Below are 468,844 nucleotides of genomic sequence, written 5' to 3' on the forward strand. Positions count from 1 at the left end.
GTGGAAGTGTCCAGCTGTGTCAAACACTAATATGACAAACTAGTGATGGCCGAAGACTAGACTGCTGGCTTTAGCCAAGCAGAGGTCATGGGTCATGGGAAATCCTGTTTGGATGGAGTGGTGGGAGCAGAAGCCTGACCAGGTTATTGCAAGAGGGAAACGGAGGAGGGAGATTGGGACAATTGTAAAGACCAATCTTGCCAGAATTTTTGTTATAAAGGAAAACAGAGAAATGAAAAGGCAGCTGAAGGAGCAGGTAGAACTGGGTTGGTTGGTTGTTTCCTTTAACATGGGAGAGATTTTGACGTGTTTGCACACAGATGCCAACCATCCAGGAGAGAAGGGACGTCTGGCGTAGGCGAGAGAGGGGACCATTGCGGAAGCCGTGTCCTTGGCACACAGAGAAGGAGGGTGGTTCTCAGGAGTGGGGACCATGCTTCTGTTGTGACAGGAGAGGAGGCAGGGCAGCGGTGGGCGGTGGAAACCTGTGAAAGTCCTCAGATTGCTTTCACTGTCTCCATGAAATGGAGAGTGAGGGAGGGGAGATGAGGGATTGGAAGTTCGAGGAGGGAGGAGAAGGTGTGAGAAAACTCATCTCAAAGAGAGGGAGAGTGACTGGACCAGGGAAGCGGATCATGTCGCCAGGCAGCATGCGGACTCATGGGAGATTCCCGCTTAGGAATCGAGAGCGAAGAGTCAGCATGGCCAAACGCATTTCTGCAGACCCACTGGCGGCTCTGGAGGCAGGCACAGAATAGGCAGAGTTGGTTAAGATCAGGTTTGTGGTTCTGCCAAGTAAGCATGAGAATGACAGGAGCCAAGAGTATGGAATCTGGAGACAAGATGCCTGGTTACAAATCCCTGGCTCGCCATTTACAAGCTCTGTGGCCTTGAGCAAGTTACCTAACCTCTCTGTGTTCAGTTTCTTCACCAGGTTCTTACGGAAAGGTTGAAGGAGCGAATATACACACAGTATAGAATAGTACCTGGGCACGTTAGAACTCCTCCGGAAGTGTTAGCTTTTGTTTTGTTTTGTTTTAATTGAAGAGAAACAAACTTATGGTTGCCAAAGGGGCAGGTGGGCGAGGAATAAAGCTTCTGTTATCACTAACACTATTTGAGGGAGCCAGCAAATGGGTCTCTCAGCCTGTTAAAGTCCTCACTGTTCAGAAGACACTTGTGAAACGCATCCTGTAACTTGAGGAGATATTAGACAATATCATTTTAAAAAGTCTCATCCAGCCCATTTCTGATGGATACACCTTCAGAATTCCCACGGAGTGTATACAGATTCTTGCTATCATCAATTAACGGGGCTCCTTCTGCTTTGTAACCTGCTTTTTCCGTTTAACTCCATGGCCCAACACATTGTGACAACTAAAAGTCAGTCAAGAACCCAAAACATACAACAAGGCAGTGTTATCACATCACGGGCACGATCCGTGCTGCAAGGCTGACTCCTAACTCCACAACGAGAGTGGGTACCTGAGCCCCACTGGGGATTTCAGCTGAACTTAAAAAACACTTTTTCTTGCCTCTTGAGTGCCTCAGTATTATTAGAAACAATTTTTAAGAGACTTTAACAGCTGTGATTTCACTAACGAGACTGATTTACAACATGTTGGAATATGCTAGTGGAGGAAAGGAACTCTGGCGCAGGATGACGGTAGATGGGGAGACGTGGAAGTCTTTTTGCAAGTGCTTCAATTTTCTCAGTAGAAGAAGAAAGTCATGAGCCGAGAGTGTGCCAGTGAGCGTGCTGGACGGATGCAGATGCAGCCAACACAGAGCAAGCCTGGATTGTGAGTGTCAGAGGCAACAGCAGTATCCGTTGGAGGAAAGCAAGGTGGGAGGACTCAGAGGCTGGAAGGAAAGAGGTCAAGTTCATGGCCGCACAGGAAGCATTACTTTCGCAGCACAGCCCCCAGCAGACAGCGAGAAGAGTGAACCTAAAGACAGCGGGGCCATGTTCAGCCACAGACTTAAATGGAAAACAGGTTACAAAGCACGGTGAGCCTCGTTAAGGATACAGCGAGAATCTATACACACATGTATGTACACCAAAAAAACGTCCAGAAGGAAATAAGTGTTCATCTGCACAGCAGTAGAGCAGCCAGGGCTAACTGAGACTGGAAGGGGCCGCCAGACAGGCTCTCCTCACCCCCCAGCCCCCTCCAACCCCCGGCAGCATTTGACAGTAGCGATGAGTCATCCAGGCAGACGTCTGCACGTGGACTTTCTCTCTGCTTCTAACCCATCCCTTCAGGGATTCCCTGTTTCTTTCCATGTCTTTCTTACCTGTGATATTTGTGACCTCTAACAGGATCGTAAACTCTATCCCTTTCCAGTCCGAACCCCTAACTTCAGAATTAGATCATTTGCAGCTGCAGAAACAAGACCCTGTCGGATCCAGGAGGCAGAGGTGGTCTGCTTTGGAAAACAGCTTGCCAGGCTGTTTTGGCCAACTGGAAGAAAATACGACCCTGGGGGCAGAAACCGAAACTGAAGTGGCTTCCCTTCTGCGGTAAATTTTTGAAGAGGGAGTTTTGTGACCTATATTATAACCAGGCTATACATCACCCAATATTTTCTGTTGAAAACTTCCTGTTTGAGACATCGTGTTACTTCCTCTCCTGAGTCCCTTAATTTCACCAAGATTGAAGAAAAGCTATCCTGAGAGCAGTCTTTTTCCTTTCTGGTTTACTCTGGTCCCATGAGAGGCCATCCCGGGTAGGGAAAAGTGTCCCAGGGCCAAGACAATAACAGGAAGAACAACAATCATTTACAAAGTGTTTCCTGCAAGCTCCAGGACCTTGAGAAGCACTTAGCGTAAATCATCTCAGTAAGTCCTTGTACCCAAACTATTATCATCCCCAGTTTGTTGACGGGTAAACTGAGGCTCAGAGGAGATGAACAGTCTGCCCATGCAGCTAGTGGGTGAAAGAACCAGAAGTCAGTGCAGCTCTGCTCAGCCCAGGTCCTGGTCCTCTGCTTTCTGCCACCCCCATCCCAGGTATCATCACTAAAACATTAACAGTGGTCCCTAGGGGTCAAGGGGTGATGGGCAAGTTTTGTTTTCTTCTCATGGTTTACATACACACCTAAGATATTCTACAATAAACACATGTTACCTTTGAAATAAGGTTGAGAAAATTAATATAAAATATTTTTAAAAGGAAAAAAAGGGATGCTGGACCCAGCTCCCCCGCAGAGAGGAGGGCTATGGGTAGGGAATCTTCTGTGGTGCTCTGGCCTGGAGTTACCTTGTGCAAGTGGCCACGGGGAGGGGCACCCGTGGCCTGCAGAGTCCTCTCCCTCAGCCCCAAGGGGCAAAGCTCATTAATGAAGGTGACCCAAATAGTTTGCTACCTAAAGCACGCAAGTTATTTTATGTCTCAAACCCACCCTGTGAGGCAGGTGTTGGCAAGTTATTTCTGATGCACTGAAAGCGTTCTCCTGAGCCATCAAAGTGTGTCTTGAAAAGGATTGCTCCTCTGGGGACAACCCCTTCTCTCCTCTCAGGAATCCCTGCTGTAACAGAGGACTTGGCTGTGTCCACCTCACTTTCCACCTGCTGTTTCTTACTAGCTGGAGGGACCAGGCACAGGAAGTGGAGGGTGACGGGAGGGGCTTCCCAGTTGACCTTGCAGGAGACAGGGACAGAGCAGGTCAGAGCATGCATCAGATGACTATTTCACAGGGTCGCCATGATGGTTCACCCCATCACCACGATGGAGCACTTCAACCTTGCTGACCACAGAATACCTACAGTTCTCCAGCTGTGGCCAAGACATCAAAGATCCAGGAAGCACAAATACATTGACCAGTGGGAAAGTTGCCCTGGCCCCCAGCCCCCTGGCACCAGAGTAAGTGCCACCCCATCTGTGTTCTAGGCGGGAAGTTCAAAGCAGACTCCGGGCAACTGAGTGTTCGCGTCGCCGTGGCCAAGTTCCAGGCAGAGAGGTGTATTCTGGGCAGCATCCAGGAGTCAACAGCCCTAGCAGGGTTCTTTATGGCCCTTTAGTTGATGGTCTGGGGGGTTAAGCATTGCCCTCAGTGCTCTCACGGGTCACCCCAGGACAGATGGGGTTTTACTGGAGGCAGTAAAACAACGCCATCAGAGCAGCAACATATGGGTCTTTGTGTGGTCTCATCCCCCTGCACATCCGTGAGCCGTCCGGCCAGCCTGCAATTTGCATACATCAATTTAATATTCAGCAGAGGCAGATGGGATTTCTCTTGATTGGCTTTGTCCGATCAAAACCTACAAAGAAAAATGAGGGACAGAGAAAAAGGGAGTCACACACTCCAAGGCCTTCAAAAGAACTCGGAGATCCTCAAGTCTCATAGTTGACAGCTGTCGCAGACCTCACTGAGCCGCATGGGATTCCCTTCCACTGAGCCCAACCCAGCTTCTTAGTCCCCGTCAAAATCACACGTCGGGCTACAAGCATCATCCAGCTGGAGTCGGACGCAAAACAAAACTTCCCTGACATCCCCGATAAAATCCAAACCTATCCTTTTACAGGTGGGAAAACAAGCTTAGATTAAGGGCTTGACTTTGGCCAGAATCATTCAGAGAGTTAGAATCTAGGACTCTTTGACTCCAGTGTTCTGTCTGCCCCAGAATCAGTGTTCTCAGATCAAAGTATCGGGGTGAACAGAAGATAAGAGAAATATGGAGCAAAAGGTCACCTTATGGAAAGAACACAGGTTTGACTTGAGTCAACCTGGGTTCAGATCTTACCTTAGGCAAGGAACTTCACTGTTTCTGGTCCTCAGTTTTTCCATCTGCAAAATGGGAATAGTAAGCCCACCTCATGGAGCCATTGTGATGCTCAAAAGAGACGGTGCCTGGTGCAAAGTAGATAAACAGTATATGCTGACTTTTCCCCCTGCCAATATCAGGCTTCTAATGTCTGCCACTTCCCTCCATGCCTCCTTCCAGCCAAACCATCTCCTGTTCTCTTGATTGCCATTCATGATGGATGAGGCTTTGGTTTCTGTGGTTACCCGGACCTGTTTATTGGACAGATGACTTCCATGGGTTTCTGCTCAGAGTTGGCAAGGGCTAGGGCCACCGAAGCTGCATTTCCAAGCCACCTGGGCTCTCTCCACCCCAGAGGGTGCTTCGGGGATAGTCGCAGACTCCCTTTGTTGATTTCTGGGAAAGCGTGGTGACATTTTCAGGAAGGTCCCCATGGAATCAACGTCAAGCGCCCACTGAGCAAATTGACTCAAAGTCCGGAAGCCTTCTCTGGCTCTTCCCAGAGCTCCCAGGCTCCCCTAGGGTGAGGCCGAGGTCTCGTTCAGCCCTGTGTCCGTGCCATCAGGCATGCAGGAGGTGCTTATAAGCTGCATTGGCCACCCGATTCCCCACCCTTCCCTGTACCCACATTCTTTCTCTCGTGACTTTGCAACGCCCTCTCCCTATGGCCAGGGCTCAATTCCCCACCCCAGGCCAGCCATGTGATCACTTTGACCACAGGGAGGTGTGGTTTTTTTATCTGTTCATGCATAAAAAATTATCCCTAAATGTAGGCGCTTAAGATAACCCATATTTATCAGCTTACATTTTTCAAGGGGCAGAAATCTCAACATAGCTTAGCAGGTCCTGGGCTGCGGGACCCCTCACAGGGCCATAATAAGGTGTCAGCTGGCCCGTGGTCATCTCCAAGCCTAACTGGGAAAGGTTCTCCTTCCCAGCTCACGGGTTTTGTTGGCAGAATTCAGTTCCATGCAGACTGTTGGCCAGAGGTTGCCCTCAGCTCCCCATCAGGTGGGTCATTTCAAAGTATATAAGCCAGAGAGACAATAAGAGACACTCTGCCAGACAGAAGCCACACACTCTCCCAGCCTAACCACCGAAGGCCAAGACTCTTGCCGTATGCTGTCGGTTAGGAGCAAGTCACAGGTCCTGCCCACGCTCAGGGGAAATGATGCCACAGCATATAAATGCCAGGAGGGGAGGGTCACTGGGGACCACATTAGAAGTCTGCCTACCCCAGGAGGTGTGCAGATGTTGCGAGCAGTCTTGAGACGTACGTGTGCAACTGAGCTTGCTTCTTGTGTTTCTGCCTCTACCAGGAGAAGTAAGTCCCACGGGGAACCCACTAGTCCCTGAAGGAGGATGACAGACATGGAGCTAAGCCAGCAGAGGGGACAGATGACTGCATACGTGGCACCAGTTGCCCACACCCTCTCCGGGTCCCTCAACACCTCCACACCCCACAAGGCCCCTAGGACTGAAGACATAACCCCAGGGCAAGGTGGGACCCAAAGAGCTCGACGTAGGGTTTCTGCCATTCAGCAAACTGGGGGCTCAAAATAAAAGCTTAGTTCATGTAGGAAAAAAGAAAGGAAGTGGCAGTTCAGCTCTTGTCCGCCTGGGTCTATGGACTCTTACCACGGTCACTGCATATGGAGAGCCCTCAGGCAGGTGCCCGGTGCCAAGTGAACACAGGATGCAGGAGCCCTAACACTGTCACCCTCCTCCCAGGGGGGGCTCCTCTTCACACAGGCTCTCTCCTGTCCCACCCTTCATGGCCAGTCGGCATCTGGGCTCCCTGAGACAGAAACAAAATGGGGTGACGAAGTCTGCACCCCCAGTGATCTACCAACTCCAGGGGAAGAAATCATTTTCTTTCCCCACTAACAACAGAAGCTTAGTGATGCTACTGTGAAAATGAAGTGGCTTCTGAAGACGACTCTTTGACCCTGAAATTCAACTTGAAGTGTGTCTAGTTGTTCATTAGTGAATTAGTTCATGAGTTTGCTTATTTAGTAAGAGGCAAAGACTGTGAGACACAGTTATGAGCAGGAAAAGCCTTTAGATTCATATTGCTTAAACATTAAAGTGCCAGAATACATTAAGGGGGTCTTGTTAAAAAGCAGATTCTGATTCAACTTCAGGAAGAGGGCCTGGGTTCCACATTCCTAACAGTCTCCCAGGTGATTCTAATCCAGTTGATCCACCAGCCAAACTTAGAGCTCTCAAGTCAGGCACGCTGGGTTCAAACTTCACCTCTGGCTCTTGGTAGCTGTGTGACCTTAGGGAAGTTAATTAACCTCTCTGAGCCTCAATGAGTCTTTTATGAAACGAGATTACATAACTTCTTGCTAAATGTTTGTGTCGAGTATTCAAGATTATTCGTCAGAGCCTTGGCATGTCATCGACATTCAGCAAGCAGCTATGTGACTCATTAGGACAGCATGGCCCCATTTCTGCGGAATCTGGGAACGTACCTTTCTCCCCAAACCCAAGGATCCCTCTTGTCCTGATAGTCTAGTAGTCTGTGAAAACAGGACAGCTCTGGGATGGAGAAGACTGGGACTGTCCCCGGGGAGGGACAGTTTGTCTCTACTGTCAGTCTGCGGCCTTTATTCCAGAACAGATGGGAGCATCTTGCCCTCAGAGCTGACCCTGCCCACTGCCTGGGCTGCAGTCCTCCTCTTCTCCCCTCCTTCAGGGGAGCCACCCCCCTGGCGCCAGCTCAAGATGTGTCTTTATGATTCGTTTGCAGCAATCAGCATGACTATCAGGGCAATTCCCTGGCCTGGGGATTGATTTGCGCCCCACGACCCCCCCCCCACCACCACCAGCCTGAGTCTCTCTCGAAGGTCCCCAGAGCCAGTGACAACTTTGCAGGACCCAACCCTGGAAGTAAAATTTTGGTTAAATATACTGGAAATTAGATTTTATTCCTGGGAGGAAAAAGGAAAGATGACAACAACCAAAGCCTCAGAAGGGAAAAGTATCTGCACGTCAACAGACAAACCCAAAATGAAGAAACCATTTTGCAGCCTGACTCACCAACCCCGAGGAGCCAAGGAGCATCTGTCCAGCTCGCGGCCAAGAGGAGGCGGACTCAGCCCATGATGCCTGCTGGGACGGAGGTAGCTCGCACCACTGAGAGGCAGGGCAAGGCTCTGAAAATGCACTGGCTGCCGATGCAGACCACCAAGGCGCAAAGCCACGTTCACCCACTCCCCAGCTGCGAGAACTTAGATCCACGACGTCCTCACCAGAGGCTCCACACCTTCCCCCGTGCTATCGTGCTATCGGCTGATGCTAACAGCAGTATGCAGCTCGGAGCAGGGTGGCATCAAAGAGTACGTGAGATCCTACACGTTGCCCACCACGAGGCATCAACTGGGTGATCACAGGAAGAAACATAAATCTCATAGTAAGAACTGTATTTTACATCGTGGTCCTGTGCACGCATATGTATATATAAACAGATAAAACAAAACATAAAGTGTAAACAAAATAATATTCTTCCTGCATGTGTTAATAACTGCAAGCACCCTTAGCAATTCCTGGGTCCCTAGACGCTACTCTAAACATTTTATAATTGTTAACTTATCCCTATAAAGTGACTGCCAATATCATGCCTGTTTTATATATTTTGTAGATGAAGAAAAGTGAGGCACAAATTCCCTGGAGTAACTTGACAGAAAGTGGCAGAGCCAGGAATCAAATCCAGCCAGTCCTGTTCATTACGCTACTACATCTGGTAATTCCTGTTTGATTCCATTCTGGTCAGAGACCTGCTACGCTGATTTCATGATACTAAAGGATCTCAAGCTACAGTTGAAAAATGCAATTCTAATATGTCTGTGTGGATAAACTTTTTCTTCCCCCAGTGCTGGGTGTGACTCTGACTGGGGTAGAATTTTCCATTTCTTCTACCACCATCAACCTGATTACTCGGTACCCTGTTGGATCCACTTTATTGGTAATTCCCAGTAAAGACCTTTAGAGTTGACTGAAAAGCAGGTGCATTTCAGAATGCTGTTTTTCGTGATAATAATAAAAGCAGTTGTGAGGTTACACGCCCATCACATACCACATTAGGGCTGGGTGATTCCCATTCATCAAATCACAGCATTCTCACAGTGACCCGTGAGGAAGGTATCAGAATCCCCCGTCACCACTGGTGCAATTAAGGCTCAGAGAGATGAAGTGAATTCTCCAGTCTCACCTGGCCAGCAAGTGAGTTCCCCAGGATTCAAGTCCAGGACTGACTGTCAACTTTGATGTGGGTTGAACAATGTCTGCCCTCCCCACCCGCCACCCCCACAAAAGACGTATCCACCTGGACGCTAAGAACGTGGCCATATTTGTACAAAGGATCTTTGCAGATGAAACTAAGTCAAGGAGCACCAGATGAGATCTTCCTGGATTAAGCAGGTGAACTCTAAGTCCAATGACACCTGTCCTTATAAGAGACAAAGAGAAAAGAAGGTCATGTGAGGACAGAGGTAGAAATTAGAGAGAGGCTGGCACAAGCCGAGGAAAGCCTGGAGCCACCACAAGCTGGAAGAGGCAAGGAAAGATTTTCCCTGAAAGTTCTCAAAGGGAGAGTGGTCCTGCCAACGCTTTGATTTCAGATGTCTGACCTCCAGAGTTGGGAGAGAATAAATTCAGGTGCTTTAATCACAAGTGCGTGGTAACTTAAAAAACTAATATAAATGCCAATATCCTTGAACTCTCAAGTTTGCTCAGCTTAACAGACGCTCATCCTTGTTTCAGGAGGATCTTCTCATCCTGGGAGCCAGTAGGCAAGGATTCTGTCTTTGGCTTTTGAACAACCTGGCCGTGAGTCCTGGCTCCACCACTTCTTGATGGGGGTGACTTTGGATGAGTCCATTTACATGAACTTCAAAAAGGCAAAACTGAGAGATGGTTATTAAAGTCAGAAGAGTAATTCCCTGAGAGGGATACTAACTAAGAAGGACCAGGGGAACCTTTAGGGATGCTGGGAATATTCTATGTCTCCATCTGGGTGGTGGTCCTGTGGAGTACACTTACATAAACATTCACTGAAGTGTACACTCGACATTTGTCCAATAGGTGCACTTTACCATAAATATTACATAGGTTGCACCTCAATTCCAAAAATATTTTAAACAGATAAATATAATAGCAAAGGTAAAATGGAAGCCTGGGCAGTTAGGGTAGCCAAATCCTTGGCATAGGGTATGAATTCAATATGTGTTCAAAATATTTAGTTATTATCTGATGGCTTTCAAGAAACGAAAGGTGTACTTTGAGGAGCAGAAGCCCCTCCATTGCCTCTTGTGTTGTATCTCTGGTTCCCTCAGCTAATCTCAGGAACCTGAGATACTCTCTGGGGACCCATTTGGAAGGAGGATTCTCTAAGTACCTTAATATCGGGCCTGAAAGCCGGCTCATCAATGGGCCTGGAAAGTTTCCGGAACGACCACGCTGGTTCACTCTACATCGTAAGTCCTAATGTCTTGCCCCTGAGATTGCAGTGACAAAGATATATAACATTTTCCTATGCAATGGGCTTGAATTATCCCAGGGATAATGGAAAGGTATTTTTCATCTTTAGGGTGTTAATGAATATAAATGGGATTCACAGCCCATTTCTCTGTTTTCTCTTCCCTCTGGGAAGTGAGATTGTAGGAGGAAAACTTTCAGAGGCAGGAAGGGAGAGGAGCCTTATGTTCAACCCTCTCACTCCAGACACCCCCAAGTCTGGGAAAGACTTCAGCAACCCTAATGGCTTTCCTTTCTGCCCAACCGGTCATAAACTCCTCCAAGTAGAAAGTAATTGGTTTATCACGTTACAAGATTTTTTTTTTAGCTACAAGGAGTTGCTAGTGAAAAACTTTTCTAGGTGACTCAGCGAATTCAACGCTTACCCCTTTTTTCTAAGATAGAATACTTCTCTTTCTGCTTACAGCTTTCTTCTGATAGGGAAGGTAGTATCTTGGTCCAAATGAGTCCACAGTCTCTCAGAGAAATAATTCTGCCATCTTCCCACCTCTCATAGTTCGTTTATGATGGATTAATTTCAGGACTCAGAAAGTTCTCCTCCTTCTCTGGTCATTTACATGTCAGTCACTGTGCCTGGAATATATCTCTCTTCTCTGTTCGGCCAAAGAGAGTTGAGAGTTGCTAAAAATGGGGACATCAGGAAGGACCTTTGGGGCGATAAAGTGTTCTGATCTAAGTATATCAATGTCAGGATGCTAGTTGGGATCTTTGACTAATGTATTACAGGATGGTACCATTGGGGGACAGTGGATAAAGGGTACACAGGATCCCTCTGTATTATTTCTTATAACTTTATATGAATCTTCATCACAAAATAAAATATTTGATTTTTTTAAAATCTCCTCAGATAGTCTAATAGGCATTTGGGGCTCAGAATGGTCACTCCAGCCCAACACCACCCAAGAGAAATTTCTGTGATGATGGAACAGTTCTCTCTGCATTTTTAATACAGTAGCCACTAGCCTTAATAGCTGCTTGTAGCTATTAAGCTGTTGAAAGGTCACTGGTGTGACTGAGGAAATAAATTTTTAATGTTGATTAATTTAAATTTAAATAGCCACGTGTGGTTCTTTTTTTTTTTTTTTTTCCCTGCTAGGGCTGCCTTAACAAAACACCACAAACTGGGTGGCTTAAACAACAGAAATTTATTGTCTTACTAAAGTCCAAGATCACAGCCTCAGCAGTGTTGCTTCCTACTGAGGCCCATGAGACAGAATCTGGACTTGGCAATATGTTTTTGAAGACAGCAAGCCAACTCCTCTAGGCAGAGGAGAGATTAGTAGAGATAAAATTGGAAAGATAGGTTGAGGCTAGACCTTCAGTAGTTTAGGAAGCTACCTGAAAGGTGCCTCTAGTCCACAGTGCCATGGGCCAGTCAGCCCTGGACCTAGAGCCAAGCGAGATTCACCACTACCACCTTCATCATTATCACATCTTTATTGTCATCATTACCACCATCATCATCACTGCCATCATCATGGATGTTGTTGCCATCATCACCATCATCACCATCAGCACCACCATCATCACTACTGTCATCATCATCACCACCACCATCACCATCATCACCATCCTCCTCCTCCTCATCATCACACAAACCTCTTCTAAAGAACTTTGACTCTGTGACTGTGGCTAAAAGCACGGGGCTTGAGGGTCAGACGCATAAATTTTAATTCCAACTTTATCACTAACTGCCTGTGTACAGTTATATAGATTCCAGAAGTCAGTTAGTCTCTGTAGGTCTCAGTTTCCTCATCTGAATAATGGGTGAAGCTTAAATTAGAAAAATGAATGGGAAAACGCTCTGTCAATACTAAGCAGTGAGGATATTCTCATCAATACTATTCTGTGTTTTCCCTGATCTATCCTGCACCTGATTGCCCAGGAATATTACCCTAAAGTCAGACCACAACTCCTGTGACACAATTACAGTCTCAACATCTTGCTGCCCCAATCAGGCAGGAAAAAATAAGGCATTGAATCCTCCCAAGCTCTGTGACTTCAGGTGAGTTAGCATCCCTCTCTGAACCATGTTTCTTTGTACAGAAAAGGGGATCATAAAGTTGTTACGATATTCAGTGAGATTATGAATGTTTGGCACATAGATGGTACTCCGTGGATGGCCGTGCTATCTCCCTCATTAGTCCCTTAAGGGCAGTATTACCATAGGACATCCAATATACTGGGGAAACTACAACCCGAAGAGGAAAACTGACCTGTGCTGGTTCACTCAGGGAGGCCCTGGGTGAACTTAGACCAGGATCTGGGTCTCCTGACTTCAGACCAAGGACCTCTGGATTAGACCACAACAGTCCAAGAAGACAGCTCCCCACTCTTTCCTCTTTTCCAGCGTATGAATGAGTAAGAATTCCTGAAAGAAAGCATCTGCTGCAGACAGCTCTTAGGAGAGAGGAGGGCTGCCAACAGCTAGAGACACGGGGAGGGAGAGAAATAGTGTTATCTACCCAAATACGCACATGAAAGCATCAATTCCTCTGTGCTGGCCTCAGTTACAAACAGAACTTTCTTTTCCAACCAAAGTTCCTTCAATAGCCAGCCTAATGTCCCGTGGAAGGAACACGTGCCTTGCATGCATGCGCTCTTATCGATTTCCCCACAAAGGCCAATTTGGGGCTGCCAGACGGTATGCACAGCAAAGTTAAAACGAAACACTAGCGAAAGTGTTAGACACAAAGGGAGCGTGTTTCCATCCACTGGTGGGGAAATGGGAGTCTGGGGCACGAATTGCTGGTTAATCTTGCCAGGCAGGGAGGCAGGCTGCCAAGCCCCCCATGTAAATTGCATTCTGGAGGGCACAGCGGGGGACGGGGCAGGGAATGGAAGAATAGCAGTCTGGAAATACAGAGACCTGAATTCAAGTCCCAGATCCACCCAAGCTCAACTGAGCCCTTTCAATCAATCCGGTTCCCCAGTGCATCATGCAAGGAGCAAAGGAAGGTGTGTAGGATAAAAACGGTCACAATCACCGTGACTTAATAGTCATTGCTTTTATTCATTTTTTGAGCTCCTGCTATGGGCCATGCTCTGTGCTCGGGACAGATGGTCCCCAGGCCTCTCAACATGTAGAACATGGTAGAAGAGACTGGGAGTCAACTTTTAAGTACATCTCTTATAAAGTCCATATTTATATCATCACAGATTGAAAGGTGGTGTCCAGGGTCTGGGAGGTAGGGGAAGTGGAAAGAGGTGGGTAAAAGGGGACAAGCTTTCAGTTATAAGAAAACAGAGGTGTTAGGATCTTAACCATATCTTGGTGACTATAGTTGATACTGTGTATTGTATAATTGAAATTTCATAAAAGAGTAGAACTTAAGTATTCTCTCTCTCTCACTCACACACACCAAAAAAAGGTAAACATGAGGTGATGGATGTGTTAATTACCTCGACTGTGAGAATCTTTTCACTATGTATATGTATATCAGATCATCACATTGTACACTTTAGAGATATTACAATTCTATTCGTCAATTATCCCTTCATAAAGCTGAAAAAAAAAAGAATTAACTAGGCAGAAAGATTGGTGGGAATTCACAGAGAATAAAAATGAGATGAGAATTTTCAAGTAAAGGGCATATCCATCAGCCCCTATGTTGAGCTCCTTATTTACATAATCACATTTTATTCTTACAACAATCCTTTGAAGTTGGTTTTCTGATTATCTTCAATTTAAGAATAAACAGCCAGGTCAAAGATGGTTAGGCCAATCTGTCCCAAATCACACACACGATTTACATAAGTGGTGAACGTGGGAAAATGGGATTTGAATGCAGGAATGCTGGACCCCAAAGCCCAGCCATGTGAGTTTCTTAGAATGAGGTCCATGTCATAGCGTGCCCACTCTGAGCCTAGGCTTCAGGGGACCTTGCATATTTCCGCTCACTCGTGGACGTCTGCCATTCCTATGAGAACGTGTTCGGGCAATCCTGCTGGTTCCACAAGAAGGATGAGGGGCCCTGCAAGCAGGACGGCCCCAGTGAAGCAGGGGCTCTAACCAACCACAGGTGCTTGGGATGGCCCAGCCTGTGCCAGCCACGCCCAGCCAAGATCGGCCAGCCCAACTTCAACCACACCAGCACACAAGCCATAAAGTCTTATGTGCCACCAAAGTTGTACAGCTACAAGTAGTATGGCATTCTTATTATAGCAATAAATAATAAGACATACACCAATAAAGATCCATTAGCCATGGCTGTCCGGAGCTTTATGCTGAGAAGGATTCACATCCAGGCTAAGCAGAGAAACAGGCAGAGGCAACATATGGGAAATATATTTTCCATCTCTGAATGGCATTTAGCAAAACAGGTATTTTGGTTGGAGATGATGTTGCCTTTCTATGGGCCCAACCTCTCAATAGAGATTGCAATAAAAATAAAATTTTAAAGATCTGTTTATTTCTTTGTAAACACACTTGCCTGGAGTCAATTTTGAGATGGATCAATCACACTCTGAATATCATAACTAACGCTAGCATCTACTGATCACTTTGTCCATATTCTTTATACATTATCCTCTCTCTCGCTCTCTCATACAGGTGAGGGTGATCAAGGTGGCTCAAGATTCCATAATTATATTTTCTTAAAATAGAAGGGGAAAGACACAGTCTGGCTTATTCTTCTGTGGGAAGCTGTAGAGTTGAGTTGAGTCTCTACTCTACAAGGACACCATGCATCACAGAGGCTCTATGCTCTGAGGCTCAGTCGCCTTGTGGTGTCCCCACCAGCACCCTGACCACAGCTATGTCCATCAGAAGAAGACTGGCTTCTTCTGGAAAAGGCCCCAATGTAACATCAAAAGTCAAAGACTATCTCTCATTGGCTGTTTCCTCTTGCTTTGGGAAAGAGAGTGTGATGATTAATAGGAATCCAAACATCACTCTGCCCTTCGCTTGCTGATCAGCACAAAACTGCCTCATTCAACAGACATTCTAAGTCAAAAAACATGCTCAGGCCTTAACCCTAAACACGGATACTGTAACTGTTCCATCTTGTGCTCCATGGGAAGAAAAATGGCTCTCAAGTTTAAATTTCCAGCTCAGCCTACTCTTCCGAGCACCAGAGCCATCTCTCCAGCTGCCTACTCCAGACTTCCACTGGGATAGCTGAGAGCTACAACCTGTTTAAAATCTAACATATGACCTTCATCAAAAAATACTGTCCTTTTTGGTGTTTCTTATTCAATGAGGGATAGCACCATAAAAATGGTAACTGTTAGGGGCCAGGTACTGTTCCAAGTGTCAACCTGGAATCGATTCATCTAATCCACATCACACAGCTGTGGGGTAGGTACCACTAGTGGCTTCATTTTGCACACAAAAGAAAGAAGTGCCTTGGCCAAGATCACCTGGGGAGTAGGTGGTAGATCTGTCTCCGGAACCAATACACATAACCACTACATCCTACTGCCACCTGCTGCCAACTTCCTTGTAAACAGGAAACCTATGAGGCATCTGGACCTCTCTCTTTCATCCCCCACACCCAGTCCCACATAAGACTTGGTGATTTGACTTCACCTCCTTGAATCCATTCATTTCTCAGCATCTTCACCGCCACCACACAGGTCCTAGCTTTCATCATCTCTCACGTGGCAAAAGCCTCCAAATTGACTTCCCAGTATCCACGCCTGCTCCCCTAGCTGTGGTCCATGCTGCAGCCAGAGTGGCCTCTTCAGAATGCCCAGGTGATCATGTCTACCCTCCCCTGCTTACATCCCTTCAGTGGTTTTCCATTGAGCCCACAAGAAAGACCAGCCTCTTTGCTGCTTGAGCTACAGGACTTCTCAGCGCTCACCTGCGCAGGCCGGCTCTCCACCCTCTAGCTCCAGATCTACTGAAGTTCTTTCAGGACTGTGCACATGCTAAGCTCTCTGTTCAGAGCTTCTGCATATGCTGTTCCCATGCACTGGAATGCTTGTTCCTCTGCTCCCCACCCTCATTAACCACTTCACATCTACCTTCACATTTAGAGTTCATCTCCAGGGACACGTCTTCAAGGCAGCCTTTGGTGACTTCCCAGGTCGGATGTGAACCTCCTTTTGATAAGCTCTCAGCCCTCCTTGTACTTTGCCTTTCCAATTTTCAATTGCACATTTGTGCCCTTATTTGAGTTATATCTGTCTACCACCTGACTTAAACTCCAGGGCAGAGACCACGTTGCTTTTGCTCACCGAAGCTCACTGATGCTCACCCAGCTCCAAACACGATATCTGAGTGGTAAGCACTCAAAGAGCGTTTGGTACAGGTCAGACAAACAGAGGCATGCCCGTACACCTGCGTGCGGGAAGGACCGTGTTCCACAGGGAGATTCCCAGTCCACGGTCCAACAGCTGCTCTACTTTTCCACGTTCTTGAAGAGTTAGATAACCCGGAAGAAAACTTGACATTGGCCATGCCCCACCCCCAGACATTGACAGCCCCCTGGGAGGGGCAGGTAGTTCAATGGTTATGGCTCAGAGCGTTTCCCTTACCCTGGAGTCGCCCGCACAGGGCATCAGCACCTGAGCTCTGCCGGACCAGCCAGGGTGGGCTTCGAGAAGCTGACAAGGTGGCAGCTCAGTGCCAGAGATGGCGAAGGTATTGTCCATGTGTGTGGTGGGAAAGGAAGGGAGGAGGGCAGCCCTGGCTGAGGGAATGGGACAGGGGAAAGTGTAAGGGAGTCAAAGCTCCAGATGACTGGGGTGGGGAGGGCCGAGGGTGGTAGATGTGGACCAGAAAGGCTTCTAACTTCCCTCCGGCTGGCTATTTTACAATTTGGTGACTTCGAACAGCATCTTTCTGAGAGCCCCAATCAGTAATAGAGTTGCTGCCCTAAGAAAACCTGTCATCCAGTGTCTGAGGAGATAGTTAGCAAGAAAATCTATACAACCCTGGCGAAGTCGCATGCAGAATATTGCATCTCGTCCGGGGGCACCTCATTACCAGGCCAAAGCAGACAAATTGGAGAGAGTTCAAAAGTGAACAAGAGAAAATGATTAGGGGAATGGAGAAATTGATCTCGGCTGAAAGATTAAAGGAAATAAATGTGTGTGTGTGTGTGTGTGTGTGTGTGTGTGTGTAAGCCAGGAGGGGCCAGGGCAACAGCCTGCAGCGTGCATTTAGGGCAGGAGGACCGGGAGTGGATGAGGGAGTCAGGGACAGAGCGTGGAGGCTGGCCCGGGGGCTGGGGCACTGGTTAAGATAGGAAGCTGGGCACCCAGCCTAAGGGTAATGCTGGAGCTGGGGCATGCGCGATTGTCACAGAGGGGCCTCCATCACCACTGCCAGGACCTGCCTGGGGATTTGCCTGCAAACTGAAGGGCCTGGAAAGGGTCTTTTAAAGACTCCTCAGTCATGGGAAGTCTGTTTGGAGATCAGAGAGCTCAAGAGAACAGGTGAGGCATCAGACAGTCCTGGATTTGAATCCACTTTCTGCCACATTCTGCCTGTGTGATGCTAAGTGAGACCTTTAACCTCTCTGGGCCTCAGTGTCCCCTAAAGATGCTCAGCCCCCATGGACCCACACCACTGGATCTTCCCATCCTCAGAGCCTTGCTTGGCCTGACTGCAGTGGCAGTTGAGGCACCATTTTCTATCCTTGCCTGGGCAGTGTGACTCTGCTGGGTTCTGACTGGAGGCCCACATTCCTTCCACTGACCTCATCTCTCTTGACCTCCATCCTCAAGCCCTGTTAGAGACACGGACCTGATGAGCGCCACGTGCCCCCGACGCCGCCCTCTGGACCCTGGATGGCCCACCTCCCTGCACTGGGGTGAGAGCCCACCCAGGATGCATCACCCACTAACTGCAGGAGCACAGCACATCACCTCATGTCTCTGGGCCTCAGTCACCCATTTGCAAAATGAGCAGAGTAGGATCTGCCGCTCTGAACTCTTCCCAAAGACAAATAAGCCAGTGCTTGTGGGGGGCCGGGCCCAGAGATGACACCCTGGAACAGCCACTGCTCCTGCTCTTCCTCCCAACCCAAGGCTCACCTAGTCCATCACACTCAGGCCAGATACCCCAAAGGAACCTGATCCCTCCATGGCTCACAATGACATCAGTCAATTTATTATTCCCAGCTTCTGAGGATGGCACCTGCATTCCCATCCCCCTCTCACCAGTCTCCTAGGCCAGGACCACTGCCCTTTGGTGCATTTCCACCCTACTTGGCCTCTGTGTTCGCTGCGTATCCACAGGCCAGTCTTCCCGAAGCACAAGTTCCAACCACATCACTCTCACGATAATCCCTCATTGACAGCAATAAACGCGACTGCGGCAGCCTGGCATTTGATGGCCCTGACCTGGCCTGACGCCCCTTCCTCCCTGCGTCTCTTGCCATCTGCCCCTCCACCCCCTGCCCACCCTGCACACATGCACGCAGCCAACCTTCCGGCCTCAGCTAATTTCCCTGAACTTGCCATATGCCCTCACACTTCCTGTCTTAGCACATGATGTTCCCATCACCTGGAACAGCCCAACTACCCACACGGAGTTAGTAGCAGGTTACTCCATCTTCCGGGCTCCCTCAGCTCCTAGTTTATAACCTAAACATTTATTCTGTCATTCAGCAAATAGTCCGGTGTATCTACCTGGTGTCTTTAGGTGTTTGGAGACGCTGCACCTCTCTGCAACTAAGCTGTTAGCTCTTGAAGGTCAGAATCGATTGAGCCTCTTCATCTTTGGATCCTGGAATGGATGCACCATAAGATGGAACAGGACACACTTCACAGAAGCAGGAGAGAGGATGACACTTTGCAGGAACTCCATGGAATCCACGACTGTGGTATGACGAGTGTCAGGAAGGAGCCAGAGGTGAGTGTGAAGCCGGAACATGGACTTCTTGTAATAACATGTAATGGAAAAGAATCTGAAAAGAAAAAATATCTACGTATGTATATGTGTAACTGAGTCACTCTGCTGTACACCTGAAACTAACATTGTAAATCAACTACACTTCAATAAAAATTTTTTTTATAATAAAATAAAGTCAGAATTTGGAGAGCCTTGAATGCCATACTCAAAAATTCCATTTTTATCCTGTAGGCATCAGGAGACTTGTGGAGCTGCTTTCCATGACCTAAAGGTGCCACTTTTTCTCTGCACCTTTGCACATGCTGTTCCCTTTGGGAGGAATACTCTTCCCCTCTCTCTTCTACTGGGTAAATCCTCATCGTCCCACCCGGCTCAAAGGCAACATCACTCCCCCAGGAGGCCCTCCTGCCCTTTTCCCTGGATCAGCTCCAACCTTCCTGTCTGATCCCAGGAGGTTGTTTTTGCTTGTTTCGTGCTGGTGTAGCAGCCATTGTAAGCTCCAGAAAGATCTACCTTATTTCCTGTTGGAACCCCCAGATCAGCCAATGCCTGGCACCTGATAAAGGAAGAAAGGAAGGAAGGATGGGGAGAAAGAGAGGTTGTCAAATCTGAGCTTTGAAAAAATTGGGAGCTGTGGGGAGGGGTTCCAAAGACAGTAAGAGACGGGATGGAGTCTATGGCCTGGCGCCTGGATGTGAGTGGTGGGAGGGCACAGAGGCTGGATCCCAGGTTACCAGGCTGGGAGACTGGGGAACCATCCCCTGAAGGGTGAGAGTTCATTCAACGGCTGCAGGCATTTCCTAGTGCAGTTTCTGGTGTCAATCATTCTGGAGAAAGAGAGGCAGGCCCCGTCCTCAAAGAGCAGCCAGTCCACGGTGCCTAGTGGGTGGGTGCTCTCTTGTACTGAGTTGATCAAAGGTTGGGGTCACTTGGCCAGACATAAGATCTCAAACCAGCAAGGCCAAGTGTCTCCCCTCACTCATGAGGGCACTGAAGCCCAGAGAGGGAAAAGCCTTTACCAGAGCTGCACAACCAGGCACTCGATTCGCTACAGCAACCCAAACCAGGTCCTATCAGACTCCACTCAGAGCCCAGGAAAGAGCAGGATGTGGGTCCCGCCATCATTTGAGTTTCCACCAACCTTCCCTCTGGCATCACAAGACGAAGGCACCTGCAGTGAGGAGGGGGGTCCAGCCTCAGTGAAGCAGATGGCGAAGTCTATCCGTCTAACCCTCAGACTCACCATCAAACACATTATCGGGGTCCCACTGGCCTCCGTTGTCTCCTATTACAGCGATGGGTCAACCAACGCCCGGAGGCCACACACTGAACCCACCTCCCGCTTTTGGAAATAAAGTTTTACTAGGACACAGCCATGCTCATTGTTTATGTATTTTGCGCCGAAAGGCGGAGTTGTGTGCTTGCAATAGACAGATACCGTGTGGCACGTGAAGCCAAAAAGATTTACTCTCCGGCCCTTTTCAGAAAACATCTGCTGAGTCCAGGCCTTTGTAAGAGAAGGCAGCTTGGGCTGCTCGGTCGGATCGAGCTTTTAACTCAACCTCTGCCACTTGCCGGCATAGACAAGCCAGTAGTTCAGTTAAAAAGGAGAAAGACTGAGATTGGGTGGGTGCCTAGTCCAGCTAGGTGCCCTTACAAAAGGGGGATATTTACACCTGCAGCGTGGGGAGAATCACAGCGCCCACCGCGCAGGGCTGCAGTGGAAATGACAAAATACTTAGCTCAGTGCCCAGCAGAAAAATGAGAGAGACACAGAGAGACGGAGAGAGGGAGGCAGAGAAATCAGCAAATGCCAGGCACCCCCGACTCCCAGGTTGACCGCCGCCAGCTCTGTGTTTTAACCCCTCAAGGCTGCCTCCTCCTTTTGTGTGTCTTTCCTTGCCCTGAGCTGGAACCAGCCTCCCCTCCATCTACTCCCACCCTCTGAATGTGGGCTCATAACCGCACCAATGGCTAACACGGCTGCCGCTCCTCCCACAAAAGGTTAAAAGCAGCCGCCACCACGTGCAGCCAAGGCTGCCAGCGCTGGGAGCGAGATCTTCTGTCAGCATGTCCTGAAATTCTTTTGGAAGTTTGACAGGATTAAGGGGATTAATACATTAAAGCATTATTACAGCATTCACAGGGGATTTTCAAAAGACTTTGCACCATGATCTATTTGTCCTGTTACATAAAACTCGCATTAATAGGCTGATGGCAAGGGGAAAGAAATTATCTGTGGAATCAATAACCTTATTTTTTGGTAAACACATTTAGCCGCCAAGCTGGTCATTACAGCCCGCAGACCCTCCCGTGGTGCATGTCAACAAAATTACCCCTTGAGAATCCATTTGCCAATTAAGCTCAGGGCTTGTCTGCATCACCAGCTCACTGATGGCAGGAGTGGGGGGCAGGAGAGAAAGTGGCCGGTGCCCAACCTCCCCAGCTCACCCCCGAGTCCTCCAGCACATACAGCATCCCTGAGTCCCTGGTACTGGGTGGAGGGGAGGCTGTGGGAGTGCAATGGGCTCTGTACCACAGTGCATTGTGGGTTCCCTGGACCACAGGAGGGGCCGCCCGGAGGTGGCAGAGACCGAGCATAGCGTGGATCACTCCATATGAGGCCCGCCACTCGGCTTCCATGAGAACACGGCTCATTTCTCCTGTTGGTGCCCACCCCCTCCTTGCAAACTGCAAAGAATAAGGTAGCATCATAAAAAAAGTAAGAGCTTACACTCAGGTAGCATTTGCTGATTGCCTGCCACTGTTCCAAGCACTTCCCGTGCATTCACTCATTTAACAATTACAGCAGCCTTTTGAGGCAGGATTCTCTTATTATTCCCATTTTGTAGATGAGGAAGTTGAGAGGCAAAGAGCGATTAAATGCTTGCCCATGGTCATAGGGCTGTTAAGTGACAGAACTGAGATGTGAACCCAGCAATCAGGCTCCAGAGTCCTGGGATGTAACCAGGACCCTGTATGCATCGAGTTATCCCACCCACAATTATTCACAAAAATGCACCTACTGAGCAGTTCCCGAGTGTCTCAGAACTTAATCCTTGCAGAAACCCTTTGACGTAGATGTGACTACACATTCCTAATTTTATACAGGCACACGTCATTTTATTGCACTTTGGTTTTTTGTGCTTCACAAATGTTGCATTTTGTTTTACAAATTGAAGGTTTGTAGCAACCCAAATCTATTGGTGCCATTTTTCCAACGGCGTTTCCTTACGTCATGTCTCTGTGTCACATTTTGGTAATTCTTGCAGTATTTCAAACTTTCTCATTATTGTCCTATTTATTATGTGGCCTGAGGTCAGTGACCTTTGATGGGACTACTATGTTTCTCTGAGGGCTCGGATTATGGGTAACATTTTTTAGCAATTAAGTGATTTTTAATTAAGGTATGCACAACGTCTTCTTTAGACATAGTTCTGCTGCCCGCTTGGAGACCACAGGATAGTATAAACATCACTTTTATATGCACTGGGAAAACAAAAATTTCACGTGACCCACTTTATTGTGATTTTTGCTTTATTGCAGTGGTCTGGCACTGAACCTGCAAAATCTGTGAGGTCTGCCTGTATAAGGAAACTGAGGCTCAGGGAGCTAAAGAAACTGGCTCAAGGGCAAACGTCTGACAAACAGATGTTGGAGGTAAGATTTCAACTCAGGCAGTCTGACCCCAGAGCCCAGACTCGTAACCAGACTCAAAGCTCAGAGCCATCTGGACTCAAAGCACAGCCATAGGCAACCCTCAGGCATATTAATGACACCCCTCAAGTCCTGCTATAGGCCCTGGAGATGAGAAGAGGGAGATGACACCGCCAAAGAATGTTGGCCAAAGGTCTGAGCGCTGGCTAAGGACACTACACACTTTTGGCCTACACTCGGCTCAAGGCTCCTGGAGAGCAGGGTTTGCTGTTTTGGTCGCCAACATCATAATCCCAGGCTTACCCTGCATCCTGGGATAGAGTTAGATCCTTGTTCAGTGAATTATTGAATGAATTTCCACTTGAGAAACAAGGCAGGCCAAGCTCAGACAGGTGAGGTGACCTGTCCGAACTCACATACCTAGCACGTGCTGAGCCCAGGTTTGAGCTGGCTTTTCTCTTCTTCTTTAGTTTTGTTTATCTTTTGTCACAATCCTCCCTTGCCATCCTTCTCCCTTGCACACACATTAGCTTTGATCACAATGAACCAATTAACACTACTGAAAGGCAGTGTGCTCTCTCGCCACCGGGCCTTTGCATAAGCAGCTCCCCTGCCAGGTACACACTCCCCCACGCTCCTCTTTACTAGACTGACTCCTACTCATCCTTGGAGTCTCACAATAGCTGTCAATCACCTGTAGGAAGCCTTCCTTGGCCTCGAGGTTGGGTTAGGTCATCGATCCCTTCTCTTGGCTGCCACAGTCCCCTGGGCTCTCCTATCTGTCAACACCATGCATTATAATTGCCTGCTCCCTCCAGACTGGGCCTCCTAGGTACTGGGTCTGTGGTTTGCCCACCTTCACCCACCCATGCCTGGTTTTGGACTTTAATAATAAGTGCTGAATGAATGAACACAGTCTGGCATTTTTTCAGCAAACACACACACATACACACACACAGACACACACATACCACTCAGGGTTACTCATTGAGATACCAATTTGTGTTTTGTTTTCACTGTTAATTATATTTGTTATCTATTGTCATGTAGCAAATTATCCTCAAAACTTAATGGCTTCAAACAGCAACACATGTTTTTATTATCCTGCACAGTTTCTGTGGATCAGGAATCCAGGGATGCCTGAGCTGGGTGGTTCTGGCTTGAGGTCTCTCGTGTGGTCCCAGTTAAGATGTTGCCTGGGGCTGCAGTCAATCTGAAGGCTTGGCTGCAGGTTGGAGCTTCTGCTTCCAAGATGGCGCCCCACATGGTTATTGGCAGGAGGCCTCAGTCCCTCCCCACATGGACCTCTTGGGCTGCTTGGGTGTCCTCATGACATAGCGGCTGGCTTTCCCCAGAGTGAGTTGTCCAGAGAGAGCAAGGAGGAACCCAAATACTCTGTATGACCTACACCATGACACACCATCATTTCTGCCATATTCTCCTTGTTAGAATCAAGTCAGTAAGTCTAGCCCACACTCAAAGGGAGGAGAATTAGGCTCCACCTGTTGGCGGGAGGCATGTCAGTGGGTTTGTGGACATATTTCTAAACTCCCACGCTGCCCTGGGAGACCAGGAAGAATGAAAGGCCTTTCCCCTCGTCCCCTTCCCAATAGGCAGCCAAATCTTAGGATTCTGAATCTGAAGCCCTTTCCAGAGAGGACTTTTAATAGTCTGTATTTCAGAGTACAAAATCAAAATCACTGGAACGATAATAACCCTCAGTCCTTCCCCCTCACCCACCCTACCCCTTGCTGGGGATGGAGGAAGCAGAAATAGCAGACCCTGGAAGAGAGAGGAGCTCTCCAGAACTGAACAGGGACAGGAAAGAGAGGGTGAATTCTTCCCTCTCAAAATCTAACTCTGAAGTGTAGCCGAGCCCCACCACCACTGTGACCAGGGATGCTGTGGGATGCTCAGAGAGGGGACCAAGGACTGAGTGAGGCATCAGAGTAGCAGTGGGGGTCTCTGTGGAATAACCCAACCATCTACTGAGAGGCCCTTGAAGGGCCCTGGAAAAGCCCCCTGGGAGCCCAAGGGCCCACCAGACAGCAAGACCAGGCCCAACCCTGGCATTCTGACATCAGAGATGCTCCGGTACCTTAGAGGCCATCAGAGACCAAGGCTCCTTCAGCCCCTTCCCCATTTCTAGGCATCCAGGGCCCATGTAAGCACCCCCCAGCCTTGCCCATTCTAATATGCTCAGGGAAGAGAGGATAGGGGTCTTCTATCCAGGTTGACCTGCAATAAAAAAAATTCTCTGCACCCCGGAGAGTGGGGCTCAGTGAAAAGATACAATTTGCTTTAGAACAAATAAAGTATCTGGACAGCTCGTTCAGCCCTATGGTTCTTCTTCCTAAGCAGTCTTGAAATTCAGGCAACATATTAATTAAACAAAACAAAACCAAACCAATAGCGAGGAGGGAAGAGACGCTGTATTGACTTAAGCCCTACTGTGTGCCAAGGAGCTGATGTGTGTGTATATGATCTCATGTAATCATCATGCTGAGAATTCTTATCCCCAATTTTACAGACAGAAAAGGGGCTGGAGATTTATCGAATGCTTTCTCTGTTTCAGGCATTTGCCTGCAGCTGTGGAATCTTCTAGACCACTCTGCGATGAAGGATTACAGATGGAGAAACGGAGTCTCAGAGAAGTTCAACAACAGCTCAAGACCACACAGAGAGTGACAGAGCCGGCAGCCTAGGGTGTGGTTCACTCTGCTGGGCTGCCTTTTCTTATGGGGAAAGACTCTTGTTAACATGTCATTTTTCTTCAAGTCCCCTAAAAGGGTCATCTATGGCCACCCTAACCCTGTAGCCCCTGGCAGCTTCCTGGGGAGTGTTTCAGGAAGAAGGGAGGTGGTACCCAGCACCTCATAGGGACAGCGAAGATCCACTGTCAGCTCCGAAGAGTGAGTCTGTGCTAATTTGACGGGATTAAGGGGATTAATACATTAATGCATTATTAACGCTTTCATAGGCGGTTTTCAAAGAGTTCTGTGCTGTGATCCCTACTTCCTGTTCTCTAAACCAGCTGTCTGTGATTGCCTTAATTGGCCCATTGTCACTGATGGGAGCAGACAAGGAACGGGCCTGCTTGTCTCAGGGCCTCTGGTTCCCAGTCTGGCCACAGCTCCTGGCCAAGTCAGCAAGACTTGGGGAAACTGAGTCTGGCCACGGAATTCCAAACATCCTGCTCTGTGCAGCGTGCAACCCAGCATCTCTGAACTCCCAGGGAGTGGAGCTCCAAGACCCGATTCCAGCCCCAGCTGCACTACTTCCTGGCCAGCCTCCTCACCCACCCACCCACCCCACCCCCATCCTCAGTTTCCACATCTGCCAGTGTGGGTGATGCTTCTCTCCACCTCAACAGTGTTGCTGATAAAATGCAATGAGCCGATGTTGATGGACTTGCTTTATCAATCAGACAGATATGAGCCAGTGGGAGGGAGGGTTATAATTTTTCAGATGGACTGAATTGGTGATTTTGTACCTTGATGTTTAGCTGTGGACAGCCCCTGGAGGGAGAGTAGATGGGATGTGCAGGAGGTCCTGGGAGATGCTCCTGGAGACAGGACAGCCAGGCAAGCTGAGGGTGGTGGGTGGTGAGTTGTGGAGGCAGCCAGCATGCTCCAGCACTGAGACCCAGACACCTCACATCCCTCCCACTGCCTGAGTAGCAGGTCACACGGGGAGTCGCCCAGAGACTGTGGATCCTGATTCCTTGGAGTTTAATTGTCTTTGCTAATTAAGTGCCTGGGCTGGACCCCTCAACAGGAGGTGTCTAGTTTCATGGATGAGAATAATAATAGAATCCTAGCATCAAAGCTTCAGAAGGATCCTGCGAGGTCTTTTCCTAGAAACCAACAAACAAAATATCCTTTATCTTCCTCTCTACAAATCTTGGCTGGGTTGCAGGAAAAGGCCTCAAGCTTTACATTTGCAAGGGAATGACCTGGGTGAGCCAATCACTCTGACTGAGATGCCATGGACGAATCATAAGGAGCAAGACTGGCAAAGAGACAAAGTTGGAGGTGGATGCAAAATGAAGTGAGAGATTGTGAAGCCTGAGCTGAAGAGGGAATCAGAGTCAGGGAGCCAAAGAAATGGGATCTGTTTGGTTAATGAAGAGATTTGAATCACCTGATCTTGGTGACCAATCTAGGAAGTGTAAGGAACAGAAATAAGAGGCTATGGTTCCTCTTCTCTGGGCACATAGTTGGATTGTACGCTCTGTACCCGCTACAGTTGGCAGAGCCATGTGACTAGCTCTAGCCAATGAGTTAAGACCAGATGTGACATGTATCACTTTTGGATGAGTAAGCAATTAATTATGAGTGTGTGACCCTTCCAAGGTCTCTTTTCTCTCTGGTCAGGCAATTGGCCAAGTTCTCAATGGCAACTCTTCCACTGACCTGGGACTCTGAGGGATCCAAGTGACCAAAGCCCCCTGACAACCACAATGGACATGCAGCATGAACAAGAAAGAAACCCTTGTAGGGGTTAGGTATAGCTCAGTTGTAAAGTGCATGCTTAGCATGCACAAAGTCCTGGGTTCAATCCCCAGTATCTCCATTAAACAAAAGAAAGAAGGAAAGAAGGAAAGAAGGAAAGAAGGAAAGAAGGAAAGAAGGAAAGAAGGAAAGAAAGAAAGAAAGAAAGAAAGAAAGAAAGAAAGAAAGAAAGAAAGAAAGGAGAAAGAAAGAAAGAAAGGGAGAAAGGGAGAAAGGAAGGAAGGGAGAAAGGAAGGAAGGAAGAAGAAGGATGGAAGGAAGGAAGGAAGGAAGGAGGGAATAAAGGAAGGAAGGAAGGAAGAAACCATTGTTCAAGCCTCTGAGAATTGGGGGTTATTTGTTATCAGAGCACAGCCTCATCTCTCCTGACTAATATGGAAAAGGTGAACTCCATGGTCAGGGATTTATAAACACCATCAGTACAGTAATATCCATAAAAATAGAAAAATCCTTAGTCCCGATCAAGGGCTCCTTTGCTTTAAGCCAGACTCACTGCCTCCAAACTTGAAAAGCAATGAAGACTTTGGAGGAGTTCACCTAGAATTTCTCTGTAGCTAACTTTGGCTTTTTGGTCCAGATGCTGGGGGAGAGGAGCCCTGTGTGTGTTTTACATACATTAGTCACGGCGCACACGGTCCTGGACATTGGCCATCAGAACTGGCCTCCCATTTCAGCACCCGCATCTGGGCCAGGCAGATAGAATCCTCGCTGTAATGAGTTTGCCCTTCGTCCATGACATTTGTGCTTTGTAGGGGGAGGGAAATGAGAAAAAAATTTTAAATCCTAAAGTCTGTTTGCTTTCAGCACAATAGCTGTGATGAGGTCTGGGAGCTCTGACTTGGATTTAAACTTAGCTTCCCAACAAAGCCCAGGAGAGAATTTAGGGATGAATCAGGTGCTTTTCAGAATCTTTTGTGTTTTCATCCCAATTTGCATTTTTTCCCTCTTTCCACTGATAAATTGTCTGGTCTGTGATGAAGGGGCAACTCTCAGGATAAATGTTGATATTTTTATTGGAAAAGAAACTAACGGCGCCCTAGCCTTCACTATGTGCAAACATTGTGTTACCAGCTTTCTACATTATCTCTTGCTAGCCTCATGTTAACTCTTTAAGATAAATATATTAATTCTATTTTGTGTGAAGCAGGCATTCAGAGATGCTAAATTATGGGAAACATCAATGCCTGGGTCTGAGCCCAGGACTTCCAACCCAAGAGTTCATGCCTTTCCACCTACACCACCCTGCTTTGGGATCCAAGATTCAAGTTAGGTCCTGATAATATAAGGGGCACCCACCAATTATTACTTTGTTGGGATAGCAGTGCATGCAGTATTGTAGAAAGAACACAGGTTCTAGAATCAGTCAGACCTGGGTTCAAATCCTGGGACCACCATTTAGTGGTTTTAGAAATTATAGTGCCCTTTCTGAGTTTCTTTTTCCTAAAGTGGAGACAAAACCCAGGGGAAGCAGGCTGTGACAACAACACAATAAACAGATAAATGTTGATAAATGGTCCAGATAATTTTAGACAGTGGCAAGGGCTATCAGAGAAGTAGACCATGATGATGTGATAAAGTGGAATGATGGGTCCTGGAGAGTTGGGGTCAACTGTTTATGATTGGTTAGAGAAGACCTCATGAAGGAACAAGTGTTTGTAATAACAAATCGATAAATAAGAAAAAGACAAACTTAGAAGATCTGGAGATGGAGACATCCAAGAAGAGAGTATAACAGACATGGATGGTTTTAGGTGGGAACACGCCTGGTGTGTTGGGACACAGAAGAGACCAATGATGGGAGAAAATAATGGGCAAGGTCAGAGTAGAGGAAGAAAGATGAGAGGCAACAAGGGAGCACAGCTCAGGAAATTCCAGGACAGGGCATCTCCACCTAAGAAACAGGAACGAGAATGACAATACCTTTACACACAGATTCGCCAAGTCCATGTGAGTCATACACAATCAACACTGCATTTTTAGGGTAGTGCTAGCTGCTACAACAAATAAGCCCTTTCTCAGCAATGGAATAGTCCAATGTTGGTGCTCTTGGTTGACTGGTGTCTCTCTGATTCACTGACCCAGGCTCCTTCCATCTTGTGTCTCTCTCCTCCCCCAGGTCCTCAAGATCCCCTGCACCTGGCTCAGGAGAGAGGAAGGCAAGTGTGTGGAGAAGGCACACCCTCTTCTTAAACACCTTCACTCAAGGTGGCACACAGGGCTTCCACTCCTGAGAACGAGCTATGTGTTCCCACCCAGGTGCAAGGAGATCTGGGAAGTGTAGTCCATGGCTGGGCAGCCATCTCCCAGGAGCAGTCCTGAACAGAGGAAGAAGGAGCACATGTTCTGATCAGCAACTGGGCATCTCTGCCAGAAATATTGAAGGAAGAGAGTTTCATCTGGTTGCTATAGAGACATGCAGGAAGTCAGCCTATGTGAGGACACAGAAGGCCACTGCCTATTCTGTGTGGCTTGAGGCCCTGGATGAGAACTTGCCACACCATGCGCTTCCTTGAGTTTAAAAAAGAAATCTCTTCCACAGGTCACTAGGTTTGTGATCTAATCTGACTCTCCTTGAGTGACCTTAGCCAGTCACCAAAGCTTTGCCTTTTCTGAGCTGCACCTTCCTCATCTGGAAGATAAAAAGGTGAGATTCCCCTCACCTGGGGATAAAAAATAATGATGACAGTTGACTCTCAAAGCATCATTCACCCATGAAGTGGTGGCACCCATGAGATGGAAGGTTACCCCTGCACTCCAGCTAGCTTGGGACCTGAAGTTGGCTTTGCAATTTCTGCCTGTGGAAAGGCTATTCAGCTCAGGACTGGAGGGAAAAGAGAGGGTGCCTGGGTGTACCATGCCCGAGCCTCCAATGGCCTCATCCCTGTTTCCACCAGATTGGTCCCCTTCCTCCCCAAAGCCCCTTCTGTGAATTACTTGAACCTAATCAGAATGATTTGAAATTTGCTAGACCTTGTGCCCTTGTATTGAGTAGACTTTGGAAAATCTGTTTCCAGAGAATTCCTGGGAAAAGACAGAGAGAGAAGGAAGGAAACAGATAAACAGTCAGAGGGTCCAAGGAGAGAAGAGACAGGCAGACAGACATTCAGACAAGCTCAAGATGAGAAAAGGAAGAGCGAGTCAGGTAGAAAGTTCAAGGTGGAGAGGGGCAGGAAGGAGGAAGGAAGTGAAGATGGATGGGCGGGCTTGAGCCGGGGGGAGGGGTACCAGGAGGAGAGGCAGACCCCAGACAGAAGCATCCCACGCCCCGCGGTGAGATAGAGATGCAGAGGCGCCAAGCACGACAAGGGCGTGGGGAGAGACAGATGGCAGCGAGTTCGCGATTCCAGTCGCGCCCATTGAAATGGATGTTGGCGAGTTCAGGAGGCAGCAGAGCGTGGGACTGGGAGCGGGCTGGGGGGGGGGGGGCGCGGTGGGACAGGTTGGGTGAGCTCCTGCCAGGGACAGGGCTGGAGGGGCCGCTGGTGAGATGGCAGCCTCGCAGCCTCAGCAGGACGGAGCCCTCCGCCCACCTCCCGCTACGACTGGACTCACCTGACAGAGGAATGAGTAATGAGTTCATTAAACCTCTGGTACCCGCTCCTGAAAGGAAGATGAATGTGGCAGAGAGACGAGGCACCAAGCGCGCGCCTGCACGCGTGTGCGGTACCCACGGCAACCCTGGCGCCCTGCTCAAAGCGCACAGGTCACTCCCGGGCTTAGAAGCCTCCCATGGCGCCCCATCTCCTTCCAGGTCATGTTGAAACCTTTGTCCTGGCGATCGAGGCCTTTCACAAGCAGGTCGCTGCTGCTGACCTCCTCCGCATCCTTTGTACCACTTTCTTCTCCTGCTGGCCAGTCATCCTTCCAACCTGCTCGTAGCTTCCCACACAAACGTCACTATTTTACAAGGCTGCGTCATCTCCGGCGTTCCCTCCTCACAGGTGTCCATGTAGTGAACTCCTAGTCACTCTTCTGAACCTTGCTCCAGAGTCACCTCCTCTGGGAGGCCGCCCAGTGGCCACCAGAGCTAGCTATGCCCCATCCTGACCCTTGTGTGCCGAAAAGTCCTGTTGTAGAATTTATCACTGTGAATGTCCATTTCCATGGCCGATGACCCCACCTGCTGTCACCTCCCCTCTGTACCTCATTCATCTCTGTATCGAGGAAGCAGGCACAGCACAGAGAGGTTAAGGGTGTGATTTTAGAGTCAAGGAGACCCAGATTCAAATCCCACATTATACAGCATCCTACAGATTAGGACCCTGGGCAAGTCACCTCTCTGAGTCCTGGTTGGGTGGGACTATGCAATGGAGATAAAAATACCTTCGTTCCAAAGTGCTCTGAGGAGGAAACGAGACCATGTGGGCTTGGGCGCATTTTTAAGATGTCATCTTAAAAGTTGGCGCCAGATCTCAGGGGGCCCAGGGGGCTGCAGCCTTTCTGATGTGTGAGTGAGGGTCAGCCTGCCCACGCAGACTGGGACAAGAGACTCCCCCTCTCCCAGCTGCAGTTTCCCTCTATAAAAAAGGAGGACCCCAGTCATCCTTATATACAGAGTCATTGTAAGGATTAAAGGACGTGGTGTGGGTTTGAAAACTGAAGTGCCTGACGGTGCCTGGCACCCAGGCAGAGGGTTCTCAGAAAGTGTGAATGTGAATTTTCAAACACCTTGATGAAATATTTAGGTATGATGCAACCAGAAGGTGAGTCTGCAGTTCAAGGCCAAAGGAGCATGGAATTTCTCTCCACAGCAAAGGAGAAGTTGCTTTTCCTGATTTTTTTCCCCTTCCTTCCTTTCTTCCTATTTGTTTATTTTGGGGTTTGACCTGACATGTCATGTGATGGTTCTTTTTTTGAAAATGGTAGGCATTTGATTGGTTGGCTGTCTGGTTAGTTGGTTAACTGGTTGGCTGTCTAGCTGACTGGTTAGCATGTGGATTGTCTGGTCAGTTGGCTGGTTGTTGGGTTGGGATGGGGGGAAAGAGAAGGGAAGGAAGGAGCCAGGATGCTGGCGAGAAGAGCAGACACTCTGTAAGGGAAGACCAGTGGGAAGTGCCCAAGAGCAAGGCGGTCCAAAGCCCTGAAGGACAGGAATGGCCAGTGTGTCTGGCTGCTTGCATCACTGTGGCAGAAGCCAGCTCGGTGGCTGCGAGCCACTGTACCCGATGCCCAGGAGGGGAGTTCTGTGGCAATCAAGTAATGGATCTGAGTTCTGTATCTTGGAACAGAAACATGAGACAGAAAGACCATCCAAAAGGGAACTGATTCAGTATAAACAGAAACTCAGAACTAGAGATGCCCTTGAGAACGTGAGCCCTCGCCCCACCACACACACACACACACACACACACACACACACACACACAGCCCCAGATATACACAGAAACCACAGGGAGGGCTCTGGACTTCCCACAGATCATGAAACGAGGGTCCAGGTTGATTTGATCTTATCCAGTCCTGACGGAGAAGGACAAGCCCAGCTGACAGTTGAACTGAATGGGAAAAGTGTTTAGCACAGAACTTGGCACTTAAAATATGCCCATCAGGTGGAAGTGGTCACTGTGAGCCTCTAGTCTAAATAGGATGAAGTTGGAATTCATTTCGTGGGAGTGATTCAGTCAAACCCTTAGAAGTTTGAATCACCCTTTCCTTTGCCTCTGCGGCACCCGAGAAGCAGCCCTTGTATACCTGCAGGGACAGGGAGCTCACTTCCTCCCCCATAATCTGGCTTATTGTTGGACAACTCTAGCTGCTGCCAAGTCTTCTTTATCTGGGTTGAAAGCCCAGATTCCTGTGACTTCCACCCACTGATCTTCCACAGATGCTGTCATTTCTCACTTTGGGGATATTTTTGCTGTTTTGGATTTTGCTCCTTTATGTCACCGAAAAACATGGAAACAGTTTTTTTCCAGCTGTGTAATCTTCCCCTGTCATTTTTGCAAGCTTTTAGCAGGCCCTGCTGGCATCTTTCAAGCTTGTCTCTAATTCAAAATACATTAAAGATTAAAAAAAAAAAAAAAAGAAAGTAAAGTATTTGGAGTCAATGAAGTTACCTATGTTATTTTTTTTCTAATTCGCAGGGCATCCACGTGCTTTTACCCTGGTGCCCACCTCTTTCTTTTTCTAAGCCTCCCCTACCCCAAAGTCAATGATGCAATGGAAGCAGGTCAGGACCTAGTGGCAGGAGGCCTGGGTTCTAATCATAGCACTGCCCCTTACCCACTGGGCAACCCTGAGCAAGACACCCACCCTTTCTGAGCCCAGGAATAATGGTGCCCCCCTCAAAGCATTTTTGACAGATTAAAACACAGAGAGTACTTCAGCCAATACCTGGCACACAGTATGTGCTTAATAAATGCCAGGGGTTAAAAAGAGAAATCTGTCACCAAGAGACTTCATGCAGCTCTTAACCTAGGGGAATGTAATTTTAGTCTTTGTAACCAAGAAGCTTTTGTAACCGTCTCATTGAGATGGTTGGGTGGAAACATTCATCTGGTTTTGATTTAGTCAATACATGGTAAGAATCTGCAGTGTCCGATGCTGAAACAAGTTACGGGCATGAGTGAGAATTACCGGGCAGTGATGTACACAGGAGACAACACCCCTGGTGGCAGATACATCTGAGTTTGAACCCTGGCTTTGATTAAACCACTCTCTTTCTCTGAGCCTTGGTTTTCCCATCTATGGACATAGCAAGAGTCCCCACTACCTGGAGTCACTGTGACGATTAGCTGAGATAACTTTTTTTTTAATTTATTGAGGTAACATCCGTTAACGACATGTAGGTTTCATGTGTACAACTTAGCATTTTGACTTCTGTCTACACTGCAGAGTGCTCACAGTGAGCACACTTTTACAGGGAATTCAGAAAAGAATAGATACTGAAAGGTAGACCCCAGTCTTCCTACGTCTACCTGTAAGACAGATCCATGGGCTGCAAGGTGCATGTAAAATCACTCAGATGTAATAAGGCAGTTTCATGCAGTGGTGACAGAGGGAGGAGGCAGCTTTAGAATGCCTGGATTCAAAGCCTGCCCCCGACTTTCCTGTGGGAAACATGAGCAAGTTTTTAACTCAAGTGACCGATTCTCAGTTTCCACATCTGTAAAATGCACAGAAGAGTAGTCGTTCCTTCCTCCTGGAGTAATTGTGAGAATTAACTTAGTTCTTGTGCATGAAAGCACTCAGCACAATGCCCAGCTCAGAGCAAGTGTAGATGTATATTAGCTGCTGGTCTGATTCATGACCAAAGGAATCGCTCTCTCTGATGTTTGTTAGTTATAATGGAAAAATTTAATATCAAACCCCAGCTTCGTCTTTTTTTAATGAAATTCTTTAAATTCTATAGTACTTTACAATTTTCAACAGTTTCACACACATGATTTCATATAATCCCATAATAACCCTTTTCTTTTCTCTTCCCCTTATATTGCCCCTCCTCCCTCCCCTCCCCTCACTGGTAACCACTAGTTTGTTCTCTGTATCTGTGAGTCTGCTCCTGTTTTGTTATATTCACTAGTTGGTTGTATTTTTTAGATTCCACATATAAGTGGTATCATACAGTATTTGTCTTTCTCTGTCTGATTTATTTCACTTTATTATGCTAATCCCCTCCAAATCCATCCATGTTGCTGTAAATGGCAAGACTTCATTTTTTATGGCTGAGTAGTATTCCATTGTGTGTATGTTTGTGGGGGTGGGTGATGTATACATCACATCTTCTTTATCTTTTATTCGCTGTGTGACTTAGAGCAAATCCCTTCTTCTCTGAGGCTCAGTTTCCTCATCAGTAAAATGGGAATAAAAACTCCTACCTTGCAGCACTTTTGTGAGGGTAACAGGTGACAAACAGTGCATGCCTGGCACTTAGAAAGCACTCTGCAAAAATCTGCAGATGTATTTGTGTGATTTAAAATAAGCCATCCCAGCACTCTGAGCCTCACTGTCCTCCGAGGTGGTGAATGGGGATGGAAGGAAACACACATCCGTGGGAAGCACTGGGACCAGGTTAGGGCGGGCAGCCCCACCACACATCCCTCCTCTCCTGTCAGCTGGATATATATAGTAAAGTCATCTGGCCCCAATTAGCTTTCACATTTCCAGGGTCCAAGTTCAGGAGACGCTGCACCCAGGGCCGGATAGGAGAATTATGAACCTTGTGTATATGAAGGTCGTTACATATGAAAGATGCAACAGCCTACAAGGTCTGTGTGTCTGCATCGTGCGTGTGTGTGTATAGAGAGAGACCTACAAAGTCAAATTTACACTGATTTCCAGGTTGGCAGCAGCCTTGCCCTCTGGTTTATGACTCTCCCTCAGAGACTGGCTCTGCCAGTTGCCCAGGAAAAGATGGAGAATTGTGGCATACAAGTAGAATCACCTGGCGTGGATTCCATATTCTTGTCTTTAGTGGGAGTGGACTCCCAAAAGAGATGGGGAGATTCAGCACTGTGGGCTGAGGTCCACAAAAGGACCCTCTTCCAAGTGCCTAATCCTTCCAATGTCCCAGCCCAACGAGGTACACCCATCTCCACGCCAGCCTCGGCCGGGAACCCTGTCCCCCACTCTTCTATGCCTACTCACCCTGTCCTCTTCCGTTGATCCTTTGAAGAAAAATGACAGTAGCTTTTATTGCAATTTCCACTCATTCCAGGAAAATGAAGCTTTCACACCAGTCCTGTAATAGCCAATTTGTAAACAGTATCTGCGTAAACTCTGATTCCCTTCACTTGTTAATCGGGTTGGGTTTAGATAACCAAGTTACATTTCTTGTTGTGTTTCATGCAAGGAGGCTTCTCCTCCGATACCCACAGCCTCATCCCCCCAGCCCCCTCCGTTTCTTCTCTGCGTCTGTTTATGTCTTCCTGGTTTTCAATTTCTTAATGATGTTTTAACGAGATGCCAGTTACACATGCAAATTGGAAAGAGGCGACATTGAGAGATTGCTACCCGGTGGTAAATTTATTAAAATCAAGGCACTTTTAATAACTTCCTTACATATACATCCGCCTCTATGTCTGTAACATTAGTTTGGGGCCTTTTTTTTTTTTAACTTTCTTATTAGAACAAGTGTTTGGGAAGTAAAAGGTGAAGTCATGGGAAAGAAATATAATTGTTTGAATGTTAGTCTTGTTCCCCAAATTGGATCGTCCAGGAGTAAACTGTCCTCTTCTAGTCTTTCGGACCTGGTCCAGCTCAATCTGCCTGTTTCTTACGTTTGGAACCATATCCGTCAATCATCCTCATCACCATCACCACCGTCATGGTTACCATTTATTATGCACCAAACTGGAGATCTCATAGCTAGAAAATAATAGAAACTGACTTCAATTTCAAATCATATGGGATCTAAGGCTCCTGATACACTCTTGCTCCTTCAAACTCTCTCTCTTTTCTTTCTTTCTTTTTTTCTTTTTTTTTCTCTTATTTTTTTTTTTCTTTTTTCTTTTCTTGCTTTGTTGATCCCACACCCTCCTGTGTTCTGTTTATCTTTCCTCAGCCTTCTTCACAGGCTGCTTTTCGTCTTCTCATTCTTGTCCCCTCCCTTCTTCTCTCCTTTTTCAACTGTGTCATCTCTCACCCCAGCTACCCTTGTTTATATCATAACTCCAACCACTCTTGTCTGTCCACAGCTGCTGCATCAATCTGTCCCGAGTTTTGGACTCTAAACATGCAGCCAGCCACCCACCAGCCATCTTCAGTGGGTGACACAGAGCCTCACCACCCAAAGTCTCCCCAAGTGTCCCCCTCACCCTGTGTTTGCCACTTAAATATGTGACACATCTGAAACCCAACTGACGTTTGCTTCCATGAGGAGGAAGCCCAGTAGTGCAATCATCCTGGCCACTGTTCACCCGCCACTCACTCCACCCCCGTGGTACACGGGGCACGTGGAGCCCAGACTCTACTCTCTCCTTTCTCTTGGAATCAAACTGCCTCCAGGAACAAGGTGCCCCCATCGCTGCACGGTAGAGAGGACTTCCTGGTTCTACATTGCAGTACCAAGAAGCATGCTTGCCTGGGATGCCAGCCACAATCTCCAGCATCAGCTTTAAGTTTTTTATTTTTTAGGGAGGGTAGGTAATTAGGTTTATTTATTTTTTAATTTATTTTTTCAGTGGAGGCTCTAGGGATTGAACCCAGGACCTTGTGCATGTAAGCATGAACTCTACCAGTGAGCTATACCCTTTCCCTCCAGCACCAGCTTTAACAGTAAGACAAGTCATGTTTTCATGTCTATGTTGCTTCCTCTGGCTTTACTTCCCAGGTGGTTCAAAACTCTAGCAGGAAAGGTGCTATTCATTGAGCCTTCTCAAACCCACAGTAGCTGCCATTCACCCCAAAGTCTCCTTCCCTTCCCATTAAATGTCAATGAGCCCCCATGAATGCCTGGTCTGGAACTCTCATCCCTCACCTGGGTTATTGCAACAGCATCCCTCTTCCTCCCTGCCTCTGTCTCACCACCTTCCTTCCCAAACTCACCTGCCACACTGCCCAGAGCCATCCTCCCAGCACACAGCTGTGGCCACAGCTGCTCATTATCTAAGGTGAACCCCCTAGATCCCAATGGGGCTGACAAGCTTTGCATAATGTAGCACCCACTCTCTCCTCATTCACAATTTATCTCTAATCCCAAATAGCACACCATGCTGTCTCTTAGACAAAGAAATCGAAGCTTAGAGAAGTTAAGTCATTCAGTCAAACTCAGGACCAGAAAGACTTGGTCATAGTTGGCATAGAAATACAGCTAAGACAAAGACAGTATGTGAGTTCTGTTTTCTAGAAGAAATTTCTAGAAATCTGAGGATAGAGAGGCATATTTGGAATCAGTTGGCAAGGATGGAGTTACTTTTATTTAAAGTCCTCATGTAAATTTACTGAGAGCAGAAATTCTATCACCCAAAACCTAGAACAGTACCCAGCATATGTTAGACATTCAACAAAACTTTATTAAATAAGCAATTACTTACCTGACAAGGTCATGGTGAAGACTGACCAAGACACAGGATGTGAAAGCGTTTTATAAACTAATTTTATACAATAGGAAACTTAAGACTCTGCCTCCATCTCTGGGGTTTTCTAGACCAACTCACATTGGCCATGGATTCATCCGATTCAGAAATTTCAATCTGAGCTGAAACATCAAAACTTATGTTTCTAAAGAATTTATTTCACTTAAAAAAATCCCATCATCCTATCTAATTCAAATCATGGGAAACGCATGAAGAGAATCAATTTTTGTATGAAAATTGCCTTTGAAACCTCTGCAGCTTTGTTCTCAATCAGGAGTTTATAATGATGCAACCCGGCTTCTGTTTGTGTACTTGATTTGGGGCTGGTGTGTGTATGGGATGCATATATTTGATTTTTATGGTATTTTTTTTTTATGTTTGCAAACAGCATTCTTTAACCTGAAATATCTCTCAGCTTAAATGCCAGCCGTTAAATACACAAAATGGCCAATCAATTTTTTTTCTGTGCAGACAGTCAATTCTTGGTTTTGTGTGACTGCTGAGAGCAGTCACAAAGAATTCAAAGGAATAAAGAGGATCAGATCTGAGGCGGGGATGGCCTTAAAGAACATCTCCAGTGCAGCCCCACCTCATTTTACTGGGGCCCAGAGAGGGAAAGGGGTTTACCCAAGACCACACAGCTAGGGAGAGGCGGATCCTGGATAAAAGTTCAAGACTCCTGCTTTCCCTCCATGCTCATCAGCGGTATTCCCTTGCTTCCTCAGAGACATGAGAACTGCCAGCATTTGGTATGTGTCAGAAAGATCACAGCACTTTAAGGTGGAAACAGGGAAGGTTCAAGCTGACAGCCATCATGCCTATGGGTCCAGGCACCCACCAGGTATCCGCTTTGTTTTATTTTGAGAGAATTTACAGGCAATTGATATTCCCATATCGAAGTACAGGAGCGTGATCTCACACAAAAGAGAAACAAAGTCAATCTTGTCTTTGTCAGTGGCTTTGGATTGTTTTTATCTTTCCTTCACATCCTGATGAAGCTCATCAGGCATAGACCTGGAGTCAGACAAACACAGCTCTAGAAGCTTGAGCAAATGGCTACATGTATTCAAACCTCGGAGTCCTCGTCTTTAAAATAAAGATAACAGCAGCTCCTTCAGAAGGTGGGTGTGGGCATTAAAAAGTGCCCCATTTAGGAACCAGCCCGGAATAAGGACTCAATAAATGTTGGTCACTTCTTCTGGCTGACTCCTCCCAGTTTATAAAGTTTAGAAAAGAAATGCCTTATACACTTAAAGAACTATGCCCCAAGGGAAGTAACTGGCGTGGCGAGAACAGTACCGCTGGTGAGCCTGCTGCTGGCAATGGTCCAGCACATCCATAACATCCTGCAACTGCTCCCCCATCCCTTTCTTGTGTTAAAAAAAAAAAAATTTAATTTCATTTATTGGTCAACTTTTCCCATGAGGACCCATCTTTAATTTAATCATGTAAATCAATGGGAAAATCTAATTCACTTTAGAGAAATGTGCTCCAAGGCTAGCCTGATGGGAATGACTCTGTTCCTTAAAGTGTATCCGCAGCAAGTGACGTGTGTCTTTATCACAGTAACAAACAGATATAAATCACCCTCTCGCCCATTTTAGGAAACAGAGAGTTGATTAGTTAAATGGGGGCTCAAGTGCTACAGAGGATCCGTCACTTTCCAACGTCTCAGACACCGATTTTAATGCCGAATTTTAGCTTTTGAAAATTGTAGGTTCCGTTCGCTTATTGAAGACTCAATTTGCCTGATTGTCACTATATTAGTTCCAAATATATAACTTACTATTTCTCCTCTTTTGATTGTTCCAGTGCTTGTTCCAAAGTCCGCTGGGCTTTGGTTTGCGGCGCACTCCCTGAGCAAGGACAGGATCCCTCACTCCGTGCTGACTGTTTCGCTTTTCAGATGGGCAACGCTCTTGATATTATATCAGCATCCTCCCCAGGGAAGCCACCACTGCCTACCCAGCCTATGGGTTTATTGTGCAGGTCAAGTAAGAGAATGGATGTGAAAAGGTCTAGTAACCCATATGTACTGTTGTTATACCCAACAGTGATGGACGGGTGAATAAATGATTAAGTCCATCTATAAACCTCTATTGAAGACTCTTCGGGTACCAGGGACTCTAGAAATGGAGAAATAGGGACCATTAAGAGTTATTCTTAGCCTTAAGGAGCTCATCGTCTACTGCAGCAGATAAGACAATAGATGCTTATAATCCAGCACCATATGTACTCAATAGTAGGAACTCAGAGGAGGTGCCCTTGACCCACACGTGGAATCAAGGAAAGCTTCTTGGAGGAGGTGAGCTTTAAAGGCCAAGTTGGAGTTAGCCAGTCAGAGGAGAGGACGAGTCTTTGTTCATCAATTCAATACAACATACTTGATTACAAACTACGTCTATTATACACTTGGCCCTAAAAAATGCAAGGAAAGGGAAACAGACGCTTCTGCCACTGTGTCAGTCTGAGGGCCCATCAGGACAGTGGACCTGCTAAGTATGATAGGAATGAAGGGTGTAGATGGGGATTAAGGTTGGCACACCTGTGGGAGGAGCTGGGGGAGTGGAGGTTGAGAAAACTGAAGCTGGACGATCAGAGAAACAGTCACAAAAAATTTCAGCCCCAAAGGCTGGAACAGGTCGAGAAACCAGTTTGCTGGGAGGTCTAAGGAGCTATGACAGTCACTTTCCAAAGCGGGAGAGGTTCGGGAAACTGCGACCTCCCACCACCCCAGGGCTTCTGCTTTACTTCGCCATCCAAAGCTCCTGCAAGTTCCTCTCTTTGGCAACCCCTGACCCCAGTGCTACAGAGAAAGGGACTCTGGGAAACAAAGCTCCCGCCTGCGGAAGGGAACAGGGGTGCAGAGTTGACAACAAACAGTCCTGCGCTCTGCCCTTGCAGAGCCCGGGTCTAAGGGAGAGGCAGCGTTAACTGAATAATCACAGTGATATGCACACAAACAGCGCAAAGTGTCATGGCAGCCTATAGCCGGGGGCCTGATCCAGCGGAGGAGATGCAGTGGAGGCTTCCCCAGGGACCTCGCAACAGCGCCGGGGTCTGGTGGGTGGGACGTGATGTAAGTGACCCCTAAACATTATGTCACATTTCTTCCTTTCCTGACTCACCGCCACAGGTGGCCCTACTTCCTTCCACCAAGATTCAAGGAAAGACCTGCCCAAGGAAAGGTTTATTGTTCTAAGCACAAAGGGTTAACCCACCGTAAAGAAATATTCTGACCTCAGGGATCATCAGTAGAAGCCCTGGAACCAAGTCTCTGCCGGGGGGTTGCAGCCTGGAGGTCTTGAGCCTCCATGCACACCTGAACCGTGTGGGGCTCCACGCTGACCTGGCCCCCGGCCCCCTCCCCTCCCAGGGCTGCAGCAAATGGATGAAAACTTGTATCATTAAACTCTTTGATGTTCTCCTGTCTAATTGAACCTGTGAAATTTCCTAAGGTTCTCCAGCCTCCGAAAATTCAATTTTCCATGTAATGCATGGTGACGTGTCAATAAATCATGCTGTAAAATAAATGCACGGATTCTTTTGTGCAGGAGTGAGTGAGGAATAAACCTTTCGTAATTGATAAATAATGTCATTGGAATCAATAGCTGGCAGAGGAGTCGGAGGAGTAAGTCTGAATCATGTATGAGTGCTCTGGGGTGATCAATGCCTTTGAAACAGCCAGGAGCTTGGGAGCCAAGTGTATAAATTACTGCCTTAATATTCCAGCAGGGCCCGGAGTTTAAATGATGGGTGAGTTAAATGAAGCGCGGCGAAATGGGAAGATAGGTCTGGGGTGTGGGTGGGGTGAGTTCCCTGATGGGCACACTTTGGAGGGCTTGTGGGGTCCCTGAAGATGGGCAGCAATGGAGAGAGGATGGGGATGTGCGATCTGGGACTTGGGATGGAGACAGCATGATTCCGGCTGTGGCCAGTCCTGCGGGTGGACGAGGTTGAGGCCAGAGAAGCAAACTGCTACGGGAGCCACAGATGCCACTTAGAAAAATCTCCTGGCTGTCCTCGGATGCCTCGATGATGCTGGGGCAGGTGCTAACATCCGGGATGAAGATGAGCCTGGGTGGGTTCATTGAATCAGGCTCCGACTGGCAGCTACAGACTGTGCCGGACCAAGGGGAGGCTGTGCCGTGGTCAGGAGATCCAGCTTGAGAGTCAGACGGCTCAGCCTTGCCAACAGCGGTACCACTCTAACAAAGTTAACTTAACATCTGTGTGCTCCGGGTTTCCCCTTTGCAAAACAAGGGGTGATAACGCCAATCTCACCGACTCATGAAATGGAAGTGTGTAAATATCTCAACTCAGTGTCTGTTCCTCCCAAATACTAAGCAAGTCGGGGCCATGGTGCTTTACTGATTGCACGTGGTTTCGGACCCTCAGCTGGGCAGGCCTCTTGTATTATCTCATTTAATTCTCACAGCAAACCCATCAGGTGGTCGCTATTCTACCCTCACTTCCTGGATGAGGAAGCGGAGGCACAGAGAAGGCACGCTCACTTTAGGAGGCACGACGTGAACACAGGTAGTCCAGGTCCAGGGCTGTGCTCGAACCGTGAAACGATGTTGCCAGCTCACCACCATGTGCCTCTGAGGCCATCACTCCTGCTCCCTGAGCTGCCAATCTTGTCTCACCCCTCCCCCTCAAGGTCATCTCCAAGCACTCGTGCCAAAAACAGCACAGAAGCTGATGTCAGAAGGCCATCAGTCAGGTGAGCGTTGGGGTCAGCCTGGGCAGAACCCTGGCCCTGCCTGGCTGTGTGCCTCTGGGCAAGAAGACCCCAATTTCCTCATCTCTGAAGTGTGAACCGTGACACCAGCCTCCAAGGACTGAGCTGAGAATTAGGTGAGACAGCCCGGGTAAATCTCCTTCATACCCAGTGCCGGCAACCAAACGGGCCTTCAGAAAACACTGCTTCTCCCTAACCCCCTCTTCCATTCAAAAAAATTCATAAGGAACCCCACCAAATGGGCTGCACAACTCTAGGGGAGCTATTTGCCTCTATTGCTGCACAATCAGAAGAAATCAGAAGGAAAAAAATTAAGCAAATCTATGGATTCAGCTGAAGGTCGCCTCCTGCAAAAGACCTTCCTGGAGCCAAAGCATCCCCACGTTGTGTGTCCTCTTGGCTCCTGTGCTTCCCCTACTCCAGCACCTGCTCTTCTGTCCTGCAACTTAGCATCCCGTGTCCTTGTGAGAGGACCAGTTCAGTGAGGACAGGTATTCTGTCTTAGGTGGATTGAGTTCCCCCAGAAGCAAACCTTGAGACAAGGATTTGAGTGCAAGCAACTGATGTAAGATGCATTCTCAGGAAGCATGCATGGGAGGCGGGGTGGGGAAAGGATACAAGGAAAGAGAGGCAAGAAGGTGCACTGATGAGCAGGGAACTACTGTGGGTAACCGGGCTCAATCCCCCTGGGGGTCCCTGGGAGAGAGGGAAGGATATGCCCTCAAGGGGTCCCACATGGGCAGGAGGAGGGAGGAGGAAGTTGGAGTCATTATACACCTGCTCAGTGATTTTCCAGCATCGCCAGCCTGTGCAACACATCAGTGCACGTGCTCCAGCAGCCAGAGCTAGCCCGCAGGGAGGGCATCGCAGGCGCTTGCAGTAGAAGAAAACCACCATGCACACCAAGAGTAAGGACCACCATTGGTGGGACGTCTGCTGCTCCCTGTCTCTCCTGCTTATTTCTGAAGCCCTGTACCCACTTCCCCTGCCCACACCCAGCCAAAGCCTGGCCTGGTGCTTGCGTTATGAAATGGAATGGATGGATAGATGGATGGATGGATGGGAAGTGGTACCCTGGGTCAGAGCTGTTGTTCACTGTTGAAGGGCGGATCTGAAACTTCTACTTCAAAAGCTTGAGGGAAGCACTGTCCCAGCAGCACTTGAGGGGACGGGAGATGCTTTCCTCTGCCTGGGCTGGACCACCCTGGCACAGCTTCCTGTGTCTGAGAGCCAGGCAGGTTCAGAGCCTCACACATGGATCTAGTGGGAACCTACTGAGCAAGATCTCATCTTTCTTCCCTGGAAGGCTGCTTTGAAAGGAGCTAGCTGGTGGGGGAAGCTCCAGAGGGCTGGGGCGCCGTGGGGGGATTGTCTTTATAGCCTCCCCTCAGTAATAACACAGAGCCTGGACTACGGCAGTCCCTCCCTAAAGGACTGAGGGACTGAGTTGGATTAGCGGCAGGTGGAGAGGAAAAGATTTCAGTTCAATCACAGAATGACTTTTCTAGCCCTTTGTGACACAATGACTTCACTCATTGGGCGAACATTTATTTGGGACTCCACGTGCCAGGCTGAGCTGGATGATGAGGGCAAAAGGATGAATGGGACAAAGTCCTTGACCTTGAAGTCAAGTGGAGAGTCAGATACATCAAATAGCAATCAGAGTGCAGCATCACATACACGCTGCTCTACATATGGAAGGGAAGGTTATGGGAGCCTGGGGGAAGGATGGATTGCCAAATTGCTTGGGGGTTAGTTGAGAACATTTTCATACAGTAATATGTTCATTTATTCTATTATTCATTTATCTTCTGGGCCAGGTTCCGAGCAAAATGGACATCCTCCCTGTCTCATGGAGCTTGTCTCATGGGAGTCCATCGGGAAAGCATTTCTATGTTAGTCTTCAGACTCATGCAAAATCCCATCTATGCCCTGGTTCTGGGTCAGTGATTAGAACACCATCTTCTTGCCATCCACTCTGACAACTGGTCAACGATGTTCATCCTTCAAATCTCATGTCTTGCATCCCCAGCTCCAACAAGCCCTCTGTGATCCTTTGGGCTGGAGGAGTAACTGTCCCTCCTTTATGTTTACTCAGTCTCAGCACCCATCACCCTGTATTGTTCACTTTTCTTTCTCTCTGTTTTGTTAGGATTGGATCATGGACAAGACAGAGGCTTAGCAAAGGTAGACATTAATGTCTCTCTCACACGAACCAAGCCCAGAAGTAAGATTTCCAAAGTGGGTAGGTTGGTGTACCCTAGACCCAGGTTCCTTCCAGGCCACCATTCTGCTTTTCCCAGAGTGTGGCCCTCCCTATCATAATCTCTGACAAAGATCAGCTAGGCAGTCACCAACTCCTGTCCCTTGTCTTCAGAACACACAGCTAAACTACATTTCCCAGACTCCCCTGCAGCTAGGTGCAGCCGTCTGATGAGTTTCTGGTCAGAGGAAATGGACAGGAGTGTCCCTGCCAGACCTTACCCCCAATACCACCTATATCAGCCCTCACTTCTCTTTTCTCATCTGCCCATTGAACTAGAAGGATTCTGAGGACCTAGAAGAAGGCAGATCCACAAGATGACAGGAGCCTTGGTCCCTGAGTCACCACCAGACCAAGACGACCTGTGATGGACACATGAGCAAGGCATGAGCTTTAATGTGTTGAGATGTTCATAGTAATGATTTACTGAAATGGACATGGAGGTATACAACCCAAGTCCCTCCTCCAAGAAGGGCTTTTTGCTCAACTCCTTGGGATGCTGTCAGGACACATCCCTCAGTGGCCACCCCTTCAAGGACTGCCTCTGTTGCAAAGTGCCAGCTCGCTCAAGGCCATGCCCCTCCTGGGTGGCCCACCTCCAGCGGCTGATTGCAGCAGAGGCGTAGAAGGGTATAAAGGCCCACCTGCATCACAACTGCATCACAACTGACCCCTCCCTCTGCGCAATCCTGCTTCTTCCCTCTCCCTTCCTTGAGTGTAGATGCCAATGGTACTTTCTAATAAATCTGCTGCACGCTAAAGTTTAGCTCCATTTCTGCTCCCCCAGACACCCAACTTGTAACGCTTACCCTAACTAATGCATGGTCTGAAGAAGCTGCTACAGCTCCAGCCATCACGTCTGCATTCCTCACCTCCTTATAAGGGCTTTCCAGAAGTCACATTAGCCATATCAAACCCCAAAGAGGGCTGGGAAGTGGATCTTTATTCTGAGTACCCATTTGGCCCTCTAAAGACCACTCAGGAAAAAGGGGAGACTGGATGGGAGATAACAGGCAATCTCTGTCATCCAGCGCAGCCCATGTTAAAAAGGAATCACATTTATCAAACTCCTACTCTGCTCAGGCCTCATGAATTTTCTGGTTTACATGAATTATTGCATTGAAACATGACAATGCCCACCTACAAGGTAGGGACTGTTATTACTGTCCCTATTTTACAAATGAAGTAACTGAAGCTTAGGAGCCCAGGATGAGGCAGCAAATCTGGGTAAGAATGGGGATCTGACCGTGGCTGTTTCTGACTTTGGATCCTACTCTCTTAACCACAGAGTGATTCTGCCTCCTCATTCTGGTTAAAGGGGAGGGTAGGGGGAGAGAACTAGGGGTGGCCCTGCCTGGAACCATTCACTGAGATAACCATCACCCTAGATGAGTAACTGGGGAAGTGGAGGCAGAAGGAACGTGATGCAGCTTTACACCCACCGAGTTTAGGTGCCTGTGGACACCCCGGGGAAGATGTCCAGTTGCAGCTGGAGCAACACATCTGAAGTGCTGGTGGACGATCTCAGCTGGAGCCCCAGGCAGGAGCTTCCTGCACTTTCACAGTAGCCCAGCCACGAACGTGGGGACAGTAGTCCAGCCATGAACGTGGCCAGACTCACCCAGAGTGAGTTCCGTCCATAAACCTGAGCAGAGTTCCCAGACCAAGGCTATGACTCCTCAATGTTCTTTTTTTCATTCCCCTCAGCTGGCTAAATGTCCTTATTTACTCTTGCTGCCTATTTTGAAGGATGATTGGTTTTCTAGGCAAAGAGCCCGTTCTCAATGTGTGTGTGTGTGTGTGTGTGTGTGTGTGTGTGTGTGTGTGTGTGTGTGTGTGTGTGTGTGTGTGTGTGTGTGTTTTAAGGTCTTGCACCACCTCAAACATTTACCCAGATATGGGCAATATATAAATATATGTCACCAATACATTTATTGACACACACACCCACCTTAATGTACTTGCAACTGGATCGTTGGAATGGCCGTGAAATGGACGCACATCCGGGTGGGAGCAACTGCACAGACCCCGTGCTACCTGGCAGCTGTCGTAAAAACACCAGTACGAGAGAGCAGAAGTGTGTTTGACTGGGCGAATGATTCTTGTTTCCTTTTCATTATTCTTAATAAAAGGAGATGGTGCCGAAAAATTGTGTTTCCTGGGTTATTTTCCCCAAGAGATCTTTTATAAAACACGGAATACATAACAGACTGTGTTGCAGGCAAATGCCTCATTAAGGGAATATAGTAAGAAAGAAATAGTAACCAAAATGAACAGTTATTTTCTTTATTCTTTTTTTACCCTCTGTAAAATGAAGAAATTGCATGTGATATGGATTTAGAAACAGCCCTCAGATAATATTGTGGGAACCCAACGCTTGTACTGAGATGGAGGGGTCATAAACAGGCGGCAGTTTGGGGAAGCCCATTATAAGCTCCAGGAGAAGGGGTCTGTCTTCCAAAGTGTCTTCTTAGCTTTTCATGGCCCGATTCAACCAGGTAGGTTTAGATTTGTGTCTCCTTGTCTCCTCAACCTATTCTTCCAGACGATCCAAAACTCCCTCAGTATGTGAGCTGATAATTCTAAATCTCAGTCTCTAACTCACTCTCAGAGCTCGAGGCCCAAAAGTCCAAGAGCTTCCTGTCCGTCTTCACCTAAATGCTCCCTGGCCCTTCAAAGTCACCACGTCCCACACCAAACTCATCATCCACTGCCACCCACTTGCTCTTCCAGGATTCCCATCTTGGCAGAAAGCATCACTGCCCATCCAGTCACACAGGCCAGAAAACGCTGGAATCGCACTGGACCCCAAAGCCAACAAACACCGTATCCTGGAGATCCAACTTCCTAACTATTTTAAATGCACCCCTTTAACTCCACTGCCACCACCTTGGTCCAGTCCCATCATCCTTCTCTAGGATCACTGCCATCCCAACCCCCAGCCTCCTGCCTCCCTGAGCCCCAGCTCCAGGCCAGCCTTCATAGAGCTCTCTGAAGGATCTTTCCAGAATTCTGGTATAGACTGTTCAGTTGCTGAAGCCATCCTCCAGAACACGTTGCAGGCCCCTGGCTCCCCGGCATCAGAACAACACTGCCTCCCCACAGGCATCTCATTACCCTCTCCCCTTTGTTCCTCCTCAGCTAGTTTCAAACTGTCACTAGTTTCCCAAATGCCCCATCCCCTCCTTGACACCTTGTACATGTTGTTCCTCAGCTTCTCAAAGCTGCCAACTCCATTTCTCTGCTGCCTTTGACTAGATCTTACCGATCCTTCAGTATGAGGTTGAGACTCCACCTCCTACAGGAAGGCTTCCCAGCTTTTCTGTGGTCCCAGAACCCCTCTACTAGGACAACTCCTGCTGTGCAAGGTTGTTCATTAGATCATGAGCTCCTTGAGGGCAGGGATTGTGCCTCGGTGATTGCCTCACCCTTGGCTTACAACACAGTAACTGCTACAGATGAGGGGTTTGATTGATGAGTGATTGGGAATAATTAATCAAAGACAAGGACGAGATCGGACTTCTGTGTCAGCAGGAATTTCAAAGCCATGTGATACAGATGTAGAAAGTTAGATGTGATGACCCTCAAACTTCTTTGCCCAGGCCAAGGATGGGGACTTCCGTTTTTCACAAAGAACAAAAAAAGTGATTCAGCACTTCCCAGCCACAGCTGAGAAGGGTGGTGGGGAGAGTTTCAGACACTTGCTGCAGAAGCCAGGACATAGGCTTTGAAGCCAAGCAAAGCTGCTCTGCTCTGAGCCTCACCTAGAAGGTGAATTTGCTGACTCCTCTCTTGCTGGGTAATTGTGAAGACTAGACACAAGAATGAAACTGAAACTTAGCATTTCTATTCTTGTTTCTGAGGATTCAAATGCACGTGATCTAACACATTGGAAATCAACTATACCTCAATAAAAAAAATTAAATAAATAAATAAAATACAAGGATGCAAAAAAAGTAATAATAAATGAATTAATCAAATGCATGCGATTGCACTGAATCAAGAAACTGCATGGTACGTGTGGGAAACCATCATTGGTTTGCTATCATTATCTCCATTTGACAGAGGAAGTGACTGAGGTTCAGAGAAGTGAAGAGACATGTCCAAGGTCACACAGCTAGAAAGTGTCTGAGCTGAGATTCAAACCCAAATCTGTCTGTCTGGCCCACGAGTCGGTGCCCTCAACCACCCACGGGACCCGGGTGGCCTCTCTCCTGTGATTTGACTGGAGAGGAGGGTTCTGGGGAAAAGACAGTGGTATTCAGGCATTGGGAAATTAGGGCTCAGAGGAGTCAAATGGGCCACTTCGTTAGGGGCAGCAGAGTTACCTGTCTGGCCAAGAATGTCCCTTCCTTCCTTTTGCCACTTCCCCACCCCCCTGCTCCCTCATCTGTTGCTGAAAAGCCCAGCACATCTGTTTAGCCTGGTGGTTTTCAAACTATGCACCTCAGAGCCTCAGGGTTTCGTGGAGGTACCCAGGTCTCCACAGGAAGCAAGGAGGAGGCTGAATGGGAGGACCTCCACTCCATCTCCTTGCCAACCAGAGCAATGACTTTTCATCCGTTTTCCACCTTGTCTTACACATAACATTTCCTGTAATCAAAACATTCTGCCACTTTAAAAAGACTTCTTTTTTTTTTTTGAACTGCAGACCCAGTATAGCGCTTTCATATCACAGATGGGAAACGGAGGCCCGGAGAGCAGGTCCGAGGCCCTGCAGCCCGTTGCAGATTGCATTGAGATCTGTCCCGAATTTCCCCTTGCTTGGCTCTTGCCCAGACCAGTCTTCCCACCCACCCACCATCCCCAGCTGTACAACACTGAAGCAGATTTAATAACCACAAACGGGAGGCATTTATCTCTGAAATAACTGTTGTGGTACAGAATAGGAAAATCGATGCGTTCATTAGCACGCGCTGGGAGCGGGAGGCAGGATGTGGTCAGCGCTGGTTGCAGGCGTCTGCAATTCAGGGGATTCGGATCTGAGGCGCGGTGGTGGGTAACAGGACCTCGCCGGACACTCACTGGGCTCACCTGCAGCTGATACGTGTTGGAGGGGGCTGCCTCCCGCCCTCTTCCCTACCCGGTTTGATCCAAATGTATTGACTGTGACAATGTTGCAATTATATCTGGAAAAAAACAGTTAGCTTTCATTTCGGTCCCCAGAGAAGATGAAGGGAGGTGATGATGAGAGAAATATTGATGCCATGAGAATCAGACAGCCTGTCTGAAAGGAAAACTCAGTCCTTGAGACAGGGAGCTGGTCCAGAGCCTCAGCGATCACTCAGCCCGATGATGCCCTTGATTCTGGAATGGGAAAGATGGAGACCCAGAGACGGGAGGGCCCTGGCTGAGGTCAGGTAGCCTTTAGGGACAAATCCAAGATTAAAACCCAGGTCTCTAGAAGCTTCTTGAAGGCACAAAGCACGTCTCAGTCATCAGTCTCCAAGACTTGGATGCAGCGTAAGGGCAAGGGGCTCATGAGTGATAGCAGGTGGGCTGTCATCGGAGCTTTGTCTTAATAATTCCCTTGAAGCAGACACTGGGACTCAGATGCTAAATAAAGGATTAAGGATATGGATTCAGCTGAAGTCCAGCTTTGACCTAATAATGGGTGAGAGTGGGGAGACTGGGGGGCATAATCTACTGGCAGAGGTGGCTTCCCTCGGCCAACCGCAGCTCTCTGGAGAAAGGAGGCAACTGGAAGAAAGGAGGCAACCTCCCAGCACCGGAGGTCCCAGGTTGGGCACAGGTAGCCTCTGCACTGTCTAAAGTGAAAGGAAGAGCAGGATGTGGAGAACGGGACTGGAGGAAAAGTGGTCCAGGCAGAGGGACTAACAAGATTTCACTCCTGCACAGAGGCAAGAGTGCAGCTGGCGTGTTGGAGGACCAGTGAACCGACCGGTGCTTCCCTGTCTCTGTGACAAGCAGCGGAACAAACCAGACCCGGAAGGGACTCCCCTGTGCCGGAAAATTTGCCTGGAGCCTAGTACAGAAGATGTAGCCATGGCCGTGAGACTCAGCCACCCGGGTCATGAATGCAGCGCTTTCCAGTTTGCAGAAGCCCTCAGCACACATCAGCTCACTTGGGCCTCGTGGCAACAGTCGGAGGAGACGCTGTTATCCCTGCTTTACGCAGAAGGAGGATTTCCGTGGGAGGCCTCAAAAGACTTCCTCCTAACCCTGACCACAACCACCACCACCGTTCTCCCCCGACGCCCTCCTCCAAAAGAGCTGTAAATGGACTGGTCCAAGGCCCGGACTTGGGCTGGGCGGGGCTTGTTGATGGGAGGGGCCACTGTGCACTGGGCGGGGCTTCTTGATGGGAAGGGTCCCACAGTGATATGGCTCGCCTGCCTGCTGGTAATCTGGCCAGGGCTCTTTGCTTGCCCGGGAGAAAGCCTAGAAGTCTTGCTCTCTCTTGCCCTCCCCTCTGTTTTTACTTATACAACAGAACTTTGAGGTCGACCCAGAACCTGCCCCTGAGCAAATAGCACGTGTTCTCTCTCTCTGTCTCTCCTTTTGGGTCTCAGATTCTCGGGGAGGGCAATAAGATACTGAGATCTGGCTAATTACACCAACCTGCTGGCACTGCCGTGATGCTTGAATGCAGGCTGATTGGAAGGGCACACAGTAGACCCTCGAACAGGAACGGCCACCACATTAGCTGTCCTTTCATTGTCTTCCTCATCTAATAGGATAAAGGGATTTCCAGGCTCAGAACAGGATGGGGGTTGAACACGTTAGCCTTTAAGACCTCCACCCAGCCAAGGGCTCTAGGCTTCTGTAACCTGTCCAAGGTCACGCCATAGGAGGCAGCCCTGGGAACAGAACCAGTCCCTCGAATCCAGGGCTCTTTCCATCCGGCACTGAGCGCCTCTTCTCCACGTAGGGTATTACTCAGGGAAGCCTCGGCACTGTGATTGCCATGCTGAGTGTGCCTCGACACCGCGTAATCCCTAAACTCCCATTCTGCCTTTCCCTCTTCCTTTTTTTTTTTCATGAAAATTATTTCACCCTATGAACCTCACGTATAATTTTAGGTATGCTGGGAAATGCTTAATATTGTGCGTGTGGATGTCTCTGCATCAGATCTTCCTTTCCTTTCCCCTGATCTAAAGATACACCAGGACACTTGTCAGTGAGACCCTTGAAGGCAGAGACCCCATCTCTCTCATCTCTAGCACAGAGTAGATCCTTAGGACTTAGGTGGTTATTTAATTAATTAGTCAGTACAAATAGCATTAGCAATTCCCACAACTCGAAAAAAAAAAAAAAAAAAAAAAAACGGAAAATAGATCAGCCAGAAACTGAATGCAACTTTGTTTGATCAGAGTTGATTTCCCACACTCTCCCACTTTTAAGAAAAAGATGCACATCATGAAGAAATAAGGAACCGATAATTTCCTAACCCACCTTTTGAAATGCCACAGCGCAAAGGCAAATCTCTTATACCTTCTCCATCTTCATCCCCAGACGATGAAGATTCTCCTACTGATGGACTGGTGGTGAGCCTGTAGGCTCTGTGAGATCAAAGGGTAACTGTGACAAGTCAGCTGGGTCCAAAATCTCCAGAGAGATGGAGAGGAGGGAGGAGTGAATGTGGTCCAGGGAATTCACAGGCCAAAGCGATGCTGGGCCAGTAAAATAAAATGTGAGGAAGGTGGATCTTTGGTTTCACCGCTCACTGGCTCTTCATCTTGCAGAAACCATTTCATTGTTCTGAATCTGAGGTTCCACATCCTTAAAATGATTCCAGCGGTAGAACCAACCCCAAAAAGTGGTTGTTAGCAAAGTGCATAGCAAAGCACCTGGCGGTAGAGCACCTTATACACCTCAGATTTGAAAAACAGCAGAGCTGTGAGACTCCCAGGGGTGAATTCTCACCCTCCTCCCATTTTCTAGAAGTGAACTTGAGGCTCAAGCCACACAGAATTTTGCAGAGCACCCTCCAAACCATACTCAGGCACTTGTGCAGCCCCTCACTCAATGATTCTAATTTTGTAGACCCCACCCAGCACCCTCCCTGCTTTAAACCACTACCTAAAAGAGCTTTGTTTAGTGAAATGCAAGTTTCAGCAAGAAGATGAAGTATCAACAATATTTAAATAGAGTTTTAAGAAAACAAACTGATAGTAATCTCCCTGAATCTCATTCACTCCACCACAACAGTGATTTTCCTTCTCATGTTCTGAGCATCCACTCTGGGCTCTGGGCACAGACACACGTGAAGCAGTTGCAGACTCGGCATTCTGCCGTGTGCAGTGGCGTCCTATCCTAAATGTATTCCGAGTTGCTACAGTCTTCTTCATTACCGTTTGAATGGTGCCAAAATATCCCTTCACGTTGAGGCACTGTAATTTACAGAACTATGCACCAATTGTTGAACACTGAGCTTTTATACAGCGTTGGTTATTACAGATAACGCTATAATGAGGATCTTCACTGCACACAGCTCTTGGTTTCTAATGATTGATACCCCCCGAATAAAAAAAACATTCCCAGAAGTCAGTATTTGGAATCGAAAGGCATAAAGCTCATTAGAACACTTATCTATTTCAGTGATTTTTTTTCCCCAGAAGGATTGTACCAATTGATGCTACACCAGTGGAGTATACTGGCACCATCTTCACCACAAAGACTTGCCATCTTGGATGGTCTCACTTTGTTTTTCTTGACTCTTTTTCTGTTTATAACAAAAAGGCATGTCCATTATAGAATATGTGCATAGAAAAAAAAAAGATAAAGAAACAAAAATCATCATAACCCCACCAACCCAGAATAATCACTACTGAAAGTTAAGGATATTTCTTTCTTTTTTAATGCATATGAGAAAATTTTCCCCCAAATTTAGATCATGTTCTATCTACAACCAGTTCAATTTTGTTTTGTTTTGTTTTACTGATTTTCTTAAGTCGTTGTAAATTTTTTATAATATTGTGTCATATATAGACAACTTTCTTAAAGATCGCCTGATACTGGATGCTTAATCTGCAACCAGTATCCCCTGTAATAAAGTTGTCATGTGCATCCTTCTGTATAATTCTGAATAGTAGCCTTTGTTTATTATTACCACGGCACAAGGGACTTGGAGTAGAAAAACCAGACCAAAGGATGTAAATGTTTTTGAGATATCCTTGGATTTTTGAAGAATGAAATTGAGAAACATCAGGAAAACTATGCCGTACTCATCTGTGTCCTTAAGAAAGAAGCCTGGGGTCTAGGGGACCACAGGTGCTCAGCCGGGCAGCACTGAGCTGCTTTATCAGCTTCAGGACTGGGGAAGGTATCAACCCTCCATGTCGGTTAACTGGGGTCACATTGTCATCATTTGTTACTTGGGGCTACAGAATATCCAAGTTGGAGATTCCCAAGTTAAGAGAAAGATGAAGCCCCTCTTCCCATTCTGGAAGCCAGAGGAAGGCAATGCCTTCCCTGTCCAATCCCAAAACACACAGAGCTAAAAACAGAGCACAGGACCTGAGCAAAGCCAGATGTTCAGAGGCGGCCAGATCTTGGCTGATCTTGCCCGTGGTTCTCCAACCTTTACGTCAGCTTTATGAGTTCCTTAATATCCTTCCAATAAATTCCTTTTCGTGCTTAAGTTAAGCAGCATGGACTTCTATTGTTGCCACCAAGAACCAGCTAGAAGCCAGCATTTACCAGTCTGTGGGGACTCGAGATAACGTAGGTCCGTATTCTGGAACAGCCTTGGGCCCAGCGTAGGCACTAAGTGAATACTGCCGGCTATTTGATTACTATGATTGGGCAGCACAGAAAAGTGGTCAAAAGCCAGGACACCTGGAATCCTGGAGCCAGACCACCTGGGGCCCCCTTCTGCCTTCCACCTCTTACCCACTGGTGACCTGGGGCAAGTACTTAACCTCTCTGTGCCCCAGTTTCCTCCCAGTCACTATGAGAATAATAACACCACCTACCTTTTAGGGTTGTTATAAGGAGAAAATGAATTAGTACGTAGTAAAACCTTAGAAGAGTTGCTTTTAAGTGTGTGCTATTATCATTAAAATAACAACTAATGTATCACACTTTGTCATTTTTACGCCACCTTCACAATCTCTGTATCACTTAATCCAGCTCACAATCACAATGGAGGTGAAATCCTTATTTTACAAATTTGGAAACTGAAGCTCAGAGAAATTCCTTCCTGTAGGTTGTCAGACCAGAGCTCAAACTCACAACTCTAATTGTGACGGTCAAGCTCTTTTCATGTGTGAATGTGGTACGCTGTCAATAATTATTCATGCACTGCTAGCGATGAATGAATGAGTGAACTAGACAAGTGCTTTGAAATACCTAACAATTGCTCCGCACCTGCTACTGTCAGGCCTGCGCTAACACATGTCACGGGTGTAATTTACTTATAACTTACATGTAATCCACTTCTTATAAAGAGATAGCATAGATACTCTCATCTCTATAATGAGGAAACTGAGGCTCAGGAGGGCTTAGTATTTGGCTCAAGGCCACACAGCTGGTGAGCAGCAGACCCTGCACTTGGCCCCAACACCTCTGACCCCCGAGTCCACCTTAGACTAGAAAGGGGACACCTCCTGTATTGCACCTGCCAGTCACCTCCCTCCTCCCATTATCTCCCAGCTGAAGTGCACAAGGAGGTTGTTTTCACTACCAAATTGGCATTTAAAAGCTGGAGATTAAATAAACAAATGTGCGACCGATTTATTTCAGAAGGGTTGCAGGCAGCCAGCCCGGGTGTCAGTCGGCCCCACAGTCACCATCGGTGGACTGTGGGCTGCCTGACAATGGATGTGCTCAGGATCCTGTTCATAAAACGAATCTATAATGTAATTTCACGAGGTTCTGAAATGCGCCGAGAAACAGGCGAGGACTCCATGCCTCGGCCTAATCCATATGAAACAGGCTGGATACACACCTAGTAAACACGCCGGGGAAGAGCCAAGCTGCAGCCCCGTCCACCCTCATCTATAAAGGATTATTGCAGCGGCCGAGAAGCAGGTGAGCCAGTGCCCTGCAGTGAGTGCTGGCGGACCCCGCGGAACTGGACCCACGTGATCTGTGGACGATTTGTGGGTGTCTCCAAACTGACCCCTCCGACAGGGAGCAGGATGTTTATGGCTGTGGGGACAGGTGCCCAAAGAGTGACAACAAAATTAAAGAGCAAAAAGCCTGTTTCTGCTCCCTAAAGTACACTTTAATAAGAACCGTATTGTCATAACCCCGGGAGAAGCAGGGCTGTCCCTCAGCTGACCCTGAGTTTTGTTTTCCTCTTCTGCCTCTTGTGGGTCTGTGCTCTCATGTACGTGTATTCATTCGTTCATTCATTCATTCAGCAAACATGTCTCCCACCTCCTCTTGCTCAGGGCTTGCAGGTGATTGGTAAGATACACTCATCCATTTAGTGAGCGTATTTATTGAGCAGGGAAGATGGACCAGGCACTTTTTGGTACCAAACCAGTACAGGTACCAAAACAGTTAACAAAGGTCCCTGCTTACACTCCAGTGGGACAGACAGTCAATAGGCAAGATGAGTAACATGTATAGTGATCAGTGCCAAGGAGAAGGATACAGATGGGGGGTGCACATTAGATACAGTGTCCAGTAGAGGTCTCCCAGCAATCCCCTGAGGCCATTTTACAGACATGAAAACTGAGGCCAGGGAAGGCCAAATAAAAGACCAGTAATACCCATCCTTTCTGTGTAGAAAGCCCCACAGAATTACGAAAGCACTTCCAGGTAGGACAGCTCCTTCAATCATTTGTATTAGTCAGCGTTCTCCAGAGAAACAACCAATAGTAGATAGAGATGAAGATATAAAGAGATTAATTATAACAAATTGGTTCACATGATTATGGAGGCTGATGGGTCCTAAGAGCCACAGTCTATAAGCTGGAGACTCAGGAAGAGCTAATATTTCAGTATGAGTCCAGGAAAAAAGGAAAAAAGTAACAACATCTCAGCTCAAAGGCAGTCAAGCAGGAGGCATTCCCTTTTATTCCAGAGAAGGTCAGCCTTTTGTTCTGTTAATGCCTTCAACTGATTGGACAAGGCTCACCCACATTAGGGAGAGAAATCTGCTTTACTTACTCTATCCCTTTAAATGTAATCTCATCCAAACACACTCTGACAGACACACGCAGAATAACATTTGACCAAGTATCTAGGCCCCTGTGGCCCAGTCAAGTTGACACATAAAATTAACCATCCCACCACGTAAAACCCTAAAAGGGCCTGGGTGTCGGCCCCCTCTCCCTCAAGTGCAAAGAAAGCCCTCAGCAGCCTTGGGGCTGTGTCATTACCACAGGCCCATCATGTTTGAATGACTCACATCTTTCTCTGTAGAGCCTGGTCCCATCACCAAAAGTCCAGCTGAATCAGGCTTGAGTGCTGTTCAAATCTCAGGCTCTCAGAGGTGTAGCTCTTCTCTCTAAGGTCCTGGATGGAGGGTGAGAAGGTACAGGTGAGCAAAAGCAGAGAAGAAACATACTCAAATGATATATCTGGGAGACAGGAAGTGGCCAGTTTGGCAGAAGGGAGGCTTTGTGCCTATCTGTGTTTATTGAGCACATACAACACGCAAGATGCAAGCTGACCAACCTGGTGCTTCCTTCCTGGCTGATCTCCTACTTCCTTCCATGCACACCCCCGTCCCCACCCTCACCCCTGCCTAATCTATTCTGCTCAGAGCAACAAAATAGGTCCCCTTAAGATGTGAATCCAATCCTGCTCTTCCCTACTCAAAACAAAACTCTCCAGTGGTTTCATAGACATTTAGAATCAAACTCAAACTCCTCCCCATGGTCCACAGAGCTTGCATGACCTGCCACATCTTCCCTCTCTCCTAACCACTGCAGCATCTCTTGTCTGAACCTGAACGTCTGCTCTAGGTTCAGAACCTCCGGGCATGCTGTCCCTGCCTCTCAGAGGTCTCACCCCAGTGTCTTCCCTGAACCCAATTTGGCACCCCCTTCCCTATCATTTTCTAGCACTTCATCCTGCTTTATTTTCCTTTGAACACGTGTATGTTCTATTCTTAATACTGATTTATATTTTTCATATTTCCATTGCATTTATTAGGATAGAAGATCATCAACTGTTAGGTCTATTGCATTTTCATTATAATTAATGAGATCTGATTCCATAGGTTGTTTTAAAAGGGGGACAATAGGATCACCAGTTATGGGTAGAGTTTTCATTTCATATGAATTAGCATAAATCCCATTTCCATCATGTCAAGTGTTTTGGTCTTTTTATTCTGGGTTTACATATATATATATTTCAGCTGTACAGAATTACAGTTCGACATCTGTCTGCACTACAGAGCAATCCCCACCACGGACCCAGTTATCATCTGTCACCAGTCACTTGATCCCTTTCACTCATTTCACCCACCAGCTCCAAAACTCTCTTCCCTTCTGGTAACCACGAATCTGTTCTCTGTATCTCTGAGCTTCTTTTTGTTTTATTTTGTGTATTGGTTGGTTTTGCAGCACTGATGTGTTTTTGAAACACAATTTGCATAGAGTAAAATTCATCATTTCTGCTGTAAGTTCTATGAGTTCTGACAAATGTATGGAGTCGGGTAACCACCACCACCGTCGAGAAGAGTCCTATCAACCCCGAAGCTCCCTGGTGCTCCCTTCTGGTCAAGCCCTGCTCTTGTCCCCAGCCCCTGGTGTCTACTGATCTGTGTTCTGCTCCTAAAGTTTTGCCTTTTTAAGTTGTCCTCTAAATAGAATCATACAGGATGTAGCCCACTGAGTCTGAATTCTCGCACTGAGCATAACATGTTGAAGTGTACCAGTCATCCGTTCCTTTTCACTGCTGAGTAGAATTCCCTATTATCGTGATTTGTTTATCCATTCACCCATTAAAGGGCATTTGAGTGTTTCCAGTGTTTAATGATTATGAATAAACATTTTCACTCAGGTTTTGTGTGAACAGACGCTTTCATTTCTCTTGGGCAAATGCAGAGGAATGAGATCATGGGGTCAGATGGTAAGGGGATATTTAATTTTTTTAAGACTTGAGGGAGTCTTTACTGTAGACTTGAGGACAGGAACCATTGAAAAACACTTCCATTTGTGCCACCATGATGGAAAATGACCATATCTCTCCCAAATTTAAGACCCTACAAAATAGACTTAGGATACAAAGAAGATAATTATTTTTAAGGTATGTTTAATTTATAAGAAACAGCCAAAGTGATTTCTAAAGTGGCTGTACCATTTTACATTCCCACCATCACATACATCAAGTATGCTGTGTATGTGTGTATGTGTGTATGTGTGTGTTTTTCATCTCCCCAAAGTAGAACGTGATCTCCCTGAGGGTTGGGTAGGGACTTTGTTTTGCTCACTGCTGTCTCCCTAGTATCTGAAGCATAATAGCCACTCAATAAATATCTGTTGATTAAAGGAATAAATGATCTCATGAGTTTTCACAATCGTCAGCTCTCTCACAAGGGAGGCAGTACTGTGCCCATGTTACAGATGAGGAAACTGAGACCCAGAGCCCTTAGGGGACACATTTTTGTTGTATTTGAACCCAGCTGTCCACCTGGAGAACGATCACGTAGAACCACATCCCACTCCAGCCCTGGGGTGGGGGTAATGATTTGTTGAGGGCAGTCACTGAGGGGGTTTAATTTAACTTAATGCCAGGGCCAAAGAATTTGAGGAGGACTCTGAGGCAATGAGTGAGTGGGGAATGGACCCTGGCAGCCATCACGCAACAGTCCAGATCCGAAGTGAGGCTGTCCCAGGCCAGAAAGCAGATATGCAGGAGTGGAGAGTGTGGAAATAAACAAAACCACGCACACAAGAACAAATAGAGCTCGCGAGCTCCAGCCAGGAAGTCGGCCACCATCACGGGTGTCTGGCAGATACTGAAAGGCAGGCAGGGAAGAAGGAAGCCCTCCAGGGAACGAAGGGGAGGGCTTCACATGTGTCAGATGGGAGGATGCGGGCACAGGGAGGCTGGGGCAGGATGACTAGAAGTGGGCCATCTGATGAAGTGGGTGTGGGGAACACCTCTGGGTTTCTCTGGGTGGTCCTGAATTGAAAGCCAGGGCAAAAAAACAAAAACAAAAACAAAAAACAAAACTGGCAGTCCTTGACCAATTCCTGACCACTTGGGGCTGCCGAGGGTGTGGGTTAGACTTCTACTGTCATGTATGGTCTGGCCATTGCCCATTTGTATATTCAGTCTCTCGAGAAAAAGAGGCAGAAAGAAGAGGCAGAGGGGTGGGAGAAAGAGAGCTCACTTTGGAGATGAAAACCAGAGTGTGTGTGGCCACACTGTGATTTTCTTCAATGAATTGGAGCAGGTGGAATTGGACAAACCTCTGGACTGTGTTTCTTTCCGTCTTGGGAGCAAAGAGCTGAAGCCTCCGGGGCCCACGTGGGTGGGAAGGGGCGGGACCGAGGTGGTGAAGGAGGCAAGGCAGGGATGTGGGCGGTGCAGGGGGAAGCAGCCAGGCTCTCCGCGCCCCCTCCCACAGCGCCGCAAGCCCCCACAGAGCCGTCACCCAGTGCCTGCACAACCCGGCCCCTTGGACCCAAACCACCTTTGCTAATTAGGCACCTAGTTTAGCTCTCCAGAGGTTTTTCAGCAACGTCACATACAAGAATAACAACAGCAGCCAAGAATGACAGGCTCAGAAGAGGCAGAAAGGCCTTTTCCAACACCCCCTCCATCAGTACAGCAACCTTAAAACTTGAATGCCTTCCTATCTGCAATAAAAATAAAGGGCACCCATGACGGAGCGGTTAGTGACTCTCGGCCAAGCACCTTGTCATTTCACCGTCAGTCTCTGAAGTCAGGGTTATACTCTTACCCCTCATCATACAGTTGAGAAAAGAGATGCTCAGAGAGGCCAAGAAACCTGCCTCAGGTCACACAGCTAATAAAGAGCAGTGAATAGATTCAAACCCAGATTATGTGCAGTTTCCCCCCACCCTCCATTGTCAAATCTCTCTTTCAGCAAATACCCTGGAGCTCCTTAGCCCTCTGCCAGTAAGCCCTGGGGCAGGGCAAGGAGATACACAAGCAATTATGCAAGCTTCCTGCCTGCCCTTTAGTCTGTACACGACTTCATCCCGCCCAGTTTTCCCCAGAGAAGCAGCCAGCCCAGCCCCACTGCTCACTCGCTGAGACATCTTGGATCAGTCACAGTCTGTCTATGAATCTCACTTCCTCCTCTTGTCAACTGGGATGCTATGACCGACCTCACTGGATCGTTGTCAAGATTAAACAATAAAATGTATCAAAAGTGACTGGGCTCGGGTAAGCCTGCAGTAAATAGTACCTGTTACTCTCTGACTGAAAATATTAAAGGAGTCCATATGCCTCCAAAATCCCCCATTGGAACAGGAATCCACAGAACCCAGCGAACAAAGGTTTGCCAAGTCCTGCAGATGCCTGTTTTAATGAATAAATGAAAATGCTTGGTAATGAGCATAGTGATTGTTTTATGTAAATGGCGCTCCCGTGGAGCTTGTAAACAATTTCTTGTCTCAAGAAAACATTGCCCTTGAGAGCTTGTTTACAACGCCAATTCGCTTCTCCAACGTTCTCCTCCTGGCCTGCACGGGGGAGCACTTGGCCCAGGTAGGAGACAATCATGACAAAGGCTTAACTGGAGCCTCCAGCCCCCACAGTGGCTTATGGGATCCCGAGAGCCTTCGGAAGGGGCTTCACCTTTAAAGAAATGTTTTTTTTCTTCTTCTTCCTCTTATTCTACCTTGCTCTCGGTCCGAGAGTCAGGTGGTATTTGATGGAGTCAATATTTGGATAAGGGTGAAACCTATGAGTTTGGATCAGATAAAATAAGATACATAACATCATAATGAAAGGATGTCACCACCAACTGGAAGAATTTGCTGTGGCTCTGGTTCGCTCTGGACCCATAAGGAAGCTAGAACAAGCACTGGGCAGCTGGGCAGCTGCTCGGATCCTAGTCTACACCAGTCCATGAGAGGCGCTAAGTCAAGCCTGGCTAAAATCCACCAGAAATGTGGTGTTGGGTAACTCAGATGTCTGCCTGCAACTCCTTACATATTGGAAAACATTTTTTTTTCTGACTCAAAAACTATTTCCCTGTCCCTCCCAAATAAATGCTAAATTAAGATTTAAAAGACTCTTGTAAGTTTTATGGGAGATTAAGTTATTAGCCTGCTGGGAGAATCCACATGTCTCCGGTGGCTCTGAGTAAATCATATGGCCTCCAAGAGTCACCTGACCTTCAGGAGTCAACCTGAACTTCAAGAGTCAATTGCCAAAGGGTGATGGGAGTGGCCGTCCTACCAACGGACAATTTCATGCTTCTGTGCCTTTGGCTTACTGTTCCTTCTCCCTGAAATGACTTTCTCTGGTCCACCCCACCCTCTTACTTATGTAGCCAACTCAAGATCGAATCAAGGAATGTGTCAGGTCCATCCAGGTGAGTAGGAGAAGGCATCCAGCCTTTGGCCTTCAAATTACCATTTGTCTTCGCCTCACTTAGTCATCTGGAGTGCACTCACCTACAAGGGAAGTCGGGATTAAATGATGGGTCAGCTTCTGGACCACAAATGGGAAGGTGCCTCTTTCTAGAATCCAAACGACTCTCAGCTTCTCTTCAAGTGGGCAAGCACCAGCCACAGTCAACTCAACACTTTATGCCAAAGAGCAGATTGAGTGGAGGCCTTCACCAACACAGGAAAACAGATCTGAAGTTTACCGTCCCACCACCACGAGAAAAGGCGAGCCTCTGATGCCACATGGGTCCAAAGACCACTCTGCACTCCCACATCCGCTCCCCAGCCCTGCCAAGACCCTCTGTACGGATTTCATCTCTCTCTTCCTCTTGCTCCCTGGGACAACGAAACCTCACCTGTCTGCAGTTAGCAGCAGCCCGGAGCAACTGGATCCGCTGCTGGAACAAGAGATGTATGTGACGTTGACAGTTCATTGAGCTGTGAAATGAACAAGACGGGTGTCGAAGAGGAAACCCAAGCTGAGAGCACACTTCCAGTGTGAATAAAGCTTCCCTTTTGTTGTATGTTTCCAAACACTGACTCCAGGATGGGCGCCATCCGTTTCCTTCCAGAATTAGACAGGCCTGCAGATTTAAGGCATCGGAACATCATTCGGTCCTGTTAACAGACAGCACGGGGTGCTGCGTCAGGAACCGGCCCCCGTCTTGAGCACTGGCTGCAGTTATTTCGCTGACTTGGCAAAGTGTGTGCCTCCTGTTCACCCAGCAGACGTGCACACAGAAAAGAGCTCATCAGGGGAAACCGCCAAACTCCAAAACTCAGGCTCCCGCAGGTGGATACAAAGACGCGCAAAAGTGGAAGCAGCCTCCGTGGCCAACGACGGGTGATTGGTGAATGAAATGATGACGAGGCACATGGGGCCCTTGGAAAGCCCACTGTAGAAGGATATTTGTTCACATGGAAAGATGCTCATGATATATTGCAAAGTATCAAAAAAAAAAAAAAAAGCCAGGTATATCATAGTGTGTGTAACCAGATCCCATTTGTATACTAAGTGTAAGGAGAAAGAAAAAGAAAGAAGCTGTGGGCTAGCTTCTAGGATGGATGGACGCTGCTAAATTGAAAGCCAGTACTGATGGTTTTAGATCTGGGAGGACAGACTTCGGGTGGAGCTGCCAAAGAGGGCTAGGGGGCGCTGCGTAACAGGGAGGGAAGTGGAGCTTTTGGGGGAAGGGTCATTCCTGGAGGGGAACATGGAGGAGGTGGAAAGATGAGGCAACAGAAGAGGAAAGAAGATGGTGGCAGGTTGAAATGTGTCCCCCCCCAAAGAATCTGCTGAAGTCCTAACTCCCAAGGTCACCTGTGAACGTGACCTTGTTTGGAAACAGCGAAAATGACCTTACAGTTGATCAGAACGGGTCCTAACCCAGTATGACTGATGTCCTTACAAGAAGAGAAAAACAGAGACACAGCGAGGGGAATGCCACATGAAGACAGAGACGCTCAGACACGGAAGGAAGGCGGCCACGCGAAGACAGAGGCGGAGACTGGAGTGACGCTCTCACAAGCCACGAACACCCGGGGCTTCCAGAAACCGGAAGAGGCAAGGGAGGGTCCTCGTCCGGAGGCTTTGGAGGGAGCATAGCCCTGCCGGCACTTTGATTTCTCAAGACTTCTGGCCCCCAGAACCGTCAGATAATAAATTTCAGTTGCTTTAAGCGACCCGGTTTGTGGTACTTTGTTACGGTGACCCTGGGAATCTAATAGAGGGACCCAGCTAGAGGAGTGTGGCTGGGAGGGTGGGGGTGGGCTACAAGGGATGAGGAAACCAGTGGGTGGTCATATTAGTCAAGGTTCTCCAGAGAAACAGAACCAATAGGACAAAGAGAGATGCACGTAAGAGGAGATTTATTGTAGGAATTGGCTCGTGTTGTTTAGGAAGCCAGGAAGCCCCATGATCTGCCATCTGCCTGCTGGTGAACCAGGAAAGCTGGCGGTGGAAGGGAGAAGAGTCTGAAGGTCTGAGAATGAAGGGGCTGATGGTACAAGTCCTGGATCTGGGTCTGAGAGCCCTGAACATCCGCACCTGAGGGCAGGGGAAGATGGAAGTCTCAGCCCCAGCACAGAGAGTGAATTCACCCTCTGTCTGTCTTCTCGTTCTCTCAGGCTCTCTGTAAACTGGAGGATGCCCACCTACATCGCTGAGGGCCATCTTCTTCCTGTCAACTGATTCAAGTGTTAACCTCTTCTGGAACACCCTCACAGACACCCCCACACATAACGTGTAACCAGCTCTCTGGGCATCCCTTCGCCGAGTCAAATTGACATGTAAAGCTAACCATCACATACATGCACCCCAGTGTTCATAGCAGCACTACTTACAATAGCCAAGACACAGAAACAACCTAAATGTCCATCGACAGGTGACTGGATAAAAGGGATGTGAGATATAATGGAATATTACTCAGCCATTAAAAAGAATAAAACAATGTCATTTGCTGCAATATAGCTGGACCTGGAGATCATCATTCTAAGTGGAGTAAGCCAGAAAGAGAAAGAAAAATACCATGTGATGTCACTTATATGTGGAATCAAAACAAAAAACCCAAATGAACTTATTTACAAAACAGAAACAGACTCACAGACATAGAAAACAAACTTATGGTTACCGGGGGGTAAGGGGAGGGTGGAGGGATAAACTGGAAATTTGGGATTTGAAGATAATAACTACTATATATAAAATAGATAAACAAGTTTCTTCTGTATCACACAGGGAACTATATTCAATATCTTGGAGTGACCTGTAATGAAAAAGATTATGGAAATGAATATATGTGTGTATATATATGACTGAAACTTTATGCTGTGCACCAGAAATTGACACAATATTGTAAACTGACTATACTTCAATTTTAAAATACAATGCGTCAAAAATAAGGCTAGAAGAAAATAGTCTTAAAAAAAAAACTAACCATCACAGTGACAGAACAGATAAAGAACATGATAAGAATAGAGATGCCTTTAGTCCAATTTAAGGTCACCAGCAGCCCTGTGATGTAAACTCCTCCATCTCCCTCCCAAATCTTCATGAACTGGGACCCAGGGGGTTTGTGTGAGGGGAAGTTTGGGAAGCTGAGGATTTTTCCTCCTGGACCATCACAGATACAGAATCAGCGCAGAGCAGAGCCAGGGACCTAGGTGACCATGGACCAGAATCCCCCATCCCCCCCACCCCCACCCAGGGAATTGTCGGAAGCCCTCAGGGGGCTTTAGACATCCACGGGGCCTGAATTAAAGGCTCTATTTCATGGGTGCAAGAATCAAGTCTGGGAACGTTTGAATAGCGTGTCCCGGGTCACATAGTAGCCAGCTCTGTGCGATTCCGAGCCCACCCTCTCCCCCACACACGAGCCGGCCCGCTGCCAGTCCAGCTGCTCCAATGGCCCTGCTAAATGCGGAGCAGATGTTACACAATAACCTTTCGATGCCTGTGGCCACCTCCTGGGTCAGCCAAACACTGGCCAGAAAAAACAGAGGATTCTTTTTTGCCGGGGCCTCTTCCCCAAGCTCCCATCGCCTCCTCCAGACAGCAAATGTCCAAAGACCTAAAATCTCTCTTTCCCCATCTCCCAACTCTATATCTGATTTGTTCAAAGATAGGTTATCTCAGACACCCTTGGGAGGACCCAGCACTAGAATCTCCTCCGGGCCCTGTGCCCCAGGACTGCGCGCTCCCTGGGAGCCAGAGCCGTGCCCTGCGTGGAGGTTAACGACCATGATTGGCGCCATCACCTGTCTTAGTGCACTTTACAGTTTGTCAAGCGCCTCCATGCTTGGCATTGCCTTCACGCTTCACCACGGCATCGTGAAGGACTCACTACTCTGGTCCCACTGGCAGCACGAGAGCAAAGGGAAGCTTGAAAGAGGTGATCAGGCCAGGGGACAAGCAATACAGGCAGGCGGACCGATATCTGACTGCCTCCAGAGTCCACCCTCTTTCCAAGATGCCATGAAGTCCCTTCCAAACAGCTCATTAAGTGGAGGGAGCCGGGTCTGTCACAGCCCCAAGACCAGCTCGCCTCCCTGCCCCCACCCACCACCAGCCTCTCCCGGAGGACCTTGCGCATCCAGGAGCCTGGCTACACTTTCCTGCAGTGGGGTTCTCTCCTGGGTTTGCCACCCATGTGCTCTGTGACCCCTCTGTGACCTCCATCCCTTGCCTGGGTTTACTTACCTTATCACCGCTACGTTTTTCTAAATAAGGACAGCAGTAGCATCACTCTCTCCTAGAAAACAAAAGAAGAGAAAGGAAGGGAAAGAAGGGGCAGGAAAAACTGGCGTGAAAGGGAAAGAGAGAGGGAGAGAATAGAAAAGACAGCCCTCCTGCGCCCAGGGAAAGTGACACACGAGGACAATGACTCCCGGAGCTGCTGTGCAGCTGAGCGCTTCCAGCGAGCGTCCCCAGGTGCCTCAGAGGCTTTGTGCCTGGTGATCGATGACCACAGCCCGGGTGATGCTCCCACCCAGGGACAGCTGTGTGATTGAAGGCCACTCCCAAAACTCCAGCTGGCTCTGGGCTGGCATGGTCTAGGATGTGACTGGGACCGGGTGTGCGTGCCAGGAGGAAGGGCACCACCTCCAATTTCCTGAATGGACCTGGGAGGGTCGCGCGCAGACTCACTGCCTTCCCGGGCAGCTCTCCGCATCTGGCAAAGGAGCCTCTTCATCCAGATGGAAGGATGTATATTCATGTGTTTTGTGGCTCTGGGGAAGGTCATCACTGCTCCAGGGATAAAATATTCGTAACCTCAAAGGTTTTAGAGGTGGGGATGAGTTCCGAGGTTCCCCTCCAACCCCCTATCCATCCAGGCATCATTTATTCATTCTGCAAATATTTGCCCGGTTCCTAATGGCTCTGACACACTGTTTCTGGGAGCCAAAGGTACAGCAGTGAACGAGGCAGTAGTTATCTTTGTCCTCGTGGTGCTCACCTTCTAGAAAGGAAGACACATTACACAAGGAAGCAGGCAAGTCAGGTGGTGGCAGATTGTGTCAGGTTTATGAGAAGTAACACCAAAAGCTGAGGTGGCAGGTGACAAGGATACTTTCTTTAGGTGGACTGGTGAGGGAAGGCCACCCAAAGCGTAGGCACTCAGCTGAGACTCGAAAGGAAAGAAGGAGCCAGTCATGTGAGGACTGGGGAGAAGGGCCTTCCAGGAAGAAGGTGGGAGCGTCATATGCAAAGGCCCTGGGGTGGGAAAGACCATGGCATGCGGGAAAGATTGAGCATCTTGTTCCCACACCTCAAGGAGTATTTTAGCAGGGTCCAAAAAATTAACCCTTTGTCTTTCCAAATGTGAGGCATGAACATCTGTGGGTCATCAGATGGCAACAGCTAAGAGGTCTGGGGCTCAGGAGAAGCCAGGAAGGCGTTACGGACCTGGGGGACTTCGTTCGCTAGATATGGGTTATGCCTTAAAAGACCCTCTTTCTCACTGCCATTTGCATCTTTGATGCTTTCTTGTCAGGCCAACCTTGTTTGCATCACTGAAGCACCAAGATATGCAGGATGCAGATTTTTTCAGCATCATCCTTTTTTTAATCCCCTTTCTCAGGATCCCCTGGGTGACTGATTTTCTGCTTCACTACGCTGGCGGAATCACCCCAACCCAGGCCTTCCGAGTCAGACACTGGTGACACGAACTACCTGAAGGAAGGTTCATGGGGAATCTCAGATGCTGGGCTGGAGTCCTGGGAGGTGCATGGGAGTCAGATGCTGCCACCAGCACCCTGTACTGGCCTTACTGGTCCCCTGGTACCACTCTGATGGGACCCCATCCACTCTGCACATGGTGTCCACATGATTTTTAATTTTTAATACAAATCAGATCTGTGACCCCACTGTGAAAAGACTCTAATGGCACCTAAAATGAAATCACACTCCTTACCATGGTCTGCAGACGCCTCCCTGCTCCGGCCCTGCCCACCTCTTGGACCTCAGTTCCAGCGCCTTCCTCTCCGCGACTAAGCTCTGGACACGCTGGCCTCTGGCTTCAACCACGTTGTGTAGGGCAACAACTCAGGGTCTTTTATTACTAGCTCTTCCTCCCCAGGACACTCCATCCAGATCTTTCCAAAGTTTGGTCTTTATATTCACATCTTGGGTCAAATGTCCCCTCCTGGACCACCTCATCCTCTCCCTCCCCTTATGTCTCATCCTCGCCATCACAGCATCCTGGTCCATTTCCTTCAGAGAACTTACAGGCATTTGGAAAAATCTTGCCCTAGTTCTTGTTTACCTGTTTGTAGTCTGTCTCTGCACTGAACTCTTTGCTCCAGGAGAACAAATTGTTGTTCATTTATTTTCCCCACTCCGTCCCGGGTGCCTGGAACAGGGCCTGGAACAAAAGTAGAGTTGAATAATTATTTGATGAATGAACGCATAAACAAGCGAATACAGAAGTATAATCTGTGTCGTCAGACCAATTCATTACAAACGTCTTAAAACACACACCCTTCAAATCTTACCTCTGGTTAAAACTGCCTCGTTTTCAAAGAGAGAAATTGGGGGTCAAGGAGAGAGGACTTCTCAAGGTCACAGTATGAGTAAATGGCCAGAACTCCTGGCCCTCCTCTGTCCATCCGTAATTCTTGCCCCTGCCAAATGCAGTATGTGGCAATATGAAGACCCCCCAGGTCGTTCCTGGCTTCTCCTGAGCCCCAGACCTCTTAGCTGTCACCATCTGATGGCCCACCAGCACCTCGAACCCCTCATGTCCAAGCCTGGACTCCACATCTCCTGGGCAAACTGATCCTCCCTCCAGTGGACACCGTGTTGGACAAGATGCTCCCCTTCTCTCTGACTCAGCCTCCCCTCCCGGAGCCATACACCCCTAAAGCCAGAGGCACATAAAGTTGTGCCCCCAAGAGCCCCACAGTCACCTCTCACTTCCCTGCAAGAGGTTCTTTGGAATCGGGGGTTTTGAAATGAAGCACATGGAATTCACCATCCGCATTACAGCCTGTGCATTTTATTTTAACTTGAAATCTGTGTTTAAATGCGTTGCCAAAGTGTAAAATTGAACCACGCAGAAAACGCTCCATTTATTCCGGGACTTTGGATACCCTCTCGCACATTTCTAAGAAACACAATCCCAGAAGCCTTTGCTCTCATCCAACGGGAGCTGCTTGCTGAGTGGGAAGAGGTACGTTTCCACGCAGGGACCCTGCCCCACAAGCAACCTGAACAAGAAAAATACTTACACCGCGTGGACAGGTTCAATGTGTTGGGCAAACCTCAACCCTGGAGCGAGTATTCTTACAGATGAGGAAACACAGAGTCCAAGACATTATGTAACTTACTTAAGGTCTCAAAGAAACAAGGCGCACAGAGGAAATTTGAAATCCAAGTCCTTCGGGTGGATTCAAAGAGGGGGTTTCTCAAAGATCTGAGCTTTCCCTCCCTTCGTAGTTCATCGAAGTGCCCTTAGTACAAGATGTCTCCTATCTCCGGTTTCTCATCATCTTGACTGTCACTTTGAGTTTCTCTCTCTAGATTGATTTCCTAGTGTTCTCATGAGAGATTTGGGGAAAAAAATTTTTTTTTTAAGCGTCCACATCTATTTGTAGCTCTAAAAGCTGGTTTGTATTTAGGGAAGATTATTTTGTGAGATAAAATTTTTTTTTTAAAGTTGCTGAAAATGTGGAAAACTGCTATAGATAAAATGCATTTATTCTGAGATATGATCTGTTGGATTCCCTACTACCAAAGTGGGGAGAAGACAGGTGGTACTCCAGAAAAATACTCACAGATGGAAAATGTATAAATGGTAATTCACCAAGAACAACTGCAATCGTGACTTTTAAAATATGATGCTGATTTCTTTTTTGGGTCGATGCGTACATTGGGAACTTTGGAACTCCCTGGATAATGAATGTTTGGCTAATTAGATCCTAAGCACGGATGGAAGAAAGGGGCTCCTTAATCACTGTGAAATTTTAATCCATGTCCTCAGTGATTTGAGCTTGAATCATATTGAAGAAGAGTGATACAGTGCAGCAGGGGACATCTGAGCCAAACCAAACCAAACCAATTCTATGTAAAGCACAGTCCTCTCCATATGTCCCCTGCGTTACTGTCATGAAAGCCTCAGAGACTGATGGAGACTGAATCATTTCATTCCCAAAGCTACTCAAAGTTTTCTGTATTTCTACTCAATCTCTGTTGTTCACCATGGAAGTCTAAAGCAACCTGGATTCACCTGGATTGGAATAAATGCACTAATCTTGGTATAAGAATTGTTTTTCCTGCCTGGCAAACTCCTATTCATACTTCAAAACCCTATTCAAATATCCTTCCTGCTAGATACTACTCCCCAGGAAGAATCATTCTCTCTCTACTCCATGCTTCCTCTGATCTTTGTATATCTCTCTTTTGAAGCTTGTGTCTTGCCACAATGAGTAACTTTTATCGGTGACAAGGTCCTCAGTGCCCAGCATCCAGAGTGCCTAGCTTGGAACACAGTAGCTGCCCACTCAAAGCTGAGTGATGAATAAGTAAACGGATGCATAAAATAAAACAAGAATTGATGGCTACCAGAAACAGAAATGACACACTTGGATTGATTTTTCTTCCACAAGGAAGCTGCATCCTTCAGAAAAATTTTTCAGCATGACTTAATTTTATCTTCAGGGGCTTTCACTTATTCATTTACGCTAAAAAGAAAAAGTTCCATGTGCATTCCCACTCTAGAGGCTACCTTGAGCTGCAAGATAAACCGGGCCTGGATCTTGTCCTCATGGGCCTCACACACCTGTTAGTTTCTTGCCAAATGGATGGCAGATTTGCCGAGGTGGCCTTCTCATGGCAAGACCCTCTCCACTGCTGCAGTGGACCCTGTGCTATAGTGGTCCCAGGCATCCCTCTCTGGGACCAGGGCACTCATGGCCGTAACTCCCTCTGGGAGTGTTAGCTGCTGAAAGCTCACAAAGCATCCTTTTCCAGGAAGTGCCGTTGGCCAAAGCGAACTGCCTCACCTGAGGTGATGCCCATCCCCCAGGGCAGCCCACTCCCATCTGGGGCTCCAAAGCTCTGGGCCCCTTACCTTCAGAACAGCTCTGAAGGGCCATCTCAGCTCCTCTGCCCAATCTCCCCTGCTTCTCTCTCCTTCTCCCAGATGTCATTCCCAAGGGACAAACTGAACTCGTACCTTCTCCTTGCAAATCTCCTTCTCAGAATCTGTCTCCAAGAAGCCTAACCTAAGACAGCTACATCCTCAGCTGGACCCATTTCCAAAGCACAGAGTCATCCTGTGTGGTGGAGATAAATTTTGTGGTGGATAAAAGGTGTTTTTTAAAATGTGTCTTAAATATGTTTTGGAAAGTAGAATTTTTCACTTTCCTTTAACAGCATTTATCACAATTGGAGTTAGAGAATCATTTGTATAGTTGCCTGTTTAATATCCATATCCCCCCAAGAAACTAGAAGCTCCCTAAGGACAGGGATTTGTTCTGATCTCCATACTCTAGGGCAGGTGCTATTTGAGATTCACCAAGTAGGTGAATGAGAACAAGTGGGTCTCTGAGGTCTTTAACCGGAAGGGCTCGCTCAGGCCACTTGCTCCAGCCTTGGGAGTTTCCTTTCCTGCCCTAAGGATCGTATACCTCATCATCCTCTCCCCTCACCCAATATCTCCAGTCACCTACTTCCCTGCAGGTCCCTGCATCACCTTTGTGGTGAACTGGCTTTTAAGTCCAAACATGGTCACGTTCAGCAGTGGCCACTCCTCAGGGCCACAGAAATGATGCCCTCACTGGATGGGGATGAACGCAAACAAGCATTTGTGTGATGACAGTTCGATGTCTTCATCTTCTACATGGACCTTCAGCCAATTAATATTCATTCGATTTGAAAATGTTTCAGAATAATAATTAATTCTCCAAAATACAGGTCCAGCCAGGAACCAAATGACTTCCCCGCTGCTTTTTGGGGGGGAACTGGCAATTGGATTAGGACTGTAAATAGATAAATGGTTTAGACCTTCAGGAGGCCATGGGACCAGGGACCTAATTAATGTCACAATTCTGGCTCATACTGGGTTCACAGGTTAACTCTGACTTTTGGGACTTTGAGGGCCTCTGACTTCATGCAGTGACAATATGGGAGATAATCAATAAATATTTACATTATTAATGAATGATTTAATGGTGCTAAGAGCTTCTGACCTAGTCTGTCAGCCTTCAGCCGTGTCCCCACCAATCATTCTCCAGATTGCACCATCAGTGATCATTCCAAGCTGCAACACTGGCCCCATCATGCCACTATATCAACTCTTCCATGGCTCCCTATTGCCTTTGGAACAAGGTGAGAGATCTTTGGGGCTGCACCCAGGAAGCTCAGGTGCCACCGTCAGAGACTGCCTCCTCCCTGCCCGTTGCCCCCTCTTTCCTCCTCTCCACTCACACTGGGCTCCCGCCAGCATGAACAGCACGCAGCACTCCAGACCTGCCGTGCTAAGTCCTGCCGCTGAACTCTGGCACCTGCATCCTTCTCCAGTGACTTAGCTCAGACACTGATCCACCAGGAACCCACCTTTACAACAGTCTTCCCTCCCTCTGGAGGAGAGTGAGACAACCCTCCTCTGGATCTCACCGGCCTGTACTTCCTGCATCAGAGCACTGACCACCCTGGACTAGAAATGCCCGTTTGCTTGTCTGTCTCCTGCCTGGACCTGGTTGCTAACTGGGACCTGGTCCTGTGTCTGCAAGAGCAGGATAATAACTCCTGCTCTGCAGGGTGGTTGTGAGGATTAAATAAGATCATGCACACAGGTGCCGAGCACCGTGCCTGGCACGTAGCAGGTCTTAATATAAGTCGAATGAGCAAATGAATAAATAAAGATCACGCAGCTGGAGAGAAATCAGGGCTCCGGGAAGGGAAAGCTAGAAGATTTTTCATCCAACAGACAGGATTTCAGTGATATTGACAACCCAGATGTGTGCCCCAGAGGCAAGGCAGGACGCTTTATTGTTCTCTCAGAACCAAGCCCCTTTTCATTGCAATTACTTTGTAACATCTCGATGTTAGTATGATGAACCAGTACAGTACCGTGTATACTGACTAGTGTAGGTAACTCTGCTACCTATAGGTTACAGTATAACCTACCTACCTAATTTTTTAAATCAATATAATACATTTTAAAGATAAAGGTACAGTATATTAGGAAGACAAAGAAAAGGAGATAACTGACAAGAAAATAGTGTATATTTCAAGAAATAATTGCCCAGACGTGACTTCAGGGAAGACACGCGAATTGATAAGTTGTTTGCACCTCTTTCTAATGAGCAGGTGGGGATTTAAGAGACATAAGACAACATTCAATTGAATGTTGTTGACACTTTTTCTCTATATTTGGCATTTTGAAATAAGGGCTGGATAAGCACCTTTCTATATTTCTAACTACAAAGACAGACTGAGACCAGGGGGAATGTATTGGTGTCTTAAATTCAGCCGTGGCCTTGCCACCCACAACATAATTTTCTGAAACGGTGAACAACTCCCGGTAAAGTTTTGAACAAAACTAAGTGCAGTCTACCCTTGATTTACCCAGTAGCTGTCTTCCTGGAAAGCTCAGTGTGCTTTAAAACCATGCACAAAATAGCTTTCTTTATACATATAGTCAAACTCAGATAGATAGGTAGGTAGAGAGAGAGATATGAGAGATAAGAGTTCTTATAAACAGATTTTTCATTTCCATTCATTTCCAGTGAGACATGTGAAGGTTGCTCAGGAAGATGCAAGTGGGTTCTTTGTAATGTGGCACTTTCTGGCACAGGCAAAATGTTGGGCAAATCCGGCCCCCACCCCACTAATTGCTAAGTTTCCCCAGACAATGGGACAACCAAAGTCATCCCCATAAATACCCAAAGTACCCTGCAGGGGGCAGCACTTCTCCCTTGGAGAATCACCAGGATCCCATACGCGTCTCCTGGGTGGAGCCATCAGGGACTCAGCCCTGTTCCCACCCTCCTGATGGGAAGCCCAGTTCAGACTTCCCAGGAAGGGAAGCCCCAGGGGCGGCTACAGGGCATGCGAGCTGGTACTTGCAACAGCCACCTGCGTTCATGGTCCCAGCTAAGGCCGCAGCCAAGGATAATGTTTGCAAGAGGGCCTCACACGCCCCTAATGGCCTCCAGCGGCTGCCCCTCGCACCGAGCCCGGGGACACAGCCAAACCAGACTGGGCAGTGGGCTTCCTGCCCAGGCTGAATCCAAACTGAGCTCAGCCACCAGCTCCCTGCAGCCAAATCCACAGTGTGGAGGCAGGGGGACTTGAGTTCTCATCTCAGCTCTGCTGCTTACTCGCTGTGTGACCTGGACAAGGTGCTTGACTTCTCTGGGCCCTATTTCCTCCTCCGGGGTGAAAGTTAGACAAAAGCGTCTTTTTTGCCCTAGAGGTTTTTGTTACAAGGAAAGATGATTCAACACGGAAGGAAAATTCTCAACTTGAGTGACTCCTGGAAGCACAGCCCCAGGAAAGCTCTGCCAGTGCCCTTTAAGGAACAGCAATGGGCCATTTTATAATGAGCACATCAATTGCTTGTGCGCTGAGGACCCAGTGATTCGTTCACTAACAGAGAAGTTTAAGCTGGACCATGAGCAGTGGTGTAGGCAACAGCCCGAGCGGAGTAAAGGCATGAAATTGGGAAGATAAAATGAGACCTGGTATTAAAAGCCTTGAACGCCAGGCTTAAAGACGCTTGTCGGTGGTAGATCCAGGTGTTAAGCCCAATTGTGTCTGACTCATTCCTTCGTTCGTTTATTCATTCTTTCACTTCACTACTATGCTTTGAGAGTATCCTGCCTGCCCAGCACTCAGGGGGCAAATAGGGCAGACAAGCTCTCTGCTCTCCAGAAACTCACATTTTCATGGTGAAAGACAGAAAACACACAAGCAAATGAAGACATTAGCGAGCTGATTCTGAATCATAAGAAGCAAGAAGAAAATAGAAGCAGATGAATAAAATAGCTGAGATGAGAGAAGGAGGGGAGGCTAATTCCAAAAGGGAGTCTAAGGAAGGCTGAGACCTAAAAAATAAGAAAGAGTTAATCATGCAAAGATCCATGGGAAGAGGGTTCTAGGCAGAGGGGCCACCAGGAGCAGAAGCCTTGAGGTGGGAGGACAGAGAAGATGCGACCCTGAGGGGCGTGGTACGAGAGGGGGTCAGAGGGAAGCCAAAGCAGGCGGTCCACAGTCTCATGGACCATGATGGAGTCTGGATTTTATTCTAGGAGCAATGAAAAGCCACTGGAGGATTTTTTAAGATATATTTTTAAAATATGATCTGATTGACATTTTTAAAACATCACTCAGGCTGCTCTGGGGAGGGTAGACCCTAGGTTAGGAGGAGGCTGGGAGGCTTGGGGATCAGTTAAGAGGACACTGGAGCTGTCTGGGGAGGAGAAAATGGCTTGGGCTGGGACTCTCACAACGCAGGTGGGGTATTTTGGATGTGGCACCAACAGGACTGGCCCATGGGTTGTCCAGGGAGGTACGGGGAAAGGAGAGCTCCTCAGATGGCCCTCAAGGTCTCCCAACCCCAAGTGGTGTTTGATGGGCTTCACACGTGATTCCACCCTTCATGGGACTGGGGGTTCAACCTCCACAGCAGCCCATCGGAGATTCTCGACAGGATGAAAAATGCCTTCCCTGCCTGTGTTGTATTTTGTCTTCCTGGAACGTCCACCCCACGCTAGTTCCAATCTCCCCTCTCAAAGCACAAACAGGAGAATCAATTTCTTTTCCTCAGAATTCTCCCCCAAAGGCTTTAAGACTTTGTCCTCCTCCTGCCTTTTCTTGCTCCAGGAAATGAGTGTTTTCCCTTGGGAGCCAGAGAAGCTGGCCTTTACTAGTGTTCCTGCTTCTTGCATCTTCTGTCTCAGTCTTCCTCTCTTCCCTCATACTCTCATCCCTCATCTTCTCATCCCTCATCTGTCCATCCATCCATTAAACATACACGCACACCATATATGTATATTAAACACACACACCAGCCAGCCAGCCAGCCATTAAACACACACGTGCAAACACACACACACACCGATTTCTATGATGGTTAGGTTGATATTCTCATTTTGTATTCATCACTATCTGTCCCCTTAGTGTGCCTGCCCAGCCCCCGAAACTTTCAGAAGAAAAAAATGGAGGAATGGAACCCGTTTTTTTTTTTTTCCTGACCTGATCACAGAGCAGTGACTCGTCCAGCTTTCCAAATCCTGGCTCCAAGAGCGGTTATTCCGAACCCCCAGCCGTCAACTTCTCAGAAGGGAATCTGTGATGAAGAGGCTTGCTTTGGATCATGGGGTTCTCTCCTCTCACGCCTCAAATTTGTGGCTGGTTTGAGATGATGCTTTTCTCCCCCTAATGGGTTTATCGCAGCCTGTCAGTTTCGGGTGTGAATCACCCCACTTAAAAAGTATTTCCAGCCAGTTACCACTCCTTCACCATAAAGCGCTAGAGAAATTAACAGAGGCTAATGGACTTAAGGAGCCCCTAATGCCAAGACCGAAATGGTTGACCCCAGAGCTACCCACCTCTTTCCGTATTTTCTCCCCTGTCAGTAGCTTATTCTATTAGCCGAAAAGCCCTATTTAGCCAGCCTGCATTTCCTATTTTAGGGCCTACCAGGATTTCCCCCAGGGAGCATCACCAGTGGGAGAAAAGAGCTTTTTGAAGATTACATATGAGCAAAAAGAAAGAGCCTTTGAACACTGATGGAGGTTCTGGGCTTCAGACTCCAGCTGGGGCTGCAGATTTCACGGAAAAATAAATGGGCAAAAGAGAAAGAGGTAAAGGGAAGAAGTAACCATTACAAGAATAAGAGGAATTTAGATGTGGCAGGAGTGCAAAGAAAACTGAGAATCAGGAACCCCGGTGATTTGTCCAGGCTCTGTTTTTTGCTGTGTGACCTTGGGTAAGTCAGTATATCTCTCTGAGCCTTTTTCATTCAACACATGCTGGTTGATAAATGCTTTGAGCTAAGTACTGTGATGAGTAATGGGGATTCCAGGGCAAACAGAGGCTCTCCTGGAGCTCACAGCTCTGTGGGGAAGCCAGGAGAAGGGATAATTACAACGTCATGTGACAAAGGCTTCCCCATCTATAAAATCAGCAGCTCTTATAGATGGAAAAGAAAAAAACAATGGTGGCCATAACTCTGTCTTCTGAGCTCTAAGTCCTCCTGGACACACGGCACCTCTCCTGACCTCCCACTACCATGAACAGAGCTCTGGGGAGCCTGGCAAGTCCCCACCCCTTCCTTCCTTATCCCTTCTGCCTTCAGAGCCCAGATACACCACAGTTGTCTGCCCTGAGGCCCCCCGAGTCTGATACCATCATGCTCTACATCCTGGTTCACATCGGGTGCCACAAAAGTCCAGGGTTCCCAGATCATCCCCCTTCCTCAGGACTTTTATCCCCACCGGACCCTACATCCTTACCAAAACTTCCCTCTATGCCCTCTCCAGTCGCCTCTGTCCTCAACTAAACTTCTGAGAACGTTCACCTTCTGACTCCAATTGAAATCCGATCTCCCCAGGGACACCCCTCCCCTGCAGCTTTCCCCAGAGGGCCTGTTTTCTCTCCCACACTCCTTCCGTCAGTCACATGACTCCTGACTGCTCCTCACGCCATATGCAGAACACTGCCCCCTCCTTAAAAGCCGCAAGCTTATTCCATCACATTAGGACAGCCACTCTCCTTTTTCATATGGCCATCCTCAGCCCTGCAGCTCACCATCCTTGAGTCCCCAGAGGTTTTAACTTCTGGTTCACAGGCACACTTTTCTACACAGACTTAGTTTCAATATCCATGTAAGTGTTCCTCTCAACAGCCTGCTCCATCATCTTTGACTTCTTCTCACCCAAAAGCCACACCTCAGTCACTCGCTGCTGTGGTCACACTGTATACCGTATCATTGCCAATCACTGTTTTCGCTCTATGACCTCAGTTTCAGGAATCTCATTCTCTGGGCTCTGCTCGCTCTGAGATCAATGATTCTACCTCACTAGGTTCTAGGATCCATGGATTCTGCCACCTTTTCACTACCCTTTTATCCCATATGTCCACACTTCCCTCTTTGCCCAAATAAGAAGTCATGGTCAATCATCACCATCACCATCATCACCATCATTATCATCACCATCACCACCACCATCACCATCATCATCACCACCACCACTATCATGATCATCAACATCATCACCACCACCATTATCACCATCATCACCACAACCACCACCATCATCATCATCACACCATCAACATCATCTCCTTGCATTACCCTTGTGGCAGGCAGTACATTCTAAAATCTGGCTGCAACACCACCTCCCATCTCACATGTACTTCTTACGTGAATTTGACACTCCTCCCATCGAGAAGTGGGTTCGTTTCCTCTCCTTGAACCTGCATGGGGCTATGACTATGGCAGAAGTCATGCTAAGGCTAAGTCATAAAAGATGAGAGAGCTTCTGCCTTGTTTTCCCGAGACACTCACTCTTGGAACCCAGCCACCATGCCTTAAGAGGTCTGCATGGAGGGGAACTAAGGCCATCAGCCCTCAGTTCCAGCTGAGCTCATGGATGACAGACAGCACCAATTTGCCAGCCATGTGAGTCACCATCTGTATTAGTTCCCTAGGGCAGCTGGAACAAATTACCACAAATTGGATGGCTTAAAACAACAGAAATTTATTTGCTCAGAGTTCTGGAGGCTAGACATCCAAAGTCAAGGTGCTGGCAGGACTACACTCCCTTGGAGGCTCTCAGGGAGAATCCATTCTTTGCTTCTTCCGGTGCCCGCGGCTCCAGGCATTCCTTGGCTTGTAGCGGCATCACTCCACTCTCCTCCCCTATGGTCACATTGCCTCCATTTCTTCTGTATGTCAAATCTCCCTCTGCCTCTTTCTTAGAAATTTTTGTAATTGCATTTAGGGCCCATGCAGATAATCCCAGACTCAAAATCTAGGATTTTGTCTCAAAATCCTTAACTTAATCACATCTACAGAGACCCCTTTTCCAAAAAAGGCAACATTTGCAAGTTCCAGGAATGAGGACCTGATATCTTTGCAGGGCTATTACTTGTCTACTACACTATCTTTAAATTAGATCCTCCATTCCCCATTCAAACCACGCTAGCTGAATGAAGGCAAGTCCCCATGAAAGCCCTGCTCAAAATTGAAGAGTCATAAGAAAAATGAATGATTATTGCTGTTTTAAGCCACTGAGTCCTGGGGTGGCTTGTTACACAGCATTAGATAACTGGTATACCCCTCAACAGCCTTGTTTATTTCTTGCTTTATATTTGCTGGTTTAATCCAACTGTCTATCTGCTTTTAACCTGGACCTGGCAGCTGAATGTGATAAGAGGGAAACACAACCCTGCTGAGTCTGCCTACTCTGAATCCATGGCCACTAAGCTTAAATGGGTCCTTGGGGCTGCCCGGTCATCCAACTACATTTCCTTGATAAGAATCACTCTCCCAAATGGCCATCACATCCCTTCTTTCAACTCAGACCTTCACTGCTTCCTCCCCAGCCTTAATCTCAGCTGATGTCTTTGAATCCTATTTCACTAAGACAACAGAGGCAATCAGAAAAGAACTCCCACACGTTTCTCCATCACGGCTGTCAACCACGTCCACCCCCACTCTCTGCTATCCCTCCTGCCACTATGGATGACCTCCCCATGCTCCAGCCTCAACTCACGCCCACTGATCCAGTCCCCAAGGACACCCTCCTCCTCCCCTCTCTCCTGCATCATCACTTATGCCTCTCCCTGCATAATTCCTGTCAATATTAGACATGGTTAACTTCTCCCATTCTTCTCCTGCTACCAACATTCCTCCTCCCCTTGGAAATAAAAGAATGGTTCATACTCATGGTCTCTAATGCCGTTCCTCCCATTGAAAGCAACTATTATCAAGGTCATCCAACATTGCCAAATCCAAGGTTTTTTGTCAGTCCTGACCTTCTTCAGTCTGCAACATATATTAGATTCTTGGGGCTTCTGTAACAAATTACCACAAATTAGGTGCCTTAAAACAACAGAAAGTCTGGAGGCTAGAAATCCAAAAATCAAGGTGTTGGTAGTGTCATGCTCCCTCTGAAGGTTCCAGGGGAGAATCTTTCCTTGCCTCTTCCTCCATCTGGCAGCTACTGGCCCTCCTCGGCATTCCTGGTCCTCCATCCTCAGCATCACTCCATCCTGTCTACCTGCCTTCATACTCACATGGACTTTTCCCCTCTGTGTCTCATGTGCCCTTTCTTCTTCTTACAAGGACACCAGTCATTGGAGTTAGGGGCGACCCTTATCCAGTATGACCTCATCTCAACTTAGCTAATTACATCTGCAAAGACCCCATTTCCAAATAAACTCACATACTGAGCTTCCTGTAGACATGATTGTGGGGAGACACTATTCCACCCATATGAGCAACAAAAAGCAAAATTGATTATTCCCCCCTGGAAACACTTCTTTCTTTTTGCTTCCTGTCTTTTCTCTGGGATTTCCTCCCACCACAGTGACCACCCTTCTCAGTCTCCTTTGCTGGTTGCCCTTTATCTCTCTGAGCACCTCAGGCTTGTCCCTCGGAGGCTCCCTCTTCTCCCCCCACCCTCCTAGATGACCTGTCCAACCTCATGTCTTCAAATCCCGTCTGGATACTGACAACTCCTAATTCCCATCTCCAGTCTCCATCTCACTCTTGAACGCTAGACTCATGCATCCACCTGGGATGTCTAAGGACCTTCTCAAACTTAATGTTTGAAATCAAAATCCTGATTCTTCTCCCACCCTAAGAAACAGAAAAGAAAAGAAAAGAAAGCTCACAGCTGTTACACACATAGACTCTCTCATCTCAGTGACTGTCGTTTCTCAGGTCATAAAACTTAAAGTCATTCTTGATTCTTCTCTTTCTCACATCTCACCTCCAAATTCAACAACAAATCCTACTGATATCACCTTCAAAATAAATCCCACATTCAGCCACTTCCCACAGCCCCGCTGCCACGCCCTGGTCCAGCCCACCACCGTCTTGTTACTCAGCCAAATCCAGCCTACCATCTGTTTTTATAAATAAAGTTTTACCAAACGTAATTACACCCATTTGTTTCCATACTGTGACTGTTTTTCCCTTCCAAGGGCAGAATTGAGTCATTGCACCCAAGACTACATAGCCCGCAAACTCAAGCGTGTTCACTACCTGGTACTTTATTTTGAAAGCTTGCCGATCCCTGGCCTGGTTTATTACAGTCACGGGTCTTCCTCTCTCCGGCCTCTGCCCACAGTTTAGTCGATTCTTAACCCAGCAGGCAAAGCGCTGCTTTCTAAACCTGAGTCAGCCCTGACTACACCACTCCCCTGCTTAGAATTCTCCACTGTGTCACCCACCCCGGCCCCCGGGCCCTGCAGCTCTGTCCCCCCACTGCCTCCTGCTCTTACCTCCAGCTACTGTCTACCCGCAGTTTCTCCAGCCACCCCAGACGTGTTCCTGTTCCTAGGACATTCCAGACATGCTCCTACCTACAGTTTTCTCCGTTTCTCATCATCCTCCCCAGGCTCACCTTGAGATTCTCATGTCCTCAGGAGACCTTCCCTGTTCATTGGTAGGAAACAGCCCCATCCCCCCCAAGCACTCGCTAGCCCTCTTCATCTGTCCTACCTCAATCCATAGAACTTACCATCCTCGGACGTCACAGACTTTCTCTGACTTATGTGGTTATTCCTTCTTGCCTTCCTGAGGTCAGCCTTCTGCGTGAGACCTATCGTTTTATCCCAGGCATTTAGTTCAATGCCTGGAACGTAGTAAGTGCTCAGTAATGATGTGCTGAATGAACGAATGACTAAAAGAATGGATGCTCACTGCAGGTCAGTCCCTGTGCTAAGGTTTGCACATTTCTTAAATCACTACTTTCACCACAGCCTGTGAGATAAGCCCTCAGGCAAAGAGCCCAGAGACACCTGACCGGGACTCATAGCCAAGCATGAAAACAAAGCTCACCATCCTAACCATCTCTACCTCCTAAAGTTGTGCTGTTCTTTAAATTTGAGAAGATATTTTAACCTGTCAGTCAGATCGTAACGCTAGCAATCCAAGTCTCCAGCGATGAATGGATGGAGAGGCAAGATGGGGTATCTATGTACAATGGAATATTATTAGCTTTTAAAAAAGGAAGGATATTTTGGCACAGGCAGAAACATAGATGACCCTGGAGGACATGATGCTAAATGATACAAGCCCACCAATAAAAGGCCAGATACAATATGATTCTACTTATATGAGTATCTAGAGTGGTCACAATCATGGAGCCTGAACGCAGAATGGTGCTTGCCAGGAGCTGAGGGAAGCAGGGGGAATAGAGAGTGATTGCTTCATCGGTAGAAGGTTTCAGTTTTGCAAGAGAAAAAAACTTCTTGAGATGTATGGTGATGGCTGCACAACAATGTGAAGGTATTAAATACCACTGAATTATATACTTTAAATGCTTAAGATGATAGATTTTGTGCTCTGCATATTTTACTGGAAATTTATTTAAAAGATTGTATTTCTTCCTCATTGCAAACTGCCAAGTCGGAACAAACTTTCAACTTCCAGGAGACAAATTTGAGGTTCGGAGGACAAAGCCAAGGCTGTTGGAGGTCAGACCTTGAACCCAGGCCGCTCCTGCTTCTCGGAGGACAGTGCCTCTGCCCCCCCGCCCCCACAATGTCTTCTCCTAAGACAGCAGAAAGACCCCCCCCTTGATATATTTACTACACTTTAAATGACAGGAAATGTATTTTTTCCATTCCTTGGGTGAATTAAGAACTCCTGGAAACTTCTTTCCTCCCTGCCCCAACCCAGCCCTGAGAGGGAGCTGGACAAAGTACAAACCCAGAAATTGTTTTGGAAGAGCCAGCGGGAGTGGGGGGTGGATGGGAGATGCTCCTGTGTTAGCATATGCAAATTGGCAAGGGTGAAGAAAACTGGGAAAGCTGCTATTTTATCATTTGTGGTAATTATAGTAATTTAGAGTGGAGAATCAATGGGTTCCTGAAGGTAAAAGCATCTCGGAAGGATAATGCGGTATGATTAAGAAGTTCTGATTAAGAACTGCTGTCATTTTTCACTCGAAAAAAGTGAGGAAAGGAGATTGGGGTCAGAAGTGCAGCGACACAAGTCATGAAGGTTGGGGCCTCGGCCTGCCAAGCCCTATGCCCAGCACTAAAGACACAGAGGGGACTCAGAATGTCCCTGCCTCTTGATATTCACAGCGGAGACAGACCACGGAAAATGACTATTCATACGCACTATGATATATGCAGTGATCATGTATGTCAAGGAATATAGAAGAAGGAATAATGAACTTTGTCTCAGAGGGAAAGAATGGGAAAGTTTCAGATAAAATGTGATACCTGAATAGGGTTTTGTGGTATCAATAGGAGTTTGTGACTGACAGCAGCCAAAGACAAAGGATTTGCAGGTGCAGGTAATACTGTGTGCGAAGTAGTAGAGTGAAAGTGCATTTGGAGAACTTCAAGGGAAAAATGGAGAGTAGGGTATTGCAGCTTATGAAGCTGGATACCCTGGCAAAGCCACTCTAGGGAGCTTGGACAAGACCCAGCCACTGATGGGAGGATAAAGATGGGCAGAGGAGTGACTTGACCAGAATTGAATTTTAGGAAAACCTGGTGAAGGGAGCCAAAGAGTCAGTGCAATAAGCCAGGAAGGACGGTAGAAGGATGGGGGCGGAGGAACAGGAGTCCAGAGGCCGGATGAGATCGAAACTCCCCAACACAGAGGCAGGGGACTCAGACACAAGCAACTGGGAACCTCATGGGTCATGAGTGAAAGGGACCTAAACTACCATCTGATTCAGCCCTCACCTTACATGTGAGCCAGTCGACGCTCAGCGAGGTTAAGGCACCTGTTGGAGGTCTCCCAGCTAATAGACAGCAGAGCAGGAGGTTGGCACCCGGTCTGTGTCTCTGCTCCACCAACCTCTGGACACGAGACAGAACAGTTGGTCACCCCAAGCCCATGTCACCTGACAGGGGTGTCAGGGAGCCGACAGCGGGTGCTGCCTTCCGTGCTGTTGTCATTGAGGGAGTCAAGCTCAGGGGAGACCTTTTTGTCAAGGACGGCCCTGTGGTGGAGGGGGAGATTTCACACCCATGCACATGATAAGGAGTCCAATCACTGCCCAGCCCGGAGAACAGTGGAACAATCCGATCTGTCCCTCTCATGAGAGTGAGTTCCCCGTCCCTGCAGGTATGCCAGCCGAGGCTGAGCAGCCACCCACCTGGGATGCGCTAGAGAGGATGCCTGCGCTCCAAGAGATTCTTCAGGTATCTTTGAACTCCAAAACTCTGTGATCTTTGCAGGTTGAGACATCCCCAAACAACCCAAACACCCTTTGATGAGCTGCTGCTGCAGAATCACTTATTAATTTATTCACAAGCTGAGTATTTTGGAAAACACCTCGGTAGGAGAAACAGAGAAGCAGAGGGAGGACTCTAATGGGTACCTAACACAGCTGGCTTTAAAGGATGAGGAGGGGGTGGGTTCCATCAGCAGGAACAGAAGATGCTAAGGCCCAGATGCGAGAGCGAGCATGATGGTGTAGCTGAAAGACCACAGTAGGTCAGCACAGCTGAAGGCAGCGTGGGGCAAGTGGAGGACTGGGCAGAGGTGAGCCCGGACTCTGCCTGGACAGACATGGAGAGCCGGCGACAGTCAAGCAACAAAGTGATGGGCGCTTTAGAAAGTTCAGTCTGACAGCCTGCGGAGACGGTGTAATTCCTTCCCTAAGACTATTTTAGATAAGAAGGAAAACAAAAGCCTTCCTTGGCTCCCAAACAGCAGTGTGGGGCAGGGGATGTCCCCATCATGGTCTGGGGTAGAAGTCTTCTCCCGCATCAGGACCCCAGAACTCTTAGCCAGCATCCCAGTGCCGGGGGCCGCGTCCCAGAGACACCTGTGGCGGCCAGGACCTCTGGGCTTGGCCCGCGTGGCCCTCTGAACGCCAGCCCCTCGCACGAGGCCTCGGCCCGGCCTCACCGCTGACAGATGGAGCGTTTGTTGACGCTCCGGTGACAGCTTGAAAACTCATCTCCTTCCTCCGAGCCGGCCCGTTCCACCTCGTCCTCCCATCTGCCATCTCATTTTAAAACTAGCAGAACAACTCAGCTAGAGCAATTCCGACTTTTTCCATCTGTGCCGAGTTAATTAAGAGGGTAATGAGTGCTGGGGATGAACGAGGCTTGCATTAATTCAAGATATGATTAAGAGAAACATTTCTAAAATATATATGGGTGTGCAAAGAGCAAGGCCCCGTGGGTTGGGTGAGCCCCCCGGACCGACGGCCTCCGCCGCATCCTTGATGGGGGGCGGGGGTTCGGGGGGAATGGGAACCCCACCCGCCTGGACTAGGTGCCACCATGAATGTGGGCCCCCAGCGGTCACAGGAGAGAAGACAGAGACCACCTTGGAGTCTGTTCCCCCAAAGCCACTCCGCAAGCCCGGATCCATCTCCTCGTCTGGGCCTGGCCCAGTGCGTACAGAGGGGAGTGAGCACTGGAAGCAGCAGAGACAGAATTTTTATGATGCCCAAATCAAACTGTCCTGCTAACTGATGCCAGCCCCTGGGCTCAAGGAGACAGATATTTATGACATTTTAGGGGCACAGAGAAGGGGGACCTCATCTGACCTGATGTGATGAGAGGAGGGGACAGCCACACAGACTCTGAAATGACCCAGATTCAACAATTGTCTACCGAGTGTCTGCTGTGTGCCAAGCAATCCGCCAGCCATTTAACGTGCCTTATGCCATCGAACCTGCCCAGCCCTGGGATGGAAGCACTCATGTGACCAGTGAGGAAACTGACCACATTCAGGAAGAGGGTCGCCGCCCAGGGCCTCACAGCTGCTGAGTGAGGCAGGACCCGAACTCGGGGTGTTCTGATTCTAACGCAGGTGCTGGGTGCTCAGCCCAGGATGGCAGCAACTGTGGAGTGAGATGCTGAGGGGTTGGGGAAGTGCCCTGAGGACACCAACCTAAGAGAAAGCTGAGGGGCCCAGAGGTCACCAGCCCCTCTCCCATCCCAGGAGTCAAGACATCTGGGTTCTAGTCTCAGGTCTCCTGCCAACCAAACGTAAGACCCTGGGCAGTCACTCAGCCGTCCCATGTGCACCTTGAAATTATTGGACTCAGACCCCTTCAGATCTAGGGTTCCATGATCATGTCCACCCTCACTGGCCTGGCTCAGGGCAGAGCCATCTTTCCTCACCTGGACCCCACCACACACTGTCTCAGGGGTAAACTCGTGTGTCTCTCCAGCCCAGAGGGCCAAGTCTACACACCAAAGCCCACCTTCAAGGCTCTTCCCAATCCATCCCCCAACCTCCCCTTCCCTTCTCACCCTCCCTCATCCCATGTCCCTGAATGTGGTCATCATCCCCTCTGTTCTGTTCCTGGCTTTCTCCACCACCCTGATCCATGAAGCTCAAATTACTGGAGTCATCTCGTCTACCTCCCAGCCCCTACCACCTGGGGCTCCTCCCTGCCATCACCCTAGCCCAGGCCACATCTCTTCCCTTTGCACACTGCAACATCCCCTACTCGGGCTCTCTCCTTCCCACCTTGCCTCTCCCAGGCCCCTCTCCACACCTCCTGGAACAACAAAATTTTTTTTTTTTTGCACAAATGGTATTTTATTACAGAAGACAATCGAATTTAGAAATCAATACATATTTCAAGGAGAAACATTTAGGTGTCATAAAAGGATGCATGAATATAAAAATTTCATTGTGCAAAACTCAACAAGGAAATGCAACTGAAAACTTATGTTCAGACTATGTGGTTATTACTGGGCCACTGTGAAGGCAAAATAAAACTCCCAAAGACCAAAACTGGAAGGTGATTTTAAGAATGTAGCAGAAGCATCTCTATGTGCTGGTTTCCATAGATTGATATGTGCCGAAATGCTTCCTCGAAACTCAGGGAGGGTTTGCTCTTTGAAAGGAGAGCAGAGACGTCCCATGTGGCTGCCTTTTGGGACCTTCCACTGCTCTTCAGTGAGCTGCCATTGCTGGTTGATGCTCATATGCTTCCTTTTTTCTTATGGAGGTACTGGGGATTGAACCCAGGACCTTGCACATGCTAAGCACACGCTCTAACACTGAGCTATACCTCCACCCACCTTCTCATGAGCTTCTGAGGCTTGTCGGCCTCCTTCCCAGGGTGCTGGATTGGCTTTTCAATGATTGCATCAAATTTCCAACAATGGAATGGAAGAAAAGGAAATAAACACCCTCCTATCCATTAAGAAGGAAGAAGGTAGAAAGGGAGGGAGGAAGGGTGGAAGGAAGAAAGAAAGAAGGAAGAGAGGAGAAAAGAAAGAAAGGCAATAATAAGGACGGGCAAAAACATAGAGAAATTGAAAGCCTGTGCATTGCTGGTAGGAATGCACAATGGTGCAGCCACTATGGAAAACAGTACACCAGTTCTTCAAAAAATTAAAAATAAAATTACCAAATGATCCAGCAATTCCACTTTGGGGTATATATCCAAAAGAATTGAAAGCAGGGACTCAAACAGGTATTTGGGCACCCAGGTTCATCACGGCATCATTCATAAGAGCCAAAAGGTGGAAGCAACCCAAGTGCCTACTGGTGAATGGATACATAAAATGGACTATTATTTAGCCATTAAAAGGAATGAAATTCAGGCACACACTGCAACATGGACGAACCTTGAGGACATTATGTTAAGTGGTCACAAAAGGATAAATTCTGTGTGATGCCACTTACATGAGGTGGTCAAGTTCATAGAGATAGAAAGTAGAGCTGGGGAAAGGGGAGTGATTATCTAGCAGATAGAGAGTTTCAGTTTTGCCAGATGATAGAGTTCTGGAGGGGATGGTAGTAATGATTGTGCAATATGAGTGTACTTAATACCACAGAACTGTCACTTAAAAGTGGTTAAAATGGTGAATTTTATGTTATGTGTATTTTGTCACAATTAAAAATGCTTTAAGTGTATCCAAAAGAAGGGGTGGGGGGACGGATGGCAAAAGATGAAGCTTTGATCACGGCAAAGGTTACAAGAACTACTAGTGAGATAAGTTTTCTCTTCCTCATCAGGACCAGGAATTGGGGGAAGCCTGTGGTTGGTCTCCAGGGCAGCCTGGTGGGTGGAGCTGAGAGGAAAGAAGATGTTGATGAGTGCGTGTGATAAAATGGTCCTCCCGCTCAAGACCTTCCCCAACTCCCCTGGCATCCCAAACGCCTCCCAAGCCTCTTTCCAGACAACACACACGAATCAAATCACTCGTGAGTGCAGGCGGACATACCTTTGCAAAATCAAGCCCCGCATTCTGCACTTAATTCTGCCCATGTTGTTCCTTCTGCCCGGAGCTTTCTTGCCTGTTGCGTGTTGAGACCTGATCCTCCGTCTCTAGGAGGACTTCCCAAGCCCCTTCCAGCCACTCTGAATGTCACAAGTGGAACTTTATCATGCCCCGAATCCTTGTTTTATATCTTTCTGCTGGACGGAGCTTTCTAAGCACAGACCTTCCATGACACTGTCGTCCTGTGTCCCCACTGGTGCCCCACGGTTCTCTCTGAGCAGTAAATACACTCACTGAGCTTGGGTCTGGCTGTATGTAACCCAAACTCAGAATCACAGTAGTTCCAGCAGGAAGGATGTGCCTTCCTCTCTGAAGTCAAAGAAGCAGGCATCGGGGACCCAGACGCCATCTCTTTCTGTTCCACCTTCCTCAGGGCTGCTGCCCTTTGCAAACGCACCTCATCGTCCAGGGTGGCTGCTGGAATTGCAGCCACTGTGCCCAGCGGGCAGGAAGGAGGAGAAGGCAGGAAAGGGGGATGTACGGAATGGGCTGCCTTTAAGCAGTCTCCCTGGAGGTGTCCCCCAGTCTTCTGTTTCCATCTCGCTGGGCAGAACTTGGTCACTGGGACACATCTGAAAAGGAGACTGGGAGATAGAATTTTGCAACTGGGCAAACTGCCATCCCAAATAAGATGGGGATTCTGTTACAAAGAAAGAAAAAGAAGATGGGTTTTGGATGGAAACTAGCAAACACTCCAACGGAAGACACTAACCCCCAGTGAAGAGGTGCGGGGGCAAGGGAACAGGTGACTCTTGGGATGACCGTGGACTGCGCCTCCTGGCAAAGCTTTGGTAAGCAGAAGCTGGACCTGAATCACTCCTCTGGGACCTTTGCATCTCTACAGGGCTTCGTCTCCATCTCCAAGTCACAAATATCTCTTTGGGGTCACCCATTTCACCCTTGTCATTGTCTGCCTCCCTTTCCTGGGAGACAGGAAGCAAGAAGCAAGAAGTCACTTTGGAGACTGAATGTTCTCAATTCAAAGCCTGGGGCCCACACTTACCAGCCTCAGGGCCCACGCAAGGTATTTCTCTAAGCCTCGGCCTCCTGATCCGTGAAATGGGCATGATATCCCACCTCCCAGAAGTGTTGAGCCTGGCACCTGGTCGGCTTCCTTCCCGCCATCCCTGTGCCTGCCCCGGTGCCCGCGTCTCTCATCTCTCATATCTGGAGCTCAGCAGACTGCCAGCCAGTCTCCACCAAGAGGAGTGAAAATCAGACAGAGTATGTGCACTCACCCGGCCCAGAGTAGGGCTGGTGTGGAGGTGGGAACAGCGGCACTAACGCGTGTTTCTTATTTCCATTTTAACTGAAAGGGGAAAATGCATTTGAAACCCGAAGAAGTAACTGTCAGACGGTGAAATGTATCACCGTAACAGAGTCAGCGAGATGCCGGAAGAGGGTCATTTGGTGACTCCCCCTGAAGGATCCAGTGAAAGCTGCCACCCATTACAGCCACAGGTAAGGCCACCTGTCGTCTCCGAGCTAACCTGCTCCCTCCTACTGCTGCTTTGCTTTATTTTGTTAGTTTTATTTTATTGCTTTATGGAATCCAGCCTTTCTAGGGACAACATGATATCTCCTGATTAAGCATTTAGACTCTTTCTTGGAAAATCTCAGAAAAGTAACGATAGCTAACGTTTATTGCAGACTTGCAGTGTTACAGGCACTTTCTAGTCCTTTACATCAACTATCTCACGCTTTCTTTACCGAAACTTCCTGAGGTGGGTACCATTGTTAAATCCATTTCACAGAAGAAGAAACAGAGGCACAGAGAGGTTCGGTGATTTATCCAAGGTCACACAGCTAGCAGGCAGAGGAATCAAGACTAGAAGACAGGCTTCTGGCTCCAGGCTGTACCAGGTGAGACGGCCGTGCTTCCTCGCCTTGCCAGAACCTCAGCCCTCTCATCTATAAAATAATAGTACTGCCCTGCTCTCGTCAAGGAGCATTCTCCATTGATGGACACTAGGACTATGTCTAGTTTGGGACTATTATGAATAGGGCTGCTCAGAGTATTATGGTACTTGTCATTTGTAGGAAGTAAGCACTCATTTTGGGTGGATGGATAGATACCCAGAGTGGAGTGCGTGCTTAGCATGCATGAGGTCCTGGGTTCAATCCCCATACCGCCATTAAAAATAAATAAACCTAATTACCTCCCCCTCCCCCAAAAATTTTTTTGAAAAAAGAAAGAAAGAAATCTCAGCTCTCCCCAGAGATTGTTTGCCTATCTGCCGGAGCCAGCCTGAACGCCCAAGAGGGTCTGCGGGGTCTCAAGGCAGGAAAGCAGGGCAGGCAGAGGGAGTCAACACAAGCCTGCCCCGAGAAGTGCCCTTTCTGGAGGAAGTTTCCCTTTGACTGGTCCCCTCCTGTCCCCTGCTGAGCCTTAAATGCTGGAAACAAAGGTCCGTAAAAGAAAATGCTGATGGTCCCTTAACTACAGATAGTTGAACGAAATGAAAGCATAGTTTACCCCGGGTAATGCAGTGGTGATGGTTCATTGGCAGAATGTCGAGATGCAGTATGTGAACTTTTGAAGAAGGAAAGAAGTCGTGATTTGGGAAGGGAAAAAAAAGGTGTTTATTCCTGGAGCCACTTCCGGGTGCTGGTGACAAAATGAAAGGTGGAGGGAAGAACAAAGGAGAGCATCAGAGGAGACTGCCCGCCCCGCCCCACAGCCCGGGCCAGGCCGCACAGCAAGCCACGCTGGGTACCAGTGATCACCAGGAGTCCTCCCTCTAATTTTATCATATCAGCTCCCACCCCTCCAGCCCCCACAAAAAGCATTCTGTTTCCTCCCTTCCCACCTTCATTCAGAAATTCAGCAAGCATTGACGGAGGGCACACTGGACGTCAGGCACTGTTCCAGGCAGGGCAGACCCACCAATGAGCCAAACAGGCGACCAGTCGGAGGAGCTGACATTCTCCTGGGCTACTGGGTCTCTCCAACGTAACCCAAGTGACCCTCCCTCTTGTGGCCACTGTGCTCTGCTGCAGAAGAGGCTGCCACAGTCCCCAGACAGTCTGTTTCCCTCAGTTTCCCCTTCCAGCTCCTGCTCCACTGAGCACAAACTGACCTCCACACAACCCCAGCTGCGATCCCGTCACTTCCTGGTTAAATCTTCATTGCAGCCCTATTGCCGTGAGGATGGAGCCAAAACTCTTAGCATCCAAGGCCTCTCACATTTATCCCACTACTCCCTCTACCCTGCACTTCCGCCACAAACATCTGCAGTGTCTAAAACATACCATTTGCACCCTCTTTTCTCTGCCCCAAATATCCACCCTACTCATCCTCTGACGAACTCCTACTCATACCTCAGGACCCAGTTCAAACTGTATGTATTCTGTATTCAAAATGTCATTTTGTGATACCTTCCTGTCCCACCTGCCTATGAGTAAACACTTCTTCCTGGGGGTACTTAGTACCAACCTGTGATGCACTTCTTACCTGCACTGGATCATAGTAAGACACTGAAGCGCATTTCTGTCCACCCGAAGCTGTGAGCATTACCAGGGCAGAGGCTGTATCTTATTCACCTGTGTCTCCCCAGGGCCAGTGATCTCTCAGTAAATGCCAAATCAGTGAATGGATGGAGGGAATGGATGAATGACTATATTGTTCCAAAAACATTTGGTTTCATACAATCATATAATGATACAACTGGAAAGAAAAGAATGATTTCCAAAACATTTGATTTTGTATAGAATCAGCTGGTGAGGCCCGCATTTGTTAGGGTAGAGATGAAGCTGAATTAAAGAACCAGGAACTTTCCCCTGGCCCAGCAGACCTCACGTGAGAGGCTCAGGTCAGTGAGCAGCTCTGCTCTACACGGCCCAGATCAGGGATCCATTTCCTTCTATTTTTTGTTACCCCTCCAACCCCGAGGACGGGTTCTTCATCTTTTGATCAACATTGTTTCACCATTATGTTCAGGTACCAACTCACAGCAAAGGAAAAGATTATAGAAGAGGCCCAGCGAAGGTCTAAAGCCCAGACCCAGACATGGCACGCCTGCTGTGGGTGAGGACGTAGCCCCCCAGGCCCGCCTGACGACAAGGGAGGCTGAGAACACAGGCCCAGCTACAGTGCAATCACTGTGGACAAAGGGGAGATGGGATTTGGGTTGATCCCCACCAGGCTCTACAACCCCCTCATTGTGTAATGGGAACTGAGGTTCAGAGCAGGGAGTGACTTGGCCAAGGTCCTGGAGCTGACCTTCTGTTTCCCACCCCACCTTCCCAGTTCTCAGGATAAGAGTCTATTCTCAAGTGTCTGGTCATAGATGATGTTCCCAGGAAATGGACTCTAAGATAGAGATCTGCACGTAAGTGGTTTACTCGCGGGGGCCGGGGGTGGGTCTCAGGACCAACACCTGTTGCGGGGTGGGGCAGGTAAAGGAGACAAGATCAGGCAGAGAGAGAAGCTGAACCCTAACGTGGTTGTAACAGAGGCCTCAGCCAATCCCAAAGGAGCTCTGAATTGCAGAGAGAGGACCCTGTAAAGGTATTCCAAGTGGAGGCAAGGGGATGGGTTTTCACCCCACACCACACATGTTGTCCCAAACCTGTGGTGAGGTGGCTCCCTTCAGCCACGGGCAATTCAGCCAACACCCCCAGCCCTTGGGGGAGCCCGGGTCCTGATTGGGGACCTGGGTGACACACCACAACATCTACTACAATCTCCCCGTTACCCAAAGAGTCCAGCCCAGGACCTGGGTCCTAGAGATGTTCAGTAGTGTGGACTCTGTGGTTGGTTCTCACATTTGTGTCGTACTGTTTTATTATTTATTCTTCCTGGTAGATCTCTCTTTCTCCCTCTCTCTCTCCCTCTCCCTCACTCTCTCTGTCTTCCTCCCTCTCTCTCTCTCTCTCTCTCATTGCTCTGGGCAAGTGTGTAGCTCCCATGATGGAAGTAACCACGTAGAGCATGACAGGTGGTTTTAGCGATAAAAAGAATCTCTACCATCAAAGATGTCACAATCTCGCAGGGGCAGGTAAGATAAATTTAGAAAGGGCTATAAGATGTGATGAAATACGATGAGGGCCCATCGCAGACTCTAGGCAAATATCTGCAAAAATAAAATTAAATCTGTTTGAAGATACTAGAGAAGTTTCCATTTCCTGCTTCTTTTGACTCGCTTGGAAATTAAAAGGAAATGGTGAAGTCAACACTCAGAAGAGGTCAGAGATTTGAGAAGCATGATGTGACTGTGTGATCACACGATATGAGACGTCTAAATGAAAGAGAAAACAAAAAGCAGGAGAAGTGGAACACTGGAAAGAAAGTCTGAGAAAGAATTATGAAGAGACAGACAGCTTCTGGTTTCCCGAGCATTTCCAAGCGCTCACGCGGCAGCCTGTGGTTTCGAGATGGGATGTCCTGGGCCGCACCTTGATTCTGCTGCTGCCTGGTCTCAGCCTTCTGCCGGAGCCATCTGTGGCCTCTGTCAGTGGCCACTTTCAAGGCCGAGCTGCCCCTGTCTCCAGCACAGAGCAACCATCCTTAAAGATGGGTCCTGGAATTCCAGAAAGAGACAGGATCTCAGACATCACCTAGTTAAACCCCCTGAATTTTGTGTCATTTTTTTCAGATACCACATAAAAGTGATATCATATATTTGTCTTTCTCTGTCTGACTTCCTTCACTTAATATGGTCATCTCCAGTTCCATCCATGTTGCTGCAAATGACATTATTTCATTCTTTTTCATGGCTGAGTAGTAGTCCATCATATATATATATATATATATATATATATATATATATATATATATATATATATATATCATACACACACACACACACACACACACACACACACACACACACATACATACCACAACTTCTTTACTCAACCATCTGTCAATTCTGTCAGTGGACACATAGGTTGCTTCCATGTCTTGGCTATCGTAAATAGTCCTGCTGTGCTCATTGGGGTTAAACATGCTGATGTTAATTTAAAAAATCAAGGCCCAGAGAAGCTAAGGATGTCGTTAAGACAATTCAGTCAAGTCGGAAACAGAGCTGGGACCACAACCTGTACGGTAAAACTTCCATGCATGACAGAGCCACCACCACCCCCACCACACACACTCATGACTTACACACATTTCTCTCACTCTTCTCTTCCCTCTCCCCTTTACCAGTATTTTTCTCTATTAAGTCTGGACACGTGGGCTAGAATTTGTTGTGTAGAGGATGAACAATTACTTTTAAATGAATTTGGATTGCTCTTCCCCCCCCATAAATGGTTTAATGTGATGCTGTGATTAGAATGATTCTGAAATACAAGAGAGAGAATGACCTATATATAATTGAGAGCCTACCCGGGGCCCTGAAATTGGTATAGCAACTCCTTGAATCGTCACCCCAACCCCATGAGATGTGTATGGCGGGGGTTTCGGCTCGGAGACGTGGTGTGACCTGTGAGCAGTGGAGCAGAAGCTGGAAGGCAGTCCACGTGATCTCAGAGCCCGGCTCTCCCGCTGTCCCTGGGAGAGCCTGGCGAGAGACAGAGTTGCCACTTCCAGCTGACAACCTCTCTGGATGCTACCCAGGGGCTTGTATTTGCCCACAGGGCCCAGCCAGGGGTGGCTGAGCAGTGACTCAGAAATGAGAAGCTTGTGGTCCAGAGCACATGTGAGTCCCTTGGTGGCCACACTGCTACGAGCGGGATTCGTCTTGAAGGTATTCATCCAGCCCAGCGTGAGAGGAGATGATTCTAAATAACACACAGTCCGACATGACATTATTACTCTTAGAAGATAAATCAATAACCAAAATAAAGTAAATTGTTAGGTCTGGGTGGCATAAAATATGGGCACAGACAAAGAGACTTAGGGGTACAATTTGCTCTAAATCAGTTTAACCACGTTGCAGCTTCTCGCATTACCGTCTTAATCTGGCACATTAGCAAGATTAGTACGTGGCTTTTGCAATTAAATTGCATATTTTATCACTTCTCTTTCTTTCATGCTGTATAAACTTCCAGGAAATTACAGACTCATAAACTTCGGCATAAAGCATGAGGTGGTAGGAAGTGGAGAAACCAGAAAGGCGTTTGGGGGCAGCTGAGTTCCACGTTCTATATTTTCATTTGATTTTTAAAAGTCCTCCGTGAATATCCTCCATTCAGGTAAAGAAATTTCAATGGACAGATTTAGAGATGAGGCTTTTGATGCCCATAACTGGGGCCCCCAGGGATTACAGGGTATTTTTTATTGCTAGGAGGAGATGTTTAAGATTTTAATAGAGGTGGATTGGGGATGGTGGGTTATTCTGTTCTAAGAGAAAGAAAACCATATTTTCTTCTGAGTTTTGAAGACTGGCTTCACCACGGCCCTAATATACATGATTTGGAATCAGAATCTATTACTTAGTAACTTAGAGAGTGAAATCCATTTTGAGAGTGAGTTATTGCCAGTGACTTTGTCCTTGTGATGTTTGAGGGACTAAGGCGTGATGCTCGTGCGCACACACGCACGCACGCACGCACACACACAGTCTTTCATACACAGACCAAACTTCTTTGCTGGAAGTAACTCTGTTCCCCAGGAGTTCAGAAGCCCCAGGTCCACGGCTTCAATGAGCACACATTTCAAGGGCTGGACACGGAAGGACCTTCCAGCACGTCTTCTAGAACCCTCTGCTGTGAAACCTGAAGCACAGAAAGTCTGGGGACTTACCAAGGCCTCCAAGCAAGAGGCTGAACGGATGCAGCCGGAAGTTAAAGAGCTGTGCAGACTCGGTCCCCAGACGGGAGAGCAGGGCATTGGTGAGCGGGGGCATCAGACTGACCGACTCAGTCCTGATTCCGCTGACTTTTGACCTCACCTGGAAAATGAGAAGAACCCTACTTCATCGAGTCATGTAAGGAGTAATTGTGTGCATGTGTGTGTGCAGCGCTTAGGTTGGGGCTGCACATAGCAACCCCGTAGTGTCAATAGTGCTATTTTGACATTGATGTTTTTCTTGGGGTGCATGTAAGTGGCACGGTGGTACTAGGAATTCGGTGTTCAGTTCAACTCATCAAATGTTTACCTACTAAGTGCCAGGCCTTGGGCTGCCTGCTGCTCTGTAAGGCATCAGAGTCTGATGGGGGAGGTGACCACAAAGCCAAGGAAGTGACAGTCTTGGGCAGGATGCTAATAGGGTGCAAGGGCACAGCGGTTCACAGCGGAGCGGCCATCCCCATCCCAGGCTGCGGTCCATGGAGAGCAGGCATCCCAGGGCTGGGCTCCATGCCCCAGCATCGCCATTGCTGACAGCTGTGAGACACTGGCCAGGAGGTTCCCTAACCTCCCTGGATCTCAGCCCTCATGTCTGTGAGATGGGAGAGCAGAAATCCCAGATCAAGAGCTTGGTATGTCCCACCTACAGCTCTGATTAGCAGTGGAGCCAAGAATGGAACTCCGGTTTCCACTGTGACGGTGCTCTGAGTTTCAAGGACACCTCGGCCACTAGGGTGTATTAATTAGGATCTCCCAGAGAGCTGAGTGTCTGCATTTTTAATAAATGATGCTCACGTACTTAAACGCCTGCTGCAGATGCAAGACAGGAAGTGGCTTAGAGTCCTCTCGTGGAAGGTGCCAGAATGGTTTCCTCTTTTTTTTTAATATATTTTTAACCTGTCTGGACAGTCAGGTTCTGCAATTCTCTGCCCCTTCTCCTTCCACCCCCTTCTCTCTCCGGGCCCCAGTTCACCTGCCTTCCTTCCTTGCATCAAAAAGGAGAGTCGGAGAGCCACTTGTCCCTGAATTGTTGTGGGGAGAATATTTGGGTGACTCAGCTTCCACTGAGATAAAACAAACGTGCCCCAGAATGGAAGGCAAGGTGAATGAGTGAAGGAGATGCAATTCATTGATTAATAATCAGGTAATAATAACTAAGGAATAAATGAACAAATGAATGAGGACACTGACTTATCCGCCCCTGGTGTGGGCTCCAGGTCTGTCTCCATTCTGTCTGTCTTCTTTTGTTCATTCTCTTTCTTACTGATGCCAACCTTTGGCATATTTTATGAATTGCTCTTAGACGTCTTAGCTTCTTAGCAGATGAAGGTAAGGTGGAGATGGATGAACCCATCATTTCTAATCCCAGAGTCTCTCGGAGAGGAAGTATATGACGTTGAATCTGTAAAGTTGCCTTGTAAGTAGACGCCAGCCTGAAAGCAGGCTTGCCCTGGTTTGGCCCTGCGAGGAGTCTCTCCGATCTCTGCTAGTCCACCCTCCACCTTCAGAGCCAGGAACCCTCATTCTGGCCCCGAGATCTAAGCCTGGAAGAAACAGAAAGAGATCCTGGTTCAAGGGCGATGCGGAGAGGTGGCAGGAAGGGAAAGGAGAGGGAGCAGAGGGGCCTGGGGAAGGGTGACACCGCTGGCTTGGGGATCTAGGATGCGTGTCCCCGAGGCTGCCATGAACCCTCTCTTTAACTTTGAACTCGGCCCCCTCAGATGTCTTAGCCTCCGCCCAACAGCCTGCCCTCCCCCTCCCCCTCCACCCCCCCCTGCCATTCCCCCCGCCCCCCAGGAGTGAGCCCGACTCCAGACAAATGTGATGGTGAATGAAGAACATATGTCCTGCCTGCATTTAAAGAGCATTTCTCTTCCTCTTCACCCATCTCGTTGGGAAATAAGTTCTCTCGGCTTTCACGTTTTAGGGACGAGCAGATGGCAAAAGTTTTGATTCCGGAATATTGTCCATCTGAAAGGCCCACGCTCAAGGGCCTCTGACTGGCATCAAAGGACCGTCACGGATACACAATCTGGACTCTTAAAAAGTCTTTATTTCAACCAAAACGGGAGTCTTCCCCTACCCACCTCCAGCCCAGCTTCTCCTGTGTCCTGGGCTCAGGAGGTGGGACCCCCATCACCCCAGCCTGATCTCCCCCACCAGCCGCTTGTCAGTTTCACCTCCTAACTGTGTCTTAACTCAGCCCCCTCCTCTCCACTCCTGGCCCCCCAAACTGAGCACATGCCTCCCCACACAGCCCACGGGCCGTGCCCCGGCCTCCTCCCTGCTCACCTCTCTCCCAGGTCTCTCTCCCATCAGCACTTGTTCCACACTGTGACCTCAGAACTTTCTAGAACACATCCCTGTTTAACAACCCCCCATGACTTCGTGCTGCCTACAATGATGTCTCCTGCTTTATTCACTCTATGGTTTACACTGAAAATGGCACTATTTGTCCAGCATGGTGGAGAAAAGAAATGAGCTGCTCATTGCTGGGAGCAACCAGCCCTGGGGTCCTGGCCAACCCAAGGGCTGAGGGGCTTAGCCAGCGTTGTTATAAGCCATCTGCATCTGACTGACTGGGACGCTTATGTAGTGATGAATCCCCAACATGAATGACCATCAGAATTGTCTGGGGACATTTTTGAAAATGCAAATCCCCAAGCCTCCTCTGAGCAGCCCTCCTCCCCGACCTTCCATTTATTTCAGGGTCTCACAAAGCTGGGCTTTTCCCCTTAAGAGCACTTATCTCATTGATAATTACATAATCATATGCATCAGTACCTAATCACAGTCTACCTCACTTACCATAGACCCTAAACTCCAGTAGCCCCACTGTGTACCCAGTCTCCCTAGCTCAGATCAAGTGCTGCTTCTTCCAGGAAGTTTTCAAGGACTTCTTCTTCTTGGTATCCCCAGACGGACCACCTTCATCAGGCATATGTGATGAGCACTGAGCATATGCGACACTGCCTGGCACATAGTTGATGCTCAAAAAAAACCTCTGTTCATGATGGATGGATGGATGGATGGGTGTTTGGATGCATGATTGGACTTGAATCCGCCCCATCTGTCTTGCTCTGTGACTCAGGCTGGAGGAGAAACCCCACTGGTGCACCCCACTCCCATGGCAGAGGCCAGATTCTCTAGAGGAACGGTGGAAACGTCCATTGTTTCTTACAGGAAGCTCTAGACTAACACACTGACACTTCCACTCAGATTCCATTGTCCGAAGCCCAAAATCAATGAGGCGCAGATGTACACTCCGCCCACCTGAGGCAGGTGAGTTACAGCATAATGGATGTGAATCTCTAATCTTATGAGGAAGGAGGTAGTGATGAATAGTTGTGAGAAAAATAAAATCGATTATAGCCACTTGCTAACTTGTGTAACTATAAACAAATTATTTAACCTCTCTGAGTCTGTTTTCCCATTATTATGAAAAAATAATAATGCCTCCCTTGCAAAGTCGTGAGAAGAACTAAATGAGATCATTAAAGACCCTAACACAATGCCTGGGATATGATCCGAAGGTCCTCATGTCAGGGGCTGCTCGCATGTCAAGATGCTCTAGCAAGCGTCTACAGTGGTGCTTTTAAAACTGTGTTTGACCACAGTGTTGTTTACTCCAAGCCAGTACTTCCATAAAATGCAATAAAAATGAGTTGCAAGAAAAATGAAGGAAAAATAAAGACCTAGAAGATACTAGCCCCAGTTTTTTATTATTAGAGTCAACAGATTTATTCAATTGCTTCCCGTGAGAGATGGCCTCCTGTAGCAGAGGCCACCAATGGTCAAGTTACAAGGGTGCCGATCCCATAAGACTTCTCCCTTCTCCCCTAAGTTCTCCACTGCTGGGCTCTGACCCTGGAGAAACCATCGCCTGGAGAGGGAGGGGGAAGACTGGGATCTTTAACCCCCTAGAGGAGGACTATTTTTAGTATCTAAATGTGACTGAATAATGATCGTGTATCATTATTGGTTGATTAATGGTAGCAGACATCCTCATTCCAAGAGTGCAAAGCTCTTCTCATGGCTACTTCTACTCTAAATCCACCCAAAACCAGAACCTGAACTTTGCCAACTTCCCAACATCCTCAAAACTATTTGTGAGTGATACAGACTTACCTGAAGACTTTGAAGTGAAGATGGGACAGGCAGAGACCACGTCCTGCAGTGATCAACTGAAAACTCCCGTCTCACACACTCCCGTCCTCCCTAAGTGCCTCAGCTGCCCCTTGGGTGGTGGGTTTTCCATCGCGACTCTGCCCGCATACAATGTCCAGTCTCAGGGGCTCCTCTCCCTGCCCTCACCCTAAGTTCCCATCCCATCCCCCAGCTCTAGTCCTGGACCTTCAAACATCTCTCCCTCCATTAGGCAAAATGACTTAACTTTGGCTCATGCCTAGAAGTTGTTTATACACAAATATACCTAGGTGCTTGCCTGAACAAAAGCTCACCTATGAACTTAATCCACTCTCTTTAGAAGCAATTTGGGTTATAAACAGGAAAAGAAAAATGTATGACACACAAAAAAATGTTACAACACCGTATGATAAATCCTGCACTTTAGAAAGATGGGCAAGGTGTATGGGAGTGGCGGGGAAGTAAATGCTGCCCAAGGGGACACGAGGGGGGCTTCCCCAAGGAGGTGGTGCAGGCGCTGAATCTTGAAGAAGAGGCACAAAGAATAGAGGATGCGTGTGACCAGCAGAAGGAAGAGCTTGTACTAAAGTGCAGAGATGGGAAAGTTCACGGTCAGTGTGGAGAGCAGCTTATGGAGAGTGCAGGACAAGAGTGAGTGGGGCGGGGCTGAGGCAGTGAGTCGGGTGGGGCTGGCAGGATCCCAGTCATGGGGAGTCTTGGATGCCAGCGAGCAAGTGGATTCACCCAGAAGGTGAGAGGAAGCCATTAGCAAATGTCTAAGCAGAGCGGTGACATAGTCAGATTTTGTCTAGAAGGATTGTGTTGGTCACCAGTTTTGGGGGGAAGTTGGAAGGCTGATTTAGAAGGGTAGAAGTGGTGGGGGCAGGAGGTGACTAGGAGGCTGTTGCAATGATTGGGGCTAGAAATGATGGTGATCTGACGGGACTGAGGGGGAGGAAGTGAGACGTACTGCACAACTTGGTGGCCACTTGAAGGAATAATTATCTGCCTTCCCTCTAGAGCATGAGCCCCTCGACAGTGGGTCCAGACTTTTTTATCTCTGTATTCCCAGAGATAGGAAGATTGCACATCTTGCACAGGGTAGCACTCACAGGTACACGCTTGCATGAATGAATGAGTGCTGATCAATGAGCTCCCAGGGTTCTGCCTTGAGCACTGAGTGAGAGGCCGCCCCCACTGAGACAGGACCCCAGGATGAGGCACAGGTTTCAGGAAGAACTGAGGACAGTGCTCAGATCCTGCTGATGGACAAAGAGGGCTCACTGAAGAGGTAAGGCCACCTGGAGCCTCTCCCACAGTCAGGAAATATGTCACCAGGTGAGCAGCCCTGCAGACAGGAAGAATTGGGGATGCTGAGCACAGATTAGGACAGGGCAGGTGGTTGAGGGCTAAGTTGGTGAAGAATTCTCCATGATCTACTTTTACATGGCAATGACTCAGCCAGACGTGCCAAAAGGAGCCTTGAAGAACCAACCAAGGGAGGAATTTTAGGCAACAGTCGATTTCTGCCATGTATCAGGAAGCTAATGCTGCCTAACAAGCCACCCCAGAATTCAGTGGCTTCAAACATGAGGCATTTCTGCTTGTACTCAGGCCCTGCAGAGAAGCGGGTCATGGTAGTTTGGCTGATCAAGGCTGGACTGGGCTGGGCAGCTCTGCTTGAGTTTGCATTTTGTATGGGCTGGGTTGGGCTTGGGTTCAGGTTGCAGGTTTGCCCTGGGGTGACTCCAATGTCTTTCAAGTTCCTTCCACCAGTGGCACATTCTTCTCATGGCAAATGGCAGAAGCACAAAAGCCCAAACCCAACTGCACAGGCACCTGTAGGGCCGCTGATCAAGTCTCACCCACCATCATTCCATTGGCCAAAGCAACTCACAGGGACCAGCCCAACATATACTCCACAGAGTGCAAAGCATGGCACAGGATGCGAATGTATTACCCTATCACAATGGAGTGAAGAATTGGGACAAATAACCCAGTCTATCACACACCATCTTACTTATCCAGAAACTCCAGGCTCCCTCAAACCCTGCCAATCATCATGCAAAATGCTCCCACCTAGAGGGGCATGCAAAATTCATGGGACAACACAGCTAATGGAGGTCTAGTTAACTATATCTTCTGGTCCCTCATCCACTTATTCATACAACCCATGCATCTAAAGCAATTAGAAGTCTTTTAAGGAAGGTTAAGTTGGAGGACCTAAGGGGTTTGACAATGTCCTTATGAAAAATCTTCCATCTCCTTGGGAAGACCAGAGTGAAGACTTCCTTAGTGAATTCCATCCACGTAAGTTATAGCCATCAAGGTTAGCTCTAATGTCACCCACTCCTTTGTCAGCAAGCTCCTCCCTGCATGCCACTTCATGCATCTTTTATTAACCACCTTAACGCCTTTATAAAATATTGATTGCTCATTCCCAAGGCCCAGCCAAGGGCCCCAGAATGAGCTTGTGTGCTGATGTTTGGAGTTTGGGACCCGCCACAGATGACAGAATCCACTTGGGGGACCGGGACGAACTTCTAGCCCCAGCATAGAAGAGATACTGGGGAGTTAAATTAACATCACATTTACTGATGAGAGAGTGAGGATCTAGGAGGGAGGCTCATGAGAAGGGAGATGAAAGGAAATAAAAAGGTCAGGAGGAAGGAAAGGAAGCGCGTGAGTGGATGGTGGGACCAGGCTGAAAGCCTGATCATCAGCTGGGTTTGTTGTTAAATTTAATGGGCTGTAGGTGTTGATTGCTCAATCCATAAAATGAGCTATTAATTTGCTGTTCTAACAGGATAGAACCTATCTTATGCAAATTGATTTGCAAAACCAGCATCAGCTCTCTAAGCCAAAAGTTCCCCAGCCTCCCTATCGGAGGGCACTCAGCCTGCTTGTTGCTGTGCTGAGAGGGTCTGCCTGGTGGAGGGTCCCTGAAGTCAGAAGACCTAGGTCCCTTGTCCATCCTCTACTAGACATGAAATTCTTGAGGAAGGACTAAGTCTGTCCTGTTCATATCTGTATCCTCAGCATCTAGCATGGTACCTGGAATCTGGAAGTAGTTGTTAGAAGAATGGATGTGTGAATGCCAATGGTGGAGCCATCACAGCCCCGTGTGTGACTTTTAGGGCAAGTTACTGTCCTTCTTTCAGCCTCTGGTTCTACCATCTATAAAGGGGAGGGTTTGGACCAAGTGTCGTCATGGGATTTCCATGGTCCAGATCATCAGTGAACTCTGTGCATGGTCTGTAGAAGCTGTGAGCTACTGAGAGATGAGAGGGCAGGTGGAGAGGCTGGGAGGCACCTGACAGCCCTGGATCTCACGGGTTTCCATGGAGTTATCCTTCTGGACACAGGGTCTGTTGACTCAGGCTTCAGAGCCTGAAAGGCCTCACCTCCAGTCCTGCTCTACTGCTGACCTCCTGGGAGAGTCACTTTTCTTCTATGGGAATAATGACTTTGACCTTACAGGGCCATTGGGAAGCTGAAATAATGAGAGGGAAAAGGTGCCTTAAAACCAAATGTTCTGTGGACACTTCAGGTGAAGGAGAGTGGGCTTTGGGGACAACATCGATCAGGGTTCAAATCCCAGCTGGATCACATGTCAGCTGTGTAACTTGGGGCCAATAATTTAACCTCTCTGAGCTTCACTTTCCACATCAGTCAGGCTAGAACGATAATTCCTCCCTCACAGGGTTGCCAGAGGAATTAGCGGAAAGAAGGTAGGAGAAGTGCATGGTACCACAATACCTGAGTGCTACAGGATTGGCTGCAGAGTTCTCAGGACCCAGAACAAAATGAAAATGCAGAGACTCCCGTTCCAAAATTATTAAGGATGTTAAGGTGCTATCTCAGAGCATCAGCGCAAGCACAGGGCCCCTATGGGTGCACATCATCCACACATGAACCCAACCTTGGTGACCCACAGTAGCAGCCTAAGGTTTGCAGGGCCCTTTTCTTTCTTCTGTCTCTTTCCTTGCCCTCCTTGGGACATATAAATAGGATTTGGAAGAAATTTTTAGAAGAAAATCACTATTATTATTCCTGAGGCAGCTTCATTTTTCCCCCTCTGAGCAGAACAGAGTCACCCATCCTGATAGACATCAGATAAAGGTGGAGAGAAATCAACTTTCTGGCTGCCTGCAAATGCGGTAGCTGGAGTAACACGTTTACAGGATAAGCCTGGAATGAGAACAGGGGCGACATGACTCGCAATGATTTTCCACACATGCCAGGAAACCATGAGTTCCTAAACACACCATGTTCCTTGTTTACAAACCTTCAGTGGCCTCCCCTCCGGCGCCTTCCAGGTAAAGTTCATTATCCCTAGAAGGATGTTCAATGTTATCCATGGTCTGATTTTTCAACTGTTGTCCCTTGTTCCCGATCATGTTGCTTCCATAATGCTGTTTTCTCATTGGCCTCATACATTCCATGCATCTCCCCACCTCCATGCCTTCGTTCATTCACTTTCTGCCTTCTAGAAGGAATTTTCCTCATTTCTCAGCCTAATAAAAAAACTTCCCCAGTCTGAGTTTACCTTCCATCTCTTTCAGGAGGCAATGCAGACTAGTCTCCAAATTTTGGAAACTGTATTAGTCAGCTTTTGCTGCAGTAACAAGCAATCCCCAAATCTCAAGGCCTTATAGTACAAACATGTGTTTCTTGTTCACATTGCCAGAGGGCTGCTTGGAGACTGTGGGTCAGTTCTATGCATTTGTTTTGCTCCCTGTGTTTTCTTATTTGGAGACCAGGGTGAAGGAGCAGCATTTGATGGAGACATGAAGCATGGTGCATTTCATGTTTTTTAATGGCAGAGAAAAGGAAAGCACAAGAGGCAGAGCCAAACCACATGAGTGTCTTTAAAGCTGCTGCTCCAGCATGGGGCCCCTCACATTCCATCGGCCAAAGAAAGTCGCATGACCAAGCCCAAAGTGAACAGAGTGAGCAAGGACACTCCACCCCCAGGGAAGCATAGCAAGGAAGGGAGTGCGTAACTGTAGACAAATCACCCAACGTACTCAGCAATCAGACAGCACGTGCTTTGAGGTCAAACACTTCTGTTCTGAATTCCGGCTCTTCCAATGTTCGTTGAGTGTGCTCAAGCAAGTTCTGAAAGCTGAGCTTCAATTTCATTATCTGTAAAAACACGGTATTAATACCTATTTTAAAGGCACTCATGAACGATTAGTTGAGATAACGGCTGTAAAGTGTTTTGCAGAGTCCCTGGCGCATGGTAAGCACTCAAAAATGATATTTTTATCAATAGCCTTTTGAAAATTCATTTTTACTAATCATAACTTTCTTTTTTTAATCATAATTTTCTACTCATTTGTCAATGTTCTCATTCATTCATTCATTCAACAAACATTTCCTGCACACCCATTAGCACCTGCCTGACTCCCTATCACACTGTCTAAGCCCTAAGAACTTAGATTCTCTTCATTAGTCCTATGGTCTCCAAACCAAGGCATGACATCCTGAGTCACCCCACAACCACACACACAACCCCACACTAGTAGGAGAGCCCAGAAGACTTTTCCCTCTTGGCCTGGTTCCATTTTAATCTAAGAAATCTACCATCAGTCCAGTAAAGGAATGTAGGCACATAAAACTTTAATTAGTTTCATGAAGCTAAAATTGCTTTCATGGGTAGAAGGAATAAGATAGGGGACATTGAGACCAAAACCAAAAAAAAAAAAAAAAAATGAAGAAGAGGGGAAATAAGTTGTAGGGAGCAGGAGGAGATTCTCCCACGAGGCTAAAAATGAACTGTCTGCAGTTTGCTAGAAATGCTGCAAGTGTCATCGGATTCTGCAAGGAATTGTCTTTGTAAATCACTCCGCCTTTCAAGTGAATGAGAAGAGTGATGGGGGAATCCTGGAGCTGGATGATGATTTAGGTCTCCACCCCAAACCAAGGAGCCAACGGTTCCCTTAAAGATGAATGGGAAAACCAGCAAAGATTCTTACTCTCCAACAAATTCCTCCAGCATCTCCAGACAGTAATTTCAATAGAAAAATTCACAAACCTCAGCTATGCCTTTCCCATCTGTGCAGCCTTGGGCAAGCTGCTCTCCTGCTGTGAGTCTCCTTTCCCCTCAGTGGTAAGAGATGCCAGGGGGACCACCCTCTGAGGGCTGTTGGAAGATTAAATGAGAAACTGAGTGAAAAGCGCAGAGTGGCCGCACAGAAGCTGTTAGTTCCATTTCCCCTTGCTGTGTTGAGAAGGAAATCCTGCTTGCTTCAGAGTTGGATGATTTCTTTTTTCTTTTTTTTTTTTTTTTAATTTTTCTTCTTATCTTTTTGGAATTGGGTGATTCTTGTATTAAGAAAGGTTCTCCAGAGACACAGAACCAATAGGATGTACAGAGAGAGAGAAAGAAAGAAACTCATTAGAAGGAATTGGCTCATGTGATTATAGAGGCTGACAATTCCCAACATCTGCGTATGTATACTAGGGGTCTGGGGAGATGATGGAGTGACTCAGATGATGGGCAGACTTGAGACCCAGGAAGAGCTGATGTTTTGATCTGAGTCCAAAGGCAGGAAAAAGAAAATCACTGATGCTCAGCTTAAAACCAGCCAGGCAGAAGGAATTTTCTTACTCACAAGAAGGTTAATCTTTTGTTCTCTTTAGGCCTTCAACTGATTGAACAGGGCCCACCCACCTTAGACAGAGCAATCTGCTTTCTTCAGTCTACTCATCCAAATGTTAAATACATACAAAAACACCCTCACAGGAATACCCAGAATAAAGTTTGGCTGGATATCTGGACACCCCATGGCCCATTCGAGATGACACACAAAATTAACCGTCACAATTCTTAGATCTGATGCCAAGATCCTCTAAGAGGACAGTGTTGTCACATCTTGCATGGAGGCGTGTGTGATTACCTTCCATCTGCCATGCCACTGGGAGAATCTCAGCTACCAAAACCCCGGGTGTATGGCACCATAACGATCTGCCATAAAAGGAGTCACTCTCTGAGCCTGTTTCCCACTCTGTTAAAAGGAGGCAACAATGTCTTTGGTACTAACGAGATACTGTCGAAAGTTAAAAGGATGAATTTTATACATGTATGTGTGGGGTGGGGGTTGAGGGTAATACAAGCTGGGGAGGATGTGCAGGAGAAATCAAGGCTGCCTCCTGGACCAGCTGCATCGGTGGGTGTGCGTTCAGCTGCAAATAACACAATAAGCCAATAAGTGATTCTTTGAGTGAAAAAGATACATAATCATCTCACATAACAAAAGGCCTGGGTTTCGGTCCAGGATTGGATCCTTCAGCAGCTCAGTAGCATCAGGGCTCTGGGCCAGTCCTTTTGAGGGTCTCATTGCTTTCCTGCCAGGATCTCATGTTCCTCACAGGACAGTGGCTAACACTGGAAAGGAGGGAAGAAGAGGGGGGAAAGCTTTCTCTTCCTTCATATCTTCCTTTTAAGACAGGAAAATCTTTCTGAAACTTTCCCCCCAGACTTCCCCTCACATCTCATTCACATGACCTTTGCCAAAAAGAACACTATCTCCATGGTTGTCTTGGACCAACCCTGATTGATCCCCTGATACTCAGCACATTTCTTCCAACCAAAATCAAGATTCGATCAGCATGAGAAAAAAGAGAGTAAAGAGGGGGTGGGGACCAGTGTGTCACCATTGCTTTCTTAAGGTCAGTGTAAGCTGTACCAAGTGGCTAAGAAAAGACACAGGACAAGGGGTGAAGGAAAAGTATATCCCACATAAAATGGGCCACTTTTCATTTAAGGATTTTGCCTCCATCGTGGCCAAAAGAGTCTCAAAAACCATCAGTAGAAACGCAGGAAGCATGAAATACAGAGAATCTGGTTTTAGCAACCACAGCCAACTCTACAGCGATGCCAAACTGACATCATATGATCATCAAATAGCTTTTTTTTTTTTTTTGAGGGAGGGGAGTTGAATTCTCAGTAGTAAATAGTAGTTTATTATTAATTCCTTTACTCTGCTCTAAAAGGTATGTCTTATTAATTTTGTATTATGCTTACTTAGTTTTGCTATTTGCTCATGAATACTTTATCTTTTGTTCATAAACTTGGGGAATCCGGAGTTCTTGTTTCTCTCATTTCTAAATCAAAGACCTATGTTTTTTAGAAATACTCTGCCAGGCTCTTAGATCATCAGCTGTCAAGCACCTGATACCCGTCTGTCCCTGGGGGCATCTGACACCTGTTTGCCCTGTAATATCACAGCATAGATGGAAAAGCCCCTGGTGGAAATCCATAAGACTAAGTCAGAAAGATCCTGCTCACAGGACCTAAATGGACATTTCTCCAATGAAGACGTACAGATGGCCAATAGGCACGTGAAAAGGTGTTCAATAGCGCTAATTATCAGAGAAGTGCAAATCAGAACTACCTGACACAGGTTAGAATGACCATCATCAAAAAAGTCTACAAACAATAAACGCTGAAGAGGGCGTGGAGAAAAGGGAACCCTCCTACATTGTTGAGGGGAATGTAATTTGGTGCAGGCACTATGGAAAACAGTAGGGAGATTCCTTTAAAAATTAAAAATAGACTTACCATATGACCCAACAATCCCATTTCTGGGCATATATCAGGAGAAAACTCCAATTCAAAAAGATACATGCGCCCCTATGTTCACAGCATCACTATATACAATAGCCAGGACATGGAAGCAACCTACATGCCCATCGACAAATGACTGGGTAAAGAAGTTGTGGTATATGTATAATAGAATACTACTCAGACATAAAAAGAAGACTGAAGTAATGCCATTTGCAGAAACACGGATGGACCTGGAGATTATCACACTAAGCGAAGTAAGTCAGACAGAGGAAGACAAATATCAGACGGTAACCCTTATATGTGGAATCTGAAAAAAATGACACAGATGAACTTATTTACAAAACAGAAACAGACTCACAGACAGAAAACAAACTTAGGGTTACCAAAGGGGAAAGGGGAGGGAGGGATAAATTAAAAGTTTGGGATTAGCAGATACACACTATATACAGAATAGATAAAGAACAAGTTCCTTACTGTAGAACAAGGGAACTATGTTCAATTGCTTCTAATAACCCATAATGGAAAAGAATATGAAAAAGAATATGTATGTGTATGTATAACTGAATCACTATGCTGTACACCAGAAAATAACACAACATTGTAAATCAACTATACTTCAATTTTAAAAAAAGGGGGGGATGTAAAAACTTCCCTGGGGATGAGAGTATCTTAATAAGCACTCTTAGGGAAAAAAAAAAAAGGTACTGCTCACAATAGGTGCTCATAAATGTTTATTGAATTAACCAATTCTCAAGCACAGTGAATAAACTCTAGCAAGGGTACGCCATCCTCCTCCGTTCTCTCCTGGAGCAGGTTACACAGCTGGTTGGCTGGCTGACTCCTACCATACGTAAAGCACTCTGCTCAGTCCTGCTGCTCAAAAGACATCTGGCAGGAGTGGGACATGCGGACTAACCCATCCATTCCATCACCGCCTCTGAGCCAGGACCTGTGCTGGGTAACTGTCAGGCTAGAGAGATGGAAAGTCCTTATAATAAGCAGGAGGCAGCAGATCTAGGGAGCAGGGATATGGGCTCGAGCATTTGATGCCTTTTTGAAGTCTGCACTACCGTTGACTTGCTGGGTGACCTTCTGCAAGTCACTGAACCTCTCTGTGCCAGGATTATGGTAGGAATTAAATGGGAAATGCAGCAGAAGTGTTTGATACCAGGCTTATCCTAGAGCAAGAGCTCAAGGCTTATCAGTTATGATGATGATTAGCAGGAAGGTCAGAGGAGATTCGATGGGGAAGAGGGTACTCGAGCTGAGCTGCAAAGAGGAGTAGATGTTTGCCGGGGGGGGGGGGGGGGGGGGGGCATTCAGGGCCGCAGTGGGGGTGTGAGCAAGGGCAGGAAACTGGGGAAGGGTTGGGTGTGTTTAGGAAATTGCAGGAAGTTTGGGGTGAACGGTGGGGAGGCTGGGCAGGATGGCAAACTGCTCTGGTTCCCTCCCCCAAGGTGAGCCCTGGAGGATCTAGAGAAAGAAGACACCAAGAAGCAAGGGGACAGTGATGAACCCCTCTCTTGGGGAAGGAGCCTTTTTTAAATGGGTAGAGGAATGATGTTGACCTGAGCGAGGAACCAGCCCGGCTAGGCTGTGGGTGGGTAAAAGAGGAAAGGAACTGATTAAGTTCGCTTTTCCTTCTCGGCCACCATTGTCCTGGGACAAACAGCACCTGTCCTACACCTGCCAGGACTCACACCTGTGCCCCAGGTACCCTCAGCAGTAACATCAGGAAGTACAGAGCCCTGTGCTTAGGAAAGGCTGAGAAAAACAGATGGGGGCTAGTTAATTTCAGGCATCCTTTCCCCACTCTCCTTCACACCCAAGGCTGGGGGACCACAATCCAAGGAGGATTTCCTCTGAATTCTGCTTTTCTCTGTGGCAAAGGGTGAGACCTCTGCCTGAAGACCTGTCAGGTCGGGCGAGGGTAGCTGGCAATGGTTTTTGTGATGCCATGGCCTGTCCCCTCCCCCAGGCCACCCCCTTAGTCCGCTGAGCCTGGAACTGCCCTCCCGCTGTGCACATGCCCTGGAGAAAAATAAGTTTACACCGAAACATAATGAAACATTTGAGAAGTAAAGCTATACCGAAAGAAAGAAAAAAAAAAAAAACTAGCATTCAGGAATACAAATTCCATCAAGAAGCAGAAATATTAGATCAGAAGGAATAAAAATTTTAAATGAGCCAAATCAACCTATAAAAGAAGATAAGGGAAGATACTCGCCGTACAAAACAAGAAGAACAAAACAAAAATAAAAGGGCCGAGCAGAAATATTGCATCAAGAAAATAGAATGGTTTCTATAATGAACAAAGCAGTGGGGATAAATAGCTGAAGAATGAATTAGTCCATGGGAAGAGAGGTTGAGAAAATCTCCCCGAAGGAAGAAGAATGAACTAATTAATGAATTAATTGGAAGAGAAATTCATCAAAATGGAAGGCAGAAGTCCAAGCGCTGACATTTAGATAGGAGATCCAGAAAGAAATGAAAGTGGAGATGAAAAAATATTTAAGAGAATAATGAAAATAAATATCCTGTAAGTTTCCTTTTTAAGGTGAAAAAATTCAAATGGAAAGGTCTGAGAGGAGCAAAGAAAAGACAAAAGGACCTCAGACCCCTCGTGAGACACGTTCAAGATGAAGGAGAAGAGGATGAAGCCGAGATGAGTTGAAGAGAGGAGGGTCCAACCTACATCTGACCAGTCCCCAAACTAGAGAATCCCCCTCTGCCCTTTATGGTCTCACAGAACCCTGTGGTTCTCCTCCAAGTCCAAGTTTGCCATGCTGGTTTCTCCCTGTGATTATTAAATTTAGGTCTCCTTCTCCACTGAGCATCATAAGAGCTCTGTGTTTCAGGCAGTGATGGAGCACAGAGGCTTATAAGCCAGACAAGCATGCCTGTCCTCTTCCTGTCCCTTCTGTGGCACTGGCTCTGGAGTCAGACAGACCCAAGATTTCCATCCCAGATCTGCCGTTGACCAGCTGCCTGCCCTTCATCAATTACTTTTCTCTCTGAGCCTCAGCCTCCTCTGTTCTCAAGGGTGGGTATTAATCCCTGAGACCCAGGGGTGTGGACAAGTACTAAGCACCATCCATGGCACATAGTAGGCACTCGATAAATCTGCCTTCCTACCAGCTTTCTTCCTGTGGCTCAGTGTTGCAAGCAATTCCATTAGCACTAAGATCATGATACTCTAGCTCACCTTTGTATCTCCACACAGTGACGGAGATGTGGGAGGTGCTTAATAGATATCTGTTGACTGAGTAGAGGGATGGATGGATGGATAGATGGATGAATGAATGGATGGATGGATGGATGGATGGGTGAGTGGATGGATGGATGGATGGGTGGGTGGATGGATGGATAGATGGATAGAAGAAGGAATGAATGAGTCAATGAATGATGTTATTCATTCTGATTATGCTGGGGAATTGACGGCAGGTGTTAGCTTGTATGGTGACTTTTGTTCGTGTAGAATATGTCACTAAAAAGCACAAAGAAATCCTTTTTTGTCATATTACCAAATCCAAGGCAGTCCTCACCCAGGAACTTACTGGACCAATGGTGTCAGGAAAATGGCTAAATTCTCAGGAGAAGAGTAGTCTCTTATGCCACATAATCTCAACCTTTAATACTTAACATTATAAGCTCTGCTAGTAACTCCAGTCACTTGTCTGGGGAAGAAAGATAAGGATTTGAAAATTATGCATATTAGAATGTGCAATCTACCACCCAACGTTGTTGACTCAGAGACCGAGATATTTTAATTCACTTCCCCCCGGGCCTGGCCTCTGACAACACAGTTATTTCAGGAGATGTAAACGGAGAGAGATGATTGCTACATGTTTCCATTCGGGAACTTTTACATCATTCCATGTAAAGCTGGTTTCCACACATATTGCTAAGATAAGCCCCCTCCTGGTGAGGAAGAAATGTTTCTGGAACTAAATAGGAGCAAGAATGTCCTAAAGTTTAAGTTTAGGCTCTCCTAATGATCTGCTGTGTGGCTTTCTGCAAATTGCATAACTTCTAAATGCTCATTAATTCATTTATTTATTCCCTGCCTTCCTCCACCCTCTGAATCCATAATAATTTAAAAGTGGAATACAGCGGTACTCTTTCCTGGCAGATTAAAGATGGCTGCAGTGTCAGGGGATGGTAGAGCACATGCTTAGCATGCATGAGGTCCTGGGTTCAGTCCCCAGTACCTCCATTAAAGAAAAAAAATTGAATAAATAAACCTAATTATCTCCACACACTCCCCACCCCCGCCAAAAAAATTTTTTTTTAATGGCTGCAAATTCTTTGACCCTCCTCCAATCAAGAGGTGAGTTCTGTATGCCCTCTCCTTGAATCTGGACATGCTCTGTGGCTGCTTTGACCAACAGAAAACAACAGAAGTGATGCTATGTCAGTTTTCAGGCACCAGCTTCAAGAACCAGCAGCTTCTACTTTTTGTATCTGGGATCACTCCCTCTGGGAGCTCTGAACGTCCTTGAAAGAAGCCCAGCTTCCCTGAAGCCACCATGCTGGAGGTGACACTTGTAGGTACTGTCATTGGCTGTCCGAGCCGAGTCCAGCCTTCCCGCCTTCCCCACCAGGGCACCAGTCAAGTAAGTGAAGGAGCATCTTGGAAGTGGATGCTCCAGCCCCAGCTGCCCCAGGAGATGCCACACTGTTCAGTGACTAACGGCCCAGCTGAGCCTCTCCCAAATTCCTGACCCCAAAATTACGAGCAAAATAAAACGGTGGCTGTAAGCCACTATGTTTTCGAGTAGTCTGTTACACAGCAACAGATCACAAAACACCTTTTCTACAGGGGGCAACAGAGCACATTGCGATTCAATCAAAGGCTTATTTGCTCTTGAGTTCTTGTCTCTTGTTCATTTGGGGAATCTCATGTCTGTAGACAAAAACCCAAAAAGCAAAGAACACCTAGGAAAAGGGGATAATTAAACTGAAACAGACAATTCCCAGAAGGAGAAATGCAAGGAGCTAAGAAACATTATGATATTTATTCGACCACACTACTAATGAAAGAAATGCAATCAGAAATAAGAATGGGGACTCTTTTCGCCCATCAAATGAGCAAAGTTTCTTTTTCTTGATAGTAGTCTAGCCTGGTGAGAAGAGGGGGCATTGGACATCTTCACAGACTGCTGAAAAGAGTAAAATTTAGGTATGGTATTTCCTGAAAGCAAGTTGCCTAGTAAGCTTTAGACCTGAGTATCTCTCTTAGGAAAATAATCTGACATGTGGACAAAGATTGATGTGCAAAACATGTTCATCACAGTATCATTCATAACAGTAAAGTATGATGAGTAGGAAAACTTAAAGGTTGGATTTGGAGGAATAGCTGAGTAAATGGAACTGTCTGTACAAGACAGAATATTGTGTCACCATTACAAATGATGCTTGTGAAGTGTTCTTAACGACATGGAAAAATGCTTAATGACATAACATTAAGTAAAAGAGCAAGATAGAAAAAGGTTATAAAGTATGATTCCAACTACTCTGAAAAGCATAAAAAGACTGGAAGGAAATACGATAAAATGTTAATAGTGTTTATCTGTAGGTGGTGGGGTTATGGGTGGCTGTTTTTCTTATTTATTCATTGTTCTATTTTCAATGTTGGGAATGCAATGCTTTTGCAATTTAATTTGTTTGCTTTTAATAAGAAAACAAATGGTCAGCAATGGTCAATCTCAGGTCCAAGTTGCGATGAATGAAAATGGAGAAAGGGGTATTGGAAGGTTTAATTTTAAGAGTCCCTGGAGCTGAAAACCTGTGATGATGGAGCCCTTTCAGGGTGAAGTTTACTTTTGTCCTTGTCTACGGGAGGAACAATATTTGCTGAATGCATGAATGGTGTAAACACAGAATCTGCTTCCACAGCGGGGCTTGATTTGATAAATAAACCCCACCTTCTTCCCAGGAAGTAGCTCTGGGCTCACCACCTGAGAGCTATTTAGGACTAAGAAATATATACTCACTAAAGCAAATGGAAATAGGTCAGAATCCAGGTAAATTGTCCTCAGTCTCAAAGTGACAAAGTCCTTGAATTTCAGTCCCTGAACTTCAGGAATCTGCTTCTGTGGTTCCTTGGGCATCTGTTTTGGGCTTTTTGTGGCAATTTCATATAGTGTTATTTACAAAAAAAAGAAATAAGAGAACTGAACTTCTTAAGGACTTAGAATTATAGTCTTGGTGCTGGGAGATTTTCAAGAGTCTATTTTCAGTCCAAAGGTTTGTTTCACTGATGAGAAGCAGAGGTAAGGTGCTTTGCCCAAAGTCACCCAGTGAGTCGGTGTGGAGATGGGACTCACACCTGGGTCTCGCTGCCTCTCAGTGCTGCCTTCCTCTGGGCCTCGGGAGCATCAACTCACTGGGTGATATTCAGCTCATTTCTGTTTCTTTGGTTGTTTTTTCATTTGTATCTTCTCATGAGGGCATGAACTTTATTTACCTGGTATAGAGTAGGTGCTCAATAAATATTTGTTGAATGGATGGGTAGATAGGTGGATGGATGGATGAGTGGATGGACAGATGGATGGTTGGATGGATAGATGAATGGATGGACAACCTCAGGCAGAATGGTAAAATGGAAATATCATGGGTTTTGGAGTCATTTTGACTTGGGGTCAAATCCCAGCACCGCCACTTATTGGCTGTATAACCTCAAGTAAGTCATTCAACCTCTCTGAGTCTCAGATTCTCCCCCTGTAAATGGGGGTGATAAAAAGGTTTCTGACAGTTAAACAAGATAACATACATATAGAATCTAAAACTTTTTGCTAGATTCCTACCACCGTAGTAATTGCTAATTAAATGTTGCCTTCTCTTCTCCCTCCCATGAAATGAAGTCTAGGGTAGAGTTATTGTGTTCTGAGTCTTGAAATGGAGATGCCAACTGTGTCCTGACTTCAGATGTCCATGTATGATTAACTCCCTGGATATTCTGGGATGACATCATCATATATCATGTCCACCAAAATAAGAGTCAGGTCAATTCAATGGAATTTACTGAGCATCTCTTGGGTGGCCAGGTTGATTCTAAGGCCTAAGGAGGATACAAAGAAAAATGGTCTTTGCCTTCAAGTTTTTGTAGAGAAAGAAACCATACATGTTCAGCCAATGAGGAAATCTGTGCTTCCATGGTCCCCAGGTCAGAGGAGGGATTACAATGTCCCTACAGCAGGTGCACATGGTTATGAGATAAGAGTTCAGTCCTGCTCAAAATCTTCCCACTTGCACAGAATCCCCACGAGATATGAATTCAGACTCTTAGACCTGAGACGTAGCATCTGCCATCTCTTCCTCAGCCCTTCTGGGTATTGGCATGTGGATTCTCCTTCCTCCAGGTTCTGTGCTGATGTCATCACTCAAAGATAAAGTGAGGGGAAAAACACAAAAATGAAACCAAGTACAATAGAGTTCACCAACAAAGCCAGAGGCTGACTCTTCTCTGTACCATAATTTCCTAACCACATGCTGAGCAATAATGCAAATCTTAACAAGTGTCAAGAATTGAAATCACTTAGGGAAAGGACTCTGAACAAAGTGAAGGTAAGCTAGAAATCGATACCAAAATAAAAAGATTGCTAGAAAAGCCTCTATATTTTGAGATAAAAGAATATATTTTTAAATAACCCTTGTGTTAAAGAAGAAATAACACTGGACATTAGAAAATATGTTCAACTGAATGATAGTGATAATCAAAACTTACAGGATGCAGCCACAACTATGCACAGAGGGAAAATTGTAGCCTTAATTGCATGTATTAGGGGAGAAAAAAGGTTGAAAACCCATGATCTAAGCTTACATCTTAAAAAGTTAGAAATAGACAGCAAAATAAAACTGAAGGAAGAAGGAGAAAACAAAGAGCAGAAATTAATGAAAGAGAACAGAGAGTACAATAGAATCGATTAACAATGGCCAAATTTGGTTCTTAGGAGATTAATAATATTGACAAGCCCTTGGCAAATCTGATCAAGAATGAGAGAGACAGAGAGAGCCCGAATAACCAGCACCCAATGTCAGTAATGACAAAGGGAACATCACTGCAGGGTCATACAGAAATTCAAAATATAATAGGATATTGTAAGCAACTTTATGTCAATAAATCTGAAAATAAAAAATTGAAATTTTCAAATCCCTAGAAACACACAATCTACTCAAATTGACACAAGAGGACAAATTATCTGACTATTGTCTCATATCCATCAAAGAAATTGAATTCATAATAGAAAACTCCCCCCTCCCCAAAAAATAAAACAAAACTCTATCCACCCAAGTGGCTTCGCTGATGAGTTCCACTCAGTCCTTAAGGAATGATGCCATTTTACATAGACTTTCAGAGAATGTAAATCCTTCTCGACTCATTTTTATTTTATAAGGCCAGCATCATCTTGATACCAAAACCTGAAAAATAAATTACACGAAAATTGTGGACTAATTTCCCTCATGAACCTAGTTACGGAAATCCTCAGCAATATATTAACAAGCAGAATTTAGTGAGTTAATCCCTTTCCCTTGTGGGAGGCAGCTTTGGATAGTAAAGTTGCCCGTGGAATTCTAAACTTAGAGGTAAACTGAGGTCCCCTTTTCCTACTAGGAAGGCGGGGGGCCCAGAATGTCAAGGATGCCATCATCAATATTTTTGAGTGAAGAAAGAAAGGGAGGGAGGGAGGAATGGAGGGAGGGACAGAAGAAAGAAGAAAGACAATGAATAAACACATTGTGATTTTTATGGGAAAGGGGAAATGACATCGGTTCTTGGTCTAACTCAGCCTCAGAGAGGACCCCAGTGTGACTGGAAAGGACAGAGTATAACTCACGCAACAAGATTTCTAGGAGCCTTGACATCTTGTGGTTTAAAAGGATGGACAGTCAGCAGAAAAGGAGTTGGGAAAGAGACTTCAGGATTCAGCATTCCCATATCTGATAAAGCCTCGGTTTATAATTGAATCTAATACCCTCAGCTCCGTCCCACCTCTGTGCCCTCCACTGAACAAGGAAAAATGCCTCTCAGCCCAGCAGACTGAAGAGCAGGGCCTCGTTTGAAATGACTGCGCATCTGTGTGCCACCCGATTGGAACAAAATGGACTCGTCCCCCCTGAGTTGAGTCAGCTGCTGAGCAGATAGGGATGTGAAGGTCGCAGGCTGATCTGTTCCAAACCCGTCTGCTCCGAGCCTTGGGAAGACCAGCATATGGTCAGTCACCGCGGGAGTTCATGGGGCCAGTCATTGTAACCGAGACAACGTTGGCGGATGGGGGAGCTTCTAAGACAAATGGTCCAGCCTTCTCTTTCTCATGGGAGTGATTTGCCCTGGGTCATCCGAGGATGAACGGCCAGGGTCCTGTCTTCTCCAGCCACCCTCCAAGGGGCTACGTGATTTAGGTTATGGGCAAAACTTCCGCATTTAGTTCCTCACTGACTCCATTTATTGGACTGACTTTCTAACTTAATTCCTTACCTCCTTTCCAATCCTGACATGAGAGAGGCCATGAGTGTCTGTCTGAGTCTCCTCCATCCCTCTAACTTTCCATCCATCCATCCATCATTCATTCATTCAACAACCACTTACCCAGATAGTGGAAGCAGTAAGGACACACTCTTTACAGCTCCGCTACTTATTATCAAGTCCCTTGAGCAAGTTGCTTTCCTCTTTGAGCCTGCGCCCTCACCTGTGACTGGGGCTGACCTGGAAGACCAGACCTGATGGGTAGTCAGGATGAACTTGAACGTATTCCTTAAAACCAATGAAGGAGTGACTGGCATTTAGTGGGCGTTGAAGAGATGTCTGTTTCTTTCCTCCCTCAGATGCAGGCACTGGGATCACAGAGGTGAACCTTATGTTCTTCCTTGACATCAAGAAGCTCTTAATACAGGGGAGGGCACAGCTCAGTGGTAGAGCACTTGCTTAGCATGCACAAGGTCCTGGGTTCAATCCCCAGTACCGCCATTAAAAAATAAATAAATAAAATAAGAAAGGAAATATCTTTAAAAAGAAGCTCATGAGGAGACAGGAGATGGGCTGGATGGAGGAGAATGCAGGCTTGCACAATGTGGAGAAGGTGGACCAGAGGGGGAAGGGCGAGCTCCCAGAACAGAGGTGGGACAGTAGTGCTTCCGTTCATCGCGGGTCCCACTGACAAGGTGCCACAGAGCATGAAGCTGGGAGTCTTCAGACCAGACCCTGGAGGGTCCTGGGTACCAGGCCTCTCCTATGGGCTATGTTCTGGGTAAACCTGGACGTAAAAGACTGGTGATGAGAGCCACTTAGGACTTGCTGCCAAGTGAGTCTTTCAGGCCATGCCTTCCCTGATGATCTACAGGCCAGGGGGCAGGAGGCTCTCCAGCCATCTTTGCCAGCTGCTGCAGAGTTCTGACCCCTCGATGTCCCTGGGAGTAACTATACACCACCACAAAGGGGGTCTGAGTCTGGGGAGGTGTTTGCGACTGAGAACATGCTCCTCATTCAGTATCAGGCCCTTCCTGGGACCCCTGACCACTGAGCACTGCCCCCAGCACCCAGAGGAAGCAGAAGCAGGCAGCCAGCCCAGAGCCCCCGTTTCCTGACCCCTCCCCAGCCAATCCATCAGGAAGCCCTGCTGAACCTCTCTCCTAAATATCTCTGAAATCCTTCCGCTTCTCTCCCCCACCACCACCTCCCTTCCAGCCCAGACCCCTGCCTCTCAGCCCCAGAGTTCCGTCCTTGTCACGCCCTTGTGTAGAATTCCTCAGTGGCTCCCACTGTCCTGGGCCTTAGAGATTCTCCAGTCTGGCTCCTGCCAACTTCTGCAGCCTCGCCTCTGCCTCTCCCCAACTCACCCCAGGCCCCCCCAGCAGACGGGACAACTTTCAGGTCCTTAAACTCACTGCATCTTCTCTCGCCTCCAGACTTTGTACACACTGCCTCCTCCCCAACCCAGAATCCTTCTCCCTCTATCCTAAACTTCACCCAGGACTTCGCCTCCATCCAAAGTTAGGATTTGATTTGAGTCCCCTCGAAATTCACATGATTGAAGTCCTACCCCTCAGTAGCTGTGGGTGGGACCTTATTTGGACATAGGGTCTTTATAGAGGTGATCCAGTAGGCTCTAACCCAAAATGACTGGTGTCCTTAAAGGGGAGGAGTTTGGAGACAGATGTGCAAACAGGAGAAAGCCATGAGAAGGTGAGGGTAGAGATAACACGTCTACAAGCCAAGGAACTCCAAAGACTGTGGGCAAACCCCAGAAAAGGAGAGAGGCCTGGAACAGATCCTCCCTCATGGCCCCTAGAAAGACCTAACCCTGCCAACACCTTGACTTTGGACTTCTGGCCTCCTGAACTGTGAGACAATACATTTCTGCGGATAAGCCACCCAGGTGGTGGTCCTTGGTTCAGGCAGCCCTAGCAAGCTGACACACTCACTCAAATTCTAATTACCCTTATCTTAGATGCCCTTCCTCCAGGAAGTCTTCCCTGACCACCCCCTCCTCCAGTGTGGGTTAAATGCCTAAACTCTCTGCTCCCACTGCATCCTGCCCCTCCTCTATCGCAACACCCATCACACTGCACGGTATCAGTGTGGGTGGTACCCATCTTGGTCCCCAGCCAACCTGGTTACCTCGAGGGCAGGCCGTCATCTGTGTGACTCTCTGCTGTGTTTCAGACCCCAGCATTCTGCCCAGGGCAGAGAAGGCCCCAATGTATCTGCTTCTTGGATGGATGAATGAATGAATGAGCAGAAGCTAATAACAGCCAGGGATCATGATGCATTCCACGGAGAGTGACCAGAAACTCAGAACTTCAGTGCCCACAAGGTGCAGGGGACTCAGGCTAGACTGGAGCGGAGCAGATCTGAAAGCTCAGGACAGGTTGTGCGGGAGCCCCGTTCAGTCAGACAGACCCCAGCCCGGCTGGGCTGTGCTTTGGAGAAGAGTACAAAGTAGTTTCCAAGGCCAGGGCAGGGGCTGAGGGGCAAGGGAGAAGGGGGCTGGGGAAGAGAACCAGCCAGGAGCCAACCCACGAAGGATGGGACCCCTGAGAGCTGGATGCCCCCCTGCAAGCAAGCGAGATTCCAACTGACTTCAAATTTCAGCCTCAGATCAGCAAAACCCGGACTGTGGGAAATTGGACAGGACTCATTACCTGGTTTCATCAACCAAATATTGCAATGAAAGAAAAGAGAGATGGAAAGAAATTCCACAGACTGAAATAAAGGCAAAACATTTGGGGCAGGGGATGGGGGAGGGATTTCCTTTCCTGCTCAGCACAGAAACCAAAGCCAAACCCCAGGGACCAAGCTGAGTGAGTGAGTTTCAGGGCACCCAGGAAGCAGACGCCCCGGGGTGTGAGCTTAAAGCAAAGACCAACCCAGAGCCAGTGACTGGAGTGCTGATGAGCTGCCCATGGTCTGGACTGGTGGGGAGGGGAAGGCTGTGCTCATGGAGGGAGGGAGGAGGGACCCTCAGGGTAGGGAAGTTTCCTGAACCCTGGATTTCCTCTGGAGCCAATGAGGCAGGCGCAGCTCACAGACACACGCACCTGGGGCTGCAGAGGTGGGTGAAGAGCCGCCCAGTCAGGGAAGCAGGGCAGTAAACAGATGGTGGCAGCCCCGCGTGGTGGGTGAGTGCAGACACCACGTGGGAACCGCAACCTGAGTGTGACAGGGAGCACCTCATTCTGCCTACCGTCGGGGGCCAGGATGTGCTTGAGTGCTCTAAGACCAGGGAGGAAGCCAGCGCAGCCAGACCAAAGTCAGGAGGGATTTTCAAGATCAGAGGAGTGGCCCCTGGTCACATGTGGCTTCAGCTCTGTGGGGACTTCGGATTTCAACCGGAGTTGCAGGATTTCGAGCTGATGAATCTGTAATCTCCTGATTGCATTTAGAGCTCAACTGACTGTCATGGAGAAAAGAACCTGTAAAGGATAAAGCTAGTGTCCTAAAAAGCACACATGCTCTGGAAACACATCTGGGTTCAAATCTCCGCCTCCTGTCAGCAAAATCCTGGCTGTGGGACATTTGACAGAACTAACTGCCTGGTTTCAGCAACCAAATATTGCAAAGAAAAAAAACAGAAGTGGAGAGAGGACCTATAATGATTTAATTCAAACACCAAAGCAGAAATGGCTGGGGAAATGGGGACACAGTGGATATCTGAGATTTTAAGGAATTGTTGTTCATTTCATTTAGGTAGGATAAAAGCATTTGTTTTTTTAAAAAAATCTTTATCTTTTAGAAATAAGATCTGAAATATTTAGAGATGAAATTTTTTTTCACCTACAGCTTCACTATTTGTGGGCTGTGTAACATCTGGCTAGCCACCAAGGCTCTCTGGATATCAGTTTCCTCATCTGTAAAATGGGCACAAGGATAGTCAGTGGAAAAAGGCCTGGCACACAGTAGGCTCTCAGTAACGGGCAGAGGTTATCAAGACAAGTGTCTGCCTAGACGAGGTCCTTCACAGAACAGCGGATCTTCTCATTGACCTGGTAGCCCCTGGATGGCCCCTCTGGTGGGGTCTCAGGAGATGAAGGGACCTGCATTTCCAAGGCAAGCCCCCTGAGAGCTCAGACTGAGGGTCTCTCCAGATCAGAGTTGCAGCCCCAGGGTAGCCCCCAAGCCAAGGCCAGTTCTGCTCCCTAAACCTCTCCCGCTCAGCCTCACTCTCAGAAGGTCCCAGCAGGGAGGTGGGGTCAGCAGACGACACCCCCCAGGTAGCAGCTCCGCCTAGCTCTCCCATCCCGTTGCAAAGTCACACAGCCCGGGGCCATGTTCCCAGGAAGGGGGGAATCTCTGAGCAGCGGCCAGCAGCCGGGTGGTTATAATGAGGCTGTTCCTGTGTCCTCTGGGGGCTGCCCTGCCCTCTCCCTTTGGTCATTTTACTTGTTAGATGGTCCCCCCAGGATCGGAGCCACTTCTCAGGATGGTCTTCAATTAAAGTCTCATGAAGCTGAACACCAGGCCAGATTCACAGAAGGCAGAAATCACAGACACGGCCTCAGGGAAGTCAGCGTAATTCACTCTCTGCACTTACACTGGCCCCAGAAGTGGGCCTGTGACCACGGGGATCAGCGGCTTTGAGCCCCTTCCATGAGCCAGGTCTATGATGAGTCCTCTCATTTGCTTTACCAGGATGGGTGGTCCTTCTGTCCCTCTCCTTAGAGCCCCTGAAGTCAGAGCAGAAACTTGCTTCTGTCGCTGCCGGCCCTTGTGACCGAGTGTCATTCAACTGCCCCTCTGCCTGGAAGGACGTCGTCTTTCCCGAAACAGAGGATGTCTCGGCCATTGAGCCATCAGCCGCCACAGCCGCCTCCCACTGTGCACCCTGAGGGATTCAGGATGGAGAAAGCAGGGTGCTGGCCCTAGATAGTTAAGGTGCACATCCAAGGGATGATTTCAAGGAGCCCAGACTCTCGCATCTTCCAATACACAGAAAAGTGCTAAATTCATTATGTCTGGTTTTCCTTTAATTGACAGTAATCTTTTGAAGAGACTACCTGGCTTCTGTTGCAAAAACTTCTGTGTATCCTGGCTCCTCCCTTACCTCTTCGGAGCAGTTCCTCAGAGCGATCTGAGAGGCTGTCTTCAGTGCTGAAGTCCTCAGCAAGTCCATTGAATAAAGCATAATTCTCAACTTTTAGGTTGTGTTTTTTTTTCCATTCCTGTGCCAATTTTTTAATTGAAGTATAGTTGATTTACAATGTTGTGTTAGTTTCTGATATACAGCATAGTGATTTGGTTATACATATATATATATATACACCATTTTTCATTATAGGTTATTACAAGCTATTGAATATAGTTCCCTGTGCTGTACAGTAGGACCTTGTTGTTTACCGATTCTGTATACAATAGTGTGTATCTGCTAATCCCAAACTCCTAATTTATCCCTCCCCTCCTTTTCCCTTTGGTAACCATAAGTTTGTTTTCTATGTCTGTGAGCCTCTTTCTGTTTTGTAAATAAGTTCATTTGTGTCATTTTTTTTCAGATTCCACATATAAGTGATATCATAGGAGACTTGTCTCTCTCCGTCTGACTTACTTCACTCAGTTTGATCATCTCCAGGTCCACCCATGTTGCTGCATCATTTCATTCTCTTTTAGGACTGAGTAGTATGTTGCACTTTTCTTTTTAAGTGGACAGCACACAGCATGATGATGAGTCAGGCACACACCCACCTCCCCTAAGACTACAAATTCCTTGAAGGTATTTTTCAAACTAGAACGTCAAAAGGAGCAGCAGAAGAGTGGCCCAGGAGGAAGAGTTGGAGGAGCTGGAGCGGAGAAAACGAGAAATAAGAATAACATTTGCTGTGCGCCTCCTACCTCCTGGGCGCTGAGCCAGACCCTTGACCTTCAGAAGCACACGCTAAACATGGGGACACCAAGGTTTCATACTGAAGACATTTCTCCTCCTGCACAAATGCTCCTAACACAGAGGGACTAGAATGCCTGCGTTTAGCTAGGGGACACCGTTGACAACAGTATCCTCCTTCACTGATTCCATCCCAGGACAAACTAGCAAGTTGGAAGAAAATCAACTTTGAGCAGGGGGCCTGCTCAAAATAGTTTCAACTATTCTTGTGCCTAAATGGGTAGCTGTTATTTATTTTGATTGCTGGAAACTCATTGGTTTTGATACGATACAATGTGTTGTTTCGGTTTCGTTTTATTGGGGTTAATCAATCCAATTGCCCTTAAGAGGTGCCATGACAAAATAATCTCAAAAGCTATTTTTGAAAAGCTTCCTCTCGATTTAAACTCCTACAAGAAAATAACTAATTGTGAGTTCGAAGTGGGCTGCTCCCTTTTCTCCTCCCCACTCATCAAAAATAATTGTTTCTAACAAGTTTTGGGAACGTGAGGGTTTCATAGGAACGCAGCTGTTGTGTTACCGCCAATCAGGCTGCATTATTCCCATTTTACAGATGAAGAAATTGTGCCACAGGCTAGGTGACTGCATCACAGTCAACACTGCATTGCATACAGAGGTAAGATCATCTCTAGACTATACTTGGAAACGGAACTTCTAGGAGCACTAGATACGGCCCAATTCCCCACCCAAATCAACTACCCTAGTACTATCAATGCCATTTGAGCTTTCCAGTCTCCCTTTTCAATATATACTGGTCTGTAATAAATAAAAAACAAGTCCATTTTGATTTTAGATTTTATTTCTTATGAGTGAAGTTGAGCATCTTTTCAGGCATGTATTCCCTTTTGTTTTTGGAAAGGGTGTGATTATATCTTTCACTCATTTTTCTCTTTTGCTCTTCAGCTGGAATTTTTCCAAGAGTTTTTATTAATAAGGAAATGTTCTCTCTGTCATTTGCCATAAATACTTTTACCAGTTCAGTGTTTGCCTTTTAGCTTATGTATGGCATTCTCACCAGACAGAAATATTTTAAATTATATGTAATGCATTTGTCTCTCTCTTTTGGGTTTTTAAAATTTTTCTTGAAGTATAGTTGATTTACAATGTTGTGTTAGTTTCTGATGTACAGTGATTCAGTTATGCATATATATTCTTTTTCATACTCTTTTCCATTATAGGTTATTATAAGCTATTGAATATAATTCCCTGTGCTACACAGTAGGACCTTGTTGTTTATCAATTTTGTATACTATGTGACAATGAGTGTGTATATGTCCATGTATGACTGAAAAATTGTGCTGAACACTGGAATTTGACACAACATTGTAAAATGATTATAAATCAATAAAAAATGTTAAAAAAAATTCTGTATACAGTAGTTTGTTTCTGCTAATCCCAAACTCCTAATTTATCCTTCCCCCATCCTTTCCCCTTTATCTCTTTTGGTTTTATGCCATGTTTAGAAAAACCTTTGCCGCTCCAATATTCTTTTAATTTCACCCACATCTCCTTCTAGTACTCTCCGGCTTCATAATTTACATTTAAATCTTCACGGAGTTGCAGTTTATTTCAGTATAATGAGTGGAGTAGGAGTGTAACTTCCCCCATCCCCCACTACGACTGACCGGCTAATAGACCCCATACCATTTATCCATCTTTTCCACACTGATTGAAACACCATCTTGTTGGAGCAGGCAGATAGCTAGATATGAGCAGAGAAAGCGGGACCACAGGCCAAAAGGCAGGAAACCACACATCATGTGAACAAAGGGGCAGACAGAGAAAAGCAGGAACCTCTGGACTGATTAGAGACCACACATTTTGGGGTGACAAGTGGCTTGGGGGCCACAAAGAAAGGTGGGAAAAGGCAGGACTCTCTAACGTCTGAATGTAACCTTTCGCTCATGATGCCCTCATTACAATAAAATTAGCCTTGCAGATTAGAAGTACCCATCATGCACCGAGGCCATGACACTTCTGATCCAGACTAAATACAGACAGACACCCCTCCTCCTCTCGGGAACGTGGATGGACCTGGGATGAAAATCAGGGACAGTAACCCCAAACCCCTCCTTCTCCAATAAATATTCTATCCATTCATTTTTACACCCTATGTAACCAACTTGCCAAAGAAACTCAGGGCAGGTGCTCACCTGAGCCTGCCCGCTCTCCCCTTGAGGGCCTACTATCCATCCCTTAATAAATCCTCACTTTACTTTCTTAACCTCCGTGTCTCGCCTCTGAATTCTTTCTGCAACTAGAACCTCATTGCCGGCAACAATCTTATTAAACATCAAATCCTCTCGCGTGCTTGAATCTGTTTCTGGACGCTCCATCTAGATCCAGGACTGTATTATTTCCATCACTACCATTTCACAAGCTGTTCTAATATCTCATAAGGTTAGTCCACACCCTTCTTTTCAGATTTTTCCTGTCTTTCCTCATAGCTTTGTATTTTCATATGAACTCTAGAATAATTTTGTCATGCTCTGTTATTATTTTTATTGGTATCACAATGAATTTATAAATAAATTTCAAGAGAACTACACAACTTTATTCCAAACAAAGGGCAGAGGAGAGTTGAGGGTTGTTAGGGGCCGAATTGTGTCCCTCCCAAAAATTCATGTGTTCTGAGTTCAAAAATTCACTTTTGTGTTGAAGTCCTAACCCCCGAGTAATTTCAAATGTAACTGTATTTGGAGACAGGCCTGTGGATTCGAAGAGCAGGAGAATTTGAACCCATGGGGCTGAGAAAGAGAGAGGTAGCCCAAAAGTCGAACATTCCACTTGGGACAATTGTTAGGAAGAAATAAGATCATCAGAGCACTCGGCATCCTGCTGCTGAATCCAGACTGCGCCCCAACACCGAACTGAAATCTGGAGACACAGTTTTGGGTGAAGCAGAAAGAACAGCATCCTTCCCCCCAACTCCACACAGGCAATTCCAAGGCTTCCGTGGCCTCAGGAAACCTGGAACTTAATCTTGAAGGTGTAATGAACGCTCATGGGCTTGGCATCAGAGAAACCCAAGGGAGTTAATGCATCTGGCCAGTTCTGACGTCATTAAACTTCCATGGGGACAATGACCTTTCCACCCCTGGTTAAAGTAATTACTGCATGAAAAGCTCGTATCTCAATGTCTGACACAGAGTAGGTGCTTAAACGGAACTTGCAGCCAGTTTGAAGAGTTAGTAGAAAGAACTTTGAAAGCTCTGTAGGAGAAACTGTGAAAAGAAAGCACGTGGTCCCCAGAGAAACTGGAAAGTGGGAAACCAGGTGTTTTTTGGTTTTTTTTTTTCCCAAGATAGCCAAATTTTCCAAGCTGCATCTCCTAAAAGAAATTAACCCAGTGCATTAAATCCAGCCAATTCCACGTGAGCCAAGGACTGTGTCCTGGGGTTTTGTTTGGCTTCGGATGTTGACTTCCATTCTGAAGAGTTACAGATCGTTTTGACATGGACTGCTTCCATTAAATAAGAAGATGCGGAGAACACAGGAGGGGGCGGGAGAGGGTGGGGGTGCAAAAGGACTTTTCCAACAGAAAAGAAATGTCATCTACGGCGCCGTATCAGGCATCGGCTCTGCAGGGAACAATTCGGACGAGGCAAATTAAGCGAAGGTTCCCATGATGAACTGTCTCTGCACCATCAGTCATGTGACGGTAAACCTGGCTTGAGTGGCAGCCGTGTTAACAAACTGGAGAGAAGATTGATGCCCGTCCGCGGCCAGGAAACGCACAAAGTGAAGAGCTCCTTCAGGCCCGCACCCGTCAGGGTAAAAATATGTATCACTGGCTTCTATAGTGAGTTATGATTTCATTCTCCTCCTGGTACCTGAGATCTGGAGAGGGCATTTGTCTAGCCTTTGTATTGGGGGTGACAGCTATAGCAGTGCGGTCGCACGGGGGAGACATCCACTTGGCAGATAAATCAGGCTCTGTGAAGGAACCAGTTGTTATCAATTTGGTCTTGAGGCGAGGCGGGGACCTCCCTGTCCACGGGCAGTATCGCCGCCTGCTCGGCAGGTCTTCCCTTTACGAACGCGTTTGCAGGTGATGTTTGCGCCAGCCTGTCGTGTGCCCAGCTGGTGGGCAGCCGTCTGTCCCCACACTTTACGCACGGTACCGTCTGGCTTGTCCACTAGAGCGTTAGCTCTTTGAAGGCAGATCTGTGTTTGATGCCTCTGTGTCCCCATCCTGAGCTCAGGGGCCACTGTTGTCTGTTCACCAAAATGAACAAAAAGATCAAATCTGAACTCTAACCTCCACCAGTGGTGGAGGAGGCACTGGCGTGAAAGATCCAAGCGCACGGGACTTCCCTTTCTTGGTCTCTTTCATGAGGTCCGTGACCCCTGAGTACCTCTTCAAAGCCCAGGGCTCATTTCTCCTCATTATAGTCACACTCATCAGGCAAGCACATCCCTTCTGGGCTTCCCATCGAACCACTGGAGTCAGATGCCAAATCTCTACCTGCAGCCCAGACCCTTCTCCTGGGCTCCACACCCGTAGAGCCGACCTCCCCGTGGACACCTCCAACTGCGGGTCAAACTCAGCCGGTCCAGAACGGAGCTCAGCATGCGCCCCTCTTCTTCCCATGACCCTGGTCGTGGCCAGTGACATTGCCACTGCCTCAGCTGTTCAAGCCAGAAACCCAGCAGGCATCCCCGACTCCCCCACACCGTAACCTGGCATCCGTGGTGAGATGATTCTAGCAGGAAGTTCGATTTTTGTTTGGGTAGGGTGAGTCCCCATTGGACATTTTTCAGAGGTCACAGCCATGAGATTCGACTTTCCCCTTAGGATGACGAGAGGGGACTTGGCAAGGATAAACAAGAAGATATGACTCCACCAGTCTCCGTAAAAGGAGAGGGCTGAGCCAGCCGAGTGTTTCTAAACTAGCTCTGAGGGTAGATCTCTTTGCCGGCAGACGGAGAACTCTGTATAGACGCCCGCTGACTTTGAGAAGGACTGTGTAGCCCCTCTTGGTTCCATGGGAGACTCCCAGGAGGAGATTCCTGGAGAGTTACGTGCTCCTCATCTCCTGCAAAGCATCAAGAGACAGAAGCTGAGGCTTTCCGCCTTTTCTCCAAGTGTGGAAATGCAAAAGGCAACCCTGGGAAGGAACCAAATGGAGGGAGAGAGGGACGTTGTCCCACATGACACGGTTTGGACAATTTCAGCAGCCACAAACACGGTCCATGGCAAAAGGGCACCCAGAAAGATCATCACCTCCTCAACCACTTCCTTTTTTTTTAATAAGGAAAGCTTGTAGCTAGAATGCTCACCTGGTCAAAGTTAAGACCAGCTTAACGTGGAGGTTAAGAGCACCACACACTTTGGAGTCAGACAGACTTGGGTCCAACCCCAACCCCACTGCTCACTCACTGTGTGGTGTTGGGCATGTCATTTCATCTCTCTGAGCCTCAGTTTCCTCATCAGTGAAATGGGTAGATGCCCCTACTTCCTAGGGCCGTTGTGAGGATTAGCGCGACTATGTACATATCAGTACTTAGTACACATAGTGTGTGTTTGGTAAGTGGTAACCATGGTTTTCACTGATGATCGAGTTCATTCTTTCTGCTTTGAATTCTACGTCCTTCCAGTCCTTGAAGGAATGTCTCAAGTCCCCCTCCTCCCTGAAGCCTTCTTGGATCATCTGACAAGGAACTGGCACCTTCACGGAGCCAGACCAGCCAGGAGCTGGGAAGACAACAATGACCCAGACACGACTCCTGCCTTCAGGTGGGTTATGGTCTGTCCTCAGGCGAGTCCAAACCCCTTTCCACCACTTCCCCATTGTGCAGAGTTAGCAAGAAATTTCAGTTTTCTGAGACCCAGTTTTTTCATCTCTACAACGGGGATAATATTTCCTACCTCCAGTGGTGGTGCTGAGTGTGGAAAAAGACTGGGAGGAAGGAAGAAAGAAAGGGAGGCAGGCGGGGTCAGGGGAGGAGGGAAGGAAGGACTAGAGAGGAAGAAGGGGTGCACATGTGAAAACCAAACCACCCCAAGATATGAACAGGTGAATGACTGAGTGAATGAATGAATGCACTGTATTTCCCCTGCTGTCCCCATGTCCTACAAGCCATCTTCCTTCCAGCCCTTGTGGCAAGATGCCTGTTCTGCATATTTCTCATTCTACCTGGAGAGAGATTTCATTTCCAGCCTTTTACAGCCCAATCTCCAATAAGTGAAACCTGTTTAAAGGGCCACCGCTCCACGAAACCGCACGTCAGACAGACAGCCCTCGTGTTCAGCCATTGATGGATATTAATAATACATGGCCCAAAGCCGCCGCTTTATTTTATTTTGCCCTCCACATTAAGCTCTTTAAATCAAATATTTAGGGAGGGAATATTTACCTGCATGCCCTCGAGGAAGCGTTTCTGGTCTTAAAGCAACCGTGCATGGTAACCATTGTAGGCCCGTGTATACGATGCGGAGTATAATTTCTTTAATTCTCACAAGAACCCGTGAGGCTCACTCTGCGTCAGTGTTTTGTAGATAAGGGTACCGGGGCTCAGAGAGATGGCGTGGACTTCCCAAGGTGAGTCAGCTCGTAAGCAGGAGGGCAGGGAGTCCAACCCCAGCATCCTGACTCGGGGCTCGCCACGCTGCCTGGTACCCAGGCTTGGTGTGGGAGCAGGAGGCTGAAAGCCAGGATGGTAACACTGATCTAGGGGCCCCCAACCTCACCGGAAACAGAGCATGGGCGTGGAGGGGGGTTCAAGGAGAGAATACAAAACAAGCCAAAGCCCAAGTTCAGGGTTGAGTGACCCGTTTACAGCATTGAGTGGAGGCACAGCCAGAGATGGAAAACCAGAAGGAGGCCTCCTGGGGCCAGTGAAGGAGCTTAGAGTGTATCTGAGGGTCCTGGGGAGCTGTAGGGGGGACTCGAGAGCCAGGGAGCACCGGACTGAAATGGTGTTGTGTTTTAGCACAATCACCTGAGAGAAAAGGACACACCCTAAGTGGGTGTTTGATGCCCGAGGCCCAGCACCGAGCCAGGAGCAAAGGACACAGAAAACAGGACCGGTCTCTTCAGAAAGGGCAGCAAACAGCATTTACTCCTTGTCAGGCACTGAGCTGGGCTCCACACAGTTATGCTCTCAAAGGATGGCTACCAAGTCCCCATCGTACGCAGGAGTGAACTAAGGCCTAAGGAAGTCAAAGGAGCCATGGCCGATCAAGACAAATACAAACGTGGCCAACCACACAGCACTGGAGCAATTACAGCAACTAGCACTGGTTAAGCCCTTCATTAAGCCCCAGTCCCTGGGCCATGCACCTTCCCAAACTGTACATTTCCCCCATCTTCTAGCCAGTGAGAGATAGCCATCCTCAGTCTACAGGAATGAGGAAACTAAGGCTCAGAGAGGTTGCGTAACTTGCCCAAAGGCACACAGCTAGCGAGGGCCAGAGCACAGGCATTCTTAGCCATCCCGTCTCACTGCCCCTTCTCCCCACCGCCCCGCTGCAGCCACGTGTGGAAGTCGGCGAGCACGAGAGGAAGGGGTTTAACCAAGTTGATGAGGTTTGAGCTGGACTTCGAGGAGGAGGAGGTGGTGTTTCCCAGGCTGAGAAGGAGGGAAAGGGCATTCCATGCACTTGACAGCATCCAGGGTCAAGGGCACAGAGGGTTCAGGATGTCTGCGGTGTGGGGAACGTGGTAGGAAGTTCAGTCAGAGAGAACCGGGAGGGCATTGAACGCCGAGCTAAGGAGTTGTGGCTTCATCCTGCAGGCAAAGGGAGGCCCTCCGAGGGGCTGATGGGCTCACGTGGTGTGTAAGGGAGCACTGGGGAGGCTTGGGGAGAAGGGATTGGAGCCGAGGAAGACTCACAGCCACCGATGTTGGCTGTGATGATCACAATTTTGATGAACCCCCAAATACGAAGCATCTACTGAGCAAGTACTGTACAAACTTCCTCTCTAGTCTTTCCTACACTGGTACCCGGAGGCGTCTGTCTCCTTTGTGCAGATGGGGAAGTGGGCTGTGGGAGGGCGTGCCGACGACTGTCCCTTCCATCAGAGCAAGTTACAGCTGCTTCCATCCCTGCCCCCCAGGTCAGCCTCCTCAATGACGCATGGCCACCCCTGCTGCCCTCCCGGGAGACTGAGAAATGGGATCTCTGTACCTTCATCCTGCCCTCCAAGGTCCTCCCTGGACTCCTAGTGTGCGCCGGCCCCCACTGGGCTCTGGAAAGTGTCCCTGCTGAGATCATCACAAATCACTCTGAATCCCAGCCCCAGCCCCACCCCCAACTCCCAACCTGGACTCTAAACATTTTCTTCCAGGCACATCAGTGCCTCGAGCTGAATGCTGAACTGTGTGTTTCCTGCTCGGAGGGATCCGTTATCGCTGACTCTGCAAGGGCTGCTCTAAGTGCTTGCGAGCTGGGGAAGGGGTCTGGCGGAGAGAGGGCCAGCCCCAGGGTGCAACGCAGCCCTCCCCCAGGCAGCTCAGTGATCCCCCTATTTAAGGAGCAGGAGCTACCTGAGAGAGGGGGTCATGCTTAAATGCATTTTTTTAAAGGTATTACACCAGACACTTTCTGCAAGCCAGAGACGGAGAGAGGGGTGGCCAGGGAAGAGAAGGGGGTCTGGTTAACGGGAGAAGTAGAAATTGGAGTGGCAAATAGAATGGAGGTTGTGGAAGAATGCCAAAGCCCTTTTTGGCCTGGGATTAAGACCTTCCAGAGAGCTCCCAGGTCTAAGGGACCGCTCAAGTTCCATTCACGTCCATGCGCATTTACTGAGAGTCGGCCTTGATGTCAAAGTTACAAAGGTGGCTGCCAGGATCACCTTGTAGCTTTGAGAGTCAAAAGACATTAAGTCTGACCCCTACCTCACCTTGTAGGTCAAAGACCCAATGTCACTTCCAGCCTCCCTCTGCGCTTCCTGAATGTGGACTTTAAATTTCTCCCAGTTGGCTCTGGCTCCCAGCATGTGTTTCTGCTTCAGTGACTCAGCTTACACCCTGCAAGCACCATCTCTTTTCCACATCACCTGCCATGGACACATCCCGACCTCCTCTCCCTCCCTTACCAGCGCCCCTACCCCAAGACTGCATGAGAGGCAGACTCAGCTGAAGGTTATCTTGGCAACTGGAAGAATTCTTAATACCCTCCTGCACCCACATCTCCATCCAAGGCACCATCTTGGTCCCAGGCACCTTCCGGTCTCCCTGCGTGGTCTGACCTCTGCCTCTCTTTCCAGCCTGGTCTCACCCCACCCACTCCCGTGCACCCTGAGATCTATCCGCTCTCACATTCTTCACTTTATTGAATGCACCACACCCATTCCTGCCTCAGGGCCTTTGCATATGCCGTTTGCTCTGTCTGCATTGCTCTTTCTCTGTTCTTCCCCTGAGGAAGTAAGAAAGGACTCTTACTCAGATCTCAGCACAAATGTCACTTATTTGGTGAGGGTTCCCATGACTCCCCAAGCTAACCATTTACCAGTGTGTCCTATTCTTCATTAATCTTTTGCTTTGTTTTGCACATCACAATTTACAAGTGAGTGAGTGAGTGAGTGAGTATGTGTGTATGTGTGTTAAATGTCAAGCTCTCCCACCAGATTGCAAGCTGTCTGAAGGCAGGGATCAAATGCCTAGTGGATCGTGAACAAATACTTGTTAAAACAAACCAACGGCAGTTGAATTAAGAAACGAATGTGTGTATAGGTTACAGAAGTAGTTGAAGAGGAGCGGTACGTACCTCTGCCACATTGAGGGAGGCTTCAGAGGGACGGCAACACCGAAGGAGGGTCTGAGGTACAAAAATACGCTCAGATCAAAGAGCTGACGTTCTCTGGAGAGAACAGGCCGGGCGTACAGAAGAGAATGCGTATTCGGGGGAATCACACATGGTTTCATCTGACTGGGGACTTAAATGCAAGAGAAAAGGGGGTTGGAGATGAGACTAGAAAGATGGGCAGGAGATGGAGTTAGAACTTAATAACAAGGCAATGAGGAGCTGGCAAAGGGCTGTGGGCAGGAGTCATGTGGGCAGAGCTGATTTCAGAATCAGGGCGCTGGTGCCCGTGGGGAGGGAAGAGGCCAGGGAGGGTTGGGTAGGGTTCACCCAGGAGCACGGGGTTGTGGGTGGAGATAGTCGATCGGGTTTGGGACATACTGAGTGGGAGACACCTACAGTCACCCAGATGGGGGTGTCCATGATCTGTGATCAGGAGCACCCAGGCCGGATGTACTAGTCCGGGAGGCCAGTTCGGAGGCAGCACCTGAAGCTAAGAGCACAGATGAGAGGGCCCAGGAAAAATGTGGGGGGATACAAGCTCCCAGGCTCCTTCCAGTCCTGACAGCCGGTGATTTCATGAGAGCTGGAAGCTCTGTTTGCAAAGGGAAGGGGAGGCGTGGAGTTCGTGCTCCCAGCTCCAGACGCAGGAGCCGGAGGGACGGGGGGAGACAGAAAGGCCTTATTATCCTCCATCTCCTGCCATCAGGCGACGCTCAGGCTGGCCTCTGATTGCTGGCGCTAATGAAATGGCACACCTGTGGCCTGGCAGCCTGTAATCAGGGGCTCACAAGGCGGGGCCCGGCTGCCAAGGCTGCTGGTTCCACCCCTCCGAGACCCGGCAGGTTGGAACTCCATGTGCCTTCAGAGACGCACAGCTGGTCTTCTGCAGGGTGGGTTTTCGCCCCAGATGCTGGCCTTTCAGAGGGACCGGGACCAGCGGAATGTTCACTAGCAAAGGTCAGAATCTATGTTTCATGAAGGACAAGCAAAGAACTGACTTCTCAACCCAGGAAAGAAAAATCACAAACTCCAGGATGCTGCCCTGGGCCAGACCAGCAAATACGGCTGTGAGCTCCCCGTCCCTGGGAGTGAAATCTGAACATCCCGGCAGAGATGATGGCATAGAGAGGGGTCAAATCTTGAAGAAGGGCTCAGTAGGGTGACTCTTGAGGCCCCTTCTGACCTTTAGAGCCTGAGACTTAACAATCCATATGCCAACTTGTCTCTGGGAATCCATTCTCAAGTCTCATATCCCCAAATCCAGAGAGTTCTACCCAGCATCTCGCCTCAAATCCTCTGGCCAGTCTCAGCTCCATGAGCCCACACAAAGTGGCTAAAAGCATTCTGGGGCCACACATCCCCTTTAGCCAAATCCTCCCGGTCCCTCCCTCTCTGCCCAAAGACCACCCTCCCCAACTCCCCACCCCAGCCCTGCCAGCCTGTGTAAGAGCTGGAAGACAGGAGCCCAGATGTCAACATTATGCAAATGGAAATCGATCACCACCAGACCCAGCAGTCGGCACCTCCCCACTGCCTCTGGCCGTGATTTTCCAGCTCGATATTGTGGGTGACCCTCTGGGAAGATCACTCCATTCAAGCCACAGAGGGGAGGTGGGGGTCTGTGCTGGAGGGAGCTTCGCTGAACATCATCTTCACCCTCAGGATGAGGACCTGTCATCTTAGCGTTCCCCCTACACAGCTGGAGGTGCTGCATCCTCCCTCTGTGTTGCTTGTGAGTTTGACCAGCCAGCACCTCTCACCACCTGTCCCTTACCTGAGGCCCCTGATTGGCCAATGGTACCACACATGAGCCCTGGATCACCCAAGCAGGACCCAGGATGCAGGATGCAGCGGAGAGCTGGATGTACTGCTGACTCCTGTTCACTCACTGGCCATCTTAGTTAGGATGTAGCTCCCGGAGGCTGCTAAAGGGGTAAAGTTGAACAACCTGGCCATACAGGGAGAGCCAACACCTCATAAGAGCAAAGTTTGACAATTAGGAGAAGGGAGATGGTAGCAAAATTCTTCTGCCTTCCTCCCCTGGACAGATGGGAGATACGATACCTTCACACAGCCCTCTGCAGGGATCTGACGGAGCTGTGCCTTGAGCTGCACAAAGCTGGTCGACCCAGCGGCGTATGTCCTGAGATCTCCAGAACTCCTCCCTTGCCTCACTGCCCCAACCCCATTCTTGCTTCCTGGGACCGCCTTCTCCAAAAGCTGTAATACACGAGCTTCTGCCTAAGGTTCTGTTTTCTCGGAAACTTGAACTAATCAATCACATAGCCATGAGTTCTTATAAGGATTAAATTCTAGGCCTGCAAGAACCTTAGGCTTCAACTCATCCACTCCCACTTGCCAGGCTCACTAGGGAGTCTCCTTAAGTCCAACTTTTCTGACTCAAAGGACTATCATGGGACAACCTCGGCCCCAGTCTGCTTCCTCAGAAGGGCATAAGATGGGGCACTGCTTGCTAACAGGGTAGCATCAGGGACTCCCTGACTGTAGGAATCCTTGAAGTGGTCCCCAGAGCAGCACAGCTCAGAAGCAAGGGGCAAGACCCCCATCAGGCAGGTGCAAGAATCTCCCTGTGCCACAAGAGCCAGTATCTCTTATAGCAACTAGGGCTCTCTGAAAGGGACATGCTTGGTCATGGGTGTCTTTGGGGCAGCTGTACCAGGAGGTCCCAGAGCTTGGCAGTGCACAGGGCAACCATTCTGCCAGTTTGGATCACAGATGAGGTGACATGGCTTTTACCTGCAGCAGGGGTGGGGGCTTCTCAATTCAGCAAACACCTCTCCTGATTCTGCAACTTCCAAATCATAGCAGTGGCAGCAGCTCCTGTGGCAGCCCAGTTCTGTGTGTGGTTTTGGGAGATGCTCCTGAAATTTCAACCTAGAATCTGTTTCTTCACTGCTCCCAACGGTTCTGTAAGTAATGTAATACTCCACAGTAAGACCGCTAGGGATTTTGCACCTGAACCCCAACCAATACAAATACAAACAACTCTCCCAATTCCCTTATTCAGACATGGTAAATCAAGACCCAGAAAAGGCAAGGAACTTAGCCAAGTTCACCTGAGGGTTGGTGTGTTAGACCTTCTTAGTCTAACCCTGTGCTCTTCTCACATGACTCCAGTGGCAGAGAGGAGGTAAACACTGGGAAACATTGCAGCAAGAACCAGGGCTTACTTCAGACAATGAGTCCGTTGGTCTGGAGGCATCTTTTCTTAATTTAGAAAAGTTGTATATGTTGGCACTGAGTGCTCCAAGGAAGATGTTAGGTCAGAAGCCATTTCCTCCTCCCAGAAATCCACTGCCAGCCCCCAGGTTACCTGTCTGGGAAGCTCTGAAGTTAACTGGAAATAAAATAGGGCATTGTTAGAAAAAACAGTGAAAGTTCGACACAGCATTTAAATACAATAAATACAGTGTTCACTTTGGCAGCATGTACACTAGAAATGGAACTATATAAAGAAGATTAGAATTACCCCATGTGCAAAGATGACACACAAATTTGAGAAGCATTCCATATTTTTTAAAAGTTGTGGTCTATATACACAACGGAATACTACTCAGCCATAAAAAAGAATGAAATAATGCCATTTGCAGCAACATAGATGGAACTGGAGATTGTCATCCGAAGTGAAGTAAGTAAGAAAGAGAAAGAAAAATACCACATGATATCATTTACATGTAGAATCTAAAAAAAAAGACATAAATGAACTTATTTACAAAACAGAAACAGACTCACAGATATAGAAAACAAACTTATGGTTAACAGGGGTTAAGGGGGTTGAGGGATAAATTGGAAGCTCGGGATTTGCAGATACTAACTCTTATATATAAAATAGATAGACAACAAGGTCCTACTGTATAGAACAGGGAACTATATTAAATATCTTGTAATAGCCTATAACAAAAAAAGAATTTGAAAAAAATGCACATACACATATATTTATATATATAACTGAACCACTATGCAACACACCAGAAATTAACACAACATGGTAAACCAACTATACTTCAATAAAAATAAATAATAAATTAATTAATATAATAAATACAAATTCTAGGAGATGCATGCTCCCAACATGAACCAGATTTGTCAATATTAAAAATCATCTCAGTAAAGATAAAAAAAAGTGGCTGCCTCTGGTGAGTTTAATTGTAGGAGCTCTGTTGCTTTTCTTTTCCAATTATTTTCTTTTTCAATCATATCGTTTCATTTTTAAAGCAGATACAAGTATTCTTTTTATTAAACAAGATTTAATTATTAAAACAGTAATGTATGTAAATGATTATATGTTTATTATACATTAAATATAATAAATATACATATCTATGTACTTTAAATACGTTAAATATATATTTTGATATATAATATATCATATTTTGTTAAATATACACTAATATATGTTTGGAGAGTCCTGAGTTCATAACAAAGGCTAGTTATGTAAGCTAGTAAATTTGGCTTTATGAAATACTGATTTTAGAAAAATACCTGCTATGGCCGTCTACTCCTTTACTCCTGAGTTAAAATCTTGAGGATTCAAAAAAACATTTTCTCTCATGCCAACTATATCTCTTTTTTCTTGCCAGCTCTGGTTTACAACATGATGTCTTTTTTTTTTTTTCACTTGCATTCTCCTTTGTTGTATTATTTTTGCAAGACTTGGCAGAGTGCTTGTGTGGTGGCCTTTCCATAGATTATTATGATGGTAAAGGCACATTTTTCTGGGTCTGTTCTAGGGACCTCTGCATTAAATAGATCTCTTCTGTCCCACAAATTTTGAAAATTTGGAGTATAACTGTCAAGCTCCCATATCACGAAATATGGCAAGCAAAGCTGCAATTGCAGAGGGATTCCTGTGCATTCAGGCAGGAGAGGGCACACTTACCTACTCTCATCACTACAGTCCCCATAACAATCTGCCCCTGTGCTCTGGAATTCTCAAGACTGAGACTGAAGTTGGTATTCAAGGCCCTCCTGGAAGTAGGGCGTCCTCATGGCCTCTGAAGTCTGGCCCCACCTACTTTTGAAAATTAACTCTTGCTACGCCCCATCACACATCTAAATCCAGCCAAGTGCACCTTCCCTATGTGTTCCTACACTGTACCTTTACTTGCTTCATTCTCTCCTCTCGAAGGCCGTCTCCTGATCACTCACATGTCCAACTCCTCAAGATGAACTACTATAATAAAGAATAGCCAATAAGGTAAGCTGTTACTAGGTGCATGAAGGTTCCTGCAGGGATTTTAAAGTAATGAGCATTTCCTGAATGACTAACATATATTAAGTCCTTTGCACCCATTTCCATTTAATCTGCACAACGGCCCTACAAGACCCAGTGCAAGAAAATGAGTTAACAGAATTAAGTGAGTTGCCCAAGGTCCCCCAGCTAATAAAGAATGAGGGCAGCTATGAACCAGGCAGCTCATAACCAGAGTCAGACTCTCCACTATGACATCATACCAGGTTCTGGAGAGGCAGTAGGTACATTGCAAATAATTGTCTTCACAGAAAAAGGATATAAGCACTTCAGTTAAACATAGAGTTACTCCATGAGCCATTCCACCCATAGATATACATCCAAGAGGAATGAAAATGGCCACACAGAAACTTATATAAGAATGTCTATATATGCATCATTAACAACAGCCCAAAAGGTGGAAACAATAAAATTGTCCACCCACAGACAAATGTATAGATAAATGGATAAATATCCATACAGTGGAATATTATGCAGCCACGAAAATGAATGAAGTAAGGATGCCTGCTCCAACATGGCAAAACCTCAGGAACATGACACTCAGTGGAAGAAGCCAGGCACTGAAGCCCACTGCAAGATGGTGACAGTGAGGAAAGCTCTGTGTGTGTACATGTAGGAGATCGGGGGTATAAGGAAATCTCTGGATCTTCTGCTCTATTTTGCTATGATCTTAAAACTGCACTAAAAACTAAGTCTATTTTTTAAAAAAGGTCACTGTGTTAGGGCTGCTGTAACCAAATACCACAACCTGGGTGGCTTAAACAGCAGAAATGTACTTTCTCACAGTTCTGGAGGTTAGAAGTTCCACATCAAGGTGCCACAGGGCCTCTCTCCTTGGCTTGTAGACAGTCATGCGCTCTCTGTGTCTTCACACACTCTTCCCTCTGCATGCCTCTGTGTCTTAATTGCTTCTTAGAAGGGCACCAATCATATTGGGTTAGGCCCCACCCTGTAACCTCAATTTAACTTAACTTCCCCTTTAATGGCTCTGTCTCCAAAAACAGTCGCACTCTGATGTACAGGGTGTTAAGACTTCAACATACAAATTTTAAAGGACACAATTCAGCTGTAAGGCATGTATTATATGATTCCTTTTATGTGGACTATCCAGAATAGATGAATGTAATGAGAGAAAACAGATCAGTGGTTGCTGGGGCTCGGGGGGGGGGGGGAGGAAATGGGGAGTGATTACTTAATGGGACAAGTTCCCTTTCGGGGTGACGGAATGTTCTGAAACCAGAGAGAGGAGAGATTGCACAGCGTTGTGGCTGCACCGAACGCCACTGAATCAGTACGTGTCAAATGATTAATTGTATGTTACATGAATTTCACCTAGAGTATTTTTGAAAAGCTTATATATATATAAACCTAGGTATCTCACACAGTTCCCACCTCCCCCTCTCCCTCCCCGCCTGGCTTTGAGGTCTCTGCAGCTCTGAGTTTTCCTAAGTATGACATAAGATTAAGTCAAGTTTGCCAAAGAAAGAGGGAGAAAATGATCCCAACTTCAGGAGAACGTAAATGAAAACAACGCTCCAAGCAGAGTAGCAATCCAAGGAACCAACTGCTGCGCGACTGAGACAGGCCAGGTGTGAGGTTTATGCCTTTGTTCTGGGCCCCCCTCCAGCACTTGCTGGGGGCCCTGTGAATGCTGTTGGCTGAGAGCTGCTTCCCAGACTTGGCCTGAGGATGGGGAGTCAGAAGAACAGGGCAGCTAAATTGAGAAACATCAAGAGGCTGTATTATGCCTCCCCCGCCTATAGCCAGGGCCGCTCCTCTTCTCAGGAGCCTCTGTGCCCCAGCCCCCCAGATCCCTCTGGCTCCATAGAGTCGTGGCTTTCCTCAACCCCAGGACTTCCCATGATGCATCCAGTCTGTCTCTTTACCGTGTCCCAGTCAGGACTGGGAGAGCAGGAACAGGTCTCCTTCCATCACAGACCCCCATTAACCAGCACAGGACCTGAAACAAAAGAGATGCTCAGCTGAAGTCGGTGAAAGGAAGACAGGGAGAAATGAAGGAAAGAGGAAGGCATTTAATAGGAAGGCGATGGCATGGTTAGAAACAGTCCATTTGATCTCGAGATCCAATCATCCCAGCTCTCTGTCTCCAAAAGACCAAGGAAAACAGTGTTCTGGAAAAGACTCAGACAAGCACAGGCTTTGAAGACCATGAATTATACAAGGCTGTCCTTACTCCCTGTCAAGACCAGACCAGCAGCATTCACAGCACACACAGCATCACCCGCCATCTTGGAAACCGAAGCAGCTTCTCTCAGACCCTGGGCATGACTATGGGGTTAATTCATCCTGGGCTCCCGGACAACATCCATCACTTGAGGTGCAAGGAGATCTGACAGTCACAAACCACTGCTTCCGACAGACAAGAGCTCAACACACACACACAGGGGGTTATTATTCAGTCATAAAAAGTACAAACGTATTAATTGAAGTATAGTTGGTTTACAATGTTGTGTTAATTTCTGGTGTACAGCTTAGTGATTCAGTTATACATATATATATTCCTTTTCATATTCTTTTTTATTATAGGCTATTACAAGGTATTGAATATAGTTCCCTCTGCTATACGGTAAGACCTTGCTGTTTATCTTTTTTATATGTAGTAGTTAGTATCTGCAAAGCCTGAACTCCCAATTTATCCCTCCACCGCCCACCTTTCCCCTCTGGTAACTGTAAGTTTGTTTTCTATGTCTGTGAGGTCTGTTTCTGTACAAAAAAACAAAAAAATTCATGAGTGGAGTTTCAGTGGAATAAACTAAGAGAGGATTTTAAACAAAACCTTTAACATCTGTATTTGTCTATCTCCTATCTTCGATTGTCATCTTTCTTAGGCATTAGGAGAGTCTAACTGTGATATTGAAAATGTATATCCCACATCTGAACTTCAACCTGAGGGCAAATTGCCCCAATCCTATGCTCCCCACCACTGGAATGTAGCCTTTTTTGAAACTATGTGATGTAGGGGATGTTAAATATCAGAAGAATTGAAATTAAAATTAAAGGAGTCAGTGCAGGTGACTCCCTCCCAGAAGACAGACCTTTTGGGATTGTTCTGGACGGAACTTTACTCTTGGTCCTCCAGAGTACATAGAAATGAAACAGAAACAGAAAAAGTTTGTCAGCCTCTGGGTAGCCGAGCAATGAGAAAGTTTAAATTTAGAGGACATGACATAATAGTTTAAAAATACACGGAGGGATGGCAACACCTCGAACAATGGGATAAAGTAGGTCAGGGCCATTCACGGTGGTGAGAGGAGGCTGTTTCTGGGTCTGGCAAAAAGGGAGCTGGTGTTGGGTAAGAGAATGGCTGGTACTTTCCGTTGCTTAGTGTACAGAATTATAATAGTTCAGAGTATCGTTCTTCATCCATAATAGTGGCAAAGTAATAAGAAGGAAGGAAGGAGAAAAGGAAGAGAGAAAGAGAAGGATGGAGGGAGGGAGGGAAGAAGGGAGGGAAGTACCAAGTGAGGAAAAATCACAAATGGGCTCCTTTCAACGGGGAGATGAAAAATATAAAAGGGTACTTGGGAAAAGTGGGCTGATACTCAATGTGAAGTATTGATCAGAGGGAACCTGTGGATTACGAGGATGAAAAAGCATCAGGGTAGCTAGGGAAAAAAAAAAAACAAAGCAGTAGTTGGTAAATTCAGGAGAAACTCTACAGACCACTCAGCTCTTGTTGAGGCAGAGAGATGAAACCAGGAGGAAAAACAGGCAGAACTGGCGAAGTAGTTACTTTTTTTTTTTAATCTCAAGAGGAAAGCCCATTTGGGAAAAACAAAAATCTCCATCCAAGCCACCTGTGAATATTCCATTCCCTGATGCCCTGAAAATAGAAAACCCACTGGGTGCTAGTGACATATCATCAGAGGAAGGACGTGTAGAAATGAAGAAACAGTAAATGCACATGTATTCGTTTCCTCTCATCTCTTTAACAAACGACCATGAATTTAGTGACTTCAAACCACACACATGTATTTATTGCCTTGCAATTCTGGAGGTGAGACGTCTGAAGCGGGTCTCACGGGGCTAAAATCAAAGAGTTTGCAGGGCAGTGTCCCTTCTGGATGCTTGTAGAGGAGAGTCTGTGTCCTGGCCTTTTCCAGCTCCCAGAGGCCACCTGCATCCCTCGGCCTCTTCCTCCATCCTCAAAACCAGCAGCCCAGCATCTCTGCATCTCTCTAACTCTAGCTTCTCCTGTGCCTCCGTCTTCCACTTTTAAGTACCCTGTGATTCTCCTGGGGCTATCTGGATAATCTTCCTCTTTTAAGGACATCTGAACAACAATGTTGTGGGGGGAGGCAGGTACAGCTCAGTGGTAGAGCACGTGCTTAGCATGCACAAGGTCCTGGGTTCAATCCCCAGGACCCCCATTAAAAAATGTTAATTCCACCTGCAGTCTTAATTCCTCTGTGCTATGTAATATATGTAATCTGGGGATTAGGACATGTGTATCTTTGGGGGAAGCTTTTATTCTGCTTCCCAGAGGGGGAACCACCATCCTAGAAAAGGTCCGAAGCAAAGTTTGGAAGGGGCTGTGCCCAGACCATAAATGAAACATAGGAAAGATTATGACTTGTGGCCACAGTGAGCCTCCAGCCTAAGGAAAGATTTACCTTCCAAGTCTTGTCAACCTGTTGTTTCTCCTCCCAGTTCTAGCTGGATTCTGTGTTGAGTGATAAATCATGTAGCCATATATCCAAGTCGCCTAGCCAGGCTGACTTATCAGCATCGCTGCCCAGGGAGCAAATCTCAGACTTCCTCAGGCAAGTCTGGAGAGGAGCTAATGCTGGCCGTCCTGGGGCTCCACACAGGGAGCAAGTGGGGAAGCTCACAGCTTACATAACTCCCCTGTCCTTACCAGCATCCCGGAAGGATGGACCCCGGCAGAGGTGGAGCGAGGACCAGCAGCCAACAGGAGGCTTTATTATTAGATCCATCCTAAAGATGGAAAAACTGAAGCCTAGAGGTTAAATGACCTGTCCATCATCACTAGGAGAGTAAGCAGTGGAACTGGGATATGGACCCCGATCTGTCTGACCCCCAAAGCTTAGCTGTTCACTCAGGAAGTATGGGAACCCCATTGTATGGGATAACAGGTACACAGATAGAAGCCCCAGCATCTATTTTCAATGGATTCAGTTTTAAGAGGAGCCTGGCATTTATTCGCTTAGACACAGCCGCAGGGATGTTGGTAGATCAGAAAGCCTGAGACGTTGTAGGCGTTCACAGGAAGGATGACTAATCCTGCCTTGTTGGCCAGGGACTGTTTATAAGAAGGGACACCTAAGTCGAGTCATCAGAATTAGATGGGCGCTGTCCTGGCGAAGAGACCAGTAACACACAAAACTTAGGAGATGTCAGAGTCAGCTGTGTTTTCCTCCAGGTCCCAGGCTGCTGGAGCAGCCTCTGTCTGTCTGGGACACTGTCAGTCAGAACCGCAGAGACACGGGGACGATCTTGGGAAACCGTGTGCTGGCTCCTGCAGTTTCTTCCTCGAAGTCACACACATCACTTCTCCTCCACTTATTGGCCAGAGGAAGTCACATGGCCAATCCTGATGAAAATGGGGGACGACCAGGGAGGGATCACATACATAAGCAAGTCAGGATGTAATCTATCACACAAAGTGCGCCAGGATTGGGGGATGAGCTTCAAGCCTGCCTTTCCCACAACCACCTATGCCCACATAGGATTTGATCTTTCTTTCCCAGAGGTACAAAGCCATCGAAGGGAGGGAAAACTTGAGTGTCCATGACAGGGCGTCAGGTGGACCAATTCCTGGCCGTGGGAAGCAGCATTCCCTCCCCAGGTTGCTTCATAATAAACGAACAATAAACATTCCACCGGAATCTTTAAACGGATAGAGGAGTTTAATTATAAGAATTTAATTTTCAGAAGCAAAAGCTGCTTTTATACAATTACAGTGAGGCAACTTTTAATTAACTTTGGAAACTTTCTTTTGCTTGGAAAACCTAATTAAAAATACTTAGGGAACTATTAACATAATACAAGATTCAGGAAGGGGGCTGGAAATAATACTGGGACTGTGTGGGAAAGAGACAGAGGAAAGGGGTCGCTGGGGAGTTAGGGTCACCTAAGATTCCCACAGCACTCACCAGTTTTTGTGGCTGCCGGACTCTGGGGTCACCCGGGAGAGCTCTGTGGCACTCCCCTAAGGAGTGGAGTCTGGCACGTTCTGCCTGTTCTTTCGTCTACACTTTGGGACGTCCCCATATCTGATATACGGAATATAGAGGAGGCGGTGAGTGGTTAGATTTGAGGGTCGGAAGAAATTTCAGCAAGTGACATGATACTGTAAAACATCAGGCTCTCCTGGGGGCAGGCAGCTGAGTGCATGTCTGTTAGCTTTGTGACTTACCTGCCCCCAGTGTGTGCCCAGGGGAGGAGAGTAAGGTGTCAACCGTGTGGTCAGCATCACCAGGGAGCAGTGTGTGACAGGATATAGATTCTCGGGCTCTGCCTCGTATCTACTGAATCTGAAAGGGTATTTGAACATCATGCCCAGGCGATTTCTGTACACGTTCAAGTCTGAGAAGCACTAGAACTTGGTGGGGTGAGCCCCAGGTGTGATCTGCCAATGATCTGCTTCGGAATCCCTTGGGGAGTCTATTTAGAGAGGGGATCCCCAGACCTGACCCCAAACCTTGTGAATGAGAATCCCTGGAGGTGGGGCTCAGGGTGGGGCTCGGGGTGGGGCTCTGCACCCTGAGAGTTTCTAATGTCGAATCTGGGGAACACCGGCACTCTGCAGAATCCAAGCCTGAGATCGGGGAACCTGACCTCCACCTTTCTGGGTCTCAGTCTCCACACCTGTGAGATGGAGGGGCAGTGCCCACCCTTGCAAGTTCGCTGAGCACCAGCTGAGAAAGTGGATGGGAAATGCTCCCTAAATGACAGCTGAGCCTTCTTTACTGATGACATCACATCCCGGGTTGGTTCTACTGAAATCAGAGCCAGGTGGGGGTTAGGAGACCAAGATTCTACCCTGGCTCTGCCACTAACTCCCTGCAAAGCTTTGGACACCTCAGAGCACCTCTCTGGTCTCAGGTTCAACTCTCTCAATACCCAAGCAGAAAGTTGTAAAATGTGCAGGATCATTGGAGATCTAGGTCATCTCTGAGACTCCCTCGGGCTCTGGAATCTGTGATTTGTATAGAACTGCCCTCCAGGTGGACCCCACCTTCCCAGGTGACAATAGGCAGAGGCAGAAGGTGGCTCAGACAAGTGTAGCTGCCAACTCACCAGAGAGGGAAGAGTGTGGTCCTCTCCAGTTTACAGAAACGCAGCTTGAGGTAAGTTCCTTCTGAAATTCTAAAATCAACACAAAAAAGAAAACAAACAAACAAAGAAAATTGATTCTCAAGTGGCTCTGCATCCCCCAGCCCACCTGGCCCAGTGCCTGCCCACCGGGGGTTCCAAAAATAACCAGCTGACCCAGATTCCTGAACCCAGGGGCCTCCGCTAGGCAGCATGTACGGGGCAGCGCAGTCGGGAGGAATTTTAATGCTACACTGACCCCCTGTGGAAGTCAGAGGCTGCAGCCACTCCTCCCTCCTAGAGCATCCCCCAGCCCCCAACCCCCACCTCCAGCCCCCATCCCACCCTCCCAACCCGGCCCTCCCTACAGCAGCCCTGATGTTCTCAGGGAGGCCAGCCACCAGCTGCCACCTCTGAGGCAGAGACCACAGGGGCAAACTGGACTGTATCTCAGAGGTAACCCCGCCAAGGTCAGGCAGAGGACAAAGGGAGGGGGGGTCCCCTCCCTTCAGCTTGCTGTCACTCACCAGTCTAGCCGGGATGTGGCTGCAGACGGCTCAGTGGCCTCCCAGCCCCCTGATTCATCCCCCTCTGGAGTGAAGTTCAAAAGCCTTCACCAGCTCCTTGGCATTGATGGGATCAAGTTCAGTCCTTGGTCTGGTTTCCAAGGCTTCCCAGGATCTAGTCCGACCTGCCTGCCCAGCCTCCACACTCAGGCTCAGCGAGGCCCAGAGCCTAGAAGCTCTCCTTATATCCCTCAGTTTCCCCCCATATGCCTCTGCCCAGGGCTGTCCCTCCACCCAAAAGCCCCGGCTAACCTCCCCACCTACGTCCAAACCTTCCCCAGACTTGGGAGCCCAGCAGAAGTGCTCCCTCCTCGCCACGCCCTCCCCATCACTCCAGCTCCTCACAGTAGAAGGAGGCCACAGACCTGGGTTTGCACCTGCTCCTTCCTCTTCCTGGATGTCACTCGCCCTCTCTGAGCCTGTTTTCTCAGGTGTAGAACGGAGGTAATAACTCCAGCATAGCGTAGCCCATAGATTAGGCAATGAGATAGCGGAGAGCTTCAGGAGCGCATTGTGGTTAATTTCCATTACGGGGGTTGGTGCCTTGCTCGGTCCTGCATCACACAGAGGTCGGGTCTCACACATTAGCCCCAAATGATGGAGAGTGACCATCGGAGCCAGTGAGTGACGGGTCGAGCCTGGAACTCTGAGCTCCAACTCTGTGTCGGATGAGAGCAGCAGAGAGAGAGGGCCAAGCAGAGGACAGGTGAGAAAGGAAGGAGCTTAGTTGTGGAAACTGATGGAGGATGGAGCAGAGAAGGGGAGGGCAGGAGTGGGGAGGGGGGACACCGGGGAGACCAGCTGGGCCCAAGGGCACAGACATCCTGCTACGATGAGCAGATTTCCTGGAAGGAAAGGGAAAACGGCATCCTCAGAAGGGCACGTTAGAGAAATTCAGTTGATGCAAAGAAGAGGATGAGTGAGAGGGGACTAAACAAGATACAGGAAGATGGGGGGTGTTTACTGTGGACCAGGCAGGACCCTCAGCACCTTACACTGTTTATTAACTCATTTCCTTCTCCCCAGAAGCGATGGCGGAGGAACTGCTGTTATCCCCACTTTCCAGATGAGGAAGCTGAGGCCCAGAGAGTTTAAGTAACTTGTCCAAGGTCACACAGCAGGAAGGATGCCGAATGCAGGGAGAAGACCAAGACCTCAAAGAACAGAGTGAGCATGCCAGGGCCTCAGGGACGGGGCTGCTTGGGACCAGGGCTCCACCTTGCACGGCTGGGTGTGGAGTCCCAAGAGCCCTGGCCCTGGGACAGAAGCCCTGAGGAGGCTTTGTGCACTCAGCTCCATGAGCTCGGACGGCTGATGTCTCCTCTCCGTCTCCTCAGCTGCAGAATGGCCGTGATGAGACCTACAAGGCACCTTTCTCATAAGGATGAGCAAGAGAAGGAGGAGATACCCATGAGGACACCCCCCTCCCTTCCCCTGCAGGGAGGCAGCCTGCCAAGCCCCCTGCGACACACACCCAAACATCAGACACTGCCCTGCCTTGTCTCTCCCCTCGTAGGCTCACTTCACTGTCCTCACGCCTGTGCTTAGGAGTCTAACTCTTGTGTGCTGAGAGGATGTGTGGAGAGTGTTGTCCATCACAGCAGGAAGGAGCCTCTCCCAGAAGCCCAGGAGGAGAGGCTCTCTCAGCCTCTCTCAGGAATAGGCTCCTCTGGACAATGACAAACAAGTTATAGGTGCCCCTTTCCCTCTTTGCTTTGGCCACTGGGGAGCTCAGAGCCAGGTATAAATCTGATCATCCAGCCCTATCGGTTTTCTAGTGCTCACTGAGTGGGGACAATGTTGAGGCCCTTTTCACAAATGCAGATAACTCCCCAGGACACACTTAGGGGAACAAACATTCCCTTGGGGATATCTTATGTTGCTACACTTATTTACTCTGAGTTCCAATCTCCTGACTCTTTTTTTCCCCCAAAATAAAAATACAAACATGCTACTTGAAATTCCGCCCTTCAGAGATAATGTTCATGTGAACATTTTAGTGAACATTCTTTCAAATGAGCATGAAATGAAAGCGTAATTTTATAAAAATGAGATTGTATAATTGACTTTGTCATGGAAACCTTTTCATGTCAATGACTATAAATCCACATGACTGCGCAGGACTCCATCATACAGATTGCCATAATTTATTTAGCCAGATCCCTATTTCTGGGCATTTAGGTTATTTCTCATTTTGGAAATTACAGAGAAAGCTGTCATGGAATTCCTGGTACAATTATTTTTCCCATTTCTGTGCTATTCTTCTGATGAAAAGTTCTTAGAAATGATTTCTTACTTTCGTTTTTAATCTGACAGTATTCTTTGCATTTTGGGATTGGTAAATCCTTGCAAGAAAAAGAAGGAAAAAATATTTATAAAATAAAATAAATGACAGCATATTTATCCATTTTTCCAAAAATGGAATATTATTTAGCCATAAAAAGGAAAAATACTGGCACCTGCCATGGACGAAACTTGCAAACGTATTAAGTGAAAGAGCATAGACCACTATTGTATGAGTCCATTCATACAAAATGCCCACAAGAGGAAAACCTAGAAAGTCAGAACAGAGATTGGTGGTTACCTAGGGCTGGGAGGGATGGTGGGTTGGACAGTGACAGCTCGAGGGTAATGGGTTTTCTTTAGAGAAGATGAAACTATTTGAAAATTGACAGGGCGACAGTTGCACGACTCGGTGAATACCATCCAATTGTACCACTGAATTGTACACTTTAAATGGGTAAATTGTATGGTGTGTATCTCAACAACACTGTTACAAAAACTAAAAATAAAATAACTGTGAACAGATCGTTTGGAGCCTGAGGGGAGACAAGAGGCCTGCTGGAGTGCAGGGGACCAGAGTTACTATCGCGGGGCTCCTCGTCCTGAGAAAGAAACCAACAGGCCGTGTCTTGGCCCCCAGACCCCAGGCAGAGGCACTGGTGGAGGAAGACTCCCTCCGAGGTGTGGGAGCACAGCCTGTGTCCCCAGCCCCACGCTCCCAAGCAGCTGGCTCCCACCAGCTGTGAAGGCCGAGAAGGCAGGGGAGCCTGCCCCTCGGGCACCCACATCCTCGATGATACACGGCCCAAAGCTCTCTGATTACAACCACCTTTTATCATTTCCTCAGCAAACCTATTCCCCTGAAATTTGCTAATAAAATCCAAGAAGCAAGAAACTAAGAGGAAGAGAGGAAGAGCCATCAGAGTTCCAGCCGCCACGAAGGGAAGGAGGACGAAGTGGCCCAGTGAGGGCCCACCAGTTCCCACCCCCCCATTTTATTGGGCTGAATCTCAGGGGTCGTGTCCACCCCCCCAGGGCAGGTCCCCTCCCCCAGTGGATCACGGATGTGGCCAATAATCCTCCCACAGCTCCACACTTGGCATCAGCCCCAAGTACCTAGCAGAGAGATGGGCCACAGGGATTCTGCCCTGTGTGCTCCAACAGCAGGGCCATGGAGAAGAAGGCGGTTGGCCACCACAAGCTACCAGATGGCTCCCAGCATCTAGGAATCTCTCTCCTTCCCTGTCACCCTCAGAAAGGCCTTCCTCACAGAACAGCCCATCCACTGAGGAGGGGCACATAGGCTTGGGGAGGTGGGCACATAGGCTTAGAGTCAGGCCAAGGCTTCCATCCCAGCTCCAGGACCCTGAGCAAGCGACTTCCTTTCTCTGAGCCTCAGTTTCCTCATCTGTAAAATGGGCAGTAATGGCCACACTCTAACTTTTGCTCATTTCCCTGGCTGTTGTGAAGATCAGCTGAGCCAGCAAACAAGATAAGGAGAATTAGGGCAGCGTTCCTGGATGCCAGCTGACTGCCCCAGAATCCCTGCAAATACACATTCAAATACAGACTCCCGGGTCCCCTCTCAAAAGAAGGAAGGTTCCTTGGATATGGGGTGGGGGCCCAGGAATCTGTATTGGGAAAAGCCACTCAGCATTTCCGGTGGGTGACCAGGGCATGCGGAGCCTCTGCTTTACAAACCAGCATGGTCTGGCCTCTCTGTGGGCAGGGATCCAGCAGTCAACCCTGGGGGAGCAGCTCTCACCAGTCACTTTCCTGCTCTGGTTCCTCACCTGGAAGATGGGGATCCACCTACCTTTCAGGATGTGAAGTACTCAGCACACAGTTAGTCCCTCACAATTGGTAGCTGTTACCACATTTACATTAGTTTATCATTCTTATTAGATACTATCATTCTTATTATTATTAGACACTATTATCTATCAATCATCCAGATAACTTAGAACCTAAAAGCCAACACTTCTTGTGCTTTTGCCTACAATTTTTCTCCATTTTTTTCTTTTTCCATTCCCAAAATGTATGCATTCTCAGTAATGCACGTTCATCATAAAAATTCAAGCCATCTAGAAGCATTCAATCCCACTACTTATAGTTTGGACCGAAGTTTTCCAGACATTTCCCTATACAGCAGGATAAACATATAGCTGACCTTTCACCCACACACAGAAACGTCATCACACACTGCAAGTCATGCTGAAACTCGCTTTCTTCTCCACACTCTGTTGTGGACAGCCTCCCACACCAGTATGTTGATCTATTGGCTTAAGGGCCAAAAAGTGCCCCACTACCTGGGTGTCCCCTGATTTACTTAATGAGGCCCCTTCTGATGGGCATTTAGGTCATTTCTGATTTTCCACTTACACCTGCAATGCCCATCTCTGGGCATTTATCCTTGAATCTTCACGTAAGCAATCCTGGGCAGCCACATGTACCAAAGATTTTAAAAACATTTGTCTCATTTAAACCTCGTCACATCTCTGCTGGATGAGACAGATGAAAAGACTGAGACATGCCTCTGCCCACATAGATAGTAGGTGGCAGGGTCAAGATGGAGCCTGTGATAGACTGATGGCATTGCTGGCCCCCAAATTTTGCTGCCTCCCTGTATCCCTCCTTTTGTAGGTCCCTCCCACACTGACTCTGGGCGTGGCCAGATCACTTACTTTAGCCAATGAGACAGTAGCAAACCAGATGCTGAAAAAGCATTTGCATGGTTCTGCCTCTTCCCTCAAACCCCTTTTCTGCCACAAGAACTAGCCTAGGTATCACAAAGGCATCCTAGACCAGCCAGCCCCCAGCCCACTTGCCAGTAGACCCAAGATACACAACAAGCCCAGCCAAGGTTAGCCAGTCCAGCCCAGATCAGCAGAATAGCCTAGATGACCTGCAGTCTTGAAAAATAATCAACAGTTCTCATTTTAAGCCCCTGTGTTCTGGTATGATTTGTTATGTAGCAATGGCTAACTGATACACCTCCAAACTCTGATTCACCATCCCTGCTATCTCCAAGACCCCACTACCTTCATTAGAGGTAAAAGCCCTACACATCACCCATATGGAACCGACACTGAGCTGACAGATCTGGAGGTTCAATTCTAAACGAGATCTCTCCTTGCCACTGAGGAACTGACAGTCCAGTGAACAAGAACCCCTAAGCAGATGATCACCATTCACAGATAGGAATCCGGGGCTCAAAAGGGGCTTTTGATTGACCATCATCACACAGCCCTTTAGTGACAAAGAAAAACCCCAGGCCTCTTGACCCTAAAACTAGCATTCCTGGGGCGCCTCAAACCTTCGAGCATCCTTGAATGCCAATAAAAGCTACGTGCCTCAACCCTGGCAACCTCAGAGAGAGCCTGTTTCCAATTTAGTGAGTCAAGTCAAAGCACTCCAGTTTCCGTCTGTGGGTATTAACTGCAAATTTATATTTGAGGTCCTGTGTGCAGTTTTTTATGCATCCTTAAATACCAAAACATAATTACCAATGTCAATACATAATGTTTATTTCTTTCAGAACCGACATTTTAATTTTCCTGAGCAGGCGGGAAAAATGATATGCATAAAAATAATGACAAATATTAAAAGTCTCCCAAATAAGGGTCCGGGATCACACGCGTAATCCTAAATTTAAATGCATTCACGATCACAGCCATATTAAAGGTCTGATAAGCCAAATTAAGTTCCATGTAAGCATAATTAATCTTCTTTTTCAATGAAGATATTACAAGGGCGTTCATTTGAATCCCAAAGGCCTTTGGGAAATTGAATTATATAGATAAATCAAATATTTGACCTTTTGCAGATAATTACTATTTTTTTTTAAAAAATTCACAATGCAAATGAACAGCAAGTAAACCTTGGGTGTCACCAGGCCTGTCAAAATGGAGTTCGTTATAAATACTCAGGTATTGCTTTCTCCTCAGCCTCCTAGCTTTTTATTTCAAACTTGGAAGCAAAGAACTCCAGCTAGGGGTCCTGGTGTTTATTAACAAATAATTGAATGGAATTGGCTGGCATTGATTATGTCAAATTTGCAAGTTATCTGGTATCATTCATAGGTCATTAAATTTCAAAAAGCACAAAGCAATAGAGCCATGGTGATGATTTCAACACGGTCGTTAAATGGGGCTAATGCTTATCCAGGTACGTGCTTCTGTCACCCCAAGTTAGGTTCCTGGGTCCCCAGGCAGGGTGGGAGGGAGGGGTCCCCATCACTCTCATGGTCCTTCCCCTTAAACAGTCTCCTGGCAGCCTTGAAGACAGAACAGGGACCTATGGACAAATCCTGGTCCTGTAGCTTATGGACTGAGTGACACTGACCATATCTCGCCCCAGTCTCCTCAACAGCACATGAGCAGAACCCCACCAGCAGTCAGGACCCCTGGGAACATGAAACGAGACCAAGGATTTGGAGAGATAAAGCCTGGGGCACTCTGGAGTTGGGCAGACTTCCGCCAGCATCCAGGTCCACCCTCCCCCTACCCCTGCTGATGATCAGGTCTCCAGAGTTTCCCACTCTGCAAAATGGGTCTTCGGCACTATCGAGATATCCTGAGGTTCTTGTGAAAAGTAGTAAGAAAGAGGGTTTTTTTTTTTTCCCCTGAAACTGATCTTTTTTTCCTCCCATTTTTTTCAAATTGAAGTATAGTTGATTTAGAATGTTGCGTTAGTTTCTGGTGTACAGCATAGTGATTCAGGTATACATATATATGTATGTATATTCTTTTTCATTTACTTTTTCATTACAGGTTACTGCAAGCCATTGAATATAGTTCCCTGTGCTATACAGTAGGACCTTGTTGTTTATCTATTTTATATCTGCTAATCCCAAACTCCCAATTTATCCCTGCCTCTCCCTCTCCCACCTGGTAACCATGAGTTTGTTTTCTATGTCTGTGAGTTTCTTTCTGTTTTGTAAATAAGTTCATTTGTGTCTTTTTTTTTTTTTAGATTCCACATATAAGTGACATCATATGATATTTGTCTTCGTCTGACACTCTTCACTTAGTATGATAATCTCCAGGTCCATTCATGTTGCCACCAAGAACATTACTTCATTCCTTTTTATGGCTGAGTAGTATTCCATTGTATACATACACCACAACTTCAGTAAGAAAGGGTTTATGAGGCACTTTGCAGAGAGTAAGTGCTCTGTGAGGGTCCATCCATTCTGTTTCAAGATGCAAAGTGGCTTCCCCCTGCTCTCAAACACATGCCCTGGCGTCTGCCCCAATTCCAGAGCACACCTCATGTCCGGGCCCAAAGCAACACTGTTTGTACACAGAATCTCCCACGATCCCTCCTGAAGACTGTTCCCTCCATTTCCGGCACCAGTCCCTCTCCAGAAATAAATCCAAACATCCCTGCTGCCGAGGGCCAACGTGACTGAGTGCTGACCTGTGTACTGTTCTAAGAGATTCACCTGGGTATTTCATTTAATCCTCCAGCAATCCTATGGGGAAAGCCCATCTTACAGATGAAGAAACTGAGACCCAGAGATGTTAAGGAAGTCCCAGAAGTGGCAGCACTAGGGCTCACACCCGCCGTCTGGCTCCCAGGCTCAGTCTTTACCCCACTGCTGCTGCCACTCACACCCCACGAGAGGCCAGGCTGGGGTCTAGACACACACCATGTCCACCATGGGCCTGGTCTCCCTGTCCTTTCTCAGTGGCCTGAACACAAAGGAAGGAGCCCACTCCTCTCTAATAGCCAAAGCCTTTATGTCCATCAAAGCACTCTTAGCAGATCCCCCCGGGGCCCCCTGCTCAGGCCTGCAGCCAGAAAGGATCATGATCACATGACACAAAGGGGCTGGCCTGAGACTCTCCTTGGTCCCCAGCATGGCTGACACTGTAGAATGGCGTCTGTCTCAGTTTGCTTCTAAGATTGAGATTGGCCCCAGCTAGAAGGGTCAGAAATGGGTTCAGATCTGACTAGTGCTTCCTTGAGAAGAGCAGATGTGGGCGAAGAGCGTACTGATGCTGTGCCACAATGGGACAGACAGAGCAGAGGGACCTGCTTTGCCCCAAGGAACAGATGGCTTGGTCTTCAGAGGAGACATTTTGAGTTGGCTTTGAAGGATGACTAAGAGGTCACCAGGCAGAGTAGAGGAGAAAGGTCATCCCTAGTGGAGAACACAGCAAGACAAAGAGAGAGGGTGTGTGGAGCATGGCTGGGGGTCAAGGCACTCTCCGCTGACCTTGGCCATCACTCCTTGCGCGACTTTCCCAGCCCAGAGCACTGCCAGCGGGCACTCGGCCTCACCCTTGGACCCACAGGGGCTGGCACAGTGCAGAGCTGGGCCAGCTCAGAGCTGTTCTTCCCATAACAGGATTCGCCATCATGCTCCAAGCTCTGCCTGAGGCATCATTCAAAGGCCCCGTGTGGGTCTTACAAGAAAAGTGGATATTGACATATCAAGATAGGATAACAAATCTCCACCAAGTCCTCGCCCTTCCTGCAGCCCCAGCAAGGCAAGACCAGAAGCTCCGACTCCCAGGAAGTATTTGCATTTAAATGGCCAGAAACAAAGTCATTTTCCCCATCATTATTACACTGGAGTTTTCCATCTCTCTGATTAGAGCAGAATTGAATCTAGTTGGGCAAAATTAAATTTGTACATTTTGCTAATCATACAATCTTCAAACACTGGACGTTCTAGTCCCAATTAGTCAGCCGGGATCTGTAAGGAGCAGGAAGACATTCTCATGGACAAGAGAAGAATTATTGGGGATTGACCCCAAATAAAGGCCAGGGCCTTCCCCGGCACCAGGAGGCGAGCCTCCCCTCCGGACAGGGGTAGGTCTGGGGGAGGTCGACCTGCAGTGGGCAAGGATTTGGGGTGGTTCCTGAGCCTCGTCATCTGGCAGAGGTATTTCCACAGGAGACATTTGTTGTGGGTCAAGTAACAACCTGAGCATAGACTGGCAGCTGGGCTCCACAGCCAAGAACAGAATCCACATTACACCTGAGGTTGGGCTCGGACCCTCCCCAGGTCGCCCTCCTGCACCATCAAAATGGTGGTCTTCCTGCAACCTCTTCTTGCACCAGACACACTCTTGGTGGTTTAATCTGCGCCCCCTCTGCTTTGGTTACCATCTCCACCTCTCTCTTGAGCTCCAAACCCAGGGATCCAGTAACCCTCTGGACATCTGGGGATGTCCAAGAAGCCTCCAACTCCACATGGCCCCAGTGAGGCTGGCATCTTCATTTATTGAGAGCTAATGAGAGCACCAAAGCCAACCAGAATGAATGAAAACCCCCAGCCAGGCATCATTCTAAGTGTAAATCCAAGCATATTTCATTTAGCTTCTAACAATTCTGCAAGGAAGGACTTCACTAGCCCTCCCTTACAGATGCAGAAAGGGTTTGCCTTTCTACATATAAGATTCTTTGGGAGAATAGAAAATCACTTGGCCACAACTCTGTAGACACTGGTTTATTGCTTTGGAGGAAGTCTGAATCCAGCCGACTTGCCCTTTGCTGGGTCATCTCTTAGATATGTCACTTTTTCCTGCTGGGATCCTTGCAGGTTAGTTGCTTCCATCTTTTTCCTTGTCACTCATTACGTTATCCAGGATCTGCCCAGCACAGGTGACCCACTGGCTTGGTCAGGAAGGAGGGGATCTTTATGACCGGCACAGTCTGACTTTAAATTCTGCCTTGGTGCCAATTGTCCATCTCCTTCCTCAAGAATCACTAGCATGCTGCTGTTCCCTCATCTTTTCTGTGTTTATCCTTTTCCTCTGATCTCTAAGGGAGCCTCCTAAGATTGTCCTCCACATTGCTGATTTGATTTTCCATCAAGTCGGCCCAGCCGTCAATGCTTCCAGGGACATCATAATGATTCTGTGGCCTTTCGGATCCCTTGTAGATGTCCCTTACCTCATCCATCTCACTTTAGATTTCATCCAGGTCTCTGTTCATCTCAGCTTCCTCTCCTTACTCTTTTCTGCTCAAATTTTGTAAAAACCCTCAGTCTCCTTGCATTCACGTGAGGGTCCTCACACAAGATTCTAAAATCTTTTTCTGGAGCAAGGGAAAACACTCTTCAGAGATCCAAGTCATCTTCTGAATTTCGAGCAATATTCTCATTCAATTATTTAGCAATTTTTTTCCCAGAGGTCCCAAGCCATTTCTCGATGAAGAATATAAAAGCACACACTCATTTATTCACCAAGTATTTCCTAAGCATGTTGAGGTTCCAAGCACTGCAGAGAATGCCAGAGAGCTCCCTGCTACCTACTGGTCCAGAGAAACGTGAAATATGTTTCTCTCTAGTCCAGGTGGAAACTCAGCAACGGCGGGGGACAGGGCTGTCTTCCGGGGCTGCCACAGGGCAGAGCCCTCCAGGTGCACCACTGGATCTGAAAGCGCTAATCATTCAGGGAAGGGAAAGGGCGACCCTGGCGGTTCCTTCTCAGGTCTGGATTTGCACAGCCTGTACCCAGGAGATTATTTCATCTCCTTGCAGCTTTGTTCCTGAGCCCTCGCTTTGTCTGTTGAAATAGAGACCAATCAAGGAGTGGGGAGCCCGGATTCGGCAGTGCGGAGAGGAAACTGAGAGCAGCCAGTTCCAGAGCACAGGAGCTGTCAAAGCAAGAGTAGCTAAACGAAGTGGCTCCTGACAGCGGTGTCTGGCACTCGCCTGCCTAAACCACGCCCCCTCCGCCCACATCGTCCAAGCCACGCCCCCTCCGCCCACATCGCCCAAGCCGCGCCCCCTCCACCACCTCCGCTGGTGCCTTCTATCTCAGAACATAAGCAGCGGCTGGGGCAGGGCAGTCATGAGGAAACAGGTTCGTTGTTTTTTTTTTTTCAAACAGCCGAAGTCAGGTTGAAAAACTGCACATATTTAATGTATACAATTTGATGAGTTTGAAAGAGTACGCATGCACCCATGATACATCACCGCAATGAAGATAATAAATAGATCCACCACCTCCAAAAGCCTCCTTGTGTCGTTTGTTTTGTTGGGTGTGTTTTTTTTTTTTTTTTTGTGGGTTTTTTTTTTTTTGCCTGTTTTTGTTTTTTTGTAGTAAGAACACTTAACATGATAGCTAACCTCTAAAACTTTTAAGTGCACAATACGGTATTGTTAACTATAGGCACTAGGTCGTATAGATTTCTCGAATTGATTCACCTTGCATGACTGAAACTTTGTACCAATGGAATAACAGTTTCCCCATCTCGCCCTCCCCTCAACCCTTGGTAACCCCCACTCTATTCTCTGCTTCTATGAACTTGATTATTTCAAGTACTTCGTATAGTGGAATCATGAAGTTTCTATTCCTCTGTGACTGGCTTATTTCATTTAGCATAATGTTTCCTGGTTCATCCACGTCGCAAAATGCAGGATTTCCTTCTTTTTTAAGGCTGAATAATATTTTGCTTTATGTGTATGCCACATTTTCTTTTTCCATTCATCTGTCAGTGGACATTTGGGTTATTTCCACATGTTGGCTGTTGTGAATAACGCTGCTGTGTACGTGGGAGCGCAGATAAAGCGATAAAGAGAAGTATTTCTTAATCTTCCCAGGTCAATGGGATGGTCCTGTGGGAGCAATGACAGGAGAAGACATTCCTTACAAGATTCACAGGGAAGCGTGGCTGCTGTCACTGCCTTTAAGGAACAGACATAATTTAGTAGAAGAGCTAGGACAGAACAACATGTAAACCAAGCAGGTATACATGTGCATGTTTGATTATTTCAGAGGTGCACCGATTCTGTGCATTTTTGCAGCACAGACTAAGGAAGACAGGAGTGAAATTAATGATGTCTGGGATTTGCCCCTCGGGTGCAGCCCTGGGGGACCAGCCACTTCACCTGGGAACTTGTTAGAAATGCAAATTCTCAGGCCCCATCACAGACCTACTAAATCAGAATCCGGAATGTAACAAGATCCCCAGGTGATTTCTTAGCACATGAAATATTGAGAAGCACTGATTTAAAAGGGAAATAGCACTGATTTAACAAAGAGGGGGCGAGGGAAGCAAATAGAGAAAAATATTGACAACTGCTGAATCCAGATCATGGACATATGGGGGCTCATTGGGCTTTTCTCTACTTTTGTGTTTATTTGAAGGTTTGAAGTCAAAAGACAAGGCACCAACAGATTGACAGAGGAAACCATGGTCAGAGACAGCAGCGGTCACTGCAGGAGAGAAGTTCCAGGCTCCCTGTCACAAATGCAAATACCCCCGCTGGCCCCAGGGCCAGGAACAGCATCAGATGATAGGTCAAGGGGCTGCGTTTGGATGCCGGGGATAGCTGCGGCCTCAAAGAACAGAGAGCACCAAGGCCATGCAGGCTACATGAAAGAGACTGAACCCGGGACACCTGCTGGTGAGATCTCAACACTCCTCAGATAGAAAATTTCAAAGGCAAAAACACAGCACCCACTGATGTTATTCCCCGCACCGGCTGCTGCAGGCACGGCCGGGCCTCTGTGCTGGCTTCCTATGCCTGCTGTAACGAACCACCACAGACTTGAGGGCTTAAAACAACACAGATGCATTTATTCTCTTACAGTCTGGAGGCCAGATGTCTGAAATCAGTTTCACGCGGTGGAAGTCAGGGCGTCTGACCGTCCTCCCCCCAGAGGCCCTAAGGAAGGACCTGTTTCTTTGCCTTGCCTTTTCCGGCTTCTAGAGCCACACTCCTCACATTCCTTGGCTCAGGGCCCCTTCCTTCATCTCCAAAGCCAGCAGATAGCATCTTGCTCCAGTGGCCACATTGCCTTCCTCCTCTGTAGACAAATCTCCCTCTGCCTCCCTCTTAGAAGGATACTTGTAGTTACATTTAGGGCTCGTGTGGATAATCCAGAATTATCTTCCCATCTCAATAGCCTGAATCACATCAGCAAAGTCCCTTTGGCCATCAAGGTAACATTCACTGGCTCTGAGGATTAGGACCTGGATATTTGGGGCGACCATTATTCAGCCTGTCACTGCTTTCAAGTTCCAAGGAAAAGTGTTTTTATCCCAAGAATCTATACAAACTATCAAATAGGGGGAGGGAAAAATAAAGATATTGTATGATTCCCAAGAACTTAGAATTTACCACTCTGCCCCCAAATTAAAAACATGTATATCTAGATGCTTCTACAACAAAATAACAATATTTTTTAAAATATCTTTTACAACAGAAAGACAAACAACCCAATTTAAAAATGCGCAAAGAACTTGAATAGATATTACCCCAAAGAAGATGTACAATGACCAATAAATACATGGAAAAATGCTGAGTCATTAGGGAGATGCCAATCAAAACCAGAACTGCTACATCACACCAAGTAGGATGGCTATCATCAAAAACCAGGAGAAAAAAAAAAACAAAACAAGATTTGGCAAGGATAAAGGACTTAAAGAAATTGGACCCTTCATATATGGCTGGTGGGACTGTAAACTGGTGTAGCCACTGTGGAAAATAGTTTGGTAGTTCATCAATAATTTAAACATAGAATTACCAGATGCCCCAGCAATTTCACTCCTAGGTATATATCCAAAAAAAAAAAAAAAAAAAAAAACTAGAAAACCAGGACTCAGATAGATATTGTACACAAATGGTCCCAGCAGCACTGTTCACAGTAGCTAAAAGGTGGAAACAACCCACATGTCCATCAATTGATGGGTAAATCAACAAACTATGGTGAAGCCATACAGTGGAATATCATTCAGCCATGAGCAAGGAATGAAGTAGTGCCATGTGCTACCGCATAGATGAACCATGAAAACATTATATTAAGTGAAAGAAGCCGAATGCAAAAAGCCACATATTATATGATTCCATTTACATCAAATATCCACAATAGACAAGTCGACAGAAAGAGAAAGATTAGTAGTTGCCAGGGGCTGGTAGGAGGGAGGCATGAGAAGTGACTGCTTCAAGGGTACAGGGTTTCCTTTTGAAGTAACGAGAGCGTTCCGGAACTAGACAGTGGTAATGGATGTATAACACTGTGAATGTACTTAATTGTACACTTTTATTAAAATAGTCAATTTTATGTCAAAGAAATCTAGGGAAGAAAAAAAGAGTAGACACAGGAAATAATAGCAGCTCAGGAGAAGTTAGGACTGAGGAAAGTACAAACCAAATTATAGGAGAATCCGCTGGCCCTGGTGTCTAGAACAGTCCAGCTGAGCAGCAAAGGTTTCAAGACAGGGTTACATTCTCTTCTCTACAGATCTAATCACATCACCTGGTTCTGCAGTGAACATTTCCATAGCCTAGAGTGTATAAATGGTACTTTACTGGGTTTAAAATTTTAGAACCAACCTGCAGAGAAACCATGAAAGACCATTATGGTCCTTAACAGAGAGAATGTAAAGGTTATGAACCTTGACCAGGTAAGAATAATTATTTAACAAGAATTGGTGGCGGCAGGGGAGGCACACAGGGGACACAGAATAAACCTGGTTACCTCCCCCACCGCTAAATAAATAAATAAATAAAAAGAAAGCAATAGAGACTTAATATAGTATTAAAAGTGACATAGGCAATCAGTAGAAGAACTCAAAATAATACTATCACTACAGAGTTCATTAGGGAAAGGAGAGGTGGAAAAGGGTAAAGTAAGTTTGACCATCTTAGCAGAGAGGAAATCGATATTGACTAGAGGAAGTAAGTCAAGAAATAGAATTACAATACTTAAGATACTTCAGTTACTGGTAGACGTGTTTTTGTCTGGTTTCCCATACCGTCTGTCCTTCGGGATTACCCACTTGTGTGGTTGGGGCCAGTCTGTCCTTTGCCCATGGTGATGGTCACATGACCCAACCTGGCCAATCAAAACCTCCCCTGGGACTTTAGCCAGCACTCTTGGGGGAAAGATACCAACTCTCAGCTGAAATTGTCGAGTTGGGGGAATGTGAATCTGGGCCTGTCTGTGCCCATCTTCTTGCTGCTGGGCATGCAGTCCGAGAACAAGCTGAAACAAATCAGGACAAAGACATTAGTAAGTCCCTAGACATGCCTGAAGCTTATATCACCCTTCAGATTTCTGTTATCTTACCCAGTGAATTCCCCTTTTGCTGTTAAATAAATAAATGACCGTGGGCAGCCATTTGGCTCATGTGCTGTTCTGATGGGTGGTGCCAACCCAGGGAGACTTCCAGGAGGAAGCAGAGTTCACCACATTGAAAAGCAGTTAGAACTACAACCCATGTGATGACCCTGAGGCTTTCAGGGTGGGACACAGACGGTTTTTCAGTGGCTAGAACATCAGCCTGTGAGGGTAACAATCAGCCCAAATCCTGCCACCCGGGAGCTGTGCAACTTGGACACAGTTCTCAGCCATCCTGACCTCAGCTTTCCTGTTGCCCAGAGAATGATACAATGGGATTGTCGAGATAGTGAAATAACGGATGTGAAGGTACTTTATAAACCACATCAGGTTTTCATTTTTTACGATGATTGGTTTTGTCCCTGGATTGGTCAGTTAAACTGGTTCTGTGCTCTGACCACAGAATGAACCCCTAATTCTACCCTAATCCCCCTACAAACGTATGCTGAAGTTCCCAGGGGACAAGGGTGAGAGAGTGTGAAGGATTCACTGCAGCCCCTTCCAACAACTGGGGAGGAAAAACGAACCCGGTGACCATCAAATCACTCAACTGAAATTGTCATCTCTCTCCCTTCCTGCCCCTCCTTTTCCTGCTTTTCCTGTCCTTCCAGCTAGTTCCTTTTTTTTTTTTTTTTTTTTTTTTCTCTTTTCTTTAACTCTTCTGTGCTTTTATAAATGCCATCCCCATGAAGGAGCAAAGGGGACTTTTTAGGATAGCAGGGTATAATTCAGGTGACCTGTGCTTCTGGAGACAGTAGGAAAAACCCTGTTAAGAGGGCTCGAATGGCTTTATACTGACACAGCATCACTTACAAATTATGTCGTGTTGAGTTCACTTTGTAAACTTTTACGGTTTTTTTCTTCTTCTAAAAGTAATGTTGTTTCCTGTAATTTTTTAGTGTAAGTAATAGAAGTAATATCGTTTATTGCAGAAAATCTAGAAAGATAAGGAAAGAAATAAAAGTCACCTACAATCCCACAATCCAGATCTAAACCCTGTTCACATTTTGGTGGACTTTCCTTCCACGCTGTTTCTCTAACACTCCTGAAATCACATCGTATATTGCACCCTGCTTTTTCCATTCATCATTATACTGTGCACATACCCCTATTCCATTAAAAATTCTTTAAACAGATTTTTTTACCAGTATAATACTCCAGGGAACCAAAATCTGTTTAATCAAGCCCCTATTATTGACTATTTTAGATCTTCTGGCTTTTCACTACTGACCACTCAGCCTAACTTTTTTTTTTTTGTCTGTTCATTTGTATGCGTTGTCATGACGGATGGGTTTAGTCTTGCAGGTTCTGTTGGTTCACAGTAACACATCGAGGACGCCAGGCAGAGGGCCCTGAGGGCTGCCACCGCCACCTGCTCACCAGACAGTCCCCCTTCCCCAAAAGCAGTGTTATTTTGCAGGTCTCCTTGCTTCTGATCCTCACCCAGGCCATGACAGCTCTGCCTGACTGATCTCCCCACGTTTGTATCTCTGGAAATAGAGGTTCTCAGCCGTGTCCTTCTAGAAAGCTCTAAGCTCCTTATTTAAATAAATCCCTCCCTCTCAGCCCCAGAAGGTATATGTGCGGTTTTCTAACCGCCCCCCAACACATGGCTGCCTTCAACCCTAATCCTTGAGCATCAGGTGCCTACTGAGTCTGCAGCTACATAATTGAGGGCCCCCCACATCTGTCCCCTCTGCAAGGAGAGGGGACACAAGAGATTAGAGGGCCCGAGAAGACCCATCAGAGAGATCCTGGAGCCAACACGCATCCTGCAGGCCAGGAAGGAGAAGCATGGCTCCACATTCACGATCTCTCTCACCATCTGGTGCCCCCGTTCAGCTGGACGCATTCACTACATCTCATTATTCCAGGGTCTGGCCTAGAAAAGAGGAGGTCTGGGGTCTTGCTGCCACACTGCCACTAAAATGCTGTGTGTCTCTGGGCAAGTACCTTCCCCTCTCTGGGCTTTGGAGAATGCGAGGCAGGGGAATGTGACCAGATGATCTTCAAAGGCCCTCTTGGGTCTGATGATCTTGTCTGAGCCCCACAAACAGGAGTCAATCTGCAGGACACAGCATGAAGGAAAGCCAGCCTGCTTCCCAGGGCTTCACTGATACAGGTGCTGAGCCGGGGTGCATGGCCTCTTCTTCCTCAGACCTTTCCCTCCAGGGCTCTGGGGATGAGCTTCAGCAAGCGCATGGGCAAAGGGGGAGGCTTGACGCCAAAAGTGAAGGAGACGAAAGAACCTTGGCTCCCTGGACCACACAATGGGCATCACCAGTCACAGGGCTGCAGAGGGCTGTGTGAGACAAGGGAAGAGAAAGTGTTCCAAAAAGTGAAGTGTTCTTGCCAAAAAGACGGGAGCCAGCTTGGAGGAGCTCCTGCTGGCCAGCCCTGGACAGCATGAGCATCAGTGTAAGTAATGAGAGTAACTGATCATAATCTGCTCAATAAAATAAGATTGCGTGTGGTCAATACAATATAAATAAAGACATGAATGTGATATAAATAAATAAGGGAAAGTTTAATGAGGGATATTTACATAGCTTCAAAGCACCTCTCCAACAAAATCATTACTAACTGCAAAGGTAAAAGAAGTAATGTGACAGCTACTGTTGCCGTGAGTGACTTACAGTGACTGTAGCTTACAGATTCCACCGCGATCAAGTGATCACAATGAACACGGCCAGTGACAGAACATATTGAAACTTGCCCCTCCCAAAAGGGTGAGCTAAGGAAATGCAGTGTCAATTCTGGGATATCCCTTTTAAAACGCACACCCAGGACGTGATCACTGGGAACCATCAGACAAACCCAGATGGAGGGGCGTTCTGGAAAACAACTTCAAACATGTCAAGGTCGTCATGAAAGTTGCGGAGAGACTGAGGAACTGTTCCAGGCTGAAGGAAATTGAAGTGGCAGCTCTTAGACTGAATGCGACACATAGGGTCCTAACGCTGGTTTCTTTGACTGTGAAGGACAGCATTGCGGCATTTGGTGAAATTAGATGCGGTCTGAAGGGTCGATGGTAGGATGTATCGAGGTGAACTTCCTGATTGTGACGGCGGCAGCTTTTAAGAAGTTCCCCAGGGATCCTCGTTCCCTATGCTCACTCCGTGTGCAACCCCCTCCTTTCAAGTGAGAATATGGTAGACGAGATGGGCTGTCACTTTCAAGATTAGGGTTTAAAACAACTGTGGTCCTCTCTCTCTCTCATAACCCAACAGGTGCAACCAAGCTGCCCTCTTGTGAGCAGCGCTCCAGAGAGGCCCTCCTGTTGTGGTGATAAACTGAGGCCCCCTGTCCAACAGCCCCTGAGGACCTGAACCCTCCAGCACCCTGCTAAGTGAGCTTAGAAGTCAAGTCTGAAGATGAATGTAGCCCTGGCCGACAGCTTTTCTACAGCTCACGGGTCAAAAGCATCCAGAAGGCTTGAACCAGAAGCAGCCGGCTAAGATGTGCCTGCGAGACAATAAATGTTTGTCGTCGTAAGCCGCTAAGTCTGGGGGTAATTCATTACAAGGCAGTACGTAATGAAGACAGTTGTGTCCTGCTCATGCAGGAGTGTCCGTGTTTGTAGGAAATACACACTGAAGTTCTTTGTGCTGTGTTTGCAACTTTTCTGTAGGTTTTAGAGTGTTTCAAACTTGACATTTATTTTTAAAAAGAAGTGCCCTATGGACACAGAAGATCTGGAAGGTCAGGCCTCAGGATACAAGGAAGTAAGCCTAATGGTGGGACTTCAGGCGTGGTGGCCTCACTCTAAAATGCAGGCTGGATAGAGCCTCCCCTGTGGTAGACCCTTCAGTGATTTCCCGTTGCCTCCGGATAAAGTCCACGCGCACAGGCCTGGCCTTAGAGGCCACCCTACCGTCCTGCACTCTCTTGAGCACCTTCCAGTCACTTTCTGGCAGCTCCCAGAGCCCATGCTGTTTCTCCCCTTGGACAGCCCCTCCTAATCCGTGAGGACTCAGTTCCGGTCTGCCCTCCCCCCTCCTCCGTGTCCCCCAGCCCCCTCTCCTCCCCCAGTCTCAGCACAGCCTGTAGCACGTGTTATAAGGAGGGTCTGCCTCCTCCATCTGAGTGTGAGCTCACCGAGGGCAGAGGCTCCATCCAGTTCCATGTGGGCGCTCAGCACCCGACCCCAGGCCTCGCCCCAGCGCACAGCAGGAGGTGCCCACCCCAGGCGTGAGCCCGGCCCAAGCCCCACAGCCACTTCCCACGGGCATCACCCCCATAATAGTCAGAGCAGTGCATTCAGGAGTTAGTCTTGGGGGTCCCAGTCACTGGTCCCTAGAAGTGGCCTCCCTCCGACGGGCCCTCAGGGCCCTCAGGGCCCTCAGGCCCCTCGGCAGAGCCTTGAGAAGGCCCCTGGGAATTTCGGGTCTTATAAAGGAGCAATTTGTACTTCAGGCCGTTAATGAATCCCCGAACAGGGGAATTAATTACTGTCTGTCAAAATTAGACTTCTCCCTTCCTTCGAGATGCATCTTCTTTTTATTCTTAATTAATTTTTAAAATTACAACGTCAGGACAAAGTCTAATTTATTTTACTTTTAGCATTATTTCTCTGATAAGCAATTTCGTTTTATGCCAGGCTTTTGCCTAGGCGCCAATTTGTCACACCGGCTCTCCCTTCGAGGGGCCGTATCCGATCCAGACGCGCGGGCGCCAGGGGCCTCGGATGAGCTGCTCTCTCTCCTGGGCCTCAGTCTCCTCCCTGCGGAGAGATGAATGCGTCCCACTTGCCCTCTCATGAGGGCCCTGCCTCTCCTTCCACTAACTTACCCCTCCCTCTGTCCCAGGATCAATGGAAGGGGCGACCTTGAGCTCTGGCCTTGCAGATGCCCAGCCATCCAGGGTTTATAAAGTGCTTCGGCGTACATGTCTTACAAAACATACAAAAACCCTTCTGAAGCCAGGCCTGTCCTCCCCATTTTACAGGTGAGGAAACTGAGGTTCACAGAGGAGACATTACTAGGACATGCTGGAAAAAAAGATTCCAATCCCGGCTCCAACTCCCAATCTGGCAACACTCCCTCTTCACCCTGGAACCTAGACGGGGCTGGTTATAAATTTCGACTTAAAGACCATGATTGAGATGGGGATGCGGACATGATGGCTCCTGCACGATTCCAGCTTTAGTCTGCCTGGTACACTGCCTGCCTTCTCCTGGTAATGCGACCCCTTGTACAGGGGTCTGCTCCACACTTCCATCCTGCCTCCCCACCCCACATGCTAGCCCGGAGCCCAAATGAGAGGTGCTCCCTTCCTCCGGGACCCTCCTCCCAGCTGTGGGTACTGAGCCCAGGGTGGCCCACCCAATTCCAGCCAATCGGGGGTTTCCCTGCTGTTTTTCTCTCGGCAGCTGCAGGGAGAAAGTTTTCCTCTCTGGTTAAGGAGCTGAGAAGGTGAGAGCCTGGACACAGCTGCGTTCGTGTGCCCCACCCCCAGCCCACCCAGGAGGGAGGGGTCAGCCACAGAGACAAGGAGAGGCTAAGATGTGTGAGTCTCAGGTTCCAGCTCCTTCCCCAGATCTGCTCCACCCTTGCCCGTCCCAGCCGGTCACACAGACAATAAATCTCCTTCCAGGTCTAAATTGCTCTGATTGGGGGGACCTTGGCAGGGGGGCCCTGCCCGAGGGGGTCTGGCTGGCACAGATGGGCTGGTAGAGCTGGAAGGAAATAGCCCAGCCTGATGCGTCTGGGAACTGCCTCCAATCAGGTGACCCCAAGCACTGTGGGCTAAAAGTGGACATTCTGAAACCCAGGAATAACAAGTCCCTGCCTGCTTGTCCCTACCCCCTTCCCCAGGATGAAGCCACGTGCGGGCAGGCTGATATACCAGGCCCTCCAGGCCCCAGCCCTGCTGCCCGTCCCCCTCACCAGCTCACCTCCCACCCCAGTGTCTGTCACCCACAGCCTCACTTCATCTCTTACCCTGGCAGCTTGGGGACCAGATCTCACCATGCTGTTCCCAGCCACCATGCTTTTGCACATGGGTTCCCTCCACGAAACCCTCTTAGCACCGCCCACCTACTCATCTTAGGCCACACCTCCTCGGGAAGGCCTGGCCAGCGTGACTTGCCCACGCCTCTCCATCAGGCCATTCAACCTATCGGTGCGAGTAGCGCCTGAGTTGAATTGTCAGCTTATGTTGGTCCCCTACGATGCTGCAAGCTCTCAAAGCTCCAAATATCAGTCTCCCCAGGGGAGCATCATTCAGCCAACAAGTATTTATTGAGTGTCTACTAGGTGCCAGCAGCTTTCAAATGAGCAAAGCAGATGAGGCCCCTGCTCTTATGGCGTTTACAGACAAGAAGGGAAAATAGAAAAGAAACAACAACACGCACAAAAATTACAAGGCAGCAGGCCGTCTCAGTGGGGTCGGGAGCACAGGGGGCAGGCTGTGATCGTAAACAGGGGTCAGCGTAGGCGTCATTGAAAGGGGACACCTGAGCAGGGGCACCAAGGAGGTGAGGCAGTAATCCACACAGAGCCTGGGGAAGGGCATTCCGGGCAGCCGGGGAGACGGGTAAAGGGCAGAGATGAGGGCAGAGGGTGAGCACGTGGGAGGCTGGGCGATTCAGGCCTATCTCGTGAAGAAGCTCAGGAGGTCCTTGAATAAACTGAATTGTGATTTGAGAAGGCTTCTTATAGTCTAGGTGGCAAGAACCACAGACATAATTAAAATCAGGGGTCAGATGACATGACACAGCTCTATGATGAGCAGGGGACTAACTGGGTGGAATACGCCTGGGGGTCTCAGAGCAGGTGAGGGACCTAGGACTTGGGGACACGTGTCTACTCTAAGCTGGAGGAGTGGGGAGCGTGACTGCAGGCACCGGGGGCTGGAGCTATTCCTAGGGCCACTATAACAAGATACCACCAACTGGGTGGCTTAAAACGACAGAAATGTCTTCTCTTGCAATTCTGGAGGTTAGATGTCCAAAATCCAGGTGTCATCAGGACCAGGCTCCACCCAAGACTCTGGGTAGAATCCTGTTTGTCACCATGTCTTCATTTGGGGTCTGCCTCCAGCCCCCATCTCCCTCCTCTTCTTATAAGGACATCAGGTACTTGGGTTAAGGGCCCACCCTCCTCCGGTAGGACCTCGTCTTAACTAGTTACATCTGCAGCCACTCTATGTCCAAAAAGGTCACCCTCTGAGATACTAGGGGTCAGGACTTCAGCGTAGCTTTTTGGGGGACACGGTTCAACTCACATTGGAGATCACACCTCCCAGGGGCCCGCTGTGTGACCTCGGTTGTTCCACGTTCCCTCTCTGGGCCTCAGCCTGTCCTCGCATAAGACATGAGGCTGGCATGTCATCCCTCCGGCCGTTGTGGGTGCTTCTCCAGGTCCTTTTGCATAATCTGCTCTTCTCTCCTCAGGATGCTGCCTCTGATCTCCAGCACGGCCGCGTGGAGGCAGGAGCCCGGATGTTTCCAAACTGTATCTTCACCACAGAACAAATATTGTGAAAAGCCTTTTGATGTCACCTTAATGGAGGGCGGAAAACACCCTTCAGCCACTGCCCCACCCCGCCTCCGCATTTTTAATTTCATCCTTTTTGCTATTTTTTCTTCTCCTTTAAAGCCTGTGTTTGCTTTCATGTTACACGTTATTTATTTAGTTGCTTGTCAATTAGTGTCTGTTCTCCATGCGACAAGCCCATTAGCAGCTGCAGAGATTGGAATTAAAATTTGCAGCCCGGTTGGCACTACTGTAGCTGCGCCTCCCCGACTGAGAAAACAGCGCCTTTTTGTCATTTCAAAAGATGACCTTCCTCTCCTGTCTTCCTGTTCCTGGCTCCAGATTTAATTCCAACTGACTCTTCCACGGTCACTGCACGGACGTGATGGCTTTGAGATGGAACTTTTTCAAATGCACAAAGGAAGATGTGGGCTCCTGTTAACAGTGGCCTTTGATGACGGTTCGTATAAAACCGGAGCCGGCTGGATTTGAGTAACAGGCTAGACATCGCCAGTCCGGGGGGTCTAACTGAGCCAGCCCAACGCGCCACACCTCCCTTCAGCAGTTCAGCCAACGTTCATGATGTGGCAGAAATAAACGGACCCAATCCAGTACCAGTTCCTTGACTCACTGGGTATGTGAGCAAGTGAGTTAACCTCAGATTGATTTCCTCCTCTGCAAAATGGGAAGATGAAAAGCAATCATGTATAGATGTTGTAAGAACTGAGAATATGTGTGCAGAGTTTTGCAAAGGAAGCTTCAGCATCTGACTCTTCCAAGGAGTCTGAGTTTACTTGCACGAGTTAATCACATGGCCAGGAGGGCTTTGGTGAAGGGAGCCCTCCAGGCTGGAGAGAGGGGCCTGTCCTGTCCCCAGCTCAGCCCAGCCCAGGCTGGGATCTGACCACTGTGCACCTCACGGCTGCAGACAGAGGTGGAGGGACCATGAGACCCCAACCAAAGCCAGGTGGCTTCAGAGCCCAATGATCAGGCAGATAACCAAGGAAACTGGAGGCAGGATTTTCCCTGTCTCTGTTCCCAACATGCTACAGCACAGATCCAGGCAATACAGGAATTGGGGCAGCTTTTGTTCCTTCACTGTGAACTGGACAAACACCTGCTACCACTACCTGCTCCTTTGAAAGGCATCTTTCTCTGCCCTCGGACTCCTGGGAGTGGGAGGGATTCCCTTGGGAGCGCCAGTGGGGAGACAAGAGGCCCCAGGGGACCGGGTGATTGTAGGTAACTCTGCCCAGCTCGCACTTTACCACGTGTCTGCCTAGATTTGTCCTCTCACTGCTAGAATCCAAGTGGCCTGAGGGTGACCCTCTAGGGATTCCCCCTTTACTGAGAAGCAAGGACAAGAATCCAGCTTGAGTCCTGGCTCCCACTGAACTGCTGTGTGACCTCAGGCAGTTCTCCTCCCTCTCTGAACAGTTTCTTTGTGCACAGAATAAAAGATGAAACTTAATTCACAGGATTGTTGCTAGGAGATGTAATGGGGAGAGAGTATACTTAAAACACCTCAAAAATGGAGGCGGAGGCAACAAGGATGATGAGGAGGACAGTGATGCTGATGATGGCCGTGACCTACTGAAGAAGGAAGGACAAATTTGTCATCCAATGTGCAACAGGCAGAATTCCTTTCTCCAACATTCTCCCTGGGTAGCTACACCCCAGCTGTGTGGGAATACCAGAGATGGGTCTCTAACCTCCAGGCATGGCGACCAGATCGATGCTGTAAAAACCTGTCCTCCTTCTCCGCTCCAGACCCTGCACCATGTGCGCATCTCATACAGAGTCACGGCCAACCCTTTCCGAGGGCCCTGCTGCCCTCTAAGCTCATCTCCTGCCATTTGTTCCCTATCCAAGCTCCCCTCCGCACGCTGGCCCTCTCACTGCTCCTCGGGCACTTCCGGGCTCTAGCAGCCGTCCCCTTGGCCTGGGACACCCTCACCCCAATACCTACCCCCTGCTCCCTTATCTCCCCCCAGCCCTGCTCACAGGCCCTCTCCTCCAGGCTCTCTGCATCTGCGGAGAAATCCTGCCACCTGCCTCCTCCCTGCTCTGCCCCGCGCCCTCTGGGCATGATCGCCCTGTGACAGAAGGGATGGTTTGCTCATTTGTCCTGTTCTCTCGCTGCTAGAATCTAAGCAGGGTCTTTGTTTTGTCCACTGATGTGTCCCAAGGGCACAGATGAGTGGCTAGTGAATAGTAGGAGGTCTAAATAGCCATGGGAGGGTGATAACCATGCAGAGGACAGGACCTCCATCCATCAGGGCAGCCGGCCAGCGTGGGGCCAGGAGGAGCGTGATGGGAAGGGAACAGCTCAACCCCTGGGGCTGGGCCCCCATCTGAATGCTTAGCAAGTGCCTGTGTTTCCCAGCAGCTGGGGTTGAGGAGGGGGCTGCGCACCAGCGAGTGGACATGCGTGCTGACCCCAGCTCTGCCCGATGTGGGGTGTGGTCTCAGGCGAACACTTCCCTAGCTGGGCAAAGATGGTGTGGGGCCCCTGGTTTTGGAGGGGGGCTCTGAAGCCCCAGTATTTTGCAGAGGGGTCTCAGTGAGGGAGTGGAGGTATAGCCGGCTCCCGAGTGGTCAGGATTCTGGGTCGCCCGTCCAGCTTCCCACAGAGCTGAGTCCTCGGTCTGCTTGTATATGAGATTCTTTGAGAAGAAAGGGTTCTAATTCCCGAAGGTTTTCGGGGACCACGGGCAGGACGATGGCTCGGACTCTGGAGATGCTGGGAAATGGTCCATCCCTCAAGGACCCACCCTCCCCGTCTGTCTAACGTAGGGTTGGACCCAAGGACCCCAAAGTGCCCTCCCAACTCAGGAGCTCGGGTATCCGGGTTTATTGCCAGCAGAACCATCAAGAAGGAAGCGTGGGAACCAGGTGAAGACGGGGAGATGCCTGCAGACGGACAATTATCATCACACAACATAACACGCTAATGGCAGAGTCTTTTCTATTAGAATAGACATTAAGGAGCACAGTTCCATCAAATGAATATAATAGACTTGTTTTATATTACAATGCACACTGTAATTACACATTTCAATAATTCCTTCAATGCATCACATAGAAGCATTCTGAAGTAATGGAGCCCCGTAACCATATATAATAACTTGCCTAAGGGGAGGACGCCGCGGGCGGTGACAGGCCTCCCAGCTGGCGGGGAGAACCATAGTCTCAGCCCAGGGCCGCTTGGCTCTGCCTCTGCTCTCCAGGGGCTTTTTTCCAAGCACCTGCGCACGTAGGAGGAATTCCATCTCTGACCTCTCCAAGGGCACTTCTGCAGCCACACCTCCAGGGATGGGGCGCTCACCCCCCAGCCTACCTATTGGATGGGTCTTGTCACTAAGAAATTACACTACTACCAGCACATGGCGTGCGGTCTCTGAACTCATGTGATCATATCTCTACTGGCTGTGGCTGCTATAAAAAATCACCACACCTTAGTGGCTTAAAGCAACACAGATGTGTTATCCTACAGTTCTATAGATCAGGAATCTGACGTGGGTCCCGCTGGGCTAAAATCAAGGAGTTGGCAGGCCTGGGCTCCTTTCTGGAGTTTCCAGGAGCGAATCTGCTTCCTTGCCTTTTCCTGCTCCTCCAGGTCCCCTGCGTTCTTTGACTCGTGACCCCTTCCTCCATCTTCAAAGCCAGCCACTCTCTGACCCTTTGTTCTGTTGTCGCATCTCTCTGACCACAGCTGGGAAAGGTTCTCCTCTTTTAAGGATTCATGTAAGTAGGATGTCCCACCTGGATACTCCAGGGTACCCTCCCCGGCTCCCGGTCTTTAACATTAAGCACATCTGTAAATTCCCCTTTGCCATGTAACAGAAGCATTCCCAGGTCCCAGGGATTACATTGGATATCTCTGGGGAACACAGTTCTGCCTACCACGGGCATTTAATTATTACAATACCAAGCAGACTGTGAATTCCTCTTCACCTGTAAGAGGACACAATAGTTTATAGGATTAAGTGTGACAACATATGTGTAGTGCGTAGTATATGCCTGCTTGATGAATAGAAAATAAATTCAATGAACTAGGGTGAAAGTATCAATGATATAATCCACTTTGTCAATATCCCTCCAAAAGAAAGTCACAGGAAATGATCACAAGGCTCAGTGCGGTGCGGCAAGTCATGGACAGAGGTAGATCATTCACCTCCCTTGTTTGGACCCTATACCTCTATTAATGCAGCCAAGGTACCATTAGCATTTGAGGTCCCTTCTTCTTTGGTCTCAGTTAACTTAGCTGCTTGTCGTTGATTAAAACCGTAAGTCTGACTTTAATTCCAACGGGCAAATAAGATCATGCCTGTTTCATAGAGGGGAAAACTGAGGCTTAAAGGATGGAGGCCCAGAGGTGACGGCTGAGATTAGTCTTTAGGGATGAGTGGAGTGAGTCAGGCTGAGGATGTGGGAGACACATGTGCAAAGTCCAGGGCTGCAGAGAGCAGGAGGTGCCTTCAGGGCCCGTGAGGAGTGTGGCATGTCGGGCCCTCATGGGTGGGGGTGGGTACCACCCATGACGAGCCCAGAGAGATGGGAGATGACGGCAGAGGTCGACCGGGGAGGGCTTGCACACCAAGGAGAAGGGGCACTTGGTCTTGGGAGGGTGTGTGCAAGCAGGGAGTGAAATGATGGGCTAGTGATTGACAGGCTCACCCTGGCTGCGCCCAGAGACCAGACGACACAGGCAGGGGCAGAAGGCAGGGAGACTCGGGAAGACCCAGCCAGAAAGGAGGAGGTGGATGGAGAGGAGAGAACGGAGTGCAGACAGGTTGAGGATGGAGGCGCGGTGGACTGGGCTGGTGAGAGGCAGTGAGAGGACATCCTCCCAGGACACTGAACTCTCGAGGGGATAAGAGGGAGCCCATCTCATAGACAGGGAGCCTCCATGGGGGGAAGAGTTTTGTGGGGGGGGGGGGATGTAATATTATCCTCATCTTTAAGATGAGAAAGAGGCTGGAATAATTCAGATCCCTTCCCTTGGTCAGGCAGCCGGGGACTCATGGGGCCAAAACACAGGTTCTTTCTCTGCTCAGACCACTGTCCTGTCTCCCGTGGAAGAGCTGCCTGCAGCCCGGTCACAGGTCACTCTAGGGCGAGACCCAGAGTCGGCAGATGAAACAGGAGTCCCAGCAGGTCCACAAGAGGCCACCTCCAGGTGGGTCTCCTCCCTGCTGCCCGCGCACCGGCCTTCCTGCTGCAGCAGCAAGAGAGCAGGGCCCCCGTCCCCACAGCCCTGGCTCACCCGCCTGGAGATGATCCAAGTGTCCCCCCACCACTGCCCTCGCTTTCAGCCTTTTCTTCCCGTCTGCCCCCCCTTCCCTGGCTTTCTCCCTCCTCTTATGGAATAATCACCATTGGTTCCCTAAGGCCAATAAAGAAAAGGCTCCAACCCCAACCCTGGGCTTCTCACGTACATCTTCCTGCTTGGCCTCAGCGCACCACCACGGGGCCCTCAGTGGCCTCTGTGCCTTTGCACAGGCTGTTCCCTCTACCTTGGCCCCTCCCCCCCCACCCCTGTAACATTCTGCCTACTTTGAAGGACACAGTCGGCAGGAACACCCTTCCCGGCTGTCCACTTGTTGCCAGAGAACAGGTTCTTGCCTCGCACAGGGAAGAATTCAAGAGCAAGGTAAAGTGAAAGCAGGTTTGTTTAGAGAGATGCACACTCCATAGACAGAGTGGGGCCCGTCTCACTCAGAAGGGAAAACGGCTTAGGAGATGCACACTCCACAGGTAGAATGTGGGCCATCTCAAAAGGCAAGAGGGAGAGAGGGAGAGAGGTGCGGGGTGTTCAGTTTAATGTAAAAATAGATACACACTCCACAGACTGTGGTCCATCTTAGGAGGCGAGAGAGAGAGCGACCACGAGGTGCAGGGTTGTTAGGTTTTCCGGGCTCGGGAACTTCATGTGCTAAAGAGTAGGAGGATTATTCCGACCATGTTGGGGAAGGGGCGGGGTTTCCAGGAATGAGCCCCGCCCACTTTTGACCTTTTCCCATCAGCCTAGGAGCTGTCATGGCGCCTGTGGGTGTGCCTGAGGCTCAAGGTCCACTGGAAGTCGAATCTTCTGCCATCTTGGTTCTACCCAGCTCATCCTGTCCTCAATAGCTGTGTCCTTCCCTCAGTGGTTGTGCCCTGTCCCCTTCCTTCCTGTCTCACCCTCTGCACGAATGAGGCCACACTACTGCTGGAGCCGGACCCGGATTCCTCCCCTTCACCCTTATCCCCTCGCACATGCATACACAGCCCCCTGCATCCACAGGTCCTCAGTCCTCCTGAGAGTCTCAAATCCACCTCGCTGCCTGTGCCCGGCCCTGCCCTGCCCAGGTGAGGTCACCCTGGCCCGGACAGCTCCGCCTTGTCCCTCGACTGCCCCAGTCCAGCTGCCAGCTCGGCCTTTCCCAAACCCAGATCTCTCCCTGACACCAGCCCCTGAGTCCCTGCTGCTCTGACGACGCCTGCCTGGTGCTGGCACCTGAGACCCCGACAACCTCTCCAGCCCGCCTCTCCCCATCACTGGCTGGATTCTGAGGTCCGGCCAGGCTGTTTGCTTTCACTATAGAGCCCCCTCCTGCCCACCACTCCCCTCACAAGGCCGGCCTTCGCCACTCGCCCACATCACGTGGGGCATCTTCCCTGCCCACCTGCACGGCCCGTTAGGAGCCCCCTCCCAGGTACCTGTGTTATCATTTATGTGACATGACATCATCAGGTGCTCGCCTCTCACCCACAGGGTGAAGGTGGACGCTGGAAGATGTTGCATTTGATCAAATGAATGTCTCTGAAACCCGTCCCACGCTGACTGCCCACCGCCGATCCCTAGTCTCACACACACACACACAGTCGGGCTCCCAGCCATTGGTTCCGCCCCCGAGGGGCCTTGGACCTTGGTTACCCATCCGTGCCCCTGACCCCAGCGTCCTCAGGCACCAGGATGGCCCTTTCTCTCTCTTTCTTGTTATCTGCCATCACCAGCATCAAGTGCCACACATGAGCTGGGACCTCACGTTGTTCCGTTCGGGAGAAGGAAGTAGCATTAACACAAACAGAGGATCTTTTAAAACCTGAAAACCTGTAATTAAGCTCTCCTGTGAATGCCTGTTACCAGCGCCGTGATTACGGCATTTGAGGGAGGAACGCGGTGGGAGGTGGCTGGTCACCACCATGTGGTTTTATTAACAGCAAGATCGAGCAGGAGGGGCTCGCCATGCCCAGTGTTGCCCTCTGGGGTCAGGTGGGGACAACCACTTCCCCAAGGACAGGGTCAAAATGAAGGTGCTGGAAGGGCCCTGGGAAACTAGGACAGAGGCCCAGAGGGGAGAGCTAGAGGCGGCTCCAACTCCATCTCTCGTTCAGGATGCAGAGACTGAGGCCAAGTCAGGGACAGGGCTGGGCTTTGGGACTGGTGGCAGGGATCTTCTGGACACCCTGCCAGTGCGGATCACATCCCAGCCCACCCGAGCCACCCTGCGCTTACCAGACAGAACTGTGCTTGCATGCAGCACGGTGCGATGCTGGGGGACTCCGTCGGAATCCAGCTCCACGTACGATTGTGGGCAGGTCACTCTGTGCTCCAGTCAGCCCTTTATCTGAGAAAAGCAGCATCTCCCGCACAAGGTTTCACATGATAGCCTGTGATCACATTATAAAGACTGCCCGACTCACAGGACCCCCTAAACAAGCCTTCCCTGTTGGCATTATTATTTGTCTGTTCTCTCCACCAGTCTGAATCCTTCCAGAAGAGGGTGGGGGCAGCTCTGGGAATGTCTGGCCTGTGGCTGGCACCGGGGCCAGAGTGGTGACCAAATCACACAGGGTCGTGCCTTCGCCACCTCCCAGCTAGTGATGGGGGAGGCATAACCCTCCCGAAACACACACACACAATCCAAAGTCACAACAGTGGCCAAGTGCCAGTAAGAGGGAGTCATCTGTGACCCTGTATAATAGAGGTTCCTGATGGGAAAAAAATTCTCTGACAGGGCTCTGAGGCAACTAGCGAGAGAAACGAGATAAGCCGGGGAAGAAGATGGAAGCATGTGAGGCAGGGAGCAGTGCGTGCAAAGGCCCTGGGGCTGGAGAGAGGAATGCCCTATGAAGCTGGGGCAGGGGAGGCTGAGAGGGCAGATAGCTGAAGGAGGGAGAGGAATGGGCAGGTGTCAGCACACCATGGGCCCGCAGGTCATGCTAAGGGCAATGGGAAGCATCTGACATTTTAACCCAAGGAGGTAACATAATCAGCTTTACATTTTAAAGAATGTTCTAGCTGTGGTATGGGGACATTTGGGGAGGGTAGAAGTGGATGTGGGGAGGCCAGCTGGGAAGCCATTGCAGCAAGTGGCCCAGTGAGAGACAATGGTCCAAGATGGACCATCTGGACCATGAGGGGATGAATGAAGAATGCCCTTGGGAGACAGAGTGGATAGAGTGGCTGCAGTCATGGACGGGACACAGGGTGAGGGAGGAGGTGGCAAGTATGACTTCAGCACATGCAGCCGGCTGGAGGCAGATCCTTCACTGAGATGAATGAACCAGCAAACCTCAGTAATTTGGCCAATGTCCAGGCCTCACAGTTAGCCATTATAAATCCTTATGGTTCCAGGGAACGGAAGTAGGTTCTATTAGGAGCCCCCTGAGGGCCAAGGCAAGACCCTGGGTCTCCGGACCCACCCGCGCCCACCCCACCTGGTGCCCAGCAGAGTGAGCTGGGAAGACCCCATCTGTGGCAAGAAGTAAACACATCTGGCCCCGAAGGCAGCGTCCTGGGCTTCTCTGGAGATGGGATGAGTAATTTCGATAATTGAATTTTTGAGTTAGATTTAAAATACGGCCAAGATTGAAGAGTAAATTTGGCAGGGTCGGGAGCCCCCAGGCAGGCTTCTCTGCCTCTACAATGCTGAGAACTTATTAACAAGATCACTCTTTCTCCCGTCCTTAGCCCCACTCACAAGCGGTTCTCAGGGCTGCTGTGTCGAGGTATTCAGTTGTGTGCCCCTCACCCCGACTCTGGTCACCCAGAGACGCTTTGTTGCAAAGGGCAGAGTGAGACTGCTTGGGCTGTGGTGCAGGGAAGGGCTGCAGTTTTGGGACAGACAGCATTTCAGGGGAACACAGTATAGTCCAGAGGACAGGATCATTTAGAGAACAGGCTTTGACAGACCCAGGTTCAAATTCTGGCTCCAGCTCTTGCTCAGGTGACGCTGCACCCCTCAGTTTTCTCACCTGTAAAATGGGTAGGTGGTGCAGATCAGCGAGATGATGCCCAGCGTGGCTACTGGAGGGGCCAGGACGTTACCCTTCGGGCTCACGACAGGGAAGGGGGCGGGCGGGCCTCGGGAAGCGAGACCCCAGGGTGGGGCGAGCAGGCCCGGGGGCAGGAGGCGCAGTGCCCCCCTCCCCCCCTTCCTCTCTGTACGCTTCGCCCCTGCAGATGTTTCTTTCAGGTGCAGCTCCTCAGGCACACGTGGTGATTAATTTCACCGAGGGGGAAATTGATGCCTGTTCTCATTACTGCTTCAGAGCCTCCCGAATTCATCTGCTGGTAAAATTAACTCACCAGGGACAATGGAGCTTTTTCCAAGGTCCAAATTGTCCTTATTTGCAGTTTGTTCTTGGCCCTAATCCAGCCCAAACAAACCGGGCTGCTCCTCCACCTCCCACAGGAGGGAGGGCCTTCACTAGGCCAAGGCTGGGAATATTTTACATGATTCTAAACTGGGGGATAAAAAATAGACTTCGATTAGAATGACTGCGTTCTTGAACGCTGTGGGTGACTGAAGCGAATGGCCAGCTGGACTCCCAGAGGCCCCTGCTCCCAGGCATCGGGGTTTACCACCCAGTGGGCCAGGGATGCACCATGATTAAAAGTGGATTCCCCACCCACCCACTCTCCCAGCCCCCACAGGCTGTGCACTAACCACATGCCACATACAACTACCAATGAGGCAGGCACTATTGCTCCCCTGTAGGTCCACCTGAATCGGGCTTCCAAGGGTAGCCTGAGCTCTGACCATTGTAATACACCCCTAACCCCCACCTCCACCCCCACCTGCCACTTACACGCCTGTACGTGCACACACCAACCATGGGAACTTAAAACAGTACTGCCGAAACCTGCTTGCTCGCAGACTCCTAGCGAGGGGTGGGTGGGGCGTGCTGGTCAGACCCTTTCCCTCGGCACCTCCTGAAGACAAGTAAAAGGGACCAGAGAGGAGGATCTTCCGAGGAGAGGGGGACGAGGGAGCGAGCAGGCTGAAGGAGAGGGCGGGGGACAGAGGCCGAAACATCAGCACAGTGACTGCACAGGGAAAGCGAACCAGGGGCCGTCCCAACGGATGGCAGGAATGGGGACCGAGAGGGTAGGTCGAGTCGGGACTCAAAATGCTCCCCCAGTGTGGGCTGACAAAGGAGGCCCACCTGCCCGGCTGACGGCTGCTCAGGGGCCCCGAGGTGGTGGGCGCCGGGCTGTGAGGGAGACAGAGCAGAGCTGGATGCACAGCACCGCGTCAGGGCGCGGCTGGGGAGCCCCTGCCGGCCAGTGCCTGTGGGGCCCCTGGGCCCATCTGGAGCCTCTGTGCGCACGGGGCCAAGCCCGACCCGGTTTACCTCACAGAGACACCATGAAGTTCAGAGCCAAGGGAAGGGATAATTAGACACAAAGGTCAATGACAGGGTTGTGGCAAACGCACCAGGCAGGACAGTGGAGACAAAAGATCACTATCACAGGCCCCTGAGACGCCAAGTCGCCACGCCAGGCCTCTCGGGGTCTTCCCCACGCTGGGAACACACCCCGGAGGGCGCTGCTCGAGGACGTCACCGTGCAGTGCCAGGTGCTCCGGTCTTGCCAGATGGCGTCCCTGCTCTCTGGACACTGAGTGGGCTGGGCACAGAGCTCAGGTGACCTCTGAGGGCCACTCCAGTCCCGAGACCCCAGTTTGTCCCACGTGCGCGGCAAGGACCTGGGCTTTAGGCTCCACAGGAAATCACTGCATCACCACATTGAAGTGAATCTTTAACGAGCATCTTCAAATTGCAGGACCGGCCGAGCACTGAGCAAATCTGGGGTGGCCGTGAGCCCACCACTGTGCGGAAGCCACCGCCTCAGCTCTGGGCCGGCTCGGGGGGCAAGATGCTCATCCCACCGCGGGCTGGAACCCCGTCTGACAACAACCCCACAGTAACTGTAGGACAGAAAACATTACGGGGAAAAATAGGTTTCCAGTGGCCAGAGGGCCCTTCCCCTCACTGAGCAGGAACCACACTTGTAACAAAGAGACAGGACGAGCTGGGTGGGGAACCACGAGCTTTATTGGCGGACAGTTCTACTCAGGAGCCCGGTCTGCTGGGACTGGCCGTTCCAGGATGGGCACCCCCGGGCCTGAGCTAGGAAAAGGGAGGGAAAAACGGAAATTTTTAGGTCCCATGGAGGGTTTCGGAAATAAGATCCCTGACAGGGTTAAAGGTGAGATTGTTATTCTGAAACTACCTTCAAGGACACACTGTCTGATCAGCAAATATTTATAGCAGCAAATGACAGAGAGACGAGATCGCACTCGTTCACTCAGGAAAGACTTACTAAACGCCCACTCTGGCCGGGCACCATTTGCTGCATTTCTCACTGCTGAACAGCAAACCCATCATTAGAACCACCACAGAAAACGGGGCATGATAAAATGAAACTTTTCATGTGCTGCTGGCAGAAAAATACAACTAATAGAAGACATGCGACCGGGTTTCACCTTCAACTTCATTTTCAAGTCAGTGCCGGCTCGGCACCCACCCCCATCCCCCAGCGGCTCCCTCACAGGGGCGTTACCTCCAGGTTTCCTCGGGCTTTCCGCAGGATCTTGTGCGTTACAACCACTAAGGAGAGAGAGAGCAAAGAATGGATGATTAGCACCGACGCCCAGGACAACAGTGCAAGAGCCAAGTGCAGGGAGAAGCCCCCGGCCCCAGTCGGTTCAGGCGTGTGGACAACTCTGCAGCATCCAGACGAGAGAGGTGCGAAGGCCCCGCCTGCACTGTCACACAGCCCAGGACCAACAGCCCAACAGAGCGGGTGGACCAGTGGCCTCTCCTCAAGTCCATCCCCCGACAAGGGATGAGAGTGCCTGCTTTCAGGGAAGCAACTATAAAGTGAAGTGGCCTCTTCCCCGGGTCCTTGTCTTGTCCAGCACAAAGGCCAACAGCAGCGAGGATGCTACCACTGCGGAGGGCTCGCTTGATCAGCGATCCAGTCTAAACGGGCTCTGGTGACGGCCAGGGACTCCATCCACTCCCCGCAGAAGCCATGGGCTTCTGGACCTGGGCCTTTGGCCAGAGGTGCCCAAGGCTGGAGGAGACTCCCCATCAACACACACAGCCCAACTCCCTGCTGGCTTATTCAGAACAGGTGCCATGTGGGGGCCTTGAGAAAATATTTCTTGCCTCACAAAAATTCCCACTTGGAGGTAACAAAGCCTGTTTGTAACCTGTGACCCCAGGGGAAGGGGCAGACGGCGCAGGCTTTGTTTTTAACTGGGCAACGTGAACTTCAGAGGTGCCCACTGCCTCTCTGTGCCCTCCTCAACCCCACGCCACAGGGCAGAAGTTCTCAACCGGGGCCCAGGGCTAAGCTTCGGGGCGTCCAAAATCCCCAGAAGCTAGGTGCAAACCTTGTGTGCACATGGATGTTTGTGTCTTTCTGGGGAGAGAACTCGTACCTCTCTGGAGATTCTTCAAGGGGTCTGTGACCCAGAAAAGATTAAGTGCTGTGTCTGTGGAGGCTAAAAATAATGTCACAAAGTACTGAAGATGCCAAAAGAGCAAGAAAAGAGGGGCCCCCACGTCTGAACGTGAGGGGCCCCCACGTCTGAACAGCACTGCCCACGTTCAGAGCAAGAAACCCCCAGTGTAATGAGAAGCCCCAGGGACAGAGAGGCAACAGCCTGTCCCACGTCAAGGCAGAGACATGACTAGATCCAGGTCAGACTTGGGACCGTGCCACCTCAGCAGGGGGCCAGCGAGGAGGACATCAGGCTCAGTGGGGTCCAGCTGGGGACAGGCGGTGTGCCAGATGTGACCTCGGTGAACACCCCAGGAATTCCCGTCTAGAGGCTGGAAGTGAAGTGGGCAGTTCCAGGGCACGTGGGGAGGCAGTGGCAGGTGGGCTCACAGGGACACTTGGCCTTCCTTTCCCTGCAGACTCTGGGAGGAGGTGGAGTGTTCAGCGGTGCACAGGCTGGTGGACCTGCCCGGGCCCTGCTCCTCCTCGTCACCAGGTGGGGAAGGAAGAGGAGGGGACACAATGCCAACTTTCACTCAGAGCAGACCCTGGAGGCTGGCGGGGGCTGGGGACCTCAGGAGAGGCGGCCGAGCCTGGCAGAGGAGTTGCAGGCCCGGCTTGGCAACCAGCTGCGTGGCCCTGGGCAGGCCTCTCCTCTAAGGCAAGCCCTGGCTCTGTGCTAAGCACTGAGACTGAGTGACATCATCTTAACATGGGAGATGCTGCAACACCTTTGAGTTTTCGCTAACTATTAATGGTTTGCTCCCACCTCCATACCCAGAATTCAGTCTGACCTAAAGGCATAAAAGAGGCAGAGAACTAACATACACTGAGCATCGATTCTGACTCGGGAAGGGCACAGGGGAGTTGAGGGATCATTACCACCTCTATTTTACAGACGGGAAAGTGGGCACTTTTTTTTATAAAGTTGTGATGAGACCCCAGGCCCATCTGGCCAGTCTGAGTCCTTTGGAATTACTGTCTCTGGTTAGAGACGAGGGATCTAAAACTCAGAGAGTTCAGTCATTTATTCCAGGTCACACAGGATGGCAGAGATCTGAGCCGCCCTCACTAGTGATTCCACACTCCCCGACCCAGGACTCAGGGCCAGGCTCTGTTCTCTGGATCTGCTGCCATAACTACTCAGACCTACAGAACTTACTTCTAAAATCTGCTCACCTGTCAATAGGGTAAACTTCACGTGCCCTGTGACTGTTCAGGACAACAGACATGGGACAATGCCAATGCCAAGAGCCCCAACCTTCCCTGGACTCGAGGGCTGAACAAAAGTACCACCTCCCACCACCTTGCTGCCCCAGGGGTCTGACCTGAATGCTCCACGGCCACCTCAGATATGACCACTCTGCCAGCGCCACCCCCTCACTATGTTCCAACACCACCCCGCCCCTCCACGGCCAGGCACCCAGCCCTGTCAAGCCTCACCACGCCCGCCTGGGGGACCACGCAGCCCCTGAAGAGGATTCCCTGCCTCCCAGGAAGTCTGTTAAGTGAACTCATTGGTCCATGAGGGTCAGGGAGGATGAAGTGCAAAAGGAAACCCATAAAAGGTAGGTGTGATGCCACGCCGGGGCTGGGCTCTTCGTCCTCAGAGGCAGGACACAGTCCCACGTGGTGGCTGGCCCCCGGCCACTTACACTGATCAAAGATGACTTTTTCCTGGTTCTTGCTCAGCTGCAAAAGCTTCATGGTGTTTTGCAACTTCTTTTCTTGTTCAAATAATTTTTTGTGTAGTTTGGTGATCTCTGCCTTCATTTCTCCAGCCTAACAAGAAAAAAAAGGAGTTCGAAGAATGAACAAAGAATATAAAATGTCAGATTGTATAGAAAGAATTACAAAAACCATATAAAAAGTGCTCAACCTTGCCAACAAAGGTATTTGAATAGAAACTGGAAGCAATTTTCAGCCGCTCAGATGGGCAAAACCAGGCAAAATCCAGCGGCAGTGAGGGTGTGGGGCAAGTGCTCTCAGGATGGCTGGTGGGGCTGTGAATTAACTCAGCCCAGGGGGACCCACGCCAGGCAGGACGGAGCATGTTGTAAACTGCGCCCGAGCCTCTGACCCGGCAATTCCACACGTGGACGCTTACCCCGAGGAACAGCAATACAGGCACAAGATAACGCCCATGCTCCAGGATGTCCACCTCAGCGCAGCTCACAGTAGGAAAAAATAAACAACCCGATTTGTTTTAATAGGGAGCTAGATAACTCAATTACGGTACTTACATACAATAGAATAATTTCGCAGCTATTAAAAAATGATGGTGTAGAACTTCATTTATTGACATTGAAAGATGATCATAATTAGTGACAAAAAGAGCCCAGAACAGCTATTGTATATACCAGGCATTCTTGTTCCATGAAACTGAACACTTATATCTCTATCTATAGATGTACATATCTCAAGATGTCCAAACTCTGATGACAGAAACATCATGAAAATGTTGAGCGATTTATTTCTGAGAGATGGAAATCGGAATATTTTATTTTTCATTTTTTTAATTTATCAGAATTGTTTGAGGTTTTTTTTAAATGCTGATTTTTAAAAAAAATTTAGTGCTTAAATCTTAAAAAGAGACTATCAGAGCATTATTAGGAGATTATGATCTATTAGGAGAAACTGTTTTGATTTTTCAGAAGTAAGAGAGTAAATGGGGGCAAAACCAGAGTCCCCAGGCCTCGAAAGTGTAGCATACACACCACAGAGGCTCTCTTAAGTGTCTCCACTGAACCAGTTCGTGGGGGTAAGGACACTCTCCTTCTCATAAAACACCTGGGCTGTTAAGATACACTGGCCCAGGCCACCCTCTGCTACATCAAAACCCCACTGCTCGCACAAGGAGGGAGGCTGGACTGTCTGCTGATGAAGAATCAGTTTAGTTTGTCCCAAACTCGTCTATGGCCCTTGTACTTGTGATCAGTTATATGATTTAATTAAGGATTAAGTCGAGCCATGAGCTATGTGTACAAAAAGAGAGAACGGGTTGTATGAAAACTAACGTATGTTTCCGGAAAGACTGGATAAAGGCAAGTCACTAAAAAACACATTTCTGGCGAATTAGGTGTGGGTGACTCAACCATAAAAGAAGTGGGAGGAATACAGTCTAGAAGAATTCTACAAGCAAATTGCTTTGCGAGTGACTAAGTTTTTTCTTCATCTTAAAGAAACAGAAATTGGAAGTGACAGACATACATTATGGATGTAGTTTATGAAAGAAAGAAGATGTGGAACTTCAATCAGCAGACCCATTTTCAAAGAAAAGGCCCTGGCCCCACATCAAAAGAATGGCAAATGAATGTACATTTAACTGTTTTAAGTTAAACTGAAACGTTTAAGGTATGTATTATTTTTTGATTCCCTGCTTTAGCCTACTTTTAAGATTAACCAATCGTGTCAGCTACAAGGGCTTCAACTGTGCTTCCAAAACAGATCCTAATTTAAACATTAGGTTTTCTTTGATTCTCTTCCTCAGGCTGAGAGCCCACAGAGGTCTGGGTTCTGGTTGTGGCTTTGTAGGCCACACCTTCTAGGGCAAAGTCACTCTCCACTCAGAGCCTTGTTCCACGTGACCCCCGAGCCCTCTTCTCACACAGCAGCAGAGGGAGGCTCAGATGAGATGATGCCTGAAGGCAGGGAAGATGATTATTTCTCACCCCACCTGGCTACCTTCTCTCTCTCTAAAGTCAGCTCAGGCATCACCTCCTCCAGGAAGCTCTCCCTGAGACTCTCCCCCACTAGTTCGTTACTGCTCCTTTGGGCACCATCGTGCCCAGTGCTCCCCTACCATGGCCCATTTCACAAGCTCCCTGAGGGTGGAACTCAGTTCTCCCCTCTGACCCCCGGCGTCTGGTACAGGGTAGGCTCTGCGACACCATCTGCTAACTGGTGGATTCACCTGCGCTCTCAAAACACCCTGGACATATTCTATCCCGCACTGAAGACGAGGAATTTCAATTATGCTGTTCCTCTGAACTAAAAATCTTCAGTTTTAGCGGATGAATACACCATGGTAAAAACAGCAGGTCTCCAAGGCCCAGGCTCGGTCTCTTTCAACTGTTAAGATGGTACAGCAAGGGAGGTTCAGCTCTCACGTCCGGAAAGTGCGAGTACTACTCCTGAACTCTCTGCAGCCACTGTAAGGGGTAAAATGAGACGCTGAGTGTTTAGCAGAGCACCCGACGCCCAGGAGGAGCTCAATAGAGTAACGTCCTCAGGCCTCAGAGCTGGGACTTAGTCATGAGTGTCCTGCCTGACTTCTGGAACTGGTTTGTTTTTTGGTTTTGTTTTTTTTTTTTTCTGGCTTGTTTGTTTTCTATTTAAAAGTGAAAAATCTCAAACATTTTACAAAAGTAGAAAGAACAGGATGATGAACTACCAGGTACCCACCCAGCTTTAGCAATTATCAAATCATGGCCAAATTTTTTTCACCTACGTCCCTGCCCAACCTCACCCTAAAATCATCGTTAGAATCCATCCTGGAGGACAATCATGCTTCAGTATATAGCTCTAGAAGAAAAAATTCTTTTGAAAATCACAGTATCATTATCCCATCTGAAACAATGACAATGACTGCTTAGTGTCACCAAATAGATGTCACTTGATATGGTTCCCTGACTGCACCCTAATTTTATTTTTATATACAACTGGTTTGATTCAGCATCCAAATAAACTCCATGTTTTACACCTGTCTGTTCTGTCTCCAGTTCCTTTTAATCCAGTGGTTCTCACAGCTACCAAGAGGACTTGTGAAAACAGACCGCTGGGGCCACTCCCAGACATTCTGATTCAGTAGATCTGGGGTGAGGCCCAAAAATTTGCCCTTCCAACAAGTTTCCAGGTGGTGCTGAGGCTGTCAGTCCAGGGACCATAATCTGAGAACCGGTGTAAACCTGCAAGTTTCACTGTCTCTTTTCTCCCTTTTTTCCTTAGGATGAAAAGATGTGCTAAGCTCACATTTCCAGGCCCATGCCTGGAATCAAGCCATCTCTCCAAGGAGCCCTAGTTTCTTTTAGTAAAAAAAAATGGGTATTTAGAAACCACAATTTGGTACCAGAGGTGCTCACTGGTACTGGACTGGACATCTTTAGAGCCTTTAAAGTAAAGGGAATTAGTAAATTTTTTAAATAGAAAATACATCACGGGTTCATACTGGTATTTCCAGTTCAAATTAGGGATTATAGGGTTTTAACTTCTTTGATTTTTTAATTTATATCTCTTCCCTGACAGTAAAAATTTCAATATAATAAGTTATTTGTTTTATCATATATAATAATTTCAAAATATCAATACAAATATTATTACTAACAATATAATCATTGAAAACAGCTAAAAAATTTTTTGTGGTTCTTTTTGCCCATTCAGTATTTCCACTAGGAATCTACAGTCAAATTACTGAGTTTTAGTCATTGAAATGTTTCCTCTTTGTGTGGTTATGCCTCCAACACCATTCACAGGAAAGTCGGTTTGTTTTAACCTGTTATGTGTGCATTTTTAGAAGCTGTTTTTTCCCCATTTTGATTTATTTTTATTTATAATTATATAAAGCATTTACACAGTTTCCAAGTCAAATTTATGAAACAAGGTCAATTCTGAGAAATCTACCTTCCATCCTCTTCCTTCCCACCCCTACGTGTAGACTGTTCTGTTATTGTTCATCCTTCTACTTAAATACACTTTTATAAACAAATACGTGTTCATACTTGACCTCTCCACACAACTTTCTTAGATAAACTGACAGATGTGACACACAGAGTGGTCCTATGGACTGCAGGAGATGCAAAAGGCAGTTTAATGACATTCAAAGAAAACGCCAGGTAGTAAAAAGCCATTGGAGCTGCTGGTGGAAACTTGGGAACATGCTTTACGCAGATTTCACACCAAGAAATAGGCACCGTATGAAAACATAGGCAGGGACAGAAAAGTGGCTAGAGGCAATTTAACACCACACAGGGGGTCCGTGTACACCAGCAACCACATCGGAGCATCTCTGAGGTCCTTTTTCTGGCTCTAAAATTCTGTGATGTTAAAGTGAGCGAAATCAATTACCTGAGGAACCCTTGGAAATAAGGGGCGAATCATCACAGGCACTGGCCAGTCCCTGGACTAAAGTACTTAGTGGGAGAGACCAGCTGGACTCTAATTTGTATTTATGCACACACGTAATAGCAGTGAGAGCTGCATTCCATCTATTTAACAGACTGTGCACTGAGGACAAAAACATTGCATTGAGGGTGAAACGTTGTGCTTTAAAAATCATATGGGCAAGTATTCGTGTGGGAGGGTGAGAGGAAATCATTCAATCATTCATTCAAAAATATGAACAAAATAAAAAGAGAAAAAACATATGAACCAAAGTCATGGCCCCTCATGGAAAGTGGAGGGATACAGACATTAAACAAATCTGTAATTGTAACCTGTGATAAGGGTTAGGATGAAACAGGAGAGGCTGCCAGGACTGAGTGACCAGGGAGCCTCTGACCTTGGAGTAACATTCAATCTGAACCCTGAGAGGTGAGAAGGAGCCGGCTGGAAGGAAGCATCCGTGTCTTCTGGGCTCAAGATGGAAAAGAACTTGATAGGTTAGGAGGTCAGGGAAGGCCAGCGTGGGGCTGGAACCCAGCGGGCCGGGCCATCTTCCAGGCCAGGCCCGCACAGCTCAAAGTGGGCACAACACGACTTCACTGCACAGTGGCCGGGTCTGTACTTCCCCGAGCCTCGGGCACCCAGACTTCCCCCAGGATCCCAAGAGGGAAATCTAAGGACAGGCTCAGCGGAAGCCTCCGAGCTGAGAGCTGCTTCAGAGCTACTTCTCTGCCGTGGTCGGGAGGTCTGAGAGCTGTCAGAGGGCTGAACTTGGTGAGTGAGGCCGGGGAGTGCAGATTTCCCTTCTGCCTTCCCGCTGGCCTTTGGCAAACATTTATAGGTTAGATAAAGGGGGCAACATCTCCCAGACCACGAAGCAAACAGCTCTAACTCTCCTTTAACCAACGTGCTCCTTCTTCCAGGCAGGCTCCTCTGATGACCAGAGCAGAGCTGACCTTGTCATAAAACTGCATGTTCACCACAAAACCCGGGGGACAGCGTCTGCTCGGCCCGACTCCTGACTTGTGCCATGATGGGTGGGGATGGGGATGAGGGGGTGAGCAACTCTTCTTAATTCGGTCACGTTCAAGTTACTGCAAAGTTGAGCTTTTAAGGGAAATTTCAATGGTTTTGTAACAAAGGATTTTCACTGGTTAAAAATAAAAGTAGTTTCTAAGTAGCTAAAATAGATTTGAACAAAGCTCACTAAAATATGACGCTGAAGGCTATCGAAAAGAATCAGACAGCCCAGAGAAGGCATCAGAGAAGAAAGAGGTTTTGAGTAGAATGGAGTGAGCGAGTCCACGAGGACAACCTGGGATGTGGAGCCTATAAATAAAAGTTTGTCCTTGGGATTCAACACCTGTGCTTCCAAACCAGCTCTGTAACCTTGAGTATGTGCCTCACACCCCAAGCCTCAGCTTCCTCATGTGGAGAACGTGGACACAGCTTCCCTCAACAAAGATGTGCTAGGAGTGGGGACATGGTTGGGTCCAGGCCACCGGCCAAGCCTGCAGGGTGTCGGACCTGTCACTCTTAACAAACACGGAGCCCTCCCTGCCCTCCGACACAGCCCCCGAACGGCGGGCACATCTGCGTGGACCAGGTTCTGGGCTGGACACGGAAGAGAATGAGACACAGGCCCCAGTATATCCTTGAGCCTCTGCACCCGAGTGTCCCCACCCACCTGCTGACAGTGAGGCGTGCACTGGCCATCAGTGGGGAGTGACACCCTCCAGAGAAGCGTCAGCAACCTCGCGGCCTCGTCCAAGGTCAGCCTGGCTGCGCTCACGCCGGTGACAAAGCTGCTCAGGGGCGCCGAGTGTGGACCCTGCATGGGAGTGGGGGTTGAGAAGGCTGTTACATGCAGTCCTAAAAAAAGATGGACAAGCCAGCTTTAACAGGCAATGTAAATCTCCAGGCCGCAGGGCCTGCGTCCCACATGCTGAGCAGGAGTCTGGTGCTGGGAGACATCAATTTATTCTTAAAGACGGTGAATTACAGATTATGAGAGAACTTCAGTGGTGATTTTAGTCCAATCAATAACCATGATTAATAGCCACCTGCATTAACTACATTCACTACGCTAAGAAGAGGGTCCGTGGTCCGGCCCTTTTCCTGTCCCCATAGCCACGGAGCCTCTCCCGGAGGCCAGCGACCCAACGCGGATGCTTCTGTCCTCAGCAACCCCAGCTCCACGGCTCTGCCTCCTGCCAATACGATAGGGCATATGGTCAAGTCTCCCTCACCCTCTCCGCTGCCAGAAGCAAACTCAAACCGGGGGATGTCAAGGCCATGGGAAAGCAAAGGACATGAGTCAGAGAAGGGAAAAGACGAAATAAATGAAAAAAGAAAAAAAAAAAGAAATTAAAAGAGCATTGTCTTCACAAATACTAAAATAAATATAAAATAAAACAACACACTCTTTTAAGCTATCTACTTGGCAAAAAAACATTTATAAATAAAAATGCTCAATGAAGACAAAGGTGCAGGGAGACACTCTCACTTGTAAACAGAGAACAAGTTTTGGGGACGTAACACAGCAGCATCACCACCAAGAGCCCCGAGGAGTCCACCCAGCCCTTGGGCGGGTGATTCCACTTCGGGAATCCGTCCCTACTGAGCGGATCAAAGATATGGCCAGAGATCTACTATTAAGGATGCTCATCACAGCTTAGACGTCCAACAAACAGGAAAGAGAGCACGCAGACGGTGACACAGCCACACGTTAGCTCATTTTTCAGCCATTCAAAGTCAAGTTCTAGAAAAACATGGAATGAGACAGGAAAAATGTTAAAGTGTTAACTGAAAGGCAAATATGAAATTCACAGATTCTGGGTCAGTTTTATTAAACTTTATGAATGAGCTAAAAGTGCATACATCAAGTTTTAAGTGTTGAGCGCTACGTGGCATTTTTATAGATGTTTGTTTTTAGGCTTTTCCATAGTTTCCAGCTTCCGTAAAATAACAATGATCTTATCAATACCTATTCATTCATTCAGCAAACGTCTAGCACGCACCTGCCGCACGCCAGGCCCTGTGCTAGGCACTGGACATGTAACGCTGAGCAAGACACACTCTCCCTGCTCCCTGGGAGCTACCGTCTAATAGACTAGAAAATACAAAACGGACTTTTATGATAGAGTAAAACAAAACAAAACGAAAAGGCAAAACAGGTAACAGGGAGCAGGGGGCTCAAGTATTCTCAGTAAGGACTCAAGAAGAGGGATGAGAAAATGTGACCCCTGGAAGCTCAGAGACTGAGTCCAGTCTGGGGGCAAAATGGAAGTCTGACCCCAAGCCTCGGAGGAAGTGAATGAGTGGCTTTATGTCAAGCGCCCGGCACCTGGATCCCTGACAAGAGGTAACTTTAAAATGAGGAGGATTCCAGGAGGATGAGGCAGGAAGGTAGAAGGCGCTGAGGGGCTTCCGTGTTGGAGGGCACAGGGGGACTGGGAGACGACAGTAGGGAGGCAGGAGCAGACCCAGAAATGAGAAACCCTTAGAGTCTGAACAGAACCGGGGAGGGAGAGGTGTGTGCACAGGTGACGGAGGGACTAGAGCGCCCTGCAGGAAGCCGGATGACAGAGAAAGAGAGTGCCCTGGAGGACAGAGACCTGGGTTCAGATCTTGACTGCTCCGAGTTACTCTTCCAGAGCCTGGAAGGTAGGAATGACACCTCCGTAAAGGCTGCCCTGGGATGAAAGAAAATACAACACTAAAAGCTCCTCTGCGAGAAAGCATGGCGGGCCCCCGCCCTCCACGACAATGCTGAGGAGGGTGAAGGAGGGTCACATTGGCAAGGGCCACCACACACCGCGTGAGGATGCGGGCCTTACTACCCTATTCACCCCCAGAGCCTGAGCACGGAGCCTGGGAGGGTGATGGACAGGTGACTGGGCAGATGAACGGATGGACACACTGCAGGATTGAAGGACAGAGGGATGGATGAGAGACTGGACAGACAGAGGCCATCACGGGAGATGCAGCAGGGCCCAGCAGAGTGATCACAGAGACCCTTATACAAACCTCAGCAAATGTCCCTCCCACAGAACAACAAACAGTCCCCTACACCGGACCTGACCCCTGAGTTCCGTGGGCTACATTTCCTGGCCCCTCTTCTCAGGGTCTCACTGAGACCCATGTGCCCTCTCCCACCCCCCCAACTCCTGGTCCCACGTGCGCCCCTCTCCCTCCAGCTCCACTGCGCTGGGTACCTCTGCTCCCAGCTCTTGACTTGTGGGGCTGGGAGCCTCTTGGATCTGAATGTCCATCTCGGAGAGGAGCTTCTGGCCCTGGCCGATCTGCCTGCATAGGGCATCGTAGTCCTCGATCAGGCCCAGGATGTGGCAGCCAGTCTTGCTGGCCCACAGGCAGTGGCCAGGGACCAGCCGGGACACACTCGAGGTGCTGGTGGTCGAGCTGGCACTGACGCAGGAGAGGGTGTCCACATCATTTCCAGAGAGCGGGGGAGTCTCTGAAGCTACAGAACGAGAGGGAAGATGTCAGATCTATTTGGGGCAGCTCTCTGCATTTGACAAGCTGTGCTCAACGACGTTCAGCCAGCCAGGAGGGCTAAGAGCCTGCCGGCCCAACTGCCTCCTGACACAGCCCAGAGGGCAAGAGGCCTGGGTCCAGGACCCCAGTCTGCATATCACCCCACGCTGGGCTTATTCACGTTGTGGGAGAAGATCACTTTATTTCAACCAGCATTCACCAGGCACCTGTTCTGCAGAAGAGCCCTGATCTACACGGACGAATCAGGCCTGGGCCTGCGCTCCAGGGGCCCACCCGGGGTCCAGTCAGAACACAGGCTCCATGTAGGAGGTGTAATAGCATGACAACAAAGAGCTGGAGCTCAGAGGACAAAATCATCAATCCTCTGTGCAGGAAGGGAGATCAAGGAAGGCTTCCTGGAAGAAGCAACAAATGTGCTGGGTTGAATAGGCAGCAAGGATTACGCTACACAGAGGTAAAAGCCTGCCACTTTTCACCTTTGGATCAAAAGAAGCACATACAGATAATTCTGATGAGGGACATCAGGAAAGACATTTCCTAGAGCAGTTCGCATTCCGGATGAGTCTTGAGGAAGTAGCCAGATTTTCACTGGCAGAGAAGGGGGCAAAGTCGGTCTGACAAAGGCAGGAGGCAGGCCCACTGCACAGTCCCAGTGAGAGGAGAGTGCAGGCCCGTCTGCAGGATGGCGACCTGTCTGTGTAGTACCACGAGGGCAGAGGGGTGCGGCTGGATGGGCCTGCTCAGGCTGGATGCTGTGGGGCCTTGAAGGCCACACTCAGGTGGTCACACTTTAATCCAGGGTAACTGGGCCCCAGACCACTGATGTCACTGAGGCTGGTAACACCAAGGAATGGATTAACCAGCTTGGAGAACAAGATCGCCAGCCAGAAATACTGAGAACATAAAACCCCAAATCCTGCCAATAACCCTTTGAGTTGGGACCAGGGGCCCCTCTTGCCTCCAATTTGAAAAGTCCCACTGCCAAACCCAACCGTGCCGTGGTTACCCAGACTTCAGCTTTGTACCTGATCTTGGTGGCAGTGCCGGGGTGGAATCAAACAGGTCATACGAATTATCAAGCGCCATGGGACACCTGTCACCATCTACAAGATGCCAAACAAGGAAAAATAAACCATCAAAAGTTCTAATTTCACTGTCATCAACATTTGAGAGACAATGTTGCGACCGGAACGGGAATGAAGCACCAGACACACACGCGCATTCGTTCAAGTCCTCACCGGGCATCTCTCCTGCCAGGCCCTGCGCAGGACACAGCGGATGCAGGGTGAGCAGGCCCGGCCCCTCCCTGGAAGGACCCTCTCGTCCAGACAAGCAAAGAGGCCGTTTCCCCTCAGGGGTCAGGGCTGAGGGAGGGAAGCATGGGGGCTGTGGGAGCTCAAGTGAGGCTGGAAGCCCAGGAGGCAGACATGCAGACAGAGGAAGGGGCAGGTGTCCAGGCGCGGAGGAGAGGGCCCTCACGACACATTCAGGGAGAACGAGGTGGGGACACTCAGAGCGTTAGGCGAGGCAGTGCCAGGCTGAGATCTGTTTGGGGCTGGAGGAGGGAGTCGGGAGGCCGCTGCAGTAACCCAGGCAAGGGAGAAGAGTGGCCGGCAGTAGGACTTGGCAGGTGATGCATTTGAAACCACGCAAAGGAGGCAAAACCAATTAGACGACCAGCCACATGCTATAATTGAGAAAAGCACTTTCCCATCTGAACTCTCAGTAGCTCGGTGGGCAGGACAGCACTGCAATTCAGATTTCCTGGGAGAGGAGACCAAGGGGCAGAGACAGGAAGTGATCTGCCGGCAGCAGCCAGAGCATCGGTGGCAGAGCGAGGACTGGGCCCAGGCCTTACGCTGTCCCGCCCAGCTCGTTCCCACCCAGGTACCGCCCGAGGGTGCACTTCGATTCTGGGATCAAGGAATCGGGGGTCAGGTCCATGGAGCCGGCCCCTGAGAGGGATCGCTTTCTGCAAAAACAGCCATCTTTAGAGCAGAACTTTAAAACAACTGCACTTAAATACCGCCCTGAAAAGTTTTTTGGCAAAGGGAAAAACGCCGCTGCCTACAATGTAATTTTAAACTTCACTCAAGGAAACTGGAGAACTTTAATGCGGAGGAATTTTGAGCACACGCTCGGCCTTTCAAGGCCCATCTAGGACGGACCCTGGACAAAGTTCAACAACAGACAAAAGCTGTTCAATGGCCTCCTCACATCAGCTATCCCAAATCTCCATCCTGGGCACCAGGCACTGAATCCTTCTCCCTGCTCCTGTCTCCCTAGCCCACCCCCATCTCGGTCTCATTCCTCAAAGCCCTGAGAGGGGCCAGGCCCACGGCTGCTGGGTGCCCCGTGCAGGGGCCGGCAATACGGCACCTTTCGGACCCCAGGAGGTTCCCCTCGTAGGATTTTACCCTAAGAACGCTGTTGAGCAGAAAAAGCGTATTAACACTGATGTTTCCTAAAGCTCCAAATCAGAGACCACTTCAACAATCACCAAGGTTAATGGTCTGGTGACTGGCAATTATCTGAAAACAATAATTAGGAAGCCCACGTGGAAGAAGGGGAAACATCTATGATGTGATATTGGGCAGAAACAAAGAAAGGACACAGAATGGCACAGAAACCAATTTGAATGATATAAATTCACACCCACATCTGACTATCAAATGAAGAGACATTTATAAAGTAAAAAATTATTATTTGGTAACCATGAAGGATTTTTTTTGTTTTTTTTTCATACTGTCACATGATCTTTGTGGCTCAAATTTTAAAATCTTTACCAAGGAGAAACCCATGAGCCAATCACTGCAAGTTCTAGAGATGGGTGACCAGGGGCTCTTTGAGAGATTTTAGTCCTTTTAATTACAGACAACAGAGGTAATTCCCATCCTAAGCAAAGGTAGTCCAAACTTCTCTATGATACTTGTTTGTAAAGTATGCTGATACTCCCTGTTCCCCGGAGGTGCACACCCACCCTGCGGGCATTAGGATGACGACCCCCAGACACCTGAGGCTCCCCAGGCCACGTGGTGCTCCAGGAACAGCACTGGACTTGGAGCTGGAAATGACGTCCAGCTCCAGCTCTGTCACCTGCTTGCTGTGTCACTTTGGACAAATCCAGTACCCTCTCTGGGTCTTAGTTTCTTCATCCAAAGAGCAAAGAGGATGGCCTGGCTGACTGCTCTGAGCCTGGCCTCGTGCCGGTTTATGATTCCTGGCCCTACGCTGGGAGCAGGGCAGAGGAGGGACAGGAACCCAGTCGTGACCTCTTCCTGTTCCCTCCACAGTCCCCGTGGGGCTGGACAATACAACTGTCAGCAAAAGCCAAACGGAATCAGTTTTCAAACCTGCCAGGAAGCTTTTCAAATACTGAGCCACTGACAGCCAGAGGAAGAGGTGTAGATTCTTATTTTCAAGGCATTAAGAGGGACAAAAAAGGATTTTCAGCAGTGGGGTGATGTAGACAGGACTAAGTGGATGGGAGGAAGCAAGCCTAGAGGCAAGGAGGGCAGCTGGAAGCCCAAACTCCACTTCCCTGAGAATTAAGAGGCCCCAGACAGAGACAACACCATTTTGCCAAAAGTAACAGCTAATTAGCCGTCGGGCCCCCGGCTCTGGGGATAGCACCTGTCAGACATCAGGGGGAAAACAGCTCCCTGGAGCAAGCACAAGACCCAGAAGCTCCCACGTCCCACCCAGACGTGCAGGGCTGCACTGCAAATGGTCAGGAGGGGCCGGGCAGTACCAGGCTTGTCCCGCTGCAGGGGCTGCTCGGGGACGGGCAGGGTCTGGAGAGCCGAAGCGAGAGCTGCCCCCGGGGCCTCCTCCCTGCCCGTGGCCAGCCGCTCCTGCAGCCCGCTCTGCCGCGCGCTGCTGGTCTCGCTGCTCCTTTCCGGCGGTGCCCGCAGAGCCTGGATCTCTGTCAGGAGGCCATGCAGGTCACCACGAGGGTCCTGCCCCCTCCAGCCTTCCCCCGACGCCTCTGTACCGGCCTCTGCGAACACGTGCAAAGGGAAACCTTAACTCCGTCCGCCACCGAAGGGCCAGCCGGCAAAGACAGCAGACGGTGCTTTACAGCCGCCGCCACCCGCCTCCCCTTCCTAAGAACTAGGTACAACTGAAAATAACAACTTGACTTTAAAAACAAAAATACTGGCAGACTTAATTGCTGCTATTCCACAGGCTAAATAAAAGCTGGAAATTAATTTTCGCTTCTGGCCGTAAAAGCCTAGCAAATTGCACACCAAACCCCGAAATTATGTCTAGTAGTAATAAAATCTATTTGGGCCAGAATTATAGGATGAAAGGGGCCGATTTTAAGAGCCACAGTATATTAAAAAGGCACAACAGCAAGAATCAGAAAAGCAACTTGAGAAGAAAATGAAAGCTGTGAGGTGACCCTTTGCTAGATAAACTTTCAATAGGGAGAAACCAGCTGGAAAATTAGTTTAAAAAAAAAAAACCCACCACACCTCAAAATTGATTCTAAAGCATCAGAGTTTACAGTCAATCACTCTGATCCGATGTCCCTCTCAGGGTATAGAGAGGACCAGGGCCGACAACCGTCCCCAGAGCAGTGTCCAGCACACGGTAGCAGGTGCTCTAGAATTAACTGCTGAATGAATGGGCGAAAAGTAACACATACTAGCAGAAAATTATAATAAAAGGTCTCTCTTGAGTGTCTATCACGTGCCAGGTACTGTGTTAGGATGCTCTTAAAAAATGAGCTCGTTTAGTTTTCACAACTGTACAAAACAGATGAGAGCAGACATGCCTTGGAGAGGAAGCAACAGGCCCAGAGGGGTGGAGGCCTGCAAAGGCCCGCAGCCGGCAAGCGAGGCGGGAGGACCCAGACTTCAGCTGGCAGGACTCCTGAGCCTAAGTCCTTCCATGTCTGCTGCTGTGGCTTCAGAAGGAGAGGGGGCCAGCAAGCCTGCCTCAGAGTACGCAGGCTCCAGCAGGGCAAGCCTGGGGTCTCAGGAGAGCGCCAGCCTGCCGTGCGGGGGAGCCCACAGACCGAGCCGAGCAGCCCCGGGGCGGGAAGGGGGCTGGCCCGGCCCAGGGCGCCCCGTACCTCGCGGGCTCCGGTGCTCCTCGTCCAGCTTCTCGTACACCTTCAGCTCCACCTGCAGGGACCGCAGCAGCTTGTCGTTGTGGGAGAGCAGCTTTTGCCTCAGCTTCACCTCCTCCTGCACCCTGGAGAGGCCCGCCGCCACGGGGAAGAGGGGTCACCCCTGACGCAGGGGACTTACTCCAACCCCCCAGGCAGGCAGCTCCCCTTTCTGCCAGAGCGTGGACGAAGTGATCAGTGTGCTGAAGACCAGTCGCAGCCACTTGGGGCCACTGAGGGCCGCTCGGGCCCAGCCCCTTATGTACATCATCTCACGCCGTCTTCACAGACACCCTAAAAGGTCTGTGCTATCTAACCCCCAATCCACGGGGATGAGGAAGCGGAGCTCCAGAAGGTTAATTCTTACCCAGGGGTGCATAGCTCATGGCAAAGACCATGACCTTGCAGACCACGGCACCACCCTGGGGAACAGAGGGGTGATGTCAGAAACTAAAGCGGGAGGGCATTCAGGTGTGCTGGTGGGGACCACCGGACACACGTGGGACAGGACAGGGCTGAGGGAGGAAGTGCAGAAGCACGGTCCGCACAGTCCTCTTAAAACCTGTCAGACTCTGTCACTCCTCTGCCCAGGACCTCCCACGGCCTCCCGCGTCACTCAGCATGAAGACCAACGCCCTCACCGGGGCTACAGGGCCCTCATCCTCTCCCACAGCCTCTCTCCTCCAGGTGCACTGACCCAGGACTCCCCGCCTTGGGGCCCTTACCCTTCCAGGGAAGATGACCTTCCCCCTGACACCTGCCCAGCTCACGCCCTCACTGCTTTCAGGTGGCTGTTCTAATGGCATCTTTCCAGAGAGGCCTGCCCTGAGCCACCTGGGATAAAATGGAGCAATCCGCCCCCCAGGCCCTGTCTTCCTTCCTTAGACGACTGCGCTCCCTATAATTTCTTCCCTTTCGACGAGTCATGTGCTGTGTGCTGCATCCACCCACAGGCGCCAGGGCAGGGGCGAGTGTGCCCCGAATGCACCCAGTGCCGAGACGCGTGGCCTGGCCAGCGGGCCTGGGGGCTCGGACCGCTACCTGCTCAGCTGGCTGCGGCCGTGGCAGACCTCCTGGAGCGGCTGCTGGCTCTGGCTCTCCTTCTCATCCACCTCCCTCTGCAGCCTCTGGTTCTCAGCCCTCAGGCAGGCATAGTCATGCTGAAGGTGCTCCAGGTCCGCCGTCTTCCTGGAGAGGGCTTCGCGCAGTTTCTCATTCTCCTTCTGTTTATCTGCATGCACGAGAAAAGCGACACTGAGAAGAGACACTGTTTATTTTTTCCAACCTTATTACACAAATTTGGCACTTCAGCTGCAGCGCTCCAGGAATACCAAAGGGAGTGAGATTTAATCTGGTGTTCGTGATTGTGGCATTCCAATTATCTCATGCATTTTGGGCACATGAATCTGTCAACATCAAGACTGCAGATGAAACGTCACTGGGATGAAACAGGCCTTTTAATTTCCTATTAAATAATGGGCAGAGCAAACAATGGGTAGAAATTAGAGACAGAGGCAAGAAACAGGGCCCGAAACTCTGGTGACAGGTGTTGGGAAAGTCCAAAACCCCCCCACAGAGGCCAGCAGGGCTGTGCAGGCGGCACCCGGCTGTCGGCGTCAGGCCAAGAGGATAGCGCCTCTCCTAAGGGATGAGCTAGATAGACGCGGGCCTGGGGACAAACGGTCAACGGCACAGCCCGGAGGCAGAGGGGCATGTTCAAGTATGCCTCTTTCGTTTACTGACCCCACAACCTTGAGCCATTTTCCTCACTTCTCTGTGCCTCAGGTTCCTCATTTGTGTGGCCGTGAGCAGTAACTGAGTCACTGTGTGTGAAGCGCTTCGCACAGGGCCTCACAGCGCTCTGCAGGCTGCCAGTGCTCCACAGTGAGCCGTCAGCCACACTGGTGGTGGTCACGCTGCTGTGGCCTCAGCGCTAAGAGCAGGCGCTACTTTAGGACTTCCCCAAGCATCAGCATATGCACTCTTCAGAGCAAATATCCAGGTAGGTACTTTTTTCTCCTCACTTTCCAAGAGGTTAAGACTTCACCAAGGTCACACAGCCAGGAAGTAGCAGAGCCAGATTTCAAACCCAGGTTTCCGAATCCACTCTTCACCACAACACAACCACCTCTTAGCAACGCAGCCACGCTAGGCTTCCTGGAACTCCTGACTGGTCCATGCTCCCCCGACTCCAACGCCGAGGCCTTTGTCCACTCTCTCCTTTCTATTTAAAATGCCCTGGCTCTTCTAAACCTTGGGCACCTCGTCTAATCCCTGCGAATATTCCAGACTCAGCTCTGGAAGATCAGCCTCCTGTGGGTCAGGATGCCTTCTCCAGAGTCCCCAGCTCCCTGAGCCTTTTTTTTTTTAAACATTTTTTTATTGATTTATAATCATTTTACAATGTTGTGTCAAATTCCAGTGTTCAGCACAATTTTTCAGTTATACATGAACATATACATATTCATTGTCACATTTTTTTCTCTGTGAGCTATCATAAGATCTTGTGTATATTTCCCTGTGCTATACAGTACAATCTTGTTTATCTATTCTACGATTTTGAAATCCCGTCTATTCCTTTCCACCCTCCCTCCCTGAGCCTTTATCAAGGCAAGTCCTCAGCCTGGTCGGCCACGAACTGCCAGGCTGTCCCTCCCATCAGACCATGAGCCCCTGAGGGAAGGAACCAGGTCTCACTCAATTGTGTATCAGAAGCTACACAGGACTTGACACAGAAGAGGAGACAGGAAATGTTTGCTGAATGAATGAACGACCTGCAGAAGCCCCCGTTTCATCTCCTAATTGATATCCTTTAGGGAAAGGGGGATAAGGCGGCCACGCTGCGGGTCCACCTCCTTCTGGTTCTGTGAACAAAGGCCAGCCACTCCCCAGGCCTTGGTTTCTTACCTGCAAAACAGGACTAATAGTCACGTCATTCCAGAAACATTTTTAAGTATTGAGAGAAAATAGAAGTGAAAGCTTGTTGGGGGTTAAGCTCCAAACAGAAGGAATTAAAGGAAGAAATCTTTCAAAGAAATACTGGAAAAACGTTCCTGACAGTAAGGGGTCTGAAACGTGGGGAGTAACACACTCCCAGCCCTTCTCTCTCCCACGTGAACTAAGACGAGTGGGAGGTGACTGCACGGAGGAGAGGTGACGAGTAAAGACAGTAACGCTGATTCAGCCCCCGCGCTGCGGGCTGTACCGCGCTCAGTGTCACAGGAGCCCTCTGGGCTACTCCTATATTACAGCTAAGAACACTGCGATTCAGAGAGGTTAAGTGACCTGCCCGAAGTCACAGAGCAGTTGAAGGCAGGCAGGCCGGACTCCAGGGCTGCGTTCTCTCCACGTGCAGAGGGCTCGTTTGGCTCTTACCTCTGGATCCTTTAGCGAGCATCGTGTTGAGGGCCTGGTTCTGCTTCCTCAGGAAACGAATTTCTGACGTCAGAGAATTATGCAGCTCGGAACCATAAATGAAAATGTTTGAAGAACCTATAAAAACACATAAATAGAAATTTAGGGACATTCTCCAGGCCTATATGGACGGAACTTTCTAGAACAGTTTTAACTAATGAGGAAACACAACATACAATGCCATATAAGGTATTACCAGAGCCCAAAGGGAAATGAGAGTGAGCTGGAGAGAGGAGACAGGAGGGGCCTCTCCCACACCGTACCTGTCCTCGGGGTGAACAAAGGAGGAGCCTGGGCTGGCGGGGGAGGGGGGTGTGGGGAGTGGGGACAGTCTTAACCTCCGTGGACTTTTCTCCCGAGGTCCAAACCCACAGGGACCTTTCCACTGAGGCCGCTCCCAGTCCTCTCTTCACCCTTCCTCCCCACCTGCCAAGTCTGCCCTCCCTCCTGTCTCCTGCCTCTGTAGATGGCGTCAGCACCATCCCGAACCCGAGCTAGAATCCTGGGGGCCAGTCTAACGCCTCTCTCCTCCACGGCCCAGTCGGCGATCGTGACTGCTGTCTCTTCCTCCGAGGGGCCCCGGACGCTGCCTGCTCTTTTCCGTGCCTGCAGTTCAGCCGTACGCCTTGCCCTACCGCCTCCCTGCTACTCTGCCAACGAGGTCATCATCCTCCACGTGGTCCGTTCGTGTTTTTCTCTGCTCAGCAACATGTGACGGCCCCACCACTGTGAAAGATGATCACACAAACCAAGCACAAGGTCCAGAGTCAGATCTCCATTATTTAGCTCTGATCTCGTGGTCCGTCCCACTCACTCTCACCTGGGACCCTGGTGCCTCAAATGCAGCCAGACTGAGCCACTCTGTGCCCCAAGCATACCATGCGGTCACACGCCTCCCTGACTCTGCAGAATGACGTATTCCCTTTGCCTAGAACACTTACGACCTTCTTCACCTGGCAAAATCACACTCGTCTTTCACCTCAGCTCAAACTCACTGCCCCTGGGTGTATACTAAAAAGATCAGGCTCTGAAGGCAGACCGCCTGGGTCTGGGGTCACTTACAAATTCAGCGGTCTCTGTATCTGCACATACCTGCCTGGGCTGTTGTCTCTCTCCTGTAATCCTAGCCCTTCCTCCAGCCAGACAGCTCCCTAGACACCATCACCACATCCTCAGCACTGCCATCCTCTGGGCTTTCCATGTCTGCACCACATACAGCGTTCAAGTCCACAGCTTCCCCCCTGAAGGGCACCCACTGTGTGCAGGGTGCTTTCTACGCATGGCAGGCAGATGCTTCCCTCCCTGTCTTCCTTACTGATGCAGTCTTACCACACCTGCTTTCCCAGCCTCCGGTCAGCTAGAACACGGTCATGTGCCACTTCCAGTCAATGAACTTGACAGGAAGCCTGCTGGGAACTTCTAGGAAAGATTTTCCACCCGGCTGAAAAGAGAAGGACAGGGAGCAGCCAGCCCCACCCTCCCCTTCCCACGTTCTGGACTCTGTCCTGTGAAGATGGGACGCTGATAATCACTGCAGTCATCGCGGGCACTAACTCCAAGCCCTGCTGTCAATCCATCAGCCTTCAGACCCACCTCGGAGCTGCCTCTGGGTCTCTTATATAAGAAAACATAAATCCCCATTGTTTACAGCAGTTCTTACTCATATTCTGTTGTCTGCAGCTGAGAGCATCCTGTAATAGCCAGACTCCCCCTAAGGAAGGGACGGCACCAGGTCTCCCAGAAGCCAAAGCTCGTACTCCGCTCACTCTCCAGCATTACCTCTTCCTCACGCCGATGATTCACTTACCACGATGTCGTATATTTTTGTAATTCTCATATATCCCTCCCGCCATCTTCCTCCACTCTCCCCTCTGAACTCTGCTGTCTTTCCAGAGACACCTGGGTTTGAACCAGGGTCTCATAACTTCCCTAAGTCTCTGCTAACTCAAGAACGATCTATGTTACTGTTATTGTATTACCATTTGTGTTAATATCATGACTGATGATAGGCTGGAGCCAAAGCAGGACCGGAGAGCAATCTGGATGAACCGGAAAAATTCTACAGAAGTCTACTATGATGAGAGCTGACGTGGTCACTTTTCAGAAGAATCGTCAGGCCAAAGAACAACTCCTGACACAGCCTGAGCCAGCGGGGTCCACTTCTGACGCTAAGAGGCCTGTCTTTCCTCTGAAAGTCACCGCTATAAGCTCGTGTAACTGGTGACAAGCTGGAAGATCTAATGCGTGAGATGACAGTTTTTAACAATATTCCACCTCAACATTACAAGGAGCCGTGCCTTTCTCAAACCTGCTCCCAAGATGAACATTTCACAGCAGGGGGGAGGCAGATGCACTATTATTTCTCTGTCTTCTCGGGGACTGTGACAACATGGTGAGAACAGCACGTCTCTCCACCAGCATAAATACTTTATGAATGCCTTTTTGTAAACCTTCCCATCAGAGTGAATTACTCTCCAGAGCAATTGCCTGCTCCATTGTAGCTGGTGGCCATTTGAGCCCCCAAATAATTCTATAATTGGATTTGCTGGGGAAAATGTAAAACAGAATGAATCTAATTCAGGCGTTACCAAGAGTGAATGTGATGGGCTCAGGCGTGTATTTCTTTCCAGTGTTTGATGTGACTAATAACTCAGATTAATCAATTTCCCTGGGAGTGAGAGGGGGAGGATGCAGGATGGGGGAGGGGTGCAGTGGCAAGAGAGAAAGAGAGAGAGAGAGACACACACAGACAGAAATGGAACCATTGTTCATCTTGCAAACTAAGCAGATACAGTACTTCGAAGAGATGTCCTTCTGGGCTGATGGCTATGATGGGCTAGAAAGCAAGGAGAATTGGACCAGGGGCCCACTGACTACATCTTTCTAGAACTCAGTTGTCTCATCCCCCAAAAATGGCAATGACATTAGTGTCCCCACCCACTGCAGAGCTTTGCAATGTTAAACTAATAATGTTGCACAAAATAAGGCAGTAAAACAAAACTGACAATGATGAGGAAAATCATTTTCTATTGGGTGCAGCACTGAGCAAGGCCCTATTCATAACATTGCCTCGTTTAATCTCACAGTGACTCCATGTGCTAAGATAATTAAGACTGGGAGAGGTGGGTGACTTGCCCAAAGTCACGATAAACAGCAGAAGAGCTAGGTCCACACCCAGGTCAGTCCAGCTCCCAAACCAACTCAGGCTTTTCCTTGTGCACAAAGCTGCTCTCAGGACGCATTCTTCCCAGAGTGAGGACACTCTTTTCGGAGCAATAAGGAAGGATGTTCAAAATATATGCAATGAAAGAAGGAAGGAAGAGAACAGGGGTATAAAGCCTTTTAGCTTTCGGGTAGGTGAAGGGGAGAGTAGTAAGTCTCTGCATTTGCGCTGACACTGTAAGGGCACCGAAGGGAACTCTCAAAAGCGGGAGGAGAAGGGAGAAAAAGGACTCACAGGTAGCGAATAGGAATATTAATTTCTGAACCATGTGAATGTCTTACCTATAGAAAAAGATATGTATTTTTCAGTTTTCCATAGAAGAATATTCCATTCGGAGCTAACTGTGGTTATGGAGGAACACTGGCAACCTCGTGTCTGGCGTGCGAGATTTACCAGATTGCTAAAATGCTAATTCTTTTAGAAACCATTATTGACAAGAAGACCAATTATTGCTTTGTTTTATCTGAGCATACCTCTCTATTTCGCTACAGCTTCTGGAGTCGAATGTGGAGTTAACCACAATTCAGGACGCTAGAGGCTGGCGGACTCCTCTGATGATCAGGAAATGAACATTTACCAAGGACCTGCTTTGTGCCAGGGACGGTGGGGGACTCCGCGTGAGTTAGCGCAGTCAATTCTCATCACCAAAGAACAAATGGGAATGATTATCCCCATTTAATAGGTGAACTACCAGAACTGAGAGTCAGCAAGGTTACATGAGGTCGCCTTGGAGGTAAGCACAGAGTGAGGATCTGAACTGACATCTCTCTGGCCACAAGGCCCAAGCTCTTCGCAGCACACAGAACACTTACCCAGGCAAACGCGGCACAAACGAAGCCCCTGCCGCCTCTGGGAGGGACCCCCTTACCTTGTTCAGATCCCTGTCGTTCCAGCTGTCTCCGGAGCTTCTCATTTGTTTTAATAGATTCTTCTAAACGTTTTCTCAAACTTCGAATTTCTTGTATGTGTTCCATTAGTAAGTCTACAGGAAGGAGGATATTTTTAATTTAAAGTCTGAAGCCCCCAACAAACTGAATAATTTAAGATTATGCAGTGATCTTGAAATTCTAAATAGTATTGGATGTATTAAGAGAGTCGGCAACCGGTAATTCTTTCCTAGGCCTGGGGAGGCTGAGCTATTGCCCAGTCTCGGCAGCCCTCCACGAAGAAGATATTTTACATCACATGGAAAAATTATATTCCATACAATTTTAATGCTAACTCTAATACTGCCTTTTATTCTTCCAAATATCAAATATTAATTTAAAATCTTCCTTACGGTGAAACTGAAAGATCACTTTCAAGTCTGCTTGAATTGCCTGAGAGTTGATTAAAGCACCATCATAACGAATTCAGATATTTTCAAGACTAATTTTTTGAAAGGAATATGTTATCCATTTATCACTTACTGATTTAAGACTTAAAGACAAAGGAAAACAGATCATCTCAGCGTTAGTGAGGAGGGTAAGACAGGTACTCTCAGCACATCCTGTTAGAGTGAATATAAATGTGTATGCTTTTTCAGGACTATTTTTATCAGCAGCCTTAGAAAAGTTCTTTCCAATGTCTTTAACCAAGTAATTGTACCTCTAAGAGTCAATTTAAAGAGATCACCAGAGATGCTGACTATCACTGGCCAGAATGCATAGAAATGTTCATCTTAGCACCATTTTTAACAGTCAGGACTGAAAATAACTCAAATTATTAAAGTAGCTGAATCACCCCCACTATGATGCAGTATTGCACAGCTATTAAAATTATATTAGGAAGACCATATAATATCATGGAAAATATAGATACAAAATGGGTTATTCAGCATAATCACACTCTACTGAAAAATCTGTAGACGGGAACAACACATATAACACAAAAGAAGGAAATACACCTAAATATTAACACAGACTGCCTCTAGGGGATAGATTTTAGGCTTCTCAAAACTTTTATAATACATCTTAATATTTAACACACTGTGTCACAAATTAATTTTTCTGAATTTTCTAAAATGAGCATGCATTATTTTCCCCGTCTCTGCCACATCTCACTTTAACAAAGAAGCGAGGAAGCAGAGTTCCACCCCAGAGGTGGGCTTCTAGAATCAGTGTATACAGCATAATCACCGTAAGTATCCAAAGGCAAAACTAATGTCTTTAATTCATCAATTAGGGTATACTCAGTATGTCTTGCTAATGTTTGTTCTAAAACATTATACTAATGTTATGACCCAGTTTTAATTCCTCCAAAATGACTTTCATTTAAAAGTAGCACAATGTTACAGATCTTTTCCTAATTAAATAGTAATTTTGCCATGAATTTGAATGTTTATGAGACGACTTAATTCCCAGATCTTTAGCTATCTCCTATTAAGGCCAGAAGTGTGGCAAGTCATTTGGTGGAAAGTCTGGGGACCCTGCCTGCCACCAACTAGGACGTCACGACACTGCTGCCCTCCCTGCCTTGCTGCCCTGCAAATCTGCCAGCGGCCAGTCAGGTCTGAGCAAGTCAGGAACTTATCTGTTCTGACTGCAGCCTTCCTTGCTGGCTTATCCACATCACATACTGCCGGCTTCTGGGGTAAAACACTCAGCTGTCATCCGGACAACTCCTCTTCTACGGAGCCCGGCCGGGAACTGGAAGCATCACTTGGGCTTAAGGAAACATGCCCAGTTGAACCAGACACCACTTATTAATTATGTAGCCCTAACTGAGGAGAAGGAGACAATACCCTTGTCTTCACAAAACGAGAGAAAAAGATCTGTCACTCTTATGATAATACCCTGCTGACAAATGCTAACTTTTTAAAACAGAGTCTGTAAGAAGCAACCACCAAAAACAACTGCATATCTATCTTTTGTCTACTGGTTCCAGTTTATAGACACTTGGTTAAGAAAATGCCCTGAAATAAGGGGAAAGCTTCATGTTCAAAGATATTCCCTGCAGCACTGTTCACAATTGTGAAATTTTAGCAAATGACTTAAATGTTCAGCAACAGGGGAACATGAAGAAAATTGCAGTCCAGCCATTCCACGGGCTGTTCTGAAGCCACTGAAAATGATGCTATGTAACAATATGTCAGAAAACCTATGATATAATGCTAAGTGCAAAAAGGAAAAGCAGTCAATTATCTCTCTACTCAGATTATAAACAAGACAAAAGGAAAACCAGACGCAGAGACCACAGGTCTGAAGAGAAACAAGCTTCAAAAAGCTAAGCGTGAGCTTATTAGCGTGGCTCCAGAGAGCAGGGCGCCCAATCAGGAAAGCCCTGGTAATCCACTTGAGAAGCCCAGGGTCATGCGTCCTCAGAGGAATAAGAGATAAAAGAGATGCTGGAAATAAACCAAAGTAGGGGAGGAGAGTGAAGAAAAGAAGGGCAGGCTAGAGGAGAGAGGAAGTGCCGGGTACCAAAGCAGGAGCGTCTCAAAGAACCGGGGTCACAAACATCCCCAGGTGGTTTGATAGGGATTGCGTTAAACCTGTAGATTGCCTTGGGCAGTGTGACCATTTTAACAATATTGATTCTTCCAATCCAAGAGCATGGGATATCTTTCCATTTTTTAAAGTCTTCTTTAATTTCCTTCACCAATGGTTTAAAGTTTTCTGTGTATAATTCTTCCATCTCCTTGGTTAGGTTTATTCCCAGGTATTTTATTACTTTGGGTGCTATTTTAAAGGGGATTGTTTCTTTATTTTCTTTTTCTGTTGATTCATTTAGTGTAAAGAAATGCAACTGATTTTTGAAAGTTAATCTTGTAAACTGCTACCTTGCTGAATTCTTCGATCAGCTCTAGTAGTTTTTGTGTGGACCTTTTAGGGTTTTCTGTATACAGTAACATGTCGTCAGCATATAGTGACACTTTTATCGTTTCTTTTCCAATTTGGATCCCTTTTATTTCTCTCTCTTGCCTGATTGCTGTGGCTAGGACTTCCAGGACTATGTTGAATAGGAGTGGTGATAGTGGGCATCCTTGTCTTGTCCCAGATTTTAGTGGGAAGCTTTTGAGCATTCAAAAATCCACAAATGACAAATGCTGGAGAGGCTGTGGAGAAAAGGGAACCCTCCTACACTGCTGGTGGGAATGCAGCTTGGTGCAGCCACTGTGGAAAACAGTATGGAGATTCCTCAAAAGACTAGGAATAGACTTACCATATGACCCAGGAATCCCACTCCTGGGCATATATCCAGAAGGAAGCCTACTTCAAAATGACACCTGCACCTCAATGTTCATAGCAGCACTATTTACAATAGCCAAGACATGGAAACAGCCTAAATGTCCATCAACAGATGACTGGATAAAGAAGAGGTGGTATATTTATACAATGGAATACTATTCAGCCATAAAAACCAACAACGCCATTTGCAGCAACATGGATGTTCCTGGAGAATGTCATTCTAAGTGAAGTAAGCCAGAAAGAGAAAGAAAAATACCATATGAGATTGCTCATATGTGGAATATAAAAAAACAAACAAACAAAACATAAATACAAAACAGAAATAGACTCATAGACATAGAATACAAACTTGTGGTTGCCAAGGGGGCAGGGGGTGGGAAGGGATAAACTGGGATTTCAAAATGTAGAATAGATAAACAAGATTATACTATATAGCACAAGGAAATATATACAAGATCTTGTGGTGGCTCACAGAGAAAAAAATGTGACAATGAATTATATATATATATATATATATATATATATATATATATATATATGTTCATGTATAACTGAAAAATTGTGCTCTACACTGAAATTTGACACAGCATTGTAAAATGATTATAAATCAACAAAAAAAAGTTAAAAAAAAAAAAAAAGCAAGCAACAGATGCAGTAATAACAACCACAACAAAAAACAAACATTCCCGCGTCAGGGTCCGGCTTGCTGCGGTGTAAACCCCGCCCCCTCTAGCTCCTGACAGCCTCAGTCTGCCCCTCCCCAAAGGCCTGGTGGGAGTGGTCTCAGGCCTTCTGGAAAGGACCCGAGTTCCGTGCCAGACTAACAACAGTGCAGCAGCGGGTGGCACTAGGAACAGGGAAACAATTTGTGGTCTGACTTAAATCAAGAGAAGGCAGATCGGAGAGCCAGAAAAAACCAAGAGAAACCAAGCACAGACAAACTCAGAGAAATTGCAGAGGGACAGAGCCAGAAATCCAAAGAAAGCATATATAGGGGACAGGCTACTGGAGGACCCCAGCTGATACCGGAGTTACATCAAACGTGTACACTTCATGCTCTCGGTATAGTTTCAAACCGTGCTCCTCTGGCCCTGAGTATCCTAGGGGAGGCTCAGAGACCACCACCAGGGACAAACGCTCTACTTCTTTGGAAAAATGTATCTCTTTTATTTATTTTATGTAACTTTTACATATTTGGTCTCATCTGAAAAGGGGGGGCCCTGTTGCTAAAAAAGGATTTTAAAATCACATTGTACTATGTGATCAGGCATCAACAAAGAGCTTTTGGCAGGGAGGTGCCACTGTCTGATTTGTTCTCTGGGTCCCTTCTGGGCACCTTGCAAACAACCCACTGGAAAAAGGAGAGACCAGAGAACCAGAGGATGTCAGCTGAGGTCCAGCGTCTACACCAAGGGTCGGAAAACTCTGGCCCCTGGGTCAGATCCACCCACCACCGGTTTCGGTAAATAAAGTTTTATTGGCACATACCCAACCCTTGTTCATTTACATGTTTTCTAAGGCTGCTTTCTGCTGCAACAGCATGACTGCGTAATTGCAACAAAGACCGCATGCTTCATAAAGCCTAAAATACACGCTATCTGGCCTTTCACTTGGAAGGTCTATCTGTTCTGGTCTATACCCTCCCTTGAACTTATGAACAGTAAGCCCTACCTAACACCCCACAGGAGGTCAAGACTCAAATACAGAAGGGGTAAAGGGGCACTCAGAGGCAGGTGGGGCCTTCGGGGGCTGATTCTGCCAACTGAGCCCATGGCTCCACGGTCAGAGGCAGGACCAGGGGCTGACCCAGTGGGCCAAGGTTCACACTAAAGAGAAACACAGCAGATTTATCGAATACAAACTTTGGATGAACAGGAGGTGAAGTACTCTCGGGCTCCTCTGTAATTCAAAGCAAGGGTCTTCAAAGTGACTCCACCTTAGGAAGAGCTTGAAAGAAATAAGAGGGAACTGACCGGACCTGGGGCTGACACAGGACCTCAGTGCTCCCCAGCCCGCCACTGTCAGATGAGCCAGGAAGTGACAAGTCACGTAACAAGTCACCATTAAAAAATAAAACGACTCTTCCCCAATCGCCAACACTTCCAACAGCCATGGCTTTCCCCAGTGATAAACGACACTGAATGCCCGGCTGGGGCCCTCACAGGATCTCCTCTCATCTGACAAATACTCAAATGTCACCACCCTCCACTTCAGTACGAAGGTGAGATGGCACATTACTGCTGACACCAGGAAGTCTTGCTGTGTTTAAGATGCTTCGCAGAGCTTGGCTTACCTTGAGAAAAGTTGTTCGCCAGGACCGACATCTTCTCGGTCTCACCGTCTTGCTTCTGGTCTCGCGAGAAGGAGGACTTCTCAGACATGTCACAGTCGGACGGCGCACGAGAGGCTGAGGGCGCAGGAGACTTGGGGAGAATGTGCTGGTAGCTTAAGCTGTCTTCCTCAATCCTTGACAGTTGGGATTGAAAGAGAAACCGTTTTCCACGCCGAGATCTCAAGCCAGGGCCATGACTTGAGAAGACTAAGGGGGACTGGCTCTTTGTGATTCACCCGTGTTTGCAACTTCGTTTTGGTGCCCTCCCTAGAGCATTTTTTTAAGCAAGGACATTCTAAAGACAACCCAAAAAAGGCTCGGTGGGCTTGAATTTGGAGCCAGTGAAGAAGGGGGAGCCACCATCTGGCTCGTAGAGGAGGGACCTCAAGGGAGAGTCCGAGTCAATGGCAGCTGCTTATCAAATGGCCGCTTAGGACCAGGCGTTTCACTTGTACTATCTTCCGTGGTCCTCACAGAAACCTCGGAGGCAGGGAGGACCATCCTCATTAGAGCCGGCAGTGGCGGTGGGGGGCGGGTGCTGAGGTGCATCAAACTTTGCACACCGTCTCACAGCTTCTAAGTGGCAGAGCCCACATCTGAATCCAGTCTGTCTGGCTCCAAGGCCCCAGGAGAATGTGGGAGGCCAACCCAAACCCATGAAGTGGGTTTAAAATGGGCTTAAGAATCTCAAAGCCCTTGTGGTCCCCGAGAAAGCCCCGACATCACCACTCAGGCAGTCATTCGGTTATGAACCTGTATTTCCCAAGGGCCACCTAAGCCAGGAGGAAAAACACCCTGAACTCCGTGAAAAGCCCACATGAATCTCCATTATAGATAAGCGCCTTAAATTAAGCTCTTTTTTTCTCCCACTTTTTCCTATTACTTCTTGTCTCATTATTCATGAGCTCTGACAAGAGCAAAGGACTCCAAAGCTGCAACGCGTTCATTAACAGGTAAACACCAGATGCATCTTTGCTCAGACAGCGTGATGGATGCCCGGGCTCGCTGCCGCCCCGCCAAAGAGCGTAAGGGGCCAAGGGCACCCATCTAATTAGCTTAGGAGTGACCCATGTGAGTGTTACGCCTCCAGCTGAGAACAGTAGAACAGAAGGAAAAGAAACAAACCTGTCAGAAAAGGGAGGGTGGCACACGGCTGAGGACGCTAAAAAAGGCTCCCGCCTCCTTCCAGCCCACTCTCCAGCCTCCAGGCTCATCTTCCAAGATGGTGCCTCTGGTCGTGTCCAGCCCCAGCTTACTCTCTCTCAAAGACTCCCCTCTTTCCAGAGATCAGAATTTGGACTCAATACAGTTTCTGAGGACCAGCCCAACCTGGCCCTGCCAGTCTCTCCAGCCTCACATGCTGAGCACCGGCCACGCTGCTCAAAGGGGCCACATCTCCCTCACCTGGAGCGCGGTCGCTCTCCCAGCAAGCCCCGCCCCCGGGGCCTCACCCTTCCGAACTCAGAGAGGACTGTCTCCGCGCTGGGAGGCCCCTAGTGCCCTCTCTGCAGCCTGCCAGTGGGACAGGACCCCCGCTATTATCAGGATGGAGGTGGAGGGCTGAACTGGGAGGGATCTTGGAGAAAACTGCAGTGGGGAAGGAGTATTTCTCCAAAATTCCAGAAGCCCGGATTGAAATGTCTCCCAGTCAGCTGTCATACCTCCCTCCTGCTCACTCTAATGACGCTGGTGGCCTTCACGATGCCAATAAAATCTAAATTTCTGCATCCCAGACTAGGCTCTGTTTCTTTATTTTGCCCCCAGGAGCCCAAAGGGTCGCAGCTTCAAAAACGAGGGAAACACCAATAGCACGAACAACAGTCAGGACCTTTAACAAGTCGACAGAGGAGGGCAGGACCCGGACGTTTCCAGTTGGCCACAAAAGCAAGCTAAGAGTGTTTACAATCCATTTATTCCATGAACGTTTTTAAAATTCCAACTACATGCCAGACAGCTGGGGCTGGAGCAGGTGTACAGAAAATCAAGGCTCAGTCCTTGCCCTCAGAAGGCAATGCAGAGTAACAATAAGAGCCCAGGTGCCGGAGAACAAGAGATTCGAGTTCAAATACCAGCTCTGCCTCTTAAAGGCAAGTATGTAACTCTGACCCTCTGGCTCCTCATCCTAAACTGGGAACAATAACGCTTACTTTCTAGGGTCAGAAATAATGAATGGGAATGCCTCGGGCAGCTGCTGGCACACTCCAACACCCAGTTAATGCTGTCTCCTTACCTCTTTCAAGGAACTCTGAGTGCAGAAAGATAAATGCAGAAAATAATACAGGACCATGTGGTAAGTGCTGTAATGTAACTGTGTGCCAAGTCACAGGAAGTGTCTGACTCCGGGGCGTAGTGGAGAGATGGGGGTGTCGGGGAGACCAAGGGTTATTTCCATGTGAACTGACTCTGGAGGAGGGGCCTCAAGTCCCCAGAGGACGAAGGCAGAGCGTACAGCCTGCACACAGGCATGGTCTGGAGGACCATCGGAAGTCAGGTGAGACTGAAGCACGGGGCACATGATGGAAAGGAAAGACGGGTCAGGCTCAGGAGTCTGGAATTCATCCCGCAGGGACCCAGGAGCCAACAAAAGGAATGTGTTGTCTGCATCCAATCCCCCAGCAGAGAAATGCCAGGAGCAACCGAATGCAACCAAACGAGGGCTGCAGGACACACAGTGTGCAATCCCGGTTTCCAGTGACCACTGTCAGTTTCATAGGTGTTTATGCTTTATTTACAAGATGCAGGAAACTAACAGAACAGGAGGGAGCCTGGATGCTCAAACAGCTGGCAGACAAACCTAACCCATGACGTCTTCTCACCAGATGCTACACACTCACCTCTCTCTCAGTTCCTTCTGGGTGTTCATTTCCGCTTCAACTGATTTTCCTGGAAGTAGAAATAACATCAAGAGGGAAAACATTAAAGAAAGAAAGAAAAAAAGAGTGCTCCCTAATAATTTCTTGCTCACACATTTGCAAAGGCACTCTTCCATTTGTCTAAACACTCTTTATGACAGTCTCGGACATTTAAAGGAGGATTACCGTGAATATCGCTCAGACCACAGATCCCGCCTCTAGCACTGCTCTGGCACTGGTTCCAGGAGGGAGGTGACAGCACTAAATGCAAGAAGCAATCACAAAGGCACTCCCAGGTGCAGGCTGTCCCTCCTTCTCTAAAACGCTGATGCGACCGAATACAGGCTTGTTCCAGGAGATGGGCACCAGAATCAAGAAAAAGAAGCCCTCTCTCCTCCAGTACCCACCACAGACGTGCAACTGGCTTCCCTTCCGTTCTTTCTTCTGTGCATCTTGGCCTGGGGGGTACTGAATCGGGACTTAATTTTTCATTTTGTACTTGATTACAAGCCCTTCTCTTACCAGATTTGCTTTAGAGACGCCACGTTTAATGAGTACATGACTATCCCTCGGAGGCGGACATGCAGCTGCCGTCTGGGTCATCTCCAATTTTTCACTTTTGTAAAATAAACATCTTGGTGCATACATCTTTATCTGCACTTAAATTATTTCCTTCGGAAAGGCTCTCAGAAGTGGGATTACAAGGGAAAGTGGGCTGGGAGTGCGGCTGAAGAAACCAGTGTGTGCGGCAGGGGGAACAACCAAAGAAAACAGAATAAGGCTGAGAGTGTAGCTGGGAAAGCTGCTCCGCTCCCACTGCGTGTCATCAGGTGCTGTTTGAAGGGAGCACATGCGCCCAGATTTCAAAGAGACGAACAACCTTATTTTAAAAATACTTTAGAACTCTGGAAATTGCAGACTGGGATGAGCTCTTTGAAGAAACAAATGCGTGGCTAAAGGAAAAAAACAAACCTCCTATAGCTGTACTGGAAAAATGAGACTATAATTAAACTGCACCCACACACACCATTTTCAAAACTACTCCTAAAAGGAAAAGTTCTCAAACACCACAGCGTGGAGGAAAAGATCACGGGAGACACGCACATTTGCTTCGTGTCTTGTGATTGCCACCTACAGACTCCCAAGGCCGGCTGGGTGGCCGTCACGGCCCCCGCCCCACCCAGCAGGCCGGCCACTGGGCGCCGGGAGTCAGTCAGTGTGCCGAGCGCTGGACAGTCACTGGGACCGAGTTGGGCAGCCCTGAGCACCAGGTGCCAGGCCCCGAGGCCGGCCCCTTCACAGCCACTGTCTCCTTCAGGCCTCACAACAACGCTACCCTGCGGGCACAGCGTCGGGACCTCCATTTTAGGGCAAAGATGCGGAAGTCCGGGAGGCCTGACGCTTCCGTTCTCTCACTCTGCCCAGTTCACCCCTCACCTACTTTACTGTACGCTCAGTTAAGCGAGGGAGATGGAGATACTCTCACAGCTAGCCCACCCACAGATCTACGTCTCCATCCCCTCGGGTCCTCCGGACCCAAACTGGCGTGATATATTGGCTCCCGGAGAGGCAGGGAGAGGTTGACAGGCCTCCGCCTCAGGGGATGCTCTCCAGGGCTCCACCTCTTGGTCCTGCGTGTCCCTCCTCAAGGGGGAATCTGCATCTGATACACCTGATTGGTCAGATGCCAAGACCTTGACCGGAAGTCCCAGCTACAAGGACACCACGGACGGGCAGGGACAACTGTACCTCAAAAGAGCTCAGTCGGCATCTTCCTTCTCGCACCTGCACAGGTCTGCCTGCCAACATTCAGTCCATGATACGATTTGGGCCCTTTCGACCTGGAGGATGGGCTGCCTGCCCCGGCCGAGCCTTCCAAAGAGCTCAGGTTCCACATGCACCAGCCAGGCAAGCAACGATGCATTTACCAGGGTTCTCTGGACACACGTGTGCCCCAGGAACGTCACAGGGCCGGGGACACGTGGTCCAGGGCAGGCTTGCTTCAAGCATGCTGGGTCACCTAAGCATAAACTCATCTTAGAACCATCAAAAGACTCGATTCCTAGCAAATTCCATGACCACAGAAGGAATCCATGACCCTGATGCCACCGGCCACCTTGGGTTCCCCTTCTTCGAATCAGAGGTCCTCTGGGGCGCTTGTAATGACTCAGCAGTTGCATTCCACTCATTTCCTGTGCAGCAGGGAGTTCTTTAAAACCGGGCGACACACTGTTACTGTGGGTCAACAGGGAGCTCGGTGCAACTGATGCACGCAATCTCTTGGTGGAAACTGCCTTCACACAGGTGACGGGGACCGTCTGTCAGGCTACTCCAAAAGCTTAGGAAGCACGTCGAGGACACACTGCTCCCATCTCTCAGGCAAATCTCACCACCACACCTAAAAAGCCATGGAATATGGGGCAGAGCGGGGCTGGGAAAGGCCTTCATCTTTTCAAATAAGCCAGCATCTGTCATAGGCATCCAGCACAGATCCGAACAAGTCAGAGAGTCGTGACACAGGACACACTTGTAACTGGTGAACCCATCTTCAGTCTCCTCTGCACTGGCCCATCTGTACGCGGCCGCCACATAAGAAGCCTCTTTTGAAACAGTACTCCCTAGCTCAAAACCCATCAGTTGTACAAAATTAAGTTCACAGAGCAGAGCCTGGCATCTTCCCCATGACCCACGCGTTTCTTCCGCTCCGTCTCACTGGTAATTCGCAGTAAATATCTACCGTCCTCCTCCCAGGTGCCTGTGCCGACCCTGAGGACACAGAATGAATGAGGGACCCGCCCTCAATGAGGTCACAGCTGAGTGGGGAGATGGCGGGTCCAAAAGACAGTCACAGGACAGCGCTGTGACGAGCAGCAGCCGGGACACGGTGGGAGGACACACGGAGGAAACAAGCAGGATCCAGCCTGGACCATCAGGGAGTTCTCGCGATGTGACAGCTGACCTAGATCTCTGAGGCAGGAAAGGACTGCTTTAGAAAGGTTGGAGGGAGCCAAGGGGCTGTGTGGAGGGCAGATTCCAGGCAGACTTGAGAGAAAGTCTTCCCTTCGATCAGACAGCCTGCTTCACTAAGCCAGCCACGGCTTGCCCGCCCCATCACCACTCCTACAGGACCCTCCCCCCGACTACGGGTCCTTCCAACATGGAAGCCTGAGCCCCGATGTCCCTTCCTCCGGGCAACCTCCCCTTCAGAGTTCACAGGCGCCTCCCTCCAAGCTCAACTCTGCGTGCCAGACAGGGTCAGAGGACGTTCCATCCAAGAGCACCCAGGATACGGTCCACACCACACAAACTCTCAGTACTGTCCTCACAGCATCACTGGGCACCACACGGCTCACTCTGCCTGGGCTGGGGGGCCAGGACAAGGCCCCCACCTTCCAGGAGCTTCTGCTCTGAAGAAGTAAAATACGCCCACAAGAAATCTCTGTTGTCACCTCCCGAGCTCCCACTACTGGCCAGGAGGGACACCAGGCGCTTTAAATAACCTCATTTAATCCTCACCGACAATGCTGCTGGACAGGTACTACGACCTCACAGAGGAAATCTGACCCTTCACTGCAAAGCGGGGATCTGAACTCGTCTATCTGGCTCCAAAGGTTCTGTTCTGTCCACCCCAGCACGTGGCCTCCACCACAGGGCCAGATGTGACGCCACATGCAAGCCACAAACAGCCCGGAAATAAAGAAAACGAACGGGTTTGCTTTTTCTTGGAAGCTTCCTGGAGGATGGGCAGAATGTCTAGAAGTGGAGAGGGAGCCTTCTAGAACAGGGTCCCAGAAGTGGGGAAACCCGAGGCCAGGCCCACGGAAACCTTCAATCAGGACACCCAATCTGACAGGAGTGTACAGGGCACAGCATCATGGGGGTCAGGAAGTTAGGCTGTGGAATCAAGCTGCCTCGGCTCAAATCCAGACTCAGCCACTTCCTGTGTGACCTTGAACAAGTAAGTTAACCTCTCTGTTCCTCATTATTAAATGAAGATATTAAATGGTACCTCCTCATAGGCTGAGAACAATGCCTGACACAGTAAGCATTCAATGAAGACCAGCCTTCCTCATCATTTCTCCTTCATCATCGTCGTCATCACTATTCTTCAGAGGTTAGAAGGCAGGGAAAGGCGGACTGTGGAATCCCTGAAAAAAACCAGATGCTTCCCCTTCATCCCTGGAGGCAAAGGAGCTGCGAGGGAAGGGATCCCAGCAGCATCTCTATTCACGTGGCTAAACCCTGACACACGTGGTGAGCTCCCTGAGGACGGGGACTATCTCACAACCTTCTTCCTCAATATCTACTCAAAAATACCTGAAGCAGAACACTGCCCTCCTGATTGTATGCTACTGGTCTCGGGAGGTACCATGGACCAGGATATGGTGGAACGCCTGGGGCGCCAACATCAGTCCTTGCTCCACTTGGGGTCTCAACCCGCTTTGACAATCACAGAGTTACAGACCCTCACTCCAGAAAAATGCCCACACTCACAACACCTTGCAGGGTCCCAGACCCCTAGTGAAATCCCTTGCCTATGGAGCTAGGCAAGAATCCCGGCTCTAATGCTCACAAGCATAAAGACACCACACGCTCATCCTATTTCTTGGGTTCTATCAATTAAATGTCACTGAAGAGATCACAAGGATATGCACAAAGATTCCAATTTGGTGTTCTTTATAATAGCTCCAAACTGGAAACAACTTAAATGTCCATCTAATGGAAAATGACTAAATAACTTATAGCACATTCACACAAAAGAATGCTCTGCGGCCACTGAAACCTGCAATGTAGATGAACATTTATTACCTATAATTGAACAAAGGGAGAGGTTGCATATTACCCTACTTCCACCAAGAATACACATACATACAAAAAGGGGCTGGAAAGTATAAACTCCAGGGTGTTCACGTTTTGCTGTATAAATGATGCAATGACAGGAGTATTCGCTTATCTTGTTATTCCACAATAAACGTGTGCTGCTTTGTATTCATAAAAAAAAAAGCTGTATTTAAATTTTTAAAGAACTCACGCTATGCAACTACCTCAAATACAAAACTACGTTATAATAAGCTCATTTCATAATGCAAGAGCCAGGCTGTAATTCAAGAGACGGCATCCCAGAAAGACCCACCTCTGCTATATTTTATTCTCTAAGGAAAAAAGAGCTTCTCTAGTGAGGTTCTTCAGACTTATGCCCTTTTGTAGAAGAAAATTAAGTTCTGTGTTTGTGTTGTCTGCTAAGCCCAAAACGCTTCTGCTTCTAGAACCCAAAGGAAACAAGAAGTGAGATCTCTTTGGGCTTGTTGAGGTAAACAACTAAAAAATAAATAAGGCTGGGGGGTTGTGTAGTAGATGAAGAAGGGAGGGCACCTGGTGCCAGAAGCAGCCCCTTTCAGCCTCCCACCTGGAGGCTGAGAGCCTCTCGGAAGAAAAGAGATGAATGGGAGATGCCTCAGGCCGGGAAGACACAGCTCTACCCCAAGGGCTCACTTATTCCTCCAATAGTAAAATGAAAACGAGCTTCTTTGGGAAACCTTAGCCAGAAGAAAGTGGATTTCATAAAGCTGGAAAAAGTCCAGCGCTCCTGTGTCCCGGCCTTCAGAGGTTCTGGAAACCGGTGCTAGGAAAATCAGTCTGCACCGCACCTAAGCTGCTGGGCCCTTTTAAAAAAAGAGCTTCCCTGGGCCCAGCGGGCCAAACTACCCCACGCTTTATCCTGGCATCACACTGAATGCACGTGGACCCTCGTGAACCACCTGTGTGTAGGTCTGAAGACACAAAAACTGAGGTCAAGTCCTGGTTCCAAGTCATTGTGACTTTGAGCAACTGACCTTGCTCTGTGAAGGTCAAGTTCCTCATGTGAAATAAGTTGCCCTGAGGATGAAGCCCCCGGCTCACAACATACGGATAACGAGTCAGCGCTCAGAACTTCAGGGCGATGCGCGGAGTACTGTGCCAAGGCCTCACGCCCGTGATTTAACTTGACCCTTACGGCTCACAGAGGAAAGCCTTTGATTTTGAGCAGAGAAAGGTTATGACCTGGCACATTCTGTAAAGATCACGCTGGCCACAGTGGAAACAGACCGCTGTGGGACAGGGTGGAAGCGCGGAGGCCGAGGAGGAAAGGCCTGTGACCATCTGAGATGTGAAGGCTGGAGCTGTGGCAGCAGCAAGGTGCCTCAAACTGCTCAGATTTGGGATGTCATGAGCCGAAGGGAGGGCTTCAAAGGGGCAGCCAGTGGGGTGGGCGGGAGAACGGACTCTGAGTGATGTCCTCTTAGAAGCCGAGGCAGGAAGGGATTTCCCCAAGAGGGAGGGACCAACCACATCCCCCGTCAAAGGGTTAGGAAAGATGACTAACAATGTGTGTGTAAGTGTATCTATCTATCTATCTATCTATCTATCTATCTATCTATCTATCGAGAGAGGGACAAGGACAAAGCAAATGTGGCAAAACGGATGAAGGTGGATGAAGGGTGCAAGGGAACTCTGTTGTCATCTCAAAATATTGCAAATTATATTTTTAATTGTAATGCAATCACATCTTTTAAGTATGTAGCACATAAGGGCAAATGTTTACCAAAGGTTTTCTTTCATCCTTCCTCTGATCACCTCTGACCCTTGAATACATTTTTTAACCAAAGTCTGGGATTTTTGTTTGCATGTTTTGTTCACTGTTGCCAACATTTAAAACCCATGAACCAACATTTTCACCCCCAAAACCCTGGTTTCCCTCTTCTCTTGAAAATTGAGAGGACCCAGCGACCACGTAGTGGTGCTGAGGGGCCGCACCTCCTGGCTGGCTTCACCTGTGTGTCTCATCCACCTGGTCCCTGGGGCATCTCCACTGGACCCCAGGTTTGGGACAATGCAGACCACCGACCACGTGGACGCAGTCACCGGAAGGAAGCAGCTGCCCGTGTGGCTCTGCCATCCCCTCGTCAGAGCAGAGGGGCGGAAGGTAGGCAAAGCCAAGGAGTCGGTTCCTCCCGGGCCCCTCCAGGGAGTCCTGGATCAATTCCTGACATGTCTTAGGACTTGCAGCCCCTCGTCCGCTTACCCTTGAGAAACAGCTTCTCCAACTGCTCGAGCAGCTCGGCACACTGATTCAGCTGCTCCTGGAAACCCTCGGCCACGCAGTGATCCACGTCGCTGGCCTGCAGCAGCTCCTCGAACGCCCGAATCATGGTGTTCATGTGTTGACGGTAAACGACACAGATGCCGTGGCTGTCCTTAATCTGCTGTCGCTGAAGGGAGAGCTCCCTGGCCTGGGCCTGAACTAACGAATCGTATCTGATAAAAGGGGGGAGAGAAAATTCTTGGACCATTTTAGAATTGAATTTTTGTGACCTTAACACTAATTGGAAAAATGACAGTGCACAACTCTTGAAGGGCCCGCAGCTGTACAAGTACATCTACTTTTAGAAAAATTGGAACTGTACAAGGTCACCCCTGCTTCGATTTCAAAACAGCCAACAAATGCTGGCACAAAGGTTCTTCTGCAATATTTTTAACCTTAGGAAGCCCCCAATTAAAGTACAGATTGGCGAGGACTCAGGAGAACAATTAGTTTCCGTACATTCTTCAAAAACACTATTCCGAACTGTAGCAGCGAGTGCTTAGAGGGTCAGGGGATCCACCACAAATCCCCATGAAGAACAAAAAAGAGACTCAAAGGCAGGAAACCAGAAGCAGGACTCTCTCCTCTCAGCCGAAAGGTCAGAGAATCATCATAATCCTAAGTATCATTTACCGAGCGTCTAGGAGCCACCAGCCACCGAATTAGGTGTTTTTTATAAGTTATCTTTTCCTCTCCGTCTCCCAGCAAAGGTATGAACATCCCTGTTTATGGAAGAGAAAACTGACTCTTGGAGATGGCAAAGTTGGTTCAGTGATGAAGTTTGCTGACTCAAACACAGCTCTGCCTTCAAAACCCAACTCTATTTATACCATGCCACCTCCTGACACCACACCCATCTTTTCCTTTGTGAGCCCACAGTATTAGTAGGGACTGAGAAAAACCCAAGTTCAGGCAAGCATGGCTCTGTTTTCCTTACCACCTGTGGCCGCGGGAGGCCGGCAGAGTGGCTTGGCAGAGACCCTGACCCTGCAGTTCACCCTTTAGTACACAACCCCTGGGACAAACATGTCCCCTGAAATGATGACAGTGTGTGGGGCTGGTGACCACCTTCGACCCCAAGTAACACAGAGAGATCCTGTGACAGTAGCCCTGCAGGCGGGCCCGGTTCACGGATGGGAAGGGGCCGGAGCATCAGTATCAGTGCGGGATAACGTGGGCCGGACCAGCCGGCTCTGCCAGTCCTCCCGGGCCACCTTCTCAGTCACGGCAGCCGCTCTGAGGCTCCATTTCCTCATCTACAAACGCAAGTTCAAGAACACCTCCTTCTCGGGTGACTGTGAGGATTAAGTAAGAAAAGTGCCTAACCGCGGGTCTGACACAACTGCCTTCCCGTAAATACACGCTGCCTTCAATCACACTGTCTGCAGGGTCTTAAAAAAACGCACTTTGGCTCCTGACAGTTGAGAACAGTGTGCCTGTCTCAAATCAGTGACGAACGAAGGTCAAGTTTACAAATGATCCCACGTCTGTCACATCTCACGAGGCCAAACTGTATGCACCTATGCCCATAAAACATGTCTTCGTGACCTAAGAATTCTTCTCTTTCAACACACACTTATTTCTCTAAGATGACCTTACAGGGTAAAGATATGGGAAATATTTATTTCCTCCCACCCTGACTAGGACATCAGTTTCAGCTCCCCTGCAGCACAGTAAAAGCCAATAACAGGGTCAGGAGTAAACACTGCCATTTGGCAGCCATATTATAACTCACCAAGTGACTGGTATAAAACCTTTACCCTGAGTCCCCAACTTGAGAAGGGCAAAACCTACTTGGCCAATTTCAGAAGACCCAAGACTGGTATGTGTGCAGCCACTGTTCATGGTGGCCTCACCTGTCACCTCTCTGCAGGGCCCGCTGCCTTAACCACGCCATCAAGCCTCGGCCAGTACACACCTGACCCCATGGTGAAGCTGCATTCCCTTTTAGCTCATGGGCGCCGACCTACTGGCAACTCGGGGGAACTGCAGGCTTAAGCAGTGGGAGAAGGCAGAGCTGGGATGTACCTTGAGGGTGAGAGATCTCTGAACTTATTCTGCAGGTTATGGATTTCACTGAAGAGTTCCATGTTCAGATTCTGCTCCCTCTGCAGCTCACACTCCTGGTCCACTAGCCGCTGTCTGAGACTCTCCAGGGTCTTGCTGTCCATCACCTCTGGGGCCAGCGGATGGAGGATTTTCATGTGTTTCACATAGCGTACTTGGTGCAAACTTGAAAAGGTCCTTTCTTCTTCGTCACTGGTACCCCTGTCCTTGTTCAAGCCATCCTGGGCCCCTTCTGTCCCACACAAAACTGTGATAACAGCCTCGCTGAACTGGGAGTGCTTTTGAAGCTGCAATATGAAATTCCGGTAGCCCTCAAGCTCAGTTTCCAAGTCACAGATCTTCCGTCTTAAGTTTTCTTTATCATTTGAGGCATCCATGTTCTCCAAGGGATCGGTCCCAATCACACTGACGTTAGTGGAAAACTGACTCTTAGAACTCAAGCATGTAGCTACTGACGTGGGGCCTGGAAAATCTTCAGAAAGATTCTCTTCGCACATTGGTAAGATGGCAAGGTCGTCAGGCTGGTAAATTTCGGAGTCTGAAAATCAAAATACATTTTTGTCAGTATCTCTGTGGCTGAAATCCACCCCCTCTGTCCTTCCTCACAGCCACCGCCAAGCAGAGATCACTGCAAAAGCCTCCTAACCAGCCCCTCTTACCTCTCAAGCTGTCCTCCTCCTCAGAGCAACTGTTCAACCATGATAACCACCAACCCCCACCTGAAACTCATCAGTATCCCCACTATCTTGAGGACTAAATCCAAACTCCCTCCCACAGCATCTGAGACCCTCCATAATCTAGTTCCAGGCAAGCTTTTCAGAACATCCCTTGGCACCACCCACACAGATTCCCCAGTAAATCAACCATCCCTGAACACACCAGGCTGTTCATGCTTCTGCTTCTGCATGCACTGTTCCCCCTGCCTGGAATATGCCTGGCCCCCGACTTGACTTCTCCTCAGTGAACTCCTATTCATCCTTCAACACCCAGATCTAATTTTCCTTCCTCTGTGAGCTCACATTCAAGCTACACAAAACAGTCACCCTCTCTGGGCTTCCCCAGCACCTTGTACATAACCCCTGGGACAAACATGCCAGGCGCTGGGAGCTGGCACAGTATTGACATTTGGCGCATTCGTTTATTTACACAGCATTTTGTTATTGGAATCCCTCTCTCCTTTGCTGGACTGCACGTTCCTTCCCAGCAGGGACCGGCCTTTCATCTTCACATCTCAGCGCCCAGTACAGCACCTAGCCCAGATCAGCCATGAAGGAAGGGCTGACCAATACTGGGGAGTGAATGAAGTAACATTAAAGACCAGTGATTCTAAAATCCACAGCAGACAAGAGTCATCTCATTTCCATGAGTTTCTAGGAGATGCCACGATGCTCCCTGTAGTGGGCTGTTTTGCTGACTCACAACCCCGCCAGGAAACATTTCCTTACCGCTAGTTTAAACCCCCAGGTATGCAGCCAAACTCCTCTGGGAGGTGGATTGGCGTGGCAGAAAGAGCATATAGCTTTGAAGCCAAAGAGAAGAGGCCTCACACTCAGTTTTGCTACCTGCTGGCTGGGCAGACGTAGGCAAGTAACTCACTGTCCCAGAGCCTCAGTTTCCCTAAAGAGACGTCTGTTGTGCTTGTTGTGAGGCAACAAGTCCAGGCCTGAGTCGAGAGCGTCTGTCCTTCACCACATACCAGCCTGCCTGCTGTCCAGGGAAAGCCCAGCTCAATACAAGGAGCTGTGGGAATACTTAAGAGGCAGCAGAACATAGCAGAAAACCCATCTTTGAAATCCAATGGTTTTAAACTCTGTTTCTGCTCCCTACTAGCTGTGTGACCTAAGGCAAGTGGCTTAGCCTCTCTGAGCCTTGGTAACTTCATCTGCAAAATGGATAGAATATCATTTACTGTGAAGTCTTCTGTTTTTGCTTTTAGGATCAAATGGGACCATATCTGCAAGAAGGCTAAGAGTGTCTGGCACACAGTAGTGAAGGAAACCAACTCATACGAATGTGTATCCTTTGCTTCCCTGAAATCTTTAAAGATGGAAGAGGATTCCTTTCTCGGGAGGCAGGTGAGCAAAGGCTTGTGGACTCGGGGAGATGCTGGAAAGGCAGCAGCGCAGGTTGGATGAGATGACCGAGGAGCCCCCTCCGAAGGAAAAGCAAGCGCAAATCCTTGTCAGGCTGGACATCCCAGCTTCCGGGTTCTGCAGGTGCTCCTCGTGGCTTGAAGCCCATTCTCGTCTCTCCACTCACAATGCAAATACCATAAAATAAACCTTTTTATTCTAGACAGTCGATGATCTCAAGAAAGGATTCCTAACAGAGCATTTTTACTGTACAAACTTTGTGCAAATCCCTCATCTCTGAGGTCCTTCAGGGTGGAGACCATGTCATTCATCTGTTTCTCCAGGGTCTGGCATGGGGCTGGGGGCCCTCAGAGAAGGTCCTCAGTGAGCACTGCGGGCTGAATGAGGGTCAGAGGGATGGGGGAGGAATCTCAACACGGCTTTTTCCCAGTGACTCACCTTCCACAACAATGAAATATCTTTGCTACGACAACTTCATGATGGAGTTCCACGGCAAGAAGCAGTGTCCACTCATGGGAATAAAGATCAGTTCTGATGACTTTCGTTAGGAAATCATGAGGCAATGACACAGGCAAGACCCATACAACTGTCCTGCTGCAGTATGGCCTGTGGCCAGCTTGGATGTTTGCACACACGTCCTCACTATGGCTGGGCAGGTGTGCGTCCTCATATCCACACTGAGCCCTTGCCCTCCACTTCCAGCTCTGCTCCTCACGACACATTCAGACACTTGGCACTCATAATTCTGACTTCAGACATGCCCTTAATCTACAGCGACCTGTGACTTGGCAGAGGTAAGGACCCGATTTCTAGGCTCTGAGGCCAGCAGGTAGCAAGTCTCACAGCTCAGCACCCGCACAGCCACACAGCTTTGCATTCTCTGCTCCACAGCCCTTGATAAAGGTCCAAAAGAGAGCTTTTTTTTTTTTCATTTAAAAAACTGCAGAGCGGATGTGGGACATGGAGGATTATAAACCGTAGCGTATGCTGCAAGTCTGCAGGTTTAGCAAGGGGTCGGGACACATAACTAACTATGTGCTGGGACCTGGCCTAGGCACCCAGCCCCTCATCTGTGCCGTCCATTTAATCTTCACAACAACCCTGTCAGGCGTCACTAGTGTCCCCATTTTACAGAAGAGGAAACTGAGAGGCTAAGAGCTAAGCACTTGCCCACGGTTCAGAGCAGAGCCCCCAGTCAAAGCCTGGCAGCCCGCCTCCACCATGAATCCTGCCTCCTGACGTATCCCTCCTGCAAATGGGTCTCCCGTGTCAGGGGGGCACGAGCAAGGGGAGACATTCCTGCACCCTCAGTGTGAAGGATAATACGTCTGTGGAAGCCCCTTCACTCGTTTCTCAAGGAGCTGCTGAAGCAGCAGCAGCAAAGCCATCACACGTGGTACCCAGCCTTGCCGGGGGCAGTCACCGCGCAAGTCACTGCAAGACCGGAAGACGGCGGAATAATGGGATGTCTCAGCGACCAGGGACTCAGGAGGGCCTTCCCTGGAAAGGGACATTTAAGCAGAGAGCAAAGGATGAGGCATCAGCTAGGCAACAACAAAAGGGAGGAAATTCAGGCAGAGGCAACAGCATGTGCAAAGTTCTAGAAGCACATTAAGAACAAAGGAAAGAAATTCACTAACGATGGGGATTTGAGAGGAAAAGGGAAACTGCCAATCGGTCAAGAAGCCTTTAGTAACCAACTAACTAGAAGCAAGAGATCAAAAGATGTCCCCAGGACCATCTACTTACATCACAGGAAACAACGCAGCTCTGGGGCTTCTGAGTGCTTTACCACCTGGGAGGGGGCCTCCTCCTCAAAGCCCGGGACCCAGGGCGGAAGCCTGTGACCGTGTCCTCAGTGCGCTGACCGCTGGCCCTGGGGAAGCCTATGCCACTGGGACAGGGCCCATAACTCAGTATTTCCCCAGAGACTGGCGTTCTCAATGGTCGCCCCAGGACAAATTTAGGGTCCTAAAGACAATGATTTCTGACAGAGTGAATTAGGGCCACATTAATGGTAATTCTTTCTTTTTTTTTTAATGAAGGGGGAAAATAAATCTAAGGTAAAAGGAAAAAAATGCAAGCATTCGTTCATGCTTGAACAGAATCATGAATATTGTTGTATTATCCTCTGCGCTTACCTGAATGCTTGTGACACTTCATAATTCTAAGAAGGAACCCAGCTTGCCTGGGGCCTTGCTCACATCTCTGCTCCTTTCCCACTGATCCACCTGACCCCCAGGCTCGCTCCTCCCCACCCACCCCCCTCCCTGGGCAGCTGACACCTAACAACAGCCAGCACCAAGCAGAACTGATGACCAGCTGACGGCGAGACCCCCGGGGGCAGGCACTGCGCTGGCGGAAAAGTGTCAGACAAATGGACTGTAAGCTCAGACAGAAACCCTAATGTCCTTGCCTCGTCCACCTAATTATCAGCTGGGTGACCCTGGATCAATTCATTTTAAAAACCTCAGCCTTCCCGGTGTTAAATGGGAACAACCATGATGCCCTCAGGTGGCTGTCACAGGACTTAGTAATAATTTTTATATAAAACAGCCCAGTGGCACCCGGCACACAGTAGCTCTTCGGTACACAGAGCGGGGTGAGTTCTGACCTGTGTCGCAGCTGGCGTGCTGATCGCTGTCCTTTTCCTGGTCTCTCCAGACACAGGGTGTGGCTTCCATTCCTTCCTGCTCCCTGGGGCCGTCCTGGTAGGCTGCTCCCACGAGAGGCTGGGCTGCAGGCAGCCACACAGAGAAAGACAAATAAATAAAACCACGGACTTGAAACTTAGCCAAGCAACTAAGAAGAACACAAAGATACAACAGGGAAAATAAAAACACTGGGGAGGCAAAATGCAATTTATAAGATAAAATTAATCTATCGAGCTGCCATAACAGGACATAAAAAGCGTAAATATACTGCAGCTTGTCTGAAATGGTTGAAGTCTAGGCTCTCCAAAAACTACGAGGGAGAAAATGAGTTCCGTAGACTCGTGCCCACTGTTCCCAAGAAGGGAGGCCCGCGGGGCCTTCCAGACCGCTGCAGAAGCAGCACCTCGTTGAGGCACCCCAGGTCTCAGCAAGAAATCAGATCAGTGTTAAGTGCAAATGGCAAGCCCTGGGCAAGGTGCCAGGGCCTCCGTGTGGCTGCGTCCCCTCTGCCACCGCATCTCTCGGCTCTGAAGCAACCCCGTGCCCACCGCACTGATGGGCTTAGTTATCTGCCCCGTCCCGCTAGACAGGGAGCCTGAGAAGGCAGAGGCAGCACCTCCATCCTTGCTCTCTCCCCTACGCCCTGTGCGTGAGGCCAGGAGCACAGCAGGTGCTGGGGGTACTCACCGACGGCGTGAAGAGCGGGGTGGATGAAGGATGCTGGGAAAGGAAGGGGGATGGGGAGGGCAGCCCTACCAAAGGCCGACTTATCTGAAAACCGCAACTGATAGACCCCAGAGAGAACCTAAAACCAAATGGAAAATACCCCCGGCTGCAGATCCGCATACAATCCACATGCAGGGTATCCTATCCCAGGGCGTAGGAAACAGTCAAGTAAGGGGAAACGTAAAGGCTTTGAAATCAGGCAGGCTGGTTCCAGTCAAGGTCGGGACGTCAGCAACAGCATGGCCACAGCCAAGTCGCTCTCTGAAAGTGCTGCCTCAGCGTTAAAACGGGAATAACCGTGCGCCTGCCTCAAAGGACTGTTACGGGGATTCAATTAGATCACGTATTTAAAGTGGACAGTGGGGTTCAACACGTAGCGGGCGCTCACCTTATTTTATTTTACTGCCACCAGCAGTCCAAGGCTCCCAGTCACCTCCCATCTCTGAACCACCCTGAAAACCCCCGACTTGGGTGCAACCTCCCACCTCGGTCTCAAGCCCGCCCTTGCAAATGCGGCTTCTCCGGCAGCCTCCCCAGGAGGGGATGTTTCCTCCCTGCAACCCCCACTCCCTGTCTTACTGCCTCACTAGCAGTGCTCGACACAGCCGATCTGTTCGTCACTCAGCTTCTGGAAGCCATGCTCTCCCGGCTCCCTTCCTCCCTCACTGGCTGCGTCTTCTCAGTCCAGCCTCCACTTACTAGAGAGCCCACGTGTCGGTTCCTGACCTGCTCCCTATGTCTCCAAGCCTCGAAGCTTCAATACCAGCAACGTCTTGACATCTCCAAAGTTCCCAGCTCTAGCCCAGGCCTCTCCCCTTGACTCCAGGCTCATCCATCTCCAAAAGCCTAGCTGACGTCCCCACAGCGACGGGCAGCAGGAATCTCAAAGGAGTCCCAAACCAGACACCTCATGTCCCCCTACGCCTGGCTCTCGTCAGTCTTTCCATCTCAGGTATGACATCCTTCCAGTCGTTCTTAGCCTTTAAAGCAGAGGTCAGCCTAATAATGAATATTTGAGACTCTTCGAGCCACAGGGTCACTATCACAGCTCCTCAACTCTCCCATCACAGCGCAAAAGCCAGCACAGACAATATGCAAATGAACGTGTGTAGCCGTGCCCCCGTGAAAGTTCACAAAACCCACAGCGAGCTTGGTCCACAGGACACAGTCTGCCAATCCTGGCTTTAATGCCTAACTCAGACTCCGCTGCTCAAAACCCTCCAGCCTTTTCCAACCTTACCTAGAGGAGAAGCCCTAGACTGGTCTGGGAGGGCCTAGTGGGCCCGCCACCTCCCTGACCCCTTACCCTCTCCTTCCTCCCTCCACTCCAGCCACATAATTGGCCTCCTTTCTATCCACCCAACTTCTCAAGTTCACAGGCCTTTGTCCTTGTTCCTTCTGCCAGGCACGCACCTCCCAAAATAACTAGTCCACTCACTTCCTCCCAGGTTCCCCTCGAATGTGGCCTCACCAGGGAGGCGCTAAGAGTCCACGTGCTGTAGCAAACCCTGCTCTGTACCACGTTTCCCAGGCCCTTCACCTGCTTCATCCTCCTGCACAGCACTGATCGTGCCCATCATCTTACTGCCTCCCTCCCCCGGCAGGAATGTGAGCGGGACACAGACCTCACCTCTTTTGTTCACTCTCTCCTCAGCGCCTGGCCCACAGGATGACAGACACACACTTTCTGAATAAATACATAAAAGATCACTGCTGTTCTTGTTATTGTGGGTTGCTGTCATCTGCTTACAGCAGGAGTTGAAAAGGAAGAGTCAACATAAGCTCTTCTGTGGATTCGGGAACCCTCTGGAGATGGCGCTCAGTGCTACACACGTGCTTACCTGCGTGGTTCTGGGAGAGGGTGCCCAGCTTTCTTCCGACTCTCAAAGGGGTAGAACCTCTAAGCACCACTGTCTCGGACTAGGGGACACCATGGAGGCGCTCCCCCCAAGCTCAGGGGTCTAACCCAAGGGCTCTCTATCTGGGAGCTCCCAGGAGAGCAGAGACAGCTGATTCAGAGTGAACAGGGTGGCAGGTCACTTCCAGAGGAAGCCAGTGGTCAGTAGGGTTTGGAATTAGCCCTGAGGAACCCAAACAAGTGTGGTCTGGACAGCCAGAGAACCCACAGAGAGGACTGGGGCTTCCACAGCCAGGACCTGAGAAAAGTCCAGACTTCAGTCACACCACGCACGACTGGGGGCCCCAGACAGCCCCAAGCGAAGGGCCCAGTGACCTCACAAGGCCTGGGAGCAGGACAAGCCCCCGCTAGCCCTCCAGAAGTCAACGAAAACAACACATGCATGTTCCCTCTGTGCTCCCTCCATTGTGCGTTTGTCAAGAGTCAAGATTAGTCACTGCAATTCTCGGAATTTATACTCAAGCGTATTGTAATTCGGAACAATGAAGGTGACATTTCCACCCGTCCTAGTGGGTGGGTCACCCAGCTCGCAGAGAACACCTTTTCCTCGGGGCTTACCTTTCAGGGGCTCTTCGTCTGGCGCTGGCCTCCCCTCCATCATTGCTTCAGCCAGAATTAACTTTTGGTGAAGTTGCTTATTGCGAATTTTGGACTCCTTCAGCTCCCCCTGCAGCTCCAGGATCTGGCCCTGTAGCTGGGCCACCACCCCCTGGGAGGCGGGGAGCCGGCACACACTTCCTAGCGACTGGGATGGTTTTATCAGGATGGGCAGGCGCGACTTCTTAGCATTCTGAAAACACACACACGTGAACAATGAACACCCTTCCTCAGGTCTCGGAGTCAACGTTCTCGCGCCAACCTTGTAAAACAGGATTTACAGAGGTTGTGCAGATGATGGCATCTCTGTTTATCCCTCAGCCCACAGAGCTCGTGTCTTGGCAGGTCCTTCCTCCGACTGACAAGGGCCAGGATTTTCCTCCCAGACACCCTCCTGGCCCTGGCCCGCTGACTCTGCCCCCAGATGTTCCCATATAGCAGATCTCTTCCCAACACAATCTTCTGGGAAACACCTTCTTGTTCCTTATCTATTTCCTCACTTCCCACCCTTTCCTCAATATAAGCCAACCTGCCTTCCACCCCACTAGGCCACCAGAACCATCCTTTACTACATTTTTCGGGGGCTCCTGGGTCACTAGTCCAATGGCTATTTCTCAGGATGAGAGCTCCTGACCTGCCTGGGGCACACGTCTCCATCTCTGATGGCCTGCAGGTCCTGTCAAGTGAAAGCTCAGTGTTTTGACGGCATCACCCCGGGTCCTCATCCCCACAGCTACACGACTGGGACGGTCTCTGTCCTGGTGAATCACACCCCTGTCCAACAGCCCGGGCACCATCTTTAAATGGCCCTCTGGGTGCACCACCCACTTCCATCCCACACCAGGCCCCCCCTAATTCCAACGCCCAAGCTGTCTGTGAATTCTTCTGACTCCTCTCATCCTCCACTGCCACTGCCCAGCTCCTGATGCTGGGAGCTCTCACCGAGGCCACCGCGACAGCCTCCCGACACTCACTCTCGCCCTTTCTAACCCACTTGCCATATTGCACCAAGCAGGCAAGTCTACCTTCCCCGTGCTTAAAACTATTTTAATTGTTCCCCAGTCCTCGTACAACAAGGGTCAAAGTCTTTACCTCAGCTCACACGTTGTGCCTGAGAGACTCCCCTCTCCTGCCTCCCCCTACTCTCCAGCCACAGACCTCCTATCATTCCTCAAAATGCTGCATTCCTTCCACCTCAGGACCCTGGCACATGCTGTCTCCTCTGCCTAGAACACTCTTTCCTGCTCACCCTCACCTTTCCCACTAATCCCAATACCTTCATTGAGACTCAGATCGAATGGGCCTTCTCAGAAGAATGGGCCTCGATTTCCCTGTTATATATTCACTGCCCGCTAGGGTTCTCCAGGGAAAACATTCTTACCATGAGAATGAAATGCCTATGGAATTACTTGTTCTTTGTCTACCTTCTGCACCAGCCTGTAAGCTCTAGGGTTCATGCATTTTGCGTTTCTTATTCATACTCTAACCACAGCTTCCAGCACAAGAGCTAGTATACAATAGGTGCTCAACAACTATTTGTGGAATTAACATACAAACAACCTAAGAGGTCAAATGGGGATGCCTTTTACGTGGAGGAATTTTAAGCATGTTTAAAAGCTGAGAAGAAGGACTTGAATAGAAAATACATTTTAAAAAAAACTACAACTCAATAATAAAAACACAGATAACCCATTTAAATGATGAACAAAGGATCTGATAGACATTTCTCAAAAACAAATACACATATGGCCAACAAGCACATGATAAGATGCTCAAATAGTTGGTCATCAAAGAAATGCAAATCAAATCACAGTGAAATACCCCCACTTCCTATTCATTAGGATGGTTATAATCAAAAAGGTAATAACAACTGTTGGCGAGGATGTGGAGGAACTGGAACCCTCATATGTTGCTGTGAAAACTTCTGTAAACTAGTTGCAGCCACTTTAGAAAAGAGGCTGGCAGTTCCCCAAAATGTTAAACAGACTTACCATATGATCTAACAATTCCACTCCGAGATATATACCCCGGGGAAAGAAAAACATACGTACACACAAAAACGCGTACATGAATGTTCACGGCAGCATTATTCTTAACATCCAAAAAGCAGAAACTGCCCTAAACGTCCACCAACTAATGAATGGATAAATAAAATGTGGTATATCCATACAATGGACAATGAAACAAAATGAAGTACCGATCCATGCTACAGCGTGAATCAACCTTGAAAACATTATGCTAAGTGGAAGAAGCCAGTCACCAAAGAGCACCTTCTACATGATTCCACGTACTTGAAATCCAGAACAGGCAAATCTATAAAGACAGAAAAAAGCCTGGTGGGGGCCTACAGCTAGGGGTGGGGGAAACAGGAAGTGACTGCTAACATGTTGGGCTTCTTTTTGGAATAAGAATATGTTCTAAAATCGATTGTGGTTGGGAATGGTTGGGACCCTGAGAATGAGGAAATCAGCGAAGTTTCTCAAGAAGGAAGAGGAAGGAGCCCTTCTTGCCATTCTAGGGTGGAAAATGCTTTTACACACGCTCTCCCATGATCCCCAAGTCAACTCTGCACTCCCAGAGCTCACAGGACCCTAGAAGTTATGCCTATTTTTCTGGATGGAGAGCTGAGATATCAAACAACCAGAATGGTATGATACAGTAAGAAGGTTAAAGAGCCGGATCTCAAATTACCTCTTCAGACTCTACTGCCCAGTTAAGAAAAGTGAGACATGTTCTGCCCTGAAATCCCAGGCAAGAGGAAAACAGGTTCAAGGACAAGAACGGTCTGAGGGGGTGACACGGACCACATGGGAGGAGGCAGATGCCTCATCAGAGAGGATAGAAAATAACAGTCGTTTGCTTGGTCCTCAGGCTCCACCAATCTTTATTCTTGGATCCAAATCTGTGTGTCATATGGCAGCAGGAAAGTGATCTGCAAGTGCACAAATGCCAGCGCCAATTTCAGGCTGGAGGACTGCCGTCAGTCAGCCCAACGCCGCTCCTAAAATAACAGCCCACAAGATGCTACCTTATGGACGCCGAACAGAGCCCCATCTACTGCCGTATTGAAGATGTCATAGTGGAACTTCCCACAGCGGAAGGGGGACAGGGGCACGCATACATACAGGACAAGGCACGAGGCACGCACTGCCTCACTGAGCCAGCCCTGGGTTCCAGGTCACCCCGATCCCATTCGAGGCACTGAGGAAGTCACATGACTGACCCAAGGGTCCCCATGCAATCACAGGTGTATCTGTAAAGCCCCCCATCTCACCTCTATCCCGTCTCCCTGTTTCACCCTGGGGCTGCAAAGATGTTCTTTCTAACAGGATGCCAAATTTCTAGACTATCTAGGGTTCCTGATTCCTTGACTAACCGAAGACCATTAAATTTTCTTCTCCTTTGCATAGACTGAAGGCCACCCTGGTGATAAGAGGGCGCCTCTCTTCCTGAGAACATGGGGTTATAACATCTCCATCTGCCTCTAAAGCCAGACCTCATTTTACATCCCTCCTACCCTTCTGAACAGCTAAGTCACTCTGGACAATGTTCTGAGCCTTTCAGAGTTTGTATTTCTTCATATGTAAAATGTAGGTAATGCCTCCCTAACTCATATGCTTCTTGAGAAGATTAAATGTGAAATGTGACATATGGGTAGAATTATCTAGCACAATCCTGGCATATATAGCAGATGCTAAAAAATAAACACACCTACCTCCCTTTTGAAGACACCGGCAAGAAGGATAATGCCAAATGAGAAAGATTTTTTCAGTGTATTTGGGGAAATTAAGTTCATTTGCTTATCCAATTTTCCTGAACATAGGATACTATCTCCTACACAAATAAGGGGGAAAAACACACGCACACACACAACATTTAGTTTTCCTAACACATGCGTACAAACTAAACTAGCTGGGGCAGATGAGAGCATTTCTATTCTAGCCAAATGGCACAAATTTGCATTTCGAGTACCGTTAATATAATGGCACTGCCTTTTTTTTTGTGTGTGTGTGTCTACTGATATCTTTAGAAAACCCTTTTCTAGAAATTACAGTTTTGGTGTATAATTTAAAACAATCAAAAGCAATTTTGCTAATGATATATCTAACTCTCTTTGGTATACACAAAAGCAGTAATTTAGTGGTCAGAAAATAAACTTAATTCTCCATTCTGATGCTATGAAGCAGTGTGTACAGTTGATTTCTCAGATACAAAACATCCATCGGAGAGAGGAATACCCACAGCCATCACTGGCACGCTGTTACAAACACGGCCCGCTTCCTTCTCTACCAGAACCCTTGCGTCTCCCTGCGGCAGCGAGCCTCGCCCCAAACCCGCCCCCTTCTCCGGGAGGACTTTAGTAAATGGCCCAATCAAATATTGCCAGGAGAGTCTGCCTTATAATAATCTGGCATTTTGGTGGTATTTGAGGAGACGCTTAGAGAAAGCATCTTGACCAAAGCAAAATGTTCACCCACCAAAGCCAGACCCAACCACCCAGGCCAGCGCAGGCTGGAGAGGAGCCTGACCCAGGGAAAGGCCATGGCGGTGCCGTCAGGCTCGGGGAGGGGCCCAGCTCAGCCCCTGAACAGCTGGCTAACTACAGGCACTCAGGACCTGGCTGCTCATCTTTGATGGGTGTTGTAAGCATAGGGGAACACAGACCAAGCCCACAGAACAGGACCTCACACACAAAATCTGCACAGAATAAAACTCAGGTTCTCGTCCCTACCCCTGAAGTCAGGTTATTACAAATGTAATGCAACCTGCAAAAGTAAAGGTCCTACAGAGAACAAACTTACGGTTACCAGGGGCAAAGGGGTGGGGGATGGAGGGATAAACTGGGAGTTTGGGATCTGCAGATACTAACTACCATACATAAAATAGATAAACAACAAGGTCCTACTGTAGAGCACAGGGAACTATATTCAATACCTTGTAATAGCCCATAATGAAAAATAATATGAAAGGAATATATATATATGTGTGTGTGTGTGTAACTGAATCACCGTGCTGTACACCAGAAATTAACACATTGTAAACCGACTACACTTCAATTAAAAAATTTTTAAAAATAAAAATACAAATTGAGAAGTAACTGGCTTATAATATTATATTAGTTTTAGGTATTAAAAGGAAAAAGTAAAGGTCCAGCAATAGGGGGAAATTACATCAATTTTGGCACATTCCCCCCTGTGGAATCTTACAAGCTGTTACAAGGAAAGATGTTGGTGATACATAACATGGAAGAGAAAGAAAGATGCTGCACAGATGTGACTCTGCTTCTATACTGAAAACACAGAAATCTCATGACATACAGATAAATGAGAGAGAGATGGGGTGGGAGAGGAGAGAGAGCGGGAGGAAGTGGTGGCAACACTGTGGGGAAGGCAAGGATGGACTCACACCTCTGGGGAGAGGCCAGGAATCAGTAGAGAGACACCAGACTTTAGACAAAAAAAAAAAAAAAAAAGTAGTGGGATCAGAGGTGATTCTTCAGTTTTTTGTATTTAATAAGTAACTAAGGAAGTAATATGAGGGAAAACTTACTTTTTCGGTCCCCCAGGGGAAGGAAAGGGCAGTGGCCTGCCGCCCCGGCTTCCTGCACAAATTCTCGGGCTGATGCTCCGCGCTGCACACGGCGTCTGAGGGTTTCTCCTCCCAAGCCTCCCTCTGGCCCTCATGTCTGAATCTGAGCGTGTCGCCCTCCGTGGCCGCAGTCTGCACGGAAGCGTCCTTCTGCTCCACCTTGGCCTCCACGTCCACCTTTGCTAGCTGGGCTCCCAGAGGCCACTTCAGTGCCTCGTGTGGCTGGGAAGACGAGCTGGCATGGATGAAAGGTCCAAGTTCTCCTCCTAGCTGAAGGGCCATCTGCTTCAGTGTCTTCTCCGTTTTACCATCAAGGTATTCTCCAGAAGCTTCCTGCTCTATCAGGCACAGCTGTTCCAGAAGCAGATCACGGAGCGCTTTCAGAAGGTCCGGCCTGTTTCTCCAAAAGGGAAGGAAGTGGAAGGAGCTAAGCTTTCTGCTACGGCCTTGTCCCCGACCCAGCTCCCCCCACCGATTCTGGCCCAGACTCTGTTTAAGCTAAGCATAGTGAGCACCTGCCACGTGCCGGGACCTACGCCAGGTATTTTATCCCCGTCACCCCAGAGCAACCACACAAGGTGGGAACCACCAGGTACTTCGTGGATAAGGAGAAGAGAACTGAGCTGACGCAGGTACACAGCAAGTGAGGGGGCCACACGGCTGCCCGGATGCAGGCTGGGCCTGGGAAGAAGCAAACAGGGTCACTGGTGTTCACGACAATTGTAGGATCCACTCCCTGCCCATTCCAGCTCCATCCCTACATCCAGGGGCAAGTTTGGCCTTGGGTGAATCTGGTCCACCTGCTGGATCTGTGACCTGGTCCAACAGGGTGCACAATGGGTGCTCAGTAAATAGGCACCGAATGAAGGGATGCTGTAAAGTGCTCGGGGTTAAAAGAGCAGTGGCTTTGAAATCAGACCAAAGGGCTTCAGGTTCTAACTCTGCGATTCTTACAAAGTCAGGTGGGTCTTCCCACAGGACAGCTGTGAGGCTTCAACAAGAGAGTACAGGCAGCAGATGCTTTTCATGGCCCTTGCCACACACCCTGGAGACAGTCCCACCTCCGGTGCCCACTGCATCTCTCTGCGGCCTTGGGCCTCTTCCCAGAGCTCTGTGAGCCGGCCAGCAGGGCAGTGGGCAAGTGTGGACCAGTTTATAGCTCCAGGGGAGACCCTAAACCCATGGAGGAAGAGTGTTAGATGAACGTCCAAGTCTCCCTTCCGACAGACAGACAGCACCGAGGCAGGGTCTACACAGTCCCTAGCGGGTGGCCGGCAGGATGAAGTCCCTGCTGCTCACAGCAGTAATCAGATCACCACGCACACTTACTGGCTCTGCCTCCACTCCCGCCTTACTCTCCCCCTCATCGTCCTTCCTGCTGCCTGAGCCACATCCCAAATCAACCAATTGCATCCAAGTCTTTCTCTCAGGCTCTGCTTTCCCAGGAAAATTATGAAAAAAGGTGGAGGGAGGCAAGCACTGAGGGAAGGGCCAGCTGGAAAGCTGTTACTGCCTCCAGGGAAAAGAAGGTGTGGTCAGGATAAGGCGGTGGGATCGGGAGAGGGGAGGGGACAGGAGAGGCCTCACCCTGCGAGGCCCTTCTTCTCTCTGCAGTTTCTCCCGCTGCCTGGTTTCGTATCTCTGCTACGACTAGGAGAGACACGGCCCCTCGTGCTCTCTTCCCAGAGGGCCCTCCAGGGGCAGGGGCAAGTAAGGCCTTCCTCCTGTCTGGATTCCTAACATCCAGCCCTTGGCAGAGTCAATCCCATTCAAATTAAACAGCTACAGCACACTGACCTAGGAGAAAAGCTAAAAGTATGAAAAATGAAATTAAAATGTACGGTACATTTCTCACTTCTAATGTGGGATCATCCAGACTACACAAACCATCTTAAAATTCAGTAAACTCAGACTTCAAAAATATTCCTGATATTTCAAGCATGTTAAACTACATTTTCCTTTCCTCTCCTTCCCTTAATATAGATTAAAAATAATGACAATTGTTACCGAGCTGGCCAAAGGAGGACCATTACTCACTACCAAACAACACACAATAAAACCCAAGAAAAAGACTTACAAATGGGTAGTAAAAGGCGGTGAGAGAGGCCATTATAATACACTAAAGTGGTAGTGCTGTTAAATAAAACATTTCAAGTGTTACTCAGCCAGAAATCTGAACCGCAGATTCATTAAGCTGTCGCCATAATCGGGAACTTTTAATGGTTCAGTCCGAGGGTCCTGTCGGAAGCCCAAACACTGTTTATGTACGCTGAGCATCTTTGCCACAAAGGGGGCATGAGGGGAGGAGCACTGACATTTACTGAGCACGTACGGGGTGCTGGAGCCTTGAAACACACTAAATACACGTGGCCCTCACAGTGAGACTGAGATGGGGGCTGTTATTAACCCCATTTCACAGAAGAAGAAGAAACAGGCTCACGAAGATTCAAGGTCCCTGAGCAAAGTGGCAAAGACTGGAGTGCGGACCTTTCAGGCTCCAAAGAAGCCCTGCATGCTTTCCAGTTTTCTAAACATAACCCTTCCACTGTGATGCCGAGCTTTTAATTGTCCACGCGTTCATTCAGATATTTACTGAGCACCTGACAGGTGTCACATAAGGCAGTGGAAATGCATGGCAAAGAAGAATCACGGCACGTACATTTCATTAAGGGGACAGACATTCACACACACGCTGATAACTAAATAAGACAAGTATAAGGAAGGAGGGACGAGGGGGAGGGAGGGAGGGAGGGCACCAGTCCTGAGAAAAAGTGTAGAAGCAGGGATTCTTGTCAGACAAAGAGGTCAGGAAAGGCCTCTTCACAGAGCTGATCTCTAGCTAAGGCACCACCAGTGTCTCAGGAAAAGAGCATCCAGGCAGAGGGAGCAGCTACTGCAGAGGCCCTGAGGGGAGGACGAGCTTGGATGGCTGAGGAACAGGGCGGTCAGTGTGGACAAGAGAGGCAGCTGATAAAGACCGAGAAACAGGCAGAGGCCAGGCCGCGAAGCTCGGATCTCACCCTAAAGGCGACAGAAATCCACTGGAGAGTTCTCAGCACAGAAGAGACAGGATCTCACCTAAGTTTCTAAAAGATGGCTCTGGCTACTCTGTGGAGAACGACCAGCAAGGGGCACAGATGGAAAAGCAGGGAGATGTCAGAAGCTGGGCTGCTGGAGTCCGGGCACGAGTGGGCGGCAGCAGGGACATGAGGGGCTTGGGGGAGGGATCCACTTTAGAGGTGGATTCAGCAGGACTTGCTGATAGGTATGAGGGGTGTGGAAAGCAGACTTTCGGCCACAGAAGTGCTGACATGTGAAAGAACAGCAGAGAAGCACGTTAGAACAGGGGGCTGGGCTTTAGACAGACAGAGCTGAAGTGCCTATTAGACACCCAGGAGGAGATGGTGACCTGGAGAGGGGTCTGCACCGCCAGAATTACTGTGGAAGTCATGCAGGACACTCTGAAGCCACAGGACAGTGAGAGGAAAAGGGAGCTGAGAACAGAGCTCCAGGCCACTCCAGCATCTGGCATCCAGCACAGGAAGAGGAGCCAGCAAAGGAGACCGAGAAGGAGGGGCCCGGGAGGGAGAAAGAAAACAGGGTGGTGAATGCAAGGCCAGAGTACGTGGCAGCTGCCTGGGAAAGAGGACACTAGGCACTGGGTTTCACAACTTGGAAACTGGCATTGACCTTGGTAAGTGATGCGAAGGATGTGAAAGCACTTGGAATGGGATAAGGAGGGCTAAGTGGTCCCCCACCTGTCACATCCAGCCTTTCCTTCACAGCTACCCGCACAACACGCACTCACAGGACAGGTCACACTTGGCGTTTCGCATCATTCATTTCAAAGTGAGCGCTCACTCGGCACCCCCAGCTCTAGCTGGCACCTCCAGCACTAGCCAATTCTGCAGCTTCTCCCGGCTGGTGACCCACCCTGGTCGGGGGAGGGAGCCAGGGAGGCCACAGGAGAGCTGGTCAGAGGGAGCAGCATGGGCTGGTTCTGAAAGGAGAAGCCGCTGGGTCCCCTCCAGGGCCAGGAAGGGCCATGTGGCTGGAGCACAGGAAGCCGGGTGGGAACCGGGTGAAGGTCTCCAGGCCAGGCGGGGCCTAGCAGGCCGGGCTGGGGAGTCTGATCCCGAGACAAGTGGAGAGTCTCTGTGGGGTTTTAAGCAGAGGAGTGACTGCACTGCATTTTAAGTAACTGCGATGGGAGTGGTGTGGAGAACAGACTGGAAGGGGGCAGGATGCTGCAGGGCACTAGTTAGGAAGCCAGGGCAGAGAGGTGACAGAGAAATGTGACAGAAGCAAGGAATGGAAAGGACACAGCAGGAGGAGGAGAAGTGTATTCAGGAGAGGAACGGTTTGGGGGCTGCAGGAAGAGGGAAGGCCAAGGAGGACTCCGGCTTCTGTCTAGATCCCCAGGCCCCAGCCCCTCTCTAACACAGGATCTCCCTTCAGGGACTTGCCCCGCCCGTCTTCTCCCCTGCAGCCCACACCCCCGAGTCTCTCCCACTGCTGCTCTGCTAATGTCTTCTGACCCCTCGCCGGCGTCACACTCTGGTGGGACCTTACCTGTCCCCCATCCACGCCCAGAAGAGCAGACTCAGGTTCCCTAGGACTGAGCGTCTCTCTATTACGTAGAGCTCAACTGTAGTATACAAATAATCCCAAGGGCTCCCCTTTCAGACTTTTTCAAATGTCACACCTAAGTTTCAGCTATAAACCCCAAGGTATTTAGGTAATAAATTCTAAACCACGTCCTCTAGGGAATGGGGCAAAGGAACTGGAAGTAAATAAAAGAGGGCTGGACCCACAACCACAGTGTACACCATGCAGAGGGGAGACGACCAGCCCATCCCCCACGAGCCAAGCGGGGCCCCGCACCGACCCTGCGCTCCCCCGCCTCAACCCCGTGAATGAGTGCTCTGCTTGGTCAAGTGCAAGACAGCTAGCCAGGCTAAGGCAGCGAGGGGACAAGTTCTTCCTTATTCCATCCCTGTGGACGGACAGGTAAGTGGCATCAGACTCACTCCTGGGGCCCAGCTACCCCGCCAGCCTGCTGGCCCCACAGTGGACGGTTGGAGGGTGGGAGAGCTCAGAGGTGGAAGTCCCGGGCCTCAGCCGATGGAGCTCCGCACCCAGGATTCAGACCCGGGCTCAGCAAGGAACACAGGCCTGAATAAAGGGTGGCTGATGTCTCCTGCATACGGTAAGACCTGAGCGTCATGGGAAAGGTTAGGAGAAATTGGCAGGGCACAACTTAAGCAGTATTATCACCAAAATCCCACTTAACATCAAGCTGGATCTATACTTTATACACATTATTTCATTTAATCCTCACAAGATCCCTATGGGGTAAACAATTATCATCACGCCCCACTTTCAGATGGGGAAACAGAGATGAGGAGACATGTCAGAAGGTCTAAATGGTAGGGCTGGACTGGAGCACAGGTCTGTCTGACTCCAATACTCTGCTTTTTCAGTCCATCAAAAACACCTACCTCCTGGAGGGAATTCCTAGACAGAAAACTGGTGTTTCCCAGACCAGTCAGAACCCTAGCTACCCAAGCAGGCTTTTTAAAACACCACACCAATTGGGCCTTTAGGACAGCCCTTAGAGCCACGACTCCAGGCACCTACAAGGAGCAAGCAACCAAACAAACAGCAGGTGTCATAAGCTTGTCTGCAGAGGGTTGGCCCACAAAGCATTTTCTTTAAAAATGTAATGAAGTCCAAATTTTTTTTAATCAAAAGGTTTTTATTTTTTAAGTTTTAATAATTTTTTTAGTAAAGTTTGCTCTCAAAGCTTACTTGGTAAAATTGGAAATGATTCAGCCTTTTGGAAATAATGCTGCAAAAACAGGACTTATACCCTTTGATGATATTATCAGTGACAGGCTGAACCTATCAAAAAAAAAAAAAAAAGTCCAGTTTCTCTTTCCTAATTTAAAAAAGTTTTACTTAATTGCTTAAATTTAAAAATAACATTAAAATAATCCTATAACTAGTTACAAAGGACAGCTTGAAAAAGTCTCTTCTCATTTTGAAAAAATGAACATAATGTATCCATGATGTTCCAAGAATATGAAATTTTAAAAACTAAAGACTTCAAATCCTTGATAAACCAGGAGAATTAAAAGATCTCAATACAAATTTCTACTGAAAGACTGGACACTCTGAGCCCAGGTGCTCGCGTGACAACGGTGATCTGGGGCTCCTGTCTGCTGGGAGGGAGCACACAGACCCCAAGTCACTGCACTCCCACAACAGTCCACTGTACTTTCCCCAGCTCATAGCACCTAGGGCCCTCCGAGGTGGCCCACAGAGACAGCAAGTCACATCTGTTCACTCTGACATAACCTACGGGCCCCTGATGTGGAGGTAGCCCTCCAGTTTACAAGTGTGGATTCAGGTCGCCTAACTCCCTGGGATGATGTACCAGAATGGCCACTGGGCAGCTCCCCTAAGAGGCCTCACACCCGAAAAGTGTAAACAGATGTCAGGGGCTGGGAAGGGTAGCCTCCCCAAGCTCACAGAAACAGAACATCTCCATCCTTTTCCAGCTGAAGAACTGTCTCCGAGGCTGAGCCCACCAAGGACCCGAGGACGGCTAGGTTCCCGCTCGAGCCAAGAGCCCTGGGCAGCGACACCGGCTCCATTTCTGCACCTGCGCTGGAGGAGAACCACAGCTCTCACTGAACACACGCCTCATGCCCGCCACGTCCCTCGAACATCATTCATCCTCGCTCCTCACGGCAACCCCAAGAAGCGGTCAGAGAGACGGGGGCCCTGGGAGACGGGGGCACGTTTCCCTCTGGCTCCCAGGTCCACAGCGGCCGCGATGGTGGACGGGACAGAATGGGAAAGAAGGGCAACTGGCCCTGAAAGGACTCATTTGAAAAATACCAATGTACGGAATATTTCTCCTTTTTAAGAAAAACACCCTGTAGTGTCTCCTCACACGGGAATGACTCCTCCCGGCAGGTGTAAGGAGAAGGGAATTTCAGTTCAAGCACAACATAAAGCAGCAGAGTCGGGACCACACTGGTGGCTTCTACTGCTGTGGAAACTGGCAGAGACTCCTCTCCTCTGACAGCCGGGCAGCCCTTCCCGGGGCTCCCCGGACTGATTCTGAGGGACAGCTTTCTCCTCTCTACGAGGGGCCTGCACGAGGCTCCACTGAATGAAGTCCCCTCACGGCCACCGGCCTGCAGCCAATCACTTGATGGCACGACTGGCCAGGTTCCTCCCAAGCCGCTTCAGGTGCTCTCTCAGGTAAACTGCCCAGCACCTCATCCAAATCCATTCAGCAAAGCGAGGCTGGCCTCCCCTCAAACTCCAGAGCCAAGGCAGGGCCTGGGCCCCACATCTACCTGGATTCCAGCAACCACGTGGCCTTCTCGCTGAAGAGCGGGCCAAGCAGGCTCACGAGCTCGCCTTCTAGGCTCTGGTCTCCGGGGCAGCCAGATTTGGGGGCTCCGTCGTAGTCCAAAATATTGGAATCTGGGTGTCTTAAATATCCATTTTTGCAGCCCCCTCGGGAATAGTCCTCCGTAATCTGCAAATCGAAGTATGTGGTCAGATCATGGACTACAGAGGAGGGGAAGAAGGTCATGTGGAGGAGAGAGAAAGGGTGGAGACAGAGAGTGATGGGTGAGTGCAAGTCAACCGGAGAGAAACTGCAAGGGGAGAGGGAGGGAGGGGACACAGGCACACGGTCCACACATGCTCACTGTCCGGCAGGAAGATGCTCTGGCGAGGACACAGAGATGCCTACGTCACTTCTCCTCATCCTCGGTTTCCTCATCTATAAATGGGATAGTAACACCGCCTTGAAGGAGGCTAGGATGACGGAATGAGATGGCTGACCCACTTAAGCTCATGGCACAGCGTCTTAACCCCTACAGCTGTGTCCCCCAACCCACGGCCTCCTTCTTGTGAAGTCTTTCTAAGGAGGGTACAGAACATGGTTAATTGTTAAAGCATTAACAATGCATTGGACATTTATTACAGACTTCTTGCAATGCACCTTCCTCATTATGTATCAGAGAACCAACCTCTTTCCAGACACATCCTAATTAATGTGACTTTGATTTGTCTCATCAGGACAGTGGAGAGTTCCTAATTCCCACAGAGATGTTATTTACAGATCCACCTTCTTGGGTCACTGAGGGTCCCAGAAGAGTGGTACCAAGGAAACGTCTAGTTAAAGCCTGCGCTGGGCATGTCTTGAGGCGCCGCAATTAGCATTCTTTCTCCCCCTTTCCAGAGCTGTGAGTTTCTCCTACCAGTCTATAAATAACTCCTCTTGACTGCATTACTGCCGGTGATATACACACTGGCCAACACACCCCTCTCTCCACGTTTGTACAATGATTAAGATTTTTAAATGGAAGACGAGACCCACACAAACGAGCTGTTATTTATAGGGTCTTGTTTGCCACCAATCTAGTTATTAAATCCATCTAAATAAGCAACCTCCACAGAGGGAAAAGTCTAGAATATAATAACAAAAAGAGCAATTGCCACCGTTTACTAAGCACTCAGTACCTACCTTCTATTTAAATAACACAACAGTTCTAACAAGGAGGTATTACTACCCTCATCGATGGGGAAACTCGGGCTTAGAGGTTAAACAAGGGTTAACCAAGGTCACAGAGATAGTGACCAAAACTCAAAATCAGATCTATCTGATTCCAAAGCCCCTACTTTTAATCGCTTTGCTCTCCAAAATGCTCTACATTTTGATGGTCTCCCATTCATGACTCCTCAAGCTTGAACAACTTGAAAGCCACGAATGCCAAATCTGCAGCCTCCCATCTCCCGCCACATCCGTCTTTAGGGTCCTTTCAGCCTTGGAGAACATTGGTTCCTAATGTGCAGTATCCATGTGACCGGAGAAGCCTTCTAGGTAAACAGGGTCAGATTCTCAACCCCGCCCAGAGGATAGTAAGCTGGGTTTCAGATCAGAACACTGTGGAGAGACACCGGGAAGGAAAGTTTGGTTCCATCGGTGGCTCCTTATGTCACAACAGAATGATCTGGGAGCTCACAACAGTCCAGAGACAAGGGCTCTGGGCCCTACTCTGTCACTGACTTACCCTGAGCCCTAAATAAACCATCATCCCCTCCGAAGCCTCAGTTTCCAACGCCTAAAATGAATGGGTCAGATTAGAGCTTGGAAGACCTGCCCAGGCACAGCATCCAATGCCTACTATTCTCCTATGACAGTCTCGCTTGTCTTTGCAACGCTACGTTTGTTCTCCGGCTTCATGACAGGCTCTACCACCCCATCTGCAACTTCAGAAAACGCAGAGATCTCCTGTCTGCTCTCCTCAGGCACACAGCAGGCGCACACATAGGCAGAAGGGACAGGAAACCCACAGGACTCGTTCCAGCCTGGAAGACCGGCCTGGGCACAGAGAGGGGAGGATGGAATAAGGTCTTAACTGACACATTCCTACCTTGTTACTCTGCTCCGGATGCTGGTCACTCAGGAAATGATCCTCAACATCCTCTCCGAGTCTGCTTGAGTCCTCGTCTTCCTTGCTAGCCAGAAGCTACACGGAGCATGGAATGGTGTGAAAATGCAACCCAAAAATGTGTGCAGCGTGAGTGTGTATGAATAAGTTGGTGATGTCTTTTTTAAAAAATGCAAACACAAAAAACAAACCAAAAAAGGGGCAGAGACAAATGCCAAAGCCCTGAAATACAAATCAGCCAAAGTCAGAGTCGCTGGTTCTGGCAAATCACACACGGCTGCCTGAGATCAGGCAAAACTGAAGGACAAATTCCGCGAGAAAGAGCTAAAGCCATCTCCCCTGCCCTCACTCGGCCATCCTTGAGCTGCTGGAAATCGAATGCGCTGTCTGTTGTGCCGCTGCCATCCCGCTAAATTCACTTTCAGATTATGTAAAAGTAACAAGATTTTGGAAAACAGCTATTGATGGAATTGAAAATATCACATAGCGAGAAAGAGGTAAATGCAATTTATGGTGTGTCCGACTATGCATCGCTTCTCCTATTTAGCACAGGGACGGTCAGGCATCTGACATGGACAGTCCCAGCCACACCGTCACTCTGCTGACGAAAGATCCTCATCGCTAACGAGCAGAGAATCAAACTTGCTTGAAGATAACTTTATGGGTTTGAAAATCAAGGCTGGTTATTTATAAAGATTGCATAAATCTGTGATGCTTTAAAGAAGTGTAAATCCCAAAGCTTCTGCAGTCTGTCTTCTACAGAATGGACAGTACAGTGTTCTCAACAGGGCCAGATCCCAGCTCTCTGGAAGAGCGAAAATTCTAGTCATAAGATACCCTGATTAACCACATGAAAAAATGAGAGGAAAGAAAGGTAGCCACACCCAGGGAGGCAATCAGTCAAGGCTGCTTCCAAAGCTCAACCAAACCTCATCTCACCAATGAAGCTCTGCGCCAAAGCGTTAAAACCACAAGCCCGACCACCTGGTAGGCAGGCTGTACCTTGGACGTTTCTAAGGTTCTGTCTCTATCCTTCGATTTTATGAATTCCTACAGTTAGTCAATTATCCCATAATTTTCCCAGCCCAACTTAAACTTTTCTGATCGCCCTTCTAGAGGAAACACTTGTTTTGGAAAAAAAAAAAAAAAAAAACCATGAACTGACTTCAGAAAGTCATTATTTTATAGAAAACGTCGCAGGATCAGAACACACTTAACCTAACCATCCTCATCAGGATGAAGCAGAACTGATGAACTGACCCATCAGCTCTCACTCCCAGGTATTCATCAAGAGAAATGAAAATGCATGTCCACGTAAAGACTTGTACATGAATGTTCACATCAGCTTTTATCATATCCAAAAACTGAAACAATCCAAATGCATATCAACAGCAGGACGAATAAAGAAACTGCAATATACCTGTACCACGGAATACTATCTAGCAATAAAAAGGAGCAAACAGTTGATTCACACAACAGCATGGATGAACCTAATAGAACGTGCTGAGTGAAAGTAGCTTTGCACGGAAGAGAAGGCACACTGTGGTCCCATTTATGTGACGGTCTAGTACAGGCAAAAGTAAAGCGGCTGGGGTGGGGGTAGAAATTGACTAGAAGGGACATGAGATCTTGACAGAAGTTCCGGTTACACAGGGACATACTACTTATAAAACTTAGCAAATGTAAACTTACAATTTCTATCTTTATACTTCATTATATGTAAGCTTAACTTTAAAAGGAAAAATAACTATAAACATATGTTGAAGGTAAAGATATACATGTTTAAGTATTTAGGGGGCAGTGTACTGATGTTTGTAATGTACATTATGATTTATCAAAAAGATAAGATGTGGTGATGATGGTGGGAAATGCTAACGGTAGAATCCAGGGGGTGAGTATGCGGGTGTCCACTGCGAAGTTCTTTTCACTTTGCTATGTTTGAAATTTTTTTCATAATAAAATCCTGGGAAAAGCCTCTCTCATCTTAGAAAAAGTAAAATTATGTTTTTCCCCCTGATTCACCAACAACTCTGGCTACTGGGTGCTCTCTGCCTCTCTCCAAGCTTCTTAAAAGAACTCTCTGTCCTCACCTTTGGGGACGTGGCTTTGGCTGCCAACACTTTCCAGAAACTGCTCATGAAAGGTCCCCAAAGGCCTTCTAATGCAGGAGATCGGACCCTCTTGGCAAGAGGGAGGAGGCCAAAAGGCACTCCTCCCCAACCCTGTGGATCAGAGGAGGGTCTCCCTGAAGTTTAGCCGAGCAAGGTATTGTTAACCCATGTCATTGCAAGCTGAAACAGCAAAAGCATCAAAGTTATTCCTCATTTGCAGAACCACAACCACGCCAGTATCAATACACTGAAATAAAAATTAGCTTTCATTTCTCTTTACCTCCGCTGACACGGTCAAAATGAAAAGTAAACTCTCAACCGCCAGCAATGGTTACAAAATTAAATGTTGTGGACACAGAGAAATGTCCCTCACGCCCTATGTGACTTATCAGTTTCCAAAGACTTAGAACAAGAGTCTGGAAAGCCCTGGGCGTCCCTGCAGGTGGGCTCGGTCCAGCGCCAGCACCACGTGGAGCAGGGCCCCTCACGCCCCTAGGTGCCCACCAGCTCTTCCTCACTTCCCCATCCTTGCGGCTCCTCTGTCCTCTGCATGTGGCCACTGTCCCCCTCACCGCTGAAACTGCCCAGGTCACAAGCCTGTCCCCACGCCCACACTCACTCCACCTCAGCCCTCACCACGCTCTGCTTCTCAGCGTCTCGTACTCCCTGGGGCAGGGACCGGGTCTGGGTTCAGTTTTAACAGCAATGCCCAGTGCTCAATGAAACACTGCTAAGAAAACAAATAAATGAATAAAGTTGTTTTTTTTTTCAAACTGAGAGTTGGAACCAAAAGGATGACCTCTGGCCTTGCTACTCCAAGTGTGTTGTTCAGAGCAACAGAAGCTTGTTAGAAATGCAGGCTCCCAGGCCCCACGCCAGGCTCACTGAACCACAATCTTTGTTTTAACAAGATCCCCAGAAAATTCACACGCACACTAACCTTTGGAAGCACTGCCCTTTGGCGCTGTTAAAACAACACTGGAACAGAGTCAGAAGAAGATTGTAGTTCCAACTCTGCCACTAACTTACTAAAAAAATACAATTAGAATCGCTGTGTTTTACATACTGAGTGTCTACCACATGCCAGGCTTGGTGCCAAGGGTTTATAAATCAGGCAAAACTCATAACAACTTATGAAGCTAAACTGTGAGAAGCCTCCTCCTTTTAATGAAATTAAATCTGCTTCTGACAAACCAAATTGTATTCTGTTACTAATAACAGAATTTAACAAGCGCCTCCTACTTCTGAGTACCGTTTCTGTCCTCTAAAGTCACACAGGGTCTATTTCTTATTCCAAATGACAGCTCTCCACATATTTGAGTTGAATTAAATTATGCCCCTTAAATCTATGTTTCCTCTCCATGCCAGAAAGAAAAAAATCATTGGTTTCTAACCGTTCCTAAAAATGACAACAGAAGTAAATAATGACAGCAACCAGCCCTGTCTGAGTGCTTGCACATGTTTCCTGTCCCTCAGGGGACGGGACAGCAGCATGTGTCACACAGCTCATGGTCTGCAATGCTCACCACCCTGACTGCAGTCTGCTCAAGCCACTCCTGGACGTCAATTCTCAACCACATCTTTCTATAATACATGAATTATAACCAGTAAGTAAACATAAGGACATAGCAGCAACCTCATTAGAGATTTTTTTTTTGATGCACTTTAAAACAAAAGGATGTCTGTTCTTGGCCTTTTGGTTGGTTGGCTGGCTTCTCAGTGAACTGCCCGCATGCAGGGAGTAAGCACTGAGTGCCCAGCGGGAGGGAGTCCGTCCCAGGGCCATCATTTTGAAGTCACACCTGACAAACTGTATCAAGGGCCTCCTACTCTTTACAGCCTTGGTCAAATTAAAAGTTACAGAGGAAGGGGGGACTTGAAAATAAATTAGATGCCCATTATGTATGTGTATATATATATATATATATATATATGTCTGTATCTGTACTTTTGACCTAGTAATTGCTCATCAATACAGTCTAAGAGAAAAAGAGCCTAAACCCAGAAAATGATTTGTATCCAAAGACACTCATCACATCATTTAAAATAGTGAATCCCTGGAAAAGCGAGGCAGTTAGTTAAACTCGAGGCGTTCCTAAGATGCAACAGGATGTTACAATATACTGGCCACCAGAAAGAAACAGGAGCCAGGACTGTATGTGACTGTATGTGCGCTAATGTTTATGTTCACGTACACAAATAGCAAAGGAAAGAGTCTAAGATGTTAATTAACTGAGTGTTTTAAAGTGACAAGATCAGAGGTCAGTTCTATATTTTCCAAGTTTTAGGAAAGGGTGTGGACCAATTAAAATTGGAGGAAAAAATACTGAATCTTAAAAATACAAAATACACTTGCTGTCTTTTTTTTTTCCCTCTTCTGACGTGTGGGCTCCTGGAGAGTGGGAGTGGGGCCAGCCCCGGCTTGGAGAGCCCTGCTGCTCAGAGAAGGCTGTGGACCACGTGAGCATCTCCCACTGGGAGAGCCGCACGCGCTCCCGGGGAACGGCAGGCAGCCTCCCCTCGCTGCCGTCCCACCCTCGCTACTAACAATCTCCCCTCCCTCTGCTCCAGATTACTAGGGGAGCACCATCCTTCCCGTGAGAATCTTCCCATCCCATTCTGGAGGAAGATGGGGGTCCGTGCTACAAAGGACACGGCTCTTCATAGGGCCCTCAAACTGAAGTGCAATGTGATAAATGACCAAGTCTGAACCAGCTGGTGTTGAGACCTCAGAGTAACTCAGAGCGATCTCAGGGAAGAGGAAAAACCCTCTGTTCTCCAAAGGACATAATGGGACACTTCACGGATTTTTTTCAAAGGGCAAATGAACAAGCACACTCGCCATGTGCGACTCCAGCGAAGAAAAGAATGAGCTGCCTATTAAAAATGCCACCTCGGAGAAAACAAACCAAGAGACCCATTTCTCCCTAAACGGACTGCAGATACTCTTGGTTTTCAAAATTATCCGGAGCCCTGGAGACTAAGAACAATAACGTTTCCTCTCCACGAGTGCAGATGGCCAGAGCGCAGTATAAATACCTTTGGGTGTTTCCCACTTGGAAGGTGGGAGGAGACAGCTTAAGGCTGACAAATCTTTCCCCAGAAATGATGTCCCAAGGAGACCTCCAACTACCCAGCACGCCAACCCCAACCAGGAAGATTCAGGGCATCCGAATGCAGAAGGCCCTCAGCATTTTGTGCTGAGAACAGTACCAGTCTCCTGAAACTAACCAGCGTAACACAGGCCCGGAGCAAGGCCCCCTAGGCAGAGGTCAGACCAAGCAGGAGCTCAAGGGAAGGGACGGCCAGCCCCTCCTCACTGTCACAACGTCAGGGCCCTCCTCCTGTGCGGCACGGGCCAAGAAGAACAGAGAAAATCGGAGACGGCTCGTCACAAAGATGAGCAGAGAGCCTCCTCTTTCCCCAGGGTGGGCTAACAGGACAGGCCCCATAACCCTCAGTGGGCCCGCAAGCCCAGGAATCGCACACTCTTCAGTGCAGACACCATGATTTAACTTTCTGTGGCCCTTTCAGGCTTTCAGATGCCACCAGCTGAAAACTCCCAGAGTCCAGAAGCCAGACCTGTGGGCTCCCAGGACACTGATGGCTTCCTCCCTGTCATGTCCTCCGTACATGGCAGAGTGCAAGGGTCCCTGGGCACGTGGGGGAAGAAACAACACACATTCGGTCAAACCCAGGAGTCAGATGCAATGGGAGTGAGAAGAGGCAGAGTTCAGAGGGTTAACACAAAAAGTACATGAAAAAGCGTGTCTGCTCGTTTGTTTTCCATGGTAACGGTCCATCAAGGTTGCATCTACACTACCCAAGTTATCTGGGTGACCTGGCAACTCTCCAGACCCCTAAGGCACCACAGCGATCATCCGGATGCGCTGTCTGCAGCACGGAACCCAGCGCCGGGGCCCAAAGCATCACAAAACATTGAGCGTGTCCACGTAGACATGACCCGAACTCAAGGACGCCTGTGGGCAGACCTGCTGACCTAAGAGCGCCCCCGGACCCCATCCACAGCAAAGAGGATTGCAGCAGAGACCAGGGCAGGGGCGGCCCTGAGAAATGCCAGGGGCCGTTACTTTCTGTGACTGGCACACAACAAGATGGTTCTTCTCACCTCCATTTGACCTACTGACTCAGACCTGCCATCTCTCGGGAAGCCCGCGCAGGAGAGATCAAAAATGGTTTTCTTCAGGTGCTGGTTGTCCGCATGCAGCTCCTTCACCAGCTGGATAAGCTCGCCGACCTAGGGGACAGCAGACAGAGAGGGCTGGCTGCCCAGGGGCCCACTTCCGCCTCCCAGGGCCAGGGCCTACCGAGCAATCTCCCCAGCATCCCAGGCCTGGAGAATCAGGCGGCCTGATTCCAGTCTTCAGGCCACCACTAGCGTTTCTGCTCTCTAACCCCAGAGCCACCACTGGAAGGCACAGGGCCCCCAGGCAAGCTGCCTCATCCAAGCCTCCATTCCCGCATCTGCAGAATGGGTCACGGAGAGAACTGACAACGACCGTGGTCACACAGCACCAGAGCCTCCGGCCCCGGTGAAGCGCTCCGTCAATGACAGCCAGCATCATCTCTGCCTTGTACTTGAGAATCTGGAGGAAGAGCTCTCGAGACAGAAATTTCTCAGACTGCACCAGAGCCTCATCTTACAGCATTTACCTTCTCTTTCTCTGCCTCTCCAGCAACGTCAGTAGTAACAACAGTCTTCAATTACAAAGTGAGTTTCAGCTCCTAAAATACTCCCACAAGCTTGAGTCAGTCACTCCTTATAAAAACCCTAAGGAGGTGGACAGGCTTGTGAGATTCTCCCCATTTTACAGTGTGAAGCCCAAGATGCAAAGAAGTTCCCCACCCGAGGTCCCCCAGCTGGGGTGCCTGAAGAATTAAATGACACATAAAAACAGTCAAGCACCTGGTCACGTGGGAAAGGGCAGCTGCCCCCACAGGGGCAGAGCCAAGCCCGGAGCTGAGACTCCGCATCCAGTGCTCCTCCTTCAGGCACAGGTCTTGCTGGGCCAGGTACTTAAGCAACTGAACATCACATTGGATCCCTGCAAGCTTCAAACCCCAGTGGCCACTAATTTTCCAAACATGTCCTAACGGGGTCACCATTAGCCCCTCAAACAAAGTGGGAAAGCTCACTCTCACCGCACACAGGTGTCCACTGCACCAAAACACCTACACAAACTGGACCCAGCCATCAAGGAGGTTACAGTGGGAAGAACTAAACATTTTGATTCTGTAAACATTCGCTAAGTGCCAACCAAGTGAACTAGTTCCTGCCCTTAACACAGCCACCATAGGTACAAGCAGCAGCTACTATCATCTGTCTTTCTCTCCTTCAAAAACTGACAGTGCAGGTATAGCTCAGTGGTAGGGCACATGCTTAGCATGCACGAGGTCCTGGGTTCAATCCCCAGTACCTCCATTAAAAAAAACCAAAAACCTGACAGATGCCTCAATGCTCCTTGCTCCACTCCTTTGAAATGCCGAAATTTCCATTGTTCTCCTTTCTATGTCTTCTGTACCTTACATTTTTTTTTCTCTCTCTCTCTGCTGAGACAGCCTTCCAACTATACAAACTCCTATTCATCCTCCAAAACCCAATTCAGGCCTCATTTCTGTTGAGAAGCTTCCTCTGACCAAGCGAGTACCTGCCAGCCCCTCGACAGTTAACTCTCCTTCTCTGCTACCCCTGAACCTTGCACATCTGCCTATTACAGCCACCCTTGTAACCCATACTGCCATGCCTGTTCACCAGAATGTGAATTATTCCAAGACAGAAACTGAATCTGTCATACAGGGATGATAATTTTATGATAAATCAGTGTCCTCTGAGCTCACACTTCCTATTCTTACCAATGGCTCTTAGAACCTTGAAATATTAAACCCTCTAAACCACACCAATGATCAACAGATTGAAAAACCTTTACAGTCTTGAAGATTTATTGATCAAACCTGAACCTTTCTTCTTTCAAAAAGCATCTATTAACTCCCACTATGTGTGCCAGGTAGTGGGAAATCAAAAATAAATAAGATACACTCACTCACTATACGATGTTCACAGCCTACTGGAGATACAGAATAGCCAGAAAATCACAAATCGGTCTGAGAAAAACATCAACGCAATTAGGTACACAAGAAGAGAGGAGAATGACCCGCGTGAAAGGTGGCTCCCTCTCTGGGGGGACAGGGAGCGCTTCCTAGAGGAGACGGAGCCTTGCTGGGTGCAGGAGCCTGGAAAGGAGGGTAGCAGGGATTGGGAGGGCACACCACGTCACGTCACGGAAGAGAAGGAACAGAGACAGGCAGGGAGGGAAGAGAGAAGGCAAGAGGGGCTTTCAGAATCTTACACCTCTGATCAGAAGCCTGTGAGGCAACAAATACCCAACAGAGCACTGAGAGTTAACAGGTCAGTACCTTCTTCTTAAGTTCTTCTTGAGAAAAATGTTCCACTTGAAACCGGTTGTGCTCTTCAAGGCAAATACTCAGATATGATGTTTGATCGCTATAAAATGAAAACGGTTCTTCTGCACAAAAAAAAAGTGGGGAGAAGGAGAAAAAGATCATCAGAAATAGATCCTCCAGAGCCCAGCCCCAGTGCAGTGCACCTAAGGCAGTCTGAACTGGGTGGGGAGGCTGGATCGGGGTGCAAGGACACATGGGGGGTTGAATGCACCACCTTTGGAGCAAAAGTAATTTCCCCCTTTCTCTACAGGCTGAGATCACAGTGTCTGGTTTCACCATGGGCTGCAGGCATTCGCTGCGGCCAACTCTGAATTATAATTTGCATATCGAGTGTTGTATCTGGAGACCATTCTGAGTGGCACAAGTGAACGATGGTATCAGTTTCAATGAGGGAGTGATTCTGCTTAGGTGAGAACGCAGGAAAATTAGCTGTGACCCTCAAGGGTAGAACTCAAGGGAAATCAAAAGTGCCTGATCTATTTTTATTGGCCCCAGAGCCCTCCATGGGAGCGAGCAGAAACTGCCTGCTAGATGTAAAAGAAGGGAGCCTTTGGTCACCCGGGAAGGGTCCAGGTCCTCTACAGCAGAGGTCACGTTCTAGCAGGGAGCAGAGGCGCAGAGAAGGGCCGAGCCCCTGACCCCGTGAGGCCCATCCACAAGCAGACCACACTGCACACGTGCGGGGAAGAGCTGACACACTTAACGTACTGCTCAGAGCTGGGCGTCAAAGACGTCCTGACTCCAATCTGGCTAAATCAACCCTCACCCCCATGGCCAAGCCTCAGTGTCTTCATCTGTAATGTGAAAGTCAACACTCTACCCAATGGGATGACTGTCAGGATCAGAGACGAGAAGTTAAGTGTCTCGTACACAGCAGGTGCTCAAAAAATATCAAACCTACCACAGCTATGATTAAGTTTTAGCATATGCGACAGCACCAGGCTAGAGACGGGGAAGAAGAGACCAACCCAGAAAGACTGAGGGGCTTGGGTTCTAACGAGGGAAAGGTCAAAGACTGCTGCCCTCAAATGAACTTACATATAAAACAGAACAGACTCACAGACATAGAACACAGACTTGTGGTTGCCAGACGGGAGGGGGGATGGGAAGGGATAAACTGGGGGTTTGAGATTTGCAGATACTGGGCTGGCATATATAAAATAAACAAGTTTACACTGTATAGCACAGGGAAATATAGTCAATATCTTGTAGTAGCTTACGGTGAAAAAGAATATGAAAATGACTATATGTCTATTCATGTATGACTGAAGCATTGTGCTGTACACCAGAAATTGACACAACTTTGTAAACTGAATATACCTCAGTAAAAAATAATAAATTTAAAATAAAATAAATAAAATAAAAAAGGCTGCTGTCCCGAGCAGAGCAATGTGCACATCATGGGACCCTCCCCAACTGAACCCACTCGCGGTGGTGACAACGGGACAAGCCCCGCTACAGCAAGAAACAGCAGTCTCACCCCCATGTGTCTGTCTGCGCAGCCGGGCTCTGCTGAGGGCGCCTCGTTTTGTGCCATGAGGGCTGTTAAACCAGAGAATGGGGGACGCAAGGGCCCGAATCTACCTGGAGGTGAAGTATCAAATGATGGCAGAACAGCGCAGGGGCGGCCAGGAGGCCAGGCTGCGGCGGACCCCCCCCGCACAAGTCATACACCGCGCTCGGCCCTTCTACCCAAGCCAGACGGACGCAGACCAGGAGGGCCGGCGTCTATACCGGCACCATGAAGAAGGATCTCCGGCTGAGCTCCAGTGGGGGCCCCTCCTCCTGAAGCGTTAGGACTCTCTTAGGGCTCAGCCGAGGCCCTCCAAGTGGAAGCCCCAACGGGAAGCGCATCCAAGAGCGCGTGTTACCTTCCCGCCGCCGGATTTCGCTGAGCTGCTCCTCCAGGGCCTTGCGCAGATGCCGACAGGCCAGCACGTCCCGCTGCAGCCGCTTCCGCAGGACCAAGATGTTGTTCAACTCAGCCTGCAGGCTGTTGACACTTGGTGAAACAAGACACCAGAATTTTAAAGCAGACCTACTTGTGCTTTAAGATACCAAGCCCAGAGAGCCTGCGTCTGCATTTTATGTCATTTGTGGGGGTTTTCTGATTGTAAGAATAAAATCTTTGTTTCTAGAAAATTTTAAAATATAAAAGGACTAGAAGAGCAAAAATTACTGTGACCCCGCTCCCAATGAACACACAGCAGACTGTATTTCCTCCCAGTCTTTTTGCCTGAGTATTTTTACGAGGCTGAAATAATACTGGACACATGATAATGAATGGTGAGTTCCTCACTTAAATATTTCCCTATGTTTTTGGAAATCATTAGCAAACATCAGCTTTAATGACTATATAATATATAATCGAGTGACTGTCCCGCCATTTACTTTAATTCATCCCCTATTAGTGGACATTTGGGTCATTTCCAAGTTTTTGCTACAGACGTAGCTAGGTGGAAATAATTTAATTCCCCAGAATGCTTCTCTGGAACAAGGCCTTGCATGGGCTTGGGTATGGAAGGACGGCTCTCCACAGAAGAGAAGGTGACAAGGAAAGCATCTGCTTGTGTCACCCTTAAAAGACGTGGCACTGGAGGTAAGGGCGAGGGGCAGGAGGGACAAGAAAAAAAGACAGGGAGGAGAGAGAGAATCAATCACGGGAGGGAGAGAAGGACCAATTTAGGGGCCAAGAAAAGAACTCTTAAGTGCTGGGCTAGCCACTCACAAATGCACAGTAGAATGGGCTTTTATCTGAGGGGTGGGGGTGTTGAGTTTCACATCTGGGTCAGTGACCATGTAACACGGTGTTGACCTGTACAGAAAGCTTGCATGAAACCAGTAACCCAGAACTCAGAGGCCGTGAAAAGGCACACCTCCCAGAATCTGCATTAATCTGGGGAATACTGTCCAACAGACCTGTGTCCAGTGATGGAACTGTTCCGTATCTGTGCTGTTGAATACGATACCCACTAGCTGAATGGGCTTACAGAGCATTTGAAATGTGGCTAACAGACTGACAAACTGAATGCTTCATTTTTTTCCTGTAAATTTGTCTGGTCACATGGCTAGTGGCTACTGAACTGGGCAGAGCAGATCCACAAGCAGGGCTCCGGACTCCTGACGTGCACATGGCAGGGATCTGAATCAACTACACCCAGCTCTCAGAGGAACAGAGACTCCAGCCCACACTGGAATAACATAAATAACATTCCACTGAAAATCTCTGTGCCTGAAGCTTTGTTTCACACTCAGGTTAGTTTCTTAACACGGAGTCCCAGCAGTGCAATTACTGGGTCAAAGTATATGAACTGTTTTTTTGAGATGACCAAAAAGCATAAACAAATCAGAAAGCTTCCTCTTTAGAATACCAAAGAAATGGACCACTCTGTCCAGCATCTGGCCTATATTATCCCCTGGGAGGGTCCATCAACACTCTGAAACTGTCTTTAAAAATTTATGAATATGTGGACTTTTTTAGGGACAGACCCATAAGTTTTCATCAGATTGTTCAAAGGGGGTCCACAACCCCCAAACGGTTAGGAGCTATCGCTCTAAGAAATGTGTGCCTCAGACTCAAGCCCCACTTTCCCTTCAGAGATTCCTTCTGGCTCCAACCATCAAGCTACAGACAAAAATCAACATATATTGGAAGGAAAATAAACCATTATGTCTAATCTTCTATGCTCGCTGCTTTGAAGATGGTTCATTGTGAAGCAGCCTTCCTGCAATGGAAAGGGCCCTCCCAGAAACTTGTACCTCGTTCCATTTCAAGACAATCATAATGATCAATTTGTAAGGCTGATGGAAAACCTTACCGAGGTGTCACAGCACAGCACTCGCTTGGATGCGGTCGTGCTGGAGACACATTTAACCAGGGGGGAAAAAGGAGATTGTTTCAGCGAAGCTCCCGCGATTATGGCTGGGGTAAGCTGATGGCTTCACTCTCTCTTCCATCTTCTGACAGGGTGAAAAGTACACAGCTGCTGTTCCTGTGTCTGTCATTTATGTTTCCCCAACTCCAGGATCTCTGCAAGGTGTGAGGAGTCGGTGGAACAAAAGGGGCTTGGCTCAGAAAGAGATGACAGCCCTGCACCCTCCTCCCTCCCGAGTGTCGTGGGGGAGGAGTCGGAGGATCTCGGCTCCAACAGCGCCCCAGGACCTCGGGCAGGCGGCTGAACTGCCCCAGCCCTGCTACTCTCATCCGGAAGAAGGGGATAATGCCTGCCCTTCAAGGTTGTTCTGAGAATTAAATGAGATGTTACAAGGGAAGGAGCTTAGCACAGTGCCCGACAACATACAAGAAGCTCAACAAACATCCCTTCCTTCCTAACATCTCCCAACAAAAGATATTTCTAAGCCAGACTTTCTGATACTCGTGAGTCACATCACTGACTTTCATCTGGAGATGATTTAAGTTCCCCCAGGAGGCGCTGGGCATCTCTAGAGATTCAGTTGGTTGTCACACCTGGGGCAGGGGCGGGTGCTATGCCAGGGAGTGGTAAAAGCCAGAGATGTGGTTGAACATCCCACAATGTACGAGACAGCCCCTCACGACAGAAAAATCATCTAGCCCCAAAGCACAGGAATGCCGAGGCTCAGACAGTCTGAGTCACAGGCAAGTAGAACTGCCCTAGTCCTCAAGATGAGAGGTGTCTCAGTAGGGCCTGGGCTCAGGAGCCAGGGAGCTCTGAGCGCTGAGAATGCCTAACTGCAGAAGCTTGGGTAATACTCCTAACATCTCCGAGAGCGGATTCCCACTCCTGTGATACAGGGCTGAAGAGTCGCTGTGAGGAATGACAGTAAGGGGAAAGGACCAGGCACAGAGATGCCCACGGCCACTTCCCTTCCTCCCTGCCCTCCTTTTCCAACTCTAGTTACAAGGACGTCCTATGTCTCCTGAGTCAGTCACCTGTTACCGCCAGTCTCCAAAGAGTGGGCAGTGCTGGAGTAACCCTGGGGGGCTCCACCTGCCTCAGCCCACACTTCTGCCCCCCGGAAATGGCAAGGTCTGAGGACTCAAAACCCTCTACAAGCTGAGTTTATGATATTGAGGCATATGGAAGCTTTTCACATTGTTCTTAGTCTTAGTAAGTGTTATGGTTTATTGAGTGCTTACTATGTGCCAGGCAGAATTAGGACTTTACACATTGTCATCTTGTTTTAACACCCTGTGAGGCAGGTGGGGAGGCAGGTAAACAGGCAGAGGGGCGGCTAGGTCGGCAGCAGGCCAACCTCAACTGCACAGACACGCACACGGAGGCTCAGGGTGAAAGGGGACTGACCCAGGAGCTCAGAGCTGCTGAACAGCAGAGCTGCGATCGGGACCCAGGCCTGTCTCACCCTAAATGTACTTCCACTCTGAAAATGAACAGGAAACCTTTTAAGCATCCCTGTTAGTCATGGCCCTGACCTGCCTTGGTCCCGTCCACATTTTTCTTCATTAAGGAAGAGCCTGTGAAACGCAGAGCCGCCCTCCATGACGCTGAGAAGGCTGGACCGCGGCGCCATCAGCCCACAGGGCCTCCCGGTGCCCAGAGTCAAACAGGGCTCCCGTCCCGAGAAGCTGCACAATTAACCCCACTTCACCCCCGCTCCGCCTTTGAGTTTCCCAGCACTACTCAGCCCCTCCCCTGAGTAAAGATGACAAGCAGCAGAGGCTTCTTGAAAAAGCCCACTTTCGTGAGCGATGCCGCTCCCGGAAGTTCATCAGCATGTTTTAATTTTCTTAAAACTCATTTCAGATTTTAAAAACCTGAAAACTATCTCATAACTTAGAAAGTATTGGGGGGGCTGTGGGGGACTTCCATCCCCTGAACATTTCCCGAGTGCCTGCTCCTTACCAGCCCTGGTGACAGGCACTGGGAAGTGCAGGCAGCAAGACAGAGCCCTGCTCTGGGGGCACCCACGGTCCAGGCCACACCAGACAAGTAACAAAGGGAGGTAAGGGAAATGGTGAGGGCAGAAGAATGGGGGGGGGGGGTGACAATCGCCCTGGGGACTAGTGTGGGCCCCCTGACAAGGGGACCCTCAAGAAGAATTCTCAAGGACTAGTGGGAGGCAAAGCAGGATGTGGACACTCATCCAAAGGCAGAGGCAGGAAATACACAGCTCAGGGAACAGTGAGGGCTCCAGTACCGCTGGAGTGAAGGGCAGAAGAGGAGTGCAGAGTGGTGGATTTTCTTAACTTTTTATTATGGAAAATTTGAGGCATATACAAATGAAGACAAATGAATATAATGAGCCCCTCTCCAGCCCACCCCCCTGACCCCAGCCCTGAGAACCAGGGAGCCACGGCCAGTCTTGTTCCATCCGTGTCCCTGCCCACTTCCTCCTCATCTGTGTAGTTTTGAAATGAACCCCAGACATCATGGCCATTCACCTGTAGCCATCCCAGTGTGTAGAGAGACGGCATTTCCCTGGGAGAAATCAGTGCTGTGGACACAGAGCGGGGGCCTGAGCAAGACCACTAGCCCATTATCAGCTTTCCTATTACACTCACTGGCCCCACGTCATCTCAGCAGTTCTGTAAAGACACAAGTCACTCCACGACCGAGAGACAGGTTTGAGTGCTGTCACTCACTGCCTGTGTGACTTTGGACAAGTCACTTACCTTCTCCGAGTTTCCACGACCTTATGGAAAACAGATGATAGTATCACTTAGCTCACAGAACAGCCGTGAGGGTAATATGAGATAATACACAGAGAGGTGCTTTCTAAATCTATAAAAAAGCATCATTAAAATCTGAGTGATTACTATTACAGTATTTTTATCCTACGCTTGTTACCAAAAATTAGACAATTCTTGCTAGAAAATGAATATATCTGATTTAAATAAGGCAATCACCATCCAAGCACTTTAAGCTTCCAGGGCAAAGTGGGAGGGATTTGCTGCCTCAGAAACTACCAGCATTTATTCAAAATATGTGTGTGCACGTACGTGTGTGATGTCCACACGGAGACCCTTACCTGTCTGAGTCCTGCAGAGATTTTACCAGGTGTGTATAGATGTCTCGCTCTTTCTTCAAGACCTGAATCAGCTCTTCATAGCCTAATTGTTGCTTTTCCTGGAAAGGACAATGGGCATCTGACATTAAGAGAAGAATTTTTAAATAGCACATCCTTACGTTATGCAAACCTACATGGATAGTTCTGATTTACAAATCCAAACGAAGGTGGTCCCCTGTGCCAGGCTCCGATCAGGCCACAGTCAGAGAGCACCACCTGCAGGGGGAGTAGAGGATGACTGTCCATCGTCAGCTCAGCAGAAAGCTGTGCACCGTGCTCCCAACACTAAACAGGCCGCTATAAAACAATGACAACTGGTGGGAGGAGGGATAAGTCAGGTGTTCGGGATTAGCAGATACACACCACTATACATAAAAGAGATAAAGAACAAAGACCTACTGTGTAGCATAGGGAACTACATCCAATATCTTATAATAACCCACAGCAGGAAAGAATCTGAACAAGTATATATATGTGTACACATACACATACATATAAATTGAAATCACTTTGCTGTACATCTGAAACTAACACAACGTTGTAAATCAACTATACTTCAATTTAAAAAAATTCTCCCAAAAAAGCCCCATCACCATCATTAACTGATTTGAAACTGCCACCCATCAGGACTGCTGGTCATGGTTTTCGCGACACTACAAAGAATGCCCTCCCACACTTGTTCTTGCTCCAAAGAAAGGAAACCTATAAACCAAAACCTGACAAGTATTAGGGACAAGGGACTTACATTAAAACAGAAGGGGTTAAGTGAGTCACGCTCTAAAGGCACCCTGAACAGAGTGACGCTAAAGAGATCTTAGGTGGATCTCTGCCACTCACTAGCTGTGTGACCTCCACTAACCAGCTTAACACCCTCTGTGAGGTTCGGGCTCCTCATTTACAGGGTGTGGGTGTAGCTTTGTGAATGAGCAATCACAGATGTGAAGGATTTTTCATGGTTCAAATTTTGGCTCTGTCACTTCCCAGTTTGGGGACCTCGGGAAGGTACTTACTAGAGCCTTCGTATTTCTACCTGTAAAATGGTGAATAGCCACCACCTCATTTTGTTACAGAACAGATGAATTGCGTATTGTAAGGAACCAAGGATCCCGGGGGGAATGGCTAATTCCAGTATTAGGGAATGGAAAATCAAAAACCATCCAGGTCTACAGCATTTTGTCATGCCAGAAAATAAGGAAGTGCTTAAATAAAGGAACACGGTCAAGAGGATACGGGAGCCGGTTTGAAAAGGCCAAATCTGGGACAATTTGAGCATCAAAATAAATAATGATAGTAACAGATTATAACCTACTGAGTACCACAGAAATTCCTGAGTCCACACGGACAGATGGGAAGAAGAGTGGGCCTTTCTTTACAGCAGAACAACTAATAAATGTAGAATGAATAATGGAATTAGAAGAATCACCATTTGCTAACCACCATGGTAATAAATAATTCAACCAAAAACATAAAAGGATGCTAAAACCAATGGGTGAAAGTTTGAAGATCAGAGTATTTACATAGACTCAAAATACCTTCCCCCAAATACTTATTAATTACAAAGGAAAAGGAGGAACTGTATAGTCGAGACACCAGGCAGACACCACCTTCATAAAGCTATCCAAGTCAGCATGGCCGGTAATGGGACAGATCTAAGCCGAGTGCCATCAGACAGGACATGATGAGAACACGACCTGGACCCTGGGATGCTTCTGCCAAAGATGCCTCGCCTGAATCCAGTCACCAAGAAGCACCAGACAGACTCACCTGAAGGATGCTTGACAATATGACTGGCCTGGACGCTTCAGGAGCATCAGGGCCATGAAAGTCCAGGAAAGACTAAAGACTATTAAGCGCAACATGCGTCCTGAACTGATCCTTCTGCTACGGAGGGCGTCATGGGACAACTGGTGAGATGCGAATGAGTCTGAGGATTCGGTGGCAGTGATGGGTCCCTGCTGCCTCCCTGGAGGTGATGGCTGTGCTGTGTTATACAGGGGAGTGTCTCTGCTTGCAGGAGACACACACTCAAGTACACAGCTTCACGTGGGCAGCTTACTCTCAGGTGGCTCAGGACAAGTAAAATCCTTTATTCTTGGAACTTGCCCGTAAGTTTCTTTTCATGAAGAAAATGGTAAAATAAATAAGTGAACATGTGCAGAACACCTGGCATGGTGCCTGGCACCGACTAGATGCTCCCTGATGCTGGAAATACACTCAGTTAGTGCAGAGACTGGGGCTGCAAGCGGCCCTTGGGTTTCACAAGGACTCAGGCTTTCTCAGATAACCACCTAGGACAGGGGTCCTTACCCTGATGAAAATTCAAATATGAACGGGGTGGGTGGGAGTTTCATCTCTATTTCCACTAAGCTCCATCTGAAATTCAGCATCCCCTTCAATGGTGAGTTGAAGGACCACTGCTACTGCTACAAACCACAGGACTGTTTTCCTGTGACTCTGTCATCAAAAGAAATACTGTTACTTTGTATATGTTGCAAATACCTCAAAACATTTAATCTTATCACTACTTCAAAACTATAGCAGACGCTATGGTCACCACTAGATCTTGTTATTTTTAACGCATTAATAAAGCACCATTTCTACAGCCTAATTCTTTATATTTTGATAGCCAAATTTCAAAACAACTGGTTTCCTTTGTAAGCCTGTGCTCGTACTTTATGCATTTAAATACTTTTCTGGGTAAGAGGTCCTTGGTTCCAGTAGTCGATCAGAGGGATGCAGAGGGCGAAAAAGGTTCCAAGTCCCCGCCCTAGGAGACCGCTGCTGAGCTGAGCTCCTTGCCCTGAGCAAAACGAGGCAAAGGCACCCCTGCCAATTAAGGGATTTAAATGCTAAACCACCAGTTTGGTCGTGAGGAGTTAGTCACCCACACTGTGAGAAATGTCAGGCCCTTTTGTAAATCACGCCACATGTCACTGGCACAAGGTGCTCCCACCTGCCTTCCGTGCACAGTAAGCATCAGCTCCCACCTGTACACACCATGCGTGCAGACAGAGGGTCCCAGAGCAGCGCCTGGTGGGGAATCCAATCGGGTATCAAGACAGCCACTGTGCTAAGTGCTCTCCAGCATTTTCTCATTTAATCCTCGAACCCCAATGAGCTCCGGCATTACCACTCTCCCCGTCTTGGTGATGAGGGAACTGGGACGCGGAGGACCAATGGATGCCCAAGGTCAGGACAGTGAGGCAGGGTGTGGATCCAGGCAGCCAGGTTCCAGGACCTGCACTCTTCAGGCCACCCATGAACACGCCACGGTGGACACAAAGCACTGGGCGCTTGACCAAGGTAACAGGGCCACTGTCAGCCACGTAAAAGCCAGCCAACAGTGACAATGAAAATAAGAAAACCTACTGCTTCTTGAGCATCTACCATGAGAGGCAGTCATGGTTAACAGTGTGTGACCTTATTGGCTGTGTGACCTTGTACAGGTCAACCTCTCTGTGCTTCAGTATCCTCAGCTATAAACAGAGGTAATAATTCTACACGTCTCATAGGGTTGTTAGAGATTAACTAAGCTAATCTATACAAAATCCTCAGAATGATGCTTGGTGTGGCGGAAACACATGGTAAGTGTCGGCCCTAACTCCATTCCTCTGCACCAGTGCTCCGCCAGGTGCTTACACAGATCACCCCTAATCCCAACAGACACCCAGAAGTGTACTGAGCTTCCCACTTTCCACGAGAATAAAGCGATTCTCTGAGAAAACTGAGTTGAGTCCACTAAGCTAATAACTGGCAGTCAGAATTTGTGCCTAGGTACGTAACTTCAAAGCCAACCAAGAAGGACTAGGAAAAAAGATGAATAAATACGGACCCCTGGTGGATGGGGCAGACTCCCAGTGAGGGCGCAAGCACCCAGCAAAAGAAATCCCGACCCTGAGGACCCCGTGTCTTACTAGATCGCCAAGGGCCTGGCCTGAAGCCCTAAAGGACTGTCCGCTGTGGTCGGTGTGGGGCCTGGGTGCCCAGCTCAGCTCCCCTCCTCTCCTTTCGGGCAGCTATTCCAACCGTCACCAGGTTTTTCAGGTCACTGCTCACCTCGGCCCCCTCCCTCCACCTGCCAGCCTGCCACACCTCCGCTTGCTCTCCTGCCCTCCCATCTCCGTGGGCCTGGGAAAGCCTCCGCCCGAGCTCCCGGGGGAAACGCCTCCGTCCTCCTTGGAGACCATGCTCCATCGGTCACCCCTCGCCAGGACACTCCAGGGAACCTCACCAAGACTCTCAGCAGGCAGCCTGCCCTCCTCCGGCCCCTCAGCACCCTGCTCTACCTTCACCCAGAGCTCAGGCACCAACCACCTGTTTCCAGGCTGGGGGAACCCCTCCAGGCAGCAGCATCCCGAGCCAGGCACCGTGCTTGGCACAGATCAAATGCTGCCACAAATCCTGGCTGAAACGATGACTGAAAAGGTAAGAAGGGAACCCAGGGACCGACGTGAATCTTAAGAGCAGAGATTCCCGTGGATATTTTGCATAATGGAATTCAGAGTGAGTCAGCGTCTTCTAGAAGCAAACTGCTCACCCATGTTAAACAAATGAACTCTTCGGAACAATCTGGGTCCCATTTCATCAGTCACCTATTCCCCTGCATTGAATCATGCCCCGTTAGAATGAAGTCACTAGGCTCCCTCAGCAGAGCTGACAAATCAGTGGATACCCTCGGCGCAGGGGCAGAGGGCCAGGCTGCCCAGTGGGGGGTGGCGAGAAGCACCAGCTCAGCCAGAGCAAGCCACCCCCACCCTCCACCCCCACTCCGCCCCTCCCAACAAGACGGAGCCCTAGAGTCGACGACTTCTGCTCTCCATGGGGCTGACACGGTTTCACTGCCCCCGCAAGATGCGGCTCCTCAACTCCCCCTTGGCATCTGTGAGAACCTCTAGTGTGTTCCAGCAATCACGCCCTTTTACTGTCATTGTTTTGCTCAAACTACTCAACGCTGGATTCTACAGCTTGGAATCAAAAGAACTAATACCCTTACACTATTTCCCATCCTCTCAGGAGGCCAGCATGTAATTCCCCATTTTACAGATTAGGAAGGTGAGTTTCAGAGAGACTAGGTGAGGAGGGGAGGGTATATAGCTCAGTGGTAGAGCGCATGCTTAGCATGCATGAGGTCCTGGGTTCAATCCCCAGTACTTCCATTAAAATAAATAAATAAACTTAACTACCTCCCCAACAACCCCCCCCCACCAAAAAAAACTGCATCAGAGAGACTAGGTGACTTTCCTAAGGTCACAAAGCCAATAAGGAGCAGAACCAACATTCTGACCCCAAAGTCCAGACATTTTCTACCCTACCAGAGTTTCCTCAATGACTTGAAGGAAGCACATGTAATGGGTACACCAAAGCCTGAAGAGGCAGCAGATACATAAGAGAAAGCTTAATGACTCACTTCTTGGTAATCAGGGCAATTTAGTGGCCTGGTGGATAGACGGTCTATCTCAGTAGCTATGTCACAGCTCTGTAACAAAGACATTTATTTCAATACTCGGGAAATTCAGCAGCAATGTCCCAACCATGTCAATAGCCAAGCTATAAATCTCTGGCTGCAGCAAGTTAAATATGGTCAGTGTGTTTTACTCTCTGTTCTTCAATTCCCTGATCATCCAGCATTAATTCTCAGGATCACACATGATTAGAAGGAAAACAGACTGCCCCGAGTCAATGGAGACATCATCACAGCCTCGAGTTCTTTGTAGAAATGGGCAGAGGATAAACCCTAAGTCAACACAAAGCAGCCAAGGGCACAGCAGAAGAAATCCAGGTTTTCTACAAAGAAAAGAACTACAATCTGAAAAGTCTACCTGTATGCTGCAACAGTTGGGGTTTCTAAAACTGACACCTAGAAGTTTTCAATTCCTAAATGATCATTTATAATCTTTTAGCCACCATTTGCAGTTACTTGCGTAGAACACAATTAAAACCTTTGCTCAAATATGTAGGCATTCTGCACAGTCGTTTAAACATCGCCAGGATCTGAAATATAACTGTAATGCCCATGGAATGACTTTATACTTATGGTTCCATGAAGTACAGAAATCGGCCAGCAAAGTGGTACAGATGATCAAACTAGCAAGGGGGAATTTTAAAGCCCTCAGCCTGTTCAACGAATTTAGCAACGTTTTGTTCAACATTTAAACACTTTTTACATGCCTAAAACATGATTCAAAATAGTGAAGTTTAACTAAATGTATTCAAATTAGTGACGATCTGTCCATCTAAAAAAAAACCTATGGGCTGCTATCTTGTTTCAAAACAGACTGTGCCGGATTACGGGTTAATATGCATCTTAATATGCAGCTAAATTTGATCAAAATTAAGTAACTACGAGCAAGTTAGAATCACAAAATATTAGCCCTCTGAGATAACAGTTATCAACTTGCTCGAGGTCACTTAAGTGAAGGACAGACCCAAGAGAGGGATCCAGGCCTCCACACTTTTAATGGCCCAGCCCAAGGGCCAAGTCCATGATGATGTTCTTAGTCAAGAGAAACAGCAAAACGCACATCCACAAATGGTGAGAGTTAAGGAGGAGCTCCCACTGCTCAGCCAGTGGTGCCCTCCAGGACCAGGGATGAACCTGAGCAGATACACAGTGCAATGCCTGGTACTGGTGCCGAAATACTGAAATATCTCTTCGTCAGTTGTAAAATAACCCTTGATCCCCCCACCCCAACCACCGCAGCCCCTCTCCAAGACCCAGGAAGCACAGGGCTGGCGGCTGACACACGGGCGGGCCTCCAGGACCCCCCTCCCGCCCCACCGCCCGCATCTGCTCTGATGTCCGTGCCCGGGCTGTGCTGCTTGTTGGTTATTTTGAGAACCACCCTTCGCAAAAACCGTAGGTCAGGATCAGAGTCATTCATCAGGGAACTAATTTGCCTAAGAATTCCCTGTGTTCTGAATGTATGAACTTAATTAAGCCAGGCTAAAAAACCAAAATGAAATAAAACTTGGCCTACAGTGAACTCCTTTCCTTTCCCATGTCTGGTGGCCTGGCTGCATGATATGCAAGCTAAAGGTCAGAACAATCCGTATGCAGGTCCGCAGACCAATGTAACATTCCTTCACTCAGGAAACACCCACTGAGCCGGGCACTGGGCGGCCGCTGGGGTTCAGATACGAACACCGGCTCCCTACCCTCGAGGCGCCTGCCCACGTGCGCAGGGGCTCGAGAGAAGGGCAGCAGTAAGGGCGCCTGAGAACATCGACACAGGGACCCAGGGCTACAGCGGATGGGCGTGCAGAGTGCCGAGCACCAGGGAGGACAAGGGGACAGTGCTCTCGGCAGGTCACAGAGAAGGTGACACCTGAGTGACACCTCAGGAGTGTTCAGCAGTCACCAGGCAAACATGGGAGAAAAAGGCAAAGGCACAGAGAGGTACAAACACAGCGTTTCCGGAAACCTGCGGTAAGTGAGCTGTTGTTGAGATGCCGGGGAATGGCGGATGGGAGAACAGGGAGCGCACTAGGCGCCAGGTCAGGAAGGGCCTGCGGTACCATTTCCGTGTGCATCTGAACTGGAAAAGGTTCTTACCTCCCGATCACACCGTTCTTGAGAGGTAAGCCCTCGGGGAGCCAACATGAGGCTCCTGTTTTAACGAGCTGAGATTTCTCCGTTTCCTGTGTGGCGCGAATACTTACACTCAGCTGAAGGATACTAACGCGGATGGTGGAAAGGCTGAGAACCCCTCCTCTACCTGTTCTAAAAGCTCAGTTATCAGCAAGAAGGCATTAGAGGACCTTCAGATCAAAGAAGTTATCAGATATGTGTCAGGAAAGAATACGAGCTTGCATGTGAACGTCCGGCCTCAGCCCCGCTCACCTCAGAGAAGATGGTTTTGCTGCCTGGTGACTGAGGGGGGCACTTCTCGGTGATGAGGCCTTCACTCCCCAACTCGAGATCCTCCGCCGTCGTTAGGTAGTGGTTCTGCGGTATTACTTCCAAGCCTTTTTCAGTGAATTTCTAAGGAAACAAAACAAATCATAAGGAAGTTTTCATCAAGGAAAAAATATTAAGAGAGGGTCCTAAACTCTTCAAGGGGAGATGTACTTTTTTTCACAATACCCGTATGGCCTCCAAATAATTTCCATTATCCCCAAATATCAGGCAGTTACAAACTGTAATGCAACCCATTTGTGCATTACTACAACTAGGAAGCCAGCACGCCACGTGGCCACGGCAAGGATGGTGGCTGGCACTGCATCCCCTCCCTCTGGCCACCACTGATGCGGCCTCCCGGCAGGTACGGAAGACAAAGTCCAGGCTTCAGCCCCGGGACCCAGGTTCCGATCCTGGGTTCCCGTTGGCCAGGATGTGATTTCTGGGTCTGTTTCTCATCCTACGGGGTTACCACAGGGAGGACAGGGACTGCACGTCACAGCCCAACAAAGCCTAGGTTCTCCTGAAACATTATAAATTTGACAGCCCTTGATCCATCCACATCCATGAGGCGATCCGACTTCCAGGAAGAAAAGGGCAGGCCCGCGACTGCTGGCGTGGGTCCTGGTCACAGGTGAGAGGCTCTTCCTGCATGATGAGCCCCAAGGCAGCTCCCCGCCGACCCCCTCACAAGAGCTGCCATCCAACAACACAACGGGACTAGAAACCATTTTCTGGTCTTTTGGCCAAATTCAAGTGTCAAACCTATCCCTAACTATTTAAAACCTGGTAACTCCTGAACTGGGTTTCTATTCACACTGTCGGAAATAAAGGATGAGAACCACAACTTATTCCTAAGCACCCATCTGAATCAATTTATCATGTCATCCTCTATGAAGTAGGCGAACATGAATGAGAAAGAAGCAGAAGCAATTTTTTGTAAAAACCCATTGAACTGTAACAGGAAGAGCTGGGAATCAAAGAACCAAAACTGAGATTCTAGAATTACCGTAATACAGTTGTGCTTGGGTTACACTGCTCATTTTTATTTCTTAAAAGTCCAGTTATAAACGTTGTTAAACAAAAGCACTGTAAGGCTTAAAAGGAAAACAGCCACCCCTCACCTCTCCACTTCCCACCTCGGAGTCCCACTCCCCAAAAAAACCAACTTTTGATGCTACTTCCTCCTTCTCTTCTTCACTTCCGTGTTTCTAAATTACGTTCCTACTCGCATGTTTCTTGATTTCCTAAAATTAGATTTTATCTTTTGGCTCCTATCATAGACGTTTAAGGATTTCTCTTACCATCTGGACCTCAGTATCCTTCCTAATAGTCACATCACAATTTTAGCTAAATTCACATTCTGCATTCATGTGATTATGGCCACACAAATACCGTTCACAGCCCAGCCATGGAGTGTTCCGGGATGATTTCTGTTCACGTTTGCTTCTTTGTTTTTCTTGGTGTTAGCAACAACTACTTAGTTCAGAAAACTAAATTATGTACTTTGTGTTAACTTATCTCCCAACTCTCTAAAAGAACTTATGAATCCTCCTAGACGGAGTCAAGACACAATAGGTAAATGATGGGTTCTTCCGTCTCTTGAAGAAATCCCAGTGAAGTACCCCTTGCATAGCTGGAATCCAGGCTTCTACCTCAGTGGCTCAGCTGTCAGCCTGAGACCTCCCTTCACCGCGTCCCAGGTGAATTCCCTACTCTCTGGATCCCCTGTCTCTCCCATTTTTGGTTACATCCTCATTTGTCTGGAATCGTCCTTTAGGAGTTTCCCGCCAAGAGTACATGGAGGCAGATGATTTTAGGCACCGAATGTCTGAAAGCACCTTTACTCTGCCCTCACTCTTGCTGCCAGCTTGGCTGACTACACAATGCTGGACTAGGAATCACTTTTCCTCCAAATTCTGAAAGCACTGCTCTCTTGGCTTCTGGCTTCCAGTGTTGCTGCTGAGAATCCTAACATCACTTCGAGTCTGGGGCCTTTGTACATGACCCACTATTTTCTTCTTTCTGGAAGCCTTTAAGATCCTCTGTTGTTTGTGGTGGGGAGTTGCTTCTTGGGCTTTTTTTGGGGTTTTGTTTTTTTTTTTTTTTTTTTTTTTGGTTTTTACAACTTACATTTTATTTGTTTTTTATTTTTATAAAATCTATTTTTATATTTAGTGGCTAGTATCACTAAGATCCCCTCTTAACCCATGTTCTCAAATTTCCCAACAATGTGTCTCAGGATAGAGGTCTTCTTTCATTTCCTGTGTGAGAAACAGAGGAGGCCCTGTCAATGCCGAGATACCTGTCCTTACACTCTGAAAAGCTTTCTCCTCGGACTTTGAACTTTTCCTTCCCTCTGCTTTGCCTTTTCAATCTTTCTGAACTTCTGTTAGTCACACATTGGAGCTCTTGAATCAAGCCTCTAATTTTGTCTTTTCTCTTTCATTTTCTCATCTTTTTGTTTGTTTCTTTGTTTAACTCTATTTTCTGGAAGATACAGTTGACTTTCTCTTCCAACTTTTCTAATTTTTTAATTAAGCTTTTTATATCTGTGATCAAACTTTCCATTTCCAATAGGTCATTCTTCTTTTCCAAATATTATCAGATCCCAATCTTATTTCTTATATAAAGACATTATAATGTTGAGTTTTTGAAAAGTTGTCTAGTTTTCTTCTCATCCTCCCCGGTTTCTGTTTCCTCTGTGAGGCTTGGTTCTGTCTGTCTGTCTTTCCTCTTAGATGCTTTTCTCCTATTTGAGGAACTCAGGCCACCCACCTCTCTTTAAGGGTGGAAGTGCCCAGAAGCTCTGTGAGTCTGGAAAGGGCACATCAGTGGTGACCTCGCTGTGAGATGATGAGGTGGGAGACTCAGCAGCTTTGTTGGAGGACCCCTGACTGTCAGCATCTCTCAGTCCTCTCTCCCCACAGAAGACCCTCAATGCTGGGACGCACACTCCAACTCCTTCTCATCAACAGAGCCGCGCCTGTTTTCAGCTGCACCTAGTGACCCCCAGGCTAGAGCTTCTCGGGTTTAAGGTCCCCACAGAGTCAATCTCCCATCTCCTGCTGGTGAGGAGAACAAGGCCACCTAACTGCCCAATGTTCCAGCCACACCTCCTGCCTGCCTCCCGGTACCCCTACTGCCTGCTGAGCCTCTCTGGTTCTGAAGGATTAATCAGCTTGCTTCTTGTTCGCTTTTCATCCCGAAGGTGCGGAACAGAGGGGAGAAAGCTGAATCTTGTGTAGCTACCACTTACCCGCCCACCGACCATCCAAATGGCACCTGCTGTTCGCCATTCTCCTTCTCCTGGTCCATGAGTTTATACCACTTACCCCTTCACGGCCATGTTAATGAGGCCTCAGAGGAAGCAGAGTTAAACACCCATGTTCACTCCATCACGGTTACCTGTAGCTGTGAATCAAAAATTCACTGCACCATCAAATGTGCAGGGTATTCCAAGATAATAAGGACTAGTTAAAGTACAGAGGACTGAGGGGGTAAGGCCCAAAGAGGGAGCAGCCAGTACTGCAGCAGCAGGAGGCCGCAGCCAGAGCAAAGCAGGGTGGGGCCCGGACTAGTCACGTGACCCAGGATAAGTCCCTCCCCTTCTCGGGGCGTCCGTTCCTCCAAACCTAACTCCCTGGTGGCTGAGGTTCAAATGACATAATGAAAGCTCTGAAGTGCTCTGATATATAGCAGCGAAGACTACAACCTATTTCGCCAGCCTTATTTTTATATAAACATTCCTGCAAAAGTGTTTAAAACAAAAGAACCCTATGCCGAAGTCCAAAGACTTAAACACAAAAGAGAAAAAAATGATGGCACCTGAAGCAACAAGTCCTTCTGATGAGCACTCTCGGTCAGACTTCTGATCACTTGCTCTTGACTGTGCAATTTTTTATTACTTTCACTCAAAAGACTCTTGTAACGATTCTCCACTGCTTTCTCTCTTTCATTCACTTCGTTGCGTAATTTCTCAACTTCATTTCTAAGGTCCTACCAGGACAGAAAGAAAAAGAAGAAATGGACTTTACTTAACAAAAATTTCAAGGTAACAATCTTTCACCTGTTTATCTTACCGCTTTAAGAGAGCTAGCTAAATAGATACACGTAACAAATGTGAACTTGCTTCTCATGAAAACCACCTTCAAGAATAATTTGAAACTTGGGAAAAGTTTTAGGCACAGATATTTATCACAAAATTATTTATGATACTGAAAAACCAGAAAGAAACTAAGTATCAAATAGGAAATTATAAAAAGAGTATGGTATTAAAAAAAATCACAATTATGAGTAAAAACAAAGCAGGATACTATGTAATATGAAGCTGATTGTCTTCTAAGTGTTTATACAAAATATTGTTAAGGCTGTGAGGTAACACATCAAAATAATAACAGTATCCCTTAAGTCAAAAGATCACGGGTGATTTTCAATTGATTTTTATTTTTTTATTTTTCTGAGTTTCTAAAATCTCTAAGTCAGTCTGCATTATTTTCCTAATCAGAAAAAAAAACTGTCTTAAGTAACAATATTTACAGTAACATGGGAAATGCTCATGTTATAATGTTAAGAAAAAAAAAACAGACAACAAACAGTATACAGCGTGGTTTTTAACTACCTCAAAATATGTACTATTTGTAATACGGAAGCACTATTCCCAACAGCAAAAGGCTGGAAACAACCCAGATGCCCGCCAACAGAGGAGTACACTGTGGGACATTCTCACAGCGGCGCGCTATAAGCTGTAAAGGAGAAGGACTGACGCCTCTATAAACACGGCACCCTCGAGGCATCAGAACACGTTCAGAATATGTTGCTCGTGTCGGGGTGTGGGGTGGAGGGTGGCGTGCGCTCCAAGAGAAAAAAAAGTATGTCTAGCAAACTGCCATTTATTTCACCATAAAATAAATTAGATGGTTGCCCATAATGAAAAGGGGAGAACAAGAAAGAGGACAGAGAAGCCTCATTTTACAGACGTGATGGTGAAACCACTTAAATGGTTAGACAACTATTTCAGTAATCAAATAACTAAACCTGAAAGCAGAACAAAGAAATGGGAAAAGAAGTTAACTGCATATCAAGCTGATTGGTTAACCAGAGAGGACTGATTTCATTAACGTAAAAGCGAGGAACTTGAAGACCCCTGGTGGGATATTTCTCTAAGGACAAAGGGACCGCTGCAAAGATCTTAAACTGTTTTCAGTAATCGCGTTGCAGGAAATAATATCTGTATTGTTATTCTGAAACTACATGTGTATAAATAATACATATATTTTACTAATAAGTAATTTTTACTATCATAAGAACCAAGCCTCAGAGAAAACAAATACAAATATAAAATAAAAGTTACAGCCTGTAATGCTAAATCTGAATTGGAAATATCAGTATGAACTTACATTTTCCATTATTTCTTTCTTTTCATTGAAAAAGCCTAGAATCAGTATCCTTCCTCGCATGCAGGCTGTAGTCTCTAAATACCCTTTCTCACCTAAAAAAAAAAAAAAACCCATACCAAAAATCCCCACCAAAAAACACACAAAATACAGAGTTCTTTAAAACAGCGTAGTCCCCAGAACAGCATGATCAGCATTACCTAGGAATTGAAAATACAAATTGCTGGACCCCACCCGAGACCTATTAAATCAGAAGCTCTGGAGGGAGGGAGGGCCCATCAACCTATGTTTTTAAGAGCCGCGCAGGGGATTCTGAAGCACACTGAAGTTTGCCTTATAGAAAGGGATGACCCCAGCCCCGGGGCGGGAACGTACTGTAAGAGCCCAGACAACTGATCAGGTCAGAAAGGAAGGAAGGAAGCTATCAGAGACTCCACGTTCACGTCCAAAGAACTCAAGAACCAACCTGAATGAGCTCTTTCACTGTCCAAACATAGGACAGTTAGAGCACCAAGGACAATAACGGTAAATTAAAATACATCAAAAATGTTAAAAATCTATGAGTTCATAATGATTTTTTAAAAATCCTTTAGTCACGGTGATAGGCAGAATAATGCCCCCCCCTAGACGCTCACATCCTAATCCCCAGCAGCTGTGACGATGCTGAACTGCATGGCCAAGGGTAATGAAGGCTGCAGATGGAATTGAGGTTGCTAATCAGCTGACCTTAAAATAGAGAGATTATCCAGTTGGGCCCAATGTAATCACAGAGATTCTTAAAAGTTGAAGAGGCAAGCATGGAAAAGACCCCACCAGCCACTGCTGGCTTTGATGATGAATGCGGGTCACGGGTCTAGAAATGCAGACAGCTTCTAGAAGCTTGGAAAAAGCAAGGAAATGCATTTTCCCCTAAAGCCTTCAGAAGGAATACAGCCCTGCCACAGTAAGACCCATTTCAGACTCTGACTTCCAGAACTACAAGTGTGTGTTGTTAAGCAGCCGAGTTTGCGGTGATCTGTTAGAGCAGCGATAAGAAACCTACACAGTCATCTTTGGAAGGTTCTAGGGGATTCTTATCTTGTCTTTTTTGTATGAACTACCCCTCAGGGTAACTAAATAGATGATGAAAAATAGGTTTTTCTTCATAGAAATACACAGCTATAAAAGAAGGAATAATGAAATTAAATTATCACTAATTAAACAATCATCAATGGCTAGTAACATCACAAAAACAGGGACCATCATATACTGTATACCTCCTGTTGCAAGTACAAATGACCACCTATCATGGAATCTTGCCAAAAAAACCTGAATTTGATCATACACCTTGATTAACTACCAATTTACTAGAAATAAAGTCAGCAGAGAAACAACTTGAATGACGTTACAAAAAATATAATAAGCACAATTCAAAAGGTGGAAAACTACAAAACACAAATGACCCATCTTATTCAATAAATAAATTACAAAGAAAAAAAAAAAGGAGGGGAAAACCTGTAGATTAAAAAATAGTAAAGAAAGTTAGGGAACGTTAGTGCTCCCTAATCACAGATTCATACTGATTCTACAGAGTTCATTCCAGCCTTCCCTAACTTTCTTAACACACACACTCACACACTCACATACTCACTCACTCACTTATACACAGAGTTGACACAGAAATAAATATAAATGTGTATATGCATGTGTCAGTATGCAAACATATATCTTCAAGCCCTGTCTACTGCCACAGCCTAGAAGGACTGACACCCCAATGGTAACGAGGACACCTGTCATTCAGATCTTGGTTTCTAAATAGCATCTCCAATGAAAGAAACCAGGGATCCTAAGAGAAATGGTTGATTCCAGGACTGGGTTAGGGAAAACACAAGATACATCGAGGATATCTTGTGACCCTAACAAGTAAGGAAGTGCTCAAGAAATGTTGAAAAGACACAGGAATCAATTTGAAGGAGCTCCCAATGGCCAAATCTGGGACAATATGAACAAAGAAATAAATCATGATAGTGACGGCTTAACAACCTGCAGAATAAACAAATATCCATGAGTCTGTACTGATATAAACAAATAATAATAACTTCAGGGAAAGGACCAGTCCTTCCCCACAGTAGAATTACAACTAATAAGTGTAGAAGGAACGATGGAAAAAGAAAATCACCACAAAGCAAACACCACAGCACTAGCTGTTGTGGGTAAGAACTATCAATAAGATTTTTGAAAGTATGATGAGAAACAAGATATTTACATAGCCTCAAAGTACTTCCCCCCAAAATTCTTTAAATCTCAAATTGAAACATAGTAACTTTACTGTGGAGAAACCCAGGAGAACCCCCTTTAACCAAATGACCAACAGAAATCTCAGCAGAAATAACACAGATTGAGATTATGCACCCCCGGATATGACATATCCCGTCTTTGCTATTCTTGCCAAAAATGTATAACCTCAATCTAATCATGAGAGAAACATCAGACAAGCCCAAATTGCGGGGCAGTAACAAAATAACTGACCAGTACTCTTCAAAGGAGTTAAGATCACAGAGGACAAAGACTGAGCAACTGTCCCAGACTAGACAAGACTAAGGAGACACGACAGTTAAAGGCAACGTGGATGCTGGACCAGAAAAGGGGCATTAATGGGAGAACTGGCAAAATTCAAATACAGTCTACAGGTTGCAGTATTGTAACAGTGTTAGTTTCCGGGCTCTGATGAGTGTTCTAGTTCGGTAAAACGTTAACACTGGGGAAGCGGGACAAAGGATGTGTAAGAACTGTCACTATTTCAAATCTTTCCTCTAGGTCTAAAATTATTTCAAAATAACACATTTTTAAAAAGAGATATCAATCAATGCAATGTCTGCGTCATGATTTGAACCAACTGTCTAAAACAATTTTTAAATGAGACAGGGAAATCTAAACATTAATTGGCTATTCAGTAATATTAATAATTAATCTTTTTGAAGTGAAAATGATTTTTTTTTAATGCTGAAAAACTGATTAAATAACATGCCTGGGAACTGCTTAAAATATCTGAATGTTAAGAGAGGGAAGTGGGAAGAGCATAGGGATAAAACAAGGTTGGCTATGAGTTTATGATTGCTGAAGCTGGGTGACAAGTACCAGAGGGTCCATGTACTATTCCCTCTACTTTTCTCTGTATTTGAATTTTTCTTTAATAAGGAGTGTTTTTTTTTTAAAGACATTGATTAAAAACCTGAAAGAAATACCACAATGCATGATTATGGATGATTTTCTAAGTTTTTTCCCTCAATTTTTAAAATATACTAAAAGTACAGACTACCTTCATAATAGGGGATAAAGTAAACATTTTTAACATAACATTTTGTAAAAAGAAAGACACCACTTTAAAAATTAAATGTTAATTTTTCTCTTGGGCAAAGAGATGATGATGAGATTGTCCTAAACCTTTAATCCAGAATAACCAGACCTAGAACCTATCATGAATGGTAAGTGTCCATAAATAGACATTGAATGCCACAGGGAGGAAAGATTTTATTACACAAATAATACTACAACAACATTAGCAGAATTCTAATGTTAAATAGAGTAAGAACATTCTCCTGCAATGTGGTCACGCCAACAAATTAAAATGTTTTCCTACCACAAACGTTCCTTTCAGTCCTCATCCACCTGCAGCCATAATTTTTATACAATCTTAACTTTGCTTTGGATTTTTTTCCCATTTTACTTTACTCCATTACACCACAACCTACAAAGAGCATACAACAATGAAATAATGATGACACAGTAAGAACAATTAAAAATTTAAAAGTTTAAGAGTATAGAGTCAAGAAAATAGTCATTAATTTAAAAAAGTGCAATGAAGAGAAAGGTCAGCGGAGATGCTGTCCCTGAGCTGACAGCTTGGCTCTCCTCCTCGGAGCCCAGGGCAAAGGCAAGGTGTGGTCACCGCGTGATGCTCAGTGAAAGATACCACGGAATCTCCCTGTTTATCCACTTCAATGAGGATATCATCACCCTCCTGCTTCCACTGTCTTCAACCGTTTACTCTTCCAGCTAATACAGCAGAGAACAGCTCCGTGCATAAAACAGAAGGTTTTTTTTTTTTTTCTAACTTTGGTTTGTTTTCTTAGGCTAAATCTCCATGAGTGGAATTACCAGGCCAAAAGGTAATAAGAATAAGCATGTTTTGAAGATTCTTTCTACAAACTGACAAACTTTCTTCCAAAAAGACAGCGGCTGAAACACCACCAACAAAGCCTAAGCCTTTTGTTTCACAGCCTCACCAGCACTGGTGTTTTCTTAAGTATTTGCTAATATAATTGGCCTGAAATGGTTCTTCGCAAGAGTTTAAATGTTTGTTTCTTTGATGGCTACCACACTTTGATAGATTTGACTCTTGTTTGAATTTCTCCTTGTGTAAATTGTCTTAGCTCCTAATGAAAATGTTTTCAAGGATGGTTCTAAGGAAAAGCCGATCTCTCAAGAATCACCCAGTGTGCACACACACACGCACTCTCACTCACAGTCCCCCGACATCAGAAAGGCCACCAGGACAGTCCATCTGTCTCACTAACGCTACCAGAGAACAGGTAGACTATGGATGTGTTATGATTTTTTTGCCTTCCTGACTGCTTTGCGAGCTGTACTAATCGGAATGAGTGTGTGGACCAGCTCAGAGGAGCAGCTGTGGCTGGTGAGCAGCAGGGTAAGGAGGACTGGGACTGCCCACACCTGGGGCCACCCACACCTGGGCTCTATTGTTCTACACGTTACTGTTCGCAGCACGTTCACATCAACCCCCGTGATCTTCACAACCTCCAGTGGCCTGCGAGGCTTTTCTCCATGGACCCCCACCAGCCCGCTGACCTGGCAGAGCAGAAAACCACCCAGCTGAGCCCTGCCCAAAGCCCTGCCCCACAAAATCATGAGATATAATAAAATGATAATAAGACACCAAGTTTAGGGGTAATTGTTATGTAGCAAGAGATAACCAAAACAGAACTCGGGAAATATCTGTTGGATGACTGAATAAATGAATGAGGTCAGTGGGCCTGCTCCCATTTTATGAACAAGGAAGCAGGTCCAGACAGGTAATTCACCCAGGATCACAGGCACTCAGGCACAGCACCTGTCTGAGCCCAGGTCTCTGATTCGAAGTCTCTCAGCTCACTTCCACACAATGACAAGGGTATGGATTTCGTCAGGACCAGCCACTAATGCAGTGATTCCAAGCCACTCAATGGTCATCTGACACTTGTGTGTAAAAACCTCCCCCTGAAAATTGCTGGAAAAGGGACCATGAATTCTTGTGTTAAGCCATTTAGGTGCATCTTTAAATTCACAATGTATTTACCTGCCATCCTAGGAAGATCCTGCTTTCTAATTCTAAACTACCTGTGCAATATGCTAAGTAAAACGTGTACACTGTCCGTGTGCACGGCGAAGACAGGCCCACTTACATCAGCTCCCAGACTCAGTTCCATCCTTCATACAAACACCTATCAGACCCATATTTTGACGTCTGGTTCGTGTGTGTGTGTGTGTGTGTGTGTGTGTGTGTTCATCAATCATTTACTCCATTCTCTAGTCTACTGTTTCTAAAATTTTAATTCAGCTCCCTAGGTTAAGAACTTCTTACATGTTTTAAGTGAGAAAAGCTACAGCATAGTAGCTTTTCTCTCATGACCCCAACCTAACAGAGTTGACAATATGAAAATGACCTACCTGTTCCAGAATCCCACAAAGGACACATAGTTCTGTCACTCCTCCAGACTGGGGAATTCTTACTACTCCAGACGGGCCATTGAATAGCCCCTGGGAGCACATGCAAATCTGTGCGTGGGTACATTTTTGGGGGTAGGGCACCCTCAACATAAATCAGAGGCTCAGGGAAAGTCAGGACACCAAAGAGTACAAACTATTTCTCTTATTATAACCATCAGTAATAGAACCAGTATTAACCAAGGCCAAGGCATTTTCACATAAAACCCCTCTAACTGCCTACGCAGTGAGTATAGCCCTGTGTTTACAGAAAGGAAACCAGGGCTTGTGGAGGTTGGGAGATTTCCACAAAGCTTTACAACAAGTTCTAGTCCTGAAGTCCAAAGCCAAGTCAGTTTGACCCCAAATTCTGTGCTCTTCCCACTCAACCGTGCCATTGCTAAAACCAAAGAAAGTATAAAACCACTCTGGGACACTGTCAGTAACTCCAATACCCAGAGCTAATTTGATAGTTTCTCCAGGGCTCAGATGGATGGAATATCCAGTCTGAGACTGAGGTTCCTCTGCTAATGGAGGCAGGACCAAGGATCTTGGCCCCCCCATGAAGAGCAGGCAGAGAAGGCCTGAAGTAAAAGGACCGCTGCAGGGAGGGGAACTGTGTGCCGAGGTGGCCTTGAGGAGGAGCAGCTGCCATGGCAACACAGACAGCCGACGGGCTCGCGAGCCCGGCACCAGAGGAGTTATAATAAATGTTTAGGGGAGGCATGGAGACGGCATGCCTCGCCTAAGAAAAACAATCAGAACTGAAAATTGATAAACTTGGATGGTTTCCCCAAACCTCCTTCAATATTCCTGGGCTGTGAAGACAGGCAGACCTAGCCTTAAATCCTAGCTCGAATGCTAACTAGCTGTGTGGCCACAGATAGATAACTTAAATCTTTGTGAGTCTTTCCTTTCCAGTAAATGGAGATATTAATATAGATTCCTGGCATCTGTGGAGGGTTCCATGAGAGATGGGTACCCAACACAGAATTACGTGCACAGGGAGTGACACTGTGTCACTCCACCTGTCCCCACACACACCCTCCAGGCTGACCTCTCCTCCCAGGCGTCCTCGTGTGGGCACAGCACCCCCACCCAAGGTTCAGCTGTTCCCCCTCCCCCTGGCACATCATCCAACAGGAAACCCAGGCCTGGGGGTTCAGCGCATCCTCCACACAGAGCACATGAGAGGAGAGGAATGAGGATTTGGTGCTTTTACGATGCCACAAGTGCCCAAATCCTGCCCCGCCCACTGCTCCCACCCCCGCCACCCAGAGTTCTCAAAGGCGCTGAACTGGGAAACAAAAAACAAGTCTGGACAACCTCATAACCAAAGCAGAGCTTTCCAGTAAAACTGAGGGCTGGTTTTTTTTGAGGGAGGTGGGTGGTGGGGAGCGGGAAGGGAGGGGTGGTGCGGCTTAAAGAAGTCGTCCAAGAGCTCCTCCCCAAGTAGAGGCACAAGTGGAAAAAGAAGATGGCTGAGTAAATGAGGATGTCGGCCTGTCCAGCAAGGGCCAGGCCCGGCTAGGTCTGCAATAGGAAAGCAAAAGAATCTGGAACCTGGATTCTTAACTGAAGGTACAGAAACCCACCCTTGAGCAAGGATGGCCCGGTAAACATCCTGGGCTCTGATCAGCCAAACTAGTCCCTCCTCCGCCCTGGAGGAGGCATTAGCAAGGAGGAAGGGTGGAAGCTGGGAGTAGAGAGAGCTCTTCCTCCCGGCGCTCAGCCCCTCCTCTCCCTCCATCCTACTGCACGCCTTCTTCCCAGCGTGGCTCTCATCTGGTCAACTGCAACCGCTGTCTAACAGTTCTCCCTGACTCGAGGTTCACCCACTGAACCACAAGCATACCTTTGCCCATTACATCTATTACATCTCTGCCCAGAACCCTTCAGTGACTCCAAGTTAACTGCAGAATGAAGCTACCCTAACAAGCGGTCACTCCTGGCTCCCTCAGGTGGCTCCAGCTTACCTTTCAGCCTATCTCACCCAACTGCTTCAGCAACACGCTCTCCAGGCCCCCTCCCTGTCTCCACCCAGTCCCCTCCATCCAGAAACAAACGACCAAAATCCCCTCCAATTCTGTCTGGAGACAGTATGCTTATCGCGCAAGGCCCAATCCAACTGCCACCCCTTCCACAAAGCCCTCCAGGATTACTCTGGTCCTCAGCAATCATCCTCCCAAAATACTACCCAGCACCTTTCTACAGACCTCCAAAGCATTTCCAAGAGTGCCGGGTTCTCTGCACCCATCACCTCATCCAACTCTCACAGCAGCCCTCCGAAGCAGACGTTCTGATTGCGCGCAGTTTACCAATCGGGAAACCGAAGTTCAAAGAGCTCGAGCAACTTAACCGAAGTAAAAACTGGTGGAATCAGGATTTAAAGCTAGGTCTATTTGTGCTCTTTTTACTAAACTAGTGTTTTTTCAAACCGAGCTTGCGAAGCCCTCGGATTAGCAATGCCCAAACCTGGCGGGCTAGCGCTATCATCTGACTGCGTGTTCAAGGGCCTCACTCCAGAAATTGACTCGTCGGCTGGGGAAATGCATGGAAATTCATACTTGATTTTTATGCAAGAATCTGCGCTGCTCCCTTAGGTACATCTGTTTATTTGCTTCTGAACAAAGAGACAAAGGAAAAAAGTTTGAGGACCCCTATTCTACACCATACCACATGGCACTTTGCTTTAAAGTGAGAGCCTCACTTTTCACCCAAAATGACCTCAATTTCCACCCAAATGAGCCATATTCCTTTAAGATTCCCGGGCACACTCTGGGCCAACAATGAGCAAAGCGTTGCCTTTGCACACCAGGGCTTTGTCTTAGAGCAGACTGCCTGATAAAAAATAAAATTTTAGTGGCTTATTCGAAAAATAAAATACCCCTATAATCTTAGAATCACATGAGAAATGACAAGCCAGGCCCTCACACTTCCTTCTCCAGGCAGCTAGTTGGTTTTATCTCCAGCCAGATGGAGAATGAGAAGGTTCCATCAAATTTCCATCGTATCAGGTTTCACTGTGAGAAAGCTTGTCAAAGTGCTCAGTGGTTACCTTTAAATATACAAAGGAAACGTCTCCAAAATCTTAATGAGGTACAGGAACTCAGTGATGGAAGAATTTCCAGAATTAGTATGAGACACTGGTGTTGCAGCCACATTCTGTGGCGCCTCGTTGCCGCTGGGGGCGGAGGCAGAAAGGGGATGTGGCAGGGGTGGGGGCGCCCAGCCTCCCACCCCACCTCAGCCTACCCTGAGTAGCTCCACTTTCGTACATTTTCTCTCCAGAGGAGTTCATTTGAACAGAGTTCAGATGCTGAAAAAATAGGCAGAAACCATTGAAAGGAGACAGTCCTTGCCATAGAGAACCAACAAACACGCATGGTACTGGATGTGAGGACTGCCATGTGAGCAAGGAGCCCGGTGTAGGTTTCACCAGGAAGTTGGGGAAGAATGGACAAAGAAGGCGAAGCCCAAATTGTGCAGGGGTCAAGGCCCAGCTGGGCCCCTTATCGGCTGTCAGGCACCAGGCAAGGCAGCACAGGTCTCTAAACCCCGCCCAAATGATGCAACACAACTGTCCGCTCCACCAGCCCCACTCACTGGCTCATTCATGCTCTGCGACCCCCGCCCCAGCCTCACCCAGGCCTTCCCTCTACCAGGAATGCATTTCTGCCGAGGGCCCCCTCACCCCCAGGCAAACAGCTACAGATCCTTCAAGTCTCAGCTCAAACCCACCCCTTCTGTGAAGCCTTCCCTCCCTTCTCCATCTCTTAGCACAGTTCCATTCTCTCTGCTCCTGAGGCATCTGGACCATCCTCCCATCTACGCATATCACGCTATACTTTAATTAACTCTTTGTCTGCCTTTCTATTATATTTCTCTACTAGATTCCTTCAGAGACTGTGTCTGAGTTGGCTCAGCCCCGGACTCTCAGTGCCCGGCACAGAGCCTGGCTCAGATATGACAAGAGTCAGAACCAGTGACAAGGGAAAGCCTCTCTGTTTGTGCCCCAGCAGTTCCCTGTGAAAAGTGACGGGAACAGCCTTCTAAACCAGCCTCCACCGCAGCCCCACGCCTGAACCACTCTCACCGCAGGGTCTGTCACTCTCAACGCATTCTGATCCCTGGAGGGATCCATTAGTTGGAAAGGAACAGAAAAGCACTTGCTTCAGAGGAGAGATGAGTGTTGCTCAAGGAAGAAATTTCCAGCTTTGCTGACTTGACTGGGAAACGGGCAAACCACATTTACTAGCTGGCAGTGTCTGTTAGATCCGAGCGGACGGGGCTTTGTCCCCTAAAGTCCTGAGCCAGCACCTGCCACACAGTTAGGAGCAGGAAAAGAGGAAGAGAAGGAATCTAAGATACTGAGCATTGACTTCTCTGTGCCAGGAACCACAGTAGGCATTTTCTCATGCGTTAAATTTTACTATCCATTTATTTAATCCTCAATTAGATATAGTCAACCACACTTAGGAGAGAAAACATTAGTTTAGAGAAATTAAGTAACTGGCTTAGAGGCTTAAACACCTGCTGAAGCTAAGATTCCAACTCAAGCCCAGCACTGTTTCCCACTGTCCCAAAGACACCCACTAAATTGCTAAGTTTTTAGGACCCAAGGCAGTGGCATCATCACCAGCAACAAAACAGCTACATTTATTGGTCATTTATGATGTGCCAGGTATGATGCTAAGTGCTGCATCTTGTCTCCTATGATCTTCACAGCTAACGTCTGTTTTTCCGAAATGAAATGGACAGCACGGTCTGCAGAGGTAAAGATGCTGGTTCCAGTCCAAGAGCAAGCAAAGGAGCCAGGAGTCAAATCCAGTCTGACCCCCCTATGCTCTGCATTCAGCCTCTCTTACGAGAAACTGGAATTTGCAAAGACAAAACTTCTTCCAACACAGGTCACTAAAACCACATCTTCTACAAGGAGACTGACTCATAATCTTGACACTTGACCTTAAAAAAGGGGGTGGGGGAAGCTCTGATCCTTGGTAAAAATCACACTACCTCAGGTCTGTTGTAATCTTAGCCCTAACCAACCAGCCGACAGCCTACAGAGACCGTCTCCAAACTCCATGTTTTGATTGCGGTTCGCCAAGAGATGCTCTGAATGCTGTCACAGTCTCATTTGGAGCCATCCATCAACAAACACACGTGAGAACCGAAGGGGTTCAGGCTGAACTATCCTGAAATTAAACCCACTCCTGTCAAAGCACACGGGATTAGCCAGCTGGGTGACGGGTACAACTTTAATTAGGTTTTTGGGCTTTAGCCAGCAAATGCATCCCCACAGAGCTAAGTGCCCAAGTACTGAAGCACACACTTGTCAGAGTAGCGGATGACAGGTCTTGAAACAGATGAGAGCCTTATGAGACAGTCCGGGGAATCGGCTAAACCAACGTCTAATAAACGGTGCTTATAAAGGAGAAGACAAACACGGTGACTCGCTCCTCTCCTCTCCTCTCCCCTCCCAGCCCGAGGAGCACACGGAGCGCCTGAACCAGAAAGAGCAAATCTGAACCAACGATGTACCTCTATCACCCTCCACCAAACACACACACACACACACACACACACACACACACACACACTCAAAGGAGCGCCCCAAGTCTCTGGAGCCAAACAAGGTATCAAAGCCAGAGATGTAAGGGCAAAGGTGGGAGAATCCAAACAGCAACCCCATTACAGACACAGAAGCTAGGACATTAGGGCCTTTTAAACATCACGGTAAGGACACGGACTTGAAATACTACGGGGTTTTGTTTGTTTTCTGCAAAGGCCTCCTGAATTTCTCTGAAGAGCTATGGGTCCCTCTGGCGGCAAGGAGGCGTAATACAACAAAGGGGATCTATCCGAGAGACCCTCACTTTCGGACCTTTTCATAAATCAGACTCCCAAGGTAAAAGCCAAAGCCTGGATTCACCAGAGCCTACCAACAGGGGCCTGCACCGCTGCAAGTGCTCGATAAATGTCCCTGGAATAAACAAATGAGCGAACTGCAAATGACAACACATGCTGAGTCGACTGGCACTAGGTCACTGCAATCACAGGCAATTAAAACAAACAAACAATGAACTGATTCTCCTGGCCAAACTTCCCCGCGAGTGTTCACGCACTGTCAGACACAGTGAATCCATATGCCTCGGGTCCAGGCTGCATTTTCAGACAGGCATTGCTTCCCTCCAAAATGCTTAAGAGCAGGCACAATGAAACAGCAATGTATGTGTTTGGCAGGAGCAAAGGATGGTTTGATCACATCCAAGAGAGACTGGCTTACCATCAGAAAGAATTCAGGGAATGCTACAAAACCCCGTCCTACTTGCTAGGGGACCATTGCAACAGCTCTGAGTTGGGGATCATCTCTGAACAGGGCTGCAGTATTTCCCGCTGATTTTGTAGTTCTTGTCCAAGAAATGAGAATAATGGGAAACAGCTAGACAAGAGTCCCTGGGACTGAAAACCTTCACACTTACAAGCTCACGACTTGCATGACATTGATCTGGCCCTGCGCAAAACCGCTTTTATTGAATGGGGTATTGTCGAAGGCTCAGTGTACTGCTCAGAGAACTCTATAAAAGCCCACTAGAGGCAATACCTCCCTCAGGCCTCAGTGTCAGCAAAAGCTGTCCTTTTATCTTAACGTGTTCATCCTACAGACTCTGGAGACCTGGTAACTGAATTTCCCTTTTTACTTCCACTGCTGGGAGCTACCAGCTGAATTTTAAGTTCCGCTCTTTAGTACCGTGACGGATATCACCGCACGCATTTCCACGTACTCATCTGGTTCCATTCCACTCGTTCCCCATATTTTTCCGTGACCCTAATGCCTTTAATCTTGTTTAATTTTATGACTTTCCATAAACCTCTGAAGATGTTTCTGAAGCACAGAAAGAAATAACTTACAAGTTTTAAAGCTTCAAATAACCAAAATACTTCAAAAACGGGGTGGTCTTGAGAACAGATTATCGTGGGTAGCTGAAAAGCTGAAATCATATCAATCTTCCTTTCTGCCAAAAGCACAGGATTCTTCACATAGATATTGATGGTTTGGCACAGCCTCAGCATAGTATCTCAGGCAAAGCCTGAAATTAAGAGTCCACAGACCTGGATCCACGGCACGTATGTATGTCACTTTTCTATGTGACCGTGATCTACGTTCTGAGCCTCCGATTAATCTATAAAATGGGGATAACATTTTCTACACTCAATCACAGGGCTGTGAGCACCAAGGGAAGGACAGGCCATCCTTTCATCAACTGTAAAGTACACCAAAGAGATACACACCTGAGAATCGTACCAGCTTTATTTCTGTCGCTCCAACAGCAGTTTTCATTACAAAAGAGGGTGTCAAAGATCCAGCTGAATGCGGACTGAGAACAAGATGAGTATTCTGAACACATTTTCTTACTAGTGTTTTTCAGGCCTACTTGTGGGATGCAGTGAAGTTCAAGCAAATGCTGATTATTCAAGAGTCCTGGCGGGGGAAGCTCTGAATATGCGCACAGATGGCCCAGAAACATATCTGAGCATTTCCAGCACACAGGAACAAGTTCTTTCTTTTCCCTCCATCCCTGATGTCGCAAAGCCTGACTCACGTGTCACGTGTCCTTTCTCAACTTGTCTCCAGGCTCTCCCCAATCAATCCACTGTCGAGACACCCATCAGACAAGTCTTTCTCAACTGTAACTGTAGATCTGCAGCCCACTGCCCATAGGTCAAGTCCACACTCCCAAACTCTGTATCCAAGGACCACCACAATTCAACTTCTCTCCAGGGTGAAGCCACCCTTCGCTACAGCCCCAAACTCTTCTTCCCCCAAACGCCGCACTCTCTCACATCTCTGTGCCTTGGCCTCCTCTTCCTTGCCGATTATCTAGTGATCTTCAACTCAAGCTTCAGAACCAGTTCAAAAGATCCTGCCCCCAGAGCCTTCTCTGATCCTGCCCTGTGCTCCCGTGATGCTCTGTTCCTCCCTCTGCCACGAACTGTCCCCAGGCCTAGTTGGAGGGCCTGCACAAAGCGTTCAAAGTGGCTGAAGGCACAAATGCAGTCCTTTCCTTTGCCAAGGCAGAAACAGAGGCCACCAAAAGGCCTGGGTTTTTGTTTGTTTCGATCCAAAAGCAACAGCAGTGGCAGCTGGCGAGCAGGAGGCTCTGGTTAATCAAAGAGCCTAGTTAACGGAGCGAGCTGAGCAGACACGCAAGGCCAGCGGATTATGCTCTACCCGCATGCATCCCAGCACCATAAGGCAAGCCCACCCCCAGCACGGCTCCCCAGACCCTGAACAAGCCAGTGCCCCCAAGATCGGGAGTAAAACATGCTTATGACACAGCCAAGTTCTTAGGCTACAATCCCAAGTTAAATAGAGATGCCGATGTGATGCAATGATATGTGTACAAAAATAAAAGCAGCCAGAGCCAGATCGTCTTGTGAGAAACACCCATGGCTTCATGGAGAAAAGCAGTGGTGACGAGGCGCCAGGAAGCTCTGAGTCACGGCATGCTCACCGGGGTAAGCCTTCTGTCACCACTGTTGTTTTGGTCCTTCCAGCGCCCGGAAACAAACAGCACTCTCTGGGTCCCTGCTCACCCCCCTCCCAACCCGTGGTTCTAGGGGAGCTGCCAGTGATGGTACACCAGCTCAGGCACGCACACTTCTGACAAAGAATGAGCATGTGATCCAAGCTGGGCCTCTTGGGGTCTCACCCCCCTGGCCACCCCAAGCAGGAGACAGCGAGGGTTGGTAGAGTGTGAGGTCCTCCTTCCTCTCCCATAATGAACTGGGGAGAGGTGGTCCCGGCAAGGCTGGCAGTGTGGGGGATCCAGCCACTGGGAACGGGACTGAGTGGACGTAAGAAAAAGAGGCCAGCTCTCTGAGAGACAGACTCGGTCCCAGCAGCATGCCAGGCACCCCTGTCCTTCCAGCAGTCTAGTGAACCAAGGCAAGACATTTCCCTCTTTGCCTAAGGTACTTCAAGTTGGGTTTCTGGCACTGGCCAAAAACCTCCTACTCACAGTACACTTCATCCAGCTCCCCCTTCACTGTCATCTGCCCCTTCCGTTCCTTGCCAAACACTCCTTGCCTCCTTATGAAAATGTACGTGTGTTATTCAGGAATAAACCTTCTTATCGAGAGGAGCCCCAAATTCTTTTAGATGCACCAAGGTTTTCATGAATAAGTGAACTATGAAACCAACAATGTCTGACAATAGAGGGACAAGTAAGTAAATTACAGGGTGTCCATTTGATGTACTGTTATGCAGCCATTTCAAATGCTTACCCAGAGTACCTTATGATGTAAAGAAGCAATTACATATTTTACATACCTATGTGTGTGTGTATCCCCGAAATCCAATTTCTATCGAATAAACATTTTTACAATGATAGTAAGGAATGGAGGAGACAACCTACTAAACTAAAAAACTAAAAAAAGAACTTAAACTTAAAAAAAAAATGTTATCCAACAGTGAAAGATCTAAGAATTGATTATGACCTGCCCTCCATAGAAGGGCCCTCTGGCCAGTCTCTTCCTCACCTCATCCATAAAGGCACACTGCTCAGACCTTACACCTCCATCCACCTCAATGGCCATCTCCCCCTAGGGAGTTCCCCTGACTACTCTGTCCCACAGGGATCTTTGGCACTGACTACATAAGGGGCATTACTTAGCTCTGAGTTTTAAACTGCTCTGCATTTTGTCATGGATAACATTTTCATCTCCCTTGAAAAAAAAATAAAACATTCAAAGGTTACATCACGTATTTCCATCTGCACCTAAACCAGACACATTAGGTGTTCAATAACAATGAATAAATATGGGAAACGGGTCTTTTAATAACATGCAATAAATTGGTATACTCCAATATTGCTGGCAGCAGCATAAATTGATCCAGCCCTTTGAACAAGTAATTTGGCAGCATGATTAACTAGTGTAAAATATTTGTACCATCTGACCCACTAATTTCACTCTTCAAAATCTATCCTTGGGATTCCAAGGGGAAAAAAAAGCCTCTGTACCCAAAGATGTTCACCGTGGCATTATTTAAACAGCCAAAACGTCCAAGAGAGAAGGAAGTTATTAAGTAAACCATGTGAAATCTATTCAGTGAAGAGCATGCACCTTTCAGCATGATCCCTCTGGCGCCTGCACAATGTGGGGAGATGGCCGTGATGAAGTAAATGATCAAAGAACACACAACAGTACGTGGCCTCTGATCAGACTGGGGCCCCAGCTGCACCAGCACTGAAGGGTGATACTGAAAAACAGTTACTCTATGAGGGTGGTGGAACTGACCGAAGGTGACATTTTCTTATATTCCTAAGTTTCCATTATTGCTCTCTTGATGTTCATTAAAATTTCTGTTAAAATATACAAACATCTGGGGGGAGGGTACAGCTCAGTGGCAGAGCATGTGCTTGGTGTGCACAAGGTCCTGGGTTCAATTCCCAGTGCCTCCATTAAAAATAAAATAATTAATTAACTTTTAAAAATATACAAACATTTGTATTTCAGTTCTCTCATCAGTGTCAGCATTAGGATTTCAAACTCTGGATCCTGATGTCCCGTCCCTGCCAGGAGCAGCCGCCAGAGAACTAACCTCTGGTACCTGCGGGCTCTCTGGAGCTCGCTAATGATGCTGACTGCCCCAGGCTCCCGTGCAGGGAATTCGCTTAACCTGAGTGTCAATGACCACTCAGACCCTATCCTACCCGACTGCACCAAGGCTTCGTGATGTGATTCTCAGGATGCTGAATACTTAAGTTTAAATATAACAGAAATTGTAAAAGATAAACTATCTTTTGTCTACCCAATTCAGAGAGAATTTTTCAAATAACTAATATCCAGTGCTAAATACAGTAGACTTAAAAAAAGACCACTCTCATGTAGGGAAATGTTGTATAATCTTTCTGGAGAACAATTTGGGTCTATCTATAAGAGTCTTAAAAATATTCATACTCTTTGACTCAGTAATTATACCTCTATCAGAAAATAATCAGTGGATAAATATTTATGTACAAGGATGTTTGTGTGTGTGTGTGTGTGTGTGAGAGAGAGAGAGAGAATAAAAGAACTGAAACATCAAATAGTTAAGACAGGTCATTTCTAGGTGATGAGACAATGAGTGAAATATTTTCTATTTTTTGGATTATTCTAAGTCTTCTGCGATGAATATCTCCCTAAAACCAGAAACAGCCCAGAGCCCAGCCCAGCAAGTGCACTGCGCACCCTGGGACCGGCGGCGGCACCACTCACGTGGACGGCGCGGTCTCCCTTGCTCCGCTCGCGGTGGGCTGCGTCCAGGTCCTTCTCCAGTCTCTCCCTCTCCCGCTGCAGGTCGCTCAGCTCCTGGGTGACTTTCTTCATGTTCCTACGCAGTCTGTGGTTCTCTGTACTCTTGGTGAGGTTTTCTGAGTGCAGCTCGGCCAAAAGGGCCGCCTTTTCTAACAGAGCAGCCTCATAATCTTCAGACCCCTAGAAGAAGAGGAGGGGAAGGCGGCTGAGCTGGTTTTCATAGCTCACTCAACAAGCCAAGAAATCTGTGCTCCTTGTTCACCTTGGTGGGGAGGGAGACATTCACGTAAACAACATTCAGGACCCAAAGCACAAATGATATGCAGGTTTGGGATAACACACGGTAATCTTTATGTTATGATGTTGATGTGAAGAGGGGAAAGGCCACAATTATTGTGTAAAAGAATGTTTTTTAAAAAACTAGAAAAAAAAGCACAAAATATTAACAGTAACTGTCTTTAGTAGGGTGGGAATATAGATGATTTTTTCCCTTTACTTCTCTGTGTTTTTCATTGTTGCAAGATTAGTGAGCATGTTATTTCTATAATAGTCCAAAAAAATATTTAATTAAGTTATTTTAAAAAGACAGAAAATACAGTATCATTTGAAAAGCAGAGATGGATTCAAGCCCTGGCAATGTTCATCTCTTTTAGAATGATTCAAACCCAGAGTCATCTGGAGAAGAAGCGGGCAGCCTGGTCACCAGCAGCCACCTCAAGAGACTATAAATTCAGCAGAGATGGAGGCCTACGTGGGTCAACAACATGTTTATTTCATTAATACACAGTTTACTAGGGAAAATACACATGTGATTATCAAACATATGAAAAAATGCTGTAACTCACCAATCAACAAGAGTCAATTAAAACAAGCTTTCGTTTAACAAGTGAGATTGTTTTAATGAGAATATCCAATACTGGTGAGCTTACTGTGAAATGGCACAACTAACGTTCACGTTTCAAGAACTGATCAAGCACCTTAGAAACCTGGAAATACGCTGTACATCGTACACTGAAAAAACCCGCTGTGGACAGACCATACACGTCAAGTACATGTGTATTGTATGAAGACGTTCACAATCATCCCAATAATTCCATTCCCAGGACTCAATCTCAGGAGAAGAATCCAAAATATAAGGGGGAAAAAGCCTTATACGCGAAGTCATTCATCACAGAATTAACTTAGAACAGTAAAAAATTAAGAAACAACCTAAATGTGCAAGAATATGAAAACGAATAAAGTATGGCAAAGCCACAGAATAAAATCTTAAAATAATTTTCACAAAGAGCTGAGGGAACATTTCTAAGTCACAATGTTACAGTAAAAAATAGAAAATCAAACTGTAAATGATCTAAAAAATAAAAGCTATGTTTAGGGGAAAGCCTAGAAGGAAAAAATACCAAAATGATTATAGTGGCTGGGTGATTTCCTCATTTCCCTTTTTTTTCCTTCTTTCTAGTCTTCTGGGGGGAAAAAATGAAGCATATATATAATACTTAGAATCAGGAGAAAATAAACTTTTTAAAAAATATGTCCTTTGAATGAGCTTGAGGACAAGATTAAAAACTTAACAGCAAGGGATGCCTGAGCTGTCAAGGTCACAACTCAGGCTGTGGAGTGAAAGAATTGGCCCCAGCTTCCGGGCCTTTCCAGAAACCCATCCCTGCCCCCATCGACAGTTACGTCTTAGTCGTTCAGCAGAGCTGGGCCACAGCCACAGCTGACCAGGAGGTGGCCACCTCTCTGCTCCTGGGGCCCCGCAGCCCAGCCATCTGGTCCCGTGTTTCCCCAACTATTACTCAGGTCACAGCAACGGAGACTGAGGGAGAACACCACTCAATTCCAAAGTTTTATAGACACTTCTGTCTTCGTTTCCTTTAAAATTAAAATAAATAAAAAGAAATGGGAAACCTAGGTCACAGGCCAAAAAAAAAAAAAAAAGTATCTGGGCAGTGCTTATTTAAATAAACTCAAAAAAGAAAAGGAGATAAACAACGATTTGGGGAAATGCTCACCTTGAACAATTTTCATAGTTCCCTTTATTAAGCACTGATTATATATGAGCTAACCAGGCGCTTTTACACCATTACCTCTCTATTTCTCACACCAGCCCTACAAAGCACACGTTATTATCCCTCTGAAAGTAACTGAGGCTCAGACCTGTTAAATGACTAGTGATTAAATCTGGGATTCAACCGACCCCAGAACCTGTGTTCTTTGCACAGCACTGTTCTGCCTTGCCCATTCCAGGGAAGATTTCAATTAACATCAATAAACTACCAAAAATTAAAACTGTAATACAGAAGACTATTCAAGGGGGGAAGGCAAGAGACAGGAACACCAGTTAGGAGCTTGTTAAACATAGGACAGCCATGGTTGTTATTAAAATAATAGTTATTATAAAGTGATGAAGGTTCTGCAGGATTATCACATAAATAAGGATGACTAAGCCTCTTTAAAAGTCTAAACGCAAAGAATTCAAATTCATCCATTCAATTCACTTCATAAAAATACTTCCCGTGTTAAATTTTCCTTAAATGGCTTTTCGAAAAACTTCTTTGGAGGGTCTTTTACCTCTTTCTGCACAACACCCTGCATTTTGAATTCTACTTCATCAGTCCAGTGCTAACAACCAGGCGGCAAATATTTGGCCCAATTAGACACGGTCATAAACTAAAACCCAAATAAAATATTAAACAAATCGTTCTTCCCCACAGTGTAGAAACATGTTGAGTTTAATAAAAAAAAGAGAGACAGCCCAGAGTTCAAAGACCAGTTCTAGCTGTGTAACTTGGGAAAGGTCACCTTCTTCGAGGCTCAGCTTCCTTATCTGTGAAAGGGATGATCTTTATTTCACAGGGTCATTGTGAAGATTAAATATGGCACATAAAGTACTGTCTCAGGAGGTGCAGGATAAAGAAATCTAGGCCCCCTTTTCCGTCACTGGCTCTATTATCTTTCATTCCCAATCAAGTGATAACATGGAGTGTTTCCCCAAACCAAAAATTACATGTATAACACCATCAACTGAGAATTTGAAAAACAGACCAAAGTAAATACTGTATTTTTACGCCAGAAGATTACACCACCCAACTTAAGGATGAGTTAACATTTATTGAGTTACTTACTAGCTGTGCCCAGATACACTTTCTTGCTTAATCCTTGTAAGGATTCTGTGACATAAGTGTGACTATCTGAATTCTACAATGTACAAGCAGGCTGGGAGAGCTCAAACATCTTGCCCGAGGTTACACAAGTTAGTGAAGCAGAGTCAGGATTCAAAGCCATGCCCCCTGCCATGTTCCTCCCAGTAAAAATAATATGATACACACATACAATGGACTATACGTAGCTGTAAAAGACTGAAAAAAAAAAAAAGCACACAGACACAGACACACAGACACACACACACAAACATGCATGTCAAACTGCTGTAATCTGAATAAGGTCAATGGACTGCATCAATGTCCTGGTTCTAATACTGACCTACAGTCATGCAAGATGCTAACTTTGGGAGAACCAGGTAAAGAGTATACAGACATCCACTGCCTGTGAATCGACAATTATCTTAAAATGATTTTTTTTTAAGTTTAGATATATATATATATATATATATATACTGCCATGCCAAGAATGTTAGGTTTAAAAAAAGGTTACAGAACAAAATACGTATTATGATCCTATTTAATTTTTCAAAGGTTATATGTTTGTGTGTGTGTGTGTGTGTGTGTGTATGTGTGTGTGTGTGTGTGTATATATATGCATTGAAAGAGTCAAGGTGTTTACAGAGAACAACTTTACATGTCAGTTTATTGGTGACTTTTATCACCATTTTTACCCATTTTAAATATTCTATAAATTTCCTACAATGTGCAATTTTACTTTTACAGGCAGGTAGGGGCGGGAAAAGAAATAATGTTACTTCTACGCTGTAACCTTCCCGGAGTCACACCTGTGACTGGAATTCCCATCCTGCACTGCGGCCACGGCCCTGAGAGTCTGAAATCCACTTGCGCTGCTTCCCTGTCAAGCTTGATGCCAGCCTGGTGAGCCCTGGCTCTTCTACTCAGGCTGCAAACGTTCAAATCATGTGACATCCCCAAAAGGTCCCAGGACGTGGAAGACAGTGCATTCTCAAGTGCCCGTGCAACCTTCAAACTACACACACTTCTTAATGAATTAGCCAATACAAGCAAATGGTGTGTATTTACTCACACGCATAATCAGACTGGAGAGAAGAACACAGACTCTGGAGTCAGACTTGAGTTCCAGTTCTGGCAACCTGTCAAACAGGGAAGCACTCTACCTTCGTGGGTAAGGAGTAAACGAGTGCTCTCTGAACAGTGAATATGGCATGTGGACCTGTGGAATTTCAACCATCCCTGGTCTCCATACACTGCAAGATGAGAAACCCAGCCAACAGCGTAAATTACAAGGCCTCAGAAACCACTCTGCACAGGGAACTATATTCAACATCTTGTGGTAACCTTTAATGAAAAAGAATATGAAAATTAACTATATGTACGTATATGCATGACTGGGACATTGTGCTGTACACCAGAAATTGAACATTGTAACTGACTATAATTCAATTTTTTAGAAAAATGAATTGAGAAAAAAAATACTGTGAAAGCCTTTCAACCAGGAATGAGGGTTATGAAATTAATAAATGTACATAGTAAGTCTAGGTAACATTTAAATGTGTAAGACTCCTTTATTTCCTTCAAGGCTCAACATGAAAAATATCACACTTGTAAAGATATCTGGCCCCTCTGCTTATCTATTGCCAACATATATTTTTTTCTCAAGAAATGGGAAATATGAATGGTTTTCCTAAGAATTCAATTTTTAAGGCTTATTATTTTCTAAGCAAGGGGGGGTGGAAAAAAACTCAGGGTAAAGTGTAATCTCAGCTCCACTTCATCAGCCACTGTCTAAACAGTGGAGGAAGGAAAGTCTGAGAATCCAGAACACAAGATTTGTCTATGTTTCATGGGCACCATGATTTACACCAAATTACTTCGATTACTCTTATTGGGAACCGAAGCTCTGCAAAAGATAAGGCCGGGGATATGAATCTTAGAAACCAAACAGTCTTCAATTCGATTTAACTCCTAACCTCTGCTTAATAACGAAAAACAACAGGGGTGGAGGAGGTGGGAGGGAGGAGCTTTAAGGCAGTACGGACATAATCAGATGACGGAGCTTCCTTGATTCATTAGTTATCAGTAACAGGTATACACTGTATAGGGACACTAGAAACGTGGGAAGGAAATGTTAGAATAATTAAAAACACTTAACTAAAATTAGCAAGAGAGAGGGGAGATAGGAGGGGATGACCAGCAGGAGTCCTTGCAGGACAACTGCGGAGGGGGGAAAAAGAGAAAAGGCGGGGCATCTAACCCAGGCCTAGAATAGAAAGTGGAGGGGGCAGAGTATGTGCAGCCAGGCGAGGCAAGGTAGGGGGCGATGGGGAAAAGCACAGGCCTGGGAGTGAGACTGAGTCTGGGGTCAAATCTGTGCTCCTCACTCACCACTTCTGTGACCCTAAGCAAGAGACTTGAATCTCTGAACCCAGACTTCCTCACAGTAAACAAGGATATTCACAGTGCCTACTTCGTGGAGCTGTTGCATGATTCACTGGGCTGATCCACAGAGAGCACTCAGCACAGGGCTCGGCACATGGTCTGTGTTCCATAAATGCCAGCCGTGATTATTAGCAATAATTTACATTTCAATCCGGGCCCTGCCATTTGCAAGCTGTGTGACAGTGAAGAAACTGCACACCCTTGCTGAACTTCAAAACCCCTACAAGTACAAAGGGGATGAAAATGACCTTCCCCACAGGACTGAGGATTAAATGAGCTAATCCACGCAGTTTACAGTCTACTCTTGGCACAGCGGAAGCTCAGCACTCCTCACCGTGGGCATAGCTGTCGTCATTGTCACTGTCATGGTGAGGACGGGGCCAGAGAAGCCCCCAAAGCTGCTGGAGAAGCTCCTTTAATTAGACGGAGCAAATTCTATTACTCGAGACCACGCAGAGCTCTCCTTGGATCCTTTCAGCGGCGAAGTCCTGACCTCACCAGGAGTAAGAATCAAAGAGAGAGTCACTTCGACCAAAGCAAACGCTTACCTGGACCTTCTGGGTCTGTGCTTTCTGGGGGGCCTCTCTGGCTTTAGCAGCGGCAGCACTGAGCTCTTTGATTTCGGAGTTAAGTTCTTCAATCTGGGTGAAAATAAGGAACAGCAGCCAGGAATGCACCCGGGCTCTCGGCGCACAGCCCAAATGCTGTTCCTGCTGCACTGGGTGGTGCTTATAACCCAGGGCTTTGTAGTCAGAAAAGGGGGATTTCAAGTTTGGCTGTTTAGGAGCTGGATGACCTCAGGCCAGGCACTGAATCTCTTTGAGACTTAATTCCCTCAACTATAAGACGAGGACGTGACCACTCACCCAACTACAGGATTGTATGGCGTGTCCCGGCCCTAAAATGTCATCCCAGCTCACACTAACTGTTACGATGATTGTCCATAGGGATGACCCACCCAACCACCTAGCCTGGCTATTCCCAGAACTCCTCATCCTCCAGTGACCTTCTCCTCCAGCCCAGAGTCGGCCAGGAACCCCTCTGGCCACACTCTGCAGGGTTGTCCCACCACCGATGCGCTACATACCAGAGGTCTCCGACTTCAGCTGGGCCACGAACTCCCAGCACATGACACAAATCACGCCCATTGTTATGAACCGAGTTTCTGCTGCAGCCAACAGTGTTGGTTTCTCCAACCCCTGTCTCCTCTGGCTTCCTCAAGCCCACAGACTCCTGGCTGGCGTCCACTCCTGCAGCTACCCCTCCCCGTCCCCTTTGAGCCTCCCCTCCCTATTCCTGCCTTGGTGCTGTCCCCTGCCGTCCCATCCTCACCCTCTTCTTTCCCACCCCATGCTCTCCTCGGATAAGGAGACCAACTCTCAGAATTTTCACTCGCATCTGTACAGGACTGACTCTCAGATCTACCCCCTCAAGCTGGAGTCCTCTCCAAGCTGTAGACTTGCTTATCTGTCTGCCTCCTGGACATCTCACCTGAGCAGTCCCTGGGCTCCTAAAAGTCGGTACTTTCTAAACAGACTCATCACCTTCATCACCAGTCCCACCCCTCCACCGTACTCCATTCTCTCTGCTGTTGTCTGAGTTGGTGGCCCCCTCGTGTCCCAGTCATGCCAGTCAGAAGTCACCCTTGACTGCTCCCTCTCTCCAGGCCTACATCTAACCACCAAATTTCCCCAGATTTACTTCTCATTTTCAGTTATTCCAACTTCACTTCTTGAATAAGCCCTACACCTCCATTCTGGCTTCTCTGAACTAGAGGGCTTTCAGCTCAGCTACTGGCCTCCCCGCCGCCGTTCCCTCTCTCCCCCCACCCATTTCCCGGATTCAGCCACAGGCCTCTCTCCCGGCAGATGTGATAACGCCCCTCCTGCTTAAGAGGCTGCACGGCACAGCACGGCAGGCACAGAGCAGCTGGGCATGCTGCGCTCCCCAGCACCGGGGCCCCGTGCCACCCGCCAGCTGCTTCCCCCGCCTCACTTAGCTTCTGCACTGGATGCTCTGACAAGCTCTAACTGTTTTGTTTCCACAAACACACATGGGGCTCTTTCCTAACTTAGTACCGTGACCAGTGTCCTCCCCTGTGCACGAAATGGCCTCCTAGTCTCTGCCTCCCTCCCCAGCTAACTCCTAGTCATCCTTTAAGATTCAGCTCAGCTTCTCCTCAAAGAAGCACTCCCCTCCCTCATCCACAACCTAACCTGGACCAGGCTCCCTCCCCTCCGTGTCCACAGCCCCCTGCACTTCCCTCAGTTACAGCACCTCCACTGTCCCCTCTCCCCACCAGGCCTGTAAGCAGAGCTGCGCTTTCCTCTCCGCATCCTTCCTCTCCGCATCCGTGCCTGGCAGTTACTGAGACAAAACAGATCGCTACTCACAAAAGGAAAACCACAAGGAACCATCAGCCACCACCTTGGATCCAAAGGCAACAAGCCAGGTGGCAGAAGTCAAGGGTGACTTCTGGCTGGCATGACTAGGGACAGGAGGGTGCCACCGACTCAGACAAAAGTAGAGAAAACGGAGTATAACGGTGAGATGGGGCTGGCGATGGAGGTGATGAGTCTGTTTCCAGAGTACTGACTCTGAGGAGTGGGTGGACCATTCAGGTGAGATGTCACAGTCTTGGCCCTGCCTCCCCAAACTCCATCATCTCAGTGTTCTGTTGTCTTTCAAAAGACTAGACCCTCATTGTCCAATATGGCAGCCACTAGCCACCTCTGAGCACTTGAAACGTGGTCTGTCTGACCTGAGATGTGCTGTAAGCGTATCTGGACTTCCAGGACAAAAGTCAGATTTTAAAAATGTTAAATCCCTCATTATTATTTTTGTATATTGGCTGAAATAATAACATTTGGCATATATTCATTATTGAAGTTAATTTCACCTGTTTCTTTTTATTTCTTTTAATGTGGCTACTAGAGATTTTGAAATTACAAGAGTAACTCACATCCCATTCACACTGGACAGCGCTGGGTTAGATACCCCAAAGGGACTTCTAACTGACTGCAGGGCCCTCTCCCCACTGCTGGCCTCATCTCGGCTCCCTTATAAACTCTTCACCTAAAGCTAAAAATTCAGGGTAGGACAGGCCAGTCACAGAAGCTAATAAAGAAAAATCTCACTTCAGCTGTATCAGACATACCTCTTTTTCCTTTGACTTTAATGCCATGGTTAGACCCTGAATGGCTTTATCCCTCTTTAAACTATTTTTCTTTTCTGTAGCAATTTCTCTTTCCTTCTCTCTCAGGTCCTCCTGAAGTGCCTAAATTAGATTAGAAAAAAGATTCACTAAGTTGATGCGTTCTAACCAAAATGCACTGTAAATATATCTTTAAGAGCACACTCAAAAGCGGTTATTCTATCTTCTTCCTGTCAACCTGTGATTAATGTTTCCAAGCAGAGCTGAACGCAGCAGCGTCGGCTCCGAGTTACTGTGTTACCGCTCACGGCAACAGGGCTGGGTGCAGGAAGGGGCTCAGATCAGTTAAGAAGATGACAGCTATTCCTATGGGAAGGACTCCAATGCCTTCTGGAATTTGAATACAGTCACATCAGAGCCTTTGAAACCGTACCAGGTTATTTGGGGGAAATAACAGATCATTAATTTCATTCCTTAATGCTACAAAAGCTAGCAGAGAATTCTGTTTGATGGAGACTGAATATATATGTTCATAGTCTGAGTTCATTTCTAAAGATAATCACCGCTGCTTCCCCCCTGGGCTGTTGTGAGGATCAAATGAGATAATGGACGTGGAAGTGCTTTCTAAGCTGGCAGGCGCCACACAAATGCCAGCTGCTGTGACCAGGGGACCCTGGAGCAGTGGCTTTGCAATCAGACTGGCAGGTCTGCATCCTTGCTACACCTCTTCCGAGCTACGTGACCTTGGGTACAGGACCTCACCTCCCTGAGCCTCACGCGTTACATCTGCAAAATGGGAATGCCTACTTCTCAGAGCTATCGCAAAGATTCAGAAACCCCTTCCAATGTGCCTAGAGCTTGACTGACAGGCAGGAGCACACAATGAGTGACAGCCATTGTCATACGGACTCACACGGAACCATCTAGTGCACTCAGAAGAAAGCAAGAGGCAAGGATAAATCCTCAACCCATTTTTAAAAATTGTATCAACATACCTGGATCCTCTCCTCAAAGCGATTTCTCTCCTTCTGGCGCTCCATTCGTGCAGCCTAAGAAAAGGTATTCATTGGTGCCCAGAAGGGACCCACAATCCAGTAGCTCCCCCAGGACAATCAGAATGGGCACTTCATTTACTTTCGGCTCCCCGCAGATGAGGAACTCATGGAAGCCAGCGTCCACCCCTCCTGTCTCACCTAGAGTCCCGCCCCAGTGGGGGACAACGTAAAGACGAGCAACCCACCCTGCCTGACCACCGACCCCGCAGAGTGAGCCAAGAAGCTGGGACCGTGCCAGGGGCCTACGAAAGCCGGGGGCCCGGGGAGCCAGGAGGGGATCAGGAGGGGCAGATGAGGGCTGATTACAGGTGGCGGGAGGGTACAGCTCAGCGGTAGAGCGCATGCCTCGCATGTATGAGGTCCTGGGCTCCATCCCCAGTACCCTGATTAAAATAAACAAACAAACAAACCTAATTACCTCTCCCCCTCGCCAAAAAAAAAAAACTAACTGGTGAGGCCAGAGGGTTCATGGCTATGGTCGGGACAGAGCAGACCCTGCTCTGTGAAGAGATCAAGACTTGCCAGAAGCATCGGAAGTCCCCTGGCGTGAACCAACCACATGCCACAGCCACCCGGCTTCCAGTCAGAACCGGAAGGCCTCCCCGAGGCCCACCCGCACCCCCAGGCCTGCCCACCCTCTTCAAGACAGCCTGCCGTGAAGGCCGCCTCGTGTGGGGCTGGGGTCCAGGGAGGCCTTGGGGGCTGGTACTAGCGTCCCAGCTCCTGAAGCCTAAGAAAATACGACGACTCCTCTGAGTGCGTTTCTATACTTACAAGGGGACCGTGATCTCTGCCCCGCAAGGTGGCCAGGATTAACTGAGGAGCACGCTGACCCCCTTCAAGTGCTGTCAGGCCCAATGTAAGTTACTTCCCTTCCCCCCCGCCATCCCCCGACACTCGTCTCTGAAGTTTCAGACCAAACTTGGCCTCAGGCCTGTCTCTAACTACAGAGGCCAGACATGTACGGCCCACAATTTCATCCTAAAAAAAACCCGATGGATGAAAATAAAGTCCCCAGGCAACAACAAATTAACACATGGTAAAACAGAGGCAGGCAGGTGTGGACTGTTTTTTTTAACCAACTCTGTATGAACACAAGGCTGGAAGGAAAAAAGAGGCCAGGGCCCCCGACAAAGGAAGTTTCTGGTAATTCCTCAGCTGACAGGGAGCTAATATACAGAAAGGCCGTTCCGTTTCCCACAGAGGACTCTGGTCGCTAATTAAAGTCCCCTCTCCATGTCCCGGCGCCTCACCTCAGCCTCTCTCTCCCCGTCTCCCCTCAGAGTGGCAGAGAGTCCTCGGGGCTCTCCAGATGACACGTTTTCATCAGGAGATGCCATCTGAGATTTCTCCTCTTTAAGGCACTGAATTAAAGCTTCTTTGCTCTTCAAAGACAGCTTCAACTCCTCAATCAGTCTAAAAGAGAACAAAATTTAAATATTAATTCTAAGCTGTTCTCTTAGCTCAGTGGAGCAGGAGGAGGTGGGAAATGGGGCCAGACACCTTCAAAGTAGACGTGTCCAACGACTGAACACAAACGGAATAGCACTTTGCAGGTGGGAGATTAAGGGACAGAATTCGAGTGGCATTACCAATCCCCTCACCTCCAGCCCTGCCAGAGGTCAATCCAACCTCTGAGCCACCAGACTGTGGTCTGACTGAGTCACACCCCTGCTCAAAGCTCAAAGACTTTCATCGCCCCCACCATCTACAGAAGAGGGTTACTAATTTTTTTTTTCCTGGCCAAGAAATCTCTCCCAAAGAAATCTGGCAGTGAGACCAAACACAACCAATAAAGCAGAACTGTTCCAGTGAGTGCAAAAAAACCCAAGAACACCTCTCCCAGGCCTCTCAGGGCAAGGTCTAAAGCAGACAGATTTTCAAGATAAAGGCCAAACTCCTCGGCAAGGTGTTCCAGGCCCCAGCCTTCAGGGCCTAGCAGATCAGAGGCCATGCTGACCAGTTTCATCTCTCACAGGAGACCATCGCCCTCTCTGTCACCACTCAGAGCCTCCCTCCCAGGCCTCTCCGGAAGCCCGGCTGTTGTGTGTCTCTGGACCACGCCCACACCCTCTCCCCGAATGCCCCCCGCAGCCCTACTCCCACCACCGCCTGACAATCACCCATTCATCCTGTCAGGCTTAGTAAGGCGTTACCTCCCCTCAAGGAAGTTTGCCCACCCACACCCCAAGAGGCCCCCTCAGGTAAAGCTGGACACATCTTTCTCCAGTCCACCCAATGACCCCACATCAACTGTTCCTGACCACAGCCAAGTTACTTAACCTCTCGAGGCCTGCATATCCTCAGCTGTAAAATGGGGGTTACCTGCTTATGTGGAATGGAGAGAAGCTCCAGGCTCATGACAGAACCAGCAAATGACAGTGGCTATAATTACTACTTTTTCTTAACATTCAACAATTAACATTTTGTCAGAGGATTCTAGAACAGTCTTTCCAGCTAAGGCTAGAAAGCTACTCAGTATGGGAGAAAGAGCAAAGGCTTGAGAGAGCGTCCCAAGGCGAAGGTGAGGAGTGAGCTGAGAGCAGTTAAAGCACCTAGCAATACGCATTTGAATATCTGATTATCTGCGTCCACCCAAAATTCCTATGTTGAAATCCTAAGCCCCAAAGGCGATGGGATTAGGAGGTGGGGCCTGTGGGAGGAAGTAAGGTCCTGGAGGTGGAACTCTCAGGAACGGGAGCAGTGAAGCTCCAGAAAGACCCCTCACCCCTTCCACTATGCGGGGACACAATGGAAAGTCCACGACCTAGAAGGCACTCGCCCTATCGTGTCCGCACCCTCATCTTGGACTTCACGCCTCCAGAACTGTAAGAAATAAGTTTCCGTTGTTTGTAACCTACCCAATCTGTGGTATTTTGTATTATGTTACCCAAACAGACTGAGACAATGGGGTACTCAGCGAACCAAGTAGCACCAGTACAATGCCCCCCAAAACCTGGAAAGAGGAGCAAGACTGCCCTCTGGGGGTTCAACTCAGAAACCATCACAAACAATTCAAGAGAGATGAAGTCACCCAACTGTACACTTAGCACAATGTGTTGTGTTGCATGTAACTTACACTTCGATAATACTGATTTGCTGTAGCTCCCTTAGAGCAAGTTCCAGAAAGGGATGAAACTGAGCAGGGCAGGCCCGTGGGGACAAGCCGGAGCACCGGCCCACCTCAGGGAGAACCTCAACCCCGCCAGGCCAAGGCCCAGTCCGGCCACGCCTTTCAGGTTTTCCAGAGAAGCTGGAAATCTAGACTTTCACATTAAATTAGATTTTTTTTTTTGTATTAGCAACAAATTCACACTTTAAAAAGCACCATGCAAGCCAAACAAAACCCATATGTTGGCCGTATGGCCCTTCAGGGCTCCTCAATGCCGACTGCCTTAAAGATGCAGGCTAGCTGTGAGGCCGGGCTGAAGGGAAGCAAGCAGCAGCGAAAGCACGTACCTTTGCAAAGGGTGGTGAGCGCCCAGGAGGACACGGGCAGTGTCCGTCCCAGCGAGGGCCCTGCCCGGCGACAGTCGGTCCTGGCCCCATCTCACCAGGGCACGTCCAAGCCTGTTCCAATTCTGCAACTCACCTGCTGCCCTCGATTTCGCTTCCTGGGAAAGTCTGCCGTCAGGGAGGGAGCACACTGATCTAGTCCCAGGAGAGGCCCGCCAGCACAGGACCACAGCCGAGCCGGCAGAAATCCAGAGGTGGCATCTGGCTGAGTCTCTGCAAGTGGGGCTGGGGCACCTCTAACCCCGAGAGCCAGCCGCATCTGCGGGACTGACGCATCAGTCTGCTTTGCCCGCCCAGCCGGACCCAGAGGACACCCGACCTGACCACTCACATCCATGGAGACCCTACCGACTGGGTAAGCACTCAAAAAGCATTAACCCTTCCCAAAAAGGCTTCCCTCTTCCAAAAGATGAGAAGCCAAGCTTCTTCAGCATGTGCTAACAGGGACAATGATGACTGTGAAATGTGCCTGGCCCCATCCATGTGGACCTTTGCGTGTGTCTCACCCCAACTCCCAGCGCTCTTCTTCTGATAAGCCTTCCCTGTCCCACACCCAAGCACAGCTATCAGTCCCGTGGTCTTGTCACAGCCCAGAACCCTGACCCCAATCACGACTTAAACACCTGTCCCCTCCCCCGCTCCAGGAGCTCCATGGAAGGAAGACAGTGGTCAGCCCTGCCTTCCTGGCACCCAGCCCAAGGCTGTGCTCAGGAGTTGGCCAACAACAAATCTGCATCTCCTTTTTTTTTTTTTTTTTTTCAAAATTACTGTAATTTATTACTGTATCTCTGCCTTCCTAGTATAGCTATAATATTAAAAAAAATATGGAACGTTTCACGAGTTTGCGTGTTATCCTTGTGCACGGGCGATGCTAATCTTCTATCATTCCAATTTTAGTACATGTGCTGCCTGGAGCGAGCACTGCATCTCCTTGAATTCTGACCTTACTCCACATGCCCAAGCGTCTCCTGGACTCTCCTCTCAGATGCCAACAATCCTTCAACCCAACACACCCAACTGAAAGTTCACCTGCCCACCACCGCTACCCGAAAACAATCTCTTTCTTTCTCCCTTTCTCCCACAAACTCAGCAAACTGCCCTACCATCCCACAGTTGCTCAAAACCTGGGTCAGGTGGATCTCTGCAGCCTTTTCCCTCGCCCCGAATCCATCAGCCACCAAGCCCCGCAAGCAGTCATGTCATCTGTGCCTGCTCTTCCCCAGTCCTGGTTCTGTCACCCCAGGCCTCGTCACCAGCACTTCTTGTCTGGACTTCAGCATCAGCCCAAGAACCAATCTTCCCAATCAGCCCCACTGCCGATGCATCCTCCAGCGCAGCCAGGGGCTATCTCTGTAAATTTAAACCTGAGCCTGTCATCCCCCCACCCCCACCCTCAACTCTTCTCACAAGCCCTGAGGACAAGAGCCAACTCCTCAACAAGGCCCACCCGAGCTGCCCAGCTCCTCCTCCCTCCCTTCCAGAACACAACGCTGCATTTCTTTCAGTTCCCTGACCATGCTTTAGGACGATTTCTGTCCAAACAAGCCCGGCTCGTCAATGGATAGGTCAGAGGTTAACCAGAAGTTTCACTTGTATTTAGTTAACTCACCCCTCCACTTAGCAACCACCAAAGCAAGGCGAGAGCATGAAAATGTAAGATTTGGGGGGGTTGGGGGGGGTGTATCACTCAGTGGCAGAGCACATGCTCAGCATGCACGAAATACTGGGCTCAATCCTCAGTGCCTCCACTTGAAAAAAAAAACGTTAAAAAAAAATTTTAAACTTTTTTTAAAATGTCAAGATTTGTGGTAAAGAATAAAATCCTCAACTCTCTCCTAACCAGTTTTGATCAAAAGTTTGGTTGCAAGACATCATGGGCATTAAAGATTGCCTAGAAACCAAACGGTCCAGCCATTTCTCTGGACCAATGGCACACACTTTATGTCTGGACCATTGAAGAGCTCTGCACTTGGTCTACATCATTTTGGCCCATTGCACTGTGCTAATCTGGGCCCTCAGCCTGCATTGAAAGATATAATGGGAAATCGGACACAGAAAATTCACTAGTGTTTTATTGTGGGAATGTAGTCACTTACTATTTCCTTTGGGAAAATCTATTGGAAAAATTTCTCTCTGACAGTGTCAAGTAAAACCGGGCTTCTCCTGAGTTACTAGCTTGTTCTGTCTTGTGAGCAATGTGACTCTTTTGTCCACCAGGGTTGTTTTTCCCTTTTTCCTTCGGCTGCCCGGAAGCTTGTGGCAAGACTGAATGCTAAACTTAGTATCTGAGTAGAACTTTTTAGCATGAATTTCTGTCTACTAATTCTACCTCTGCCCTCATATCACTATCCGATTCCTTCTTCTTTCACCCTGATTTTTATCCCTAGTTTTCTCAATGTGGGGAGGAAGCAGGGAAAAGGGGGAGAAGAGTAGGAAGGGGACAACTCTTTCCCCTTTTCTGAATCATGCTGCTAGGTACACGAATGTCAGAGCATCACAGAGCCAGACCTGTCTTTCTCCTCCAGGACCAGAGCCATCTCCAGGTCCCCCTCGTGCACCTTCTTCATCTCTGCAAGCTTGTTTTCCAAGCTCAGCCGAAGCGCCTTCTCCGTTTCTGTCCCAGCAAAGGCCTTTTCCAGTTCTGCTTGGGCGGCTCTCACATCCTAGAGTTAAATTAAATGCAATTTGATGCAATTTTTCAATACAATTGGGAACATTTTGAAAGGAAATTGGATTAAAATATAAATATTTATGACTTTTTCTCCGGCACATTTCCCCTCCCTGAATTGTACTCTACATGGAGAGAATCAGTAATAAATACATTCACAGGCCTCTTTTCCCTCTTGTATCCTGAAGGGTATTAGGCATTTCTGATGGAAAAGACTCAACTCTACAAGAACTGTATTTTCAGTTTTGAAAAATCGGATCAATATTTACAGCTTCCACGACAAGGAGGAATGTGCCTCTCTGTAACTAAACAGACATCAAGTCCTGAGCATCACTATAATCTCCACACAAATTCATCTCACACTCCAGTGCCCCTCACTTTTTTTTTTTAAAGATAATGACCATACAATTCTACCATACATTTCCTATATCTCCAAGGTGATTTAAGTGGTGAAAAACTCTATGTTCTTCTTGAGGGAGCGGAGAAGCCCACAAGGAAAGTCTCTAAATCATTCAGGGGGCGTCCGTGTCAGGAAAAAGGCCCTGGTGCTCAGGACAGTGACCTGATAGCAGATTCAGTTCTCCAAGCCCTCATCCCAGCTGCCTCTGATCACATCACAAAGATGAAAGTAAAATCAAACTGGGTTCAAAACCCAGCTCCCCACTGACTTGCTGGGTGACCTTGAGGAGTCACTTAACCTCTCTGATCCCCAGTTTCACAACCTATAAAACAGGGATAACCACCGTCTCATCAAAGAGTTGCCGTCAGACTCCGCCAAAAGCCTGCTGCATCACAGGAAGCTCCAAAAACGCTGGTTCCTCCTCCTCCCTGCCCTCTCCCTCCACAGTGCCGCCTCCACCACTGTCTCCCCAAGAGGGCTGGACAGCCTGCCAATCCCAATGACAGCTAGGAAAACCATTTCTCAATATTCTGAGACAGAAAACAAAATCTATTATTTACTGAGTGCCTACTAATGCCAGGCTTTGAGCAAAGAGCTTTATTTATAAGTTCTTTGATCCTCACCCAACCCTAAAAAGTTCCCTAACTGAGAGACAGGGTTCAGAATGCGGGCTCTGCGGCCAGACCACCTGGCGTTTACCGCCTGGCTGACCTCGGGCGAGTGACTAGGCCACTCTGTCCCTGTGTCAGCTTGTTTTTGTTTTTGTTTTTAAAAGGGGGATGACAAAAGTCTTTACCTTGAAAGTTTACTGAAGGGATTAACTAAATCAACGTACGGGAAGGCTAGGAAAGAAGGGTGCCTCACAGACGGTAAGTAAGCCCTCCATGAGTCGTGAGCTCACTGTCCTTATCACAGCCACTACCGCAGGGCGGGCATCACTGGCTGCATTTCGCAGGTGCAGCCGCGCAGGCGCGGGGAAGGCAAAGGTCTTATCCAAGGTGACAGAGCTAGTAAGTGACAGGGCAGGGACTCAACCCAGTACGCAACCCTAAACCACTGGGAAGCACCTACTGGTGAAAATAAAACGGCTGAACCAATAGAGTAAGTCTCTGAAAAGTCTCAGGATTACATGTTAACGGAAGTTCAGAATTTGGGCTCCGAAGACCCTCCTTTCGGTTTCAGCGCTACTACCCAGGACCAAGACTAAGTTTCTCGCTCTCTCCGAGTCTGTTTCCTTGTCTGTATTCTGGACCTAATATCTATACACCCTCATGGGGGTGATGTGAACGTGATGAATGGGAAAGACCATGACAAGCTGCAAAAGACAACACAAACGTATCTGCTGTTCTGTTTGTGGTGTCATCTCTCCTCTTACCTGCTAAGGAGAATCAGGGTTTCCGGAAGAGGAAGTGACATCACACAACTTCAAAGATCAAGAATTAAGGAACTAGTATTACTTAACACTAGCTTAGTATAGAGGAAAACTTTTTAACATCTAGGAGATAAAAATTTTTGGCCAAGAAACATCCTGACTCCGACCACAGTCACAGGAGGCACCTGACTGAGAGTCAGGAGGAGGAGGAAAGGTAGTTAGTGAGCACAGGTGGGATGGAAGGGTGGAGGGATTGAGGCTGGGCTCTGGGGACAGGGGCCGCATGGGCACTCAATGGCCTGCAAATTAGGGAATCTGGTTCCAGGCTGAGCTATGTTAGGTGAGTCACTTCCCCTCTCTGGGCCTTCGTTTCCTCTTCTGTAAAATAAAGAGAATAAACTAGACGAGAAGGCTGGTGCTGGAGCAACAACACAGGCTGTCAAATCAGCAATCATGTTTGAATCCAGGATTAAACTTGCCCTGGTTAGTATTTCTCTCTGTACCTCTGTGTCCTCACCTAGAGGATGGAGACAATAAAGGGTAGGGTGCAGGGTGTAAGGGTATAAATCCCGTATGTGAAGTGCCTAGAACGGGGCTGGGGCCCAAGAGACACCCAATAAGAGTGGCTTTTGTTTCTGCTGAAACCCTGACAGTTTATGAAAAAAGGAACAAAGTTCTGCCCACTCTGTTATGAACCCACTGCAAGGAGCACATTCTCCTCCGGGCTTCCAGACTTGCCTCTTCTAAAAGGAGTATTCTTTTGGTTAGGAGCTCTTCAACCTGCTGCACCTTCTTCTGAGCATCCTTCTTCACCCGCTGAATTTCAGAGCCGCCCCCTTCAGCCAGGCTCTCAACTGCTTTGCTGCAAAAAGAGGCAAAGGTATAAGACGCACAAGAGGGACAGTCAGATAGTGACTCCAGTCACCCCGAAGAGATGAAAAATATTTGCTGGTCGATTCTCCCACTGGCCTGGGCTGAGCTGCTTTTCTTTTTTAAATTAATAATTGTAATTCAAAAGCACAGATCATTCAATATACAAACGTATCGCACCAACCGTGCAGTACACCTTAAACTTACACAATGTTATACGCCAACTGTATCTCAATTAAAACACGTATGTATGTTTTATATATATTACATATATATATACAGACACAGTGTGCATACCATCCAGTGATTTCCTTAGGGTCAGTTCCAAGAAAAGGAATTACTAAGTTAAAAGATAAGCACACTTTTAAGACATTTGACAGCTATTGCCAAACGCCCCACTGACAAACTTCTGGTAAAGTACACCTTCCCCAGTGGTAGGAAAGGCGGATAGCGGGTCTGACAGATCAGTGTGCAAAGGAGCAGTGTACAACTCAGATAAACCTGATGGAAGGGAGGGTACACGGCGTCTGCCGCTGGAGGGGAAGCACCTCAAACCCAGCAGTGACCGAGGGCAGGGTGTCTAACATAAAAGGCGGAGCTCTCAGCACAGGGCATCATGGAGTGTTCTCGCCGCCTGGCAAGCAGAGGTGGAGCTGGCACACCAAAATCAGACACGGGACCACAGCCACTGATGCTTTTCATTTTGGTTTTTGAAAAAGAAAAATAACGTCGGATATGAATCTGTGAGACACAGACTCAGAGCAGTTCTCATCAGATTTCTAAAACGACTGTGGGTTTCCAGGAGGCAGAATAATAAAGGAAATGGCTCCACCTAAAGCTAGTTTTTCAGAAAAACTGCAAAAGAATAAATCTATTCACCACCGGCCTCCCGTGCCCTACTTTAAGGGTCTGTAACATTTTTCCAACCGAGAGCCACGTGATCAGACACTCACACGTACAGGCCATGTGAATTTTTGACTGAGAACAATGGAAAGTCAAGAGGGCCATACTTGCTGTCCAAGTCTCAAACATGAGTCGCCTGCAAATAAAGATGTCATTCATATCTTGTTTCCTCTCACGGGTCAGCCTTCAGAAGGCCCCATTGTCATGATATCATTTTAATGGAATTTGATGGGAACAAGGGGCTCTGAGGCTGGACAGCTCTGCTTCCGAATTCTGACTCTATTATGTCCTCAGTGTGACTCTGGGTAAATTACCTCTCACACCTGAGTTTCCTCACGTGAAAAATGAGATGATTACCTCTTAGGAGGAATGCACTAGCACACGTGGTGACCAGAGCACAGCACCCTTTCCTCTCCGATCTGAGTGCTGCCTGTTGGGCCCGAGGCCACCACAGTGCTGGCCCCCTGCTGAGATATTGTGACAGGCCTCATTCCACTCCTCTGCTGGCGTCTGAGCTGAGAACAGATCATTTCTGGCCAGAACTAAGGCCACCGCTGCCACCTCCTGATTAATGCTGTGAAGTGTCCTCGGCGCCCCCTCCCTGGGCTCGTGTCTTGATCAGTGCTGTCTGGAATTCACAGTGACTCACATCATTGCCCTCACTTCTCGAGAGGCATTACACATGGCTGGAAGATTTCTGTACTAGCAGCTTCCCCCTCTGAGCCTTGGGTGCAGGATTTTTCCTGTCCCAAATTTCCACTGACCGCCACGAATGTTCCAGCCTTGGGCTCTATAGAGACTCCTCTAGAAAATAACCCACTCTATTACCCCCTCCCCCCCGCGCCCCTCCCTCCCCCGGCCCAGTGAGTGCAATACACCATCCCCTCCTCTCAGCCCAGATCAACCCTTTGGGTTTCACAGTCAGACTCATACACGCGGTCAAGAGGCTGTCTACAATTTTTAACAAGTACCGACTGGTATTATTCAGTTTGGTTGCGTTTTAGTTATACCAATAAAATATATTCCCAATAATAAATGTTCCAACTTTTCATTTATCATCTTTGTATTTTACAGTTACTAGAGCAGTAAGATTTACACTCGGCAGTGCGGTGCAGTTCTCCCCTACTAATGGAATTATTATTTTTGTTTGTGTTTTAAAGCCACAGAGATAAAATTTACTCCCGACAATATGTCTGCTTTTGTTTTTAATGTCCCCTTATTGTAACCGATACATAGAACAATGGCAAGCCAGCAGGCATGTATGTCTACGCCACAGTGAGGCAGTGAGTCCCAAACAGACCAGTCCCAGCTCTGTGACCAACCTGGGCAAGTCCTCCCACTCCTCTGAGCCTCAGTCTTCTCTTCACTCAAATGGGGATACTGGCCGCCTCAAACAGTGATTGTAAAATCAAACGCGATAAAGGATGTCAATTACCAGGCACGGGGTTTGGGGCAAAGTGGGATTTCAATAAATGTTAGTTTCTGCCTTCTACCCTTTCCTGCTTTATAGAATCCAGGGCAAGAGATGAGAAAGACAGCAAGACTTTAGGAGAGGAGAGGTTGAGAGAAACTGGTCTAACCCAGCTTTCCACCCAATACAGGAAAGAACTTTCCATAAACACCAGCCTCGCTACCTTTTGTAACCATCAACATTTCCTCTTGACCTTTTCCATTCTAATTATAGCTCTTTAGGAAAAGCAGGGGCTTTTCCTGTAACAGCTCCCATATCTCTTTTCCATCAACAAGTATGTGCCACACACAGACTGCCAGGTGCTGGACAGCTAGGGGTAAAGAAAGGCAGCTTTAGCAGGTGTGTGTAGACACGGCACACACCCCACGGCAGGGATGAGAAGCCAAGACTCAGAGGCCAAAGACCCACCTATCGGCAGGGCCAAGCCAGAGCCCCTTCCCTTTCCACTGGTCCCACGACATACAGTCATGTCGGGGAAATGATGATCACACACAGGAAAATAAAGAATATGAAACCTAGTGCTGGACCAGCAGTCAGGGGCTTGAGTTCTAATCCCAGCTCTGAGCTTTCTAAGCGGTTTTAGTCGTGGTCCTTCCCTTCTACAGGCCTCAACTCCCCCTTTCCTATAACATGAGGTTTTCTTCGAGAGTTGCCCAGCTCCCAGGGTAATGATGGAATGTAAATGGATGTGACAGCGTCTGGTAAACTGAAAAGTGCTACACACACGGGACTGTCGTCATACACCAGAGAAGTCTCTGAAGAGGTCGAGACGGGGGCTTCGGGCAGCCACGGGATGCAGCCTTTACGGAGGGAAGGCAACAGGAAAGGCACCTGGACCAGGAGGGGACTGGAAGCTGAAGAGACCTGCCGGAGCAAAGCCAGAACCGCAGGAGCGGAACATTTTTAGTCTCTGTGAACCACATGGGAGAAAGCGGGGCAGTGCAGTCACTGCAAATAGCCTCAAACAGAACTCCTCGCCAGGAGGCATCCTTGACCCTGCCCTTCCCACCCACAACTGAGCCCTGCAGATCTGCTTCCTAAATTTAACTTTCCATCCCCCCAGGCATCTCATCCCAAATCTCTCATCCAAACTTCTAGACCAGCCTCCTAACCCTGCCTCCACCCATGCTCCCTCTACAGAACATCTCCCACTCAGCATCCACGGTGACCTTTGGAAAAACAAAGCCCTGTTTGTGTCAGTTGCTTAAAACCCATGACTACTTTCCATCTATTCTCAGGATCAATACCAGAATCTCCGGAGTGGCCTCCAGACCCTACAGGACAAGACCGAGCCCCCTACACTTGTTCTTCCTCAGACCTGCACGGTCCCTTCTCTTTCGACACTTCTTCTCCACCTTCCACCTGGTTACGTCCTACTTACCCCTCTGATCTCGTCCCAAACACTACCTTCCCAGCTGTGTACCTATATTTATACACCTATTCCCGCTGCTACAAACTTTCAAAGCTTCCTTTATTTTTCTCAGAGCTCTTTTCCCAATTTGTATTTACATATCTATTATTCCAAGTATTTGCTCCCCATACCCCTTCCAGGGTGTAAGCCCCGCACATCTGTTTGAATCAGACTATATTCCCAGGAACCTGGTCCAGGGCTGCACACAGCAACTGCTTGATAAAAATTCATAAAACTGCTGAATAAATTTATAAAGCTGGTCAGACCAAAAAGAGCCTTAACACTGACAGATCTGACTTCCTGCCCAGAGAATGATGTGCTTCCAAAAAACAAGAGCAATCAACGAAAACAAAAACATGTTACTCTAGTTTATTCATTCATTCATTCACTCAGAAAATATCCTGTGTGCAAGGTCAGCATAACTCAAAGAAGCCTGGGCCAGGGAACCCCTAGTCTACTCAGAGCCAACAGCAGTCCGTTCCGGCTGCTGGCAGGGTGACAATTGGGAATTATATGGCCTGGCCCAGAGCAGAGCAGCTGCGCCCTGGGACAAAGACGTCGTGCTCCTGGTCTGCGGTCCCCGGCAGGGGCCCTGCTCCCACGACAGACAGAGCATCTTCATGTGCGCTGCAGCCAGATCCTCGGTGGGTCAGCTCTGGGAAGTCTGACTCCTCTCTCACCAAGTGAAACTCAGCACACTTTGGTGCTCCCAGCATGCCCACAGATGTCCTCTGTCGCTGCATCTTGATTACACTCCACGTGTGGCATGCTGTGAGGCTCATCCGCCTCTGATGAGCTCCAAGTGAAGGGCTGTCTCTTCTCAAATCCTCGGCACGGGGCACGTTTACGTAAGAAACGTTTATGAATGAATGAATGTATGACCAGCTGACTCATAGGCTGTATTCTCTGAATGGTGCTTGTTGTTCAATAAATATTTAAATTAATTAACTGACTGATGAAATAAAATAAGAGTTTTCAAATGTTTGAAAGCAGGAGAACCCCTCTTTTAAACAAAAGACTACAAGGGACCTTAGTACATAAGACAGATACAAAAATGAGTCACTCTGGTGGAAGCTGCCCCCTCTGCCCACCTGGCCTCACCCACCGCAGGGGTCCTGAGGACCCCCAGGCCCCTAGACCTTCTACAGTGATGCAAATGAATGAGCTGCTGATGTAATTTACAACGTGGATGGGTCTCGCAGACGCATCGCTTTGGAAAGAGGCCAGACACAAAAGGGTTCGTGCCCAGCGTACAACTCCATTTCTATAAAGTTCAAAAAGAGGCAGAACTAACTAGTACAGACACCAGTGGTCAACACAGTGGTTATCTTTGTGGGAAAGGGTAAGTTCTGGGGGCACAAAGGAAACATCTGGGGGGCTAGTGATGCTCTGGTTTCTGATGTGGATGCGGGCCCCACAAGTGTATTCACTTTGTGAAAATTCATCCCGCTGTACACTTAATGTCCGTTCATTTTTCTGTAAGTATGTTACATGTTTAAAGTTTGTTGAATAATTAAATACAGATGAAAACCTCCCTGGGGTCCTCAGTGCTCAGCCCGAGAAGTGGCTTAGGAACACAAGGTTCTCTTTTACCGCCGCACCCAGCCTGCACCGTCGGAGCCCTGAGCCCAGGATGCAGGTACTCACGAGGCTTTGATGAGCAGCTGCTCTCTCTCCTGGAGCTCCCGCTTCAGACTCTCCACTTCCACCTTGAGCTCGATGTTCTTCCAGACAAGATTAGGAAAGAAAAGAAATGGTGTCAAACACAGGACCTCCAAAGGCCGGCAGTGGGGAACCCGCTTTCGGCGTGGACTGGCAGCATGATACTTGTAACAGGCAGATGTTAGACTCAGACCCTCACTGGCCTTGGGGCACCGGGAGAAGGGAATCATTAAACACTGGTGGTCTCAAAAGAAAGCCTTGGATTTCTCAAGGCTTGGAACAATTATGTAAATTTTCCAAGCTTCTAACAGCCAGAGCATTCAAACATTGAGGCATAAATGTCATACAAGTGAGGCTGATTTAAAAATTGTTTGCCCTCCGCCAAGCAAATTTACAGGCAATTCTGCAGTTTGCTTTTACCATTCCAAGGCAATTACTTCTGGTTGTTTACAATCATGCATGTGGTGGCTGGAGCACTGGAAACGTGTTATAGCTTCAAAAAAAAAATAAAATGTGGGAGGCAGCATCACTGCCTGACTCATTTCACTATGAGACTTCAGGGTCCTCCCCTACCACAGAGCCACAACCACCCAGGGCCAGCTGTCTACAAGGGACACCACAGTGTTGCCCAACCCGCTGCCTCTTAATTGACTGGAACAAAAGGAGTCACACATGGCCTTGGGCTTATCACGCACATGAGAATCCAAAGAGAATTTTTGGCAAACGGATCAGAACGTGAGGCAGTGGGGCAGCGATGGTTCACAAACCAGTCCACAAACGTATCCCAGATGGAACACTGGATGAATTCACGCAGTCAAGACAGGGGTCTGAGTGCAGGGTTTGCAGAGGACTGATGTCAATACAAGATTTCTCTGAAACCTTGCTCCTGTTTTATTTTAAAAATTTTGCCTACTTTACATTCTACTCCATAATACATGTGTAGTATTTTAAATAAAAATAACACTGGCAGTAAAATTTCCAATCTCAGAGGCCAGGCCTTCCTCCTTTCGGCCCAGCAACCCTGTGGGGAAGAGCATCTCGACTGAGAAGTCAGTCAGAATGGAAAGGTCATAGGCTTGGGACCAGAAGGACCTGGATTCAAATTCTGCCTCCGCCGTTTACCAGGAGGAAACCGTGGTGAATCAGTGGAGGCTCACTGACTCATTCCTTCACTTCACAGACCCGGCCCGATCCCTGTAACGGGCCAAGCACGGGCCGCGCATGGGGGCCACTGTGGTGTAAACAAGCCGGACGCGGGCCCTGCCTTCAAGCTCACATCGAATACAAGAGCAGAAGTGCGAGCCTGTAACTGTCCTTAGAAGCACCAGCCCAGGAGGTGAGAAAGCACCGTTTCTCCTTTCAGATCCCTCGAGCGTCACATGGAAAACAGGAAGCCCACCTGACGTGGCGGATCTGAGGACTGAATGAACTAACAAACGAGAAGAGGTCAGGAGACAAGGCTCAGAACGTGTTAGTTTCTTCACCGTCAAACATGAGGAACTAAAGAAGTCATCTCTGCAGCAGAAATCTTCCCAGAAGAAATTGATCTTCACCTAAATAACACTGAGTGACGGTGAACAATGTCTTCATCTGTGGTTTTGGGGAAACTGCAGAAACATCCTTCAGAGGGAGGATTGCTTTCCCAGCTCTCCGAAAGGCAGAGAGCTTCTATGTAAGAGCTGATACCGTATGATCTAAGTGTTCTGCTTTCTGCTGAACCAGCTGCCCCCTCCGCCTAGCAAATTTAAAAGACTGCATAGCTAGTGCGTCCACCAGATGATTGTTTGCAAGCCCAATACTTCAAGTTATAAATTTATGTACATGGTGACCATAATTTCCAAACCCAAAAAATCAAGACACCTTATAAGCATAAAATGGACTATCATTATAAAAAAGAATGAAGAGGCTCTTAAACCACTACTAAGGAAAGATACCCAAGATATGGTGAAGGAAAAATGCCAGGTATGGAACAGAATATGCTCACATTTATGTACAAAGGGAGTTTATACACATAAACATTCACACACACACTTGTATACACATAAAATGTGTAAGGAATTAATAATGTTGGTTAGATCTAAGGGGCTAGGAGACAAGAGTGGAAGAAAGTCTTTTCAATGTCTATCTTTCAGGCTTTCTGATTTTGAACCATGTGCACCTGTCTGAAAACTTAAAATTTAAATAAAAGAGCAGTTAGATCAAGTCATCTAACCAAACAATAGAAAAGAAGAGCTGAAAGAGTGTAGGACAATGAGGTGGGCAGACCTGGGTTCAAAATCCACCTCCCAGAGCAGCGATATGACACCGAGCAAGTTATTGATCTTCCCTGAGCTTCAGTTTCCTCTCCTGCAAGATGAGGATCATCTGCACTGTCCAGGACTGTCTTGAGAATTAAAATAAGATGATGAATGTCCACACGGCCAGGACAGTGGTGACCCAGAGTAGACAATTAACATGTTTTGATTTCCTATCACCCATATCAGTTCTGAGATACATGCAAATCACACTCACACATAAAATGTTCTAGGCTATTGATTTTTCTGTAAAATTTCTATTGCATCGCCACTGCCTTACAGCAAAGAGGAGAGCCTCATTGTCTTTCCACCCCCGCAATGAAAAAAATTGTGTCCTGAGGGACAAGGGAGCTTTTCGATTCTTGAAAACGCTCAGAAGTACAGTACAATCCCTCTTCAAGAAAAGTCCGCTTAAGTCCGTCCACTGAAACTCAAGGAGAGTTCTTTTTCCTCCTTCAAGTTTCCACTGGTGCAAACTTCAGAAGAGAAAACAAATGGAATAATTCCCAAGCCAAGGGCTAATCTACTGGAGAAAGCCAAGAAATGGGCCCTGAAATAATGTTTGTACTTGTGCCTTTTTATGAAAGCCAACTTCTCTGTTCAACTTTCAGAACCAAGGTTTGTTTTCAGGCAGAGACCTCCAGGTCAAGACTTCAGATGGGAACGGCCTTTCTTCCTGACAGTTATAAGCAAGCACACAAGGAAAACAGAAGAGAAAACCAGACAACCCTAACCGCGCCGCCAATGGAAGCCTCAGCTAAGACAATGGTAACTGCCAAGCACTGACTGTGCGCTGAGGCTTTGCATCTGTCGACTCATTCTAATCCACACAAATAAGCCCTAGACAGAGGGGTTATCACCTAACTCTGGAAGCCAGCCCGGGGAGCCGAAGTGACCTGCCTGCAGTTACCCAGGTTAGTTGCTAACAACAGGATGCAATTCCAAAGACATTCCACCATTTCACTGTCTTTGTCTAAATTATAAATAATGAGAAAAAGGCAACTGAGACATGACAAATCAGAAGTCTGATTTTAAGAAAAGAGAAGGACTCTCTTAAAATTAATCTTGTATCGCTTTGCTTAATACTAAGGTCATTCTATTGTCTGTCTGCTCCCCATAATCAATTCAGATGAAATGAAAGCAGCTCCATCTATTCATGCCAACTCTGCGAACAAATACTCATCAAACTTCTGCTCAGAATGACTATGAGAAAAGACACCGGGGAGGGCAGTGAGAAGTGGGACACTCACAGTTTTGTAGACGTGTTCGGTGGGGCCGTCAAGTTCCTGTTGCATCCTTTCCTCCAAGAAATAGATGCGGAGCTTTAGGTTAAAGTTTTCTTTCTTCAGTTCAGTGATTTGCTAGAAAATAAGCACAGATGGGTTATCAAAAGTAAGGTCTGAGGGCCAACATCTGCATTAATCCCCATAGCTTCCGGGGCTACAAACGGAGTCAGGGCTTACCTTTGCTCCAACTGCACCAACCCAGAATTGAGTGGCTCCCACGAGCTACACTAAGGACAATCTGAGCACTGGGATGAATAATGACTGAGTGGAGAAAGAATTCATGACTCCACACTGATAGTAAATAAGTAAAGAAAGAAAGGAAAGGGAAGGAAGAGAGGGAAGCTCTCCTTTACGAAAGAAGTCCAGTTAATAAATGTAGCAGAACAACAGGAACAGAAAATCACCGTTATGCAACTGGTCTAGTAATAACTGAGTCAGGCAGGAATCACCAACGCTAAAAGCATTTGGTCAAAGAGCACTGGGGAACACGGTATTCCTTCCCATCGTCTCAAGGTATCACCGCACAGACGGTTTATCACTTACAAAAGGAAAAGGTATCTTCACAATTCAGAAAGCTAGAAGACACCACCTTAATCAAGAGGATATGTTTACTATCACCGCTGGCGGAACAAACCGACATCTCATGGGTCCTGAACTAAATCACGGAAAGTAAGCAATTTCATTTAAAATGTTAAAATGCCTACAACTTCTGACCTGCATCTGCTAAAGAGTCATCAATCAGACAAATCCAAATCGAAGGACATCATACAAAACAACAGGCCTGGACTCTTCAAAAATCTCAGGGACGGTGTTAAGGCAAACATAGCTGGGGAACTCTTCTAAATAGACAGAAGTAAAATCTTGATTTTTTTTTTAAAGCCGCATGGGGATAAGTAGGAGTCTGAACAACAATTTTATATTAGGATGGTATTATGATTTTGTAGGAGAATGTCCTAAGTAAGAGATACACGCTGAAGTACTTAAGGGTGCTGTCATGATGTCCACGACTAACTCGCTAATGAGTGAGGAGGGAGGGAAAAAAGAGAGACAAAGCAGACACAGCAAAATATGAGTGGATGAATCTACATGAAGAATACATGGTTGTTTGTTGTACTATTTTGCAACTTTTTCCTACGTTTGAAATTTGTTAACATTAAAATTTGGAAAGGAAAAAAAGAACAGATGAAGAGAACTGATATTTACCAAGACCCTACTATGTAACTGAAACTGAGCTTAGGTAATTTACATACAGTATCCCCATCCCTAAAACAACTCTGGGAAAGTATTACTCCCACTAAACACATGATCAAATATCACACGAACAGTGGAAAAGCTGAGACACTTATCCCGCCCTGACTCCAGTGACTATGATGTGTCAGGTGAACCTCACTGCCGCAAGCAAATACCTGATTTGTTAGTTTGGGTCATCCAGCAAGCTTTTTGAAGCAGGTTAACCTAACTCCAAAAACAGCCATTAGTGTACACACTAGAGCTTCTTCCTAGTATTTTTATATCACCATGTTAAAATAGCTGGATGTTTTTCAAAATCCTTCCACCACCACTCATCTCTCTGTTCATACAGCTTTCATTCTCTGCCTGTGAAGAAAAAAAAAGACTCCCTTCCTTAACACTGTTTTAATGAGAATGAGAGAACCACAGGCTAGGAGGGAACTTTAAACTAGTCAAGGGTGATGGCTCCACCTCTTTGGGGAGGAAAGGTGGATAGAGGAGCCATGAAGGAGACTTCTGGGGTGCTGACAGAGTTCCATTTCTTGTCCTGGATGATGGTTATACGGCTATGTTCACTTTTTTGATAATTTACTGAACTGTTCACATGTGCTTTCAGTGTGTTCCTATATGTATGTCTTAGTTCACCTGTTACATTTTTGAAAGTCAACTAGTCCATGATTATAAGCAAATTATGATATGGCCACTCGACAGAATCTTACGGAGCCACAAAAAAGAATAAGAGGTCACTCTGTGTACTCAAAGGAAATTATCAAGAGACATTGTTAAATAAAAACATTACAGTATAGAACATTTTATGTGGCAGGCTACCATTTTAAAAAGTAGGAGGAGGATATGAATTATGATTACTTGCTTGATATAAATGGTATGTATCTGGAAGTATACTACATAACCTTTTTACCTTTTGAATGTTGTACCATATAAATTTACTAATAAAAAATGAGTTAAAAATAATAACACATGAATGCATCCTTTTTAAAGACCATTTGAACTGTGAAGGGAGTGCTGCTGATGCTTCACAAAACCCAGTGTGTCTGCCCATGCCAGAACTCGTGCATCTGATGTACGCCTTCCACTCACAAAGTCACTACTCCTGCTCAGTTCTCAAAGGGGAAGCAGAAAGACCAGGGGCTTTGGAGACAACACTAAGTTCAATCCTAACTCTCCTTCTCATGGAGTAGCTCTAGATAGGTTACCTCTCGGAGCCTCAGTTTCTTCACTTCTAACATAAAGCTAATAAAATTGATCTCATAGGTTTTTGTCAGTACTAAATGAAATAAAATACTGTATAGGGGATGCCTAAGACAGGGTCAACAAAACGCACAAAGAATGGAGAAGAAAGTAAATGATTTGGGGGGATCAAATCAAAATGTGAAACTTCAAACTACAAAAAGATCCACGAACATGGTTTAAAGTCATGTGATAAAAATGTCTGCAATACGCCAAGACAAAGAGTGAACTGTCTCAAAATGAATGGCAAAATGGAAAGTCTCACAGAGAAACAGAAAACACAGAAAAGACCCAAATGCAAATTTTAGAACTGAAAAATATAAAAACCAACTAAAAAAATGGAATGGATAGGCTCAAAAAAAATGGAGCTGGCATAGAAAGATTCAGTGAACTTGAAGACAGATCAACAAAAATTATCCAATATGAAAACGAGGGTAGGGGAAAGACTAGGAAAAAAATTAACAGAGCCTCAGGGACCTCTGAGACAATACTAAAAGGTCTTTCATCAGAGTCCTAGAAAAAAATAGGAGAGTGCGGTATTTAAAAATTTGAAGAAATAATAACTTTAAACTTTCTAATTTTGGAAAAAAGCATAAAGCATACAGATTAAACAAGTTCACCAAACACCAAACAGGATAACTAAAGACCAAAAATCAAGCAAACAAAAACTCTTGAAAGCAGCCAGAGAGAAATACACATCATACATGGGGAACAATGATTCAAAGGACAGCAGATTTCTCAGTCAAAGCTATAGAGGCCAGAGCGCAGAACAATACCATTAAAATACTGAAAGAAATTATCATGCTAGATAGAATTCTTTTTTAAAATATTTTATTATTTTTTGGTAAGGGGGGGGGTAATTAAGTTTATTTATTTTTAATGGAGGTACTGGGGATTGAACCCAGGACCTCAGTGCTTGCTAAGCACGTGCTCTACCACTTGAGCTATACCCTCCCCTCTAGATAGAATTCTATATCCACTAAACATATCCTTAAGCAGTGAAGGTAAAATGAAGACATTCTCAAATGAAGGAAAACCAGCTGAATCCACGGCCAACATACCTGCTCTAAAAGAAACGCTAAAGGAAGTTCCCCAGACCAAAGGGAAGTATACAAGAGGGAAATGTGGAACTTCAGACATGAAGGAACAGAAAAACAAGTGGTAAATATCTAGGTAACTATCTAGAAAAACAGTAGAAATGAAAATCTCTCAAGTTTTTAAAAACACGTATGATAGTAAAGCAAAAGTTAAAATATAGTTGGTGGGGTTTTCAATGTATTTGGATATGAAACATACTAGGGATAGGTGTTGGTAACATTTTTACATTTCACTTACATTTAAAGGAAAAGTTACTATAATCTCTAAAGCAATCACTAAAATTATTTAAATGTTTTTTAAGTAAACTATATGAAGAGATATGCTCAAAAACTTAATATATTTTAAATAATCCAAAAGAAGGTTTCAAACAGGAAAGAGAAGAATAAAAATAGAAGAAACAACAGAAAACAAATAAGAAAATGGTGGGCCTAAATCAAAATGCATTGATACATGTTAAATGTAAACGATATGAACATACCAATTAAAATACAGAGATTATGAGAATGGATAAACAGCCCAAAGCTGTATACAAGAAACCTACTTCAAATATAATGATACAGTTAGAAAAAGATGTATTATGCAAACACTAATTAAAAGAAAGCTGGAGTGGTTGTTAATATATGAAACTGCAGACTTCAGAGCAAAGAAAATTATTCAGGGATGCAAAGGGGCACTACATAATAGTGAAAGAACATAAGAATCCTAATTGTGTGTGCACCTAACATTCCAGCCCCAAATTCACGACGCAAAAACTGACAGAATTGAAAGGAGAAATGGACAAATCCACAATTGCAGTTGGATACTTCAATACTCCTCTCTCTTTAGTCTGTAGAAAAAGTAGACCAAAAAATCAACAAGAATAGAAAAAAGCTGAATAACTAACTGAATCTAATGTATATTTATAAAACACTCTACCCAACAACTCAAGTGAGCATGGAACAGTTACCAAGATATCCTGGGTCATAAAAGAAACCTTAACAAACTTAAAAGAACTGAAATCAAACCATGTTCCCTAAACATAATGGATTTCAACTAGAAATGAATAGAAAGAAAATTGGAAAATTCCCAAATACTTAGAAATTAAATAGCACATTTCTAAATAATCCATGGGTAAAAGCGAAGTCTCAAGGGAAATCAAAAGATATTTTGAATTAAATGAAAATGAAACTATATCAAAATTTGTAGGATACAGTTAAATACTTAGAGGAAATTGATACTATTTAATGCTTTAGAAAAGAAGAAATATGTCAAATCAGTAACTTAAGCTTCTACTTTTAGAAACCATGAAAAGAGCAAAATAAACCCAAAGCAAAAAGACTGATAGATATAATAAACATAAAAGCAGAAATCAATGAAATGGAAAAGAGTAAAACAACAGATAAGAATCAATTTTAAAAGACAGCTCTTTCAAATGATCATTGATATTAATGTAACTCTAGCAAGACTGGCAAGAAAAACAAAAAGCGAAGATACAAATTACCAATATCAAGAAAGAGGAGCTATCATTACAGATCCCACAGTAATTAAAAGGATAATATAAGAATAATGCATACAATGGTAGCTCACAGAGAAAAAAATGTGACAATAAATATACACATGTTTATGTATAACTGAAAAATTGTGCTCTACACTGGAATTTGACACAACATTGTAAAATGATTATAAATCAATAAAAAATGTTTAAAAAAAAGAATAATGCATATAAATCTATGCACATAAATTGAGCTTAGATGAAATAACACAATTCCTGCCAAGGCATGAATTATCAAAATCCACCAAAGAAGAAATAAGAGAAACTGAACAATCTTATAGCTATTTAGAAACTTAAATGTGTAATTAAAAACTTTCCAAAGAAGAAAATTTCAGATCAAGATGATTTCAGTAGTAATTTCTACCAAATATTTACAGAGGAAATAACACCAGTTTTACACAATCCCTTCCAGAAAAGAGAAGATGAAACAAAATGCTGATGAAATCAAGAACCTAAATAAGTGAGGAAACCTACTTACCATATTCATGGATTGGAAAACTTCAATATAATAATGATGTCAGTTCTCTCCAAATTGATCCCTAGATTTTATACAATCCCAATCAAAATCCCTACAGGAGTTCTTACAGATATAAACAAGCCAATTATGAAATTTATTTGGAACAGTAAAAGAGCTAGGTGAGTGAAAACAATTTTGAAAAAAAATCCAACGAAACAGAATACAGAAATAGACCCATACAATTATGGTCAACTGATTATTGACAAAGGTGCAAAACACTTCAATGGAGAAAGGATAAATTTTTCATTTTCAACACACAGCACTGGAACAATTGGATATGTATTTACAAAATAATGAACTTTGATCTATCGTACCATAAAAAAGAGTTAATACAAATTAAATCATAGATCTAAATGTAAAGTATAAAATTGTATAATTTTTAGAAGAATACATAGGGGAAAATCTTTGGGACCTACAGAGAGGCGGAGTTCTTACCTATAATACCAAAAACATGATCCATAAATAAAATAATCAATAAATTGAGCTTCATCAAAATGTTGAATATTTGCTTTGGAAAACACAGTGTTAAGAGAATGAAAAGACAAGCTACATACTGGGAGAAAATATTTGCAAATCACAAATCCAACAGAGGAAATGTATCCAGAATACATATAAATAACTCCCAAAATATAATTGTAAGAAAACAACTTAATTTAAAAAAAACAGAAAACTCAGCAAAGATTTGAAAAGAAACTTCATCGTAGAAGAGACATAGATGGCAAATAAGCACAAGTAAAGATTTTTAACACCTAACCGTTAGGAAAAAGCAAATTAAAACTACAATGAGATACCACTACACATCTATTAAAATGGCTAAAAATATTCTTTTTAGCCAATAATACCAAATGCTGATGAAGATGTAACACAATTCTCATACTCTGCTGATGGGAATGCAAAATGGTACAACCACCCTGCATAACAGTTTGGCAGTTTCTTACGCAAAAAACTAAACTTAACCCTATGACTCAGCAATTCCGGTCCTGGGTCACCCTAGAGAAATGAAAACCTATATCCACACAAAAACCTGTACATGCATGTTTGCTGAAGCGTTATTAATAACCACCATAACCTGGAAAGAACCCAAATGTTCTTCAAAGGGTGAGTGAATAAAGTCCACATCCATACGATGGAATAATACTCAGCTACTATGATATACACAACACGGATAAATTTCAAAGACATTACGGGTGAGGGAAAGAAGCCTCAAAGATTACATATTACATGATTCCATTCATATGACATCTGGAAAAAGCAAAATTATAGGGACTGAGAACAGTGGATTAGCTGCCAGAGGTTTGGGGTGAAGAGAGAGTTTGACCACAAAGAGACAACACATGGGGCATTTTTTGGCATTATGGAACTATTCTACATTCTGATTGTGGTGATGGTCACATGAACCTAGAACTATATACACATATACCAAGAAAAAAAATTATATATATATATATACGCATACATACACACACACACATACATACACACATACACATACATACATATATATATAGTTTATGACAGTGGTTATAAGGGTGTATATGTTTGCCAAAATTCAACCAACACTTAAATTGGTTTTATCTTATACAAATTAGATCTGAATAAAGTTTATTTAAAGATAAGTAAAATGAAATATAGCAAAATATTCACAGCTGTACTTGAATGCTAGTACATCCCCACACATGTATGTTCCCTGGGGTTTTTTTCAGCATTTTAAAAAATAATTGGACACAGCATATAATAGTCTTTCTGATAAACTTTTTAATACCTTTATGACTGGATAAAAGAAAATGACAAGCATATTCTACATTAAGTATATTTCAAACTGTCTGCCCTTGGCCCCTCGTTAACACTTAAATTAAGGTTTCCATTTTGTGGCTGAGAAGAACAGCGCAAGAAACAATTGGTAGGTTCATTAAAGCCTCCTTTTAAATGTTTTAAGGAAACAGCACATAAAACATTCATTCAAACAAAAAAGTCGACTCCGCCAGATGCTTCCTATAAAGAGAAACCTTATTCTATTACTCTGCTACCAATAAAATATTTATGGAGGTTGCTGAGAATGCCCACATTGTGCGCACTGCTAAAATTCTTAGCAACACTTGAAAGAATATTTGCCCTATTTATAGGTAAAGAAGTTTTTTTTAAAAAAATGAGATAAAGGTAAATAAGCCTTTAGAAGGTCACTACAAACACCAGACAAGCCCAAACAAATAAAATGGAACACAGGCACCATCTCCCTAACAAAGCCTCTCTGCCTGATACCACTTCCTTCATCAAGTTTTCTCTGACTACCCCCATCAGGCTAGGCTGGGGTCCTTCTAAACATTTCTACACACCCTCGATTTTCTTGATCACAGCAATGATCACGCTGCATTGTACCAGCTGGTTATTTGCCCTTTCTACCCAACCCATCTCTGAGAGATGGGGAACTGCATCTTGTGCATTCTAGTCTGAAACATAAGAGACAGTCACTGAATACCCAATGGCTGGCTGGATGGACACATTTAAGAATTTCTTGAAGGCAGTGTGATGCAAGGACAGACCCAGAGGCTTCAGAGTCAAACAGATCTGGTCAACATCACTCCATGGTTGTTTCCATCACTCTTAGAATAAAACCTCCTGCCAGGGCCACAGATTTGGGTCCACCTCTTCATGTAGCACGTGACCCGCCACATTCCAGACTCCGCACACTTACAGGCGGGTCGGGAGGCTAGGTCTCAGCCTGCATCTCAGCTCAGATGTCACCGCCTCGGAGAGGCCCTTCCTAACCCCCTGCTCTAAAGTGGGCCCCATCTCCACCGCCTCTGCCAGGTCACCCGCTAACACGGAACTCTCATTTTCTTGCTGGAAGTTGTCACTATCTGTATTCATCTTATTTACTGGCACATTTTATTATTTATTATCATGCTTGTTACGTGAATATAATCCACTTCTTGAGGGCAGGGACCTTATTATCTCTCTCTTCATGGCTGTTTCCTCTGAGGTTTCAGCACAGCATCTGGAATCCAGTGGACTCTCAATCAACGTTTGTTGAATGAATGAATAAATTAATAACTGAATACAATCCAGACTACCTCACTAGCTGTACGACCTTAGTCAAGTTCATTTTTCTGCGTGCCTCAGTTCCTTTATCTATAAAAATGGGATTATAGTAAGGCCTATTTACAAGAGTTATTATAAGGATTTAAAGAAATTAATTAGGATGTTTAGTATTGTTCCTAGCACAACATAAGAACTCGAAACATATTAATATTCTTTTCATCTATACTTCTCCCTTTAAGAGAAACAAGTCTAAGAAATTAAAAAAAAAAATTGAGCAGAAAAACTGAAAACAGCTTACCATACAGTAGAAATAAATATCTCAAAATATGAAACCCACCAAATATGACTTAGAAACTTAATGCTTATAGTCAAAAGTAAGCCAATGTAAGGGCTGTACTTGGCACCTTCTGGCCCTTGCGACCCAAGTGTGACCATGGCACTGCAGCCATCTGAGGGGCAACTTGCCCCTGGATTACAGGGTGGAGCTTTCGGAAGCTGGACCGGGGCCCCAGCTCAGCAGAGCAACAGACTCTGAAGGAGCTGCTAGTCAGTCACTGGGCCTTCCCCCCACCTCACCCCCACCCCTCTCCCTGTCAAAGGCCTTCCTAACCTAGAGCACCATCAAAAAGGGAAGAGAAACAAAAGCCAACCACATAAAAAAAAGAATCAGGGTAACTCCAACCACTCCGCGAGCTGCCCAGCTCCAGCGATGAGTTTCAACGGCTTACAAAAGCCTGGGCCTTCCAAGCTGCAGCTCCCCCACAACAGCTCACCCTTCGATTCGAGGCAGCAAGAACTAAGAGCAAGGGTCCTGGGGTCAGCGGAATCGGAATGGGACTGAACTCCCAGTGCTGTCACTTGTGAGTCATGTGACCTTGGGAAAAGTATTCAACATCATCTATAAAATGAAGATAAAAGTCAATTACCTCACAGGGGTGTCATGACAACGAAATGTACTCAAGTGCCTGGCACAGCCTGGCACTCAGGCAAGCAATAAACACAGGATAGCTTTCAAAAGGAATCCATTTCTCATTCAAGCCCTCAACATGCAGATCTTTGGGCTACCATCAATTTTTGTCACCCTCTGAAAGTCCAAAAATTGTCAGACCCCTCACCTAGACATCACAAAAGCCATGAATTCTTGGTAAACAATATTGCAAGCAAGATAATTCTGCCAGTGGCAGCCAAGTGAGGTTAGTAGAATGAGGAAGGCACTTTGGAATTAGTTTCTGATTCCAATACTTTCCCCGGTGTCCTCAAATCATCCAGAAGACCATTACTAGGCAAACATCTATTTATTAACAAACAATATTATAGCAATAACAGAGTTTTAAAAACTGAACTGCAAGCAACACTCAGAATACAACTACCTTATGAAATCAACTCTTCTTATATTCTTTTCAGCCTCTGCTCATGAATACACATTTTTTGTAAAACTGTAACATAAGTGAATTTGTATAATCCATTGCTTTCCCCTAACATATCTTAAATATTTTCTTGTTGCTGCAGAATTCACATAATTATCACTTAAAATGACTGCACTGAATTCTACTGAATTGATTCCCAGTCGATTATTTAACCATTCTCTGTTGAGCATTTATGGATTCAGGGTGCTCTCGCAGAGAGTCCACAGGCTTTACGATCAGAAAAGCCAGGTCTGAATTTTGCCTTTAGTTTCTGTATCACGCTAAGCTCGTGGGCAGGTCGTTTAATCTCTCCAACCTCAGCTTCCTCATCTGTGAAATACCTTCATCCCAAACTCACCACAAGCCAGAGACAATAAATGTAAAATGGAATTCCCTTGTTCCCAATTTTTCACAATTACACACAACGTGGCAACAAACACCTGCGTGCACAGAGCTTTTTCCTTCCACTGTGTTGTTTCCTCAGGATAAATTTCCCCAAAATGGATTATCGGGCTCAAGAGCAATATTATTTTTATGCCCATCAAAATCTCTTTCCAAGTGGCCTTCAAAAAGATTGTAAAAACTTACACTGCCCAGCCGGCCATCTGGCCAGGTGTTTGGAGGGCATGGCCGCGACGGGCAGAGGTCTGAGAACTCAGAGCATTCAATGCAGCGCACAGGAGGCCACCCTACTGCACAAATGAACCTCGGTACTTAACACTGACCAGACGTCGCCACCAGCCAGAGGCTGAACTTGATTCCCAAGGCCCCTGGCACCGAAAGGCCCCAACCTGTGCAAAGCCAGCACCCCAGAGAGTGGCGGCGACACCCACTCCGCCAGCTCCAGACTTGCCCTCAACCACATCCTCCCATCTGCATCCCACGTGCTTCCTGCTCTCCTGCCTTGTTCTCCCTTCTCAGCCTCACCCAACCCTCATTACTGCCTGCTCCCCTAAGACTCTGGCGGGCCCTGCACGCTCCCACCCTGATTACACCCTTTACCTCCCTCCAGCCACCCTATCTCTGGCCACTTTATTCACAGTGACAACAGCAGCCACCCCCATTCGCTCGTCTACCAGGCACTGTCCTGGCATATGCTACTTAATGCTCACCACGACCTTAGAAAATAAACATTACTTTGCCCGTTTTACAGATCAGGCAACCAGGTTTAGGATCTTATGCAAGGTCACATTGATTTAATCAAGTATTTATTAAGTGACTACCATCTGGTCCAGCTGGGTGCTGAGCACCAGGGACAGGCTGCAGGAGACACACGTTAAGCAACCACACAAGTAAAAAACATGATTACAGTCATAAGAGCCACGGCGTGAAAAGACTAGGTGCTGAGTGCTTGCTGCAAGAGAGAACAACGGGGTCCCTAGTGAGTTGGGGAAGGGGGTTAGGGACCGCCTCTCTAACAAGGTCACTTTAAAGCTGAGACAGGAGGTTGAGGGGCCTGCCATTCCAGGAGGGGGAGAAAGGGCGGTCCAGGCAGTGGCAGGAGCATGCGAGAAGGCCTCACTGCGGCGGAGAAGGGCAGCCCGGATGCAAGGGGAGAGGCGGCAGCAGCCGATGCCACAGGGCAGGGTCTCGTGGACCACGGCCAGAGATTTCACTCCAGGGTCAAAGAAACATCACAGAAGGGCCAGGAGAAGCTGAAAACTGATGGGGCGGAACCGAGGGAGGTGGCTATAACAGAATCTTCCGAGCAGAGGGGACACCGGCAGGTACTGCAGACCCACGTGTGCCAGGCACCACGCCAGGTGCTTTCCACACTGAGACTCGTGGAACCCTCAGGACAATTCTGAGTGAAAGACAGTACGAGCCCCACTTTACAGATGAGGTTCTAGAAGCAACCTAACCAAGGTCACAGGTCAGTTAGTGACGGGGCCAGACCTAAAACCCAACTCTGTTCATTCCCAAGTGCGCGTCACATCCACGTAGCACGGTGCCTTTGAAGCTCCAGGGCCACCCAAACGGGGCGGGGGCCGAGGGTGAGGGGAGCTATTCTCTGGTCAGAAGTAACTCGCCACAGAGAGGTTACAGAGCAAATCTGAAGATGCAGACCTCCTTGCCACACCACAGATAAAACACTGAACTTGACCAACTGCCTCAGCTGAAACCAAGACTTTTCAACAGACAGGAATACAGCAGGGAGGGTACAGCTCAGTGGTAGAGGGCATGCTTAGCATGCATCAAGGTCAGGGGTTCGATCCCTGGTTCCTCCGTTAAATAAGAAACAATGATAATAATAAGTAAATAAACCTAATTACCTCCCCCACCAAAATTTTTTTTTTAAATAAATAAATTTTTAAAAAAAGAATAAGGGCCTTGCTACAAGAACACCAGCACCTCAGGGAAGGTGGGTTTGAGACAAGAGCGGCAGAATCTGCCTGAAGGAGATAACGTGTACAAAGACACGAGCCCCAGGATACCCATCACAGCTTTGACCAGCGAGAAAGGACCAACCAGACAGGCTCCCTCTGAGGACCACAGACTGACCGACCTCCTGCTGCGGCCCGCCACACAGGTACATATACCCCCAGCTGATGCAGGTATTAGACAACGGATCGCCAGTTTAAAGACCCAAAAGGAGGCATGCGGTTTTCACAGGTCAGAAGAGGACTTGCACAGAACACAGAGCGTAGTAGAAAGACTTCCCATGCCAGAGGCCTGGGTTCAAAGCCTGAATGTCCCTCCTCGTCTCTGGGCTTCAGAGTCCCCAGGCGTCAAAGAAGGGCCTGAATGAGACATTCCAGGCGCTCCTCCAGCTCCGCAATTCTAATCTCCTTCTCAGCATCCCCAGACGCCCCTCAGCTCAGGCATCGCCCCTTCCCCACCGCACACAGCAGCCTTCTAACTGAGCACGCCACCGCCAGCCTCGCTCCCTCCTCACAATTACCAGCAAGCCTCATCTTCTGTTTATTCAATTGAAGTGTGGTTGACTTACAGTGTTGTGTTAGTTTCTGGTGTACAGCACAGTGATTCAGTTTTATACGTATCTATGTATAAATGTATACATATATAGATATTCTTTTTCATATTCATTCCCATTATGGGTTTATTCCAGGATATTGAATATAGTTCCCTGTGCTACAGTAGGACCTTGTTGTTTATTTTATATACAGTAGTTTGTATCTGCTAATCCCAAACTCCTAATTTATCCCTCTCCCTCCTTTCCCCTTTGGTAGCCATTATTTGTTTTCTATGTCTGTGAGTCTGTTTCTGTTTTGTAAATCAGTTTGGCGTGACTCTGGTCATATGTCTTCCCAGATTAATATCCACCACCAGCTCCCTTTCATCTTCAGGACAAAAAACCTGCAGAATCTGACCCCTGCCTATTTCAGGGGCTTCCCTCCTCTCAGACCCCCTCACACAGCCTCCTTCCAGCCAGAGGGAACTTACACCTCCCTAAACCCATCACATTCTGGTGTGCCCGTCTCTACATTTGCACACGTGAGTGCTTATGCCTGAGATGCTCTCCCAGTCCTCCCACCATGTCCAGTCCCTACTTGTCGCTGACCCAACTCAAGAACGCCTCCTCCAAGAAGGCTGCCCTGAGTCCCCCCAAGCCAGGTTGAGGGCCCCTCGTCTGTGCCTCACAGCGCCCTCTATCATGGCACTATTTTCCCACCCATCTCCCCAACTAGACTGTGAGCCTTTTGAGGGAGACTTACCAAGTCTTAATCCACTGCAAAGTCCCCAGTCCCTGGCACAGCCTGGCACAGGGCATATATTTGAAAATATTCATTGATGAATGGATGAACTCAAAGCAAACCAGGAGGCCTTTATTTTGCTAGACCTTAGCTAACAGACCCTGATGTTCAGATATCCATCATCCAAGATTAGAATAAGATGAATCATGAGATTCCCCTTTAAATCAAAAGTACTCTAGCCCCCTCTTTAATATGCACGACTTTACAATTAGCATTAGATACCAAGGGCATCTCTTATAAGCATCCCAGAAAAGAGATCATGCATTTAGCTCAAGCCAGATGAAAATGTTCAGTGACTTACAAAGACCTGAAAAGGAGACACTGAGAACAGGGTGGGCATTTCAATTTCAACTACAAAATTTGCTCTTGAAAATACTACAATAAAAAATATTAATGCCATAAAAACCTAAGAGCAGCCAAAGGACCAAAGTCATAAAGAAAAAACATAAATCCTAAAACATATTGTCACAGAAGACTCTCTCTTGCCTTTAAGAAAATCAGTATTTAGGTCATTAAGAACATGGCTGAGCAAGGGAAACAAATCACATGGCAGAACAGAGAAAAGTAACAAGAATGAACAGAACAATAAGGAGAAACAGGTAACACACAGAATGAACTCTGGGCTAGGCCTATGTGCCGCGCATGTATTCACTCATTAATCTTCACCGTATCTCTAGGAAGTAGAAGCATTATCATACCCATTTTCAAGACAAAGAAAGTACAGAGAGGTTAAGTGACTGGCCCGAGGTCACCCAGCAGAAGTGGAGGAGCAGGCAGCCTGGCTCCAAAGCCTGCGGTCTGGCTCCACTGCCTCAGAGAACAGCCTTGCCACACCACATCCCTGGGCCTCTGTTTCTCCTACCTATCATAAAGAGGGCTGGATTCAATTCTAAGATCTCTCCCAGTTCCAAAGGCCGACAACAAAGTATGAAGCCAAAATTCTAAGATTCTTGTTAAATTTTTCCATCCAGAAATAAAATTCAAAACTGTGCCCTCCAAAAATTAAATAACTCTGTATCTTCCAGAGCTGCTTTAATATTAAAGTAATATATATGAAGAGCTTAACACTTCAAGTTTCCAGCTCAGAGCAAGAACTCAATAAACAGTGGCTGTTATTACTCTTATGATAAAACAAGAACAACCATTTAATAGTAGAGCGCATTTTAATTATATACGATGTGGAATAATCAAATCTCATTTGTTTGAGGCCCCAGACCCCACGGCATAGATCGGGTTGTACAGTCGAAATTATAACAACTCGAAGCTCAGAAATTACTTGTTTCCATTAGAGATCTGACAAGTCATTTCTTCAATTGGTCACTGGTGGTTTGCACATAACTGTTAGCAGTAATGAGTGTTCTAAATTAAATCCAGAGACAGCACCGCTCGGTTCTGTAAAGACAGCTGGGGAGGGAGAAACACGATTGTGGAACGTCCTTCTCTCTGTGTCCTCTGTCTCCACGCTGATAAATATCTCCTGTGTCTTGCATAGTATGGATTTCATTTGGTTACAAATGAAGACGGGTCTAATTCTTCCCATGACAAATGAGAGCACTGCGCAGGTAACTTGTTAAGGAGAATTGGAATTGGGAAAATAACCTTATTTTCCTGTTGCTTGACAACAAACCCCATCCGCTAACAAATGAAAGACACAATCCTGGAAGACATCAGGCATCGAAGCCAAATCCATCACCAAGCAATCCACCCTCAAGACAATTACCACCCGGCACTGGGTACCGGACGCTCACGCTTCCTTCAACAGCAGCAAAGATGCAGCCTACCAAATACAAGTAGGAGGCACAAGGCGGTGGAAAGAATAATGGCTTTGGGATCAATAAAGACCTGGATTCAAATCCCAGCTCCATCACTCAAGTATCATGTGACCATAAACGAGTCTCCGCTAGTCTTAAGATTCCTTATCTGTAAAATGGGAATACAAAACATCTGAAAGAGTTATAGTAAGGATTAAGTGGGGAACCGTAAGTAACACGCCTTGCGTTATAGGAAAGCCCTTGACGCATGTTAGTTTCTCTCAACTGTGCCCCATGGTAACATCCCCTCGCTCAGGACACCAGAAATACACCAAGCTCCCCACAGCTGGACATTACTGAACTTGTTGGAAACCTTAACCGGCCCGGGTATACAGGGCCGACAGTGGAGGAATTTAACAGTCACACAGAGAGTGCCCGCGAGCCCCGGAGTTCCTCCTAATTCTGGTCTCATCCAGCCTGGACTGCTTCTTGAGAAATACGGCTCCCTCCTGGGTCTGGCTGGACTGTGACAGCAGACGTGATTTGTGAGGGATGATGATTCAGTATCCCCACTTACATTTTCAAAGTCCTTCATGTTCCGTGCTCTGCTGGGAGACACCGTTTCTTCTGACACGTTGGGGAGCACTATAAAAAAGCAAAAGAGACACAGGAAAACGTTGCCATATGCAAATTTGCCCAGCATCCCTATTAGGCAAGACAAAAAAATAACTGGCTTCCATAATACATTCGGTCTGTTGTGATTTACTGATTTGAGTCTACAGAAAGCTCTAAGCGATCATGTTGCAAGAATTTACAAATTACTTGAACTGGCCCCAGTGCAACTATGTACACGTCAGAGGATGAACCCAAAAAATGCATGTGGCAAAGCAGAACTGTTCTGGGATGGACTTCCTTACCGCTTGTCATAAAATTATTCTGCTGAATGGGATATCATCTTCACGTGTCATCAATTAAAACAATGCGTGTCTAACCGACTTGACAGTAGGGGCTGACAAACTTTTCCTTCAAATGCCAGACAATAAATATTTTAGGCTGTGCAGGCCATACACAAAGCCTCAAATCTGTCACAATCGCTCAACACAAAAACAGCCACAGACAGTTCAAGAACAAAGAAGCTGTGTTCCAAAAAAAGTTTATTTTCAAAAGCAGGCAGTGGGTCGGGAACGGCCAATCCCTGCTTCAGAGTGATTAAAGACTTTGCCAATACCCAAATCTTAACACAGATTCTCTAACTCAACAAACATTTATTACACCCCTACTCTGCGCCAAGCACCACGCGAGGCGCTGGGGAAACAACAGGGAAAGAGACACAGATCCTGCACCCAGGTGGTTCCCAATCCAGTGCCCAAGACAGAGAAGCAAACACACTGCTTCACGCTGCACAAGGGCTTGGCGCTTTTTAGGTGCCGAGTAAATGTGCGCTGAGTGAAATGAGTGCATACATCCTTCCAAGAAGTATGCGCTGAGGGCCGACTCTCTGCTAGGCATCATTCCAGAAACAAGACAAACAAAAGGAGCTGACAGTCTAGAAAGAGGAGGCAGACAATAAACAAAACAATAGGCAGTTACAGAGAACATTCAAAGGTGATGAATGCTCTGGAGAAAAATACAGTGGGTAAGGATAGGAATTACCAGTACCAAGGTGGGGTGAGGATTGCAGCTTCAAATCAGGTGGTGAAATTGAGGAGGGTCTCACTGCGAAGGTGACCGCTGGGCAGACATGGAGAAGGCACAGGGAGAAGCCCAAGGTGGGAGCCAGCCTAGTGGATCTGAGGACCAGCCAAGAGGCCAATGGACAGGAGAGCAATAACCAAAGAGGACAGCAGAAGACGGGGTAGGCAGACTGTGTGGGGCCTTGTAGGTGCCTCTCACTATGCCAAGGAGCTGCTGGAGAATTCTGAACTCAAGAGTAATGTGATAGGATGTAGGTTTTCACAGGCACCTCTGACTGCCTCGCCGAGAGGGAAACAAGGAGATCAGTTAGGAAAGTGCCGAGGGAATCCAGGCCAGAGGACACGGGGCTTAGCCAGGAAGGGAGGCAGATAAGCGGGGGAGAAGCAGTCTGATTCTGGGTGCTTTTTAAGGAGCCAATAGGAATGAAGGAAATGAAAGGAAGTGAAACACACAAGGATCAGAGAGGAAGGCGGATCTAAGTCAGCCTGGGGAGAGCCAAGAAGGCGGGGAGCTGGAGCTGAGTCTCAAGCCGCAGGCAGGCAGCACACAAATGAGGGTAAAAGGGAGAAGAAATGCCCCCACCGCCCCACAGAGGCCCAGAGGAGGGAGCTCAGAAGCCTTCAGCAGGAAGGAGGCTCAGGAGTCAGGCAGGGCAGACTGTGGCGAGTCCTGGGCGCCAGATGAAGGAACACAGGTCTGCCTCCCTGCTTCTCAAACGGGCTGTGCCTTGTCCCCGGGGTCTGCGCCCCCACCTACGTCCTACTCATTCTTCAAGTCTCGGCCCCAGGTCAGCCTCCTGGGAAGCTCCTGCCTGCCCCACCTCCTCCGTCGGAGGGTAAAGTTCCCTCTTACCCCTCACGGCCCCTTCCACCTCCATGTGACCTGTCGTGCTAATCCTTCACGGTCCACCCTCTAGGCTTGATCACAACCATGTTCAAGGCCGAATCCCAGGGCTCAGCCCAGAGCCTGGCACGAAGCAGATGAACAATGTGGGCTGAATTAAGGAGCAGGCGTACCAGTTTTCTGCTCCCAACTGCCCGCGGGCAGGAAGACGAGAAACCAGAACTGCTGGATTTTATGTTTGAAGTAAAAGTTAACAGGTTCTAAAGGAAAACCTGAGGGTGGCCTGTCAGTTAAAATAGTCTCCAGAAATAAACCTTGTGAAACTTACATCGTCTGCTCTAAAAACTTCTTCCTTTTGCACACATCTCATCACTCTGGAGAAGGGAAAAGAACACAAGTCACAATATCTCTACACGATACCTCGGCAAAGCAAATCATCAGCACCTCCCACAGATCCTTAGGACATTCACATTTTTCCGAAACAAAAATTATGAAGAAGGCTGAGCAAAACCCAAACTGCACAACAGAGAGTCTCCTCAAAATCCAGCTTCCACACAGCAGGCTGCTTATTTACTCAGCGCCGTCTCCTGCGGTCTAACCAACTATTTGTCTCCAAAAGGCAGGCCCGCGTAGGAATGCGGGGCCTGAGCAAGCAAACAGGAGCCCACAGCCTGCCAGGAAGGCCTTGGCACACTCCAGTTTGGACGGCAGCCCCCCAGGGCCTCCAGCCACTCGGCCGCAGGGACCAGCAGACCCTCCACACCTGATCGAGTCACCACTCCAACATCCAGCCTCCACCTGGCCGTTCAGTGCAGCAAACACTGGCTGAACCCCTACCAGCTTGGTAGCGAGAAATGAAACTCATGAAATATGGCCCAAAGGACAGCAGTCCCTCGGTCCAGGGTTTATGAAAGAAGGTGAATGGCAGGTCAACAGGTACATAAAATACTGAGCACCTCCTGGGAGCATCAGGCCATGCCAGAGCAGCTCTGGGGCCCAGAGACATCAAAGCACAGGCCCGGGCTCAAGGCCTCGAGGCCCTCACGGCCTAGCATCTGTCCCTCATTCTTACTCAAGAGAACGCCCAGCTCTGTGTACTTACCACCATTTCCCAAGCCAGCAGTGGGGCTGACGCCATCCAGGTCCTTTGGTCGATTGGGAACAAGGCCACTAGGAGAGAACACATGTGATAAGAGAGGAGTGAGTCAGCGTTTGAACGACAGACCATCAGGCTGCCTGGACCACACAGGACCGTCATCAGGCCCCGGCCAGCGAGGGACCCGCGGAGCTGCCTGGGAGACTCGCAGTGCAGAGGTGAGGAACTCAGGCTCAGGGCTCAGTCCCAGCTCTGACACCTAATAGCTGAGCCTGGCCAGTCACTCATTCATTCATTTACACATCAACGGTTCTGTGTGCCACAGATGTGCTGGGTGCAGAGGCCGCATGTAAGCTACTGATGTTCTTGAGTCTCGATACCACCCTCTACCTGTAAGGATTAAATGAGTTTGTGTATATAAACACCTAGCAGAGAGTAAGCACTCAATAGATGGCATCCATGGTTGTTTTTGTCATTACTATCATTATCGTTATTAACATGACTATCACGACCCCAAATTAAGTTTCCAAGGATCAGGCACCAATTCAGATGCTTTAAGGGTATCAGACAAAAATGCAAAATTTCACTGATCCAAGAAGTTTTACTGCTCAAACTATAAAAATAGGTTCAGCGAGGATCTGGAGATACTGACAGAAAACTAAACCATAGAAGGTGTGGTTCAACACAAAACACATTTCCCTGGATTCTATGCTAAGCTCTGCCACGCACCTCTCCCAGCCTCGCTTCCTTCACCTGTGAAAGGAGGAAAGCAGCTCCTTCATCGAGTAGCTGATGATTAAACAAGACACCAAGGGCCCAGCAAGCACCTGGCATACTGTGAGTGCCCCATAAATGGGAGCAAAATACTGCTGTCACCTGGAAACATACAATGCTCTGTAATTTATAAGAGATTGACCATCATGAGAACTGCCCGATTCCCTGTGGGTCTGTGCATTTTTTAAAGGAAGGCACTAAGGCCAGATAATTTCAGCAGCCGAGCCAGAGTCTCACAACAGTTAAGTGGAGAACCAGGTCCAGAATCCAGGCCTTTTTATGTCTAACTCCCAATGATGCTTCCCTGTCCCAAGCTGTAAACTAGGAGTCAGTGGAAGCTCAGTTTGACTTCTTGGCAATTTGCTCTTTCCACACCTCTAAATACAAATCCATCTGCTCTTCGGATAACTCTGGAGTTGGAACAGACCTTTAAGATCAGAACCGAGCAAAAACCTGGATATCATAAAATTCCATCATCAAGAAAATGATGACATAAAATGTGTCTGCTGTGAGGATAACTGAAAAAAAAACTGTAGTAAAATATGCCCTCAATTTTGAAAAAAAAGTACATGTACAAAAAAATGTAGTGTACATGTACACTAAAGTCACCTCAAATCCTTAGAAACTAAGTGGGCCACAAATATATGTAACAAGACAAGTGAAGTATTAAAAATCGTCATTTGTAAGGAAATGAGAGATATTTTCCTCCTTTTTAATTTTCTACAATTCTCAATTTCCTCCAATAAGTATTCCTAGAAGGACAAACTCCATTCTCTAAACTGGATTTTAAAAATTAAAGTCAAGTTCAACTACCACCTTTTGCAGATGGCGGCCCAGAGGCCCAAGGTCATACACCAGATTACAGGCCAAGCCTGGCCCACAGTCTGGGCTCCACGTTCCCAAGTCTGGGGTTCTCTCCACCACAGCCATTAATCTGCCACCACTGGAGGAAATGGCCCATCGATTCCTCAAGCCAAGATCAATCACGGTTGAAAACCACGTGGCAGGCAAAGCCAAAGAATTTGGTCTTAGACAAGTTTCCAACAGGCAAACAGGTCAGTTTGAAAAATAACATTTGACATTGCAATTCTTAGAAGAAACCACTATTTAATGCAGAAATTCTGGCCTGGTTCCTGCCAAATTTCCATCTGGGATTTACCTGCCCACTTTTAAAATGCCATGAATCTCTGTCATCTGCAGTCTCCAGTCAGTTCCAGCCACACCTCCAGCTTCAAGTACTCAGCTTTCTGTGTTCCATTCTGATCACTCACTCTTAGCCCTAGAACTAAGGTTGGGGCTTCGCGGGGCCCCACTAGAAATCAAAACTATGCAAGCAAAGAAAGAGGGCGAAGATGTGATTTTAGGATGGCAGGGAGCGGGGAGACTAAGGCCCCAAAAGGGAAGGAACTTATCTGCTCAAAATCACCAGGGTTAGCAGCAAAGCTGAGACAAAGATCCAGGCTTCTCAGTGTCCATTCCTCTACTCACCTGCGTCCCGGCCGCCCAAAGCTCCTACTGAATGGGACACAGGGTCAGTGCCGGTTTCCTCACGTGCAAAAGACAGCATAACCCCAACCACCACCCTGCAGGGGCGCCCACGCTGAGCGGACACCTCGCTCAGGGACAGGTGGCCTCCCACTTCGTCCTCACCACAGCCCTTCTGCGGTAGGTGGTAGTTTTTAACTGTTGCCATTTTTTTAAATGAGGAAAACGGAGGCCCAGCAAAGTGAATAAGCTGAAAGACACAAAGAGGCCTGATTCCAAAACCCATGCATGCTCTTAACCTCTGCACCACCCTGGCACCCCTACCGCCTTCCCCCAGGTGGGGCGTGGGGAGGTCTAGGTGGACCGAGGACCTCTGCCTTCCAGAATCTGGCACACTGCAGTCACCACGGCTGCTGTTGACTGTTTGTTGAGGAAATGAACGAACACTCACGTGCACTCCACCACCTCAGCCTCCTACGCTGCTCCAGCCACCACCCGCCTGCGCCTGCATATGGTGGCCCACAGCTGACCGTCCACACGAGGCCCAACGAGGACAGAGTGCTTCATGGCCAAAGTGTTAAGAGAGCCAGGGATGGACTGGACATCACATTTGGGAAACAACTGCCACCAACTGCACTTGTCATTCTGTGTCACTTATTCTTGACGAAAGAAAACATATAAATAAAAAATATATAGACAAGCTTAAAGTTCTTCTGGACTACTCCTTGCTCCCAACTTAGTCACCTCCTACGAGGTAACCACTCTTGTCAGCAAGACATGTATCCTTCCAGACCTTTGTCTACGCATATAACTGTATACATCACTTTGCAGCATCTTTTCTTCACTTAATGTGCCCTGAAGATGTTTTCCTGACAGTACAAATAGATCTCCCTCCATGTTTTTAACTCCTACAAAGCATTCTACAGAAGGGTTTTTCCAGCTTTACTGACCCCAACCCATAGAGGAAATATATTACCTTTCATTCTTGAAATGCCTATTATTCTGCTCTATTTTTTTTTTATTCTGGTTGCAACTTACTAAATTGAATTTCATGAGTTGTCAATGGGTCTCAGTCTGAAAGACACTTGTGAAAGGATGTGTATTTACCAGGTTCCCCCGATGGTAATTCAATCTGTTTCCAAGTTGTTCCTTTTACAAACAAGTTTGTATCTCCTTCTACAGGTCTCACTGTGCACATGCATGAGGATTTCTCTACACAGATAGGTAACAAGAAGTGGAACTGCTGGGTCAAAACATAGTCCCATTTTTTTTTAATGGGCAAAGGATTTTAAATTATACAATAAGTGATAAGGACGAAACAGTCAGGGCAAAGCAGGCAGGGGAACGGGGAATTCAAAACAAAGAACTTGAAAAAAACTTGAAGACCGGTAAACCAGATGTTCTGGGGCCCTGGTTTATACTCTTCTTCTCTTTTCCTTCCCATGTACAATTAAGGGATTTCTAAATATGAGTGAGCACGTGTGCTCGAGAGCAGGGACAATTTCATCCCAGGAGATGGGGAGGCACAGAGAAGCCCTTATAGCCACCTGCAGACGCAGCCCCTTCACTGTCCAGAGTGCCTATCCCTCTGTGCTGTTTCTTTAACTACTAAAAACTTGCCGTGTGCTATGACTCCAAGTCTCCTGTGAATTCTTTCACTGAGGACTGTAGGTCATTGACCCCTTACCCACAACAATAAGCACGTGAAAAAATGTCCAACATCATTAGTCATCAGGGAAATGCAAATCAATACCACAGTGAGATACCATGTCACAGCCCCAAGGACGGCTATAATCAAAGACAGACAATTATAAGTGTTGACAAGGCAATGGAGAAATAAGAAGCCTCATACACTGCTGCTGAGAGTGTAAGATGGTGCAGCCACTTTGGAAAAGAGCTGGGCGGTTCTTCAAAACGTTAAACATACAGAGTTACCACCTGACCCAGTAACTCTGCTCCCAGAGAAATGAAAATTTATGTCCACACAAAAACTTGTACACAGATAAATGTTTATAGCAACATTATTCTTAAGAGCCAAAAAAAAAGCAGAACAACACAAATGTCATCAACAAATGAATGAATGAACAAAATGTGGTATGTGTATACAATGGAATACCACCCAGCCACAGAAAGTAATGAAGTACTAACACATGACACAATGTGGATGAGCCTCACAAAAGACCACATAATCCCATATGAAATGTCCAGAATAGGCAAGTCTATAGACAAAAAGTAGATTGTGGCTGCCTAGAGCTGGGGGAGAGGGCATGAGGAAAGGGGGGTGCTATAGACTGAATGTTTGTGTACCCCAGAAGCTCTTATGATGAAACCCTACCCCCACTCCAAGTGATGGCATTAGGAGGTGGGTCTTTGGGAGGTAATGAAGATTAGAAGAGGTCATGAGGGTGGGGCCCTCATGAATGGGATTAGAGCCCTTAAGGATTAGCAGAGATCTTGCTTCCTCTCTCTGGTCTTCACCGTGTGAGGATACAATGAGAAGCTGGCAGCCTGCAACCCGGAAGAGGGTCCTCACCAGAACCTGACCATGCTGGCACCCTGATCTTGCACTTCCAGCCTCCAGAACCATGAGAAATAAATTCCTGCCGTCTCTAAGTCACCCAGTCTACAGTATTTTCATTATAGCAGTCCAAGCAAAAACAGGGAGTGACTGCTGATGGGCACAGGGTTTCTTTTTTGGATGATGAAAATGTTCTAAAATTAGATTATAACGATGATTGCACAACTTAGTAAATACACTAAAAAAAATCACTGAATAGTATATTTTAAATGGGTAAAATGTATGGCATATAAATCAGATTTTAGTAGAGCTGCTGAAAAAAACCACAAGGCACATTTTTAATGCCAAATTGTGTTCCAGGAAGACTGTACCAGTTAACACTGTTGCGCACTTTCTCACGGTGATTACAAAGCAGCATCTCACCACTAAGTATGGAGCCCATACTTTCATGGTATTTATCTTTGCAAACAGAGATTGAATAAAATTGATTTATTCAACAAATACTTGTTGAGCCTCTACTATGCACCAAGCACAGTTCTGGGTCTAAAGATATAGTGAGGAACAAGCCAGATGTGCTCCCTGCCCTCACTGAGCTTACAGAGGTGACAGGGAGCACCTCCTCAAAATTGGGGTACCCCTGGTCCAAGGTCGGCCTTGGATCAAGCCCAGAAATTTCATGCCACCATTCTCTTTCTCGACCTCCTTCTACGAAATCCAAGAAGGCACTCTTTGCCTGAGAAAATACAAATTGTGGGCACACTTACAGGAAGCATTTCTTTTTGGTCTGCCCCTAACCAGACAGACAGCACTGAACGTCCACGTGCTAGAGGAACCCATAGATGCAGAAGCCCGGGCCAGGCCTTAGGAAGCCTAAGGGGAGGCAGAATCCTGGGCATGAAGACAAAGGGATGAACCCAGGATTGTGGGTGAGGAGGGTTTTGTCCAGGAAACAGTACCATGTGGTAACAGTAAAACTAAAATCGCTAACGCTGAAACTGCTCCCCAGTCAGTGCCAGGCACTTAATACACACAATCTTGCTTCATCTACAGTCACCCAATAAAATAGATACTGTCACAGAAGAGAAACTGAGGCTCAGGAGGGCTATGTGAATTACTCAAGCAGCACAGCCAGTGACTGGCTGAAGCAGGATTTGGATGCAGGCATCCTGCAGACAAAGCCCAGGTTCTTTCAAGACCATCAGGCAGGACCTGAAGGAGGGCCTTCACTCGGGCAAGGTTCCAGGACCGGGATCTGGGCCTAAACCCCACAGGCTGGAGCTCTCGGGGCACCCCCAGGTGATCAGGTTTGGAGAGAATGACACACACCAACCTAATTCAACAGAAGTCCAAGGACAAACTGGACTCCTGTTCGGTCCCTAAAACTGGGGTGTGGAAACTACCAAGCAGAAGAGCTCATATTAGCATAAAAAGAGCTTTTCTTCCAGGGGTTTTCTCTTCCACTCCACAGCCAATGAGAAGCTGTCTCTCTCAGACATTTCTGCGACTCTTTAAGGGCCGGTTCAAATACCAGCAGCTCCGTAAAATCCTCCCAGAATCCTCTCAGAACTGGTTCAGAGAACTAGCTGGAAGGCAGGACAGGGTACTGAGAGCCAAGCTCTGGAGTCTGTACGCCTGGAATTAAATCCTCACTCGATCGTGTACTTTTTGTGGGATCCTAGACCATTCACTTCACCTCTCTGAACCTCAGTGCCCTCATCTGTAAAAGGGGGATAAAACGGTCACCTCAACTGATCACTGCTGATTCAGTGATTTAACAAACAGTTACAGAGCACCTACTACGAGCCAGATACCAGGTTTGGAACTCGAGTTACGAAGATGATCAAATGCAGCCCTTGTTCTCAAACAGGTCCTAGTCTAATCTGGGAGACACACAAGTTCACAGTCGTAACTGTAGTGTCCAGCACAAGAGCCACCAGCCATGTGCGCCTGCTGAGTGCCTGAAATGTGGTGAATCCAAATGTGGTAAAACACATCCTGGACTTCAAAGATGTCTAAAGATAAAAAAAGAAGGTAAAATAGCTCATGAATCTTTTTTTTATTTGTTTCCAAGTTAGAATGGTAATATATGGAAATATGGGGTTAAATAAAACATATTGTTAAAATTAATTTCACTTGCTTCTTTATACTTTTTGAATGTGGCTATTAGAAAATTTTAAATTACCTACGTGGCTCAAATTACATTCTGATTGGACAGCACTAGTCAATAAAAGTCAGTGAAGTCAGTAAGGGCTGTGAATGGGGCAGTGGTGGTGGGGCTAGAAGAGTTCAGAGGGCCCAGGTGGGTATGGAAGAATGTCAGTGAAGGCTTCTGGGCAGTGACGCCTAAATTGAGACCTGAAAAACAGTAAGGCAAAGGGGAGGAGGGAGGGCAACCCAGGCAGCCGGAACAGCAAGTGCACAGGCCCAGCAGGAAGAAAGAACAAGGCAGATCATTCAGGACAGTTTGGCAGCCAGCAGAGGGAAGGGCTTGGGGAGGAGATGGGAAGGGAGAGGGAGGACAGGAGGCTAGTGGAGTAGATGGGGCCAGGTGATAAAGGACCTTGGAAGCCACATTAAAGAATTTCATCCCAAGGGTGGTGAGGAACCAGGGAGGGTCTGAAGCACATAATAGATTAGTTACCAGGAATGTATGCAGCATCCAGGTCCTGCAAAGGCAGGGAGAGAAGGGAAGGGAGAATATCTGATGCTCTATTGACTTGCTACCCTGAGTCAGACCCTTTTGGACTCACCCATTTTACAGATGATGAAAACTGAGGCTCACACAGGGTGCGTGACTTGCCCAAGGTCATAGGATTGTTAAGTGGCAGAATTAGGACTGAATCCCAGCCAGATCTAGGTCTGAAACACCAAGTGCTTGGCCAGTTGGCACCGAGATGAGAAAAGCTGTCTGACAGAATAATAATGGACTTTACCCGAATGGCAATGAGAATCGCTAAACACATAAAGCAGCAGACTGTGAGGATCAAATTTACATTTTAAATCTTTCAGGCTGTAGTATAAAGGACCCGTGCCTGATAAATAGTAGGTGCTCAGTAAACAAAGTAACCATTTGTCCAGGTTTGCCCAAGATAGGACCTGTTTATGCCCACTGTCCAGACGTAAATATTAATTGTACCCATTTTAACTCTTAAAAGCATCCAGATTTGAGCAAAAAATAACATGTCACCCTTTCAATTAGATCTGTTGACTGAAAGAAGCAGACTGTCCCTAGCAGAGCTGGATAAACACCGCAGATTCTCAGTTAGGGATCTCCTCCAAGTCCTCTGCTACTCCCCAATCAGGTGCCCAGGACAATCAAAGGGCCCTATCACCGTAGCAGGCAGGGCTTTGTCAGGCCTTTCTACCAGGAGAGACCCCCGCCCCAGCAGTACTGTGGACTGCAACTGCCCCTTGGGAAACAGGTCCATTGGGAAGCCAGTCTCAGACATTATTCCCCAATTGGTATTGGTTGATAATGATGATGATGATCTGATGATGATGATGATGATGATGTTAACGGCAACACAGAACCATTTTTAAAGCACTGATTATGTGCCAGGCACTACACATGCCAAACAAATTGCTGGTTAGGTATCTTCTCTTTTAATCCTCACCCCAACTCTGCTTAGTGGATACTACTACTAGCCCCATTTTACAGATGGGAGAGCAGGTTAGGCCACTTTACCAAGGTCATACAGCTAGCTGGTTTAAAGGGCTGGATTTGAATCCAATTCTGCTCAACTCCTGCCAAGGTTCTTAACCACTGCACTCCATTGCCTGAGCTTTGCTGGCCACGATGTGACCCCATAAGCAACGTCTGGACAGACCAACTACGGTCCCCATAGAGAAAGCAAACTCCCCTCAAACAAGAATGAATCACCACGTACCCTCAAGGTCTCTGCCTCTCAACCAGAACCCAGTAATGGCACGCTCCAAAAGGCTCCCCATAACCAGTTCTTTCAGAGAACCCCTCACCTGTCCCCCGCCTCCTCTTCAAACTACGTCCCGAAATAACTACGTGTGATGCAGGTCCGGACCCCCAATAACCTACATTCAGTGGGCGGGTCCCCAAAGAGACTCCCCTCAGAAAACCCGTATCACACACTGCCCGTGTCAGGATACCTCAAACAGCCTCAAGAGCAAACCCCAAGTCCCAGAAGGAGCGAACCCCTATCAACGGAAACCCCGGCCCGGATCCCGCGAACCCCCAAAGTCCGGGCCGCACCTGCAGCCGCTGAGCGTCCCGGGGAGGGTGATGTCCTCTTCCAACGCCGAGTCCATCACGGACACAGAGGAGATGGTAGCGTTGGTGTCTGGCGGCGCCGCCAATGGTTTCCCCGCGCGATCGCGACCCGCCTGGCTCCCCAGGGCCCCGCCCCCTCCACCCCAGCTCTTGTTCGGACTCTAGCGGCGCCGCTGGAATTCAAACCGCAGCCGCCGCCATCTTCAACGGCGCTTCTTCCTACGGAAGCGAGGCGGGGTGACCGAGGCGCGCGCGGTGAAGCCGACCGGCCGGGTCCCGAGGCCGGGCAGGGAAGCGCGGGTGGGCGCCATCTTAACTAAGGGCAGAGCTTCCGCACTTGGGCCTGCAAGACTCAAGGAAAGCGAGAGATCGGCTGCCATTTTTAGTGAGGGCACTCAGGCCGAGGCCAGGACGGCGCCATCTTGGTTGAGGGCTGAAGCGGCCTTGGCCGTTAATTTAAGCGGGAGGTGAGAATCCAGCACCTTGGGGACCCGCAGAGTTACTAACCAGGTGTGTGCTTTTCTAGAATAATGACCCTGAAAGGGGTCCGCCTTGAGTTGATACTCAAATAATCGGGTGCTGGTTCGCTTTAGAAAAATCCTACAGGCAGGATCCCAACTCAAGCAGTAATTTGCACATTTAGTTTGAACCAAATAAGCTCATTTCTCAGAGTTTGGTGGTAAGGGACACTCCTCCAGTCTCTCGCCTAGTGACCTTTTATTACCTGTAGGGCTCAAATGCACCTAATCAGTAAACTGAGCCTCAGAGGGAGGAAAGACCCGCCCAAGGTCATGCACAGTAAGTCTGTCAACTGGAGCCAGGTCCTCAGTTCCCTGCGTAACCCTGGCGGCCTTTCTTAAACACATAGAAATCGCCAAACACCTAGGTAATTTTGGCAGAGGTTGGCCAGTGAAATCAGCCTCCCTCTCTTCATCTCGGAGTTACTACGTTCCTCTGCAGACTGTCAGGAGAGTCCTAAGTCCTGGAGGAAAGTAACTGAAAACATGGGTGAGTGGGTCGTTGGTGACTTTCCCTGTAATCACGTACTCGTCCTCCCTCAGCCTCAGTTTCCTCATTCTTTTCAAAAGAGGCCTTCTTTAATACTCTGGTCTACATCAAGCCCTGTGTTGTATTCTTAGCAATCTGTATTTTTCCTTTGTGGCACTTACCACATTTTGCAACTCCATACTTTCTTATGTGATTTTTTAGAATGCCTTCCTTTTGCACTAGACTGGAGGTTCCACAAGGTCACAGACTGTGTTCTGAATTGTTCACAGCTGTATCCCCAACACCTAGTACGGTGGCTGCCACCCACCCAGCAGGTGTTTAAAATGTATGTTGAGTGAATGATTCGACCAGTCTGGAAAATGGGGCTAATACCTACCCTGCAAGGTTTCTGTGACAATGTGGGGATGACCTAAGACACCTTTAGTAGCTCAGTCGATGGTAATCCCCTCTCTCCTTCTCTCTCTCTCTCTCTCTCTCTCTGTCTCTCTCTCTCTCTCTCTCTCTCTCACACACACACACACACACACACACACTTCTAGTGAAGGCTACAAATCACAAACCTATACCTCTTCCTCCCCCAGATCTTCAACCATTCCCAGAATCAGCAATAAAATAACAGCTAGAAAGAGAGAGGGCAGGAACCAGATGGCACAACAGAAAGGGGCAGTTCTTGAATCCCTGGTACCAAGAGTCCTTGCCAGTGCTAAGTTCAACCAGTGAGTGAGTGTGTCCAAAGGCAGGGAAGCTGGGGTGTCAGGACTCCCACCCTGGTTCTGCCACTGACTCTTGGTGGTCTTTGGAAGCCCGAGCCTCTTCTCTGGGCCTCAACATCTTCATCTGTGAGTAACAGCGTTGGCCTGGATGGATGTCTCAGGTTCTCACAGCTCTGGAGGAGATATCTTTGTGTTGATTCAAAGCTACTAACATACCACCAACTCTATTCTGATGAGGGAAGGTAAGTTACAAATCATCACTTCCCAAACAAAGGAACTGAATTTCCACCCAGCAGATGAAAGCTCTTGAGAAAGGACACGAGGAGGAGGATGTGCACGTTGTGAGCGTTTCTGATGTGACCCTTGTACCAGGTATGTCACAGGCACCACCACACCTAACCCTCAGGATAGGTGCTACTGTTATCCCCGTTTCACTTACGGATGAGAAGACTAAGGCTGAAAGAGCTAAAAATAACTTACTCCAGGTCTCCCTGCTGGTAAGTGGTCGAGCTGGGATTTGAGCCCAGGTCCCTCTGAACCTCAAAATGCTAATTGTTTCAGGAAGCCTGTCTTCTCTGTTTGTTTTTCTCCACTTTAGAATTCAGGGTTAAGAGATGAGGTCTACATTCAGACAACAGTATTTTGGAGACATGTTCACCAGACTCTGTTCCTTGGGCAACTGCTTCAGGGTGACCATGAGACGCATCTTAGTGTGGGCAATAAGACTGGGCGCCTGGATTCTGGCTCTGGAAAGTCCTGTGACCTGGGGTCCTTTGCCCTTCCTCCTCCTTGGTTTTCCCATGTATCAAGTGGGACATAGAATACTGAGCTCCCACGGTTGCATTAGATATGTTGGAAACTGCAGAAGAAAGCCTTTGAGCAGTTCTCCTTATGATTAATCCATTGCCCATTCAGCAGAGGACCATATTACCGGTTCCTGTGCTGAACCTTTTAGTGAACCTGGAAACCAAAAATAGAATCAATTGGACAAAAGATAGGCTATTTGGGAAGTTGTTTTTCCTGTTTGCATGGTCAGGGACGAAGCCCTTTGCCCCATCTCTGTCTCACCATGGCTTTTCTTTCTGCCAAGCCTGGAGGTGACGTCACTACCACCAGCTGTTTGGGCTGTCTGGCGCCATCTCCTTGACGACAGCCACCCAGCCACAAAGCTGGCATTATTATATCCTTGGGCAAGGTCATATCGGATGGCTGGGAGGAAGCTGCTTGCAACCAGATGTTTCTCATTGGGGTAAAACCCTCCTGAAGTTCGACACATGAGCCACCATTACTAACAGCAAGAATAACATTTTATAGCTTCAGTACATACACACTGCTACTTTGCACTATTTCGTGTCATCCTTACAACACTGTACAGTGCTTTGGGATGACTGCTCTGCTCTACAGGTTAGGAAACTAAGGCTCAGGAAGGGGAAGAGATTTGCCATAGGCCACACTTCTTCCTTCATTTCTCTCTCTATCTTCCTGTCCTTCTTTGCGTTTCATTTGGAAATAATTTCAGACTTATAAAAAGTTGCAAAAATAGTGCAAAAATTTCCCTGTATAACCTTCATCCAGCTTCCTAAAATATGAACATCTTATATAACCATAGCACAACTGTCACAACTAACAAATGATATCGAGACAATGTGATTTCCTACAGTGTGACTCCTTATTTACATTTGATCAGTTTTCCCATGAATGCCTTTCTTCTGGCCCAGGATCCATCCGGATTCCACACTGCATTTGGGTGTTATGTCTCCTCACTCTCCTCCAATCTGTGAAAGTTCCTCTCACCATGTCTTTCATGATGTTGATGCTTTATAAAAGTTCTTGCCAGTTACTTGATACTTTTCCTCAGTTTGGTTTCGTGTGGTACTTCCTCATGATTAAACTGAGGTTGTGCACTTTTGGCAAAAACACCACGAAAGTGATGCTCTGCCTTTCTCGGGGTATCAGGAGGCAGGTGATGTTATTAATATGCCTCATTAATTGGTGCTGTTAACTCTGATCTCTTGGCTAAGTGTTACCTGCCAAGATTCTCCATGGTAAAATTATTGTTTTTTTAATAATTAATAAGTACTTTGGGGGTGATATTTGAAACTATGTAAATAGCCTGCTTTTCATCAAACTTTCACCCCCTGATTTTAGCTTCCTTTGATAACTCTTACCCAAAGCAATGATCATAGTGCTATTTGCCAGTTGGTGATGTCCTGTTTTTATCGTTCCTTCTATCTTTATTAATTGGAATTCCACTGTAAGGAAAAACTTTCTCTTCTCTCCCATTTAGTCAGCTGTCTGTTTAAATCAGTATGGACTCATGGATATTTGCTTGATTTTGTGGGTTATAATCCATTACTATCATTATTTCTTTTGTGACTCAAATTATCCCAGATTTGGCCACACACCTTTGAATACATAGGTGCGTGCCAAGATTCAAACCCAGGTCTGTCTGGTCCCAAGGTCAGCAGCATTTCTGGCATGGCACCTGCCCCCTTGCTCGTGAGAACTCTTCCCAGCCAGCCCTCACCATCAGCAATCTTTGACCAACTCCCACCATCTTCCCCATATCATGCTAGGTCGCTAAGCGAGGGATGCCTTATAGGACCAACATCTGGCTCCAGGCTGTGCACACAGCAGGTGCTCAATGCCAGTTTGTCAAATTAACCCCAAGTCCTGACTTTTTCTCACAATGGAAAGAGGAATGAGAAATACTCCATATCAAAGGGACAGCATGTAGATTATTGGGCTCAAGAGGGTAGCACTTATCAGCATGGTGTGACCTTGGACCTGCCAATCCTACTGTCTTTTCTGTAAGCTCAGTGCATAAAACTAAAACTCTGAGGCTCCCTACTGCTCTGACATTCCTTGAATAACTGATATGAGCTACCGTGTATTGAGCTCTTTCTCTGTGCCAGGCACTGTGTTAAAACTTTACATTCAATCCTCGCAATAACCATATGAAACAGAGACTGATTATGCTCCAGTTTCACAGTTGACAAAACTGCGGCTTAGAGAGGAGAGGCATTTGCCTGGACATACAGCAGCTAAGTGGTGGAGCTGGGAGTTGAACCCAGATTTTACTTTAACACCCAGGCTTTTAGTCACTATGCCATTGCACCTTTCACTGAAATTACTGGAATCCCAAGCTGGTTAAAAAGCAGATAAGTAAGTACAAACAAATAAAAGTAAAACATCTTTAATACTTTGCTAGTATAAGAAAAATAAGAGTAAGATTCTAGGGGCAAAAAGAAGAAAAGAGATGAGTCATTCTGACTGAGAGGCTGGGGAAAGGTGCTTTACAAGCAAGAGCGATGCCCTGCAAAAGCAGGGTGGAAACCTGTATGTGCCAGAGGGGCACCAGCGCCTCCCTTTTTAAAGCCAGCAGAAATAAAATAAAACTGCTATTTGATGCAGCATCTATTACAAAGCCCATGTCACTCTCCTTGATGGTCTCTCGTAATTCAGGCAAGTTTGTTATCCTTTATGAATAAGGAAACTGAGGCTCAAGAGACATGAACTGCTTTTCCCAAAGTCACACAGTAAGCTAGTCACAGAGAAAGGAACTTGGACCCAGTTTTCTTATTCCCCAGAACTGAATTTTTTTTTTTTTTTTTGATAGTTACCCAAGACATAGGTACATCCCAAATCAAGATCTCCCTGCCCAAACTGATCATGCTTAGTACCACGGCCAGATCCCCATGCAGCTAAACCCAGAGGCTGGCTTTAAGAGTCAAAGCCTTCTGGGAAAAGATACTAAGAAGGGGAGAGCTTTCAAGCACCCTTCCCAGCTGCACATTTGAATATGTAAACAGCTACAGCTGTAGGCAAAGGATAATTGAACTAATCAATTGTCTGGACATTCTGCAGAGAAGAAGAATCTTGATGTCTTGATTGTGATTTGCAGGAGGAGATGGTAAACTTTGCTTCTCCCTTAAATGCAGTGAATTCCTACTGAGAGAGCAGGTCAGGACCTAGCAAAGGAGGACCACAAGCAGGTGGCTGCAACACCTGTTTCCTCAAAGGGATGAATGTAAAGGCCCTTTGCTTTCATGTATGCCTTCCTGTCTGTCTGGCAAGCCACCAGGCACACTGCACAGGTCGTGCCCTGTATGAGGACACCCAGCCAAAGGACAGGTGGAGGCTTGAAATGCAGTCCGTGCTCTGCTTGCCAGGCTGTGGGCTCTGCTCCCCAAGCTGGGTCTGTTTCAAAGAAGGGGCATTTTTTCTAACTCTCCCAAAGGAACTCTTTATGCTAGTGGTTCTAAGGGTCCTTTCCTTCCCTCTCTCTGCCTAATTCCCAGAGTTTCCCCAACCATAATTTAAGAGAATGTTCTGGGCCACAACCTATATGGCTGCCCCACCTCTGAACTTCCAGAACAGCCTGGTCTTGTCTCCTTTATGGCACTTACACAGCTCTGTAATTGTCCCTTAACTTGCCTGTCTCCTCTTTGAGGCTGGGCTTCTTGAGAGCAGGACTTTATAGTAAATCAATTTTATTGAGATATAATTTACATTCAGTAAAATGCGCCCAGTTTAAGTATACATTCTGGTGTATTTTGGCAAATGTGTATACCCACGTAACCACCACCACAGCCAGGATAACAGGACTGTGCTCTCCAGGAGAACTTTCTGGGATGATGGGAGTGTTCTAAATTAGCACCATCCAGTAGAGTAGCCACTAGCCACGTGAGGGCACTGAACCCTGGAAGTGTGGTTACGTAAACAAGGAACTTAAGTGTTTTAAATTTTTATCTTTTTTCTTTAAGTATAGTTGGTTTACAATATTGTGTTAGTTTCAGGTATACAACATAGTGATTCATTTTTGTTTTTTATGTTTTGCAGATTATATTCCATTATAGGTTATTATAAGATATTGAGTATAATGCCCTGTGCTCTACAGCAAATCCTTGTTGCTTATCTATTTTATGTATAGTCGTTTGAATCTGCTGACCCCATACTCCTAATTCATGCCCTCCACTTTTGATGACCATAAGTTTGTTTTGTATAAATCTTTCCGCTTTGTATATAGACTCATTTGTATTATTATTTAAATTCCACATGTAAGTGATATCATATAGTATTTGTAAAATTTTTATCTTAATTAAATTTAAATAGCCACATGAGGCTAGTGGCAACTGTATTAGCATTGACATAAAGCATTTCCATCACCCCCAGAAAGTTCCCTTGTGATCCACTCCCAGTCAATCTCCCTTCCATCTCAGGAAACTATGGTCTGTTTTATGTCATTAAAGATTTGCCCTTTCTAGAGTTTCATGTTCCTGGAATCTTTTGAAAACGGAGATTTTTAGTTCTGTATCCTAAGGTCTGTTATAGTGCCTGGCAGATAATAGGTATTTAATAAATGTTGGTGAGAGAATGAATTACAAATCTTAAATCAAAATTAATGATTTTATCCCACTCCTTTCTCCCCACCCAACAGAATACAAGAGTGAAAAGGCCCTTACAGAAAACATTTAACAAAATCTCTTGGCTGTACCGATGGAAATACTGAGACCCAGATGGGTTCTGTGACCTGCCCCATTCCACCCTGTAAATTTAAAATAGAGCATGGATTACAACCTAGATGTGCAGACTACAAGGCTTACACTCTCCTCATTCACAATATCCACTTCCCATCCATTTCCCATAGGCAAGCATAGCAGCTCTGTGAATCCCTGTGGTCCCACAGGAATGCCTCTAAGATGCCATGCTGCCTACTCCAGCCTCCTGTGGATGCCATCCTGGCCCCAGATCAACCACCAAAATACAGGAACAGCAGCAATTCAACTGAGAAAAGCACCTCGTTTCATTCCAAATCTACCTAAAACCTAGGGGTGGCCTTACTCCAATACTGGCCTGTGGGCTGGTTTTCTACTCAGAAAACAAGACACCTGGTACCACATATGACTTTCACTTAACCTCAGTGCGACCCTAGGAGGTCAGCAGCATTATTCCCTCTACAGGTAAGGACGGTAGGACTAAGAGCCGTCTGTTAACTTGCCCAAGGCGCTGCAGTTCCGGAGCCTGCTCTGGTTCCAACGAGCTCTGCTTCCAAAGCTGTTGCTCTTTGTCCTGCAACCTATGTGTTTCAGAACTCAGTTAAAGAGATTTTCTGTTGATGCTCCAGGCTGCATCCTTTCGTTAGTAACTGCTAAGGAATCTATGTTGCTGGTTGCTGGGAAACTCAGCTGAAGTAGGTGTCCATTGTTAATGTAGCCTGAGCCTAGCTTGGCTGATGTACTTTCACACCCTCTTGGTATACCAAACTGGCACCCTCATCCTTAATTTAGTGGTTTAATGATCTCTGTCTTTTAACACAAAAAAGGTGAGGTTCAGATCATAAGTAAATGAAGTTAATTCTTTACCTATAACCAATATCTTTTAACATTGCTACCTTTTCATTTCAACTGAAGGAAATTCAAAATGTAACTGTCTCGAAACTCTGATCCTTGCTCCGGAACATAAAGGCCTCTCCACTTGAGACAATTCCTTTGGGGATTAATGGCCCATTGGAGTCTATACAATTTGCTTAATTGCCCCCAAATTATTATCTCAGCTAAAACAGAATCTTAATAGACAACCATTAATGTCTTTATCTTTGTCTGGAAGAATCTCATCTCTCCATAAAAATAGTTTCTTCAAATGAAGCTGGATAATCCCCTAACCTAGGTGATTAAAGATAACAATGGCTCATTTAGAAAATGTTTTGGGGGAATTAAAAAGCTGAGCTCTAGGCTCTTGGTTCTGCAAGCTACTGAAAATAAAGGCAGGAAGGGAGGACACCAAAAGCATCCATATATCAGACTAAGTTTACTTCCTACCCCATCAGCACATGCCACAGTGTTTGAGGATGTGCAGTCCCGTCTGTGGGCGAGATCTCTCCCTGCACTGTAGCAATGAGCTTCGTCAGCACTGTTCCACTGAAGGAAACTTTGTGCTGTTTCTTCCCAGGGTCACTCAGAAACATCCCTATTTACAAGTGACTTAGTGCTGCCCAAAATCACAGTCTAGTTGGGTTTTGGTTTAGGCTTGCCTTACTTTAAAGCCTACAAACTGCAGTATACATCTACACCTGTACCAGATTTACTGGCGTAAATACTGCAGTACAGTAGAGTCCATCACTCATTCATTCCCTAACATTTATTGAGCTCTTTTTGGTACCAGGGCTGTACTTGGCAATAGCATTAAAAGGTGAAGACAGTCCCAGCCCCTAAATTGAACAGAAAACTTGATAATAGAGTATCATCATCATCATCTTCTCCATCATCATCATCATCATCATCATGTTTTTTAGCATGAATGGATGTTGGATTTTGTCAAATGCTTTTTCTGCACCTATTGAGATAATCATAAAGATTTTTTTTTTCAGTCTGTGAGTTTCATTGATTGATTTTCAAATATTATACCAACCTTGCATTTATGGAGTAAACCTCGGTTCTTTTTTATCTATTCCTATATTTAATTTGCTTAAGTTTTCTTTGAAATATTTGTATCTGTGTTCATCATGGATATCAGTCTGTAGTTTCTTATGATGTCTGTCTGGTTTTGGTAGCAGGGTAATGCTAGTTGAATAGAATGAATTGGGAAATACTGTCTCCTTTTTAATTTTCCTGGAAGAGTTTGTGTAGAATTGATCTTTCATTCAATGGAATTCACCAGTAAAGCTATCTAAACCTGGAGTTCTCTGTGGGAGGTTGTGAAATACAAATTCAATTTCTTTAATAGTTATAGGACTACTTAGGTTATCTATTTCTTTTTGAGTGAGCTTTGGTAATCTGTGTCTTTCAAGGAATCTGTATGTTTCACCTAAGTCATCAAATTTATTGGCATAAACTTCCCTTACTTTCCTTTCAATGTCTGTAGAACCTGTAGTGATATCCCCTCTCTTATTACCGATAGTGGTTTTCTGTGTCTTCTCTCTTTTTAAAACTTTCATGATCATTCTAGCTGGAAGTTTATCAATTTTATTGAATTTCCCAATCAACTTTCAGTTCCATTGACATTCTCTCTTGTTTTCTTTTATATATTTTTTTGCCCTTTATTCTTTCTTATCCTCTGCTTATTCTGGGTTTATTTTGCTCTTCCTTTTCTAGTTTAAGATAAAATCTTAGGTCATTGATTTGAGCTCTTTCCTCTTTTCTAATATGAACATTCAGTGCTCTGAATTTCCCTCTAAGCACTACTTCAGCTGCATCCCACAAATTTGTAATGTTGTGTTTCACTTTCAGTTCAAAATACTTTCTAATTATTTTCATTTCTTCTTTGGTCTATGTATTATTTATAAGCATATAGTTTTTAAATACCTCAGAATTTTCCAGATATATTTGTTACTAATTTTTAATTTAATTTAATTCTCTGACCAGAGAACAAATTTTGTATAATTTGATATTTTTAAGACTTTTTTTATGGCTCAGAGTATAGTCTGTCTTGGTAAATATTCCATGTGCAGCTGAAAGGAATGAATAGCCTGCTATTGTTGAGCGAGTGTTCTGTGTCAATTAGGTCAAGTTGGTGACAGTGTTGTTCAGGTGTTCTGTATCCTTCCTGCTTTTCTGTCTCCTTGTTCTATGTTACTGAGAGAAGGGTTGCGCTCTCCAACTATAACTGTGGGTTTGCCTATTTTTCCTTTCAGTACTATCAGTTTTTACTTCATGTGTTCTGAAGCTCTGTTATTAAGTGCATAAACATTCAGGATTGTTGTATCCTCCTGATGAATTTATTCTTTTATCATTATGAAATAAAAGATAGTGGATTTGCTTTGTTTCCTCAGTACAGATGTCACCAAGTTATGATATTTCCATCTAAACATTTTCTGTATGCATTTTTCAACAGAGTTGAAATCATGTTGTATCCACCAGTTTTCATCCTTTTAAAAAAATTTCCCCATGACATGTTACATATATATCAGAGTACGTGTGTATACACACAGTGTTTAAAAAGAACACAATGAAAACCCATATACACACACACTACTTAAAAAAGAGTATTACCAATACCTTTGAAGTCATCTGTGCATCCCACCTCCCTTCCAACTCATCTTTAGTTTTGTATTAATCATTCACTTGTTTTTCTCTACAGTTTTCCCACATATGTATTTTTAAGAGCAAAATAGTCCATCTCCTATTTTTGGCCATTACATAAAAGAAATTATATTGTATATATTCTATGACTTGCTTTTTTTGCTTGACATTATATTTCAAGATTTATACATATTGATGTATATAGCTGTAATCCATTTATCTTTGACTACTGTATAAAATTTTGTTCAGAATATATATGGATAGACCACAGTTTATCCATTCTTCTACTGACAGACAATTGGGATGTTTCAAATTATTTTGCTATAACAGTTGATGCTACAGTGAAGAATTTGAAATGCGGGTCCTGGTGTACATACATAAGAATTTCTTTAACTAAATACGAAAAGTAGAATTGCATGCACATTTTCAAAATATTCTATTTTTCACTTAACTTTGATTCTGTTCTTAATCTTTGTCCTTATTCTTAATGACCATTTGTTAATTCAACAGGTGTATGCACTAAGCCATGTCCATGTTGTTGAACATCTAGAGTTTGTCCCCTTTTTTTTTTAACTTTATACACAACTCTGGGGGGAAATTTTTTTTTTTTTTTTTTGCACAATAGTCCCTGCTTTTTTAGGTCATTTCCTTATGAGGGGTTCCCAGAAGTGGATTTCTTGAGTCAAGGCTGTACCAGTTTTCATTCATAACAGTGGGGGAGGAGGTTATTGCTGACATACACAAAGTAATTGGCATCAGAGTAGCTGTTCATTTGGGGGGGATCATAGGTCCTTTAGAGAATATGATTAAGAGTATGGACCTTTCCTCCAGAAACAAAAAAAACCCAAGTGTTTGCATTCACAAATAAGCATGTAATTTCAAGAGTTTCTCAGACCCTCTGAACCCCATATGCTGACATCACTATTAAATAAGGAATATTGTCTGACCCACTGAATATAGATATCTTATGATACTTCACCAAATAAGTTCACAGACCAAGTGCTGTATCTGTCAAATACCTTTTGTTTTAAACCACCATCTGTGAGTACTCACAATATGCCAGCACTGTGCCAGATACTAAAGACAGAAGGGTCAACGTTCCTGGCTTCGAGGAATGCAGAGTCTACTGGGGAAGACAAAAAATGACAAGTATTTATAATAAAATATGCACAATAAGAGAGGGCTTCACTAGGCAATGGGGGATACAAGTTAAGGATTGTTCAACCTTCTTTTATCAAGGGGTTGCAAAGAATGAATCAACATTCTCAAGGATGTTATAGACAGAAGCAGCACTACCAGCAAAGGGAGGAGACATCGTATAACCTGGCACGGGCAGGACACTATACCCGAGTCTGGGTTAGGTGGTTGGGTTAGAATGGTAGTGAACATAAGGGAGGGTTAAGACTCTTCCTTATTTGGGGCAGAGATTAAGGAAAAAAGTTATTGACATATGACTTTAGCAGCTGGTCTGACAACACAAGGGAAACCACAGAAGAGGACCTCCTCCCAAACACTTCCTTTATTACCCAAATCTACTTTTATTACATACAAAGGGAACGTTTTGCCTGTTTTTTCTGCAACTGTCTGAAGTCCGGTGTCCAATACACAAGTATTCTACTTGTTAATACGAACAAGCAACATTTTGAATTTAACATTGTCTTATGGCTCTTATTTTGTAAGTATTAGAAAGCCTGTACACTAATTATGACAATAATTTCTTCATAAAACTGCCTTGAAAAACTAACTTATAGGTAAAACTACTTTTTTTTAACATTCACTTAGAATGTTGTTTTTCAGCCTGTCAGTTAACACTCCTATCATCTCATGAAAAACATTCTGTTGTTTTGAATTTAGCTTAATTTTTTTCATATAACTAAGCACAATTGTTATTTTGAATTTACTGATTTAATTATGATGGAACATGTGGACTTTTAAAAAACTATGCCCATCTTGTATGCCTGTGGAAAATGAATACAACTAATTTTGATAAAGCAATCTGGTAAATGTCTTTACTTTGATAGATTTTTATCAAAAGTATGAATACAATACTATAAAAAGTAATGTTTTTGACAATATTTCCTCTTGCTGTGGTAAATTTGAATATATATTTACTTTCTCTTGAAATTTTGATTTGTTTAGTTAGTTGCTTATTGTTTCCTTAAGATAATACCTAATTCATATACATCCTAGAACTACATGTATAGAACCACATGTATAGTTTTTAAGGTGGGATTATAAATAAAACTTCTCTTGTGACTAGAAAGGAAAGGAAAAACAGGGTTTTAAAGTTTAAATATCAACCAACCGAAGTTGAATCAACCAACTGAAGTTAATAAAGCTCTCAGCACAAAGAAAGACCTGACTTATTTTTTCTTCTATGTCGAAGTACCCCTTGGATCTCCAGATGGCATCTTTTGAGCTTTGTTAAAAACAGAGGATCTTCAAGAGTACCTAAAAATAGTAAAAAGATGTATTCTCATTACAGGTTATCTAATAAACACACAGGACATGGTACCCTTCAGATTTATTCTAAAGAAAGGAAATTTTTTACATGCACGAAAGAAAATCCAAAAGGAGCAAGTTTTTTCTGTAACATTTTCATGGAAATCCCAATGGATCTCACAGGAGACATGTGAAAGCACAAACAAGAATACATATTACCATGTGCTTTTCTCTCAAGGTATTTTGTTTTGTTTTGTTTTGTTTCCAAAAGGGGGACTCTTCTTCATGTGGCATTTTTTTTCCCCTTAAATGGAAAACATTCTTTCAAGGGACTTCTGAAAACAGAAAGCATGGTCAATAAACAAAAGGTTCAAAGATTTTCATGAAGTGGTTGGAAAATAAGTGATCTGTGACATATATTAAAAGACTTCCAACAACTCTGACCACATAAAAAAATAAAACAACAAATCTACAATAGGTACAAATTATATACATTTATTTTTTAATAATTTTAAATAACACTCTTGTATAAATTCTTTCATATATTCAAATCATACACAAATTTAGAAATGCTTCATGAAGCCTAGTACAGCATATGTATGAGACATGTTTTTAAAATTTGTGTTAGAATTTTAGTGACATAAATACAAGTTTAATGTTTCAGAAACATCCCCAATTGCTCGGGCTGAAATTTAACGCATTACAGAGTGCTTGTGCCTAGCATTAAAACTTAGCTTGAAACCACTTAGTTCTCGGACTAACGGAGACCTGAAGCCCTGGGCTCACGTCCTAGGGCTGCTGTCACAGTTACTGCGTGTGCGTGAGTAAGTAAGAAAGGTTCCCAGTTGCCTTTGAAAAAGCATCATCCAACACTGACATTTTGATGATCCATAACCTTTTTAGTCCATTTGAGATTATCTGACTTGTTCAGATGAATCAGTGTGTTCTTCCTGCTTCTCCCCTTAGTTGCCATAGTCACTGGCTCGGGGTTGAAGAGAAAATCCGCATTAACTTTCCATTAGTCCCCTGTACACACCAAGCTCATGATAGCTCCCAAACTCCTATCAAGACGATCATAACGGGCCAAAGGTTCTCCATGGATGAGGCCAGAGAGGGTTTTCTTGCTCTAACAGGTTACATTGGGTTGCATTTTACTTCTCTGAACATTTTGTCAGAGATCCTTCCTTGAGATGTGTAAATTCAACTCCTTCCCACATACCTCAAAATAGAAGAACCAGGGAATGTTCATTATGAGTGGTGTTATGTTCACCATGTATCCTACAAAAAATACAGGACCAAGGTGAATGATCGAATGACCCAGTCCAAATTGAGGCTGTCAGGAGGAAGTCCTGTTAATTTAACTCTCCTGGCTCCAAAACAGCACAAGAAGGACTAAATGTCCTGAGGGCACTCAGCTGACCAAAATGAACTAGTGGGTCAGTGAGTATTGCTTTAATGGTCAATTTTCCTGGGAATATTGGGGCTAGAGAGTAGTCATAAAATTTGGCGCTTCTACAAACCCTCTCCCCCAAATTTCTCTCCTCCCATTCCATGTCTGCTCTGTTCTCCACTCTTAAAATTCAGGTATCCCTAAGAGTAACACATTAAGTCCATAGGACCTTAATATAAATGAGGTTTAGTTTTTATTACCAGTTTTTCTCTATAACTGGAGAAATTCCATTAGTAAGAGACCTCTGGGAGCTAGAGGGTAGAGGGAGGGAGGGGTAAGTCAGGGAGAATGGACATACTTAACAACACTACCTAGGGTACCTCACTGTCAGAAATGCAGAAGGGCTTACTAAAACGAATTATTGAAAATAAAAGTATCACTTAATAACAGTGTCTGTCATTCATCAATAAGATTCACACTAGTCTTATCTTATTTGAAAATAAATACATTTCTAATCCTTAGACAAAAATTCTTCCAGTATTAGTCTTTCTAAAGGATTTATGGGATCCTGGTGCTGAACGCCATAGTTCACGCGGATCATGCCTTCAGAGGAATGAATACTGCGCAATGCATTCCAGACTAGTTTCCTAGTCTGGTTTTGGTGGTAGATCACTCCATATTGAATTATATTTTAGAACAAAATTATTTCCACCCGCAGAAGTAGGGGACACTAAAGAATATTACTTAAAACAGATTTTAAGGCCTTAATTTTTTTCCATTGGGAAAAATTAAGAACAAGACCTAGGAGCTGTTCATAAGTCTTTAAAGGTAAACATTCTTTGTCATTGAATTTTTGCAATACCTTTTACGGTATGTGTCAAGGAATCTCTTCATGGCCAGAATCTGGACTATTTGACATTAGGCTCTTAGACCCCAACAAACTCCTTCTTTCTCCATTGGTTTAACTTCTGTTTCACAAACGTTTTTTCTCACCATCCTCACTCCCTGGCTGTGGGGGTGGGGATCTGGGAGAAAGGCAGGTATGTCACTTTACTCAACTCCTTGGAATTGTGCGTTGCACAAGTCTCACACGCACGTGTGGCAGCTGCTGAGGAAATCAGGTTTTCTTTCCCCACTTGGAAGGATTAGCTCACTTTAATGAAGCACAAACTGGTATTTTTATTCTCTTATCATCAATACTGGCTTCAGAGAGTAATTCCCCTGTGTTCTTTCCACAGAGTCTTTCATGGCTGTATGGCCCTGGATGGTACCTGGTACTTACAAAAATTAGAAACATTCACAGACGGGACTCTTCCTCCCAGCCTTCCTGTAACCACGGCTAGGCCATTTCTGCACCAGCATATAGCTGAAAGAACATGTGCTTCAGAGTTAGGAGTCCTGACTCCAAGCCTAATAATGATGCACTGTGTAGCCCTGAACGGACATTTGACCTCACTGATAAAATGGAGACAACAGTTACGTCCTCAGGGGCCTATAGTGAGGAATAAAGGACACACATATGGAAAGATGTATTGCAAACTGCAAAGGGCTATAGAAATATTAACTAATTTTAATATAACGTAACATAATGTAATCTCTACTTTCATGAGCAATGGCCAAAGATTCAGAGCACCTCAGGTTACTAGAAATAGATTATCTGCCTGTATGCTCCCCAGAGCATCATCTCCAAACCCTGAGAACAACTACAGAGGCAAGACCAAATTCCAGGTTTTCCTCTGGGGAAGTCAGGCAAAGTTACCCACTTGGATTTCCTAGGTCCAGTCTTTGCTCTTTTCTAACCACTTCACAGTTTGCTCTTCCTCCTAGTAAATATCTATATTTGACTTCTGGCTGCTTTTCCTGGCTTGCTTAATCCACAGTCTGTCAATATCACAATCAGATGAGAGAATGGTAGAGATGGCCTCTAGGAAAAAAACTGCATTGAAAAAGCAAGGACTAATTATACCCACTCAGCTACAGAGCTGCCCTGTAACCAGACAAGAAGACAGGAGAACTGTAGCACTGCAGAGGGATGGTACACACCTCATGGCATGTGAGTAATGGGCTATGTTCAAATGTAGGAGGTATTTTGAGGGGATGGAGAAATATAAATATTTCATAGGCATGATATTTCACAGGGGATCCCAAGTGATATGATGGCTTTTCTTTTGGAACTAAAATATTTCTAATTCCTTTGGAAGACTATTTTTACATTTAAAAAAAAGCATTTTTAATGAGAATATGTTCTGCATTAATCTATGTAAAATATATAGAGTGGCTAGTGTCTAATTAGATGAGCAGTTTGGAGAGTGCAGCCTGTGTCCCAGCTGAACAATGCCTGACTTCAAAATCTATTGCTTGAATCTATACTAAGTCAAAGAACATGTAACTACTTTTAGATTGAAAAAGGGAAAGAAAAATTAGAAACATTCATCCTCTTATAAATTTCAACAGTGTCCAAAGAGGGACTAAAAATGACTGATGCTCACCAGAGTCCCAGCTCTAGCAGTATTGCCATCTATTTTACAGTATTTTAACCCCATATTTTCTTTTTACAACACCATCGACTGCTGTACAAATAAATTCTAGATGATAAAATATGACATGATTTTTTTTTACAAATAGATACAAATACAATGTTGACCAGATATGCTACATTAATTATATACACCCTATTTCTCTAGAGGCATTTTAGACAATTTATCATTTACACAGAGACCCTCAGGAGGACCACCAGCTTCCTGCCCCCAGAGGTTGCCTTCCTCTCTCTACTATTAGAAGCTTATCCTGTGCTTTACTCCTATCGTTGAGCAAGAATTCTGGAAGGAAAAAGTCAAACCGTCCTCAAGATCTTCTTGGGACTTTTCTGCCCCAATCCTAGAGATAATCGAGATCGTTCATTGTGATACAGCCCAAACATCAGCGTTTCCTCAGTGATGTCTTTTAGTAAAATGAACATCATCCCTGACCGTCCTTTTAAAAAAATACGCTTCAGGAACGGAGATGAAGTCTTCTGGAAGTCCTTTCCCCCTCCTCACCCATCGTCCCGCTTCCGCTGGTTTGCTGAACACTTCCCCAGGAGTCTGCTTGGAGGTCAAAGTGGATTTGGGCCACACTATACGGTTCAGCCTTTCTACACTCCCTTGTGATTTGGTACAAAAATATACTTTACTTCAAGTCCTTATTGACAGTGACTGCTCGGATCTTCATGGGAAAACTAAGAGTAATAGGTTAAGTACGTTACAGATTTGTACCTGAATCAGATGCACTCTATGCCTTTGCTTTCTCATCTCGGCCACTCTAGCCGGGCTTTGTCTGGCCCAGGGGCTGATGCTGTCCCAGTGAGCACTGTGGTCCGACCCCTGGGGAGAACAGCTCCAGCTCCTCAGGCTTTATAGTTATGGATCGGTGTCGTCAGGGTCAGCTGCCCATTGGGAGCCACTTCATTGCCAGTCGTCTTCCAACAATCCTGACACATCTGCATTGGGAATGCTGTCATGGTAGCTGCTGAAACTGATGTTGTCTTCTTTCAGCTCGATGGTCCAAAAGGGGGCATTGAGCTTCCGGTTTTGGTACTCCCGGTACATATACACAGCCCCCACAAATCCCATCAGCAGCACCACCACAATGATGATGACTGTCAAAATGATGATGTTAAACTGGGTCCATGATACATCAGCTAAAGCTGACGTGCTGTTTTCAGCAGAGCTTACTGAAAAGATAGTCTGCAGGGTTGTAGGGGTAAAGGTACTATTTATAACAGGGGTGGACACGGATGTGGTCAAAGAGGCATTGGAAACCAAAATGGTAGAACCTTCAGGTGTTGGAACAATAACTTCTGAAAATAAAAACAGAGAATGAAATGTAAAAGACAAAATATCTAGTTATAAGAAACAATAAAAGAAATACACATGGGAGTGGAAATTGATATGGGATGTTGACATGATACTCTGCTTTAAGGTAATGCAAGTTAAAAATGACTTTCAGAGAACTACAGGGAAAAGAATCAGGGTCTAGAAAGCTAGATTATTACATCTATGGCTGTTGTCCAAAATGTACAATGTCTGTATTAAAATCTTTGGGAAAATTCTAATGTTGGAGTTTTCTATCCTTCTTTACTCTTGAATAGATTCCTGAAAAGGCAGTAAATATGTCACTAGTGACTTCTAAATCATTTGATTAAAAGTGACAGGGATAGATGACACTCATCTGAACTAAAATAAGTTCATCATTTCTGATGGCATTTCATAAAGGGGAAACTTTCTTCAAAGGAGGCAAAAACAAAATACGAAAAATTGTATCTCTAGCTACTTCTGAAAAACACAATGTAAGTGTCCAAAGTTGACATCGGCCAAGAAAGAAAACAGCCTTCCTTTAATTGCAAGTGTAGAGATTCTTCCTTTATGTAGATTATAGCTATTTTATAACTAAACTACTACACCTTGTACTCTTATTTATTTATTTGCTTACTTATTTTGCACATATTTTTAAAACTTGCATATATGTACTGTTCATTGTTTCTAAGAACAGTTGAGAGCTTATACTTTGTACTTCTAATGCAGCATAGCTCAGTGGAGATACCAAAAGCTTTGGAATCAAGTAGAACTGTGTGCCAATAAAAAAGTGAACCTTTTTAAAACTGAGGTTCCTCATCTATAAAATGGGAATAAAGAGATCTACTTTGCAGAGTTCTTGGGAAGGATTAAATGAGGTAATGTACTATATAACATTGTCACATTTAGTGTTTATGGTGCTTGGCACGTAGAAGGTACTCAATAAAACGATCACTATTATCGTTACAATTCATCGCCACAGTCAGCCACATCAATCTGTCCTAAAAAGAGGCATGTTTTACATTTCCCAATGATTAATAAGAAAAATCACCACAGTCGTGTCAGCTAAGTATGCACAAGGTATGCCTCTAGGGGGAGAGAGAATTGAGTGACAGGACCTCCAGGCCAGTGATGGGTCCAATTTGAGTTTTTCAGCCTTGATCACAACAGAATCAGATATAAAGAAAACGGCAGAAGGATAACACTTGCCACAGACCAAACTGTCTATCAGCCCACTATTCAGTGTCTGTTAGAATTTCAAAGAGTGGTTCGTAGCATGGTCTGATCTCTTCAGTGACCTAATAAAGCCTGACTATCCCTAACTCATCCTGAATTTCTAATCATTAATTTTCATCTAAATCCTTTACTGAACTTCCCTGTAACACATTTTCCCAGATAAATAAGTTTTTCTTTTAAAAATTAAAAAGAACATTTTTACTATTTCCTCCATCACACATGGGAAAACTCAGGCCCAAAGTTAGGAAAGAAGCCAGAATAAATGCTCTGTTTCTCAGCTGGAACTTTTAACCAGACTGTAGGTTCCTGCTAACAAAGACCTTTGATGATCACTGGAAGTGATGAGAATACAGGAAGGAAAGGATAAAAGAAATGATAGGACTTTGAAATTATTAAAATAAAAATAGATGAAGAGAAAATGTGAGAACAGTGCAACGACTATGTCTTGGTCCTCAAATTTCTGCAGTCGACTCTGGAGTATCAGGAGAGCAGTGTGAATAGAAGAAAATCTCTTTAGGCAAATATCTATCAAAATCTATTTCCAGAAAACTTCACTGGTGGGATTGGAAACTTTTACAAAGCTAAAAGCAGCTGTCTTGAAATTTTCACTGCTACATTTAGGTATGAAATTTACAACCTTAGGTGAAGTTTTACCTTTCTTGGTGCAATTTCCATCGTGGTCTCGAACATAACCTTCTAGGCAGCTCTCACACCAAAACCCAGTGGTGTTATGGAGGCAGCCGATGCACTCGCCATTCTCGGGCTTACAAATCTTGGGAGTTTTCATTGGGTCCACGTGGCCATGACATTGACATTCCATACAGATGCTGTCAGAATTGTAATAGCCATTTTCACATTCATTGCAGTTCTGGCCTGTGTAACCATCTTTACACTGGACACACTGAGGTTCCAGTTCACCCAATTCTAAAAGAGAGAGAGAACACCGAAATAATTTAGTACGATTTCAAGCTGCAACTGAAAATGCAGAACTACTACTAGTCCCCCGCAAACAGGTTTACAAAGCCTTCCTACTATCTCCTCTCAAACTTAAGAAACATACAGAATTCAAACCAACGACTTACACCTTGTTTATTAATTGCCCAGTTTGTTGTAAGAGTGACAGGGCCACCCAGAAAACCTACTTAGGTAGAGAACAAAAGAAGTATGCTTGTATAAGGAAACTGAGTAATTGTGACGAATACGCACTCATCATTTTTTTATTCCTTCCTTTTTAGTCATGTCAGATGGAATAAAACACAGCTTTTAACAAAAACTTCCTCCCCCCTCCCTCATGTCTCATCTCACATCCGTATTTGGATTTGGTTGCAAATTCCTAGAAAGGAAAACCTTTGCTGTTCTTATAGCTTCTTTTCACCCACAGCATCTAGAACATACACCTCCTGATAGTTCACTCACTGATTCTTCCCTCTAAAAATGAAGATTCGGGGAAAGGCCTTACTTATGACACAGCTGCCTGTAGATGTCACTGCTGAACAAGGGCAGTGAAGACATTCTCTTGTGGCATTAGGACTCTGATAAAACCCTTCTTTGCATTCTTCACAGTGATCCCCTTGGCTGTTATCCTGGCAATTTAGACAAGCACCTAAAAGAAGCAAATTATTTTACAAAGTTCAAGATTTACTCTGAAAGCACGGTAATTTTAAATAAATCATACCTGCAGCCAAAAAACCTTAAGAGTTAACCAAAAAAAAATTATCCAACAGAGACGGCAGAGTTCAGTTTCTACCTCATCTTATTTCTACACTAAACAGGCCGATCAGCTCTGTGTCCCCCACTATATTGTAAACTCTTTAGGGAACAGTAGGTACATGACTGGAGTCACAATAAGCCCTTGTTGACTGATTGACTATATACTGAAAGCAGACCATCTATTTGCAAAGAAAAAATAAAAACAACCTAAAGATCTATTAGAAGAAGGATGGATACACTGTGTTATTTTCATAGTTGGGATACTGTAGTTAAATAAGTGAACTAGACCTACATGTGTGAACACACATAAATCTTAAAAATTACATTGGTTGAAACAAATTGCAGAATGATACATGCAGAAGGAAAGTACTTATTTATTTTGAGAAAATTGATTGAAGTAAAAATTTTATAAAACCACACTAAACAATACTAAGCAAATGGATACATAACACACTAAGCAGATGGACACATACATATGTAGGAGAAACTAAATATGGACCGAGAGGGTCTAGGTAAGTTTTATGCTCTGCTTGTCTCTGTGGAGAGAGGGAGAAAAACAAGAGTGGGAAAGAAAACAGAGAGGAAGGACTCCAACTTTATTTGAAGTTTTCTATTTTAAATATATAACTGTATACACATACGTATAAATATTAAGTGAAATACCAAAATGTTAATACTTACTAATTGGATAGATGGGTATTTGTTATTTTTTTCCATACGGTTTTATATTTAAAAATTCAAAATAAAAATGAAAATAATCAATAAAATGAAAAAGAAGGATGTAAGCAAAAGTTGCATGTTTTTAATAATGCTGCTTTGGTACCCTATTAGTAAGGATATTCTACAGGCACTGAAGTAGCATAATGTCTGAAAAGAGGAAATTAAAACATGTAATGTAATTTATATTCCCTCGTTAGGGGACCACAGAGAGTCAAAAGGACACTCAGAAATACTACTACAGAAATAAGTGAGCAAACTCTACACAGAAATCCAGGAAGACAATGAAATTTTTACATGAAAAGTTAAATACAGTCCAATGCTAAAACTACTCATAAAAAGTTTTATTTGATTTCTTTTCCTTACTAGTGAAATATTTACCAAAAAAAAAAAAAAAAAAATGGGGAGAGAGGAGAGTGTGGAATAAAATGGTCTGACAACTGGAACAAGGTTTGAAAAACCAAAAGAATGAAAATTATTAACATACAGTCAAATCTCAGTTCTTAAGTGTTACAGCAAAATTCCTTGAAACTTCATGAACTTATTCAGAAAGACATCTTCAAAAGTTTATTATATGAACACTCAACTTTGAATTAAATCAAATTTGCATGTAAATAAAACTTTTAATCATACAATTTTTAAGGCCTGACAGTGTTAACAGTATTTTTCATATATGTAACAATACATAGTAATAAATACTTCTGGTACTAATTTCTTCCCAGATCTTCTTCTATTCTTACCCCTCTTTATGTATCTTTGTAACAGTAGAAAGAGCTGAAAGACACATACTAAGAAACTGTAGATTTTGGCTCTAAAAATAAAATAATATTAAATGTCAAATTGTTCTGCAGGTTGGAAAAGTCAAAACTTGCATTTTGTATGAAATCTGTCTACCTGCTGTCCCGCTATTAAAAACATCCGATGGAAATAATTTTCAAGAAAAAAATTCTGATGGAGTCTTAAACTTTACTATAAAAATACCTCAAAAAGTGAATAGTTCTGAAACAGAATATGGATGTTTGGGGAAAGATGAATTATAATAGCATGCCATTTGCAATGTGAAAACAAAAGGTCATGTTGCTATTCTTAATACAAATTGGTAAATATATATATGCTTTTAATATCTTGCTCCTACAATGCTAAAGGACCTACATACTTACTATTCTGGGGGCTCTTTACTCTTCTAGAAAAGACCCACAAGCCTTTGTCTTTGTGTTTATCACAATATAATTTCACTCTCTTAAACCATTTATATTAGAATAGTTTAGATTTTTTTCCAGAAGAATTTCTTACTTCTATTTGTTTTATGCCATAACCCGCAACAAGAAGTCAATAAGGAAAAAGTAACTCTGCATGGTAAATACGTTAACTCAAAAGTAAAGGAGAAAGCAAGTATAACAATAAAACTTATTGGTTCTTAAAAACTCATCACTCTACATTGCTTTAAAAATAGCATGCACCTCGGCTCTCGTGTATGACCTACAGAGCATGCGCCACAAGACCCTGCCCCACCTCACTGCCATCACTAATAAACACCATGCACAGTCAAAAAATAAAAAAATAAATAAAAATTTTTAAAAAATAGTATGCATGTGAAACACAGCTATAGAGAAAGAAAATTAATAAATTAAAGACAGACCAGAGATAAATACACCAGAATGCTAACAACAGTTGTGAGGGGCAACAGTCCTTTAAGTGTTTTTTCCCCTCTAATTTTTAAATTGTCTTGGGTATGCACTGAACACTTTTATTTTTACTATATTAATTTTTTTCTGATTACAAAACTAACACATTGTAAAATGTATCACATGCATATTGCAAAATATTTCAAGAACTCAAGCCATTTTAAAACATTTCATGTAGAAAATTGAAGATTGATTTTTACAATAAAAGTAAAGTAAAATCCACATACAGTAGGAACAAATAATATGAATTTGGTTTTCTAATCGCTTACAATTAGCCAACAAGCATAAGAAAAATGATTTGACACTTAACATCGGATCTGAGTTCTACCTTCAACTGAAACTCTTACCAGCTATATGACCTTCATCAAATAGCTTATCTGAATTTCACTTTTTAAATCTGTCAAATGGGACAGTAATTTCTTGGCTAATGATTTAATGTAATGTAAATATTTCAGAGGATGAAAGACTATTGCACAGAATATAATGTTTTCTCTTTATGCTTCAAATTCCTCATCTATAAATTAAGAAAGCTGGACTAGATGAGATCTAAGTTCCCTTTAAAATAAAAAATTTAAACATCTTTCTTTAATGACAAATGATGTATAAAAATTAGCTGAAGTTTAACTTTATTCATTATGCTCTGCCTGGAATCTCCCAAACATACTGCCTTAAAATTCACATTTTCTTTTCTGAAAGATGGCCAAAGGAGCAAATCCAAAAAAAAAAAAGTGTTTCCTGAAGATGATCTCATGCTTCTTGGCTAAGCATCAAAAAAATCTGGTGGGGGTAACCAAGAAAATAACTGGTCAAAGAAAAGAATGTAGGGTTCCTTTCTTACCAAATTCAGTGACAAAGCTTTAAAAACATAAATCACCACCTGTAAAAAGCCTTTTCCTTATTTATTTTGCTATTTCTAGTTCACGTATAAACCTGTCAGAAATACAGCAAGGCACTTTGTTGTAAAAAGAAATGCCTAATCTTCTCTACAGAACAGAAGGCAAACGTTAACCTGTTAAGCAGAAAGAAGGCCAGGCTGAGCGAACAAGGGAGAGGGCGGCAGGAGAGAAGATCAGAGAGAATGGCAGGGACTGAACAAATGTAGTCATGGAGGGAAGTCTGAAATTTATTCCAGGAGGGATGGGAAGTCTTTAGAGGGTTGGAGCACTGGAATGGCATGATCCAGTTTTGCATTTTTAAAAGATCAGTCTGGTTGTGATGTGGAGACTGGACTGTGGTTGGTGGGGAGGGGTCAGAGGATGAGAGGACAAGAGAGAAGGCAGAATGTTCAGATGAGAGGGTGTCAAAGTAGCTCAGCGAGATGACAGCTGCTTAGACACGGATGATAGCAATGAAGGTCACGGTGAATGTCAGGCTGACAGAACTTGCTGATGGACTGGATGTCTGCAGTAAGGAAAGGAAAAGAATCAAACAAGACTCCTGTGCTGCCAGCCACCAAAATGAACAGGCTTAGCTTATATGGCAAAATAAAGAGTTGTTTGGGATGTGTTAGGGTTATGATGCCAATTAAAGCTTTCGTGTGAAGATGTCGAGTGCACTGTTAGGTCTTTGAGTATAGAGATCAAGAGAGAAATGTAAATCTGGTCATCAGCACATTTGTAGATGGCATTTAAATTAAATCCAGGGGACTGAATGAGATCACTTAGGGAGAGTATAAATGCGGAAAACAAACGGTCAAGACAGACAAACCTCTGAGGCACTACAGTGTGTCGGTTGAAAAGAGGAAGGTCTAGCAGAGCTGACTAAGGAGGAAAGAAAAAAACGCACACACAAAAAAGTGTGATATCTTAAAGTGAAGAAAGTCACAGAGGAGTGAAGAGAGGTCAACTCAGTCAAGCTGCTGAGGTCAAGGTCCTCACCATGGGACACTATGAATACACGAAGGCGCCTCAGTTTCTTAAGAAGAAGTACGCTATGTGAACATAAACTTTTAGCTTAAAAATAACAGTCACCCCACTTGCATTTTAAGGGAAATTTGTGTTCAATAAAGAAAATCTAGAAAAATACAGGAGAATAGAAAGAAGAAAAAGAAATCACCCGAGGAAATCTGTTATTAAGATTTTGAATACTTTTCCTTGAATCTCTCCTTATATATAGAAGTTTGGGGTTTTGCTTTTGAAATAGTCTAAACATATGGCACACGTCATTTCATCCCCTGCTTCTTTCACTCTACCATGTTCTTATATATAACTCTTTAAAACATTTTAATGACATAATAATAGTTGCCATTTATTGACTGCTTGTAGCGATCCAGGCACTGTATATATGCATTGCACTGAATCTTCACACAACCCATTAGGGAGTTACTGTTACCATCCCAAATTTCTAAGTGAAAAAACAAAGCTAAGTAACCTGCAAAAGATAAAGTCAAGATTTCACTTTCTGTGCTCTTAACCATGTATTGCCTAAATTACATGATTTGCTCAATTCCTATTGTTAGAAATAGAGTTGTCTAATTTTTTTAGAATTATAACTACTACTTTGGTGAGCATCTTTGAACATAAAGCTTTTTATGAATTTAGAATTATTTCCTAAGAATTGATTCCAATTACTAGATCAGAGAAATATTTTTAAGACTTCGATACATATTGCTTTTCAAAATATTCTTCTCAGTATACTTTTTCATAAAAAAAGGATACTTAAAAAATCTACTTCAATCTAAAACACAACAAAGTATAGGAAAAGGCTAGGGTGGGGAGGGAGGTTGAGGGGTGAGGTAGGGGGATAAGAACTGTGAAAACGTAGTAAGTGGCCACCAGAGGGCAACCGTATCACAACACTGTTGAAAAAAATCTTTTCAAAATTTGAAACAAAAGGAGGGACTGGTTTTATATTAAGCTGGGAGTTTTAAATCAAGTATTTCTACTCCTTTACACTGGATTCCACTTTTACTATATTTCCAAACAGAGAAACCATTTATTTCTTTTATTACTAGCTGCTTTAAAAATCATAACCATGAAAAGGATTTCTTTTGCCTTAAATTATCTCCAGAACAAAAACAGGTTGGGATTTACCTGACTCTAAAGAGAGCTACCTCATTGCTCCAAGGAAAATTAGAAATGAGAACCAGAAATGTAGATTGCTTCCTGATACCATAAGCGACAGGAGCAATTTAAATTGACTCAGCATGATGAAGCATATCTGTCATTATCCAGGATTGAAACTCATCTTTCCTCTGTAAGCTTTCCCATTCAGTTCTTCATTTATTCACCAAAAATTTAGCGAACACTTACTATGTGCTAATTTCTGTGCTAGAGATTGTGTAAAATGGTGAACAAAACCGGTATGAAACTGACAATGTAGTGAATAAACCATGGATGACTCATAATCACAAGTAAATATACAATTACAAACTGTGATAAGTGCCACGAAAAAGATGCAAGTGTATATCAGAGCATGTAACTGGGAACTGGCATTTAGTCTGGAGCATAAACTGCTTTCTAATGAGGTAACCTTTAACTGAAGGCCTGAAGGAAGGATATGATTCAGTAAGGCAAAGGGGCCAAGGGTGGGAGTAAACGTGTGTTAGAAAGACCATTCTAGGCAGAGGAAAGATCACGTACAAAAACCTTAGGACAAGGGAACATAACTTGTTTCAGGAATAGAAACCAGTATGACTGCATCACAGACAGTAAAGAAAAAGAATAGCACAAAACAGAACTGGCAACTAGGCAGGGGCCAGAGCACATTATTGAAAAAAAAAGCCACAATTTCTTCTATATCAATTTGCTTCACCATAGACCAGAGGATTAGAATGAAGAATAGGATTTCAACACAGATTTTTTTTCAGGGTACTCTCATTTTCAAATAGTCTGCTACCTTGCTCTCATAAAAACACATAATTATCAGACTAGTGTGTTCTGATTTTTTGTTGGGGAAAAAAAGATTTCCAAGGAAGTATCTCTAATCTCTACATTTAGGAAAACTGAAGGCCCAGGAAAGTTACTGTCTTTGGTGTTTTATAGTGTGACTGAGTTTGCCTAGATATGGTTTTCTTTGTCTTTATACTGCCTAGGGTTTACTGAGCTGCTGGAATCTGTGGGGTGGTATCTTTCATCAATTTAGAAAACTCTTGGCCATCATCTCTCCAGATACTTGCTTCTGCTCTAGTATCTCTCTCCTTTCTTTCTGAAACTTTAGTTACATTTATGTGAGACCTTCTGGCTGTATTCCACATGGCTTTCCTGCTCTGTTCTTTCCATTGCATTTTTTTCCCTTCAGTTTGGATATTTTTAACTGAGCTGTAGTTGAATCTCCCAACCTTGTTTTCACTGTATACAACTGTATCTGACATTGTCTTCACAGTATACACTGTATACTGCTGTTTAGTCCATGCAATAAGGTATTAATTTCAGATGTTATGTTTTTCAGTTCTAGATTGCCCTTTTGATTTTTTTTATAGATTCCAATTCTCTTGAAATTTTGCTTCTTTTCACCTATTTGTCTGGTTTTTCCTCTATTTTCTTACAGTATTAATTTCAGTTATTTTAAAGTCACTTTATGCTAACTAACTCTCACACCTGGGTCATCTGTGGGTCTGCCTGCATTGTTTTTCTCTTTATTATTGGTCACATTTTCCTACTCCAGCACGTCTATAGTGTTTTTGATTGTATGCCAGACACAGTGTATAAAAGAACCCCAGATGACTCCCCTTTCCTCTGTTAGGCAGATATGATGAGCGGATCCCCTCAGTTCAGTCAGAACCTGATGGGCTGCGGACGGACTGTAATTTCAGTACGAGTCGGTTCACCTGTGGTTCATCGCTGTTTCTTGGTCATGGCCCCTACGGCTTTCGACTGAAAGCCTAGCAAGCCTGTGTCTCTACAGCCCGGAAAGGTCGCAACAGGTTCAGTGCTTCCCTTTGGGAACGGGAGCCCAAGTCCCACTCCACGCACCTGCAGAGCCTGGCAATGTCTTGAGAGAGAGACGGTTGTATGTTGTAGCAGCCCCTTGCTTTCTAAAGAGATTTCGTCTCCTAAGCACCACAAGACTGAGAAATTTCTTTCTACTTTTTGGGCTAGCCTTCTATCTCCCGCACAGTTAGCTAATGTCCTATGGGACAACTGCCTTGTGTTTAGGGCTTCTCCAGTTTCCAATCCATCATCAAAGCCCCAAATGACTGCTAAAAGTTCTTCCTGTATCTCCTTCCTCAAGAAGAATTCCTTTACTTGGGCCAACCTGCTCCTTAGTCTGTGCCCAGAATCAGCAAATGTCCCTTGAAAGGCAAGTGGCTGGTGACCATCAGCTTACTTAGGAAGAGCTCTTCCCTTCTGGAATTTTAGTTCATACGGTCCTCCTTGCTTCCATGGATCTCCAACCAATATGACTTTTGAAATTTATGTGTCTTTTTAAAGTTGTAATAGCAGGGGTTTGGCTTGCTGTGACATATGATATCCTACTTAGAAGAGAAAGATCCTTACAAACTATCTGGGAAGAATCAACCCATAGATGAAGGACTTTAAAATCAAAGACCAATGGATTAATTACATAGAAGGTAAGGAAAGCATGTACCTGTGAGGGCATCACAACTGGCAGACCGATTACTGCATCGGCAGGGCAAGCAGCCATTCTTATTAAAGTCGTAATATCCATCTTGGCATCGATCACATGAAGAGCCGGTGACACCCACTTTGCACTGACATTTTCCAGAACTGCAAAATAAAAGCAAAGACAATGAGCAAAAGTAAATCAGTTTGAAAGTTTTATTGCCTAACATCCCATCCCAGATAATCCTGATGTTTCAACTAGATTCAGTTACTAGATGTACTCAGTGATTTTCATTTTGAATTCTAAGTTGAACAGATTCGTGACTGTATAAATTCAATTAACACAGTGCTAACACTAATCATTTTTGACAATTTAACCCTCTGCACTTGGGGAGTTTAAAAGAAGTCATAAAGGAACCATGAAGAGTGTAAGTCCCTGGTCCTTCAAAATCTTTGTTTACCAATAAGCACCGAGGCGTAGCACTGGTACCACTGCTACACGCTCTTCCTGCATTCCACAGTTCCCTCAGCATCCAGTCTGGAGACAAGAAGAAACACCACCCAGCCTTCACTCAATCTAGCTTTTAGCTGAAGAATATGAAGTCCATAATCTTAATGAATGTGTCAACTAATATCCATTTAAATGCTGGAAACTAGATATGATTTTCTACTTTAGGTCAATGCTATCTTAAAATATTTCTGTAATTAACTGGAATACACAGTTAAGTAAAATGACTATAATGGGAACCTCTACTGCTTTCTGAATTAAGTCTATATAAAAGCCTAGATTGTCAACCCAAAAAGAAGACTAAAAATTTAAAGTAAGAAAAATGCTTTATTTAGTATCCCATCTCTTTCTGGCTATAACCTGTTTTCTCTTCTTAGGTGTCCATTACATCAGCGACATCAGCGAAACTGAAAGCTTTGTTGTAGTTTTTAACTCTACTCTCTCTATCCCAGGCTCTTCTAAATCACCCATTCAAACCTAATCTATCACTAATTTCAGCCAAATTTTCTCTTCAAATTATCTCTTGTTATTTCTTCTATAGTCATCCCTCTTAAAAATATCTTTCCTTTTCATCACCTCTCAAAAATTCTCCTGCTTTCAGGCTCATCTTTTCCCATGAAACTTTTCCCTGACTGGTCAACAGAGATCTTTTGGCTCCCTGACATCACATTCTCTATATTTTTATTCTTAATTATGGACTGTTCTATATTCTTTCATATATGTAACTCTTGTTTCTCTAGTTAGATTGTTAAAGACTTAAGGCAAAAGCTGTATCATGTAGTTTTTTTTTAAGTTATCTTCAAGTTATTGTAACTATTTTCATTTCAAACATCTTATTTAGTAAGTTTGCTGAGTCCAGGGACCATATCTTAGCCATCTTGGTACCCTCAGAATCTAGTATAGTACCTGCTTTGTTGTAGGCACTTAATATGTGCTTGATAAATAAATGCTCAATACACAAACTGAGTTTTAGAGTTAAACACTGGAATGGGAAAAGGAAGATGAAATGCTATGTTAATTACTAGGGTTCTCAGAACAGCTAAAGCGCTTTCCCTTTTTTTCCAACAGTGTGACCCTTCTTTGTATGTTCATTCTGGACATCACATTTTTAGACTTCATCTCAGTAGAATTTTGGCACCAGTCATATTGGATGGGAGACAATACAAGGCAGAACTACACTTCAATATAATTATTTTAGAGATTCAGCTCCTAATAATGAGCCCCTGTGGGGCTGTTAATTTTAGTTCAGGAGCCCAAGCTAAAATTGTTAATACTTACACAGCTTTTACACACGTCAGTTAAAGTAATCCCTACTACTTCTCAAATCCATATTTCTGTAATAAAAATAGAAGCTCTAAATTTGAGAGTTATTGGAACTTTGGGTTGAACTTCTGCAGAATGGAAGTAAAGCCACTTTCAACCCTGTGTACTCTACTTGTAGTACACAAACCTAAGAATTATTATTTTTTGATTATTTGAGATGAGTCTGTTTACCAGCATCCCTTGGACTAAATAATGAGGCTTTTGCCTTCCATCCTAAAAACCTATTTTGAGCAGCTAGAGTTGGAGTTTACTTCTCTCTGTTCTTTGCAATATCCCAGAGTATGCCGAAAGGAGTAGGAGAACAGCTCTTCATGGTATATTTTTAGGGCTTTACTCAAAACCAGTCCAGAAAGGAAAGCCATGCTTACATAAATAATAAACACAACATATCTTAAAGCCTTATATACTGAAAAGTCACCTTTCAAACTCTGTACTTCTATCTTAAAGCTGCTTAATATTTTGGGTTATGCAATTTCTGACTAACCAATAATTTTGCAGAAAACGTAAAACAGAAGCATCTGAAAGGAGGAGTGAAGATGAGGATGATGATGAAAAAGCAATAAGCCATCATTTATTGAGGGTCTATTTCAATAAATATATATTCTCTCCAATCCTCAAATTAACTCTACAAGTTGGAGGTCATAACCCTCATTTTACCACTGAGGGAATTCAGAGGGTTAAAGTTACTGTCCACACCCAGTAAAGGCAGGTTGATTTATACAAAACCAGACTTTCCCATTATGCTACCTACGCCTTCCTCAGTTTAACTCTAAATTTGTACATGAAATTCGCTTTCCAAATAGTTTCATACCCGCTTAGGTATCAAGCTTCATTCTGTAGATTCCAAGCACCACAATTCACCATTTATTTAGGTTCTGACCCTAGTGAGCTGTTTCTGCATTGCCCAGATTAAAACCCAGTCTCTTTTCTCACTGCCAGTAAGTTTCAGGTCTTCCTTAACAAAAGCTGAGAGTTCTTTCTGCTTGAAGAGACTGCAGCCTAGCAAAGTCCAAAGTTCTCAGAGACACACACTCAGATATTTTGATGTTTAAAGCTTAGTTAAAGTTTGTATCAATCATAGTATAGAATATGATTATTGTTTTCAAAAATGCAATAGAAATTTACAATACCAAGCATGTCTCTTAAGTAACTTTGCAAAAAAGAAAACAACTGAAAAAAAAAAAAAAACCCATATGCATACACATACATAGTCTCACTCAAGAGCACTCCAAGGCACTTAGAGTAAATCTGTATTTATCCAATATGAAGTTCAGGAATATCTTGTGACTCAACAGGAAGGAATCAATCAACTTAAGTCTCACTATACTGTCAGAAAATTACAAAGGATATAATGTACCTTGCAGAGACTGGCTAACAATACTTCATTAGCCAACTTCCAAGGCTTTAAAAATGTTAATCAAAATATGCTTGCTCCCCATTTCTCTACAGACATAGATTATTCAGTATATAGAATAGACCATAACTTTTAATGACAAAACATGTTTGCCCAATCCACCGTCTATAAGAAAAAGGTACTACTTTGGAATACCTAATCACCTAATAATACCTCACAACCACAGTATAGCCAGTGTTCCCAAAGTAGCTGCTATTCCTGTAACTGAACTTTCCCTTCATAATTCTGCTCTGGGCACTCAGAAGACTGATTTAAGCAGGCATCTTTCTCCCTGGAGAGTATGCTCCTTAGTCCCTGACTTAAAAAAAAAAAAAAAAAGAGTGGCTTCATGAATCCTGATAAGGCAGCTGACTAGTGTAGACATCATGCTTCACTTTTCCTGGGTAGATTTAAAAATAACAAGAAATAAGATGATTTTTTTCCCCTTCTTTTTAAAAAACTGTAGAAAGGAGTAGGGAAGTTGGATTGTGAAGCTGCAACTAGTGGTGCTTTTCCATCATGTTACTCGTGGCCTGTGGCCAATTTCTGCATGTATAAGAATTAAATCACTCAGCAAAAATAAAGCTTTGCCTGTGTGACTTCTTTTACAGAATAAAGCCTTTACAACACCCGCTTTCATGGTCTCCCTCTGTTAAAGACTGCTGAATGCTTTTTGAAGCAAAGGTCAATGATATAAATGCAATGGAAAAAAAAATAGAAGAGGGAAAAAAAGGCCTGCTAACAGACCACTTACGCTTAGCCATAGGTTCAAAATGAAAGAACCAAAGACTCACATCTTCATATCTGGAGAATAAGGGCACAGAATCGGATTTTGAAGAGAAGTCAGAAATCTACGCTACTGAGATCAACTAACAAATAATTTAAGGTGGAATTCACTCACTTGGCATCACTTTTTTATAGACATGACTTAGCTGTTAGTAAAGAACTAATGATTTTATAAAGGAAGCACAAACAGGGTGGAACTAAGCTACACTATGTATAACTAAGCACATCCTATACATTCCTAAATTATCCCAAATAAAATTATTCAGATTTTCTTTTGGTATCAGTGTTTAGTTATAGAATTTATCACACACTCACAGGTGTGAATAACTATTCCAAGATTTAAACACTTAAAAAATTTGCTCTTTTCAAATGTAAACAAATAATGTATTTTCTGACATGAAGTTAGTAATTTTTCAAGAGGAAATTCAGTGGTGTATTATCTCAAGATATGGTACATGGTTATGTCATACAAGTACTAACCAAAATATCTTTTTAAAGGTTCTGTTTTGTTTAAGATGAGTGGGTGAAGAGTCTTCAGAATTTCCATTATTTTATAATCACATTGACTAGGGTAGGAAGGGTGGAACACAGGAAGGGAGGTATCAGGGTCTATGGAAAATTCACAGCCTGAGGAGACAGAGAGAGCTTGGTTCAAATTCAGATCTGCTGGAAACTAGCTGGGTCTAAGCACTTATTCTGTCTTAGACTCAGTATTCTCATTTGTAAAATGAAGATAATTATACCAAACTTCGCAGGGTTATTGTAAGAATTAAAGATCACATATGCAGGGTACTGAGCAAAGTGTCTGGCATATAATCAACACTGAAGAATGAAAGAACTATGTAGATGATGACAATGGTCCCAGGTCTTGAATTTTTTTCTATGGATTGTAATGAGAATGAATTAGAATCTCTAGTAGGCAAAGACAGGCAAGACTATTTACTTTTAAAACTCTGTTAACAAATCTAGAAAAATGGAAGAATTTATGGGGTAATTACTAGTTTGGAGCAAAAATGTGGCTAGGAAAAGACAGCACATTATGAACACATGGTAGAAACAGTTTTTGGAAAGAAAATTTTTAAATTGAGAAGGGAAAGGATCAGCAAAACCCTACATTAAGCGGTACCAAAGCCGGTGAGACCTGATACGCTTTTGTACCAGTTAGCCAATTGTTTTAACTTTTTTCTAGATTATCAAATGTCTTGGCATGCATTATATTATCAAAAATACTGTCTATTTTTTCCTAAGATTTACAAGATATAAATTATATAATTATGTGTATGGCGTACGTTTAGATATCATGTTATCAGTTTGAATTCAGTCACTGAGTAACTACAAATTGTAGATACAGTTCTAATTAGGGGAAATTAATTTATTCAGAAGCCTTGCTTCTTCCTCAGACAGCTTACATGTTGGCACTCTGACATGTAAAGAACACGAAACAGAAAAAGATAGATAAATGTACCAATTTTCTTTTTCTGCCTCTTTTAATAACTAAAAACAATTTAGTTTAGGCAGCAACTAAAACTACTAGTTAAAATAATGTCCAACATTAACAGAAAATTGCTGATTGGAAGCTCTCCCAATACATTAAAAGTAATGTTAAAAGGCAGCTAGGAAAAGTTTTTCTAACAAGAAAAAGCTTTTACATGGGAAAATAAACAAAATGAAAAAAGTTATTCACAATTCTCAGTTTCATGTTTGGGTTATGGTTTGTGAAGGTAATGAAAAAAATAGTTTCTCCTTTTTTTGTTATGAAAGAAGCTCAATAATTGGACATTTTGGCAAAAGACCATCTGCATTTAGTGTTCCTCTGTCTTTCTACAATCATGGAAAAGACCATTATGCAATGAGTAAAGCTCCTTTTCTGGAGGGAAAAAAAAGATAGCTTTATTGTGGAAAACATTGGGCTATTATGCTAAACATTCTTTGGTTTTTTGAGGGCAAATAGTCTAAAATATGTTTAGAGGAAATTCATATTCAGACAGAAGTTCTTAATACTCAAAAAGGGTATTGCCTAAGTGCAAAAATATTTTCTGATAGCTGATCTTACCAAAATCAAATTTAAAAGTTTATTTGAAAGGTCAGAAGTAAAACTTAACGTCAAAAAAAATAAAAGTATCATATTTCCAGAGCCACAACTTGGGAAGGCAAACTCAAACTAGGAAAGCTATTTCTTACTTTCTTCACTTTTTTTTAATGGAAGAAATACAGCCATAAGAATTCTCAAACCCACACAATTACTCCATTATTTGATAGAAATTTCTGCATTTCAGAAGTCATTTTGAAAAGAGGAAAAGCATGAAGTCCCAGTATCATCTTCTTGGAAAGAAGATGCTTCTTGTATATGTTCACATTTGTATTCTTTTGTAACCACTGTGAAAGGTTTGCCTAGTAAAAGGATAATTATTAATACTTAATCTGTGTACATGCTGTGTTCTAAAAATTGACTTGTAGTGCTTAGAATTTAGAACTCACTTTTTTCACAGAAATGACAGCATCAGTGGTGGCTTAGTTTCCAGATGAGCAAACAAAAACCTGTTTAAACCAAAATGTTGATAGTGAGAGTGCTTGGGACCAAGTCCTTTATTCCCCAAGTCCTAAGCCTTTGAGATCTGAAGCCTGTGGGGGAGTGATCAGGAAGCAATATTAACATTTCACTGAGTTCCTACTATGGGGTTATAAATAAAGTATATAGAAGGATTTATATTTGTATTTATATAGGCATTGTTTAATTTAGTCCTTACAATATGATATTCATTAGTCTCAGCTTTGCCACTCTCCTGCTGTTTGATTACTGGGCAAGCTAAGTTTCCACATCTGAAAAATAAGAATAATAATCCTTGTTTCAAAAGATTGTGAAAATCAGCTAAAATTACATATTTAAATGTCTTCCAAATATTAGTAGCTCCATATATGGTAAAATATTAATATTACCAATTGTTAGAAATTCAGCAATATGAACCACTCAGTTTTCAAGGTCACACAGCCAGAGGGTAATCAGAAGTAGATCCTAGGTCTTCTGCCTACTAATATAATGTTTTTTTCTCTCTTTCCTATTACAGATTACCTCCATGTACATAATGAAAGCAATTCAGGAGGATTTAACGTACTCATCTTTGTAGACTTGCAAAACTTCAAGAAGATTTTTTTGTTAATATTCTCCTGGCTCAATCGTCAATCATTTTAAAATATCTCCTCTGTTGAATGAGATTTTAAAATAATTGCCAAAGAAATGAGACACTGCTTCTGATCTGCCTCAAGACATTCTAAGACTTGGGAGCTCAGTTTCCTACCTGTATTTGCATTTACCCCTATTCCAGCCAGCTTCCTTGCAAAGCTTTCTTTTTCCCCCTCACAACTTTATTTACATAACCTTGCAAAGGTTTTTCAATCTTTGTTTTTAAGTTACAAAATATATCACTCATTCAAGAGTAGATACATTTAAAGACAATACAGTATAAAGAACAATAAGCTCAACACTTTGATACCCACTAGCGAGACATTTGAAGCCCCTTAACGTGGCCCTCCTCTGCTGCACCCCTTTCTCTTGCTCCAGATTAATGATTCTTTAGCTCTTTAAGAGTTTTACCATCTCTGTATGTATTACTGAATAATATATCATATAGTTTTGCCTGCTCTTAAACTTCATATTAGTAAAAATAATTATATACTTGATTCACTCTTTTTCTTGCTCAATAGAGTATTATGCTTTTGAGATTCATCACTAAATTTGTAAAGCTGTAGTCAGTCGTGATTCTCTGCTGTATTATATTTCATCACATGAACATGACTGTATTCATTTATTCATGCTTCTAGACATTTGGGCAGCTTTCATTTGTTACTATGGATACCAAAGGCTTCTGTGAATCTTCTTGTACATTCCTTCTGGTGCACGTGAGTATGCTTTTCTCTAGGGATTTACCAAGGACTGGAACTGCTAGGTAAGACAGCTTGTGCATGATCAACTTCACCAGGCAAGGCCTAACTGTTTTCCAAAGTGGCAGTAACAATTTGTACTCCCATTACTAGTGGAATAATGGTCTCATTGCTCTATGTCCTCACCAACACTTGATATCATCAGCTTTTTAAATTTTTGCCCATTTGGCAGCTTGAAGTGGTATCATGCTGCAGTTTTAAATTGTATTCTCCTGATTATTAATGAGATGGAACATGTTTTCATGTTTATTAGCCATCTGAGCTTCCTATTATCTATGAAGAGTTTGCCCCAGTATTTCTGACACAGATTTGCACATGTTCTTTATATATTTCTTGAAAAGCAAACCTTTGTCAGTTTGATGTGCTACAATCATCTTCTCTCAGTTTGTGGCTTGTCTTTCCACTCTTTTTATAAGTTTTTATAATTTAACAAAGTGTTGAGATGTGAACTCTGGACCTCGACTACCTGGATTCAAACCTTAGCTTTATCACTTACCAGCCACATGACCTTAAGTAAATTACTTACACTCTTTGGGCCTCAGTTTCCTCACTTACAAAATGGAGAAAATAATAGCACCTCTCTCATTGGTTTGTTGTCAAGATTAACTTAGTATGTGTTGAGCATGTAGCACAGTGCCTGACACATAATAAAAACTATGTAAGTACTGTCATTACATTAATATTATTGTTGAAGAAATCCTTCCACACCTCCAGGTCATTACGATACTTCCTAAAAGCTTTATGTTTTGCCTTTCACATTTAGGTTTTTAATGCACCCGACCTTTATTTTTGCATATGATAAAAGAGGTCCAATCTCATTTTCTCCCTTACAGATAACCAAAGCTCTTGTACAATTCATTGAAAAGTCCATCCTTTTATCCCTAAGTACCTCCCATGCTGCATGCCAAATATCTCTATAATCATGGGTTATTTCTGGGTTTTCTTTTTTGTTTATCTTTTTTGTTTCTTTTCTATTTGTCTGTTCCTGAACTGATATATCACACTGCCTTAATTACTATAGCTTTATTCTACCTTCATCCATTTTTCACATTAAAAATGTTTGAAAATATAGACATACTGAAAGAACAGTATTCTGAATATCTGTGTATATATTTTTGCTTTATCTAGTACTCCCCTAACACCTCCTCTCAACTTACATCACTTCAGCCACAATCGCCTTGCTTTTGCTCAGATATGCTAGGCATGTTCCTGCATCAGGAACCCTGTCTTTGCTGTTTCCTCTGTCAGCAATGCCCTTCCCTTAAGGAATCCACACAACATGCTCCCTCACTTCTTCTGTTATTTATTCAAATGCCATAGTCTCAACAAGGCCTTGGGTAGCCACATTATCTAAAATTATAATATCTCTTATTATTTAATATAATATACATATATTTATTTTCTTGTTTGTTATCTCTCTCCCCCATCAATAATGTCAGTTCTACGAAATCAGGGGGTTTTATTTGTTTTTCTCCACTGCTCTATTCCCAGGGCCTAGCACAGTGCCTGGCACATGATAAACATTCAGACTGTTTTGTTTAATAATTATGTAATCTGGCTCCAAAACCTATGTATCTGTCTTCATTAACTCATGATGCCTTCTGAGTGCAATACATGTCTTTGATTTAGTCCATTTAATATTTTCTAAGCACCTAATCTTGACACTTACATCACATTTAAATAAACCTCTTAGAATCTTAGAAATGGGATATTTATTCTAAGTGAGCAAAATGAGGCCTTTAATGACTGGTCCATGATGGATCAATCAACCTTGGAAGACAGTGACCCCTTAGGTTTTGTCCTTCAAAGTAGGACAAAGAAGAGCAGACAGAAAAAAAATTACTAGCCCTCAAAGAAAAGTCTGTTTTGCTTAACCTCAATATTCTATTATGACCCTGCTAACAGGGCCTCTTTAGTTTATATAATCCTCATAGAAACAAAGAACAGAAGCTAGAATGCTCCAAGCAAGGCTACTCCTTATGAGTTCTGGCTTTCCACTGCATGTAGGTTGACATTAGGTTTTAGGGGGCAACATATTGTCCACTAGGTCAGTGGTGTTCAAACTTAAGCCTGCGTTAGAATCATCGGGAAGGCTTGCTGTAACACTGATTGCTGGGCCCTACCCCAGAATTTCTGATTCAATAGGTCTAAGGTTGGCCCCAAGAACTTGCATTTCTAACCAATTCCCAGGTTATGCTAATACTGGTCTGGGGACCATACTCAGAGAACCACTGCACTAGATCAATTGGAAAAATATGACTGCTCTTATTTCCCTCCCTACTTTTAATACTCCCAGCCCTGACTGGTAAAGCTGCTTAATTTCCACTTACAGGCTTAGTACTGAACCCTTTATTTGGCATCAGTTCTGACCTGAGGAGAGGGTACTTACAACAAACAACCTCAGTGATCTGTCTATCATTAAGTTCCATTTGCTGACTGGTTCCTCTGACCTTAGTCCCTTATTTTCTCAATGACTGAATTATTACTATTGTCCCTAGTTTCTCAATGCCTGGCTCCTGGTCCCAGTTGCCCTGCCTCCCCACTTCCCACCGCAATGGCTAGGTCCATGCCACTTGTTTTTAGATCTCTTATATGCCAAATGCCTGCCATTTAGGCTCCAGTAAGTCAGGTGGACTCAGTTTTGTTATTCGTAATGTGCCAATTCCTGCCTTTTAAATGATTCTTTACAGATAGTCTCATTATTTCAAGTTGTCTTCTTCTTTGCAATACTTATTTTCATTATAGCCCAGATCTGACTTCAGATTTATGTCTCCGTGGGCCAGTTCCCAGGTGGATGAATCATGCTAACCCACACTCAGACCTGCACTTACACTGAGACTCACACCGCCATATCTAATTTGCCCACTCTGTTACAGGGTACAGTGAGGAGAGCCTTGGCGTCAGACAGACCTGGACTCGAGTCTAAGCTCTGCCACTTACTAGGTATGCCATACTGTAGCTAAGTAACTCGGCCTCTGAGAGCAAGATAGCTAAGTTATTAGGAGAAGCCAGAGAGGTTATATGTGTAAAACATCAAGCATTCAGGGTTAACAAGGTTCATTAGATGCTAATTTCCTTCTGTTCTTCCTGCTGAATTATGCAGCTTCTGTAGGTAAAAAACAGTTTAGTCAAGAAAGTTAAAACTATATATTTCCCTGCAAAAACTTTTCTTTCAAGTATCTATAATACCTGTTTTACTGGACATTCTATTTAACTACAGAACTCTTTTAAGAAATCAATTCAAGATCAGGAAAAATAAAACTTAAAGAGATGGTCATAGTGTCTGTGTTAGGAATTGGCAGAGAGATGAAGGGATTCTGTTATTGATAATATAAGCCATATTTTCATCCCTGCTTTTGGCAATGTGAGAAGAATGTCTATGTCCTTCTATAGAGTATTCAGAAAACTTCTTAAATTTGATGGTATTTCAGGTCTCTGAGAATCTATTGAATGTTACAGAACTTCTCCACAGAAAAATGCACATATTCTACATTACATTTCATGTGCTTCCCTGTCTTAGTTAAGAACTCCTGACCTCGAGCACAGGGGCACATACTAACCCAGAACTGCTGTGCCATGGGAGTTCAATGTAACAGAAGGAACATGGGATATGGTGTCAGAAGATCTTGCAATGACTCTTCTCACTCTGGTATTTAACAGATATCCATCCTTGGGCTTGTCATGTAACCTCTCAAGTATTACTCTTCACCTGTAATTTGGTGGATAACAATAGTTACCTATCTCTCAGGGTTGTTGTTGGAATCAAATACGAAAATGTACAGGAGAACGTTACTATTACATCACTATTTGTAAATGACTTTACAGATATTAGTTATCAACATTCCCTAGAAACCTACTGAATTTATAAACACAGGAGCAAGCTTAAAAAACCCAAATTGTTGAAACCCATGGAATATATCATACCAGAGAATTAATAAATAAAAAATCTTAATAGTGATTTTAATAATAATGAAATTAATAATTTTAAACTAGTCCTATACAGTTTGAATATCAATATAATCATGGCTGAAGCTCTTATGCTCTTTTCTAAAGGAAATCTTGAGAAACTTCAAATCCAAATCTGTTTCTGGTATTGACAAATTTAGGTATTCTGAGTGGAAAGCAAATCCAAGGAGAAAAAAGATGAATAGTCCCATATATCTCACTACCCTGTAGGAAACATATTTCTTGCTATGAAAAAAAGCATCTGAGATGGAAAAAGTCATGCTGATTTAATTTTCTTTCAAGGGACACGGGGAAGACAAAGTCTTCTCTGTGGGAACAAACATTCTTCTATTTCAACGTAAATCTACTAACATAAGCTTTAGAAGCTCTTCTTTTAAAACTTTAGGGAAAAAAATATATTTAGAATATTAAAATAGGCTATGAATTTGATTGTATATTCCAACCACAAGATCATACATCCTAAAGTGGCAGATCTTTACGCCAGCAAAGTAAGTTCATTTCCTTATTTAAATTCCTCTTCTGGACCCAGGGCTAAGAATTGTCACCAGGACCAATTCTGCCCTCTTAATAAGACAGTAATACTATCCATACTCCCTTGACTGACTGCTCCAAAAAACAATTGTATTAACTTTTTATTTTGAAATAATATTAGATTTAGAGAAAAGTTGCAAAGATAGTACAGAGGATTCTTGTATACCACTCACCCAACTTCCCCTAATGTTAACTTCTCATATAACCATGGAACATTCATCAAAACTGAAAATTCACATTGCTATAATGCTATTAACTAAACTACAGACTTTATCAGATTTCCCTAATTTTTACACTAAGGCCCTTTTCCTGTTCCAGGATCCAATCCAGGATATCACCTTACATTTACTTATCTCCTTGGTCTCTTCCAATCTGACAGTTTCTTGGTCCTTCCTTGATTTTTATGACCTTGAAGCTTTTGAAGGGTACTGGTTAGGTATTTTGTAAAATGTTCAATTTGGGTTTGTCTGATGTCTTGTCATGATTAGCCGGGCCTCAACCCAGCAATCTCATACAGGACTGAGGAACAATAAGATCAGTGAACTGATCAGAATCACATTCCTCTGATGCTCAGCATTAGAGGAGGATTGACTGACTCCTAGAGTTACTGGAAAATTAGTACTTAATTGTTGGGGAATAGATTGACTCAAAAGGAGGGCACTGATTTATGCTATTAAGGCATATGTCAGAGTAATTCACTGGAAAAATAAAAGAGGTATGCCTACCCTTGAACTCTGTTTGTGGAAAGTCTGTCAGTTATATAAGCCTTCAACTTCTCCATATCTATTATATTTGCTACCCCCACAGGCCTCTCTATGAAGATGAATTGTTTTTATAATTCTTAAAAGGGAAAGGGCCTTCAGATTTATTTTTAGCAACACAGAAAGAACATGGGTATGGGGACACTGCTCGACACTCAGCGGCAAGGCTTATGGGGGAATAAAAATCCCATGGGATACAGTGGGTGGTGATGACTACTGAAGCAGAGGACAGCAGATTCAACTCCTGCAGCTGCAACAAAGGAAGAACGGTAAGCGTACGGCTTACCGAGAAGGAACCCTGGGACTGAGCAATTCCCTAAACTTAACTTAGAAACACAAACTGGCTTTAGGTTTGTGTGTGTTAATGCAAAAATCATAAACTTTCTAGAGAATTATGTGCAGAAACACTACCACGGGACAGATCACCATGCTTACTGTTCTCCCTTCTCTCAACACCGTCTCCTACCTCACTAGGTTTCACTCCGTCCCTGACCTCCCTCTACTCACATCTGCTCATCCGACTGCTGCCAGAACACAGTGCTGACCTTTCATCTGCTCAAACATTGCTTTGTGCATAAAATCCACATCATCGGTCTGGCCCTTAAGACCCTCTGGGATCTGACCCCAGCAGGACTTGCCAGATTTATCTGCTCTGCCCTCACTCCTCTTCCACCTTCCATCCTGTGTAAGCACATCTCTGAGACGTTAATCTCACCGTTTCCTGTTCAGTAATGCTCTTTTCCGCTTCTGTGTGTCTCAATCCTTTCCTTCCTTCAAAACTGAGGTCAAAGCCTATCTCCTCAATGAAATCATCTCTGACCTTTCCAGCTAAAATGGTATCGCCCAGTTTCTTAATCCCCTAAACATTTTACATTTTATGATATGGGTCAATTTTTACTTTGTATTACAATCATTTATATATATCTGTATTTCTCAGTGACCTTACTAGACTAGAAACTCTTTTGGTCTTCCCACTGTCTTCTTTATTTCCCACAAGGTCTATTAAATTATCCTGCACATAATTTGTTGAACAAATGAATACCTTGGTAGCAAATACTGCATTTACATGAACTTTATTTGTACTATAAACATATATGTAACTGTAGATTTGGGGGAGCCTCTCAGAAGAAGCAAAATAAATAATATTTTAATATTATCAATAATAAAACTTTAACTTTAAAATATTTCTTTAAAAAAGTCCAGACTGGCCTAAAAGTGGCTTAATTGAATAAAACAAGTAGAGGACTCAGCAATACAGTTGAGGAAAAATTACATGTCTGATCAATAGCACCTGTATCAATTCACTGTGACATGTTATGTTAATGTTCACAAAGGTCACCAATAGCTGGGAGGACAAAGTGTTTTGTTTGGTTTTTTTTTCACTCATTTGACGACAGATGCTATCTAGTTAATAATTAGAAGACCAGGAGGGCAGATCATGCTCTATATGAAGGGAGGATTTAAGATAGAAATGCACTGAAAAACACACAGAGCTTTCCAAACTTTAATAGACATGCATTATTTACACTTAAATCTCAATGCACTCAATGCCTTTTTCTGAATAAGCCCCTGCCTGGCCATTTATTAACAAATTTTAGTCTAATCTGTTTTACTGTGAACTTGACATGAATCTTGGTGTATTTATTTTCTAAGACATAAACCATTTGGCACTGTAGAAACATTTATTGAAACAAATGAACCACAAAAGGATAAAGGCTAAGATCAGTTACCTGCTTTATGACCAAGATAGCTATCTTTTAAGATTCCACCTTCAAGGAAAAAAATATTGAAGTGTACCCAAAAAAAGTTCATTTAATTAGAAATTGGTTTAATTGTAAGAATAATGATTGGGGTATAGAATAAAGTTAATTTTAAGTAAAGTTAAAGCTATGAGGCTTTGTTTTGTCTCCTCTAAAAGAGCATAAGAATATGCTGGCTTATAAGATTTCCTGAGTTTGGCATATAATGTATGTGCAACTGGCTACCAGACATCTCTGAATGTCCCACAGACACTTCAAAATGAACATGTTTGGAACATAACATCATCATTATCTCCCTCCAACTTGTTTACCCACCTGCATTCTTTATCTAATTAACAGACTATCTCTTTACTCCTGTGCCAGAGCCAGAAAGAAACATGGGAGTCATATCTGTCTCTCTCTCTTACTCTATCCAGTTCTGCAGATTTTTATCTCTTACATTGGTTCCCTCTTCACCAGCACCGCTGCCAATGCCAATGTCAATTCCGTGGATCAGGCCTTTAACTTCTCTTCCTTGGATTGTTACTCAATAGTCTTCTCCGTGGTCTCTTTGCCTGAGCTCACTCTCTCTATCCATCAGAGTTCTGATAGAGTAATATTTCTAAAGAGCAAATCCGATATTACTCCTTATTTCAATGTTCTTCATGGCATACCAGGCCCTTCATGGTCTGGCCCTGTTTATTCTTCATCCATTCATTCATTCTGTTTATTCATCAAGTATTTACTGAGTCTACCTTGTATCAGGCACTGTTTTAGGTGTTAGAGAGACAACAGTAAACCAACAGACAAAAGTCTCACCTTTTCAACCCTTCCTCTCTACCACTGTCAAGTGTTCCCTGCCTTTAAGAAATACTGAGCCACTGCAGTCTACTCAAGATGGCTTGTTCCTTCATACAGACTTCTACTCATCCTTCAGATTTCAATTTCAATTCACCTTCCTCACTAGACCTCCCTGAATCTCCTGTGTACTTTATAAATACTCATATTTTGTTTGTATTTCTGTCTTTCCACTTCAAGTTCCTTGAGCACAGGGATAATGTCTTTTGATATACAGTTGGCAAATGCAATGCTTTTATTACATCAAATGAGTAAATAAAACAACAAAGGTTTCCTCCATTTTTGTTTCTAGTGATCAGATAACTTTTTCTTGATATCCCAGAATTATAGGCAAGGTAATAAATAAGAGTTTACACAAGCCACTGTTACTCCTGATTATTACACAAGAGATGATTTTCAGAGCCCCATACGAATGTGAGTCTTGGAGATTCTGTCATCTTTCTACTTGATATGTATTTCAGCATAAGTTTATTTCATGAGTAAAATTTTGCCCTCTGTCCTGGGGCACATTCCCATAATTAAAAATGCAAAGCAGTAAATATTTCAAAACACACTGTACAGGTTTTATGGAAAAGCATGTTACATCACAACAGAACTTTTTTGTTTTCTCACAGAGACAGTTTAAATGATGTACCTTGTACAGTAACCAACTACATAGTTACATACATTAAAAAAAATCTCAAATCAATATATAACTGCTTACATACAAAGTCAACCCGGACAACATTCCAAGGCTGCATTAAGAGATTCAGGATCTCACTAGGTGGACGTCTTTATTGAGATAAAATGATTGCCTGATTTCTCTATTCATTTATTAAACATATGTCCAAATGTGAATCAGAAAAATATCAGAAATGCAAAAGCAAAATGAAAAGTTAAGATATTGTAGACCAACTCCTTCCCAATTAAACAGGTTGGAACACCAATGGTGATGTGAGGGGGTGGCCATCTGTCAGTACATAAAGGGCCTTGTGTTTGCTGACAAAGACATTGCTCAACCCACATCTGGCTCCTGCAGCCAAATGCAACCCTCACTGGGGCAACTCCCACTGAATTATATGGGCAGAAAGAACAGGGAGATAGATGTTTCAAAAGCCAGCTGTTCATTCATGGACATTAGATGTATGAGAGAATTAGGACAGAACTGAGTCCACTTTTCTTTTCTTTCTTAAGGGTACAAAAACAATAGATTTATTTCATGAAAACTTTTTTCCACTTACTCTTTTTTTGTATACATATATATATATATATATATTTTATTGAAGTATAGGCATTTTACAATGTTGTGTCAATGTCTGGTGTACAGCATAATGCTTCCGTCATACACGAGCATATATATATTCATTTCATATACTTTTTCATTGTAAGTTACTACAAGATACTGAATATAGTTCCCTGTGCTATACAGTATAAATTTGTTATTTATCTATTATGTATATATTAGTATCTGCAAATCTCGAACTCCCAGTTTATCCCATCCCACCCTGAGTCCACCTTTCTACTTCCATTTCTTTTAAAAAGGAGATCAAGGAGGTCAAGATAAAAGAGAATTTGCATAGGTATTAGGAGATCAGATTGTTCACCTCATTGTATAACCTTAGGAAATCTTTTTTCTCACCTCTCTGCCTTCTCAAAGCATAACCTACATGTAAGGCACATTTCAGTTCCCACCTTCTCTGGGAATCTATTCCTTATTATTCCTGGGGTTTTTTCCCCACTCTAAGCTACTCTATTCAGAAATTTAGCATATATTTATAAACTTTCTCTAATATTTTCAATGTCTACTAAGCTAAAACTAGGATTAGTCCTTCCCAAGGAGAGTTATTTATATATCATGAACTACATAATAGGGAGAAATTCCTATAAAATATCAAGAAGTCAGCACCACAGCATCAAAGTTTCTTATAATACTCACTCACCTGGCTCAGTATCTGAAACTCTGAGAAATTCTGATCTATACTCTAGATCAGGACTGCATATGTTCCCATCTCAACTCTTATTAACTGGCTACTATGTCATAAGTTAGGCAAATTACCAACTTGCAATTCTTTTCCTGTATAAATGAGAAAAGAATAATAATAGCACCTACTTGATATGGTTGCTGTGAGAATTAAATGAATTACTACATGTAAAGGCCTTAGGATAGTGCCTAGCATGTATTCAATTAAGTTCAGCTATTATTATTCAAAAATATGAAGTGTCCAATCTTAAAAGGTATAATAGGTTTCTTTATGAAAATGGAAGAAAATAAGGCTAAACTCTTCTTTTATAAAGAACACTTTCTTTTTCAGCCTACCAACAGAAACAAACTGCCTCCATCCCTACTCATCCCCAAGCCTGCTTGATTTAATTCTCCTCTTTTGTGAGTCACCAATGCTATTCCTCACTTAAAAAACAAACAAACAAAACTAGATTCAACTACTAGGGTGTTACTGAGCAGAATCTAAGTGCCAGTTACAATGTAAGCAGGTATACACACTCACATTCACAGACACATACATACACACACACAAGTTAATTCTCACAAAAATCCTTCATGTTATATATATTAATCCTATTTTACAGATGAAAACACTGAGGCTCAGAGAGGTCAACCATCTTAAGGTCATACAGTTAGTAAGTGGATAAATCAAGAATGGTAGCAAAGTCTACTAATTTCAGATTCCACTTCCTTCCTACTACAAATCACACTATTTGCCTATAATTTCCTTTTTCCCTTAACTCACCCACATATAATTTATAGAAGAGCAAAACAAAGAGATGTTTCCTCATGGTTCACCCATATGTTCTTGCCAAAGTACATAGTCCTGAAACTTCCTATTTCTGTTCCTCTAGTCTCATGTCAGTTTAACTTCCTCTCTGGTAGTAAGAAATGCGGTGCTTAGAGCTGGATTTAGAGCTTCCATGCCTCCCTTCTAATGACTTTCTTTAAGTACAGGTTTTTAAATGACTTTTGTGAGGCACTGCTTGTTCTGACAAATTGCCTGACATTCTGAAATAATACTGTTTAAAAATTTTGAATTAAATATTACTCTGCAGTAACTCATAGAAAAGAACTATAGATTTATCTCAAATTTTTAATATGCCTATCCTTGGGGCCAAAGACAATCAAGAAATAGAGCAAGTAAAAGAAATAAAGATTAGCAGGAGCATGGAGGAAAACTTATTGGAAGAGAGATCAAGAAACTGAAAGGCCAATGCATTGTTAGGATCATCTATAGACAGTGAAATCACCCAGAATTTTGACAGATGCAGTAACAGGGAGACAACAGTGAGTCAGGAGGGAGAGCCCTCTGGGAGCAGCGATGAGGAACAAGGAAGGCATCTATTCCAACTCCAAGTCCAGACGTAAGAGAAGTGAGAAAGTAAAAACAGCCATCACTTGTAAGGGCTGCAGGGGAAGCAAGGTCCTTCCTTGGAAGACGTAGAAGACGGTTGTAAAGGATGTGAAAAAAAATTGACATACTTTGACATTATGCAGATAGTAAAAAATCATATATTACTTATTTTTTAAAAAGACCTATAAGGATAAAAGAACCTATCAGGTACACATAGAAAGTAGTCCATGTAGAACGGGTAATAATAATAATAATAATAATAATAATAATAATAATATCTTCCACTACTGCCTTGCATCAGTCGTCTTACTGAAAATCAGATATTCTGCATAAATGCTAACAAGGAACCTATTTTCCAATATTTTAAATGAAAAAAATTGTAACACTTTACATGTTAACCCAAAACCACCAATCAACCTCCTAAACTGTAACTAAAACACAATAAACACACACACGGTAAAACACACACCTGTATATGTCTAACAAATCCCTTGTTAGGATGTAAAAATGCTTCAAACATCACTTCCTCATCAAAAACAATTCCTATGGTGGTCAAGAGTTGCTTCGTACGCAGTGACATGCTGCACGTCCTCTTTGTTGACATGTGGTGCACTTTACAAATTGTCTACCCGAGATTCTGAAATTCTACCAATTATATTTGGAATTTAACATAAGACGTCTCACATATTATTTTGTTTACAATGTTGTATAGGGCCTTATTGAGTTTCTGGGACATAAATATAAATGTTTCTTATATACTCATCAGCCAAAACACATTGAATTGATTACATTCTAAGATATCTGGTGTTAAATACCAAGAGGCTTTCCACTAGGAAAAACATTAACTGTGAAGTCATTCTGCTTCACCGAATAAGCATTTGTTCATTGTATTTGTTCAACTGGATTGAACAGCAGATTTAGCTTGTAAACTTAGGCAAGTTAACTATATTCTCTAAACATCAAAATTCTCACAAAGTAGGAAAATAACCATGCTTTCTTCAAGGGCATTTTTGTGAAGATTAAAGGAGACGACGCACACACACCAGTTAGCACAGTGCCTTAGCCTATAGGACGTGCTCAGTAACTGGTCACTATTACTATTTTTATTGTCTATCTAACAAGTACAGATTGTAAAAATTTACACATGCCTTGTCTTGCTTGATCCTTAAGACAAAACAACTCTATGCAGGAGGATGATAGGACATGGTTTATCACCTCCACCTCACAAATGAAAAGACAAATGCTTAAAAAAAGTAAAGGGACTTGACCAAAGCTACATGCTTACCAGGCAATACCCACCATGACTGGAACCCTGAACCAGGGGTTGGCAAACTTACTCTTACAGAGCCAGACAAGAAGTATTTTCGGCTTAGAGGGCATACGGTCTCTGTCACAGCTAGCCAGTGTGCCCTGCCACTGCAGCACAAGAGTAGCCACAGCTAATGCATAAACAAAAGGGGAGCATCTGTGTTTCAAAGATGCCTTATTTACAAAAACAGGCAGTGGGCTGGATTTGGTTCATGGACTTGGTTTATAGGCCCCTGCCCTAGACATGTGGATCATTAGTCCAGTGCACCTTTCCACTACTTCATAGTAACTACCTATTTTCAGAATTATGTTTTAGCCTATGTCACTTAATGAAGTTCATAGTCAAGGAAAAGATAAATCAAAAATAATTTGTAAAAGACTTATGAAAACAGTAAGATATTACATAAATATTAGTATTACTTTTTCCCTTTTGCTCCAGCTTCTAAAACTCTCAATTCTCTCATTTCTTTCTCCTCCAATATGGTAGTTATTTATCTCTCCAAAAGTATCCAAGCAAATGTGTTTGCAGAATCTTATTCTAAAAGAAGTAGTGCACAAGCCACTAGATACTAAGTTGAACAAACTTATGCAAATCTCATCTTTTAAAATGGCAAGACATAAGGCTTTGAACCTCTTTTCAAAGGAAAAAAGAAAGATTCCGTATGCCATTCTGGAGTACAGAATGTTTTTAGAGAAGTGAAAATACTTTGTATGACTTTATAACAATGTGTATCTATGTCATTACACTGTTATTCAAACTAAGGTGAACTGTGGGCTTTGGTGATTATGATGTGTCTGTGTACGTTCATCCTTAGTTTAAAAAAAAAAAAGTACCACGCTGGTAAATAAAAGCAACAACTATGCATGTGGGTGGAGAAGGGGTATATGGGAGGTTTCTGTACCTTCTTGTCAACTTTGTTGTAAACTTAAAATTGCTCAAAAAAAATCTTAAAAACAAGAAGACTCAGGGTAGACATTTTTGGCAAATAAATAAATAAATAAGTAAATAAAATGGTAAGAAATATATGAACGTTTAGTATATAATTTGTGCAGGCATGTTTTCAGGTGAGTAAAGAGAGCAATGGTATGCAACTATTATATTCTCCACCTCAAATAACAAAGTGATTATCAGTTTTCTCATTTTAGAAGTCATACGGCATGGTGATAAGGACACTGGACTTCGAAGACCAAATTTGGAATTCCTTCTCTACCACTTATTATCTTTGTAATTTAATAGCCTACATAAAGGGAGTTGTGAGGATTTAGACAGTTAACTAAAAATACTAAGCATCATAAACGTTGATGATTACTGCATTTGAGAGTATATACTTCTTAACCAACTTCACTTCTGTATTTTTGATAGAAATACAGTATGATATAATACTATACAATGTGATTTATAAAGCATCCAAAATATCTATTGTTAAGTATAAAGAAACTTTTCTGCCAAGGAGCTAAAAGTTCTTTTAAAATATTCCCTGGTTAAGCTAACAATATTCCTTTAAAATTAAAAGAAACCAGAATTATTGAGTGATGTGTGTTGGATATTTTACATAGATTCTACTCATTTAACCTTCACAACAACATTGAGAAGAAACTGAGGCTCAGAGAAACTAAATGACTTGCAGAAACACAGAGCCCCTAAGTGGCAGCAGATCTTGGATCCATACGCAGGTTAGATTGATCCTACAGCTCTTTTCTTTTCCATTAGTAACACTGGCTCTTCAGCTTTTTGACATGGGGTCTACAAAAAGCTAAGTTATCGCACACAAGGTCAAAGAATAATTACTTTCAGTGCAGTAGAAGGCAAATTCTCAGATTATGGGGCAATTTGAGAATTATGCTCTACTAGATTAAGTCTCCTGCAAATAATTTACTATTTTAAAGGTAATTTCCAGACAACTTCTGCTTAATCTAGTTTTGGTCCCCCAAAATGTACTGGTACATAGAGTTAAACCAGTCTTTTTTCATGCTAGTTAAAGAAACTAGGATATTATCCAGTTTAAGCTTTACATGTGCAAAGAAACAGTTTTAGAATTTTTATAAGAGAAAAAATAAACCCAAAACAAGTTTCCTGAAACTCCAATGGCATGTTAATGAATCTAACAAGAACATTTTCACTGGAAATGCCTGGAGATATTGCTTCCAGAAAACAGATTGCTTCCTCAATATTTTTTTCCATGAAATTCAGAGAAATTATCACAAAGAGAAACTGGTGACCCAGGTGCTTTTGAAGAACTAAGTCAGTAAATTAGAAGCTTTTTAATCTTGACATTAAATACACAAAGTGATAAAACATATATGAAGTATTTTGTATATCTGTGGCCCCTCTCCTGCTTTATTTAAGCCAGTTTGGTCCTTGAGAGCAGGGGCCTTTTTCTTTTGATAAAGTAAAGTTAACTTTACCTTTGACCTCTGCAGCTTACCTGTTGCAGAGTTCGCTGAGGGCTCCATGTGGACTACAGTCACACGGTAGACAGAGCCCGGAAGTACGATTCAGGTAAAAGGCCTCCTTGCAGGTTTCACAGCGAAGACCCTGATAACCTGGCTGACACTCACACTGCCCTGTGCTGTGGTTGCAGCGAGTCACATCCAGGCTTCCGACCACAGAGCAGTTACATACATATTCTGCAAGGAAAAGAAGGAAAGAGATATTATCAACTGAGATTCAATGCTTTCCTAATAAAATGAACTCTATTTTATTTTTCTTAATAAATGTTCACGAGAAATTCGTAAAGATGGATAAAATTAATCCTAGTTCAAATTCACTTTCTATCCTATTTAGTTTATTTAAATTAAGAATTATACACAGTAAAGTATATAAACTACATTATCACTCATATAATTATAAAACTAACATTCTCGATTTCCTTTCTGGTACTCTTCATCTTCAAGCCCTCTCACCCTACACTCCAATTTGTGGGTGGGTCTGTATAGTATCAGTTTTTCTGGATTAGAAATCTCCAAAGGCAGGGCCTATGCTTACCTACAAGGCACGGAGAGCACATGCTGGAATGACAACATGTTAGATAATAAATAATCCCATTGGATAGCAGCAAAAGCCTAAGGCTCAGATGGTCGACTGTGGGAATTTATACAGGTCAGACATGATCGTGCTACAGCTGGAATCATGAACTAGTAGGTTCTTCCCAGGAAGAAATTAATGGAGAACTGAAACTTTAAGGTGAGGAAATGAGGAAAAATTCCCAGATGAGAATGTTTACAGGAGGATCTTGATCAGTAGGTTAAAATCAATCACCATTTGAATCTCTTTCCCAAATTAAAAGATTTAGAAAATAAACATTTCCTTTAGATATATTTCAAGCAGTTCTTTGAATGAAAATATTTAGATGTCATTGGCTTTAGCCTCTTAATGCAGATACATTTAAAGGTCACTTAGGATTTGTTTTCGGTTATTATTTACACTCATTTTATTGAAAATAATGTATTTTCAACTTGTTTGACAAAGTATCAACATGAGACTTTGTAAGCATATGTAAAAACACGTAGTTAAAATCAATTGCAGATAAAATAAAGCCTTGTACATACTTTAGGAACAGCCCCCATTTCAAAATAGCTATAAACCTCGGTTTTAAAAGCCCAGAGGAATCTATGGTACAAATTATACTTCTGAATAGGTAAGGAACTATATAAAATGGCATTATACTTACAGATAAAAGTTCAGCTGCTTGAAAAAAAAATGTAACGTTTGATGATTTTTTTTTAAAGTTACTGGATAACTGCAAATCCAGAGTCTTAAATAGAAAGTTATAAAGAAGCTTGCTTCTCTGTTCTGGGCAAGGAAATTAACCTTTAAAATTCTTCATGTCATCACAAGCAGCTGATCTACACAAGTCAAAGGATTCCACAAAGATATTTCCACTTGGCCACCTCTTGGCCCACACTTCAGTTCCTAACCTTTGGTGTCAGCTTATCTCCCTGCTCTTCATACCTCTTCTAATTGGTAAATACACCAAATGAATGAATGAATAGAGAGAGAGAAGGTGATTTATTTATGTATGTGTATTTTAAGTTTGAGCGGTGAATTAGTTATAAAACCCAAAAGGAGAATTCTGATTTCTTCAGTCGTAAACTTAGGAATCAGCTCCCCATATCAATCAGGATTCTTACTGCTACTAGGCTATGTAAGCATGACGTTTCTTTGACAGTTACATATTTTCACATTATATTATTTCTAGTTTCTCTGTGTGTGTGTGTGTGTGTGTGTGCGTCTCTGTGTGTGTGTGGTTTTTGTAAATAAGGAAGCCATGTTTAGTGGTCTGTAAACCTGCCAATAACAACTTCATGGCAAGACCTTCACTCCACCAAAAATGACCAGAAAGCTAAATATAACATAATCTTCCAAAACCTGGCATAATTCCAATATACATCCAGTTCCTCCTGCTGGACCAATTTCATCACAAGTTAAACCAACCAAATTATGCTGGTGTGGGCAGAACTAGCTCAAGAAAAATGAACAAATATAAAACTCTACAATAAGGACTGAGAATTGTACCCTGTTATTTCCTTACCAATGTATGTCCATCTGAAACCTGAATCAGTGTTCCCAACAAATGAGATAAAATTAGGTTAACTGTTCTGAAAGAATCCAATTAATCTAAGAACTTTGAGATAAAAACTAAGTATGTTTTTTCAATAAAGTCCTGTGGATAAACCTTCAGTACTAAGCAAGATCGTTGGTTATTTATTTCTATAGAGCTGATTTAACCTCTTCATAATCCCCTGAACATACTCTTTTTAGTCCCATCTTTGAACCTTTACTCACTCTGTGCTCCTTGGAACACTATCTCCTCTCCACATATTCAAACCTATCCCATATTTCAAGAATCAGCTGGAACTTACTCCTCCATAAACTCTAATTCTATTGCCCCTAGTGTGAAGCCATAACAACATCTACCACCTAGAAGTCTCATAGGACAATAATCTAAAGAGGCAGTAAAGTGAAGCAGACATGAGCACGGACTACATCGAGGCAGACACTACAGGCTTATATCCAGCTCTACCACTTACTACCTTTATGAACTTAGACAAGTGAGTTAGCCTCCTTGGGCCCTCCTTTTCTCATATGTAAACAGAGCATAGGATAGTACCTATAACACTCAGCCCCAACACACAAACGGGAAGTGGTCTGGAGTGCCGAAATAATTAATACAATAGCCGGAGGAAAGGGATACCAAATAAAGTAATTTAAACACAGTTTAGATGTCACAGGCCACAGCCTTTTTATTCCCCGTGGAAGAGATCTGAAAGCCTGGGACTGGGTTTACTACCATGACAGTTTTGGACAATGTCTGTGAAATGAATTAGCATCCCGACATTCAGGAATCCAAGCTGTGGGTCATCTGGGTAGAGGAGAAGAGGGTAATCCTTCATATGCCAGGCTGTATGCTTTAGCAATATGGGTGCCTACAAATACAATGATGAAAACAGAAGGGTTTAGGACATGGTTTCAGAGAGGATGAAAAAGAGCGTTTATGTATTATATGCCCTCGGTTCTAATCATCCTAACAGTAGTGAAGTGAATTGCAAATATTTCAGCGAGAGGCCACGCTAGTGCCAGGATAAAGTACCATCCAGGAAGGTGATGTATCAAGACAAAAATACGCTATCTCACTAACATTCCTCCTCAGATTAACCAAGGGAAAGGAAGTTGAAGTGAAGCACATTAAGTACCAGGGAACACATGCATCTTTTCTGCTTGGAGTTCAGAATTCAAGGCCCTATCTCGGTGTTTAACCTCAGCTGAAATGACCCAAATTAAATGAATAGTATGAGCAACATACTATTAAGCATACTATAAAGCACTATGAACATCCGTTCAGTTGTGTCAGGATAGCTTGTTAGCCTGTGAGCAGAGGAAACTCTCAGCCTTCACAGAGCCTGACATTCATATGGAACCAGACAGGAGTTAATACAGAAACAACGTAATTTACTAGGAGACTGGCAATATGAAAAAGAAGCAAAGACAAATCAATGGATAAAAGCAGTGGGAAGGACAGACATCCAAAGACAAGAGATGAAGTGCTGACTTTTTAATGAGGTTGCAACTTAAGACCCGAGGGCGGCACAAAGGAGTCTGTGACATGACTGATGGTAAGTCACTAGCATGTATGTTAATGGGAGTGAAACGACACGAGAAGGACACAAAAAGCTAATCACAGACAAGCCTAAATGAAATGCCAAAAGGCTCATTTTGTTGCCTAGGAGTAAACATGGAATAAACTCTCTATCATTTGAATACCAAGTTTCCTTTCAATGCCCTATAATTCTTAGGAAAACTCTACAGAGAAATAATCAGAGAAGAGTAACATATATATTAGCGGAGATATATTTTCTTTTTGTTTGGGTTCTGAAGGGCAATGGAATACAGTGATTTGAACCCTGAAGAAAAATAAGAAACTAAAATCTGGTGCCAAACTGTTTAAAAATAGAAATATAAAGGCCCAGAGAAGAGACAATAAATGGGTGTTTTTCTCTGAGACCTTGAACTTATGGGATGCTTTTGATGTAGAGTATCCAAAGCAATCACTGCATCTAAATTAAACACTGCACTTTCTCAAATGTTCCTCACCAAGGCCAAGAGATGAAAAATTTCAGCACTAACTAAAGAAAAGAGAAAGAGTAATTTTGTTTAGAAATCCCGTAAGTCCCCTCTTTGTGCACAAACACCTGTCCTGGTAAGAGGTTATCTCCTTGAACATGTTAAAGACCTTTTCTGGGTCTTTCATACACCTACTTAGTAGGCTTCTCCCTGTGTCCAACTTTTAACCGACTCATGTCTTCAACTCAGTTAAAAAAAAAAAAAAGTCCATTACATTATCTAGAGAATTTTAATTGTGTTTTGGTATCTGTAGCCACTTTGACGGGAGTTTTTAAAAATACATTAATTGTAATAATATGTCCTAGTTAATGTGTCCTTTGTCTCTCTGTGCCTGTTTTTGAAGTCCTTTCTGAGTGCTGTAATTAACTATATCTGGAGACTAAGGCAGTTTGGTACAATGTGTGTTAGCTTTCTGCAGATAAAAAAGAACTATAAAAAAGAAGTGAAAGATTTGAAGAAGAAAGTGAAAAAAATTGTGTTCTTAGTCAATTTATGATGCAAATCTCAAAGAAATGTTAATTGATAAAACACCTCATTGCTGAATTAAAATGATTACAAAACAAGTATTGCACTCAAGCATATCTACTGAAAAAACACTTGAAAATATAAGTAACAAAGAACACTCACAGGAATCTGGTTCAGGAATATTGCCTGAAATTCTATCTACAGCCTCTTGCAAAATTGTGGAAATAATCATTGCAAAACTCAATCTCTGACTCCTTTTCATTCCTCCAACAGTGATTTCACTCTTGCTTTTCAGTACCTTCAGATATTGAGAGAATGTATTTTTAAAAACCTATTACGAATACCAGAAAAATAAAAAGAAAGAAAAACTGTTCATGGCCATTCCAAAACTCTTCATTCTTCCCCATATTCAGAAGACATATCAAATGTACTATAATATTGATAGCATCTCCTGTTCAATCTCAAAGCAGCAAAAATTAGAAGATATGTATTTAAAATGTATTAAGACTCATTACTTAATCTTATAATGAAAATTTCAAATATTAAAAATTCAGTTAGTAAGTTTAAAATTACCTGAAAATATACATTGAAATAAAAAATAAGAACACTTTAGTAGCTCTTTCAGGAAAACATAATCGCTTCGTAAGGCAGTATCTGGAGGTCACTCATAATCATGGAGAAATTGAATTTCTCTGCTTATTATTAGACGGGAATAAGCTGATTCCAGGATATAAAATATTTGAGGAGCTTTATGGACTGACATGTGACAAGAGTCACGTCAGCACTCATCACACTAGAACAACTGTTACCACTTCCTGCTTTGTACCCTAAAGCTAAAGAAAAAACACATCTTCCCAACTTCCCAGGGAATAATCTATTCTTTTACCTTCTCCTTTCCCTTCTTTTTCCTCTATTAACTGTATTCTAATGTTAAAAAGTTAAATGAGACAAAGAATATAATACAAAGTAAGTATGCAATATAACAAATATTTTTAAGATCTGGTCACACATTAGATCTTCACTAGAACATCATCACTTGGTAAGTATATACACAGAGCTCTGATAAAGTTTATTTATTTATTCATTCAGTCAGTCATTCAAATTCTAGGTGCAAAATGGATATGTCAGTTATTAGAGAGTTTGAACCATAGTCTGGCCTGCAAAAGTAGATAAAAGCAGTTCTATTCTCTATACATGTAATGCAACCATTATAACAACACCTACTGAATGGAAGTCAAAGAGCAAATTGCACATTAAGAGGCAATGAGGTACCCAACTATTAGAATGGCTCAAATTAAATTAACCAAAAAAAACTGACAATATCAATTGCTAGGAAGGATGCAGAGCAATTGAAACTTTCAAAAATTATTGCTGTGAATGCAAAATAGTACAGACACTTTCGAAAACAGTTTGACAGTTTGTTACAAAGTAAAATATACCTTTATCATATGACTCAGCAATTCCACTCCTAGGTATTTGTCAGGGAAAATGAAAACCTATGTTCATACCGAAACTTGTAATAAAATATTCATAGCAGCTATATTCATAATCACCCAAATCTGGAAACAACCCAAATGTCCTTCAACTAGTGAACCAGATAGACTGTGGTACATCCTCACAATGGAATTCTACTCAGCAATAAAAAGGAAGGAACCATTGACATGCAGGGATATGGGTGGATCTCAAATGCATTATGCTAAATGAAGACCAGACTCAAAAAGCTACGTATACGATTCCACTTACATGATGTTCTGGAAAAGGCAAAAAACTACAAGAGCAGAAACAAGATCAAGGGTTTTCTGGGAATTAGAGGAAGAGCTAACTATAAAGGAGGAGCTTAAGGGAATTTTGAGGGCAAAGTGAAACTGTTCTGTATCTTGATTGTACATTTGTCAAAACTAATAGGACTGAATACCAAACGAGTAAATTTTATTGGATGTAAATTTAAAAATTAAAAAAAAACTTTTTAAAAAAGCAATGAGGTTTTACTAAATTAGATTCTTAAATTTTGCTAGAGTGAAGCTTTGGTATACCACAAGCAACTATTTTAGCTAGATTGTGGCTAAGTCAACATGGGACTCAACTAATAATTCAGTCTTTTTCAAAGTTAATGTTACAATTAAGACAGCAAGAACTGATTAATGTTTCAGCTGATTACTTCAAAAGGAGTTGTGGAATATTTTAGGATTTAAAATGCTATTTATTGAGATTAATAGATACACATTACTATATATAAAAAAGATAAACAACAAGCACCTACTATACAGCACAGGGAACTATATTCAATTTCTTGTAATAACATATAATGAAAAATAATCTGAAAAAATATATACATATGTATTTATGTGTATAACTGAATTGCTTTGCTATAGCACCTGAAACTAACATTGTAAATCAACTACACTTCAATAAAAAACAAAAATTTTTAAATGCTATTTAATAAAAGAAATAGTCTTTTCTTTTCCCTTTGGCTTCAACTTAAGCCTTAGACTGTAATTGCTCCTGTGTCAAATGAGGGAGAAGAGGGAAAAAATGAAAGATAAAGATGATGGGGATTCCCATTCTCTTTTCATATACAATTTCTTATTTCCCTTTGAGAGTCATCGTTAAAAATCCTACTTTATTTAAACAAAGACCATGAAAATGACTTTGAATCTATCCAACATAAAATTTCATCCTTTTTCACAAACCTAGGACAGCATCTATAAAAACAACATCTCTTCTGATTTTTAAATTGAAAAGAAAAGGAAAAAGGAAAGAATAGGGATAATTAATTCAAACTTCTGCCTGTACATCGAAAGAATAGGGAAAAAAACCCCAACAAATTATATTGTCTTGACTATAGGCCTCATCTCCTAAATGTACAGGGTATTTACTTCAAAACGTAGTTTTTATTAGGCCCATATTTCATCTTTGTGGGTTTAGAGTACAGGAATCTCAGAATTCTAGGGAAAAGGAATTATCAACAGAGTTCTTATTTTTATAAAAGGTCTTACTCTAGCATAACACTGATACTCAAATTACATTTCACATTTATGTTATGCCAGTGTAGGGTCACAAATCTTTGCAAAGCTGGGAAACTTAATATTAAAGTTGATGAGTTTTTGAGTTAAACCAGGCTTTGTAGAAATGTGGAAAGTTTTAAAGCTACCACTTTTAAAGAAAGCTTTACCTTTTAAAATAAAAATATATCCATTAAAATTCCCAATCACAATTCACTATTGCAAAACATTTCTTCTACTTTATGGTAGACATATGGGGGGGGGCATGATATAGGTTTTGTAGAAAAATTTCTGTCTCATGCTTTAAGGACCACGTTGTTGGTGCTTGTCCCTGGATCACTGCCAGTTTTCCACAATTTAAAGACAATTCATCTAATTAATGAGACAAGGTGGCAAGTCCTGGGAAAGGTTGTAACAACTGCCTTTTACATTATAGTAACAGAGATGATATTACCAGTTATTGAGCACATACTGCATGAATATCAAACATCACACTAGAAAAGTGACACACATAGCCTCCTTTAGTCTTCACCACAGTCCTGTGAGGTAGGTTCTTTGAATGAGAAAACTGAGTCTCAGAGAGTTGAAAACAAATCATACAACTAACCAGTACCAGAGAACAGACTGGAACTCAAACTAAATAACTCCACAGTGCACATCTTTTCACCATGAGAAGCTTCTGCCTATGAAAACAAGTACTAAAAACACTGGACAGACCCAGGATACCTTAAAACCAGAATTTGCTGCTAATTAACCAGCTCTGTGACCTTTAGTAAGTCTATCTGCTCTGTGTTTCAGTAATTCAATCTATAAAATGTGGATAATTCTTGCCATCTGTCTATATGAAATACTTAGGTATAAAGTTAAAATAACATGTATATGGTCTTTATTCTAAAAACTACAAAACACTGATGAAAGAAACCAAAAAAGACCTAAATAAACGGAGAGGCATACCGTAACAATTAGATCTACAGATTCAATGAATCCCAATCAAAATCTCAGCAGGACTTTTGAGTAGATATGCAAAAGCTAACGCTAAATACAATAAAACAAATAAACGTGAATAGCCAAAGAGGGAAAAAGTTGGAGGAGTCTCAATAACCGATTTCAAGATTTAATCTAAAGCTGCAGTAATCAAGACAACGTGTTATTGGTGAAAGAATAAACACAAAGGTCAACGGAAAAGACAGCTCAAGCACAGACCTTCACAAGTATCATCAACTAATTTTTGACAAAGTGCAAAGGCAATTCAATGGAGGAAAAAAAGCTTTTCTCAATAAATGGTATTGGAACAGTTGGACATCTCTATGTAAAAAACTGGGGTGGGGAGCAGTTCCTGGAGCAACAAAAATAATTCTCAAATTGGTGACTTAGACCACCTTGCATTTGCTTTGCACTAGTGAGTCTTAATATATTGCTCAAAGTCAAACATACAAGCTTTAGTATTTGGGATCTGTTTATTTAAATGCATTCTTTTAGCTAAAATAATACTACTAATTAGTATTTCAGTATCTCGCTAAAAGAAATGTACTGATTTAGGAGTCAAGGGTTATGGATATGGATTATGCTAGACTGATAAACTGCTACCTGAACCTGGGCAAATTTTTTTTTCTTTTTGTGTCACCATTTTCCCATTTGTTTGCATTTTTCAAGTCTTTAAAAAAAACCTAATTTTGCCATTTAATAAGAGTTAATTGCTTACTTTTTGACAGTGCGTTTTATTCTGTCAAGCCACTATCAAATACAGAATAAATCAAATACTGCAATATATGGTTTGGAAGAATAACTATTCTACCAAACTTTGAATTCATATGAGATTTTTTATTTACAACATTTTCACAGTATCCTTGAGTTTAAAGGGAGGTGAGGAGGCGGGAGGGGAGCAAACACAGAAAATGTATTTGAACACATGAAATCTGGCTCCAGGCCATAATAGAAAGAGATGATAGTAGAAAGAGTCTATGAAGTCAAGAGACCTGGGTTCAAATACTGACATTGTTTATAAGCTCTATGATCTTAAAGTTCCTGCCCTCTTTGTAAAGACTCTTCATAAAATTGAAATAATACCTAACTTACAAAGGTGTTCTAAGAATTAGAGGAGACAAGGCAAAGAAAATACCTATGACAGCGACTTCTCTTTCCCATCCTACAATTTTATTATAAGTAATCTTTTTAGCAAAGTAGCATTCTTAGATATTAGTACAAATTGCAAAGGGATCATGAGCGATCTCAGAATGCACTCAAATTACCCTAAACAATTTCATTAATACCTTAACTTTGTAGCAAAAGAACAGAAGGTAAGAAAAAGAAGAAAACTTCAAGTATTGCTAATTGCTTCTGAGGTTGGGACTAACCTTCGTGTCTCTATTTACAGAGCACAGCTGAGCAACTTACAGGCTGGAACTATTTGCTGATTATAATACCTGGAAAATGAGTTCAGAGAAAAGGAATGCAATGAGAGCAAGAGTAAAGGTCAATTAAAAAATACTATCCTAAGGCACTCAGTGATGTAACCTAGGAACTGTTTCCTAACTTTCAAAAAAGCGAAGGTGGGTCCCATATATTAATTATAGTTTAACATTCATCCCCAGCCAATTTTTAAACATATAATTAAATGAATGGTTTGTGGATTACTAGTGATAAATATGTATTTGATCATAAAATTATGCCATACTGTCCTGGGAAAATACCTGGGCCACACAGAGAAACATGAGTAGAGAGAAAATCTTACTGTGGTTGCAACAAAGACGAACAGGAAGGAATAGAGGGAGAAAAATACATATCAAAAAGGTTTACTGGGGCCTTGAACTCCAGACTAAGGAGTTTACACTTCATCCTAGATGGAATGATTAAATAAGGTTCTAATATCATCTGCTTCAAAATCCCCTGGGGAGCACAGTGAAACTCTGATTCCTGGGTCCCTCCTAGACCTACTGAACAGAAATCTCTATTTCTATTTGGGGGAGGTGAGGGACTCAGGAATATGCATTATTTACAAGCTTCAAAAGTGATTCTGACGTACCCAGAAGTGATCTTGGCAAACTCAAAAAGTTTGCTGTAATCAAAAGGAAATATGGAAAAGTCTTCAGCAGAGTAGTAATAGGCCCAGAGTTGGGCTTCAGAAGTCAAAAACAACAACAAAAACAAAATAGCAACAACAACAATAATAATAATAACTATCTCTACTACTATTTACTATTTGTTTACTTATTTATTTACTTGTTACATACCAGGCACTGTTTTATGTACTTTACAGACACTAACATTCAAAACTTTCAAGGAATCAGTAAGGTAGGTACATGGTGATACAGGGGATAAGATAAGGAAATGGAGGCACGGAGAAATTACGTAATTTCCCCAAGGTCAGATGGCCATAAAAAGTCCTGCCGGGACTAGATAATCCTTAGCAGCAGTGTGAAGGATTAGAGTGGGGAGATGGGAGGCGATAGATTTACTGATAAAATTGTAGCAGCCTAACAGGAAAATCTGAATTGGGGCAGACTCACTAGTAAAAATTGCTTCTGTAAACACACAGATATCTGTCTATATGTTATACAGTGAAATTAAGTCTGCTTGCTTTCTGATTAAGCAAACACTGCAAGGTGGAAAACACATCTGTCTGCAGCGTTAAAAGTTGAATAGATTTGGAGTTAAGAGCCAAGTAAAACAGCTGAGCCTTTGAGTTATTCCAAAGGACACTTAAAAGAAGTAATTTTTTTCTTCTGGAACTGGAAGTAGGCTATCTTACTTTGTGTTCCCTATCTAATCCTCTTACTCCTCAAAACATGTTGACAAATTCTTCCCACTCTCCTGACACACTTCACTATTATCAAACACTTATACAGTATAAACATTGTTCTGCACTGCAAGCTGTGAAGTTCTTTGCCTTATCATCATGACTAAGCATTCGGGTAACACTTCAGATTCAAAAATAAGGGCACAAGAGAGAAGAAACCCCTCTTCCAACTCCACTGCTCACTCCCACTCTTCTTGCACATACCAGTAGTGGAATCCAATTACCCCTCCCTCTGAAAACACACACACACACACTCACAGTGTCCTCAAAAGAAAACTGAAATGATCAGAAGTCACGATTCTAAAACATGGGTCAGGAGGCTTCTTTTTTTTCTCCTCCTCCTCCTCCTTCTTCTTCTTCTTCTTTTTTTTTTTTTTAATGAGTATTTGGGAACACCAAGATGTCGAAGACCTTGTTCAAGTTTGCAAATAATACAAAACACCACCTTCAAACTTCCCCTCACCATTGCTAAAGCACTACTGGAAGTTAACAGTCTTAGAAATTCTCAGGGCCAGTGGTCAATAATAAACCAAAAAAAGAAAGAATTTGGCTTCCTCCTCCACTCCTAAAGTAGTAGTCCTGGAGAAATAAGCAATGTTAGCTAAAATAGCTAAGGGAAGCAGATGCTGATTATGTGAAATTCACCTTCACACCAGTGTAATTTACCTATTCTTCCTACTTTGCTTCTGATTTCACATCCCATTCACTACTTTCTGTACTATTAAAAGCTATCACCACACTGTTGATTGGGATTGTTAAATAGTGCAACTGCTATGGAAAACATTATAGAAGCTCCTCAAAAAATTAAAAATAGAACTATCATGTGATCCAGCAATCCCACTTCCTGGGTATGTATCTAAAAGAACTGAAAGCAGGGTCTTGAAGAAATATTTGCACACCCCATTCATATCAGCATTATTCATAATAGCCAAGATGTGCAAGCAACCCAAATGTCCACGGACAGATGAACAGGATAAACAAAATGTAGGATATACGTACCATAAAATATCATTCAGCCTTAAAAAGCAAGGAAATCCTGTCACATGCTGCAACATGGATGAACCCTGAAGTCATTATGTTAAATGAAATCAGTCACAAAAAGATAAATACTACAGGATTCCATTTATATGAGGTATCTAAAGTAGTCACATTCAAAGAAACAGAGAGCAGAATGGCAGTCACCAGGGATTGGGAGAAAGGAGGAGAAAAGAAGTTCTGTTTACTGAGTATTGGGTTCCAAATTTGCAAAATGAAAAAGTTCTGAAGATCTGTTTCACAACAATGTAAACAGACTTAACACTACTGAACTGTACAGTTAAAGATGGTTACAATGGTCAATTTTATGTGTGTTGTTTAATTATAATAAAAACATAGGTGGAGTGGAAGCTATCATCATATAGTATGTGTAAATGCATTTTTTAATTTACCAAAGAAGCTAAGAAATCTTAAGTGCTGGGACTTAAGAATCTAATTATCTGGTCTACTCCCTTTTTGCAGACAACTGAAGCTAAAGTTAGTAAATTAATTTCCTATACAAACCTTGAAGCCAGGCACACTACACTACAAACACCGGCTACAGCACCTAGCTGTGAGCCTGTACAAACGTGGGGATTAAATGAAACAGTGTGGACGGTGCCTGACACACAGCTCTCTTCCCCATTCAGCATCTGGGAGAGTTTATCTTATAGCTGGAGCCATGTCTGGGTTGACAACGCTAAATGGAGTGACTATTTGAAGAGAAACAAGTGAACTTTTTAAAAATTGTTTAATTAACATCTATATATTGAATTTAGATCAATTCCTAAGAAAGACTGTAATTAAGCTACACATCCACTGAAGTAATTTTGCTTTACTGTTTTATGTTTTCCCACCCCAAAATGTTTCTAATTTTAAAGAGGGAATGGCTACAGTTTACACGTAAGCAGTCATCTAAAAGAGGCCACTCCTGGAACAATCAAAATCTCTTATACACTCCTGATATACAAACTTATACAGCATCCTCAGAGAACAATGTGGCGATATCTAGAAAGCTACTGATGTGCAACCTAGGAGTGCTTTGGAGCTCAAAAGTGCGGTCCATGGATCTGTATCACCTGGGAACTTGCAGAAACACAGATCTTCAGGCCCACTTCAGACCAACTGAGTCAGACTGTGTAGTTTAACAAGACACCCAGGTGATTCCTACGCACATCAATTGCAAAGCCCTGCCCAAGAGAAAGTCTCCTGTATATGAAGGAAGAGACATGGGCAAGGTTGTTCATTGCATTGTTGTTATTTGAAATAAGAAAGGAAAGCATTATTTGAAATGGCTATCAATAAGAAAATGGGTACGCTATGCCATAGCTATATAGTGGGCAACTACACAGCAACTTAGATAACCTAGAGCTACAAGAACCAGCAAGGATAAATCTCAAAAAAAAAAAAAAAACTGATTGAAAAAAGCATTGTAAGATGCTATTATGCAAGATTTAAAAGATGACAAAACAACATTATATTTTGTGTGTGTGCATATAAACATTTTTAAATGAACAGAACTAAATTCAGAACACTGGCTACATCTGAGTAAGGAAAGAAGAAAACGGAATAAAAGAAGAACACTGGAGGCTTTAGTCATATCTAGTATTTTATTTCAAAATGGAAAAAAAAAAAAACCCAAAGCAAATGTGGGAGACAACTCAGATACAACAAAGCTGAGAGGTAGGTATACAGGGAATGCTTACCACATTACTCTCTATACTTTTCTGGAAACTTGATATGTTTCATAATTTTTTACAAGACATAAATTTCTTCCCAATGACTAACATTCCTTATTAGTAAATATGATCCTGCTCAGCCTTGTACTATAGTTATTTATCTACTGTCCTACCTAGGTTTTTGAAGAACAGGTTTCACCTCTGACCCATCACTGAATGCACACTCACCCCTCCCCAATACACACAATCATGGCTCTTTAGGCTTCAGATGCCAGGTTAGGGTATGTGAAGCCAGTTTTAGTTGAGTAATGGTAATCTGAGACAAAAAGATGGATAAACAGAATCTTTGCCTAGGGTAGCCAAGATTACAGTGTCAAAATAGGACTAAAATGTAAAGTACCGAGTGGTGCAGCCACTGTGGAAAACAGTATGGAGATTCCTCAAAAGACTAGGAATAGACTTACCATAGGACCCAGGAATCCCACTCCTGGGCATATATCCAGAAGGAAGCCTACTTCAAAAAGACACCTGCACTCCAATGTTCACAGCAGCACTATTTACAATAGCCAAGACATGGAAACAGCCTAAATGTCCATCAACAGATGACTGGATAAAGAAGAAGTGGTATATTTATACAATGGAATATTATTCAGCCATAAAAACCGATAACATAACGCCATTTGCAGCAACATGGAGGCTCCTGGAGAATGTCACTCTAAGTGAAGTAAGCCAGAAAGAGAAAGAAAAATACCATATGAGATTGCTCATATGTGAAATCTAAAAAAAAAAACAAAACATAAATACAAAACAGAAACAGACTCATAGACATAGAATACAAACTTGTGGTTACCAAGGGGGTGGGGGGTGCGAAGGGACAGACTGGGATTTCAAAATGTAGAGTAGATAAACAAGATTAAACTGTGTAGCAAAGGGAAATATATACAAGATCTTGCAGTAGCAGCACAGCAAAAAAAAAAAATGTGACAATGAATATATGTATGTTCATGTATAACTGAAAAATTGTGCTCTACACTGGAATTTGACACAACATTGTAAAATGACTATAACTCAACAAAAAAATGTAAAAAAATAAAATAAAATAAAGGGGAAAAAAAAGTAAAGTACCAAAAATGAAAGACAGAAAAGAAAACAAACAGCACAGGACTGGAAGTAGGACTGAATGAGATGCACTGAAAGAGTAAAAAAAGAAAAAGAAGCACATCTGAGAGCATGAATTTATTCATTCATTCAGCAAATACAGACTGGCTTACTGTGTGCCAGACATTATATTAAGTGCTGAGGATGCCACAGTAAATAAAACAAACCAAAATTCATTCCCTCGTGGCCCCCACCTCTTAGCAAGAGGAGACATACAGTAAGTAACAAACAAGTTAAATATCTAGTATGCTAGAAGGTAGTTAAATAGTAAGGAGGGAAAGCAATACAGGGAAGCCAAGCATGGCAGCTGTCGGGGGAGAGGGGGACTGTTTGTGCTGAAGAGTGTAACTGCAGACAGGATGGACAGCGGAAGCAGACATGCAGTGTGTATATGCAGGAGTTCCCTTTTGCATGTACTTTCCATGTGCTTCTGGGCAAAGTGTGGGGGTTTAAAAGGTTCAAAGCAACATTCTGCTGAATAACTGAATGAATAAACAGACAAATGAATGAAGAAGACTAGAAGATAGGAAGAAAAATGTCAAGAACATGAAAACAGAGACACCGAATTCTTCTCTGATGTTGTTAGAGACAAGATTCTTGGCAAAGCACGTGATTATTAATTCAAACATTCAACAAATTAGTTTTGTACCCGAAATGGGTAGCGTAATTTCTAGACGCTGAAGATACAACAATGTGGAAGAAAGGCATGGTTCCTGCCCTTATATAGCTTAAGGTTTTACAGCAGGGAGAAAAACAAAACAGCAATATAGTGTGATAAGCACTAAAATGGAAATACGCCACAATGTTATGGGAAAACATGGTATGTGTTTGCACAGGGAGAAACACCCCAATTAAACACCTCCCAGAGGAAGAAATCCAGACTGGGACACAAAGAATGAGGAGGCTTAGTAGCCACGCTAAGAGTAGAGAGAAAGAATATCCCAAATGCAAACAGGTAGCATGTGTAATGACCTGGATGTAAAACAGGGCACAGAGGACTGAGAAAAGTTCATTGTAGCTCTGACACAGAATAAGAGGCAGGAGTGCTGACAAGTAAAGGACTCTGTTAGGGCCACTGGGTGGCCCTGGAAGAATTTTATACAAAAGAACATGCCATGATCATATCTTCATTTCAGAAATGTAGCTGTGACTGCAGGTAAAGAGGGAGCTGGGAAAGAATGGAGGCAAAGAGACCTTTTAGCAGCCTGTGAGAACAGTCCAGTTGAGAGGCAAAGACAGCCAGAAAAATAAATGCCAAGAGCATGTGCATGTTATTATGACCACAGGAAACTCATCACTACCTGGGCTGGATGGTATGCACCTAGTTTTCTATTGCTGCAAAAACAAACCATATGTGCCAATGAATTATCAATGTCTCTTACCCAGGAGGTAGGAAAGTTACATTAAATCAAAGACCCTGATAAAACAGGACTATAACAATGGTATCAGAATTTTACTTTTTAATGACCTTAAAGTCATTATGCTCCCTAAGAGAGCACCTTCTTTCACATCATGTCAATATCTGATAACAATTTTCACCCTTCCCCTCCCCAAAACAATTTTTCCACCCATTTTAACAGCTTCTGAGACCTTAGATTCATGCCTGTATAAGACTGTATAAGAGACAAGGACAGCTTTTCAGCTGAATAAACAAAGACAGACAATGAGGGCAATGTGGCAAACAAGTCTGCCCACTCAGATATTTTCCAAAGTAGGAGTTCATGCTGGGCTCCCTCGGTTGGAAAGCCCAGGGGAATAAACATTCCAGATACATAACTGAACCAATATCAAAGACGCATTTCATCAGCCCCATCATTTCTGCTAAATGTTGCGCGGACAGTACATAAAACTCTGGGAAGTTACAAGGTCCAAGGGCTTAAAAATTAAAGAATGGGAATAAAATAGGTTGGTACGCTGGGGTATTTTGTTGACAACACCAGACCTGACACATCAAAGCAATTTTATGCACCCACAGAGACCAGGAAAGCAATGATCTTTCATCAGTGCCCTATAGTAGTCATTCTGTGAGTGTATATTAAGAGATATTTGGATGTAATCAAAGTTGGCACCACTCAAAATGAAAGTTATTTGTATGTTAGGGTATATTCTAAAAGACTACTGCTTTGCATCACCTACATCTCAGATATAAAATGTTCGACTTGGATGATGCAACGTTTGAGGCAGCTTCTCTATCCTTTTTTCTTATTCAAAATGAGCAGTACATTCCTAACCAGGTCTGCCCAGACACCCGGGGTGCTAGTGAATGGTAGCACAGACTCTTCAGTGACCAAGCAACCAATACCCTGGAATTTGAAAAGAACTTTTTATAATGAAATGTTCTACTATCAATAGACCATTTGCTTGAGTTGTTTTCATAGTTGCAACTGACCCTCTGCTGGAGACCAAAATTTCCCCTGTATTAGCCCTAAAGTCACTCCACCAGCTAAAAATTAGCATAGGACAGAGGAGGGGGAAAGTATTTTAAAATTCTAAGACAACAAAAGACAAAAGAAGTTAGATGATCAAAGGGAAGAATGTCCTTGTTATAAAAAAAAAGTACTGCGGGCCATAGACATTTAAAAAAGAAATATAAATAGTGAGTTTCTTGAACTTAATAAATATTTATGGAATGAGCCTGCTTCAAATGACAAATTTCAGCACAAGTTGCCTGCAGGTTACGTGACCGTTAACAAACCATTTCTTTTGACTCGGTTTACTCACACGTATAAACTAGATAATAAACTGTATCTAATTCTACTCAAACAATTCAAGGAGTCCTTATATCCTAGTTTTCATCCTTAGCTGGGCTATATGAGGTATTTAGCAGTGTCAAAAATGACAACAAAAAACTATCAATTTTCATTACTACTCCCCAAAACTGTTCAATCAAGTCTCTAGATTTAGTTTAAAAAAAATGGAAAGATTCCCCTCTATCCTCATCAAAAAGAAGGCATTTGGATGATATTAAGAAGTTGTTCATTTTTTTTGTTTAGATAATGATAACAGTATTGTGGCTATTTAAGGAAAATAGGAAAACCCCTCATATTTTAGAAATATATTCTGAAATAATCACAGACAAAATGATATGCTGTCTAGGATTTATTTCAAAATAAAATAGGAGAAGGGTAAATGGCTGGGGGGCTGGATGAGGCAGGATTGGCTTAGATGGTTGTCCAGAAGGGTGACAGGTATGAGAGATGTGATTATACTATTCTGTCAACTTTTGTTTCTTTTCAAAATTTTCCATAATAAAAGAAGTTTAGAGTCTTTATGCTGCTTTCACAGGCATATTTTCCTAGGTGTTTGTTCATGATACCAAGGTCATCCACTGATCCCCTGAACAAGAGATCAGATTTCAAGTATGCATGCTAGGCAAAACTCTTCACCGAGATTAATTTGAATACGGCAGGTTGATTTAAATGTGTTTTAGCAAAATTTCCTGGAAAAAGATGAGTTGCTATCCCAAAGACGATTTTAACAACTAACATTTTGGGAATTCTTTCCTTGTGCTTCCACTGTTTTAAGTGCATTAGCAACATGTCATAACAGTACTCACAACTCAATGAAGTGGGTTGACAGATTCAGAGATGGTAAGTGATGGGACTGGGATTTGAGTCCAGGCAATGACTTTATAGAGCCTGCACTTTTAACCACCAATGACTGGATCCTTCAAGGCTCATTCAACTGGTTTGGGTAGTGTTGGAAAGAATTAAGAAAATATGGGAAGAAAACTACTTCAGGCTTGAAAATATATTTGCACTGCCTTGTCAGAGGAAGCTGAATATATTATGCGGGGAATAAAGGAAAAAATTTGGGGTTAGGCAGACGGAATATTAAATTGTAGCTATTTACCATTAATTATTATATAAATACCTCCCTTATATAAATATCTCTTTTCAATATTCTTACCATAACAATAACAAAATGGTAAATTATGTGGGCTGAAGGATGTATTAACTAATCCTATTGTGGTAAACATTTAGCAATATGTATGTGCATCAAATCATCACATGGTACACCTTAAACTTACACAATGCTATACATTAATTATATCGTAATAAAGCTGGAAAAAATATCTGTTTTATCCTGGACTTCCTCACCCATACTTTGAAGGTTTGAGATAAGGATAGAAAGCGAAAATGTGAGTAAAGGAATCTAACACATAAGTATCCTAAAGCATTTGCATACAAGTCTGTCCCTCCACCAGACTGTAAACACCTAAGGCATTCACCATGCTGTCCTCAGCTCCACAGTGCCTGGCTCACAGGAAGTACTTGGGTTTGTTCAGTCTAACACCAGATCCATTAAGAAGTCCAGCACCAATTGCTGGCTTTATTTGTCAAGTCTCTAATTTTAGTCATCTAAGTCTGTGTGTTCCATCAAGAAGCAAAATAGGTTTCAAATGTTTGCTTAATAAGAGAGGATAGAAAACTAATTCATGTTCCCCTCCTATTATTACATTATCTTAACGTTTAAACCCTTTCATCCAAAATTAATGCTGGGAAAGATTTAGACAGACAGTCAGTAGCCTCTAATTATCTTTGCTGGGGATCACTTTTAGGAGTACACTGTAGTTTCCAGACTGATCTAAAACTCAGACTTTACCATGTCAATACGGGGCTTGTAGTTGCTCATTGCCTTGAGAATAAATTTCTGAGCATGACATACAAAATGTTTCATGATTTGACAACTGCCAACTGTTCCAGCCTCAAATCTCACCATTCCCTGCCCCACCCTCCATATACTCTCCTCTCCCACTCGAACCACGGAGGACGTCAGTTCCCTGAAAAGCAGTGTTTTCTTACTTCCGTTCTTTTTCACATGCAGCTCCCTTTTCCTAGCGTGTCCTCCATCTCCTCTATCTGACTAATGCCTGTTGTTCTCAAGACTCAGCTCAGAGAAAACTTCTTTCAGAAAGGACATCCTCCTTCATTCCCTCTCCAAAAGTTTGAGTGAGGAGTCCCTTCTCTGCTCCTGTAGTACGTGCATGACTATGGTGGAACTTATCAATCTGTAGTCTGATTTTCTGTATCCCCCACTGTGTTCTCAAGGACAGAAACCACATCTTATCTGTCTCTCCAGCATCCATCCAATCCAGCACTAAGTGCACAGCAGGTGATTAACTGTGATCTGACAAATGAATAAAAGAACCTTATTTTGTTACCATGAAAAGCCCAATGTAAACTTGTTGACAAAAGCATACCCTTTTCCCTGTTACTTAAATAAAAGTGAATGCAAAGGCTTAAGCTGAACCATCTTAGTGCAACACAGTTGAAGGCCAGTTTTAGGATGGTGAGACCAAAACAAACAAACAAACAAACAGGTGAAAAAGGATCTGAAATCTCATCTGAAGAAAGGAAGAAAGAAGGGAGGAAGGAAGGGAGACAGGGAGGGGGGGAAGAAAGAAAGAGAGAAAAGAAAAAATAAAAGAAAAGAAAAGAAAGGAAAAGAAAGAAAGAAAGAGAAAGAAAGAAAAAGAAAGGAAGGAAGGAAAGAAGAAGGAAGGAAGGAAGGAAAGAAGAAGGAAGGAAGGAAGGGAGGGAGGGAGGAAGGGAGGGAGGAAGGGAGAATAGGAAGACATCATTGCAAATTGGTAAAGCAATAAGGAAATGACACTTGTGGCTTTATTCCCTGAAGACTAGTTAATCACTGATTTCAAGTGTGTGTTATTTCTAAACGAGTATATTATATGAGATTATCAACAAAAAATATAGCAAAGAAAAATGCTTACTTTCTGATAAACTGTTAAAACATCTGCTGTTGAGAAGAAAGATCACATGTTAAAAGAATTCTCTGAAACAGTAACTTTTTTTTTGGCAACAAATGTCTGGAATTCATTTCAAATTTTTCAATAGAAATTTTATGCACAAGTTAAACGATGATTAATGCACAGAAAAGTACTAGGTCACAAAGCTTTTGCAGCAACTCAGTATCATTATTTGATATTGTCTCTATTTCTGACAATCACACATTTCATCTTTTTCACCAGCTTATAAGTCCCTTAGTTGGGTGTATACTATTTGCCCTTAAATGCCATTCTGGCTAATGACAAAATTACTCATCTGACTCATAATAGATATCTAAGTCTTCTTTCTGGGAAACAATCCACTATACAGATCGATTAAGCTAACAAAAAAATGAAAGTGAAGTTAAAATGAACACCCATAGTAGTATGTGTGGATATATGCTTTGGTCTTTCAAATAAAGTACACACTTCCCACTACAAAAAGAATCAAGAGGAATACCAGAGAGGGCAGCAAGCAGATCTACAATATGGACCAAAAAAAAAAAAAAAGAAGAAGAACAATGACTACAAATCCTGAAAGACAGTGAAGGTGGCAGGGGACTCAGGTTCTTGTAAAATGGAGTGACACTACTCATTCAGAATTGAAAAGGTTAGCAGTAGTGAAGAATTTTAAAGATTGTTAAGTAGTATTCCAATAAGTAAACAGGTATTCAAAATACTAAAATGAAAGAAAAGCTAACATTCAGAAGGGTTCTCTGCCAGGCAGTCTAAGTATTTCACACATGTAATCATTTGATCCTCATAATAACCCTGTGAGGTAGGTGCTGTTATTATGCCCATTTTTCAGACGAGGAAACTGAGGCACACAGCCCAAGGTCACACAGTAAGGGGTAGAGGAATGATTCAGATCTGGCTCCTGAGCAGATAGTTATCACTGATAACAATAACTCTTAGCTTGAACAACTTAGAAGTTCTCTTTCAGCTTGACATAACTATGCTTGTGTCCCTCCTAAAAGCTAACCTCTAGGAGATACAGAACTCTGGTCCATAGTACATCTCTGCTACCCCACTACCCTTGCATAAATCATTTCACAATTACAGGCCTTCATTTCCTCGTTTCTTCAAAATGAAACGCTGCTGCCCTGGGTTATTATACTTTTTAAAACAGGATCCAAGACAGTTTCCCCAACAGCTTTTTCTTCCCAGAATAGATACAATCTCAGGATATAGTTGGTTATACAAAAGGAAACAAAAAAGATTTCATGTCAGGCAGGTATTGTACTTTAGGCCATTTTTGTGGCTAGTAACCATGGCGGTAGGTCTGGGGAAGAGTTCCACGTTGCCCTTTGCTGGTTATTCTTCTGGATAGGAGGAAGAGGTAACCAGAGATGAACAAGGCAGCCTCTGGCTTCACAGCATGTATGATCTAGTTGGAAATTATGATACAGTTCTTTTTTGCTTTATTTTTATTTTCTATTGAAGTATAGTTACTATAAATATTATATAAGTTACAGGTGTACAATATAGCGATTCACAATTTGTACTGCATTTATAGTTATTAGAAAATATTGGCGCTATTCCCTGTGTTGTACAATATGTCCTTGTGTCTTATTTTACACCTAATAGTTTGTACCCTGAGTCCCCTGCTCCCATATTGCCCCTTCCCTTTCCCTCTCCTCACTGGTAACCACTAGTTTGTTCTCTGTAATTGTGAATCTGCTTCTTTTTTGTTACATTCACTAGTTGGTAGTATTTTTTAGATTCCACACAAAAGTGATATCTGCCATTCACATCCAAAAGTTTTTCTGACAGTGTCATTTCTAGAAATAAACAACTGACTAGGAGTATTCATTTATTCCATAAATACTTACTGAGGTCCCAACACATGCTAGGAATTAATCTAGGTGCTGGGGAGATAATGGTTTAAAAAAGAGAGAAAGAGAGACAAAGACAAAAACCCTGCCCTTATGGAACTTACATTCTAGTGGTGGTGGGCAGGGAGGATTTATGCCTCAATTCAGCTCAATTATTTATTGAGAACTTACTATGTGCTGAATGCCCAACACTATCCTAGGTAGGTGTCAGAGAGTACAAACATCAATAAGACATAGCCTATGAGCTACCTGAGAGTAAGGTATGGAGGAGTCAGTTACATAAATAATACTTAAAACAAGAATCCTTAAAAAGCTAGTAGTCAAAAAGTATGTACAGTAATATTGGAACGTATAAGGTAAAATGGCACAGGATGGTGCTTCTCAAGGATAAATAAGTTTGCAGGTGAAAGAAAGGGATATGGTACACATGTGTCATTCTTTTCGGCAGCCCAGTATCATAGTACAATTTCCTACTAATTCCTTCCTAATTGGAGAAATTCTCCATCCTTTAAGGATTACTATCCTACCACAAAGGTTCATAATGCCAGACATGGTTTCCCCTGCCTCCCCTACATCCAGGGCCATGGACAAGTGATTGAGGTACCCTCACCTGGCTGGGAATTAGAAACTAATGATTCAAAGGAATGAGCATGAGGCCTTTTCTCTGGTGGCAGAGGGGGAGGTGGCTGCAGTGTGACGAGTGGCAACAGCACCTGCTACTGCATCCAGTACCCAGTGTTAGCTGTGTCGATGGTGCAAAACTAGAGCATCTAATGCTCGGTGGCAATGGCAGTGGCACAGTCAGTGGACCTCTCTGTGCACGACTGGGCATTATCTCTAGTGCCATGTCCTGAATTTGGTTCCCCTGGAGATTCTGTGAACTTTTTAATAAAGTCCATTTACAATTAAATCAACAAGCACTGGTTTCTGCTTTAAGGTCTGTACTTGAAATTGAAGAGAAGGGCATTCCAGGCAGCGGGAACAGCAGAAGCAAAGTAAGTCAAGGCCAGTTAGCTTACTGATTAAGAGAGGAGACTCTGAGACTAGACAGACCCAAATTTAAATCAAGGTTCTACATGTTACCAGCTGTGAAACCTTGCCCAATGTATTTAAACTGTTAAAGCCTCGATGCCTGCTTAATAAAGTGGGGATACTAAAACATATTTATTATAGGTTCTTTTGAGAATTAAACAAGGTCATTATAATTCATTTAAAGCTCTTGGTATGTGACGCAGAGTAAGACCTCCAATGATGATTGTTTAATTAATAATAATGATGATGATAATCACGGTATTTTGAGGGAAATATAAGCCATTTGATTCTGTTAGAGTTTAAATCACAAGGAGAGGGGTAGTCGGCAATAAGGACAGAGGCAGACTAGGGAGAAGCTTTAAGTCATATTAAGAAACGAGCATTACAGGCTGGGATCACACGGTGAATACACAGGAGAACAATACTGACGTATAAACATTATATTAAGGTGTTAACTAGGAGAGTGATACAACTAGGTTTTGCTGCGCGGTAAATGTATTCTTCACAGCTACAGTTATAGTTCAACCTGACCCCTGTGCACCTGCAGGATATATTAATATACATGGTTACTGCTGAGTCCTGATGCCATATGAACAAGCTATTTGATTCTCTCCAAATCAAACATCAAACCTTCCAACATCGTGTATATCATCAGCCAGCACATTTGCAACTGGATCAGATGGAGCTGCTTCTACTCTTGAAATAATAACTTCTCCTTGTCTGATCTGAGACACAACTAGCCTTTCAGTGAGGATGGAAGTTTATAAAATGGGGTAGGGGAATGCATCCTTGGGTGACTGGCAGAAGCATGAATCGCATTTGCAAGCCTGAGATTCTTCTATGATTTTTATATAATCAAATATCACCTGCTACTTCTTACAGCTTATTGTTTTGCATCAGCATCTTGACCTAGAGTCCATATTAAGTTAAAGATGAAAGGTTTTATTGTCAAGTCGAGAACAATCAATACTATCATTTTGCAGTGTGTGGTATTTCTTGCCAAAATGCTAATAAGCATTACATTGTCTGTTAGCCCCAATTCTTCTGGCGCTGAGCAGACAATCTCATAGTTACTGTTTGGTTCTGTTTTACATTTACATTTAGTCAACTTGCTTACTCTCACCCAATTTCTACCATTATCTCCTCTCCCCACCTCCACTCCGCACCTATATTCATCTCTGAGAAACACTCGTTGATCTAATTTTGATTTTCACAGCAGCTACTGAAATCAAACCTGAGTCACTGTGTAATTCAGAACAAGTGCTGAGAAGGACAATGTATGGGCTTGCTAGGGGAGGCTGGGGGAGGTGACAAAAATGGAACCCAAAATGTGCTATGTAACCACTGAATGCTTTCATTTTCGGCTACTCCCATCTGCTTTGGCAATGCATCACAGTTTAGTCAAAAGGAAAAAAGAGCACAGACTTTTAAGTCAGACAGAGCTGGGTTTGAATTCTAGGTCAATACTCAAGAACCCTTAAGTTGGTACTATCATACTCATGTTACAGGCAAGGGTATAGAAGCCCAGAGAGATTATGTGACTTGCACTGTGTTTGCGCATGTAACAGGCTTCATGTTATAGTTAGAAAAACTAAGTCACAGCCATTGAAAAAGATGTGCTCAGGAACTCACAATATGAATGCAAGGAAAGACTGGAATTTATTTCTTCTGACTGCTATTCCACTGACTAGCTAGACCATTCAGCACTGCCTCTGTGGACAAGTTGAAGCAACAAACTAACTTAAAAACTAAAACCAGTTGAACAGGATAGGTTTGCAGGCAATGCACCAACAATTCAGTATAATAATACCCAACAGCTAGTTTGCATTGTGTTTTCAGTATACTTTGTAACTATTCATTAACCCACACAACATCAAGGGATGGTCGAGCTATATTGTTAAAGCAGTTCATATAGAACAGATAAATCAAAACACACTGTAGGATTATAAGGAATACGAAGTCGAATGAGAAATCTACAGCAGAAAAAGCCCAATGCCTTCCTCTAATCAAGCCTCAATACAGAAATAAAGCTGGATAAATATGCTGGAATCTCAAGTATTCCATCTTTTCCCTCATTATTACCATTAACCCAAACTGCCATCACATCCCTATAAATGATAGATAGGACTGAAGAGAACCTAAAAGCTACTCAGTTCATGCAATTTCTTTCAGAGGAGACTTTTCCTAGAATATTTTTTTAATTTCATCTTTAAAGACCATTTCCAAAATTAAAAGGAACTAGAGAATATGATGTTCTCCTTACAATTAACAATGTTACTCCTAACCTCTTCTCTTTGCTCACATACGTCAAGTAAAACACTAGATTTTTTAAAATAAATAATAAAAATCTAATAAGATCCCTGGTAATAGGCCAGTTCCTAGGATGCATGCGAGACTGAAACAAAAGCTTCCAAAATCAGTTATCTAAAGAGTCGAAAATTTACTAAATAAAAGTTATTTAACATTCTCCAGCCAGGTTAAAACATTCTTATTCCTTATCATTTTCCCTGTGGCTAGGCAGAATACATTCCTTTTTCCAACTGAATAAATTTCCCCTTCCCTCAGAGCTTAGCTATCTCCCTGGCAAGGGTATCATATAGAACAGCTGTTGTATTACCAATATAAAAGCAATCCCATCTCAGCTAATTGCAAAATATATGGACAAACTGAAACCAAACTTTTGGGAGTCTGTATCTTTAAAGGAAGACAAAACCAAAGATCTTCTATTGATAAAGGCTGTCAACAATGTCATAAATTCAAATTTTGCACCATTTAAACAAGATCTATTTCAATAACCTACTTTAATTAATCTTTATGTTCCCGCTTTAAATTCCTAGTCAGAATGAAATGGGTGAAGAATCATCTCTGTTTCCAGGCTCTGCTAAGATCTCAGTTAAACCTTCTCGAAAGGGACCAAATCTTAGATGTGTCATCCCTACTCTATGTTTAAGATTTGTCAGGTGTCATAACAGTTTCCTTTCTTGAGTATTGTCTTCAGCTATCTCCTTTCTTCAGAACTACAACTCACTGGGACTAAGCAAATATCTTTGATGCCGATCAAAATTGGTGAGTCAACTGCTCAAGTTATGGTTAAGTAGCCCTGGGTAATATCACCTGCCTTGACCTCACGTAAGTGAAGGCTCACCAAGTTCATTATAACTTTTTATTCTTTTTTTCCTTTTATTTATTAATTTTTATGACTGTAAAGTTAAAATTGGATACATTCATTGAAAAAATTCTTGGAAAATCCTGAAAAACACAAAGAAGGAAACTAAAATGCCCCATAATCTCATTACTTAGCTTTAGCCACTTAACATTTTGGTGTATTTCTTTCCACTTATGTATACTACTACTAAACATAACCTAAGCATTTTAACACCTGCACAATAGTTCAGAGATTACCACAACTTCTTTATTATAGAATTTTAGAGTAGAAAAATTCCTATTTCAATCATCTTTACTGAGAGAACAAACCCAGTATATAAACCAGATGAGAGTGGAGCTGATTAAAGTGTGAGTGGCGATATGGGGGTCAGAGGTGAGGGCTGGGGATGGAGGGCCCAGAAGTAGGCCCACTTGGCCTCCTCAGTCCCTATACTGGCTCCCAAACACATCTGAGGAAACCTGCACCCCCAAATAATATAGTTTAAAAACAACAGATCTAGCCTAACTCTGATTTTATGGATGAAATTACTTGCCCAAGATTATAGGACTAGTAAAAGAACAAGAAAGACTTTACATACGTGCTCAGCTTTTCCAACTTTAGCTACTCTTTCTACAAAAGTCATCAGATGTACGTTTGTCTATTGATGTTCTTCCTTTAAGAAGAACACAAAAAACAAAGTTATGTAACAAAAAACAAAGTTACGTAACAAAAAAAAAAATGGATAATTAGTGTAATTTGCTAGATCCTAAAGAACTCCACTTGCCCTAAATAGGTTCTCATACTATCCCTACAAGTAACAGGGAAAAGAGGAAAAGTTGGTTTCTAAACTAAGGTAAAAGCCATGAGATTACATTATTTTCCTCAAGAATACACTGCACATTAGTGCAGCTATAAACCACTCCTCCTTCTTCATTCATTCAATCATTAAATTTTTATTGAGAATCTATTTTGGGCTAGACACTGGGGATACAGATGTGAACAAAACCAACAGAAGTCCCTGCCCTCATGGACTTCATAAGCTTGATAGGTTTGAGCAAGCTACTTTACTTTTCTGAATCTCAGTATCTGCCATCCATAAACCAAGGATAATACTTATGATAATATAAAGATAATATTTAACTATCACATTGTCTTAAGAATTAAATAACATGATGTAAGTAAAAAAAAAATCCTGGTAATTAACTAGGTATATAATACATAATATGTGCTCAGTTAACATTAATTACCTTTCCTGCAGAATGTTAAATATTAGATTGGTAATGAGAGGTGAGAGAGTACCAAGCCCTTTGCTATTCATTCCGATTTGAGGCACTACAACAGAACTAGTATGTTAAGATAACTCCAAACAGATTTCTACACTAAGAAATAAGTAAATAATATTTCAAGCTGAAGAATGAAATTTACATGAGCCCTTCCAATCAAGTTCTGTAGTTCACCTTGCTACTTTCAATTACCACTTACTTTCAATTACTACTAGGCTCTTTATGCCCCAAAAACATTCAGCACCATATGGTGTCTAGGAAAGAAAATATAAAGAAAGCAATCCTCTTTTCCAAATACTATTTTTCCATCCTATAAATATGGGCCGCTAAACCAGTCAAAGCTTGGCATTTAACAAAATAAACTTAAAAGACAACAGCTTGAAATATAAAATATCAAACTGTGAAACCCACCATAAACCTATAAAGGTTTAGTCTACATTCACCAACAGAAGGACCAACAAAGGACAGAATCTGAGGCTTTATATAATACCCAGAAATCAACAAAATATGGATGCTAAACTCTCAGAGATTCTAAGAGCATCTGAAAACCGAGAAGCGCTGCACACTTGTTGATTATTAGAAGCACTCTGTTCACTATTAACTTTAATTAGATTTCTACAGGGGAAATTCTGTCATTCAAAAGATCAAACGTTTGTGTCTCAATCAAATTAAACTTTTTATATTGCTATTTAGGTCAAATCCACCTACCCAACCAAAACAGCCCGTATTTTCATAAATAGTAAAAGAAATTTGGAGCTTATTCAAAATACTGGATTTTTTTTGAAGGCAGATAACTTCTGTTATGACAGTTTTTTTCCTGTAGTTCCTCAGAAGCAGGAGGAAAAAATCTGGGCAATAAAAAAGACCCAGAACAATAAGAAAATCTTTTCTCTCATTTTTATCAAAAAGAAATAATTAATACAATGTCATAAATATTGTATAAATTATGACTTTTCTTATCAAGTGGGCTTAAACATTTAAGTAGACTTTAAAAACAAATCCATAGGAAAAAAGTCAAAGTCACAGAGAAAGACAGGTTTTGTTCTGAGTGCAAAGTGTTCAGTCGCTGTGCACCCTGTTACCAGGACATCTTCAAGGACCTTTTGTTCCCCTGGAAAGGCTTCTTGGAAGAATTGGGCTTTGAGGAGGCACTGAAGGAGGACAAAGTAGGAAATTGTTAAGTAGAGAGGATAATTTGGTTCCTTAAAGAACCTGAAAGAATGGATGGGGCTAAGAATAAGAGACAAGAGTGAGAGGGACATGCAGAGGAGTTAAAAGTGGGGAGAGAAAAATGAGCAAGGAGAACAGAAGAAAGATTTAGTGCTAAGGAAAGATTTCTTCTGACAATAATAGCTGTCTTTGGAACAGTGGCATTACTGGAGGGATTATTCTGACACATATTTATCACATGTACTTAGATACATTTTAAAAGATAATTATTTTGAGTAAACTTTTACTGGGATCCAGACACACACGCATCCAGACATAATCTTTATCTTCTTCACGACAGTTTTTAAAAATCTCCCTTCAAAGTTACCAGTGCAGTTAGGGTAGTTGTTTCTAGGGAAAAGCAGATAAACCAAAATGCACACTTGAAGAAAAGACTAAGTGACCACAGAAGAGGTACCCGTAACATAATCTCAACATTAGTATTAAAGATGTTTATATTACACCTAAAGAAAACTAACAAAAATAAAGCTCAAGGCAAAAGCATGAATTAAAGCTACTTTTAACTAAAAATATCAACTAACACTCTTTCAGCCAAACAAGATCTTATATTTCTATTCTCTTCTGATCTATGAAATGCTCTAGAGCAGTAATCTCTTTACCCATAATTTACCCATCAGTAAAACAGCACCATGATACTTTTTTTCCATTCTTTTTATAAGGGTGCCAAGACATCTGGAAGTTAATAAATACATGTTTAGAAATGCTGAGATGAAAAGTAATGCTCACTTTAATTTTATGGGTCTTTTAAAAAAAATCAAGATAAAAAGACCTAATCAGATTATTTCAATGTATAAATGTTCAACTAGCCAGAAGGCTTCCTGGGGACATAATTCAGAAGATTTAAAACTAATGTTCTGGAGTTTAACTATGCTGTTCCAGAAATTAATCAGACTAAGGAATTTCTGCAGAAAGCTGAGCACTTAGGCCAGGAGTAAGATACGGTGAATGTGAGAAGTTCCTGGGCCTAGCCCTAAAAAGACTATAGACAAACTTTCCTATCACAGACCATATTAGAACCTAGTCAAAGGAAGAATTAGAGCTATAACTTAAAATCCTCATTGTAAAACACTGTAAAATAGAAAATTCAAGGAGGTGAATAAATAACACACAAGAGAATAAATGCCAAAGAAGAGCAGAAAACTTTTCAGACTAGTATCCAGGGACCAATATTTTTAGCTAAATGGTTTCCTTCTCTTATATTCTATGTCACTATTTCTTTAAATGCCAATAATATGGATTCTGGAACCAGAAAGACTGGGTTTGAATCTAGGCTCCACCATGGCTGGGCTTCTCTGAGCATCAGTTTCCTTATCTGTAAAATGCACATAATAATAGTACCTAACCCGATTGTACCTACCTGCTGTGAGGATTAAGTAAGGTGACATAAGTAAGGCACTTAGAACAGTACCTAAGCATAGTAAGCACTTTATGTGCTTGTAATTATTATTGCACTGGTCCACAGTCCCTCAGACCTGATGCTAAATACCAGAATATCCAAAAACCAATTTTTTTTCTGTTACTCATTTGTCAGCAAAACCTGACCTGAACAAATACAAGGCTATTTATAGCCCTTCGAAAACCCACTCAGTGTGAATATACAGGCATTTTGCTGCAAATATCTTCATGTATTTGATTATAAGATGCTGCCCCAGACTTCACTGGGGTGCATTTATTAACTTTCTAAAATCTGAAAAGTTCTAAACTCTGAAACACACCCAGCCCCACAGGTTTTTGGATAAAAGATTATGGACATATATAATCTTTGAAGCCTGAACAATTTCTATTTCCTTAAACTGAATGGTATCTATCTTCTTAAGTAACCATAAGCAAATAACACCCTGAACCTAATCGTACAGAATTTTAAGATGAAGAAAACATTTCCCAGTACAGGTAGGGCTCTGCTTTCCCAGAATATTCCTTTCAAATAAAATCCACTCATAATATTTTACTTACATGCCATAGTAGTCAGAGTTTTCAAACTCTAAATTCTAGGTCTTGCTTTAAAAAAGCCTATTCTCTTAACTTAGATCACAAATAAATAATGAAGGCTCTTTGGGGGCATTCATGTGCCCTGAATCATGCTTATCAAATCATCACAGAACTTTAGAGCTGGAAGAGACCCTTGGGAACTAATCTAAATTATTATTCCTTTCCTTCCAGACTGTTTTATCATCCATAAATGTATCCTCCCGTATGAGGTAAGACCAGCCTGCCATAACTTGTCCTTAGACTCTGTCTATAGAAACACCCTGTAGGTAAATGTGAATAGACTGGGTGGGGTACACTGACAGACTCGGGATCTGAAACGATGGCTTGACTCTAACACAATAAATCTTACACACTTGGCAAATGCCTCAGTTTATGCTTTAGAAAATAAGAGTTTCCAAGACAAGAATGAAGAAAGACTCATCCAGTACGTGTTTAAAAAAAAAAAAAAAAAAGACTTAGCTATCTTAATGGACTCAGTGAGTCAACAACATAACATGGCTGCCAAAAAGGCTACTGTGATTAGGAACCAACTACAGCAACAGTGGTACAGCATCCAGAAGGCACACGGCGACTGCCCTCTCTCCTGCGAGCTAGCTGGAGCACATCTGGAGTGTTGTGTTCAGCTCTGTGCCCCACACTCCGGGAGAGCCACAGAGAAACTGAAAAAGTCCCGAAGAGGGGCGACAAGGATAGTAAGGGAATTTGAAACCATTTCATATAAAGAACAGTTGAGGGAGCTGTTATTGAGTCCAGACTCAGAGGTAACATGATCACGGTACTGTCCCAAGTCCCTGAAGAACTGTCATGGCACAGAGAGAGCAGACTTGTTCTGCACGGCCCCAGAGGGCAGAACCAGAACCAGCTGGTGTTAACTACAAGGAGAAATATTTCAGCCAGGTCCATGGAAGTGTTTCTTACAATAAAAAGACACGTTAAGAGGTAGTGGCTTCTAAAGTTCTATCTAGCCCTGAAGGGCCATAATTTAAAAAAACAGACATTTGCCATCACTTCAGTCTCTTACTATTTGTTAATAACTATTATCCTCTAATATCACAGCCTCTCTCTTCATCCTTCTTAAAATACCCTATTCAGCCTACCAGTCAGTCAAATGTTTTGCCAGGTCTGTGGGAGGAAAATGCCTGCTTACTGGGCAATTAGTTTCAGTTTGCAGATCAGTGTCCCTGTAAACAAAATAAGGCCCTAATTGAGGGGCAGGCAAGAGCTCTCAGCTAGACCTCCATGAAAAGATTATTCATTCAAAGAGCAGCTAGAAGACCCATCCAAAAGCATATTATATTATCAATAGTATTCAGTCCTTATAGGAAGATGAAAACACCCTGTACCCAACTTCCCAAATGTCAAAAGAATCTAACTAGTGCCAGCCTACCTAAGTCTCTCAGACTCAATTGGAAGTTTTCCTTCTGTCAAAGAGATGTGTTTACTGTTTAAAGTAGACTAGAACCCCTGCTTAGATAGAAAGGCCATACTTAATTATATCACTATAAAGCTAAAATTGCCCCTCGGTAGGCACACAAAGGCAGTTTAGCTGCTGAGAACTAGACACAGGGAATCTACAGGGAACTCACAGAAAAGTACAAGCTACAGAAAATTTTAAAACACTGAAGAGTTACCAAAATTGGACATCCTTCTAAAACTTTGTTGCCCAAAGACCACCACAGACAGAAATACGTTATAGTCCATGGAACTTGCTAAAAGCCTTGAACAGTTCGGATGGCAAATATTAATCAGTCCTGCTTTACTTCACTTACAATTGATTTGGAGCCAACAAAACTCCAACCAAAATATTAGAGAATATAATTTATACATGATAGACTTAACAAGAATACATTCTACTCTGTGCTTTTTAAAGGGAAGACCAAAAGTGTCCATAAACAAGGGATTGGTTAGATAAATTATGGTATATCCTTACAATGAAAAATGCAACCACTAAAAAGAACCAGGTAGATCTTAGGTACTGACACGGAAAAAAAAAGTCCATGACACATAGTTAAGTGAATACAGCAAGTCGCAAAACAATATATATACACATGTATTTGTTTATTTCATTAAGAGTTTTTAAAAACCCTGTGTTTATGTTCATATATGCCCAGAAAAATGTCTGAGAAAAGATCAAGCTCTTAACAGTAGTATCCTCCAGGGAACTGACTGGAAGGAGGAGTGACTTTCACTTTTTCCTTTGTAGACTCCTGGTTCTTTACACTTTTTGCAAGTAAATGTTACCTTTGTGATTTAAAAATAATAAAAGTAAAATAACAGCAATCACCCAGACTTATTTATCATATACTAACTATTCAAAATAAGCAATCTTATGCACGAGGTCTTGGGTTTAATTCCAAGTACCTCCCCCAGCAAAAAAAAAGAAACAAACAAAATATGCAATCTTGCTACTTAAATGCTACTGTGTGCTTCAAACTTTGGAAAAACTAATTCATCCTTTTCCATTACATTTTACTAAAACAAACAAAAGTCACCACAAGGCCCTGCTAGGTTTCTCAAATGCTTTCCAGCCCACAAAAAAAAAAAAACAAAAAAAAACAACCTAGTCATAAGGACAGCTAACACACACACACACACACACACACACACACACACACACAGCTTACTTACCCTAAGCTAGGAACTATTGTTCTAAGCATGATAAATATATTAACTTATTTAATTTTCACAGCAATCCTACAAGCTAAGTACTATCATTATTTTTATTTCTCAGATGAAGAGAGGTTTAGTGACCTGCCCAAGACTACACAGTTAATAAAGGGCAGAGCTAGGATTCAAATCTAGAATGGAGTCCAGAGTCCATACTCTCAACCACGATGCTTCCTGCCTCTCAGCAATATGTCAGTCTCTCTATACTGAGGCCAAAAAAGGTTACAGTCAAAATCCAGTTAGTACACTCCTTGAAGCTGGAAGAGATACAGACTTGGCTTTTTATGGGTGAATATTCTACATTCCTACTTATGTCAATGCCAAGCTCCAACCCAAGACCTGACTGTATTAAGACTCATAATCATGTGGGAAAACTCTCTACAAATTCAATTATAGTCCAAAGTCCATACCTGACTCCACAGTAAATCACTGAGCCTGAGAATTAGGTCAGAGATCCATTAACATAAACAGCTAGACAAATGGTTTGGACAAATCAAACCCCAACGCAAAGCAAAGGAATTCAGAAACTCTTGTCTAACATCTTGACAAGGTAGGTTTTTATTTGTTTAGTTCCAGGCCCACTTTCGATCTCGAGGGGGAAAGAATAGAAATTGTCTCTAACTTTTCTTGAAGAGGTCAAGCAGCAGAAAGAAGAGCTTTATTTCCTACAGGGCCTTCAGACAGAAATTGGCTTTTATCAGCATCAGCAAAATTGAACATTCTAGCTTATGGGGGGGCGGGGAATGGGCATCCCTGCTTCAATTGTGTACTTGTCTAAACACATTGACCTTGTGACTGAGGAAGGGAAAAAATGGTGCAAGGAAGGGATTTAACCTAATTTATAAATTTGCTCAACCTAGATACACACCTGTCCCAAATGACTTCGTGAATCCACTTATTTGCAGGGAAAACATGGATTACAATGTATTTTTTCTGGCCTCAAGTGGTCTGTACTACTGTTTGTAAACAAAATCCTCTCAGTATCTTTTCCACCTCACATGCATGTCTGATATTTATACAAACAAGGAGGAATGAACAAGGAAATTGAAACTGTAGGAGGAATCCCATAGACTCAGTTTTTGACCGATAGGTTGCAGGAGGTACTGCGCTGGCTCTCAAACTCGCCCATATAATCCAGGCGGAGAGGCAGGGTGAGTAAACCGAACCCAAAAGTTTGGGCCCATTCAGGGTGTCTGACAAAGGCCAAAAAACCCTATTTGAAAGGGGTTGCGATGTCTTCCACACAGCAGCCGCCCCCCCTCCCGAGGAAGCACAGCCCAAGGGGGGGACAAAAGACTTTCCAGATTGGGGGGAGGCAGGCTGGTTGGAGCTTGGACCTCCCCTTGGGAGTCGAAATCTGGGGAACCTCTAGGGCAAGAAATGATCCATTCCAGCCAAGAGCCCAACGCTAGAGGCCAGGCGCTGGGGAAAGGATGCGCAGCCGCTGGGAGGGTCCAGCCAGCGAGAAAAGCGCTGGGACTCACCTGGGGAAGGCGGAGTGGGGGCCTCGGTGGCAGGTGGGGTGGGCAGGAAGCTGCTGCTGCCGCCGGGGAAAACCGAGCTCAGGATCGGGGGAATGGTGGGCGCCCGCACCGTGGTCGCTACAGGGGTGGTCGGCGCCGGGCCAGGGGTCGTCGAGATGGTGGTCGGCGCAGGTCTGGTCGTAGCCCGAAGGGTGGTCGGAGTGGGTTCCACCGCAGGAGGGGTGGTCGGCGAGGGGCCGAGCGGCGCCTGAAAGGTGGTCGGAGCGGGTCCGGTCGCGGCCGGAGGAGGGGTGGTCTCCAGGGACTGGGCTGAAGAGGATGTAGCCAGGAGTCGGTGGTCGGTACCCCGTGGGGGTCCTGTCCTCGGGGCCTGGGCCGTAGGAACCGTGGCCTTAGAAAAAGAGTGACTGGGCTCGGCCCCCAGCCCCGGGCCCGGCGACGCGTCCACCTGCCCCCGGGCCCCGCCACCACCGGTGACATTCCCCGCCGAGGTTGCTGAAGCAGCGGCGGCGGCGGCGGCGGCGCAGCACAACAGGGCGAGGCCGCCCAGGCTCGGCAGGCTCCTCATGGCGCGCTCGGCTCCGCCATTCATTCATTCAGTCAGTCGGTCGGTCAGTCATCTTCTCCTCCCTGCATTTGGACCAGGGAAGCCGCCGCATCCGCCACCGCCACCGGGCGCACCATCGCCACCTCCCTCTGACAGGCGGCCGGCCCCGCGGGCGGGCCCCAGCGCGGAGGGAGCGACCGGGCCGTACGCGGACAACCCGCCCTCCCCGATTGGCAGCCCCGCCCGACCAATGGGAGGCCATAGTAGCTCACGTGACCCGCCCGCTTCCCGGCCTCTTTGTAGCCCCGCGGCCCAATCAGAGGGCGTTAAGGAGAGGGGGCGGTGCTAAGGCGGGAGGAGGGTGGTGCGAGCGCCGCTCCAGCCGGTCGGGCTCGCGGCAGCTCCGGCTTTGTCTGCCCAAGGAGCGGGGCGCGGGCCTAGGGCACCGAGCGCCACGGAGCAGACAAAGGACTCGCCCCGCGCGGCAGACGCCGGGCCAAGTCGTCTGCTCCACAGGGCGGCTAGCGCGACCCGGGGCGCGGTGTTTGCTCTCGGGAGCTTCCCCTCCCTCTTGAACAATGGGGCGTCAGCGCCGCGCCCGGGCTCGGATGGAGATGGAGTAGTCACCCCACGATGGGCGAGGGCGGCAGTAGCAAGGATTTAAAGCTAAGCATTCCCCCTGCCGCCCGAGAGAGCCTGGCCTCGGCCTTGGGATGTCTGCGCTGCCATTCCCATTTCAGAGACAGGGAAACTGAGGCCCTTGTTGAGGGCCTCACGGAACCAAGACCCACGCCCTCACCAGGCACCTGCTATGGGCCCGGCGTTGTGCCTGGAAGGACAGGGGTTCTAGAGACCAGTCAGGAGCTGAAGGTGCAAATCCCTGCGTGGGGAAGACAAGCTCACATGCACATTCTATCCTACTCCCCGGGGAGAGTAGGATCGGACGGGGTTGAACCTCCGCTCCAAGTTTCCTGCTGAATGGTTTCATGGCCTGAGGGCAGTTTTCTCACCTCTAAAATCGGGATGATAGACAACCAACACCCTCAAACCCCCCACCTCCATCCGCCTCTCAGAGCTGTTGTGAGAAGTAATGTACTGAAAGGGCTTAACCCAGTGCCTGGCCCTCAGTAAACCCTCATGAATGCTGACTACGTTCAGTGTACTGTGTTAGACAAGCCCCACGCCGCAGCCCTGCATGTCCCCAGAGCCGCCTGCCTATTGCAGGGATTGGGGTGGGTCTGCTAACAGAGCTTGACCCTGAGTGACCCTGAACCCTGTATAAAGCTGGAATTCCGGCTCGCAGCCTCGCACTATCGCCCAGGACTGAGAGCTCGCTCAGGCGCTGCAACCTCGCTCAGCAGCTTCCGGGGGGAGCCAGGCAGGGAGAGTTTGTCATCTGACAGGACTTAATCCCAGCCCCACCGCCAACCCCTTCCTGGCCTCCCCTGCGTGATGCTCGCCTTTGTGCATGGCTTTCCGTTAGTCACTGGCCTCCAAACAGACGGCGTGATGAGATTTGTGTGTGAACTTGTGTATATGCTAATTGAAAATACATTTATTTACCTGCATGAGTAGTCAGTGGAAGAGGATAGGTATGTGCTTGTGTAATGAAAGTGTAAACAGGTTTGTGTATGAGTATTACATGTATTTGTGTGAGCCTACGGGTATGGGAGCTAGGATCTATTTTTGTGTGTTTTAAGTATCTGCGTGTGTACTGCTGTGCATTGTATGTGTATTTTCTGTGTGTTTTGCATTTGTGAGTACCTATGGGGGTGTCTTGGTTGGTCTATCTAACATATGTAAGGGGGGACATGAAATGGGAGGGATGTGTGTGGGTTCTGATTTCACATCAATATTTAGGAAGCACAAATCAAGATTCTGTTTTTATAGCACAGGAACCTATATTCAATATCTTGTAGTAGCCTATAATGAAAAAGAATATGAAAAGAAAATATATATACATACAATATTTAAAAATATATAATATATATATAACCGAATCACTATGCTGTATACCAGAAACTAACAAAATATTGTAAGTCGACCATACTTCAATTAAAAATTTTTAATTTTAGATTAAAAAATTAAAAATTATTTTTACTTCTCTTGGGGAAGGGGGAGTGGGGAGATAGGTCATTCCTCTTCCCCATATTCTTTTGCTGATTCTTCCTAGCCCTTCAAACCCCAACCCAAATATCATATCCTCCAAAACTTTTCTGGATCTCTGGATGGGAATTTATCTCTCCCTCCTCATTTTCCCACTACCCTTTGTTTGTTCATTGATTATAGCCCTGACCTATCAATCTATCTCTCCCCTGCCTCTTCCTAAAAGGATTAAGAATGGCTTTCAGAAGTATATACAACAGGATAAATTGAGCTGCCCACATGGCTTTATTACTTCTCACAGGCATGCGTCAGCAGTAATAACTAGAACTTGCAATTTCTGCATCTGTCTCTCCCATTAGGCTGTACTCTCTGTTCTCAGTGCCTAGCAGGGGTAATTTGTGTGAGCGCTAATCCATGCTGGTTACATGGAATTAAACTGAAAAGAGATCCTGTGGGTGCCATGGGAAGAGCTTGTATCTTTAGAGTCAAAAGAGATCTGCGTCATGACTCTGCCAGCTGTGTGACTTTGCAAGAAAACTTTAGCCTCTCTGAGCCTCAGTTTCCTCACCTATAAAATGGGACCAGTGAATTCTGTCTCACTTAGTTGAGCTGAGGCCTGAAGAAAACGTTTTCCCAGAGCCTGGCACACAGAAGTTGCTCGATCTGTGGAGGCTCATATTTCATTTATACCAGCACTAACTTTGAGCCTTGTTGGCTGAAGGACCACAACCAGAAACCTCTGTCCCATAGCTTCCCCATCAGGTGACATGGCCTTACAGTCACCCTACCAGATAGCTCAAGTGATGGCTGAAAATGTGCTGAGTTGGCCCTAAGCTGTGCTGTATCAGAGATTCTCTGTCACTAGGGGAGAAAAGCTTAATGCATCTCCTTTGCCTGGAGAATCACAGAGAAAAGACTAGAAGGACTGCCAAAGTAATACAGGCCAGCTCCTTGCCTCAGACAGGGATCACCCACACCATGGGTTCTAAGATGAGTTATTTACCCTATAATATGTATAGAAAATGTTGAATTTTTTTGAAAGATACTTTAAGTGTATGAATGTTGATCCACTCAACATTTAATTCTTAAATTTATTGTTCTGCCTTTATCTCTAAACAGCAAGATGGCTTTTTTTTTTTTAATTTCTTAGGAATAATATTTTATTTTTGTGTTTAAAAGTCAAAAACACCCTAAATATACAATATCAGAGAAAGGTGCTATGATTTCTCTTTAATTTAATCATACAAAGTCATTGTAAGGATGACTCTGAAGCCACGATAGCAAATATTAATAATAGACTATTGAGCTCCTACTATGTGCTAGACATTATACTTAGAGCTACACATGAATTATTTTGTTTAATCCTAAGAACAACCCCAGGAAAGAAGAACTGTTATTAGCCCTATTTTACAGGTAAGGAAACTAGGCCACAGAGAGGTTAAGCAACTTGCCCAAGGTCACTTAGTAAGTGATGGAGTCAGAAATCCAACTGAGGCTGGCTGGCTCTAGCTGGCACTCTTAACAACTCTGCTATAAAGGGAAAATGTTTATAGTATAATGTTAAGAAAAGAGAAAATAAAAATTGCAGCTGTGACTCTGTGTGTAACAGAATGTTTTTGGGCACTTTCCCCATGGTTCCAGTACCACAGCTAAAGCCCAGGGCTCTAAAGAGAGCTGTGGACCCACCCACGACACTGGGGCCACAGGACTTAATGGGGAGAAGGGAGGCGCAGAACAGCAGGGGACAGAGAGAGCCTTGTGGAATGATGAGCAGCCAGAACTTTCTCCTACAGGAAATGGGGCCCTATAAAGGCCCCATCTGATTCCTCTTTGGTGTCAAATACACAGAAATGGCTCAAGAATTGTATGTTGACTAAATGTCCATCAACAGATGACTGAATAAAGAAGTTGTGGTATCTTTATACAATGGAATACTACTCAGCCATAAAAAAGAATAAAATAATGTCATTTGCAACAACATGCATAGACCTGGAGATCGTCATTCTAAGTGAAGTAAGCCAGAAAGAAAAAGATATCACTCATATGTGGAATCCAAAAAGAAAAAAAGAAAAATGAGGGCACTAATAAACTCATCTACAAAACAGAAATGGACTCACAGACATAGTAAACAATCTTTGGTTACTGGGGGAAATGGGGTAAGAAGGGATAAATCTGGGTGTTTGAGATTTGCAAATGTTAACCACTATACAAAAAAATAGGTTTAAAAAAACAAATTTCATCTGTATAGCACAGGGAACTATATTCAATATCTTATAATAACCTTTAATGAAAAAGAATATGAAAATGTATGTATATACATGCATGACTGAGACATTATGCTGTATACTAGAAATTGACACATTGTAACTGACTATATACTTCAATTAAAAAAAAAGAAGAAAAAAAGAATAGTATGTTGAGTTAAATGAAGCCTTACAATGTGGCTCACACTGCTCAAGGAGTTTTGCATTTGTAACCCATTTACTCCCCGAAGGCAGGGAGATTACCTGTGCTTGAAAGAAGAGGAAACTGAGCCTCTGAGAGGTTAAGGGACTTGCCCAACACCTACCCACCTCGAAAGTCCTCTAGATTCCACAGTCCATGAATGTGGCTGCTGTGCCTTGCACATAGTAGGAAGTTGATGAACACATACTGAAAGGAAGAACACGTCCACATCCAAATTTAACCTTCCTGCCAGAGCAGCATTTAAGAAAAGAGAAGCTTTGGTAGTAAGAAAAGAAAAGAAGGCCTAATAACATAATCAGCAAAATAACTTCATCTCCCAGATTCCAATAAAACACAGAAACTTTCCCCTTTCTGGTTTCATTGAAACAGCATTGCTGACATGAGCTATTTCTAATCCTGCTGGAGCCCAGGCTCCTATCACATGTGGCTAGATACAAGGTTTGGCATCACCCGCGGACAACTTTGGGATTATTGGGGCCACTGTTAGCAAAGTCTGCTCAGCAAAGGACACTAACAACTCACAGAATGGGAAATACAAATGGCTAAGACACATGACATACTGTGTATTCAACTTAAGTAATCGAAGATTTGCAAACTGAGACAATGAGTTACCATTTTTTTTAACCTATTGATTTGGCAAGAACTTTTAAAAACTGGTAATACTTGTTGCTGGTGAGGGAGTGCCTCACAGTGTTGATGAGAATGTACAGTGATAACAACCTTTTCAGGAAGCCTTAAAAGTCTTTGTACTGTTTGACTCATTACTTCCACTTTAAATTTTATAGAAATAAATAATCAGATGTAAATAAAGATTTATATGCAAAAGTGTTCATCAGAGTATTATGGATAAAAATGAAATTAGAAAAATGTAAATAGATAATAATAGGGGATAAGTTGAACACTTTGTGCTCTATGACCTCACTGTATTGGAACACAATACATCTATTAAAAATGATATTCACGAAGGAAATTCTTGCAATATCAAATAGTGGGAAAAAATAGGTTACATACCTCCTAGAATAGCAATTGTGTCCTTTGGCATTTAGCCAAAGGAGCTGAACACTTACGTCCACACCAAAACCTGCATGAGGATGTTTACAGTGGCTTTATTCATAACTGCCAAACTTGGAAGCAGCCAAGATGTCCTTCAGTAGGTGAATGGATAAATAAACTGTGGTACATCCAGACAATGAAATATTATTCAGCACTAAAAAGAAATGAGCTACCAAGTCATGAAGACATGGAGGAAACAAATGCATATTACAGAGTATAAGAAGCCGATCTAAAATGTCTACAGACTTTACGACTCCAGCTATCTGACATTCTAAAAAAGGCAAAACTATGGAGACAGTTAAAAGATCAGTGGTTGCCAGGGTGTGGTGGGGGGAGGAGGCATGAATAGGTGGAGCACAGAGGATTTTTAGGGCAAACAAAAATATTCTGAATGATGTTATAGTGACGGATACATGTCATTACACATTTATCCAAACTCATAGCATGTACAACACCAAGAGTGAACCATAATGTAACCTACAGACTAGGTGAGTATGACGTGTCAGTGTACGTTCATTAATTGTAAGAAATGTACCCTCTGATGGGTGATGTTATTATTAAGGGAGATTTGCATGTGTGGGGACAGGAGACATGTGGGAAATCTCTATATCTTCTCAATTTTGCTGTGGACCTAAAACTGCAATAAAAATAGGTTTATTTTTTAAAAGTTACATGATTGGCACAACAGTGTAAGCTGACTATACGTCAACAAATATATATATATATAAGTTACATGACTATTTATACTATGATCTCAATTACAGTAAATTAATATATGAATATATATGTTCATATACAATATATGAATATATTACTTTACATAATTGGGACCATAGTATAAACAATATACAAATTTATGTATATAAAATTATATATAACATAAAAAACTAAAAGGAAATATATAAAATATTGACAATCTTTGCCTCTGAATGATTGCATTATAGGTATTAAAATTTTTTCTCCTTCATACTTTTCCACATTTTCCAATTTTTTTTTTTTTACAATGAGCACATACTATTTAAATACTCAGGACTAAAGGACAATAGAACTCATTTGGATCTGGGGATACGCCTGCCAGCCACATCCTGGCTCTGCCTCCATGGTGTCTCTTCTTAAGATGATGAGGACTAGAAAGTTTTAAGTTGTAAACTCACATTAATTGTCAAGTGCCTTCTCCAATGAAACTAAATGTTGAAATCCTGCTTCAACGTCCTTCTGAGGCTAAAATAAGCTCAGAAAAGCATTTGCTGCAGTTCTTGGAGATCCGCTGAAGGACGTCATTCACAGTGGGCACCAAGTCAAACCCTCGCTCGTCATCAGCACTGGCTGCAGAGCAAAGAATTTGAACCATTTGAGGGAGGAATGGGGTCAGAGCTTCACAAATAACTCTCTCCCTTAGGTTGCTATAATTATAATACAGGGGATTACTGACAGGTGCAGAGCACACAAAGCTTTCCCATTGTCTCATTTGAGTTTTGCAACCACTCTGGAGAGAAGGCGGTAGCAGTAATAGTAGTAATAGGAATAACAATAATGGTGACTAACATTTACTGAGCACTTATTATATGCCAGGCATCCACGCTAAACATTTCACGCATATTATCTCTTTAAATCTTGTCCTGTAGAGGGGAGGGTGTAGCTCAAATGGTAGAGCACATGCTTAGCATACACGAGGTCCTGGGTTCAATCCTCAGTACCTCCCCTAAAAATAAATAAATAAATAGACCTAATTACCTTCTCAACAAAATAAAATAATCTTGTCCTGGTGAAATAGGAGTGACTGCTTATCCCCACTTTATAGATCAGTAAACTGTTGCTTAAAGAAGTCAAATGACTTGTCACCAAACTAACAAATGGAAGAACTAGGATTTATAGCCATTTATTTAGTCCTCGAGTCCAGAGTGATTTCAACAACAGCTTACTAAACTTCCTCAACTCTGATTATTTTTATTGCTATTGTTATTAGGAGAGACATTCGTGTACCAGTAAAGAGTGCCGGCTTCAGTCCAGGTCTTTCGAGCTGTGTAACTTTGGACAAGTCACTTTGGCTCTGTGCTTCAACTTCCTCCTCTGTAGAATGAGGGTCAAAATATCGATCTCACAGGTCAAGGTCAAACAAAACAATCTATATAAAGTGTTGAGCCAAAGCCTGCCTCACAGAAAACACTCAAAAGACACTGGAATATATCTGATTTTCCTAAACCTTGTCTTTTCACGTATTGGGTCAAGGCCAGGGGAATACAATGACCTTGAGGGTCAGTGCTCAGAACCTCTAGACTCTCGGAGGAGTCCTCCTCCCCAGCTTGCTCACATGACCTCAGCTCTCTTGAAGAACCTCCTTCCCTGGAGAAGGTGCCTGTTATTGGAATGTGTATCTAGTATCTAGGGTTGAGAGAGTGGCTGGAGTGGGCATCTGACTCCTCTGGTGCCCCTGAGAAACCCAGGCCTTTGGGACTAAGATGCTCTTTGTTGAACTATTTTGAGGCAGCCGTGTCGATTTCATGCTGATTTCTGAGGGCTGGAAGATAAGGAAACCCAGTCCCAGAGGAGCAAATGTTTCCCTGAAAAAGCCACGGAAAGAGCAAATGTCAGAGCTGGAAGAGGACTTAGGGATCAGCCCCTCAAAACCTGTCCTTGTACTGATGAGAAACCAAGACCCAGAGAAAGAAAGGACCTTGACCAGATCCCACGCTGCCCATTAGTGACAGAGCCGGGGTCTGCTCAACTCCCTGCGACACTCAGGCCACCAGCAGACCCACATCATTCCTACAGAGGAGGCAGCTGAGGGTGAGCGAGGGACAAGAGTCTGCTGGCTGGGAACCCCAGGGACTCCCACACACAGCACTGCCCTTCTGACTTCTGGTTCAGGGTTTTGTTTTTTTTTTTAATGTCACCAGGCTCCCTCACCAAGAACTTTCCTCCTGGAGTCACCGAAATGGTTCCCTGCTGCCAGCTCTCCATCAATAGCCAAGGCAGTATTTGAAGTGATGGCAAGAATCAAGGTCCCCTCTCAGGAGGTAGCTGAGACCTGGAGAATGGCAACATCTTCCAAGTTAGGCCACATGACACAAAAGGAACTGGAAACAGTACCTTTCCCATTCCATCAGGCCTGAATTAGAACAGCTCTGAAGAGGATCCTGGGAGATCAGGCAGGCTCACGGGACTGCGGGTCTGCCGTGCTTCCCCAAGTGATCACTGCACTTCTCCTGTGATCGCTGGGTGTTTATACAGTGTGCGTGATGCCTCAAGTACAGCCTGGAACTTGGGATTGGCTATAATCCTTCACCACATACAGACACCTCTTGAGAGATAGGAACTTTGGGATCCTTGCCATCCCATGTTGGGGAATTAGATGATGAATCAGCCAACCCCGGTTCCCAGCCCAGAGTCCATCTCCTGTCAGAACGAAATGGTCTAGTGGCCTGGCTGCACTACTCCCAGCCTCCGGGACTAGGGCAAGAATCAATCAACCTCTTCAAGCCTCAGTCAAGTGAGCATCTAATGCCTGGCCTATTCATTGTGCTGCTATGAGGATTCAATTATTCATTCAGTCATTTCATTTATTCATTCAGCAGAAATGTATCAAACACTGATCAAGAGATACCCTAGTGAATAAGACCAAAAAAGTGGGGGTGCCCTGAATTCCTGATGCTTACAATGTATCAGATGAGATAATCAATTAACAAGTAAACAAGCAAAGTATTTATAGATTATGAGAAATGTTACAAAGGAGATTTAAAAAAAAGAATGTTGTGACACAGAGAAACTTTCCTTAAGGTGGTCAAGATGAGCTTCTCGGAGGATGTAACATTCCACTTGGAATCAAAAGAAGGAGCTGCAAAAACCAGGAGCAACAGCACATGCAGGACCAGGAGGTGGGAAAGCACATCACATGGGGGAGAGTGTGGTCTGAGATAAGGTAGGAGCTGGAAATGCAGAGCTCGGTAGCTGTGTAAGTAGACTGGCTTTTCTACGAGCAATTCAAAGTCCAGGGAGAGTTTTAAGGAGGGGATGGAAGTAGACCATGGGGCGTCAAGGGCAAGAGCACAGAAGCCAGGGATAAGGCGAAGTGGTCCAGGTGTGAGAAGGTGGTGACCTAGACTGGCCCGGAGGCAGATTCAGGATTGATGTTAGATGCGGGATGTGAAGACTTGCTATTGGATTGGGTGGGGGTGAGGGAAAGAAAGAAAACAAGAATGATTCCTAGACTGGGAAATCAATGGCACCACTCATTCAACAAACATCACTGAAGCCCATGGATCTGCCTGACCCTGTGCTTGGTGGTTGGAATAAAGACAGGGATGAAGATCATAGCTCTGTCAGGGAGGCAGACCAGGAAATAGGCAAATTTATGCATCAGTAAGTGTTAGAGGATGTCTCATTCTGCTAAGGGAAAAAGATCAAAGAAGTCTTCCTAGGAGAGGGGAATTTGGGCTGAGTTGTTTTTTGGGGGGTTCCTTTTTTTTTTTACCATTTTTTGGGGGGAAGAGGTAATGAGGTTTATTTAGTTAGTTATTTTAGTGGAGGGACTGGGGTTTGAACCCAGGACCTTGTGCATGCAAAGCATTGCTCTAACCACGGAGCTATCCCCTCCCCTCCTTGGGCTGAGTCTTGAACAAGGAACAGGAATGAGGAGGAGAAAGGCTTTGGGGTCATGGAACAGAGTTCTGAAATAACAACAACAAAACTAATAGTCAGGGTAGGTGAGATTTGTGAAGCCCTAAGAATGTGCTAGGGACTGTTTAGGTGCCAATTAACTTATTTAAGCCTCAGATACAAACTCTGTGAGGTAGGAACTACCATTATCATCTCCACCTTCTGAATGAGGAAACGGAGGCACAGTTATCCCCATTCTATAACTTGCCCAAGGCCACACGGTTGGTCTCATACCAGGCTTCAGTCTCATGTAATTTGGCCACAAAAGCCATGTTCCAACTGCCACACAAAAGGCCTCTCTGTGGGAGTGCCCTGAACCTTAAGGGGTTAACAAGCACAGACTGTTTAGAGCATAAGAAGGTAGAAGTCAATGGAAGGTGAGATACGTGACATGAAAGTATCTTGCAAACTAGTAAGTACAGTCCCCAAGCAGATTCTCATCACTGTGATTAAATAACTGTGCAGGACAAAGGTCTCTCAGCAGTGGGTCTGGATTATTGGCCTTGGGGGACAATGGCTGCTTGGGGGGCGTGCCCAAACAGAGGGAATCTCGGGAGAGAAAGGGCTGACATGAATCTGACCTTGTGCTGGGAAGCAGCAGGTGTGGGCTCCAGACCTTAGTCCTGCCCCTGACTTGTTACTTGGTTTTAGGTGAATCACTTCTCAGCCTGGCCTTCAGTTTCCCCATCAGGAAGACAGCAGGAGGGAGCAGAAAGATTCTGAGGACTGGTCCAATGCTCACATCTTGAGCAATTGCTCTTGCTATTGGTGTCCTGCTTCCTGACTGGACAAAAAAAAAATAGGGATGTCTGCTTGGGCCCTTTACCAAAGCCAAAATGCCACCTTGAATGGAAGCGGCACTTTCCAGAAAGCAGGACCCACGCTCGATGAGAAGCCTATGGTTTATGTCTCCTGAGTCCACAGATCTTCGAGTTAAATGCCTTTCATCCCTCCTATGCCGCCAGGACACTGGTTTCCAGCCCTGACCTCCACCCCTACTTAAATCTAGCCCACTCCTATCCCTTTTAATCCTCCGGGGGTGGGGGTGGGGGGAAATCTGAGAATCACAGACAGCATTTTGGACTGTATGCTTCTGAGGATCCATCCACAAGATACAGAGGCTTTTACCCCTAGGGGGTCCTGTTTTGAGTTTTCAGGAAGCAAACCCTCAGGGCTTTTTCACATGTGCTGCTCCAGGCTCCATCCTGTGCGATTGGTTTTGGATCCACTGCCCTAGAGTAAAAAATGTTCATTTCGATGCAGCCTTGGATCTTTCTTCTTATGTCCTGGGATCTCCATAGTGAAAAACAGACTCACAGGCCTGCAAGAGAAACTTTTCCATCAGAGCAAAGCAATCCAAAGCCGTCTTGCTGACAAAGAATCTTGTAAACTGTAAAGCACTCTCATGCATTATTAATTCACATATTATTCCTTTTGCACCTCATAAAATTCCTGAACTAGTTTGGGTAAGGGTAGGATTGCGAGATAAAAATACAAGATGCCAGTTAAATTTGAATTTCAGATCAACAGTGAATAATTTTTTGGTATGTATTTTAAGTTTATCCCAAATATCATACAAGACATTCCTATACTAAAATATTATTCATTGTTGATCTGAAATTTAAATTTAACTAGGTTTCCTGCACTTTTATTTCCTAAATCTAACAACCCTAGACAGGAAACGTTTACCTCATTTTGCAGGACTGGGGCTCAGAGGGGTAAAAGGATTTATCCTAACTCCCTGAGAACAGGGATCATGTCTGATTCATGGTTTAAATTTTAGTATGTATTTTGTAAACAGGAAAGGTGTATTCCCTTAAAGCCAGTGTGTCAGCTGAAAGATTTAAAACATTCTGTGAAAAGTCTATTCCGCTGAGAATCTATCCCGTGTTCATATAAATATGTATACTGCACAGAGCATTAAAAAGGTAATGATTCAGTTTTAATTCTCAGTTCCCAACCTGGAGTTAGCTCAGAGAAAATACTTGAGAAATATTTACTTAAAGACTGGGTCTTCTGAGCCTCTCGCTCCTACAGGAACCCTGTAGGGTGAAAGAAAGAGCTGGCTCAGGAGAATGATCCCAGCAATCCAATACGAGGCTTCCCTGTTCTGATGGCTGTATTGTGCCTAAGAGTAATTCAGATGAGTCTCAGGAAAGCTGAGTGAAACTATAAAACATCATGAAATCATCACAGGGCATCATGAAAAGTCTCCTCTTCACAACGTCCCCTTCCCACTCCAGGTACAGGACCACAGGGAGGCCTGCCCGGGGCTGCCACATCCAGGAAGGTCCTGCCATACATGCTGTCCAAGGAGTCCCTACACTGTCAAAGACAGAGGCACCAAGTCCCTCTCTTGTCCTCTGGATGAGCAGCCCAGCTAGAGGCACTGGTGGGACAGCCTCCAAGGTGACTCTGGACCAGATTCGGCTCATCTCCCTTCTGATGGACACCTCGGGCTCTGCCCACTGACAGATCACATACCGATGTCATCTGCCCGGCCAGAGCTGTGAATAAACACAGACACTCAGAGAAGACTTGAGCTGCTGATGACAGAGGTCAAGGGTCTTGGTTCCTTGCCAGGCTGTCAGCTTAGAAAGATGTCCTGCGGAAGAATTGGAGCCTGGCACGCGCCCTGGCCCCAGGTCTGAGGTTCACTGGTAGACTACCGGAATGTTAGGATTCAAAGAGAGGGCCTTAAAAAGCGTCCAGATCTAATCAAAATATTCTCGTTTTTCCGGAAATATGCACCAAGGCTCAGAGAAGGAAAGGACTTAGTCAAGCTCACACAGTAACTTGGCAGCAGAGCCAGGCCTGGAACTCACTTTTTTCTAGGTGCTGCATTCCTGATTCAGACAATCAGCTTTCAGTACAAAGTAAACAGCGGGTGGGGTAGACAGGGTCACTCACTGGTGTGCTGGCGCTATGACTCACTGAGCTTTACCCCTAGCATGCAATTAGCATCTTAATCCAGTCTGTCACTCCCTGAAGGCCCTGCAGTCCACAGGCTGAGGATGAGAAATAAACTGCCCCCAGCCAAGGCCTTGAAAATGGAGATGAAATGGCTCACAAAGATCATCAGATCTAGTTCCCTCAGCAAAGTAGAGTCCCCAGCATCCGTACTGGAACCAGTTCCAAGAACCTGTGAGCTCAGCGAGCTTGCAGGTTGGTGGGCAGGCCCCCTGGAGGCAGAGGATGGTGAGTGGGTCCTGGAGGGATGGACAAGGTGTGGGGCTAGCCCAGGTAAGCAGCAGCTTTAGCCCTCTGTCTCCGACAGCTCTGTTCGAAAGTACTGTTTACATCCGACCAAAGTCGGACTCGATGAGCTTCGGCCCGTGGGGTCCAGTCTGCTCCTTCTGCAGACTTGGGTAGCAGGTTGGCCCAAGTCACCCCATAAGTGAAGCGGCCGAATTAGGCAGGAACCCCACTTAGGGGAAGAATGATAAAACTGAATGAAGAAGAGCGGGGCGGCTCTGCCTGGGATTCTTGAATGGCTTCCCTGCATTTGCCAGCCCTGAGCAGAGAACAGAACCACCTTTAATGCTGCCCTCATGGAGCTGCTGCTCTGGTTAGGTAGTCAGACAATATGTGGCTGAATAAATTAATAAGATCATTTGAGAAAATGACAGTGCTAAGAAGAAAACACAGGCTGATAATGGGATAGAAAATGATCGGAGGCAGCAGGACCTCTTGGAAAAGGTGCCTATGGAGCTGAAGGCTGAATGAGGACAGGGAGGCAAGCATGGGGTCCAAGGAGAGGCAACAGTGGGTGACAAGGCTCTCCCACAGGGACAGGCTTAGTGGGCTTGAGGAAGAGAAAAACCAGAATGGGTTGAACCCATGAATGAGGGGAAGAGGGGGAGGAGATAAAATCTGAGAGGCGGCTGTGGGCTGAGCCACAGCCTCCTGCACTGGGCTCAGCTGAAGATTAAATCGTGGTCACGACTCCACTTGCAGCATCATTGTGAGCATCACTGTGGCAGGCAGCTCACCCAGTGCGGCTGGGATGGGCTCACAGGGCAACTCCACCGGGACCTGGGCTCTGGTCTCAAATCCAACAGGAAACATCCACCCTGAGTTTCTGTCTAAGTCAAACCCCAAGGCAGGGGGCAGAGAGGGGCCTTGTCTGTGACTCCTCTGGGTGCACTGCACTCCTAGGGGAGCCCCACAGGGCAGAGGCAGTAGAGAAGGGAGCCTAGGTTTTAAGAGATTTTGTAAAAGGCTGAACCCTGACCTTCACTCCTCCCTAGGGCCCCCTCACTCGCTTTCAGCATCTTCACCAAATTCACCAGGACTCTTTACCTCTTTCTCCAAAACTTCCTTCCCAAGGCCTGTCCTCAGAGTCCTTAATGATAAGATCGTTTGTTCTAAGGTATTAATGGCATTGTGCCCTCTCCTGGGAGTCCTGTGTTTCATCAAGAGTCAAAGTCCTGAGCCAAAGGAATGCATTTGAAATTTTGTAATTTCAATAATCTGTTTTCCTATTGAGTCAGCAGGTTGATGGTCAAGCCCTGCCTGGAGCCGGGGGCTTCTCACCCCAGGGTGGGTGCTGTGCTCCGCCCACCATGCTGCCTTGTTCAGGTAAAACATTGATTCCCACCCAACACAGGAGTTGGACTCTTGGGAATTCACAGGAGATCCTAGAGAGCGCCCCGCTCTATGCTAACTGCCGATGTGCAATCCCAGCAGAGGTGGCTGATGGGGGCGGGGGGGGGGTGGCCCTGAATAAACCGACAGTCTGAGGACTGGGGTATCTGTTGGGGATGTTCTCATGGAAAAGAGAAGTCTAGCTCCTTTCAGAAAATTCTGCTTCAGCAAATCGTCCTGTCACCTCATTGGCACTGCTTCTGTAATTCTTTCCTGTTTCAGAGCAGGAGGAACACCTGGGCAATCTCTGTGAAATGGTTTTATCTTCCTTCAGGATGACCTCACCTTCAGGAAAGGCCAAGAAGCCCTACTCCTACCCTTTGCTCCCTCAGTCAGCTTCCAGGGGTGTATCCTAAGGAAATACTTTCAAAGATTTTTTTTTAAAGCTTGTTTTAATATGAGTTGATAGTATTATAAGTAGTAAAAAGTTGGAACTACGCAGGCACGAAGGACAGGTGAGTGAGCAAACTCTGGCCGATCTACTTGAAGGAATACTATGACCAGCTTAAAAATGACAGATAAAAATCTCGTCCAGACATGGAAAATTACACACGAAAGAACGTCCAATGGAAAGTTTAGGAACCCAAGCTCTACAAGTCCATCAGTTTCTCCCTTGGAGGCCTGTAGATGAAAACAGGAAGAGCTCAAGAAAGACTTAAATAACATGTAAATAAAGCCTGGGGGGAGGGTATAGCTCAATGGTAGAGAACATGATTAGCATGCACAAGGTCATGGGTTCAATCCCCAGTATCGCCATTAAATTAATAACAATAATAAATAAACCTAATTACCTCTTCCCACAAAACAACAAAAAAAATTTTTTAATTTTTTAAATGTAAGTGAAGCCCATCTTCTCTTTTCTGGTTATTTGTGGGCTTAGATAATGTAAGTAAAATAACCCCCATGAAAATGCTTTCTAACTTTAAAATATTGTCCAGTATAAGGTTATTATTCACCTTCTTCATAAAGTAAAACATCATTTTGATAACAGCTAATTGCTCAGTCCTGCTTTAGGTGGTTGGGACAGAAAAACAATGGTTTGCTCCCCAGGATCCAGAAGAGTGGGGATCGAGCCTTGACAAGGCCTGTCCCTTCCCAGATGACTCCAGGAGTTGGGATGCAGAGGAGGAACAAATACGCGTGCTCACACCCAAAGGATGGGAGATCACCTTCTCATTGGCACTGTCTGGACCACAGGAAACTGCCCAACTGGCCCAAATGACCTGTCCCCCTAGAAAGCTGCCCTGCTCCCCCAAGTAATAACCTTAACTGTATCTGTCAGGATTCTTGGCTGCAAACAATGAAACTCTACTGTGGACAGTTTAATAATAACAACTCTCAATACTGTTATTTTCAGCGTCAGTGCCACTGCTGTTACATGGGGGCCCTGTCTCAGGCTTGGTGGTAAGGGTTTTCAACGCATTACTTCTTTTTACCCATAATTTTGAAAGAGGCTGTTCTTCCCTGGTAAAAATGAAGTAATTAAGATTTAGAAAGGTTGAGAAACTTGCCTCAAGGCCACAGATTTAGTAAGTGGTGGGGATGGTTTTCAAAGCTAGAGGCTAGGACCACAAAGCTGGAGGTCTCAACCGCCAGGTCCTGCTGTCTTGACGAGGCTCCTTCAGGGCTTTAGTAAGAATCTGACAAGCTGGTGATGTGGCCTCTGTCCTCTGTGGGTCTCTACTGGCCTTCATTCTTTGGGGGCCATTTCCAGAGAGCTGGCTAGAGTTGGTTGTGGACAGCCCCACGAGGAGAATCAAGAAGCCAGCTTTCCCAGCAGCCACACAAACTAGCAAGAAGCAGAAACGCTCTCGCTCTCGTGGCCTCCAGAAAAATCTGCAAGCCCTCAAGGAGGCAAGACCTGCCCTTTAAGAGAGATAGCGGGCTTGTCCCATCTGCAGAGACTGAATAGACTGCTTTTACTTTCCAGGCTGGGTTTCTGCAAATGGAATGATTCACTCCTACTAAGTTTTTAGCATTGCGCACTTGGGAGCAGACCCCGGACTGTGGGGTCACAGTCCTGAAATCAGAGCCACCACTTGCTTTCTGGGGCTCACAGGCAATGATGGGGACAGTGACAAGCAGCAGTCTTAATTTAAGGTGATTGGTGCAGGACAGGGGAGGTGGGGTAAGGGGAAAAGTATGAACTTTGAGTCGGAAAGACCTGTTTCTTCACATCCTGGTTGTGTGCCTCTTGGCAAATTTCCTAATCTCGCTAGGTTGTTTCTTCATCTGAAAGAAATGTAAATAATTATGCTTTTATTGCATAATTCCTATGAAAATTAAAAGGAACGAGTACATCCATACTTAAAATTACCTAGCACACAGAGGCTCACTGAATGATAGTGACTAATATCAATAGTACTAGTATAGTTATAAAGGCTCTAGAAGGGACCTCTATAAAGGGTGTTTTTTAAGGAGAAAACAACAGAAGGGACATATAAGCTGGGTTTTGACAAGTAAGTAGGAGTTTGTTGAGCAGCTGGTGGGCAGGAAGGGTTTTCCAGTTAGAAACAACAGCAAGGGCAGCTTTGTGAAGAAGCACAGAATGTTCAGGCAGCAGGAGAGGACCAGTTAGGAACTACTGAAATATTCCTGTCAAGCAATAGGGCCCATGGGGGGAAGGTATAGCTCAGTGGTAGAGTGTGTGCTTAGCATGCAAGAGGTCCTGGGTTCAATCCCCAGTACCTCCATTAAAAAAAAAAAGAAAAAAGGATAAATCTAATTACCTCCCTCCTAGAAGAGATAAGGGCCTTGCCTGGGGCCAAGATGACTCTCTGAAATCCCCTTTCTATTGTCCTCAAATAAAGGACCATAACTGACCTCTCATAGAGTAAATTCATAAACCAGCATTCCTGTGAGCTATGCTACCTGAAGGCAAGCAGCCGCCACGCCCCTGGCTGGCCAGTCTACAGAGAATAAATGAAGCTGAGGACCACCTCCAGGCATCCAAGGCCCTGGCTCACCTTCTCTGGAGTTGCACGGGCTTGGGTTTGACTCCTGGTGGAGTCACTTTCCTCCCTATCTAGCCTCAGCCAGCCACTGGTCTCTCCAGCCTCTCGGTTTTGTTACCTGAAGCAAAGGGAACCACACGTGACCTAGAAGTCACTACACACCATCGGCAGCCCCCGGCACCCAGCAGGTGCTCCACATCTGAGAGAAAGGGGCTGCGCGAGCACCTGAGCTCACTGCAGCATCGGGGCAGGACCGACGTGCTCCTGGGGAAGCCTCACACCCTCAACCACTCCTGACAGGAGAAAAAGACTTTCACCCAAATGGTGTCTTTGGGAAAACTGCTTTGCAACTTTGCTTTTTTTCCAATGACTGACAGATCACATCAGGATAAAAATGCCTCTTTCTTTTTTTGGTTGAAATAGAGTTCACCTACTATAATGTCCACTCTTTGAAAGTGTACAATTCAGTGGGTTTTAGTACATTCACAAGGTTGTGCAACCATCACTACTATCTAATTCCAGACAATTTCATCATCCCCCCAAAGAAACCTCGCATCCATTAGCAATCACTCCCCATTCCCTCCTCCCACCACCTTCCAGTAACTACTTAGCTTGTTTTCCATCTCTGTGCCTATTTGCCTACTCTGGGCATCTCATATAAATGGAATCAGACGTGGCTTTCTGTATCTGATTTCTTTCATTTAGTATAATGTTTTCAAGGTTCATCCATGTTGCAGCGTGTATCTGAACTTTGTTCCTTTTTATAGTTGAATGATATTCCATTGTATAGATATTATAACACATTTTGTTTACTCTTTACTTGATGGATATTTGGACTGTTTCTACTTTTTGGCTGCTGTGAATAATCCCCATTCTTTTTAACGGTTGCATATATATTGATCGGATGTAACATAGTTTATTTAAGCACTTTCTATGGAAGAACAGTTCTGGTCTTTCCCATTTTTGGCTAATGCAAAATGCTAATGCGAAAAAAATGTCACCACAACATCCTTCTAGTCTTCCATAAGAGGGAGTCGAAACTTACCCCATTTCTTAAGGAAATTATTCAACTGAAATGAAGCAAAAAGCTCTATTGACAAAGATATTGATTGCAGCAATTTTTACAGTAACACACGATGGAATTGCTTAAAGAGTCCACAATGAGGAACTATTTAGATAAATTCTATTATTTGATGAAATGATGTGCAGTTAGTAAAAATGATAATTATCAAAGCAATGGAGCAACAGGTGAATTGCCAATGATGATCTTAAATGAAAAAAAAAAAATACAACACAGTGCAAAATGCCCATGCTGGTGCTCACAACAGCAAGACGTGGGGTTGGGAAGCACGCCCGTGCCCTCTGGCCTCAAGTGTCCCACCTCTGCCACATCACTGAGATGAACAGATGCTGGGTTTCCCCTCTAGGAGTGGGCTGGGGATGACTGCCACCCTGTACTCCTGAGGGTGCCACAAGAGGACCACTCATAGGAGGAGGGAGGGCTTTCCTTCCAAGTGACAAGGGGAACAGCAGTCACGTTGCCATCCCTGGATTTAAGGTCCCAACTCCTTAGGTGGTCAGAGGGTGGGTCACAGCTGGCTGGGTAACCCTGATGAGAATCGTGGCTCAAGGTCATCTTGGGGCTGCAGAACCAGTCATTCATGAAGGTAATGCGGGTACCCTCTGACCTGCCCCTGTGCTCTGCGGGTTTTCCTGCCAGCTTTCAGCATCTGGGACAAAGGCTGACTTCTTAGACAGCTGCCTGATACCGTCCTGTCCACAGTAGTGACTGCAAATGCATTCAACTGCAGCAATTGTGAATGTATTCAACCGAACCAATCATGAGAATCTTTTTTTTTAATGTGTGCTTTCTATTGTCATAACCATGTCTATTACAGTCATTGCCATTAAGAATGCACAACGCAGCAAAACCAGTGATGAACATGGAGCCTTTAAAATCTTAATGGGAAAAATTTAGCCCCATTGGAGGATGTCAGTTGTATGCTTGTAGTCGTGATTTGCGTGGGTTCTATGAATATACTTAGATTATACTGATTATTTATTTATTATACCTTAGGTTACCACCCTCCTTACCTGGCCTTTAAATATGCTTTGCTGAAACCCTTCAGGGAGTTCAGGGTTTTCTTGGGCGTGAGCCACCCCCTCCTCCTTGCTTGGTCCTGCAATAAAACTTTCTCCATTCCAAAAAAAAAAAAAAAAAAAGGTTATAAGGTATAATAAATAGTGACAGATTATAGGTGTTATTTTTAAACATTCTAAACTTGAATTATACAAAATATACAATTTTTGTAAAATCCAAGTTTCTATGAAGGAATATAAAAGACCATTATTTTATGATATTCCTTGAAGTGCATAGTGGCTTCTAAGTGCTCTGTTAACAAGCTCTAATCAGCTCCATGATCTGTGAAATGGTCTCCAGTGTCCCCAAACTTAGGGAGTTTGAGGCTGTGTTTGTTAGGGTGCAGTTAAGCTGCTGTAACAAAGAGACGCGAAAGTAGCATGGTCCAAACGTGATGAAATCGATCTCTCTCTTAAAAACAGGAAGCCAGGTTGGGTTGGACAGGTGCGAGGTTCCCTGTTGCTCTGCCAGCCCCTAGGGTGTCATCATTTGCTTAATCACAGCTGGGTTGCTACTCCTGGGAAAGAGGAAACAGCCAACATCTAAAATAAGAAGCTGAAGTTAGAGATGACTCTGAAAATGGGCACAGCACTTCCTTTTACAGCCTACTAGTCCAAACTTAATCATGGCCACATCCAGCTGCAAGGCTCAGAAAGGCAGCCTCTGCTCTGCTCAGGAAGAGGGAGGGGAGGGAACTGGGGGTTAACTAGCCACCGGCTACTAAGACATTTTTTAATTTAAAAAAGCATATAACAATAGAATTACATCACAATCCCATCACGCAAGTGCAGACATTTCTCTATGGTTCCTGTCAATCTTGGCACATGCATGTTTGTTTTTTTATTTTTTACAAAGTTGTAAAAAGAATGCCTAAGCAATTTTACATTCTACTGGAATAAAGCAACGTGATTAAAATAAATGATATACTATTTTTCATCTGCGGTATTGGCAAAGATTTTTTAAACCACGGTAGCCAATGATGGGGAGATAGTGGAGAAATGGCCATTCTCAGATGTTACTAATGAGGATGTAAACTTGTGCAGCTTCTCTGGAGGCCAATTTGGTGATACATCTCAAAGGCTTTACAAATTTAACTTAAGGAGGAAAATTCAGAGATGTGGATATAGATTTGTATAAAAGGCTAGCCATTAATGCCTTATTTATAATGCTAAAAAAAATGGAAAGAATCAGGAAATTGTTTAAATGAATTGTGATCATCCATCCATATAATAGACTATTACACAGCCATTAAAGTACCAGCATTGGTGTCCCACAAAGGGAGGCATCCAATCTTTATTTTTAACACAGACATTTTTAACTTCCAATATATGTGCCCTTTTCTTTAATAATTAAAGCAGATGTACAATCTACATTTGATAGGCCACACAGGCTGTTTTAGTTAGCATAAAATTCAAGATGTCTCATGTATAAGCCAGAATAACTTCCCCATACCTCAATATGTTAAAATTTCTTTTATCATCTGATTCCTTTTTTTTTTAACTTAAAATTATCCAGGGATGTAAACAGGGCTTGAAGAATATTCACCAAAACGTTAAGGTGGTTCTTGCATGTGAGTGGTGTTAGCAGTGATTTTTTTACTTCCTTATTTCTTTTTTGTAGTATTTTTCAATTTTTTTTTACAATGAACATATGTTACTTTTATAATAAAGGAGTTATTTCAGAGTTGAATTAGAACCCTAACACGTTAGAGCAGGCTAGATCGTCAGCAACAACTCCCTCATGTTCCAAATGGGGGAAATGACTTGAATAAGGTAACACTGCTCATCAGCATCGGGCTTTGAACCAAGGTCTTCTGTCTTCAAGACCCATATTCTTTTCTCTATGCCACACTAGAAAGAACATTTCTAAAAACAATTTGACCCTTGATGGCTTAGTCCGGGTTGAGCTGAACACAAAACAAAATGTGTCTAGAGGACTTAAAATGCACACACACACCAAACTTCTGGTGCCACCAGTGCTGACGGGGAAATGCACACTGGGGAAACAAACACTGACCTTGACAGAGATAGGAGATGAGAACTTTGTTCATTCCTTAAACAACTGTTTGTGAGCACCTGCTATGTGATATTTTCAACACACTAGATCCTGGTCATCAGTGACGAACAGATGTGAGCCTTGCTCTTCTGGTCTTACAGTGTTTAAAATCGGCTAATGGTTGCTGCATGTCTATTATCCACTCTGCGTTGTCACGGACACTTGTCTGTCATGTTGCAGCAATAATATTAACCCTCACTTCTCAAATTAGAGCCTAACTGTATGGTAACTAGACACTATTTCTAATCTCACAGCAACCCTATGAGACAGCTATCATTAACCCCATTTTACAGATGAGAGAACTGAGGACTGGAGAGACGAAGTGAATTTCCCGATGTTACACAGATAATTAGTGGCAGAGCTATTTTCCAATACATGTCTCTCTGCTCTTAAACCTAGGGTCCTGTATCCTGCACAGAGCTTCACCCTCCAACACCCACTCATTCCAAAGCCTAGATAAAAGCTTCAGACTCAATGATTTGGACCTGTCCAGACTTACTGAACTTACCAGGATGGGGTCCAGGAATCTTCTGTTCTTTTTTTTTTCCAATCAGTTGTCAGATTTATTTTGAAATTGGTTGTCAGAAACTTCTGTTCTTAATAAGATCCCTAAATACTTCATATCTATGCTAAAGTTCAGGACCACTGCCTTAATCTGTAGCCTGGAATCCATCCTCCAGTTCAATTATCAAAAAAAGGAATTATCCCCAGGCCCCAAACCTAGAATTCCACTAGGGGGCAGTATAAACCAATGTGTCTAGAGGAATGGATGCCGCGGTGACATTCATTCATGCACGGGACCTACAGCAAGGGCCTCCCAGGTGCTAGGCACTGGGCTGCGCAGTGGTGGATGATTCCTGTACCTCTTCTGCTGTCTATAAACTAGGAAATGGGGGAGCGGGGTGGGGCAAGGAGGGGGATGCCGCTCAGCGGTAGAGTGCATGCTTACCATGCATGAGTTCGATCCTCATTACCTCCACTTAAAAAAATATAATGATTAATAAACATTTTTTAAAAGCTAGGAAAGCTGCTTTGGAGCAATGTGGTAGATGGAAAAGCAGGGTCATAATATTTTTCAGCTTCTCCAGTCAAGAGATAGAGACTCTTCCTTCCCCCTTGATTCTGGTCTGGCCCCATGACTGGCTTTCACCCAGAGAACATGGAAGTAGTGACTTGTGGAATTCCAGAGCCTTGACCTTAAGGCCTTGTTGCTTCTGTCTTTGCCTTTTGGAAGGCTTCTGCCATGGAGAATGGAAGCTGGAGTTGACAGACCATGTGGAGAGGCACAGCTGCCCCAGCTGAGGCCCTAGATGGGGCGGCGGTGGGGGGGGCACCTTGGACCACGCATCCCCAGACCAGCCACCAGCTGATTGCAGCTGCCTGGGTGAGCCCGGGTGAGCCCGGCAGACCCAGTCAACCCACTGAATTGTGAGAAATAATAAATCATTGTTATTTTAAGCCATGAAATTTCAGAGTAGAATATTACACGGCAATAGGTAACAGAAGCAATAATGCACAGGAAATTAGTCATTGATTTAACAATTATTTACCAAGTGCCTACTCTGAACTGAGTATTATATTATCCCAGGTACTGGAGATTTGAATCTTGTTGAACAAGATAGGAGAAGCCCCCAACCTCATATGGGAGAAGACAGGCAATATGTAAGTAAATTAATAGATATATAATTTCAGATGGAGATAAGTGCTGGGAAAAAAAAGCATATAAAGAGTTCGAAAGTGACTGGGGTTGGACATGGGGGTTTGGGGATAGAGTGATCATGGACATCTCTAGGAAGGTGACATTGAGGATAGTCCTAAGTACTGAGAAGAACTGTGCAGACCTGGGAAGTGTGTTCCTGGCAAGCAGAACAGCCAGTACAAAGACACCAAAGCAGGAAAAATCTCAGTATGCTCGGAACACAGCCTGGAGACCAGTGGGCTTTGTTACATGCAACATGTTCTAGTTTAAGATAACATTTCCGCTTACTTAGAATTCTTTATATTTCAGTTTTCCCATCAGTCAGTCACTCACATTTACAAAAGTGAACTCATGTGGATCTAGTTCCCAAGTATTCATCAAAATATGCCTAGAAGTTCTTTATTTTCCTGGCTTCGGAATCAGTAAACTTTCCCACTTTTTTTTATAGCCCTTATTGTCTTTTAGCGTTCTCTTATGATGTTCAGAACCTGATTTTCAGACCTAGACTACCTCTTCAAAGAACGTTCAGTGGTTTTAAATCAAATCAAATTAATGATGGGGTCCCTATTAAGATGGTAACTCACATTGGGTTTTCTCTTCCTCCCCTTCAAAATCCACTCTGGAGAAAGTATTTAAGCAAAATGGAAGGATGGAGTTGAGGAACTTGTGAAACAAAACATAAAAAGATGCCTCTGGGGAGACAGAAGTCTGCATGGAACCAGCATGTATACCTGGGAGCCAGGATGGGGGTGGTACCTGCAGCCTGGGGGGAGGGTTGATGGAGGGAGCAGAGAGAGGACGGGCTGGAGGAGAAGCCTTTAAGGTCGGCTGCTGTCTCACCCAGGTATCATCTTGGGATAACCACTGCCTGGCCCCTCCCATTTAAAACCACAGGTAGCCACACGGGAAAGCAAAGAGCCTCAGTGAGAAGAAAAACGAAATGGAACAAGAGATTACACCCCAGAGAGAATGCCTCCTCCCAGTGCTGCAGCTATTTATTTAAGGACAAATCCCTGACTGAGGATTAATAGGTGGGACTAGAAAGGTGGGATTAAACCAGAGGGATCAAGAGTGATTCTGTGGGACCTGGGGCTTAACCCCTCCTCTGTCTTTAAACCCTGCAGGGAGACATAGACTAGAGCCTGGTCTTCACTCCTTCCCCATCAAACAACAAGATACAGAACATGTGCTCTGGGGAACATGAACTCACAGACCAAACTAATTAGCCACCTGAGGAGCACAACTGCAGCAAAAGGAGGATAAACATCTACCAGCTGAAGCAAGATGATTGGAATAGACTGGCCAAGAATATGCGTAGTAAATACACTTCAGAAAATAAGGCACTTTCAAGTATAAAGCAAGAACAGGAAATCGCTTTCTTACAACTTTAATGGTATATAATTAACAGACAATAAGACGCACATATTGAAAGTGTTCAATTTGATGAGTTTTGACATAAACTTCCATCTGTGAAACCACCACTATAATCGAGATAATGAAGATCTCTCACCCTCCAAAGTTTCCTCCTGTCCCTTGTAATCCATCCTTCCCTCTACTTCCATCCCCGGACAACCACCAATCTGCTTTCTGTCTCTTGAGGTTAGTTTTATACAGGGAATTTTGTATAAAGAGAATCATATAGTTTGCATTCTTTGTGTATGGCTTATTTCACTCAGCGTAATTTTGAAGTTCATCCATGTTATTATATGTGTTGATTGTCTCCCCTTTTTTATTACTGAGTAGTATTCCACTGTGTGGATATACCTCAATTTGTTTATCCATCTAAAAACAGTAAAACCCACTGGTTAAGATACTCCTAAAACATTTGCAGCATTCAGAGTTCACCTCTTCTAAATCACCTTTCAAGTCAAGATGGTCCATGTCTGTGATTTTCCACATAATATCTCCCTCTATGCTATCAAGGGCACTGGTTATGCAGCATTTCTTTTTTTAAAAAATGAAAGAATTAAGTGCCTTTACTGCTGAATCTCCTAAAGCCATATTTGCAATTATATATGATGCTAACTTACTTCTTTGGTGCTTTTTCTTATTGTGGTAAAGTGTGTATGAGATCAATTTGCCATTTTAACCATCTTAAATTGTATAGTTCAGTGGCATTAATCACATTCACTGTGGTGTGAACCATCACCACTACCTATTCCCAAAAATTTTCATCACCCCCCTCAACAGAAACTCTGTATCCATTAAGCAATAACTTCTCCTCTCCTCCCCCAAGCCTCTGGGAACCTCTATTCTGCTTTCTGTCTCTATGAATTTGTCTTTCATATGGAATCATACAATAGGTGTCATTTTGTGTCTGGGTTATCTTACCTAGCCTGTGTTTAAGGGTCACGCGTTTTGTAGCATGTATCGGAACTTCATTCATTTTCATTGCTGAATAATATTCCATTGTATGTATATGCTGTATTTTGTTACATATTCATCTGTTGCTGGGCACGTGGGTTGTTTCTACCTTTTGGCTATTGTGAATAATGCTGCTATGACAACTGGTATACAAGTGTCTGTGTGAGTCTGTTTTTAGTTCTTTTGGGTGTATATATATACCCATATATATATATATATATATATGGAATTGCTGGGTCATATGGTAATTCTATGCTAAACTTTTTGAGGAATCACCAAAGTGTTTTCAATAGAGGCTATATCCTTTTAGTTTCCTACCAGAAATGTCTGAGGGTTTCAATTTCTGCACAAGTTTGCTAACACTTGTTATTTCTGGTCTGTTTGATAGCAGCCATCCTAAAGAGTATGAGGTGGTATCTCACGGTGGTTTTGATTTGCATTTCCCCAATGATTAGTGATGTTGAGCATCTTTTCATGTACTTACTGACCGTTTATCTTCTTTGGGGGAAATGTCTTTTCAAGTCCTTTGTCCATTTTTTAATTGGGTTGTTTGTCTTTTTGTTGTTGAGTTGTAGGAGTACCTTATATATTCCAGATATAAAACTCTTATCAGACATATGATTTTCAAATATTTTCTCCCATTCTGGGGGTTGCCTTTTCACTTTTTTGATAGTATCATTTGACGCACATAAGTTTTTAATTGTAATGAAGTCCAATTTATTTCTTCTAGTGTTGCCTTGTGCTTTTGGTGTCTTATTTTTTAAGCAACAATTGCCAAATCCAAGGTCATGCAGATTTCCCCCATTTTCTTTTCAGACTTTTATGGTTTTAGCTCTTAAATGTAGGTCTTTGAACTATTTTGAGTTAATTTTTGTATATGGTGTAAGGCACAAGTCCAACTTCATTCTTTTGTGCGTTGCTATCCAGTTTTTCCAGTACTATTTGTTAAAGAGTCTGTTTTCTCCCCCTATTTAATGGTCTCGGCTTCCATGTGGAAAATTCATTTGATCATCGATCTGCAGGTTTATTTCTGGGCTTTCAATTCTATTCAGTTGGTCTATATGTCTATTCTTAACGCCAGCACTACGTTGTTTTGGTTACTGTGGCTTTGTAGTAAATTCTGAAATCAGGAAGTGTGAATCCAACTTTTTCTTTTTCAAGATTATTTTGACTATTCTGGGTGCCTTGAAATTACATATAAATTTTAGAATGGATTTTTCTGTTCCTGCAGAAAACACCATTGGGATTTTAATAGGAATTGCATCGAATGTGTATGGGCAGTATTGTCAACCTGATAATATTGCCTTCCAGTCCATGAATGGAAATCTTTCCCTTTATTTAAGTCTTCTTTAATTTCTTTCAGCAATAGTTTGTAGTTGTAAGTATATTAAGTCTTATGCCTCTTTGGGTATATTTATTCCTAAGTATTTTTTCTGTTACTGTAAATGGAGTTGTTTTCTTAATTTCCTTTTCAGATTGCTCATTGCTAGTGTGTAGAAAAATAACTGATTTTAGTGTATTGATTTTGTATCCTGCAACTTTGCTGAATTCATTTATTGGCTTTAATCTATTAGTTTTTTGTTTTGTTTTGTTTTGTCTTTGGTGTTTGAATTTCTTAAGGTTTTCTAGATATAATTTCTAGATATGTTCTTCAAATCCAGTTTGGATGGCTTTTATTTCTTTTTCTTGCCTGATTGTGCTGGCTATAAGTTCTAGTACTACATTGAATGGATGTGTCACATTATGGTTAGTAAGATAAAGCATCTTTATCATATTCCTGATCTGAGCAGAAAGCTTTCAGTCTTTCACCATGTGAGTTGAGAGTCACCAATCTGGTTGACATCAAAACCAACAATTTGAATTGGATGACTGATGAAAAATTTATCTTCATCTTTCAAAAAAAAAAAACCCAACTCATACTGAATTAAACATTCTTTTAATATTAATTGATCATAAACAGTTTCAATCTTCTCTTAAGGAACTGATTTTCAGGTATGCACTTTTGTTATTTCATTAATGTAAAATTTGTAGTTTAACAGACTCACAGACATAGAAGACAAACTTATGGTTACCAGGGGGAAAGGAGAAGTGTGGAGGGATAAATTGGGAGTTTGAGATTTGCAGATACTAACTACTATATATAAAATAAATAAACAACAAGATTCTACCGTATAGAACAGGGAACTATATTCAATATCTTGTAATAACTTACAATAAAAAAGAATATGAAAAGGAATATATACATATATATATAACTGAAACACCAGAAATTAACACATTGTAACCTGACTAAACTTCAATTTAAAAAACAAAAATAAAACTTGTAGTTTAAGATATTAATAGCCCTATTTGATTCCTACTGTATTTCTTTGGAATAGCTTCGAACTTTGGCACTTGCCAAAATCAGAGATAATTTAAAGTTCTCTGGGCGAGGCTTTTTAGTTCTTTTAAAATAAGGAATGAGTTGGAAATATCGGGACTCCAAGATATCTAGAGATCATTTAAAGGGTTTTCTACTGACTTTTATTCTCTACCCAAAGAAGTGTTTCACAGAATTCAGGTATTGTCTCATTGGTTTCAGCCCTCTGCCTGGGTGATGGTTTGGTTTTGGTTTTCCCCCCCACCCTGGAGCAGGTCTAGACTTTTCACCAATTTGGAGGAGAAAGTCAGCTTGGTCTGCAATCTGCTTGCAAGTGGAGAGGAAGGGTCCTGGCCCATCTATAACATCAGAGGCAGGAACAAAGTTCCAATCGCAATTCCTTTATTTCACTTCCAGCCGGTTACATGGGCAGGTGTTTCTCTGTTATTTAGTAGCGACTTTAAACAGTAAAAAGGCGAATCTGGGGACTAAAATTCCCCACAGAAACTTTGCAGACGCTACATGGTTCATTTGCTGCAATGATGTGAAATGGATCTTTCTGAGAAAGGTCCCATTTATATTTTAGTTTGACTTGAGAACAGTCACAATTTATGCCCATCTTTTTCCTGAGAGACAGGAAAACATTATTACGTACATGCTGGATGTCAGGAAGCTTTAGGTGTATAAAAAGACATTTGGCAGAGAGATTCTTAGAAATATGACTTTATGGCAGGCGACAGTTTCCCTTTAAAATAAATTCACACAAGAAAAAATAGTTGTTTCTACTGGATAGCACGGGGAACTATATTCAATTTCTCCTAATAACACATAATGGAAAAGAATCTGAAAAGCAAATAGATGTAGTACGTATATGTATAACCAAATCACTTTGCACAAAAGAGGCCTAAAGTCAGGTCTAGGTGCTCAAAGTCATCTAATAAACTAAACCAAACTCTAGTGGGACTTTCCAAATACAATTAGAAGAGCAGAGAATGTTAGCAATCTGAGCAGTCACCTGACAGAACCATCCATCAGCTTTTGACTCTATGGGGAAGAGATGACCCTGGGTCTTAACAGGTCCTCAATAAATATTTTAAAGACACGCTTTTCCAAGGACATTTAATTATAAGCACAGTGGCTCAATTTTTCTTTCTCTTTGGCTTTAGGATAATGTTATTGGAAACAGGAAAGAAACACCTTGGATTTGAGTCTGAGATCATGAAATTATTCTCTAGAAAAGGTTTTCTATCATCAAATGTCTTCTCAAAATCACTTCTATTAAAATTCTTTGGTGCTGAAGACGTTAGATGTCTGTAAGCAAATAAGCCACCCCTACCTGAACACTGATTGGATTTTTGAAAGGATGCCTTTTCTTTTACAAGGGTCTTGCGTGGTATTTCTCCAGGGAGGCGCTCATGGCATTCTGGGTGGGGCGGTTCTGGGTTGTGCTGGAGCCTCTCATGCCTTTCAGGAAGTTAGCATCACTAGCCAGGAGGTACAGAACAGGCTAGTAACCTAGGTCCTAGGACAGCCGCCTACAGATCCTGACCCTGGACAGAGTCAGGAGTACCAAGAGTCTCTGATCCAGGCACTGGGCAGGCATCTGGGGCACAGACGTGAGGCAGAAAAGCACAGCCATTGCCCTCAAGGAACGTACAGTCTAACGGGGAGGGCAGACACCAAACGACTCCCATCAGGCGCTCTGGCACAGTGAGCTCTGGTCTGGCAGTCAGGAAGGCCGGCTTGTGAAGGACTGTGCAGGCAACACTGGAAGGGGAGCAGGCGGAGCTACACAAGGCGAGGGGGAAGTGCCATCTAAAAGGAGAGGCTCTCCTTCCTCATGCATAAGAGGAGAAAAGAAGTTGGATGTTCTCTTTATCTCCAACAAAATGATTTTTAAAAATCTAAAATGCCCTTTCCTACAAATGCCGTGATGGGAAATATCACTTGGAGCTGATATTTCTGCAAGAGACGATGTCAAGCAGATGCTCCCGCAGGGGGCAGGGCTTTCGCTGGCGTTGCAGGAGTTGCAGGCTCCTTCCTGGGCTCAGCTCTGCAGGCTTGGAAAATATATCAATTAGTTCAGAGTTGCTCAGATTCGCAGATAGATGATAATGAATCTAGATTGTTTCCTAAAACCCAATTCCTTCCCAGAGGGTTGGCTGGCAAGTATGGAATTTGAGCAGAAGAAATTCTAGGTTGCATTATCCAGGCAGAATGCAGAGTTTCTGGTCATCCGGACACAGTGTGTCTCTCCTTAGTTAGTGCCAGAGCAATGGGAAGATGTTTCCTGGCTGGGTTGCCCTTTCTGGGCTCTATTCCGACCCCTGGGGCATCACATCCCCATTTTAGACAGACTCTACGATGGGCCAGGTAAACTTTGCACAGTCTAAATGGGCTCAAGATTTCCAGGTCTCCTTGAGCTACACACTTAAAAGCCAACTTTTAGGATGAGTGGATCCTTCCAGAGATTTCTTTCTCTCATCTTTTCAGTTTCATGAATTGGTCCACCTGTACATTACATAATCCAAGAGAGAATTATCACTTCCATCCTACAGATGAGGAAACT

General features: G+C 45.5%; 2 protein-coding genes, 1 long non-coding RNA gene and 3 other non-coding genes across 12 annotated transcripts; 2 read left to right on the forward strand and 4 right to left on the reverse strand.

The window, feature by feature from the left end:
* Nucleotides 1-138,242: 138,242 nt before the first annotated feature.
* Nucleotides 138,243-138,350, forward strand: LOC116663437. Its single transcript, XR_004319691.1, has one exon. It is a non-coding gene; the product is annotated as a U6 spliceosomal RNA (small nuclear RNA).
* Nucleotides 138,351-182,107: 43,757 nt separating this feature from the next.
* Nucleotides 182,108-349,521, reverse strand: CDK5RAP2 (CDK5 regulatory subunit associated protein 2). 7 transcript variants are annotated; one of them, XM_032478309.1, is made up of 38 exons: nt 349,318-349,519; nt 340,322-340,389; nt 337,259-337,326; nt 321,110-321,220; nt 317,551-317,627; nt 311,987-312,110; nt 309,317-309,471; nt 304,546-304,708; nt 303,233-303,286; nt 302,241-302,360; nt 299,632-299,724; nt 293,430-293,675; nt 274,885-275,055; nt 271,000-271,140; nt 263,121-263,218; nt 258,023-258,153; nt 256,104-256,213; nt 253,798-253,926; nt 247,540-247,635; nt 245,449-245,633; nt 238,037-238,469; nt 232,448-232,679; nt 229,206-229,328; nt 224,460-225,036; nt 222,372-222,604; nt 215,291-215,339; nt 212,418-212,590; nt 206,824-206,937; nt 202,694-202,810; nt 200,360-200,549; nt 199,283-199,404; nt 197,954-198,202; nt 195,228-195,305; nt 193,902-194,167; nt 191,372-191,515; nt 185,241-185,367; nt 182,638-182,684; nt 182,108-182,204 (listed from the first exon to the last, which is right to left on the reverse strand). In XM_032478309.1, the coding sequence occupies exons 1-38, from the start codon at nt 349,371-349,373 to the stop codon at nt 182,148-182,150; spliced, it is 5,727 nt and encodes a 1,908-aa protein (XP_032334200.1). In that variant the 5' UTR covers nt 349,374-349,519; the 3' UTR covers nt 182,108-182,147. The 7 variants fall into 7 exon arrangements, with proteins under 7 accessions (XP_032334200.1, XP_032334199.1, XP_032334202.1 ...); XM_032478308.1 differs by having other exon boundaries at nt 238,037-238,475; XM_032478311.1 differs by having other exon boundaries at nt 293,457-293,675; nt 349,318-349,518.
* TRNAT-GGU lies at nt 292,589-292,660 on the forward strand. The gene has a single exon. It is a non-coding gene; the product is annotated as a tRNA-Thr (tRNA).
* On the reverse strand, nt 307,627-307,730 carry LOC116663428. Its single transcript, XR_004319682.1, has one exon. It is a non-coding gene; the product is annotated as a U6 spliceosomal RNA (small nuclear RNA).
* A 13,469-nt stretch (nt 349,522-362,990) lies between the features above and the next one.
* Nucleotides 362,991-437,975, reverse strand: MEGF9 (multiple EGF like domains 9). Its single transcript, XM_032478315.1, has 6 exons — nt 437,230-437,975; nt 401,470-401,671; nt 378,619-378,758; nt 370,437-370,580; nt 369,632-369,901; nt 362,991-367,746 (listed from the first exon to the last, which is right to left on the reverse strand). Exons 1-6 carry the CDS (start codon nt 437,819-437,821, stop codon nt 367,352-367,354), a joined length of 1,743 nt encoding a protein of 580 aa, XP_032334206.1. The 5' UTR covers nt 437,822-437,975; the 3' UTR covers nt 362,991-367,351.
* A 5,887-nt stretch (nt 437,976-443,862) lies between these two features.
* On the reverse strand, nt 443,863-457,814 carry LOC116663242. The gene is made up of 3 exons (XR_004319449.1): nt 457,753-457,814; nt 448,639-449,378; nt 443,863-444,727 (listed from the first exon to the last, which is right to left on the reverse strand). It is a non-coding gene; the product is annotated as an uncharacterized LOC116663242 (long non-coding RNA).
* Between the last annotated feature and the right edge of the window lie 11,030 nt (nt 457,815-468,844).

The sequence above is a fragment of the Camelus ferus genome, chromosome 4 (genome assembly GCF_009834535.1).
Source record: "Camelus ferus isolate YT-003-E chromosome 4, BCGSAC_Cfer_1.0, whole genome shotgun sequence".
Classification (NCBI taxonomy): domain Eukaryota; kingdom Metazoa; phylum Chordata; class Mammalia; order Artiodactyla; family Camelidae; genus Camelus; species Camelus ferus.

What these genes read in the sequence shown, in the direction of transcription:
- CDK5RAP2 (XM_032478308.1), bottom strand. Translation starts at nt 349,373, where the DNA reads ATGGACTCGGCGTTGGAAGAGGACATCACCCTCCCCGGGACGCTCAGC. An exon ending in GCTTTGAGGAGAGGATCCAG is followed by an intron (nt 302,361 to 303,232) that starts GTATGTTGATAC and finishes AATCTAATTTAG; the next exon opens with GCACTTCAGGAGGACCTGAG. An exon ending in AAGCCCGAGGAAACCTGGAG is followed by an intron (nt 182,205 to 182,637) that starts GTAACGCCCCTG and finishes CCCTTTTCCTAG; the next exon opens with CTCAGGCCCGGGGGTGCCCA.
- MEGF9 (XM_032478315.1), bottom strand. Translation starts at nt 437,821, where the DNA reads ATGAATGGCGGAGCCGAGCGCGCCATGAGGAGCCTGCCGAGCCTGGGC. An exon ending in CCCCACTCCGCCTTCCCCAG is followed by an intron (nt 401,672 to 437,229) that starts GTGAGTCCCAGC and finishes TTTTCCTTGCAG; the next exon opens with AATATGTATGTAACTGCTCT. An exon ending in TACAGGCAGCTGTGTCATAA is followed by an intron (nt 369,902 to 370,436) that starts GTAAGGCCTTTC and finishes TCTCTCTTTTAG; the next exon opens with AATTGGGTGAACTGGAACCT.